This window comes from Pongo pygmaeus, chromosome 1 (genome assembly GCF_028885625.2).
Source record: "Pongo pygmaeus isolate AG05252 chromosome 1, NHGRI_mPonPyg2-v2.0_pri, whole genome shotgun sequence".
In the NCBI taxonomy this organism is placed as follows: Eukaryota; Metazoa; Chordata; class Mammalia; order Primates; family Hominidae; genus Pongo; species Pongo pygmaeus.
The window spans coordinates 176,441,712-177,018,427 of record NC_072373.2 but is presented as its reverse complement, the minus strand read 5'-3'; the positions used below and the strand labels follow the sequence as shown (position 1 = coordinate 177,018,427).

The 576,716-nt window shown below is 46.6% G+C and overlaps 7 protein-coding genes, 3 non-coding genes and 3 pseudogenes across 43 annotated transcripts; 5 read left to right on the top strand and 8 right to left on the bottom strand.

Moving 5' to 3' along the window:
- Nucleotides 1-18,600: 18,600 nt before the first annotated feature.
- LOC129016982 (solute carrier family 25 member 3-like) lies at nt 18,601-20,657 on the bottom strand (annotated as a pseudogene).
- A 25,195-nt stretch (nt 20,658-45,852) lies between these two features.
- On the top strand, nt 45,853-53,973 carry DMRTB1 (DMRT like family B with proline rich C-terminal 1). The gene is made up of 4 exons (XM_054452485.2): nt 45,853-46,488; nt 47,931-48,103; nt 51,097-51,325; nt 53,074-53,973. Exons 1-4 carry the CDS (start codon nt 45,906-45,908, stop codon nt 53,139-53,141), a joined length of 1,053 nt encoding a protein of 350 aa, XP_054308460.1. The 5' UTR covers nt 45,853-45,905; the 3' UTR covers nt 53,142-53,973.
- A 38,524-nt stretch (nt 53,974-92,497) lies between these two features.
- Nucleotides 92,498-342,404, bottom strand: GLIS1 (GLIS family zinc finger 1). Of its 5 annotated transcripts, none has more exons than XM_054453885.2 (11): nt 342,292-342,404; nt 341,002-341,293; nt 190,877-191,054; nt 183,354-184,236; nt 118,073-118,234; nt 112,774-112,884; nt 108,612-108,744; nt 102,640-102,796; nt 97,860-98,038; nt 97,148-97,315; nt 92,498-93,041 (listed from the first exon to the last, which is right to left on the bottom strand). In XM_054453885.2, exons 2-11 carry the CDS (start codon nt 341,249-341,251, stop codon nt 92,884-92,886), a joined length of 2,379 nt encoding a protein of 792 aa, XP_054309860.1. In that variant the 5' UTR covers nt 341,252-341,293; nt 342,292-342,404; the 3' UTR covers nt 92,498-92,883. The 5 variants fall into 5 exon arrangements, with proteins under 5 accessions (XP_054309860.1, XP_063511822.1, XP_063511817.1 ...); XM_063655752.1 differs by having other exon boundaries at nt 112,786-112,884; XM_063655747.1 differs by lacking the exon at nt 342,292-342,404 and adding an exon at nt 341,821-342,003.
- Nucleotides 283,563-283,626, bottom strand: LOC129023532 (U7 small nuclear RNA). The gene has a single exon (XR_008496832.1). It is a non-coding gene; the product is annotated as a U7 small nuclear RNA (small nuclear RNA).
- Nucleotides 342,405-370,854: 28,450 nt separating the features above from the next.
- Nucleotides 370,855-440,009, bottom strand: NDC1 (NDC1 transmembrane nucleoporin). Of its 3 annotated transcripts, none has more exons than XM_054487105.2 (18): nt 439,641-440,009; nt 436,937-437,057; nt 433,878-433,979; nt 429,348-429,522; nt 427,137-427,275; nt 420,473-420,581; nt 411,520-411,571; nt 409,484-409,619; nt 408,269-408,361; nt 405,764-405,845; nt 402,518-402,673; nt 398,734-398,979; nt 398,524-398,639; nt 395,044-395,094; nt 392,127-392,190; nt 390,135-390,235; nt 375,440-375,600; nt 370,855-371,168 (listed from the first exon to the last, which is right to left on the bottom strand). In XM_054487105.2, the coding sequence occupies exons 1-18, from the start codon at nt 440,001-440,003 to the stop codon at nt 371,105-371,107; spliced, it is 2,331 nt and encodes a 776-aa protein (XP_054343080.2). In that variant the 5' UTR covers nt 440,004-440,009; the 3' UTR covers nt 370,855-371,104. The 3 variants fall into 3 exon arrangements, with proteins under 3 accessions (XP_054343080.2, XP_054343087.1, XP_063511806.1); XM_054487112.2 differs by having other exon boundaries at nt 439,354-439,718; XM_063655736.1 differs by lacking the exon at nt 375,440-375,600 and having other exon boundaries at nt 439,641-439,991.
- On the bottom strand, nt 374,129-374,264 carry LOC129023852 (small nucleolar RNA SNORA58). The gene has a single exon (XR_008496952.1). It is a non-coding gene; the product is annotated as a small nucleolar RNA SNORA58 (small nucleolar RNA).
- LOC129023221 (U6 spliceosomal RNA) lies at nt 412,096-412,199 on the top strand. The gene has a single exon (XR_008496721.1). It is a non-coding gene; the product is annotated as a U6 spliceosomal RNA (small nuclear RNA).
- Nucleotides 440,010-440,125: 116 nt separating the features above from the next.
- On the top strand, nt 440,126-443,290 carry LOC129044510 (large ribosomal subunit protein eL37-like; annotated as a pseudogene).
- A 606-nt stretch (nt 443,291-443,896) lies between these two features.
- YIPF1 (Yip1 domain family member 1) lies at nt 443,897-490,935 on the bottom strand. 18 transcript variants are annotated; one of them, XR_008502504.2, is made up of 12 exons: nt 490,627-490,928; nt 490,158-490,377; nt 489,817-489,896; nt 484,020-484,183; nt 479,527-479,607; nt 479,200-479,287; nt 472,251-472,367; nt 467,968-468,134; nt 467,410-467,592; nt 461,356-461,453; nt 451,361-451,488; nt 450,960-451,139 (listed from the first exon to the last, which is right to left on the bottom strand). XR_008502504.2 is itself a non-coding variant. In XM_063655714.1 (11 exons), the coding sequence occupies exons 3-10, from the start codon at nt 489,845-489,847 to the stop codon at nt 461,364-461,366; spliced, it is 921 nt and encodes a 306-aa protein (XP_063511784.1). In that variant the 5' UTR covers nt 489,848-489,896; nt 490,158-490,377; nt 490,627-490,928; the 3' UTR covers nt 443,897-444,954; nt 461,356-461,363. The 18 variants fall into 18 exon arrangements, 8 of the variants coding, with proteins under 8 accessions (XP_063511784.1, XP_054343014.1, XP_054343047.1 ...); XR_008502501.2 differs by having other exon boundaries at nt 450,961-451,139; nt 451,374-451,488; XR_008502506.2 differs by lacking the exons at nt 450,960-451,139; nt 451,361-451,488 and adding exons at nt 453,070-455,591; nt 456,338-456,388 and having other exon boundaries at nt 490,627-490,927.
- A 4,141-nt stretch (nt 490,936-495,076) lies between these two features.
- Nucleotides 495,077-512,065, top strand: DIO1 (iodothyronine deiodinase 1). The gene is made up of 4 exons (XM_054454805.2): nt 495,077-495,464; nt 505,581-505,724; nt 507,017-507,216; nt 510,832-512,065. The coding sequence occupies exons 1-4, from the start codon at nt 495,128-495,130 to the stop codon at nt 510,898-510,900; spliced, it is 750 nt and encodes a 249-aa protein (XP_054310780.1). The 5' UTR covers nt 495,077-495,127; the 3' UTR covers nt 510,901-512,065.
- Nucleotides 512,066-512,291: 226 nt separating this feature from the next.
- IFT25 (intraflagellar transport 25) lies at nt 512,292-546,177 on the bottom strand. 9 transcript variants are annotated; one of them, XR_010124551.1, is made up of 7 exons: nt 545,442-545,585; nt 539,853-539,965; nt 531,040-531,146; nt 529,358-529,426; nt 524,872-524,915; nt 517,688-520,189; nt 512,292-512,438 (listed from the first exon to the last, which is right to left on the bottom strand). XR_010124551.1 is itself a non-coding variant. In XM_054494955.1 (7 exons), exons 3-7 carry the CDS (start codon nt 539,948-539,950, stop codon nt 522,613-522,615), a joined length of 435 nt encoding a protein of 144 aa, XP_054350930.1. In that variant the 5' UTR covers nt 539,951-539,965; nt 545,142-545,258; nt 545,442-545,777; the 3' UTR covers nt 522,519-522,612. The 9 variants fall into 9 exon arrangements, 7 of the variants coding, with proteins under 7 accessions (XP_063511753.1, XP_054350930.1, XP_063511754.1 ...); XR_010124550.1 differs by lacking the exon at nt 545,442-545,585 and adding an exon at nt 546,097-546,168 and having other exon boundaries at nt 512,293-512,438; XM_054494955.1 differs by lacking the exons at nt 512,292-512,438; nt 517,688-520,189 and adding exons at nt 522,519-522,729; nt 545,142-545,258 and having other exon boundaries at nt 545,442-545,777.
- Nucleotides 545,914-567,714, top strand: LRRC42 (leucine rich repeat containing 42). Of its 3 annotated transcripts, none has more exons than XM_063655666.1 (9): nt 545,939-546,409; nt 547,652-547,685; nt 551,840-552,326; nt 557,714-557,845; nt 559,922-560,040; nt 561,600-561,688; nt 561,862-561,975; nt 565,825-565,909; nt 567,211-567,714. In XM_063655666.1, exons 3-9 carry the CDS (start codon nt 551,854-551,856, stop codon nt 567,483-567,485), a joined length of 1,287 nt encoding a protein of 428 aa, XP_063511736.1. In that variant the 5' UTR covers nt 545,939-546,409; nt 547,652-547,685; nt 551,840-551,853; the 3' UTR covers nt 567,486-567,714. The 3 variants fall into 3 exon arrangements, with proteins under 3 accessions (XP_054350893.1, XP_063511736.1, XP_063511747.1); XM_063655677.1 differs by lacking the exon at nt 545,939-546,409 and adding an exon at nt 546,490-546,548; XM_054494918.2 differs by lacking the exon at nt 547,652-547,685 and having other exon boundaries at nt 545,914-546,409.
- A 6,535-nt stretch (nt 567,715-574,249) lies between these two features.
- On the bottom strand, nt 574,250-575,632 carry LOC129012464 (heterogeneous nuclear ribonucleoprotein A3-like; annotated as a pseudogene).
- Between the last annotated feature and the right edge of the window lie 1,084 nt (nt 575,633-576,716).

The window sequence follows — 576,716 nt, the reverse complement described above, 5'->3', positions numbered from 1 at the left end:
AAGAAAGAAAAAAAGAAAGCCCGTTTGCCTTTGCCCCGTTGCTTCCCACTCTGGATGCCGCCGTTGAGACATGATGTCTGGTGCTGTGGCAGTTGTCTTATGAACACGAGAAGAAACATCACGGACACACTAAAGACAGCAGAACAAAAGGCCTGAAAGAGCCTGGGTCCCTGGGGACAATGCTGATCTATTGAACCAAACTTGGTCTATCCATCTCCAGGTTTCTTGTTAAGAATGAATGTCTTTATGGTTTAACCTGTTGAGTATTGGGTTTTCTGTTGCTTACAGCACCCCCCCCCCACACACACACACCCTAACTTATACAAATACCAACTTCATAAGATGGTTGTAATAAACCATGCATTGTATATAAAGTACTTAGCACAATATCTGGCACAGTAAATGGCTGCTACAAATAGTAACAAAACTGATCAAACATAGGTAATGATTTAAAAGAGCAAAAGTTCCAAAACACAACACAGATAAAACGAATAGTACTGATTTAGCATGACAAAAACCACCTTTATATTCCTGGTGAAGGGGTGCTAGGGAGACCTTGAGGTCTAAGACATTGATTACAGTGACAAATCCTCATCTCAGGGAGTAAGCTGCAACCACTGCCAGAGCACACAAGCTATTGGCGAAGAAAGGACTGGGGTTCTTTGCCAGGTTTCCATCTCCCCTCTCACAAACCAACAATCACCCTGTCAGCAGCTCCGATTCATGTCTGAAGCCTAACAATTATGTATATGTGAATTCCCAGCCTTGTGAGGGGGCAGGGTTCTTTCAACCTACAAAATATCTTTCCAGAATACTAAATTTTACTAGAATTTTCTAAAAACATGTTTTATTTCTTTATGGCAGAACGATAGATACACTGACACATACAAATATAATTTAGGAATATAATTTCCACAGATATAGCCTACTATTTTGAATCACCATGGTATCACAGGACCACATATAGTTTACATGAAAGCACTGATTTTTTAAATACAACCTACTGGAACACAAAAAAAGAAAACAATAAGATAACATGCCAAAGTATCTAGTATAAAAGAAGTAAGAAATAATACCTCTATTACTGTAGAGGTAATATAGTAGATACTCAATAAATAATCTCAAAGTAACCAGATTTTTTTTTTCATCACTATGTTTTACCAAAGAGACAAATGACAAGATTACAAATTAACACTGGGGAATAAACATATGCACATACTCACATCCTTATCCACTTATGTCTAAGGTTAGTGTACATCCATCCAAAAGCCCTATACCTTCTGTGCCTATGGTGCTATCTAACAAGCACTGATTTTTATAACTGCTGGCCATAAGGCTTTGCAGGTCTCTGAATTAGTAATCATATTCAGCATATTTGTTATAAAAAAGAAATAATCAACATACAGACAAAAATTCACGAAGAATTGCAACCCAAAGGGTTTTTCTAGTTAGCTTGCAGTTAATTGAATAAAACCACCAATTACTGAACGTTTTAGTTAATTGAGATTTTCTTGTGTGCTATACACATATTTCCTCTTTCCTCCTTTACAATAAAGAGAAAAATTAGTGGTAGCTCAACTTTTCACATTGTGATTTTCCAAAATCAGTGATCCCTGCTTCACTAGAGACTAAGATAGCATTGATTCCTTAGAGGGAATTTCCACTCTTTACAACATGGTAGATTGTTTTCAACTTGTATGTATGAAATTTAATGTTTACTTTTGCAGCTGTGGTCTTAACTTGATGTTTGAAGCTTGAGGTAAGGGCTTTACTTTTAGAAAGAAATATTTTGGTGCATTTCATAGTCCCATAATGTTTTATAATAGATTTGTTGAAATAGAATTCATATACCATGAAATTCATTCTTTTAAAGTGCACAATTCAGTGGTTTTTAGTATATTCACAAAATTGTGCACCATCACCACTAATTCCAGAACACTTTTATCACGTCCAAAAGAAACCCTTTATCCATTAGCAGTTACTCCCCATTCCTCCCTCCCACCTTCACCCACCACTCCAGCCCCTGGTACCAATGTACTTTCAGTTTCTATGGGTTGCCTAATCTGGACATTTCATATAAATGGAATCATACAATATATGGCTTTTTATGTTTAGCTCCTTTCACTTAATGATTTCAAGATTCATCCATGTTGTAGCATGTACTTTATTTCTTTTTATGGCAAATAGAATGTATTCCTTTTTATGGCAAGAATATTCCATTGTATAGACAAGAAACATTTTTATCCATTCATTAGTTGATAGACATTTCAGTTGTTTCTATTTTAGGGCTACTATGAAAAAGTGTCTCATGATTATTTTTATGGAGATGAAATTCATATGACATACAAGTAGCTATTTTAAAGTGTACAATTAAGCAGCACTTAGTAGATTTAGAATGTTTTTCCACCACTACCTCTCTCTACTTTCAAAACTATTTTTATCACCCTGCAAAAATACTTCATGTCCATTAAATAATCACTTCCTGCTATGGTTTGAATGTGTCACCCAAAGCTTAGGCATTGGAAACTTAATCCTCAATGCAACAGTGTTGAGAGGTGGGATCTTTAAGAGGTGATTAGGTCATGAGGGCAGAGCCCTCATGGATTAATGTCATTATTGCTATACTGGGTTTTTTATTCCAAGAGTGGATTTGTTATAAAAGCAAATTTGGCCCTCTCTTGCTCTTCCACCTTCCTCAATGGAGTGACACAGTATGAAGGCTTCTGTCAGACAGCAGCACCATGCTCTTGGACTCCCCAGCCTCCAGAACTGTGAGCCAAATAAACCTCTACTGTTTATAAATCACCCAGTCTGTTGTATTTGTGTTAAAGTAGCGCAAAACAGACTAAAACAGGAAATTGGTACCAGAGAGGGGCTGTCACTATAACAAATACCTGAAGATGTGAAAGTGGCTTTGGAAGTGAATAATGGGTAAAGGCTGGAAGAATTTAGAGGTGCAGGCTAGAAATGCATGGGTTACTGTGAATGAGGCATTAAGGGCAATTCTGCTGAGGACACAGAAGAAAAGAGCTGTGTTTTTGTCTTAAAAGGTTATAAAAAGCCATGAGAATGTAGTTTTTGTTAAAGGAAAAGTAATTTTGTCTAGTTTTGAGGTTTCAAAAAGTTGTTTTAAATTGAAGGAATAAAAAGAACGGATATAGAAAGTTGGGGAAAGAGAGAAAATGGGAAAATTGTAAGAGGTTGTGAAAGGTTTATGGAAACCTTACCTTGTGGTCAAAACTGATTGAGATTGGATAGACTTGTTTACAAGGTTTATTAAGGTTGGCTTTAGTATTAGTAACACACTGATACAAAGGTAGATTTTGGTCTTCTCTTTTGAACAAGATTTTTGTGTAGTATTAATAAGAGATAGAAAAATATTTTTGTTTACCTTTGAGTAAACTGCAAAAAAAAGATAAAAAGGGGAGAGAGAAAAGACAGATTCAGTTTGCCTCATGGTGTCTTTATTAGGTCTTATGATTGCTTGGGAAACTGAGTCTCCTCTCTATTAAAGAGTAAAAGTTTTTGCTTTTTGAAATCTCTGAATTATCACTTTGGCTAAATGAATAACTATCATTATCCAGTGACCCATGATCCTATTTTGAACAAGTGTTTTAAATCTTTGGTATTTGACAAACTTTCCAAAATCAAAATTCCATATTCTAAATTCAATCTTTTTGACCTCAAACTAACTTTTTGGATATTAGGGCCCCTGAAAGTCTAAGAGAGACATATTAGACTTGTTTCGTATGTTAAAATCATATGGGAAGCATCATCAAATAAGAAATAGTGTTTAACTTTATTTGGGTTATATTTGTATAAAAGTGTTTTAATATATGTTCCAAAATTGTATGAGACTCCTAAAATTCTTATATGTCTTAGTATATGTTATCAGTAATAATTATGATTATTATGTAAAATGCCACAAAAATAACCAAATTTCCTTGTCAATTATATCTTTAACCATGGTTATTCTAGACTTTTGTCATCCAGACAATTATTGTTTTAATTTGACTCTTTTCAAAAACTGGTTTATAGTTGGCTATGGTCCAAAATTTGCTTCTTCTTCAAGGAATTAATGGAAAGGACTTTCACAAGTACTCTTGAATACAGGTTTCTGACAACTTTAGTGATTATACTATTGAACTAGGTAAAAACTTCCAAGCTTCTAATTAAAAGGTTGATATGTTCATGATGATTGCTAGCTCAGGCCAGGTGTGGTGGCTCACACCTGTAATCCCAGTGCTTTGGGAGGCTGAGGAGGGTGGATCACCTGAGGTCAAGAGTTCAAGAGCAATGTGGCCAGCATGGTGAAACCCTGTCTCTACTAAAAATACAAAAATTAGCCAGGTGTGGTGGTGGATGCCTGTAATCCCAGCTACTAGGGAGACTGAGGAAGGAGAATCTCTTGAACCCAGGAGGCAGAGGCTGCAGTGAGCTGAGATCATGCCACTGCACTCCACTCTGGGTAACAGAGCAAGACTCCATCTCAATAAAAAGAAAAAAAAAAAGATTGCTAGCTCAACATCAAGTGGAATAAGAATTAATTAAATAGAACTAAACTAATAAAGAACTGAAATAGTTTTTATGACTTCTTTGTTTAAAACAAAAAGAGATTTCGGGTTCTTTTTTCTTTTTTTTTTTTTTTTTTTTTTTGATTATTGATTCTTTCTATGTTTTGTTTTCCAGAGTCAAGAAAACTTTTTTTTTCTTTTGAGCTATTTATAGCTTACAACAATTAGGTAACGTATACCTTTGTGAGCAAATTTGAAGCATTTATCTTTCTCTCTGATTTCTCCAGAATTTGGAAACTATATGTGAGTATTCTTATTTTATGGCAATATAGTTATTTGTGTAAGTTCAATATGAATCTGTTTTCTTTTCTAACAGGGCACATTAGAGGTTGGTTATTTTACTAAGGCTTTGATCGGAGTGTCATATTTTCCAGTAAGATCAGATTGCTTTGAGAACAGAGGTTGACTTTATAGAGCTGATAATAAGCCCCTTGGAAAGACTGGCCTGGTACCTTGTCTATGAGGTTTCATAAGGTTTCTAACCTGTGTTAAGTAAAAAATGTCACTTTCTGACAGGCCTATGAAACTCAAGTTATTTTGGAACCTCAAAGAAAGAGGAATGCACCCAATTCATACAGGTACCACAAGCACAGTCTAATGGCAAATCTCTGGCTTGGCTTCCTAGCCTTGAGGATTTTAAAAGTCTAATCTGAAATTCTGATTTTAAAACAGCTGATATGGCCAATCACTATTATTGCTACATTTTAGGCAAATAATCAGTCCAAGCATAATAAGCTTAATAATAAGACTAAATTTTTTTGGTGGGGGGGTGGGGACAGAGTCTCGCTCTGTCGCCAGGCTGGAGTGCAGTGGCGTGATCTTGGCTCACTGCAACCTCTGCCTCCTGGGTTCAAGCAATTCCCCTGCCTCAGCCTCCCAGGTAGCTGGGGCTACAGGCATGTGCCACAACGCTCAGCTAATTTTTTGTATTTTAGTAGAGACAGGGTTTCACCATGTTGGTGAGGATGATCTCGATCTCCTGACCTTGTGATCTGCCTGCCTTGGCCTCCCAAAATGCTGGGATTACAGATAGGAGCCACTGCACCTGGCCAAGACTAAAACTTATTTTGCAAATAAATTTGTCTTACTATGATTTGTCTTTGGTAAAAACAGGGGACTGGAGAGAGAAAAATTATGTTTCAAAAGAAAATCATAGGACACATTGTCAGGCCTCTGAGCCCAAGCCAAGCCAAGCCATCGCATCCCCTATGACTTACACATATACATCCAGATGGCCTGAAGTAACTGAAGATCCACAAAAGAAGTAAAAATAGCCTTAACTGATGACATTCCACCATTGTGATTTGTTTCTGCCCCACCCTAACTGATCAATGTACTTTGTAATCTCCCCCACCCTTAAGAAGGTTCTTCCTTCTTCTCCCCACCCTTGAGAATGTACTTTGTGAGATCCACCCCTGCCCGCAAAACATTGCTCTTAACTTCACCACCTATCCCAACACCTATAAGAACTAATGATAAACCACCACCCTTTGCTGACTCTCTTTTCGGACTCAGCCCGCCTGCACCCAGGTGAAATAAAACAGCCATGTTGCTCACACAAAGTCTGTTTGGTGGTCTCTTCACATGGACGCACATGAAATTTGGTGCCGTGACTCGGATCGGGGGACCTCCCTTGGGAGATCAATCCCCTGTCCTCCTGTTCTTTGCTCCATGAAAAGGATCCACCTACGACCTCAGGTCCTCAGACCCACCAGCCCAAGGAACATCTCATCAATTTTAAATCGGGTAAGCGGCCTCTTCTTACTCTCTTCTCCAACCTCTCTCACTATCCTTCAACCACTTTCTCCTTTCCACTCTTCAATCTCTCCATTTTCTTAATTTCAATTCCTTTCATTTTCTGGTAGAGACAAAGGAGACACGTTTTATCCATGGACCCAAAACTCCAGCGCCGGTCACGGACTGGGAAGGCAGCCTTCCCTTGGTGTTTAATCATTGCAGGGATGCCTCTCTGATTATTCACCCACGTTTCAAAGGTGTCAGACCACGCAGGGATGCCTGCCTTGGTCCTTCACCCTTAGCGGCAAGTCCTGCTTTTCTGGGGGAGGGGCAAGTACCCTTCAACCCCTTCTCCTTCACCCTTAGTGACAAGTCCCGCTTTTCTGGGGGAGTAGCAAGTACCCCAACCCCTTCTCTCCATGTCTCTACCCCTTCTCTGCATTTCTGGGGGAGGGGCAAGTACCCCTCAACCCCTTCTCCTTCACCCTTAGCAGCAAGTCCCGCTTTTCTAGGGGGCAAGAACCCCCAATCCCTTATTTCCACACCCTGACCTCTTATCTCTGTGCCCCAATCCCTTATTTCCACACCCCAACCCCTTTCCCCGATTTTCTGGATGGTAAGAACCCCTGAACCCCTTCCCTCCATGTCTCTATTCTCTCTTTTCTCTGGGCTTGCCTCCTTCACTATGGGCAACCTTCCACCTTCCATTCCTCCTTCTTCTCCCTTAGCCTGTGTTCTTAAGAACTTAAAACCTCTTCAACTCACACTGACCTAAAACCTAAATGCCTTATTTTCTTCTGCAACACTGCTTGGCTCCAATACAAACTTGACAATGGCTCTAAATGGTCAGAAAATGGCACTTTTGATTTCTCCATCCTACAATACCTAAATAATTTTTGTCAAAAAAAGGGCAAATGGTCTGAGGTGCCTTACGTCCAGGCATTTTTCACACTTCATTCCTTCCCAAGTCTCTGTTCCCAATGCGATTCCTCCCAAATCCTCCTTCTTTCCCTCCTGCCTGTCCCCTCAGTCCCAACCCCAAGTGTCGCTGAGTCTTTCCAGTCTTCCTTTTCTACAGACCCATCTGACCTCTCCCATCCTCCTCAGGCTGCTTGTCGCCAGGCCAAGCTAGGTCCCAATTCTTCCTCAGCCTCTGCTTCTCCACCCTATAATCCTTTTATCACCTCCCCTCCTCACACCCGGTCCGGTTTACAGTTTCGTTCCATGACTGGCCCTCCCCCACCTGCCCAGCAATTTACTCTTAAAAAGGTGGCTGGAGCTAAAGGCATAGTCAAGGTTAATGTTCCTTTTTCTTTATCCCAAATCAGATAGCGTTTAGGCTCTTTTTCATCAAATATAAAAATCCAGCCCAGTTCATGACTCGTTTGGCAGCAACCCTGAGACACTTTACAGCCCTAGACCCTAAAAGGTCAAAATGCTGTCTTATTCTCAATATACATTTTATTACCCAATCCGCTCCTGACACTAAATAAAACTCCAAAAATTAAATTCCGGCCCTCAAACCCCACAACAGGACTTAATTAACCTCGCCTTCAATGTATACAATAATAGAGTAGAGGCAGCCAAGTAGCAACATATTTCTGAGTTGCAATTCCTTGCCTCCACTGTGAGACAAACCCCAGCCACATCTCCAGCACACAAGAACTTCCAAACGCCTAAACCGCAGTGGCCAGGCGTTCCTCCAGAACTGCTTCCCCCAGGAGCTTTCTACAAGTGCCAGAAATCTGGCCACCGAGCCAAGGAATGCCCGCAGCCCAGGATTCCTCCTAAGCCACGTCCCATCTGTGTGGGACCCCATTGAAAATCGGACAGTTCAACTCACCTGACAGCCACTCCCAGAGCCCCTGGAACTCTGGCCCAAGGCTCTCTGACTGACTCCTTCCCAGATCTTCTTGGCTTAACGGCTGAAGACTGACGCTGCCCGATCACCTTGGAAGCCCCCTAGACCATCACGGATGCCGAGCTTTAAGTAACTCTCACAGTGGAGGGTAAGTCTGTCCTCTTCTTAATCAATACAGAGGCTACCCACTCCACATTACCTTCTTTTCAAGGGCCTGTTTCCCTTGCCTCCATAACTGTTGTGAGTATTGACGGCCAGGCTTCTAAACCTCTTAAAACTCCCCAACTCTAGTGCCAACTTAGACAATACTCTTTTAAGCACTCCTTTTTAGTTATCCCCACCTGCCCAGTTCCCTTATTAGGCTGAGACACTTTAACTAAATTATCTGCTTCCCTGACTATTCCTGGATTACAGCTACATCTCATTGCTGCCCTTCTTTCCGATCCAAAGCCTCCTTTGTGTCCTCCTCTTGTATCCTCCCACCTTAACCCACAAGTATAAGATACCTCTACTCCCTCCTTGGCGACCGATCATGCACCCCTTACCATCTCATTAAAACCTAATCACCCTTACCCTGCTCAATGCCAATATCCCATCCCACAGCACGCTTTGAAAGGATTAAAGCCTGTTATCACCTGCCTGCTACAGCATGGCCTTTTAAAGCCTATAAACTCTCCTTACAATTCCCCCATTTTACCTGTCCTAAAACCAGACAAGCCTTACAGGTTAGTTCAGGATCTGCGCCTTATCAACCAAATTGTTTTGCCTATCCACCCCATGGTGCCAAACCCATATACTCTCCTATCCTCAATACCTCCCTCTACAACCCATTATTCTGTTCTGGATCTCAAACATGCTTTCTTTACTATTCCTTTGCACCCTTCATCCCAGCCTCTCTTCGCTTTCACTCGGATTGACCCTGACACCCATTAGGCTCAGCAAATTACCTAGGCTGTACTGCCGCAAGGCTTCACAGACATCCCCCATTACTTCAGTCAAGCCCAAATTTCATCCTCATCTGTTACCTATCTCAGCATAATTCTCATAAAAACACACGTGCTCTCCCTGCTGCTCGTGTCCGATTAATCTCCCAAACCTCAATCCCTTACAAAACAACAACTCCTTTCCTTCCTAGGCATGGTTAGTGCGGTCAGAATTATTACACAAGAGCCAGGACTGCACCCTGTAGCCTTTCTGTCCAAACAACTTGACCTTACTGTTTTAGCCTAGCCCTCATGTATGCGTGCAGCGGCTGCCGCTGCTTTAATACTTTTAGAGGCCCTAAAAATCACAAACTATGCTCAACTCACTCTCTACATTTCTCGTAACTTCCAAAATTATTTTCTTCCTCATACCTGACGCATATACTTTCTGCTCCCTGGCTCCTTCAGCTGTACTCACTCTTTGTTAAGTCCCACAATTACCATTGTTCCCGGCCCGGGCCTCAATCTGGCCTCCCACATTATTCCTGATACCACACCTGACCCCCATGACTGTATCTCTCTGATCCACCTGACATTCACCCCATTTCTCCATATTTCCTTCTTTCCTGTTCCTCACCCTGATCACACTTGATTTATTGATGGCAGTTCCACCAGGCCTAATCGCCACACACCAGCAAAGGCAGGCTATGCTATAGTAGAAGTCACTAGCCCGCCTCTTAGAACCTCTCATTTCCTTTCCATCGTGGAAATCTATCCTCAAAGAAATAACTTCTCAGTGTTCCATCTGCTATTCTACTACTCCTCAGGGATTATTCAGGCCCCCTCCCTTCCCTACACATCAAGCTCAGAGATTTGCCCCTGCCCAGGACTGGCAAATTAGCTTTATTCAACATGCGCCGAGTCAGGAAACTAAAATACCTCTTAGTCTAAGTAGACACTTTCACTAGATAAGTAGAGGCCTTTCCTACAGGGTCTGAGAAGGCCACCGTAGTCATTTCTTCCCTTCTGTCAGACATAATTCCTCAGTTTAGCCTTCCCACCTCTATACAGTCTGATAACAGACCAGCCTTTATTAGTCAAATCAGCCAAGCATTTTTTCAGGCTCTTAGTATTCAGTGAAACCTTTATATCCCTTACGGTCCTCCATCTTCAAGAAAAGTAGAACGGACTAAAGGTCTTTTAAAAACACACCTCACCAAGCTCAGCCACCAACTTAAAAAGGACTGGACAATACTTTTACCACTTTCCCTTCTCAGAAGTCAGACCTGTCCTCAGAATGCTACAGGGTACAGCCCATTTGAGCTCCCGTATAGATGCTCCTTTTTATTAGGCCCCAGTCTCATTCCAGACACCAGACCAACTTAGACTGTGCCCTCCCCCAAAAAAACTTGTCATCCCTACTATCTTCTGTCTAGTCATACTTCTATTCACTCTTCTCAACTACTCATACATGCCCTGCTCTTGTTTACACTGCCGGTTTACACTGTTTCTCCAAGCCATCACAGCTGATATCTCCTAGTGCTATCCCCAAACTGCCACTCTTAACTCTTGAGGTAAATAAATAATCTTTGCTGGCAGGACTATGCTGAATCTCCTTAGGCACTCTCTAATCAGATGTCCTAGGTCCTCCCAATTCTTAGACCTTTTTACCTGTTTTTCTCCTTCTCTTATTCCATTTAGTTTTTCAATTCATACAAAACCATATCCAGGCCATCACCAATCATTCTATACGACAAATGTTTCTTCTAATATCACCCCTTACCACAATATCTCCCTTCAGCTTAATCTCTCCCATTCTAGGTTCCCAGGCCGCCCCTAACCCGCTTGAAGCAGCCCTGAGAAACATCATCCATTCTCTCTCCATACCACCCCAAAAAATTTTCGCCACCCCAACACTTCAACACTATTTTATTTTTCTTATTAATATAAGAAGGCAGGAATGTCAGGCCTCTGAGCCCAAGCCAAGCCATCGCATCCCCTATGACTTGCATGTATACATCCAGACGGCCTGAAGTAACTGAAGATCCACAAAAGAAGTAAAAATAGCCTTAACTGATGACATTCCACCATTGTGATTTGTTTCTGCCCCACTCTAACTGATCAATGTACTTTGTAATCTCCCCCACCCTTAAGAAGGTTCTTTGTAATTCTCCCCACCCTTGAGAATGTACTTTGTGAGATCCACCCCTGCCCGCAAAACATTGCTCTTAACTTCACCGTCTATCCCAAAACCTATAAGAACTAATGATAATCCACCACCCTTTGCTGACTCTCTTTTCGGACTCAGCCCACCTGCACCCAGGTGAAATAAAACAGCCATATTGCTCACACAAAGCCTGTTTGGTGGTCTCTTCACACGGACACTCTTGAAACACATATTTTATTAGATTCTAGCTTTGTCCATTGTTTTTGAGTTTTTATTATTTTCCTGTAATTTGGACTGAATTCTGAATTCCTTCCTGGCTATATGTCTCCAAACTAACATTTTCAAATTTTTTTTCTGTTTTTCTGACTTGGACTCATTAGAAATCATTGAAACTGTGCTTTTCTTAAGGCCCTGCAAACTGAAGCTAGACAACTTAAACTTCAGGAGAAATCAAAGCAACTTACATATAAACAGATTTCATGCTTGCTGAAGTACAGACAACTGAAAAAGTTCACTTAAACACCTGATTCGAACTACAATCCGAAGTTGCCACTGCAATCTGAAGATGCTTCAGAGACTTGAAAAGCTTGTCTATAGACTACTCCAGGCATTAACCTTTGTTTTTCTTCTGTTTCCATAGAAATGCCTCATATTAAAGATCTGTTTGCCAGCATCATACAGACAGAGCCAATCTGCAATGCCACCTCCTGGAATAGGTCACAACTGTTTAACCAAACTGATATATTCTCAGGGCTGAGGCTGATTCAAGAAGATATAGAACGATACACTTAAATTTGCTGTTTTCTGTTTATCCCAATTTGTTTTTCTACTCTTTTGTCCATCTGTACCTAACAACTTCTAAGCCAAATCTCTCCAAAGCTATTGGCTTAGCTTTTAATATGTGAATTTTTTTAAGATTTCAACGTAGGGACTGAAGGAAATAAAAATATTTTACCCCAAAATCTATTTCTTTGCCATATTTTGAGATGGCTGTCAGAGAGCCAGCAAACAGAAGTAGGCAGGCAAAGCTGTCTTTTGTGGGGGAGATTTACATCTGTAGAGAATTTGCATTGATGCAGCCAGGCTTTCCTTTGTCTGGATCTAGGGAAAAGAGTCTCACACCTTTAAGGTCTGAAAGAAACACCATCTATTCTCTCTGAGGGCTACTACCTGTGGAATTTCATCTACATAACAAGACCACCTTTGCTAGTCAGGCCTTCTCTTCTTTCCCTCCCATAGCCTTTGTGTGTGTGTGTGTGTGTGTATGCTGCCATAACCTGATTTGCCACAATCCAGGCCCCCATTCTTTCTATAACCTCAAGATGGCATAAAAGCTTCTGCACCCCACTGGGATACTGGGTAATCATTCTGATGTACTCTATGTACATGTTAATAAATTGGATGCCTTTTCTCTTATTCATCTGCCTTTTATGAGTTGACTTTTCAGTGAATCTTCAGAGGGTGAAGAAGTTTCCCCCTTTGCCCCTATAAAATTTATTTTTCCCACTAAACTGTAAGATCCCCAAAGGAAGGGTCCGTGTATTATGCTCATCACAAAACCTTTCTGCCTAGCACATGGTGGATATTGACTGGTAGTGTTTTAGACTGGGGCATGGGCAGAATTACCACAATGCTGCTGAAATTTTGGATACCATATCACTGAAGCTCTCAAAATATACTAACTGAAACACACACACACACACACAAACACAAATGTGGTCATAATCACATCGTTAATACCTACCCTATTCACATATCCACCCAAATAGTAGAATTCAGGAAGCCAAGACAAAGTCTCCTAAGTGATATTAAAATTTACATTTCCTTTCAAATGGTTCTTTGCTCATGATTTAAAAAATAATTGATCTTCAAGACCACAAAAAAACAAGCATACTATAATTGAATGGCTGCCTATCAAAATGTGATCTGACTTCAGTAATTATTTTTGCCTTCCAAAGGCTCAAAAGAAAGACTTTCTAAAGACATACTTGTGCAGCAAGGAAAAGTACTCATAACATTAACACTTTGATTCCTTCTCATCTTTATCATGTGGTATTAACATGTAAATATGACCTTTGCTTTTCAAGATTTTACCTACTTCCTTTATTCACTTCTCAAAGGACAGATCAATGGATGAGATTACAGCTATCATGAAATTAATTTCATATACTTGAGAAAGCTACTTTAATCACCACCTGGGAGAAAAGATAAATAGCCTGATACCGCTTCCTTAGCTGTAGGAACTAAGATTAGAGGAAAAAATTGTGATAAAGCCTCTCGTTGAAGCTGCAATACCACACACACACACACACATGCAAAAGTGCTGCATTTATAATCAGTCCCTTCAAGTTAGAACTGAGGCACTGATGTGGTGAGCAAATGACTTAAATATTAAATATTGACTATTTTGCAGTTTATTTCTAGACAATTTTGCCATAGGTTTTCCACAATTGAGACACACTGCAAACTCCTCATTGGTACAAAATGAGGAAAGCTTTACAGTACATATAAATAGAATTTTTTTTTTGAGATCGGGGATCCTCCCACCTCAGCCACCTCAGCCTTCTGAGTAACTGGGACTACAGCCATGCACCACCATGCCTGGCTAATTTTTTTTTTTTTTTTTTTTTTTGGTAGAGACGGGGTTTTGCCATGTTGCCCAAGATGGTCTCAAACTCCTGGGCTCCAGTGATCTATCTGCCTCAGGCTCACAAAATGCAGGGATTACAAGCCTGCACCACTGCACCCAGCCTGAAATTTTTTAAAGAAATAATTTCAAGGTACTATAAAAAACAATTTAAGAAAATGATAGTCATTGGTTCTATCAAGGTGCTGAGCTGGAGTAATGAAGAACATGTGGACTTTGATTCAGACTATATCACTCATTGGCTACATGACTTTGAGCAAGTTATCTAGCATCTGAGTCTTAGTTTTATAAAGAAACAAGAATTGTGATTGTCAAGTGCGTTCATGTGAAGAGAGTCCACCAACAGGATCTGTGTGAGCAATAAAGCTTTTTAATCACCAGGGTGCAGGTGGGCTGACTCCTTTTTCAGACTCAGCCCACCTGCATCCGGTGATTAAAAAGCTTTATTGCTCACACAGATCCTGTTGGTGGACTCTCTTCACACGGATGCACTTGACATTTTGTGCTGAAGACCCAGGACATGAGGACTCCTTCGGGAGACCAGTCCCCCGTCCTTGCCCTCACTCGGTGAGGGGATCCACCTATGACCTCGGGTCCTCAGAGCAACCAGCCCAAGGAACATCTCACCAATTTCAGATCGGGTAAGCGGTCATTTCACTCTCTTCTCCAGCCTCTCTCACTATCCCTCCACCCTTCAATCTCTCCCTTCCTTAATTTTGGTTCCTTTCCCTTTCTGGTAGAGACAGAGGAGACGCATTTTATCTGTGAACTCAAAACTCCAGTGCTGGTCACAGACTCGGGAAGACAGTCTTCCCTTGGTGTTTAATCGCTGTGGGGACGCCTGACTGATTATTCACCCACATTTCAGAGGTGTCTGATCACCATGGGGATGGCTGCCTTGATCCTTCACCTTGGTGGCAAGTACCACCCCCCCCTCTCTGTGTCTCTACCCTCTCTTTTCTCTAAACTTACCCTTTTACTATGGGCAACCTTCTGCCCTCCATTCTTCCTTCTTCTCCCTGGCCTTTGTTCTAAAAAACTTAAAACCTCTTCAACTCCCACCTGATCTAAAACCTAAGCATCTTCTTTTCTTCTGCAACACTGCTTGGCCCCAATACAAACTTGGTAATGGCTCCACATAGTCAGAAAATGGCACTTTCGATTTTCTCCATCCTAGAAGATCTAGATAATTTTTTTCAAAAAACGGGCAAATGGTCTGAGGTGCCTGATGTCCAGGCATTCTTTTACACATCAGTCCCTCCCTAGTCTCTGCTCCCAATGTGACTTGTCCCAAATCTTTCTTCTTTCTCTCCCGTCTGTTCCTTCAGTCTCCACCCCAAGCTCTGAGTCCTTTGAATCCTCCTTTTCTACAGACCCACCTAACCTCTCCCCTCCTCCCCAGGCTGCTCCTCGCCAGGCTGAGCCAGGTCCCTATTCTTCCTCAGCCTCCACTCCCCTACCCTGTAATCCTTCTATCACCTCCTCTCCTCATACCCAGTCTGGCTTACAATTTTGTTCCACAACTAGCCCTCCCCCACCTGCCCAACAATTTCCTCTTAGAGAGGTGGCTGGAGCTGAAGGCATAGTCAAGGTTAATGCTCCTTTTTGTTTAGCCAACCTCTCCCAAATCAGTTAGCGTTTAGGCTCTTTTTCATCAAATATAAAAACCCAGCCCAGTTCATGGCCCGTTTGGCAACAACCCTTAGACGCTTTACTGCCCTAGACACAGAGGGGCCAGAAGGCCGTCTTATTCTCAATATGCATTTTATTACCCAATCCGCTCCTGACATTAGAAAAAGCTCCAAAAATTAGATTCCAGCCCTCAAACCCCACAACAGGACTTAATTAACCTCGCCTTCAAGGTGTACAATAATAGAGGCAGCCAAGTGGCCACGTATTTCTGAGTTGCAATTCCTTGCGTCCACTGTGAAAGAAACCCCAGCCACATCTCCAGCACACAAGAACTTCCAAATGCCTAAACCACAGCAGCCAGGCGTTCCTCCAGAACCTCCTCTCCCAGGAGCTTGCTACAAGTGCCAGAAATCTGACCACCAGGCCAAGGAATGCCTGCAGCCCAGGATTCCTCCTAAGATGTGTCCCATCTGTGTGGGACCCCATTGGAAATTGGACTGTCCAGCTCTCCTGGCAGCCACTCCCAGAGCCCCTGGAACTCTGGCCCAAGGCTCTCTGACTGACTCCTTTCCAGATCTTCTCAGCTTAGCGGCTGAAGACTGACGCTGCCCGATCACCTGGGAAGCCTCCTGGACCATCACAGACGCCTTGGGTAACTCTTACAGTGGAGGACAGGAATGTCAGGCCGGCCTCTGAGCCCAAGCATGCATGTATGCATCCAGATGGCCTGAGGCAACTGAAGAACCACAAAAGAAGTGAAAATGGCTAGTTCCTGCCTTAACTGATGACATTACCTTGTGACATTCCTTCTCCAGGACAGTAAGTCTCCGGAGCTCCCCACTGAGCACCTTGTGATCCCCGCCCTGCCCGCAAGAGAACAAACCCCTTTAACTGTAATTTTCCGCCACCTACCCAAATCCTATAAAACTGCCCCACTCCTATCACCCTTTGCTGACTCCTTTTTCGGACTCAGCCAACCTGCACCCAGGTAATTAAAAAGCTTTATTTCTCACACAAAGCCTGTTAGTGGTCTCTTCACACGGATGCGCGTGACAGTGATTATATGAGAAAATGAATATGAAATGCCTAACAATACCATGTATACTATTGCTTTTATTATTCTAATAAGATATGGATGATTTCACAGAGAATGCTAATTATAGGTGTGAGGGAAGAATAACCCCCATAGGTTCTTAGTTGGAGTTAACCTGTTACAAAAGACAAATTAACAAGAGAAAAAGAGAAGCGTCTTAACATGTATATTTCACATATACATGAGAATAGAGAATGAGTAGTTCTCAAAGAGGTGGCTTTGAATTTCAGTTTATATAGCATCTTCAACAAAGAACAGCAGGACAGGCATGGTGGCTCACCTCTGTAATCCCAGCACTTTGGGAGGTCAAGATGAGCAGATCACTTGAGCCCAGGAGTTCGAGACCAGCCTGGGGAACATGGGAACATGCAAAAACCCTATCTCCACCAACACACACACACACACACACACACACACACACACGGAAAAACCCCATCTCCAACCCCTCCCCCCAACACACACACTAGCTGGGCATGGTGGTGTGTGCCTGTAGTCCCAGCTACTCAGGAGGCTGAGGCTGAGGTGGGCTCAGGCTCAATCACCAAGGCTTCAGTAAGCTGTGATTGCACCACTGCACTCCCACCTGGGTGACAGAGACCCTGTCTCAAAAAAAAAAAAAAAAAAAGAACAGCAAATATTCAGAGAAATTTTAGGAAAAGGACTTTTGAGCCTTTAGGCACAGCACCTTGGGGGAAGGCAATAAATGGCACATAAAGGCTATTAGTAAAGCTTGTTAATACGGATTGCTCTAGTATCATCTCCACGCCTATAAGGGTCTAAAGTTGTTTTCAGTGGTTAATGTTTGTTCTGTCTCACAGGAAGGTGAGCAAGGTACTTTTTGTCTTTGTAAATCTATGTCCTGCTCTTTGGCAAATAGGGAGAGGGCAGAGAGCTTTCCTGCATTTGCTTCTTCTGTTCTGTTAAACAATCCTTCATATTTTGGGGCAGCATACGCTGGTCTCCTACACAGGCAAGGTAAAACATTGAATAAAGTTTTTAAATTGTTCCAAATAAATAATAGCTAGGAAAAACCTTAATGATTATGAATTCTTGTTATCTTTACTTAAATTATCTGTATTCTTTATTCTCTATTATCAGCTGTCCCTCCCCTATTTATTCAAACAGACATTTGTAAGCCACCAAAAAAAGGAGGGGAGTGGGGAATAGAATGTACAGGAACTGAATATGAAAACTGCTGACCCGAACTAAGTAAATTATTTTGCTCTTCACCCAGGCTGGAGTGCAGTGGCACGATCCTAGCCTCAAACTCCTGTAATCTCAAACTCCTGATTTCAAGTGATCTTTCCACCTCAGTCTCCCAAGTAGCTAGGGATTCTCACAATGTTGCCCAGGTTGGTCTTGAACTCCTGGCCTCAAGCAATTCTCCCTCCTTGATCTCCTAAGCTGTTGGGCTTACAGGTGTGAGCTACCTCCCTGACCAATAAACCCATCTTCTTGACCACATTCATAACTGCCAGAATCATGCCATCTGGTTCTCCTTAGATTATACTTCTCTAAACATACACCATATATATTGCAAAAATTATCTGGTGTTATCAACAGAGCAATCATGAAATACCACAAACCAGAACAAGTGGTCTCTTACTATCTTGAAATCCATAGATTTTGCAGCAATTTCCAAAATTATATTACTAAAAGTACTTTACTTAAAAATTGTTTACCAAATAAACTTCCTACATTTTACAAGACAATAGACAGAAATGTATTTAACTGAAGTGTCTTAACAATAGCTAATATCCTTCCCAATAATATGCTAAATAGAAGCATTAAATATTAATAAATTTCATTCCATCTCATTCAAAAGTCGACTTTTTGCTTCATCTCTTTATTATTCAAGACAGTTCTGACATACTTAAATCTAGACACTTAAACTTCTGTTAACCGCTGAACAGTTTACTATTACAAAGTTTAAACATTAACATATTCTAAGTTTGTAGTGTAATTTAATACAAGTTTTTAAGGCAATCATTTTACACTTTGGTAAGTTATATCAAATGCCTTATTGAAGTTTGTTTCTTATTCATATTTTACAAACATCTCTAATTCACAGAATTTCACTGATTGTAAAATATCCCCAATCAGAAATGTGAAGGCTACAGAGAACAAAAAATACGCTTTATAATTTCAATAAATTTTATGAATCTCAACCATTGTAAAGATCACTGAAACATCTACCAAATTAAGTGAAGAGTATTTATTACACTTAAAGTGAGATTTTCCCTCCAAAGTCACCAAAACCATTCTGTAATATTCAACAGACAGTAGATGGAATTTGCAGGATTTGGGGTTTTTTCCTTTTTTTTTTTTAATGTAGGGTGGTATGGTCTTCTTTGGATGTATGGCTGTTGAAAGCTGAGTTATACAAAAGAAATCTTTGGAGAACAGAGGCTTTTCTTTACATATTTATTCCCAGAGCCTGCCCTTCATCTCTTTCTGGCTTTCCACATTGATCCAATTGCAGCACTTCCTAGAGAGAGCTATGTTCTAATCAGCAACATCAGGAAGAGAAGGGACAAAGCAAAAGGAGAAAATGCAGATCTTCTCATGTCTCTTTGAAAACAATGAATACATTCCAAGCTACCAGGCAGTATAAGTCACAATTTAACTTTTAATAATTTTTACCTGTAATGGACATGAACAGGAAATATGCGATGAGTCCTTCATCTATTCAATAGGTGCCCGATTTCTATTGAGATGAGCACCATGTACCAGAATCTCACTTTGTTCCCCATTCATATAGTTGTGCTGACCTTAAAACCTCATTTGCAGGCTGTTCAGTAGTTATGCTTTGGTAATCTCTACAGAAAAGGCGAATCAAAGGAGATAATACCTAGAGACCCTAAGCTACCTAACATTACTTCCTGTTAAGAATTTTTTCCTTTTAATTGCTGAAAAGCTATTGAGTTAAAGCAACCACGCCAACTCCCCAAAGATAATGGTTCAAACCCCCAAACGAAATGTTCGCAATCCTCGAGTTGCCAAAAAGAAGCAGTCATTTAAAGAGAACTCAGACTGCCTATTAAGTAACCTCTACCCAAAATGTTAACATCTTACACAATAGCATTGTTTGCACGCGATTCCCCACTTGATGGAAATGTGGACACACTGTGGCTAGAGCGGTTCAGAACTCCACGCCTACTTTTTCTTCTTCAGGGGTTCAGGTGCTTGAGCCACGGGAGGGCGAGGCAGCTTGAGATACACCTTGACCAGGTCATAGATGAAACACTGCAGGGCCGTGAAGGTGCCGATCGTGAGGATGTGCGCAAAGAGGCCGATGCGCGCAACGAGGCCCTTCCACACGCCCGCGAACCCCAGTCTCCGGAGGACGCCCAGGGCCGTGCTGCCCTTCTCCTTGTTCAGCACAGACACCACGGAGTCGGCGGGGTGGGACACGACAGCGCAGAAGACGCCAGTGATGTAGCTGGCCACGGAGGTGATGCCCAGCTGCTTGGCCTTGGTGCACTGGCTCTGGGGCTTGGGCACGGCGTACCTGTAGAGCTCCTCCACCGTGCACTGGAAGCAGGCGAACTTCATCATGGTGTAGGGGATCTGCCTTAGCCACAGCGGCGCCACGCCCTTGCAGATGGCCCACAGGCCCTCCTCGCCCTACATCTTGGGCGCCGCGGCTCGCAGGGTGCTGGCGTAGCCCGGTCGCGTCTGCACGCGGACCTTGACAGCCTCCATGGGCGCCAGGGAGATGTCGGCGAAGAACTCGGCGCTGGCCCAGGCGAAAAGGTACAGGCCGGTTCTCCACCCGTAGGCCTTCTCTGGGCCCAGGAGCTCCGCGTAGCGGATCTTGAAGACCTCGTAAAGGCCGAACTTGAAGCCCTGCAGGGAGTAGCCGAAGAAAGTCTGGGCGCAGCCGCTAGCGCACCGTCACGCCGAAGCCGCTGAGGACGCTCTTGTACCAGCCGGGGTCCACCTGCATGCGGCACTTGACCAGGTCCAGGGACACGATGGCCGTGTGTGTCAGCCGCAGCTCAGCATCCCGCCCAGGCAGCACAGCAGCAGGTACCGGGCCGAGCCGTACTCCACGCTGGCCTCCTCCACAGCCGCCACCCAGGGCCTGCCGCCGCCTTGGCCCACGCTTCTCGCCTGCAGCGCTCGGCGGCCGCGAGGGGATCATCCATGGCCACGCTGGGTGCAGGCCCACCCTGCCCTCCGCCCCTCCAGACGCACTCCCTCAGGGGCCGCGGGGCGGGGCAGGGCGTCGTGAACCTCCCTCGCGAGCCCGCCCACCCAACGGTCCAGGCGAGGGGATCCCTGCAGGACCACAGCGCTTAAGCCTGTGCCTGCGCAGTCCGCGGTGTGAAGGACGGTTTAAGTAGGCGGTGTCGCCCCGCCCCTTCTCCTCCAGCTCGCCCCGCCCCTTCGCCCCTGCGCCCCATCTCCCCTTCGCCCCTTCGCCCCATCGCCCCATCGCCCCATCGCCCCATCGCCCCTTCGCCCCTTCGCCCCTTCACGTCAATGGGCTCCTAGTAGCTGCAGGAACCCCGCCCCGCTGCGCCTGGGCCAGTCAGTGGTCTCAGAGCTCACCTTCGGCGGTGGGCCAGGCCTTCACCACCCTGGTGACTTTGGTCCAGCTTGGCTGCCTAATCCTCTACAAAAATGCGAAGAAAATAAACCAACAAGTACAAACACGAGTAAACGCAGGAATAGGCGAGTACGTAGATCAGGAGGTGGGCGAAGGGGTAAAGAGTCGCCATGCACTGTTGCCTTCCTGAGAGGCCTTTCTGGAGTCCTCACCCAACTACGCCGGTTTAGGGGAATGGTCATCTCCATGGCAGTGGCGTTCCACGGTGCGAATGGGCAGAGAAAGCCAGTGGCTTCCGGCCTTACATAACCTTCTCACCTGGTAGGTGGGTGACAGTTTCCCCTAGCTCACACACCACTCCTGTCCCCCAACAAACGGTTGTAGTGGGAGCCTAGGAAGTATGGGGACACTCATTGAATTTGGGGGGGTGCTGATTATTTTCACTTATCAGGTACTTTCTTTTCATTGACTACTGATTTTGGAGAATACAAAAGTGAGTCAAAAGCCCTCTTCTTTTGGGAAGCTTACAGTTTCATTGGCCTGAAAAATGAGAACTAAGTGATTCCAGGTATAAATCAGTAGCATACATCATCCATTCATTTACCCACTTTGTGCTGGGCCCTGTGCAGGGCTAGGGGTTCAGCAAAGAACCAGACATACTCCTGCTAACTTCTAAATAAGATTCTTTTTAAAAGAAAAAATCAGTATTTTCATAAGTATTATAACAGAATCTATTTGTTTTTTGAGACAGAATCTCACTCTGTCACCCAGGCTGGAGTGCAGTGGCGCGATCTCGGCTCACTGCAACCTCTGCCTCCTGTACTTTTAGTAGAGATGGGGATTTCACCATGTTGTTCAGGCTGGTCTCGAACTCCTGACCTCAAGCGATCCGCCTGCCGCGGCCTCCCAAAGTGTTGGGATTACAGGCATGAGCCACCATGCCCAGCCTATAACAGAATTTGAATAAAGTTCTAGATGAACAATGAAGGAGCAACTAATCTTGCCTGATGAGGTTCAGAAGATTTCCCTGAGGAAGTGACAGTGTAGCTGCGTCTTGAAAGATAAGTAGGAGTTTGCCACGTAAAAAAGACTAGAAAGGCAATTTCAGGTGAAAGGAAACAAACCTACTGAGCAGAGGGGATTAATTCAGTATGATGGAAATCAGCAAGGATTGAGTCTGGAAAAATAAAATTGGGTCAAATTAGGGAAGGCCTTAATGTCTTGCTCAGGACTTTGACTTTTATCCTGTAGGGCAGGCCTGTCTTTCTCACAAGTGTGATCCACAGACCACCTGCATCAGAATCACCTGGAGTGCTTTATTAAAAATCTCAGCTCACACTCTAGACTGTCTGAATGAGAATCTCTCTGAGTAGAAATAAGTGATTTTAATACACTCCTAGATGGATTCTTCACTAAACTTCACTAAAGTTTGAAAACTACACACCACAGTATGGGAAGTCAAGAATTTTTTTTAATGTTTTCTGATCCACCCGCATGTGGCACTTGACCAGGTCCAGGGGCATGATGGACATGTGTGTCAGCCCACAGCTCAGCATCCCTCCCAGGCGCATGGCAGCAGGTACCGGGCCCAAGCTGTAATGATCCATATTGACCAGATTTTCTGATCAATAATTTAGTGCTTATATCCTGAACTGGGTGTATTAAAGAGAATAAAAAATAATATTCCCTCAACCCTCGTAAGTTCACAGTTGGGACAGACTCCTGCAACAAAAGACAGATTAACAAGAGAAAAACAAGCAAGTTTATTAATACATGCAGTGCACATAATGTGGGAGAAAAGTAACTCTAAGCAGTAGCTTAAGAGTCTGGCTTATATAGCATGTCTAACATAGCATGATACAATACATTTTAGAAACGTAACAAGACAAAAGCAGTCCCAGGCTCCTCGAGGTGGGAAAATGTAGGAAGGTAAATTTATGGGGAAACTAATGGAGTAAAGTCTGCTCAGATTCCTCTGGCACTGTCTCTAAGCTGATAAAGTTTGTAAAGAAGAATTTATATCCCGTCTTTAGGCAGGAAAGCAGGGTGGGTGGATAGAAAGACCTTTTGTCTTTGTAATTCTCTGTCCTGCTTTTAGTCAGACAGAAAGAAGACAGAGAACTCCCTACATCTGCCTTTAGCTAAAAAAAAAAAAAAAAAAAATTAAATCAAAGAGGCATATTTTGATGTGACAGATTCTGGTTTCCTTCAGTATTCACCTGTGAAAATTTATCAAGCTGTACACTTAAGATTAGAGTACATTATACACTTTATGTACACCATAATTTTTTTAAAAAGTTGACTGGTATAAAATTCTCACCCCAAACTAGGGATGATGGCTAGAGGGGAGAACAGAGGCAGATACAGGTTTTCTCAATCAACAATCCTTTTTTAAAACTCCTCTCCTTGTAATAGTCTTCTGCCAGGAATTTAAGTATTAAAGAGAAGTCTCCGTTCTTGAGTCAGAAGAGAACAATGAAGCGTTAAAATATCCCATACTAACTAAATTAGGGCTTCCCACAGTATGTTCCTGGGAATACTGGTCCACTTGAAAAAGGTCTGCAGTCAAATGAGTTTGAGAAGTGATATGCTTTGGATCTGTGTCCCCACCAAATCTCATGTTGTGTTGTAATCCCAGTGTTGGAGGCCTGGTGGGAGGTGACTGAATCATGGGGGCGGAGTTCTCATGAATGAGTTAGCACCATCCCCTCGGTGCTGGTCTCGTGATAGTGAGTGAGTTATCGTGAGATCTAATTGTTTAAGAGTGTAGCACTTCCCCACTCTCTCTTCTTCCTCCTGCTCTGGCCACGTAAGATATTCCTGCGTCCCCTTTGCCTTTCACCATAACTGTAAGTTTCCTGAGGCCTCTGCAGAAGCAGATGCTGCTATGCTTCCTGTACAGCCTGTGGAACTGTGAGCCAATTAAACTTCTTTTCTTTATAAATTACCCAGTGATATTTCTTTTCTTTTTTTTTTTTTTGACAAAGTCTCACTCATGTCGCCCAAGCTGGAGTGCAATAGAGTCATCTTGGCTCACTGCAATCTCCACGTCCCGGGTTCAAGTGATTCTCCTGCCTCAGCTTCCTGAGTAGCTTGGATTACAGGCGCCCGCCACGACACTCAGCTAATTTTTGTATTTTTAGTAGAAACGGGGTTTCACCATGTTGGCCAGGCTGGTCTCAAACTCCTGACCTCAAGTGATCCACCTGCCTTGGCCTCCCAAAGCACTGGGATTATAGGTGTGAACCACTGTGCCCAGCCTCAGGTATTTCTTTATAGCAATGTGAGAGCAGACTAATACAAGAAGCATTTCACACTAGGGCATGCTTCTCAACTGAGGTGATATCATCCCCAAGGGGGTGAAATGGTTCTTAGGGGGCAAAGAATCTTAGTACAATGGTTTGTGGCCCACCCAGTAAAATCTTATTCCTTAGTATTTAATTCTGGGGGAGAGTGGGAAGGAGGGAAAAGGATGATTAGTAAAAATGTCTAAATCCCTGGAGGAGGGATGGCCTATAATGAACAAAAGGTTCAGAAACGCTGTGTCAGAGCTTGCTCTTGGAGATTCACAGGACACATAAACACATTGAAGAGTGAGAAGTTGTTTAGTTAAAAAAAACTCTGGCTTTGTTAATTTAGAGTTTCCTAATTTTCCTGGATTTCAGAACCCCTTTTTCATTTTTATTTTATTTATTCATTTTTTATTTTTTGAGATGGAGTATCACTCTGTCGCCCAGGCTGGAGTGCAGTGGCTTGATCTCAGCTCACTGTGACCTCCACCTCCCAGGTTCAAGCCATTCTCCTGCCTCAGCCTCCTGAGTAGCTGGGACTACAGGTGTGTGCCACCGTGCCTGGCTAATTTTTGTATTTTTAGTAGAGACAGGGTTTCACCATGTTGGCCAGGCTGGTCTCGAACTCCTGACCTCAGGTGATCCACCCGCCTTGGCCTCCCAAAGTGCTGGAATTACAGGCGTGAGCCACCGCGCCCGGCCAGAAGCACTACCCCCACCCCCACCTTTTTTTTTTCTTTGAGACGGAGTCTCACTCTGTCACTCAGGCCAGAGTGCAGAGGTGCAATCTTGGCTCACTGCAACCTCTGCCTTCCGGGTTCAAGCAATTCTTCTGCCTCAGCCTTCTGAGTAGCTGGGACTACAGGCGCACGCCACCATGCCCGGGTAATTTTCTGTATTTTAGTATAGATGGGGTTTCACCATGTTGCCCAGGCTGGTTGGGAACTCCTGAGCTCAGGCAATCCTCATGCCTCGGCCTCCCAAAGTGCTGGGATTATAGTCATGAGCCACTGCGCCCGGCCAAGAACCCTTTTTTTATATCGTACCTATTCACATTTCCATTCATAGACATAACTATTCATAGACGTAGTCTTTCATGGAGCATATTTTGGGAAATGCTGGACTCTTCAGAAATAGAGTTTAGAGAAAATAAGGAGTAAAGAGGGCTAAAGTAATAATAACAGCAGCTACATTTACTGAACACTTAGGCCTCCGTTTCCTAAAGGTACAACTTGGATGTTTTCCTAACATATAACACTGTTCACTTTATGAAAGCAGAGGTTATATCAAATTGATCTCATTTCTATGGGATACCTGTTCTGTACTGTGGGCGGCAAGCCACCCAGGTGCCGAGGCAAGAGACCGAAGGCACAAGCTGTTCCAGTGTAATTAAGAAAATATATACAATAAGAATAGTTATACTAGAAATAGATTATAGATATGGTTATATATGAATATTATTAATCATTAGTTTGGAGCATTACTATTTATTCCAATATTATAATAATCTTTGTTCTACAATTATAACCTAGAAAAAAACAGGCCATACAGAGATAGGAGCTGAAGGGACACGGTGAGAAGTGACCAGAGGAAAAGAGTGTGAGCCCTCTGTTACACTCAGACGGGGCTACTAGAGGGCTCCTTGGTCTAGTGGTAACACCAGTGCCTGGGAAGGCGCCCATTACTTAGCAGACCTTGGTCTAGCGGTAGCGCCAGTGCCTGGGAAGGGAGTCTCCCTTTCCCCGGGGGAGTTAGAGAAGACTGCTCCACCACCTCTTGTGGAAGGCCTGACATCAGTCAGGCCCGCCCGCAGGCATCCGGAGGCCTAAATGTCTCCCTGTGATGCTGTGCTTCAGTGGTCATGCTCCTGGTCCGCCTTCATGTTCCACCCTATACACTTGGCTCCACCTTCTAGATAGCAGTAGCAGAAATAGTGACAGTATTAAAGTCTTTGATCTCTCTGAGAAATACGTAGAAGAAATAATAATGTAAGCTATCCTCTCTCTCTCTCCACCTTGGCTACCAAATAGGGAAGGACCCCGTCCAGTGCACACATGACTTGCATGACCTTACCGATCACTGGAGATGACACACACTCCTTACCCTGCCCTCTTGCCTTGTATACAATAACTAACAGCATGGTCAGGCATTCGGGGCCACTACCAGTCTCCGTGCCTTGGTGGTAGTGGTCCCCTGGGCCCAGCTGTCTTTTCTTCTATCTCTGTCTTGTGTCTTTATTTCTATGATCTCTCATCTCCGCACACGAAAAGAAAAACCCATAGGCCCTGTAGGGCTGGACCCTACACTGTACCACTAAAATATATATATATATTTTTTTGAGACAGGGTCTACTCTGTCACCCCGGCTGGCGTGCAGTGACACGATCATGGCTCACTGCAGCCTCAACCTCCTGAGGCTTGAGCAATCCTCCCACTGCAGCCTCCCAAGTAGCTGGGACTACATGCACGTGCCACCATGCCCAGCTAATTTTTAAAAATTGTTTATAGAGACAAGGGTCTCACTGTGTTGCCCAGGCTGGTCTCAAACTCCTGGACTCAAGTGATCTGCCCTCCTTGGCCTCCCAAAGTGCTGGGATTATAGGAATGAGCCACTACACTTGGCCTTAAACTATTGTTTAAAACAATGAATTTGTACAAGTTAAAGAAAACAATCAAGAAATTGTCAGGACAAAACTTTTCTTAGACAATTCTTAGTTCAATAATGTCTTAGTTCATTAGTGTTGTTATAAAGGAATACCTAGGTAATTTACAAAAAAAGAGGTTTATTTGGCTTATGGTTCTGCAGGCTGTACAGGAAGCATGGCACCAACATCTGCTTCTAGTGAGGGCCTCAAGCTGCTTCCATTCACGGTGGAAGGCAAGAGGAGATGGGGAGAAGATGGGGAGGAAGGCAAGAGAGAGGGGAGGGAGGTGCTGGGCTCTTAAACAACAGGCTTTCTCAGGAACTCATGGAACTCGCTTGCTACTGTGAGGACTGTACCCCCTCATTCAGGAGCCACTCGCCCCTATAACTCAAATGCCTCTCATTAGGCCCCAGCTCCAACATTTGGTATCAAATTTCAACATGAGGTTTGTAGAGGTCAAATATCCAAGCCATAGCAAATAACTTTACTAAAACCCAGCCATAAAGTCAGTAACAACTGAAAGTAGCCTATAAGAAGATTTCACCATTACAGAGCACACAACTACCATTATTATTTCCTTGGTTGTTACATGATGTTGGGCAACATTTCTGTCTTGAAATCATCATTATACTTTTACTGTGTTCTTTCTGCAAACTTCAATTGATGAGTTAAGTAGACCTTTCCTTTCCAGAAGGCCGAATAAAGACTTGTGTTTCTTTTATTTGTTAAAGAGAAAAGAGTGAAAATGTATTCCTTTATTCATCCATTCAACAGATTTTTATTGAGTGCCTATTATGTGCCAGGCACATTTTAAATGTATAGCAAAGCAGAGCTAATATCCCACATTGTCCCCAAACAGAATTTCCAAAAGCTCTAAAACATAATCATAGAGCGCTTAGATAAAACAATAGCAAACACTTATTTGGTATCTACTCTTTGCCAGTTGCTATAAACATCTGTAATTCTACAACAAGCATACAAGGTAGATGTTCTTCCCATTTCATGAATACAGAGTGGCACACACAGTTGTCTACTCTTTAGCAACAGAACCCCTATTTGTTCAGGTATCTGGGAGATATTCTTTGATCTCTACATCATTTTGACTCACTTCCTTCTCATGAAATTTTAATTTGCATGTAGGGTATTTGATTTTCAGCCATAAATACTTAGGCCCATGGCCCATTGATACTTTCTCTACTACAGTTACACAAATATATAATATATTCATGCAAGATGTCCTTATTCCTATTGTCCATGTTTTTGTGTGTGCCCCTCCACTTTCCTCTACCAATCCATGTCATCTTACAGAATCAGTTACAAAGTATGTCTGCCAGAAAACTTTCTTTGCTTAATTCACCTCCCTTGTGTTTGCCAGACATTCATTTGTATGTAGTCTGGACTGGTAAATTGCCATTTTTTTTTTAAACTGTATAGGAAATACTTCTGACAGGATTGTAAGAACACTGCTTACTTTGTTTATGTATCATTTCATGGAAGGGTGTTTTATCCAGTAATCAGGGGATAGTGGCCAACTCTCTTACCTGTAGAAATGAACCAGAGTAGTTGCCTGAATTATTTTCTCAGAGTGAACTTAATCAGATGACTTCATTCCCCCATAGTGAATCTCTATATTCACCATACAAGTTTGGAGAATAGTGTTTTTGATATGTTATTTTATTTTGTTAGATTTCACCTAAAACTGCCTCCTTACATATTTTAAGTTTGGCCTAAAGGTTTCTCCGTACATAGTGAACTGTAACCTAACTGGATATGCAAACAGACTGCAACCTACCCTTGTGCCAATCACTGAGTTTCAGCCAATCAAAGTCAGCCAACTGTTCAAACTATGTTCAAATAATGCAACACTGAACTGTAACCAATCTGGCTGTTTCTGTATGTCACTCTTTTCTGTACATCACTTTCCTTTTTCTGTCCATAAATCTTCTTCGACCATGCACCAGTGGTGGAGTCTCTGAACCTATTCTGGTTCTGGGGCTGCCTGATTTGCAAATTGTTCTTTACCCAATTCAACTCTGCTAAATTTAATTTGTCTAACGTTTTTCTTTTTATATACATTTTTTTTCTTAACAGCAAGCTCATCCTTAATCTTTTTATAATTTTTGAAGTATATGGAGGACAGTGAAATTAATAAATTTAAGTCCTTAGGAACTTCATGGGAAGGGGAATTGAATATTTATTAAACACTATGACTTGTCAGTACAGTGAATGTTCCTACTCACTTCTGACACCAAGTGTGGATTTTTTCCACACCACCAGTCAGTTCTCCAACTCTCTGGACACCAACTGGGTATCCAACAATTCAATCCAATTTGGACACTAACTACTTGGAATTAATGTCAAGCCCCACAGGTTAAGGGCTTAGTCCCACAAGACTGTCCCCACTTCAGACACCAATTGCAAGTCTAGAGCCTCCCCTATTTCTGACCTACTGGCAATACATTGGAGATTCCCATAATCTCCTCCTCATTTTCAATAATTTGCTAGAATAGCTCACAGAACGCAGGAAAACACTTTACTTACATGAACTGGTTTATTATAAAAGCTACAACTCAGGAACAGCCAAATGGAAGAGAGGCATAGGACAGACTAAGGGGAAAAGGGGCACGGAGCTTCCATACCCTCTCAGAGCCTGCTAGCCTCCCAGCATGTCAATGTGTTCACTAATCTGGAAGCTCTCAGAGCCCTGTACTTTAAATGTTTCATGGAGGTTTCATTACTTGGGCATAGTTAAATCATTGGCTATTGGTGATTAACTCCATCCTCCCCAGAGGTGGGGGTGGGAGCTGAAAGTTCTAATTGTCTAATCATGCCTTGGTCTTCCTGGTGAGCAGCCCCCATCCTGAAGGTATCTAGGAGACCCCAGGCACCAATCACATCATTAGTATATAAAAAGACACTGTTATCATTCCAGAGATTCCAAGGGTCTTAGAAGCTCCTGTCAGGAACTGAGGATAAAGGGCAAATATAACAAATGATGCTCCTATCACCCCTATCACCCAGGAAATTACAAGGGTTTTAGGGACTCTGAGCCGGGAACCAGGACAAAGACCAGATATATATTTCTTATTATATCACAATATCACAGTCAGACACTATGATATAGTAGAGAAAGTGTCACAACTTCGGGCTGAAACAGATTTTAAGTTCCATTTTTTTTCTAGCTGTGTGAACTTAGACAAGTTATGTATCCTCTTTCTGAGCTTATTTTTCTTTTGTAAACCTGTAATTTGAGTTCATTATAACTACCATTTATCTTTTAGGGTTGCAATAGGAGAGACAACGTGCACGAATGTGTGAGAAGTTGTGCATAAAGTATGTGGCTCAGTACCCTGTACGTTAATAAGCATTCCACAAATGTCAGTTCTGCTACTCACCCCCATTTTCTGGCCCCATTCAATCCTCTCAGAACTCATGTTTCTGTGATGCCAGTCTCTGCTCTTTCTCCTCCACTCAAGTGGATGATTCGGTTAACTAAATTCCTACTGACTTTGATGATTTGGGACAGGAACTGAAGAAATCATAACTGGCAGAGGTGTGAACTTCTTTGACAATGCCCCAGGATGTGTCAAGGCATAAAATAAGCAGGTGTCAGGCCTCTGAGCCCAAGCTAAGCCATCATATCCCCTGTGACCTGCACGTACACATCCAGATGGCCGGTTCCTGCCTTAACTGATGACATTCCACCACAAAAGAAGTGAAAATGGCCTGTTCCTGCCTTAACTGATGACACTGTCTTGTGAAATTCCTTCTCCTGGCTCATCCTGGCTCAAAAGCTCCCCCACTGAGCACCTTGTGACCCCCACTCTGCCCACCAGAGAACAACCCCCCTTTGACTGTAATTTTCCTTTATCTACCCAAATCCTATAAAACGGCCCCACGCTTATCTCCCTTCGCTGACTCTCTTTTCGGACTCAGCTGGCCTGCACCCAGGTGATTAAAAGGTTTTATTGCTCACACAAAGCCTGTTTGGTGGTCTCTTCACACGGACGCGCATGAAATTTGGTGCCGTGACTCGGATCGGGGGACCTCCCTTGGGAGATCAATCCCATGTCCTCCTGTTCTTTGCTCCATGAAAAAGATCCACCTATGACCTCAGGTCCTCAGACCCACCAGCCCAAGGAACATCTCACCAATTTTAAATCCAGTAAGTGGCCTCTTTTTACTCTCTTCTCCAACCTCTCTCACTATCCCTCAACCTCTTTCTCCTTTCAATCTTGGCGCCACACTTCAATCTCTCCCTTCTCTTAATTTCAGTTCCTTTCATTTTCTGGTAGAAACAAAGGAGACACGTTTTATCTGTGGACCCAAAACTCCGGCGCCGGTCACGGACTGGGAAGGCAGGCTTCCCTTGATGTTTAATCATTGCAGGGATGCCTCTCTGATTATTCACCCACGTTTCAGAGGTGTCAGACCATGCAGGGATGCCTGCCTTGGTCCTTCACCCTTAGTGGCAAGTCCCGCTTTTCTGGGGGAGGGGCAAGTACCCCAACCCCTTCTGTGTCTCTACCCCTTCTCTGCCTTTCTTGGGGGGCAAGAAACCCCCAACCCCTTCTCCTTCACTCTTAGCAGCAAGTCCCGCTTTTCTAGGGGAGAGGCAAGTACCCCAACCTTGTATCTCTGCACCCTGATCCCTTATTTCTGCACCCCAACCTCTTATATCTCTGTGCCCTGATCCCTTATTTCTACGCCCTGACCTCGTATCTCTGCACCCCGACCTCTTTCCCACTTTTCTGGAGGGTAAGAACCCCCGAACCCCTTCCCTCCGTGTTTCTACTCTTCTTTAAACTTGCCTCCTTCACTATAGGCAACCTTCCACCCTTCATTCCTCCTTCTTCTCCCTTAGCCTGTGTTCTTAAGAACTTAAAACCTCTTCAACTCACACCTGATCTAAAACCTAAATGCCTTATTTTCTTCTGCAACACTGCTTGGCCCCAATACAAACTTGGCAATGGCTCTAAATGGCCACAAAATGGTACTTTCAATTTCTCCATCCTACAATACCTAAATAATTTTTGTCGAAAAATGGGCAAATGGTCTGAGGTGCTTTACGTCCAGGCATTTTTCACACTTCGTTCCCTCTCTAGTCTCTGTTCCCAATGTGATTCCTCCAAAATCCTCCTTCTTTCCCTCCTGCCTGTCCCCTCAGTCCCAACCCCAAGCGTTGCTGAGTCTTTCCAGTCTTCCTTTTCTACAGACCCATCTGACCTCTCCCCTCCTCCCCAGGCTGCTCGTCGCCAAGCCGAGCTAAGTCCCAATTCCTCCTCAGCTTCCGCTCCTCCACCCTATAATCCTTCTACCACCTCTCCTCCTCACACCTGGTCCGGCTTACAGCTTCATTCCGCGACTAGCCCTCCCCCACCTGCCCAGCAATTTCCTCTTAAAAAGGTGGCTGAAGCTAAAGGCATAGTCAAGGTTAATGCTCCTTTTTCTTTATCAGACCTCTCCCAAATCAGTGAGCATTTAGGCTCTTTCTTCAAATATGAAAAACCCAGCCCAGTTCATAGCTCGTTCGGCAGCAACCCTGAGACGCTTTACAGCCCTATACCCTAAAAGGTCAAAGTATACATTTTATTACCCAATCTGCTCCCGACATTAAATAAAACTCCAAAAATTAAATTCCGGCCCTCAAACCCCACAACAGGATTTAATTAACCTTGCCTTCCAGGTGTACAATAATAGAAAAAAGTTGCAATTCCTTGCCTCCACTGTGAGACAAACCCCAGCCACATCTCCAGCACACAAGAACCTCCAAATGCCTAAACCACAGCAGCCAGGCATTCCTCCAGAACCTCCTCTCCCAGGAGCTTGCTACAAGTGCCAGAAATCTGACCACCAGGCCAAGGAATGCCTACAGCCCAGGATTCCTCCTAAGCCACGTCCCATCTGTGCAGGACCCCACTGGAAATCGGACTGTTCAACTCACTTGGCAACCACTCCCAGAGCCCCTGGAACTCTGGCCCAAGGCTCTCTGACTGACTCCTTCCCAGATCTTCTCGGCTTAGCAGCTGAAGACTGACACTGCCTGATTGCCTCGGAAGCCTACAGGACCATCACAGACACTCTAGGTAACTCTCACAGTGGAGGGTAAGTCCATCCCCTTCTTAGTCAATACAGAGGCTACCCACTCCACATTACCTTCTTTTCAAGGGCCTGTTTCCCTTGCCTCCATAACTGTTGTGGGTATTGACAGCCAGGCTTCTAAACCTCTTAAAACTCCCCAATTCTAGTGCCAACTTTGACAACACTATTTTATGCACTCTTTTTTAGTTATCCCCACCTGCCCAGCTCCCTTATTAGGCCGAGATATTTTAACCAAATTATCTGCTTCCCTGACTATTCCTGGACTACAGCTGCATCTCATTGCCGCCCTTCTCCCCAACCCAAAGCCTCCTTCGTGTCTTCCTCTCGTATCCCCCCACCTTAACCCACGAGTATGGGACATCTCTACTCCTTCCCTGGCAACCGATCACATGCCCATTACCATCCCATTAAAACCTAATCACCCTTACCCCGCTCAATGCCAATATCCCATCCCACAGCACGCTTTAAAAGGATTAAAGCCTGTTATCACTCGCCTGCTACAGCATGGCCTTTTAAAGCCTATAAACTCTCCTTACAATTCCCCCATTTTACCTGTCCTAGAACCAGACAAGCCTTACAGGTTAGCTCAGGATCTGCACCTTATCAACCAAATTGTTTTGCCTATCCACCCTGTGGTGCCAAACCCATATACTCTCCTGTCCTCAATACCTCCCTCTACAACCCATTATTCTGTTCTGGATCTCAAACACGCTTTCATTACTATTCCTTTGCACCCTTCATCCCAGCCTCTCTTCGCTTTCACTTGGACTGACCCTGACACCCATCAGGCTCAGCAAATTACCTAGGCTGTACTGCCGCAAGCTTTCACAGACAGCCCCCATTACTTCAGTCAAGCCCAAATTTCTTCCTCATCTGTTACCTGTCTCGGCATAGTTCTTATAAAAACACATGTGCTCTCCCTGCCGATTGTGTCTGACTGATCTCTCAAACCCCAACACCTTCTACATCCTAGGCATGGTTAGATACTTTTGACTTTAGATATCTGGTTTTGCCATCCTAACAAAACCATTATATCAACTCACAAAAAGAAACCTAGCTGACCCCATAGATCCTAAATCCTTTCCCCACTCCTTTTTCCATTCCTTGAAGACAGCTTTAGAGACTGCCCCCACCCGAGCTCTCCCTGACTCATCTCAACCCTTTTCATTAAACACAGCCAAAATGCAGGGCTGTGCAGTCGGAATTCTTACACAAGGACCTGGATCGCGTCCTGTAGCCTTTTTGTCCAACCAACTTGACCTTACTGTTTTAGGCTGGCCATGATGTCTCCATGCAGTGGCTGCTGCCGCCCTAATACTTTCAGAGGCCCTTAAAATCACAAACTATGCTCAACTCACTCTCTACAGCTCTCATAATTTCCAAAATCTATTTTCTTCCTCACACCTGATGCATATACTTTCTGCTCCCTGGCTCCTTCATCTCTCTGATCCACCTGACGTTCACTCCATTTCCCCACATTTCCTTCTTCCCTGTTTCTCACCCTGATCACACTTAGTTTATTGACGGCAATTCCACCAGACCTAATCGCCACACACCAGCAAAGGCAGGCTATGCTATAGTACAAGTCACTAGCCCGCCTCCTAGAACCTCTCATTTCCTTTCCATCGTGGAAATCTATCCTCAAGGAAATAACTTCTCAGTGTTCCATCTGCTATTCTACTACTCCTCAGGGATTATTCAGGCCCCCTCCCTTCCCTACACATCAAGCTCAGGGATTTGCCCCCACCCAGGACTGGCAAATTAGCTTTACTCAACATGCCCCGAGTCAGGAAACTAAAATACCTCTTAGTCTAAGTAGACACTTTCACTGAATAAGTAAAGGCCTTTCCTACAGGGTCTGAGAAGGCCACCGTAGTTATTTCTTCCCTTCTGTCAGACATAATTCCTCAGTTTGGCCTTCCTACCTCTATACAGTCCGATAGCAGACTGGCCTTTATTAGTCAAATCAGCCAAGCATTTTTTCAGGCTCTTAGTATTCAGTGAAACCTTTATATCCCTTACGGTCCTCAGTCTTCAGGAAAAGTAGAACAGACTAATGGTCTTTTAAAAACACACCTCACCAAGCTCAGCCACCAACTTACAAAGGACTGGACAATACTTTTACCACTTTCCCTTCTCAGAAGTCAGACCTATCCTCAGAATGCTACAGGGTGCAGCCCATTTGAGCTCCTGTATAGACGCTCCTTTTTATTAGGCCCCAGTCTCATTCCAGACACCAGACCAACTTAGACTGTGCACCCAAAAAACTTGTCATCCCTACTGTCTTCTGTCTAGTCATACTCCTATTCACCGTTCTCAACTACTCATACATGCCCTGCTCTTGTTTACACTGCCGGTTTACACTGTTTCTCCAAGCCATCACAGCTGATATCTCCTGGTGCTATCCCCAAACTGCCACCCTTAACTCCTGAAGTAAATAAATAATCTTTGCTGACAGGACTATGCTGAATCTCCTCAGGCACTCTCTAATCAGATGTCCTGGGTCCTCCCAATTCTTAGACCTTTTATACCTGTTTTTCTTCTTCTCTTATTCCATTTAGTTTTTCAATTGATACAAAACCGTATCCAGGCCATCACCAATCATTCTACACCACAAATGTTTCTTCTAACAACCCCACAATATCACCCCTTACCACAAAATCTTCCTTCAGCTTAATCTCTCCCACTCTAGGTTCCCACGCTGCCCCAATCCCGCTCGAAGCAGCCCTGAGAAACATCGTCCATTATCTCTCCATACCACCCCCAAAAATTTTCACCGTCCCAACACTTTACCACTATTTTGTTTTATTTTTCTTATTAATATAAGAAGACAGGAATGTCAGGCCTCTGAGCCCAAGCTAAGCCATCATATCCTCTGTGACCTGCATGTACACATCCAGATGGCCTGTTCCTGCCTTAACTGATGACATTCCACCACAAAAGAAGTGAAAATGGCCTGTTCCTGCCTTAACTGATGACACTGTCTTGTGAAATTCCTTCTCCTGGCTCATCCTGGCTCAAAAGCTCCCCCACTGAGCACCTTGTGACCCCCACTCTGCCCGCCAGAGAACAACCCCCCTTTGACTGTAATTTTCCTTTATCTACCCAAATCCTATAAAACGGCCACACCCTTATCTCCCTTCGCTGACTCTCTTTTCGCACTCAGCCCGCCTGCACCCAGGTGATTAAAAGCTTTTATTGCTCACATAAAGCCTGTTTGGTGGTTTCTTCACAGGGATGCGCATGAAAGCAGGACAGAGATTGTTCACCTGTGGCTGTCTCAGAGCAGGACAGGACAGAGAACCAGGCAGCCTTCCTCCTTTTCCAAATAAACCCTTCCAGCCTGGTGCTTTATTCCGTCGAATTCCAGCTATAGTGGCCAACTTGTCCCAGCTTTTCCCGGACAAAACAGGGAGGTTTTACCACTAAAAATCCCATGTCCCTAAAACTCTTTCAGTCTCAGGCAAATCAGGACACTTGGTCACCATACCTGAGGATTCTGAGCTATGTCCTTGGCTTCCACCTATGGGCAGTGTGCTGCAGTATAAGAAGCACAGGCTTTGGAGCCAGGCATACCTGATCCACAGTCTGGACTACTCCACTTCTAGCTATGAAATTTGTAAAGTTTATCTTATATTCTTGAACCTCAGTTTCTTCATCTATGAAATACATCATATTCTTTCCTAAATTTGTAATACGCTTCATATTATTAAATGATACAACAATGCTTGCAATGCTGTAAAACCTTTATATATGTTAGTTCTTTCCTTCCTGACTTCCTTAAGAGGCGTTTCATTATTCCCTGGGGTACCATGTCTCTAAAAATCCCTGAAACCTCAAGTTTCCATGAAGGGAGGTGGCCATTGGGCAGCAGGGGGCACTGTTGCCACTATTCCATTCTTCCTACCCACTTCTCTGCACCCCACTATCCTCACACCAAAGGAATAAAGCTTTAGTAAGCCACTGATGAAAGATGGCCAAACTCAAAACCCACACTTGGTTTTAACTTACCTAAATATGTCCCACATGCTTGCAATAATGTTAAGGGTGTATATGGACCCTTTTACATCTTGTACATTAATGTATAATCCTTCTCACTCCAGGGCGTTTATGAAGTGCCAGGGGGTCAAATGTTTATTCTTAGAATTATTCAACCCCAGATAACTAATTATTCTGATGAATTATATACTTTTTTTTTTTTCTTGATGAGATTGGAAACAATGATAGACATTCAACTGAGATTTATTTGTAAAACTCTGACAGATTGGGAATGATAGAGTTCCTTAAACTGTCTCTTAAAATAAATATTTCTGATTTATCTGGCAAGTTAAAGAGGAAAAAGCAACAATCCCCAAACTGATTAGGCTAAGTAAGTTTAACTATGTTTAAAGAAAATGTGTAGGAGGTAATAATCTCTATATGCTTAGGAAAAAAACTGTTCATAACAAATCTTCATGCCTTTTATTAAGGAATTATTTGTGCAAAGCAAAATTACTACTCCTAGTGGTAGTAATTGTTTATCTGGGGTAGGTTCTAGGGGAGAAGAAGGGTATTAATCAAATACTTTAAAAACTAATTTTCCAGAATTCTTACAATATAAAATATCCACGGGACTACATTTATCAAGCGACATGTACATAATCGACCTGTGCCCTCTGGTTGAGCTTTTAGGCAAAACTGATGGATTCTATATTGCAGGCATGCTGTAACCTTAGTAAATAATGACACCCTTCTTTCTTTTCTAGTTTACACAGTATTTTACTGGTAATTTATACCTAACAAGAGAAATAGGAAAATATTCCCATAAAAATAACATCATATGTTTGAAGATTCAAAATGCAAACTGGAGTTTTATTAGACTCTTCTAGTTGGCATTTTCTAATAGTAATATTTCCAGTTGCGAAGCATGAGACAGTGTTTTGATCCCATTAAAAAGGCCCTAAATGGTAAAGAGCAGAGATTCATGCGAGTGAAGGTTATCTAACCACCATGATGGAGGGGTGTATGAACGTGGTACACTCTACCTGAAGATGATGTAACACCTTGAACATGAGCCACTGTGGAAAACTTGGTCTTCAGAAGTAGAAGGACTGAGCACACAAATCTCTTGTGCACTGCTGCCCAATAGAAATATAAGGAAAGATCATACATATAATTTAAGATTTTCTGGTAGCAACATTAAAAAAGTAAAAAGCCACATTAAAATATTATTTAATTCAATATACCCAAAGTATTACTTCAATATATCCAAAATATTATTTCAATATATAATCTATATAAAATTGTTGAGATATTTTGCATTTTTTTCTTCATACTATGTCATTAAAATCTGGTGTATATTTTATACTTTCAGAACATCTTAAATTTAACTGGGCACATTTTAAGTGCTCAATAGCCACAATAAATAATAGGTATAATATTGGACAGCTGGTGTTTAATCTATGCTTGGAGAGCCTGATGCCACTGTGTAGCTAAATCAAATCCTGTGATTGGACGTGGCTTGGGGTCAGTCAGAAATACTACTCATCTCTCACCCCCCCTTCCCTTTGTCCCTTCTTCCTCCTTGATACTATGCAATGCATGCTAACCATGTGCCAGATACCAGACCTGTGCTGGGCTATTCAAATGTATGATCTCATCAATCCTACAAGAGTCAGGCATCTCACCTTACAGTTAGAGCAAAGGAAATAACTAAATGATGGCAATATGGCATAGTACTTAGGAGTTCAGACTGGGAGGCTATTCACATGTGTTTCTGTCACTTCCTATGTACCTTGGGTAAGAATATTTTTGAACTTTAAGCTTCAATGTTATTTGTCAAATGGACACAATAAAATTACCTACCTTATACATGTTGTTCTGTGGTTTAAATGAGGCCATGTCTGCAAAGTTGTAAGCATTCATTAAATAACAATATCACTAAATGGGATAAATGTGCCACACTTTGGGATTTGCAACACGTTTTACAAATATTACTATTGCAACTGAGGCTCCAAGAAGTTAAATAATTTAGCTAAGGTTAACACAGCTAATAACTAATGATCATGTTCTCACCCAGCTTGCCTGTCTTTAGAGTAGTATTACTTGCCATCTGTTTTCAGTTACAAAACGGACTGAACTTGTACTGACTCTCTGACATAAAATGTTTGAAAGGTCTCTCGAAAGATAAATTATTGGTATCTGTTTGCCTTTCTCATAGAAGCATAACTCAGGAAAAAGATGCTGGTTTTTTGTTTTTTGATAAATAGAAAGTTACTGTTTTCTAAGAAACTAGACAAGGAACATACACAGAAAAAGGAAGATTCAATTTAATTTTCTTTTTCCTTTGCTCTTTTTGACTCTGCTTTTACCAGAGAACAGTACCTTGTATATAGTAGGCATTCAATTCATGCCTCTTGTGTTAAATTAAGTTTGCATTTTACCACAGGACAGAGATATTAAAGGTTATATTATTCCCTATTAGCAACGTAGTTTATAGGGACATGTGCCTCTCATATTTTCAGAAAAAAAAATTGAAATTTATAGAAATTTGATAGTACTATCAAAAATACATGTAATCAGCTACATATACATATTATGAAAGTTTCTGTGGGCTGAGCACGGTGGCTCATGCCTATAATCCCAGCACTTTGGGAGGCCAAGGTGGGAGGATTGCTTGAGCTGAGAGTTTGAGGGTGTAGTGAGCTATGCTCGCGCCACTGCACTCCAGCCTAGGTAACAGAGTGCGACCCTGCTGCAAAAAAACAACAAACAAACAAACAAAAACAAAGAAGAAAGGAAGGGAGGGAAGAAAGTTTCTGTGGGTGTCAAAAAACGTTTGTTCATCCAATTAGCAAGTAAAAACAAGACAGAACAAGTCAGTACTATTGGGTTGAACAGTAGCACTAGGAGCATGCCCTCTCCGCCAGGATGGTGTACTTTTCCTTTGCTCCACAGAATTGCGTGTTCCAGTCTTAACCTTCACAGCCTCCCCAACAGCTTTGGTCTGTTTGACTGCCTCATGCTCTTCTTTTCTCTCACTCCTTTGCCTTCCATCCATTACTATTTTGCGCCTCACTTCTCCAAGATTCCTAGGAGAGGTCAGATGAATCTGTTAATGGTGTCCCAGGGTTAGAAGGAGGAACCCTGTCTGGCCCAGTGCTAGTTTGGGCCATGGCTAGCCTCAAACGTGTGCCCCACCTGGAACAACCACCTCAAGGAAAACCCCACTCAAGTCTATTTGAATCTTGCAATACCTGCACGAGTGCTTATTACTTATTGTTTTGCCTGGCTCTGCCATGTCATTTCCTCTTCTCCTTGGTCAATTTCCCTCAAGGACTCCTTCCACAGCCTGGCTGCAACTTACTTTTCCATCTCATTTCTCGCCAGTGTCTCAACCTTGCTGCACTACAGCCACACTGTAGGCCACTGAGCATGTGGGACACACTTCTGCTTTTGTGGCTGGCTACTAACCCTTTAGGCAACAGCTTATAAATCAGCCCCTCAGGGAAGTCTTCCTTGATTTCTCAAGCCAGTTTAGAATTCTATATGGGCTCCGAAAATCTGACTTTTATTACTCTAGAATTACTTGTTTACCAAGTAATTGGATTGCCAGCTAGAATGTAGGCCTAAAGGCAAGGATCCTGTCTTTCTACTTACTTCTGCATGTCTTATGCTTAGCACACGGTTGGCACTCAATAAATACTGACCATGGATAGAGAAAAGCAGCTAAGCAGGGCATCCTAGAAAGTTTCTCCAGGTTGGTACCCCCTTTACCCCCCTTTGCCCCAACTATAATAGAGTATATAATGATACAAACATTTCTATTCATCACCGAAGCTTTCTTGGGGAGATCACTGTTTGGTTTAGAAGAAATGTTTGGGTTAGCAAATATATGGTTAATAACATAGACTTTGACGTTAGATTTCCTGGTTTTGAATGATAGCTCTTCCACTTAATGGCTGTGAAATCTTGGGAAGTTCTAAACTTCTTTGGTCTCAGTTTTTCATGTATAAAATGGGGGTGATAATAACAGTAATCTACCTTGGAGGCTTGTTAGTAGGATTATATGACTTAATACATGTAAAGGACTTGAGAGTTCCTGGCACATATAAACAGTTAGAAAATGCTAAATATTATTATTACCATTATTAAGCCATTAGGGGAGGGGGTGAGCTCAAGACCAAAGTCAGTCCCCCAATTCTGCTGGTCAGAACAGTGGCCTTGATCACTGTGGGCTTTCTGTTTTGCTGAGCACTTGTATAATATTTGAGGAAAGTTGCTGAAGCCAATTGGGGAGGAGATAACTTTGACATTGGCAGGAGAGGGAGGATTCATTCACACATTCAACAAGTATTTCACTGAATATCAATGTTGTGCTAGACATAAAGGGAAATAAGATAGCCACAGCCATTATGGAGGCTAACAGAAATAGAGAAAGGAGAGAGGAACTAGAGAGGCTGGGTACTAGCCAGTGGGAGGACAGAGCACTTGTCTGTGGGCAGACAGACCAGTGGGTTTGGCACAACAGAGGAGGATCCTGAGAGAACAGAAATGCTAAGACAGGATTTTAAGGTATCTGCCATAGGATGTATCATGTAAATCCTCCCCTCCACCTCTTCTATGAAATCTTCAATAAAGTTTTCATTGCTCACTGGAGAGAGCTCGAAGAAGGGAAGATAGCAGATATCTGGGTTATAGCTGCTGGGGGAAGAGATGCTATAGGCAAAAAAAAAAAAAAAAAAAAAACCCCGTCCTTACTCTTGAGCGCTGCCAGTAAGGAAACATTCTAGTGTATGCAATATTTAATGATTATAAATGATACCCCCGTGCACTGCATAATGCAAGGCTCTTTAAAATGAATATGAATTAAACAGTACCAGCAGCAATCATATTAACCAAATAGAAGAGGCGTTAGGAAACTAGGGACTCTGGGAAAAAAAGCTCAGAGTCATATATGACCACCAAGCATCCTCACTGCGGTTAATTAGTCAAACTGCAATTCTTCAGCAATTGTAAGTTGGCAGACTTTCTTAAATGTAAATATCCCAAGGTTTAGGTGTGGGGAAGGAAGTCGTTCACTGTGTATTTACTGCTCCCATCCTTTTTTGACTTCATGTTTTCTGCTTTTATATTATGTCACTATCTTTTAAAATACTGCCAGGCGCAGTAGCTCACGCCTGTAATCTCAGCTCTTAGGGAGGCCAAGGCCAGTGGATCACTTGAGCCCCTGGGCAACATAGTGAAACCCTGCCTCTACAAAAAAATACAAGAGTTAGCCAGGTGTGGTGGTATGTGCCTGGTGTCCCAGCTACTCGGGAGGCTTAAGTGGGCAGGTAACCTGAGCCCGGAAGGCAGAGGTAGCAGTGAGCAGAGACCAAGCCACTGCACTCCAGCCTGGGTTATGAAGCCAGACCCTGTCTCAAAAAACAAACAAACAAACAAAAACCAGTTTAAAGAAATGTGTTTGTATATATATCTTTTTTTTTTAAAGCAGCAGTCTAAGAAGTAATCAGCCATCAACCTAAACAGAACAAAACTATAAATTTGCCTGAATTTCCAAGAATGAGATAAATAAAACTCTGTTGAAATTTACCTACACAAATTGAGACTTTTGGGGGAAAGAAATAAACTAGTGTTTTTCTTCGTAGATTTGTTTACTGTGTAAACCCTGCATCTTAAAACATGACTACTGATTAAAAAGATACATTGTTGTTTATTAATGTTCTCAAAGCACTATGCAAATTCACATCAGCTTGGGTATATTTTGCCTCTAAAGCTATGAAGTGAATACGGAAGCATTTTGTAGTTAACAAGGCTAAAGTATGTTAACTCAAATAGCTTGCTTTGAAGAAAATTTTCCTTTAAATTATTAATATTAATGAGAAAGTGAAGAGAGCTTGGGTGGTCAAGCATGAAATATAAATGAGTAGTTTTCGTTTTTAGGCCTTATTATCCGATGTCACCTGATGTTCAAATTTAAATTTGATAATGCAGAAAATAACATTAAAATTTGCAGTGTCATGAAACAATGCAGCTTGTGCCCCAGATTTTTCGACAGCAGTACTGAAACTATGATTTTTAAGTGACATTTTCAAAAGACAAGGTCAGTGAAAAACGCTATACATTTTTTATTGGGTAGAGTCAGAAAAAGAGCTTGCCTGTCCTTTAACTATTTTTTTTTTCGACAGGTACTTGCTTTGTCACCCAGGCTGGAATGCAGTGGCACAAACACGGCTCACTGCAGCCCCGACGTTCTGGGCTCAAGCGATCCTCTTGACTACAGGCACGCAAGTCACCATGCCTGGCTAATTTTTGTAGAGACATGTTTTGCCATGCTTCCCAGGCTGGTCTGGAACTCCTGGGCTCAAGCTATCCTCCTGCCGCGGCATCCTGAAGTGTTGGGATTACAGCATGAGCCACTGCAACCAGCCACTAATCATATATATATATATATATATATGATTCTTTTTGAGACAGTCTCGCTCTGTTGCCCAGGTTGGAGTGCAATGGCATGATCTCGGCTCACTGCAACCTCTGCCTGCCGAGTTCAACTGATTCTCCTGCCTCAGCCTCCCGAGTAGCTGGGACTACAGGCGCCCGCCACCATGCCCAGCTAATTTTTGTATTTTTTTTAAGTAGAGACGAGGTTTCACCATGTTAACCAGGCTGGTCTTGAACTTTTGACTTCTGGTGATTCACCTGCCTCGGCCTCCTAAAGTACTGGGATTACAGGCGTGAGCCACTGCACCCGGCCCACTAATCATATTTTTAAAATAAAAACTTAACTGAGAGGTTGTTAGAGCAAAGCAGAAACAAACCTAGACCTCCTTAAATGGATGCAGAACAACCGGTGAAGTCTTAACACGCCAAGTAATACAGGAAACTTTTTACTACTTTTACTTTCTTAAGATGATTTTTTTTAAAGCAGAAAAAGACTTTAAAACCTTTTTTCGCTTTCCAGTGTCTAAGAAGCCGCCAAATGGTAACCATTCCCTATTCCCAGGCAGCTAGTGAGAAACGCAAGGTACAACTACAATCACGGACTCAGGAAAATCAAGGTGGACACCAGGCATGGGCTTCTCCCATTCTACCAACAGAAAGAGAGAAATTCAAAGAAAGGGCAATGAAAAATGCACAAGTTTTAACCACATATTAACTGTAACTACCTCCTTAAATGCGACTGATCTAATTAGAAGCTTTTCAGCTTGTTAGTGGCCCATTTTTTCCTTTTTCAGGACAAAGAAGGGAGGAGAGGGGAGGCGAGGGGAGGGAAATGGAGGCAGTGGGGTGGTGGGGGGGGGAGGGGCGGAAGAGACAGAGAGAGAGAGAGACGCCTCAGGGTGTCACAAATTTGTTTTTAAAAAATGAATTAATGGCCGGGCGCGCTGGCTCACGCCTGTAATCCCAGCACATTGGGAGGCCAAGGCGGGTGGATCACTTGAGATCGGGAGTTCAAGAGCAGCCTGGCCAACATGGCGAAAACCCCGTCTCTACTAAAAATACAAAAATTAGCTGGGCATGGTGGCGGGCGCCTGTAATCCAAGCTACTCAGGAGGCTGAGGCAGGGGAATCGCTTGAACCTGGGAGGCGGAGGTTGCAGTGAGCCAAGATCGTGCCACTGCACTACAGCCTGGGTGACAAAGCGAGACTCTGTCTCAAAAAAAAAAAAAAAAAAAAAAAAAAACCAACAATTAATGCCCTTGGGTAAACTATGACGTCTGTGCTAACTTTTCAGATGTCCCAAGATTTGGGTTGTTTTACAAGGATAACGAAGTTCATGATGAGGTTAAGCAATCACTGAAGCTAGTGCCAGAAATTTTTTTTAATTTAATTTTTTAGAAACAGGGGTCTTGCAGAATTTTTGTTTTATTTAATTTTTTAGAAACAGGAGTCTCGCCATGTTGCTCAGGTTGGTCTCCAACTACTGGGCTCAAGTGATCCTCACGAGTAGCTAGGGCTACAGGCACAGGACACTATGCCAGGCTTAGTGCTACAATATTCTGTCTATTTTACTTTAAAATATTCTAAGTATGCTCACTTTGGAAGGCATCAACATCAGCAACGTGCCGTCTTCCAGAAATGCATTCCTACACCAAGACTCTCAAGAAACGGGAATTACTGTAAGGGCATACCCTTGAGCAACCATCACATTGCACTGAACTCTTGAGAATATTCTGGAATATCCTTGAAGCATCTCTGCAGGGCAGAGAAGTGAACTGCCACAGAAGCAGCAGCTTCGGGGAGGAGAAATACAGTTTGCCTCTTACAGTACTTTTCTACACCGAGAGCTACATTCCTCCCGAGTTTTAAATCTGTGGACCGTTGAATATCACTCCGCCTTTCATAAAGTTACAAATACCTTCCGTCGGTGGCGGGAACAGAGTTTGGAAAATTACATGCCTAAGACTTCAGATAAGCTAAATGACATACATGCAATAGCATCCCGTGAAGAATTTATTCAACCCAATCCATTGCATCTAATTACCCAAAGCACAGAAACTCTCCAAACTGTGCACCCCCCAAAAGGAGGGAAAATGCAAAGTTCTTGCTGCAGTTCCCAGGACACACTGCGAGCCGCTTTGTTACAAGTGTATCCAATGTCCCCAGAACGAGGGACTTGTGGGGCGCCGCTCATCCCAGCGCCAGTTGCTCTGCAGCTCCCAGAGGTGCTGGTTGTGCTACCAAGGCTGACCCTGCCAATGGCCGACAAAATGGTGCGCACCCCCAAGTGCTCGAGATGCAGGAACCATGGCTTCCTGGTGCCCGTCAAGGGCCACGCGGGCAAGTGCCGCTGGAAGCACTGCCTCTGCGAGAAGTGCTACCTGATCTCCGAGCGCCAGAAGATCATGGCCGCGCAGAAGGTGCTCAAGACGCAGGCCGCCGAGGAGGAGCAGAAGGCGGCCCTGTGTGCGCAGGGGCCCGAGCAGGCCTCCGGGGTTGCGGCCGCGGCCGCCGCCGCCGCCCCCGCCCCCGTCCCGGGCGCGAGCCTCCGCCCGCTGCCCCCGGGGACTGCCTCCGGAGACGCCGACCCGGGACCCGAAGGCCGCGCGGCCGCCTGCTTCTTCGAGCGGCCCCCGCGGGACCGGAACCCCGGCCCGAGAGCCCTCCAGCCGGTTCTGGGCGGCCGCGGCCACGTGGAGCCGAGCGAGCGAGCCGCCGTGGCGATGCCCAGCCTTGCGGGACCCTCTTTTGGGGCAGAGGCCGCAGGCAGTGGCTACCCCGGCCCCCTAGACCTGCGCAGGCCGCTGCGGACCGTGCCCGGCCCACTGTTCACCGACTTTGGTAAGTCGTGGCCTTGGTCCAGCGGTCGACTCCCGGAGCTGGCAGCCCAGGCCAGCCTGGATGGGGAGCTGGCATAGGGGTTGGGGGGGTTGGGGGGGGGGGGAGAGAATGCTTTCCACGGGTAATGGACCTTCTGTTTTCAGAAACTCTTCTTCGAACAGGGATTTAGACTGGGTACCTTTTCGCAAAAAGGAAACGAGAAACAGAAAGGAATGGGCGGTTCAGAGAGCTTTTAAAATTTAGCTATAGTTTGTGCCACTCCGGCCTGCAAGAACAAAATGGCGTCCGGTCGACTTAGCAGTGCTTCTTTTTCCGGGGGGAGGCTTCGAGGAGCCGAGTCCTACTGCGCTTGCGCACCTCTTCCCGCCATTTCCTTGGGCTGGAGGCTCCTCCTCCAGAATAACAGAATTTTCCCGCCGGCACGTTAGCGCAAGGACGCCTGCGCACTCTTCCCTCCTGGTTTGCGGTCGGGAGGCTCCTCCCCTCAGCACCGCCCTGGCCCAGTGCGCCTGCGCACCTCTTCCCTCCGTTTCCCCACGTGCAGGTGAACAGAGCCTGTTTCTTTACTCCACACAAGAGAACAGTTGGTCTGTAAAGATGTTGCCTTTCTTTTCTCCCCTCACCTTGTACATAAATTACATTGTTCCCTGTGTCTTGGAGCTTTTGGTATTGAAGTAGTTTCAAGTCACATGTACATTTGAAGCTTTAAAAGCCCCGGGGTTTGGTGCGGACGCGTTTTCCTGGTGTCTCCCCCATGGTGGTGTGGTGGGACGGGCTCAGGCCGAGGCAGGGGCCTGGGTCACGCTGGACAAGCTCCTGCCCTCTGTGTGCCAGGACACTAGTCCGGAGGCTCCCACAGGCTCGTCCTGGCCCCCTGACTTTCCAGGAAAATCTAGGTCCCCAGGGAACGTCCCATCTGACAGGGTCACAGGCCTGAAACCGCAGATCTAGAAGCCGCCTTTCTTTTTTGCATCTCAACAGACAAGCAGGGCTGAGCCGAACCGTGAGCCAGGCATTCGTGATGGAGGACGCGGGTCACATTTCTTGCCCTCAAGGACCTTGTCCTTGTGGGAGGGACAGGGTTGATCAAAGAGTCACACAAGGGCTCGAGCCATGGCCGGGTTCACTGTGACCCGGAGGAGGAGGAGAAGCTCGGCACTGAGGCCTCGCAGAGGCAGAGTGCGGGTGGACGGTGTGTGGGGCAGCGGGGAGGTCTGGAGGCGGCCCTGGCCCACAGCGGGCTTGATGGCCGTGCCGAGGACTCTCCAAGAGCAGTGGGGCTGGCTGGAGGATGGAGATGCAGTGAGGGCCCAGCGGAAGGAAGGGCGGGCTGGGCTTTCTGTGCTTGGACTGCAGCGCTGATGACCCCGCCGCCCTGGGACGCCCTGCGGCTGCTTTTCCCAGCGGTGTTTAACACTTCCTTTCTTGCTTGCGTTCTTTAGTGCGCCCTCTGAGCATCAACCCGGACCGTGCACTAGGCCCTGAGTACCCTGGCGGCTCCAGCATGCACCCCTACTGCCCGTTCCCGCTGGGCTACCTGGACGCCCCTCCTGGCGTCCCCCTGCAGCAGGGCTTCAGGCATGTGTCCCGCAGCCAGTACCAAGGCGGAGACTTGGTGAGTCCCACCCCTCACTTCTTGCCAGCTTCCTCCTCCCAGCTGCCCCTGCTGCCTTGATGGATCCTCAGTCCCGGGAAGCCAGCTGTCATAAACTGTGCCCACTCCATGCCAGCCCCCGAGTACTGGTGGAGGGCTAGGCACTGCCCAGGCACAGTGTGTGTGTCTCTGGGAGCACACGTGTGGACCGGTCTGCACCACTCGGCTTGGGCCATGGCGTGTGCTTTTCAGGGCAGTGGGCTGAAAGGCTCTGAGCGTTCAGGGTGACCCCTTCCTTGACTGATGCTGATGCTAGAAGGGCTCTTCATTTTGCTGGACTACAGAAAGGGAATATCACCTTCCTGGGACCACAAAATTTAGGGCAGAGCCAGGACCGGAGGTAGGCTCCCTGCCCACAGGTATAGCACATTTGAGACTGCAGAGGGCTTTCAGGAGGAGGTGGCATTTGAGCTGAGTCATGAAAAATATGGAAACCTTCCCCCAAACACTTGACACCTTAGGAAATACCTGTTGAAAGAATGAAATTTAATCCTTTTAAAAGATTAATAAAGGTCAGTCGTTACCTGGTATTCTCTCTAAGCTGGGAATTTTGAGACCGAGTGTGTAAAGTCAGGTCATCCCTGTGGTGTGTACTACAAGGCAGGTGTGATTGAGTTTTATGGCCTTGGTTACCAGCTCCTTCCAGACTAGGATGGCTAAAAGCCCTCTCTCTCCTTAATGAAAGTCATTAGCTGCACAGTGTGGAGCCAGTCCAATGGGGCTTGAGCTTCACCCGGGCAGGTTGGGCACACAGGTCACTGGGTCCTCACTCTTGCTTCAGCCTGGCGGCAGCAGCTTCTCTTCCACTTATCTTAGATGTTGTAAGATTGTGCTTAAAAATCATTTTCCACTGTTTCAAGGGAAGAAAGTTTGAAAGCCACTGGCCTTGATAATTCCAGGGTGTCTATTGAACCTTCAAGGCAGGTATTATACCCCATTGTAGCATCGAGAAAAAAAGGCTCAGAGAAGTTAAGTTTTTGGCCAGGGTCATAAAACTGGTGAGAGAGAGACTGGGATTCCAGTTACACAGCTGGTTGGTGACAGAGCCGGGTCGTGTACCTCGGTCGCCCTGACTCTGGAGCCCAGGTGCTTTCCACTGCCCTTCCCTCTCTCCCACAGAGGTAGAACACACATGGCCCTTGACTCACACCAGCACTGCTGCCTACCTGACATCTGTGGGCACTGCCCAGGGAGAGCCAGGCATCTCCAGCCTCCACACAAAGAGAGGGGCTCTGGCCAAGTAGAGCACGCTCCGTCTGCTCACGCAGAAGCCTGGAGCCTGGCGTCCAGGGCAGGGCTCTGATTGACAGGCCTGCCAGACGGCCTTTGTTAAGAGTGTGATCTCAGTCGGTTTATCTGGGCCCGAGCTGCCACCACAGGCCCCAGGCAGGAGCTGTGATCCAGGGAGATGCTTGACTGAGCAGCTTGGAATTAAAGCACTAATAATCCCCCTTCCACCCTCTCAAGTCTGGAGAGAGAATCAGGCGTTGATTTGTGAGCTGTTTCAAACCCAAGAGCCCCTGAATCACTTTCATCCTTGTCCTGCTGCCCCCTGCCAAGGCTTGGAGGTGCTCTCCAGAACAGTTTCCTCCTTCCTGTTCCTGTCCCTGCCCACCTGCTGCTGCTTGGCTTCCTCTGCTGTCCTGTTCACAGGACAGCACTCGCCCTGGAGGTGGGCAGACCTAGGGTCCAATTCTGCCTCCCCTGTCGTATCCCAGCCATGTGACCCATGGCAGTTATCTGCCCTCTGAGGACCTCACTCAGGTCTTGGTCTGTAAAATGGGGGTGGGAGGACCTATCTATTAGGGCTCCTTAGAATAGATAAGGCGATGCATGTAAAATACCTAGCACAGGGTCTGGCACATAAGTAGGTACTTAAAAGTGGGATTTCTTCCCTTCCTGGTGGTTGAATGAAGTTAGGAAGTGCTGGGTTAATCTAAGGAGATTTTTTGCAGACTCTTCCAAGCCTTTAATATGCTCATGTGTGACCCACTAATGTGGGGAGCAGTATATGAGGTTTCTCAAACTCACTTAACAAAGAACACTTTTAAGAGTACTAAAAAATACTTTGTAGGACACCAGGACTCCATGAAACTCAGCTCAGGAAGTGTTGCTCTGAAGCATCTGGATAGAGAAGTGAACGACAGGAACTACATCCAAAACTCAGTATTATTTCTTAGGACATTTGTGTGTTTCTCGGTTAAGCTCTGAGCTGTGTAGTCATCCCCCCTCCATATCCTGTGATGGGGCCCTGTGCTGTGGTAAGGGGTTGGATTCCATCCCTTGAAGAAGGGACAGAAGCAGCAAAATGTTCGTCAGTGAGGCCACTTGTCTGAAGTCACCCAGTGTATGCTTGCCTCAGAAACAGCTGCGCTACACCCACATTGCCAACCTCTTCTCCCAAAGGCCCCCCTGGCACTTGAGTTTAAGTCACCACATGTGCCAGACAGGGGGTCCTGTAGGGTTGGGATGCATTCAGACCCTTCCCCAGTGCAGAGCAGCGCTGGACAGAGGTCAGCTGAGTGGGCTATGGAGTCAGCCAACTTGGGATCCAGTTCTGCCCCTTAACCACAAAGCAGCTCTGGGGCCCTGGGCCTGTAGCTTCATCTCACTGAACCTGTTTTTCATCATTACAGCAAGAATAGTAATAGAACCCACCGCCGAGGATTGTGAGCACCCAAGCACAGTCGCCCTGGCATATACAGAAGGGCTCTGTCACTGTGACCCTTCAGCTGTTCCCATGCTTATCTGAGGTTGCCTGTGTTCCTTCTTGCCTTCAATAATTTGGCAGGTGTTCGCTGAATGCCCTCTTCCAAGTGCCCTGTGCCTGTGTGTTTGGGACCATGCATCTACCCCATCAGGAGCCCCCCACTTCAGGGGTGAGAGCTATGTTTGGTCAGCCCATCTGGCTAACTCTCTCTCCTCTCTGCCTCTCTGCTGTGTGTGCCGTGCAGGCGTCAGAACCAGGGGGAGACTTCCAGCCAAGCTACTACCTGCCGCCGCGGCCGCCGCCGCCGCCACCACTGCCACCTCTTCCACCGCTGCCACCGCTTCCACCACAGCCGCAGTTCCTCCCGCCAGGCTACCTCTCTGCGCTCCACTTCCTCCCCCCACCACCGCCACCACCACCTCCGTCATCTTTCTCACTGACCGTCCTGTTTGATACTGACAAGGAGAACACTGGTGAGTGAACTCCAGTCTTCCAGCTTCCGCGAGAGCCAGGGAGACTTTCTGGAGGAAGAGGTACCTAATCTGAAGAAAGGTTAGGTGTGGAGAGAAGGGACATGGAATTTAAAGGGTGCTGAGCCCTAGGATGAGCTCCTTCTTACACCCCTCCTCCAGTCCCCATAAGCACACATCTAAGAGAGGCGGGAATGGGATTCCAGGTGAGGAAACCAGGGCCTCCAGCAGTTCTCGCGGGTGTAAATGGCAGAGCTGGGATTTGAACAGAGTTTTTCAGTCTAGCTCCCAGTCCAGTGCCTGTTCACTCACCTTATTGGCTCCGTGGGCAGTGCTGTGGAGGACAGCAGGCATGTGGTGTGCTTGGAAGACCAGAGGTGCCAGGCCTTTCTAGCTGGGGTAGGGGAGCAGATGGAGAGCCTGGAGCAGCAGCAGGAGCCCGTGTGGTGGGGCTGTGCCTCTGCCCCAGGCCACTCTGAGGGAACCAGACCGGGAGCTAGAGAATCTGTCCTTCACAAGCTCTGCCACTGGGGCACTGGATGATCCTGGGCACTGAGGCTTTTCAACTATAAAAGGGGCCCCCTTACTAGGTTACTGTGAGGGTCGAGGAAACTTTTGGATGTGAAAATGTTTTGGGTTTTCTTTTGAGGGCCCTTGCAGCTTTAAAGCTTCTAGGACATTTTTCCTTTCCATCTTCCCCTGGGGCGCCTATGATTTGGAAAGAACTGACAAACTCAACTAGGCCTTTAAAATGACTGTCAGACCATCTTATGAGCTAGGGGAGTCTGGTGGTATCACCATTTTACTGAAGAGGAAACTGAGGCCTGTTGCACACTTCCTGTGTGTGCAGTGCCTAGATCCAGTAGCTGGAGAGGTGGTGACATGTGGCTGAAAGCCACTGGCCCCAGTGCTGGGTAGCCCGGGTGTGAGTCCTGGCTCCAGCACTTGCCCAGCTGTGTAACTTGAGCAAGCTCATTCACTCTTCGGTGCTCCATTTTCATCATGTGTAAAAGGAGACCAATAATGGTCCCTACCTCATGAGGATTCTGAGGATTAAACAGAACCTGAAGTGATGAAGGCATTGGTGAAGGTGGCCTATCACTGTCTGTTTCACTTAGTGCCCATGCTGCCATTGCAAGGTGGATATGTCTCATTTTACAGAAGGGGAAGCTGAGGTTCAGAGCTGTGGAGTATCTTGCTAATTCCTCCCAGCTTGTGAGGAGCAGAGCAAGAGCTGGAACTTGAATCTGAATCACATGGCCAAGGCTAGGATTCCAGGCTCCTGGCGCCTAACAAGTTAAAGAAAATTCATTCTCCCCTAGGGCTGGGAATGATGAGAAAGGCTTATGGAAAATCTGTATCTGGGCTGGGCACAGTGGCTCACACCTGTGATCCCAGCACTTTGGGGAGAGTGAGGTGGGTGGATCACCTGAGGTCAGGAGTTCAAGACCAGCCTGGCCAACATGGGGCAACCCCGTCTCTACTAAAAATACAAAAATTAACCGGGCATGTTGGCGGGTGCCTGTAATCCCAGCTACTCAGGAGGCCGAGGCAGGAGAATCGCTTGAACCTGGGAGGTGGAGGTTGCAGTGAGCTGAGATTACACCACTGCACTCCAGCCTGGGCGACAGAGCGAGACTCTGTCTCAAAAAAATTAAAATAAAATAAGAAAAAAGAAAATCTTCATCTGCAAATAGGTAGTTGTAATTTTCCCTCTTTCTAAATCCAGCTACCTTCTTTGTCCTTCACAGATGACCAGGATGCAGAGGTACCATTGGGTGAGCCCAGCCAGCCATCGTCTCAGGAGCAGTCCGACTAGGCCCCAGGCCCGCCCTCCTGGCCAGCAGAGTGGGGCTCTGGGGGGCAACAGCAACAGTTTTCTTGTCTTCATTCAGTGATGTGTAGGGAGGAAGGAGGTTGATAGCATAGATGGCAACTGATTCCCAGTTTAAGATAGGACGAAGGAGGGCAATTTCTGAGTTTCAGTCCTGCGCTGTGCAGTTGAAGAAGAGTGTGGAGGAAGCTATTACCAGGGGAGGGCCAGGGCTCTGAGGAGTAGGCGCTGGGAGAAGCTCCCATTTAGGAATGAATTTAACTGTCCTTGGGTTACACTATCATTTATTGGAACAAGCCCCAGAGGCAGTATTTGATTTCCTCAGGCCCCACTCCAGGACAGGAGGCGCACTATCTATTTCAGCTTTCTGCTGCCTTTGCCTGGTCCTCCAGGGTGCTGGGGGCACCACAGACATCAAGATTCCAGTTCATCCAGGTGGCTGGAGCCAGCAGCCAGGACCAGGGTCATTGACAGCAGGTTCTGCAGCGTCCTGCCTTGCTGCTCTGTCCCCCACATCTTCCTGGCCACAGCCCCTTGCCCCTCTTTAAGGGGTTTTACTAGCAAGCATCCTGGCTGCTGGGGCTACTTCACTCCCCCTCCATAAAGTTTCAGCCATTATGGGCACTGGTTTTAAAAAATTTGTTAGTTTGACTATTTGATGTTTTTATAGTGATTGCCAACTTTAAAAAGTAGGCTGTTCATAAGCACTGATGCAGTCCCTAGGGAATAGAATGGTGCTTCTGATCACCTGTGACATGAACAGTTTCTTCTGTGAGGGCAGTTGGCTATTGAAATAAAATGAGCAATGGAAATCCTTGTGGAAGGCTTATCTCTCTTTGATCCTGGTGGAAGGTAGGGTTGGCAGGAGCCTGAGTTGGGAAGATTGGGGGCCTCGGTTTGTGGCCTGTGGCTGGCCTTGACTGCACTTGCTTAGTTCCTGTTCTTAGTTCCTGCCCTCCCTGTTCTACCTCCCCTTTCTTTATTAAGTGAGGTGATTGGGCCAGGCTAGTAGACTTCTTTATTATTACTGTTGTTATTTTAAGCAATGGAGACCTTTTAAGGAAATCTGATATAGACACACAAAATGTAAAGATGTCTTAGTTTCCTTCCTCCAGCTCCTTCCATAGTCCCTGCATAGGAACATGCATTTAAAAAAACAGAACTTGAACCAATTCTGTTTTAGGGTCCTCGGCTTCTTCCGTTGGTTGCATTTATACCTTCATTTAGAAAACATCCTGTGTCTCTACTAGATTCAGAACTTGACAGTTCCCAGCCCTGCCCATGAGGAACATGACATCTAGTGGGAGAGACAGAGAGTTTTAGGGGATTCATACCAGAACAGAGAGGTAGGGAGGCTGTGGGAGTGGTCAGAGAAAGCCTTCTGCAGGAGTCAGGGCCTCAACCACATTGTAAGGGGCAATAATGAGTTAAGCAGAGAAGAAGGAGATGAGTACTCCCAGTAAGGGTGCAGAGGAGGATGGGGACCTGGTGTGAAGGATTCCATGGTCAGGGCAGTGTCCTGTTCTCTGTCCAGGGAAGGGCTGGCACCCAAGAGAACAGGTCAACTTTACTTCCTTTTTTACCTGTGGGCAGAGGTGTCTAGGCATCCTCCTAAGTCCTGAGATAGGTAGTGGGGGGATCATTGAGAAGTGATACCCTAACTATTCTCTTACGTCAGTGTGGTGGCTGGTGCCCAGGGCCTGGGCTCTGTTGGAAGGCACTGGAGGCAGGCACTGTCACGAGAACTTTTCAGTTACTGCTATACAGACACAAGAGTGTTTTCAGCAGGGCGGACCACGCATGCTGAGGCCTGAGGCCTGCAGGTCAGCACTGGTGTCAGCCTGGACAGGATGATGCAGTGATTTGGGACTAGCCTGGCTTGAGGGCTGAAGCTATCACTTACCCAGTGCTGGTCTTCCCCTTGGGGACCACAGTGCTGCAGGACCCTGAGGGTGGGAGAAGACATGCCTTTTGGTTGCACTTGACATCAATCACCATGCCCTAACTGAACCCCTGACCTGCCGGTACAGCAGGGTGGGGCTGGATTGGTAACCTTACTTTTTCTCTTTTTTTTTTGAGACGGAGTCTCGCCATGTCACCCAGGCTGGAGTGCAGTGGCGCAATCTCGGCTCACTGCAAGCTCCGCCTCCTGGATTCACGCCATTCTCCTGCTTCAGCCTCCTGAATAGCTGGGACTATAGGCGCCCAACACCACGCTCGGCTAATTTTTATTTTATTTATTTATTTGTTTTTTGTATTTTTAGTAGAGACGGGGTTTCACCGTGTTAGCCAGGATGGTCTCGATCTCCTGACCTCGTGATCTGCCCGCCTCGGCCTCCGAAAGTGCTGGGATTACAGGCGTGAGCCACCGTGCCCAGCTGGTAACCTTACTTTTTCATAACACTTGAAGTTTTATCTTAGACTCCACATTTTGAAAGACTTTCCAACCAAGTTGCATTACTCAAATAAAGCTGCTTTCCTGTTTCTGGTCAGCACACACACAGAAGTATGAAACAGTCTCTGGCCACACAGACACCACAACTATTGCAGACCAACACAAGGAAATGGGTTGTTTAGTTAGCCTGTGGGGAGATGGGAGGCTTTGGTCTTCAGAGAAGAGTAATGTCCTGTTGGAGGGGTTCATGCTCACATGACTCCAGGATGGGAAGATTTCGTATTTCTCCTGTAGGCCTGTGAGCTGATGAATCTCCAGAAATTGGTCGGCATCTTTCCTGGAGCCTTGGAGGCACCTGCTGGGGTGAAAAGACCAACTGGAGAGTCAGGGGCTTGTCCCAGTGCTGCCCCCTGGCTTACTGGTTTTCAGGAAGGTCTGCCTTCCTCCCTTTCCCCGGTATGAACCCCAAGTTGTGAGCACCCAGCCTGCCCTTTCCTGCTCCCGTGGGCTCACCATGGTTACTTCCCCTGGTAGGTGGTAGACCCCTGCTCCCCACAGCTTTGCCAGGCAGCCCAAGCCATGATCCCTGAATGCCCAGCTCCTCCAGGCAGGCCTCCGGCAGCAACAGCATGAGCACTGAAAAACCAGTTCTGCTCATGTTGCTGCTGTGCACACAAGCCCTCCGTGGCTCCCTCCTGCTGCCTCTGGCCAGACACGGTGGCTCACGCCTGTAATCCCAGCACTTTGGGAGGCCAAGGTAGGCGGATCACTTGAGGTCAGGAGATCGAGACCAGCCTAGCCAACATGACAAGACCCCGTCTCTACTAAAAATACAAAAGTTAGCCGGGCATGGTGGCTCACACCTGTAATCCCAGCTACTCGGGAGGCTGAGGCAGGAGAATCGCTTGAACTTGGGAGGTGGAGATTGCAGTGAGCTGTGATCATACCACTGCACTCCAGCCTGGGTGACAGAGCGAGACCTCATCTCAAAATAATAATAATAATAATAAGGACCTGTCTGCTGGCCTCTCCAGCCTCTCCCTCACTGGCTGGCCCAGCCCAGGTCCTGGAGGGCGTGGGGTCGTCCAGGTCCGGGCAGAAAAAGGATGGAAAGCCGAGAGACTGGCTGCCAGGGGCAGCACTCATCATCCCAGATGGCCGGGATAATGTTGTGGAAGGCAACCAGCCGGCATTCCCTGACCCCGGTGCACTGGTAAGACGCCGCCGGGAGAGGGCGCGACGCAGCAGTTGTGGGCGGGGCCGGGTCTTGTTGCCTAGAGACCGGCCTCCCACTAGGAGCATGTGGGCGGGTCGCTGCGCGTCTGCTCTCCAGGCTGGAGGAATAGGTTTCTGCAGCGGCGGGCTTGGAGCGCACTCCGGAGACTCGGAATTTCCCTCTAGGTTAGGCTATGCAATCGCCGACTTGAGCGAGTCGTCTTTGCGCAGCCCTGCTTGTGACATCCATGCCCTCCTAACTTTTCTTTAGACACCACCCCCATCCTCGTGTTCCATAGCACCTTCGCCCGCTTTCTTTCCTTTCCGCACTTTTGCGCGGAGAGTCCTCTGCCTAGACTCCTTCCAGCTTCACCTAGTCATCTATTGTCCTTTCAGACTTAGTTCCGGCGCGGGCTTCTTCAGGACACCGGGCCTCAGCCTTAGCGTGGGTTAGGAGCTCGTGGGGTCTGCCCTCCCGCTGCTGCCTTCCGTGAAGGCCGCTGACCCCACTGAGTAGATGCCCTTCCCACAGGCCCGGGAACGTCCTGCAGGCAGTGGCAAGGGTTCTTAAGCTTCTGTCCCCAGCTTCCTATGTGGGGCTTGGCCCTGGTTAGCCCAGTGCATGTTGCCAATGGATGCGTGAATCCAGGGCATGTGTGGTTTTCCGGGTGGAGGGTTCAGTTGGTCCAGCCTTTGGCCACCTACTGCGGTATCTTTTGCCTTACATTTTTGCTCTGTTTGCTGGGACATTACAGAGGGGTCAGAAAGTCAGCTTTCGTTGAAACTATACTGTGTGCCAAGCCCTGCACTCCTTCCCTGGTTTAATCCTTACCACGACCCATAGAAGGGGTGCATTATCATCCTCGTTCTAGAAAGTGGGGCACACACAGGGATGGAGATTTGCCCAAAGTCACACCGTTTGTAAGTGGCAGAGTGCCAGGTATAATAGAAGTGTGGACAAGGGTGTGCAGAGGGCAACATGGGTCCCTGGGCACCAGTTACGGAGTTTTTAATATCCATTTTGCTTTGAGTTACCATCCTGGGATTTTTTGAACACAGAACCCATGACGCGCCCTAGTTTCTGGGCAAATTCAGGCGCAGCATAGGGAGTGCAGCCTAAGTAAGGGCATTTACCTCCTCAACCACTGCCCACTCCATTCACCATAGCATGCAAGGCCCCGAGGGAATCCTAAAGCTGGCATCGTGGTGAGTCAGCAGGAAGAGCCCTCAGGGTCTCAGGTATAACGCGCCACTCCACCAGAGATTTTCAGCATCTCTGCGGCTTGAGCTCCTGCTGTGGCCTAGGCTTCACCATGAGCCGCACTACGTGAGATGAGATTGGCAGAATGCTTGCTATTGTGGCCAGGATGGAGCAAGGTGATGGGGGTATTTTCAGAGACAGGGTCTCACTCTGTTTCCTGGGCTGGAGTACAGTGGTGTGACCATGGCTCACTGCAGCCTCAACCTCCCAGGCTTAAGTGTCCCTCCCGCTTCAGCCTCTGGAGTAGCTGGGACTACAGGCATGCCACCATGCCTGGCTAATTTTTAAATTTTTTGTAGAGATGGAGTCTCACTATGTTGCCCAAGCTGGTCTTGAACTCCTGGGCTCAAGCAGTCCTCCCGCCTTGGCCTTCCAAAGTGTTAGGATTGCAGGCGTGAGCCACCACACCCAGCCCACTTTTCTGAGGAGAGTGGGGTAGAGGTGCTCTGCTCCCTCTTGGAGACAAAATGTGCCCTCAGGGCATGGGGGGAGGGGGGATGAGGTCCTCTCCTTGCAGTCCTGGAGATTCTCACAGCTCCTTCCACTGCTGGGTGCTATGGTCTTGGTGGGCCTGGGCCTAGGCTCCTCTTCCTGAGGCACTACGTGAGCCAAGGCCTCCTCTCCTTGGCTAAGGCTGGGGTCTTTGGACCTCGCTCTTCTTCCTTTTCTCTTCCTAGCTGTGTATTGTTGGGCTCATCATGTAATTTTTCCAAGCCTTACTTTGTCCTCTGGTAACATTGGTTCAGTGGTGCTCTGAGGATGCAGGAGTGCTTGTGTGAAACACCTTCTTTGATGGCACCTGTGTCATTGGATGCTTGAAGGCAGTGACCTTTTTGAGACCACGTCAGAGGCTAGAAATGACCAAGGCTCTTTACTTCCTGGTGCTCCCCACATTCTAGGCACTGTGCTGAATGCTTCCTATGCATGCTGTCTCTGAGTCCTCAGAGCGACCCCTCAGGCAGGCACCAAATACCTCATCTTACAGATGGCAAAACTGAGGCCTACAGAGATTAGATTTTCCCCCTCAGTTGCCCTGTCCATAAGTGGCAAATTCAAGTTCCACCTGAGTGCAAAGCTAAGTTCCTAGCTGCACTGTGCTCTCCTGCTTCTCTGAGAGGGAGTCTTGGGGAAGTGGTCCCCCCAGGACTTGCTGCCCAGCTGGGGTTCGGTGAGTGTGGACCGGTCAAAAGCAAAGAACAACTAGCTTAGGTCCTACACAAGGAATGAAACCATTTCTCAGAAATTTCCAAATCCTTTAGTTTCATTTTGAAAATGATGAACAAACAAACACGAAGTTGATTTTTTAAAAAAACATGAGTATTAATAGCATATTAAAATTTAAGCCTTGTAGGGCTGGGCGTGGTGGCTCACGCCTGTAATCCTAGCACTTTGGGAGGCCGAGGCTGGCGGATCACGAGGTCAGGAGTTCGAGACCAGCCTGGCCAATATGGTGAAACCCCATCTCTACTGAAAATATAAAAAATTAGCCAGGTGTGGTGGCCCGTGCCTGTAATCCTAGCTGCTCAGGAGGCTGAGGCAGGAGAATCGCTTGAACTCGGGATGTGGAGGTTGCAGTGAGCCGAGATCACGCCACTGCACTCCAGCCTGGGTGACAGAGTGAGACTCCTTCTCAAAAAAAAAAAAAAGAAAAGAAAAGAAAATTAAGCCTTATCTCTTTCACAAAGTAGATGGGAAATTTTTCAGTATTAGTGCTTTTAATTCAAATGTTACCTGGGAAATAGTTTTGATTTTTCCTGGGATAGTTGCTTTTCATGGTTATTTCTTCATCTTTCTCCAGGCTTTTTGTTTGTTTGTTTTTATTTAAACAGAATTAAGTAATTATAAATATAAATAATGCACAAACATGGTAAACAATTTTAAAGTGTGAGCAAGGAACAGATATTTTTTCCCACCTCTATTTCTCATGCTCACTTATATCCTTCAGAGATATCCCTCTTTTTTGTGTCTCTTTCCAGAGATAATTTATACATATAAAAGCTTTTTTAGATTAAATTTTAATTCTGAGGTCATTATAGATTCATACTCAGTTGTAAGAAATAATACAGAGAAATCCTATGTACCATTTACCCAGCTCCCCCCAATGGTGACATTGTGCAAAACTACAGTACAACATCACAACCAGAATATTGACATCAGTAAGATCCATCCTATTTATTCTGACTCAGTTTTACAGTTCACATTCAAATTAATTTTTGTATCAGGTGTTGAGGTATAGATTAAGGTTCCTTTTTTTGCCTGTGGATGTCCAGTTGCTCCAGCACCATAGAATCCTCCACTGAATTGCTTGGTGCCTTTGTTAAAAATCAATTGAGCAGATGTATGTGGGCCTATTTCTGGGTTCTCTATTCTGTTCAATTGATCTGTGTTTTGAACAAACATACATACAGTGGCATATGATCCACACTTTTGCATGTCACTATGTTTGTTAACATCAGATCAGGGTTTCTGAGCCTTTTTTTCATGCCATGAACCCCATTGTCAGTCTGGTGATGCCAGTGACCCCTTCTTAGAGTAGTGATTTAAGTGGATAAAACAAAACACATAAGGTTACAGAGGAAACCAATTAGGTTTAATACACTTGTCAAAATAGAGAAATACATTTGCCACTTAGTAATACATGTTATTCCTGGCTAACACATTAAATACCAAGGTCTAGCCGTGGATCTAATCACTATTAATAGTTTCAAAGTAGTGATGTAATTGATCTTTTGAGATACGTGCCACGACCGTAAAGTGAGACGAGAATATCTGTGATTTCTGTCAGTGACCAAGTCACAGCTAATTCTACTGGGGCTTGGGGCCTACATTCAAAATTAAAGGAGATACTGAATTATAGTTAGAGGTTAGTGAAAAATCAAGCTGTGATTCCCTCATCCGAGTTCACAGAGCCCTTAATTCTCTCTAGGACCCCAGTTATGAACTTCAGCATTAGAGCTTGAAGATCCTCACATCTTCTTTCTTGTTAGAAGCTGTGTAGTATTTCGTTGAATTGATGCACCCTTATTTAATCCTGCTAAGAGACGTTTAGGTTGTTTCCAATCTTTTGCTATGACTGCTAACTTAATTTCCTGAAGGTTTCTCCTGCTAAGGTTATCTTCTCAAGCAGGGCCATTACGCCAATCCCACTGCATTCAGGATAGACCCTTAGCCAGTCCGCGGAGGATGTCTGGGCGGAGGATGTCTGGGTAAGCAGGCTCCAGCCTCACCTCTTACCCCTTCTGGAACTGTCCAGCCTCCATACAACAGCGTCCTTTGCCTCTCCCAAGCCTAGGACCAGGGGTTTCATGCCAGTCCTGGTGAGCGAGCAGTTGGGTAGGCAGGCTGGGGAGGGTTCCCCAAGCTGTGCGGCATCCTGTGAGCAGATGTAAAACTCCTCTGTGCCTTTGTGCTACATTTTATTAACAGCAGATCGCAAGATGCTAACATTTTATCATGTCAGCTCTTGCATTTGAGCTAGCACAGGCATTGGCCTGTGAGTAATTAGCTGCTGGGTGGTGTCTTTTCTTCATCTTCTTTCTTTTTTTTTTTAATTGAAATCAGAAAATCTGTTTTCTTTTCTTTCTTTCTTCTTGGTAGTAGACGCAATCCATGGAACACTCCACATGGACTTGGCTGTTTCTCCGCATTCATGGACAATTAATTTCCAGCTATAATCCAGTTTCCCACCAAACACTGAGTTGCCTCCCAACATTGTCGACCACTTGCTGGAACAATTGTCCCCCCTTTGCATGTGAAAGCAAGATATCATAACACTTTGTTCTGATGTGCGAAACATACCTGGTTTTGAGACCCTGGCCATTTCCACTGTCAGTCTTTAATTCAATCAGTGTTTTTCTACATCTGGCTCTTGGATTTTTAATTTTTCAATTTGGACTGAATTTTTTTTACTACCGTGGCATATTCACATCAGTCATGGAGTGATGTCAGCCACCATCTGCAACATCAGAAACAGCCCATATTCTATCCACTATGGCAATAGCATTTATTGGGTGCCTAGGACATGTTAGGCTTTGTACTGGGCCCTTAGGATGAGCTAGGTATTGTCCTCATGCATTGCAGCATGAGCGTCCGAATACCCAGATCTGAGCATTTCCCCACATAAAACTCTTCCCTGGTTGTCTGCTGTTTTGGGGATTGAGAGGCAAAGGTCAGTAATCAAAGTCCTCTTACAACCTCCAGTTCGCTGACCATCTCAGGGGTTTCTACGCCACATTGTCCCCGTTGCATTAGAATTTCCCAAAATGCCTCCAGCCCTTGCTCACGCAGCACCCTCTGCCTGGGTCACCCCTCCCACGGGGCCTCCTCCCCACTCCATGGAGCCTGTTCTGAGCTTCCCCAGAAGTCCAGCCTTGCTCTCCTTTGCTCTCTGTCCGTTGCTGCCAGGCATGGCTTGAATATGTCTCCAAGACATTATTGCACTTGTTTCTTCTGTGCAATTCTTCTTTCTTCTTACCTTGAGGGTAAGGATTACACCTCACTCACTGATTGAGATCACCAGCCACAACTCTGTGGCCAAATCCAGTGGACAGTTCTCTGTCCTCTGCTTCCTTGACCTCCCGCTGCATTTGCACACACTTCTTTAGACTTCAGGACAGCACTCTCCTCTCATCTGATTCCTGCCTCCTGGGCTGCCCCTCCTTCACTCATCCTCCTCCTCCTTCTCTGCCTGCCCTCTGGCTACTGGGGCTCCAGCCCCTCCTTTATTCTTGTGGATGCTCTTTTTCTGGGGTGCTCATCCAGGTCCATGCTCTTGCTCCATCTTGTGTGCAGCGAGGGCTGGCCTCGGCTCCGGACTTCTGTCTCCTTTGTCGTCTCAGCCTCTCTGACTGTATGTCTAAAAGGTGTCCTGGCAGTGGGGGTTCTGGTAGGAAACAGAGGCCAACTTGGAAGGTTCAAGAGATTTAATTTCTTGATTAATCACAGTCCACCAACTCTTAGAGTTGTGGGCAGGGTTAAGGGAAACAACAAGAGACACTGGTGCCCTCAGAGACGCTGCAGCAGGAACTCGTTAACATCCCAGGGCCAAAGGGACAAACTAGTGTCCCCAGATCCCAGAGTGAACAGGAGCCTGTGGAGGAAGGTCTGCCCTGTGCGGTTGTGCTCACGAAGACATGTGATTGCAGCCAGGAAAAGCAGCCCTGCACACAGGAACCGGGGAGAAGCAGCCCTGCCGTGCTCTCCTCCTGCCCTCTGCTTTCTTGCTAGTGCCATCCACTGTTCAGACCCAAGCAGACAACAGAGGGCCGAGGGGCCTGGGTGACGCCATTTACACACCCTGGCTCAGCCTCATGTGGCAAAGAACAGGGCAGAGAAGGGCGAAGAATAGGCTGGGGCGGGGAGGATAGACAGGACTAGCACAGTCTGCCCCTTTGCTGCTCAATACCTATTCTTGCCCTTGTTTCAGAGCAAGAAACTCTATAGTCTCCAAAATGGGGGCAGAGACACAGAGCCCATCAGCCACCGAGTCAGCATGCAGTGATGGCAGTTCAGTCCTGCTCCCACTAGGAGCCTAAACCAGAATGCTAGCTCGATGGCAGGAGATGGGGGAAAGAAATCAACCAATAAACACAGGCTGCAGGCAGTGGCTGTAGTCACCACGTCTGTAGCTGACCAAGAGGCAGAGGACAGTCATCATAGCTTCTTTCTTCCAGCACTCACCCCATGCTCCCCTCACCCTTGGAGCCCTTCGGCTGGTGATAGTTCTCTACCTGGTAGGTGACCCAGTTCTTCAGTCCTGCCAGTCCTGAATCCCCAGTCAGCCTGCTTTGGTTGCCTGCTGCAGTTTCCCCTGGCAGTTAGAGGACATGGGAGCACCTCTCCCTGACCTCCGTAGATGCCCAGGTTCCAGGCAAAGCTCCCTTTTTCTCATGGGGCAGCAGAGCCCAGCTGCTGCATGGTGATCGAGCTTACCCACCCAGGGCACTGTGGTAACTGTTTGCCTGTCAGCTCAATAGCACAAGGAGTCCGAGTAGCCAACAGTAGCCCCACTTTCTAAGGTAACGGCATCACAACTGTGTTTCCTGGTGGAAGACTTTGAGAAATAGGACCTCCAAACCTGCTTAGTTCAGGTTCCTCAAAACCAGAGTCCAAAATGAGGTTTCATGCACGTGTGACTTATTAAGAAAGCACTCCCACGGGAGACCAGTCAGGGAGAGGGGGAAGAAGGACAGGGAAGGGGAAGAACCCCAGGAAGTGCCCAAGTTCAGGCAAGCCTCAGCTCGAGCCTGAGCACATGGGAGCTCTGGCGTGTATGTGCCCTCTGGGAGTTAGGTGGACATGAGGCGGGGGAGCTGGCTGTCAGCCTCTGACTCCCTCCATGGTTAAGGACTGCCCCAGCGGTGAAGTAAATTCCCAGCCACCTCCAGCTGCCTGAGCCAGCGTGCCAGGCGGGCTCTGGGAGTCCAAGGGATGTTCTCTGAAAAAGAGCCTCACATGTGGCTGTTAGAAACAAAAATACACCAAAACCAGGAGGCCCAAAAATGGGAAAAAAGAATCTGAGGGAAATCTGGGCAGAGCTCCAACATTATCTGTTATGTTGCAGAGATGGGAAACAAGAATTCCATAAGTGGGTTATTAAGGTACAAGAATGAGGGGGCTGTGGTGATGGTTGCGTAACTCTGTGAATGTACTAAAACCCATCTCATTGGCTACTTTAAAAAGGAAATTTATATGGCGTGTGAATTACATCTCAATAAAGCTGTTATTAAGAAAAGAAGGACTGGGGACACTCCTGCTGGGAGACAGCACCGTGTACTGGTCCCTGGCTAAGGACGCCACCGGCCTCCAGGACAGGGCCCTGCCTCACAGGGTGCTGCCTCCCCACTGGCTCCGCAGCAGAAGTTTCAGCAGGCCGTTCTACCATCCCTCAGACTAGCTACTAGGTGCAAGCCTGTGGCCATCCTTCTCTCACTATCCATTGAGTTCCTGGGTTGGAGGCACTGCAGTGTGGCGATGGGTAAGGCATTCCATATGGCCACAGATGGCATTCCTGGCAGAAGCATCCAGTAGAGAAGGCAAATCTCTGTCCAGATTCCCTGGGGATGAATTTCAGCACCCCTCCTGATGGAGACTGTTCCATGTAATCAACTTGCCGTCACCATGGTTTCCTGAGGAATGGTGCCGAGTGGGCAACATTGGTCTATGTGATTGGCAGCCTGGGCTCTCAGTAGCAGTAGGCAGATCAGCTTTGGTGAAAAAAGTCCACATTGTTGCTCCTGTGAAAGGCCTCTCTCCCTATGGTTATGCACTGAATACTTATGTTTCCCTCACCAAATTCACATGTTGAAGGCCTAACTTACGGTGCCTGTATTTGGAGATGGGGCCAAGATTACTCTAAGAAACTAATTAAGATTAAATGAGGTTATAGGAGCGGGGCTCTTATCCAATAGGATTAGGGTCCTTAAAAGAAAAGGCAGCGGGGTAGGGTGGCTCATGCCTGTAATCCCAGCACTTTGGGAAGCTGAGGAGGGCAGATCACCTGAGCCCAAGAGCTAAACACCATCCTGGGCAACATGGCAAGACCCCATCTCTAGAAAAAATAAAAAATAAGAAAATTAGCCAGGCATGGTAGCATGGCTGTAGTCCCAGCTACTCAGTAGACTGAGGTGGGAGGATCTCTTGAGCCTGAGAGGTCAAGGCTGCAGTGAGCCGTGATCACACCACTGCACTTCAGCCTAGGCAACAGAGCAAGACTCTGTCTCAAAGAAAGTGTCTCAAAAAAAAAAAAAAAGACACCAGAGTGCATTCTCTCTCTCACTCTCTCTCTCTGTCTCCCTCTCTCTCTCTCCCTCCCTCCCTTCCCCATCCTACCCCTATGTGCACAATGAGGTCATGTAAGCACAGCAAGATGGTGGCCACCTGCAAGCCAAGAGAAGAGCCCCAGGATGAAACCCATCTTGCTCACACCTTGATCTTGGACTTCCCAGCCCCCAGAACCGTGAGGAAAACATTTCTGTTGTGTAAGCCATGCAGCCGGTAGTATTTCGTTACGGAAGCCCAGGCAGACTAAGACACTGGCTTTGATGGTCACTTAGTTCATGAGCCCTTTCAGCAAGGACAGGACTAGCTGGGCAAAGGGATTAACTGATACCCACAGGACGGGTCCTCTTGTTCACCTAATTATTGAGAGCCTCCTCTGCAGTGGTTGTCTCCTGGTGGGCATTTATGTGGGACATGAATATCTTCCCATACTGTGCCTTACAAATTTTTTTTTAACTTTAAAATTTTTATGTATTCTTTATTTTTGTAGAGACAGAGTCTCTACAACATTTGCTATGTTTCTCAGGCTGGTCTTGAACTCCTGGCCTCAGGTGATCCTCCCACCTTGGCCTCCCAAAGTGCTGGTATGCCTATTTTGAGAGATCTAGCTACATACCTACCTCCTTATCACCAATTTTCCAATCTCATTTTTTCCCATTCCTTGAGCACCCATAAATCCCTGCCCATGCGTTGATGCAAATCCATACCTCAGGCTATCTTTCCTTCCATGAAGTGAGCAATTGAAGGAACCAGTTGAAGTTCTCTGCCCATAGGAGGATCTCCTTTTGCCACTGTCTTTTGGGATAGTCCTCGAGTGGAGCTGTCATGCAGCCTCCATGCTTCTGGCTAGTGCTGGCATACCATGCACACCCATTTCTAAGCCAGGCTTCCAGAGGTTTCTCTTCTGTTAACTGGTCAAAGGGGATTTCACAAAAGACATGGCAAAGAAGCAGGAGCAGGTTTTGAAGGAACCTAGGCCAGGTGTTCACATAATTTACTTGTAACTTCTGGACCTGTTCCAGCCCAATTTTGTGCATGTGTTTCCATTAAATGCTAAGAATGCTGCATACTGAGTGCTGCTGTTCATAGAGGGTCTCCTTCCACCAAGGCTGCTCACACCCAACTCTATGATTTGGAGGAGCAGATGAAACCTTGTGTATCAATTTTGTATTGCCATAAATTAGTATAAATGCAGTGGCTTAAAACACCTATTTACTAGCTCACAGTTTCTGTAGGTCAGAAACTGGGTAGCAGCATAACTGAGTTCTCTGCCCAGGGTCTCACCAGGCTGAAATCAATGTGTCAGCCAAAAGAGCAATCTCATCTGAGACTCAAGGTCCTCTTCCAGGTTCATACAGGTTGTTGGCAGAATTCAGTTCCTTACAATTGTAGGAGTGAAGTCCTGTTTTCTTGCTGGCTGCCAGTTGGAACTCACTCTTAACTCCTAAAGGCCTCCAGCTCTTGTCCTAGCCACGTGGCCTTCTCAACACAGGCAGCTTCTTCTTCAAAGCCAGGACAATCTCCAGTCTGCTATGATAGTGTCATATAATGTAACTGTAGAACTGACTGTCCCATCGTATTTAGACACAAGGGGAGGGGAGTCTATGGCCATGTACGCCAGGAGGCAGGCTCTTGGGGCCATGTTAGAATTCTGACTGCACACCTGGTTTATGATGTGCACTTGTGTCATCATACAGCAGGAAATGGATAGTACATTCAAATTAAGACAATTTAAGGGGACTTAATAAAGGAACTAATAAAAAGATTTGACCGGAAATGGGAAACGAGGGGTAGCGCGATACCTAGAGAGCGCCCTTACCATTAAGCCTGCAGGGGTGCAGGGATGGGACAGTTGGTGGAACCTGGGAAGAGAGAGTCCTGTAGAGAAGTCAGCTGTGACCTCCATCAAGGGACAGCCTACAGGAAGGGCGCTGGGTGCAGAAAGACTCTCTCCCCCACCCTCCAGTCTCCTGCTGTGGCTCCTCAATGCTGAGCCTACCCAGAAGCCAGACAGCCACAAAGCCCCTTGATGCACTCCCCACATGTCAGCCTCCTGGGGCACAGAGCAAGGGAGGAGAAGGGAGAGAAGTTGGGGGCAGGGGTGGGTGCACAACAGGAAGACATCTAGCCAGCAATTTGGGACACAGCTGTTTGGTGTCCCATGGCCATGGAGGTCAGTCTCTACCAGGGCCAGTAGCCAGACTCAGCTGCCTTTCCAATGCGGAAGAGCAGCTGATGAGTAGAGCATCAGGGCTCCAAGCTGGAGGGCTCTGTGCTGTGACACTGGGTGCACGCCACTCCCGCCTGCCACCCAACCTGCCTAAGACACTCCATGCTTCCTTGGATCTGCTGGGTCACAAGGCCTGTGTGTCAGGGCAGCTCGCACTGTAGCCAGACCTAATGCAGAGCCCTTTCTTACTTGGAGCCCCTCCAAAACTGGCAGCCTCACCAGTTTTCCAGGAAGTAGGTCAGAGCTGCACCCCCAGGTGTGGTGTACGCAGCCTCCAAAATCCAGAGGTCCTGCCAGCACCATGCCTCTTATCTACTGGCAGATGGTACAAGGTATAGCCATGTACCTTTCAGAGGAGAATTCCAAATTCTGTCACCTCCTGCATGCTGGTCTCCTACTGGGAGCCAGAGAGTGCAGGAGCCCAGGAGATGCTGTCTATGGGGGTCAGCCCCCTGCACACGGAGCAGGGTGGAGGCTGCATCTGCTTGTGACCTGCAGAGGGAGAGTAACCACCCCCACACGCCACGCATCAGGTCAGTCCCCTGCCCCCAACCCACCAATGGCCTCTACTGCTCTTCAAATAACCCCCTAACCCTTGGCCTGGACCTTGAGATTTGGAGCCATCTGGCCCCCACCAGGTTGGTACATGAGACACACTCATCATTGGTCCAGGACACCTTCACTTGTTTGTTTGTTTTTAATAATGTGATAAGCACCCATGAATCCATCGCTCCAGACAAAAATCCAGGCCCGGACAGTATCTGACCTCCAGCCAGCGGGCCCCCATTGACTCTCACCTCACCGGCTTCGGCAGCCAGAACCCGGAATCCCTTTGCCTCCTGCACTTGCTTTGCTTGTTGGATTTCATTGCATCCATGTGTATGCCTAGATGGTCTTTTGAACAGCTGTTTTAGGATGTAGTCTTTGGGGCGAGGCTTCCTCACTGAATATGATGTTGCTCACATTCACCCATGGCATGGTGTTGTGTGCTGCTGCCTTCTCTGCTGCAGGGTACTCCGGGGGCATCCCGGGGTTCTCGTGCTCTTCCTCTGGCATGCGGGCATGCAGGTTATGCTGCGGGGAGCAGGGCTACTGTGGACGTCACTGCCCAGGTCCTTGTTGGTCCACCTCTCCCCACACCTGCTACTCCCCTTCCTTTCTCTCACCCCCCGCATGCCAGCCACACTGGCCTTTCCCCATTCCTTTGAGCTCGTCCCCACCTCGGGCCTTTGCTCCTACCGTTTCCTCTCCCAGGAATGCTCTCCTTGCCTGGCTCATCCTCATTCTGGTTCAGCTCGATGGTATCTTCTCAGATGCCTGCCCCAACCCACTGGGCTCTGTAGCCCTCCCCTCCAAACATCTGTCCCCTTGAGGGCAAAGTCTTCCTGGGGGGCTCAGGGAGGGACTCCAGCAGATGTGGCTGGAGCACAGGGTGAGAGGGTGAGGTAAGAGATGCGCTGGAAGCGGTTGGAGAATAGATGCGGGAAGGCCTTGAATGTCATGCCAAGGAGATCCGAACACGCCCCAGGCTTCAAAGTGTGTTCGGATCCAAGCCCCAAAGGAGGCCTCCGGCAGCCAGAGCACTCCCCCAGGCCCTTGAGGAAGGGCAGCTACTGCATGTGCTTCAATATGAGGCAAGAGGTTCTCCCCAAATATGGCCCTCAGAAAAGAGGGGGTTGCTCATTTTGAGTCTATATAGTTTCACAGTTTTTAGGGGGCACTTGTTACTTTATTTTGAAAATCAAAGTTCTGGCTGGAGAATGCACGTTAGATTAAAACATCCTCAGCTGTTATGGATGCTTCTGAGGGCTACCTGCAAAAGTGGTGGAAGGAGGATGTGAAGAACCTTCTTACTGACAGGCACCATCCAGAGCGGTGTGACCTGGGAAAGGTGAGAGTGTCTGAGGCCACTCAGCCAGGCTGTGTTCTTTGAAGCATGGAGGCTACACAGTGCAGGTTCATCTTCCTTGTTTTCAGAAGGGGAAACCAAGGCCTGGGGAGGTGAGTGACTTTCCGAGGAGCAGAGCCAGGCCTGGAATGCAGCATCTCTGCCTCCAAGCGCTTCCAGCTTTTTCAGTGTAAATGCAGGGCAACATGAAGGGCACAAGGGACACAGACCTTTCTGCTTTCTTGGCCTTGATGGCATAGATGATGTTGTTGTGGGGAGCATCAGCTTTGCAGCCAGGAGACCTTAGTTCTAATTCGCAGCTTCTCCCCGACCCAGCTGTGTGACCTTGGGCAAGTTACCTCCCCTCTCTAAGCTGGCTTCTCTGCGAGTGGAATGGTAGCAGTGCCCTTTCCTGGGCTGCTATGAGGCTGCAGCCTCTGCAGAGGTGGAAGGGGGTCAGGCCCGTGAGTGTGGGAGCCAGGGGTGTGAAGGGGACACCAGGGTGGGGTAGGGGAGCTGTGTCCTCTCTCTGAAGTGGTCCATGGGGCAGCTAGGATGTGACCCTGCTCAAGGGGGCCCAGGTGCAGCAGAGCAGGGGCAGGAGGGGCCTGGGTGGCCATTCGGCTGCACTCACAGCCCTGTGCCCAGCAGGTCCAATGGCTCTCACCATGGGAACATGTGTTTGCCACCACAGGCCTTGGATATCTTGTAAAACTTACCATTTGTTCAAAAGAATAAACAATATGAAAGGGGCTGCCCGGCCTTCATCCAGGGCTGGCAGGGGTGGGAGTGGCCCCGAGGCTGCTTTCCATTTAAACCAGATTTGGAGGCATCTGTTCCGTCAGAGCTCTGGGTCGGGAAGCCCTCCCCCGCACAGATCGTGTGCTCGACTCAGGCCTTGGATGGAGGACATAGGACCTCACTTCCCCATCTGTAAACAAGGGTAACGATGGGGTTATGACATGTGATAAAGGATGAATGTATGCAAAGTGCTTAGGCCTCAGTGGGAGAGCAGGTGTTGGGAAGGGTTAGCGTTATTTCTATAGGAGACATGTGTGCAGACTGATCCTCGAGGAGCAGCGCTGGGATTCAGAGTGACTGGGTCTGGGGGACATGGGAGGACCCTGGTCTGCTGGAAGAGGCAGGGAAGCTTTCCTGGGTGGAAACCAGGGACAGGGTAGACAGAGGTGGGTCCCAGCAGAAAAAGTGGCATGTGTAAATGCTCTGAGGTGGGAACAAGGTTTTCATATTTGAGGAGCTAATAGAAACTCTCCAGGGCTGAGAGGCAGGGGCCAGGTCACACGGGATCATGCCTTAGAGGCTGCCAGCCTGGGCATGAGTGAATGCTTCCCAAAAAATGACACACGGGCTTGGTGTCAAGGAACAAGAAGGCATTAGTATTGTACAGAAGGGTGTCCCAGGCAGAAGGAACAGTATCTTTGGAGGCCTGGAGTCCAGGGAGCGCAGGCACAGTGTATGGTGAGGCCACGCCGGGCCTGGGCCGGGCCAGCTCCCATCCCTGTCTGTTGGTCAGGAGGACACAGTTTCATTTTGTCCCACTCTCCTCTGCCTCCAGGAGACTCAGCACACCCAGTGTATGCAGCCAGCTCACAGGGATGAGATGTGCTGTCTGCTGAGCTGGCTCTGGAGACCCAGGTGCCATTTGGAGCCTGTGAGACCCCTTCTTAGGAGAGTCTCAGCCAAGAATCAGGACAGCACCTGGATCTCTGGCCCAAGTGGGTGATGTGCTGAGATGGGAAAGTAGAAGGGTTTTGGGGTGCTGAGCAGGAATGTCTATGAGAAGCTGCAGAAGGGGTGGGGGGCAGCTTCCTGGGACCGAGCTCAGGAGGGCACCCCGCACTGGGGATGGAGAGGGGGTGCTGTCCGCGCAGATGTGGTGTGCAGTCCTAAGGGGCGGGGTGCCTGCGGACCGGGACAGGAGCCTGAAAAGGAGGCAGCCGGGGGATGGAAAGAAAGCCGGGACAGGCGGGAGGGGCCTGGGTTCCGAGTAGTGGGCTGAGAGTGGCACTAAAGAGAACAAGAAGGGTGTTGGAGTGATCATGAGATGGAAAGAGACAAGTGAGTGTCAACACATCCTTTACAAATTAGGCTATGACCAGGAGGACAGAAATAGGGAGGAAGAGGCCAGGGAAGGGGTCTGTGGGGGCCAGCGGGGATCAGCAGCCTCCAAGGTTCCTTGAGTTCCAATCTTCCCTGACGACTTGGTTTATTTATGGCCAGGGGCTTGTGGGGAAGGCAAAGGAGTGGCCGCGAGGGGGCGCCAGGACCCAGCCCAAGCCCTCCTCCGAGCAGAGACTGGGACGCTCTCGTCTTTACTCAATGTGTTTCCAAGGGGATGTGAGCTGTGATGACAATTTTGAGTTTCCATGAAGTAGGGTCTCTCCTGTCCTCCACCAGAGACTTGCGGCCAGTCCTGCCAGTGCCCTCTAGGCCCCCGTTTCCATTGGTCTGTGGTGGTGCCCTCCTCACCCAGGTGGTGTGGAAGTGGAGGGGTGGGTGGGAGGCACGGGCTGAGAGAGGGCCCATGGGGCCTGTGCCTCCCTGCCCGGCCCCACCCATGCCCTGTGGGGCCCCGTGAGTGCTCTTGCCTGCAAGGATGCCTCCCAGCTCCGAGGATATTTATTCACCAGCCCGACCTCCACAAGCACGTGGGAAGTCACCAGGACTGTGTTGGTGAGGAAACTGAGGCACAGGCCACTGCATGCTTTCACGCTCACCTGCCTGAAAATCCCTGCTGCAGGGAAGGCTGCGCTCTGGGCTCTGGGGCTAGGGTGGGCTGTTTCTTCTCTATTTGCTGCAAGTACCCAGGCAGAAACCACACGGGACCAGGGTTAGGAGCTGCAGATACACAAACCAGCCCAGTAGAAGGCAGTCTCCTCACAGGAAGAGCATTGAGTCCAAATGCAGCCCTGGTGCAGGCACTTCCAATGTTAGATGCTCTGGAGGGAGGCCAGGAATCTGCATTTGGAGTAGTTGCCCCAGGTGGATCTGAAGGCGGGGTTGGGTGTGAGACAACCCTATGAGAAGCCACTCAATAGATGAAGACAGCTTGTCCAGGGCACGAGGTTGGACTGCTGCTGCCAAGTCCCGAAGTCACATTTATCCCTTTCTTCCTTTGTTTAACAGGCATCAACCCGTGGGGGGCCCTCGCTGTGCCCAGGGCGCTCAGAGAGAATTTACAACCAGTCCAGCCTCCGAGAGACTCGCAGGCTAGAGGGGAGACACCTAGAGCAAGCAATGAGTGCAATGTGATCATTGCACCTGGGAAGCTTGAAGGAAGAGTGCTCCAGACAGAGGGAACAGCAGGGAAAAAGGCCTGGAAGCAAGAGGCAAGGCTGAAAAGAGCAGGGCCAGGGAGAAGGCAGAGTGACAGGAGGAGGGCCAGGGCTCAGGTACAGAGGGGCGGAGCCCTCACCAAGGCCTTTGAACCTTAAACTGGGGCTGGGAGAGCCTAGGCATGTCTCACACCGCTCTGTAACTGTCCTTTTACTTGAAAGTCTCCCACCATCCTGAGGACTCCCATGGCTGGTGAACTCTGTGAACCTACTCCTGGCAGGAGCCCTGGCACCCCCCGAACACCACACTCTAGTGTCGAGCTGTCCCCACTGGAATGCAGGTTGGGGAGGAGGCAATGGAGTGGGGTGGGTGGGAGCTGAGGTAGCAACATTCGGTGGAAATGGGAATGGAGACAGTGGGGAAGGGGAGGCGGTGGGGAAGGGGAGGCGGTGGGGAAGTGGAGGTGGTGGGGAAGGGGAGGCAGGGAGCAGCTGATTTGTTTTAGAGCAAGAGGCTCTGGGCTGCTTTCTAAACTACAGCATCAAAGGCTGCCTGGAAACATGTACAGAATAAGGTGGAATATTATGGAAATTGTCCTCCCTGCTTTGCGGCCTGGGAATTCACGATCATTGAGAAGAATTTCCCCTGGCCCCATATTTATCCCTGTCCTTGAAAGTAAAGCTTTCGGATCAAATAAATACAAATTATGGTTATACGTTTCTTCTGAACTCAGCTGACTTCACCAGCCATACTGTAAATGGATGGAACTTTTTAAAAGCTGTTTTTCCAGGGTTGGAGGGTCAAGTGGACTTGCCTCTTGAGAGTCAGTGTGGTAAGCTTCCAGTGTTCATCTTTCCTGCCATCATGCTTCTGGTCACTGGCGTCAAGAGTGACCTGGCAGTGGAGGGCTCTGGCTCCATCCTGACGTGGCCACGCCAGGGTCTGGTGCGAGTCCCTTAGACTTGTTGAGCCTCCGTGTCTTCTCTGCCAGGATGGATTAATTATACCTACTGATCATTCATGTTTATTTTTCCTAAAGTAATATAAACACATTGTTTCAAAAAATCTAATGGAACTATTGGCCAAGAAAGAAAACCAACAGTCCTCGAATTATCCCCATCTCAACCAGTTCCAACCCAGTTCCACTTTCCAGAGGCAGCTGCTCAAGTCCTCAAGCTGCTTCTGTCTTCCCTTTCATACCTCAGTCTAGCATGTTAAAAACGCTGTTTCCCCCGTCTCTACTAAAAATACAAAAAATAGTGAGGCGTGGTGGCGGGCGCCTGTAGTCCCAGCTGCTCGGGAGGCTGAAGCAGGAGAATGGCGTGAACTCGGGAGGCGGAGCTTGCAGTGAGCCGAGAGCTGAGATTGCGCCATTGCACTCCAGCCTGGGCGACAGAGCGAGACTCCGTCTAAAACAAAAACAAAAACAAACAAAAAAAAGCAAAACAACAACAAAAAATGGCTGTTTCTCGGTTCCTCTGAGAGACATTTCCATGGGCTTCCTGGGCAGGGCAGTGGGAACCTGCCTTTCTCCCGACGCTCCCACACTTCCTCTTCCCCAGCTCTTGGTAGTCAGAGCACATACGGTTTCACTAAATCGATATTCTGGATTTATGTTGTCATAATTATGTAAATATTTACTAATCCAAGTACTGTAATCTGATTAGTTTCTTTCCCTCATGCTTTTACCGTTTTCTGGAATTAATAATTGCCTGTTTTCTCACTGGCCTAGCTGTCTACGTTTCTATTGCTAATTCTTCCCCAGCCCTTCTAATAGCGACGTCCAGCACCTCTCACATCACTCTCACACCGGCCAGTGCATCCAAGCATCTGGCTCTGCTAGCCCTGGACCAGCCCTCCCCTTCCTGCAACCCAGCTATCCACTTGGACTCTCCTTGCCACTGTCCTGCACTGGGATCCTTGTTTGCGAGAGTTCTTGGCTTTTTCCCTCAGTTTAGGGGAGCTTTCCTCTGATAACTTTTTGAAAAAAAATTAGAAAATACTTCTTTTTGGCGGTGCACGGTGGCTCATACCCATACTCCCAGTACTTTGGGAGGCCAGGCGAGTGGATCACTTGAGCTCAGCAGTTTGAGACCAGCTTGGGCAGCATGGTGAAACCCTGTCTCTAAAAAAACAAAACAAAACAAAAATTGCGTGGTGGTGCAAGCCTGTAGTCCCAGCTACTGGGGAGGCTAAGGTGGGAGGTTCATGAGCCTGGGAGGTGGAGGCTGCAGTGAGCCGGGATCACACCACTGCACTCCAGCCTGGGTGACAGAGTAAGACCCTGTCTCAAAAAAAAAAAAAAGAAAGAAAGAAAGAAAATTTTTTTGTAGTTTTCACATGTCCGGAAATTCCTTATTCTATGCTTACCCTTGATTAATAGTTCAGCTGGGCATAGAATCCTGGATTAAAAATTGCTTTCATTGAAAAATTTTAAGTCTTTTTCTCTACAGTTTTCTATCTTCCAGTGTTGCTCTGAGAAATGTGATGAGATACTGTTCCGTATTTTTGTAAGAGGCTTTCTTTTTCTCCTCCTCCTTCTCCTTTTAGGATCCCTCCTTCATCCCTGCTCTTCAGAACTTTTCGAATGCCAGCTCTTGGCACGGGCCCTTTTAATCCGTGGCACTGGGCACTCAGTGAGCCCTGTCAAGCCGGTGGCTTATATCCCTTGGTTTTCAACATTTTTCTTCTGTTGCTTCTTTGATAATGTTCTTTCCTCCGTTTTCTCTTTTCCCCCTTTCTGGAACTTTTTTTTTTTTTTTGAAATGGAGTCTTGCTCTGTCACCCAGCCTGGAGTGCAGTGGCATGATCTCCGCTCACTGCAAGCTCCACCTCCCAGGTTCAAGTGATTCTCCTACCTCAGCCTCCCAAGTAGCTAGGATTACAGGCGTCTGCCACCACGCCCGGCTAATTTTTGCATTTTTAGTAGAGATGGGGTTTCACCATCTTGGCAAGGCTGGTCTTGAACTCCTGACCTCGTGATCCACCCGCCTTGGCCTCCCAAAGTGCTGGGATTACAGGCGTGAGCCACTGCGCCCAGTCGGGAATTTTTATTGGTCAGATACCAACTTCTTGGATTGATATTCAAACCTTCTCATTAATTTTTCCCTATTTTTCATTTATGTGCTTACTCTCTTACTTTCAAACTTTCTGTCAGAGCTTTAATTTTGGTTATCTTTTCTGTTTGTTGGTTTTGGCTTTTTTCTGCTGCCTGCATTATCTCTGTTTCCCCCAGGTTTTGTTTGTTTGTTTGTTCCTGTTGATCCTTGGCAGATGACTGGTATAAGAGTGAGGCACTACAAAGCCAATGGGAAGCTCTGTACACCTGATTGGAGGGGTGAGGCTTGTTGACTATGAGCTTCACTGGGGTGACCTAGGGGCAAGTCAGCTTCTTGGGGTGGGCTCAAAATGCCCATTTCTAGAGGCCAGTTTTTCCCGAGAAGCATCTCCACCTTCCTGTCCAAATAGCCACTTGGTGTTTCTGCATCAGAATCCCCTCTGGTCCAGTTTCTGTGAAGGATAAACCATCATCTACTGGTCTTCTGGGAGTGGAATGTGAGTGGAGGAGGGAGAACTAGCTGCTTGGTTTTCGGGGGGCCCCAGGGAGTCTAATAGCTCCTACACTGTCAACCAACCCAGCCCCCTCTTTTTACTCCATCCTGTCCCCCACCTTCCTCAGGACTTGGTGCCTCTGAGTCCTGGGTGTTTCTGGGCTCTGTGGGAGACCGTGCCCATGTCTGGCAGTGCCCCTCAGCAGTCTCCAGCTGCTTCTGCCACCAGCCCAGGCTCCACTTACTACCAGCTCCCATCTCCCATCAGCGCCTCTCCTGTTCTGACAGCTCCTTTTATTTCTTTATCATCACCTTAATGGGATTTAGAAGGAGATGAGATAAACACTTATGTCCAGTCTCTCTCTGCCATTTCAGTTACACTTTGCTCACATCAGGCAATCTGGGGAAGCCAAAGAAACATCATCATTATTATAACAGCTAATATTTATCCAGCACCTTCTCTATTCCAAGAGCCCCGTTAAGCATGTTACAACGTATTATCTCATGGGATTCTTACTATCACACTAGGAAGGAAGTTACAGATGTGGAATGGGCTCAGAGATGGGGGTGACTTGTCCAGGGGCACCCTACGAGCCCATCCAGACCTCTCTGCAGGGAGTCAGCCCCCTGGGCAGTCGTGGCGCACTGACCTCTCCAGCCTCCCTCTTGCCTTCCCCCAACCCTGCTCCACTGGCCCCAACTACCCTGTTTTCTGCTCACCAGGGCTCACCCTCTCATTTCCACACTTTTGCATGGGCTGTTCCCCTGGAGAAGGAGCAAAACATGTTGGGAGAGAGCGTGCCTGTGAAACAAAAATGAGCCAGGATCCCGGGCTGTGGCAGAAGCCCCCACTCACCTTCTATCCTCCCTGGCATCTGTGGGAGCACGTTTCCACGGTGGCCTCTTCCTTCAGTGGTTTTGGTCTGCAGAAAAGATTCGCTTCCGCCTGTGCCTAGAATGCACACTCTTCCTGGCCACTCCTGTTTCACTTGAGAAGGGTGGCGTTTCTCTCATTAGTGCCTCACCTGTTCGTAGTTATGTATCTCTGAGGTGACACAACTGGCCAAGCAAGGGACAGGGTTGCATCCTGATGAGAACTGCAGTGCCAGTGGAGAAAATGATAGATTAGTCATCTGCTGCCACCACCAAGACACTCACTTAATTAGACTGCTTGGATTCTGTCATCATTAAGAAGGCCAGGCATGGTGGCTCATGCCTGTAATCCTAGCACTCTAGGAGATCAAGGTGGGCATATTGCTTTGAGCCCAGGAGTTCAAGACCAGCTTGGGCAACATGGCAAAACCCTGTCTCTACAAAAAATACAAAAATTAGCCAGATGGCACACACCTGTAGTCCCAGCTACTCAGGAGGCTGAGACCGGAGAATCACTTGAGTCTAGGAAGTGGAGGTTGCAATGAGCCAAGATTGTGCCACTGCACTCCAGCCCAGGTGACAAAGCAAGACCCTGTTTCAAAAAAAATTTAAAAAAAAATTGGAGCCGGGCACGGTGGCTCACACCTGTAATCCCATCACTTTGGGAGGCTGAGGCAGGTGGATCACCTGAGGTCAGGAGTTTGAGACCAGCCTGACCAACATGGTGAAACACTGTCTCTACTAAAAATACAAAATTAGCATGCTTGCAATCTCAGCTATGTGGGAGGCTGAGGCAGGAGAATTGCTTGAACCCGGGAGGTGGAGGTTGCAGTGAGCCAAGATTGCGCCATTGCACTCCAGCCTGGGCAACGAGAGTGAAACTCCATCTCCAAAAAAAAAAAAAAGAAGAAGAAGAAGTTTATAAGCAACTATTCAGCATACAGACTCTTTTTAAAAACTAATGTGGCTGGGCGCTGTGGCTCATGCCTGTAATCCCAGCACTTTGGGAGGCTGAGGCAGGCAGATTGCTTGAGGTCAGGAGTTTGAAACCAGCCTACCCAACGTGGTGAAACCCTGTCTCTACTAAAAATACAAAAATTAGTTGGGCATGATGGTGTGTGCCTGTAGTCCCAGCTACTCTGGAGGCTGAGGCAGGAGAATTGCTTGAACCCAGGAGGCAGAGGTTGCAGTGAGCCGAGATTGTGCCAGTGCACTTCAGCGTGGGTGGCAGAGTGAGACTCCATCTCTAAAAATAAAAATAAAAATAAATCATAATAATGGCTTTGGCCAGGCGCAGTGGCTCATGCCTGTAATCCTAGCACTTTGGGAGGCCAAGGTGGGTGGATCACTTGAGGTCAGGAGTTCAAGACCAGCCTGGGCCAACATGGTGAAACCGTGTCTCTGCTAAAAATACAAAAAATTAGCCGGGTGCAGTGGTGAGCGCCTGTAATCGCAACTACTCCGGAGGCTGAGACATGAGAATGGCTTGAACCTGGTAGGCAGAGGTTGCAGTGAGCCGAGATCATGCCACTGCACTCCAGCCTGGGTGACAGAGCGAGACTCTGTCTCCAAAAAAATAAAAAATATAATAATAATAATAATAACGGCTTTATTGAGATATAATTTGCATGCCATAAAATTCATCCATCTAAAATATACAATTCGATGGTTTTGGATATATTTACAGAGTTATGCAACTTCATCACAACCAATTTTAGATCATTTTCATCATCCACCCAAAAAAACCCCATACCCATTAGCAATTACTCACCATTTCCCTCAAGCCACCATTCCTGGGCCACAAGGAATCTGCTTTCTGTTGCTATAGATTTGCCTGTTCAGACTCTTCATATAAAAGGAGTCGTACAGTATGTAGCCTTTTGCGACTGGCTTTTTCCAGTGAGCGTAATGTTTCCCAGCCTCATCTGTGTCGTAGCACGTGTCAGTGCTTCATGTCTTTTCATTACTGCATAATATTCCATCGAGTGGATAGACTACATTTTGTTTATTCATCTGTTGATGAACATTCGGATTGTTTCCACCTTTTGGCTATTATGAATCGTGCTACTTTAAACATTTGTATACAAGAGTTGGTGTGAACATATGTTTTAATTCCTCTTGGGTTTTTTATTCCACCTAAGAATAGAATGGCTGGGTCATATGGTAACTGTATTTAACTTTTTTAGGAGCTGCCAAGTTATTTTCTACCACAGCGTGGAGAATTTACATTTTCCCCTGCAGCATATAAGGGTTCTGATTTCTCCACATTCTCACCAATACTGCTTAGTATCTGACCATTGGATGATGGCCATCTCAGCAGGTATGAAGTGTATCCTGCTGCGATTTTGACTTGCATTTCCATGATGGTTCATGATGTCGAGCATCTTTTCATGTGCTATTTGCCATTTGTAAATCATCTTTCTTCTTTCAACATTGGGTTGTCTTTTTATTACTGAGATGTAAAAGTTCTTAATATATTCTGGCTATAATTCCCTTATCTGATATATGATTTATGTATATTTTCTCCCATTCTGTGGATTGTCTTTTCACTTTTTTGATGATGTCCTTTTAGTACAAAAAAAATTTAATTTTAATGGAATCCAATTTATCTTTGTTGTTGGTGGTGGTGGTACTTTTGGAGTTACATTTAAGAAATCAATGCCTAATCCAAGGGCACAAAGATGTTTTTCTTTTTCTTTTTTTCTTTTTTTTTTTGTGAGACAGGGTCTCACTCTGTTATCCCGGCTGGAGTGCACTGGCACGATTTTGGCCCACTGCAGCCTTGACCTCCCGGGCTCAAGCAATCCTCCCACTTCAGCCTCCCAAGTAGCTGGGACTATAGGCGCACACCACCACGCCTGGCTAATTTTTGTATTCTTTGTAGAGACGGGGTTTTGCCATGTTGCCCAGGCTGGCACAAATATTCACTCTTATTTTTTTTCTTAGTTTTATAGTTTTAATTTTTATTTAGGTCTTTGGTCCACTTTGAGCTAATTTTTACATATAATATGAGGTAGGGATCCCACTTCATTCTTTTGCATGGGGATATCCAGTTGTCCCAGTACCCATATGTTGAAAAGACTATTCTTTCTCCATTTAATTATCTTGGCACTCATTAAAAATCAATTGACTGTAAATGTGAAGGTTTGTTCTTGAACTCTCAATTCTATTCCTACAGGTCTTTCTTTATGCCTATAAGCTTTAAAGTAAGTTTTGAAATTGGGAAGTGTGAGTTCTCCAGCATTGTTCTTCTTTTTGAAGATTGTCTTGGCTATTCTGGGTCCTTTGAATTTCCATATGAATGTCATGATCAGATTGTCAATTTCTGCACAGAATCCATCTGGGATTTTGAGAGGGATTGTGCTGAATCTGTAGATCAAAGTGGGGAATATTGCTATCCAAATAATACTAAGTCTCCTAATCGATGAACATGGGCTGTCATTTTGTTTACTTAGGTCTTCTTTCATTTCTTTCAACAATATTCCGTAGTTTTAAGGCCAGGTGCGGTGGCTCACACCTGTAATCCCAGCACGTTGGGAGGCCAAGGTGGGTGGATCATTCGAGATCAGGAGTTCAAGACCAGCCTGGACAACATGGTGAAACCCTGTCTCTACTGAAAATATAAAAATTAGCTGGATGTGGTGGCGGGTGCCTGTAGTCCCAGCTACTCAGGAGGCTGAGGCAGGAGAATTGTTTGAACCTGGGAGGCGGAGGTTGCAGTGAGCCAAGATTGCACCACTGGACTCTAGCCTGGGTGACAGAGTAAGACTCTGTCTCAAAAAATATATATATTTTGTAGTTTTCAGAATATAAGTTTTGTACTTTTACTAAATTTGTTACTGAATATTTTATTCTTTTTAATGCTATTGTAAGTGGAGTTGTTTTCTTAATTTCATTTTTGCAATGCTCATTGCAAGTGTATACAAGTACACTTTTTGTGTATTGATCTTGTATCCTGCAACCTTGCTGAACTTGTTTGTTAGCTCTAGTGGTTGTGTGTGTTTGTGTGTTTGTGTGTGTGTGTGTGTGTGTGTTCCTTAGGATTTTCTATATATAAGAACATGTTATCTGTAAATAGATAGCTTTACTTCTTCTTTTCTGATCTGGATACCTTTTATTTAATTTCATTGCCTAATTGCCCTGGCTAGAACCCCCAGTACAATGTTGAATAGAAGGGTCAAGAGTGAGCATCCTTGTCTTGTTCCTGATCTTAGGGGTAAAGCACCTAGTCTTTCACCATTAAGTATGATGTTAGCTGTGGGTTTTTCTACGTGGCCTTTATCAAATTAAGGAAGTTCTCTTTTATTTTTAGTTTGTTGAATGTTTTTCTAGTCATGAAAGGGTGTTGGTGTGTACCAGTAAGGTAGAGATTTTAGTCCCTATTTTACATATATATATTAGAAAACTAAGGTTAAAAAATGCTAGAGCAACTTTGGAAAGTAGGAATAAATATGAAGAAGGAATAAATATCACTATCAACCCCATCTCTCAAAGATAAACCACTCTTAACTGTTGGAAGAACATCCTTCCAGACTTTCTTCTAGGCCTTTTTAGAAAATTGTCTGCACACCACATAGACTACCTTATTTCACTGCATAATGTGTCCAGAACATCGAGGGAAGGATTTTCTCAGCCAGAGCTGAACAGAGATGAAGGGGTCTGCCTAGTTCCTTGTCGGTGGGAGCACGTGAGCACAGCAGCTTGTCCACACAATGTAACTGGGCATCTCCTGGGGGATGTTTTTGAGCCAGTCTTCTCTCTTGGCTGTGAGGCTATCCAGGGCTAGGGCCAGGCTGAGTCATCTCACTTTCTTGTGCCCAGCTCAGAGGAGACTTGGAGTCAGTTTGATTAATTGATCAGCATGAGCCGAGGGACCCAAAAGGGAAATGAGAACCAGCTGAGTCTACAGCTTCTCTGGGCTGGGTCTCTTTAGGGAAAGGAATTATGACAGAAGTGTCCTGGCCTGGGCTCTGCACTCAGTGGGCAAGTCCCTGCCCTTCCCCAGGCCTCCATCTCCCTATCTGTCAGATGGGGATTGAACCAATTTCCCCTACAGGCCCTTCAGAGATGGACTGGGTGAAATTCTGGGCCTTGATGCCTGAAAGACTCTGGGGTCTTGAGACCCAGGAGTTGGGGCCTTCTCCCAGGATGGGGCCCAGCAGCCATATGGGAATCCCCAGCCAGTGTGTCAGCATCAATGCTGTGTAACATACTGCACGTTCACCTGCATGGAAGGAAGACTTGGTGACCTGGTCTTGAGGAACTCCCTGTCATTGGAAGATGAGGTGGCCTAAGGAAAATGTCCTGGAAAGATGGGCCAGCTTGGCACGGCTGCGGAGCTCCTGGAGCTCTGGCTGGGAGTTTGGAGACTTGGGAGTCCAGTCTCTGCCACTCTCCTGCTTGCTGAGTGACCCGGGAAGGCCCCACTCCTCCCTATCCCTACTGGCTCTGAGTCTGTGACCCCGTGAGCTTATCCAAGGCTCTTACTGACTGTTGAGTAATCACTATGCTCTAGTGCTGGTAGCTGCAGAACTGAACCAAAGGATGAGGCTCAAGGTGGAGGAAGCAGGACTCGAAGAGGCAGTTTGTTCCAGGAGAAGGGAGAGCAATCTTTGGGCCCTGCAGACCTGGTCTGGCACTCTGAGCCTAGATTCCCTCTCTCTCTCACTTGTTTAAAGAGCGAATGAGTTAACATATGTCAAGTGGTTGGCACATAGAGGGGCTCAAAAAAATTCCTGTTGTCCTGAACAAGGCCTGGAAGTTGGGGAGACCAAGGGAGGTTCTTGGCCAATGGATGAGGGTAGGCAGCATGGACTGTAGAAGGTCTCTTGACCTTGGAGTGATGGCTTTGCCTTCGGGCAGCCTAGGCCCATCAGCTGGCAGGGTCACATTCTGTCTCTGTTTCTGGCAACAGCATGATTTTCCCTCCCTAATTATCAACCTACTCAGGGAGATGCTAAAAGTAATGCCCATTCCTGGACATATGTCCAGTTGTCAAGAGGGCACTGTGGAATTAACTATTTCATTAGCACATTAAGTGCACAGAGAGAAATTAAGAAAAAAGACAGAGATTTGCAGGCTATGGGAACGGAGGTCATGTTGGGGGCACTTCTGGGTGCTGAGCCCTGAAACACGCTTGCAGGAGCCTGCCTTGTTGAATGGGTGTAAGAAGACCTGGAGCAGCCTCAGACTCTTCTTAAAACACAGTGGAGTATGACAAATTGCTAAACTGCTGAATCGACAGATGAAGACTTCTTCCCCTCTCCCTCTCTGTCCCTGGCTCCCCAAGGTCACCAAATGCTGCCACTCCTGGTTTCCCATGTCCTCTTCAACAACCTTATGTGTGATCATAGTTTTCCATTTTTCAGTTGAAGACACTGAAGCCCAAAGAGGGCACACGACTTGCCTAAGGCTGCACAGCCAGAATTTTTTTTTTTTTTTTTTTTAATGAGACAGGGTCTCCACTCTCAGGCTGGATTGCAGTGGTGCAATCACAGCTCACTCACTGCAGCCTTGACTTCCCAGGCTCATGTGATCCTCTCACCTCAGCCTCCTGAGTAGCTGGGACTATAGGCGTGTGCCACCACATCCAGCTAATTTTTGGATTTTTGGTAAAGATGGGGTTTCACCATGTTGCTCAGGCTTCTCTCAAACTCCTGGGCTCAAGCCATCCACTTGCCTTGGCCTTCCAAAGTGCTGGGATTACAGGCATGAGCCACCACGCCCTGCCTCCAGAGCCAGAATTTGAATCAAGGTACAAGGCCCTGGGTAGACAAGCTGGGATGTACTGACTAGTGAGGCCTCTGCCCAAGACAGCATGGGGTGGTTTGAGCACTGCCCTGGGTATCCTGAGACCAGACCCACCACCAAATGGCCATGTGTCCCCAGCAAGTCAGGCCTTCTCCCTGGGACTGTTTCCCCACTTGTACCATGGAACTTGATTTCAAATCATGAGGAGACTGCTCAGGGCACTCGTCTAAATGGGCAGTCCTTGAATGAAAATACTCACACCTGAGCACCTACTATGTACCAGGCCCTCACTCTAGCGCCCCATTTGATCCACCCACCAATAGAGGAGGCATCGTCTCATCTTACAGAGTAGAACCTCAGATTCAGTGAGGTGACCTGCCCAAGACCCCAGTCGGAGCATGGCTGCGTGGGTTTTGGAACTTAGATCTGGGAACTCCGGAATCCCTGCTGTCAACACTCTGGGCCTCACCATCTTTTTTTTTTTTTTCTTAGACAGAGTCTTGTTCTGTTGCCCAGGCTGTAGTGCAGTGGCTCTATCTCAGCTCACTGCAACCTCCACCTCACAGGTTCAAGCGATTCTCGTGCCTCAGTCTCCTGAGTAGCTGGGACTACAGGTGTGTGCCACCATGCCCGGCTAATTGTTTTTTTGTAGTTTTAGTAGATGGGGTTTTGAGATGTTGCCCAAGCTGGTCTCGAACCCCTGAGCTCAGGCAATCCACCCTCCTCGGCCTCCCAAAGTGCTAGGATTACAGATGTGAGCCACCTTGCCTAGCCTGGGTCTCACCATCTTTTGAGAGCCACCAGCTCCCTGACCCTGAGTTTCCCCATCAGTAATAGAGCAGTGTGTGCCCCACCAGTAATAGAGCAGTGTTGCACTCTGGACACCTGGGCACAGAGCCCCCTGGAAACCCCAGGCCCCGTGGAGATGGCTGCAGCACAGCCTGTGTCTTGCTTGGCGAGGGACGGTGTCTGGGCCCCATGGAGCCTGTGTTCCTGGCAGTCTGCCCTGCGTGGGGCTTAGTGACTGACCCCTGGGGCTGTTCTCCACCTCCCACCCTTTCCTTCCTAGCTGGAGACCCCCACGCACTTCTCCACTGGGGGCTCAGGCCCCAGCTCCTCACCCCGGGCCCCACCTTGAGTTGCTCCCCATCTAGTGGCTGTGGTTTCACTGACACAGAGGAAACCACAGATGAGGGTGAAGTGCCAGGCTCCAGTGAGAATACCAGCTCAGCTGCACACGGCCTTTCATGGTTTGCAAAACCCATCTCCTGTCCATTAGTGCTTTTTATTCCCCAGAAGCCAGGAGAGCTAAGAGGATGGCTCCTTCTCCACAGATGGGGAAACCGAGGCCCAGAGTGTGAAGCGACTTTCCTCCAGTCAGTGATATAGGCAGGTTGTAAACAGGCTGACTTCCAATCCCAGGGTCTCAGCTCAACTTGGCATGTGCCCCTCACCTCAGGAGTTTGGGGACAGCAAAGTTCTGGGGCTCAGAGGGTGGCCAAGGGCATGGGCTTTGCAGTTGCGAGGATGTGAGTTCAAAACCTGGCTCGGTGTGATCTGGGGTAATTTACTTTGCCTCCCTATAGAATGGGGGTGAAAGTAGGACCTTCCCCACAGGGCTGTGTGGTTTCACAGTTAATGTGCATGAAGTGCTGCAGTGCTGGCCATGGTGAGCGGCGTCCTCACCCCTCCTGGGTGCTGGAGCCCCCAGGGAGCTCTTCGAACAGCAACCCGGCTGCCCTCAGAGAGGCTGACTCTGTTGCTCAGAGGTGGGATCTGCGTGTGCAGCTTGGGGACTCCGGGCGTTTCTAATGCGCAGCAGCGGTGGGGGGTGCTCTGCTTTACGGGGCCCATTGTGCAGATAGGTAAATAGTCTCTGAGGGGCAAAGTGACCCCAAAGGACCCACAGGTCCTCTGGGCTCCTGTTCCTGCCTCCTCCATGACTTGGCTGCCCTCAGATGACTGGTTCCTGAGGGTGCCGCCAGGCTGGCAGGCGAGGCAGGGGCTCAGGCCTCCCTGCAGGGCTGGCGGGGCCGTCACGGCCAGGCCTCTCCTTGGGGACTTGATTTCTCCTCCTGTAGATAATAACCACCCCTCACTTCCCTGCCTCAGGGGTAGAGAAGGTGGCCCTGAGAAGTTGTGTGGTCCTTGACCCAATGACAGGACTGCTTCAGTCTCTTGGCCAACCTTGCTTGCACTGCCCCAGGGACGGGGGCTCCTTTTCATCCCAAAGTCGTCCCAGGGTCTCCGAGCACAGTCACCTCCTTCTCTCCAGGGTGTCCTGCAGAGCTCTGGGGTTGGGGCCAGGGGTCCCTGGGTCTCCTGTGCCCCCAGCACTGTCGGGTATGAGGTTAACCGGCCTCACCCTGTCCTGGCCCTTGTTCTGCACATACTCTTGTCACCGGCAAATTAACGCAAAGAAGCCATTATTAAATCCCAGCTGTGCACCAGACCCTCTGCTGGGCGTTGGGGATACAGGGCCACCAATGTGGTGCTGCTGTGACGAGACAGTGACGAAGTAAAGAGGGACTCAGGCCCCAGACCCTCCCGCAAGGAGGCCCCATCCTAGAGTAGAGCAGAGCCTGCCCCAGCTGCCAGGCAAGCGAGAAATCCCAGCCCGGCCGCACCAGGACTACTTGAATTCATTTCTGGAAAACGTCAAACATCCACGCAAGTGCTCTAGAGAACAGCCCTGGAGCCCCATCTCTACTTGCTGTCTCCACACCCTCGGCCCCCTCCAAACCATGGGGCTGCCGGGTTCTTTATTCTGCCCTAAAACTAATGCAACCAGACCCAAGTCCAACCCCAGAGCCGGGCTCCCTGCCCTCCTGTGTGGAAAGGACACGGACACGCCTGGTGGATGGCGTGGCCTGGACAGGGCTGCCTGGAGGCATGTCTGTCTCCTCCTTAGCCTCCCATGGCCCTTCTGCAGGATCCGGTTGCACCCAGGCCTGGGGCCCACGATTAAATCGTGCATTGGCGCTGGCGGGGCCAGGGAGGGGCTGGCAGCTCCTTCCCACTTCACATACGTTTGCATTTCCCCCAGAGACCCGACCACTTAGAAACCTATAAATGCCTGGCAGGGCTGCTGGCCTAGGCGAGTATATAAATCAGGACTTGTAAAAGCCTAATGGCCCCCTCTGGGTGGGTGAGACGGGCATGTGCCAAGAATCCTCAGGCGGCGCCCCAGGACTCAAGTCTTGGTCTCGAGCTGCAGATCGGCAGGGGGGCAGGCAGGCGCCGGTGCCACAGACCTGCCTGGAATCCCCGCTCTGCCCCCTCTCCAGCCTCGGGCAAGTCACCCCTGTGAGCCTCAGTTCTCTCCTCAGTACAGTGGGGTCACAACCCGTGCCTTGCAGAAGGTCATCAGCAGGCTGCACAAGCCTGCTAGGAGTCCAGCATTCTTTTCGGGTGGGCTGAAGGGATGGGGGACAGAGTGCAAATGAGGCCCTGAGGCCTGGGCTCTCTGCTGCCTGCTGCTGGCCTGCCACCTACTCTGAAACTCCGACAGGTCCCATGACCCTCCACACCCGTGTCCTCCAACCGCGTTGACGGGTGTTTGCTGTGGTCCTGCTCTGGGCGAGGGGCTGTGGGGCCGGGTCCTTGTTTCCTCGTTGTCTCTCTAGCTCCACTGATGGGTATAAGAAACAGGTACTGTGTGCTGGCTGTGTGCCGTGTGCTGTTCCAGGGGCTGGGCAGTCAGCAGTGAAGAGGACAGCTCAGGCCCTGACCTCCTGGGACGGACATTCTAGCAGGGGCCTCAGCAGCGCAGTCCCCTCTCAGCAGAGGGGCCTCCCGAGGCCCAAAGCTGCTGGGTCACTCCCCTGACCACCCCCGGTCGGCTAGATTAGGGGGCATGGAGAGAGGCTGGAAGGGGTGGCAGAAACAGAGTCTCTTGGGCCTGGGCTTCCCTTCTGTGCAGTGAGTGGGGTGGGGCTGCTGGTCTCAGTGGGCCCTCTCAGCCCTTATGGTCCGGGTCCCCTGATAGCTCATGGGGTCCCCAAAGGCCAGCAGGAGCATGGGGAGTCCCTAGAGGACAGAAACAGTGATGGTGAATCCCAGTGCCCAGCATGGAGGGGACCTGGCCTGGGCACACAGGGCAGGAGGGGACCTAATACCCAAGACCTGAGACCCCGGCAGGGTCAGAGTCTTCCTCCACCCTAGACGGGTGGAGGAAGCAGAAGGTGGGTTTGGGTGGTGTGGGAGGGACAAAGGGGCTTGGAAGGGGAAATGTCGAGACAGAGGAGGATGGAGGTGAAGAGCCAGAGAGGAGTGGATAGGGATGGGGGTGTCAGAGAAGGAAGACAGAGAGGACAGAGGGGGACAGAGGAGAGAGGGAGAAGAGGGACAGGGGAGAGAGGAGAAGAGAGGGACAAGGAGGCAGGGGAGGGACAGGGAAAGAGGAGGGGGAGAGGGACAGGAAGAGAGGGATGAGGGAGATGGGGAGAGAGGAGAAGGGGGAGGGACAGGGAAAGAGGAGAGGGGGAGGGAGAGGAAGAGAAGAGAGGGATGGGGGATGGGGAGAGAGGAGAAGGGGGAGGGACAGGGAAAGAGGAGAGAGGGGAGGGAGAGGGAGAGAAAAGAGGGGAGGGGGCGGATAGGAGAGGGGAGAGAGGCAGATAGAGCGGGGGGAGGGACAGAGAGGGGAGAGGGGGGAGGGGCAGGCAGAGATGAGAGGGGGAGGGACAGAGAGAGGAAAGTGGGGAGGGGCAGGGAGAGAGGAGAGGGGAGAGGGGCAGATAGAGAGGAGGGAGGAGGGACCAGAGAGGAGAGAGGGGAGGCGCAGGGAGAGCGGGGAGAGGCAGGGAGACAGGAGAGGGGAGAAGGGCAGATAGAGAGGAAATGGGGAGGGACAGGGAGAGAGGAGGGGGGAAAAGACAGAGAGAGAGGAGGAGGAGGGACAGAGAGGAGAGTGGGGAGGACAGAGAGAGAGAGAGGAGCGGGGAGGGACAGAGAGGGAAGGGCGGGACAGGGAGAGAGAGGGCCCTGATCCCTGATGGAGACAGAGAGACGAAGGCTTCAGGGTGGGGGTGCTGGGCCAATCTAGCTTGAACTTGACAGAGGCCAGGACTGTGGGGGCGGCCTGGAGTGGTAGGGCTGGAGGGATGCCATGGTCTCCTGTCCGTCCTGGGCTCTGCCCCTATGCCCTGGGTTGGACTCGGGGTCCCTGGGTGGACTCAGCCCCTTGGCTCTATAGACCCTGTGGGGGTCCTGGGCTTGTGGCCCCCTAGGGGCTCTCTAGGCCCTGTGAGAAATCTCAGCCCCTCCACCTAACCCCACTAGCCCTCCCCGTGTGACAGTGACAGTCACACCTCCTTGCCAATGGTGGGTCTAGGGGTAATCGCCGTGCCCTGCAGTGGCAGTGGCCAGGCTCCCATGTGCTGCGGGCTGCAGGTCAGGGCTTGGGAGGGGCTTTGGTCTTGGTGTTTTTAAAATAAGGGCTGAAGACAGCACTAGGGAGGGAGCTCAGGTCCAGCCCCCGGGGGTCCTGCCTGGGGACCGGTGTTGCAGTGCTCGCCTTCGCCTTCGATTAGGAGGAAGACCCTGCCGGCGTCGGGGCAGGGCGTCCCGAGTGTGCCAGGAGGAGCGGGGGTGCTCAGTGGAGTCGCAGGCAGAAGAGTGAGGAATGGCATTTCCAGATCCCGGTCATCACAGCGGTGGGACCCACCCCCGAGCCCCTCTGTGCCGTGCAGTGCCGTGCCGTCCCCTCCAGCCTACTCGTCTCTGCTCTGTCTCGGCCTCTTTGTTTCTCTGCCTTTGTCTCCTTTTCTCCCTCTCTCTGCTCTCTGAAATTAAATGGGATCCAACTGCCAGCTCCCTGTGTGTTCCCCGCTTGCGGCTCAGCCCCTTTCATTATTAACAGAAATATGTCCTCATGGTGGAGCTTCACACTGCTTATCTGGAGTGGATTAAGTGCTCACAGTGACATGCAGTATTGATTCCTCAGCATCCCTGTTCAAGGGGTTTTGCTTCGGCCTAATTAGTTCCATAAAATCAGTGGAGGAGGGGAGGAGGGGGCAAGGGGACCCTGGGTGGCAGGCAGCAGCCCGATGTGCTGTGTGACAATGGGTTGATCCCTCCCTGCTGGAGGCTTGGACTGGGCCACTCTGGGAGGCAGAGGCTGAGAGGTGGTGGAAGGAGGTCGCCCGATTCTGCAAGGGGCAGGACAGCATGAAGGGTGAAGGTGGAGGCTCCAGAGTCCGATGCTCGGGTTTGAACTCAGCTCTACCACTCACAGGCTGTGTGTCACACGGGCAAGTTCCTTAACTTCACTGTCCCTGTTTTTTTTGTTGTTGTTTTGCTCTGTCACCCAGGCTGGAGTGCGGTGGCGCGATCTTGGCTCACTGCAACCTCCGCCTCTCGGGTTCACGCCATTCTCCTGCCTCAGCCTCCAGAGTGGCTGGGATTACAGGCGCCCGCCATTATGCCTGGCTAATTTTTTGTATTTTTAGTACAGACAGGGTTTCACCATGTTGGCCAGGCTGGTCTTGAACTCCTGACCTCAGGTGATCCACCCGCCTTGGCCTCCCAAAGTGCTGGGATTCAAGGCGAGAGCCACCGCGCTGGGCGCACTGTCCCTCAGTTTCCGTGCCTGTAGGATGGGAGTAAGTAGCAGGGTTTGGCAGGGAAGACGGTCCTTTTCAGCTCAGGGTGGTCAGGAGTTTCCTGAGGGGACCATGCTGCGGTGTGGGCCGGGGTGTCTCGAGTGATTCCCCAGCCCCACCCCATGCCTGAGTGAGGGAGGAGGGGAGCCGCTCCCAGCCTGGAGTGGGCTGTGTGGAGAGGGCCACTGGACTGGACCGAGACCTTCAGTGGAAGACACAGCTACCCAGGGACCCTCCCTCCCACCTCCCTCCCATGCTGGGCTCCTCACTGGCTGAAGCCAGCCTGGAGCCAGAGGGCAGCGGCCCCAAATGCAGCCCCCATGGGTCGGCCCTGGACACAGAGCAGGCGGAGCGCACGTCTGCAGGGGGCAAGTAGGACATGGGTGCAAGCACCTCGTCAGCAGGCTCCTGGGAGGAGGCAGAGAGCAGATCCCCGGGAAGACCCGCAGGCCGGCATGGCACCGCTGTGTCAGTGGCATCATGGATGATGGGGAGGACCAGGCACTCATCACGGCTCTGTCACTATGTGGCTAGGTGTTCACTCTGACCCTCAGTCTCCCTCTCTATAAAGAAGGGGGTTACTGGGCCTTTCATCTTGCTTTGCCTGCCTAAGTCAGCGTGTAGTACAAAGAGGTGACCCTTTGGTGAGGGTGTGAATGCTGGCTGCCCCTCCTCACCTACAGAGGGGACAAGAAGACCCCTCCCTAGGCTGTTTCTGGGAGCACGGGGAGGATGGTAAACATGACCGCCCTTGCATGGTTCCACTCCAGAGGGGAGGAGGCAGGAATTTTCCTGGATCTTTGTGGCAAGTGATCAGTGTGACATGGTGAGATGCTGGCCACCGTCCAGGTCACCTGCCCAGGCCTGGAGCATGGGCCTGTTCCTCGTGCTGGATGCTGGAGACAGAGACAGGGGGAGATGGGGACAGACCCACATGAGCCTTGGTCCTCCAGGGTGGGCACAGGGCTCCCAGGACAAAGGCTGCTCTCGGCACCTGGCCTGTCTGCAGGGACCAGCCTTTGCCCTGGCTTTCTGAGGCTGTTTGGGCTCCATTCCCAGCAGGCTTGACCTGCCCTCCCAAGGTTTTCTCTGTTTGCAGAAGCCCAGACACTAGACTTGAAGCTCGTTCTCCCACCTGCTGAGGAGTCGCTGTAGCAGGTAGAGGCCCAGGTCAGATGGAGCTGGGTCCCAACTGTGGTCTGACTGTGGGGCCTCGGATCCGAAGCCCGTCGCCGCACCCTCCCGGCCTGTTTGCCCACCTGTCCATGGGGATAGGCCTATCTCACTGCACAGTCCTGGGACTATCGCTGGTGTCTGTAAGGACCATAGCGCATGGTGGGGGCCACGTGCCACTGGTTCCCATCCTCGTGGTCAGAACGCAGGGCCTGAGCTGGTTTCTACGCAGCCTCCCTAGCCCTGAACACCCGGCTCTGTCACCCTCCTCCAAGGCTCTCCCAGTCCCAGCCTCTGGGCTGAATCATAAAGCAGAACCAGGCCTTCACATCTCCTTTCCAGTTTTTAATGTTTTTCTTGTAAAACCAAAAATATAAAACTGGCAGGGGAACGGAAAACAAGTTCTGCATATTTTGTATACACGAGGTCTGTGATTTTAAAACCACTGCAGGGAGGAATGGGAAGACACGATCGAGGGAATGTTACAGGGCCACGGATCCTGGTGGGCACCTCTGTGCGCCCAGCTCAGGCTTGGATGGCAGCTCCCTGGCAGCGCTGGGTGGCGTGGCAGCACTGGCTCCCCTGGGTCATGGCCTGGCTGTTCCGGCTGTGGCCTGGCACTCCCACTAGGTGCACGGAGGGTGGGAGCGACAGCAGGTGGGCGAGGTGGCATCTGCAGTGCTGGACGGGCAGGCGCACGGGGGGCTCCTTCAGGTGTCTGTGTAGATGGAGGGGATGTGGCCCAGGCAGTGGTCAAAGGCTCCATTGGGGAAGAAGCCACAGTCCTCGGGGCCGCTGGACACCACATCTTCAGATGGCTGCTGTGGCAGCGCTGTGGGGCATGAGGCCTCAGCCAGGGCCTCATAGCCTGTGAGTGGTTGGGAGAGGGTCAGCGCTGGAGGCAGCAGGGGCTGTGCCTGCTCGTGCTTCCCAGTTCCCAGGCCCCACCCCACCTGCCCAGGGTCACCCCCTCACAGTGTCCCGTCGGTGGGGCCTGCTTGGAACCCCCAGCATTTCCAAATGGGGGAGCTGGCCACTGGGGTGGGGCGAGGGCTTGGGAGGCACCCTGGGCCTGGCACACCCAGGGGACCCCGGGCAGCTGGGGAGACAGGCCCGGGGTTGACTCAGGGAGGTCCATCACCAGGGCTAGGCTGTGGGGCAGAATGTGGGGGAAGGAGAGGGGTAGGGTAGGAGCAGCTCAGCCCTTGCCCTCAGGGGCTGGTCCCCTCCTGGTAGAAGGACTGGCTCACCCCCACCCTTTCAGTTGCATCCCCCAACCAGGCTCAAGAAACTCAAAGAAGGGCACCAGCATTTACTGGGCACTTAGTAAGTGCTCATTTCAGCATGCCTCGCTTCGGCTCTACAATGCTCCCCTGCGGTGGGATTCACTATCCTATTCTATAGCTGAGAAGGCAGGCACAGAGGCCAGGATGCTTGCCTAAGGTCACAGTGTGAGTAAGGGGTGGAGCTGGGATTGAACCCAGGTCCATCTGGCTCCAGAGATACCTGGCTCTTCCACCGGACATGCTGTCTCCAGGGTGGGGCCACCGCTCTGAGGCCCTTGACTTGGGAGGGGCCGGGAGGGGTCATCTTCTCCAGCCCCTGCCCTAAAGACCTGCCAATGAGCTGCTGTCATGTGTTTATGTGGCCTAAGACAGGTGAGCCTCAGTCTATGCAGTGGGGTTGGGCCCAACCGTTCTGAGGCCTGCAGCCCTTGAAGCTTGTCAGCCTGGTTTAATGCTCTGCGTGTGATTTTTGCTTGACCACGGAGGTGTGGGCAGAAGGCAGCTAAGCGGGCCTGGAGTGGGCACTGGGGAGAGGGGAGGCTGAAAGAACCTCCCCTGGCCGGTGTAGGGGCGGGGTGGGGTGTGGAAGCTGCCTCCTGCTCCATTCAGAGCTATTCATTCTAAGCCTTGCTGCTCAGCTGAGAAATCCCATGTGGGCTGGATGGGGGTGGGGAGGACAAGATGGGGAGAGCCCACAGTACTGGGCACCTCAATTCAGGTATACACAGACACAGAGCACCCGTCTTCCATGTGAGCCCCATGTCACGCAGGGGGCCATGCGCACACGTCTATCCCGCGTGGACACGGCACACGTTTACCCACAGGCCTGTGGGCACAATCCTCAAACACAGGTGCACACGTGCACACAAGCACACATCTGTGGAAACAGCCATGAGTCATGGGGTGGGTGACACAATGTGCACACAGACGGGGTGCACGGACATCCACATACACCTGGGGTGACACACATGTGCAGACATGAGAGTGCAGCCCTGCCAGCTCCCGACACTCACAGGGCGCATGCTGCCCAGAGCCACCTGTGCAAGCCCTGCAAGCACGGGCACACGCAGACACCTGGCACGGGCGCAGGTGTGTGGACGTGGACCCACAGGGTGGTATGTACCCGGCTGAGGCCTCAGTGCTTGTCCCTATATACCTGTCCCTCCATCCTCCCGCTCACGACCTCAAAGCTGCCCCAAGGGCCTCTGGGGCAGGTCTCAGGTTCCCCTTTGTTGGAGCCCTGGAAACCTCCTGTTAGAACTGGGCCTCCTCTCTCCCTCCCTCCCCCTCCCCCTCCCCCTCCCCCTCCCTCTCCCTTCTTCGGTCTCCCTCTCCTTTTTTTGGTCTCCCTCTGTTGCCGAAGCTGGACTGTACTGCCGTGATCTCAGCTCGCTGCAACCTCCCTGCCTCGGGCTCCTGTGACTCTCCTGGGAGAGGGCCTGGGATTGCAGGCGCGCGCCGCCACGCCTGAATGGTTTTTGTATTTTTGGTGGAGACGGGGTTTCGCCGTGTTGACCGGGCTGGTCTCCAGCTCCTGGCCTCGAGTGATCTGCCTGCCTCGGCCTCCCGAGGTGCTGGGATTGCAGACGGAGTCTCGCTCACTCAATGCTCAATGGTGCTCAGGCTGGAGTGCAGTGGCGTGATCTCGGCTCGCTACAACCTCCACCTCCCAGCCGCCAGCCTTGGCCTCTTAAAGTGCTAAGATTACAGCCTCTGCCCCGCCGCCACCCCGTCTAGGAAGTGAGGAGCGTCTCTGCCTGGCCGCCCATCGTCTGGGGTGTGAGGAGCCCCTCTGCCCGGCCGCCCCATCTGGGAAGTGAGGAACGTCTCTGCCCGGCCGCCATCCCGTATAGGAAGTGAGGAGCGCCTCTGCCCGGCTGCCCCGTCTGGGAAGTGAGGAGCACCTCTGCCCAGTCGCCCAACGTCTGGGAGGTGAGGAGCGCCTCTGCCCAGTCGCCCAACGTCTGGGAGGTGAGGAGCGCCTCTGCCTGGCTGCCCCGTCTGGGAGGTGAGGAGCGCCTCTGCCCGGCCGCCACCCGATCTGGGAGGAAGTGAGGAGCGCCTCTGCCCGGCCGCCCACTCTGGGAGGTGAGGAGCGCCTCTGCCTGGCCGCCACCCCCGTCTGGGAGGAAGTGAGGAGTGCCTCTGCCCGGCTGCCCCATCTGGGAAGTGAGGAGCGCCTCTGCCCGGCCGCCACCCCATATGGGAAGTGAGGAGCACCTCTGCCTGGCCACCCCGTCTGGGAGGTGAGGAGCACCTCTGCCCGGCCGCCCCGTCTGGGAGGTGTACCCGACAGCTCCGAAGAGACAGCGACCATCGGGAGCGGGCCATGAGGACGATGGTGGTTTTGTTGAAAAGAAGCGGGGGAAGTGTGGGGAAAGGAAGGAGAGATCAGATTGTTGCTGTGTCTGTGTAGAAAGAGGTGGCCATAGGAGACTCCATTTTGTTCTGACTAGGAGAAATTCTTCTGCCTTGGGATGCTGTTGATCTATGGCCTTTCCCCCAGCCCCGTGCTCTCTGAAACATGTGCTGTGTCAACTCAGGGTTAAATGGATTAAGGGCGGTGCAAGATGTGCTTTGTTAAACAGATGCTTGAAGGCAGCGTGCTCTTTAAGAGTCATCACCACTCCCTAATCTCAAGTACCCAGGGACACAAACACTGCAGAAGGCCGCAGGGACCTCTGCCTAGGAAAACCAGAGACCTTTGTTCACGTGTTTATCTCCTGACCTTCTCCCCACTATTATCCTATGACCCTGCCATATCCCCCTCTCCGAGAAACACCCAAGAATCATCAATAAATACTTCATAAATAAAATAAAATAAAAAAAGAGAAGTGAGGAAGAATATTGGGGGGATGCTGGAAATGTATATCTTGTTATTGTAGAGGTCTTTACATGACTACATGTGTTTGCCAAAATTTATCCAACTACATATAAAAAGGTAAATTTTACTGTATGGAAATTAAACTTCAATAAACTGACTTTTTAAAAGGTAAAAAAAAAAAAAAAAAAAAAAAAAGAACTGGGCCCCGAGGCTGTTTTGAGGGTGGGTCTCAGCTGGAGGAATTCAGGGAGGGTCTAGCCCCTCCCTTCTGATGCCCCTGCTCTGACTAGGCCTGCCCTGCTGATCAGAGCCTGGTTTCACCTGGGCTGCGGGCACCCTCCCCTCTCCCTGGGCTTCTCTAGCCAAGCCTGGGGCAGAGCTGGGGAGGCCCAGGGCCCTGCAGGGCAGCACCAGGTACCAATGTGGGGAAGGAACAGCACGACCTCCAGGTTCTGTCCCCGCCTAGTCTCCTCTGCTGCCAAAGGGAGAGCAGGATTTGTTCATTCCCTGCTATATTCCCAGGGTCTGCAGCTATGCCTGGCACACAGTAGGTGCTCAATAAATAAAGTGAAGCAGTAAGTAAACCATGAGCTCCCAGTCCGATTCTTCAGAAACCTGTCAGCATTCAGACACACATAAGGCTCGCAAAGCTGTGGAAGGAGCATGCACTTTCCAGTCAGGCAGGTATAGACAGTTCTGCGGGGTCCTGGGACCTCTCTGAGCCTCTCCTTCCCCCTCTGTAAAGTGGGGATGGCCCCACCACATAAGCATCCAAAGGCTGCAGGACAGCATGTATGCAGCACTCAGCACCGGGTTGAGCCTCGGCAGGTGCCCAGGACTGGGAGCCACGCAGGCAGGGCTCACCTGTGGCAGGCAAGGGCGTGCTGAGGCTGTGGTAGCCATTGGGCCGCAGGGGGTTGAAACCATGGGTCTCCTCGACCAGTCCGTCCCCACCGGCTGCTGGTTCGGCCATCCGGTAGCAGTCACCGTAGGGGAAGCAACTCTGGATGGAGTGGAAACTGCCCTGGTAACCTGCAGACGGGGGTGGCAGGGGCCGCGTTCACAAAGGAGAAGTGCCCAGGGCAGGGAGGGGAACATCCTTGCTGCACGCTCCACCTCTCGTGTTGTCCTGTTCAGGCATTGTGGGTGTGAGAGAGAGAGGAGGTGCAGGAGGCTGGGGCCCCATTCTCAGCTCCACCCTGCAGGGAGGGGAGGGCAGGCAAGGGGTGGCTGAGATGGTCTCACGTGGCTGCTCCTGAGTCACCCGTGGCTGACGCCTACTCCCTCCACTCTCAGGCGCTCAATCCCGCTCACTGGCCTCTCCTCGGGGCAGCGGGCCTTTGCCGCCTTGTCCGGAACACGCTCTTCCTTACTCTCAGAACCAGTTTTCTCCAGGCTGTGCCCTCAGCTGGGCCTCTTATGTCTCCTGTCTCCCAGCTTCTCTCAGCCCCCAGTGCCCAGCCGGTCATTCTCTGAGTACCTGCCTCCCCCACTAGGCCACTGTCTCCTTGTTCCTCTGGGGTCCCTAAGTGGGAATCGGGGGGTTATACGGAGCGGGCCCCTGGCCAGAGCTTACCTTGTGGGCTGGGCAGAGGCGGGGGTGGAGGGCTCTGGAAGGGTGGGTAGGACGGCTTGCTGGGGAGTGTGGGGAAGGGCTGGCCTCCCGGAGAATGGCTCTGAGAGGATGGGGGCAGCGGCGGTGGCCCGAGCCCCTTCAGGGGGCTGACTATTGGTGAGAGGAGGCCGGGCCCCAACCTGGAGAGAACAGAGATGCCCGTCAGCAGGCAGGGTTCTGGTGGGTGGGGGCCAGAGGCAGGGCTGCTGTGGCTTACTCCCCTCCAGCGACGGGGAGCTCACTCACCAGCTGACCTGCTCCGACCTACAATAGTTCGAAGAGGAGCTTTTATTTTTGGTGATGTTCAAGCCAAACTTTTCAATCCTGTAAGCTTTGGAGTCTGGTATTTAGGACAGTCAGCAAGGAACACAGGTTAAGAGGCGCAACCTTTCCAGCTGAGAGAACTGTGTTCAAACCCCTAATTGCTCTCATTGGCCAACTATTTTGGGCAAGTTGCTCAATGTCTCTGAGCTCCGGTTTCCTGGAACGGCTGCTGGCTCACCACCGGGCACGCTGCAGTGTTCATTACCTGCTGGGTGCCCGGCTCTCTGCCTCGTGCATGCCACTCTGGCCACCTGGATGAGGAGCCCTGGAGCAGCCCATGGCACTCACAGTCAGCATTCACTGCGCCCCTGACTTGCCCCAGGCCCTGGGAGACAGGTGTTCTTGTGTCCTTTTCGCAGACCAGAAAACCAAGGCTCAGAGAGCTTTGCCCAAGTTACTCCCAGCCACACAACATTGACCTCAGGGGTTACGGTGAGGGTGACATTAAAGCAATGTAGACAAAGTGTGATGTCCGATACATTCTTAGCCACTCCATCAATCGTCATCATCATTATGAAGAGGAAGGGAAGAAAAACTAGCAAGTCGGTCCCATGGCGAAGTTGGCATTTTTTTCCTGCAGTGTACTCTGAGGAACCTTCTGTTTCCAGCCCTGGCCATCTCTCCTCCACTTGCATACCTCCCGCTATGGGGGGCTCACCAGTTGCCTTCATACAGAGCCTGAGGGGGATGCAGGCTCTAGACTGTGCACTCTGGAAGCTCATGTTCTGAAACAAGACTGCAGTGCAGTGGCTGAGAGCGGCACAGGTGCCCTGAGCCCAGCCCAGCGCGGGGGCCCACTACCTGGACCACAGGATGCTGCAGGCCAGGTTCCCTTCTCACGCTACCTTCCTAAGCCCCTGGGCCCCGTTCACAAGGGCTAAAATGACTTTGGGATCAATGGCTTGGGGGCTCTGAGGACAAGGCTGAAGGCTCCCAGCCTGTAAAGCATTTATGTACATGGCAGAAAGAGGCAGACAGTGAGAGCTCGGAGTCCCCATTTTCTTGTCTAGATTTGTGGCTTGTTGGACCATCCACATTAAAATATACAACGAATTCAGTGTCACAGCTCCAGGTGACCTCGTGACCCTTGCCCACCCTCTGAGACACCAAGTATTGACACAGATCAGTGCCTCTCTGAAGGAAGCAGGGCTATCTGGAAATGGGGAAAGCAGATTTGGAGAGAGGCTGGGGTCTCCGCATCTGTGCCGTGCCAAGTTCCTCTCTGCTCCCTCCAACGTTGGCAGCCCCTCCACTTCCCCTCCAGTCTGCTGTCATCATCCACACGTGTGGGGCCCCTGTCACTGTGAGCTCGCTGAGGACAGGGGAAGCAGGGCCTTGGTGCTGGGTCCCTGGCCCAGCCACTGATACACTGTGGGTCCCTGTCACTATTTTAAGTTCATGAGCTGAATCCTTATCACATCTCCAGGAATAAATTATCATTATCTTCATCATTATTTTTAGGCCTGTCTTATGGGATGATCAAGTGGGACAGCGTCTTCCTCTATGCACTAGAAACCGTGGACAGCTGTGCACGAGCTGTGTGTTCTCATGACCAGTTCTCCTGGCTGAAGCTGGGCCGGGGCCTGGCCGGGGAGTGGCTCCTCATTCCTGCAGGCCTGCTGTGTGGTGGCTGCCTTATCCCCATCCCATCTGGGCACCCACAACCCAGCCCTCCCCTGGTTTCCTGAAGCCCCTGTAGGGAGGGCCAGGTCTCGGCCCTTCTCGGTCACCCGGTGCCCAGCGCTGGGCCTGGCACACAGCAAACAACTGATGACACTAATAAATGAGTTTCTGAATCTCTCAGCTACAAATCCCAGAGATTAACGGCACTGCAGGATTACGATGAACCAGATATGAAGGAGAAGAAAACATGTGTTTTCAAAAGTTTGTTTTTCCTGTCTCACTCCACCATAAATTCACATTTGCCACCTTCACAGCCAGTGAAATTAAACAGAACACAACTCTCTCCACAGCAGACATGACGCCTGAGGCTATGCTGCTCTACCTGAACTCTTTAAAAGGCAAAAAAGATCTTCTGGAGCTCCTCCTCTGAGTCATGCAAATGATTCCTAAATCAAATATTTTTGCTTCAACTGGAACCTATAAAAATTAATATAAAACCTCACTGGTCTGGCAGACTGAGGGCTTCATACCTCGCACAAGGCTGGGCAAAAAAATACCCTATTCGGCGTCTTCTCTGAGCCAGGGTAAATAAATTTGGTCATGAAGTCAGGCCCTCTTAGCATATTTTTGAGTGAATCAGATAATTCTGTCAAGCTATTTAAACGTCCCAGCAAACCACTGGGGAGCCACGAGTGGCCGTTCCTTGTTGACTTTGGCAGGAAGTGGAGGCTGAAGGCCCTTTCCCAACTCTCTTCTCAGGGGATGAAAAAAGAAACCCATTCACGCTGGGCCTGGGCCTGGTGTCAGGCACGAGGACGCTTCTCTCCTGCAGCTAGACCTGAGGCTCCTACCCGCAGGCAGGGGTGGGCAGGCGGGGGTCCCGTCTTGTCATCACTCTGCTTCTCACTGCAGAATTCTTGACAGGCACTTACGCAGGCGGCAGGCAGGTGATGAATGAGGCGGAGCAGAGTGCACGGGCCTGAGCAGCGAATGGCCTTTGTGGTTTATTTTCCTTTGGTTGGAGATGTTTTTCGGCTGGTTGGTGGGTGAGCAGGTGGCCTGAGCAGCTATGGGTGGGGGCGGGGACCATCGTGGTGGAGCCTGTGCCAGGTGAGGCACACAGTGTCAGGCATGTGTACGGCCCTCACCACCTTCCTCAGGGAGGGCCTTATAATGCCTTTCACAGAAGCAGCAGCTGAGGCTCGAGGAGGGCCCGGTTTTCTGGGTCCCCCTCTGCACCCTCTTCAGGCTGCCTCTTCACGGCTCTCTGCTCACACTCACAGCCACAATCTTCCCCTGCCTGTCAGCAGCCCCTCTGGACCCCCAGCTCATCCCTGAGGCCCCCTCCTCTCCCTGCCCAGCTCGGATTTCCCACTCCCGCTGCCTCTGTGCCACCACTCCCTTCCTCTGCCTTCCAGGCTCCCCCTCCCCAGCCTGAACCGGGCCCTGGCTTGGGATGCCATCTGTCCGGCTCCCCACAATCCACCGCACCCCTGCAATGCTGCCCTGCGTCCTCATCCCCAAACCTGACCACATCACTGCTCAACACTCTTCAGGTCGAGTCTCATCCCAGGCCTTGGGATCTGGACCTGGCGACATCTCTCCCAAGTTCGTCACCCCACACGATGATTCATGTTTCCCAGAACACCCCAAGCTCTCACCATGCCTACCTTCACTCTTGCTACTCCTTCCTCCCAGCTTCTCCACTCATCCAACTCCAGGCTCACCTCCTCCAGGAAGCCTTCCCTGACACCCTCCTGGCAGCCACACCCCACTGGGCTCTCCTCTGGGCTCCACAGCCCTTCCGCTTCCTTGCCGCACACCACTGGCCCCCTGTGTGGTAGGTCTCCCTCTCACAGTAAGTATCTCCAGGGCCAGAGTCATCCGAGGCACCAGCACTGGGCCCAGGGCCTGCCCACAGAGGCTCCATAATTGAACACCGAATGAATGGGTGAATGAATGGCAGGAGGAGCCCAGTAATAATAGGAGCAGTGGGCCACAAATGTGGCGATGAAGCCAGGCTGGCCCCAGGCGCAGGCAGGCCAAGGCCAAGGCTGTAGCCAGGAGGAGGAAGGTGCTGGGGCCAGGCCTGCGGGGACAAGGTGATCAGCAAAACACAGCAGGGAGGGCAGGAGGGTGGGGCTGTGAGGCCTCCCTCTGCTCATTTGCAAGAAAAACAGATTTTGGCAGATCACGGTCCAGCAATTAACACATTCACCATTTCCAGTCAATTAAGTGGCCACAACAAGAACCACATTGGGGGCAGGAAGAGGCTGCCCCTCTCCGCAGTGATCCTGAAGTAAAGGCTCCCAGGCAGCCCCCGCAGGCCGGGCAATGTCCCAGCTGCAGTGGCTGGAGGTGGGTGTGGGGCCCAGACCAGCATCTGTGGAGTGCGCACAGTGGGCAGTCTGCTCCCAAATGCACAGATGAGGCAAGGAGACGCCAGAGTGAGGCCCCGAGGAGGCCTGGGTTCCATTCTGCGTGTGGCAGCCCAGAATGCAGGGGTCGCTGGGAGGGGCCACAGCATTTTCCCAGGGTCCTCCAGTGGGGAGGAGGGGCTGCATGAAGTGAGGCATTCAGAAGCCAGTACGGTCTACTCAGAGTTACTGCAGGCACCAACGGAATCATGCACACAAAGTGTGTGGAATGCAGTCTGCAGTCAGTGTTCCCTGAAGGTTGGCTATTTTCATTATCAGTAACAAGCAGATAGATAATGCGGGACACCTGCCCTCCCTGCCTCCCCCCGAGATCCCCCCTTGCTGCCCCTGGAGGAGGACTGGCCTGGTGTACATACCCATCCCGGGTGCTCTCAGCCATGGGCAGAGGGGACAGATGGTGGTGGGAACTGGTGGTGGCATCCAGCGGGTGGTGCCTGGAAGGTACATCGTGCGCTGGGGGCAGGAGGCCCGATGCGAGTCCGTTATGGGGGGTGATGGAGCCAGGATACACACCTGCAGGGAATCAAACAAGGCTCACTGGACTCTGGCCACTCCCTAGAGATGGTTGTGATGGCCCAGGAGCTGTGTGTGCCTGATGATGGAGAAATAAAGACGAGGGAAAATGAACAACGTTGAATCACTGGAAGTTTAGGGGCCCCAATGAGGGAGGTGCTGGCCCCACTCCACTCAGTTCAGCCTTGCAGGCCCTGGCTAAAGGGCTGTGTCCAGGGCTGGGGCTCCCCTCATAGCAGAGGTGGACTGGCAAGGGGCTGTCAGAGGTGTGGGGTGCTTGGGGTGTGTGTGTGTATGTGTGTGTGTGTGTTCTGAGATGGGGGCATGTATAGGGCAGGCTGCCTCAAATCTCTGTGATGCTGTTCTGGAAAAGAAGAGGCTTGTTCTGTGTGGCCCCGGAAGCAGACAGAGACCCAGGAATGGAGAGAAGCTTGAGAGTAGACAGCAGGCCAGGGCTCGGCAGTGCCTTCTAACAGGCAGTGCTGCTGCAGGGCAATGGCTGCCCTTGCACAGAATAACTACCTCCCCAGAGATATGCAAGCAGAGCCGGGGTGTCCACTGTGAAGGCTTCCAAAGAGAGATGACTGCACTAGCTGGGTGGCAGCTGGCCTGGGAGACCTCTGAGAAGGGCTGCCATGGATGGTTGTATGGGCGGTACATTGAACAAGGGTCCCAACTGAGGAGAGGAGTCAGCCTCATTCTAGTCTCAGATTCTAAACCTTCGGAAGACACCTGCAGGGTGATGCCACCTTTTATCACCTTTTACCCCCTAAAGTCTTACCCTTGTTAAGACAGGGAGGCTAATAAATCAATGGGGCACACTAGGTCAGAGTGAGACGCTGCTCCAGGGGCCCAACTGAGGGTTTGGAGTTACTGAGCCCAGCACTCCCAAAATGCCTTCACCAAGAAACCCTAATCAGGGTAGGAAATAAACTCCTACTCTGTGACTGGAGCCTAAGAAAGACACAGAAAGAGTTGTAAGTTTTTGATATTCCCTATTTTATCTAAAAAAAAAAAAAAAAAAAAAAGATGAATGCACCCGACCCCTGCATTCCAGGCCATTACACCCAGCATGGAGCCCAGGCCTCCTCAAGCCTCGCTCTGGCTTCTCCGGGGCTCATTTCTCTAGGGAGTGGCCAGTTTTGCAGTTTTGCATCCCTTCTTCAATCTGGCCATGTTTATTTTAATAGCAATTGACATCATTTTCTCTGAAATTCATGCATCCAGCAGATGCCCTGGGAGGACTCTGTGTGACCTAGGGGCTAGCCCGGGGCTGCACTGATGGACTCTGTGTGACCTGGGGGCTAGCCTGGGCCTGCACTGATGTGGTGTCCATTCTGATGGCCAGCGTGCACTAGGGCAGCTATTACATGCTGAATAGCACTCTGGTTAACATGGATCCAGACCAGTGCTCTTATTACACCATAAGGACCAATCTGAGAACACACCAGTCTCCTTTCATGAATGGGATAAAGGAAACTTTTACCTTCTCAATTGGTTGGGGTTCCAAGGCTAGTTCATCCCAGGCTGGCCCCTTTGGCCCAGGCCTGCAATTCAGGAGGCTGTTGCAGGGAACGGAGCAGGGCTGTGGCAGGGACGGCAAGCTCAGTGCCTCAGGCAGCATGGCAGGGAGCAAAATAAATGAAACTGTATGGATTAACAAGGGGAGCAGCAGTGCCTGTGGCAAAGGGGAGAGCACACGTCCCAGAAAGACCTTCACATGGACACCATTAAAAAAAAAAAAAAACAAGCCTGTAATCCCAGCACTTTGGGAGGCCGAGGCGGGAGGATCACTTAAGGCCAGGAATTCGAGACCAGCCTGGCCAACATGGCGAAACCCTGTCTCTACCAAAAATACAAAAATTAGTCAGGCGTGGTGGCATGCATCTGTAATCCCAGCTACTTGGGAGGCTGAGGCAGAATGGCTTAAACCCGAAAGGCGGAGGCTGCAGTGAGCCAAGATGGTGCCACCGCACTCCAGCCTGGGCGACTCCATCTCAAAAACAAACAAACAAACAAACAAAAAACAAAGCACCACCACACCACCACCAAAAAGTGCCCCTTTGCCTATGAGGCCAAACAGTTTGCAACTCCTGGCCTGGAGTTAGAGCTGCAAGCAGCCTACGTTACATTACATCGTGTGAGATTCAACTATCAAAATAACTACCATTAATTAAAAACATACTGTGCCAAACTGTCTTTCCACATTATCTAGTTTAACCAGCTTGACAAATGTCAGTGGGGAACATAATATATTCCATTTTAAGATGAGCAAACTAAATATTAACAAGTTGAACGACTTGTCCAAAGTCACAGAGTAGGCGGCTCGTCAGGCCCATCTTCCAAGCAGCGGGGAGAGAAAGTCCACCTGAGGCCAGGGCTAGGAGTGGCTCCAGCTCAGGTGATGGTCTGGATACCTGGCTGAGGCCTCGGCTCTGGTGCAGGCATCACTGCTGGCTGCTGTGAGACCCGGGGGCTCTGGGCCACCATCCTTACCGCTCCCTGCCTCTAGGACTCTGCTCCCAGGCCTAGCACCACCTGTCTGTCCAGCCACTGCCTCCCTTCCCAGCTTGGGGGAAGGCACCTCAAGCGGTGTTTGTGGAGGGAGCCTGGCGAGGAGCTGCCCACGCTTTGAGCCGCTCACCACTCTCCTTAGCACCTCTTCGCCTGCCATCTTGAACCAATTTGGGGGCCTGACAGCTGAGAAGGCTTAGAATCCTGATCAATCCTGCACCTTCTCCCTCAGCCACGCTGACCTCATGCTTCTCAAGTCCTCACTGCCCATCACATTACCCTGGATCTGCTCAGGATGGGCCTGGCAGATAAGCTCCCAGGGGTTGGGTGTGGGGTCTCCTGTGCAGAAGGGAGCTGGTCCCTACTTGAGGGAGTGTCCTGCAATTGGACAATGGAAATTTGGTGTCTCCCTCTGCAGCTCGTCCCTCACCCTCTCCCCTCTGTTTCGGACTCTGCTAATCCTCCCTGACTCAGTCCCCTGCCCTTGCCCCTGCCCCGGGGCCAGGTCCCTGCCTGTCGAGCCTCCACACCAAGGACAGACACAGGGTGGGTGACCGAGTGTGTGAACTAGAGATGCTGACCATGTCAGCGAACAGCAGATGGGAATGAAGGAACCATGGGACTGCGAGGGGCAGCGGGAGTGGGGATGCCATGGAGCCTGATGGGCTCTCCCCAAAACGCACCACTTCAGGCTATAAAGCTGTGTCATCCATCATCAGCCGTGAGCGCTTAACCTCTGGCCCTAACATCTGTTCCCTTCTCAGCCATCTGCCCTGCAGCCTGCAGAAGAACCCAGCAGGCCGGATCCTGGGGGATCCAGGACCCTGGGCTTCACCTGGCTGGTCCTGCCCTCCCCGCTGCACTGGAAGCAGCTGGAGGACAGGGCCAGCACGGGGCCTGGCAGACAGCAGGTGCTCAGTATAGCAGAGGAGCAGCACTAGCAGCAGGGAGGTGGGGGCTCTGGTTAAGAGGACAGCCTGCGCAGATGGTCTGGGTTCCAATCCTGCCTCTGCCACCTGCTAGCTGTGGCTTGCGTGTGCCTTCTGAGGCCGATGTGAGGATGATGGCAGTGATGTCCACGCACAGTCCCTGGAGCAGCACCTGGCACACAGTCAATACGTGCTGGCTGTGCATGATTGTAAGGTGGATGGGTACATAGTCATTCTTCTTGCTCACCATGAACAACAATAACAGTAAGATGATCAGTCACATAGGGTTTATATGTGACCGCATCCATGATCACATTTGTTCTCATAGCAGATGAGATCCCTCAGTGCCTGGGAGGGAAACTGAGGCTCAAAGCAGGGAAGATACCACTTATTGTCACAGAGCAAGGGCAGTAGCTTCAGCAGGAGTGGCTCCTCCAATCTGTGATGATGAGGCCTCAGCTGATTCTGTTTCTCATCGGTAGCATGGGTTTCACATCCTACCGCACAGCGTAGTTGGGGACTGAATGAGAGGATATTTGTGAAGTCAGTGGCCCAAGCAGGTGCTCAAGAGATGGTAACTGCTGGCCCTGTCCTTTCTCGCTGGGACAAGCCTGAGGCCGAGAAAAGGCTTGCAGCCTGGACTGGCTGCTGACTTCTCTGGATGACCTTAGGTGATTCCTTCTACTGCCCAGGCCTGAGTCTTCCCAAGGTAAAACTGATGGGGTAGGTACAAGACCTTTGCCCTGGGGGCAGCACTGCTCCTCCGCAGCAGCTTTCTGTCTGGCTGAATCGGGAAGCAGCTTCCGAGGCTTCAACACAGAGCTCCAAGTAGTCACTGTCATGACCGTTTGTTAGGAGCTGGCACTTGAGATACCTTCGTCCCTGGGTTGGATCAGCCCCCCAGTCCCTTCCAGCCCTGCCATTTTAGCAATTCTGACCCTGTGAGAAGCAGCCACACAGAGGGGTCTTCTAGCTAGACGTGAGGAGGGTGCAGACCCTCCCCCAGGCATCCATCCGCCTGTGTCCTCGCCCTCGTGGACCTGCCTGAGCACAGACCCCTGGAAAGGGGGACCCATGAGAAAGGCTAAAAGGCTTTTCTTCCTGAGGCTGTTTGGCAAGTGCTTTGATATATTTTTAAATCTGTTGCTACTTCAACATTGAGGGGAAAGAATAAAAAATTAGAAAATAAAAAATGTTGAAAATGGTTGGAGTAATTCAAGAAATCCCAGAGGGTGGGCAGAAAGTCTGCTCTGATATTGCGGTTTCTTTAGGGGAGTCGGGGGTAGAGCGCAAGGACTGTCAGCTGGAATCCAAAGGCCATGCTGCTCTTATCTGGGCTGGATGCCCAAGCCACAAAGCCAAGAATTCCTGCTGTGGCCTGAGACCTGCCCCGTGGCCCACAGCTGCTGGGAGAGACAGACAGGCCACCTCAGCTGGACCAAAGGCCCTTAGCGTCTGGTTGGAGGGGCCTGCAGAGTCCCAGGGGCTCTGGGGGCCCCATCTCTGGGCCACGGAGTTTAGCGATGAGCTGGAAGTGATTTGGGCTAAGTTCCTATCCTCTCAGAGCCTCAGTTTTCTCCTCTGGAGCAGGAGTCAAGGCCAGGGGCAGAATGGGCTCTTCTTGAACACGGTTCCTCCCTGCGGATGATCCTGCAGCATGGGCCATCAGCAAGGGCACCAGAGCCTCTCTTGATGATGCTCGGGGCAGGGCCGTGGGTTCCCCCAGCCCAGCTCTGCACATGTCCCCATCCTGGGTGCTGGTGACTCCAGAATGAGGCAGACCCTGAGCCTCCCTTGAGGAACTCACAGTCTGGTGGGGGAGACAGATGGGCAGATGGGAAGTAGAGTGACAGCTCAGAGTGCTCAGCACTGGGGCAGAGCGAAGCCCAGAGGAAGACTTCCTGGAGGAGGAGACAAGGAGGTGGGTCCTGAAGGAAGGGCAGGAGCTACCTTCATGAAGGGTGGGAGAAGAGGGCTGGCTGGGTATGGACAGTGCCTGGGGGTGGGGGGGAGCAGGAGCACAGAGTGTTCAGGGAACTGCATCCAACATGCCAAGGAGGAGGCAAGAGGCTGCTAGGAGGACCCAGGCCCCACACACCTTGAAGGCCAGGCTGAGAGGGGTGAGGGCTTCATGCCCTGAGCAATGGGGAGCCAGAGAATAATGCGAAGGAAACGTCCGCCTAGTTAGAGGAGCTGCAGGGAGAAGATGGATTGGAAGTAGGGAGCCAGAGGCAACCAAGTCCAGATGAGTGAGTGCCTGCAACAAGTCATGCCCATGTGGGCGGCCCACTGAGCATCACTTGTCCTTGACTGTGGTCAGAGAAAGGCCCCTCCTGGGCTACGCCCCTGGCCCTGCCTCCCCGCACACGTACCTGGGAGAAGCTCCTGGCCCAGGCCACAGCCACCCTTGCCGTCGCTGGCAGCCAGCTGTGTGGACGCATGGAGCTGCTGCAGGGCCAGACACTCGGTCAGGACGTCGGCCTCGGTGTCAGGGCCCGCGTGCAGCTGGGGAGCAAGCAGAGGGAAAGGAGGTGTTAGTGTGAGGCCCCTGCCCACCAGCAACCGTCCCGTTAGGGGACAGGGCAGAAAGGACTGCAGCCCCAGGGCAAGACCCTTCCCTTCACTGTGCCTCAGTTCCCCATCTGTGAAATGGGTGGACTGGGTACATCATGAAGATGTCGTTAGTCCAGGTCCTTTGAGAAGCAGATGCCAAGATGGGATTCAACATGCAAGGATTTAAATGGGAGACATGCCATCTGTGAACTGGACGGGCTGGGAGAGCCCAAAGACTGAGAGGAGGAGGCAGGGAGAAGGGGTCAAGCGGGAGCCTCCGGGACAAGGACTCAGGGAGTCCTCAGCAGCCAACGTCTGCTGGCTGTCAGGGAGTCCAGTGCCTCCTAGGAAGACTCTGCCTCAGTGTCCCTGCTGGGCCTGCCACACTCAGTCATTGCTGGGAGCAACCTGTGGGAGGTGTGGCCTCAACATACACACAGAATGGTGGCAAAGTGCAGCAGTGGGGCCTCCCATGGGTAGCTGAGGTCTGCAGGTGCGTTCTGTGCAGCCGCGCCGGTGAATGGATGCAGTAGGAGTAAAGCGCAATAGGTGTGCAGTCAGCCTCCCCCAACCCCACCCCAGCTCTTTCTTTCTTCCTTCTTGGTACCAGGTTCAGTGGAAATAGTTCAGGGCTAGGGATGAAGAGCTGGGCTCAGATCCCATCCCACCTCTTCTTACTCCCTGTGTAATGCTGGACAAATAACATAACCTCTCTGGGTCTTGCCTACTCAGCCTGCAATAAGCAGCAACAGTCACGCCTCACCCCAGGCTGCCATGAGGAGTAATGAGACGATGGCTGGGGGCATGCTTTGGAAGTGCTGTAGTAGGGGTGGCTGAGCTCCAGCTGGCCGAGCCCCATCTGGTCACCTCATCGTGGGCACGATGGATCAGTATATGACTTGAGGTCCCTTGGCTAAGGGTGAGCCTGGGCTGGGGTGCACCCAGTAACCCAAGCAAATCTTTGGCCAACAACCCTTGGCTGTTCCCAGTCACCTCAGGATGGGAACAGGGTGAGGCCTTCAGGACACAGGGTGATGACTGGGGCAGGCACCTGGATGGGAAGGGCCCCTTCTCTCAGGGAAATCCTAAAGCTTGGCTCATCCAAATGCTCATCTTCTCCAGGACAAAACAGACCCAGAGAAGGTAAGAGCCCTGCCCCACATCACACAGCAGCTGAGAGTCAGCCCTGAGGGCTTTTCTGCCCTCCCAAGACAGCAGGGCCAGGCCCAGGCTTGGAGAAGGCATGCCCAGCCTCGAGATGGGCTCTTGGCTCCCTGACCCAGCAGCTGTTTTCCATGTAAATTAAGTTCCTGGCAAAAGAAAGCCAAGGCATGTTCTTGTAGACCGCAATGTCGATCGGATTAGGAGCAGCAGGAGAGGAGAATTAAGGAAGAAAAGCACTTCTAATTCTCTCTGAAACGCAGCAGGACTGCCAAGGACTTGTCATAATACAAGGGTCGCTTTACCCAGGAAGATACATCATCCCTGATGGCTGTTAATGGATGCTTATTGTTGGGAAGTTTGCAGATCTGTGGCCCCAAGTGCCCGGGGGCTCAGTGCGAGACAAGCATGGGGCCTGGGAAAGCCAGGACAGGATTCTGGTCCTCGGGCACTGGTCCGCTTGGGACAGAAGCCTCCCTGGTGTGGAGTGCTCCAGTCTACTGGAGCCTGGGCCATTCCCTGTCCCCACTCAGGCCCTCAACCTGAGAGCAGTGAACAGAGCTCAGGCCCTGGAAGCAGACAGGTCTGGGATGGACCCTGGCTCTGGCACTTCCGGGGTGCATGATGCTGGGCTGGTTTATTAACTCTCTGAGCCTTAGTTTCTCCACTCTAAAATGAATGTCTCATGACTCTAGTCCCCACATTTTGGGAGGCCAAGGTGGGAAGATTACTCGAAGTCAGGAGTTTGAAACCAGCCTGGACAACAAAGTGAAACCTCTGTCTCTACAAAAAAAAATATTAAAAAAAAGCCAGGAGTAGTGGAGCATGCCTGTAGTCCCAGCTACTCAGGAGGCTGAGGCAGGAGGATCACTTGAGCCCAGGAGTTGGAGGCTGCCATGAGCCATGATCGTGCCACTGTACTCCAGCCTGGGTGACAGAGTGAGACTTTGTTTCTAAAAATAAAATAAAATGGGAATTAAAAACAGTGCTCACACCTACGGTTGTGGTTTCTTTTTCTTTTCTTTTTCTTTTTCTTTTTTTTTTTTTTTGAGACAGGGTCTTGCTCTGTCACTCAGGCTGGTGTGCAGTCCAACTCCTGGGCTCAAGTGATCCTCCTACCTCAGCCTCCCGAGTAGCTGGGGAGCTAGGGTTATAGTGAGGCCTAAATGAGATACAGGATATGAAGCCCCAGGTACAGTGCCTGAGCCTCAGAGGCACCTGGGCTAAAGCACATCCCCTCCCTCCTCAAGGAACATGGAGGTGGTGTTTCACCAGAAAGCTCATGGCGCAGGATTTGACCACGTCCCTCTCTGCTCCACAGCTTCCAATGCTCCCCGCTGCCTGCAGGCTGGAGATCAACTTCCCAAGCCTGGCGGTCCCCTCCCATCTTCTTTCCCACTGAGGCCCCTTGCTCCCAGCACCCCATCGCTGTCTCCCTATCCCAGGGCCTGAGGCAGCTGCTTCCTCCAGCCTGCAGGCCTCTGCTGTTTCATTCCTGGCAGTGTCCACAGTTCACAGAACAATGCTTGGAATACAGTAGGTGCTCTGTAAATCTGGTTGAACCAATAAATGCGATCTTCCCACTCTGTCCTCCTCTGTCATGCCAGTGTCCCCGAGTTGGCCCCTGGTGTTTCTTTCACTCCCACACCCTCCCTGGCACTCAAGGACCCTCACTCCCTGGCCCTGGAGTTCCATGGGAGTGCAGGCGTGAGTTAACCCAGCCAGGTGGGCTCTGCCCCCAGCTGCAGTCCTGTCCCTCCTGCCATGGCCCAGTCCCCCTCAGGAACTCACACACGGCTTGTCCAAAACAGCATCCCCAACCCATTTTCTACATGGCCCTCAGGGTTACCTCTCAAGGTGCCATGTCCCTGCTCTGCTTAAGACCCCTCAATGGCACCCACTGGGCCCTGGACATAGCCCTGCCCACACCACCTCTCCTCACTGCGCTGCGTGGCCGCTGATCCTGCACACAGTGGGCTTCAGGCTTCAGCCCTTTCTCAGCACCAGTCACTCTGGGGAGCGTTCTTCTGAATTCACCGGCCCAACACTTAGTCCTTCCTCAAGACCAATGAACACATACACCAATTTCTGTTTTGAACTTTTAAATTTGTGCCAGGTACAGTTCTAAACCCTCAGCATAAACCGTCACTTACTCCTGACTGCAGCTATCTAAAGCAAGTCCTTTGTTGTCCCCTCTGATGGCTGAGGAACCTGAAGCCCAAAGGCACGTGCCTGGGTGCAGAGCCAGCAGAGGCAAGCCCCACGGGCCCACTCCGCGCTCACACCCCTAAACACTGTACCCATGCCTGACGCCACTTCCTCCACAGACCTTCCTGCTCCCACCCAGAGGGGCTAAGGTCCCCTCATCTGTGCCCTGACTTTTCTCTGCACATCTGTCTTGCCATCTTAATGACATGAGGTAGAATTCATCTCTTTGTGTCTGCCCTCGCCTGCCAGGCCACTGAAAGTGGGGCCGTGCTTTTTCATTTCTGCATCTTCCGTGCCCAGCACAAGGCTGGACATCATGTGTTTACCACACAAGGCGTGGGAGGTGCACAGATGCATGGGGCGACGAGCTGGTGGGCAGTCTGTGGGTGGTAAAGGGCCAGCTGGGGGTATGGAAGGAAGGGCTGCGGGTCAGCAGAGACACTAAGGGCAGGTGGGAAGTGGACGGACGGACGAACGGACGAACGGATGGACGAACAGTGGCATACAGGGCAAGTGGGTGGTCGGATGCATGTGTTGAGGGTGGGCACCTGGACTGATGCGGTGCAGGTGGCTGCGAGGTGGGAGGAGGCCAGATGAGGAGGGCTGGCTTACCTTCTTACGCACCTGCTGCTCTTTGGCTGAATGGGCCTTGACGTGCTTGCGGAGGGAGCTGGGGTCTGTGTAGCGCTTGGAGCAGCCAGGGATCTGACAGGCGTACGGCTTCTGTAACATGGGGGGTATGGGTGGGGTGAGTGAGGCCCATCCCTACGGGCCACGGACTTCTGCGTGACCAGGCGAGAGGCTGGCTGCAGGCCAAGAGTACTCTGCCTCAGCCAGGCCAGCCCAGCTGTGGGGAAGGCACCTGGCCTGGGAGCGGAGCAAGGGGTTTGTGTCTTCATTCCACCACCATCCTGGGACCTCAGGTCAGTTGCCTCTCCTCTCTGAGTCTCACCTTTCTTCTCTGAAAAATGGGGCCATCTGAGGTCTAAGGGTTCTTCCAGGTCGGACCCTGGCTCTGAGCCAAGTCCACCCTTTGGACCCCACAGCTGCAAGTAAGCATTGAGCAGACAGGGAGTGCAGTGAGACAGCTGCTCCGCAGATGGGGAGGAGGAGAGGGGAAGGGGCACCCACACAGGGCCAGGCTAGGCGGCACTGGTCGCACCTTGCAGGTAGGTGCAGAGGCACTGGACTGCTCTCGGGGCCACAAGAAACCAGGTCCTCCTGCCAATAGCTGTGAGAGGCTGGAAGCATGGCTGGATCTGAGAACACAGGGCTGGGGAGGCTGGGGGTGCTGGGGAGTCTGGGGAGGCTGGGGAGGTGGGGGGCTGGGGAGGCTGGGGAGGTGGAGGCTGGGGAGGCTGGGGGCTGGGGGGGCTGGGGAGGCTGGGGAGGCTGAGGAGGTGGGGAGGCTGGGGGTGCTGGGGGTGGGGGAGGTAGGGAGGCTGGGGAGGCTGGGGGGCCGGGGAGCTGGGGAGGTGGGGAGGCTGGGGAGTCTGGGGAGGCTGGAGGGGTGGGGGGCTGGGTGGCTGGGGGGCAGGGGAGGTGGGGAGGCTGAGGAGCCTGGGGAGGTTGGGGGGGCTGGGGGGCTCGGGAGGCTGGAGAGTCTGGCGGGGCTGGGGGCTGTGCCCTGTGCATGGGGAGTGGACAAGTCTCTTCCCCTCAGGCCCCCATGGCTCACCCAGAATATAAGAAGTGGACCCCAAATCCATCCCCACTGCCCCTCCTGAATTCCTGCCCAGGCCCCACCCTGCCCTCCAGGCCTCAGGCTCCCCACACACAGCCAGAGGGGAAGGTCTTTCTCACAGACCCGCTCTTGCCTTTGAAACCCCTTGGTGGCTCCCTGGTGCCCTACAGGCCATCTCCCGGCACTGCAGGCCCTACACCTCCCACCACGAGCACCTCCTCAGCTCTCCCGCAGCCACGTCACCTCCTCTCCAAGCCCTCCTGGCATCCTCCACCTCCTCCTCAGGCCAGAGCATCCCCCTAAGCGCTGTCCAGCCTATGTGCTGGGTTTGCTCAGTGTCCCTCTTCTCAGCCAGGGAGCGACTTGTCTGATTCATCCCAGGTCTGAATGACCCAGGGCAGGGGATTCGTGGCTCTAATTGAATCCCAATCTCTCCCAAGGCTTCCACAGGACCCTGCTTGAGGACTCTGGCCACTGCTGGGGCTTGAAGCTCACAAGGCTTCCCTTTGTGGACACGTCTAGTGCTTCCGCTCTCTTAGAAGCCTCCGCCCTGCTGGGACTGCAGGGGACAGGAGAAGGACTGGAGGAAATGACACCTCTCAGAGTGAGTACCAGGGACTGCCGTGTCCTGCCAGACACACCCACGTGGAACTGCCCCCAGAACCTCAAGGCAGCTTTGCCCCTGCTGGACTAAGGAGAGGCCAGGCCAACCTCGGACCCAGGGAGAGGTACCCATGGCCCTGGGACCTCATGAGGAGGGGAAGCAGAAAGAGACGACCATACCTTGGTGCTGCCATGGAGAGTTGCCAGATTAAAGAAACGGAGGAGAGCAAAAAGAGAGAGACAGCAGTGAGAAGCTTGCTGGGGTTGGCCTGGGAGGGAGAGCGGAGGCCTGCCGCGGATGGCCCCTGCTGCCCCCAGCCCGCCGCACCCCAGAGGTAGGCTCCCTCTCTCACACACCATACACACACACACACACACACAACCACCACCACCACACACCACACACACACCACACCATACACACCCACACACCGCACACACACGTGCATTCACATGTGCCCAGGCACACACACGGCCCTGCCCTGCCCCTGAGCCGGCCCCAGGACTGTCCCTTGGGGATGCTGATACAAATCCACTCGCTTTCGTCTAAAAGCAAACAAGCTGGCTCTGTGTCTGCCGGCACATTTGCCTGGAAACGGGCGGCAAGGCCCATCTCTGTTTGTTTTTCCAGGGCCTGACGTGTGTAGAACATTCCTCAGGCCCCATTCCCCGTGAGCCCTCAGGAAACCCTGTGGCAGTCCCCAGCCAGCAGCCCAGCCCCGCCTGGCCATGTGGGCCATGTGGGCTGCAGCGCCGGGCGGCCTCCCTCTGTCTATAATGAGGACGCTCCGAGTGAGTCTGCCATGTGGAGCCCCTGCCCGTCTGCACTTGGAGGCCAGCTCTGCTGGGAGCACTCCCCTGTGCAGGCCCCGTGCTGAGCACCGGCCATCCGCCATCTCCTTGAGCCCACACCCACCCCATGAGACTCATCCTGCTTTGTAGAAGAAGAAACTGAGACCTATATTTTGCCCAAGATCCCACAGCGGGGAGAGGGAGGGAGCGTGTGCAGGCCTCTGCTAGAATGCCTCCTCTGCTCGGTGGCCTCGAATGGTCCAGTGAAGTAGGCAGGGGAGAGAGAATCATCCCAGTGGGGAAGCTGAGGCCCCGTGCAGGACAGCGGCTTATCTGAGTCCGCTCAGGGGATCTGTGCACTCAGGACTCGAGCCCCACATTGAGAGCCTGGGACACGGCAGGATGTGGTCAGCGCCCAGTCAGTAAGAGGACAGGCCGGGGAAGGCTGCCCAGTCCATGTGCGGAGCCTCACACCTGCTGCCTCAGCTGACCTCCCTCTCTCTCTGAAGCAGGGGTTTTACCTCTCAGGAGGCCCAGGGAGGCCAGGGGCTTTCCTCAGACCTCCAGGGCCAGGAGGCAGGGCCACGGTCAGAACCCTGGCCTGGTCCTCTCCAGTCTGTTCTGAGAATCTTTCCCACCCATGGAGAGAATCCCACATTCTCCAATGCCAGAGGGGAGCTGGGGACATGGCTGGTTCCCTCTGGAAAGCAAGGCCCTTCCCTGTGAGGGGCCTGACCCTAGGGGCCTCTGGGGGCGGGTGCTGGGACAGCAAACTAGCAACACAGAGCTGCCTGCGGTGTTTATGTGGGGAGCTGGATCCTAGTGGGGTGCTGGGCTTGGCTGCTGCACTTCCCAGGCCTCCCGGGGACCTCTTGGGGGAGATGAAGGCCTGAGATAAGCCTGCAGGCTCATTCTGGGCCTGGCCTGACCTAGACCTTGGGGCTCTGTTCACACACCAAGTGGGGGCCAGAGGCCTGTTGCTTTGGGGCTGGGTCCAGGAAATGCAGTAAGGAGGGAGGGAGGAAGAAGGAGGGACAGGGAAGGTGGCCCCAGAGGCACGGGAGGGTGGGGAGAGGGTGCAGGGAGGCCTGGCACTGTCAGTGCTGGCTTGTGGCCTCTGGGAGACATAACTGGGGGTGCTGGGGCACAGAGCGTGCCTCTCAGGACCTGGGCCAGGGTGCCACGGGCCCCTTGGGCTGAAAAGGTGACAAAGGCAGGGAGATCTGCTAGCACCGCTCCTCACTTCATGTCCATAGCACAGCCTGTGACAATGAAGCTGAGAAGGGGAGGACAGTTGGGTTCAGGTTGGGGATGGGGCCCTTCCTTGCCACCCTCACCCCTCTGCTCTCCTGCATCCCCCAAGATGGCTGCCACATCAGCTCTTCCAGCAGAGAGCACTGGACTTGGAGTGGCCCAGCCCAGGTTTGCATCCCAGCTCTGCCACACACCTGCTGTGGACAGGGCAGATGACTCAGTCTCTTTGAGTCTCAATTTATGAAATGGGGATAATGGGCCCCATCTTGGTTGGTCACCAGGATGAAACTGGGGACAGTGTGTGTGAGACTGTGGGGCCAGATATACAGAGTGTCCCCCCCCAGGGCCTGGCCTGGCCCCAAGAACATTGCTTCCCTGCTGTTTTCTGGGCACTGAATCTTTTCTGGGTCTCGGTTTTCCCAGCTCTAAGGTAAGTGGCTGGCATCAGAGACCTGCAAGTGCCCTTTCAGCTCTGACCTCTGCTGTCTCACGGCCTCCAACTTACCCTGGAGGGGTCAGCTGCCCTCCTGGGCCCCTGTTTCCTCCTCATCTGTGAACTGGATGGGCTGGGGGGCAGCCACCCAAATCCCCCAGCCTCTGACCCACAGAGTTCCCCAAACACCTGCAGGAAGCATAGAGAAGCCAGCCTGGGGCCCGGACGTGGCTCTGCTGCAGACCCCAGTCTCCTGCAGCACATGGGGGCTGGGGTCCTCCTCGGGCATGTGCCCCTCACCCAGGGCCTAGTGTAAGGCCCTGGTCTGAGTCAGCTCTGCCACCGTCCAGCTGTGCGATGGTGAGCAGGCACTGGCCTCAGGTGTCCCACTTCCCTTATCTGTCAAATGGCTTCGTGACTGCCCCTGCCCGGAGCACAGGGTCTGTATGAGATCCTGGGGGGTGAAGTTTTAGGAAGCACTCTATTAACGGCACACAGAGGGCTGCCTGGGCAGACACTGGAATAAAGCTGCTGTTATCTATGCCTGGCGCAAACCAGGGAAGGGAGGTGGGAAGGGAGCCAGTATCTGGAGGCCTGGGTCACCTGCAGGAGCCCGGAGTCTTAGGCACTGCCCACCTCTGCTCCTCACCTGCAGGGCTCAAGGGACAAAAGACCGCCCTGGAGAGCCTCTGACCTGTGTCTACGGAGGGGATGGGAAGAGCAGGGAGCAATCTGCTCCGGCGTGGCTGACAGGTTCTGGGGAGGGGACACAGGAAGGCAAGTGTGCTCTCTCCATGAGGCTGTGCACGGCTCTGGCGCCCAGGCTGGTACCCACAGGCCAAAGCATTGCTTCTTAACTGGGGCAGGTTTGCCTCCCCTCACCCCCGGGGACATTTGGCATCAGAGAGTTTTGGTTGTTGCGATTGGGAGTGGGAACATTGTCTCCTATCTAGTGGAGAGAGGCCAGGGATAACTGCTAAACATTGTAGAATGCAGAGGACGCCATCCGACCCACTGCCCTGCCAAGCATCTCCTGCCCCAAACATCAGTGGGGCTAAAGGGTAAGGCAGGGGCTCTGCACTGAATGAGCGGCAGGTGTGCGGCCGTCCTCCACCCCGCCCTGGGCCTCTGCCTGTTGGGCCTACCGTGTCTAGGTGGGTGCGCTGGTGCTTGGCGCGGTCGCTGGAGTTGCTGAAGGCCTTCTGGCAACCCGGGTGCTGGCACAGGTACGGCTTCTCGCCCGTGTGGCTCCTCAGGTGGATCTTGAGGTTCTCCAGCCGTGAGAAGGCCTTGCTGCAGCCTTCAAACTGCAGGAGAGGCTGGTGAGGGGAACTCCCAGCCCGGTGGGCACCTCAACCCTGCATGGAAACTAACTCCCCCAGGCCTGCCTGGCCCCAGCACCCCTGCCCCTCCCATCCTGCCGGAGCCTCTGAGAGCTCCGGATCAGCTCCCCATGAAGTGCTCAGGGCCCAGGCCTTATCTGGAAAGGCCTGGTGAGTCCAGGAAAACAGCACCCTGACTTAGAAATGGGGCATGAGGGCTGGAGAAGAAAGTGGCCTTTCCAGTTCTGGACCTGAAAGGCTCCCCTCCCCAGGGCCATCTGGAAACGAAGCACTGCCCTGACCACAGCAGAGCCCCGAATCAGGGCAGGCGTGTGTCCCAGCACAGAGAGCTGAAATATGGACAGACCCACAGCCTGGATCTGAATTGGGCTCTGTCCCAGAGAGGCTTTGGGCAGTGCTCTTGACCCCTCTGCGCCTTGTTTCCTTGTTTTCAAGCTTGAGACTGTGTGGCCACCACTCAAGGCTGACATGAGGGCCCCAGGGGGTAGGACACTGAATGTCATGGGGTTTGTCCGTCTGGAGCCCAGAGTTGATGCTAACTGCTGTCGAAACAAGAGCCACATTTGTAAACTGAAGGGCCCTTCATAGATCCTGCGGCTCTGTGACCACATACAGCCCTCCACACCTCTCTTTAGGCCCACCCCACGCCCTAGATCAACATCAGGGGTTGGCCAGACAATTTCCAGCCTTTGTTCATTCAAGTCACTCAGCAAGGAGTGTCCCCTCTTTCACAGCCACCCACCAACCTCCCTCAGCCCTCACAGCCACCCACCAACCTCCCTCAGCCTTCAAAGTCAGCTCAAATGCTGCCCAGAGGAAGCAGCAGCCTCTGGTCCTTCAGTGTGATGAGCTGCTCCTTCTGGCTTCTCCCCATCTGTCCCTGTCCCAGCCAGGCTGATGTTCTGGCCATGTGCTTGCATGGGTGGGAGGAGGGGACCCAGCGCTGACGGGCGCCTGCTACATCCAGGTGTGGTGCTGGGTGTTGGACACACAACAGCTGTGAAGTATATGGCATTAATGTCCCCATCTCAGAGATGGAGGCTTCATGTGGTCAAGTGACCTGCCCAAGGTCACAGGGCTGTGACATGGCAATGACAGGACTCAGGCCAAGTCTGATGCCAAAGGCCAGGTGGCTCTGCTATGCCTGCTGCCTTCCTAGGGCAGGTGACCCTTAAGGAGGGGGACTAGAGGAGGCTGGCCCCCTCTCATGAGCCATTAATTTCATCCTCCACGTCCAGGGCTGAACAGCCAACCATGAGCACCTAACCCAGATTAGGGCCCGTGGGACCCCGCCCCTCTGAACCAGGGGCCAGCATGCGCTCCCAGCAGCAGGTGGCCCAGGATGAGCTGGTAGCAGCTGTGTTACCCGAGGACTGGCGCTCCCAAAGCCTGCTCTTCACACCCTTTCTCTGGGGCTCATCTGCGGGGAGTAGGGGGAGGAGCTGGTTGGGTGCCTAGAGAGAACTGTGGGCTCATTTCAGACCCTGTCATCCACCTGGCTGATTTTCATGGCCTTGGCTCAAGGCTGTTCAGCACATTGAGTAATTTCTGGTGCGAGGCTGTTCATTGGGACAGACTGGCTCCAGTCTGCGGTGAGTGCCAAGCTGCAGAAAGAACTCAGACACAGGTCCTGCCCTCTAGGTGTAGAGAGCCCGTGCGGGAGACGCACACACGCACACCATCATAAAGCGACCCAGTTGAGATGTCACGGAGGGAGACACAGGGGCTGTGGCCACACAGAGGAGATGCCTGAGGCAGCCTGTGGGCCATGAGCTGCTTCCACGGGCTTGATGACTGTAGCGAGCTTAGACAGACATGTGGCAGTGTGGAGACACAGGCAGGCAGTTCCCCCAACACTGATGCATTCACCTCATTCGGTCTCTGGCCCTGCCCGAGCCTGAACTGCGACCAACAGATCCAAAGAAGATAGTGGGGTGATGCACACTGAAGACCAAGGAAGGGCAGGCTGGGAGGCACCAAAGCATGAAAAAGGCACAGATTCCCTGTGAAGGCCCCTGAGTGGTTGATGTGGGGTTCATTACGCTGGGGGTGGGCCGGGCTCTACTGGGCAAGGAGTCTGCAGGGAGCTCAGAGGCCAGATAGCGGGGACTCAAATGCCAGGCCAGTGAGCCTGGGCTCCACCTTGGGGACAGTGGAGACCCTTCTCCTAAAGAAAGGAAAGGACAGGGTCAGATATGTGCCCTAGGAAGACCTCTCTGGCTGCTGGTGACAAGTGAGGACCGGGGGAGGAGACAGGAAGACGCCAATTGTAGCAGTTCTAGATGAGGGTCACCAAGGCCCCATCCAGGGCAGAGGTGGCAGATGGAGCACAGGCCAGGGCAGAGCCGCTCAGACAGACAAGAGAGACACAAGAGACATGAGAGACAACGATGGTCCCGGGACAGCTCCCTCTGCGCCTCCTGTCCCCTGGAAGCCCAGCCACAACTCGGGGCCCTGCTCTGCTGGGGCGGGTCCAAGTTGAGCCGCCCACAGCTGGGTTTTAGAGGCTGTTCTGCTTCCTACTTCCAGATGTTGTGTCTTTTTCATGCATCCAAACCAGGAGGAAATCCTGTTTGGGCAGTAAATAGGCCGCAAGCCACCTCCCGTGCTCGCCTGCAATGGCCTTGTGCCAAGTTCACCCCAACGTGAGATGGGGGAGCCCGGGCTGGAGAGCGGGGCTTCCTCTCAGCGTCCAGCTCGTGCCTTTGTTCCCCTCTGGCCCATGCAGGGCGGAGAGGTATCTACAGCAGAGGGCAATAACTCCTCCAGGCTGCGTCATTTTCCTGACTGTGGGAGAGTGCTGGATGGTGGACCATGATCGGTACATCACCTTCTCCCCGAGGTCTGTGTATTCCTGCCTTGGCCAACCCTCAGTGGCTCTGCCTCTGTTCGGACTGTCCGTCTCCTGGGACTCCCTTCCCTTCCAACTCTCTGACCATCTAATTCATACGTTTTTTCAAACACAGGATCTGCAGCTTGGTGTTCATGGTCTTCCAACATGAACCCAACTGCCTCTCCCATGCAGATGCTCCAAGCGTGATGTGCAGGAGTGAGACTGTGTCTGAACAGTCCTGAATTCTGTCAGGAATTTCCATGCCCTCAGGCCTTTGCTTCAGTTGTTCCCTAGGCCTGGAATGCCTTTCCTTTATTTGCTCTTTTCGCAAACATCTACTCCTGTTGCTTAAGCACTCTCTCCCAGAAGCCTTCCTCAACCTTCCCCACCCCATCCTCTGCGACACCCATGAGCTTGTGGGGTAGGTTTTCCCTGCACAGCCATGGCCTTCTCCCCTTGCCTCCAGGCTGAGAGTTTGAGAGTTCCTTGAGGGCAGGGCTGGCATCTCAATCATGGGGCAAAGGGTGGGACAGAAGCATGATATGGGGGTTGCTGGGCATGCAGTCCACGCACCCCTGTGAGTACACTCCCTTACCCCAGTGTGAGGCAAGTTACCCCGAAAAGTGCGTGTGCACTGATGCCCGTGCTGTGCCCATGTATGTTGGCCCAGCCTTGTCCTGCTCCCCGCCCCCTGGAACTTTCCAGAGCTGAGCCACAGGCTGGGGTATAATAAGCAGCTGGCCGGGATGCCCTGATGGGAGTGGCTCGTCCCTCCAGATGGAAACAGAGGTAGCAGCAGATGAAGGGGCACTGCCCCATCAGGACTGGTCTGGGATGAGGATGCTGCAGGCACCCCTGGCAGAGCCAGAGACATGCCCCATCAGGTCCAGCATCCCAGACATGCCAGGGGCCTTGAGGGCCTATAGGCTCTGCCTGCAGCTGCCTGCCAAGGTCCTTGTGGTCCTTCCTAGTCAACAACTGCACAGATGGGGACAAGAGGCACAGAGAGAGGGATGGGAGCGACCATCAGTTCAGCACCTATTGTGTGCTTGGTTCTGCTGGGCCTGGTGCTGTCACAAATGTGGCACCTTATCTTCTTCACTGCCCAGTAGGCAAGTATTACTGTCCCCACTGACAGATAGGGAGCTGATGCTCAGGGTGCAGCCAGCACAGGGGCTACACACACAGACCCTCGTGTACACCCAGCTGAGGGGGAGCTCTTTGGGTCCCAGGAGCAGCCTCCAATGAGTGTGAGGTAGCCTTTGGGGTGGGCATGGCTTGAAGGGGCCCCATCCATAGGTTGTGTAGGGCTGGGAGGGCTGCGGGGAGGGAACCCCCACCATTGGGTTGTGGGGGCACAGATGCTGCAGAATGGATGCATGGGGCTTGAGAGAGCAGAAATGCAGCCATCTAGCACATCCCTGGCTTCGGACCTTGGTTTCTCAGGTGGAGGGAGGACTTACCTTAAGGTAATGGCACCATGAGCCGAGGGCATCGTAATGATTCCATAGGGCCTGCACCACAGGGAGTGCCACTGGGGCAGGGCCTTCCTGACACCCCGGTCGCCTCAGGCTCTACGGTACATTTGTCCTGGACAGACACCTGCTTCCTGCTGCCAGTGTCCAAGGGTACAGGCTGGCAGAGCAGACCCTGGACCCCATTGCAAGGGCTGAGTGCTTCTATGTGGGGGGGTCACAGAGAGGGATTGTTCCCCCTGTGCCAGGGGCACTGAGCCTGAGCTATGCCATAGGCAGAACTGCCATCTCTCCTGAGAAAGAAGTGCCTGCAACACAAGGTAAGCCCTGTGGCCTGAAAGCCAGCTGTGCACTCCATCCCTCCACCCCCACCTGACCACCCACCCCATCCCTGCTACTGTGCACCCCCCATCCTTCCACTCATGCACTTCTGGGAGTCACTCACTCATCCTCTCCTCTTTGAGCACACAGGTTCTTATCCTTCTGCCTCACTCAGCTGCCCCTCTGTGTGCCTGGCAGTGTGCTCAGAGCTGAGACCCAAGGGCGTCAAAGACCCATAGCTCCAAACACACTGGACTGTGTTCAGAGCCCTAGGAAGGGGGTGACCCGGGGGCTTCTGGCTGGCAGAGGCTGGGGAGCTACAAAAGCCTTCACAGAGGAGCTCAGCCCTGACGCCCAGGCAGGGGCTAGAAACACAGAGCCAGGAAAAGCATTCTAGGGAGAGGGCAAAGCATGAACAAAAGCAGGGAGGCTGGAAGAGGTGGGATACGTTCTGGAAACAGCTAAGGATCTATTGAGCAGAGAAGGAAGGGAAGCAGGGAGAGGAGAGGTGAAAGTAGAAATGGGAGTTTTGGGGGCTCCCTTCATTCAAACACATGGGATAGTGGTTCCTTCTGGAGCAGGCAAATTTGGGGATTTTTGATCCTAAAGACTTCACAGAAGCCACTCCGTGCAATGACTGATGTGACACAGGCTCTTCACTTGAGGGACTCTGGTGCGACTTCTGCTGGCTGGACCACCCCAGGTCACGCAGGGCTCATGCCCTGGGTCTGAGCTATCACTGTTTCTTCCATCTACCTTTACTAAGCACCTACCGTGAGTCCAGGCACTGGGCTGGATCGGTGCAGGAGGGTGCGACATGGCCCCCTAAGCCTCAAGCACATATGGCCCTGAGTTGCTGGCACAGGGCCAGCCCACCTTGGGGCCTCTCAGTCCCTCATGGTGGGTGGCTGGGTGGGTGTGGGGTCCCTGACCTCCCACCTTCTACCTGGATGCTTGAGCCAGGAACATGTTGCCTCCTCTCTGGGCCCTGCATCCAACCAGTCACCAGCCCAGGAAATGCCACCTTGTAATCACCTTCCAGGTCTGCCCCCTTCTCTTCTTATCCACCCACTGCCCTAATCCACACCCCAGCATCACTTACCTGGGTGACTGCACAGGTGCCATCCTGCCTCCCTCCCGCCCTTCCCAACCATTTCGACGAGCTATCTGAAAAGAAGACTTCAGCCCATAGCTCTGTGTCCCTCCCTGCTCAAACTCTGCGTGGTTCCCCAGTGCCTCAACATGTACAGATCCTCACCCCGGCATTCTGGCCAGCATGATCTGGTCCCTTGGTGCTGGCTTGGTGGCATCTGTACTCTCCAACCCCCATACCCACACCAATGCATTCCAGCTTCAGATCAGCCTGGGTGCAAAGCTGGCCTCCACACTTCCCAACCCGATGAATCAGGGTGAGCTCATTTCACTTGTCAGAGACCAGATACTTCAGAAGTAAGAAGGGGCACACTGTGGGGGCTCTGTGAACCACTGTGCGCAGAGGCATCAGCGCTCTGACACCATCTGTCCATGCAGAGAATGATACAGGCACCTTCTGTTGAGGGTGGATTTGAAACACACTGGCTCAAATAGCCAAAAACACAACAGACTGATGTGGCTAGAAGGAAAGGCTCCCACACCATGGGAACAGAGAAGGTGATACTGAGGGCAGGGGGTACCCAGGATGGGGAGAAGGAAAAGCAGGCGTGTCTAACAATCTTGAAAAATGTAAGAATAGGTGGTTAGGTTTTTCTTATTTACCCCAAAATACACAAACAGTAAAATATATTTGAAGATGAAGTTGGGGTGAATTCAGAATGATAGAAGTGACTGGGTGACACTTTCTCTGATACCTACCGTAGGCCAAGTGCTGTGTGTGTTTCATTTAATTCAGACAAGGTGCCCCGCTGAGGAAGCTACTTCCCAGCCCACTCTGCAGAATAAGAAACTGAGGCTCAGAAGGGTGATGTCACTGGCTCCAGGTCACACAGCCAGTCAGTGACGGAGCAGGAATCTGACCTCGGGTCTGGCTGATGAGTCTATATGTGTCCCTAACCACTCTGGCCACTGCCTCAGGGAGTCCTACCTAAAGCACCAAAAAACAAGTTCTCTCTCAGGAGCTAGCACTGTCATTTCAAACCAGGCGTCACAGGTTCCATTCCTGGGGCAAGGCCAGGCCTGGGCCCAGCCCCAGAGCTGACGCTGGGAAGGGAGGATGCCCACAGTGGATGCCTCCATGCAGAAAGGAGAACCAGGTGGCACAGTGGAGAAGAAAGTTCCAGCTGATCCACAGAACAGCCCTGAAAGGCCCAATTCCCACATGTGGGGTGTGTTACAACAGAAGATTAAAAAAACGGGGAAAATACCCCGGGAACCGTGAAGCCCCAGACCATCTGGAGTTTTATAGTGACAGGCAGGGGAAAATCAGAACCTAATTGAAAAATGTCCACTGCAATCCATTACTGCTGCGTGCAGCTCAAAGAGCAGAGGGCGGGACATGAAAGACAGAGGGGAGCCATCCCAGGAGCCAGGGAGGGGGTGGCATCCTTGCCTCCGAGCCAAACCCAGGGACCCCTCAAGCTCTGGCTTGGGGAGGGGGAGGGCTGAAGCCCAAGATCTGCTGAGCGCTGGCTCAGACATTCGAGTTGCAGGGTGGGTCCACCTTCCTCAGCAAGCCGTACTCAGAGCCTTTTATGCATCTGTGGACGGGCTAAGAGCATGCAGGGGAGCCCCAGCACAGTGCCTGGCATGCCGCTGGCACTGGGTGATGGCTCGTCTCTCCCTCTGGCTCCTGGGGAAAAACCAAGGGCCCTGTTTCACATGTGAGTTGGTGACACCGTGCCGCAAACGAAAGTGCCGCAAATCAAGTCACGCAGACAGAGGTTTGTGCTGGGGATTCACCACCGGGAGCCTGAACCTGAGCTAGTCACGTCTCATTTCTGTCCTCATTTTTCTCTTCTCTAAAATGGGGCCACGACAAATGGCTGGTAGAAGTAAATAAAAGAATATACCCAGTGTAGGAACTGGCACATAGCTGGTGCCTAATGAATGTCAAGTTTCCTGCCTGCGGCTGGCATGGCCCAAAAAGGAGGAAGGGTTCAGTTTCTCATGCTCTAACTAAGAATCTGGACACAGAGAGTGAAGAGGAGGTTTGGGGGAACAGGGCATGGCACGGGGGCAGGGGAGGAAATGCCTTCAGTTTTAGCATTTGCCAGTGACTTGCTTTTAAATAAACACATTTCTAGTTTAAGGGTAAAATATATTGGGTTACAGAAGTCTGGCAGGCCATTCAGGGATCAACTTCTCATTTTTGTACGAACTTTTAAGTTACTTTACAACAATGATGTGGATGGGAGAAATGCAATGCCAGCTCCTTCTCCAAGATGTCAAATAATCCTGTGTTTGGCCAGCTCTAAAGGCCAGCGAGCTGGGCACTGAGGGCCACTCCTCGCTCCTGCACTCTGGGAGGGGCCGCTAGCTGGCCTGAGGTTACTGTCCTGTGCTCCCCCGTGGGGCTCCTTGAGGGTCTCCTCAGAGTTTGGGGCTTCGCCAGTCCTCTGTGGGGAGGTTGAGGCAAGAATGGAAAGGACAGACGGGAGGAGGTTCCTGGGGGTCAGACTGGAGGGCACCGGTCCGGGCTCTTTGATTTGGACCGTGAGGCTCTCGAGGGTCTGGTGTTTGGGGATGCAGTGCCACCTGCATACATGAATGGAAAGTGGGGCATGTGCGGGGGACTGACCAGAACAGCAGCTATCGCATTGACCATGTGCCTAGGACTGGGCCAAGCTCTCCCTAAACACCATCTCACTAATCCTGCAACCCCTATTGTTACAGAGGTGGAAACTGAGTTTAGGTGAAGTGCCAGAGTCCCAGCACTCACTCATGGGATGGAGCCTGGGTTCACCTCCAGTGCCGAGGTCTGTGCCCTGGGCACACTCTGGTCCCGGGTAGCCATGACTGAGCACTGCCATGAGAGGCGAGACCACCTGCTCACTGGGCCTTCATAAGCACCTAGAGGAGCTGGCAGCCCAGGGAGGGCTGAGGGCACACAGTGAGGCAAGGGAGAACGGGACAGAGGGACCATACACCTCCTCTGGGAGCCCGTCCGGGTGGGCCTGTCCTTGGGAGGAGGATCTCAAGGCTGAGGGGGTGGGGGCTGCAGACACCCTGACCCTTCCTCACCAGGAACACACTGACAGCTCTGGGCCGGGCTCTTCTCCGGCAAAAGTCCCTGTCTGGGCAAGAAATGGGTTCCTGTCCCCAGCAGTGCAGCTGAGGTATCTCCTGGAAAGGTGGCCGGCCAGCAAGGATCAAGAGAGCCACCCTTCCAGGGCATGTGGAACCCCCGAAAGTAGGAGGTGCAGGAGGGGCTGAGTCAGCTTCTCTTGGGCCCAAGTGGACAGGTGGGATCCAGGGGCTCTCCTGGTGCTGAGCTGTGGCTAGACATCATCTGGAATGAGGAAAGAGGCTCTGCCAGGGGCCAGGGCTCCACAGAGAGCACACAGCATAGAATGGCTGACACAGGTACACCAAGCCACCAGCTACAGGCCCAGAAACACGGACACTCACACACTCTGATGTGAACACCTCTCCCTCCAACCAAGCCACACGTCAGAGACAGCCCCAGGACACCAACACACACACGTGGATTCACACACACACACACACACACCAAGACCCAGAAACTCCCTCACACACACACTACACCCAAACACACACACCCCAATTCACCCACACATACCATATCCCCACATATATACCACATAACACACCCACACATATCATACCACACACACACTCCACAGCACATGAATGCACACCCCAACACACACCATACCACATATCATAGCACACCCCCAATACATACACATCATACCTCCCACACACACATACCACACCCCCAACATACACACACACCACACGGCATACACCCCCCCACACATACACACACTACACATCATACACAAAAACCGTGTTTACACCCCATGACTCATATCACAAAAACACACGGGCCAGGACACACATGTTCACACATATACCCAAAGATGTCCAAGCCCCAGACCCGCCACATTCACAAATGCACTAACCCCCACCCACCAGCCACACCGACACACTGCCCCACGCATAGCACAGCACACGCGGAAACTGGCCACCTGGAATATGGATGTGGGTGTGGGGTTCACTGAGGGGCTGGGTCCACTGCGCCTCCTGACCTCTGAGTGGTGGCTGGCCTGGCCTGGCCTTGGGGACAGCATGCATAGCCTGAGAGATCTCCGCTGACCTCTCTAGCCCAATGTCTACTCCCTCCCCATGCTGCAGCCACAGGCCACACGTTCCCACCTCCAGGCCTTTGCCCGTGCGGTGTCCTCTGCTCAAGGTGCCCCTGTTCACTGGCCAGTCCTCCTTGTCACTCTAGGCTTGGCTCAAGCCTGAGGCCTTCTCAGTTCTCTCACTGTCATCCCGGTGCTGTGGCCAGGACTGCCGGTCCCTTACCACTCTCCTACCGTTCAAGCATCGCACACTCCTCTCAGAGCTCGGCCCCGGGAGGGAGAGAGGCAGGAGAGGCAGACAGAAGACCCCAGCGGTGAGCCTCACACAGCCCGCCCCGCCCACACAGCCAAGCTGCGGAGAGGAGCATGTTCCCATTTGCTGGGGGATTCTTTTTAGGTGGTGCAGTGCCTCACCACAAGCCCTGGGGGTGAGGCTGTGAGCGCTGCTTCAGGAGGAAGAAGAGGGCAACAGTGAATAAAACGGTCTCTCCAGGCCTCCAGCCTCAACGCTCTCTGCAAACAAACTCACCCCACGGCCTCAGCAGGGGTCTCCCTCCCCCAGGGATGGCCTGGGGCTCAGGTGCTTCCTTCTCTTCCTGTGAACCTCAGTGTTCTACTTGCAAATGGGGTGTCCTCCTGCGGTGGACATCAGGGTGCGGCCTTGGTATTGGGCACAGGACAGGTGCTCAGTAATGTTAGTCCCCTTTTGGGATCCTCTCCCAAGTTCCAAGAAGAAATAGCAGGAGAGGGGTGGTGAGCAACACCTGGGTCTGAGACCCAAGTCCAGCCCTGGCTCTGCGTGACCCCAGCCCAGCCACCTCCCTTTCCTGAGCTTCACCCCGAGCTGCCTGCCCACCAGGGACCGCCTGCCCAGGATGGGGCAGTGGGGCGATGGTACAGGTGACAGACGCATCCATGCCCAGCACTGCACAACATACATCTGGGGCTGCCTGGGGAGGGCGGAGGCCAGAGATTCTCCACCCGCTGCCTGAAAGAAAACCCAGTGTCAGGTCACCAGAATTATCACACACGTACCACAGGCAAAGCTCCCCGTCTTGAGTGGGTGGAAAGAACCTGCCAGTGTGCACCTGAGGCTCAGACCCCACCAGAAATGTCCCGTGAGGCCCTAGACCCCCACCTTGCGAGGGCGCAGTGTTCAGCACCAGGCCAGTGAAGAGCATGGGGGGTGGGAGCTGGGATGGGAAGATCCACCGGTGTGTAGCTCCTGGAGCCACAGGGACCTGAGAGAGTTGGGGGTGGGAGGCCACCGAGAGGACTCTGCTTAGTAGCAGGATAAGCTCTACCAGGAGAGATGGTGAGCCTCCCATCCCAGACGCTCAGGGACAGAGCCGGATGACGTGTACTCATCAGGGCTGCTCAGAGGGTGCAAATGGTTCCTAAGGTTACCTTCAGGAGATCTCCTTCAGGGGACAGCCCACGGTTCTAAATTGGGCTGGCCTGCCACCCGAGGCCAGTGGTATCAATAGGCCAGGCTAACCTGCCTTAGTCCTCCCCACACCCACCCAGCCACCCACATGATTGACCAAGAGGTCCCAAGGTGGGCTGACCCTGTGCTGGCATCTCAGGGACATATGTGCATGAGGCCTAGTGGCCCACATCACACCCTTCTGCGCTGGTCCAGCCCAGTGCCTGGACTCACAGTGGGCACTTAGTAAAGGTAGATGGATAAAAACAGTGATGGCCTAGACCCAGGACATCAGCCCTGCACACGTGCTCAAGTTAGGGAAGGGAGGTGAATTACAGCGGGAAACCAGTCACACACACACAAACCAAAGGAAACCAACCAGGGAGGGAAGGAGAAGCTGGGAACAGACTGAGGCAAACCCATCTGGTGGCCAAGTGCCTCCATCTGCAAAGCCCTTCTCTTCCCTGGCATCACAGCAGCCCTGTGAGAGGCAGGACGGAGTTGCTGCTTTTGAATGGGTAAACTGAGGCACCAGGTGGTGAAGGAAACTGTCTGGGGGTCTGAGGCTCGGTCTGTTCATCCTGCAGCTGGGGGAGTTTGGTGAGGAAGGTGCCTGGTGCACAGGTCTGTAATCCACAGCTCCTCCTGTGGCCAGTGATGATGGCATATGGGTGATCACTCACCAAAGCTGAGGAAGGGGGAGGGCCACAGTCTTGGCTCAGAGGCCTCTGTTCAAGTGCTCACTCAGCTTCTCAGCAGTTGGGAGCCACTGCCTCCTCCCCAAATGCCCCACTGTCCACAGTGGCATCTGGTTATAAACAGGTGCCCAGCAGACTCAGCCAGAGGAGGCCCCTGGGCCAGGAACCCTGAGGATATCCCCTTCCCTGATGGGCCTCAGTTTTCATCTGTCAAAGGGGTCTGTGTGGAATAGCACTGCACCTCCACTCAAGCGCCGGGGGGAAGGAGATGACTTAGCAGAAAGCAGAGCAGACAGGAGCAAATTCCTGGCTTTTGGGTTTCAAAATCCCAGGCCACAGGGCTGAATGGAAAGAACTCTGGACACGGATGAGTCACAGGCAGTTAATATTTCAAATGATGTTTCCGCCATAAACCCATCGGAGAGTGCCCAGCACAGGGGCTGGCACAGAGCGGGTGTTCGTGAACATCTGTTAATGAATGAAAGAACCAAGCAACAAACAAATGAGCCTTGAGGGAAGTGTGGGGCGGGTGGGGAGGTGGCTGGCTGCTCAGCAGTCACCTCCCAAATTAGTGGGGGCCGGGAGAGACCTTGTGATGAGGAAAGAGCAAAGCTTCCTGTACTTCCACCCTCAAACGATGCTCCAGCTGGGACAGGGACATCGGAGGGAAGCCAGATGCATGTACATGGCATGGGTCCCTAAAAGCTGCGAGGTCCTGAGCTCTGCCCCTTCACCACTGGGGCTATGCCCTGGGGGGTGCTGACAGCACCACTAGCTAGGTTTGTGGGACCTGAAGCAGGGCTGCTCCCAGCAAGGCCCAGGCCACCTGGGGCATCCAGGCAGGACTCTGGCTGTTCTCAGGGAGGTCCCCTCCCTGCACTATGGAGAAGACACTGAGTCTGGGCTGGCTCAGAGGCAGACTTTAGATGGACAACGACAAGTAGATTCTGGCCAAAGATGGGGCAGGATGGTTCAGCAGGTGTCAATGTGATAAATGACCCTATGCACCCCTTGGTTGAGTGTAAGCTCTCCAAACCCCAGAATTTGCATGCAACTATGAGAGAAGATGGGCAGTGATCTGTGAACTGCCAGAGATTTGCTAGCCAGCATGTGGGGGCTCAGGATAGGAAGGGAGTGAAAGGAACATTTAAAGTTACTTTTTTTTTCTCTTTCTCACTCCAGTTTGTGGACTTCAGGTTTGGACCTGACACAAGTAAAACAGAGAGCACTAGCGCTCCTCCCTCATGGGGACATGGACACGGGAAAAGCGAGGAAAACTGCCGCTCATGGGCGCCCTCAAGTCAGGCCATGCTGCCCTTTCGGCGGACTGCCTTGTTTAACCTCCGGAGTGCTCTAGACAAAAGGTGCCACCGTAATCGCCTTTCCTAGACGAGGAGACAGAGGCTCCCAGAGGGCCTGAGCCCAGGGCCCCTGAGGAGTGAAAGCAGCAGTGGGAATGGAGCCAGGGTTGAGGAATGAGCCCAGGGCTGTCTGATACCAAACCCCTGGCCCCTGTGCTTTTGTTGCATTAAGTCAAAAGCAGAGTGGTCTATTGATTTAGGAAACACTGGCCCACGGGGAAGAAATGACTAGAAACAAAGGACTAAATGTTTCCATGTCACCAGAAAATAATGCTAGCAATAACAGCCACTGCAGTAAGTGCACTGGTCTCTCTTGAAACCCCAAATCGCCAGCTGTTCGGCTCAGAACAAGTTGGAAAGTTCTGGAAGGGTGTGGAGGAGGCGACCCACCCCTCACCTGCATCTCAGACGTCCCAGGGGTCTGAGAGGGAAGTGGCCATCTGCCGGCCAGGCAGGCCGTCCGGCTGTCACATGAGCCTTCCCTCTATTGGGCAAGGGAGAAACACCCCGTGGCCACCACTTGCAAGAGAGGACCGTGTCCACCGAAAAAAGTTACATCCACACGGGAGGGCAGGAAGGGGCCCCTGAGGAGAAGCACGCTGTGAGGAGCTCCATGGAGAACCAAGGGGTGGCAGGAGGAGCCGTTCTGGGGTGCGCAGCCCAGCCCAGATGCCTGGCTCAGCAGAGCTGTGCCACCCGACTCAGAGGGATGCCTGGAACTTATTAGCATTATGTCAGGAATAATATAAAATTAAAACATTTAGCTTTGGCTTCTAAAATTAAGGAGGACAAAAAGAAAAGGATGCCATTGTGCTGAACCGCTCAGCTATGACCTGGGCACCAATAATTTATAGAAAATAAATCACTGCATTGCACTTGGGCCCAGCCAGGACCCCGGGGTTGCCAACAGGGCTGAGGACTGAGAGAGGAGCCCGCAACTCTGCTGGGGATGGGAGAAGGGGAAGTTTGGGAGCCAGGGTGCGGCCCGGCCCCCGGGGCACAGTGAGGCCTTCGGGCAGCTCACTTGCCAGGGCAGCATCAGGTACATGTGCATCCTGCCACTCTCTTCCCTGGCCCCCCACCTCTAGGCTGGCCGTTGCTCCCAGATCCATCATCTCCCCTGCAGCAGGGAGATCCCTAAATTGCAAACCTCCCCTTGCCACTCCCAAACCCTATGGGCGGCTCCACTGCCTTCAGGATACCACCCTCAGCCCAGCACTTCCAGCATCTCGCCGACTGACCTCTGGGGACCCTCCAGCTGTAGCTGGCTCCCCAAGCTCCCTGGTCCCTCTCCAGGTTCCTGTTACACTGACCACTTGGGCCATCAGGACTTCATATCTGTGTGTTTTTATATATGCTCTTCCCTCAGCCTGGAATTCCCTCAAGTCAGGCTCAGCTCCAACACTGGCTTCTTTGTGAACTTCTGGGCTTTGGGGCAGGTCCTGGGCCCAAAGCCTCTCTGGGTTCACCCCAGCCCAGGGGTAAATGCAAATGGCTGGGCTGGGCTGCATGGGAACCCAAGCCTCACACAATGTCAGTACTGGCCGAACCTCCAAGGACCTCATGTTGTGGGTGGGGACACCAAGGCAGCCCAGAGAGGGCAAGGCTCCCCAAGGCTTTCCCTGCCACCAGCTTTTTGCAGGCCCCTGGATCCTTATGGCAGGCTCTTCCTGATCCTGTGTGCTCATTTTGGGGAAGAGAGTGCTCAAGAGTCATCCAGACCTGGGTTCAAATCCTGATTCCCCTCCAATTCTGAGAAAACCACCTAATACTCTAATTTGTCTACATTGCCAGGGAGGTAATGACAGTAGAGTAGCACCCCCCCCAGGGCTGTGGAGAGTCAGCATCAACACGGCTGTAACACAGTCTACACTACCTGCAACCCCATGCAGAGACACTGTGGTCCATGGACCCCAAGGACAGGGGGCCTGATGGGGTAGACACAGGCTCCTGGCTCCTCAGGAAGGCAGTCTGGGCAGAGTCCCCAAAGTCTGACCTGTCCAGTGGCATCATGGGGCAGACTGTCATACCTTTATTCAGTCATTCACCAGCCATTCATTCATTTCCTCACTCGCTCATTCACTCAGCTAACTGCTCATAGCCAGACATCCAAAATATACTGTTAGTGAAAAAATCAAGTACCCAAACAGTAAAAGTATAGTATAATTCCATTTTAGTAAAGAGTGTAATTATATACACAGAGAGCAGCCTGGAAAAATACTCCAAAATATTAAACAATGGTTATTTCTGAGTGGTGTAGTTAGGGATAACTTTTCCTTTTTTCCTTACATTTCACTCTCTACTTTCTACTTCTTTACATATTATACTTATTGCTTTATATTTTACACTATGTTGTTTTGCTAAAGTTTAAAAAAATTTACCGTGGGCAGCGTCATACTTTCATGGACAGATTTAGTCACAATTTTAGACTTCTTGCCTAGTTCTACATGTGCTCTTGCGTGAGTGGCTGCAGAGGGCGGGACCCTGGATGCCCCCTGCTGCATGTGGAGCCAGATCCAGTCCATGCACTGGCTCCTGTCCTATGTGACATGAGCAAAGGGCTTTCCTCTAAACTCATTTTCCACATAAGAATACAGGGACGACACGATGGCTTCCAGAGGGGATCTGAGGATTAAGGAAGACGTGGATGGGGACCAACTTGCTGAAGGGCAGGGGATACAGCTCATGGTGACAGTGGTGTGCCTGCATCAGGGAAGTGAGATCCACCCACCGATGCACTGAAGGACGTGGGTGCCTCCTCGCAGGGTGATGTCACCAAGCTCCTGTTTCACACATGATGGCCAGGGATGCCTGACGAGGCAGGGGGCTGGTGTAATTAAATACTGGTGACAGACAGGCTCACTCCTAAGAGCAGAGGAGCCAGAGGCAAGCCCACACCACAAACCTCAGCAGGGAGGGCGAGGATGACATTTCACTCTGCAGCAGCAGCCAGGAGCCATGGGGCACTGGGGAGGAGCGCGTGCTCCCTCAACACCATCTCTGCAGCCTCAGCCAAATGTCTGGGGACACATCCCTGAGCCACCTGGATGGGGTGCAGCTTTGGATCAGGAAGACCAGGTTCAAGTCCCAGCCCTGCTGCTTACTCGCCTGTGTCCTCAGGCACGTTACTCAGCCTCTCTGGTCCTGGAGGTGTCTTCTGGAAAACGGGGTTAACACTCCCTGTTTGCAGGTTTATTGCAACGACTACATGAGATGAGAGATGGCAGGGCTTGTCAATCTGGGCTTGGGACAGGGTCCATCCAGCAGTGCCAATACACCAGCAACAGGTGGCACACTCCATGCAACCGACACCAAGGTGCCTCTGCTCCCATCATTCTCTTCTGCTGCCATCATTCTCTTTCCAGAATGTTCTTCTCCTGCCACTTCATCTGGCTGAGTCCTGCTCATCCTTCAAGCTTCAGCTCATAAGCCACCTCTTCCAGGGAGCCTTCCTAGATTTCCCTGTTGTTAAGACTAGGCTGCCCTGGGGTACCCCACCATGCCCTTCCTTCCATCACAGCCCCTGAACTCAAGCATTGTAACTGCCGGGCTCTGCGCCTCTTTCTTCCCCTGACTGGGTGTGGGAGGCTGACACAGGATGGACCTGGTCCTGACTGGCCTCTCATTCCAGGGCCCAACAAGGGACTGGTCATACAGCAGGTGCTCAGGGCATGCTTGCTGACTGCAACACTGTGCTCAATCAGGGTTAGCCACCCTTGTTTCACCTCACCGCTGGGGAAGGAGAAAGGCTCTTTTCTTTTAAAATCCCAGAAGGTCTGAGTTGAAAGGGATGTTAGAGGAAGTCTACCCATTTTGCAGATGGGAAGACTGGGGCTGGGTAAGGAGAAAAGACCTGCCCAAGGCTGCCCAGTACGTCAGTGGTGACACAGAGACAGAGAGCCAGGGATCCAGACTCCCAGCCCAGTGCCCTCTGATCCTTGGCCTCGGGGCTGTCTTCTCACAGCCAGAGAAAGGGAAACAGCCAAGAGCTGCAGGCTCGATGGGGCTGAAGGTGGCAAGATCAACAGTGCACCCTAGTCTGGGCGCCTCCATCTCCCCTTGTCAGCACAGAACCTGCCTGAGCTCTACTGCACTTCTCACTGCTAGCTCCTGCCTTTGATGGACGGAAGGTGTCACTTACCTCCGTCAAGCTCCACTTCCCAGGCCCTGACCCAGGCAGGGCTCCCCCAGCACACCTACCCCTCCAGAATGTCACCAAATGGCCAAAGCCCTCTGGTGGGCCCCACAGGCCTACTCAAGCCTGGGAACATATTTGCAAAGGCCAACGCAGTGGGTTTTCATCATCTTTGGTACGGCCGTACATTCTGGAATACAAACTTGGTGAATCAGGCTCAGACTGGGTTTAACAAATTCTATTTCCCTGCCTCTCCCTTTGTGCTGAGCCAATCCTGGCTGTCAGCGATCGCCAGAACAGAATGGCAGTGATTTCTCATTAGAAATATGGTTCATAAAGTCAATTTCTATTTTATTGGAGCAGCCAAGAGCAGCCAAACGTGGCCCAGTGGAGGCTGTCTCTGTGAGGGGGCAGCAGGGAGGACTTGCGTCTTCTCATCTATGCTTTATTGTGTTTTCCACGTTTTCTGCAATAAGCATGTAAAACTTTTACAAATATTTATTTTTCAAAACTCAAGGACAGACTCCTCCTGCTTCTCCCTCCCACGTCCCTGCTGGCCGCCTCCTCTGCTGCTGTTTTCACGCGGGGGGCATTTCTGCTGAGTGCAGGCTGAATGTCTCCCCTCCAGCTGCCCCACTCCACGGGACTCAGGGGCCAAAGATGATCCCACAGGGCCGTTCTGGCTCTGGCACTCCACATCCAGGGTGTGCCCCAGGGCACCTGAAGGTGGGGCTCAAGTGGGTGAGTACTCAGAGCCTCCCTTCACACCAACACAGGACTTCCACCTTGCCATGCACATCTCTAATGGGAGACCCGGTCTGCACACAGCACTGAGTGAGGCTTTAGCATGTTGCTGCTGGTATTCCCATGTCCACCATGGACAGGGGGCTCTCAGGGCAGGAATGAGAGAAGAGCCACATATCACGCATGGACACCTGCTCCAGCTGGATGCTAATACCCACAACCTCGATTCATCCTGTGACAACGCTGCCATGCCACCAGGGTTATCCCTGCTTGCATTTCTACCACTTTGTCATGCTGCCTTTGCTGTGATGAGAACCCTGGGCCTGGCTTTCTGGGGCAGGTCTTGGAGGAGCTCAGAAGTTGCTGAGGTGCTCTGACAAGGTGAGGGTTATAGATGGCCTCTGCCCTGGGAAGGCAAACCCAGAGGAAGGTCAAGTGTGGGACAGATTTTCTGGCTGCCGTTACACTTGTTTCCCTGTGGTCATCCATGAACCTTCAATAAAGTCAGTTATTTTTTTATAGCTCTGTTGAAAGGTAGTTCACATAATCATAAAATCTACCCATTTAAAGTGTACAATTCAGTGATTTTGAATATATTCACAGCATTGTACAAGCATTACCACAATCAATTTTAGAATATTTTTATCACTCCCAAAAGAAACCTTGTATCTACTAGCAGACAGCACTCCCTATTCCTCCCTCTCCCAAATCCCTAGAAACCACTGATCTACTTTCTATTTCTATAGATTTGTCTATTCTTGACACATCATGTAAGTTGAATCATGCAATATGTGGTCTTTAGTGACTGGCTTCTTTCACTAGCGTCATGTTTTCAAGGCTCATCCATGTTGTCACATGTGTCGATACTTCACTCTTTTTGATGGCTAAATAATATTCCATTGTACGGATATACCACATTTTATCTATCCATCCCTCCACTGATGGACATCTAGGTTGTTTCCACCTTTGGCTATTATGATGAATGCTGTTGTGAACATTCATGTACAAGCTTTTCTGTGGACATTTGTTCTTATTTCTGCTTGCTGTATACCTAGGAGAGACATTGATGGATCATATGTTAACCACTGATCATTTGAGGAACTGCCAGACTGTTTTCCAAAGCTACTGCACAATTGCACATTCCCATCAGGGTACAAGAGTTCCACTTTCTCCACCTCCTTGTCAACACTCGTTATTGGCATCTCTTTGATTCTAGCCCTTCTAGTGGGTGTGAAGTGGTAGCTCCTTGTGGTTCCGATTTGCATTTTCCTGCTGGCTAATGTTGAGCAACTTGTGCTTTGGGCCATCTGTATCTCTTCTTTGGAGAAATGTCAGGTCAAGTTCCTTGCCTATTTTTAAGTTATGTTATCTTTTTCATTATTAAGTTGAAAGAGTTCTTAATATATTCTAGGTACAAGTCCCTTATCAGATATGTAATTGCAAAAGCAAAGTCAATTTTGAGCGGAAACAACAAAAGCTAACATTTCTTGGGTACTTCCAATGTTCCAAGCCTTATTTCAAGTGCTTGTATGTGTATTAAGTATTTTAACTCCCACAACTCCACGAGGTAGGTATGGTTGTTATTAATATCATCCCCATATTACAAATGGGCAAACAGAGTCACAGAGCAGCACCCTGCTCAGGTCGCCCACCTAGGAGGCTACAGAATGAAAGCTTGGGGCATTAGGGAAGGTCATACCCACCCTTGAGCTAACACTCCAACTGGGAAGTGGTGCCCCTGTGGCTGGCATGGGGTGGGAGCAGCAAGAGGCCCCTTAATAGGGACATGACTCCCTGATGGGCATCAGAGCCACCAGGTTCAGCTCAACTCACGATATTTTCTCTCTCCTTTGCCAGCCCTGTATTCAATTTTATTCGCAAAGAAGTCAGTTTCCTTACAGGCATGCATGCTCAAATTGGGTGGAAAAGGAATTTCCTTCCACAAGGGATTCCAGACACTGGCTCAGGAACCGACCCACTGCAAATCATAGATGATGATGTTTCAGAACGATGATGTCAGCACCAGAAGCAGCTCAGCCCCCATTAACACATTAGCAAGTGAGCATCCCTGGCCTTGCTCTGCAGTAGGCCTGGGCTGGAAGAAGGTAGGGCTGCTGGGAACAGAGGCCTCGAGGGGAGGCTTGCCCCAGGGCTGGGAGGGTTAGACATGACAGTGCGTAGAGCGAACACACACTCACACTGAGTTAGGTTCAAACTGCCCTTTGACATTTCCATTCTGGGCTCCTACCCAAGGCTGAGGCTGGAGGTCAGACTAGTTTTATGCAACAGGATGATAAAACATTGGTGTTATGAACTATGAGTGGCGGAAGATGAGTCCCACCGTCGGGGAAAAGCTGAGTGAACAGTGCCACAGTCCCCACGCTGGATGACCATACTGCTGTGAAACCACAATTATCAAGTACCATGGCACAATGGCAGATTTCTTAGTCATAATGCGAAAGCCACCAACATGAACAACATGAATTATTAATAATCCTCTGAACAATTCCACAGGGAACGTGAGGCACAGAGAAGTGAGGTGCTTCATCCAAGATGAGGGGTGACAGGTTCAGATGCTCCCCACTCCAAAATCCCAGCAATCTTTTTTTTTTTTTTTGAGACAGAGTCTTGCTCTGTGCCCAGGCTGGAGTGCAATGGTACGATCTCGGCTCACTGCAACCTCTGCCTCCCAGGTTCAAGTGATTCTCCTGCCTCAGCCTCCCAAGTAGCTGGATTTATAGGCGCCTGCCAACACACCCAGCTAATTTTTATATTTTTTGTAGAGATGGGGTTTCACCATGTTAGGCTGGTTTTGAACTCCTGACCTCAGGTGATCCGCCCACCTCGGCCTCCCAAGGTGCTGGGATTACAGGCTTGAGCCACTGCGCCCGGCCAATGATTTTTTAAAGGATCCCCCGTGTTGAGCCCTCACTATGTGCCCGGCATTGTGCTAAGAGAGGAGCCAAAGGAAAACATCCCGCCACGGTGGTTTGAAGTCCTCTGTTCTCTTTTTCTGGTTTGCCAAATTTCTAACATATGATTATGCCACATTTATACAAAGAAATTTAAAACACCTGCCTCTCAGGGTTGTTGTGAGGCCTGGAAACTGTGGTGGCCCATCTGCACCCTGCACCCGTGCCCGGGATGGAGGCCTTATGCAGAGGAGGGATAATCGCAGGGCGAGGGGGGGTCCCTCAGCCTCTGCAGAACTGCGGGTCTCAAACCACTCTCTCCCTCTCACCAAACAGGGTAACCACCTCTGCCCTGATGCCTCCTTGGGCTTCTGGGAAAATGCCAGGTCGGTTGCTCAGAGCCCTGGGGGACCAACAAGAAGCCCCGTGAAGGGGCTGCCTTTCTCAGGGCCCCTCAGAGTGCTCCGCAGAGCATGCTGGCAGTCCCTCCCTGTGAGGGCACTCCCGATTGTGAGCTCTGTAGTCTAGCCTGCTCCCACCTCTGCCCTCCCTCTGCCCGCCATTCAAGGCCCCTGTGGCAGGGCACAAATCCTGCTCTCCTCTGCCCTCTGTGCCCACTGCCTTCCCTGGATGTACCTGGTGGTTCCTGCCTCTGCGCCTCTGCACAAACCCATCCCTCCTCCGGGGATGGCCTCTGACACCGGTGCTCTCTTCACCTCCAGGCCCTGTTCAATCTCATTCCTCCCAGAGGTCTTCCCAGATGCCCCCTGCAACACCCTGCATGGTCCTTGACTGAGGTGGAGGGAGTGGGACTGCAGGCTCCTGAGTTCAAATCTTAGCCTGCGCCAGCCAGAAGCTCATCTCTCCCAGCCAGGGTGATCCCAACACCAACACCCCTACACACAACACACACCCCTCAACGCACATCCAAACATCCCAGCACACACCTAAATACACACACACAAATCCAACACCAACTCACATTCCCACACCCAATACACAGGCTCATACACAAAATAGATTCTCAAACACACCCTTCAAACACATGCACACCATGACCACATACACACACCTGACACATCGCACACCTGACACACTGCACACCTGACACACTGCACACCATGACCACATACGCACACCTGACACACTGCACACCTGACACACCGCACACGTGACCCACTGCACACCATGACCACATACGCACACCTGACACACCGCACACCTGACACACCGCACACCATGACCACATATGCACACCTGACACACCGCACACCATGACCACATACACACACCTGACACACCACACACCATGACCACATATGCACACCTGATACACTGCACACCTGACACACCGCACACCTGACACACTGCACACCTGACACGCCGCACACATGACATACCCCAAATACCAACCACACTCTCAAAACTGCCCTCTCCAACATAAGCACACGCCCCATGAGCACATTACAGCCCCAAACTCATGCTCAAACATGTACGCCAACACACACATAGGCCCACTCACCTGATCCAGCCACACACATGCATGCACATATGCTGGCGTGTGTTTGAGGGTGTGCTATGGGAGCATGTGCTGGATGTGGCCGTGTATACTAGGTGCTGGATGTGTGTGTCTGGGTGTGGTGCTGGGGGTGTCTGGGTGTGCTTTGGGTGCTGATGTGGAGGTGTGTGTGGGTGTGCACGGGTACATGTCTGTCTCTGCCATATACTCCTTCTCCACACTTCAACATACATGTACCTAACTGCAGAAGCACTCCATATTCACCCACCCACATTCTTGCACCCAACCAAAAAACTCCCTAACCAAACATACCCCAATCACACCCCCAAACAAACTCTGCAACCATACACATCCCAACATATTGCAAACAGCAGCCCCCAGATCCAGTCACATAAACACACATACCCACTCCCTCTAATCACCCCCAAAGCTTAACACATGCCCAGATGCATTCAACCACACACACACTGACTGTCACAGAAGCCCCACCAAAGCCCAAAAATGCAAGTCCCCTAGCCTCTCCCCTACCAGCTCCCAGGCCTCACCACACACCCCGACCCTAAGCTGCTATAGGTGGAAAGTGTGTCCCGGTAGGAGGGGGACCAGGCAGGTCCCTGAGAGTCCTTGCAAGGCCCCCCCACTGCTCCTGTGCCTGGGCCAGCTCTATACAGCATGGCCCAGGTGGCAGGCAGACAGCCAGCTCCCGCCAGGCCTTCCTTCTCAGGTCCCCCTTCCCACATTCCTGCCTGCCCCAGGGATTTATTCTTCCCCTGCTCATTGATGATGAAAATACTTTTAAGCCAACCACAAAGATTGTTGTCTTTGTCTTTTTAAATAAAAACCAACAGATGCATTTGGGGACCCTCTGGTTTTCCTCTGGGGTGATTTACATGACCACAACCAGTTCTTGGAGAAGAAAAGCAAACATTCCCGTGGCCTAATAGAAACATTTGCCCTCCACCATCCATCGTCCCAGCTGAATCGGCTCGTGCCCACAGATGGCTCCCCAGGGCTCCTCCATCCCACTTAGAGGCCGAGGGGCCAGAGGAGGATCCAGCTGGACCATGGGCTGGCAGCCTCACATGAGACAATCTCTCTGAGAGTTCTTCTGTTTTTATTTTTGTCATCAGCCCTGGAAGAGGGAGTTGGGCAGGCAGAGACTAACTACCTCAGTGACAGAAAAGGAGACTCCCATGAAATCAGCCCATTTAAACATTTAGCAACTCTGGGAGGCAGCAAGTGGCGCTATCTCCATCTGACCAATGAGGAGACGGAGTTAGAGGCACAGGAATTACTCACGTGCTCCAGGAATCAGCTGGTGGCAGGACTAACTGTGTCAGGTGCACAGCTGATGTTTCAGCTCTGGCTGGGATCACCAGCCTTCCTTGCCTTTCTAAAGATACCCCTGCCCCACCCGGCTGGCTGAGAATGGCTCGTCCGAAGATGTAGATGAACCCCATCCCCATCAGCCTTGACGAGCACACATTGTGCTTCAAAACCAGGATAAACCTGGAAAGCGCAGCCTCGGGGCTGGAGAAGTTTGTGGGGTTATTCCATCCAACCTTCCCCAGCACAGGAATCTACTCCATGGTGCCCTGCCCAGGTGCACCCAGCCTTGGTTCGCACACCTGCTGAGAGCTGCTCCCCCTCATGAGAAAAAAAAGCTTTACCTATTCTCCGTTTATCCGTCCATCCACCTATCTATACCACTAGGACCCATCCGCCCACCCATCCACCATCCGTAAACTATTTCTCAAATGCCTCCAAGAAGCTGAGCATCTTTCTAGCTGCTGGTGACACAGTGGTGAGCAAGACACATGTGGTCTCGGTGCTTGCACAGCTCACGTGCCGGTGGGTTGACACAGACAGCAACCAAGTAAGCAAATGAGTAAGACAATGTCAGACCGTCTAAGTGCAATAGGAAAAAACGCCTGACCTTGTGGTACGGCAGGGAGTACTGGTGGGGAGGGGCCTTTGCGACTTGGAGGGGGTCAAGGAAGGCCTCTCTGAAGAGCTGGCATTCGAGCAGAGAAATCAAGGATTCTCATCCTTCTCAGGAGCTACCCCTAAGCTCTAGGGACAGAGAATTCTGGATAAAGGGAATAGTCCATGTAAAGGCCCTGAGGTGGGAAAAGAGAGAGAGCAAGGAGGCCTGTGTGGCTGCAGCAGAACGGGCAGGAGGAGGATGGCCAGGGGCTCTGGAGAGGCGGGGGGTGCTGGAGCTCAGACAGTGTGCCTTGCTGACCAGAGGGAGGATTTGTCTGGAGGTTCTGGGGCACAGGGCTCCCTAAGATGGAGCAGTGTCAGCCTCGACAGCCTCCTGGAAAAGAGGACACTAAACGGAAAAGAGGACACTAGGCCTCCCTAAACTCTGGCTCCAGGCCCCTCGCCAGGGCCACCTCTCAGTGCAGAGAATGCCATCCTGCAGCCATGAGGCCACGAGATGGCACCCATTACTCCTGCCCACAGCCCCTTCTGTCACCTGGCCCTCACGGGACTTTCCCATCTGCTCTCTCATCTAAGCAGCCCCCAAACAACGGAGACAGGGCACTCATGACAACCTCCTCTTGACAGAGGAGGGGACAGAGGCACAGACAGGCAGGACGACCATGTGAGGTCATGCAATGAGTCACGAGTAGAGAGAGCCTGAATCCAAGTCCTTCCTTCAGGGTATCCAGAGCGTCCCACCAACCCCACCACAGCCCTGGGGGGGTGATGTGTAGTAACTGAGGTCATGGCAGGCAGTTGGGGCCAGGCACAGTCCCCAGCTATTCACATAGGTTAGCTTATAAAATTAGAACCAAAGTTCAGAGAGGGGAAGTGACATGCCTGAAGTCACACAGCACATCTGAGGAGGAGCCAGGATTTGACTCAAGTAGAGCACTACAGGACTAGTCCAGAGGCTCATCAGTACTAACCAATATGGACTCAGGTTGGAGCCCTGAGTCCACATTGCTCCTCCAGGGCAACAGGAGAAGGGTGTGGTGTGGATGGGGGTCACAGCAGGGATGGCAACACAGGCCCCACCAAGCCTGACCTGGAACGTGCCCATCATTGGGCCCCCACAGCCAGGTCTGACAGGCTGGGGCACATTCCCCTGAGAGCCACTGTGGGGCTCAGAACAGCTGCCCTGCCCTCGACACACCCCCTGTCCCTGCTGAGGCCACTTCTGAAGGACACTCTGTCCTCCTCCTAAGCTCCATCAGGGCCTGTGAGGTGTGGAGCCATTCTCTGGGGCACAGAAAGGAAAGGGCCTCACAAGTAGGGCAGGGCACTTGGGTATCTGAGGGGGACTGGCAGCTCCCTGGAAACCCCAAAACTGTCTCCCTGGGCAGACCTGGGCAGCTTCCCTAGGCTCAGGGACCCACAGGACTGGCATGTTTCAGAAAGAACCCCATGCACTCTCAGATCTAAAGACGGGTAACCCATCTCCCCACTCAGGCGACATCACCACTCCCTTCCCTATAAAGCAACCTCTCAGGCCACTCTGGTTCTGGAAATTCTCTTCCACCTTGTTTGTGGCTCTGAAGGCTGCTGAGAGAGATGTGCCACCATCAGCTCATGCTTTTAAGAGACCACTATAAGAGCATAATTGCCCAGCACTTTGGGAGGCCGAGGCGGGCGGATCACGAGGTCAGGAGATCGAGACCATCCTGGCTAACATGGTGAAACTCTGTCACTACTAAAAATACAAAAAATTAGCTGGGCGCGGTGGCGAGCGCCTACAGTCCCAGCTACTCAGGAGGCTGAGGCAGGAGAATCACCTGAACCCGGGAGGCAGAGGTTACAGTGAGCCAAGATCACGCCACTGCACTCCAGCCTGGGCGACAGAGTGAGACTCTGTCTCAAAAAAACAAAAACAAAAACAAAATGCATATTTGGATTGTTTGTAACACAAAGCATAAATGCTTGAGGTAATGGACACCCCATTTCCCCTGGTGTGATTACTACACATTACATGCCTGTATCAAAATAGCTCATGTAACCCATATATACACCTACCATGTACGTACAAAAATTAAAAATTAAGAAATAAAAATTGTGTGTGTGTGTGTGCAGGTGTACTGCAGGTGTGTGTGTGTGCAGGTGTACTGTAGGTATGTGTGTGCAGGTGTACTGCAGGTGTGTATGTGCAGGTGTACTGCAGGTGTGTGTGTGCAGGTGTACTGCAGGTGTGTGTGTGTGTGCAGGTGTACTGCAGGTGTGTGTATGCAGGTGTACTGCAGGTGTGTGTGTGCAGGTGTACTGCAGGTGTGTGTGTGTGTGCAGGTGTACTGCAGGTGTGTATGTGCAGGTGTACTGCAGGTGTATGTGTATGTGCAGGTGTACTGCAGGTGTGTGTGTGGGGTGTACTGCAGGTGTGTGTGTGTGCAGGTGTACTGCAGGTGTGTGTGTGTGTGCAGGTGTACTGCAGGTGTGTGTGTGCAGGTGTACTACAGGTGTGTGTGTGCAGGTGTACTGCAGGTGTGTGTGTGTGTATGCAGGTGTACTGTAGGTTTGTGTGTGTGGTGTACTGCAGGTGTGTGTGTGTGGGTGCAGGTGTACTGCAGGTGTGTATGTGCAGGTGTACTGCAGGTGTGTGTGTGCAGGTGTACTGCAGGTGTGTGTGTGTGTGTGCAGGTGTACTGCAGGTGTGTGTGTGTGCAGGTGTACTGCAGGTGTGTGTGTGTATGCAGGTGTACTGTAGGTGTGTGTGTGCAGGCGTACTGTAGGTGTTTGTGTGCAGGTGTACTGGAGGTTGTGTGTGTGCAGATACTTGTTTGTGTGCAGGTGTACTGCAGGTATGTGTGTATGTGCAGGTATACTGCAGGTGTGTGTGTGCAGATGCATGTGTGTGTGCAGGTGTACTGCAGCGTGTGTGCAGGTGTACTGCAGGTGTGTGTGTGTGTATGCAGGTGTACTGTAGGTTTGTGTGTGTGGTGTACTGCAGGTGTGTGTGTGTGCAGGTGTACTGTAGGTTTGTGTGTGTGTGCAGGTGTACTGCAGGTGTGTGTGTATGCAGGTGTCCTGTAGGTATGTGTGTGCAGGTGTACTGCAGGTGCGTGTGTGTGTATGCAGGTGTACTGTAGGTATGTGTGTGTATGCAGGTGTACTGTAGGTGTGTGTGTGTGCAGGCGTACTGCAGGTGTTTGTGTGCAGGTGTACTGGAGGTGTGTGTGTGTGTGCAGATACTTGTTTGTGTGCAGGCGTACTGCAGGTATGTGTGTATGTGTGCAGGTATACTGCAGGTTTGTGTGTGCAGATGCATGTGTGTGTGCAGGTGTACTGCAGTATGTGTGTGTATGCAGATGTGTGTGTGCAGGTGTGCTGCAGGTGTGTGTGTGTGCAGGTATACTGCAGGTGTATGTGTGCAGATGTGTGTGTGTTCATGTGTACTACAGGTGAGTGTGTGTGTGCAGGTTTACTACAGGTATGTGTGTGAGTGTGTTCAGGTACACTGCAGGTGAGTATATGTGTGCAGGTATGCTTCAAGGTGTGTGCATGGGACATAAGCAGCACCAGGCCAGCATCCACAGACCCTCTCACCTCCCGAAACACCAGAGTGAGCCCACAGCCATGGCTGGGACTGGAATGAAGTGTGTCCATTCGCCCACACTCAGGCCTTATTTGCTGAACATCCTGGATACTTTGTCCATAGTATCATCAAGTCCCCAGGACAGCTCCAGTGGTAGGCGTTAATATCATAATCCCTATTCTGCAGATAAAGAAACTGAGGCATGGAGCATTGTGCAACTTGGCCATGGTCACTCAGATAGTCATAGCAATTGGGATTTGACTCAAGTAGTCTGGCTGTAGAGGGAGGTTTAGGAGACTGGGTCATCAGCCCTTGGTGACTGGCTAGATGGATGTAAGGAGGTGAGGAAGTGTCCAGAAAGCCTCTTGGAGGTCTGGAGGAATGGCGAGAAGGGCAGCAGCAGGTACCCAGATGCAGAGCAGCCATGCCCTGTGGCTGAGGCCGGCAGAGGAAGACCTGGCCCCCTGACCTCATCAGGTGGGCCTTGAAACAGATGCACAGGGCAGGTCATATAGTGCCGTTGAGCAGCTACCAAGAGATATCTTGTCACTCCAATTACATTTCTGAATACCTCTCCTAATTCACTTCCTGTAAAATCAGACAGACTGGGTAAATATATATCTTCTTTTAAATGAAGCACGTTATAGTACCTAAATGGTTTTTATCAAGTTGTTTCCAGTCTCTTGAAAATTTCTGATTTCTAAATAATCCTTTATCCATTCCATATGCCCCTCTGAAGTCATTGTTAACAGAAAAGCAGAAAACACATAAATAATCTTCCCTTTTGCATGAGTTTAGGATTGACTCCAGTTGCCGCCAATCAAACATCATTGGGGGAGCCCCAAATCAAAGCAGGATGGTGGAGTCACTAATTAGATCGGGAACCAGGCTCTGGATGATGAGAGATGAGGTCTGGAGGGGCTGGCAGTGCCCAGCCCTGCAGTGGGTACTGCTCCTCAGGCCGGAAGGGCGCACTGTCAAAGACACACAACATGCCAACGATGTGACCAAGCGCCTGCCCTCGGAGGTACAACAGCACGCAGGTGGGGTGGCTGCCGCAGAGGGACGGACACAAGGGCCTGATGTGGGAAGAGTAACTTAAGGACCTCTCCAGGCAGGCCAAGGGTCATGCTGAGAGCCAGCCCAGGGCTTTAGTCTCCTGCTCTGTCACTTACTATCAAAGCGATCTTTCGATGAAGGCCTATGGAGGCCTCACTGTCACTTTTCATGGATCTCTAAGATAAGGCCCCGGTTCCTCTGTGTGCATTCAAACCTCTGCCGTGGGCAACCTTTCCAGTCGCTGCTCTGCTGCTCTCTACCCCGGGCCCTATACTCCACCCCGGCAGACTTCCAGCCATTCTTGAACATGATGCACCTTTGTTCACACTCTTCCCACGCCTCCCCCTAACGATCTCACTCTCTCAGGGCCAGCTCATGTGTCCACTGCCCTTCTCCAGTGTCTGGCTTCCCCACTAGACTGGGGCAAGGTCGAGCAGGGTGTCCCATTCATGCCACAGTGCACAGCACCTGCCCAGGGCCTGGCCCAGAGGAGCTTTCAGCAAAGGCTGAGTGAGTGAATGAATGAATTAACAAATGCCACCTTCCCCTCTGGCTGGGACATTTACCCTGCACCATTCACCCTGCTCCATTCAGGCCCCGACATGTGTTGAATACCCTTGATCTGTGCTCACCTATCCTGGACCATGTAGACTCTGCTCAGATGTGGCCAGAAACAAACCAGAGCTTAGCGAGCAAACACCTGCCTCCTGTGGTCGTGGTGCTCTAGATGCTGAAGGTTAAAACATCTGGAAGGCAGACAGCAGTCCTAGACTTGCCTGTGCTGTCCCAGAAACCAAAAACCAGGAAAGATACAAATCCCAAATTGATGAGTGTTTGTGGTAGCAGAGGTAAGACTCAGACCCAGTGTGAGAAGGGCCTGGGATGCTCTGTGGGCCCTGGAGCCCTGGGACTTCTTAGAAACAGTAACTCAGAATGCAGGGGGCTTTGTGGCTGCTATCATTTTGTATAAACCCGTTTTGGGGACTTTGGCTTCTCTGGGGACAGGGACCAAGTGTTTCTTGGCTGCACTCATCCTTCCTCAGACCCTGACCTGGGACAGAATGGAAGGCACCAGGGCCTCCTGGCTTGGTGGACTGGAGAGAGGACCTCAGGCTACAATCCTACTGGGCCACTCGTTCAATCCCAGCACTGTCCCGGGGTTTTGGACTCTGAGTTGGAAGGGTCCTGGGTCCTGGCCTTCACCTCTCCTTCCTCCCTCCACTGTGGTCAGTCTCTCAGCCCTCGTGCCCATCCTTCCGAGCCTGCTCGGCCCCTGCCCTGATCCTGCCAGGCCACCTCAGGCTGGGATGATGATTGGCGAACTCCTGATGTCCAGCACTGGCTCGCCCCTCCCATCATTCACTCACCATGCGGCTCCGCTCCTCCTCAGGGTCGAGCCCAGCCGCTGCAATGCGGGACAGAGCCTGGTCCTGAGCCCCTGCGAGCCTCTGCTGCGGCTCATCCTCCCCCACATGCCCTGCACCCCCTGGCCTCAGCCCTGCAGCCGGCCACCCGCCATGCACGGGACGGAGCTCTGTTTCTCTCTGACACACACAGGCACTCACCCTCATCCACACACACTCACTGTCAGGTACACACTCATCTACGCCCCCCCACAGTCATATACACACACTCTATCACACATATACACACACACACAGTCATCTACACAGTCTCTCACCTGTACACATATGCTCACACACACACGGCCCCTACCTCTGCCCACAGTGTTCCCTCTCCTAGTCTTTCTCCACCTTGGCTAACTTATCCTTCAAGGTCCAACTCAAGTGCTTCCTCCTCCGGGAAGTGCTCCCTGACTTCCCAGGCAGGATTAGAGGCCTCTAGACTCTCGCAGCTGCATGCCCAGCAGGATGAAGCACACACACAACATAAGGAATTTCTAACCAGGACTCTGCTGTGGGCAGGGACTGCCTCCTTGATGAAGATACAGAAATGAATCCAATACGAAGCTGGAATGGGCCGTAGCTCATCAGTGAAGACAGACAAAGAAGAGCCAGCTCTGCCCAGACCCAGGGGCAGCAGCTGTGTTGACTCATCTCTGTCCCAGCACTGAGGGAAGACAAGGAGCCCGAGGGGTTGCTGGGCCTGCCCCTGCCCAGTGACTGAGTGCCCAACCTAGTAACACCCACCTGGGCCTCACGAGTCAGGCAGGAGCTCGCTCCCTGTTTGCAAGGGCAGGGGTTCCACTGGCAGACGGACAGTTCTGGTCGGGAGATACCTGGTCCGCACACGGAGCAAATATCTGTTTCCCCCTGGTGCCCATCAGTTAACCCTTCCTACCTTCCAGGGAGAATGGAGGCTGTGGTCGGGAGGGCAGAGCGGGCTACAGGTGAGACGGAAGACAGGCCCCTATTTGGCTGGTGGACCCCAGGTCCTGTTGGCATCACTGGCTTTGCACTGCCTTTGGCAAACACTTGAGGGCCGTGTGTCCCGCACTGTTCTAGGCACTGGGGCAGCCATGCTCACAGTAGGTGCTTTAAGAAGACCTCTGCCATGGCCTGCTCAGTGGATGCCTCAGAAGTGGCTCACGACAGTGGCGATGAGTCCTTGGACTCCACCCATACCTCAGTACCCCAGGCCTTGCCACCTGAAGGGGCAATACACCACACTTTTTCCTGCCCCATCCTGCCCTGCCACTGGTATCCCACCCTGCCCTGCCCATAGCCAGGCAGCCAGGCAGAGCTCCAGAGAGGAGGCCAGGCACACACTGGATGTCTGCTCCCTTCAGGATCTCCAATGTGCGCTCCAGGACCGAGCCCCTACTGTGTGCCCCAGGACCGAGCCCCTACTGTGGGCCAGGCATTGGGATTGGGATGGCTTCTCTATAGACACTGACTCATCTGTTTGATTCCCACAGGCAGAGTGTCCACTACTCTTCCCTAGTCCCATTCCACCCCACTGGCCAAGTCAGAAGTGAAGAAATTGAGGCTCAGAGAGGTTACACCACTTGTGTAAGGTCACGCGGTAAGTGGGAGAGCGCCAGGATTCAGGGAAGCCGAGCAGCAGGGAAGTTAAGAATATATTGCATTTATAAACAGTGCACGACTTTACAAGCCTCCAGCTATAATTTCATCATAGCCCAGGACCTGGAAAGTCTGCATAATCCTGGAAGGCGCTGGGTTTCAGCTAAAAGACCGCTGTGACTGCTAATTGGATCCTCAGCCTACACTGTAAATCAGACCAAAGTGTGGGCAATCTTTTTTCAAACAGGCACTGTATGTCTTTACATTATTGTTGGCGGACCAGGGCCTTAAATAATTTCTGTGTAACTCAGTTCATAAATCTGCCCTCGCTCTGTGGCTGGCAAACACTGCCGGAGAAGAGACCAGGTTCCCAAGGTAAACAGCTCGACTGGCAGCTGCTCCCTGGCCATACTAAATCCAGAGCACTGGCCTGGGGTGGGGGCCAGCTGCACTCACTCAGGAAGCTCAGAACATGCTGGGTTTGGCAGAGGTCAAAGGGCCAGTGGGCCCAGCAGTTCATGGAGAGTCATCCTGAGGTGTGAAGCCAAGGAAGCTTTGGCCCGTGGGAGCCAAGGTGCTCTGGTTGGGGAAAACATGCCGGCAAACAGGGCCGGTCCAGAGGGCATCCAGAGAAACTGCAAGGAATACCCCCTCGCCATGCACCTACAGCATATGAATCTCTCCACACCCTCAGGAGGCTGGCTTCACTATCCCCATTTCAGAGGTGGTGAGACAGGCTCATTTGTCCACACAGCCAGCAAGTGGTGAACCCACAGTGTGAACCCAGCGCAGCTCAGTTTCAAAGTCTTTCCATGTTACCCACGAAAAGAGGACCTGGGGGCAGATGGGGTTACAGAGACCATCTTCACCAAACCAGTGATCTGTCTGCCAGGAATAAGTGCATGCATGGTTAACAGGGCAATGCAACAGGGTGTCTGAATTTGGGATGATGCCAGAACACCACAGTGAGGGAAGGGGTGAGCTTCCCAGAGATGAATGAGCAGAGGCCAGACCATCTCTTCTTACAAAAATGCTACAGATGAGGTTCCTGCACAATCATGGAGAAAGATAAGAGTCAGTGCCTGCTTTCAAGGAGCTGAGTGGCAAACAGGAAACAGGACACCAAGATTTTCACCGTGCAGAGGTGAGACACAGAATGAAACTGAGATGTCAGAGAAGTGCAGCCCAACCAGGGAAAACAATGAGGGTCACCTCCATGGTGACTCATGACATGTGGAAACGCACTCCCACACCCACAGCTCACCCACCTGCTCCTAAGAGACCAGCATCCCAGACCACAGCCGAACTGGCTCAACATCACCCAGCAAGAGCCTGTCAGAGCTGCAACCCCATCCTCTCGGCTGAGTCCCAGCCCACACTCCACATCGCAACATACTGCCCCGGGGGCAGGCATCCCATCCCCTTAGGTGCTGGTACACCTCCAGATATTCTCATTTCATCTTCCTCGTCCAACAGTATGAACACAATTAGAACAATGATGATAAAGAAGAATCTTAACTGCTAGAAACCTCGATTTCCTCATTTGTAAATGGAGGTGATGACAGAGCCAGATCTGCGGGAGACATGAATGAAATGATGCATGCAAAGCACTCAGCACCGAGAAAGATCATCATCTGGTAGTTATTCTTCAAATAACACTTTACAGTGCTCTGCCATACATTATTTCCTATGATTTTTACAATGACGTGTAGAGTAGCTATCATTGGTGACCATTTCACAGATGAGGAAACGGAGGTTGTGCTTCTGGGCCATTCTGCTGCAAAATAACCAGATTATGCATAAAATATAGCTTCTGTCACATTGCTTGGGTTATAGGAGGTAAGGACAATCTCAGAGGACAGGGGAGAAACAGAAGTAGAAATCCCAGGCCAGAACTAGGCTGAAAGGTGGGGTTCCCCCAAGGGCAGGTGCTCAACTCAAGCCTCCAGTGTGTCCAGAGACAAACCCTGGCCATGTGGTATCATGCTCAAAGGTGACCAAACACATGAGGCAAGAAGAGGCAGGCTCTGCAGAAGCAATGAACCACAACGCTGGACCTTCCAAGGATTCCAAATGCTAAAATGATCAGACTTGGAGTATATACTAACAGGGGTGAAATGTGTAAGCAGCAAAAGGGCACAATCACAAAACATGAGCAAGTAACAAGAGACTGTCCAAAACCACCAAATAGATTTGAAAAGGAACCAACAGAATTTCTAGAAATTAAAAATGTAATTGTTGAAAATTTGGTTTAAACATTTTTAATTTTTCAAAAATGTTGACTGAAATGAGTCAAACAACAGATTAAACACAGGTAAGCCAGAAGAAAGAACTGAAGAAATTTCACAGAATTCAGATCAGAAAGACAAGTAGCTAGAAAATAAGAAATATAGCAGCCAGAATAAGAAGGCTAATCTACCTTTAATCAAAGTCTCAAAAAGAAGACAGCATAGACAGGAAGCAGTATCTGAAGAGATAATGGCTTGGAGTTTTCCAGAGCTGCAAGGAAGAAAAAAATAAAAGAAATCCACATTTACTCACAGAATAGTGAAAATTCAGACTATCACAGAAGTAGAAGAACTTAAAAGCAATAGACAGGAAACACAGACACCCATAAAAGAATGACGGAGACTGACAGTTTTCTCTACAACAAAACAAAATCCATTGCCAGAGGCAACATTATAATATTTTCAAAGTGCTGACAGAAAATAACTGTCAACCTAGAAGTGGGCATCTTCTATCCATCTTTCAAAATGAGGACAAAAGAAAGAGCACCTTACTCAAAGAACTTCTAAAGAATAAGCTTCAGGAAGAAGGAAGATGATCCCAGAAGAAAGGTATAAAATGTATAAAAACTAATGATGTGCAAATAAATTCACAAACATGTAAATAGAGCTAAACGCACACTGTTTTATAAAATGGTAATGCCCTCTAATGCATGGAGTTGAAGAAAGGCCAGAACTAGAATACTGTACAACAAAAGCATGTAGGTTTGGATGAAATGATTAAGAGGCAGTGCCCTAAGGTTCTTGTATTGTTGGGGAGGGAGTTAAGGTATTAACATCAGACTCTTTTAGGTTAAGAATTCATAGGTAATCATTAAGAGAAAGGAATTAATCAATTTTATTTTGCTTTTTAATCAATCTAAAAAGCAAAATAAAGGACAATAACAGCAACAACAACAAAACTAAGCCAAAACATGGAAGCAAAAAAGGAAGTATAGGAAAAAGCAAAGTAGAAAGCAAAATGTAAGATATCAGAAATATGTCCAAATGCATTAGTAATCACTAAAATTGAAAATGGACTAAATTCTAATTAAAACAGAACATGTCAGCATGAACTAAAGACATCAAATGAATTAGCCTCTCTTTTGCTAATTACAATAAACACATCTAAACATAAGGAAAAACATACCTAAAACATAAGAAAAAAGTTTAAGGGATAGAAAAAGATATACCATACAATTACTATTCAAAACAAGGCTGGTATAGCCATATTAATATCAGATAAAGTAGAATTTAAACCAAAAACATTATTAGGGATAGATGGATTATCTAATAATAAAAGTTTTCATTTTATAGAAACCTAATCATGTTGCAGTGAAAGCTAATAATAATATTAGCAATACAAAGCCTACCACCTTGGTGGTAAATTTCAATACCTTTCTTTCAATTATTAACACATTAAACAAAGAAAAAAATAACAAAGTTACAGAAAATTTGAATAACACAATAAGATTTTTGATCTATTGAACAAAAACAGAATATACACATTTTTCTCAAGTACATATGCAACATTTACAAAATACTGCCATATACATTTATATGCCAATATCATATAAATAATGTTCTCCAATTACAGTAAAATTACATTAGCAGTCAATCACATAAAGGCAAAAAATGTCACTATGTTTGGAAAATTAAAGGCTCACTGCATCAATCAAAACATTATAATGAGTATTTACAATACTTATTTACAATTTATTGCAACTGAACAAAAATGCCAACACTACAGATCAAAAATTCTGAGATGCAGTAAAAGTGGCATTAAAAGGGAAATTTATTTTGCAGATGTTTCTGCTAGAAAAAAAGGCTGAAAATTAATGTGCTAGGAGATCCATTTCAGAAATTACAAAAGGGACAGCAAAATAAACAAAATGTAAAAGGAAGGAGATAATAAATATAAAAGCAGAAATTAATGTCATAGAAACGAAGATAAAATAGAACCAAAAAGACAGGAATTCGTTCTTGAAAAGACTAGTAGACAAACCTCCGATGAAATAATTTTTTTAAAAAAAGAGAGAAGGCACAAAAAAAGGAATAATATTAGGAATAAAACGAGAAACATAACTACAGATCCAGCGAAGATTAAAAAATAAGAGAACACTATGACTGGTTTTATGGCAATAAATTTGAAAGCATATACAAAATGGACAAATTCCTTGGTGGGGGCAGGCTAACTTCCTAAGAAATAGAAAGCTTTAATAGTTCTATGCCAATTAAAGTAATTGGATCAGTAGTTTAAAATCTTCCCACAAAGATAGCCAGTTTTATAGGCAAGTTTACCAAATGTTCAAAGAACATATCATTCTAATCTTATACAAATTCTTCAAGGAATAGAAAAAAAAGGAATACACCCAAACTCACTCCATAAGACCAATAAAACCCCAATATCAAAATCAGATAAGAAAAGTATGAGAACCACAGGCAAATATCACTCATAAATAAAGACAAAAAATTTTGAATTGAGTGATGTACAGAAAAGAGAACAAATTATATCCAACTTGGGTGGATCCCAAGAATGTAAGAAGTATTTGACATTAGTAAAGTCTGTAAATTTGACTCACTACATATACAAATTGAAGTAGTTAAGCTATATAGCTTAATTATGATAACCTCAATAGATTTAGAAAGAGCATTTGATAAAATTCAATGCACATATATTCTAAAATTATTAGCAAGTTAGGAATAAAAAGGAATGTCTTGAACAAGGCAAGATGTCCCCTCTTACCATTCCTTTTCAATATCATACTGGAAGTCCTAGCTAAGGAAGCAAGTCAAGGAAAGGAAACAAAAGATATACAGATCAGGAAGGAAGAAATAAAACTGTTCACAGATGACATAAAAGTATATGTAGAAAATCCAAAAGAAGTGACGAAAAAAACCTTTTGAAACTAATAAGCAATTATAGCAAGGTTGCAAGATACAAGGTTAGTATATAAAAATCAATTAGCTTCCTATATATCAGCAATGAACAAGTAGAATTTGAAATTTAAAACAAACACAGTATCATTTACATTAGCACCCCTAAAAATGATGTGCTTAGGTATAAATCTAACGAAATATGTACCAGATCTATATGAGGAAAATGACAAACCTCTGATTAAAGAAATCAAAGAACTAAATAAATAATCCCCATATTTCGGGGGAAGGGCCTGGTGGGAGGTGACTGGATCATGGGGCAGATTTCCCCCTTGCTGTTCTCATGATAGTGAGTGAGTTCTCACAAGATCTGATTGTTTAAAAGTGTGTGGCACCTCCACCTTCTCTCTCTCTTTCCTGCTCCACCATGATAAAACATGCTTGCTTCCCCTTCACCTTCCGCCATGATTCCAAGTTTCCTGAGGCCTCTCAATCATGCTTCCTGTTAAGCCTGCAGAACTGTAAGTCAGTTAGACCTCTTTTCTTCATAAATGATCCAGTCTTAGGTAGTTCTTTATAGCAGTGTGAAAACAGACTAATACAGAAAATTGGTACTAGGAGTGGGGCATTGCTATAAAGATACCTGAAAAGGTGGAAACAACTTTGGAACTGGGTAACAGGCAGAAGTTGGAACAATATGGAGGGCTCAGAAGAAGACAGGAAGATATGGGAAAGTTTGGAACTTCCTAAAGACTTGTTGAATAGTTGTGACCAAAATGCTGATAGTGATATGGACAATGAAGTCAAGGCTGAGATGGTCTCAGATGGTGATAAGGAAATTTCTGGGAACTGGAGCAAAGGTCATTCTTGTTATGCTTTAGCAAGGAGACTGGCAGCATTGTTCCCCTGCTCTAGGGATCTGTGGAACTTTGAATTTGAGAGAGATGATTTAGGGCATTTGGTGAAAGAAATTTCTAAGCAGCAAAGCTTTCAAGATGTGGCCTGGCTACTCCTAACAGCATATAGTCATATGTATTTACAAAGAGATGGTCTAAAATTGGAACTTATGTTTAAAAGGGAAGCAGAGCATAAAATGTTTGGAAAATTTGCAGCCTGACCATGAAGTAGAAAAGAAAAGCCCATTTTCTGGGGAGAAATTCAAGTCAGCTGCAGAAATTTGCATAAGAGGAGCTGAATGTTAATAGCCAAGACAATGTGGAAAATATCTCCAGGGCACATCAGAGACCTTCACAGTAGCCCCTCCCATTACAGGACCAAAAGCCGAGGAGGAAAAAACGGTTTCGTGGGCGGGGCCCAGGGCCCTGCTGCTTTGTACAGCCTCAGGACATGGTGTTCTGCATCTCAGCTGCCCTAGCCCCAGCTGTGGCTAAAAGGGGCCAAGGTACAACTCAGGTCACTGCTTCAGAGGGTGCAAGCCCCAAGCCTTGGAGGCTTCCACGTGGTGTTGGGCCTGCAGGTGCACAGAAAACAATAGTTGAGCTTTGGGAACCTCTTCCTAGATTTCAGAGGATGTATGGAAATGCCTGAATGTCCAGGCAGAAGTCTGCTACAGGGCAGAGCCCTCATGCAGAACCTCTATTAAGGCAGTGAAAAGGGGAAATGTGGGGTTGGAGCCCCCACACAGAGTCCCCCTTTAGGCCTATGAGAAGAGGGCCACAGAATGGAGACCCCAGAATGGAGATCCACTGACAGCTTGCACCATGTGCCTGGGAAAGGCACAGGTACTCAACACCAGCTCATGAAAGCAGCCGCGGGGGCTGTACCCTGTAGAGCCACAGTGGTGGAGTTGCTTGAGGCCTTGAGAGCCCACCCTTTGCATCAGCATGCCCTGGATGTGAGACATGGAGTCAAAGGAGATTATTTCAGAGCTTTAAGATTTAATGACTACCCTATCGGGTTTTGGACTTGCCTGGGGCCTGTAGCCCCTTTGTTTTGACCAATTTCTCCCTTTTTCAATGGGATAATTTACCCAATGCCTGTAGCCCCTATTGTATACTGAAAGTAATAAACTTATTTTTTATTTAACAGGCTTGTAGGTGGAAGGGACTTGTCTTGTCTCAGATGAGACTTTGGATTCGGACTTTTGAGTTAATGCTGGGATTAGTTAAGACTTTGGGGGACTATTGGGAAGGCATGATTGGTTTTTATATGTGAGAAAGACATGAGATTTGGGAGGTGCAGGGGTGGAATGATATGGTTTGGCTCTGTGTCCCCACCCAAATTTCATCTCAAATTGTAATCCCCAGCTATCGGGGGAGGGGCCTGGTAGGAGGTGATTGGATCATGGGCAGATTTCCCCTGTGCTAGTCTTGTGATAGTGAGTGAGTCCTCACAAGATCTAATCATTTAAAAGTGTGTGGCACCTCCCCCTTCTCTGACTCCTGCTCCACTATGATAAGACATGCTTGCTTCCCCTTCACCTTACACCATAACCGTAAATTTCCTGAGCTCTCCCAGTCACACTTCCTGTTAAGCCTGTGGCTCTGTGAGTCAATTAAACCTCTTTTCTTCATAAATTACCCAGTCTCAGGTAGTTCTTTATAGCAGTGTGAGAACAGACTAATACAGTAGGTGAATGGGTAAGTAAACTGTGGTACATCTAGACAATGGAATATTATTCAGTATGAAAAGGAACGAACTATTGAGCTATAGAAAGACCTGGAAGAAACTTAAATGCATATTACTAAATGAAATCTGCCAATCTGAGAAGGCTACATACTGTATGATTCCAACCATATGACACTCTGAAAAAGTACAAACTAAGGAGACAGTGAAAACATCAGTGGTTGCCAAGGGAAGGAGGGATAAACAGGCAGCACACAGAGGACTTTTAGACTTATACGTCATGATACCTTTGTCCAAATCCATAGAATGTACAATACCAAGAATGAACCTTAATGTAAACTATGGACTTTGGGTGATAATGATGTGTCAGTGTAGGTTCATTGATTGTAACAAATGCATCACTCTGGTGTGAGATGTTGATAGCAGGGGAGGCTACATGTGTGAGGGCAGGGGGGATAGGGTAACTCCATGTACCTTCCACTCAGTTTTGCTGTGAACCTAAAACTGCTCTAAAAAAGAAAGTCTATTTTTTTTTAAAAAAGCCTTTAATCTGAGAGAAAGAGTCCATAAAAATCCTATAGGAGATATTACACTTAATGGTAAAATATTGGAAGCATTTAAAATCAGGAGCAAGACAAGGAGGTCTACTATCATTATTTCTGAAAAAGATAAAAGAGAAAGTATAAAAATTGAAAAGGAATAAAATGTTCTTTATTCACATCTATGAAAGTCAATATAGAAATATCAAAAGAATCTACACAAAAAATGAATAGAAATAATAAGAGAATTTGGCAAGTTGGCTGGGTATAATATAAATATTTAAAAAGCAATTTTATTTCTATTCACCAGGAACAAATAAAAAAGTAATTAAAAAAGATAAAATTCACAATCACAACAAAAAGCATAAGAAGACTTATAATACATCTTTAAAAGAAAGATATATAATACATATATAGAGAAAAATATAAAACATTGTAGAAAGTCACAAAGAACATGTTTATGAACAATAAGAATTAATAATCATATAAAGAGGTCCTATTCCCATTCTCCCTGACCAAACTGATCTATAGAGTAAATGGAATTCCAATCAAAATCTAATCAACGTTTTTCATACAAATTTCTTTCTTTCCCTCCCTCTCCCTGACCTCTCTTTTTTTCCTTTCTCTCTTTCTTTTTTTATTATTTGAGTTGAGATCTTACTCTGTCACCCAGGCTAGAGTGCACTGGTGTTGATAATAGATAGCTTACTGAAGACTTGAACTCCTGGGCTCAAGCAATCTTCCTACCTCAGCCTCCCAAGTCACTGGGACTACAGGCGAGCACCATGCTTGGCTAATTAAAAAAAAAATTGTTTAGAGATGGGGGTCTTACTATGTTGCCCAGACTGGTCTCAAACTCCTGGCCTCAAACAATCCTCCCACCCCAGTCTCACAAGTAGCTGGTATTACAAGTGTAAGCCACTGCACCTGGCTTCGTGGAGATTTTAAAGTTGATTCCAAAATACACATATGGAAGAGCAAAGTCCAAGAAAATCCAAGGAACACTAAAACCAGACTGGGATGGGAAATAGGGGGGATGGACTTTTCTACTAGCAAAAACTTTTTATGAAACTATGGTAATTAATGTGGTGTGGTATTGGTGCAGGGATAGAAAAACTCAGTAATAGAACAGAAGTGCCCAGAAATAGACTCATAGATATATAGAGTCTCTGATATATGACAGAGTGGCACTACAGATCACTGGATTTGCAGATCACTAGTGAAAAGATAGGCAATCCAACGAACGGCTCCCAGAATAGCTGGATATCCAGCTGGAAACAAATCAAACTGGATTCCTACCTCACACCATATACTCTAATTCCAATGGATTAAAAATAAATGTGAAAGTAAAATTTTAAAATAAGCCCTCCCATTATCAGAGGATTTATCTGTAGCATTAAGGTAGAGAAGGATATTTTACTGCAGACACAAAAATACAAACAATAAAAGGAAAGATTGATAAATTCAACTCATTAAAATGAAAAGCTTCTACTAAAAAAAAATACCATCAGGAAAGTGAAACTAAGTCACAAACTGACAGAAAATATCAAGAATTCCTATAAATCAATAAGAAAAAGACAAACAACCAATAGAAAAATGGGCAGAGGACATGAAAGGCCTTTTACAGAAGAGGAAACACAAACGGCCTATAAACTGTGAAAAGTGCTCAACCTCATTAGTAATCAGCTAAAAATGAAAATTAAGACCACGAGATGCCATTTCACACCTGCCAAACTGGCACAGTTACATAACAACATTTTTGAGGACGTAGAACCACAGGACTTCAATATGCTGTAGGTGCGAGTATAAGTGGAACAACCACTTTTGAAAACAAGCCAGCATTTTCATACATTCCCTAAGCCAGCAATTTCATTTCTAGGCACACATTCTAGTGAAACTGTTCCATAGGTTCAAAAAGAGACATGAACAAGAATATTCACAGCAGCGTTGTTTGTACTAGCAGAAAACTGAAACAACCCAAATGTCCATCAACAAGAGAATGATTAAAGTTTGAGTTATTCACAGAATGTAATAGTACACAGTAGTGAAAATGAATGAATTACAGCTGCACACAATAATATGGATAAATTTTTTTTTTTTTGAGACGGAGTCTTGCTCTGTCACTCAGGCTGGAGTGCAGTGGCACGATCTGGGCTCACTGCAAGCTCCGCCTCCCAGGTTCATGCCATTCTCCTGCCTCAGCTTCCCAAGTAGCTGGGACTACAGGCGCCCGCCACCATGCCTGGCTAATTTTTTTTGTATTTTTAGTAGAGATGGGGTTTCACCGTGTTAGCCAGGATGGTCTCGATTTCCTGACCTCGTGATCCGCCCGCCTCGGCCTCCTAAAGTGCTGGGATTACAGGCGTGAGCCAGCACGCCCGGCCAAAATCTTAAAAATATAATATTAAGTGAAAAAATTGCAGAGACCACATACAGTATGAGACTGTTTTTATAAAGCTTTAAACCAAGCAAAACTAAACAATATATTGTTTAAGGATACATATGTGTGATGAAACCATGTTAAAGAAAGCAGCGAACACTAAACAGAAAATACGCAGTAGTTCCAGGAATTCACAGATGTTCATTTTGTTATGCTTTATTGCTTACACATATTTGCATGTATTCTCTTGAATATATCAAATATGATATAATTAAAAAATTAAACATGAGTCAGGGCTCTGGGGCCAAATAGTACTTATGCAAATCCTGGTGTCTCCACTTCCCAGAGCATGGCCCTGACAAGTATCTTTCCTTCTCTAAGCTTCCATTTATTTCTCCATCTGTAAAATGAGAATGGTGACACCTCTCTTGTGGGTGCTGGGAGCTCATCCTAACACAGCACAGTATCCAGCATGTATGAAACACTGAGCGTTTACTACTTTTATTTTTACTATTAATAAAGATCAGCGCAGTCACTGGCAGGGCAAGGACCCAGACACCCCATCTACCTGGTCCAGTGCTCCTTCCACGACACCAGCTGTCCTCTCTACCTGTCTCCCCACCTCCCTTTGGGCTGCAGTGGGGAGACTCTTTCCAGCCCTGTCATAGGAGCAACTACATCAGGTGGCACCATGGCCAACAGCCTCCATGCAGTCAGGGGACGTTTACATTCCTGGTGGATTAAAATTCTCAGCAGGCACTGCAGCAGCCTCCAGGCCTTGGTGATGAATAACAGCCCAGTGCTGAGAGCTCGCAGAGAATGGCTGGCAAGGAGCCAGCAGGATGGCACGGGAACCTATTGGACACATATGAGCTATGGGGACAGAAACATGCCTCTTTCTTGACCCCATTGCCTGGAGCTGGGGCAAGGGAGGAGGGTCAGTGGCCCCAAGGCCTCCTGACTCAGGGGTGAAGGCTCCAGTCCTAGCCGTGCCTCTGCTTGCTGCAGACACAGTCAAGCAAGCTGTTTCACTGCTTGGGCTTGAGTCTGTCATTTGTAAAATAGCACCTAGCTCAAAAGTGTTAGTGTGCTCAGAACAGAGCCTAGCACACCAAAGGCTCAATGTTTTGTATTTTTCTTTGGAGAACCAGTCTTACAGGTTACCACCAGCAGTTTATGGGTCCATCTTCTTGTGGGCTGGAACTCAAGCTGAATTATGTCTGTGTCCCAGGGTCCAATGCGAGCCCTGGTATGGAATAAAGAGCTTCAGCGAATGTTTACTGAGCTCAATTACCAAGTGGCAGGCCAGCCTCTGCTCCCACACTTTGGGGGTGGGAACCTCATCCCTTCTGTCTGCTGGGGAAGGTGCCGCCTGTTAGAAAGTCTATCCTGGTACACAGCTGAAACCTATTTCAATAGCTTTCTCCCTCTGAGCTTTGAGAATGGGGGAAGGACAGTTGGGGGTGGGGAGCCCCTCCACCCCCTCCCATTTATGTCCACTCTCCAGGGCCCAATCCAGCCCACCCTTCTTGGTGCACTTCCTCTGACCACCCCGGCCTGAAGGAATGGTGCCCTCCTCAGGCTTATAGAGCCCACATTCCCAGACCTATGTTGTATGGACACACACAGAGATGTGCAGACACACACAGCCACAGGTACACATAGTTACATGGTCAAAAACTAACACACAGGAGGACACATGACATCTTGACCCATGCAACACGTTCAACCATACAAATGTGCCACACAAGCACACGCACACATACACGCACACATACACACACACACACATGCACACACACATGCGCAGTTAGAGACATGGTGTGAGGAGAACGCAGATGCATGCAAACATGGGCCCTCAGACACAGGAATGTCAGAAGCCAGGGTGTCAGGGTCGGAGCTTCTTGGGGGAGGCAGCCTCAGTGCTTTCCAAGAAATGGACTTGGTACACCCTGAACGCATCCCTTTGGAGTGGCTCAGGCTAATGCTGGAGACCACAGATTTCTCCTTGGTTGCTCAGCAAGCCTGGCATCTAAGGGGCTCTTTTAGAAACAGCATAAACGCACATTCAGGGCATCCTTTCTGCTCCATTCCATGCACTACAAATGGTAAGGCAATGACTATTAGAGCAGCAGCTGCTGCAGGCCAGCCAGCTCATGCAAAGATAGACCAACTGCTGCTCCATCCTGCAGCCGGCTCCAGGCACTCAGATGGCAGGACTCCGTGATCTGGGTGGGGCCTCACCACCCTGAGACCACCCACACCTCTGTGGTCCTGGTTCCGAGTTCCTTCCAGGGCACTGTCCGTGAGGCCCTCCCTGGTCCAGCACAGCTCTGAGACTCAGTTTCCACAGATATCACTGGGCCTTTGGTCAGCTTCCTCTGCCACTGCCCCATCCAGCCCACCTTCCCCTCAGGTCCCATTCACTGCTCTGTCCCAGAATATGCACCACTCTGTACCCAGAACATGCACATTGCCTGGCATATTCTCAGTACTCAGTAAGATTATTGAATGAATGAATGAACACTTCTCACCTTGGAAGACAAGCATCATTACTGCTATATGTAGCAGGGCCTCCCACACAGTCTCCCCTGGAAGATTACGTGTATACTAATCCCCCTCTCAGGCTCTGCTCTGGAACACCCACCTAAACACCATTCTACAGGTGAGGAAACAGAAGCTTCAGAAAGGTAAAGTGACTTTCCCACGGTCACACAGCACAGCCAGCCCTGGGGACTAGTTTTGGGGAAGAAGTTTCTCACCCTTTCTCTACCTGGAGAGGCTGGTGGGTCGTGATGTCTGCTGGCCCCGATATGAGTAAAGGAAGCAGCCCCACTTGGGCCTTGTGTCCAAGCCACATTTGTCATTCCAGCTGTACCATTAGCAAGGGGCACTGTGATCCTCACGGGGCCATGGGGTCTAGCTGTGAATGTGGTAAAAAGCTGGGGCAGGAGGGCTGAGTTTAGCCAGGGTTTGGCCACAGGCCCCCTGGAGGGAGGAGTTCTTCCCTCGCCCACAGTCAGGCTCCTTCACAGCAACTCTCTTAACAAATGGTGTGATCCCTCCAGGGGCAGGGCGGGCAGCCCCGGTCTGAACCTCACATCTCATCTGGGCCCTCACTGGACACCTTGGCCCAGCACAGAGGATTCTTGGGCCAAGTTGGAAAACTGCTTGCAAGCACAGTACTTTCCAGCAGCCTATATAAATCTGGAGAAAAGGGGTTATTAAACCCTGGGAAATGGCAACCAAAGATACTACGTTCCTGGAAAAATTTCTAGAATTAAATTTTCTGCAAGTTATCAAGAACGGGGCACAGATTGCCGTTAACATCCCGGCTGCCTATGGGCGCTGGCCCTCACGGGGAACAGGAAGCGCACGCAGGCCTCTGTTCACACACGCCTCACGCCCCCCTGCTTCAACCCTCCTGTGGTCTCTGCAGCCCTGCGGACAAAGCCCGAGCTCCTCAGTCTGACATCTACGGTCCCCCGTCACCGAGCCCCTGCCTGCCTCTTTGGCCCCCTCCATCACTCCATGCTCTGGGCCTCTCACAGCTCTCATCTCCAAGCTTTGCCTATGCTGGTCCCTCTCCTGGGACACCCTTCCTGTCCTTTAGCACCTCGGTAGTTCTTATCAAGCTTTCCTCCCCACACTGGGCCCTAGTGTCCAAGTCCCCTCCTCTGAGCTCCTGCCTGTCTTCCCTCAGGGTATCCATCCTGTGGTTGGTTGTGTAACTCGGGTCACAAGTGGCTCTCCTTGTCTGGACTATGAGCACTTCCAGGGCAAGATTCCTGGCTGTGTGGCCAACACTCAGCACAAGGCAGGACATGGAGCAGGTGCTTGGTGAATGAATGCAGGAGTGAGTGAATGAATGAACACACACAAACACAGTGACACCCATGCAGGAGAAGCACTGGGCTGGGATGGGCGCAGGAGGGGCTACACAGGAGGATTCTGTAATGCCCTCTGATTACGCCGGCCTGCGGGTCCCCCCTGTAAGACACAGGGCACATGCACAGTCAGGAGGAGATCAAAGAGGGCCCCGAGGGGGTGCAGTGGGCACGAACAACCAAGACCACTCTGCTCTTGTGTGTCCCCAGGGAAAGGACAGTCAAAGTCATCACTCCACACTGTGCTTGCTGCACCCCAGGGCTTCACAAAGCACCCTCAGGGAAGAGAACTTCGCCTTCTCTGCCTCCTCACCCGAGGTGCCCACCACCCCTTTCCTACCCGCCCCCCTCACCAGCTCCTGGAGACGTGTGCCCTGTGTACCTCACACTCCACACTCAGCAAAGGCCCTGTTTCTGAGGCCAGGCTTCCTCCTTGACCCAGGCCCAGCCTCATCGGGTGACTTCCTAACCCGGTCTCCTTCCCCAAATCCTCTCTCCTCCATCCTCCTCAATGCCCCCTCCCAGATCCACACATCCTACTGGGGCATCAGATGCAGGGACAATCTCAGCTCTAGCACTAGCTGTGTGACCAAGCATAAGTGACTTAACTTTGCTGGGTCCCATTTCCTCATCCATAAAAGAAAGAGAATAATACCTATTTTGCAGTGTGAGATGACCTATGTAAAACCTTCAAGCAATTCCTGGCAGATAGATGGCCATGGTGATCACTGAGCACAGCTGCCTCTTCTTCCAGCTAGTTAGCTAGTGCACCCCTGACCTCCCGCCTCCCCATCCACTGGGCCTCTCTGGCCCCCACCTCCTCACTGCCCAGCTCAGATGCCTCTCCCTGTCCTTCTGGCCCTCTCAGCTGCTAGGCTGGTATAAGCCCTGAGCAAAACGCATGGATCAGCTCCGCCTTCCTGGATTCCAGCTGCTAAGAGGGCAATGACCACAATGCACACACACATATGCACACGTATTCATGCATGCATGCACAAACACCCACGCCTGCATACAATCCACACCAGCACAGGCTCGAGGGCTCAACTCCGTACCCCACTCTCCTCAACCTAAGCCACCCTGGTCTGCTGTGCAGTCAGTTTTCCCTCAAATGTCCCCCTTGGCTGCTTTCAAACTGCCCTTCTCTCCTCCAGCCCTTCTCATTCACATTCTAACAAGGCCCAGGCTCCCTCTGCTTCCACCAAAACGCTCCCTGACCCCACGGCTCTTCCTGATGGCTCCACTGCTCACCCCACCACACTGTCCCCTTGGCCACCCAATCTCTGTGCCTCACTTTCCCTGCTCTTCCTCCCTCCCCCAGTAAATGCTGATGTCCCCTGTGGGCGCTCTCTAGCCTCCCATCTCACAGGCTAGCTCCTCCAGCCCCCCCGCCCCCCGCCCCATGCTTCTTAGTCTAACTTGAGGCTGACCACACCCCTCTCCTGCCTTAGAAGCTCCAGACTTGCACATCCCCTATCCCCCTGGGGCCCTCTGGCTGACACCTCCCTATTCAGCATGCCCCAGATCAAGTCACAGCTTCCTCCCCAAGCTGCCAGGCCTGCACCAGCACCCACTCAATGAACCCAGGCCAGAGGCTGAAGCCCTCACCTGGGCTCCCCGCCCCGCCCCCTGCATCCAGCAGGCTCCGCACCGCCTCCTGGTGACCTGTCCCTCCTGATTCTCTCAGATCCAGCCATTTCTGGAGCTGACAAACACGTGAGTCTTACTGGCTGCCCAGTTTCCCCATAGTAAGAACTATCACTCCTTGAGTGCGGGAAGTGAAGGTGTAAATAGGGAACACCTATGCCTCCCACAAAGCAGGGGCCAGCCCCTATCCACCTGAGGGCAGCCAGGCCTGACCAGTTGGTTGCCCTGCTACAGCTGTGGCCCTGGAGCACAGAAGTGAGGATCCCACCATGGTGTCTGGGTAGGCTCTAAGCTTGTGCACACCCCTGGAGGACCTGGGATTCTGCCTGTCTTGAGTCTGATCCTCTTCCCTTGGACAGATAGCCTGTGGTCCCTGGAGCCTGCCAATATATTTCTGAATGGGGATGCAGGGCTCACTATGGCCAGGATTGGTTTCTGCTCTTTGTAACTAAGGAACCTGGCAGGTAGACGCTCTCTCCTCCTCTGCCACCACTCCAAGCGAGGCTTCATTAACTCACCCCCTGGCCTTTCCCCATGCCAGTGCCTCCTCCTGGAAGCCCTTTTATCTCCTCCACGATGCCATCCTGATCCCCCTACCCTAGGCCCAGGGTGATTGTTGCTCCTTCTTCTAGGCCCCATCATCCCCTGAGCACCTCCTTAAAGCAGGTAAAAGAAGAGGGCAAACAGTGTCACCCTCGGGGACCTTGGAGTCCGCTAGGCTACAGACTCCTTGAGTAAAGGACTGCATCAGTCCCAAGTAATAGACTCAAACTTGAAGTCTGCAAAGACAGGCTGCTTGCTATAGCAGCCTGAATCTCACTGGGTGATCGGGGTCAAGTTAATTAACTTCTCTGAATTTCAGTGTCCTCTACTGTAAAACGGGGATAATGACAGCTACCTCAGAGGGCTGATGTATGGCTAGGCTAACAGCACCACACAGATTAGGACCCAGGTCCTTCACTACCAGTATTTACTTGCCCTTGGCTTTTCTCAAATAATAGTAGCATAGTTATTTGTGAAAATAAGGTCTATTGTTTTGTTCAGGGTCTCTGTATCATCACCTGTTAATAATGAACTCTCATTTTTACAGCCTTCCTCCAGCCATCAGCTCATATGACTCACACATAAGACCTCATAGGGATTAAGTATCCAGACAAAACTGCCCCCAGCACACAAGCTGGCTGGTCTGCTTCCTTTCCCACTCAAAAAGAATCCTGTAATTCAACAAGTTGCCCTCTTTGCTTTGGCTACCAGGAAGCTCCAGGAAAATACAGGATTCAATCACGATAATTAAGTGAGCTTAGGTTTTCCAAGTATTTATGTCCTTTTCTCTAATCTATGTCAATTTAACTGCACATAGATCTTTTATTGTAACTATCCATCATTTCTTAATGGAAAACAATAAATCAAGGAACAAAATCGACTGTAACAGAAGGGAGCAGAGTAGAACATTGCAACAGGATTTTCCTCCACCTACCCCTTTTCACAGAGGATGAAATTGAAGCCCAGAGAAGGGAAGGGGTGAAGAAAACATGTACCATTCAGCAAGCAGCCCCAGGGTCTGCAGGCCTTGCTCTTGGGGCTGATTTTCTAGGAGACACAGCAGGCACAGAACCTACAGTCCACGATACTTCTAGGAACTCATGAAAATGTTTTAATTTAAAATCCAAAAAAAAAAAAAGTTTAGGTCAAAGAAAATGTGTTAATACATAATATGTTTGTCTTTATACCAATGCTGTCATAAAATATACTTTTAAATGTTTTTCATGGAGGAAAGGGCCCAAAGGCAGAGGTGCTGGAACTTGAGGACGTCAACGAGAAAGCCCCACTGGCTTTACCATCTCACCAATGGGGACTGGACATTCCTATTGCCCCCTGCCCAGCATCCTGGGGCCCAGGCCTACTCCATGCTTCTCTCTCTGACACAGATCCAAGGGCAACAACCTTCAGCATTCTCATGACCGTGCCAGGGGACATGGGGCCTTACCAGGTGAATCTAATTTACCCTCTAGGTAACCACCTCAGACAGCTCTTGAAAGGCTGAAACCACTGCTCAGGCTGTGGGAGAGGGATCCCCTGGCTGATTTCACCAACCAGTTGTCAGGACAGACCTTCCTGGGTTCACAATGTGGAGACAATTAAAGAGCTGGTGCTTCGAAGCCATGAGCTGCCAACCTCCCGACAGAGGTGCTGACTGCAGGCGGCAGACCCTCTGTTCCTATCAGCTGGAGCTGGAAGCGGCCCTCGCTCCTCAGGACCACACCTCGTTTTCCCCCAGTAGGCAAGCTGTGCTTGCCGCAGCGGCAGCCGTGGGGGCAGAGCTGGCCCAGGAAAACATCATCACACCCCAGGGTGTGGCAACGGGCTCAGAGGGAGAGGTGCACAGGGCAATCGCTTGCCCTGGGCTTTGACACAGACCTCCCTGCCGCTCAGCCAGCTCCCTGCCTCTCCAGTCCCAGTGTCTGCATTGGAAAGGTAGGGCAATGGTCCCAATGACATGAGGTTATCGTAGGACTATATGGAGTAAAGGGCAGGTAAGCAATTGGACACGGTTATCATTTCCACTGAACAGGTAAGTAAACTGAGACCAGAACAAGCAAAATGCATGCGCAGCCACCGTCCTGATGAATAAGGGATCAGGTAAGGCCTGGGATCAGAATCTGGATTCCAGGAGCCCCTGGGGCAGAGCCTAGGCCTCTTGAGGGGTGGCTATGCCTGCAGGCTTACCTGAACCCCATGCCACCTCTTACTGGCCACGGGACCTCCCCACATTCTGTCTTCTGCCCCCATGGGTACAGCCATGAGCCGCAGAGCTCCTCCATCCTGAGCTGGTTCCCGCGCCCTCTTTCAGGGCTGGAGCCCCAGGCCGCTGCCCCAAGCCCTCCCTTTCCCGAGCCCTACAAGCCTCCCTACCTGTGAGGTTGGTATCTTCCTGTACACAAAGGTCAGGCAGTGGGGCAAGACGACACCTTGAGCTCCTAGTGCTGATTCTTGATTTAGCAAAACCTCCCCAGAGGTTTTGTGCAGGTTAAGTGGAGAGATATGCTCCAAATCCATGAAGAGCCCAAATTACACGTGATTGCTTTTGAGGAACTGCAGGAACTAATTAAGAGGCCTGGTCAGGGGTCCTCTAAGGTGAGCTCAATTTAAAAGAGGAGTCATCAGCTGATGCTGACAGAGGGTACCCCAGAGCAGGGGGAGGCCAGGGGCTGGAATCCCAGCTCTTGATCTCCCTGGGCCTCAGTTTCCTCATCCACAAAATGAGCGAATCACAAGATTCACTGAGAAAACATGGACGAAAGCCTTAGTCTGGCATCTGGAAGAGAACACGTGCCTAACCAATGCCGCTTTCCTTCCTTCCTCACACTTTAAAATAGCTGTTTTTGGATGGTGGAATCATTTTCCCTGCTGCATTCTTGGCTGTTTCCATCCTTTTGTTATCAATTAATGCAAAATTGTACTCCTGCCCCACCTCTGTGCCCATGGTCATAAAAACAGAATCTGCAGAGATGGGCTTAATGATAAACAGCTGCTGCAGCAGCAGCTAATTACTGAGCATCTACTATGTGGAGGACTTGATCGTAAATTCCTTTCCAAGAGGGAAACAGCGTGGGAACCTAGATAAGAACTCCTCTCTGGGCCTCAGTTTCCAAATTTGTGTTTCCAGTCACAGCGGATGGTTTCTATGTTCCTGTCTGAATCTGACATTCCAGGAGCTGTGAACTGAGGGCATAGCCTCTCCTATAACCTGATAATGCGGATGAAGAAGGGAGGGAAATAGGGGTCAGGGGTAAGTGGGTGCTGAGCACCACTGGGTACTGAGCACTGGGCTGGCCTCCCTGGGTGGACAGCCCCAGCTAGGCTGACCCAGAAATACCTCTCGGACAGCAACCGTGCAGCCCTCAATACGACCCTGTGAGCTGCTGCAAAACCCCCCACTTCATAGGAAAAGAGTCCTGACTCTCTGTCTGAGTCCTTTCTAGCGTGTTCCATTCCTTCTGCCCCACTGAACCACTCTCCCCCTTTTTATTACTAACATTCATTTATCTGTTGATCACATATTGTGTATCGGGAACTGTCTGAGGCATTGGAGATACAGAGGGAACAAAACAAAAACGTCTAGACTTTATGGAGCTCAAGTTTGACTGGAGGACAGATCATAGACAAACACCTAACAGTATTTCAGGTGGAATATAGGGGCAGACAGTGGCCAAAGGTGCTACTTTAGAGAGGCAGTCAGGGAAGGCCTCCTGGAGGAGGTGATATGGGAGCAGAGGTCAGGCTGGGGCAAGAGCATTCCAGGCAGAGGGAGCAGCCATGTAAAGAGCCAGAGGTGGGAATGAACTTAGCATGTCTGAGGAACAGCCGGAACAGAGCAAGAGAGAGGAGTGTGGAAGGAACTGGGGCCAGAGAGCTCAGGAGGGGCCCACAGCTGCCCTTTCCATGCCCTCTACCCCCTTCCTCCTCCCTAGGGTGTGCCAGGAATGCAGGAAGGTAACTATGGACATCTGAATGTCTGAGCTCAAAGGATGGAGCTCAATGGAGTCCAAGTCTTCCATTTTATAGATGAGAAAACTGAGGACTCAGAGGGGTGGGATGACTTGCCCAGAACCACAGACAATTTGAATGCAGAGCTGGGGAGGGAACCTAGGTCTGAACCCCTGGCCTGCACTGTCTCTACTTAGCCTGTATCAGGGTCAGGAGACCTAGGAGGGCTTCCAACTTCATCTAATCCAAGTCCTAATCACACACAGAGGAACTAAGGCCCCACGGTCAGGTGGCTCCATGCAAATGAAGAAAGGAGGCTGGCAGAGCCAGGCAGTGGAAGCAGAGCTGGCACTGGTGCAAGCCTGTGTGGGTCTTTGCACAAGCCAGGCTTCCTCTGACCCTAACACCCACAGCAATCAGTCATCACACCTTCCCAATGCACTAAGGTGTGACATTGAAACTGGTTAAAGTCTCCCTGGAGCCTGCCCGGCAGCTCTTTGTGAATCAGACCCTGCTAGGAGGGAAGGTGATTTTGACACGTGTGGTCTACATGCACCGCCAACCGTCTCCTGCTGTGTGACCTCCAGCAGGTCATCTCTCCGCCCTGGGTCTCAAGGCCCCATCTGTCAAAGGGTGTGGCAGGGGTTGGGAGGGGCATCAGAGGAGCTGCTGAACCTGGGAAATTTCCTCCCAGTGCACACAACAAGAGCCAGTGTTCTTCAGAATCTGGAAGGCAACACATGTAAGTGCTCACCGCAGGACCTAGCACACAGGAGGTAGTCAGCAGACTGTGGTGTCTAGCGAGCAGGACACTGGCTGGGAGTGGGGGATGCTGAGCTTGCCTCTTTCGCTCTGCAATTTCCAGTGAGCCACATCCTCTCTATGGGCCTCAGTTTCCACATCTGCAAACAGCAAATGTGAAGATCCAGGCAGTCGGCCTTGTAGCCTAGCTGAGGCACCTTCTGTTGTCCTGGACTCCTGTGGGAAGGAGGGAGGGGAGCAGGTAGAGGAGGTGCTGGGGATCTTACGGAAATATCTGAAGCACTGTCGACTCATTTTTTCTGCCTGTGGCCAGACTCTCTTAAGCTCCAATCACTGTCATGTTCACTGGCAACTCAGCCTGATCAGAAATGACCCCATACCCCATAAGCCAAATTGCCTCCCAAAACTTGGGGTTCAGCAGATGCTGGGAAGAATACACTCACATTTAAATGTGGAAGGCAACTAGGGACAGCGGGAAGATCATGGGGCAGAGCCAGGACCTGAGCTGGAGGCGCAGATGTAACACTGGCCAAGTAGCTTCCACTCTGTGGATTTCAGTGACCCCACTGTGAAAGAGCAATCCAGCCACCGCCCTGTGCCTTCCCTGAGCACAGGAGCTATCCATCAAAACTCTGCAGCCCAGGGCCCTGCCCAGGGCCTGACTGTTCCCCAAGAAGATACAAATGTTACTCTTGGCTTGAAAACTCTATGGCTTGGGGATCTGATTAAACAAAGGGGCTGCTAGATGGTTTATCAGTTGAACAGACACTCACTGGGTGCTCTGTGCCCAGCAGACGTCCCAGTCTTGCCCCCCAGAATGCAGAGTCCTGCAGAGACCTCCAGTCCCATTGCCCCATCCCCAGGAAACGTACTGCCCAGTACCACATTGTCCATCTGCTGTCTGAGCTTATGCCCCAACATGGCAGGACCTATCAAGGGAGGTGGCTATAGAGACAGGGCAAGAGCAGGCTGCCTTCTAACAGGAGGCCACCTCCCAGCCATTTGGAAATTGCTACTTGCAAGGCAATAGAATCTCAGTGACAGATTCTCATTTTATCATTACCCACGTCACAAGAATGTATTGGGAGGAGGAGGGGCCGGGAAATTCGGTGCCTTAATCACTTACAGACCATGGAGGCCCCGGTCCTGGCAGTGGAGGAAGATTTATTGTGGGGATGGGTGGAAAACAAAGAACAGTTGTGCAAACTTTACGGAACCACATTATGGGATATGCTTTTCCCATTTCCCACTGGCAAAAGTGCTGGAGGCAGTTTCCAAAGGGGGACCGAGCTCCATTACCCAAACATGTGCAGACACTGTGCCCCAGCACGACACATTAGGCTGGCCTGGCCTGGCCCACGGGTGCCCAGGCGTTGGCAAGACTGGGTGCATGGTCCGATGCCGGTGGATCTGTGGAAGAAGGGCTCCAGATTTGAGTGGACTGCCCTTCCTGGGCCCCAATGTCCTCATCTGCCAATTGCCACGTACCCACCACACTAGCAACACTAAATGTTACCTCTGCCCATATCACAGTCCTGTGTACAACCCTTCCGAGACTCTCTCCACTTCCTCGGGGCACACTCCAATTTCCTTACACTAGACCTTGAGGCCCTTTGAGGCCCAATTCCAATGTTTCTGCCCTCAGCCCCCATGCAGGTAACTCACTTGAAGACCAAAAGGACACCTATGTTCCCCATAAGGTCAAGACTATCACATCTCAAAACCTTCACATGCGCTGTTTCCTTTCCCTGCGATGCATCTTCTCAGGGTCTACACCTGGAAAGTGCCCACCCACCTGTCAGAGCCCAGCTCTCATGACATCCTGGGGAAATCCTTCTCCCTCCTCTGTGTCAGAGGCATTTGGTTAATTCATTTGCCACCAGACCATTCTTCCTTTGACACTGTACCCCTTGCTTCTAGCACTGAACTTGGCACAGGGGGGTGTCAAGCTGTGTTGAAAGGTTGGTGGCCAGGTGGGGGTGGACAATACAGATTAGCCCAAGGCTGTCTCCCAAGGGAAGGGCACAGTTAAGGAAGGACTCTAAAGAAGGGCCCCTTCTCCTGAGCATCTCGGTCTTGGTGTGTCCAAGGTGACCGAGACCTTAGGGGTTACCTGGCCCATCCCCCACTTAACAGATGAGAACAGGACGCTGAGGTCTGCAGCTGCAGCCATCCAAGTGAGCGCACAAAGCCAGCTCTGGCTACCCCATCTGTTATCCAGCAGAGACAGAGCCTATAAATTCTCAATTACGAAGTTTGCCATTTCCAGGATGGCCCTCTCAGAAAACATGGTCTGGACACCTTCTTAAAGTCACTGTTGATTTTATCTGACGTTCTCACTCCAGTAAGACAATCGTTTCAATTCCATTTACGTTAAGTTCAAAAGCTTTTTCCTTTATTAGTTTAAATTCAATTCAAATAGTTGTGTTTTTTTATCCTTAATTTTTTTTTCACATTCCATACAGCAATGTTGAGCTCACAAAACTTGGCCAGCACTCCTGTTCCCTCAAATCTGGTGCTCCCGGGAATTCTCTTCCCTGTGAGAGCTTGGGACTAATGACTTTAAAAAAATGGGGAGGTGGGGGAAGGAACAAGGGCTCCTGTTTTCAAGCATCTAATATGCGCCAGGCACGAGGTAAGTGCTACACATATATGATCTCATCTAGTTCTCACAACACTCTCCCCTCCACGCAGACAGGAAACCAAGGCTCAGAGAAGCCACGTGACTTGTCTTGAGGTCTCACAGCTGGTTAAGGGCAGAGTAAGGGATTTGAACCTTAGTGGTTGTCCTGTGTGTTTAGCCATTGGTCCACCCTGGCTCAGAATTTAAGTAAGAAGGGAAAGGGGTGGGGGGTCAGGGATGGAGATAAGTAGAAATGGGGGATGGGGAATGGGGGTGAAACAGGGCAGGGTGGGGAAGGAGATGGAAGTGAGGTGGGGGTGGGCTGTGGAGCAGGGAAGGAGGGCATCCAGCGAAACTGCAGGTTGAGGCCTCAAGACCAGGAACTACATTTGGGGAGCACACAGCCAACCTGTTCCATTCCTGATAGGGAATCTAACCAGGAGGAACACACCCGTGAAAGTGCCCTCTCTGTACTCAGAGGCCTGGCTGCAGGCAGGAGTACTGGACTGGGAGTCAGAGACTCAGCTTCAGCCCAGCAGCCCTGACTAGGGCAACAGTGCGCCTCTGCAGAGTACTCTGCAGTTACAGAGCACAGCCCCTCCACCCCCTACAGAAACTTCTGGGGTGAGCATCACAGCTCCCATTTTACAGATGCAAAAACAGACTTGGGAGTGAAGTGTCTTGTCCAAGGCTGCACAGCTAGTGAGCAGCAGAGCTGGGATGAGTCTCCAACTCCATCTATCTCCAGTCCCTCTTGTCCTTCTCCAGGCAAGTTATTTCCATCTGGGGACTCAGTCTCCCCTCTGCACAGTGGCTGGTGGGGGACGAGGCTCTGACCTAATTGCAAGGCCAGAGAACTGGAAGGACACTGGCTTCCAGGAAGCCTCTCCTTGTTAAGCCCAAGCCCCCTGGGTTTGCTTTTCCAAAATAGGGGAGGAAGAAAAGCATCCCAGTGTAAGCCAGATCTGTGGAGCTAAACCCCGGGCTCAAGAGAAGAAAGGACATTGGCATCTGTTGGGCCCCTACTAAACACAGTCTACTGCAGCCTCTGACTGCTAGGCACTATCCCATTTCACAGTGCAGGAAACTGAGGCTCAGCACAGCCAAGGGTCACAGAGCCAGCCCATGGCAGAGCTGGGACTTCCAACAGCCTTTTCTGTTTCTTTGGGGACATTCGTGACTGAACAGCCACTATCCATTTTAGACTTTCCCTTTTCTCTTTCACAAATGCAAATTGTCCAGAACAGCCAGAACCATTTTGGTATACTTACTGTGTGCCATTGTCTAGTTTCTCATCAAAGCCTCACAACAGTCCTATTACCCCAATTTCATAGATAAGAAAACCGAGGCTTACAGAAGTCAAGTTATACTTGTACACAATCACAGGCTGAGGGGTGACAAAGCTAGGTTTCAAATTCAGGCTTTCTTGCAGAAAATCTTCAAGCACCAGATTAGGGGGTAGACATGACAGTCCTTAAGGTCCCACCAATGTTGTGACTTCATAGGAAACTACTCAGGAAGACAGGGTCCGGGCAACTCACACAACCTTGAAACAGAGAGAACAGATAATCACAGGCAGAGCCTCTGCCCTAGGGAGGGGACTCAGCTCCTCCACAACGAAGGCCAGGCCAGGCACCGAAGGGCATGTGGTACCCCAGACACTTGGCCATGTTAAGAACCACTGTTACACACAGCGCAACACATGCTGGGAGAACAGGAGGCACAGGGAAAGGGGGAGCTAAGGAGGGAGCACTGAACTGGGTTGTGAAGGATGTATAGGAGTTTGCCAGGCTGGGAAAGGCATTCTAGACAGAGGAATCAGCAAAAGCCAAGACCCAAAGGATTTAAAGGACCTGGAGAATGCAGACTCTCTAGGAATTCCGGAGGAGAGGAAGCTTCAGGGCAGGAAGAAATAAAGCAGGCATCCCTGGGCTGCTGTTAATGTACTGGATGACATGAAGCCATGGTGCCTGCTCTCTGGGCTTCAGCTTCCCCACCTAATAATGAGGGTAGACATGAGAAGTGAGATGATCCCAGGAAGGATCATTAACGAGGAGACTTCTGGATGCCAACTTGCAAGCTGACTTTGCCCAAAACAGTTCTCCTTCCCAGACCCATCCAATCCTGGATTGAGTTGAGGCGAGTTGAGAATAGACGTGGCGGCTTGAGTGGGTGGGACCACTTGGCCTCTCTGGCCTCATTTACAGCAGGATTCTCCAGGGCAGCTTTTTGATTTGACCAGAAACCCCAGCCTCCAGGAAGGGAGCTTGTTTCCAGGCGACTATTCTAACGAGAGTGAAATGTTTTACTTTTCAACCCATGAGGTGTTCTCTACTCCAAGACAGAACAAAGGACCCATCAAGTCAGCAGGCAACAGGCTCTCAAGGTGACTGGGTGCTGGCTTCTTAAGAAAAATAGTTACATGCAATATCCATTTACTTCCCCACTCGACTGAGGGCTCCTTGAGACCAGGCAGGATATGATTCCCTTCCGTGACCCCAGGGCCCAGCCAGGGGGCACACAGCAGGTGCTCAGTGACAGCTTGCTGAATGAGTTTCAGATCTGGATATTCTCTCAATGTTTGTAAACAGACTGATGATTCTGTGCCTGGGAGGTGGCTTGGGGTCATGGCTAGTACGCAGTCTCTGGAGTCAGACTGAGACCTGGGTTTAAATCTGACCCCACCATGCATTTGGGACCTGAACTTGGGCCAGAACTGGACTGTTCTTTCCCCATCTATAAAATGGGGATCATAATTCCAGTCTCCATGAATATTTTGAGGGCTGAGATCATGCACGTTGAAGCACTACATAAACTGAAAATTGCCCGACAAGCATCTCAATAATGATCTCGTCCCACTTGATCAACCTGGCCAAGCTTACGAAGCCAGACTGCAAAACCTCAGCTCCTGGTTCCCCTCCCTCTCTCCATCATCCAGCAATAATATCACAAGATTCAAAAGCAGTGTTCTTCCCACAATGCCAGAAGTCTCACATCACAACATCTTCATCTCTGCACCCCCAGCTCCTAGCACAAGGCCTGGCACACCAAAGCGAGGCAAGTGTTTCAGGGGGATGATTCTTTCCTAATTGGAGGGTCACTTTCCCACAGCCTAAACCTTCCCCAACTTTCGATTATCAGCCCCTTCAGGGAACTTTCCCTGCCCACTGATGCGTACTTGCTGTGCAGTCCTGGGTCCCTGACCACCCTCTCTGGGTCTATCTTCCCTGTTCTCTGTCTGTATGTGATGGGATGAACTGGCCGACCTGCCACTTATCCATTTCAGGGTCCTGGGTAATTCCATGGGATGAGCTTCAGATGTTGCAATGAGTCAGGGGTGTCTGCTGGCCTTAAAACGCTCAAGCCCATAGGGCTGGTCTCAAGATGTTGGGCAGGGGACAGAGGGCAGCAGATGCACAGGGACTCCACCCACTGTGATTTGAAAAGCACAGAGGTGACTGTTCTTCTGAAGGAAGAGGTTGGGCAAAGGTGGATGGGTAGAAGGTGGTTTGTCCCATTAGAATGGGCCAGGCAGCTGAGGCAGGTCATACAGAGCGAGCCATTTTGCCTGCGAACTTCAGAAACATACAGTTTCTTCTTCTGTAAAACGGGCATGGTAATTCACGGCTGGCCATAGTAAGTTTCGGAATATATTAATTCTCTTCTTCCTCAGGATATCCCATGGGATATGAGCCCAGAACCCCAATCAAACCTCTCTCCAGTTAACACTGGTTGGGCAGGTCAGCAGATATGGTTGGTATCTACCTCCTGCCACTTGGCAGACTGTGTGATCTTGGGAAGTGATTTGGCCTCTCTGGGCCTCAGAGGTTTTTGTTTTTGAGACAGGGTCATGCTCTGTCACCCAGGCTGGAGTGCAGTGGTATGATCATAGCTCGCTATAGCCTCAAACTCCCTGGCCCAAGTGATCCTCCTGCCTCAGCCTCCCACGTAGCTGGGGCTACAGGCATGTACCACCATGCCCAGCTAGGTCAAAACAACAGATAGGGAATGGCTCACACTGAGCCAGGATAAAACAATCTCTGAATCTCAGTAAGGAGCAACTCCCTTTAGCTCCCCCGCCCCTCCCAGCACCCAGGATTTTGTTTCTCAGGGGCTGGGGGAGGGGCGTAAAGGTTTAGGGCAAGGCAAAAGGGAAAGCCAGAAGCCCCAGGATTATGGGGAATGACTGTAAGTTTGGCCCAGGCTAGGAGGGCAAGGCCCTCCCGGCAGGTCCAGCCAGGTGGCTTGTGTTCTGAGTTCCTTGGCTAGTTAAGGCCAATCCATAATACTCAGCTTTCAACCAGATCGATTTCTCTGGCCCTAGATTCAAAGGCACTTGGGACAGACTGGCAAACAGTGGAGAGGGGCGTAAGGAATGGAGACCAGTGGCCAGTGCAGCTGCAGTGGCCAGAGGAAGCTGGGCAGGATGAAACCCCGGCCTGAGACTCCAGCAGCTCATGAGGACTGGGAGGACACGCATGGGCCTCCTGTGCCACAGGTCCAGCTGCCCCAGCCTAGCTCCACGCCCCCTGAGCAGACACTGTCTGACTCAGAGAAGGTCATCTGCAAATGACTGTCAATGAACAAGATGCAAAGAATCAGGGATCCCTGGTAGATATCGAATGGCAAGGACAGAGTGCCTGCCCTGCCTGGAGCAACTGTCCACATACTGCCCGGCCCACCCTACTGACAGCAGAGGCTGCTACAGTCTCAAGTCCAGGCTCTGCCATCCATTGACTGGTTCTTTTGAGCCGCAGTTTCTTCATCTGTAAATCAGCTGTAAATAACCCTGACCTAAGCCCCAGGACTACTGTACACATCACCTGAGATCAATGCTGGAGTGTGATGGGGAAGCAAGCACTTCCCTTACATCATCTCTTTTATCCCTAATCACAACAACCCTAAAAGGCAAGTACTATTATTGCTCCATTTTACAATCGAGTATGCTGTAGTTCAGAAAGGGTAAGTCACCGGCACGAAGTCACACAGCTGCCAAGTGACTAAACCAGGCTGAGTCCCAGGTCTGTGGGACTCCAGACCTGGGCTTTTCACCTCTGCACATGCCTTCCGGACTGTGCTCACAGCTTTGGTAAAACTCTTCACCAAAGTAAGGGACTCTTCTCATGCCTATTGTTGTTTTATAAAACCCAAGGTAGAGAAGGGCATTGTCATGACTTTTCCTTTTTCATTCTGCCTCTCTCCTTCTTGACGTGGAGAAAAGCAAGCTACAGTCTGCTAATTTCTGCAGTCGCAGACAATCAGAATTCCGGCCGTCTGGGAGAACCAACCTAAGAAAGCATGAAATTAATCTGTTCAAAGTTAACGTCTTGGAGGCGTCGCGTCAGTATTTGGGTTGGACGCGTAACCTTGTTATCGTAACACAGATGAAGCCCCACATTTAATAAGGCTGAGACAACTCGGGCAATGTAAGAAACATAACAGGATATTGCAAAAAGATTAGGGAGCTTCCTCTGGACAGCATGGATGGGCCATGCAGAGGGCAGGGTGGGGGATGGATGGTGCCATTGACCTTGGGGGTCCAGCAAGTCCCTAGTCCCAGGCCTGGTCTAGGGACCAAGATGCTCAGGCAGAGGGGAGCTGGGCTTCTCTCAGCACATTGAGGCCTGCCTGGTGCCGGAGCAGAGGCTCCGCTGGCTAAATGTAAGCCAGCTGCGAGAATGGGAGTGTTCCAGTCGGATGGGATGGGGGAGGCTTACCTCATGAAAGAACTGTGGAAATGGCTGCTGGAAAGATAATAAAAGGATTAACTGCTATTTTAGTGGGCCATTTACTCTTCAATCAAAATGTCTCATCTATTTCCTGTTCTCCAGAGGCTCTGGGTCCAAATTTCCTTTGTCTATTACAGTGCATGGTAGCAGAGGCCTGTCATGAAAAATTAATAATTTTACAGGGAAGGGAGATTTTTCTTATCTGGGTGTTGGTTGAGGCCCACCCCTTCCCCTGGTACCCACTGTGCCAGCATCATGGAGCAGCGGGAGCACGCCCACCCCACCACAGGCAAGAGGAGGCCAGGGGAGGCTCTGACAAGCCTCCGAAGCCCAGATCACTGCTGCTGTCTCCAGATGGTGACACCCAGCGGGGCCGGCCCTAAGAGCCCAGAGAATAGTCAGTTTAGCAGAGCTACACAAACAAGAGCATTGCAGTTTGGAAAGATGTAGGCTCGAGTCCCATTCCAATGGTTACTAGCTGTGTAACCCTCCGCAAGTTATTTTTATTACCATTATCATTCTTAGCCTTTATTCTTATTATAACTGTTGTTATTGTTTCCAACTAGCTGTGTGACCTGGGGCAAATTACGCAATCTTCCTGAACCTCAGTTTCCTCATGTGTAAAATGGGGGTTCACAGTATCTACCCCACAGCATTGTGTTGAGGACCAGGTGGAGTTGTCACTTAGAATAGCACCTGCACACAGTCTGTACTCGGAAGCTGCTTGCTGGTATTATCATCACCACAATCCTAAATTCTGGAAGACGCAAGACCATGGGAGCAAGTGGAAGGCCAGCCAGACCCCACCCAACCTTTGTTTCTTCATCTGTAAAAACCCTTGGTTTTATAGGACTTGTAAGGATTAAACAATCCTGATAGGTGAGTGTAGACACAGCTTGATATCACCTCCTCCATGAAGCCCTTCTGGGCCTTCCCTCCCTGGGACTATGCAAACTCCATCCCAGGACCTGCCACTCATCTCCCACCCATCTCTGAGCATGAGTGTCCCCAGGGCAAGGGCCATGGGAGGTCCAGGTCTGGGTCCCCAGAACCAGGCCTCAGCCAGTGTAAGTCAGTGTCCTGGGAAGTCTGTGGAATCAAGTGAGATCCTGGCAGCCTGGCCACAGACAGAGAGACCCTGAGTCTGCACTGAGTAACCCAGGCCCCTCTGACCCCTCGCTGGGCCCTGTTTCCCAAGCTAGAAAGTGGGCGGGGAAGGCCTAGATCCTCTCCAACTTCCCAAATGTCCAACACAGATGCTCTTCTGGATGCTGTGATTCCACACAGAGGCCCCACTGTGAGAAGACCACTAACCACAGGCAGAAGCCAGGTGTAAGCCAGTGTCCTGTGGAGTCTTGTCAAGGTTCCTTCGGATCGCAGAGCCTCCACCTGGGCCCCCACAGGCACCCACAGACTCACCCATAAGAGAGAATATGTGAAGGAGAACTGTGGCTCAGCAGCTGTCAGCTCCAGGGTCTCAGGGAGAGATGGGGGCCCAGCTGTCTCCCAGCAGCCCTGGCCTGGCCTGTGCGCTGTCTATTGGTCAACTCCTTCTAGGCAGGGGCATGTGTCACAGGACCCCAAACAAGCCAGGGCATCGCCAGGGGCTGGCCCAGCCACCAGGCCTCCTTCCAGCATCCTCTCGGCCCAAAGGCACAAGATAAAGTCAAAGTCTCAGCCTGTCAAATGCACTCTCCCCACCACTGCTCCACACACCAGAATGCTAACCACAAGCTCCCTCCTCCTGCCTCCCCTTGGCACAGGCCATTCACTGCTGCTCATTTGTTTACAAAGCAATCTCTTTCTCCTCCTGCAAGGCCCAGCCTCCTGAAGCTGCAGAAGCAGATCCTGTCCAACACCCAGCTCCCAGCTCCACAGGTGGGTGGGGCCCAAGGGCAAGCACCTTGCCCCAGGAGAACGGAGTTTATGCTGCTGACTGCCAATGTGTCCTGCCTCCTTCTTGGCCCCTACAATGTCACCCTGGGCTCTGAGTGGGGACACTATGCCCCTTCCCAGACCAAGTGCTCCATAAGTGGGTGTCCAATGACAGTGTTTGACTTTGGCTATGGCACCAGCCCCAGCACACCAGCCATGCTGCTGCCCTGATGGCTGGGCGGGCTGGGCAGTGGCCCTGGTGGCCCATGCTTCTCATCACCAAGCACACTCTGAGGTCCAGCTCTGCAGTTCCTGGGCAGGCACCTCTCCTAGTGGGCTGGCTGGGCCTTGGAGGTAGCACAGCAGTTAGGCTGAGTATATCAGGGAGTGCTCCTAGCCTCTGATACAGATATTCCCCCACAGACAGGGCAGAAATGACCTGTCACAGAAATGACCCATCACAAGGGCTGGAGGCCTGAGTACTCACAGTTAATATGCGTGTGTGTGTGCGCGCGTGCGTGCGTGTGTGCGTGTGTGCGTGCACGTGCACATGTACGCATAATGCTAGTGCCAGAAACCTGTCTCAACTGCAGGAAGAACGCTACTGGTACTACCCAGGGCCTTAGCTAGTAACCCTGGGCTCCAGCCCAAAGCCTGCCCTGGGGACCCGCAGCTCTCAAGCCGGGTGCCTGTGAGGTCCCGCTGTTCCTCGGTGGAAGCCAAGGCTGTAGGCAGCACCAGAAGGCCCAGGGAACCTCACTGGGATGGGTGGCAGTGAGGGCCCGGCGCTGGAGGAGAGTATGTTCTCCACATCTCATTTGGCCACCAGCAGGTGGGACATGGAGCACAAACACATGAAAGAAGAGGCTGGCCACGCCTGTTTTTCCAATCGCATGTGCACACAGCCGCGGGCCCTGTGGTGTGCTAAGATATATCTAATGCCTCAGGGTGGGGGACTGGGCATCTGGTATGAGGGCCCCTCTGCCACGGTTCCCAGTGACGGGGCACTGACCGTCTTGACCAGGGGCCACATCCACAGCATGGGTCCTTCCCTCCTCAACCACAGGGATCTCAGCCAGCCCCGAGGAAGGAGTCCCAGGCGGCCTCTCCTGGGGCACTGGGGTGAGTGCTGCTCTGCCAGAGGGGCTGGGGTGAGGCCTGGCGGCCGGTGGGAACTCACCATGCACTTGTTGGGCTTCTCGCCCGAGTGCACCCGCATGTGGATGAGCAGCTTGTAGCGGGCGTTGAAGGGCTTGTAGCGGCGCACGCAGCCAGCCCAGAAGCAGGTGAAGTCCTCGCCCTTGCGCTGGTCGATGTGGCTCTTCTCGATGTGCCGCACCAGCTCCTCCTGCTGCTCATAAGCTGCACAGCAGTCCACCCAGCGGCACGCCTGCCGCCCAGTCACCACCCTGCCCGCCAGGCCCAGCTCCAGGCCTCCAAGGCTCGGGCCAGGCGGCAACTGAGACAGGGGATAGGGGGGCGGCAGGCCCTGCTGGTGAGGCCCAAAGACCTCTGAAAACTCATCTGCCGGTTCCTGCTTCAGGAAGCTCGCCTTCCGGCAGGCTTCAAGTTGCAAGTTGCCCTCATGGCTGTCGGTCGATGCAGGGCCAGGCCGGGCCCGCTTGGAAGGGCCCCCCAGATCTCCCGCCAGAGGGGGGCTCCGGAGTCCATTTACACAGGTGACCAGAGACGTCTGGGAGGAGCGGATGATGGAGGTGACGTCGGAGGAGGCACAGGGTGAGGAGGAGGCTGGGGAGGTGGGGGGTAGGCCCAAGAGGCAGCAGCGCTTCAGGCTGCCCTCGGGGAGGTGGGCCTCAGGCTGGAGGCCCAGGCCAGAGCTGGGTTCGCTGCCCAGAAGGTAGCAGGAAGGCGCAGGGGTGGCGAGGCTTCGGCCCGGGAGGTCCAGGTCTGGGTGCAGGCCAGTGGCCGGCGGGCCCCGACAGTGGGCAGACAGGGATGTGCGGGCCTCTGCCATGGCTTGGTAGTCGGGCAGGGACTCCTGTTTGATGTGTTGTGTGGTTGGGAGGCTGCCGTTCACATAGGTGGCCTGGGGTCTGGCTGACCTGGAAGACAGTGGCCAGAGAAGTCATGAGAGGCTGGGCTTGCCACAGAGGGAAGGCCCAGGTGGGGGCAGACAGGGAAGCTGAGGACCAAGGGATGGACAAGCCCAGGGCAAGAGGCAGAGGCTGAGGGCTGGAGGCAGAGAAAGAGCACCTACAGATTGGTTGTCTGGAAAACAAGCAGAGTGTAAAGGAAAATGGGGAGAGAGAGGAAGAGAAGGGCTGGAGAGGGAAAGAAGAGGCAGGAGGCCAGGCACAATGGCTCATGCCTATAATCCCAGCACTTTGGGAAGCCAAGGCAAGAGGACTGCTTGAGTCCAGGAGTGTTCAAGACCAGCTTGGGCTACATAATGAGACTCCATCTCTACAAAAAAATTTACAAATTAGCCAGGTGTGGTGGTATGCACCTGTAGTCCCAGCTACTTGGGAGGCTGAGGTAGAAGGATTGCTTGAGCCCAGGAGGTTAAGGCTGCAGGGAGCCAAGGTCATAACATGTACTCCAGAGTGAATGTGGTGAGAACGCCAGGAAGGAGGACCTTGCATCATTTTACCAAAGCTCAGCACCCCCACCCAGCCCTGGATGCCACGCCATCCTGCCTCCCAGGGGGCTGCCCCGCTCCCTCTCCGTGGCCTTCTTCTGGTGAGTTCTCCAGGAAGAAGGCTGAGGCTGGCATTTTGAGGAACACCCAGGTCCAGGGTATATTAAATTCCACTTACATCTCCTTTAAATCTTTCTTAATTTTTGTAATCTAGCTTAACTTCTACAAATGCTAATTGTATGATACTTCGCCCCAAGCAGCCTGGCCTTTCCACTGTTAATGTCAGTGCATGGGGGAGTCTGAAGTGCAGTCCTGGTGGGGGTGTCTCAGGAGGAACTGAGGAAAATCTTCTGAGGGGTCCCAGGGTTTCAGGCCCTCACAATGTGACTGCATGAAACTGCGATTTTGGGGAAAAGCCATGGGGCAGGCCAGGCAGGGCAGTCCATGGAAGCATGTGGGTTTGAGATCAGGCTCAGCCACATCCAGCCGTGCAAACGTGGGCAAGGTCCTTTGCCATCCTGGGCCTCTCTCCTCCTCTGGGACATCAGGAGGATCCTCCCCATGAGAGCGAGGGTGGTGTATGTGGGCATGGCTGGGGTTTGCCAGGTGGCTGTCTTCACCACATAGGTGGTACACAGGTGCCCAGAGGGCTGCTCCCACATGTGGAACATTCCCTCCACCACTGCGCAGGAGGCCAGGCTTAAATAACACAAGGGGATTCTTGCACTGAAGCTTCCACCATTCTGAGTGGGGAAACCAGGTAAGGTGCAGAGAGAGACAGCAGGGCCTACCTGTCACCAGAGCACTCTGAAAAGGGGAAAGGTCAGGAAAGTGAGGCAGGGCTGGGAGTTAGGACGCCCTCCTGGCTGGCTAGGCAGAACAGGGAGCCTGGTGCTATGCCTGAAGTCTGGCTAGGACACCCCATGCCACCTCACCCCATCTGAACCTCAGTTTCCTTGCCTGTAAAATGAGGGCTAAGTCTCTCTACCTCAGAGGCTGGCTGCCAGATCGAGTGAGATGGCCCCGTGACAGCCCTCTGTGAAGGGGATGGCAGGGTGAAGGGAGCTCTCATCGCCATTTACCACCACTGTCTTGGGGCTCTCTGCAGCCAGAGCTGTGGGGTCATCACCTGTCCCTCGGTTTCCCAAGATGGCCTTGCAGCTCCAGCCCCTCCATCTCTGGCTCCCTGCAACTGTAGCATCCCAAGCTCCAGTCATGAGGTAGAGGAGGGGAGGGGAAGGGACAGGGAAGAGGGAAAGCCAGAGTCTGGAGGCCCTCAGAGAGCATGGGCTCCAATCGCATCACACACAGGTGGGAAAGGGGCCAAGAGGGCGCAAGACCTGCATGCAGGCATACAGCAGCAAGCTGGGACCAGGCCTGGCCAGAACCTCCATTCCCCTTCTCTGGAGTGTGGGCATTTTTTCCTATGTTGAACTGACCTGAAGCTCCCCCTGAATGAAGGGGAAGGGCTTTTCTGTTTGTTTCTCAACTACACCTAGCGACCTTTTCCCTCCCAAGAACCCTAATCTAAGTGATCATTGGGTGGAGTCAGAAGGAGGTTTGAGTCCAAGGTAGACAGCAAACACGCATCCCCTCTCCCCAGGACTGGGCACACTGCCCCCACCATTGCCAGCAGAAAGCTCTGAGTATCTTAAAGATCTGATGGAAAAGTTGTAACTTTATCTGGCTTTAAAAAAAATAAAATAAAAGCAGGCCGGGCGCGGTGGCTCACACCCGTAATCCCAGCACTTTGGGAGGCCAAGGTGGGCGGATCACCTGAGGTCAGGAGTTTGAGACCAGCCTGACCAATGTGGAGAAACCCTGTCTCTACAAAAAGTATTCAGGCATGGTGATGCATGCCTGTAATCCCAGCTACTCAGGAGGCTGAGGCAGGAGAATTGCTTGCCCAGGAGGCAGGAGTTACAGTGAGCCAAGCTCACACCACTGCACTCCAGCCTGGGCAACAGAGCGAGATTCCATCTCAAAATAAATAAATAAATAAACAAAAGCAGAGCTACTCCTCAGGGGACTGTGATTCTGGGCCTGGCAAAGGCAGGCATGGGCAGGAGTTCGGCCAGGTAAACATCTGTTTGGAGCAGTCCCTTGAAAATGGCTTCAGGTAAATTAACCAACACCAAGAGAAGAGAACAGTGGTAGCTTCCATGACTGAGTTACCCAAGTGACTAAGACTGACAGCAAAACCTTGCACAGCATCAGGTGGGGAGGGCGACTAAGGCCTTGGTGTCTCGTGGCTCCCCATATGCACTGAAGCAGTACTGCCTCCCTTCCTCCACCATACTGTGAGGCCCAGGAAGCGGTTCCTCCACCATACTGTGAGGCCCAGGAAGCGGTTCCGGCCTGGCTCTGCCGCTGAGCCCTGTGCATCCCAGGGCAACTCCCATCCCACCTCTAGAAACTGCAAGCCTGGGTCTCCAGACAGAGCGAACAACTGCTGAGCAGCTGAAAGTGCCGGGCGCCTTCCCAAGGGCCATCTCATGCAATCCTAGCACATCAGAAGACGTGGTAGTAAGTATCTGCTGAATACATGACTACACGCTTCAAGGGAGATTCCGCCATCTGTTTCACACTTATGAAAACTGAAGCGACCTGCCCGAGCCAGCAAGGCAGTGATAGAGCAAGAACTGGAATCCGGATCTGTGTGAATCAGAAGGTTGGGGCCCCAGCTTTGTCTATGGAATGATGTCGTCTCATGACCGTTACATTCCTTATGGCTTCAATGTTCTAAGTATCAGAAATGCACATGTTCTTCTGTCCATAATCCTGGACCCTGGAAGGGAGCTGCTGAGATTGGGATAATCAGTGTTTCTCCAGCAGAGACTCAGGGGAGAGGCAGGGATCTCAGATCACATGACCCTGAGGGCTCAGGAATTGCAGTCTGAATGGAGAGTCAGTGATTTCACTCAACAGGCTTTTCACTCTGTGCTGGGTGATGCTGAAGAAGTGGGAAGACCAGGTCCCTGACCTTGGGCAGCTCCCCTTCCAACAGGGGAGTCTGTGGACCAGTCCCCTGAGAGACCATTTACATTCTGCTGAGGGGTAGGTAGAGTTCTGGTGAACAGAACTAGTTATGTAGCCTCTCTAGCCTCAGTTTCCCCACTCAACGGCAGTTGGGGGTTGAGAGCATTAATGCATAAAAAGTGCTTGGCCTGGTGAAACCCCGTCTCTACTAAAAAAAAAAAAAAAAAAAAAAAAAAAAAAACTACAAAAAATTAGCCCGGTGTGGTGGCAGGCGCCTGTAGTTTCAGCTACTTGGGAGGCTGAGGCAGGAGAATGGCGTGAACCCAGGAGGCGGAGCTTGCAGTGAGCCGAGATTGCGCCACTGAACTACAGCCTGGGCGAGACTCCGTCTCAAAAAAAAAAAAAAAAAAAAGTGCTTGGCCTGGGGTGTAGTGCACAGTAAGCACACCACCATCGTTTTTTTATTAGTCGTAGGATCTGGGCCTCCTGGGACCGTGAGGACTGAATACAAGAATGTGCACCCGAAGGAGTCACTCAGGAAACCGGGGCTTTTATTAGCATTAGAGAGTTAGGCTGGAGGCAAGGAGGCGGCTGGCACAGGAGCCCAGGCGCTAGCTGCAAGGTCCTGAGATTGGGAGGGGCAGGCACCAAGAGTGGAGAGAAGGGGCCCCAAACACAAGGCCATCGGGCGGTTGGGGGAAGGCATGGAATTCAGATCAGGTGTGGCACAGGGGCTGGGGGTCTGTTTTTCTTTAGGAAAATGAGCAAGTCTGAAAGTGTCAGCTCAAATTCAACCACTTTAATAGGGAGGGTGTGGGGGCACAGCAACTTAGACTGATGCCGGCGTAGAATTCTACACACAGACTCTCCTGTGCCATAAATTGTCAAAATGATATTCAAAATGACAAATGATATTTCTGACTGTTTCTAGCAAAAGAAAAAAAAAATCCTCTCCTTAGCTTTTCCTGGGTTAGCACAGCTTCTACGCTGAGAGATAATAGAATGAATTTCACCAGGGAAACTGGATACCACTGGGGAGCCTCCAGAGAAGAATCCAGCAGATAAATGCATTTGACTGTCACCAAACAATGCACGGCTCAAAAACTAAAAGATGCTTGCTCCTTGCTATGGACTGATTTGTGTCCCCCCAAAATTTATACATTGAAGTCCTAACATCCAGTGTGACTGTGTTTGGAGACAGAGCCTTTAAATAAATAATTAAGGCTAAACGAGGTTATAAGGGTGAGGGCCTACTCTGATAGGACAGGTGTTCTTATAAGAAATGAGGGCCGGGCATGGTGGCTCACACCTGTAATCCCAGCACTTTGGGAGGCTGAGGCAGGTGAATTGCTTGAGCCCAGCAGTTCGAGACCAGCCTGGCCAACACGGTGAAACCCCGTCTCTACAAAAAATTAGCCAGGCGTGGTGGCACACGCCTGTAGTCCCACCTGCTGGACTGGCTGAGGTGGCAGGATCACTTGAGCCTGGGAGGTGGAGGCTGCAGTGAGCCGACATTGTGCCACTGCACTCCAGCCTAGGTGACAGAGTCAGACCCTGTCTCAAAAAAAAAAAAAAGGAGGAATTAGGGCACAGGCCGAGGGATGGCCACGTGAGTACTCAGCGACAAGGCGGTCATCTGCGAGCTAAGGAGAGAGGCCTCAGAAGAAACCAAACCTGCTGGCACATCAGTCCTGCACTTCTAGCCTCCAGAATGGTGACAAAGCACGATTCTATGTTTAAACCACCTAGTCCATGGCATTTGCTATGGCAGCCTAAACAAACAAATACACACCTAAAATCAGAAGTTTTACTAATATCAAAGGAAGCCAGAAGGAATCTAAATTCTCAAAGGAAAATGGTTGCACTTGGGAAGAACAGCATCCTTCTATTTAGGAATTCATCCACTGTGGAGCTCCCACGAGAACGTAAACTCCATCAGGGGAGATCTTTGCTTCCTTCACCAAGATGCTCCCAGCACCGACCACAGTGCCTGGCACATAACAGGCACTTAACAAATGGCTGGTGAAGGAATAAACTGCAAACCAGCAACTGGGCAAATGTTTAGAATCTCTGGTCTGTGAAGCAGGCCTCAGGCCAGCAGCCCCAGGCAGTGGGTGAGGGGCTGGGGCTGAGCTGGTGTGCACAGAGGCCTGTCTGTGACTGACCTGGCTGTCAGCAAACCAGAGGGCACCAAGGCTGCTATGGTTTGAATATCTGTTCCCTCCCAAACTCATGCTGAAACTTAATCCCAAATGTGGCAGTGTTGAGAGGTGGGGCCTTTAAAAGGTGACTGGGTTGGGTCATGAAGGCTCTGCCTCATGTATGGATGAATCTGTTCACGGGTTAATGGATGATCATGGGAGTGGGACTGGTGGCTTTATAAGATGAGAGAGACCTGAGCTAGCATGTTCAGCCCCCTCAACAGGTAATGCCCTGCGCCACCTCGGGACTCTGCAGAGGCCCAGCCAGCAAGAAGGGCCTTATCAGATGCAAACCCTCAATATTGGACTTAGCCTCCAAAAATGTAAGACATAAATTCATTTTCTTTATAAATTACCCAGTGCCAGGTATTCTGCCAATATGTAACAGAAAATAGACTAAGACAAAGGCACAACTGAGACCCCAGGAGAAGCTGTAGGAGGCAGGTGTCAGCCCAATGCACACCCTAATGAGACAGGGTGGCCAGCACTGGAAGTGTGCAAGCACTGAGTGGACAGCTACCCAGCAGGGCTCTGTGGGCCATGGTCTCCTGGGGCAGAGATGGCACGTGGGAGGAATCCCTCTCTGCCCTATCAGCAGTTCAAGGTTTGACACTGTATAAACTCCGAGCTGGGCTTTCCTTCCCCAACCTACCTGTGAATCTTCCTCTTCTGAAATGATTGATTCTCTGTGAAAAGCTCCGTCTGCTTGTTCGGCAGGGAAACACCTCAACAGAACCATCTTGTGTCTCTCAAGGCAAAGCAGAAGGTGCAGGATCTAGGCCAGGCAGCCGCTTCTGAGCTACGGGCCCCTCGTGCCTCCATTTCCCCATGTGTCCCCCCAGCTAAACAGAAGAGGTGAGGCCTGAGGCCCTTGGTCCTGGGGCCTCCTTGGAGTGTCCACAGAAAGCAGCTGCCCGCACCTACCTGTTAGGGTGGGGGAAATGCAGCAGCCTCTCACAAGCTTGGGGGTGAGCCCGGGGCGGTGGGCTTCCTGCAGGGAGAAACAGGCCCTGGCAGCAGGTGGGGCCAGGGCCCTCAGCAAGGTCCAGGTCCAGCAGGCTCTTCTCTGAGCCCGGGGTGCAGTGGCCGTAGCTCCCATTCACTAGGCAGAGAAAGACAGGGAGAGAGGGACACAGTGAGTGGGAACAGCCTGCAGAGGGGTATGGGGAGAGGGCAGTCCCTGGGGTACAGCAAGGGACAGGGCACCCAGAGCCAACACTCACTGCATCCCACCAGCAGGATCAATAATAAAATCCTCTATTCTCAGATGGGGATGCTGGGTCTCCGGTGGTTAAATGACTGTTACATGAACACTGGATACCTCCTATGTACAAACACTGTTCTAGGTGCAGGAAACACTGGTAAACAAGAGAAACTCCGAGTCTGTTGGAGCGTACAGTGTATTATCCTCACGTTAACCACACAGTGCTCATGAGGCAAGGTGTGAGAACACCAGCTGGGGCAGGTGGCTGCTCAGCTGCGCTGCTGCCCACAGGCTGGAGGGAGCGGTGCTGACATGTGAATGTCAAGGAGTAGGTGCTCATTAAACAGCATCTGGTACTGTTAACACAAAAGCTCAGTCTACATTGTCTCCCAAATTGTGTTACACCATAGAAACACAGCGTGCAATTATACCTTGCTATCGCCTGATTCTTCTACAACCTGCCTCATGCCCTGCCTCGCCCTGCTAGTGGGTTTCTAGGAAGATTAACTGAAGCAGTCGATGTGAAAGTGCTGAAAAACCACATAACGTGTAACAAGAGTCAGGCGTGCTTGTTCTAAGCTCCTTCCCCTCTCTGGGCCTCAGTTTTCTCATCTACGGATGAGGGATATACATCTCCAAACTCCATCTTCCTACGCTTTCTGTCCTGTCACTCACAGAGCAAAGCTAGAGAGGAAAGAACATGAATTTTGGGGGCTGACAGACCTCGATGTGAGCCCCTACTCTGCCCCAAACCAATTCCATAACTTGGACAAATCCCTGCGCAGGCCAGACCCTGTTTCCCCTGTGTAAGGGGATCTCACCCGTTCCCCAGTGATGCTGTGAGCCTCTGAGAACAGAGGCGAAAAGTCTCTAGCACGGTGCTGAAACCTAGTGGATGCACCAAGAAGGAAAATTGTTCTTATTGTTAAACAGCACTTCAACAATTACAAAGTGCCTTGCAGATATAATAAAACATGATTGATAGGCCCAAGTATGGCCAACACTGAGAAAGATAAACCATTAAGACATGAAAAAAACCTGGTCCCGGAACATGATTGACTCCTTATCATGAGGAAAAGGACATCAGCAAGAGCAGCATCTGCCAAGCAGCCTGTGCAGGACCAGGGCTGGGGACGCACACCACTGTCTCACTTGAGCATCCCCACTGCTGTCCAAGGGAGGCCTGAGTCTCACTATCCTCATTTTACAGAGGACAAAACAGAGGCGTGGGGAGGTTCAATTACTCACTCAAGAACACACAGCTAGGAAGCCTCTGAGTTGGATTTCCGGATCAGGTCTGTCAGACCCAAACCCCACGTCTTAATCGCTATGTAATAAGAAACCTTTTAGAGAGTTCACCTCCGAGGATCCCTGTCCCTCAACCCTAATTCTAGCCCACCTTCAAGGCAGTTCCTTTGGCACACAATTATCCCCATGCTGAGGCCAGGCACTCAGTGCTAACTAGCCACGTGCCATAGCTCTGGAAAAGCACCAGGCATTTGCTTGCCGAGCACGTTCCAATCTGTGGATGAGCATGCAACGCTCACAAGGTCCCAGGGCAGGTGAGGTGCTCATATGGGAGCCTCCAGGTTCCCAGCCACACGCGAGCCCGTGGAGAGGACTCGGCAAACATCTGCTCCCACGCTACCTTCCCAGCCCCAGCCCCAGTCCTGGCCCGTCCTGCTGCGAGCAACGCTTGTTCCCACTGGCCCTGGCTGCTGCCTGGCCAGCCCCTCGCAAGCTTATGTTTTAATAACTGGGTTGTTTTTTAATTAAAATGAAATCCCTGGTAACAAATGTGAATGGCTTGAGTTAATGAGAGCAGGCTGCCGCTCATTTAACTCCGTCTCTGCTTGGCCGTCTTTGCCTTTTCCAAATCGTTTCTGCATGCAATTTTATTGTCCCATTGAGGCAAACCCTGGGACTGGGCCTCAGAAAACTGTGGATAATTTTATGACCATTAATAGTATTTGGAGCAGAGAGAGCTTAATCATCACACGGAGCAGTTTCACCAGGGTCTTTCTCCCAGAGTCTCTAACGGGGGGTGCCATTCAGAGCTTCCTTCCAGGACTCACCAAGCCCCTGCAGGGCCTTGTGTTACTCCTCTCCTCCTGCACTTAGGAGGCTGTGTGCAGTGAAGGAAGGCAGGCCCTAGAAAGGGTGGAGAGCCAGTACCTACCAAGCCCTCACTCATCAAGACCTTCAAGGGTCCATCCCTGTGGGGCAGGGGCAGGACAGCCATTTTCCAGATGAGAAAGGCAAGGTTCGGAGAGAGATTCTGTGCCTTTGAGCAGGTTTGGGGGTCTGTAAGAGGCAGGGCCACAGTTCAAACCTAGATCTCCCAGACTTCAAAGCCCACATCCTGCTGCCTCTTGGCCAACTGCTGAATAACCAGAGACCCCTAAATAAGTGTCCCCACCTTTGACTCCAATGAGGGTCATGTTGGAGAGCCTCTGGGAAAGTAAAAAGTAAAACCATCATAATGATGTCTAAGCTTTAATCTTTGCAATAATTCTGCCAGGAGGGTAAGCCCGCTCCATCGACAGATGAGGACACAAAGGCTCAGAGGGGTCAAAGCAGTTTGCCAAGGTCACACAGGGAAGAAGGGACTGAGTGGAGATCAAACCCATCACTTCTACAGGAAGAAATAGTCTTTACCCAACAAACTATTGAGGACTGTTTGCTTCTTCTCCTTTGGATACAGTAAAAGGTTTTCCTGCAGTAAATAAACAAACCAGCTTTGGGAGAGAGGGAGAAAGGTGCCACTCAAGTCATAGTATGGTGCCACTTAGTGCTCTAGGCTCATTCAAGCCCTTGTCTGCTGGGACCCTCACAGCGCTCTGGGTGGAAACATCAATCTCCCAACTTTGCAGAGGGACACTGAGCACCAGAGCCAGCAAGTGGTCACCCAAGGTCATATAGTAATTGCTGGCATAGCCGTGGCCCAAAGCTGGTCTTTCAAAGCCTAGACTCTGCCCCGGGATACCTGCTGTCTCAGAGACTGGAAGTTACACCCAACGCTGCAAACACGTGTCCCAGAAATGCTGCTGTCACTGGAAAGATGCGGGGACTCTCATCGCTACCCATCACAGTCCCACGTCTTCCAGGAAAGATGTAGGCACTGCCTCCTGTCTGTTGTCTTGCCTCCCTGTCCCCAGTGACTTCACAGGACCCAGATAGAGGAGGTCCACTCCTGTTCACTCTCCATTTCCAGAGAGCATGGATGGATGGATCCTTCCCTGGAAAATCCAGGGAAACAGGGGTGCCCTAGAAAGCAGTTGGCACCCACAACCATGTCTCACTCTGTGCCACAGGGGGCCAAGAGCCAACCTTGGGCCTGGCTTTCCCCATGCAAATGAAGCTCCTTTGGAGACTTACAGGGTGATGGAGTCCTGTGTTTACTTTTACAGGTTAGTGAGAAATCCTAGAATGTCAGAGTTGGGACTGGCTGACCATCTACTTCATTAATAGATAAGAAGCTAAGGCTCAGAGAAGGAAAGGGCCTGCCCCAGCCACACAGCAAATCCATAGCAGGGCCTGGATTGGCATGTTTTAAGCTAGGTAAGAATTTGGTTTGGTTTTCTCATCAAGCCTCAACGTTCTTATCTGTAAAATGGTGCTAACACCTAACTCACAAGGTTGAGGTGACAAATGAGAATATGAACACAATGCATTTGGCATGAGGCCTAGCTCACAGTTAGTGCTTAAAAAGTAATGTGATGATAATTATTTCTTTTATTTCTCCTTGAGCCTGGGGCAGGGAGATGGGGACCTGTAAGGGAAACATGCTGTCCCCAGAAAGGGCAGGTCTGGATGACTCTAAGGCCAGACTCAGAAGGACAAACCCCCAAGACTTGGGGTTCAGTACATACAGGATGGCGCAGTCTGAACGAGGTCACAGCCAACAAATCTGAAGCAAACAGCTCTAGTTACACACCAGAGAGCTTTGCAAATTACCATAATGACTTGGCTATAAAGTGGCACCACATATAAGGTGACTCCCCACAAGAATTTTAATTTATGCTGAACACTGCCAAGTCTGCGTGAGAGTGGACAATGATGCATTCAGCATCTAAGACCCAGAGGCTGTCTCTTTGCAGTCCCGGGAGCATCCAGCAGCTGGGTCCAGGCAGGCCTATATCATGACCGCCTTCTTGTTTTACCCACAAGCAGACTTTATTGTCTATCAGGCACTGGGCTGGTGATAGGGCACTGCACTTTACAGTTTACAAAACATTTTTGCATCCATCACCTGTGAGCTTCATTACAACCCTCAGGAGTTGGCTGGGCAGGCTCAGAGAGGGCAGGTGATTTGCCCAAGCTCACACAGCAAGTATAAGGCTTAGACTTGCCTGACTCAGCCATCTAGTCAGTAAGCTTTTTCTGTAAAGGGCAAAAAAGTAAATGATTTAGGCTTTGTGGGTATATAGTCCCTGCCACAACTACTCAACTCTGCCCTTGTACCATTAAAAATATATAGATATATAGATATATAAATACACACACACACAAATGAGTGGGACTGTGTTCCAATAAAACTTTATTTAGAAGAACAGATTGCTGGCTCCTAGGCTGTTAATCTGCCAACCCCCGATCTCATGCAGCATTGAGAGAGACAGGATTCAACATCTGAAATGAGCATACTTTTTCCTGCATCTGTAAAATGGGGAGGATTTTACAGGGTGGAGCTGAGGGTGTGAAATCACTGTCAAATACTGAACGCAGGCCTGGCTCCTGGTAGGCATTCAATGAATGGAAGTGCCTTCAGCCTGGCTCTGGGGCTGCTACAGCCTAGGCTCCCCTGTCCACCTGGTGTGACCTCACACATCCATGATGCTTTGCCGTTCTGAGGCACACATCCTCGGCATCCCGTCAGGGTGGCCTGACCCTTCCAAACCCCGCTGGGCCCTCAGAGCCCAGCAGAAGTACACCTCCTTCTGGAATGGTCCTTGGTCTCCTGCCTTCCCTCCTGGTCTCCCCCACTGCCTGAGCTCCCCAGCCTCGGCAGTCTCTGCGAATAGCTGCCACTTAGGTGCGCCTTCTGCACACATCCAGCACGTGCCAAATCCTTCCCATGGTTTTTCTCTAAATCTTCACAACATCACTACAGTACTCTCTACTGCCACACAGATGCTTTCGGTGCAATGAAAGTCCTACCTCCCCTACAAGCCTGAGAAATCCTTCAGGACAAGGATCTTGGAGCCCCAGAGCTGCTGAATGTCAGTGTGGCCCTTGGCATGATTTTGTCCAACTTGCTTCACATATTGAAGGGAAAACAGGGGCCCAGATTGAAGAAATGACTTGTCCTAGTCACACAGTGAGTGCATTCTCTAGACACCTGGGCCCCCCAGGCATGTGCCGCCTCATTCCCTCATTCCCAGCACAGTCAGGCCCACAGCAGGTGCTTAGAAATGCTGGGAGGGTAGGTGGCTGGGAGGCCTGTCTCAAGTTTACTTTTGTGCCTACTATATGCCAGACACTGTGACTTAGGGGAACAGAACAAGCTTTGTCACACACACACCTAGGTTGAAGTCCTGCTCCACCATTAACTTTCTAGCTATTTGACCCTGGACAGTCACCTCACCCTTCTGAGCCTCAGTTTCTTCATCTATAAAATGGGGATAAGAATCCCAGCTCCAGGGGATGGCTGGCTCTTAGGATTAAGTGAGGTAATGTACATGCAGTCTCTGGCATGATGCCTGGCACAGGCAGCACTTTGATAAAGGCCCCTCTGCTGCTGTCCGGACAGGCAGGGAGACATGGTCAACAGCCCCTGGGGTAGACCTATTTTCCTGGGCAGTGGGCATCAGCCGCCACGGAAGAGCAGCCCTAGGCCAACGGAGTCATGCCAGCAGCCCTTCCCCAGGAGGCTGAGCATGGGCGCAGCAGCCCCCTCTCTGAGGCTAACTTTGCCCTCTGTGCCCCAAGAGTGCTCTGCTGGGCTTCCCACAGGCCAGGCCCTGGAAGGAGGGGCACCCCAGGAATCAGAGGCAGAAGACATAGTGCTTCCCACTTCCTAGGTCCAGGGCAGGTGAGCAGCTCACCGCAGGACACACAGCAGAGACAGAGCCCGAGCCGCGTTCATCTCCTAACCCTTTCTGCTCTCTGGGCTGCCTCGTCACTCCCTCTTTTCCCTCCTCACAAAGTCCAGAAGCCCAGAGACCAGCAGGGAGATGGGCTTCTGAAAGAGGAGCAGCAGGAAGGTGGACAGCCCGGTGGACCGGGTTAGCTGAGACCTGCTGCTTGCCTGGAGCCGCCTTGGGGCATTCACGGCCATGGGGGGGCCATAGCCTCAGCGGGGGCCTCCAGAACAGCAGTCCTGACACTCGCGGCCTCACGCCGGGCTTATGCCGCCCACCACCTCTTATCCCAGACTGCAAGAATCCCATAAATTCCCCCTTTAAAGCTAAGCTAGACTTACAGGGACTCGGGCCAGTGAAACCTGAGCAGGCTCACCTCAGGATGGCGCCGCCGAGACACCCGAGCCAGCCCATAGCTCCAGCCTGGTCCAGGGCCAGAGTGAGCAGCCCAGGGCGGGTCACATGTGTGGGGGCAGGTGTGTGGTGTGTGTAAATAAACACAGCCAGGGGCCAGCTTTTCCCTCAGACTCTCTTACTGCTAGCAAATTCACACATATTTATCGTAGAAAAAATCAGAAGGTGTACCTAGGTAAGAATTAGAAAACAGATATCACCTATAAGGCTACCAGCCAGAAAGCACCATCACAGATGTGAGGACATAAACCTCTGCAGTATTTTCTATGCATCTATACAATTTTTTGACAAAAAGCAGGGCAATACATGTATTTTCTCTTTCTTTTTCTTTTAGAGACAGGGTCTCACTCTGTTGCCCAGGCTAGGGTACACTGGCATGATCATAGTTCACTGCTGTCTTGACCTCCTGGCCTCATGGGATCCTCCACCTCAGCCTCCTGAGTAGCCGGGACAACAGATGAGTGCCATCACCCCAGCTCATACTTTCTGATACTCTGCTTTTTTCATTTAGTAACATACCATGGTACCAAAGTTGATGGAGTGCCCATTATGTGCCAGGCACAGTGCTAGGCTCTTTCCATGCCAGTATTGCTAAACCCATTTCCAGATGAAGAGTAACGGACTTGCCCAAGGTCATGCAGCTGTGAAACGGGACAGTCAGGGTGCAAGGCCAGCTCTATTAGACTTGGAAGGCACTGCTGACCCAGACACTGCTCCACATCATTAAGTGATTTAGGGCAGCTGCAGCTGATGGCTTCCCCAGTGTACTAGTCAGTTCTGGCTGCTATAACAAAATACCATAGACTAGGTGGCTTAAACAACTGAAATGTATTTTCTCACAATTCCAGAGGCAAGAAGTCCAAGATCAAGGTGCCAGTCAATCTGGTTTCTGGTAAGGGCTCTCTTCCTGGCTTGGAGACAGCAGCCTTCTCACTATGTCCTCACATGGCCTTTCCTCAGTGTGGGCACGGAGAAAGTAGAGTGAGCTCTCTGATGTCTCTCTTTTTTTTTTTTTTGAGGCAGGGTCTTGCTCTGCTGTCATCCAGGCAGGAGTGCAGTGGTGTGATCATAGCATACTGCAGCCTCAAGTTCCTGGGCTCAAACAATCCTCCCACCTCAGCCTCCCAAGTAGCTAGGAAGGACTACAGATATGTACCACCATAGTTGGCTAATTTTTTATTTTTTAGAGATGAGGTCTCACTATGTTTCCCAGGCTGGTTTTGAACTCTTGGGCTCAAGCAATCCTGCCTTGGCCTCCCAAAGTGCTGGGAATATAGGCGTGAGCCACTGCCCAGCCTGGTATCTCTTCTTAAAAGCATACTAGTCCTATCTGATCAGGGCTCCACACTTATGACCTCAATTAACTTTAATTACTTCCTTAGAGGCCTCATCTCCAAACACAGCCACACTAGGTATTAGGGTTTCAACATATGAATTTGAGATGGGGACAGTAATATTCAGTCTGTAACACCTAGGATTCACGCCCTTCTTTTCCCTCCCTAGTAGGGTCCCATATTTCCTATATCTAGCTATGGAGCTTGAGAGAGAGTATAGCATCACAGATAAGAGTATAGATTTTGGAGCCAGAAGACTAGGTTTGAATCCTGATTTTGCCATTTACTAACTGCGTGACCTTGTCTAAGCCAAGTGACTTAGCTTCTTTGTGCCACAGTTTATCAAGTTAAAATGGGTTAATGTACCATATATTAAGTACCTAGAACAGAATCTGGCATACAGGAGGCACTACATAACTGTTTGCTATGATTGTTGTTCTTATTAATCCCACCCCAGGGTGGGCTGTGGAAGGCCTGAACCAATCAGCATGTTCTCATCTCTCCAGATACAGTGCCACAGTGAATGGCTCAGAGAGAGACATGTGAGGCAAGCTGGCTTAATTAGACAGATTCCTGGCAGCTCTGTCTGATGATTCTGCCCCCCTGCATGTGAATGAGGATGCATGCAGCCCTGGGGGCTAGTAAAAGCCATCCTGTTCCCTTAAGAAAAGTCAACTGGAGGACAAGGTCAATAAAATGAGGCCTCTTAGCCAGAAGAACAGCAGAGAAACTAAGTCACAGCACCTGTGGCACCAAGAACCTCCAGTGAACAGTAAAGCTCTTATAGTGTTTCAAGCCTGTCACAGATGGGTTTTTTATTACTTAAACCAAAAGCATCCTTATTAATATTCTTCTACAAAATAATTTTTATCCACTTGACAATCTTTGTTTTTAATTTGAATATTTAGTCCATTTATACCATTTACATTTAATATAATTACCATATATTTGGGTATTTCGGTTTAAATCTTTTTTTTTTTTTTTTTTTTTTTTTGAGATGCAGTCTCACTCTGTCACCCAGGCTGGAGTGCAGTGGTGCAATCTTGGCTCACTGCAACCTCCACCTCCTGGGTTCAAGCAATTCTGCCTCAGCCTCCTGAGTAGCTGGGACTACAGGTGCATGCCACCACACCTGGCTAATTTTTGTATTTTTAGTAGAGATGGGGTTTTACCATATTGGCCAGGCTGGTCTTGAACTCCTGACCTCATGATCCACCTGCCTTGGCCTCCCAAAGTGTTGGGATTACTGGTGTGAGCCACCGCACCCAGCCTAAATCCTTTTTTATTTGAACCTATTCTAGGTTTTCTCTCCTTTCTTACCTTCTTTCAAATTAATCAAGTATTTTTTATTATTCCATTTTATTAGCTTGTTAGATATACTTTCTTCTATTGCAATCTAATATAGATCAGTACAGTCATGCATCAACAACAGGGGTATGTTCTGAGAAATGCATTATTAGATGATTTCATTGCTGTGTGAACATCATAGAATGTACTTACACAAACCTAGGTGGTATAGCCTACCATCTATGTGGCATACATGATCACACTTAGGCTATCTGGTATAGCCTATTGCTCCTGTGCTACAAACATGTACAGCATGGTATTGTACTGAATATTGTAGGTGACTGTAACACAATGATTAGCATTTGTGTATCTCTAAACACAGAAAAAGTACAGTAAAAATACAGTATCATCATCTTATAGAACCACCATTGTATATGTAGTCTGTCATTGATTGAAACATTGTGCAGTGCATAAATGTACTTTTACTACTTTCTACACAAAGCAAGAACCTCAGGACTCTAATTCCATTCATGCGCCTACACACACACATTCTTTGGGTTACTGTTTTTGTATATTTCAATTCTACATATATTTTTAAATCATTACCAGATAGTATTGTTTTGTGTAGTCAATATAGTGTTTATTTATGTATTTCTCAAAACCAGTGCCATAGTAGTAGTTAATATTTAAAAAAATACTTTCCCTTCATCCTGTTTCCATATGAGGTCTTTTTCCTTCTGCATTAAAAATTTTTTAAAATTGTAAGCCTACTGGCAAGGAAATATCTCAACTTTTGTTTGTTTGAAAATGTTATTATTTCATTACTTCTGAAGAATATTTTTGCTGGGTATAGAATTCTAGGTTGGTAGTTATCTTCTTTCCATATATTATGGATTTATGCCACTGTGTTAAGAATTTCATAATTTCTATTGGAAAGTCATCTCTAAGTCTTTTGAAGTTATTGCATCTTCCCCCTCAACCCTGACTACTTTTAAGATTTTCTCTCCGTGTTTTGTTTTCAGCAGTTTGACATAACTATGATGTGCCTAGGTGTGCTTCTCTTTGTATTTATTCTGCTTGAGGTTCATAGGAATTCATAAATATGTGTCACAATGTCTTCTGTCAGTTTTGGAAAACTACTGGCTATTATCACCTCAAACATTACTTTGCTCATCATCTTTCCCTTGTCTTTCTGGGGCAACAATGTATGTTAGGCCCTTTCACCATGTCCTATATATCTCTTATGCTATTTTTGAATTTTCCATCCTTTTTTAACTTTCATGCATCAGCCTGGATTTTGTCTACTGGCCTATTTTCCAGTTTACTGATCCTCTCTGTAACTGCATCTTTTAAATCTAGCTTTTGCATTCTTAAATTCTGTTACTATATTTTTTCATTTTATTAATTTTTATGGTTTTCAGATCTCTATTAAATTCTCTATTTGGTGATGATTTTCTTGAACATATTAATGTTATTAATGTTATGAACAGTTATTTTATTTTTTGAGACAGGGTCCTGCCCTGTCACCCAGGCTGGAGTACTGTGGCATGACCTTGGCTCCCTGCAGCTTCAACCTCCCAGGCTCAAGCAGTCCTGCCATTTCAGCCTCCCAGATAGCTGAGATTATAGGCAACACATGCATCATCATGCTCAGCTAATTTTTGTATTTTTTGTAGAGACAGGGTCTCAACAGGTTGCCCAGACTGGTCTTGAACTTCTGGGCTCAAGTGATCCTCCTGCCTTGGCCTCCCAAAGTGCTGGGATTGTAGGCATGAGCCACTGTGCCTGGCCAATCACAGTTATTTTAAATCCTGTGTCTGGTAACAGCAACATCTGGACTACTTGTGTGTTTTTATTGTGTTTTTCTCCCTCTTGGTCCTGTCTACTGGTATCTCTGGTAATTTTTGACAGAATGCTCAATATTGTGTATGAAATTTGGACAGATGATATCTTCCTCCAGAGAAAATTTTATTTTGCTTCTTAAAGGCAGGTAAAAGAGGAAAATATCATCTTTTTATTTATTTATTTATTTATTTATTTATTCTTATTATACTTTAGGTTTTAGGGTACATGTGCGCAATGTGCAGGTTAGTTACATATGTATACATGTGCCATGCTGGTGCACTGCACCCACTAACTTGTCATCTAGCATTAGGTATATCTCCCAATGCTATCCCTCCCCACTCCCCCCACCCCACAACAGTCCCGAGAGTGTGATGATCCCCTTCCTGTGTCCATGTGTTCTCATTGTTCAATTCCCACCTATGAGTGAGAATATGCGATGTTTGGTTTTTTGTTCTTGCGATAGTTTACAGAGAATGATGATTTCCAATTTCATCCATGTCCCTACAAAGGACGTGAACTCATCATTTTTTATGGCTGCATAGTATTCCATGGTGTATATGTGCCACATTTTCTTAATCCAGTCTATCGTTGGACATTTGGGTTGGTTCCAAGTCTTTGCTATTGTGAATAATGCCGCAATAAACATACGTGTACATGTGTCTTTATAGCAGCATGATTTATAGTCCTTTGGGTATATACCCAGTAATGGGATGGCTGGGTCAAATGGAATTTCTAGTTCTAGATCCCTGAGGAATCGCCACACTGACTTCCACAAGGGTTGAACTAGTTTACAGTCCCACCAACAGTGTAAAAGTGTTCCTATTTCTCCACATCCTCTCCAGCACCTGTTGTTTCCTGACTTTTTTAATGATTGCCATTCTAACTGGTGTGAGTTGGTATCTCATTGTGGTTTTGATTTGCATTTCTCTGATGGCCAGTGATGGTGAGCATTTTTTCATGTGTTTTTTGGCTGCATAAATGTCTTCTTTTGAGAAGTGTCTGTTCATGTCCTTTGCCCACTTTTTGATGGAGTTGTTTGTTTTTTTCTTGTAAATTTGTTTGAGTTCATTGTAGATTCTGGATATTAGCCCTTTGTCAGATGAGTAGGTTGCGAAAATTTTCTCCCATTTTTTAGGTTGCCTGTTCACTCTGATGGTAGTTTCTTTTGCTGTGCAGAAGCTCTTTAGTTTAATTAGATCCCATTTGTCAATTTTGGCTTTTGTTGCCATTGCTTTTGGTGTTTTAGACATGAAGTCCTTGCCCATGCCTATGTCCTGAATGGTAATGCCTAGGTTTTCTTCTAGGGTTGTTATGGTTTTAGGTCTAATGTTTAAGTCTTTAATCCATCTTGAATTGATTTTTGTATAAGGTGTAAGGAAGGGATTCAGTTTCAGCTTTCTACATATGGCTAGCCAGTTTTCCCAGCACCATTTATTAAATATCATCTTAATTCAGTCTGGGATTTGGCTGTTTTAAAGCTGGGCTTCACTCTTTGTACAAGTTGATCTGTTTCTGGTTCATCCTTTCTCCTAGATGCTACCTGTCACGGTCCTCAACTGAAAGCTTGGGATACCAAGCTTCTTCTTTGCTGACCCTGAACTTCACATTTGTCTTCCTAGAACTTGAAGCTGTTGAAAGCTCTGCCTAATTTATCAACTTCTTTTTTCCTTTTCTTCTTCCTCTTCTTAGAGACAGGGTCTCACTCTGCTCCCCAGGCTGGAGTGCAGTGGTGCAATCAGAGCACACTGCAGCCCCAAACTCCCAGGCTCAAGAGATCCTCCCACCAGAGCCTCCCAAGTAGCTGGGACTACAGGCACATACCACCATGCCCAGCTAATTTTTTAATTTTTGTAGATACCATGTCTTGCTATATTGCCCAGGGGGTCTCAAACTACTGGCCTCAAGTGATGGTCCCCCCTCAACTTCCTAAAGTCCTGAGATTACAGGTGTAAACCATCACACCTAGCCCACTTCTCAACTTCATAACTGCCACATCTGTTGGTTTCTTTACCCCTTAGCCTGTGCCATGCATAAATCAGCAAATATCTTGAAGGAAAAGCAATGCTGAATGTTAGGCTTACTTTTTTTTTTTTTAGACGGAGTCTCGCTCTGTCACCCAAGCTGGAGTGCAGTGGCTCTATCTCAGCTCACGGCAAGCTCCGCCTCCTGGGTTCACACCATTCTCCTGCCTCAGCCTCCTAAGTAGCTGGGACTACAGATGCCCACCACCACATCCAGCTAATTTTTTTGTATTTTTAGTAGAGACGGGGTTTCACCATGTTAGCCAGAATAGTCTCAATCTCCTGACCTCATGATCCACCAACTTCGGCCTCCCAAAGTGCTGGGATTACAGGTGTGAGCCACTGCGCCTGGCCTGCTAGGCTTACTTTTTGGCACTTCCCCATCTCCCTGGGATCTTGACCCCTCATGATCTGCCTGTCTCAGTAGCCCTTAACTCCAATTTTTGTCTCCACAGCACAGTAAGGCTACAGAAAGATCTGTTGAGCTCTCTGACTCTTGGCCCTACATTACCTACAGATTGGCTAATGCCTGAAAGGAAGAAGTGGCACAGAGTGTCATATTCACCTTAGTGCATTTCCCTTCTCTCTGGTGTCTTGGTCCCTCAAGTCCTAGCTGTCTCATTAGTTCTTTGATGCCTTTTTTTTTTTTTTTTTTTTTTTGAGATGGGGTCTCGCTCTGTCACCCAGGCTGGAGTGCAGTGGCTCAATCTCGGCTCACGGCAAGCTCCGCCTCCCAGGTTCACACCATTCTCCTGCCTCAGCTTCCCAAGTAGCTGGAACTACAGGCGTCCACCACCATGCGCGGCTAATTTTTGCATTTTTAGTAGACATGGGGTTTCATCATGTTGGCCAGGCTGGTCTCAAACTCCTGACCTCAGGTGATCCACCCACCTTAGCCTCCCAAAGTGCTGGGATTACAGGCATGAGCCCAGCCAGTTCTTTGATGCCTTTAAACAAATGCTTTTTATATTTTATCCAGAGGAAATATTAGTCCGATACAAGTTAATTTGCTATAGCAGATGCAAAAATCCCCTTTCAACAAAAATTTTAATGACTCTATAGATTCCATTCTATGGTTGTACACATTTAATTTATCCTCATGGTTGGAATTAAAATTATTTGGAAAAGGGAAAAACTCAAAACGACCATGTAGTGAATGTCTTTATAGACCTATCTTCATGTCCATCCATATTTATAGCCTTAGGATAAATTCCTAGATGTGGGACTGCAGGGTCAAAGAATATGCAAAATTTTAAGCATTTATAACAGAAAAGAATAGGAGATAGCCTATATATCCAATAATAGAAGAATGAGTAAATAAATTATTGTGAAGTTATTCAGCAGAAATTTTATGTAGCTATTTAATATGATACAGTAAAACCCTACCATAATGCAATAAGTGTGACCCAAAAGCTTCAATAACTTAAACATGCAGAGTTGTGTTCTTATGTAATTTAAAAATGATATTTTTGGTGGTTTTTTTTTTCAGTTAATGTGTGGGAAAAAATGTTTACATTGATTAAATACGTTAGAAACAGCCCACTTATTACAAAGTCCACACCACACAAGGAACTGAGAAAGTCTCAAATGATTTATGAGGCAGTCACTTCCTAAACCCATCCATTCCCCCACAGCTCCACAGAAAAGAAGAATTCTCACTGCCCCATTTGTGAAGAGGCTGGACAGAGGACAGCAACAACTACCAATGGCCAACCATGTTTTATACGAATTTGCCTCATCACAAGTCATGGGTTTCTCTAGATTTACTCAAGTTTTCAGTCACAAAGGAAAATATTTGTAAGAATTAATTATAAGCACAGGATTCAAAATTCCATATACTAAAAATGACTTGAAGAGTAAAAAGAATGGAAAATCAATACATCAAATGTTAACAATTCATTCATTTAATACATGGATATTGAATGCCTACTATATGCCAGGACCAGGCACCAAAAATACGATGTTCCAGTGATGAATGAGAAAGGAAAGTCTCTACTCTTATGCAGTTTACATTCCAATAACAGGACAGTTTCAAAACTAAACAAATAAATATACACTATAATATCAGGAAGTGATTAATGTTATAAATTAAAATGAAAATAAGAAGTTAGAAAGTAAGGAGAGACAGGACAGTCAGAGAAGGTCCCTCCAAGGGGGTGACATTTGAACAGCGGCCCGAGGGGAGGGAGGGCATGCCAGGAAGGGGAAGCAGCAGGGTACAAAGGACCCGAGGCTGGAGTGCGCTCCAGGGTGGGAACACAGGCAAGGTGTGGCTGGAGCCTGGCAAGCAAGGTGACGGAGGCAGGCAGTGAGGATACAGAGCAGGGTCTGGGGGCTGCGGTGAGGATGCTGGGTGTTATTCCAGTGTGGCAGGAAGCCACTGGAAAGCAGGGCGCAACCAGACTCAACGGGTGGGAAACGCTCTCTGAGTTTTGTGTTGAAAAAGACTTTAGAAAGAAAAGTGTAGATGCAGGGAGGTGGTGGCTTTGGGATTAGGAGTGTTAAAAGCTCTATATTCCTTTTTTTGGATTAAGGGGACTGGTCTGTTTCCTCATTGGAGTGGTGGCAACGTGACTCTATGCATTTGTCAGATCTCACGGAATTGTTCTCTCTCACACGCACACACTCACACGCACACACATGCACACACACACACTCACCCTCTCACCCTCTCACACACTCATACACACTCTCTTACACTCACACACTCACACACACTCTCACACACATACACATTCGCTGTAAATTTACATAAATTTTTAAATAATTTTTAAAAATCTCTATATTATATATTTTGAAATATTTCACATTGTTTTAATAATAAAAAGACTGCAAACAAAATCCTTGAGAATAAACCTAAGACAGAATGGGACTAGATGGTGGTCCTCTAACTCAGCACAGACCATCTCCCAGGGTCTGTGAACAGTTCCCTGTCCCTCCTGGCCCACCTCTAGTAATTTGAGGGCAGGGGTCAGGAGGACACTCTCAGATGCTGGCCCAGGGAACTGCTGGGTACCCTTCCCCTTGGTGGCTGATGGATGGAGACAGGCGCATCCACATGAGATAAGGAGGCTGACAGGAGGGCTGTGCAGGGCTTCCTCCTCCTCAGGGCAGGTCTGCGAGGGCCTCTGCCCTCTCTTCCCTCCTAGTGCCATGTCACAGGCTCCCCATGTCTCCCAACTCCTACCCTGTGAAAGGCTGCACCACTGCCGGGTGTGAGTGACCACTAGTGCCTCTCTAGGGCCAAGGGAGACTCCAGGCTGGGGTGCAAAGCAAGGTCCCAAGGAGCTGGAGCTGGTAGAAAAGGGCACTGAGAGTATTTAACATATTTCTATATCTCCCAAGGGTTGGGAGGGATGGCCTAGTAAGTAAACCCCAACATCCTTTAAACTTCTCAGATTTTATCTTTTATCATACTGAGCTAGTATGATTCCAAAATTCAAAATTTGGGATTTATATGCAACAGGGATTCTATAATTCCATGAATCTCTCATTCTAAGATGATATGATTTTATTTATTTATTTTATTCATTTATTTATTTTATTTTTATTTTTTTGGAGACAAAGTCTTGCTCTGTTACCCAGGCTGGAGTGCGACGGCACGATCTCGGCTCACTGCAACCTCCACCTCCTGGATTCAAGCAATAACTCATGCCTCAGCCTTCCTAGTAGCTGGGATTACAGGTGTGCGCCACCACGCCTGGCTAATTTTTGTCTTTTAGTAGAGACAGGGTTTCAACATGTTGCCCACGCTGGTCTCGAATTCCTGAGCTCAGGCAATCCACCCACCTCGGCCTGCCAAAGTGCTGGGATTACAGGCATGAGCCACCGCACCCAGCTCTAAGATAATACAATTTTATAAAGCTAAGCACTTCAATGACTGCTTCTAAGATCCCATGATTCCACGAATCTGTCATGAGGAGATTCTGAAGTTATAAAATTCCATGATTCTCTGATCCCAAGGCTGCCATTTCCTGATATGTCCTAGAGCCCCATATGAGCCCCTGCCTGGCCTAAATTATCAGGGAGTGACAGTGATGGTGACCAACACTCCAAACAGCCAGGACAGTAATGGGATGCCAAGAAATCCAGAGGAAATGGCTGTTGAAATCGCTAAGAAAGTGTATCAAAGATAAACATATTCCATCTGCGTTTTCAGTACATACAGGGCCATAGATGCTTATGTCAGGTATATATTTATTACTTCAGGCTTGGCATTTTTTAACCTTCTCCTTTAAATCAAGCTGATTAGGTAACTCCTGTGCCCACACTGGATTTTTCCCCCTCACTGATAAAATGCCTTCAAACGGCTCAAAAATATATAAAGTGCAAGAAGGACTCCATGACAGCAACAGGGTGCGGTGGGGGATGCCCAGCTCTGGACAGGACAGGGGTATGTGGCAGACAAGGATGCCAACACCTGACAACCCCTCCCTCCACCTCCCTCCATCTTGGGTCTCCATGAGAAGCATTGGTAGCTCTGAGTGAGAAAACGTCATTGTCCTGGGGGACGATGCAGACACCCTGGACACCTCAGCTCTCCAGGAACGGGCACAATCCAGAGATCCAGCCTGGAACAGACAGGGGCAAGAGTTCTAAGTCCCTCCGAGGCTTGGGATTTCTGGATTCTGTGGAAAAGATTATTTGTTCCACCATGTGGCCAGAAATGGGGAAAGGGCTACTGGGGAAGTCACAGCTTTGGCTTCTGAAAAATCCCACCCCCAACCCCACCTCCACCCCAGACCTGAACCCACCCAGATCCCAGGGTCCCTCCTCCAGGAAGATTTCCCTGACCAGCCCCACCCCATGGGGCTTCGTGCAATCCTCTCTGCCCTCCTCCAGAGGGCCTAGAGCCAGCACTCCAGCCTGCACCCTCAGCCCGCCAGGAACAACAAGCCCTCAGACATCACTGTGGCGGAGGTTCCAAGGTGGGGTTCCACCCCAGGGGACACACTGGAAATCATGGGGGTGGATTTCTGGTGGCTGCCATGACTGGGAGTACTTGTCATTTAGTGGGGAGCAGCCAGGGATGGCCAACTCACCACCAAGGGTGGGTCAGTCTCACACTAACTTTCTAATATTTTGCCAGATATTCAACTATCTGTAAACAAGCAACCTGATCATCTAAGCCTAGAACATAGCTCCATTTTACATTTAAATACAAGTACTTTCTCATGGTTTTAAGAGACACTAAATTTTCCAGGAATGGAACTGCCATGTAAATTGAGGAAAGACTATGCTGTGTTTTGTTTGGGAGCTGACCAGGGATTGTTCACCATCTCAGAAAATCACATCACCCTCGGCCACGCTACTCGTGACATCTGTGTGTTTGCAGCCATCAAGCTTAGCAATGCGGCACACAGGGGCAATTGGCCGATGACTTCATCCCATCTTCCAGCACAGTCGTGCCTGAGTGTGTGGATGTGGAAATACATTGTTTACAAGTTATTTCCCTTTTAGTTCTTCTTCAATATAAAACCTTATATGAAAATTTTTTAAAAGATGGTGCAGGCCGGCTATGTTATCGGTGCATTTCATTTCAGGAGAGCAAAGGAGGCAGTTAAAAGAAGGCCCTGTTAAGAAAAGGAAGCGCTGCTGAGAACCTCAGCTCCCAGCCATCCTTCTTCAGGTGGGGAAAGCAAGGTCTCCCCCAAGGTCACAGAGTGAGTGGGGGTGAGCAGGACTGTGTCTTGATCTCTTGCATCCCAGGGACTATTTCTGGATTCAGTGACAGAGTCCTGAGCCCGGGGGACCCACAAGAAGGCAAGCATGTGGTTCCTTTGAAAGCTCCTCAGGGAAGGCGAGCAGGCAGTCCAGGCCCTGTGCTGGGGCACAAGGTGGGAGAGTGCAGGGCTGACTCCAGAAAGCCCAGGAAGGGCAGGCCTGGGGAAGGGACCTCGGCAGGGACAGTCTCCCCACTGGCCGATCAGCAGAGAGGGTTTGAGACCCTGAGACAGAGCTCACCTCCCCAACCCTTGCCCATCCAAAAACTTCCCCTTCTCCTGCTGTAAGTGATCAGCTGCCAGCTTGCAGAACAAATGCAGAAATGAATACACCAGGTGAGAACTGGGCTAGGCCTAGGATGCCACTCAAGCCTCTGCTGCCAGGCAAGACTGCTAGAAAGATGAGAGATAAGAAGCCCTGTCTCTAAGATGCAGGCCCCTAGGGTGGGTCACCAGGCCACAATCCCAGCTCTGGCCTTTACAACATTATTGGTTGAAACCCAGTGGTTTCCCTCAAGAGACAGGAGGTGGAAACTAATGAACATTTCCATGAAGCAGCACCTAGCAGTGTTTTCATCCAATTAGGAGCAGGCCTCTGTGAGGGGCAGGGAGGCTGCAGACTTGCCCCTGGCCCTGCCTGTAGCTGTGCACAGGGCTGCACCAGCCCACACAGGACCACAGTGCCCTGACTTCTGAGGATGCAAAGGGGAGTTTCTAGGAAAGTCGAGGGGCTGATGAGGGGCAGCCCACTCACAGATACTGCTGCTGCTGCTGCCAACATTGCCAAGGAGAAAGCTTGCCCATGAGACCATACTTTACCTCCATCAGGAAGCAGCAGGTTCTCACGCAAGTAGCGCCCCCTATTCAGGCCTGACCCTCTTTTTCACACTTGAGGTCAAGAATCCAGGGAAAGGACCCCCAGGCAGGAAGCAGAGCCCAGAGTTCTAGTCCTTCCCTGGCTCTTAACTCACTTCCTGTCTTAGGCAGCTCCCAGCCCCTAGGCTTCAGTTCCCTTTTCTGTAAAAAAAAAACACAGTAGACTGGAGATGCCTCTAAATGTTCTGCCCTCTTCTAATCCCGGAGAGCCACTGTGGATCCCCTGTCAAAAGGCTTCATGATCCAGAGGCGGGGCTGGTCTTGGACCAGACCTCTGCCTCTCCCTCCTCTGGCCCCAGCGTTTGGACTCTTCATGGCGGACAGGCCTGCCTGGTCCTGGTCTCGCCTGGTTGCCGCCTCCCAAGACCCTTTCTGGCATGGGCCAAAGAGAACACCCATCCACCCACCCTGAGCTGGGCACTGGGGCCCAGAGATGAGGCAGATACTGCTGCTGCCCTCAGGAGCCCTCGGCCTGGTGACAACATGGACCCTGTAACAGAACTGCAATGCCCTAAGGATGAGGGTGCACACCTGCCTTCCCTTATCCTTCTTTAGTGGGGCCGCTGCTTCTAGGAAGGCTTCCCTGACCCTGCCACAGGGTTGGCCATTCCCCACTACAGCCCTTACCATGGGATGTGAGTGTTGTGTCTGCACCTAAGGGGCCAGAACACTGTGCTAAACATTTCATCTAAGCCTCTCAACAGTCTTGCTAGATACATCAATCAGCCCATTTTACAGATGAGGAAACCAAGGCCAGGATGTTGAAATGACTTCTCCTGAATAACACATCTAGAAGGAGACATACTTGGGGTTCATCCCCAGAGCTGGTGATTCCAGACTACAGTCCTCAGCCCAGGGCTCCAGTGATCACCCTATACTCAACATGCCAGGTGGCCCACAGGCCAGGAGAAGCCATTCCTATGGGAACTGCACGCACCTTGAGCAGCATCCCTTAGCCATTCCACTGTAAGGTGGCAGGACTAAAATGGATCTAAAAGATAATCTTGTTTTACATAAGAGGGAGACTGAGGCCCAGTGAGCATGAAGGGCTGTCCAAGGTGACACTGGGGCCAGTGGCCAAGTCAGGACCAGAACCCAGTCCTCCAGAGTTCCCATCAGGCATTCACTGCAGAGCGCCTAGCTGCTGCCTCCTAAAGGTGGCCAGAGAGGATGATGCTCTCCTCTCCTTGGCATCCTGGGAGGTACGGGACATTTACAGGAATAACTTGGTTTATGAGTGTGTCTCAAAGGTTCTCTGGTTAGTTCTGCAAGGCTGAGATCAGCATTAATCCTGCTGGAGAGATGAGGACACTGAGTTTGGGCAGTGATGACAGCCATACCAGGATTCGATGCAGAGTTGTCTGGGGCAAAGCTCTCCTAGGCTGCTGGGCTCTGTCCAGGACTTCACATTTACACAGATGACCTCATTAGTCCTCACTGGTTAGGGCTGACCTGTACTTCTGACGCCAGCTCGGTGCCCCAGCATCTTGTCTTCAGACCAGCGCTGACATCGTAGTGTACCACCTTGATGCTCCATCTGGTCAGAGGACAGGGTGAACAGAAAATGGGTGGGGGGCCACCTGGGCTCAGGGCACAACTTCCCCAAAGCTTGCCTGCTTTTCTTCTCACTGCCAGTTTATGCCGGCTGAGCTGGGGCAGCTCACTGCCAAGCACAGGGACCCCATCGACGGCCTGGCCATGAATGAGTACAGTGTTTGGGACTAGTCAACAAGATGGATGTTGTTTCGTTTCGGCTCCACGCACCGTAAACATTCTGTGGCAGACGCAGCTCCAGGTGGCTCACTGGCTCTCATCCGCAGCTGGGCCGGCCTGCAAAGGCCCATTAACGTGGACATAAACAAGGAGGGCTGGGGGTGGAAGGCGGGAGACTGCAGGGCCTGTCCCACTTTCAGGGAGAAGAACACAAAGGAGCAGAAATCCCGGAGCCAGGCTGAAGGTGGAGGCAGCCGATGGAGGAGGAACAGGACCCAGCCTGGTCCCTGTTCTAGCTCTAATGCTGATCCACTATGCGACCTTCAGCAAGCCTCACACCATATCCAGATCTCAGTTTCCTCAACTGAGAAAGAGAAATGGGCTCCACTGTCAGGCTACAATAAGGCCCATAGAAATGATTTATCAATAAGCTGACTGGGCCAGTAGATGCATGAGGACAAGGACTCCATCTGATCCATTTTGGCCCTGGGGATAGGAGCATAGGCTTTAGAGACAGCCAGCCTGGTCTGGAATCTGAACTTTGTCCCTCACCTGCCAGTGTGGTCTTGGCCAGGTAACCTAACCTCTCTGCGCCTCCATTCCCTTATCTGTCAAATGCAGATCATCATACTAGTTGCAGGGGTTTATTGTGAGGATCAAGTGAGATAATGCCCCATGGGACACTTAGCTCAGGGCCTGGCACATAGTACATAAAGGGTCACTCTCATTCTGTATCCCCCCCCAAGTCTCCCCCAGCCCAGCCGGGAGCAGGCCAGCCAAGGCCAGGGATGGCCAGGTCTTGTGGGGCTCTCCCTCCTGGTCTAAGAGGATCTTTGGATCCCACACCAAGTACTCAGCCTGCCTGGCGCCCATGTGGGCCTCACAGCCCAGCCCCAGACACCAAGCCCCAGGCCCATGTGGGAGGTGCGCCAACTTGATGAACATCTATTCTCCAAGTGCCAGTTGGCCGAAAATCAATGTGTCAAATGACCAATTCGTCAAAAGCCAATTAGCCACAAATTACTTCGCCAAATGGCTACATTCCCAAAATTTCCAAATAAACAGTTACCCAAAACTTGTTTATTTTAACCATTTATAAAGATGACAACAATTTATGTTAGAAGAGATGGTTTTAGTTTTAGTAATACGTTTTCATTTTGTATTCATAGCAGCATTTAAAAAATATATATTAAATTGGTCAAAATCAAGGATTATGGGTGAGTTTCTTCTTATTTCGTATTTGCTGTTCAGTTTATTTCATTTGATTTGGTCATCAAACATCAATGTTTCATACAGAATTTTTTTTTTTTTTTTGAGACAGAGTCTCACTCTGTCGCCAGGTTGGAGTGCAGTGGCACGATCTCCGCTCACTGCAACCTCTGCCTCCTGGGTTCAAGTGATTCTGCTGCCTCAGCTTCCCAAGTGACTAGGACTACAGGCCCACGCCATCTGTATTTTTTAGTAGAGATGGGGTTTCACCACATTGGCCAGGATGGTCTTGACCTCTTGATCTGCCCATCTCAGCCTCCCAAAGTGCTGGGATTACAGACATGTGCCACTGCGCCCGGCCTCATACAGGAAATCTTAAAGTTACACTGTATAGAAGGTTGAATGGTGGCCCCTTGAAAGATATTCTGGGCACAGTGGCTCACGCCTGTAATCCCAGCACTTTGGGAGGCCGAGGTGGGTGGATCACTAGAGGTCAGGAGTTCGAGACCAGCCTGGCCAACATGGTGAAACCCTGTCTCTACTAAAAATACAAATACTAGCTGGGTGTGGTGGTGTGCGCCTGTAATCCCAGCTACTTGGGAGACTGAGGAAGGAGAATCACTTGAACCTGGGAGGTGGAGGTTGCAGTGAGCCGAGATTGTGCAACTGCAACTCCACCTGGGCAACAGAGCTAGACTATGTCTCAAAAAAAAAAAAAAAAAAAAGAAGAAGAAGAAGAAGATATTCCATGTAAGAAGAAGAAGATATTCCATGTCAAATCTCCAGAATTGGTGAACGTGATCTTACTTGGAAAAAGGGTCTTGGCAGATGCAATGAAGTTAAGGATTTTAAGATGAGATCACCCTGGACTATCCCAGTGGGCCCTAAATCCAAAGAGAAGCATCCTTATGAGAGACATACACAGGAGAGACAGGCAGACAGACAGGGAAGAGGCAATGTGGCCAGGAGACAGATGCTGGTCTGCCTCAAGTCAGGAAATGCCAACAGCCACCAGAGGCCCAAAGAGGCAAAGATTCTCCCCCGGAGCCTCCAGAGGGAGCAAGGCCCTGCTGACACCTTGATTTTGGACTTCCGGCCTCCAGAACTGTAAGAGGATAAATATCTGTTGTTTTAAATTTTCTGTTGTTTAAAACTTGTGGGTAACTTGTTGCAGTAGCCTCAGAAAATACACGCTTTTTAAAAAAAAATCATTATTTTTTGCCATTTTCTGTTTTACCAATTCTTATCTTTTTTTAAAGCATTCTTTTGCTAATGTCTTAAGAAATGTATTAACCTCAGTTTGTTTCTAGTAGTTAACACATGACTGTGATATGGTTACTTATGCTGCTTCTTAGTTTATTTATTACTTTAGCCCTTTCTTTAGGACTTTTTATGATTTGCAACCAACTTTCAAAATTATTTCTTTACAATTTCATATTAATGGTTAATGTGTATCGAATCTGATATCTGCTTTTTAAAAATAAATCAAATTCAGCAATATATAAATAGAAAAGATAATACATCATGACCAAGTGAGGTTTAGAGAGTATAAGTTTCTAAATTGAGAAACATAATTCACTAAATCAAAAGAATAAAGAAGAGCCATATGATCAGCTCCATAGACACAGAAAAAGTAGTACCCACTGATGATTAAAATTCTCAGCATACTAGAAACAGAAAAGAATTTCCTCAAAATAATTAAGTATATCAATGATAAACTATAGCTAACATCATGCTTAATGGTGAAAGGCTGAATGTTTCCCCCCAAGACTGGGAACAAAGCAAGCATGTCCACACTCACTACTTCTATTTAACATTATTATTAGATGTCTTAGCTAGTGCAGTTCAGTAAGAAAAGAAAAAAGCATGAAGATGGAAAAAGAAGCATAACTCTTTAACCTCAGATGACATGACTGTTTACATAAAAAGTCCTATAGAATCTCTAAAAACAAAAGAAAGAATAAATGTAGACATGTTGCAAGATATAATAAAACATAATAAACATTGCAAACATAATAAACATTGCAAACATAATAAAATGAATTTTAATTCTCTATACTAGAGGAAATAACAGGAAGATGGGATTTGAAAGCAATACCACATATAATAGCATCAGAAAACACAAAATGCTTAGAAATAAAGTTACAAAAGCTATTCATATATAAGACCTTTCACTGAAAAATAGACCTTTCACTGCTACTGAGAGAAAGCAAAGAAAACCTTAATAAATGAGGAGAGATACTATGTTCATGGATGAAGGATTAAATACTGTTAAGATGTCAATTCTATCCAGATTGATCTATAAATTTAATGCCATCTCAACCAAGACTCCAGTAGGCTTTTTGGTAAAAAAGTTGATTCCAAAATATATATATATGAAATTTGACAAGTTGATTCCAAAATATATATATGAAAATATTAGAGATCTAGAATAGCCAAAACAATATTGAAAATTAAGAACAAAGTTGGAGAACTCACACTATCTGATTTCAAGACTTTCTACAAATCTACAGTAATCAAGACAGGGTGGCACTGGCATAAGAATAGACATAGATCAACAGAACAAACAAAGTCTACAATTAAATCCACATTTACATGGCCATTTGATTTTTCACAAGGGTGCCAAGGCAAACCAATGAGAGAAAGAAATCTTTTCAACAAATGATGCTAGAAAAACTGGATAACTGTATGGAAAAGAGGACCTTGACTCCTATCTCACACCACACATGAAAATTAATTCATAATGCATCATCAACCTAAACTTAGAACTAAAACCATAAAACTTCCAGAAAAGAGCACACTTTGGGACAGGCAAAGGCTTCTTAGAACACACAAAAAGCAGGAAACATTTTAAGAGTTGATAAATTGGACTAAATTAAAATTTTAAATCTTTTTTTTTTTTTTTTTTTTAAAGAGATGGAGTCTCCTTCTATCACCCAGACTGGAGTGCAGTGGTGCAATCCTAGCTCACTGCAGCCTTGAACTCCTGGGCTCAAGTGATCCTCCTGCCTCAGCCTCCTGAGTAGCTAGAACTACAGGCATGTACCACCATGCCCAACTAAAATTTAAAATCTCTGTTCTCTAAAAAGCACCATTTAGAAAATGAAAAGGCAAGGCAGAGAATGGGGAAAATATTCCATATATATACATATATATCTCCAACAAGGCTTGTATCCAGAATATATAAATAACTCATAACTTAATAATAAAATGATAAACAACCCAATTTAAAAATGGACAAAAGACTTGAACAAACACTTCTCAACAGAAGACACACATGAGAAGGTGCAAAGATGCTCTGGAGAAATTAAAATAAAACTAGGAGGCAATAGCAATCCTAGTCTGTTTGAATTTTTGTAACTGGACACCCACTGAAGGGCTGATGACTGCACTATCATGAAGGACTGCATTCTTCACAGCCAGTCCAAAGAGAAAACAAACACAAGTCCAGCTTCTGGCCGCTCTAGGCCTGGATGACGAACCTGGCTTCATTAGTATTGACCTCCTTTTCTTGCTTCTGAGCAGGAAGGAGTCAGAAAAAATTCCCTGAGGAGATGACTCTTGAGCTAAACCCTGAAAGAGTATTTGCCAGGAAGATGGGGCAAGAAGAACATCAGAAGTGCAAGGCCAGCATCTGGCCAGAGGCATGCAACAGCTGGATCTATTTGGGGGCTTTGAGTATTGCAGATCTGGGACCAGGAAGCCTAGGAAGTAAGAAGTCAGGGGCTGGCACAGATGGGGCCTGAGTGACACATCAGTAACCTTGGACTTCACCTTCTATTGTGATGAAGTCATAGATTCCATAGCTCGGCCTTGACACAACTAAATCCCAATAAGCAAACCATTTTCATTCATTAATTCATTCAAGTAGTCATTCAACAAACATTGATTGCACATCTACTGTTGACATTCTTGTCTCCCCATCTTAGATGGCATCCCCCAGGCCCAACCCTGGCTCTTTCTCTGGGATACACAGCCACCATGGAGTGAGCTCTTATTGTATCTGGAGCCAGGCCTGACGCTTTGTAAGGAAAATCTTAATCCTCACATTTTTTCCATTTTGCAGATGAGAAAAGGAGAGACTCAGAGAAGAAACTGTTTCAAACCCATACTTAATTCCCAATCCCCCATTCAGGTCAATCCATCCATCTACGCAGAAACAGTGCCCAAGTATAGGCTGAGGACCAGGCCCTGCAGCCAGCACAGGGGCGTAGGCGGCCACGACGCTGCACAGAGAAGCTCATGCCAACCTGGCAGTAGCTGCCTCTCCTATCACAGGTGACCTGCCTTCCTCACAGAGGTCTGGGTTGGCCCCAGATGCCAGGGCTAAGTGACCTTGGAGCTGTTGGGAAGGCACCCACTTGCTCTCTAGGGCTCACAACAATGGGTACACTATCCCTTTGCTTCCTGGCAGAACCAACAGGCCCAGAGTGAGGGCCGCTCTTAGGAATGGCAAAGGAGGGCAGGGCATGGTTCCAAGGCTCTAGCTTCCTCTGCTACAAGCCCACACCTCTCTTTGGCATGACCAGAACCTGGCCAAATAATGAAGTTCCCATTACTGCAGCTAGTGGGGTTGTTAATCCAGCTAGAGTCACATAAATAAACAGCAGACACAACCCATAACTTCCCCAGGGGACAGCCTCCCTCCACCACACCCCTCCCTCCGGTCTTGCCAAGTCTGTCCTCGAGAGCCAGCAGCCTTAGCCTTTGCACACTGCCACCTCATCTCAGGAACCCCCTTCTGCTCCAAACCCTCTTCTGTGGCTTCCGTTCTCAGGGCTGTTACTCCCCAGCCTGCATCCAGGGGACCCTGAGCTGGCCGTGGAGGCCCTCCCTGACCTGGGAAGTCTCACAGTCATACCATTCTGCTCTACCATCTTTATAGCACTCATCATTATTTAAAAGCATCTTGCTTATCTGTTGACATCTTTGTTTTCTGCTCGCTGAGGGCAGGGGCTTGGTCTGTTTTGATGACAACCAAGATCTGAGAACACCGCCTGGCTCAGAACAGAAATTCACCAAGTATTTGCTACATGCATGAATCCTGTGAGGCCCAGCTTCAGTGACACCCTCAGTGCAACTTTCCTACACATCCTTGCTCTGCAACTCTGAGGTGCAGACCCCAGGGTCCACTCCCACATCATCTGGCTCCCATGCCTGCAGACAGAGCTGTGGCTGACATGCCCCTGCATCCTGCATCCAACCAACAGCCAGCCCACCATGGGGGATTCATTCATTTTCGCTGAATAAATAAATACATGCAATTCAGCTTCCCCACCTGTGATAAATGTGGAAGGGCTTTGTAAACTGTAGAGAACTGTGCACACACACATTCTCCAGGGCCTGATGTGCTGAGGCCCTTACCACAGGTCTGCTGAACTGAATCCTGGGCAGTTTCTACCTAGGCCCGCATTCCAGGTCCCACAACCACAGCCACACTGGGAACTATACAGCCCCAGTTAGCGTGAATCTCAAGGCATTACCTGAGTAGCCTGGGAGGCAGAGGTTTACAAAACCAAAGAGCTGAACGCTAGGTAGTCCTGGGAGGGGGAGGTGTGGGCGGCCTGCACATGTGAGCCACAGATGGTCAGCTGGCCAATTGGGAGGGTTCTATTTCAGTGACAATTCATTTTCAGTAATTATCCCCCTCTCCTTTAAAGTCACCTAAGGCAGTCCTCGTGAGCACCGGACCACTTCCCTGAGCGAACTTTCAAGTTATCTGCACTTGTGGAGATGAGTGGAATTCAAAGCAGATGTGCCAAATCGAACCTCCCGCTTGCCGCTCCAGCTCCGATTTTTTCCCCCAGCCCACTGTAAATGTTTTTAAAATGGGACCCCAGTACTAGACATGTCAAACAGCTGAACTCAAGGTAGAGGGGGCTGCCAGAAGGGAAGACGAATGAAATTTAAAATCCCTTTCGACAGATTAACTAGAGGCACTTTGAAGCCATAAATCATGCAGACAGTCTAGAAGAAGCTAATAATGGATTTTGGTTTTGTTCGTATTTATTATCTTAAAGAGATAGCAGAATGCAGGGCCAATGTGCCTGGCTGGGGAGTCCACTGGGGACCTCCTAAAGCTGAGTATCAACCAGAGAGGAGGTGGAGGGGAGGAGGGACATAAACACTAGCATTATGTACCTGTTGTGTGCCAGGCACTGGGCTTGGCATGACTTGTTTTACACCACAATGCCAACCATGTGAAGAAGACAATATTGTCCCCATTTTATGGATGAGGACCCCAAGATGCTCTGAGATAGCTTGCTCCAGGCTGTGTGGCCTGTGTCTCTTGACTCTGAAGCCCTTGCTCTTTCTGCCCAACAGAATGTAGGTGAAAAGGGAGGACCCCGTCTGAGAGCACAGTGAACCTGTGGAGGAGGGAGAGACAGCAAGGGTATGAGCACTCCAGCCCTGAGGGGCCAGTCCCCCAAATGACCCATGCACTTCTCCAGAGCCAGGCCTTTAGCCTTGCTGTGCCCTTGCTGTGCCTTGCTGTGCCCTTGCTGTGCCTTGCTGTGCCTTGCTGTACCTGGGGTGCCTTTAGTGATCATTTCCTGAGCTTGTGTCTATGCTAGGACCTGGCCTAGGTCTCTGATCTCAATAGTGTGCTCCAGATGACAGCATTTTAGTGTTTGTCTTATTTGTCCCTAGAGAGCTGGCCTCAATAGATTTGACCTTATCCACCTCTGTATTCTCCCATGGCCACACAGGAGATGCTCAACGTCCCAGCACCCTGAACACCAGCATCACATCTACCAAGGGCAGGAGAGCCATGGGAGCGACTGTACTGGCTCACTCAACGCGCTTTTAATGCCCACCTTGTACAGCACTGGGGACAGAACTGTGCACCAGAGTGCGTTCGCCAGGCTCACACCTGAGTACCAGTCACTTTATCCACGAATTTAACACCATCAGCCCTAGGTGGGAGAGACAATTATTCTCACCTAAGGGAGAGGAACCTAACTCTCAGAAGCTGAAGCCACTTGGTCAAGATCAAGCGGGATGTGCACCCACCACAGGCACCCGCTCCACCATCAAAGCCCCACCCCACTCATCACCTAGCAGGTCTAAGCTCAGTCTCCTGGGTGCTGATCATCAGACTCAAATGTGATACAAAACCACAGGGTGGAGACGGGATGGATTTAACAACCAAAGCCTACAATATAGGGACCGGAAACAGCACCCTGAGAGGTCAGAAGGGGTGGCCATCGGGGAATGCTCCTGGGCACAGGACAGAATCCTGGCTCCTCTGTTTACAATTCTCAAAGACTTCCATCCACAGCAGTGGGTCCCAAACTGTCTGGCACATCAGAATGACCTGGGGAACTTGAAAAATAAATCTGGTCCCTGCCCAGGTAGATCAAATCAGAATCTCACCTCTCTGATCTGATCTCCCAGACTGCATGCACATGTACACACATGGGGACATGTACACACACAGGATGTATCCACACACAGGGATATACACACACCACACAGTCATACAGCCCAGGTTCTCCAGCTATCTACCCTTACTGTGATGTGCCAAGGATGCAACCCGGCCCCGACTCTGTGCTTTATGATGTTCTCCCTCCTGAGATGCCTTTCTACCCACTTTAACCTGGGGACTCCTTCCTACCCGTCCCTCAAGGCCCAGCTCAAATGCTTCCTCCCTGAAGCCCTCCCCAATCCCCTCTGTGCTTCACAGCCCATGAGCAAGCCCACACGGCAGTTGCTATCACTCTGTAGCATCATGCGGCACAGATGGCCCCAGCTGTTCCTACCCCAGACTGTTAATTCTTCTAGTCTCGCTGCCTGACAGCACCTGGCTCCTAATGGTGCCCTAGAAATGAACAGCATGAGATGGGCTTGGAGAACAGGACTTGATCCAAAGATAAGGAGGGCCAAGGGCATGGCTGGGCATCTTGTTCCACTCTTCCCCAGCGTGCCACCACCACACCAGCCTCCTCCCACATCTTAGACACAGTGAGCTTGCTCCTCCTTCTGTCCCCTCTGCCCATGGGCCTGGACAGTTGCGGCGGCTGCTTCTTGTCATCAGGTTCACCTTCCTGCAAGAGGCCTGAACTTCCTCAAACCCCGTCATTCTCTTTTTCTTCTCAGCACACACACTGCCTACTACATATTATTATATTTGCTCATTATGTCTGTCCCACTTGAACACAAGCTCCACAAGCCCAGAGAGCCTTCTTGATCATTCCTGCACACATGCAGGCCTTGAGAAGGCCACCCTAGACCATTCAATATGGAAATGCCTTGGATTTTCCTTTCTGAGAGATATGTATGGTTGACTGTACTTGTTCATTCGTGAATTGGGGATGAATCTTCAAAAAATAAAAAAGAATTCCATAATTGCATCTCCCAGACTGCTCAGATTTTGATATATTCATTTTTTCACTACAACTTTCTATGTGATTGTGTGCGTATGCATACACATACATAGATATTTAGCATCTGACTACATTGACATTTATTATTTGTTACACTAAATATCAAATCATGAGTGTTTTCCTTTGTCACTAGGGTTCTTCAAAAGCCATCTTTAGAACAGCTGCATAATATTCCATCATGATATCACACCATGATTTATTTAGCAATTCCCTGTTGTTAGACATTGAGGTTGTTTCCAATTTTTTTTGCCATTATAAATAATGCTGTGATGGGTGCTCTTGCATATAAATCACTGTCTGCCTCTCCAAATGCTTCCTTAGAAAAACCTCCAAGGGGAGGAATTCCTGGGCCAAAAGGGCTAAATATTTTCCAGACTCATGGAACACATTGCCAAACTGCCCTCCAGAAAGATCAGCCCAATTTATACTCCCACCAGTGACTGTGAGGGGACCAATGTCTTTTTTTTTTTTTTTCTTTGACAGAGTCTCACTCTGTTGCCCAGGCCAGAGTGCAATGGCACAATCTCGGCTCACTGCAATCTCCACCTCCTGGGTTCAAGCAATTCTCCTGCCTCAGCCTCCCAAGTAGCTGGGATTACAGGCATGTGCCACCACACCTGGCTAATTTTTTGTATTTTTAGTAGAGATGGGGGTTTCACCATGTTGGCCAGCCTGGTCTCGAACTCCTGACCTCAGGCAATCCACCCGCCTTGGCCTCCCAAAGAGCTGGGATTACAGGCATGAACCATCGTGCCCAGCCAGAGGGAGCCAATTTCATTGCACACAGCAACGAAGAGCAATAGGATTTCCTTTCTCTTTGCTAATGTGCAAGACTGAAATGATAGTTCATTTTTTTATTTGAGCTTTATAGCTAGTGGGGGCAAATATTTGAAAATACTTTTTGGCTATCTGTATTTCTTCCTCTGCCAAGTGTCTGTTCCTGTCCTTTATGCATTTTCTCTCATCATTTTGTGAGAGCTTTTTAATGTAGTAAGGATATCAGGTTTGCTCTTTGTAGCAAATACTCTTCCCAATTTTTTATTGCCTTTTATTGCTGTTTATAACTTTTTCCCCATAAAAATGTTTTAACTTTTCAAGTAGTGTAATCTAACGGTTTTTTTTAGTTGCAATTACTTTTGTGATTTATGTAAAGCTAGTCCTTTTCCAACCAGACAACAGATAAATATTTCCCTACAATACCTTCTAATTTTTTGTGTGTGGTTTCATTTTTCACACTTAACTCCTGAATCCATCTGGAATATATTTTGCAAGATAATGTAGGTGAGGATTTAACTTTATTTTCCCCCAAATAGTTAACCAATTGCCCCCATCTGTGTTATTTTAAGATCCCTATGGCAGGGTTTCCACCGTCTCTGAGCAATACCAGAGAGTTATAATAATCATAAATATCACAGGTATGTACTTACACTCTACAAAACATTATTCAGTCATCACATTTTTGTTGTGTACCTGCTATGTGCCAGAGACTATTCTAGGTGCTGGGATACAGCAGTGAATAAAACAGATAATAATCTCTGCTTTCATGGCATTCACCTTCTAACAGGGGACACAAACAAAAGAAATAAGTAAATTATACAGAATGTTAGTGGTATAGAGAAAAAGAAAACAGGAAGGGGCATAGGAAATATCTGAAGGAAGGATGCACTTTTATATGGGGTGTTCGGGGAAGGCCTCACTGAGAAGTGTAACGGGTAATGACCTGAAGCAGGTGAGGGATTGAGTCATATGAGTGTCTGGGTCTCGGGGGAGGGCATTTCAGGCAAAGGGAACAGCCAGTGCCAAAGCCCTGAGGGAGCAGCAGACCTTACTAATGGCCAGGATCAGCAAGAAGCCAGTGGGCTGGTGTGGAGCAGGCCATAGAGCACGAAGAAAAGGAGGGACCAGGGGAATAAAAGAGAGGTGTGTGAATGAGTGTGAGGGATGTGTGAATGAATGTGACTGAGGGGCGTGTGAATGAGTGTGACTGAGGAGACCGGGGGAGTAAGACAGAGGTGTGTGAATGAGTGTGAGGGATGTGTGAGTGTGACTGAGGGGTGTGTGAATGAATGTGACTGAGGGGCGTGTGAATGAGTGTGACTGAGGGGCATATGACTGAATGTGACTGAGGGGTGTAATGAGTGTGACTGGGGCATGTGAATGAGTGACTGAGGGGCATGTGAATGAGACTGAGGGGTGTGTGAATGAGTGTGAATGAGACTGAGGGGTGTAATGAGTGTGACTGGGGCATGTGAATGAGTGTGATTGAGGGGCATGTGAATGAGACTGAGGGGTGTGTGAATGAGTGTGAATGAGACTGAGGGGTGTGAATGAGTGTGACTGATGGGTGTGTATATGTGTGACCGAGGAGCGTGTGTATGAGTGTGACCGAGGGGTGTGTGAATGAGTGTGACTGAGGAGAAAGGAGGAGTAAGGGAGAGGTGTGTGAATGAGTGTGACTGAGGGGTGTGTATGTATGTGACCGAGGGGCATGTGTATGAGTGTGACCGAGGGGCATGTGAATGAATGTGAATGAGAGGTGTGAATGAGTGGTTCTGAGGGGTGTGAATGAGTGTGACTGAGGGGCGTGTATATTTGTGACCGACGGGTGTGTGAATGAGTGTGACTGAGGGGCGTGTATATTTGTGACCGAGGGGTGTGTGAATGAGTGTGACTGAGGGACGTGTATATTTGTGACCGAGGGGTGTGTGAATGAGTGTGACTGAGGGGCGTGTATATTTGTGACCGAGGGGTGTGTGAATGAGTGTGACTGAGGGGTGTGAATGAGTGTGACCGAGGGGCGTGTATATGTGTGACCGAGCGGCGTGTGTATGTGTGACTGAAGGGCATGTGAATGAGTGTGACTGAGGGTGTGTGTGTGACTGACGGGCGTGTGAATGTGACTGCGAGGTGTGAATGTGACTGAGGGATGTGAATGAGTGTGACTGGAGGGGCGTGTGAATGAGTGTGGCTGAGGGGTGTGTGAATGAGTGTGGCTGAGGGGCGTGTGAATGAGTGTGACTGGGGGGCGTGTGAATGACTGAGGGGCGTGTGAATTAGTGTGACTGAGGGGCGTGTGAATGAGTGTGACTGAGGGGTTTGAATGAGTGGCTGAGGGGTGTGTGAATGAGTGTGGCTGAGGAGTGTGAATGAGTGTGATTGAAGTGCGTGTGAATGAGTGTGACTGGGGACCACAGAGGGACTCGGGCCTTGTGTGGCTCTTCCTTTACCTCCGTGTCTGGAAGAAATTAGGACTTCGTGAGTTTTAGGCAGAAGAGCAACATTTCTTGTGTCTCAACACGGCGTTTGTCAATCCGAGCACTACTGATATTTGGGGCTGGATAATTCTTTGTTCTTGGGGGCTGTCTTATGCACTGCAGGATGGTTAGTAACATCCACATGCATGCGTGCACACACCCAGGTGTGAGAATCAAAAATGTCTCGGCGGGGGCTGGGGGATAGGGGGAGAAATTGCCCCAGCTGAGAACCACTTTAACAGGATCACTTTGGCCACTGTGCCAGTGGGGGCAATGGCAGAGAGACTAGTTAAGAGATCACGAATCCACCAGTGAACAGAGAATCATGGCGGCTTCAGCCAAGAGTGGGTGAAGTAGCTGGATTCCAGATCCACTGTGCGTGCAGAGACATCGGGATTTATCAACAAATCAGTTATCAGGGAGTAAGAGAGAAAGGCCAAGGATGGCGCCAAAGTTTTCATCCTGAAGTCTTATAAATATAAAGATGGAGTTGCCGTTTCCTGGGATGGAGACGATGGGAGAAGGAACGGGTTTGGGGAGGACATCAGGAGCCGGATGCTGGTCACAAAAGTTTTAGACATGTTTAGACACACAAACGGAAATGCTGAACAGTGTCTACCTGCAGATCTGCAGTTTAGGAGCCAGCTCAGGTCTGGAGATAACTTTGGATCCATAGCAAGTAGACAGTGTTTGAAATGCAGTAATACAGATGAGACCACAAAGGAATGAATATAAAAAGAAAAGAAAGGGGCCAAGGGCTAAACCCTGAGCTCGCCAATGTTTGGAAGTCAGGGAGTTGAGGAAGAGTAGCCAGAGGGGAAGGAAACCAGGCATGAGTGGCGTCCTGAAGCTGTGAGAAGGAAGCGTTTCCAGGAGTGTAGAACGCTCAGCTGTGTCCAAGGCTGCTGACAAGACAGACAAAATGAGGCCTGAGAATTGCCCACTGTGAGGGTGGAGCGAGGAGGGCCTCACTAGAGTTCATTTGTGAGGGAATGCGGGGAGAGAAACTAGACATTGGGCATAGACAACAATGGGCTCTGGACTCTTCTAGCACCTGTGACATCCTCTCGGCCCCACCTCTATTCCAGCCACTGCAGCTACGGCCAGTTGAAGGCAGCTTCCACAGTAGCAAGCACTTGCGAGGCCACCTCACACGCCCAACCCCAGAGTGGGTGGGGGTTAATGCCTCTGGAGCCACCTTGACCCATGGCTATAGAAGCCCACGAATAAACGCTTCCCCTTGACAACACTGAGATGCATTCCTGCAGCTCAGTAATGCATTGGCTCCCCACCGCCTTCCATCCCCCATCTCATTCCTGCTCCCTGGGATCACTTCCCAGGAACATTACCTAGACCAGAGCACGACAATCTCTGCTTTCAGGGGAGTCCAGGCTTAGACAAATGGGAAGGAGGCTTTAGTTGCATGTAGAGTCAACAGAGGTTGTCTCTGTTTTTTGTTTTTTTTTTTAATTCTTTTTTCAAGATATAACAACAGGATTGTATGCTGATAGGGATGATCCAGGAGAGGGGCAAAAATTGATGCGGGAAAGAGAAGGGAGAACGGCGGGAGCAGTGGTGGCTTTCAGCAAGTGAAAGGAGGGTCCACAGTAATACTCAGGAAACTGACTGTGGACTGGGCCATAGAGCAAGCCTCGATAGTTCAAAGAACGGAAATGAACAAAACATGTTCTCTGGCCACATGTGAAAAAGACAATCAGAAATCTCATATATTTGGAAATTAAGAAACATGGCCTACAATCGGAATCAAAAACATAATGGAAATTTAAAATATTTTGAAATAATTAATAATGAAAATGCTACATATTCAAACTTTTGGAATACGGCTATCATATTCCCTAAGAAAAAATCTATGATTTTTAATGTCTTAAATGTGTTTGTTAGAAGTGTTGAAACTTAATAAGTTAAATATCCACCACAAGATGTTAAAAAAAAAAGCAAAATGAAGTAGCAAGAGAAACTATAAAGGCAAAAGTCAGTAATATAGAAAATATATATACACATGCACACACTACAATAGAAAGGATCATAAACAAGACTAAGGCTGGTTTTTTGAAAAGATGAATAAAATCAGCTCTTGAACTACTGACAAAGACCACAAGAAAGAAGGAGGAGGCACAAATAACTAGTGTCAGGAATAAAACTGAGACAACACTTTATGCTGCAGGCAATACAAAGATGTTTACAGAACATCATGAATATTTCAAGCAAATAATTTGTGAAATGTACTCAAAATGGACAGATTCCTAGGAAAATATAATTTGTCAAAACTGATAAAGACACGGAAAAACTAAACAGTCCAATAGATATTAACATAATTGAATTAATGGTTTTAAATCTTCCCATAAAGAAAACTCCAGACCCAGTTGGCTTTTCCAGTAATTCCTATCCAGCATTCAAGAAAGAAATAATTCTATTCTTATACTCATTCTTCCAGAGACTAGAAAAAGGGGGAATACTCCCCAGTTCACTGTATAAGGCTAGGAAAACTTTGACATTAAACCTCAAAAAGGAGGCTATAAGAAAGGAAAATTACAAGTTAATTTCATTCATTAGTACAGATACAAAAATTCTAAATCAAATATTAACAAATGAAACCCAATAGCATAAAAACAGGAAAAATACATCATGACCAAGTCAGGTATATCCAAGGAATTCAAAGTTGATTTATCATTAGAAAATCACTTAACACTATTCACCACGTTAGTAGATTTTAAAAGATACTATGATCATCTCAACAATTGCTGAAAAAGCATTTGATAAAAACTCGACATCCACTCATGATTTTAAAATAAAAACATTCACCAACCCCGAAAAGAAAAAAAAGTTTCCTTAATGTGATAAAGAATATTTGCAAAAAGCCAACAGCAAATATCACAATTGGTAGTAAAATGCTGAACAGATATTGGAAGCAAGACGTCTGCCATCACTGTTCCTACTGGACATTCTATGTGAGATTCTGGGAGCATGGAAAGGCAAGAAAGAGAAGTCAGAAGAGGAAGGACTTGTGAAGGAGATGACACCCACACCCAGGCTTCTCTAACCCCAGCCCACTCATCACTGTCACCTCTCAGCTCATCCTGAGCATCACCTGTCTTCAGTCCACCTGCTCCCTCACTCAGTCACTCGGCGACGCCTACTGGGCCTTCTGGGAGCCCATGCACTCACCTGCGTTTTCTGCCTCACGCCGCTCTCTACCTGCGCTGTTTCTGACTTTGCTTCCTAAGGGGCCACACTCAGTGCAGGGACCACTCCTGTATTACTCTGTGAGCTACAGTGTCCCTACCTCAGCTCCTTCCGTTCGTGGGCAGGACGAGGTCTGACTCACCTCTGGGTCCCTAGCCCCTCACGTACAACAGGTCGCAGTGAGTGCTTGCTGCAGGACGTGAGGGTGACTGGACATGGGAGCTACAGAAGGATGCTGCCTCCTCAGTGGGGCCTTCCCACTCACCAACACGGGCTGGCTTCTTCCCTAAGAGACCACTTCCACTGCTATGCACTGGGCAGCTCCTCTGTGCCAGCCCTGGGCTGATGGGCACTGACACCTAGCTCCCCCCGGCAGGCTGGCAATGGCCACACAGCAAGAGCCCCACAGGGGTCTGTGGGGCAAGCAGGTACCTCACCCAGCCACAAGGTCAGAAGAGGCTCCCAGGAGGAAGGAGCCTCTAAACTGAGGAATAAATGACAAGTGGATGTTCATGTCTGAAGGATGGTGATGACGGGAGGATACCCAGGGATGGCGAGCTACAAGTGGGTCCCTGAGGGTGACACGATGTGAGTCAGCAGGCAGCAATGAGACCAGAGAGGTCACTCTTCTATCTGTGAGAACTGTGGACCCAGCTCCCCCAAAACACATGAATACACTGATAAGATGGTGCACATACCTTAAAGCCCATTCCCACACCTGAGGTTCAAGAATATGGACTATAGCCTGAGGATGGCAAAGTCGAACTGTTGCAGTCTTAGGGGAAGAAAAGTACACGTAAGGCTGATTTGCTGCTCATTTTCACTCATAACCTTGGGCAAGACTCAAAATAATACCCACAGGGCCTAGGCTGCCCTAGGACAGACACTCCACATCCAGCATGCAAGGGTCCTGCAGGCTTTGGCTGGTGGCCTGGGCACAGCATGCCCAACTGAGGCCTCGCAGTGACTGTACCATTGGGGGGAAACATCACCATCCCCCTTGTGAGCACCCCCGCAGCTACCAATTGCAGAGCTCTCACCATGTATCAAGCAGTGATGGCCAGACCTGGGCCAGACAGGCAGGGGAGAGAAGCGTGTTCCTGGAACAGAATACGTTTGTGCAGAGGACAGGGGCATGGAGGAAGCTGGTGTTTCTGGGGCCTGGCTGGAGGGCCGTCAGTGCCAGGGGACCAGCTGGACACGCATGGGAGATGTTGGCCCCTGCGGGCCAAAGCCTGCAGCCTGAACGTTATAATCCTGAGAGAGGGAGGGAGCCAGTATCCCATCTGGGTTTAGAGGGATCACTCTGGTGGTCTGGAGCCACACATGTGGCGGGGACTGCCACAGGGAGAAGCACAGAGGCCACACGGTGTAGGGGTCAGGGAAGTCCTGGCCTGAGAGATGCAATATATGTGGGAGGGGAAGCAGGGAAGGCACCTCGGGGAAAGGGAGGGTTCCTTGTTTCTCTGCATTGTGACAGATGATAACCACAGGCCCGCATGGTGCTGGACACCATAACCCAAAGACAACGTGGTCCGTTCTCATCACAGCAACCACACTGGGTGTTGCCTGCAGGAAAGCAAGCTGAGCAAAACAGACACTGGCCCCAAGGGGCAGGCCTCCCCCAGGCCAGCTCAGGCCCCAGCTGAAAGATGAGGCAGAGACCCACACAGGGTTAACTAGCAGCCACTGCAGAGAGAGAATCCAGCTGTGACCAAGCCAGTCCTGAGCCCAGTCTGTCCTCCCTTGTTCCCCACTGCCCCCCAACCCCACTGCCACCCAACCCCAATGCCTCACGACCCCAGCAGGGCCTCTCAGGCCCCATGGAGCAATGGCAAAGACCCTGGCGTCTAGGGGCAGAGAGTCCAGTGTCCATGTCCCAACTGCACATCCCTGTGAGGACCTGGCCAGCCTACCTCCCTGTCAATAAGCCCCTTCCAACCCTAGAACCCCCCACACCCAGAACAAGGAGGAGTGGGGCAGGAGCAGCCAGTGGACATGAAAACGAGGGTGAACCCTGGAGGGAGCGGCCGGAGGGGCACAGGACGAGGCGGGCCCTGACTAGGAGGCAAGTCATAGCAGAAGGGGGACTGCCAGGCTCTGGGTTGGCCCTGGGTGACCTGAAGGTCTCAGACAATCACAGTCCCTCTTGTGGTCTGGACTTCCTCATGCACAAACTGGGGCAGGGAGCAGAGGGTAGAAGGAGCAATTTGGACCAGATGACGCCAAGGTCTTCCAGTTTCTCAGAGCGGTTGACAGCACCGGCCCCTGAATCCAAGGATTGAAACTAGGATCTGACACTTGTTAACTGTGTGACTTTGAGCCAGTCCTTATTCTGACTGAGCCTCAGTTTCGTCATCTGTAAAATGAGTCAATAATACCTACACCCACAGATTCATTCTAGAGATGAAGCCACACCAGCCGATGCAGAGTACTCACGTGACACTGGCCACACTCTCCAGCATTACACTAAGGGAGCTGTGGGCTGGCAGGGCGATGGCGTATCCAGAAAGTGCCAGCGGGCTCCACCAGGCTTCCCACCCTCATTCGGAGGTGTCCCCTCCCTGCAGGCTGCTCTCCTTCCCATCTCCCATTGGCCCGCAGGGTGGCAGCAGCCGTCTGGGAGGCTGGACTGAGCCGCCACTCTGAGAACGCCTGTCCATCTCAGGGCTGGCAGGAGGCACCCCATAAATCAATCAGTAAATTCCAAGCAGATGCGCACAGGCTGTTTTGGTTGGAACCCTGGCCCTTTTCTGTGGTTGCAGCGAAACCAGACTCTCAGGTGATTCACAATTTGACGGAGGCCTAGAGCTGGACCCATCAGAGGGTGACGATAATATTTTCTTTCCTGTCTTACCTCGGAGACAGGGTGGGGCTTTTTTTTTCCAGCCCGCTATTCTGGGCCGACAGCATACTCAGGTTTACTCAGTGAATATTTATAAACCTCCAGGCTTGGGAAGCCAGTCTCAAGGACCAGGAGCACTGCTGTGGGCTTCAATGTATGCAAACCCTTCTCCCCCAGGACTATACTCCTCACAGCTGCCCGAGGCTCTGCTTTGCCACTGAGGAAAGTAGGCAAATGTGGATGTGGTTTAAAAGCTGTGGCTTTGCTGCTAATAGTCCTGGGTTCAAATCCCAAGTCTGATACGTCACTGAGCCTCAGTGTATGCTTCCACAAAAACAGGGATACTACACTTAACAAACACAAGCATGGTGAGATTTAAATATATATGAGGTGCTTCCATAGGGCCAAGCACAGTTTATTCATTAAGTTGTCACCATCATGACTATTATGATTGCTCAGAGAAGGGACATACTAGCCCAAGGTCACAAAGCAGTCAGAGGAGTGCAGGTGCCCTGTGCAGCAGGATGGGACAACCCAAAGTCAGAGGTGGGGTACTGTGCCCAGCATCACTGAGCCAGCTCCCCAGACAGCCAGGGTCAGGCAGGGCAAACACTACCTCGCCTTCCGGAGGCTCTACAAAGCCCCTTTGTGAAGAATGCCCAGTAAGAAAAAAAAATACCCAGGGCTGCATCCACAGCAAATTAGTGGTTTGACTCCTTTTGGTTGTAACCAAATGGGAGGAATATAAAAAGGCTGGGAGCCAGGTTTAAAAGCAGTCAAGTGACTCTACACCATTGTTGGTGAAAATCCTGGCCTGTCCCTCCCTGGGTCTCAGTTTTTCATCTGACAGCTGGGGGCTGGACAGTTGGGATCCTCAGGCCCCCAGCACCCCACTCTCCTGTGAAGCCTGGATCTCCTGCCTGTAGGGTGGCTGTTTAGAGTCTGACAGCAGCAGCCATCCACTGAGCACCTGCTATGTGCTGGCCCCTCTCTGAGCACTTCACCTGGACTGTCCTCCACTCCTCCCCAGAGCCCTGTGACAAGCGCTGTCGCTGTGCCCATTATACAGAAGGGGAAAGTAAGTAACGTGCCCAAAGTCATCAAAGAGGTAAAGCCAGGATTTAAAACCCAGGCAGCAGTCTGGGATACTACATTAAGCCACTCTGCCACTCCCTCCCCTACCCCATGCCCCCTTCATGCACGTGCACACACACACACACACACACACACGCTCATGCTTGTACTGAGGCAGCTCCCGGAGTCTGGGCTTGGCGGAGATGCGCAGCAGGACTGTGAGATGAAGAAGACATGGGGGAAAGGAAGAGCTGAAGGCACACTCTCAGGCCTCTGGAGGGAACAGAATGGGGACTTCAAAAGCACAAGGAGACAGGCCCAGCTGATGATGGGTGGTTTAAACCTGACCCTGGGGCAGAAATGTAGAAAAGGGCCCATGCTATTGCCTGGCAGCAATGAATACCTCCTTGGAGAGAGTCCCTGAATATCTTGGGGGACCATGGGGCAGGGTCTGCAGTGTTGACTCTTCTTGGAACCATCAGAGTGCCCAGTCCAGGGTCTGCATACAAAAGGTGCTCATCCTCCAGTTGAGTACCTGGGCTGGACCTTGGGCAAGTCCTTACTCTTTCTGAGGCTGTTTCCTCATCTGTAAAATAGGGATAACAACACCTGCCTCATAGAGTTGTCCTAGAGATTGAATGACAGTGGATGACACAGCCCCACTGCCCTTAGGAGTTAACGGAACAACCAAGACACAATCAATTACTAGATGCAAACAGCACAGGTCTCTGCTTGGCCCCCGAGGCCCTCCACAGCCAGGCCTCTGCCCTGCTCTCACCATGACGTGTCTCACAGTACAGCCACATCCAACCTCCTACACAACAATCTGGCTGTTGGCTGCCTTTGGGCCTCTGCTCTCCCATTCCCCTCTGCCCAAAATGTCCTTCCTCACCCCTTTCCTTAGCAAACTCCCACTCACCCATCAGGACCCAATTCAACAACCATGGCCTCCAGAAAGCCTTTCCTGACTACTACAGCATAGGCTGGTGCCTCCTCCCTGCTCTCCCTGGGTTGACGCAGCTGTTAACACACTCTCCAGTAGACTCCGGGCTCCTCCAGGACTCACACTGTCTGTTCACCCTGGGGCCTCCAGCATAGGGTCTGGCCCAGAATAGATGTTTAGTTGACTTTGGTGGCATGAATGAGTCAGTAACTCAACAAATGGGTGGTGCAGGGATGAGTGACCAGACACCTCCCTGAAGACCTAGCTCTGTGACCCCTCACAGTGAAGCCCCTCTGCACCCTGACACATTTTGCCCATCCACCTCCCTTACACTTCTCCTTGCAGGCACCTGCACTGACACATTCTCCGGGCTGAACCCATAGAACATGGAAATGAACCAGAGGGGCTCGGCATGCACTGTAAATTCCAGGAAAACTGCCTCGTGGGGTTCCCCACCAACCACCAGGCTTAGGAACATGCTGGAAGAGCGGGGCCTGCGTCATCCTGACAGCCACCTGCTCAGCCACCTCAGTGTGGCCACGCCAAGAAGCCAGAGCTAACTCTACAAAGAGATAAAAGTCTAGGAAAAAAGAGCAAGCAAGAGAGGGAAGGGAAAAGGGGAGAAGGAAAAAAATAATAATAATGTGAAAAAAAGGGTCTTTTTGGTATTTGTTGCCAAAGCCACTGACGAAAACCAGATTTGAAGTTTGGGGTAAAAAAGGGATTTGGGTCTTTCAAATTCCACTGTCCACTAATTGACTGCAGTTTCCTTTGAAAGAGCTCTCAGCTCTTCTGAGCAATCAGTGGCCCAGCTGGGACTTGACAACCAGCGGCATCCAGGCCTCCTGGCTCCAGAGGGTCACCCTGGCTGGGTGAGTGCTGGATGATGATCCGTCAGACAGATGGACAGGCAGGGCACTGGGACCCTCAACATGCCCCCTTTGGAGCCAGGGCCTGCGCTAAGTGCTTTCCATGGTAAGGAGCCATGGCAGGATTCAAACCCAGGTCTGTCTGACCCTGGTGCCTGTGCTTTGCCCTTTTGCTCCTTGCCTCTCCAGGTGCTTGTGGCTTGTCCAAGGCAGTAGGGAGCCACAACAGATTCAAGCGCAAAACTCCTGGGGAGGTTTTCTGAGAGGAGAAGCAAACTGACCGAACTGACCTCCTTGGGACTCTCAGAGTGAAAATTGTCCTGTGGCCAGGTATGCAATGCTCCCTCCCCCTCTGCCGGTGACACTGCCCGAGTCCTCTGTTCCTCTTCTCCAAGCTCAAGAAATGCCTCCAAGTCAGAAATGCTTCCAAGTCAGAAACGCCTCCAAGCTCAAGCCTTGTTTAATCCTCCTGCCTCACCGGGCCTCAGGGCATTTCATCAACAGCTTCTCTTTGGAGCAGTTCAGACACAAATATCCCCATGTACACTTTGCATTTGGAGAAATCTGAACCCAAAGATCCAAGACTCCCAGCAACCCAGCCCTGGGAAAACCCAGGGCCTCCCCTGAGGGCAGCTGAGATTGTTCAGCGACACCTGTACTGAGGCTCTCTACTTCATTTCTCAGAGAGGCCCAGCGGGGCAGAAGGACTTGCCCAAAGCCACTCTATCTGTCTTGGAGTTAATGGTCTCAACACAGACCTGACTGTCAGCCCTGTGCCCTTTTCCCTGCTCCAGCCCATCCGTCTGGACAAAGAACATTATTTGCCTTCCCAGAGCTGTTACCCTAAAGGGATCTATGAGCAGCAAAACCAGAATTTCCTAGGAAATGTCAATTATCTTCCCACAGCTGAAAGGTGCTGCCGGCCTTAGCAAAGGCTGGCCTCCCAGCTCCGCACATGCTGGTCCCTCCACCCAGAAACCCTGTCCCCTTGGAAAATGCATAACAGGAGGCTCACTCCCATGCTCATCTCCTCCAGGATGTCCTCCCTGGCCCCTCTTCCACGCTCCTGTGCTGTCATCTCTCACCCTGCTTGGCACAGTAAGGAACAACCCTGCACTCCTATCAACTCCAATAGACAGCAAGCTCCCCTGGGAAGGAACAGCTTTCCTACAGTGACATCCCAGTGCCTGCCGTAGGAGCTCCAGCAGTCTGGGGAGGAGGAAAACAGGTGGGGCCAGAGGAACCTGAGCACTCTGATAAGAGCCTCAGGTGCAAGTTCTGGCTGTATCACTTGCTGACTGTGTGACCTTGGAGAACTCACTTGCCCTCTCTGGCCCTTGGGCTCGTCACCTGAAAAATGTGGGTGAAAAACTCTGGCCCGTGGGTGTGGGGTTGTCACACAGAGATTGGGGGCCTAAGGGCACTTTATGGATGACGGAGCCTTGAGTAAACAAGGACAGTAGGTGAATGGTACTGACGATGGAGCACCAAAAAGGGGCCATCTTGGTGGTGGAGGGTGGTTTCTTAACATGCCTTCCTGACACCCAACACCTCTCCTCAAGCTTTTTGGGAAGGAACGGTCCATCTGTCCATCTGTGCTGCAAAAGCAAGGGAGTTCAAGATCACTGGGTGCTCTGTGCTGGGAACCTCCACAGCTAGCACATCATTTAATCTCCAGCCCCAGGTCTCAAGCTGAGGGCTGTCCCATCCCAGGGCCGCTGCTCTGTGCCTCCCATCCTGGGCTGACCCCGAAGCTCTCCCTGACAGAGTGTCTGCTCCCCGACCCCACTCCACTCCCAGGCACTGCCAAGTGTGGGGCCTGGAGGCTGCTCCTGGGGCCAGCTGGCCAGGCCAGGACACCTCAGTGGTCCAGCAGGCCCAGAGCTTCTGGGGCCAGGCTACACCTACCCTGATGAATCCCAAGGCAACACACTGCCCTGTTTCTGTTCCCCATTACGAGGACTGGTGCCCATCAAATAAATCAGGCTAATGGAGTCTGATGAACAAAGATTCAGATGGTGGGACGCTGTAATTATAAACATCAGCAGCTTGACAATCTGGGATCAGGGGAGCTGCCTTGCTTTGATGGAAGGCGAGTACTGGAGAGATTGTTATGGACATTACAGGCAGGAGAGGCTGGGTTCCCTGCACCTACTTCACCAGCAGTGCTGTCAGAGTTTCAGGTTGCCACACAACAATAAGGCCTTCCACCTCGGAGCCTTGCCATAATACCCTGCTGGAACGGCTCATAGTATCCACACCGCCATGCCAGTCAGTATTCTCAAGACTTTACAGAAGGTTTGTTCTGTTGGTGCTAATGAACTCCTATCTATCCTGTAACACTCAAGTCAAATGCTACCTCCTCCAGGAAGCCTTCTGGGTATCCCCTACAGTAAAACACTTCTTCCTCTGTGCTGTAGGACTTGCCTTCCAGCCTCACATAAGCTAAGCTCTCTCCTTTCTTGTGTCTTTGTGTCTGCCATTCCCTCTGCCTGGAACACCCTTCCCACTGCAGTTTTAACTCCACTCACCTGTCTTGTATCAGATTCAACATCACCTCCTCCGGGAAGTCTCCCTGATCTCCACCATGCTGCCCGGCCTCCCCAGTTCCCTGCGCTGTAACTTAGTTCACACGTCTGTGTCCCACCCTTATCTGGAAGCTCTCTGTCCCCAGTGCCCAGTGCAGGCCTGGCACCAAGTAGGCGCTCAGGAATTGTGAGCTGAGGAAACGTGTTCAATCACTATCAAACCACCACAGGGCTGGGACAGTCTGAGGCCTGCAGACTGTGGTCTGAGTCCTCTGAGTCCCGTCTTCTCAGACTAACAAGACCCAGTTCCTAGTTCCCGAACAAACGAAACCACCAAGGTCTGTTGTGACCCAAAAGTGGAGGGCTTCATATGGAAGGAATCAAGAGGCACAAGGAATCAAGTATCCATTGGAGCAGACACTTTATTATCCAGGCCATAAACCTGATTTACACTCAGGCCGCTTCTCTCCAGCAGCTCTGTAAAGTTTTAACTTTGCCCCAGCAAGCCCTGGGAACAAACCTTCAGAGCAGCAGGAAGAGGCCCATTATGACTTTGGTTGGGAGCAGTAGTGTTCCCAGATGCTCTTGTCCTCCAGGTAACCCTGTGGGTGGAGTCACCTGAACTTGACCTGGAGTAAGCCACGGGCTGAGACTCTAGAGACCTGGTTCTAGTTCAGACTCCATCACGCACAGACAGTGTGGCCTTCACAAGCTACGTGTCCGTCTGGGCCTCAGTCTCCCCACCTGTACAATGACCATGGGGAGGGAGCAAGAAGGCAGACTCAGTGCTAGTAACCAAGGACACAGCATAACAGGGCAACTATAGCTTCAAGCTGTGGCTTACTAGCTATGTGACTTGGGCAAGTTATGGAAGCTCTCTCTGCCTCACTTTCCACATCACGAACATGAGCGAACGGCGGGAGGGTGAGGCCTCCTCCTACCCCAGGGCTACGATGAGCATCAGAGGTTAACTGAGAAGCCTGTGGAGCAGTGCCCCCGGGGTCTCCCAGCACTTCAGCCACTGGGGGCCGACAGGAGGAAATGAGGCCCTTCCAAACTGGTTGTCCAAATGTCCCCCAGTAAGCTAGGGGGTACAGAGTGTAATCCCCACACGATAGAAAAGGAAGATGAGGCTCGGATCCAGGGGCTTACTCTGCCTGTAATCCAGTGAGCTGGGAGCCCAGCCCTGGCCTCCTAATGCCAAGCCTGGAGTTCTTTCCCTGATAGAGAATGTTCCAAGCCAAGTTGTTTTGAAAGGAAGGGGCAAAGTGGGGGAGGGGAGCAAGGCTCCATGTTAGGGTCAACTCTCATATTCTGGAAGAAGTCTCCACAAGACACCATTTAGGGTCAGCTGATTTGCCTGTTTCTCTCTGTCCTACCGCCATCCCAATCACCAGCTCCCACTGCAGCTGGGCTGCCGGGTCACCCTCCCTCCACCTGGCTCTGCCTCAGAGAGCCTCCGACGGCCCAGCTAAAACTGCACACCATCCTGTCCACCTCCAGCCTCTCACCCCGCCATGATAAATCACCATTTATCCTACAACCTGACACAATATTGATGAATTGTTCTTCATTAAACAAATATTATTGTTATTCACAAACAAATTCATTAAACCTATTACATCCTGGCTGTCATAGATGTTTGGGAGAAGACAGTGAACAAAACAGACAAAAATCCCTGCCCTCCTGGAGCTTCCGTACAGAAAAGGAGATGACTCATAAATAACAAACATGCCTATTAGAATGGGAAGAGTTCTTTGAAAATAACTGAGCAGAGTAAGGGGATGGGGGTGCTGGGGTAGGGCAGGGTGCTGAAGGTGGGCACCACAGAGTGGGGAAGGGTATGCCCAGCAGAGGGAACAGATGGGACCAGGACCCGGAGGAGGCAGTGTGCTGGGCTGGAGAGGAGGAAATTAGAAGGAAAGAATTAAACAGTGCGGTTGGGGGGCCTCAGGGTCCAGCATCATCCCACAGGCCACAGAGAGGATCCAGAATCGCATCCTGAGTGCAACAGGGGCTCACTCCACAACAGCAAGTAATTGCAGAGGAGCGACAGATTCCACTGGCGGTATAAAAGGATCACGCAGGCTGCTGTGCTGAAAGCAGACTGTCTATCTTATTTGTTGGTTTACGGTTTATCTCCTCCACAAAAATTTAAGGTTCGTGACGGCAGCACTTAATCTGAATTGATCACTATTATCTCTCCTCAGTGCCTAAGAACAGGGCTTGGCATGTGCATGGGAAATGTCTGTGAAATAACTAAACAAATGCACACCAGCCACACCGGCCTCCTGGCTATTCCGCACTCATGCCAAGCACAATCTGGCCTCGGGGACTTTGCGATTGCTGTGTGCGCTCTGCCTAGAATGCTTCTCCCCCCAGACATCTGCATGGGCCTTTCCATACTTCGGATCTTTATTCACACATTGCATGAACATTGAGGCCTTTCCTGGTCCTGCTATTCCAAACACAAAATAGCCCTCTCCAACACTTCCTGTCTCCCTTCCCTGCTCATTTGTTTCTGTTTCACTTGTTACCAAATGACACACTCTATATTTCCTGTGTTTCTGTCTCCACCCACTAGAAAACAGGCTTCTGGAAGAAGGAGATGTTAGTCTACTGTAGTCATTGATCAGTCCCCGAAGTCTACAACAGTTGTGACACACAGCAAGGGCCTACCAAATGCTTACTGAATGGGGAATGACTCCTCCCGCTTACTCTCTTATCCAAACTCAGCAAGCAGGATGGCAGGCCAGGGTGACAGGCGATGGCCTGCCCAACAGCAAGACCCCCTGTGAACCACAACCCTCGGGGTACAGGCCAACATGGGAAGAAGGGCTATGTCATCTGTGCTAAGTTGTTTCATGGTAAGCCATCTCCTGGTAACCACAAGAAATAAGTGTTTTCATCTCCATTGTACTCAAGAGGAAACACTGGTGCTCAGAGAAGCTAAGTAACTTTCCCAAGTTCATAGAATTTAGGAGGCAGCAGAGCTGGATTTTCAAGAGTCCACCTGACTCCTTGCTTGCAGGCAGTAGAGCTGGGCTTTCATGGAGTCTACCTCATTCCTTGCAGTTCTTATTCAATCAAAGCCTTATTGACCTGCCATGCCATGCCTGACCCTGCACTAGGTCCTAAGGAATGCAGCAGTGAACAAGGGGGGCAGGGGCCATATTCATTCATATGATGAATGTTACAAAGAAGTGAAAATGAATGAACTAGAGACACCTGCAACATCCAGTAACATAATGCTGAATTTAAAAAGCAAATCTCAGTATACTGAATCAAGTTCAAAATCCACTAAAATGGAATATATTGTTTAGGCACACATAGACACATGATAAAAACTATTTATTTGATTAAAAACTGTTTTAAAGCAAGAGAATGACAAACATAGGATTGCCTCTAGTGGGTAAGCAGGGATGAAAGAAATAAAATATATAAGAATTGAAAGAAATAAATAAAACATTATTCACAAATGATAACCAGAAATCAAAAAGAATCTAAAAACAAATGATACCATTAAAAAGTTAATTTGACAAGGTCAGTAGATATAACAGGAACACTCAAAACTCAATTATATACTTATCTACAACAAGATATCTAAAGGGAATTTTTTAGATATCATTTATGGTAACATAGAATAACATCAAATACATAGGGATAAATCTAACAAAAGATATACAAGACCTCAACAAAGAAAATTGCTAGACAGGCTGGGCACGGTGGCTCACACCTGTAATTCCAGCACTTTGGGAGGCTGAGGTGGGTGGATCAGTTGAGGTCAAGAGTTTGAGACCAGCCTGGCCAACAAGGTAAAACCCCGTCTTGACTAAAAATACAAAATTTAGCCAGGTGTGGTGGCGCACATCTGTGGTCCCAGCTACTTGGGAAGCTAAGGAAGGAGGACCATTTGAACCTGGTAGGCAGAGGTTGCAGTGAGTAGAGATCACGCCACTGCATTCCAGCCTGGGCAACAGAGCAAGACTCTGTCTCAAAAAAGAAAGAAGAAAGGAAAGAGAGACAGAGAGAAAGAGAGGGGAAGGAAAGGGGAAGGGAGGGAAGGGGAAGGGGAAGGGGAAGGGGAAGGGGAAGGGGAAGGGGAAGGGGAAGGGGAAGGGGAAGGGGAAGGGAAGGGAAGGGAAGGGAAGGGAAGGGAAGGGAAGGGAAGGGAGAAAAGAAAATTGAGATAAACTAAGGAAGACCTAAATGAATTGATAAGCCATATTCATGGGTCAGAAGATTCCAAATGTGAATTTAGAAATTCCAAATTTATCTAGAATCTGGAAGTTGCAAATTTTTCTTCCCAAATTTATCTAGAGATTCAATGCAATCCAAATCAAAATCCCAGCAGGTTCTTTTTGTCCGTGGAAATTACCAAGCTGGTTCTAAAATTTATATTAAAATTCAGACAGCCAAGAATAGCCAGGGTGATCATGAAGAAGAATGAGGTAGATATCAAGACTTATTATAAAGCTACAGTAATTAATGTGAAACTGGCACAAAGATAAACAAATAGGCTAATGGAACAGAACAGAGAATCCAGAAATAGAGCCATTCATTTAATTGATTTATGGCAAAGGTGGCCCTTCAGAAAAGTGGGGGAAGGACAACGTGGTCAATAGAAGCTGCTGGTTCAATCAGATTTCTATACAACATCAAAAAAAAAATAGAAACTTGACCCCTTCTGCACACCACACACAAAAACCAAATCCAGAGAGCCTCCTCATATTTAGATGGACTATACATCTAAATACGAAATGTAAAACAGCCAAGCTTCAAAAATAAGCTTGTAAAAGAAAATAGTATAGGAGACTATTTTCACAATTTGAGATAAATTCACAAAGATTTCTTAAACAGGACTCAGAAGCACTAACCATAAAAGTAAAGATGAATAAACTAGACTATTTTGAAATGGAGAGTTTCTACTCATCAAAAGACATCATTAAGAGAGAAAAAGGGCAAGTCACATCTAACTAACAAAGGGCTTGGATCTAGAATACATAAAGATCTTCTACACATAAAAAAGCAAACAACTCAATTAAAAAAAAAAAAAAACAACTTTCCCAGGCACAGTGGCACATGCCTGTAATCCCAGCATTTTGGGAGGCTGAGGCAGCAGGATCACTTGAGCCCAGGAGTTCAAGACCAATCTGGTCAACATGACGAAACTCCACTGCTACAAAAAACAAAAAGTTAGCCAGGCATGGTGGTATGTGCGCCTGTGGTCCCAGCTACTAAAGAGGCTGAGATGGGAGGATCACTTGAGCCTAGGAGGTGGAGGCTGCAGTGAGCCGTGATTGAGCCACTGGACTCCAGCCTGGGCAACAAAGTGAAACCCTGTCTCAAAAAAAATAAAAATTAAAAAAAAACTACTTGAATAGGCACTTTACAAAAGAGAATAGTCAAATGGTCAAAAAATATATGAAATGATGCTCAACATCATTGATCGCCAGAAAAATGTAAATTCAAACCACACTAAGACACCAACACACACCCACCAGAATGGCTAAAATTTAAAAGACAAGCAACATTGAATGTTAGCACAGATAGGGAGCAATGGGAACTCTGCCACTCTGCCAGCGGGAGTGCTAAAATGGTGCAACCACTTTGGAAAACTGTTTAGCATTATACACTAAAAATGAACATAGTCACACCCTATAGCTCAGCAGTTTAATTCCTACATATATACGCAATAGAAGTACAAGTATATGCACATCCTAAGACATGTATACATATATTCATCATAATGTAAATATGGTCAAAAACTGGAAACAACACAAATGCTCAACAGCAGTGGAAAAGATGAGTAAACTGTACATACATCAATGAAAATGAATAAGCCATAGCTGCACAGCATGAACAGATTTCAGAAACATAATGTTGAGTGAAAAATATCGGACACAAGAGAGTATGTACTGTAAGATCCCAGCCATATTGAGTTCAAAAACAAGCAAAACAAATCTGTGGTACCAGAAGTCAGGCCTGTGGTTACCTTGAAGAAGGAGGCAGGGAGGAGAGATGGGGAAGGCCGTGAGTGGGGCTCTTCGGGAAATAGTAATTATGTAAATACTGGGTCCACAGTTACATTCACCTTGTGATATTCATCGAATTGCATACTTAAGATTTGTGTACTTTTCTATATACAGTTGACTCTTGAACAAGATGGTTTTGAACTGCATGGATCTACTTATTCATGGATTTTTTTTTCAATAAATATATTAGAAATTTTTGGAGATTTGCAACAATTTGAAAAAATTCACAGATGAAATGCATAGCCTAGAAATATCACAAAAGTAAGAAAAAGGCATGACTTAAATGCATAAAATGTATGTAGATACTAGTCTATTTTATCATTTACAACCATAAAATATATACAAATTATAAAAAGTTTAAATGTATCCAAATCTGTGCACACAGTTACAAACTGTACATGGCACCATTTGCAGTTCACAGAAACTTAAAGATGCAGTATTAAATCACAGCTTCATAAAATTAACTATATGTTCTGTACAACTGCAGCTATTTCATAGCCATCTCCTGTTGCTATTGCGGTGAGCTCAAGTGTTGTGAGTATCTGTGAGGTGCTCATCATCTCCGTGTGAGCAGTTCACCTCTCCAGTATATTGCACACCACAGTAAAAAGTGATCTTTCAAGGTTCTCACATATTTTTTATCGTGTTTAGTGCAATACTGTAAACCTTGAATAACACCATAGGACCCATATGAACTGCCACTAGTGATGCTGGAAGTGCTCCCAAGAAGCAGAGAAAAGTCATGACATGACAAGAAAAAGCTGAATTGGTTGATATGTACCATAGATTGAGGTCTACGGCTGCGGCTGTCATTTCAGATGGTTCATCTTGCAAACAGATGACATAAGCTTATAGTATTGATAAATATAATACAGTTCTATAAACATATTTCTTTTCCTTATGACTTTCCTAATAACAATTTCTTTTCTCAAGCTTACTATATTGTAAGAACACAGGATGTAATCCATATAACATATAAAATATGTGTTAATCTACTGTTTATGTTATCCATAAGGCTTCTGATCAACAGTAGGTCATTAGTAGTTACGTTTTTGGACAGTCAAAAGTTATATGCAGATTTTTGACTATACGGGGGCTCTCAGCACCCCAACCCCTGTGCTGTTCAAGGGTCAACTGTGTAAGATTTACTTCAACAAAAAGTGAAATCAACATAGAATCACAGAAACAAAATTGAGTAAAGTGATCACCTCCAGATGGGCAGCAGGGAGACAAGATAGGGGCAGTACATGCATAAATGTATTTTGTTAGTGTTCAAGTCACAGTTTGGGTGGTTAATTATATTGAAACAGGGGTGGGGGTGATAATCCAGACGGAGAAATAGATAGGCGGACTCATTAATGGACCAAAGGCAGTGACACAAACCAATAACTGTGCTTGATCCAACTCTATGCATTCAAGGTTAAAAACATAAATCCATAAAAAAGACCACACTTGGCCTGGCGAGGTGGCTCACACCTGTAATCCCAGCACTTTGGGAGGCTGAGGCAGGTGGATCACCTGAAGTCAGGAGTTCAAGACCAGCCTGGCCAACATGGCAAAACCACGTCTCTACTAAAAACACAAAAATTAGACAGGCGTGGTGGCGCATACCTGTAGTCTCAGCTACATAGGAAGCTAAGGCAGGAGAATTGCTTGAACCTGGGAGGATGAGGTTGCAGTGAGCCAAGATCACGCCATTGCACTCCAACCTGGGCAACAGAGTGAGACTTCATCTCAAAAAAAAAAAAAAAAAAGACCACACTTTAGGAAGGGCTTGGTAGGGTCATGAGACGAGTAGGGGGTGCACTGCTCTGTCAAAGCTAGAAGAAAATAGATATTTCTTTCTTATTTCAGCATCAGGAACAAAGGCAGGTCTCCGGTAATTACAGACTAAAGAGATAGGGGAAGGAACGAATAGGTGAATCAGGATGCTCCCCCAGTCCTGGGGTCTCACCCCGTCTGCCCACTGCCATTCTCTCCTCAGGCTTACACCTAGTTTTGGCTGGCACTGGCCTAATTAGTGCAGCCTCTAATAAAACCTCCTCACCACCCTCTCTCAGGCATCGAACACTGGCCCAGGGAGCCCTGGATGTTGGGCCAAATGAATTAACAATTTCCTTCCAGCCCTGTGGCGTTTCTAAAATGCTAGTCCATTTTTTTCACAGCCCGAGAGGCCAGAGTCTGAGCCATTTAACAGTCCAGTTCTGGCCTAGATCTGTCACCACGACAGTAAAAAATAAAAATTAAAAAAAGTTTAAGTGCATCGTATGCTTATAATAAATAGTTTGTACAAAATTATTCATTCCACATATGGGCAGAGCGATGCCTTTCATGTGCACATTGTTTGTGGAGAGCCCATAACTGGAGTTGTTACTGGGCAGAATGTGGAAGTCGTTTTCTACTATTAAGTAAGGGAAACAAGGTTCTCATTTTAAAATTAATTCAATGAAAACTATTAAGCAGTTGGCCGTGAATGCCTTGGTATTTTTTCCAAACTGATACTAATAAGGGCTCCTACTGCCAGCCCTGCCTAAACAAAAACACAAGATTAACCACAAAATTTCCAAGAACATTTTCCCAGTGTTCTTCTGAAACACAAACCAGTGCAGATCCCACAAAACTTGAGACCCAAATCCCTGTGACAGTGTCTTCAGGTGGGTCTGGGGGGGCGACTGCCTCTTGGGTGCCAAGGGGCTGGTGAGTGGATCACTGTCATCCTTTTGTTCAATAATCAGCTGCGGCCAGGCACAGTGGCCTCACATCTGTAATTCCAACACTCTGGGAGGTGAAGGCGGGAGCATCGCTTGAGGCCAAGAGTTTGAGACCAGCCTGGGCAACATAGTGACATCCTGTCTCTACAAAAAGTAAAAATTAGCTGGGCATCGTGGCACATACATGTAGTCCTAGCTACTCAGGGGGCTGAGGTGGAAGGATCGCTTGAGCCCAGGAGCTTGAGGCTGCAGTGAGCCATGTTTGTGCCACTGCACTCCAGACTGGGCAACAGACGAAGATCTTGTCTCAAAAAAGAAAAAAAAAGCAATTGACAAGCAGGGCACCCCAAGTCCTGAGCTCTACCTGAGTATTGCGGGGTAGAAGGCACTTAGGGTGAATGAGACAAATGCACGTCCTCAAGTCCTCTCCAGAGTTATGTCGGCAGCAAGTACTAAGCATTGACAGTACACCCACTGTGGGGCAGCTGGCGGAGGCAGAAGACTACAGGATTCAGAGTCCGAAAGACCAGGGTTTAAATCTCAGATATGTACTTCCTAGTTCAGTGTCTTCATTTGTAAAATGGGCTGTTCTGTGAATTCTGTGTGTCCCTGTATGTAATGAGCCTCTCACATGCTTAGCACACAGCAGATGATCATCAAAGGTTGGGCCCCTTTCTTCCCTTCTGTGCCAGCTCTGTGCTGAGGATGTGGAGATGAGCTGGCTGCGGCTCTCAGTGGAAAACCAGCTTGCTAGAGTAGGAGATGCAGCCTTCTATGGGAGCTCAGTGGGGGAAGGAGGCTTGGATCTCACGCCCAGGGGTGAGTCCTCCACCTGCCATTCCTGAAGGCATGCCCTCATCTGCTGGCCACTCCAGACAGTGCTGACCAGAAAAGAGGGTAGGATGACATGATGGCCAGGGGATCTCTGGAAGCCCCAAACTATTCTGGGATGAACAGTTTATATGTCCATGTCCCTGGGCCCTATGACCATGAGCGCCTGGAGGGCAGGGATAGTGTCTGACTCATCTGAGTCCTCAGTGCCCAGCCAGGCTGGGAGCAGACCACAACTCAATGAAGGTTAGTTGATAAACGAATGAGTCCTCAACGATCTCTTCCATGTGTTTCCCGAGGCTCCTCGGTCCCTGTGCAACACAAGCCTCCTCGGTCACCCTCCTAAAACCAAGGTCCGTGGTGACATAGAGGACCTGGGCCCTGGGGCCAGTCCTAGGATGACATGAGGACCAGCTAAGGCCCCTAAAAATGAGGCAGGGGGCGTGACAACTTCAGCCCCACCCTGGCCATGTGGTCCTGGGAAAGCCATTGAACATCTCACTGAGCTTCCATTTCCTCATCTGCAAGTGGGGATGATGAGAAAGCAACTCCTGCCCAGGGCGACCAAGAAGATCAGCTGACAAAACAGAACAGAATGAGGCTTGCTGCACATACAGGAGGCTCAGCGCTTCCTTCTGATGTCTGTCTCTCTCTCAACACATTCTGATGGTGCATCTCCTGTGGGCAGGCCCTGTGGGCCCAAAGAGACAAAACCAGGCTGGAGGTTGGACTGGGTAAGTGCAGAGGTCCTGAGCCCCACCAAGCCTGAACGAAGCAAAGGAGAAAGAAAAAGTGGCTGGGGATATTGCTTGGCACTGATGGGAGCTTAGCAAATGCTGGACTGGTAAAGAAGCAGATGGATGGACATATAGATGGTGACAAACGAATGAATGAAGACAAATCTCAAGGTTTTGGTTCCTCCTCTTCCCATGGTTTGGTGTGCCTTGTCCCCAAGAGACCCAGGCCCACAGTCCTCTCAGGGCCCCCAGTGGGAGTACCTGTCCACAACATGCATCGCAGCCTGGGGACCCCGGCCAAGTCTCCATCCTCTCCACTCACTGTCTATTTCTCTCTGTCTGGGTTCCTCTGTTCTGTCTCGTGGTCTCTTTCTGCAAGTCTCCAACTTTCTCTAGCTCATTCTGTTTTTCTCTGCAGGTGGGTATCTTTACCCAGCTCTCCTCTTGGCCTCTACCTCTTCTTTCTTTCCTTCCCTCCTCCCCCTCACCCCGCTGCCTGTCTTCCCGATCGCCATGTGAATCTCTTCTTCCTGCAGCACAGGTGTGCCTGCAGATGTTTTATCCAGGGAGACACTGCCGGTAAGCAGTGAGAGGATCAGGGTGAGACAGACATCCCTGCTGAAAGGGGGTGTGGCCTGAGGTCAGCTGTGACCTTGGTCACTGGCCCTCTGCCATGCCCCGCCCTCCCCGTGCATCTCCTGATCCCTGGCCCTCCTCTGGCCCCTGACCTACAGGCTGCCAGCAGTGGGTGAAGAGGAAGAAGTGCTCCCGAGGGAGAAGTATCCACCTGGACCAGACCCTAAGGAACAGGGTGCCACGGGACTGGCAGGTTAGTTTTCACTAAGGGGTTCCCAGCCAAAGCACTGCCATCCCCCATCATGGGGCAGGCACAGGAGGCTCTGAGAGGGACAGTGCCAAATTCCACCTAGCTTGGGACTGAGACCAGTACACACAAGACCTCAGCACACCAGCAATGCTGATCACCTGCACAGGTGAGCCTGGCACTTCACAATTTCCCAGATCCTGACACATCCACCCTTCCCTTCAATGAATATTTACTGAGCACTCCTCTGTGCCAGGCATGGTTCTAAGTACTTGGGACAGAGCAGCGAACAAGATCAACAAGACCATGTGGAGCTACTATTCCACACTATCTCCACTATTCGTGTGGAGAGCAAGCAACCTGCGAAGTCAGAACACAGAGGCCAGGGGGATGGAGGAGCCATAGGCGGCAAGAGGAGCAGGTCGGGGGCCGGAACAGCCCCAGCTCTGAACACATTAAATCTGGGGTGCCGCCTGGGTGTCCACATGGAGACACAGGGATGGCAGGCAGACAGGCAAGTCTGAGCTCCGGGGAAGATCCAGATGGGCATAGAAATTTGGGAGTCATCAACAAATGGGCGTTCTTCAAAGCCACAGCCTGGATGAGATTGAGAGAAAGGTCAGTGAGATGGTGGGGAACCAGAAGGGGGACTGGGGAGAAGCGGAGGGGGAAACTCAGAGAGCGCAGCGTCCGGAGAACAAAGTGATGAGACACATCAGGGAGGAGGGAGAGAGCCCTGGCAAACGCACTGAGGGTCCCAGGACTGAGGTGACTGCGGCCTGGCCAGCCCTCCAGCGATCATCCTAGGAGCAGCGTTGTGCAGCTACAGATGCGAACGCCCAGCAAGCCAGGGCTTCGAGAAAAATGGAGAGAGAGAAATGGGACCAAAAGTACAGCTAACTCTTTCCAAGAGTTTTGCTCAAAAGGAAAGGAAAGGAACGAAGGCAGTCTCTGAAGAGGGAAGTGGGTCGAGAGGTTTGTTTTGGTTTGTAAAATGGTAGAAACATCAGCTTGCTTACATGGGGATGGGGATGACTCAGCAGAAAGGAAATGCTGACGATGAGGAGCTATGTCTTGGAGCAGGTGACGTGGCCTAGTGCACGGGGCCAGTGTGACGCTCACACACCCCAGAGGCTGGCCAGGCAGGAGGACCTGTCCTCATTTTTTAGGTGACGAAACTGAGGCTGAAAATGGCTAACCTGTACCTCCAGATGTAGGAATGCCCAGGTGTTCCTTTCTCACCTGACACCTTACTTAAAAACCTCCTGTAACCTCCCAGAGGGCGAGGAATCTGCATTTTAACCCCTTCCCTAAATGTTTCTTATGCACACTGAGGTTTGATAATCACTGCTCTAGACGAGTTGTCTCCAACTTTTTTGATCTCATATCCCCATCAGGAGAAAATGTATTCATTGATAATTTAACTATGTATATATAACCAAATGCATTCTACCACATGCTAGTTATATGGCCTTGGGGTGCAAGGAAGTTCTCTGTGTCTCAGTTTCCTCATTTGTAAAAGCCACGTATCTCATACAGTCATTGTGAAGACCAAGTGAGTTACAAACATGTGCAGTGCTCAGAACGGTGCCTCACATGGAGGCTCATCACCATTATTATACCAAGAGTGAGATGCACCAGATAAGAATCGCATTCTAATATTTCTTCCCCCACCCCACAGACGTTCTGGGCACCCCCAGCTGAGCCATCGCTGTTCCACACAGTGAACTCGAGAACAAGAACCACATCTTTCTTATTCATCTTATTTCCCTTGCCTACATGGGGCTCTGGCACACAGCAGGCAGGCAATAACCTTGTGCTGGTTTACTTGTTACACCTGTTTATTTATCCACACTGCCTGGGCCCAACCTCAGGCTGAGGCCCCACGAGCCGCACATCATCACTTAATCTTTGCAACAAGCACCAAGGTAGGGATCAATATTCCATTTTACAGCAAGAGACACTGAGGCTCTGGGAGTAAAGTGGTTTGTCACAGATAGAATTAGATCACAGATAGAATTAGAGCTTGGGCCCAAACCCAGGACACCAGATGCCTAGTCCCATGGCCAGTGGCCTCTCCCCATCACCAGGGGCTCAGCCCAGTATATACTGCTGGGATCTGGCCAACTGGGGAAGGGGGGTTGGCTCTCAGCCTCCTCATCCTCCTGCCCCCAGTGGAAGAGGAAAAGAGGAAGCACGGGGCAAAGGCTCACACACCTCATAATCAGCAGATGGACGTAGGGAAGCAGAGCCCCAAACACGGAGGGAGGCAGAAGGGGAGTTGCGGCTCACGGGTACACCACCCCATTCCACTCCACCCCAGAGGGGAGTGCCCCATCCTAAGGTGAAACCCTTGCCTCGCATCAGGAGTCTGCATCTTCTCCTCACCTGAGACCTCCTCCTGGCCAAGCTGCAGATCAGCCGGGGAGGCTGCATTAACGGCTTTCTGAAATGTCACCAAGAACAAAGCTCCCCTTTCTGCCAGCCTCTAGTATTTACAAGCAAGCACAAATCTGTGAGAAAATTCAATTGAACACAGATGGCAGGAAATTCCTCTAAAATGACAGTGGCCAAATTCAAACCACAAGACATGAAAATAACCCAACATACTAGACATGAAGAACACATCTTATAGACTTCTCCTCGTGCGATTTGCAATCTGTGATGGATTACCAGGAAGACAGACTGCAGATTTATTGGACTTCTGTAGAACACGGATTCCATTTGCAACAATTAAACCTTCTGTGGTTGAGAAAGGGGTCGGAGAGGGCCAGGGGGAGATGGTGAAGTTAAGGAATGCGGTGTGAGGCTGATAAAGGTGGGCGTTAGCACTGGCAGTACCGGAGGGCCAGTCCAGCCAAAGCCCAAGGTGCCACTGGGCTGCAGGCCCCACTGTGTGGCAGTCAGTTAGGGGCAGAGGCATGCCGCCAGGCTGCCGCAGACAGGTAAGTGCAAATCTGCTAGTCCTCTGGGTCTAAGCTAGACCAGAGCTGTGGCTGGATCCTCATAACTGCAGAGGTCCAGAGAGGGTGCAGGAGAGAGGAACACAATCAATGAGTTGAGGGACAGTGATATCACCAGTCCCCACACCTTTGACAAAGGAGACATCACTGATAGACAGCAAGTGGCCAAAGCTGGGTCCCTGTTTGCCACCCCTGGGCTAATGCACTGGGGGCCTCGTAGTGTGTGCTGGTGGCTGTGCACAGCCATTAAACAAGTGTGCTTAAACTCTTAATGAGCTCAACATATGCTAATAAGCTAGAGGCTCAGGTGTATGTAATGGGTCAGTGGTTGAGGGGTATGCTAATAGGTCAGAGACTCAAATCCATGCTACAGAGCTTTCTTTACCAAGTGGCTGGCACCCAGCACCTGTATATTCCACCACCCAAGTCTTCAGAGGGCTCAGATCTCCAAGGGAGATGGGTAAGAGGGATTAAATGGCCACGGATTTGACACTCTTCCCATTAAGAGGTGTGTCTATCCCCCCGCCCCTTGGGTCTGGTGTGGCCTGTGACTGCTTTGGTGGATGGAGCAGAACGTGGAAGCAGTGCTGTGCCTGTTATGAGCCTGCCTTTATAAGGACTGGCAGCTTCCCTCTTGGTTTCCTGGAGCCCTGAGCTACCACGTGAGAAGCCTGATGCCCCTGCCGGAGGCATCCACGAGGCTACGTGGAGGGGGAGAGGACCGGGTCCAGCCCAGCCTTCAGTTGCCCCCACCCATGCACCATCCTAAGAGCTGTGTGTCCTGCCCCTCCAACCAGACAGCCATCAGCTGACTGCCACCAAAGGGACCCCAGTTGATTGCATGAGGAACACAAGGGTCACCAGGAAGAGCCTGACACCAAATTCCTGACTCAAAAAATTGTGAGATCTGGTGAAATATTGGGTGATTGAAGCCACTCAGTTTTGGGGTAGCCTGTTAAGCAGATCATCCACCCTTGCTTCTTCTCTGCACCCTCTCTCTTCTCTCCCTTTCAGCCTCATCCTCTCAGCCTGGGCTCTCAACTTCCTGTCTGGTCCCCTACTAGCCACATTCCACCTGGCCTCCAGCAACCTTGCTGGTGCTCAAAGCCCTGTGGGGTCTTGATCACCCCTCCAGCTACCACACCCACCACTCCCCTGTCCACCCGTATGCTCACCATTCCCCAGATGGAGCACACTCTTCAGAGGCCCCCATGCTGTTGTACATGCTGTTCCCTCTGCCTAATTCACTGCTCCCTGGCATCTGCTCAGCCAACTCCTACGCATCCTTCAGTGCCCAGCTAAAATCCAGAGCATTTATTGGCTCCCTCCTATGGACCCTTTTAGCCTTCACCATCCTATATTGCTACTATACACCTGATCTTTATTATACACTAGTCTGGGAAGCAGCTTGAGGAGGGGACAGAGGCTCCTGATTTGTCTGCCCTGTGCTAACACAGTACCCAGCACAAAGTTCAACAGGGTTTTATTGAATATGTTGATGAAATAACAAATGCATGACGCCAGAAGTTCAGTGCAGATCCTGGCGCTAAGCAGTCTACAGGAAAGGAAAACATGAAAAGCTGAATTCCAATAAAGAATTTTGTCAGGCAACACAGCAGTCATTATGGGCTCAAGGTCAGGGAAGAGAAAGGCTACTGGGGCCTGGAAAGTCAGGGAGGACTTCCTGGTGGAGGAAGCCCATGCTGATGTCAGAGTCTCCTCTTCCAGTAGCACCCCAGGTGGGTCCTCTGGGCCGAGGCTGCCCCTTGCACTCCCACTAGCCTGACTGCACTGGTGCTGCTCACATGCCTGGCTCCCTGCCAGCCACTCACTGCTGCATCCATAGTGCACAGCAGGAGGCAGGGGTGTCAGGGACAAGCTGACCTCTACGGTGGCATCATAACTGGCCTACCTGTCTCTCCCCCAATACAGGGCCCCACCCAGAGTAGAGGCACAAAGAAGCTGGTTGTCAGGAAGAATGAGTGGGGAGGTGGGGGGCACAGCAGGCAGGAGAAGGTCTGAGGGGCCCAAAGAATGCACCAAGGGGCCAAGGGGGTAGCGACGCCCTGGCCACATGACCCCAGAGTCTCCCCTTCTACAAATGCGGATCGTGGCAGGGGGAATGCCATAAGTACTTGGCACAGCAGCGTTTACTGATATCCAGGTACACCGATCTGGGCCTCAGAGGGTGCTGGGGAGTAGCCCAGACCCTGAAGCCCTCTGAGTGCTCTAAGGCTGAAGAACGCCTCTGCAAGCGAGGAGGCCAGGAAGGGAAGGAAACATTTCCAAAGCTCCAGTCAAGGGCAGGCCTGGACTTGCTGTCACATTCCAGGAGGGAGCATGAGATGAGGGCAATTGGGAACAGGGGCCAGAGAAGCTCACAGGCACTCAGGTGGCTCGGCTCTGCAGGAGGAGAGCTTTCCAGCCCTGGGGTGAGCTGCCTAGAGAGGTAGTGAGATGCCCATCACTAGTTGTCCATTCAGCAACTGGGTAACCTCTTAGATTAGAGAATGTCAAGGCTGGAGGGTCTTTCAGTCTTCTTCATTGTATCCACAGGGAAACTGAGGCCCAGAGAAGCCAAAGGACTTCCTCAAGGTCACATGGTGAGTTGGTGACAGAGCAAGACTGGCACCCAGGTCTCCCTGCTCCCAGTCAGGACACCACTCCACACAGGCCCTCCTCAGCAGACCCAGAGCTAATAATGTTTGTGAGGGGGCCACACCTGGACCCCACTCACTGATGCTGAATCCTAATCCCCAAGGCTCTGCAGCACTGAGACGGGGCTGAGTGCCTGGACCCACACCCACCAGCGGTGCCACCCTGGGAAAGCTGTTCATCTACATTGAGCCTCCGTTTCCTCATCTGCAAAATAGAAATAGTAACAGATCCCACCTCAGTGGGTCTATGTGAGGATTAACGAGATGAAAGAAATAAGAGTAGTTAGAACATCCCATTGTGCTTCAAGGGCTCAATAAAGGTACATGTTGACTTTTTCTTTTTAACTGTTTGAGGCACTGGAACAAAAAGGCCCCTGCTCTGCTCCCTCCTGGCTGGGTGGCCTTGGGTAAGGCTCTTTCCCTCTCGAGCCCCTTTGTTTCATCTAAAGTGAGCGATTTGGCTCAGTGGTCACAAAAGTCCTGGCCAGCTCAACAGTTCTTTGAGTCTACTCTGGGCTTTCCCAGACATTCTCCAGGTTGGGGAGCCACCTTGTTAGCACCCCTTTTCCAGACACCTCAATGGGGGAACATCCGAAAAGCATCACGGCCTTGCTTAGGGGAGGCCAGGCATCCACTGCCTCATTTCCATCTTGCAGACCCTTGCAAGATGAGCTCATTTCACCCACACCTCCCTTGCCCCAGCCATCCTCCCTCCGCCACAAGGAAGGGGCTGCTTTCTGGGTGGAGCAAGGGGCATTTATTCATCCAGCACGTGTTATATGCCAGGCAGGGCATCAGGCCCTGAATGTCAGAGCAACTCAGAGATGAGGACAGCGTGCCCCATTTGCACCCAAGGAAGCTAGCTCCAAGACTGGCCCTGGGTCACACTAGTAAGTGGCACAAGAGAGACGTGAGCCCAAATTCTACACTCTACCCTAGAGCAGCTTTGTAGGGACCCTAAGCTGAAGAAGGGTAGAGGAGGACAGGATGTGGACTACAGTCCCCTTGAACCAGACCCCTGGCCTGGGGTGGAGAAAAGGGGAGAGTCAGGGTCAGCCTGACTGGGGCAGGGAGGAGGGAAAAGGCCAGCCCCTGGGGCAGCATACAGACACGGACTCTTGAGCCACAGCTCAGCCTAGACATTCTCCCACTCAGCTTGCTATCTGGCTGGATGGGGGCTCTCCTGGTGCTCAGGTTTATGGGAGTGTGTACCTTCAGGGCTCAGCAGGGAGGAGAGACTACAAAGAGAGCAGGGAGTCACCGCAAATCAAAGTGCAGCCCACCAGCTGAGCTGACTCTCCCAGCTGGGCAGGGTGGACCACAGTCGGCAGCCAAGGCAGGATTCACCACAGGGGGAGGTGGCCATGCAGGATGGGATGTGCGCTGGCAGACCCATGTTGGAATCATCCACCACCCGTCCACTGAGTGGCCTTGGGCAGTGTCCCCTCAACAAGGTTGGAGGACTGAGCAAGATGGATACATATACACATCCGTGTATGTATGTCTCAGCACTGCCTGGCTCATAGGACACACTCAGGAGAAGGTGCAAAGTGAGAAATGCTAATGCTTCTTGGGAATGAGGTCCACAGGTGGGGGTCCCTGCCTGTTGGGAGGACAGGTAAGCAAACAGTTAGTGACAGAAAAGGCCCTCACCCAGTTGAGACAGTCAGGGAAGGCTTCTTGGAGGAGGGGGCACTTGAGCTGGGCAGGGGGGATGAGGTACAGGGAGACTAAGGTAAATAGCACAGCCAGGATAGGAGGCAGAGGAGGAGTTAAGAGGCAGGCCGGGACCATCACAGATGGCTTATTTGCCTAGTGATGCATTTGGGCTTTGTCCTGGAACAAGATTTTCAAAAAGCCTAACTGGTTTTTATTAGAAACAATCCCCCAACATCGAAAACTCCCCAAATGCCTGGTCTTCTAGACTTCCCTAGACCACTCCAGAGGCCCACACAGTCGGAAATCTCTTAAAGGGGAGGCGTGGGGAGGACGTGATAGAGTTTCTGGGCTGCTGAAGGACCCTGAAGGGCTGATTCGAGGAGGCCTAGGAAGGCTCTGACTCCTTAAGGTCAAGCAGGACCCAGGCCTCCAGCAGCCACCCAAGACTCCTCCTCCCCACGGCTCCCTGTGGGACCTCTATGCTGCCCCTCTCTGGGGCGGCCCCAGGATGTGCCTACCACAGGGCAAGTAGCAGGGACGGTGGGACAGACACAACACTACAGATCAGGACTGGGGACAGGGAGGTTGGCTACCACCAGATGAGAACTCAGTGAAGAGTCATTCAGCCCAGGACTGCCAACAGGGAAGTCAAACTTCCTGTCCTGAGGTCTCCGCTGGGCTGTGTGTCTCTAGACAAGAGCTAGGACCAGTGCAGGGAGGGATGGAGGGCCATGGATTGGGGCTAGGGCGACAGACCTCTGCTCAACACAGGGAGGGAGTGAGCTTCCTATCCCCAGAGGTATGTAATCAAGGGGCTGAACTGCTGCTACAGAAGGGAGGCCTGCCCTCTGCGAAAAGGCTTAACGGAAAACAAAGGCCTCTTAAGTCCAGACCTCACAAGCTGGAAGACCCCAGGTAAGTTGGTGGAATTCTTGGGGCCTCTGACGTTCATCTGTTGCAGGGGATGTTCTTCCCTGGTTGATGTGCCGTGTGAGGAGCCACAGCGAGGACACCCGGCAAAGCACTATAAAAACGTGCAGCATTATCATCATCATTCAAAACAGGCTTTCTGAAGAGTGGGCCCCCGCAGGACCCAAGAGAAATGCATCCCTTGCCGTCTATTGAAACCATGTGTTCCCAATGAGGTAATGGATGGGAACGCACTTTGTAAAATGTAAATCCCAGCACAAATGGTAGTTGTTATCATTGCCATTATCAAGATGATGATGGCGGCAAGGATGATGATGATGAGGGCTGTTCTCCCATCTCCTGCTGTGGGGACCCCAAGTGGCCAAAAATAATCAAGCGTGGATCCTGAGGGCAAACCCATCACATGTGGGCCGTCAGCCTCCTGGTTTGGAGGCAGCTACAGGGGGCAGTTTCTAACAGGCTTAGCCAACTCCATAAGGGCTGCCACATTGCCATTGTAATCAGGTGCCCCAGATCCAGCCAGGCCGAGCTAATTATCCCTCCCGCCCTCACCCCCAAACCTATGCCTCCTTCCCCACCTCTAGTCAGAGCATCATCCTCTGCCTTACTCCCCCATCCAACCAGTCACCCATAATAGTGACAGCTAATGCTTACTGAGCACCAATGTGGGCTGAGACTGTTCTAAGCCCTTTACAGAGGCCATCTCCCCTGGCGCTATAAAGCAAACACTGTAACACCCCCATTTTATAGATGGGGAATCTGATGCACAGAAAAGGTAACTGCCCAAGGTCACACAGCTGATAAGCACTGGAGCCAGGATCTGAACTCATAGATTCACCGGCAATCCAGGGCCCATGAATGGCCTCTTCCATCTCCCAAGCGTCTGTCGCAGCTCTCCCACTGAGCTCCATGGCCACTCCCAAGTGTCTGTCACAGCTCTCCCACTAGCTCCATGACCACTGCCACCACCCTAGTCCAGGCCCCCAGAACCTCCCATCTCAGCCTGTGTGGCCCCAGCCCCATTTGCACACTTGGCCTGCCTCCCACAGCCAGGTGAGTAACTCAGGACTTGGATCTTCTTGTTCTTTTCTAGGTTTCTAAATTCTGGTACAGGGCTGGGCCCACAGCAGGCAGGTATCAGTGAGCTCTGATTCCACGGAAGTGAACCAAACCCATGTCAGAGGCCTGGGGGCTGCCAAGGCTGAGGAGGGGCCACAGACGGCAAGTGAATGGCTTATGGGTGTCAGGGGCCATGCTGAGCACTTTCCGTGAGCTATCTCATTTCATCCAAAGACCACTCCAGGCACAACTGTGCCGCTGGACAGATAGAGAGGCCCCTTCACCCCACCAGCTGGGGCACCCTCCTCTAGAATCCAGAGAGGAGAGCCCCAAGCTGGGCTCTGTGACCCTGCCTCATTGCCCTTCACTGCTCTGTGCCACAGCTCCCTCACCTGTCCTGTGGAGTGAGCCATCTCTTTCTGGAAGGGTGGTTGGGGCAGTTGGAGCAGCGAACACTGGTGAGTTGCTGGTGAACTCTGGCACATCACTGGAGCCCAGGGAACACTGACTGCCTAAGCTCCATGGAGGTCTCTCTCCGGGTCAGGACAAAACGTTCCAAGGCTGAGCCACGGCTCCCTCCAGGCCAGCGGCGGGGCAGCCCCAGGCAATAGCCTTTACAAGGAGCCAGGATTTATGGGATTTATGGCTCACATCCTCAGAAAAGGCTCCTCTGATGTGGCTCCAGGCGCCTCGAGGGAACCGGAAAGACTAGCTGGGGGGCTCTATCCCAAGCCACCCCTCCCTTCTCACTGACTCCCCTCCTGCCTGCTCTTGCCCAAATGATCTGGAAGGTGGCAGAGAATCCAACTCAGAAAATGAGGGCAACCCAGAACCCACTCTGCAGAGAGTCTGGCCCTAGCCAGCTAGAATCGAAAATAACCCTGACAGGATCCATGCAGTGCCCACTTCCAGGGGAAAGCCCAGCTCCACCAGAGATTCTGGTGTGCCCCCACCCCAAACCCCACACCAGCAGAGACCAAGTCACTCCCTCTACCATGGTATTAATCCCACACTGCTCCTGCTGGCCCCTAGCCTAGAGCATCCTGCCTCCCACACACCCCCTCCAGGAAGCCCTCCGGATGCTTCCCACACCAGAGGCAGAGTCAGAGTACGATGTACTGCTGATTATTGTCCAGCACCTGGCACATGGCAATGCTCATTAAATACTTATCAAATGGACATATGAATTCTCTGAATTTGTATTGTTTGCAAAGAGCACTTGCCTCCAATGTCATCATCACATGCAGACAACCATAACAATGGAAAAGTATTTAGCATTCAATATGAGCAAAGTTCTGAGTACTTTACACCTATTAGTTTTCATTTAAGGCACAGTTACTGAGCTTCTACTATGTGCCAGGCACCATTCTAGGCCCTGGGGATAGAGAGCAGTGAGCAAACAGAAACCCCTGCCCTCACAGAGCTGACATTCTAGCAACATAAACAGCAAACAAACTAATAGTTGCACCCATCAGTTGATGGTATGTGTGCAGTGGAGAAAAACAAAGCAGGCAAGGAAGCTGGGGCCTGGGGGTGGGGTGCAATTTAAAGCAAGTTGGTCAGGGAAAACTCCAAGAGGCTGATGGCTGAGCAAAGACCTGAAGGAGGGAGGGAGCATGCCAGGAGGTTTTCTTGGGGGACAGTATTCCAGGCAAAGGGACCAGCATGTGCAAAGGCCCTAGGGCAAGAGCACAGATGGTGTGTGAGGGTGAGCAAGGAGGCCTCTGTGGCAGGAGGAGGGGGAGGACAGTACAAGATGAGGCCAGAGTGAGCAATAGGGTGATGGGGGCACTGCTGCCATTGTAAGTAAGGACTGTGGCTTTCAATTTTGTGAGATGGCAGCCGCTGGAGGGTTCCGAGAGAGCCTATGTAGCAGGAAGGCCAGACAGGAGGCAGTACTGCCATAATCCAAGCAAGAATGGTGCTAGCTTGGGCCAGGATGATAGCAGCGAAATGACAAAAAAGGGTCAGATTTGGCCTGTGTTGTCAGGAAAGAGCAAGATTTGGGGCTGCTTTAGATGCGTAGGGGAGAGAAGAGACAAGGGGACTCCAAAGCTTCTGGCCTGGGCAACTAGTAGGAACATGGGGAAGACTGGGGGAGGTGTATGTTGGGGGTGCCAGGGGTTCATTTTGGATGTGTTAAGTTGGAGATCTTTTAGACATCCAACTGAAAAATGAAGCAGTGTAAAGTACGGAGGTGAGGTCCAAACTGGAAGTATCAATTTTGGATCTACCACATGATATCCAAAGACATCAGCGTAGATGAGATCAAGACAGCAAGTCTAACAGCTAGGTGCAGTGGCTCACACCTGTAATCCCAGCTACTCAGGAGGCTGAAGGAGGAGGATCGCTTGAGCCCAGGTGTTCGATGCTGCAGTGAGCTATGATCATGCCACTGCACTCCAGCCTGGGCAGCATAGCTAGACCCTGTCTCTTTAAATAAAGAGCTTGAATAGACAGATACAAACCCTGGGGCATGGGTACTTATAGACCAAGAATCAGCAGAAGTGAGTGAGAAGCAGCTATCAAGGAGGCAGGATAACCAAGAGGTGACCTTCAAGCAAACAAAGTATTTTAAGGAGGGTTGTAAGTATTTTAAGTGTCTGTATCAGCTACTGCTGAAAGGTCAAATACAATGATGCCTAAGAACTGACCCTTGGATCCAGCAACATCGAACGCCCTGGGGACCTTAATTTTGGTGGCATGATGGGGATGAGAGCCCAAGTGGAGTAGATTTAAAGGAGAACAGCGAAGGAGAAAATGGGTATTAACTCATTTAATCCTCATGACAATCCTATGAGGTCAGTACTGCTTTGCTCGTAGTCACAAATTTAAAAAGTGGGAGGTAGGAAGCACCAAGGGCTAACCGGAATGCACCAGGTTACACAGCCAGGAAGTGGTGAAGCCAGGCTTTGAACCTGCACTAGCTGGCTCAAGGACCTCTGGTCTCAACACTATACTCTGCCATACCTCACTCTGCTGAACATACAGCCACCTGTTTACTGAGCACCTGCTATGTGCCAGGGCTAGTGCTTCACAAACACGACCTGTACAGCAGCTATCTTTTCTCAATCAGCTGCAGGCTGGTTATTTCCCTAACCTGCAGATAAGGAAAACTGGGCTCTGCTAGTAGGAGGTGAGATCAGCATTTGCTGGTCTGGCTGACTCTGATGCCTGTGCCTGTAACTGATAGCTTTCAGGATGGAATCCCAGGTCCCACTAGATTAGACACTTGCTCAGTCAGGGACCAGACCAATCACCCTAATTTAGGGTCCCCAAATTCCAGTGGCTGACAAACAGCCCAGGTATCAGAAGCAGCTCTCAGGTCCCTTCGAGGTCTGGCCTGCCTCCTCTCTAATCTCATCTTCAACCCTACCTCCCACCCCCACTCTCCCCACTCCTGGGGATCCAAATCCAGGCCTGGCAAATTTGAAGCCTGAGCTCTTTTCCCCAAAACCACCAGAAACACAGCAGAGAGAGGCAGTGAGCCCAGGCAAACCCCTGGATGGTAGAAATAATCCCATGCACCTCACACCCTCTACTCACCAAACCCCTTTCCATCAGCAGGTCTATGGGCCAGGCTGGGGAGCCAGCAGGGCAGGGGTGATGAAGTCAAACTCTGCTGTGCTCCTAATGCCTCCTTTCTTAGTGATCTCACCCCTCCCTCCTCACAGGTTCAACTTGCCCTAGAACCAGGGACCAGCCTTCTTCCAAGATGACCCTGCAGATGTTTCATCTTTGTCTTCAGAACATCATCTCCTTTCACGCTCATTCACTGTGCTGCTCATTCCTACACTACTTCATTCATTCATTCGTTACAAGGGAACCTCCTTCTCCTAGTGTCTTGATTTGAGGTTCAGTTTTTCTTGGTGAAAATGTTGATAATGTATACTTGCAGGGCTGTAATGAGAATAAAAGAGATTCGAAGGACTAAAAGCACTTTGGGAACTGCAAAGCACTGTGCACGTGTGTGTGCCACCCCGGAGCTTCCCCTGCAAGGCCACTGGCACCCTCACACCCACAACGGCACTTAGTTCACTCCAGGTGTATCAACCCACAGCTCTCCCTCTCTCAATATGAGCTCCATGAGGGCCCCACATCCCACTTAAACCACTTCTCTTGCCCCTTGCTTTTGCATGGCACACTACAGTTCACACACTGGTTTCACAGTTCTTGAGGGAGACCTCATTATTCACATGCTATGGATGAAGAAACAGAGGCCTGGACCAGGGCAGCACATCCCCAAGCTCACTCAGCCAGGGAGGAGTGGGGCTTCACCTATGGCTCAAGCTCCATCAACTCTAGCCCGGCCCTTCCTTGGTCCTGGTCTGGCCCCAAGGTCCATTCTCAACCTTGACACTGAGTGAGCTTCAAAACACCTTTTCATCTCTCTTCCAGACTCACAGGCTCTCACAGTTCATTTGTACTGCTACAACAAAACACCTAACACTGGGTCATTTATAAGGAACAGAATTTATTTTCACACAGTTTTGAAGGCTAAGAAGTCCAAGACCAAAGCATCAGCATCTGGTGAGGGCCTTCTTGCAGTGGAAAGCGAAAAGGGCAAGCTAGCTGAAAGGTGCATTAAGCCTCTTCTAAAAGGGCCTTAATCCCATGAATGAGGGCATAGACCTCATGGCCTAATCACCTCTTAAAGGCCCCACCTCTTAAAGGCCCCACCTCTTAATACTATTATATTATATTATATATATAAATATATATAAAAATATATATAAATATATATAAAATATATAAATATATATAAATATATAAAAATATATAAATATATATAAATATATAATATATAATATAATATATATTTATATATAAATATATAATATATAAATAATATATAAATATATATAATTATATATGTATTATAATATATTATATAATATATTTTATAATATATCATATAATATATTATATATTATATAGATATAATATAGATATAATATATATATATAAAATAATATATTGGCAACATCTGAATTTTGGAGCGGCCCCATTGAAACCATTGCACATGCCTTCAATAGTTCTCTACTGCCCTTGGGTAGCAATCCAGTTCATTACCATGGCCCTCACAGCCCCACCTTATTTGGTCCCTCTGGGCTCTATGGCCTCATCTCGTTCCATTCTGCTCTCTGCCCTCAACAAACCTGCCTGCCCACCGCAGCATCTGCTCCATTGCACAAAGCAACAATAATCCCCTCCTCCAATTAAACTCTTTTCAATTACACCTGGGTTTCTCAACCTCAGAACTACTGATATTTTAACAGCAGTAGACACTTCCTTGTTGTGGGATTCATCCTGTGCATTATACGATGCTTAGCAGCATCAAGACTCACTACATACACATATACACATACACTTGTGCTCCACGTAACAACGTTTCAGTTGATGACAGAACATATATACATCAGTGGTCCCATGAGATTACAATCCTGTATTTTTACTGTACCTTTCCTAGGTTTAGATTTTTTTTTTTTTTTTTTTTAGACAGAGTCTCGCTCTGTCACCCAGGCTGCAGTGCAGTGGCATGATCTCAGCTCACTGCAACCACTGCCCCCTGGGTTCAAGCAATTCTCCTGTCTCAGCCTCCCATGTAGCTGAGACTATAGGTGCATGCCACCATGCCTGGCTAATTTTTGTATATTTAGTAGAGACAGGGTTTCACATATTGGTCAGGCTGGTCTCAAACTCCTGACCTCAGATAATCTGCCTGCCTCAGCCTCCCAAAGTGCTGGGATTACAGGTGTGAGCCACCAAGCCCAGCCCTATGTTTAGATATGTTTAGATACACAAATACTTACCATTGTGTTACAGCTGCCTACAGTATTGAGTACAGTACCATGCTGTACAGGTTTGTAGCCAAGGAGCAGCAGGCTATCCCACCTAGGCGTGCGTAAGTACACTCTGTGATATTCAGACAACAACAAAATCACCTACGACATGTCTCAGAACGTATCCACAACACTGGGCAATGCATGAATCTGTATGGTGAGGGTTGGGGGCTAAAAGATAGGATCAGGTCTGGGTTCCTTCTGTACCCCTCACTTTTAAGAGGAACACTACATTTTATTTTACAAGGTGCTTTCATACCCATTGTCCCCTTTGGCCCTCCTAACTCCCCCATGAGTCACCAAACATTATAGATGAGGAAACTGAGGCACAGGTGAGGCCTGGGCATTCTCCCAGACAATCTTCAGGTAAGCTGGGCCCTCCTAGCTCAGCGCTCCTGCAGACCTCCATCTGGGCCTCCACTCATGTGGTCCCCAACAGTCCCTGAACATGTCCTCTGTGCCTGGCCCTGGGCTCATCCTCCCCGCACCTAGAGGAGCTCCCAGGCGAGAGACCTGGACACAGAGACGTGCACTCAATGTCATGGGGGCGACAATGGGGCACCCACAGGAAGGGGGTGGAGTGTGAGCAGAGCTCCATGTTGCCCACCCTGTGGGCCCATGAGCCCCCTATGTATATCGCTACCAACACAGGGCCTGGATCCCAGCATGTGGTGAGCGAGGGAGAAATGAAAGAAAGGGAGAAGGGAAGGGGAGGGGTAAGAGGGGGCAGAGAGAAGGGGAGATTTGTCTACCAGGTAAAGCTAGTGAAGACCGGATCCCCTGCCTGTACCAAAGCTGGGTCAGGCACTTCCTAGTCATTCATCACAAACATCCACTGAATATCCACCCTATGCCAGGCTAGGGACTGGAGGTCCTTCGGAGAACAAGCCAGACACATCCCAGCCCCTGTGGACCTTATAGGTTGCAGGACGTCTGGGCTCCATAGCCCCAGTGCTGCCTTCGATCCTAGCCCCTCCCATCACATGCTCACTGCCTGCTATGTGCCTATCCCACATAGACTGGGACTCCCTGAAAGCAGAGGACAGGTCCAATCCTTTGCTGTGTCGCCGGCACCCAGCACAAGCCTGGCCCTGAATGGCCCATCTGTTGGCTGAACTGAAGAAATCATGCATCCAAGGATTCAGGCAGCAGGGGGTGGGGGGACTGCTTTAGAGAGGACTTCCTGACCAGGGCAGCGGCTTGCAGCCCAGCCAAGGCCCAGCCAGCTTGTTTTGTCAGACAAGCAGTAGATACTTAAAGTGGGACAGACTCCGTGACAACACATGGAGATTATTGGTCTGGCTTTTTATCTGCTTTTATCTAAATGATCCAAAGCATAAAACAAGAGTGGCCCAGCAGCCACAACCCAGGCCAGGATCCTATTTCTGGACTGGACCACTCTCTGGATTCAATATTAAACCAGCTCTGGCCAAGAATGGCTCAGCCAACAGGAATCTGAATGCTCCCCCAGCCCGAACCTACATCTCCATCAAGAGGAGACAGCTTCCCAGAGTCACAAAGCACCTGGCCAAACAGAGACAGAACAACTCCGGCTGTGTGAGATTTTTAAAACCTTTTGGACTATAAATCTCCAAAAAGTGAGACTCCTCCCCACAGACCCCAATCTGATGCCCCGCTTTTCTAAGCCCTCTAACTTCTTAGCATGTCATCTTAGATGTCTACATTGTCTTACCAAGAAGACTGTTATTGATTCAAAGATAAGGATGGGTCTCACTCATTGCTTTCTGCTCCAGACCCCAGTACACAGGAGGTGCTTAATACAAAATTTATAGTTTTCACATCTTAGCAGTTCTCTAAGAGGAAGACATCTTCCATCCAACCCCTAACACACTAGCCACATGAAATTCCAAAGGGATAAATATAAGTCCTGTGATAGGATTCAAATTGCTTCATGCTGGGTCTCCCTGAGTTCCCACAGCAAAGCTCCAGTGTCTATGTAAACTCCCAGTGGAGAACTAACCAGACTCTAGTCTAACATTTGTTCCCAAGTCAGCCTTCCTGACTGTGCCCTGCCTAAGGTGCCTTGTTCTTCTCTGCTCTGCAGCACCCAGCACCTCACCTGACCCATGGGAGGAGCTTATTGGTTCTTTGTTAAATGAAGATGTTTATCATGTTATTATTTGCCATAGCGAATGAAAAGCAGGCAACAATCTAAACGTCCAGCAACAGAGGAAGGATTGTGTAATTATATCAGGGTGTGTGCAGGTAAAGAAATACTATATGACCACTATTTTGAGAGGATGTGGCTCAAGAAGAAAAATTTTGAAGTAGAATATGAAAGTATCATCCATGCCATGATTCAAACTATTTTTAAACCATGCATGTGGACAGAGGTCAGAAAGGAGCAGTGAGCAGAAGAAACTGGTGATGTTTTTGTGGGGGTGAATTTGTGTAACAATGCATCTCATTTTCAGTTATTGCTATAATGTCAGTGAAGAATTTTTTAAAATAATTTACAGAAGAACAGGAAAGTGAAAACCTGTCTTAGTAGCAGGGGATATTTTTAAAGGATAGAGGATTCGAAGGATGGAGATGTTTAACATACAGAATCAACCACTTGATGAGATCTCAAGCTCCATTTACCAAAAGAAAAATGTTCAGGTGAAAATACTCTCCTCCTGGGCCCAGAAAGGCCATGTCCACCAGGCTCAGCTCCTGGCACCACATTCTAAAAGGAGCTTGGGTACCTGTATTTGGAGAAGAGCGCCCAAGGCAGATGGCTGGGGTGTTGGCTCCTGGAAACGAGACGCCCATGGCCCCCAGTGCCTGAGGCCTCACAGAGTAGGACCAGGATTGATGGGAGAAGTTATAGGGGCACTGAATTCACTAAATGTAAGAACTGTCTTCGAAAGTAGTAAGCTCCCCATCACTAGAGGCATTCAGGGACAGACTGGAAGCCCTCCATTAGGAATATTTTAGGGAGAGGCACATGAATCTCATGTATGGTATGGAAAATGGAACACATATTTATTAAGTGCCTATATACATTAGAATGCACTTTATATGTTATTTCATTAAATCTTCAGAGATTTTTACAGATGAGGAAATTGAGGCTTAGGAAGGTGAAATGGTTTGCTTAAGTTCACAAAGCTGGTTAAGGCCAAGCAGGGATTCAAACCCAGATCTGCCCAACTCCAAAGCTCCTTTCCCTCCCTCTTAACTTTTAAAATATTATATTTATTACCAAGAACTGAGTTTGAATCCTCATTCCCACTTCCTGCTACTGTAGGATGAGGAAATTCTCAGCTTTTCCTTCTGTGAGCTATAGCCTGGGGGACACAGCAGGCCCTGGCCAAGCTGGTGGTGGCCAGCAGCAGGGTAGGAGGGCCAAGGCCAACTAAGTCAAGGCCTGCCTCCAAGCAGCCTTGAACCCATCCCACCCAGCCATTCTTCCGATCCAGGTGCCAAAATGGACCAGAAGCCCAGGGTATATCCTAAGCCTTCCAGGGCTCTTGCTGGGGCCTGAGAGTAGAGTTAGGAAGCAGTGCAGGGCAGTGGGCAGAACATTAGATGAGGAATCCAGAGGTCTGGCCTCCATCACCTTGGACAAGTCAGTCCACCTCCGTAAGCCCCGCCTTCCTTTGTACGAAATGGAACCATTCTGCCCACCTGACCCAACTCAGAGCTGTATGGAGTTCCTCCTGGAATGCTTTCTCACCTTCCTATCTGTTAACTCCTACACATCCTTCAAGGCCCAGCCCCAAGATCACCTACTCTGTGAAGCCATCCCTGATCACCTCCTATCCCTGGGCCTAGAGTGACTTACTGTGTGCTTCTCTAGTACTCAGAATATCCCCTATCATTGGACTATTTATTTGGCTGTGGGTCTTGGAGCAGTCTCCAACCGCACAGAGCAGTGAGCTGGATTGACAACAAGGCTTCTCTGCCAACCCAAACCCAATTGGCTTTTGAGGCCTTGCATTTGCAGGTCTCTGTGAAGTCTGCCTGCAGCCTCTGATGCTTTGTTTGACAATGTGCCCTGCAAGACTTTCCACCTGTTCCTCTATCTCCCCTTCCCCACACGAACTTCGAGTTTTCTCTCTTTCTATGCCCCACAGTACCCAGCTCAGGGCTGGGTATAAAAGTGGGCCGTGATCTCCCAAATGTAGCTGCCCACAGCGGCAAGAGTGCCCTGGAGCTGCTGTGGCCCTACCCTACTCTCTGCTGGGACCGGCTGCAGGGCTCAGGCAGTGTGGGCCCTCCCCTAGGCCCAGCCTAGCCAGACTGTCCCCAGGTCTCTGCCCAGCCAGGTTGCTCCAGTGTTGGGTGCATTATTCCCTGAGCTGGCAAGCACTCCATGTTCCCCACAATCTCATGCCTATAAAGGCCTAAGTGGCGCCAGTGGAGGTGGAAGCCTTGTTCCAATCTGGGTCCCCACAAGCTCCCCTTCATTTCCTGAGCCCACACTCAGTTTAGGCTCATAAGTGTTATGTCTTTAAACTCTTGTCCACACCATGCCCACAGAATTTTTGTTGTTGTTGCTAGTGGAACGCCGGAGTGATTTAGAGATAGCAGTGATAAAATGACTCTGAAAGGGCCTGGATTACCACTGGGGCGACTTGGCCAGGGAAACTCAGCCCCAGATACACAGGAAAAACAAAATAAACTCATGCCTCCAGTTACACTGTGCTGAGGGAATGAACCAAAAGGGCTTTACAGAAAGGCAGCACAGTCCAGGGGAGCCGTGGCTTCAAGCCCTGACTATGCTTAACAGCTGTGAGGTCCTGGGCAAGTCACCTTCTTCGGAAAGAGTCCTTTGACACCTACGTCCCCAGTGGCCCCTACCTATGGACACCTACTACTCCCCGAGCTTCTCATGCATCTCCCACTACACTGGATTTCCTCCAAACCAGGGTTACATCTGTTCTTCTCAGTCACCCAGCTCAGCGCCTGAGACAGAACAGCACTGGTAAGCATTTGTTGGATGAACAGACGGATAGAAAAACAAAAGAACAAAGTTCAATTCTCTGGGCCTATTTTTCTCTAGAACAAGAATTAAGCCACTCTCCATTATACATTCCCTAATGCTAAGCACAATGCCTGGTGCACGGTAGGTGGTGAAGTCTGCATAAAGGCAAGAATGCATGGAAGCCTGTGTGGTCTGGCTCCTCATCAGGGTGGTGGTTAAGAATCCACTGAGGCCGGGAGCGGTGGCTCACACCTGTAATCCCAGCACTTTGGGAGGCCGAGGCGGGTGGATGACTTGAGGTCAGGAGTTCGAGACCAGCCTGACCAACATGGTGAAACCCTGTCTGTATGAAAAATACAAAAATTAGCTGGGTATGGGGGCACGTGCCTGTAATCCCAGCTACTTGGGAGGCTGAGGCACAAGAATCGCTTGAACCCGGGAGGCAGAGGTTGCAGTGAGCCAAGATCATGCCACTGTACTCCAGCCTGGGTGACAGAGTGAGATTCTGTCTCAAAAAAAAAAAAAAAAAATCCATTGAGATGGGGGTGGAAACATTGCAAATACCTGTGTGAGAGTGGCTTTGATCAGTGCTACCCAACGCGTGGTCCACAGTCCACTGGCATCAGCATCGCCAAGAAACCTGCTAGAAATCCAAATTCTCACCCCCAACCTATTGAAACAGAATCTCTGGGGACAGGGCTCAGGAATCTGGATATTAACAAGCCTGTCAGGTGATTTTTATGCACAGGAAAGTGTAAGAAACACTGTTTTTTAAAATCACAGGTCTAAATTACTTAAGTTCTCTGTGCCCTGGTTTCCACAGCTGTAAAACGGGGACGGGAATACATGTAAATGTGCTCAGAGGAGTTGCAGGCATGTGAGCTCTTGTTGCTGTTGTTGCTGAACACCTAGCCAGGATGTTTAGCATGGTGCGAGACACTAGGAGAGGCAGAGAAGCAGCAGACACAGCCCAGTTCTGATGTCCAGAGCTTAGGCTTAGGGTAAAGGCATGTTAACCTGAGGAACATGTAATGAAGTACTTGATGATGTGGCTGGGGTCCAAGGCTGATCCAGAGGTCCCCGGGATTGAGCTGAAGTCATCCACATAAGGGATGCTAGGCTCACCACCCCACCAAAGCTGGCAGGAAATTTCTCTTTTACAGAAAAGGAAACTGAGGCCGAGAGAGGCAAGACTGGCCTGAGGTCATTCAGGCAGTGAAGGATGAGCCAAGCCAGGCATGCAGGCTTCTAAGACAGATTACAAGCAGATTTCAAATAGAAGTGCCCTGCAGGAGCCGTCACTCACTCACCATAGCCCAGGAGCGGCAGGGACAGTCTGCCTGCACACACTCGGTGAATTCAGCTCTCCTCACTCACTTCTGGCCAGGAGACTCACGGGCTGAAGGAGTCACAGCATCTCACCTGGAGACAGCTGGTTGTCTGCAGCCACCAGCTTTGCTTGACTGGGGTTACGGGTGAGGGTCCTGATAACTCCAGCATCCTGAAATTCCCCAAAATAGCCTCTTTCCCAAACCCTGTTAAATTAATATTCATTCACTTACTCTCCAAGGGTCTTCTGTGTGCAGGCTCTGAGTGGGTGGCTTTAATCCTAGCAAGGACAAGGAAATCACTCACTTGGGATTATTATTCCATCTTTAGAGATGTGGCTCAGAGAGGGCATGTGGCTCAGAGAGGGCATATGGCCTGAGGTCACACAGCTCAAGCAGGGTCTGACGGTGAAGCCTGTGCTCTGCTCGTGCCCTTGCTGCTTCCCTGAATCAGAAGCTTGGGTAGGTGCCTGGCTCAGACCTAAATTAGGGCCCGACTTTGGGCAAGTCATAGCCCCACTCTGAGTGAGCCCAGATCTCCCAAGACAAGAAAAATATCATCTCTCTCCCATACCTGTCTGGGGAAATCTAAGAAAATGAAGCAAGGAGCTGTGCAAACATGCAGGTGTCACTGACCACCTCTCACAGCTGGCCTGAAGCACAGACAGACACTGCCAGGGGACTTCTCCTCATGGCTCTGAAGGCAAGAGGATGGTTTTCCTCGTTTTGGCAGAGGCTCATAGAGGTGCAGCTCTCACACAGAGGCACAGAGCAGCAAAGTCCGGACTCGAACACAGGTCTTCTGGCTCCTGGCCCAGGGCTCCTTCCAATCGGAGCTCTCATTGTCCTGCCACTTCTTCACCAAAACCTCCCCCGACCCCCACCCCACAGAACAGCGGCTCCTACCCCACCCCATCCCACTTCCTCTCCCTACCTGGCCCAGAGAGAGAGAAGCCTGGAGCCAGCAGCCATCAGGACCTTGTCCAAAAATCCCCAGGCAAAAGCAGGAGGGGGAAAAAAGGCACAGTTAAGATGTGAAATGTCTTGAACAGAACCCTCTTTTATTTTGAAGAAGAAATCGTAGACTTGGTTCACAGTTCAGGGAAAAAAAACTTAATCCTTGGATTCACTTTGGGATTCAGCAAATTAACACCGTTTGCTCTGGTTTGGGGTTTGAGGTTTTGGTCAAATCTGTGGGATGCAACAATTGGGTATACCCCACCCCACAGGCCCCAAGGGTGTCAGCCTCAGTGGCTCCACTTAAGGGGTAGGAACAAGGAAAGACTCATCAGGGAGGACCAGGCAGGAATCGTGGTTCCCCTCAAAGCTCTGAGCGCAATCGGCCCAGGCCTGGACTGAGAAGCATCCACCCTTCCCCAGCTCAGTCTCCTCCTCAGTCTGGGCTAAGGGCTGGGCTACCCACCTCCCCCACACCCTGGCACAGCAACCCAGGGAGGAACCTCCAAGCCTAAGAGATCCAACACATCCCCATCGGCCCTGCCCGGGTCTTCCTGAGGATCTTTCCACCTCCCCACTGCATGGGGCACTCCCTGAGGGCCAGTCCCAGAATTCAGCACAGTCTACAGGCATGACCGATGTAGGTATTTAGAAATCACCAGCACACTCCATGCACCCCCAGCCCCAGCCCTGCCACAGACATGTTCCTTAAGGACAATCAGGCTGAAACAGGCAAGGCACAGGTCCTTCCCCAGCCCTCAGGCTGAGGCTTCCAGCTTTTCACGTGTGCATCCTGGGGCCAGAAGCACCCTCCACCCTGATCTCCAAGAGTGCCCTCTAATGTTCTCCAGGGCCAAGCCAGGCTGTATCCCTCCCCATCAGCCTCATTTCAGGGCTAGGAGTTCTAATACCTCCTTGAATTTATTATAATTTATCTTTCATTCTTGCCTCATACTAGAATGAGAAGGCTTTGGATGCACTTGCCTTCAAATCCCACTTACCAGTCCTGCGGGCCCTCTGGCCTTGCTAAGGCTGATCTACAAAACCAGAATGTAACACAGGTCTCTGGGACTGCATGATGTGACATACACGGAGCCCCTAGCTGAGCAACGCAAACAGCAGGTACCCCACAAGCCCAAGCTCTCCTTCCCCTGTCCCCGCTACCCTTGAGGATGACGCCGGCCTACAGCTCTGATGACAGACACACATTAGGAGTATAATGAGCTTCCCGAGGGGCTAGTGTTTCCATCAACAGAGTGAGTGTGTAGATTAGTTATAATGGGAGTTACAGTTGCTACATCCACTTTTCACCAACGAACAAAATTGGTGGAACCAGAAAGGCTCCTTCCATGAAGGACCAGCAGGGATGCCCACCTTCCACATGAGAAGATGGAGGCACAAAGCCGCCGAGTGGCTGGCCAAGGCAGTACAGGCAGTGGGGATGGCGCGGGGGCAGGAATTCGAGTCTGCCAGGTTCTGGGACCCAATGCGGAGAAACACCCCGCAAACGACAGCCTCGCCTCACCAACACCTAAGCATGTTTCCAAAAGGTCTGCTCCACGGCCTGGCCATCAAACGCCAGACAGACAGCCAGAGGAAAAACAACCTGGAAGGCAATAAAAATGTGTTTTTTCTTGCTAAACAAATTAGTTTACATCTGGCGATGTACAAATAAATAGAGAGGCCTCTGCAGGCCCAGACCAGACGTCTCCCAGGGCCTGGGCCCCAGTCTGATTGGACCCAGCCCCGGGCCCCCGTGAGGAGCACCCTCACTTCACGCTTGCTGTCACGCCATCTCTGGGATCTGCTGTGCCTCCTCACCTCTCCCTGCTTCTCTGTCATCACCTCAAGAACTGCCCATCTGTAGGTGTTCCTCCAAGCCTTCTTCTCGCTTAAGGGAGGAGCACAGTCTCTGGTGTTTGCCTCCCACCTCACTGCTGCGAGGCCTCCAAAACGTACTTTCCCCTCTGAGCCTCAGTCTCCTCAAGTGTCAAATGGAAACACTGATGTCTCCTGCCAGAGCTGTGGTGAGAATAAGATACACCTGAGGTCCCCACCACCGTGGCTGGCACTTAGAAAACGGCCCCCAAACATGGGATTCCTCCACAGTTCCCTGGCACCACCAGCTCCTTGGGAAACATACTGGCTGTGGATGGCCCGAGGTCTGTTGATCCTGGTCTTTCTTCCCCATGCTCCTGAGGCAGTGGGCACCCCCATCAGACCTGATGATGTCCCCACCAGATGTCCCCTGAGGTGCCTGCCACCCTTGCTGTAGAGCCACGCTGAGCTGCAGCTCGCCGCAGATGCCCAGAGGGCCCCCTTGCACCAAGAACCTCTCTGCAGATTTGAGCCATCAGTTCTCAGGTGGCCTGGGAGTACAGGACGGTGGGAGGGGTGGGGGGGAGCGGGGAGCGGGGTCACTGCCTCAGAATGGGCTGCAGCTGTTCAACCTCCACACAGATGGAGAAACTGAGGCTCAGAGAGGTTAGATCACTTGCCTGGCATCATTAAAAAAAAAAAAAAAAGCCAGGTCTCTGGACTCCTAGCACCAACAATATTTTCTAATTCACATTAATGAGAAAAGGCTGGTACCTGCCCCCCCAGCCATGGATGGGGAGGTGATGGCAGAGATGTACTAAGGGCACAGAAACATCACCTACAGCCTGTCCAAGTACCAACAGCCACCATGACTGCCCAGTTCTCTTGGCACTAAAAGGCTGCTGAGTTCAAGCCCTGAGTTAAATGGATGCATCACCGGGGCGTTGTCAACTGGTACTATCAGCCAGAACATAGACAAGAACAGCCGGGAGCAGAGCAAGAGTGAGGCCTCAGCCTTGGGAAGGGGGAAGGTCTCTGACCTCAGTCTCCTTAACTGGAAATGGAAAGCACCGGACAAGCTGAACTCCAGGGTCCCTTCCCAGCCAGAGAATCTGCCTTCTATGGACCCAACTTTCCAGCCCACTTCTGCTGTCAAGTGTGGTGTGCCTGTGGTCTGGGTTCCCAGGGAGCAAACCTAAAACCAGCCCCTGGCTGCTCCTTCCCTATGACCCTCCACAGCCTGGGAGGTCACCCCCCACCTCTCATGTCCTCTTCCCACCAGGCCCAGGTCTGAAGTTGGGCTCGTGGCCACTGCAGCTGCCGGCGTTCTTAGATGAAGCGGGAAACACGGGGGAGCAACCTTACATCCCACTTCATCTCCCTCCACTACCTCCAGGCCACCCTGGACCTCTGATGGGAGGGGGAAGGGGCCCACTACGAGGGGGAACAGGCAGGAGGGAGGGAGGTGGCAGCCACAAATGCCCCCAGCAGCAGCTGCATGACTGTGGGAGCTGGGCCTGCAATTAAAATAAACCCCAAAACAGCCTTAAAATAACTACAAGGCATTTCAAGAAGATTGTATTGTTGAATTTACTGTTTGTTTACTGAGACAATCCGAGTTGGGTTTCAGATGAAAGTAGGAGGGAGACCAGATGTAAGGCTGAACGTCTGACCTGAAGCATCTGCTGCTCCAGGAGGAGCCCAGGAAAAAGGGCCAGCCCAGAGCGAGGCAGTGAAGACTCAGAGACTCAGACCCCTGCCCAAACCACAGGCTGCCTGGCCCCTCCTGTTCGGGCCCCAGAAAGCCACTTGCCCCATTTACACAGAGCCCAGGGAGGGCTACTGAGAGCCACGGTGTCCCAGAGAGAAGTCTGAGCTGCAGAACCACAGAGATGAGAGCTCGAAGTCAGCCATGCCTCCTGGACGGGCCCCTTGGCTGCTCTGAGCATGCTTCCTTGGGACAGCAATCACTCCTGCCTTCTGGCGCTGCTGGGAGGAGGGCCTGGGGAGGGCTGGAAAGCCCCTGTAGCATGCTGACACACGGTGGACAATGCTGGCCCGACTTCTTTTTGACTTCTCTCTCCAGCTCGTCGGTCCTTTCTTGTAAAGAGAATACTTAAGAGCTGAAAACCAACAGCTCCTACCCACACCTGAGGCAGCCTGACCTTGGAAAGGCCACCCCATGTTCCTGTGGCACCCAGGGTGCCCCCAAATATGGAAGCAGTAATGGAGACCCCTGTTTCCTTACCGACCCCATCCAGGCCACATGTCTTTGAACTCCTCAAGGTCAGGTGCCAGGTCGAATTCTCCAGATCCCCAGTCCCCAGCCCAAATGTCTGCTGAATGAAGGAGGGAGAAGGCAGGGAGGGAGGCAGGTCTCCACTCACAGGGAGATTCTAAAGGACCTAGATTGTCTCAGCCACTAACAGCTTAAAAAAAAATATTCAGATCAAATACGGCATTTGTCCTTAACGTCTTCATAAGGAAAGGCAAGGAGGGAGATTTCCCTCACATGAGCCTCATAGATAGGAACACGGAGGCCCAAAACGATTAAGAAAATGTACTTCCCTGTCCACAAACCCCTGCTTTTTGGCAGGAAGTAGAGACTATCATCTACGCCATGAGTGTGGGGCCCACCACTCAGTGGCACCAGTACCAGTACTGGGGTGAAAGGGGACAGCCACAGACCTCTGCTCCTGACAGAGCTGTGTCACCATGGGCAAGATACTTAACCTCTCTGAGCCGCTTCCTCCTCTTGCAAAAGATGAATAATAAAGCCCCTCACCTTGACAGCATTAAATAACAGAAGGGAAAGTGTTCTGTGAACTGTAGACCACATGGAAATGTGATCCTTAGAAGATGTGATAATCATCCTGTTAATATCAGAGAAGGTTTTAAAACTCACGTGGTCAGAAAACAAATCCTATTTGGGGGAATAGGTGTGATGCTCCTACTATCTGCTGAATGAATGAATGAATGAGTGAATGAATGAAAGACACTCCAAAACCAAAGCTATTCAGGTCATCTGAGTTTATTCTAAGACTGATTCTCCCTACTAAGCAGCAGGAATAAAATATCAGATCTAATCCCACAGCTGTCTAAATGAGCAGGGTGAGACGTATCTGAAGACGCAGATTTGACTGTGGACAAGAGCTTTATGCTTCACTGTGCCCAAGGTGAACTTCTCCACAAGACGGCACACATGTGGCCACTGCCCAACACATCTACCCTGAGCAGACACTGGCCAGATGATCTCAACCCTGGACACAGCTGGGTCAATGTTTCCAGGGCCTTCAGCCTGACTGCACTGATACTATCTGCCAGGGTCAGAGAGAGGATGCAGGCCCCTCTTCTCGGCCTTGGGTCCACACAAGCCTCTGAAATTAAGTTAAAGAGGAAAACTCCAGCACTCCTCCACTGCTCCGCGATCCACACTGGCACCTTCTTTTCTGAGTTCGTGGCTGCGTGAAGACGCATGCCCAGCTGTCAGTACCTAGGCTGGGTTATGAGTAGATGGCATGCTCTTCTCCAGGGCTGCTCGTCAGAACCAGGGCTGCAGCCTGAGGTGGGCTGAGATGGGGCCAGCCAGAGTTGCCCAACAAGGCAGAGTTTCAGGGCCTCATCATCTGCTGCCTGCATCACTGCCACCGCCCCTCACTGGCCACCCTGCTCCCAGGACAATGCCAAGTAGGGAGGGATATACTGGCTGGAGCCAGAAAGGGGCCTGGACCCAAGTCAGAGACAAGGGAGAATTCCTGTAAAACTGTGAGTAAAATGGGAGAAGTGGATGCCACCAGGCTGGACAGTCACAGGCAGCCAAGAAAGAGAGCATTCATATTCTCTCTGCTGACAAAGCAGGGGACTCGACTTCCTGCAGCTTCCACAGCTCCAGGATGGCTATTTCTTTTCAAGGACTACTAAGGAGAGGCAGGAAAAGGGCCTGAGCCCACCAGTGGTAACCACCCCACAAAGACTTGTGAAGCCCCCACTTTGCTCTAGGTGCGTGGGACACAGGAGGACCTACCCTTAGGGAGCAGACGGCTCAGAGCTGAGATGCATTCGAGGTTGCTGCGGGTGGGTGGAGCAACCGGGACTGAACCCCCTCTTTTCCTCCCCCATCCTCTTCTTCTGTAGAGCCATCTGCACCCAGCCGGCAATACGTTCCTGCTCTCGGGGGCCTTCTTTGACTGTTTCCCCTCCCTTCCTGCTACACTCTGTGCTAAGTTTATACTACACTAACTTAAACCACTTTGTAGGCTACTTTGCAAGTGTTCTTAATCTCTCAACTAATTCGTCGGCTCTTAGAAAATAAAGGAAATTTGAAATTGCTGTGCTGCATGCAATAAACTCTTGGCATGTGGCCAGCGGGGGCCGTTCCAGGCAGATTCCGCACCAGCCCTGCACAGATGCTTCCTGTTGTAAAGGTGAGGCACCCCTCTGCCTCTACACAGCCTGCTTACCACCGGACTCCGACTCCAACTCCAGACCCGCTTGCAGCCATGCATTCTTCACTCCTTCAGCCATCCAGCAAGCAGCCACTGACACAGCTGACACCTGGTGGCAGGTTGTGTGTTAGGCATGAAGGAGTGGGGGGGGTGAAAGGTGCATCAGGCACAGTCCCTGCATCCCTGCATCCCTGCGAGGAGCTCACATTCTGATGGGGGAATGGCCCTCTCATTCTGTAGATGTGACTGAAGTAAGCTGAACATAATCAGAACAGGGCCTTCCTCTGCAGGTTACCTCTCAATATGTGTCCCCATAAGGGATGCTGAGGCACAGGCAGATGGCAAGGGCCCTGGCAGAGACCCTAAGTGCTGGCGTTGCAAGTTGGCAGCGCTTCGCTTATTAGAATACACCCATGCTCCTGTCTGAACTGATTCTTCAGGGGCAATAACGCAGAGCCAGGGGGCAGGCAAGGAGAGAAAGGCTTAGGAGAGGCCCTTTCACCATTGGTTAATCTAGGAGGAGCTGCCTTTCATAACAAGCGTGCAGCAGTAGCTCATTCAATCAGACCAGAGTAGGAAGGAAACTCAAAGATTATCTGAGACAACCCTGCCATTTTACCTATAGAGGGACTGTGGCCCCTAACTGTATGATGAGCTAAACAGATGTCCCTGCCTTGAGCTCAGCACCTAGTGAGGGGTCAGAGAGCAATCAAGGAACCATACAAATAATACACGATCAACTCTGTTAGAGGCATGAAGGGGGTATACATAGGAGAGGAATCAGGAAGTCTTCCCTGTAGAAGTAGCATGAACTGAGACATGAAGAATGAGGAAATAGCGAGCAAAGGCTGCAGCAAAGGAAGGGAGAGGATTCCAGGTCAAGGGAATGGTCTGTGCAAAGGCACTGAGGCAGAAGGTGGCACAGTGCTTTAGAAGGAAAGGAAAGAAGGCGAGTTCAGTCCTGGCATACGGAGTCTGGGGTCCCACTTCTGGCAGACACATTCCTGGCTCCCCACCTGCACTGTGGATATACACCATGAACACCTCCTGAACATCTACCAATGGCCAGGTGCTCATCCAAGCGCTCACACTCAGTAACTCCCTAACGGGCATCCTCACACCGGGTGAATGTGATTATAACCGCAGGCAGGCAGTCCCCAGAGCCTGAGCCCCCCAACCAAAGGCCTCCTAACTTGTGGAGCACAATGACCATGAGCAGAGACTATGGTGTCAAAGCCTGGGTCCAAGCCCCAGCCCTGCTTCTGATTATCTGCATGACCCTGGGTGAGTTACTCTATCTCTGCGGGCCTCATCTGTGAAATGGGGAGAATGAGGGCACCACCTACTTCAGAGAGTTCTCACGTGGATCACACGAGATCATCCACATAAATCAGCACTGTGTCTGGCACACAGCACGCATCAAGGATGTTAGCAGGTACTAGCTTTAGCTCTTCTGTTTCTAGCCCTAGCAGAAGACCTGGCACGGGCAGGCATGTGGAATGAAAGAATGACCGAGGTGCCCAGTAAATGCTTGTCAGGAATGGAGTGTCACAGCACTGAATTGGGTACCCTGGGGAGGTACTGAGCAGCTGTCAAGAGAGACCCTCAAGCACACAGTGGGTGGTCACTTGCTGGGGATGCTGCAGAAGGGATTTGTGCATTGGGAGGATGTGGACTAGAAGGACGAGGGCTTTGTACGGTCCTTGCCAGGCTGGAGACTCAGGGACTCTCCTGACCCACCCCGCCTGCCAGAGCACGGACAATTTTATGGAGCTCAGTTTCTTAATCACCTTATTCTGCTGGGGCTTAGAGTGGAATCTTTTCCCCAAATTGGACATTTATGGGGCTGGAGTAGAGACGGAGAGCAGGACGGATGAAGTGTCCACATTCCAGCTGGGAGGTTAAGGGCTTTTGTGTTCCTTCCTTCTAAACTCCAAAGCTCCCAGCCAGGCCTGGGGGTGTCCATGTCTCCCTCAGATGGGCAGGGCATTCCTGGGTCCATGTCCTCCCCACTCCCAAGATCTCTGCAGTCCAGCTCCTCCTACCCTCTCTGGAGGGAGCCAGGCTGGTAGAACCTCAGGGCCTCCCCAGAACTCAACACGGGGCTGGCACCCAGAAGGTGTTGTGTATTTATGGAATGTGTGAACCAAATTCAGCCGATTTTCCTAACCCTGGGAAAGCGTGGGAAAGCCTAGAAGCCTCTAGGGGTCTCCCTGCTCCCTCTGACTCCTGGGCTTTCTGTGGTCAGGACCAGCCTGGGCCCCTTAAGATGGTGCATGGGGACCACTGCAGGTGAGCCTCACTTCACACTGTGAGGTGAAGCAACAAGTAGAGGTCAAAGCCACCACGGTGGGTGGTTGTTCAGAGAATCTTGCTCTCACAAAAGAAATGGAGGGTCCTCCGGTACCTCCTGAAGCACAGTTTGGTTTCTGTCACTACCTCAAATCAAGAACTTTCAGTGGCTCACTAGTGCCCACAGGGTCACGTTCAGGCTCTTCAGCCTGGCACTCATTCCCTTCTTCCCTGCCACGAATCTCCTTCATACAGCTCCCACACCAGCCTGGTGGGCCAACTGCCTCTGCTCTCCTCCTGGCCAGCAGGCTCCCAGCACCCCTACCCCATGACCACCTCTCAGCAGAAGTCCTGGGCCTGCTTTAGGGCAGGCAAGTGGAGCCTGGCTTGCTGTGTGGCTTCAGGGAATTGGCTCCGCCCAGATCAGTGAATCCACTCTGCCCAGCCCTGAGCTGGAAACAGAGGACACAGAGAGTCATGCTGCCATCAAGAGACTCACGGGAGGGGAGACAAGCCAGAACACTGAGGCTGTGGGGACCCAAAGGAGACACCTGACCTGGGGTGGAAGTCAGGGAAGGCTTCCTGGAGGAGATGCTGGCAGAGTTCTGGGAGGCACACAGAAGAAAGAAGAGGGTGGGGAGGCATTTCCCCCAGCAAAAAGGCCATGAGCAAGCAGGTAAAGGTGAAAGACAGCAAGGCAGGTGTCCTGGCTGACCTCTGCCAATGCCTAGCTCACAGGAGCACTCCCCAACCAGGGGCCACAGAGAAGGAGACTAGACAGCACGCAGCTGACCCTACATGCTGCCACACACCCCTGCACCTTCACTCCCATTGGAGCCCGCGGACATACCATTCCTTGTGGCCGCCCCGCCGCGGAGGACCGCGTCCCCAGAGCGCCGTGGTGTCTGCGCTGCCGGGCGCGATCTGTTATTATCCCCCGTCAGCGCTGCCGGCCTGTGTACATTCCTCCGTAATGAGTCTGACCTCCTCGGCAATGTTTAATCAGAGCCTAATCGACCCTGGCTTTGATCTGCTGCATTTTCTGCAAAAACCCTGGTACCTGATTTTTACAATCTGATTAGCAGGCTGACTCTCCGAAGCCAAAATTACCCTGAGTTGCAGAGATCCCTGCTGAGTTCTTTGTGTTTTTTCCCCTCTCTTCCAACAAGTTATTTCCTGAGACAACTGTCACTTCCCTCCTTGCCTGTGACTGTCTCCCTCACCCTCAGCTTTCACATCCAGTCAGTTGTCAGGTCTCAAATAGTGGGTCCTAACCCATCCCCTCCTCTCCCCAGCGGCTTCAGCGCTGGCCACCGCTACCACGGTCTGAGGCTCCTGCCCCTGACTGGCCCTTCAATCTGTCCTCCATCCCGCAGCCAGATCTGCTGGGAGCCGCTGCCACTGTGCCGAGCCATCTGGCCTCAGGAACTGCTCCCTGCTGAGCCCTCCAGCCAGCCTGTGGCCAGCCCCACCTCAGATTCTCTCCACTCCCTCTCATGCATGGGTTCCGTCAGAAACCCGCCCTCCCCCTCTGCCCCGGCCCTTCATCTAGTTTCCTCTCCCCGTCATCCACCAGGCTGCTCACTGGCCCCTCTCCACTCCCGCAGCCATGATCCCAGCTGCCCACCTATGGCCATTGTTCCTTCCATCTCTCCCACCAGATTGCAAAGCCCCTTTAGGAGGTTCTCTCTCATGCTCCACTGTTTCCCCACGGAGCGGAGCTATGACTGCCCTGAAGCTGGGTACTCAGTAAATGAGGGAGGAACGAAGGAAGGAAGGAAGGAAGGAAGGAAGGAAGATTCCTTTGCAGCCCATTCTGGAGGCAGTGCACTGCCAAGTCAGACCATGGCCCCTTCTTATCTTTCAGCTCCACACGGCACAATTCTCCCTCTGGCTCAGCCTACTCCACTTTCCACCAGCCCCCTGGCCTCTCTGATGGAGGACATTGCTTTGTTCTCATCCGCAGTGCTTTCTCCCTCCAAAGTGGGAAAGAAGGTTAGGAAAGAGAGCAGAGGTCCTTGTGAACACAGGAAAACGGTCCTTGCTTGGTTGGTGGCAGACCCTGAGCTGGGCCCTGGAGGCACAGATGAATCAGATCCTCTCCCTCTCCTTGGGAAGCTCACAGACTATGGGGGGAGGCAGTGAGGGGAGCAGATAAACTGGAACGCAGGGAAAACAGTGCTCATCTCTGGCCAGGTGAACTGACTCTGCTTGAAAGACACAGGAAGGAGTCCAAGAGGGAGCATCTGAGCTGGTTTTAAGAGAGAAATAGGAGCTCTCCAGCCAAGAAAAGAGTGACCATGCAAAGGCACAGAAGCATGAGAACATGTGGCGGGATCAGAGGATGGGAAATGTTCCGGGTGGCCTGAATGGTGGCGGGGGTGGGGCAATAAGTTTGCTGTGGCCAGATCACCAAGGGCCTTGTCCACCAATGCTAGGGAGATGGGACTGTGGCCTGCAGGATCACCGTGTCCATCACCTAACTGAACTTCCTGACAGTGTTGAGCCCTTTCTTTGCCCTGGTACACAGTGGATTCCAGAGCTGTGTATAGGAGGCTCCCAAGAGCTACTCCACTGCCAGTGAGGCCACTGAGGCTCAGAGAGGCCAAGTGACTTGGCCGAGGTCACACAGCCTCTGAGAGGCAGAGCATGGACTGGAACCCAGAATCTCCTGAAGTTAAGGAAAGGTTTTCCCAGGATGAGGCAAACGAGAGAATCACGGTGGGAGCAGAACCAGAGCCAGGCAGGAGAGCTGGACTTGGAAGGGTCCGCTCGCCTCTCAGGCAGAGGAGGGGGGAAGCAGTCCCAGCTCCCAAGTCCCTTCACACCCTGCAAGGCACCACCCGCCCACCCGGGTCTCTCAGACATTTTTAGGGGGTGGGCAGTGGAAAGAAAGAAATAGTCTCCTACCAACCCAAATGTCCAACAATGATAGACTGGATAAAGAAAATGTGGCACATATACACCATGGAATACTATGCAGCCATAAAAAATGATGAGTTCATGTCCTTTGTAGGGACATGGATGAAATTGGAAATCATCATTCTCAGTAAACTATCGCAAGAACAAAAAACCAAACACCGCATATTCTCACTCATAGGTGGGAATTGAACAATGAGAACACATGGACACAGGAAGGGGAACATCACACTTCGGGGACTGTTGTGGGGTGGGGGGAGGGGGGAGGGATAGCATTGAGAGATATACCTAATGCTAGATGACGAGTTGGTGGGTGCAGCGCACCAGCATGGCACATGTATACATATGTAACTTACCTGCACATTGCGCACATGTACCATAAAATCTAAAGTATAATAATAATAATAATAATAATAATAATAAAAGAAAAAAAAAAAAAAAGAAATAGTCTCCTAAGGGATTCCCATGGAGTTCTTTCACTAATTATTTACTCCCAGTCATTCCAAGGAAACTCAGACAACATGTATCACCCGGTCCAACCAGCCAGCCCCGCTTCACCAAGCCCGTGTCAGGCCTTGCACAGTTGAGCCCCCACAATAACTCCTCATGGAAGACCCGAGTACATCCCCGCTCTCCTCACCCTGTGAGAGCCAAGGAGCTTCCTGAAGGGCCCCTTGCTGTTGGGTGGTTCTGTGCATTCTCTTCCCCAAGCCACAAGGTCTGCTTACATGCAATGGGTCCCCCCAGCTAGGAAGGGGCAGCGCCAGGTCAGAGATCCCGCCGCCCACCACCCACCCAGGGTCTTCCCACAGCATCTAGCCACCTCCTTCACGAAGGGACGGACAGTGGGCATGAGTTCTGGTTAACCGGGGTTCCAGTTAACCAGGTATCACAGGGTGTTCTCTGCCCCAGGCCCCCATGTCACCGGGGGACAGTGACAACTGCTCCCACTTGTGCAGGCTCCCAGACACAGGTGCTTGACCTCCCCGCATCTCTCACCCCAACTTGGGGAGCTGGTGGCGTCCACCACATCATAGATGAGGAAGAATCCTAAACACAAGCGGGCCCGGCTGTGCCCCTAGCCCCACCTCAAGCCCGGAGGACCCAGCCTCTGGCCCTCCCTGGAGCCATCAGAATCACCGTGCTGTGCTGTCGAGGCTGAGGAACCGGGGCTGCCTCGCTGGAGGCCAGACTGGCCCTGCCCCCAGCGCATTTCCTGCTCGGCAGGCTCTGGCCCTGTGTGTGGCGTGCTGACACCCGCTCGGTCCCTGATTCAAGACGAGCAACTCACCAGACTCATTCGTTTCTGTTTTCTCTGCAAACATCCCCACGGGCTCATCGCTCCCTCCTGTGCCCAGGAATGCAAGTGTGGGCTCATGGGGGATAAATCCGTCTGAGTCTGTATTTTGACTAGTCCCTACAAAATGTGCTCTGAGCACTTTGCAGGGGAGGGGTGGGGAAAGGGGAAGAGGTGGCGGGTGGAAGGGGGCTCTCCCCTCGTGCAGCTGTGCAGTCCTGCCAAGCCAGGGACTAGGGACTACACCCAGTCCCCCAGCCTCTGTGCCACCTTCCCCACCGCCCTCTCTGCTCTCCCGCCCACTCCTTAGTGCCCGGGCCAAATGCCCCCTCCTCCACAAAGACTTCCCTGGTCTCCCGACTGGGAACTAGGATGTCCTTCCCGAGCTCCACAGCACATTCCTCCTCCCTGGTCTCACGCTGATGGGTGACTGTCCTGCTTTCCCCAGGAAACCCTGAGCTCCTCCAGGGCAGGCCCACAGCTCCTATACGGTGTCATGTACAAGAAGAGGTGCTAAGGAAAAACCTGCTAAATAACTACAGTTTTTAAATTGGTTTTTGTGTGGGGGGGATGTTTTCTGGTAAAAACCAGAAAACCTGCCAGAAAAATTCTAAAAGGGCTGCACCACTCGTTTTTCAATTTTTACTGAGTGCCTGATCTTGCCCAATGGCAGCGAATTCATTTGGGGGCACCTTGAGGACACCTGCTGGCAGAATCCATGAAGGCCCAAGAGTAGTGCAGAGGCACCAGCCACACCCCCAGGCCAGACTCTGGGCCAGGCATGGCTGGAGAATAAAACTGTCACAGTAGTCTTAGAACTCCAGGGTCCACATTCTTCCTCAAGCCCCCTGCTTTCAATAGCACTTTGTGGATGGCTGAGCACATTCTCTCAGGTCGTATGATGGTCTCCTTACACTCCACCCTCACAGGGTGGGGCAGGTTAAGAGACCAGCCCAAAGGTACAGTTGGTCCATGCACCTCAACACTCATTCAACAGACATTAGAAAGAGAGACGTGGTGAGTTTCCATTCAGAGCAGTAAGTGCTGTGATGGAGCGAAGCAGGGGGCAGTGGGCGTACAGAGGAGCCACAGCCCAGACAGAGGGAAGGAGGCCTCAGAGGCTTCACAGAGGTACCACCTGCTTAGGCAGGACTCACAGCAGCTGCCCTCCTTCCCCTGGCAAGAAGCATTTACCCTGGATGGGCTCTGGTTCCAGTCCTCCCTCCTGGCTGCAGTCCTCCACTGTCTACCAAGTTGACCCACCTGTTGAGTCCCATGTATCTTCCCACCCAGAAACATCCTGAGCTGAGAGCCGGCCAGACCAGAGCAAGTGACCACAGAGACAGGGAGTCCCAGCAAGATCTGCACTGTGACCTTTCTGCCTGAGAACAGTAGAAGGCAAGCGCTCAAGAGGTCTTCATTCTCAACACTTAGCCCAAACAAAGACTTACTTCTCCATTTGGCCACAGGCAGTACCAATGCCCTGTGTGATGCTAGGCAAACTGTGCCCCTCTCTGGGCCCACAGTAACAGCCTGAGACCAGACCTCTCCTGTCCAGGAGCATGGCATCTGTGATGTGTTACCCCCCACCAGGCCCCTCTGAGAGGCATCTCAGCGCCCATTACTGGCCCCTGCAGATGAGGTCCCAGGAGATCAGCCTGGCCCTCAGGCCCCTGGCCCTCGCCAGCCTTCACTTGCCCACATGTGCCCTTCAGAGCCGGTTTATCCCTGCCACTTTGCACCTCTGGGCTACATGTAGTGAGCGGAATGCCTTTCCCCTTGCTGTCAGGCCAACACAAGCCTTTCTCTTCCAAAATGAAGCTCTCTCACACCTTGCACTGGGCTCCCAGACCCTAAGTCATACTGTGTGGTCATTATCTGATACCCGGTGGCCTGCCCCCTCTGCTGTGAGCTCCCTGCGTCATGCCTGAAGCTGATTTATCTCTGGGTCCCCAGCATAGGCTAGAAAGGGTAAAGAACAGGAATCAAACATCAGCCACATGTGCATAGTGATAGCATCAGGCCAGGGAGCCTCACCGCCCAGCAACGCTCGGCACCACGGCACCGCATCTTCAGGGCCACAGGCAGGGACGGCTCACTGCCCCAGGCTCCACTGCCCCCATCAGCGCACAACGGGGAACAGGGTGGTCTCCAAGGCCCTCGTTCTGTGAAGACCTGTGCTGCAGGACACAGCTGGGGCGGCTTCCACTGGCCTCATATGAGACATGGCGGGGGCTGCTTCAGGAACCAAATCTCAAATGGCCTCTGCCTGAACTGGCCGCCAAATGGTCAGTTTGGAGGGTGGAGAAAGGACACTTTAACCACAGCACCTCTTGGCTTCAACGTCTGCATTTGGCAATGGACATGACAGAACAAGCAGGACACTGTGGCACAGCCTGTGCTGTCCAGTGCTGTTCAGAATGCCAGGGCCATCTCTCTTTCCCTCAGTCATCCAGAGAGGCAGGCAGGGCAGCGATGATTAACCCCTGTTTTCGGCTGAGAAAATGAGACTCAGGAGGCAGGACATTTGAACTGGCCTTAACAGACAGAGAAGGAGGAAAGGGCATTCCGGCGGAGGGGTTGGCATCACTGGAAACAGGCGATGATGTCGATGTGAGAACTGTCCAAGGGTGTGGCTGGAGCAGGAATAATAAAAATCAGGTGCCACTCCAACCGCTTTGCATAAATCTAGACATGTAATCATCATAACAACCCCTTGAGGTGGATACAATTATGTCCCCCTTTTTCCAGCTGGGGCAACTGAAGCATAAGTAATCTTCCTGAGGTTGTCCAGCTAGCAGTGAAGGAGCAGGGATGAAGCAAACCCAGGTTCCAGGGTCCACATTCCCCCTCAAGCACTTGCCCACACTGCCTCTCAAAAACAAAGGGAGAGGCCAGGCGCCGTGGCTCATGCCTATAATCCCAACACTTTGGGAGGCTGAGTCAGGAGGATCACTCAAGGCCAGGAGTTCAAGACCAGCCTGGGCAACACAGCAAGACCTCCATCTCTACAAAAAATTTTGTAGAGATTCAGGCTAGGGCGCACCCCCGATGTGTCCCTCCAGCTGTACCCACAGTGGAGGCCTTCAGTGCCCAGGCCCAGCCTCTCTCACTACCTGCTGCCCACAGACCCCCGTCTGACCCAGCCCTGCCCATCTCATCATCCCCCCTCCCACCACCACATGAGACACACATGAACCTAAATCCATGTTCCTCAAAGTCTGGCCTTTTGCCTGTTGCCCACAGAATCTTGGGCCCACTCTGGACTCCATGAGCAGAATCACTGGAGATGATGAGGACCCCGGGCCCAGGATCCCAGATTCACACGGACTGGGAGGAGCTGAGCCCCCTGCTGCTCCATGCTCTCCCACGTCCATGAGCTCCTCCACCACTGCTCCTCCTCCATTCCCTCTCCCTCTCCCAACAACCCCCTCGCCTGGAGCTTCCACACCTTTTCCACCAGCCACTCCCTGCAGCCACTCAGCCAGCATCAAATCATACACTGGCCGAGCTTCGGATTTGCTAATAAAGGGTCCTTCATTTCTGCACAGCTCCACCTTACTGAATCTGCAGTTTCTCTAAATGGCGTCTATATTCCTTTCATGGCCAATCCTGACCTCCCTCCTACCCCGACTCCAACCCAGAGTCACACCCACCCAGCATTACCAGGTTCCACAGTTAAACCAACTCCACCCGTGACTGTGTCTCTGAAAGCATAGAGAGATGTATATTACCATTACTGTAGTCCCACCACGACAGCAGCAAGGCCCATATGGATAGGGGTTGTCGAGGAGCGGGGAGTTCCACACCTATAATCTGACCTGGAGACAGTGTCTGGCAATTTCACGCCCAGCCAGCAGCCCACTCTGCAGTTCTCCCTATCTCTGTTAAATACCTGACCCCTCAAACTGCCTCCCTTTTTCCTAACACAAGCTTTCTTTTCCTTCTCATCCAACCTCTCTTTTTCCCCAACTAAAGAGAGAAGGATTTGAAAAGCTATTTCTGAAACTACTATAGAACAATAAAGCCCCTTTTGAACTAAGCACAACATGTAATGAGGCTTAAACTCACTGCCAGATTCAGCATCCTGGAGCTCAACCCTATGTCATATCCTTGCTCAAAAGCCCTCCATGGCTCCCCACTGCCTGAAGAGTAAAAGGATTCAACACAACCATAAAATAGCAACTGGTGTCCAATGTACTTGAGATGTGCATGGAAAGAATGTAGTAATAACGTGAAGGACATAACAATAACAATAAACATAGCTAGCAATTATTGAGCACTTACTATGTGCTTTACACACATTAATATGTTACACTACAAGGTTACAGTAACCTTCACCCAGCCTTGCCAGGCGGGTGCCACTATTGTCCCTGATTTAGAGTTTGGGGTTGTGCTGAGAAACGGGGCTTCCAGCAGCCCCGTTTCTCAGCCATTGTGGGTGTAGCTGGGGGAGGGATACAGGTGGTGTGGGCCCTAGCCTGAGTGGAAGTGGGGGACCCTGACCCAGGTGGGGGTGAGCTTTTGGAGGGCTTGGCTAGAAGCTGGCTGTTAAGAAGGGAAGTTGGGGAAACCCAGGCCATCCCAGCTCAGGCCTGCTTTCTCCCCACTGGGCTGGAACCACACGCTTGCCCAAGGCCCCTGCAGGCCCAGTTCTCTGGATGGTGGGTACCGCCACCCTAAGCAAACCCCAAAGTCTTCCAGGAACCCACTCAATCTTCACTGGCTGGACTGGCCTGTCTGTCAATGGACTCCCAGGGGCCCATCCCACCCCAGGAAGCACTGCTAGAGCCCTTCTCTACCCGTCTACACCCATGTCCATCCTTTCTGAGGGAAGGTATGTCTCTCGCATGTGCACAGCACTTCACAGTGTGAGAGTGCTTCGTTGAGACCTCGTTATCAACCCAGAGAGAGAAGCAGGGCAAAGTACATTCCACTCTGCAGACAAGGAGATCATCGTGGCACCATATGTTACAGGCACTGTTTCATAATTTAATCCTCCCTACAGCCCCTTCTGAGACTATTATCCCACTTTACAGATGAGGAAACTGAGGCAGAGAAGGGCTGTGACTTGCCATGGCCCCATGTCAAGTCAGTGGCAGGACTTGAACCCAGGTCTCCCTGGGGGCAGTCAGTCTCTGGAGGCCACCAACATGGCCAACTTAACCTCAGAAGATCCATCTTCCCTGCTGCTGACCATCCCAAACCTTCTGGACACCCAGCCCTGGGGGGCAGGCATCTGGCCAACCACTTGAGATGGTTCTCAGCAGCCCCTGCGGCCAGAGGCCAGAACTGCTAAGTCTTGCTCTGGCGTGCTCCCCCAGCCACCACATCCCATCCTGGTCCCACAGCACCGCAGCCAGAGCTGCCCCCACAGCCCAGCCTCTCACCCCCGCCCACAGATCCAAATTTCCATTCCCTCAGCAGCATGAGCTCAGTGGGGAGGAAGGCAATCTGATTACAAGCAGTCCTGGCCTCGGGGTCGCCAAGGGTGTGGGCATCATAAAGCAGGCGCTCCGGCGGCACTGAAGAGGGGAGGGGATGGTGCAGTAAGCCCAGGATGTCGAGGCCGGGCTCTGTTACCACCGCACTGGGTGGCCTCCTGAGCCTCAGTGCCCCCACCTGGAAAGCATGCTTTTTCATCGATCGCTGCCTTACCTAACCCTCCAGATGGCTGTGCCGCTCAAAGTGACCTCGATGAGAAGATGCTTTGGGAAATAGGAAACATGACACAGACACGAGGAGGCTGTGTCATCACTGTCACTCTGAACAAGCTTTCCCTGAGCACCTGCCTGGGCCAGGCCTGACAGTGGGCACTGGGCTCATGAAGAGGAGGAAACAGTCCCGGCCCCCGCAGTCTACTGCCTGGTAGGGGAGACAGGCAACAGGCGGCCACCACACAGGCGCCCAGTGCTGCATGGAGGGACACTCTAGGGACTGCAGGGACCCAAAGAAGGGGCTCTGGCCCAATCTGGGGTCAGGGCAGGTCTAGGATGGCCCTGAATGAATTTGAAAGATCAACAGGAGTTGGCCAAATGGAGGGGGTGGGCCCTCTAGGTGAGAAACGGCAGGGGCGTTGGGGCAGGGGTGACAAGGAGAGAAGACATCAGCAAAGCACACAGCACATCGTAGGTGCTCAGAACGTGGTTGTTCTCTTCCCCTCCCCATACCTCACCCTGTGGACTCAAGTCCAAGCTTATACCTCCTCACTCCCTTTCTGCGAGCCAGCTGGCCCTGCCAGAGTCCCTTTCTGCCTTCTCTTCTCAGTGGGCTGCACCCAGTGTCCCTGCTGGCCCAGGAAAGCCCTGCTGACCTGACCTCCTGGGCACCAAGCTGGGCCCAGCCCATGAATTAAGCTCATGCAGAGGGGGCCCTGCTGAGGTGGCAGCACCACCCAGGAAGAAAGCCCAAGCTGGGCAGACACCGCTGGGGTCCCAGCTCCACCTCCTACAGGCTGTGTGGCCTTGGGCAGGCTGCTCAAGGGCTCGGACCCGGGACTTGGGGTAGAAGGAGTTATTATAGACTGGGCTACGTGGGGCACACAGCATAGTCCTGCACACACACTAGCAGGAGCTAAATTCTCACTATCATAGTAAATTAATGCTGCCTCAAAAAATCCAGGCTGTAGGGTCACTTGGTAAGCATGAAATGTTGTACAGGACAATGGTACTGATATGGAAGGGTGGCTGAAAACATCGGCGGCTCTGATCGTGCCTGCGAATAGCCACTGCACTCCAGCCTGGGCAACACAGTGAGACCCCCATCTCTAAATATACGTAAATATATATACTGGCTCACTACCTCCCCAGACACTAGGGACCAGGGCCAGGCAGCAAGTGGTTCCTAATGAGTCAGGGAAGACAAGTCAATGAAAACATTACAATCCACAGTAGGCCCGCATCTGTTTAAAAAGCCCTGTGTGTGTAATGAAGCCCTGCAGGCCGACTGTCAGCTGGGGTGGGGGTGGGTTGAGGAAGAGGAAAGCCCCCAGGCTCTGCTACTCTCAGCTGGTCTGGACTGTGCGGCCCAAATCCCCAGTTATGTGACCACAGGTCATCATCTCACCTCGAGAGCTTGCAGCTCCCATATGTAAAAGGGGAGTGAGAGGCCTCCAAGGTCATGGTGCAAGTTTAAGGGGAGGATGTGTACGAAACACTAACTGGCAGTGAAGTGTGAAGGAGCGGCACGAGAGAGAAGCAGAGGTCAAGGGGAGTCACCTCCAGGCTGGGTGAGCCGAAGACCTAACCAGAAGAAGGTGACGGACAGGGCACTATGACAGTGACTTGTCCGTCCTCAGCCAGCCAGCTGGGAGCTCCCTGAAGGCAGGGACCCATCTCACTGGTGCCACAACTGCCACGTAAGTAGCAGGCACTGAGCAGTGAATGTCCAGCACAGCAGAGGGCTCAGCCCGACCCTGGGCCTCTTCCCTCCACCCTGTGTCCTGGGAAGCCCCAGGTCCCGTTCAGGAAGGCAGGAGGGGCGTGGGATGGTAGACAAAATCTTGGAGCCCAGAGCCAGAACAAAGGAGGGGAGATGGCCTGGAGAAGTGTGCCACACCGGGACCCAAAAACTGGCTTTTACTGAACACCTACTGAATACAAGGGTATTGGGTTTACATACAGTGTTTCATTTAGCTCTAGCAACTACCGCTAGAAATGAAAACTCTTCATCTGTTAAGACGGATTAAGCAATGCAGCCAAGATCACTCATCTTAGGAGAGGCTCAGGTCTGCCTGACCCAGGGGCCAGGGGCCTTTCCTGGCCCTCTTTGGCCCCTAGCTGTGGGTTCCAGAGCATCTCTTGAGAATGCAGGCAGATTCGCAGTCAGGAGGCTGCACTCCAAGTCCAGAAATGTCTCCAATGCACGAAATCCCCAGGGCTTCTCCACTCCCAGCAGTCACCCCTGCTTTACAAGGTGGGACAATTCTGAAGGTTTCCCTCCCCTCAGGGAGCCGGCGAGCTCCAAGCGGTTAATGCTTTGCTCGGCACAGGCCTGAGTTTAATAAAACTAGAAGCAGCTAATGGCTAACAATAAAAAATAATATTTTTCCTTCAAGCAATTAAATTGTAATATAGATCTCACTAATTCCTTCCTGTTCTTTCCCTTGAGATCTCAGATCAAGCACCAGAAGAAATAAATTATGCATCACTATTCCCCACTTGAAACTCAAGTTTTAAGAAATCTAAGGGAGAAATATTGCCTCCTTCATTAAGGCAGAAATTTGAGGATTTTTACAGAGGTTTCATGTAACAAGTTACCTTTCTGCAAACACGGGATCCACAACCCAGACCCGTCTGAAAGATCGAAAAATGCACCACTTGCCCTTTCTCCAAAGAACCACAGGGTGTGAAAATTAATCTTACCAAAGCATGGCTAAAAACTCTCCATGGCCCCCTCTATCTACAGGAAAATAAATCAAACTCCCCCACCCTCACCCCACCCGGCCATGCTCATGAGTCCCTCCAACTTTATTTCTCTCCGTTCCCCCCATGTGCCCTTACGTGCAGCCAAGCAGAGCTCACTGCTGTCCTCATACGTGCTGTCTGCTTTCCCACCATTATGCTTTGCCCATGTCGTCTGGAACTCCCTTCCTGCCAGCGCTCAAGGGCCCACCTCCCACATGGAGCCTTGCCTGCCTCCCCCAGCTGGAACAGGTCATCATCCACTCTTGGAACTCCTGCAGAACTCTGTCTCTTAAAGACTTTCGCCTTTCAACCCTGGCTGACAGCCTCTCGAGATGGCCACATGAGTCTGGGCACAAATACCTTCCACATGGCATCCCCATGCAGCCCCTCTCGAGATGCCCCCTCACTGTGCTTAGCATGGTGACCAGTATTTTTATAGGAGGTGTGTCCATATTAACTGGGTGGATTCATAAATGAATTCAATAACCACTGAGGACTACTTCTCTCAAGACCACGGGAGGGAGCTGGGAGGAGGCAGGACAAGAACTTTTGGACATTGCCTGGATAGTGGGAAGACGGTCACAGCAACAAACCCCAAGAATGACACAATAGCAGGCTCTGTAAGGAAAGTGGAGGAAAGACAGCAATGCCAACCTGAGTAGGTTACCCTGCCCAAAATCCTTCAGAGGCTCCCCCTGCCTACTGGCAGAGTTGAGACTTCGTTAGCTTGGCATTCAAGGCCCTCTGAGGTTCTCACTCTGCTGCCAACTTTCACTTCCTATTCCAGTTGCTTTGCACATGCAGTTCTCCCCACCGTTCTGCCTAAGGGACCTCTCTTCATCCTTCAAAGCATGGTTCAGTGCCACCCCCCCAATCCCACCCTCCTCTGGGGGCCACCGTCTGTTCTGGGGCCTCCCCTTACCCAGGCTGTGAACATTGCTGGGACAGGTTCAGGATGTGATCCACCCCCAGCAGAGATCCAACCCCTGCTCAGGGCTCGAGAAGCATCCATGGAGCTAAACTACACAGCAGAGGAGGAAGGAGAAACAGCTCTTCTGGAAGGACCTACCCATCCATCACACTCTTTCCACAGTCCAGCTAACACTTATTTAGCATATACTCGGTGCGGACACTGTCCTAAACATTTTTGCACTTATCGCCTCACTTCATCCTAGCAACAACCTACGAGGTAAGTGCTACTATGATTATTTTACAGATAAGGGAACAGAGGCACAGAGAGGTTAAGCAACTTGCTAAAGTCACAGAGCCCATAAGAGGTGGAACTGGGCTCAGAGCCAGTGGTTCTAACCGCTACAACAAACACTCTATGTAAAATTCAAGGACGTGTATTGGGATGGGGACAGAGCAGGGTTATTCTAGCGACCAAAGCCCTCACGTTTGAAAACCTCCCTGTCTCCACATCCGTTTCCTGACATCTGCCCTCTTCTGCGCTGCCCAGGCCAACATTCCGAGGACTCCCCACCCCACCCACCCCATTGCCCCAGACCAGACAGCAAACAAACAGGAAACGATTAAAGAACCAACCAGAAAATCTCATAAACTCTCCCAGGAACACGCCCTCCCAGCTCCAGTGCGAGATGTCAGAGCTGGGGAAGGACCTTAGGCCACAGCTCTGAAGACAAATGCAACAGGCAACGTCCTCTCGGAACGCACTCCAGAGGATGACGCAGAAGGAGTTCCAGGCAGTGATTTTCCATCCGAAGACTTCCGAGTCCCTGATGTCAGGGAACAGGAACAGGAGCCAACTCGAGCCTCTGCATCTATATCCCCTCACCCTCCCCAGAAGGCAGCTTTTGACCCCCAGCCTTCCCCGTAACCCATGGTTCTCTCTCACTTAGGGTCCAAAAAGCTGTGAGGAAGACTGGCTGCCCCGCCCAGGCGGCTGGTCATCCTCTTGGTCTGCCTTCTAAGCACGCGCCACTGCTTGTGGGCACTGGCCCCATTTCCCCATCAGGGGTGAGATATTTGTGAGCTCAGAACACCAGCCCTTGGCCAAGCCAGGGACCTCTGTTCAGCCCTGCCACCTGGGTCCGGGTAGACCGAGGCTGCTGCCAGAACAGAGCCACTTCCTGAAAGGTCCACGGGCGGAGCTTCCAGCCAGGGATGCCCTCCAGACCTGCTGCCACCTCTCCACCAGGCTTTCCCTTCGTTTCCCTGCCATAAAAACTCAGCCCTTTCCACAAGCATGCCATTTCATGGTTTACGAGCCCCTTGACCTAGATTATCTCATCTGACCCTCACCACGAACCTGTGTGGGCAGCATCAAACCCCACTGAGGAAATGGGGTTGGAGACTGAAGTGACTTGCCCAAGGTCCCACAACTAATAATGACCATCAGAGTCATAAAAGGAGCCACCCAAGAGTAACAGTGCCTGCCACACACTGCACTGTGCTATAAGTTTACAGCCATGATTGTTTTTTGTTTTGTTTTTTGTTTGTTTGTTTGTTTTGAGACAGTCTCATTCTGTCACCCAGGCTAGAGCACAGTGGCGTGATCTCGGCTCACTGCATTCTCCGCTTCCCAGATTCAAGCAATTCTCCTGCTCTGGCCTCCTGAGTAGCTGGGACTACAGGCGCGCACCAACACGTCCGGCTAATTTTTATATTTTTAGTAGGGACAGGTTTCACCATGTTGGCCAGGCTGGTATCGAACTCCTGACCTCAGATGATCCACCCACCTCAGCCTCCCAAAGTGGTGAGATTACAGGTGTGAGCCACCATACCCAGCCGATTGTTCTTGATGCCTGATCTTAGTCTGCTCAGCTGCCATGACAAGATACAAGGTCAATATCCCTTATCTAAAATGCCTGGGACCAGAAGTGCTTTTGATTTCTTTGGACTTTGGAAGATTTGCATTATACTGACCAGTTGAGCAACCCTAGCCTGAGAATCCAAAAATCCAAAGTCTGAAATGCTCCAGCTGAACATCATGTTGGCACTCAAAAGTTTTGGATTTTGGAGCATTTCAGATTCCAGGTTTTCAGATTAGGGATACTCAACTTGTACCATAGACTGGGTGCCTAAACAACAGAAATTTATTTCTCCTGGTTCTGGAGGCTGCAAGTCCAAGATCAAGACGCCAGCATGATAGGTTTCCGGTGAGAGGTCTCTTCCTGGCTTGTGGACAGCTACCTTCCCACTGTGTCCTCACATGGCGGGGAACAAGAAAGCAAGCTCTCTCGTGTCTCTCCTTGTAAGGTGCTACTCCCCCATCCTCATGGCCTCACCTAATCCTAATTACTTCCCAAAGGTCCCCATCTCCAAATGCCATCATATTGGTGGTTAGGGCTTCAACATATGAACTGGGGGAGATATACAACCCTAAAACACAGAGAGGTTGAGTGATCAGCAAAAGGTCACACAGCCAGAAGAAGGGCTGGGACTCAAATCCAGGCTTCCCTGACCCAAAGTGAGGACTCTGAGCTGGGATGCCTCTATCAGGGGATGGCAGAGGCCACTACATGCTCAGCCAGGGTCTCAGCCCACTGTACCACGCTACCTCAAATGGGAACGTCTACAGTGCACAAGGCCCTTGGCCTGGAGGAACCAGCAGATGATGGAGTAGTCAGATGCTCCTGCTCTGGATGCACCCCCAGGCCACTGCCAGCCCTCACCTCCCCCTCATCACAGCCCTGTGCCACAGAGTCTCTCCTCCTCCTCCTTTTCTCCCTGTTTTCAGGTAAGGAAACCAAGACCTAGAGGAAGAGGCAGGAATGGGAGGGTATGCGGCCCCGTGGCTCCAAAGCTCTGGGTACTTCCTGTGACAGCATCTGTGAAGTGCGTACATCTCGGCCCAAGACAGGCTGTCAGGAAGGAAGGATGGAGGGTAACATGAACAAACGCATAGCCTCTGCTCGTGTAAATGCATGGAGCACGCATGAAGGTGGGTCCCAGAGCGGGTGGAGGGGTCAGATCCTGCAGGAGTTTGGTCTTTTGCTCTTCCTTTTAAATTTGAGATACAATTCACATACCACAAGATTCACCCTTTTAAAGTGCACTATTTAGCGGTTCTTACCGTATTCAGAGAGGTGTGCACCCATCACCGCTATCTAATTCCACAACATTTTCATCACCCAAAAAGAAACCTGTACCCATTAGCATTCACTCCCTATTTCCCCTCCTCCCAGCCCCTGGCAACACTAATCTATTTTCTGTCTCCATAGATTTGCCTGTCCAGGACATTTCATGTAAATGGATTCATATAACATACGACCTTTTGTGTCTGGCTTCTTCCACACAGCATAATGTTTCTAAGGCTCATCTGTGTTGTAGGATGTCAGTACTTCATTACTTTTTATGGCTGAATAATACTCCATTGCACAGATATACCACATTTTGTTTATCCATTCATCAGCTGATAGATATTTAGGGTTGTTCCCACTTTTTGGCTATGATGAATAATACTGCTATTAACATTTTGGTACAAATTTCACATGGACCCATGCTTTCAATTCTCTTAGGTGTAAACCCAGGAGTGTAGCTGGGGGGTCAAATCGTAACTATGTCAAATGGTAACCTTTCGAGGAACTACCAGACTATTTTCCACAGCAAAAGCACCATTTACAGTCCTACCAGCAGTGTATAAGGATTCCAACTGTTCTACACCCTTGCCAACTCTTGTTACTTGTCTTTTTGGTGACAGCCATTTTAGTGGGTGTGAAGTACCATCTCATTATGGGTTAGGCAGGGTTCTGAACTCCTGACTCAGGGAGAGTCTTCTTCCCCCAAAAAGAGGAAATTTGGGATTCAGAGCCTCCCAGAGCTCCCGGCTGTCCAACGCCCTCCTCCGCTGTCAAAAGGAACACTTACTGAGAGTGCTCATGGCGTGCCAGGTACTGTCCCAAGCCCTATTGTGGCCTCATTTTACAGATGCAGAAATTGAGGCATAGAAAGAAATGATTGCCCAAGTTGGTAAGTGGTAGAATCAGGATTCAAATCTAAGCTAGAGTCTGGCTGCAGGGCCCTGGCTCTTAACCACCAGGACCCTCTGCCTCCTACATAGAGACACTGCTGCAAATGCACTTTGAAAATGAAAGAACTGGGTCGGGTGTGGTGGCTCATGCCTGTAATCCCAGCACTTTGGGAGGCTGAGGCCAGTGGATCACTTGAGGTCTGGAGCTTGAGACCAGCCTGCCCAGCATGGAGAAACCCTATCTCTACTAAAAATACAAAAATTAGCCAGGCGTGGTGGCGGGCACCTGTGGTCCCAGCTACTCTGGAGGCTGAGGCATGAGAATCACCTGAACCCGAGAGGCAGAGGTTGCACTGAGCTGAGATTGTACCACTGCACTCCAGCCTGGGTGACAGAGCAAGGCTCTATCTAAAAAAGAAAAAAAAAAAAAGAAAGTCCAGCTTCCTCCAGTCAGCCCAGGCACAGAGCTGGCATTTAACAAATGTTCATGGAAGGCAGGCAGGTTTCCCATGTCCCCGCTCCTGCATTTGCCCATGCATGTAGGTGACTTTTATGGCAAATCCCTTTCTACTCCCTGCCATCACAGCAGCAGGGTGCTGTGGGGTCAGAAGGGGCTATGGCTGGAACTCCAAGGTCAATGCTCCTCCCCTCACCAGACTGCCTCTCCAGGAGGATGCCAAGGCTTTCTCCTCACCTGTAAAATGGGGATAAGAATAGAACCTACTCACAGGGCAGTGGTGAAGAGCAGGTGAGTCGGCACACAGAAAGTGCTCAGAACAGTGCCAGGCGCAGGGCAAGCATGCAGTACACATTAGCACACACGAGCATGAAGAAGCCTCCCCCTGGCATCTGCCCCCGGGTTCCAGGTAGGGAAGCTGTGGCCTGCTGGGAGAGGGTGGCAGGGGTTTCCAGATACAGCAGGAACAGGAGAGAGAGACGGCTGACCCAGAGCCACCTGGCCACGGGCCACAGTTTCCCTGTCACTGCTCCGGGCGGGTCACATTCATAGCAACGACCTCAGATAGCAGGATGTGAGGGGAGGGGGCTGCTCTCCAGGGCAGGGGTTACGGCCACTTGACAGTCTGCTCTGAAACTCAACCCAGCCCAATTAATGAGGAACGACTGTGTCGGCAAGGTCTGCCTTGGGACCTCAGCCACAGAAGACTCTGGCCACATTCTCTGCATGGCCAAAAAACAAAGAGCCTACCCTGACCAGTCTGTTAACACCCACCCACAGGCCTCAGGATCTTGTCTGCAGAAATGTGGCCTGCCCACAGGGCTGTGGGAGCATGGCACTGAAGGCCACCACAGCCTGTCCTCTTGAGGGGGTTCTCCTGCCCCTCAAATGCCTCTGCTGAGCACCGTGGCATCAAGGCTTTCATCTGCTCAACAGATCTTCTCTGGCTTCAAAGTCAGTCAGACCCAGGCTCCCCAACCTCTGCTCTGCCACTCACCAGCATGGGCAAGTGGCTTCAGCTCCTTGAGCCTCTGCTACATTAGATGTAAAAACTTACCCCATCCTTCCCTGGCAGGGCCCTGGTGGAAGCTGACGTTTACTGCATGTTTGGTCTGTGTTTGGCACTGTTCTATGCATTTTCTATGTGTTAACCCCACTTTATTTTCACTACCACTCTATGAAGTAGGTACTATTATTACCTCCATTTCACAGATGAGGAAACAGAGATAGAGAGGTATAAAGGAGACTCATACATGGGGCACCTGGTACAGGCCCTGGCACCTAGAGCTGCTCAAAAGCATGAGTCAGGCCAAGTGCAGTGGCTCATGCCTGTAATCCCAACATTTTAAGAGGCCAAGGCAGGAGGATCGTTTGAGGCCAGGAGTTTGAAACCAGCCTGGGCAACATAGCAAGACCCCATCTCTAAAAAAAATAAATAAAAATTACCCAGGCGTGGTGATGAACAACTATAGTCCTAGCTACTCAGGAGACTGAGGCAGGAGGATTGTTTGAACCCAGGATTTCAAGGCTACAGTGAGCTATGATCATACCACTGCACTCCAGCCAGGATGACAGAGTGAGACCCTGTCTCTACAAAAAAAAAAAAAAAAAAAAAAAAAAGCATGAGTCCTCACTTTTCCAAATAGATCAAGGCAATAGGACAGCCCTTGACCCAAAGAGTCCACAGAGCAAACTAGTCTCCAAGCAGCCCTCGACACAAACCTCCTAACCCAAGGCATTCAGAGCCCAGAGGAAGGTGCTCAGAATACCTCCTGCCTGGGCTGGGAAGGCTTTCCAGCCCCTCACTGGTAAAATAGGTGCTGAATGGGCCCGTCACTACACAGACCTTCAGTAGCCTCACAACTCAGTGACCATGTCCAGCAAGACACAAGGCAGGGGGAAGCACTCCTGATCCCTCCACAACCAAAACCGCACACATTTAAGCCTCTTAGATTTTCCTATTTTAATCAAGCCTAGCCCAGAGCAACATTCTTCAATAAGAGGGATTTGTTTAGCTTGTTCTGAGAATCAGTGTTGCCTACTAAACAAACAACCCTTCTCCCCCAGTGGCACTTGTGCATTTAAGACGATATGTGGCCTTTCAAAAGTCTTCTCTCCCCACTTGGAAGAAATGTTTGCCCACAGCCAATGCTGCAGAAATTGGGGTGCTCCCCCAGGACTACCATGTCTGAAACAGCACCTTGCCGAATTGCACTTTCCACCGGTTCCCACCTGCTCATTCTCAGCCTACTTTCCACCCCTTAAACCAATTTATGGCAGGAATAAGGCAGGCATTAGCAATCCTGTCTTACAGATGAAGAAATCAGGGCAAAGAGAGGGGAAGTAACTTACCCAAGGACACACAGAATTAGCGGCAGGGCCATTCGCCTGCTTGTTGAGCCAGTCCCTGCCCTCGGGGGGTCTTTTAATTCAGTGGACTCCCCACCCTGCACCACACACAGCCCTGCCACCCTGGGCCTGGGTGAGCAGAAGAACTGTGGTGAGGAAGTGGGAGGGAGGGGAAAGGAAGGCAAAGAATGGGTGGGGAGGGGAGTTCATTTAGGACAGAGGGAGCTTGAGGAGCGTAGTGCTGTGTGAGCCCATTGCTTTCCATCTCAGGGAGCCCAGGGTCTGTCCAAGGGAAGCCGGAGGACAGCCTGGCCTTCAGCGGAGCAGACCTCAGTTTAGCCCCTGGCTCTGTGGGCCCTAGCAGCCCCCAAACCTGGAGCAAGTCACTTCCTCTCCAAGCACTGGCTCATAGTGAGAGAGAGCAGAAGTTAAAGGAGACAACTGCTATCTGTAACCCTCCACATGAGGCATGATGGTTGTTAGCATTACTGAATTTACAGGGGTTGCAGCTTGCCAGCTGCTTTCACAGGCACCACCTCATGGGAGGCAGAAAAGAGAGTCTCCTCCCCATTTTGCAGATGAGTAAAGTGAGGCCAGGGGAGGAGACATGAAGAGGGAGCGCATGAACTCACACCTGCCCCCAACACGCACCTAACAGCATTGCGCCAAAGAGTGAAGGAGGCATTTTGCTTCTCAGGGCTTTTCCTAGGCCTCATGCTGCCTCCTGGGAAGATCTGGCAGATTCTAACTCAGCGTCGGGGCCCAGTTCAGAACTTCCACAGCTACTATCACATTTGACTCCCACAGCTACTATGTATCATACAATGACACCACACCCTGGGAGGAGACAGCCACCTGCCCAAGGTACCTCCTGGCAAGCGGCAGATACAGCCAGAGGGTAAATCCGACCTGGCCGACTCCAAAGGCAGCTTCCCCATCCCCACAGATTCCTCCCTCACTCTGCATCTAAATAAAAATCAGGCAGCAAATCTCCAGGGAAATGGCAAGTGCTGATCAATACAGGATCTTAGAGAAAGTCAGTGTTGCCAAAAGCAAACTTTTCCTCTTGGGGAGCTGGAGCGGGGGGGAATCTTTCCTTCTCTCTTCTCTGCAGCTTCTGCTCCTATAAAACAACTGGTAAGCTAGTTAGAGGTCCTACTGAGACATTTTAAATATGAAAAGAAAATCCAATCTTGCTCTCATTAGTTCTCAGGTCACCTGCCACCAGGTGTGCAGAAAAGAAAAAAAAGGTGAGTTTTCTGACTGTGCTCAGTCCTGGGTCAGCAGTTGCCAACCCCAGACTCCTTCTGAGACAACAGGAGGCAGAAGAAGGGAGGAAAGGGAAGAAGGGAGGTGAGGGGAGCCTTCCATCCCAAGCTGTTTCCACTTTTTATATTTACCCAAATCCTTTAATTAGCCTCCGCGGAAAGACTCCCAATTAGGCTAATCCTGCCACTGAGCTTTCCCATCAATGCTCCCGGGAAGTCCGAGGAAGGCCAAGGGAATACCCCAGGCCCTGGTGCAGCAGTCAGCCAGGCCAACCCTTGCAGCCATCTGCTGTCCCCGCACCTCCCACCGGAGCAGCCTCGGAAAAGGCTTTGGAATCAGAAGGACTGGATTCTGCTGCCATCTTCTACGTGCAGTGACCTTGAAAAGTGCCTCAGTTTATCTTTAATAATGACAATAATATTGGCTAATGTACTCTGGGGCACACCTAAGAGATCAATATTACTATTATGCTCATTTTACAGGTGACCAAGGAAACAAGGCTTAGTGAGGTTAAGTAATTTGCCCAGTGTCAAAGACAGTGAATGACAGAGCGGGGACCTGGAAGCTTCCTACAAACTGCAGTCAACATTCTTAGCCCCATGCCATTCTGATTCCCCTTCAAGATGGTAACAGCCTCAGAGCTGTTAGGCTGACGGGCTGGTCTCTGTAGGAAAGCACTTACATGACAGAGTCTGGCACACAGTACGTGCTCAAAAAAGATGCGTTCTTTTCCCTTCCTTCTTTCCTAGATGGTTGAGAGGAAGAGGAGCTCTTTCTGTCCTTCTTCAGACCTCTATGCAGCCTGGGTCCCTAGATGGGAAGTGGTGACAAACAGTCCTATCCCAGCAAAGGTACCGCCTGCCACCTTCAGCATTTTCTGCAACCAGCTGAGGGGGTGACTCCACCTTCAAGGCCCCACCAGGGACTGCTTCCTTCTCTCTGAACCTGGCCTTTCAAAGGGGCTTTCATTTATCGGCCTTTAATGTCTCACATGATTTAATCGGAAACACGTGCCTTGTAAATATCGTCTGTCATGTTCCATTAGGTTCACAGGGAAAAGTACAAGTCAATAAACAAAGGTTGTAGCATAAATCTACCTTGAACACATAATACCTCAAATAAGAAAATCAAAACACATGTGGCCTCTGACCTGCAGAGTTTCATGAGCAGGAACTCGGGGTATACTCAGAAACATTTCTAAATGTTCATAATTAATAGGGAAGCTGGGGCTGGTCCATTTGCATAGTGCACGAAAAGCCCTTCAACAAAAGAATCTGCCTCACCAGCACCTGTCAAATCACAAAGTGCTCCTGGCTGGACCAAAACCCAGATTTCTCCTATGCAGAAAGACTCCTAGAGCCCCAGAAGCTTCTTTTTTAAAAGAAAGGACATTCCCTCCCACCCCATTTTCCTCATATGAGGGATGCAGGAAAGTATAATACGATAAAAGCCCTCCTTCATCCCTTCCAGTCCCCTTCCTTCCCTGGCACCTTCCCAGGCTGTTTTGAAGACCTGAAATGGAGACAGGGCAAGAGGGGAGAAAGAAGATGAGGATGAGGTATGGGAAGTCACACAACCTAGAACTCAATTCCTGGCTGCCATTTAGGACCATGAGGCTGTTATCTGCGACTTGTCTGATCCTCTTCTAATAGGAAAGCAGTTAACAACATGTTCTGTTGCAGGATTCTTGCTATTAAAGAAATCAAAACTGGCCGGGCGCAGTGGTTCACGCCTGTAATCCCAGCATTTTGGGAGGCCAAGGCGGGTGGATCATGAGGTCAGGAGTTCAAGACAAGCCTAGACAATATGCTGAAACTCTGTCTCTACTGAAAATAAAAAAATTAGCCGGGCATGGTGGTGTGCGCCTGTAGTCCCAGCTACTCGGGAGACTGAGGCAGGAGAATCACTTGAACCTGGGAGGCAGAGGTTGCAGTGAGCTGACATTGCACCACTGCACTGCAGCCTGGGTGACAAAGTGAGACTCCATCTCAAAAAAAAAAAAAAAAAGAAATCAAAACCATTTATTGATTTTTTTTTCCCCAAAAAGAAATGAAAGTGAGCATTTACCATCTTATCTTTTGTACAGATAGGGTCTCAGTATGTTGCCCAGGCTGGTCTCAAACTCTTGGGCTTAAGGGCTCCTCCTGCCTCAGCCTCACAGAGTGCTGGGATTACAGGCGTGAGCCACCATGTCTGGCCAACATGTATCATCTTAAATGAGATACTGGACAAAGATGGCACCCGTGTACCCCTAGTGTGTGCCCCACACACTAGGCTGGTGCTTTCAGACATGCAAAGCCATCCAACCTGGTGAAGCTCTCTCCAGAGCTCTGAAAGGAAAGCAAAGCACCAGGCGCGGTGGCTCACGCCTGTAATCCCAGCACTTCGGGAGGCTGAGGCAGGCAGATCACAAGGTCAGGAGATCGAGACCATCCTGGCTAACGCGGTGAAAACCTGTCTCTACTAAAAATACAAAAAAAATAGCTGGGCGTGGTGGCGGATGACTGTAGTCCCAGCTACTCAGGAGGCTGAGGCAAGAGAATGGCGTGAACCCAGGAGGCAGAGCTTGCAGTGAGCCGAGATCGCGTCACTGCACTCCAGCCTGGGCGCGGCAGAGGGAGACTTCGTCTCAAAAAAAAAAAGAAAGGAAAGCAAAGCTAAAGACAGCTTGACAGAGTGGACTCAGTTTTCTCACAGGCCAAGTGGGGATAGTACTTCTTCCCTGACAGGATTGTCACAAGGATTATTACTCAAAATAGTATTAATATATTCAAGAACGCCACCATGAAATATAATATTATTATGTCTCCTCTTTTAATTGAATTCATAGAGCTCAGCGTCATGGTCCAGGAGATTTTGCAACTCATCTATTCCAACCCCTTCATTTGGTGGTTCTGGGACTGGGGCTGAGTGTGCATGGGACTGGTGTCGCCTAGCAAGTCAGCAGCCAGGCTAATGATCATTTCCTGGGCATCAATAAGGCAACTCAAGAACAAAAGGCACGCTGGCACAGGTTTCGGCAGGTCCCCCAGTGCTGTGACCCAGCTTACTTCCTGGCCCGTCCCCAGGGTGACCTCTGGCTTCTCCTCCCCAGGAAGTTCTCCCTGGCTGCCCCTCTGGCCACCTGCTGTCCTTATGGTTAAAGTGCACTCCATCCGGAACACAGCACACACTGCAGAGCCGGGGAGCATCATCTTTGTGCATACCTGTCTCACCTCCAACAAGGCTGAAAGCTCCCTCGGGGAGCCTGCCCGTACCCAGCACACAAGGGGCACTTACCACAATCATGATTTATTCATTTACTTGTTTACTGTCTCCTCCACTAGAATGTAAATTCCATGAAGTCAAAGATTATCTATCTTGTTCACCACAGTATTTGACTTTGGGTACAGAATGGGGCTCAACAACTATTTATTGAGTATATGGATTTGTTGAATAAATGAGAGTAGGATCCCTGTCCTATGCTTCTGTGTTTACAGAAGTCAGAGACAGAAGAGACTTTAAAATCAAGTCCAAGTCACTCGCTTGCCCCAGAATCTGACATAGTGCCTCACACATATTGGGATCTTAAAAATATGCTTGTTAACTTAAAGAGTATGAAGTAAATATATGTGTATATATACGTGTATATATGTATATATACATATATACACGTATATATACACGTGTATATATGTATATATACACGTGTATATATACGTGTATATATGTATATATACGTGTATATATGTATATATACATATATACACGTATATACATGTATATATGTGTATATATACGTGTATATATGTATATATGTGTATGTGTATATATACATGTATATATGTATATATGTGTATATATGTGTATATATACATGTATATATGTATATATGTGTATATATACATGTATATATGTATATATATGTATATGTGTATATATACATATATATGTATATATGTATATGTGTATATGTGTATATATACATATACATGTATATATGTATATGTGTATATATACATATACATGTATATATGTATATGTGTATATATACATATACATGTATATATGTATATGTGTATATATACATATACATGTATATATGTATATGTGTATATATACACGTATATATGTATATATGTATATGTGTATATATACACGTATATATGTATATATGTATATGTGTATATATACACGTATATATGTATATATGTATATATGTGTATATATACACGTATATATGTATATATGTATATACGTGTATATATACGTATATACGTATATACGTGTATATATACGTATATACGTATATACGTGTATATATACGTATATACGTATATACGTGTATATATACGTATATACGTATATACGTGTATATATACGTATATACGTATATACGTGTATATATACGTATATACGTATATACGTGTATATATACGTATATATGTATATACGTGTATATATACGTATATATGTACATATATATACTTGTTGATGGTGTGAAGGTGAATGGGTTGATGGGTAAGTTGGTGATTCCTGGCAGTTAAACGGCTTCCTGGCTGGTTACATAGATCGTGGGTAGGTTAGACAGCTGGGTTCATGAATGGGTAAATGGGCAAATGGACAAGGAGGTGTACAGATGGAAGGGAAAAACTCATTCATATTTACTCTCCGATCTGATTCATTTTTAAAGGAAAGTCAGGGTGTTGATGGGCCCTCCTTAATGTCAGCGACAGAAAGCCATACCCACTTCCATGAACCCCACAGAGGCAGTTCCCATTCATCTCTGCGTAGTGTAGTGCAGAGCTAGAGCAGAGTACATGACAGGCATGGCAAAGGTCTGCTGCTCAGTGACTAGGTGGGTGGATGAAGACATGGATGTTCACACAGACAGGCATGAAGACAGAGTGGACAGCTGGATGGGTGAAAGCCTTATTGTTGGGAGACTGGTGGAGGGACAGGTACAAAGGGACACGGGAGTCCCCACAGATGTACAGAAGGATGGGAGGGGGACACTTGTACAGAACAGGTGGGGTAAAGTACAAGTCACCAGAGACCTTTGCCCACATCACAATTTCCCTGAGGATGTATGCTGCCCACACACTGACGGTCCACCAGCTACAAACCCCAGCTGGGACTGCCCATTCAGCTTGGAAGAGGAGCCCCTTCTTTCTGAACCCCCAAAGAATCCACGGTGCTGCCCTAGGCTCTCCCAAGCCCCCCAAACACCACCTGTCTCCATTTCTGGGGGGCTTTCCGAATCATTCCCCACCTGGAGGCATCCCCCTCTAGACTGTAAATGAAATATGCAGCCCATGGCCTTTCACGTTTCACACCTAAGAGTTGGGCACGGCCGCAGGGCCATAGCGTGGAGCCCCTGGGGGCTGTGCAATACGGTGGCCCTGGTCAGACGTGTCACATCCTCTCGCATGCTTTATCTCATTCCGTCTTCAAAACAAGCCTGCAAGGCAGGTGGTCTCAGACAGACGAAGAACTGCAGCTCAAAGAGGTGAAGGGACTTGCCCAAGGTCACGCAGTGAGAGGACCAGTCTTGCTGACTCCAAATCACACATCCTGTTGCTTACAAATTCCTCCGAGGCTCTGTATCATTCTTCATGGGGACAATAACACCTACTTCACAGGGAGGATGAGAAATTTTCAACAAGAAGGGCCTAGAATGGTCAGTCTGGGGCCCTCTGCCTGCTGGGGCTGGAGAACCCCTGGGATGCGCTCTCCGAGCTCCTCCTGCAGGCTCCCTGGCCGCAGGTGGCTGCGAAGTTCCAACACAGGGCCTGTCACGCTCGTGCAAATGTGGTGCCTCCCGCAGACCCCCAGCACATGTGGGAAGCCAGTGCCAGGCACCCTCCCACGCATGTGAATGTTCCTAAACAGAGTAATTAGAGTGGTGTTTAGGTAACTTTTACACAGGCCCCCTAATCAGAATCACATGTGGGAAGGAGTCAGCGATGGTGGCCGAGCTGGAGGGGCTGACCAGCCCCTCCCCCAACAGAACTGCCACCCCTCTGCCTTCCTGAAGTTAAGTTTCTCCGACTACACCCACCCGTACCCCACACCCCAGGACTGAAACCACTCACACCCTATCACAGGCCAAAAGGAAAACGCTGGTGGGTCCAAGGCCGAGCCACCCACCAGTACCTCCACAGTCACAGCACCGCATACCCCAAGTCAGACACAGAACTGACCTTCGGACCCTCAACTTGAACTGCCATGTAAACCCCACAGATGAGAAAACTAAGGAAGGAACTTGCTCATCGAAGTCCACACCAAGCGCTTGGTGATCACCACACCTGTGTGATCTTCCCAGAGCCCAGGCCTAACCATGTCCTTGCCCTGCATGGAAGCCTCTATCATTACACAGTGTACACATGTATCAGAACATCACAGTGGACCCCATCAGTATGTACAATCATCACGTGTCAATTAAAAACAAAAGAATAAAAGAAGGTAAAACTTAAAAGGTAAATAAATACATAAACAAATAAATAAAAGCCTCTGTGCCTTCCTGCTGCCTCCAGGTTCAAGCTGACCTGTGTCTGCTTCTCCTCCAGGTGGGGAGAGCACAGCAGGGAGCTCGGGCCCTGGGGTCCGCCAAGCTAAGTTCAGAGCACAGCTCTTTCTTTTAGTCCTTAAGCAAGTGACTCCACCTCTCAGAGCCTTAGTCTCCTGTCAGTTAAATGGAGATCACAATACGGAAATGAACTGTTTCATTAGCCCAATGGAAATCTGTTGGTTCAGTGTGTGGCATGTAGCATAACCTTCACAAGTAGCAGTCATTGTTATCAATTAACACTTTCCTCTGAGAGCACTAGCTGTGGCGTCACAGAGCCATGGGTTTGGAGTCCAGTCCTTCCTCTGATTTGCTGTGTGGCCTTAAGCAAGTCACCTGGGATCTCTGGGCTTTAGTTTCCCCATTCATCTAATGGGAAGGCAGGGCCTGATGATCCCTACAGGCCTTCACTAGCATGGCAGCCTGTGGGTCTGTGAGTCTGGGCTCTGGGAAGGAGCAGGCAATGCCCCAGCTCTGTTCTCATCCTTAGGGAGTCATTCAAGGCCCAGCACAATTTGAGTCCAATCTTCTTTTCTGGCCCATTCTGGCCACTTTCAGCCACTGTTTGATTTGAGTCCAGTTTTCATTCTGGCCCATCTCTGCTCTGGCAACACCAAATTCCTCCCCACTGCCCAACATACCAGCTCTTTCACTTCTACCAGGCCTTTGCACAGACAGTCTTTGCCTAAAGCAGTGCTTCTCAGGCTGTGACATGCACAGGAATCACCCAGAGACCCTGTGAAAATCAGATTCTGATGCAGCAGGTCTGCGCTGAAGCTGAGAGTCTGCATTTCTAAGAAGCTCCCAGGCCATGCCAATGCTGCTGGTCCAGAAACCACACACTAAATAGCAAGAGCCCAGAATGCCTTCCTCCCTGCTCACCATCTAGTAAAGGGCTCCCTTATCATTCAAAGCCCGGCTCCAGCAACCTGCTGCCAAGAAGCCTGGATCTGCAGGTGACTCATAAAGGCCCTGCAGGTCTCCTGTGTGTACAACTGGTAATACCTGTGCGGCTCTGGTCACAACAAGCAGGCTCCAAGTCCATATCCTTATCAGGAGCCCTTTGAAGGCGGAGCCCAGCACAGGACTCGGCACAGAGGAGAGGTCAGCAAGCATCCCCTAACTGAATAAGGTCACAGGCAGTGGGGTGGGTCTGAGAACCACCCCACAAGGCTTGCAGAAGTGGCTCGCAGAGCCTGCCCTCCTCCCGAGTGCCCCAGGACCTGACCATGTGAGGCTTTGTCTGGTCCTACCCAGGCTCTGATTTCTAGGCAGTTCAGGTGCAGGGAAGAGCCATCATCGGCGGTGGGCTACAACACAGACTCTCCTTTAACACAACTGCAAACGTGGCGCTGCCAGAAATAGCAGGTAAAAGGAGCCCAAATGTGAATACGGACCCAGGAAGGCAGAAACCAAGAGGAAGAAAAAACACAGACAAAAAGTGAGGCAGAGAGAAACCAAGGTAAGATGCAGAGGGAAAAAAGAGAAAGTCAGAAATAGAGACAGCATCAAGAGAAATACCAAAAAGGAAGGAAGCAGAGACGCTGTAGAAAGAAGAGGTGACAAAGTATAAATGGAGACAGAGACATGCCAGGACTTCAAGACCAGCCTAGGCAACATGGTGAGACCTCATCTCTTCAAGACCAGCCTGGGCAACATGGTGAGATCCCATCTTTTCAAGACCACCCTGGGCAAAACGGTGAGACCCTGTCTCTTCAAGACCAGCCTGGGCAACACAGTAAGACCTCGTCTCTTCAAGACCAGCCTGGGCAACATGGTGAGACCCCATCTCTGCCAAAAAATTTTTTAAAAAATAACTAGCTGGACTTACTGGAGCACACCTATACTCCCAGCTACTCAGGAGGCTGAGGTGGAAGGATCGCTTGAGCCCAGGAGGTTGAGGCTGCAGTGAGCTGTGATTACATCACTGCAACTCCAGCCTGGGTGATACAGCAAGACCCTACCTCAAAAAAAGAGAGAGACAGAGGCACATCAGCGAGCAAGAGAGAAGTAAAGGAAAGAGATAAAGGAGAAAAGACCTTTTAAAACAGGTGGAGATAGCTCCTAAGATGGTAGCTAACTCGCCCTGAAAGCCATTAGCTAATCCAGAGGGTGTAGACAGACTGCCACAGAAGGACACCCTGGCCCCCTGAGGGCCTCACCTGTGCCCCAGCTTTAGAGTGTGTGGCTGGACAGGGCAATTTCTAACACCTTTTCCTCATTTCCCTCCACTTTCTCCAACCTCCCCCTTCTCCGCAAAGTTACTAAGTGAAGAAAGATAAGAAAGAAACTGGAAACAGCAATTTGGGGTTTTGTTGTTAGAAAGACAAACAAGGTCCAAAGTTAGCAGGAGACGGGGATGAGCCTAAGAAATCAGAGGAACCACAAGCTCCAAGAATTACCAGCAAGTCATTCATCTTCTGAGTCTCAGCTCCTTCAGCTGCAAAATTACCAGAAGCCTCACAAGAGTGTTGAAAAGATTAAATGAGCTACATAAACATGAGAACAACACCTGATTATAGCATAGGGGTGCTCCATAAGTGGTCACTTCATTTCAACTGCAGAATGAGTTATGTAAATACCCTTTTATTGGAATTTTGTATTAAAAAATACAAGCACTTTTTTACCCAGTGTCTCACCTGAGCCTCGCCAGGAGCTGGGACATAGATTATCAACCCCATTTCACAGAAGAGAAAACAGAGATCTTACAAAAATAGCCCGCCTGGTCCTCAAGACAGTGTGAAAATTCCAGTCCACGATGGTCTGACTCCTGGCATCCCCATCTTTTCCACTGTACCAGCTGCGGCCAGCATCAAAACTAGGGCTCACATGAGATTAACAAGAAGTGCATTTTTTCCTACAAATAGTGGCCAAGCCTCTTTAGAGGCTGTGCCAGGCCCTGTACTGAGATGAGATGAATTAAGTGTGGCCCTGCTCCCTGGGGAGATGGACACCCAGTGTGACCATCACTGAGATGGACAGGTGCAGCAAAGGATGTGCCACCCACTTGGAGTCAGGGCCCACTGTGCAGCAAGCACTGCTTTAGGCCCTGGCAAGGTTCTGCTTCCCATGGAGTTTTCCTTCTTAAACTCAAGTCTTCATTCTTTTCTTAAATTTATTTTTATTTATCTATGTATGTATTTACTTGAGACAGAGTCTCACTCTGGAGTGCAATGGCACAAACATGCCTCACTGCAGCCTTGACCTCCCAGGCTCAAGCAATCCTCCTGCCTCAGCCTCCCAAGTATTTGAGACTACAGGTGCATGCCACCAGGCCCACTTAATTTTTTTATTTTTTGTAGCAACAAGGTCTCACTATGTTACCTGGGCTGGTCTTGAACTCCTGGGCTCAAGCCATCTGCGTACCTCAGCCCCCCACAATGCTGGGATTACAGGTGTGAGCCCCGTGCCTGGCCAAGTCTTCATTCTTGAGTAAAATAACACAAAAAAACTGGATGATCAGAGAAGGCCCTTCTGGGAGGTGATATGTAAGCAGAAAAGTCAGAGTCCAGCACGGGCAGGTGAGCTGGAAAAGCACACCAGGCGGAGGGAGTGGGCCATGCAAAGGCCCTAGCGCAAGGTCAGCATGGTCCAGGTGTGGCAAGAGAGGCAGAGTCATGTGGAGGACAAGCAGGGACAGTGCATCTACCTTGCAGGCCAGGGCAGGAGAACAGAGGGAGGACGGAGGGCTTTCAACAGTGATGCTGTCGAATGACTGACATCTTAAATTGCATTTACACTGGCTGCTGGGTACAGAACACAGAGAGGCAAGGGTGGCAGCTGGGAGACCAATGAGGAGACTCCTGCAACCACTCAGACCAGGCAGTGTGCACAGGTTCAGGACTGAGGCGGGGACGCCAGCAGGGGGCGGCAAGAAGGAGCTGCCGGTGCAGGGAGATGGCTAGGGCCCACCAGGAATGGTCACTGTGCCTAATGTTACTGAGAGGACGAGTGAGATGGAGGCAGACAGAGTGACCAAATCTGGCCCCATGGGGGCCGTGGAGCACCTGGCAAGAGCAGTCAGTGGACTGAGGAGGACAGAGAATGGGAAGTGAGGGAAGAAAGTCTGCAAAGAGAAGTGGAGAACAGGGCAGTGGCAGGAGGGGGATGAGACGCAGGAAGGCATGGTGGCTTTGCTTTTTGAGCTGGCAGGTCCTGAAGCACAGTTGTATGCCAATAGGAGTGACCCCTAGAGAGGGCAAGAGTCGCACTGCAGGGGAGGTCACTGCAGAAGCACAGTCTCCGAGGAAGAGGGAGGGTGGATGCAAAGCCCTGGGATGGTTTGGCTGTTGATAGAGGAGAGGCATTGCCAGCTCCCACAGAGGAGGGGGAGGCGAGGCTTGGAGAGTACTCGCCAGAGCTCTCAACTCCCAGATACAGACTGGGCTCTTTCAAGGTGCTGTGTGTCTCCTCTAGCACCATTTGACAGACAGCTACAGGTGGTTAGATCTTTTTTTTTTTTTTTTAATTTTTTTTCTTTTTATCATTATTATCATTATTATTATTATTATACTTTAGGCTCTATGGTACATGTGCGCAACGTGCAGGTAAGTTACATATGTATACATGTGCCATGCTGGTGTGCTGCACCCACCAACTCGTCATCTAGCATTAGGTATATCTCCCAATGCTATCCCTCCCCCCTCCCCCCACCCTACAACAGTCCCGAGAGTGTGATGTTCCCCTTCCTGTGTCCATGTGTTCTCATTGTTCAATTCCCACCTATGAGTGAGAATAAGCGGTGTTTGGTTTTTTGTTCTTGCGATAGTTTACTGAGAATGATGATTTCCAATTTCATCCATGTCCCTACAAAGGACGTGAACTCATCATTTTTTATGGCTGCATAGTATTCCATGGTGTATATGTGCCACATTTTCTTAATCCAGTCTATCATTGTTGGACATTTGGGTTGGTTCCAAGTCTTTGCTATTGTGAATAATGCCACAATAAACATACGTGTGCATGTGTCTTTATAGGAGCATGATTTATAGTCCTTTGGGTATATACCCAGTAATGGGATGGCTGGGTCAAATGGAATTTCTAGTTCTAGATCCCTGAGGAATCGCCACACTGACTTCCACAATGGTTGAACTAGTTTACAGTCCCACCAACAGTGTAAAAGTGTTCCTATTTCTCCACATCCTCTCCAGCACCTGTTGTTTCCTGACTTTTTAATGATTGCCATACTAACTGGTGTGAGATGGTATCTCATTGTGGTTTTGATTCGCATTTCTCTGATGGCCAGTGATGGTGAGCATTTTTTCATGTGTTTTTTGGCTGCATAAATGTCTTCTTTTGAGAAGTGTCTGTTCATGTCCTTTGCCCACTTTTTGATGGGGTTGTTTGTTTTTTTCTTGTAAATTTGTTGGAGTTCATTGTAGATTCTAGATATTAGCCCTTTGTCAGATGAGTAGGTTGCGAAAATTTTCTCCCATTTTGTAGGCTGCCTGTTCACTCTGATGGTAGTTTCCTTTGCTGTGCAGAAGCTCTTTAGTTTAATTAGATCCCATTTGTCAATTTTGGCTTTTGTTGCCATTGCTTTTGGTGTTTTAGACATGAAGTCCTTGCCCATGCCTATGTCCTGAATGGTATTGCCTAGGTTTTCTTCTAGGGTTTTTATGGTTTTAGGTCTAACATTTAAGTCTTTAATCCATCTTGAATTGATTTTTGTATAAGGTGTAAGGAAGGGATCCAGTTTCAGCTTTCTACATATGGCTAGCCAGTTTTCCCAGCACCATTTATTAAATAGGGAATCCTTTCCCCATTTCTTGTTTTTCTCAGGTTTGTCAAAGATCAGATAGTTGTAGATATGTGGCATTATTTCTGAGGGCTCTGTTCTGTTCCATTGATCTATATCTCTGTTTTGGTACCAGTACCATGCTCTTTTGGTTACTGTAGCCTTGTAGTATAGTTTGAAGTCAGGTAGCGTGATGCCTCCAGCTTTGTTCTTTTGGCTTAGGATTGACTTGGCGATGCGGGCTCTTTTTTGCTTCCATATGAACTTTAAAGTAGTTTTTTCCAATTCTGTGAAGAAAGTCATTGGTAACTTGATGGGGATGGCATTGAATCTGTAAATTACCTTGGGAAGGATGGCCATTTTCATGATATTGATTCTTCCTACCCATGAGCATGGAATGTTCTTCCATTTGTTTGTATCCTCTTTTATTTCCTTGAGCAGTGGTTTGTAGTTCTCCTTGAAGAGGTCCTTCACATCCCTTGTAAGTTGGATTCCTAGGTATTTTATTCTCTTTGAAGCAATTGTGAATGGGAATTCACTCATGATTTGGCTCTCTGTTTGTCTGTTATTGATGTATAAGAATGCTTGTGGTTAGATCTTAACTATGGTAGGGGCCCAACAGTGAGAACAACAGGGGGAGAGGGAGGCAGAGGGTTGAAGGTGCTTGGGGAGGTGTAATTATAATGAACACTAAGCTAGGCAAGGAAGGAAGTGAGGACAAGTGGGTGACCAGTCGGGGAAAGGGGAGAGTCAGTAGATCTGACATCCTCGTACGGCCAGAGAGTCATCGTCGGCATGTCAGGAAAACCCTCAACCTGAAAGGAATAACAACAATCAACAAGTGGAACTCAAATGAAATGAATGGAAAACACAGGGAATAAGGAAAAAGATGGTTTAAAATCCTAAAAATCTCCTCAGAGAGGTATGATAAGATATTGCATCCATAAATGGAGGCACAATGCCTGAAAGTGCTTTTGCAACCTAAAAATAACTAAAATAAAAAAGAAAATGGGACGGTCGGCAGCCAAGATGGCCGAATAGGAACAGCTCCAGTCTACAGCTCCCAGAGTGAGCGACGCAGAAGACAGGTGATTTCTGCATTTCCATCTGAGGTACCGGGTTCATCTCACTAGGGAGTGCCAAACAGTGGGCGCAGGACAGTGGGTGCAGTGCCCTGTGCGCGAGCCGAAGAAGGGCGAGGCATTGCCTCACTTGGGAAGTGCAAGGGGTCAGGGAGTTCCCTTTCCTAGTCATAGAAAGGGGTGACAGACGGCACCTGGAAAATTGGGTCACTCCCACCCCAATACTGCGCTTTTCCGATGGGCTTAAAAAACAGCGCACCAGGAGATTATATCCCGCATCTGGCTTGGAGGGTCCTACGCCCACGGAGTCTCGCTGATTGCTAGCACAGCAGTCTGAGATCAAACTGCAAGGTGGCAGCAAGGCTGGGGGAGGGGCGCCCGCCATTGCCCAGGCTTGCTTAGGTAAACAAAGCAGCCCGGAAGCTGGAACTGGGTGGAGCCCACCACAGCTCAAAGAGGCCTGCCTGCCTCTGTAGGCTCCACCTCTGGGGGCAGGGCACAGACAAACAAAAAGACAGCAGTAACCTCTGCAGACTTAAATGTCCCTGTCTGACAGCTTTGAAGAGAGCAGTGGTTCTCCCAGCAGGCAGCTGGAGAGCTGAGAACGGGCAGACTGCCTCCTCAAGTGGGTCCCTGACCCCTGACCCCCGAGCAGCCTAACTGGGAGGCACCCCCCAGCAGGGGCAGACTGACACCTCACATGGCTGGGTACTCCTCTGAGACAAAACTTCCAGAGGAACGATCAGACAGCAGCATTCACGGTTCATGAAAATCTGTTGTACTGCAGCCACTGCTGCTGGTACCCAGGCAAACAGGGTCTGGAGTGGACCTCTAGCAAACTCCAACAGACCTGCAGCTGAGGGTCCTGTCTGTTAGAAGGAAAACTAACAAACGGAAAGGACATCCACACCAAAAACCCATCTGTACATCACCATCATCAAAGACCAAAAGTAGATAAAACCACAAAGATTGGGAAAAAACAGAGCAGAAAAACTGGAAACTCTGAAAAGCAGAGCGCCTCTCCTCCTCCAAAGGAACGCAGCTCCTCACCAGCAACGGAACAAAGCTGGATGGAGAATGACTTTGACAAGTTGAGAGAAGAAGGCTTCAGACAATCAAACTACTCCGAGCTACAGGAGGAAATTCAAACCAAAGGCAAAGAAGTTGAAAACTTTGAAAAAACTTTAGACGAATGTATAACTAGAATAACCAATACAGAGAAGTGCTTAAAGGAGCTGATGGAGCTGAAAGCCAAGGCTCGAGAACTACGTGAAGAATGCAGAAGCCTCAGGAGCCGATGTGATCAACTGGAAGAAAGGGTATCAGTGATGGAAGATGAAATGAATAAAATGAAGCAAGAAGGGAAGTTTAGAGAAAAGAACAAAAAGAAATGAACAAAGTCTCCAAGAAATATGAGACTATGTGAAAAGACCAAATCTACGTCTGATTGGTGTACCTGAAAGTGACGGGGAGAATGAAACCAAGTTGGAAAACACTCTGCAGGATATTATCCAGGAGAACTTACCCAATCTGGCAAGGCAGGCCAACATTCAGATTCAGGAAATACAGAGAACGCCACACAGATACTCCTCGAGAAGAGCAACTCCAAGACACATAATTGTCAGATTCACCAAAGTCGAAATGAAGGAAAAAATGTTAAGGGCAGCCAGAGAGAAAGGTCGGGTTACCCACAAAGGGAAGCCCATTAGACTAACAGCGGATCTCTCGGCAGAAACTCTACAAGCCAGAAGAGAGTGGGGGCCAATATTCAACATTCTTAAAGAAAAGAATTTTCAACCCAGAATTTCATATCCAGCCAAACTAAGCTTCATAAGTGAAGAAGAAATAAAATACTCTACAGAGAAGCAAATGCTGAGAGATTTTGTCACTACCAGGCCTGCCCTAAAAGAGCTCCTGAAGGAAGCACTAAACATGAAAAGGAACAACTGGTACCAGCCACTGCAAAATCATGCCAAATTGTAAAGACCATCGAGGCTAGAAAGAAACTGCATCAACTAACGAGCAAAATAACCAGCTAACATCATAATGACAGGATCAAATTCACACATAACAATATTAACTTTAAATGTAAATGGACTAAACGCTCCAGTTAAAAGACACAGACTGGCAAATTGGACAAAGAGTCAAGACCCATCAGTGTGCTGTATTCAGGAAACCCATCTCACGTGCAGAGACACACACAGGCTCAAAATAAAAGGATGGAGGAAGATCTACCAAGCAAATGGAAAACAAAAAAACGCCGGGGTTGCAATCCTAGTCTCTGATAAAACAGACTTTAAACCAACAAAGATCAAAAGAGACAAAGAAGGCCATTACATAATGGTAAAGGGATCAATTCAACAAGAAGAGCTAACTATCCTAAATATATATGCACCCAATACAGGAGCACCCAGATTCATAAAGCAAGTCCTGAGTGACCTACAAAGAGACTTAGACTCCCACACAATAATAATGGGAGACTTTTACACCCCACTGTCAACATTAGACAGATCAACGAGACAGAAAGTTAACAAGGATACCCAGGAATTGAACTCAGCTCTGCACCAGGCAGACCTAATAGACATCTACAGAACTCTCCACCCCAAATCAACAGAATATACATTTTTTTCAGCACCACACCACACCTATTCCAAAATTGACCACATAGTTGGAAGTAAAGCTCTCCTCAGCAAATGTAAAAGATCAGAAATTATAACAAACTGTCTCTCAGACCACAGTGCAATCAAACTAGAACTCAAGATTAAGAAACTCACTCAAAACCGCACAACTACATGGAAACTGAACAACCTGCTCCTGAATGACTACTGGATACATAACGAAATGAAGGCAGAAATAAAGATGTTCTTTGAAACCAACGAGAACAAAGACACAACATACCAGAATCTCTGGGACGCATTCAAAGCAGTGTGTAGAGGGAAATTTATAGCACTAAATGCCCACAAGAGAAAGCAGGAAAGATCCAAAATTGACACCCTAACATCACAATTAAAAGAACTAGAAAAGCAAGAGCAAACACATTCAAAAGCTAGCAGAAGGCAAGAAATAACTAAAATCAGAGCAGAACTGAAGGAAATAGAGACACAAAAAACCCTTCAAAAAATTAATGAATCCAGGAGCTGGTTTTTTGAAAGGATCAACAAAATTGATAGACCACTAGCAAGACTAATAAAGAAGAAAAGAGAGAAGAATCAAATAGACGCAATAAAAAATGATAAAGGGGATATCACCACCGATCCCACAGAAATACAAACTACCATCAGAGAATACTACAAACACCTCTACGCAAATAAACTAGAAAATCTAGAAGAAATGGATAAATTCCTCGACACATACACCCTCCCAAGACTAAACCAGGAAGTTGAATCTCTGAATAGACCAATAACAGGCTCTGAAATTGTGGCAATAATCAATAGCTTACCAACCAAAAAGAGTCCAGGACCAGATGGATTCACAGCCGAATTCTACCAGAGGTACAAGGAGGAACTGGTACCATTCCTTCTGAAACTATTCCAATCAATAGAAAAAGAGGGAATCCTCCCTAACTCATTTTATGAGGCCAGCAGCATCCTGATACCAAAGCCAGGCAGAGACACAACCAAAAAAGAGAATTTTAGACCAATATCCTTGATGAACATTGATGCAAAAATCCTCAATAAAATACTGGCAAACCGAATCCAGCAGCACATCAAAAAGCTTATCCACCACGATCAAGCGGGCTTCATCCCTGGGATGCAAGGCTGGTTCAATATATGCAAATCAATCGATGTAATCCAGCATATAAACAGAACCAAAGACAAAAACCACATGATTATCTCAATAGATGCAGAAAAGGCCTTTGACAAAATTCAACAACCCTTCATGCTAAAAACTCTCAATAAATTAGGTATTGATGGGACATATCTCCAAATAATAAGAGCTATCTATGACAGACCCACAGCCAGTATCATACTGAATGGGCAAAAACTGGAAGCATTCCCTTTGAAAACTGGCACAAGACAGGGATGCCCTCTCTCACCACTCCTATTCAACATAGTGTTGGAAGTTCTGGCCAGGGCAATTAGGCAGGAGAAGGAAATAAAGGGTATTCAATTAGGAAAAGAGGAAGTCAAATTGTCCCTGTTTGCAGATGACATGATTGTATATCTAGAGAACCCCATTGTCTCAGCCCAAAATCTCCTTAAGCTGATAAGCAACTTCAGCAAAGTCTCAGGATACAAAATCAATGTACAAAAATCACAAGCATTCTTACACACCAATAACAGACAGAGAGCCAAATCATGAGTGAACTCCCATTCACAATTGCTTCAAAGAGAATAAAACACCTAGGAATCCAACTTACAAGGGATGTGAAGGACCTCTTCAAGGAGAACTACAAACCACTGCTCAATGAAATAAAAGAGGATACAAAGAAATGGAAGAACATTCCATGCTCATGGGTAGGAAGAATCAATATCATGAAAATGGCCATACTGCCCAAGGTAATTTATAGATTCAATGCCATCCCCATTAAGCTACCAATGACTTTCTTCACAGAATTGGAAAAAACTACTTTAAAGTTCATATGGAAGCAGAAAAGAGCCCGCATCGCCAAGTCAATCCTAAGCCAAAAGAACAAAGCTGGAGGCATCACGCTACCTGACTTCAAACTATACTACAAGGCTACAGTAACCAAAAGAGCATGGTACTGGTACCAAAACAGAGATATAGATCAATGGAACAGAACAGAGCCCTCAGAAATAACGCCGCATGTCTACAACTATCTGATCTTTGACAAACCTGACAAAAACAAGAAATGGGGAAAGGATTCCCTATTTAATAAATGGTGCTGGGAAAACTGGCTAGCCATATGTAGAAAGCTGAAACTGGATCCCTTCCTTACACCTTATACAAAAATTAATTCAAGATGGATTAAAGACTTAAACGTTAGACCTAAAACCATAAAAACCCTAGAAGAAAACCTAGGCATTACCATTCAGGACATAGGCATGGGCAAGGACTTCATGTCTAAAACACCAAAAGCAATGGCAACAAAAGCCAAAATTGACAAATGGGATCTAATTAAACTAAACAGCTTCTGCACAGCAAAAGAAACTACTATCAGAGTGAACAGGCAACCTAAAAAATGGGAGAAAATTTTCACAACCTACTCATCTGACAAAGGGCTAATATCCAGAATCTACAATGAACTCAAACAAATTTACAAGAAAAAAACAAACAACCCCATCAAAAAGTGGGCAAAGGACATGAACAGACACTTCTCAAAAGAAGACATTTATGCAGCCAAAAAACACATGAAAAAATGCTCACTATCACTGGCCATCAGAGAAATGCAAATCAAAACCACAATGAGATAACTTCTCACACCAGTTAGAATGGCAATCATTAAAAAGTCAGGAAACAACAGGTGCTGGAGAGGATGTGGAGAAATAGGAACACTTTTACACTGTTGGTGGGACTGTAAACTAGTTCAACCATTGTGGAAGTCAGTGTGGCAATTCCTCAGGGATCTAGAACTAGAAATACCATTTGACCCAGCCATCCCATTACTGGGTATATACCCAAAGGACTATAAATCATGCTGCTCTAAAGACACATGCACATGTATGTTTATTGCGGCACTATTCACAATAGCAAAGACTTGGAACCAACCCAAATGTCCAACAATGGTAGACTGGATTAAGAAAATGTGGCACATATACACCATGGAATACTATGCAGCCATAAAAAATGATGAGTTCATGTCCCTTGTAGGGACATGGATGAAATTGGAAATCATCATTCTCAGTAAACTATCGCAAGAACAAAAAACCAAACACCGCATATTCTCACTCATAGGTGGGAATTGAACAAGAGAACACATGGACACAGGAAGGGGAACATCACACTCTCGGGACTGTTGTGGGGTGGGGGGAGGGGGGAGGGATAGCTTTAGGAGATATACCTAATGCTAAATGACGAGTTAATGGGTGCAGCACACCAGCATGGCACATGTATACATATGTAACTAACCTGCACATTGTGCACATGTACCCTAAAACTTAAAGTATAATAATAATAAAATTAAAAAAAAAGAAAATGGGAAAGAGTCAAAGAAACTCTCCGAAAACAGATCAAAAAGACAAAGAGCTAGGTATTATAAAAACATAAGAAATGTAGAGGATCAATACAGAAAGCCAAACAGGCAACTAGGGGGATTTCAGAAACTGGCAGTAGAGAAATTATATGAAAAAAATGTCAAAGAACTAATACTCTGTCTAGAACTGAAGGTCATGAGTCTCCAGAAACAGTGGGCCCGCCAAGTATCCAGCCCAATGAATGGGAAAAACCACACATCAACAGAAAATTTGAGAACACGATAGACAGAAAATTCATAAACCATGTAGAAAAACTGATGGGGTAGAGTGGGGGAAATGCAGAGTCTAGACCAAGTATCAGAAATCATCACGGCACTGGACTTTCAACAGCAATGTGGGAAGCTGGAAGACAACTGAATTCTCTCTTCAAAATTCTTAACAGGATCTGTCCTGACGCCAGATGGCCCAAGTTCAAATCTTAGACCTGCCACTTACCAGCTGTGATCACGGCCAAGGTACTTACCTCACTGGGTCTCAGTTTCCTCATCAATAAAATGGGCATAGTAATCATCTCTATCACCTCTTTGATGTGAGGATAAATTAATCCATGTAAAGCAGTGAGGACAGTGCCTGACACATGGTAAACATTTAAAGTTTCACTCTTGTTAAAATTACCCAGTCACACTATCCATCAGCAATGAAACACCTTCAGACATACATACCTACTCACCTTTCTCACCAAGCCATTGCAGGATACACTCCAGAAAATTATGAGGCTAAACCAAGAAAAAGGAAAATACAATGCAAAAGACATTTGCCTTTTTGGGGGGTGCCCAGCATCTGAACACACTTCTACTGGGAAAATTACTCACCTTATAAGGCAAAACCCCCACTTCAACCAATACACACATACATTCACTGAAAATGTCAGATCCTGCAGATCCTCTGTCTCTGCTTAAATGTCACCCTATCCTGACTGTAACCCAGCAGGCCTCCATCTCCCTTCACTGCTTTCTCTCCATAGTCTGCATAGCCTGTGCCATCATTTGGCAAACTTTATATTTAACTTGTTTACTTAATTACTGTGTCTTCCCCCGTCTCAAATGTAAGCTTTGGGAGTGGCAGACATTTCTGCCTATTTGCTTATCTTCCCAGCATCTAAAAGAGGGCCTAACTCACAGCAGGTGCTCAACAAAAATTTAAGTTAAAAAAAAACTTGCTTTCCAAGCCTCCCAGCCAAGGTACAGGCACACGACCTAGGCTCTGCCCATGCGAAGCATCCACCCCAGACCGTGATTCCAGAGAGATGGCTCAGGTCCACTCTGGAACAGGTGACAACAGAGAAGTCAGCTACAGCCCCCACTATAGCAGCAATGCAAGCTGTGCACTGGGGCCCAGTGGCATTTTCACTGGACAGCCCTGTGGTGGGATTTGGGATAAGGTTCTTGGCTATACGGTTTTCCGAGCCTGGTTCTAGTCTTATAGAAAATTCTGAGAGCCACTCAGCATCGTTTTAATAAAATCTCTTCTCTGCCTAAATCAGTCAGTTTGTGATATATAGTAAACCAGAATCCAGGGGGCACAGGAGAGTTTTGAAGAGAAGCCTCGGGAGGTCAGCAGGGTGTGGATGCACCCCTCTAAACCAGTCTGCAGTGCTGGAGAGATGGAACTGAAGGAATCCGATGCATTTGAACATTCAGGAAAGTATGATTCACAGGAATTTGACAGACTGATGGAGTATGGCGGCAAGGGGGGGGAATGGTAACAGCCCCATATAAAATATAAAATATAAAACTAAGCAAATGAAAAAAGAGGTCATGTGTAACCTCAGGAAAACAAAAAAGTGAACTACAAAGGAAAAGTTCTGATGGTGCATGACTTGATTTGACATCCTGTTCCAAACATAACCACCATGCTGAAAAAGTAGACTCAAGAGGGTGCTACAGAAACAGCTTTACCATCCCCAGCCCACACCACTGACACTGTCCTTTCTAAAACTCCATCTGCAGACTTGTTCCCCATCCCCACCCCCTACTCCTAAAAAGCCTGTGGAAGTCTGGAAGTTCCCTTAACTCTGCAGATCATTCCTAGATCATAAACAATCGCCGAGACTCTTTTTAGTCCCAAGAACAGTCTCATCTTAGTAATTAAGATGTCCTGTCCAGATTAATCATGTCAAGTCTGACTTTTATATATAATCAAACTTCTCCCCTCCCCTCAGGCCTGCAGGGTCAGTGTCTCAGACCCCTGACTCTGTCCACTGGAGCTCTTTGGACCTGGATGCTTAGTGCCCACTGTGTTACCGTGGGCCACTTCTGTGGGGTCCTAGGGAGCTCCCCCGGTTGGCAGGCACCCTCATGCATCCCGTGGGACACTTCCAGCCTCTCACCTCTACCTGGCAAGAAGCTCTCTTGGGCAGGATCAGTTTGAAAATGACCACTGCCCAGATCCCTTGAACACAGCCTCTGCCCCATCGTTGGCAGAAACAATGCAGCCGCCTCTCCTCATTCTGCCACGAAGCAGGGGCTCCAACCACAGTCTTTCGTGTTCCGTACTTCCAGGCATGGATCAAATGCACTCACTGCTCAGCTTCCAGGGCTGTGCCCAGTTCTCTGAGGGATCCTCTTAGAGCCCTTCTCTCTTGAGTTGAAGTAAGGAAAAAGCATTCCCTCCCTGCCCACCTGGCATGGGGGGAAGAAAACGTCAGCTTCTCAACAATTCTCTCTGAAGAAATCCTCTCTGTGGGCTCTTCCACCTCAACCCTTCCATATCCTCAAAGCGTATGCCAGGTAAGGATCTCAAAATCAGAGTTTACACACCTGAAGTCCTGCTTTGGAATGTAGTGGCCAATGCCTACTGTTAAGATCCACTGTCTTAGGACTCAGCCAGACCCACAATGCCTACATTAATACCCCGTTACATGTAGTCCTAGTGGTGCACCACTTTACCCGAAGAATTGTGATGCAACTGGGGCAGGAGGAAGGAGGGAGGGGTAGTGCGAGTGAGCAAGATGCGGGTGGAGTGGGAGTTGAAGAAAACTAAATCCTCTGTGGAGAAAGGGGGATGCTCAGACAATGTTGGTGGGAATGTAGGACAGACATTATGGAAAACAGTATAAAAGTTCCTCAAAAAATTAAAATTAGAGCTACTCTATGATCCAGCAATCCCACTGCTGTGCATACATCTAGAAGAAAGGAAATCAGTATATCAAAGGGATATCTGAGACCAGGCACACTGGCTCATGCCTGTAATCCCAGCACTTTGGGAGGCTGGGGCAGGTGGATCACCTGAGGTCAGGAGTTCGAGACTAGCCTGGACAACATGGTGAAACCCCGTATCTAATAAAAATACAAAAATTAGCTGGGCGTGGTGGCACGTGCCTATAATCCCAGCTACTCAGGAGTCTGAGGCAGGAGAATTGCTTGAATCCAGGAACCAGAGGTTGCAATGAGCCAAGATCATGCCACTGCACTCCAGCCTGGGCAACAGAGCAAGACTCTGTATCAAAAACAATAATAATAATAATAATAGTAAAAGGATACCATCTCCATGTTTATTACAGCACTATTCTCAATAGCCAAGAAGGAATCAACCTAAGTGTCCATCAATAGACAAATGGATAGAGAAAATGTGGTACAAATACACTATAGAATATTATTCAGCCCTTAAGAATAATGAAATCCTGTCATCTGCATCAACATGGATGGAACTGTGTTAAGTGAAACAAGCCAGACACAGAAAGAAAAATATCGTATGTTCCTCAAACTCATATGTGAGAGCTAAAAACATTGTTCTCATGGAGGTAGAGGGGAGAATGGCAGTTACCAGAGGCTAGAAAGGGTGAGGGGAGGAAAAAAAGAAGAGAAGTTGGTTAATGGGTACAAAAATAGGCAGAAGAATAAGATCTAGCATTTGGTAGGACAGTAAGGTGACTACACTTAAATAGTACAAAATAGCTGGAAGAGAGGAACTGGAATGTTCCCAACATAAAAAGGGGGTGAATGTTTGGGGTGATAGATGTCCCAATTGCCCCAATTCAATCATTACACATTGTATGCATGTATCAAAATACCACGCGTGCTCCAAAAATATGTACAACTATTATGTATCAATTTTAAAAAAGAAATAAACTAGTTTCTGAGCCCAGGCAACACAGTGAAACTCCACTGCTACAAAACATACAACATTATCTGGGCATGGTAGCCCGAGTCTGCAGTCCCAGCTACTCTAGAGGCTGAGGTGGGAGGATTACTTGAGCCCGGAAGGTCCAGGCTGCGGTGAGCCGAGATCATGCCACTGCACTCCAGCCTGGGTGACAGAACAAGACCCCATCTCAAAAAAAAAACTTTCTGGCACACAGTAGGTACTCAGTAAAAATATATTAAATGACTAAAAGGAAAACACAAAAATCACTTTTTTATAAAATACATTTTTATTTATAAATTTTTTATAAAATAAATAAAAATCATTTATTGAATGACTGAAAGGAAAAAAAAAGAGAACTAAATCCTCATCTATCATAATAGGAAGCCAGTAGACAGTAAGTATACTTGATCCAGGAACAGGAGCAGAAATCTTATTTAGGGTGGCCTAATCCCGGCTCCACCACTCACTAGCTGTGTAACCCTGGACTAGTTCCTTTCCTCCTCCACATATATTTCTTCATCTGCAAATCAGGGAGAGTAACAGTAACTCCTTCCTAGGGCTGCTGGGAGAATGAAAGGACTTATATTTGTAAGGCACCTGAAGCAAGCCTGGACCGTAAACGACACATAAAGTTTAGCTTCCACTGTTTTTATTTTTGTAACTGAGATGTACGACGAAAATGACAAAAAAAAAAAAAAAAAAAAAAAATGACTGAGTTGAAGGCAGGGCTGTTGTGCTACCCAGGTCCACACACCTGGTGCCCCCTGGAGGTGGGAACCACAGCAGCCCTGGCCGAACGCAGCTGCCTCTCCAGAGTGCAACAGTGGAGGAGGGGCTCTCTCTAAAGCCTTATTTTATTAGGTGATTTTAAAAACTATGTTTGGCATTATTTTGCTAAAAATAGAAGTTTATTTTTAGAATGTTAATAAAATAAGCTCCCACAAATAGTAATAATAACAAACGATGGGACATGGTGAACGACAAAAAGCAATGAAGGAAAAAACAAAAGAAACTTTTGGAAATATGACATAAAATTCAATTTTTTATTTCAAAATCATCATAAAAAACTTATTAAGACAGCAGACTCATTAAAATATTAGTAACAAATATGATAAAGGCATTAACATCCTTAATGACAGTACTTTAAAAATGCCAATTCTTAAATTTTGTAAGTAAAATATTCAGATGCCCAACATAAACAGCAATTTGCAAAAGAGAAGATAAGAACTCTGAATCAACACACAATACCTGTTTGACTATACTAATAATCAAACAAACGTATAATGAAACCAGATGTCAATTCCATCTTCAAATTAGGAAAATGTTGAAACACTGGTAAAGGTACAGTTCCCTGAGACAGCAATGCCTGCAGTTGTGAAAATCAGTGTACCCTTCCCAAAGAGCTATGTGGTAATATGTGTTAAATGTTACTACCCTGTAGCCTAGTAATTTCCACTTCTGGGAATCTATCCTACAAAAATAATCAGAAACGCAAATGAAGATTACTACATAAAGATATTCACTGCAGCATTAGCTTTACTGGGGGAAAGCTGAAAATTCTGAACTATTATGTACATGCAAGTAATATGTATACATATTTGTTTGTATTCACATAAACTATCTCTGAGAGGCCAGACAAAAGACAGAAGAGGAAGGCTCTCTCTAAAGACCCTTTTTGGGCCTTCCAAATTTTGGACCATTTTAATGTATCACCTATTCAAAATCCTTCAACAAATTTAATAAAACATAATATGCAGGCCAGGTGTGGTGACTCAATCCTATAATCCCAACACTTTGGGAAGCTGAGGTGGGAGTATTTCTTGAACCCAGGAATTCAAGACCAGCCTGGGCAACATGGTAAAACCCTGTCTCTACAAAAAAACTAGCCAGAAGTGGTGGTGTGTGCCTGCAGTCCCAGCTACTGGAAGGCTGAGGCGGGAAATCACCTGAGCCTGGGGAGGTGGAGGCTACAGTGAGCTGTGATTGGGCCACTGCACTCCACCCTGGGCGACAGTGAGACCCCATCTCAAAAAAAAAAAAAAAAAAAAAAAAAAGAGTAGACCAGGTGCAGTGGCTCACGCCTGTAATCCTAACAATTTGGGAGGCCGAGGTGAGTGGATCACCTGAGGTCAGGAGTTCAAGACCAGCCTGGCCAACATGGTGAAACCCCATCTCTACTCAAAATACAAAAACTAGCTGGGCATGGTGGTGCATGCCTGTAATCCCAGCTACTCGGGAGGCTGAGGTGGGAGAATCACTTGAACCCGGGAGGCCGAGGCTACAGTGAGCCAAGATCGTGACACTGCACTCCAGCCTGGGTGACAGAGTAAGCCTCTGTCTCAAAAAAAAAAAAAAAAGTTTCTGAATCTTTACAAAGAATGTTAATAACATAGAAAAGGTTTATTATGTTCAATGTTAAGTTTATTATTTATTTATTTACTTTTTTTTTTTTTTTTTGAGATGGAGTCTCACTCTGTCACCCAAGCTGGAGTGCAGCGGCTTGATCTCAGCTCACTACAACCCCCGCCTCCCATGTTCTTCACGCGATCCTCCTGCCTCAGCCTCCCGAGTAGCTGGGATTACCAGTGCGTGCCACTACGCTCATCTAATTTTTCTATTTTTGGTAGAGACAGTGTTCGCCATGTTGGCCAGGCTGGTCTTGAACTCCTGACCTCAGGTGATCCGCCTGCCTTGGCCTCCCATAGTGCTGGAATTACAGGGTGAGCCACCGCGCCTGGCCTTAAATTAAATTTAAGTAATAAGACTATATTCAGAATGATCTCAATGATATAAAACTATATTAATACACAGACAAGCATAGAAAAAAGGCTGAAAAGAAACCTACCAGAATGTAAATAGTAGTCATTACTGGGGGTGAGATTCTGAGCAAGTATTATTTCCATCTTTCCGTGTTTCTCTAGTTTCCAAAGCTTCTACAGAAAGTATATAGTACTTACATGAGTGGAAAAAATAAAGAGTATTAAATTAAATTACCTTTAAAGGGTCAGCCACTTCCCAAAGAAGGACTAGGAGTAAAAATTCAGTAATTTGTTAAAATTCAGGAACCTACAAGAATAAATCAATATTCTGCCATTCCCATTTAAGCTGCTGCTCAGGGCACTGTCAGCATGTTTCCAGTTCCTGGGATGAGCTGGCTCTGGGCTACCCGCTAAGGAACCAGCAGAAGCCACCCACCAGGTCTGGCCACTCAAATGCCACCTCTCATGGAAGACTGCCCTGATCTCTCTTGTCAGTGCTGTCTGAAGAACACTTTGAGAATAGGACAGATCCTAGGACTCACATGTGTATCTCCAACAGGAGGCAGGCCTGGTAGCCAGCATGCCAGCCCCATCTCAACACTTCTATGGCCATCTGCCCACCCTCTCAACTGAATGCTCCCCAAGGTAGAGGCCAAGGATACTAGAGACTTTAGCATGTGACAAGAGTGTCAGGAAACAGGTGAGGAACAAATGAATACATTAAAGAATGACATTTTAGACTAACGCTGTCCAACAGAACTTTCTGTGATGGAGGAAATGCTCTATATTTGCACTTTCCAATATGGTAGCTACTAGCTAGCCATGTGTCTACTGAGCACTTGAAATGTAGCTAGTATGACTGGAAAACTAAATTTTTAATTTTATTTAATTGTAATTCATCTAAATAGCCATAGTGTTCTTGTGGAAAAGCAAACATCACAAGCTAGTTTTAAGATTAAACAAGATGATCTTTGATTTTATTTTTAGAGATAGGGTCTTGCTCTGTCACCCAGGCTGGAGTACAGTGGCTTGATTACAGTTCACTGCATCCTTGAACTCCTGGGCTCAAGTGATCCTCCCCCTCAGCCTCCCTAGTAGCTGAGACTACAGGTGAACACCACCAATCCAGCTAATTTTTAAATTTTAAAAGTAGAGACAGAGTATCACTATGTTACCCAGGCTGGTCTTGAACTCCTGGCTTCAAGCAATCCTCCTGCCTCAGCCTCACCAGTAGCTGGGACTACAGGTGCATGGCTGTTAAGATGATTCATTTTTAAAAAGATGATTGGTCCAGTGCCTAACAGTGCTCAACTGATCACTGCAGGATAATGGAAAAAAAAAATGAGGAGGAGGAAGAGGAATAGGAGGCGAGTCCCCAACAGTGCCAGCTGCTCAGCCAACATCAAGCAATGGGAATTTAGTTGTCTCCACCCCAGCAAACAGCTCTTCAGTATTCTGAGTGCACAGCAGCCAGAGCCATGGAGAGAGCGGGAACGGGAAGAGTGGGGAGGGAGAGGTATGAGGCTGGGACAGGAGACACCCTGCAGACTTGCTGAAAGAGGAAAGCTGTTGGCCTGTATTGCCTGAGACAATGAGTAGGTATTCACTCCAAGAAGAAAGCTTAAGCCACCAGAATCGGCAACAGGTGCAAGAAAAGGGCTGCCCAAAGCAGTCTTCAAGCCCAGGATTTAACACTCTGTGTCCACCAGTGTCCTGTAGAGGGCTGGTCTGCAAACTCAAGTTCTGCCCTGTCCTCAGAGTTCCCAATTGTTAGCCACCAAGAGAGCCCTTTTCCACCCTACCTCACTGATTCTCACGCTACCCTGGCCAGGGGAGTGAGCACCTATTTCCATTCTATAACTCAGCAGACCAAGGCTCGATGAGATTGTCTGAGGTCATGAGGCTGAGACTGGCTGGAGAACTGAAGTCTGCCTGGGACAGACAGCAAATGATAAGGTGCTGATGCCTCACAGAGGCCTGGAAACCCGGCCAGCCTGAAGGGGGAACCTGCAAACACCCACCCTTCAGGCTGCGAGCTCTGAGGAGGCAAGGGCTCCATCTGTTGGTTCTCCATGGTGTCCTAGGGCAGAACCCAACACTGGGAGCCCAGCGGGCATCGGATAAATATGGATGAGCCAACCAACCACCAGCCAAACACAGGTACAGCCATTCCAGTTTTCAGGCTAACTCTACATACTTCATCCCATCTGCCCCTAACAATTGGCCAGACAGGGTTCATTCTCACATTTTAAAATGGGGAACTGAGGCTCAAAAATTGAGAGCCAATCTGAGTTGCTGTACTGAAAATCTGCTTCAAGAACTTCCCAAGAAGCCCCGCCTTGACTGGAGAGGGGCAGATTCATCCTGTCAGGGTCCTGTGTTCTTTCTATTCTTTGCTCCATCCTCTATCAGCAAGTCAGAGATGCGTCCATGACATACGCTGCTTCCAAGAAGCCCACAGTTTCATGGGGAAGGGAAAAATGAACGCAAGCATCTGGAACACCTGACTCTTTCATGAGAGATAAATGACAAACAGCAGTCAGACAATGAAGGAGGGACAGGTTAATTCTGGCTGGAGGAGGAAGCTTTTTGACTGTGATGAGTGGGTAACATTGGACCCAAGGCCTTGATGGAAGGTCCAATAGGTGGCAAGGTGTGGAGAAGGGGTGGGTGGGCTGGCAGCTAACACCTACCAGCTCTAGAACTCCGGGCACATCATGTAGCTTCTCCAGGCCTGAGCTTTCTCATCTGCAAAATAAGGATGCTAACACCCACTGCACAAGGAGCGAATGTAGAAAGAATTAAATGGCCTCATGGGACGTCTACTCACAGCAAGACTCAACAGATGGAAGCCACTACATTACTGCAGGGCCAGGCAGGCATGGGGATGTGGGGAACAGGGTAGTCCGGGCATCTTAGGTTTTAAGAGGAAGAATCAAGGTAATTCCTCTGGATATTGGAGTCTGACAGCAACTCCCAGCCCAATAAACCAGGGAAGAGGTGGGGGTGTGCCTCCACATCCACTCCACAGACAACCCTCATCCTACTGGACACCACAGGTTGAGCAAGCATCTTGGACTGACCCAGGGCCAGGACCTGTCAGAGAGATGCACCGAGGCAGCCCACACCCTCCTCCCTCCCCAACCTCCCCCAGCCCTAGGGGAAACCACCATGCCCACCAGCCAGACCTGCATCCTCCATCTCTGCAGCTCAAGCCTCAGTTTGACCCCAAAGTCCTTATTCTTGTAATTACCCCAAAAAAAGAATTAAAAAGCAGAGTCTGGGAATAAAGTACTATAGTGCAGAGGAGAAACAACATCAGACAGAGTCAGGCCTAGGACCTAGCCCAGCTCTCCACTCACAAAGACCAACAACCACAGCTCATCTCTGGGACACATCTGCTGTGCACTACCCCCGGGGCTATGTGTTCCACAGACACTCCTCTTAATCCCCCTAGCAACCCATGAGACAGGAACTATCTCCACTTTTTGAATGAGGAAGACTGAGGCTCAGAGTTCAACGAACTTGCCTAAGGCCTAGCAGGTGATGTAGTCAGGATCCAAACTCAGTTCTGACTCTAAAAGCCATGTGGCCGCCTTTGCATAAGTAACATGGCCTCTCTGAACCTTAGTCTTCCCATCTACCCAAAGGGGGCTTGAATGAATAATATGATTTCTGGAAAGCTTTACAGTTTACAAAGCCCAAAATGGTGCCCAGAGAAGGGCCATGAGCCCAATACATCCCCCAGGGGCTCTAAGCCTGTCCTGGAGTGGAGATCTTGGGTGTGGACACTAATCACCACCCCAGCAGGGTCACCAAGAGCTACCATCTCTGGCTCCCAGCTCTCAATGCAAACATTTGGTCTAGGGTTCCTCTTCATCTTAGAGAAATCTGGGTGAGACGTGTAGCAACCACTCGTAGCTGCTCTTTAAGCCACAAGATGAGACGCATGTCACAGTACTTGGGTCTTTGTCTAAAAGGGAGGATGAGCATGTGACAAAAAGCACCAATCCTGGCCAAGAGGCCAATGGCCAGTCACTGCAGGACAGTCATCAGGCCCCAAGCTCCTCCACCTGGCCCCTGGCCTGGCAGCTCCAAAGGCTTGCAACCAAAGAGCCTGCAAGCCCTGAAGCCAATCCTTCCCAGAGGGAGGGGAGAGGGAGGCCCAGCTGGGTGAGGAGACTCCCTCAGGGTCACTAGCAATCAAGGGGCAGACCTTATTTTGAAGAGCCCCAAGACAGTGTTGGAAAAAGAACATGATGGTATCTGCATGTGAGAACTCACGTAGCATTTACTGGCATCTCAGCACCATAAGACAGGGCAAGAAAAAAAAAGAATTTACTGGCATCTCACATGTGTTGAGAGCTTACCATATGTTCAACCTTGCAGGAAAAACAAGAACATCAAACACAGCTCCTCCTTTACAGGCTACAGGCTTCTTGAGACTGGGCTGTACTTCATTCCCAAACTTCCTGGACACTCACTTGGAGCCAGCCCTGTACTGGCCATACGGGGTTCAAGGATAATGACACTCTGCCCCTGTCTTCAAGGACGCATAAGTAAATAGGAAATTGCCATAGAGTATGAGCAGGGCTATGGCAAAAAGAAGGGTACTAAGAAAGGGAAGACTTTGAAGAGGAGGTGGCATTTGAGATGGGTCTTAAAGAATCAGTAGGGTCAATCTGGTGGAATGGAAGGGAGGGAAAGCCCTTCCTAGAGGTTCTGTTTACCATTTACATGGTAGTCCTAACAATAATAATTATTATAATCCCAAGATTAATTGAGCATTTACCATGTGCCAGTCTGTTTTTTAAGCACTTATACATGTGTTAACACATTGCACCCTTACAACAGCCTTTGGAGATCATTACTATTATTATCCTCATGTCACAGATAAAAAAATGGAGACCCAAAAACCTCCCTAACTTGCCAAGGTCCCCAAGTTAGTACACAGAGCCAGGATTCGAACCTAGTGGCCTGGTTCCACACCCATGCCCTCAATCAGCACCCTATACACTTCTTAAATACAAACTTCATGCCAGAATTTGTGCTGGACACAACAATACAAAGATGAATCTTTGAATATTATCTATTTTCCCACTTGTTCCAAAAATGATTTATGGAAGCACAAAGATGAATAAAAAGAAGCCCACAGATTATAAGAAAAGAAGGACAGGTAAAGAGTAAATTCCAGGTCTGAGGCTGCATAAGGAAAAGTCTGCTGCCACGAGCAGACATCAGCAAGAGATGGAACTGGCCTGGCACAAAGGCCTTGAATGCCAGATCGAAGGGCTCAGATTTTTTCCATTGGCCAGCTGGCTGTCAATCTACATGCCAAGTATAATTTCACAGATCTTTAAAGCATGTACCAAGAACTATCTGTAGGACAAACTGATGTCTCTACAGATGTGTGTAGATGCTGTCGTGATGGATAAAGTACACATCTACTTAAAAGAGCTCTTGAAATTAGCAGTTACCTAAACCTCATTAGGTATATTCTGCTTCAAGAGATACTAAAAGTATAGATGCTGTCACATGGACAGTGGAAAGATTTTTGTCCTTATATTTAGTACATTTGGATACCCCTGCTGTCAGGGATGGGAAGTAACGCAGAGGTTTTAAGCGAGAAGTTCTAAGGACTTGAGGTCTGGGATTTTTGCTCTGCATCCACCCGCGGACCCCTCCTCACCATGCCGCTCGATCTGTTTGAAATCATCCGTTTGAAGGCCCGAAGAAGAGCCCGCCCCAGCGAGAAGCCCTAGCACAGAGATATTCTCACAAAGAGCGCTCCGTAAGTACAAATGACTGTTTGATCAATCATTTGGCCTCAGCGTGGGATTTGGTTAGAATTAAAGCCATCTGGCTGGGGCGGGGGCGGGGGGGAACAGAGGGAGGAGACAAGCAGGCGGGAAAAAGACCCACCCTCCTCCCCCAAAAAGCATTGTTAAAATATAAAGGGGAAAAACAGTAAAGTTCCTGCTGTTATTTCAGCCTAAGCCACTTAATCCATCAGCACATAAAGCAACTTATTTTATGACCTTTTCCCTTTAAAAAATAAATCAGAGGACGATGCCTTGAATTCAGATATCTCTGAAGCACACTACTCATCCCTCCCAGTGAAATATCCTGTTTCATAAACCTTCTTCGAGATACTTGAAACTGCAGATCACTAAATGCCTTGCTTTAGGCATCTGACATTCCAGAGAATTAATATTTAAACTTATTATAGGAAAAAAGAATTGAGTTTGGTTGAAGCATGAAATATTTAATAGTGTCTCCAAATTAGAAACCCTATTTTGTTTCGCACTGGAAATGCCACAATATTACCTGGGCTTTGCACTCAAATAAGATAAAATGCAAAGGCAGTCTTGAGATTAAACACACAATTACAGCCGTTTTCTCCAGAGAGATGGGGAGTGAGACAGGTTTGGGGAGTGGAAGTGATTGAGTTTCATTTTTACGATACGCTTAAAATTATATTATCATTCTCTGCCTTGAGGGTTGGACTTGAGACTGCTGAAGCTACTTAACCACCGAAAACGGTGTCAAAATCAGTGACTCTGCGGAGGCCTATTCTCAGGCTCTTTAAATCGTCGTCTTGGAATGGGCCCACTGACGAGCAAAAAACTCTGTAACTTTCTCTGCTCGCTAGGACAAAAGTATTCAGTGGTTTAGGATAAAAATTAAGCTCCAATTGACACAGTGGATCCTGGCAGCCTCTGCCGGCACGTGTAATTTATTTACAGGGTTGGAAAGTCGGCAAAATACATCATCAACTCTTACACAAACGTCTACTAGGTATTAAATACCCAACCCTCTGAGAAGTAATTCATATAGTCCAGCAGCGTTCCAAAATAAACCCAATCTCCAGCCCTCCGGAGAGCTTAAAACAGCAAATGGGATCTGTATTTTTCAAGTCAGGTTTATAGTACTCCCTGGTTTCTTGCTAAAGCCTGATTTCTAGCAAACCTGTTATTTAAAAACAAAGGTAACATCTAAAAGAGTAATCTGGTTGCTAAAAAGACACAAATAGGAACAGGCTGGGCTGTATGGCAGGCAGGGCCATCCCTCGTACTTCATTCACTCCCCTTCAGACACAGCGGCACGTAGGCGGGCAAAAACGCCTCGGACCAGAACGGCTCCTGCAAGTCCATCTTCAGAATCAGTATGACTCCCTGAGAACGTACACATTCTCATGAACGCACGTGCAAGGCCACAGATGCAACCAGCCGTGGGACCTTTACCTTCCATAGGGGGTCATCTAGCTCATTCATCATTTGACACAAAAGACCCATTTCTCACAAGCAAACTCTCAAGTTCACTCTGATCCCCAGCCTGTTCTCCCTCCCAAGCCCTACTTCATCCCACCAAGTGTTTAACAAGAAATAATTGTTTAATAGATCCCTGAGCCAACATGCTCGGGGAAGCACGTATTCTACAACCAGGCATGGTGGGGATCTTGAGGAATTCTCATCCAACAGATGTCTTTCAAAGCCATAGAGGGGAGACTACGACCGGGACCTTGGCAAGGAATCTCCCCATATGGCAAGAAAGACTCAGACAGGGACTACTACCTGCAATAACCAGTCAGGAAGGGAGTTGCCACTGCTTCTGAGAAGCGGTCCCTCCTAGGGGCCCCCTCCATGGCCTCAGAGAGTCTTTTTCCAGACCCCAGATTCCTGAGGATCCTGAGTCACTGGGAACATTCTCCTTTCCCTAGTTCTGCAGGGGGAGAGGAGCAGTGCCCTACGGAGGCAGAGTGTCCCCTGTAAGTCGCACCTCAGCCTGTTGGCTGAGACTGAGAAGGAGGTGCTCTGGGATGTGGCTGTCTGGGCCCCCTGCAGCCTCCTGCTGCCTTCCTTCGGGCTTGGGGGACGCGCAGCTCTCTAGAGCCACATCCTCTCCTTCCCAGCCGCCTGGGTTTAAGAAGCTGGTCCTGGAGAGTGGTGTATTTTCAGAGGAAAGTACTGGCTCTGCTGTCAGACAGACCTGGGTTCAAATTCCAGGCTCTGCTGCTTACTACATGCACAACCTTGGACAAGTCACTTTGCCTTTCCAAGCCTCAGTCCCCCCATCTTTAAAGTTAGAACAGTGCCTCCTTTCCTCCTAGGGCTGTTGGGCATAATTAAATGTGATCACGTCTCTAAAGCATTTCACCTGGCACAGAACAGCCGCTCACTAAAGGTTAGTTGACCTCCCTCTTCCCCATTCGTTCTGTGTTCATCTTTAGCAGTCGAGAGTTCAAGTGTATAACCTGGTCTGAGACAAAAGTGGCCTCTTCCTACACCCCAGATCCTTCCAAACCTTCCCAGCCCAGTTAGTGTGGAATCCTGGAGTATCAGCAGGCAGGGACTAATGGATCATCCAACTGAACTGCTCTCCATTTTACAGATGGGAAAACCAAGGCTCAAAGCACAGGGCATGGCCCACTTGCAAAGATGCTACACAATGGCTCATGTGTTAGCTCCAGGCAGGCCCAACCATAACCACCAAATAAATTCAGGCCATCCAGGAAATGTGTTATTCAGTTAACGGACTAAAGGTCTCTTCTCAGCGCATCTGACTCAAATGCTAACTTTAAAAACACAGCTCGTAATGCTGACACAATCCGCCTCGATCCACCGGAAACCTACTGAAGGAATAATCCTTTGGAGTTTAAGGGGAAAAAGGGAAAAAGAAGAAAACAGATGCTTTAAGTGACTTTCAACTCTGAGACCACTGGGTTAGGGTTGTATTCTCTCCACCCCCTACCCAGCCCAGCCTTCTGCTTTCTTTCAGTTTCTTATAAATATGGCTTTGGGAGACCAAAGTAGCCACAAAACTACTTTTCCCCCCTCTTTTCTGCTTTCCTTACTCAGTAACTCAGCTGTCAGTCCCTGGACTTTGCTTCCAATGCTGAAAGCTTTTTTTTTTTTTTTCATTGTAAACTATTAATTTGGGCAGCAGCTGTTGATAAACAAGAAGTCCATTTTTAAACTGCTAGAATCATTAGCACAGTGAAGGCGAGCAGCACAAATATTTCAGGAGTTTGGTCTTTTTTCCTGGCCCTGGTATTACAGCTGTGCTTTTCACATAATGCAGTCCAAGTTTTCAAAGCCCACTGCAAACTTTGTTTCATTTCTTCTCCCCCTTGAACTGAATGTCTTTGTTTCTTTAAATATAAAAATAAACTACCCCCTACCAAAAGAAACCACACAATTCTCTAGGTCCAAAGTAATTGCAACTGAAATCTATATTAAAAAAAAATTAACAAACCACACATTATAATTTAACTTTGAATATAACCGTATATGTAAGGTGAGGTTGCTGAAATACTACCATAGCGTGTTGAAAACAGAGAATTCTTTTCCAAGACAATTGAGAGAAGGAAGGGAAATTATCCTCAGCGATAGTCACTGGTCAACTTCCCAATAAAGTTTATTTGTTTGTCGTTTTTTCCCCTAATCCTATCCAAAACAGATTGAAAACCCTGTCCCAAACTTTAGTTTCTCCCCTCTTCCAGGATACTGGCCAAACTCTACAAAGTAAAACTGAAGAAAATAATGATAATTATGCAACATTCAGAACAAAGAACATAAGAATATATTTTTTTAAGTGATTCATTGTGCACTTATGCCTGTAATGGGATTTTAACGCACTGTAAAAATAAGTGTGCTGGCTCACTAAGCTTCTCACGCAAATGAAACGCAGGGAGATGAGTAACTCTGAGATGGGGTTCATTTTGTTTTTTGTTTTTTGTTTTTCAGAAAAAGAAGGATGAAGAAAAATCATAGCATATAAAGAAATTTACATTATTAAATCACAGATGGAGCAACATAGACTATCGATGTGATTCCACAGCTCTGAAGCTCTGCAGACCTCAGTCCAGCTAAGCACGCTACAGGTAAACTACTCAGAAACAACTAAGCCTAAATTAAATTACGATCTCATGTGATGGTCCCCTTGCCATTTTGCTCACAGAGTCCTAGCTTCTAGAAAGCTTAAGAGGCAGGAAGGGAAGAGGAATTCTAGCCGCCCGAGATTCTTAGGGAATCTTTGGGAATTATATTTCCGCTACATGTCTATAAATGATTTGTCGGATACATAACTCTTATGACTGTAGACGCAACATGTTCCTATCTCATTTTTTACCCACACACATACTTGTTTCTCTTTGTCTCACTGAGCCTGACATTTGGCCAGCAGGTTTTTCTCCCCCTTATTTGAAACTTCATGCACTGAAAAAATTTGGATCTGATTATTTCCGGATCGCAGGACCAGCACTTTAAAATGGATGAAATGCAAGCAAATTGCCCACCGGAGCCGGAGGGGGGAAATGCTTTAAAAGTCACTCATACCTTTCTATTAGGGATGCGCTAGCCTTTCCAAGGCCTCCCCAGAACATCACAGGAGCTTCTTATTCAGATGAAGAAATTCAACCAGGTGGTACCACCAAAACATCATGACTTACTGTCCACCGCCCCCACTCCGAGTCCATGCACACAATCTACAATTCCTTTTTTTTTTTTTTTTTTTTCAAGTTACAAGACTGACTGCTTTTTGGCATTTACAGCCATGATGGCTGTTTTTATAACGGCGGGGTTCACATTTGTCTTGATCAACCTCCTTTTTATTGCAAGGATGCATCCAGTCTCAGTACACAGTGAAAGGGCCCAGTGAGTCACTGTAAATTAAATAGTGACCTCATTATCTGGTTTGGTGTGGGAACAGCAACTCTGGACAAATGGAATCACGTGGTAAACTATAAAGTTTTCTAACTATGGCATAGATACTAGTTACCAATTCCCAAAGATGTGAGACAGTAGAAATACCAAAAGCAAAAGACATTTTTAAATTCTCTGGGAACGTTCAGAAGGCCTTCGTGTGAATGCCAGCTCTCGGCCGCCAACACACACATGTAGAAGGTACAAGTTGTGGAACCAGAATCAAATATTTGCAGCTGGAAGCTTGGAAACCGCCACCTACTGTCTGCAGCTTTCAGCAAATCCCTGAACCTTAATGTCTGCATCTATAAAATGGGAATCACATTAGTAACAGCCAGTATCTGCCCAGCCCTTTACAGACTTCTACATCTGCTCCCTCACAAGAGCCCCCAAGGCAGGCAGAGCCCAGCTGGCGTGAGGGTAGACAAGAGGATGTGTGGGAACACGCTCTGAACACTGTAAAGCACCGTGCACAGAGAACAAGCGTCATCAGGCCATCACCACAAAGCTGTCCGCCTGCAAAAAGCCCAGATGTTTACCTTCTTTCCTTGTCAGGACTTCTAAAAGCAGAGTGTTGGGTGTTTAATAATAGGAAAGAAAAATGCAGCATCTGGCAATTTGGCTTTTCCAGCTGTTTGGAATCTGGATAAACGGGACTTTGCCATAAACAGATCATGATTCTTATTGTAAATGATGACAACGTTAGTCCATGACGTCACACCATCCCAGTGCCTCCCGATTCCAGATCAAATACACAGGCCCCAAACATTTATGGATAAACTACTAGATTCAAGAACCCACTCTCTTCCTCTGCTTAGGGACTGTCTGAGGCAGGCAGCAGAGCATCTGAAACCTGACCCCAGGCTGAGCCATACTGTCTTCTCTCCGGTCACTGGGCAGCGGTAGCCACAAAAGACCCGAAGCTTGGCACCTCTCAGCCTCCCCTGGCTAGCACACCACAGTTAGCACCCTTCACATTCAGCATTTTAAAAAGGTAACCTTTCTTCCTTCTCACTCTGTCCCCTTTATCTCAAGTGTCACTGACCCTTGCATGGGCCCTGCACGAATTAATAAAAGTGCCTCCTTCTACCTTTTTAGCTTATAAGGCATTCTTACAACTCTTGTTTTATTTACCCTGCAAGGTAGGCATCATTACCTCTCATGCAAATGAAAACCCAGAGGTTGAGAATGTGAAACACGTTACAGTAGTAATCCTAAAAATAACCAGGCACTGAGGTGGCCCTTGCACACTCTTTATCACTAATGATCTCATCAGTCTCAGGGTAAATTTACAAATGAACGAACCAAAGGCTCAGAAGAGTGAAATCGCTTCCCCCAAGTGCCACAGATCATAGATGGTGGGGTCTCACAATTCCCAGCACAGTCAATACATATTTTTCAATTAGTATTTCTGTCTGTTTCCAATAAGCCTGAGAACTTGGAGCTAGACACCAAATATTCAAAGAGTTACATGGTCTGGGACTATTTCGGTGGGAGTACGGGCAGCAAGAAGGTGCCGTTTCCTTGCAGTATTTTTAAGGATGCTGAAGAACTGGGGGAAAGCTGATTTTGTCTCGGGCCAGTTGGTGGCTGCACTGTGAGGAAAAGCTTGCCTACAGCAACACAGAGGCCAGCAGGGAAACCTCTCCAAGCCCAGGACCCTGAGCCTTCCCTTTCTTCCTAGGCCAGGTTAGGCCAGAGCTGTGGCTTCCCTAACCCCTGCCCTACACAAACCAAACACTTTCCCACCTTCAGGCCTCAGTTTCCTCACCCTTCAAATGAGTGGGATACATCCCACCACACCAGCCTCACTGCGAGGCTATGAAGTTGTGAAACCTCTTGGAAAAAAGCTTCACCAGAGAGACCAGCTTAAGGTACAAAGAAAGAGGCTCTTCCTCCCATCCCTTTATTCTCCTCTGCCCTTTCCAAATGGAATCCTGACTTAAAGATCTTTTATTTTGGACATGTTTGGGGGTGTGCATAAAAATAACTAGGGTTAGGGGGAATGGAAGTAGGAAGATCGTACACAAAGCCCCCAGATGAAAGGTCTCACCATAGAGTGGAACAAAGATTATGTTCGGGAGAGCTGTTTGCTAGGTCTGCAGAGAACTCGATCGTCAGAGGACAGCCATGATTTTTTAAACACAGAACGTTGCAGGAGGGTATCTATTTAAGGGAGGATTGTGTATGGAGCGGGGCAAGCCAGGGAGCTCCCAGCAGCAAACATTACTCATGTCTCGCTGTGCAGCGCTCCTCTCTGGTAAAAGAGACCTCATATGTGTGTATTCCAGCAATAACACTCAGCAGGCATTTCCCGCCCCTCCCCACTGTATCTGTCCTTCTAAAATATTATCTCTATCCCTTGAAAAAGAGGCTGGCATCTAAAACAAGGAGATGAGAAATAGTTCTCTCTTACAAAGTCAAGAGTGTTTTCTTCAAAAAAGAAAAAAACTACTTATGTTTATTTCATTTTACTAATCCCTGAACCAGGGAGTTGGGTGTTTTTGATCCACAAGGAGCTCTCAACCCTAAAAGCAGGCTGCCTACCTCTTCTGAGTTGTGGGGCTGATGCTAGGAAGTGATGCCTATAATCATAAAACCCAAACTGTTTTTGTCTTCCTTGAGAATCATCTGGAATGAGAACCAAGAGGTTCCAAATGCAGACATAGTCAAACCCCAAAGCCTGGTTTCCCCTAAGGGGGGAAAAAAAGGGGAGGATGAGGATACAGCATCTTAACAATTTCTCCAATTCCTAGTTAATTATCTGTCAGCACGAAACTCATAAATAATGACTCAGTAATAATTAACTGTGATGAGAAGTGCATGTTCCTGAAAATCCCAGCACCATCTCTGACTTTGAGCCCATAAGCCATACTGGGACCTCCACCCTCCCGTGGCCAGCTTCACTGGGGGACGAAGGGACTTGCCAAGGAGCCTGTGACCCAAGACTAGGCTGCCGAAGCACCAAGTACAGAAAAGCCATGTTTAAGTGAGGATGTGACCAGGCTGGATTGCTGATGCAGGAAATTTTCCATCAGGAATCCAGAAATCATCTGGTTTAATTAATTCCTCACTTGACAGATGGGGAAACTGAGGTCCCAAAAGGAGAGGGGTCTTGCTAAAGGCCTCTGGGTTTTGTTAGTTAAGGAGATTGAAATACTTCAAACTATGCCTTGAGCTGCTCAGAAACAGATACCAATATATGCGTTGCTATTCGCCCTCATATACAATAAAAGTTTGACAAGTTTCTATGCAAGCTTTATCAGAAACATACAGAAGCAAAATTATGTAGGCTGAGAGCTTTCTATAAACACATTTCCCCAAACGGGGCTAACTGAGTTTAAATTAGATGCTTCGCAAAGCAGGCATACTTTCAGACTGACAAGCTAGTCCCAAACAATAAGAGAGAAACTGAGGAACTCCGAAGAAAGTTCCACCAAGCTCTCCCGAGCACGCGGTGGCGACGCCGGGCAGCCCGAATCTCCACAGGAGCCGCTAGGCACGTTGGCAGGGCCGAACTCACCCTTCCCGGCGGCGGCCTTGGATGGACCGTAGTCTCGGGGGCTCCGGGGCCGGAGGAGGTCGTGGGCGCGCGGTGGCGGCGCAGGCGGCCGGGCTAGCAGGTCCCGCGGGCCCCTGTCTCCGCAGCCGCCACCACTCACGGTGACCCTGAAGGCCATGTGCGCGCCGAGGCTGGCGGGGCCGGGGCCGGGCGCACCAGGGGCCTCCTTAGGCCTCTTGTCCGAGTGTGCCTCAGCCACCTCGCAATGCATGGCGCCGGGGCGGGGCGCACGGCTGGGGGTCGCGCCGGGCTCCTGGGGAGGGGAGACAGCACAGCGAGTTAGAATGCGGAAAGCGGCCCCCGTCTTGTCCCGGGGCCGAGTTTGAGCAGGTCACTGCCCCTTCGGTGGATTCCGCGTCTTTAACATAGGTTAGCGCCACCACACCTAGCCCAATCAGAGGTCAAACCTACCTGATTCCACGCAAAAGCCCCCTCGCTCAGAAGAGGTTCGCCCTTCCCTGGTATGGGGAGGACCCCAGGCCCCCGCGCCGCGGCGCATTACCGCGAAGTCCCACCCAAATCCGCCTCCACCGAAACCAGCCTCCTTTGCACGAATGGTGAAACTGAGGCCTGGAGCGGGTAGGGCGCCTGTTCCGCGTCCCCCAGTGGAACACGGAGCCGGCGGCAACGAGGATTCCCAGAGCAGGGCTCGGGCGAAGCCCCGGAGACGGCTCCGGGTGGGTCACGGGCTGCGCGCTTCGTCGACTCTCCGGGGCCGAGCTGCGCGCAGAAGCTGCGGACCCGAACCCAACGGCCCAGGGGAAACCCCCAGAGACTCACCCGCGACCACCCGAACCGGGAAAACAGGAGTCCCAAGCTGGGCGCTGAATCCTGCGACGCGAACCCATCACGCGCAGCCGGGACACCCACATTCCCATGCGCAGCGGAGGAATCGAGCCCGTCGCGCGCGCAAACCAGCACAGTGGGCAATGCCCACGCGGCCGCCGCCACACACCCGCACACCCGCCAAGGCACGCCCGGGGACGGACACGCCACCCACACTGCCGCTGGTCAGACGCTCGGCAGCGCACAACCACACAGTCCCACGCTCTCGCCACACGCGCGTGCGATGGGGGCCGCGCCGGAGCCTCCCTCAGCCCTTCCATCAGGGGCCCCCAAACTCTCCGTTCCCCTCCGCGCTCTCTGCGCCATCCCCAAGCTGCCGGGGTTCGAGCGTCGCCGGGACGCCAGCCTCGGATCTCGGGCCCCGCACCCGCCCCTCCCTCGGCCGCGGGCCGCGCCCCCTCTCACCTCGCAGCGGCAGCTGCAGATCGCTGGGCGCCCGGCTCGGCGCGCCTCCACTGGCGCCGCAGCCCCGGCAGCCGCCGCAGCCGCCGCCGCCGCCGCCGCGTCCTGCGGGGCGATTCCCCGGGGGACGGGGGCGGGCCCGCGTCTGCCCAACAGCCGCTCCAGCCACTGGCTGGCCGCGGCTGCCCCGCTCAGGCCAATCGCGGCGCGAGGGCGGGGCATCCCCCCTGGGGGTCTGGGCGGGGCCCGACGCGGGGCTGAGCGGAGGGTTTGACAGGCGGCGGCCGGCTGGAGCCCGGCGCTGCCAGCTGTTCTCGGACGGCCGAGCGGGGCAGGACGGCGGGGCGGCGCCGCGGCGAGAGAGGCTGGGCCCTGGGGTCGGCGGAGTGCGCTGGGCGTGAGGAGCGCCGGGCTGAACCCGGCTCCCTGCCCGCCTCTCCACTAGCCCCGGGCAGGATCCTCCCTTCTCCCGGTCGGTTTTCCCCTCCGTCAGATGGGAACGGCGCTGTCTGCTAACGCGAAGCGGACAGATGCGAAAGTGCTTGAAAAGTTTTCTTGCAGAATCCAACCCTCTCACTGGAAAATTTGCAGAGATTTCACAGAGAGTGGGCAGCAAATTTGGGACCCAAACCCAGGCCTCTCAGCCCATTTTCTTACGTTTGTTTTTGTGTTTTCTGCCGGGAAGAGTCCAGGGTAAGGTCTCAAACTCTGAAGTTAAAGATAAAAAAATGGTGCCTGATCCCAACTAGGAAATATTCCAATTGAGTCTGGGGGAATAGACCCCCTGCGCTTAGGCTTTTAGCGAGCTCCCAGGAGATCCTTACAGATCTGGGGATTGAGACCCACTCTAGGGGTCTATTCTGTTGTCCTGCCTTCTGGGATTCCCCCACAGACAGCACGCAGTGTCTCAGGGGGCCCTGCCCAACGTGTAGGAAGAGCACGGGACAAAGAACAGTAAGGCTTCACAGCGCCTGGAGGCAATGGCTCAGTTCCCGCTCTGAGCCTGAGTCCTCCCATGTAAAATGGGAGTGTTTGCCTAGGCCTGGTCTACCTGCCATGCCTACCGAAGGATCCAGCCAAGCCCTGAAATGGTTTCTGCATTTCACCTAGGTGCCTCCTATGCACTGTTTGATGGTGTTCTGGGCTGGTTCCAAGGGTCCTGACTGGTTTCGAACTCCTTTGAAGTCTGGTCTCTTTGACTTTGGTCTCAAACTGAAAAATGTATATGGAGCCCTTCTGGACTACACAGCATGTCAAGTTTATAGCACAGGACTCTGCACAGAATAACCAACCCCAAGCAGCATCCTTAGAATCCTGGAAAAACAAGATTTTAGAATTTCGAAATCATAAATTTGGATTTCCTATAATTTGTTTAAAATAGTATCTAACAATTAAAGTAGTAATAGTAAGAAAGACTTTGAAGTTTTAGTTAGACCCACCCTCCATTCAGAGGAGAAAGGACGTGACTGGCCTGTGTCAATGTGGTGGGGGGTGGCAGAGCCCCGGGATCCAGGCTTCCTGACTCCAGGCAATGCTGTTCCTTCAGTACCAACCACTCTGCTGCTCACAGGGAGAGGGTGTAAATCAACCATGCCCATAACACACAGGCGAAGGGTTGCGCCTCACTCAGTGCCTGCACCCCCCACCTCCACACACTCTTGTGGAGTCCCAGCTGGTTCTGCTGCCAACAAGCCATGTGGCTCTAGACAAATGGTAACCTCACTCTGGACCTCAGCTTCCCCCTCCAAAGGCATGAAGTTGGAAGATCTCTGGCCTTTCTAGTTCTGCTCTTCTCTTCAGTAAGGCCAGGATCCAAGTCCTCTGCCCTCCCTCCACCACCACCCCCCACCACCGCCAAACACACATACACACAACAAGCACTGCCCTGCACATTTAGTCGGGACTCTGAAAACATTTGCTGAATGAGTCACTTAACCAACTGGACCTGAAAGCAAAGGCCCTCCAAATTTCCAAATGAAGAAACAGCTCTTTCCATTGTTCTTTTGAGCGCTTACCCTGGGCCAGTCCCTATACCTAAGCTAGGGACACAGAAACACAGAACCCGCCCCCTCCCCTTTCCCTCAGTAAGCTCACAGGTCCACCTGACCAAAATAGGTGGGTTTGTGAAGGCTGGCAAAGTGATGAGAAGTTTAATCTGCTCAATAAAACAGACCTCTTAAACACTGTAGATGGCAGGACCCCTTTGGAGATACTCAGAATCTAGTAGGTACATGCTTTTTTTTTTTTTTCCTCAAAGGAAACACAAGAAACTGTTAACAGTGGTTAAGGGAACGGAGGACTGAGGGAAGGCCTGCACTTTTCATTTTTATACTTGTCTGAACTGATTTGTATTTTCTAAGTATATATTATCCTCCCTCTCTCTTTTTTTTCTTTTTTTTTTTTCTTTTTCTTTTTTGAGACAGAGTCTCACTCTGTTGCCCAGGCTGGAGTGCAGTGGCACAATCCCAGCTCACAGCAACCTCTGCCTCCCGGACTCAAGTGATTCTTCTGCCTCAGCCTCCAGAGCAGCTGGGACTACAGGCGCGCACCACCATGCCTGACTAATTTTTGTATTTTTAGTAGAGACGAGGTTTCACCATATTGGCCAGGCTGGTCTCGAACTCCTGACCTTGTGATCCACCCGCCTTGGCCTCCCAAAGTGCTGGGATTACAGGCGTGAACCACCGTGCCCGGCCCCTCCCTCTCTTTCAATAGGGGTTATTTGAGCGTGGGATTATGTGCTGCATTTTTTTCCTTTATATTTTTGGTATTAAAATAAAATTCATTAATATTTTAATTGTCAAAAACAAAATAAAGTGAAACAAAGTAACCTGCTTCTCACTTTAGCAGGCTAGACAGTAATGTCTGCTTTTTACACTAACCCGTGTTACAATTCACACTCTCGTCTGCCCTCCCAGTCCCACAGACAGTCTGTCTACTGGATATCTCTATCAGGATCCATCTGCAAAACCGAACATCATTTTTTCATCTCTGACGTTGCTCCTCACTCCTATGTCCCTACCTGGGTGAATGGCCCCATGGCCAACTCCCCCAATTCAGAAATCTGAGTCATCCTCAGCCCCTCCTCTCCCATACTCCTATATCTGACTTGTCATAAATTCAACTAACAATCCTCCTCCTCTCCATCCTCACTACTACATTTCTTCCAAGTTCTTTTTGCCTTCTTCCTCATCCTTCTCCCAATTAGTGGTTTTCCACACTGGTCTCCTTATTGGTCTCTAAAGTATACATCTGGCTGGGCACAGTGGCTCACACTTGTAATCACAGTACTTTGGGAGGCCAAGACAGGAGGACCACTTGAGGCCAGGAGTTGGAGACCAGACTGGGCAACATAGCAAGACCTTGTCTCTACAAAAAATAAAATAAAAAATAGTCAGGCATGGTGGCTTGCACATGTAATATCAGCTAATCAAGAAGCTGAGATGGAGGATCCCTTGAGTCTAGGAGTTTGAGACTGCAGTGAGCTATGATCATACCACTGTACTCCAAGCTAAGTGACAGAGAGAGACCCTGTCTCTAAATAAATAAGTAAATAAATAAATAAATAAATAATATAGATCTGACCATGGCACTTCCCTGTTTAAATCTCATAGCTCCCAATGGCCATCTAAATAAAATCAAACCATTTTCCTACCCTGCTCCCACCCCTACCCTATGTTCCAAGCACCTTGGAATAGTTTTCATCTCCTAGAATCCGGAACATATATTCATGCCTTCATAGCTCTGTATATGATTTCTCCTATGCTAATATTTTCTCCCCTTATTCACCTTGCCTGCTTATTCCTATGAATCACTTAATACCCAGCCCAAGTGTCGCTTTCCCACAAGCCTTCCCTGAATCCTCGAGGAGGCTATAGCTATTTTCTCCCTGCACACTCTCACAATCCTCTGCTTTATTCTACCTGAGAACTAATTACAGTTATGTAACTGCCTATGTAACAGCCTGTCTCCCACCTCTAGAATGAGACCTCTGTGAGGTCAGGGGCAGCCTTTTGCCTTTCTATCTTCAGAACCTAGAAGAGATTCTCGCACAAAGTAGGTAAATACGTACTGAATGCTGATTGAATTATTAAAGACTCACCACTAATTCATTTGCTTGCCTACATTTCTAGCTAAGAGCTTCCCCACCCTATCAAGACCTCTCTCCTCTCCTCACTGTCTGTTCAGGGGTGTAAGCATTCACTCAGCAAATGGTTGAGGTAAAAATAGACATTTCTGTGTCTAAGGTGTCCTGTGTCCAGGAGACAGGAGGAAGGAGAAGGAAGAGAGGTGATCGATGTTACACTGCTTACCCTGCCTCTGTCTCTTGCAGCAAGGGAAGAATTTACATTCAATGGGGAACCTACCGTGTACCATGGCTGACACTCTCCATGCGTGACCTCACTTAATCCTGACAACTCTGGACAAAGAGGTTATCATCCCTATTTTACAGGTGAGAAGATAAAAGTTCAAAATTAAGTGACCTCCCAAAGTTCCCACAGTCAAGAGCGTCTGCCTCCCATATATCTATGGCCAACTGATTTTCAATAAGAGTGCCAAGACCACTCATTGAGGAAAGAATCGTCTCTTCAACAAATGGTATTGGGACAACTGGATATCCACCTGCAAAAGAATGAAGTTGGATCCCATCTCACATCGTATTCAAAAAGTAACTCACAATGGACCAATGACCTACATGTAAGAGCTAAAACCATGAAATGCTTAGAAGAAAACACAGAGGTACACCTTTTTAAAAAATAATTTTTAGGAGTAAATCTTCTTGACCTTGGATTTGGCAGTGGATTTTTTTTTTTTTTTTTTTGACAGAGTCTCACTCTGCTGCAACACAGTGGTGCAATCTGGGCTCACTGCAGTCTCAACCTCCTGAGTTCAAGGGATCTTCCCACCTCAGCCTCTCAAGTAGGTAGGACCACACACTCTCAAGTAGGTGAGACAACAGGTGTGTGCAACCATGCTCAGCTAAGTTTTTAAATTTTTTGTAGAAACAAAGTCTCACTATATTGCCCAGGCTGGTCATGAACTCCTGGGCTCAAGTGATTTTCCTGTCTTGGCCTCTCAAAGTGCTGGGATTACAGTCATGAGCCACCACACCAGCCTGGATCTTTGATACAATACCAAAAACATGAGCAATAAAATAAAAAATAAATTAGGCTTCATCAAAATTTAAAACTTTTGTACATCAAAGAGCATTATCAAAATACTAAAGAGACAACCTACAGAACAGGAGAAAATATAGGTAAATCATGTATCTGATAAGGATCTAGCCTCCAGACTATACAAAGAACTCACACAACTCAAAAACAAAAACACAACCCAACCAAAAAATAGGCACAGGAGTTGAATAGACATTTCTTCAAAGAAGATATACAAGTGGCCAAGCACATGAAAAGATGCTCAACATTATTAGCCATTAGGAACATGCAAATCAGAACCAGAATGAGCTACTAGAGAAGCTGAGGTAGGAAGACTGCTTGAGGCCAGGAGTTCGAGATTGCAGTACTGATGATCACGTCTGTGAATAGCCACTGCACTCTAGCCTGGGCAACATAGTGAGACCCTGTCTCCACAAATTTTTTTAGATTTTTAAAATAAATAAAAACAAAACACAATAAAATATCACTTCACATCCAATAAGATGATATAACTGAATAAAAAGAAAGTCTCAAGTTGAATAATGAGGAATCATAAAAAAAAAAAAAATGAGTGTTGGTGAGGATGTGGAGAAACTGGAACCCTCAAACATTGCTGGTGGAAATGTAAAATGGTTCAGCCACTTTGTATTTTTTAGTAAAGATGGGGTTTCACCTGCTGGTCTCAAACTCCTGAACTCAGGTGATCCACCCCCTTGGCCTCCCAAAGTGCTGGGATTACAGGCGTGAGCCACCACGCCCGGCTGGTTCAGTCACTTTGGAAAACAGTTTGGCAATTCCTCATAAAGTTAAAGATAAAATTATAATATGACCTGGCAATTCCACTCCTAGATATATAAAACTGAAAACAGGTAGTCAAACAAATACATGTACATGCATGTACATAGCAGCTCTATTTGCAATAGCCAAAAGGTGGACACCCAAATGTTCATCAACAGATGAACAGGCAAATAAATTGTGGTATATACATACAGTGGAATAGTATTTAGCCATAAAAAGGAATGAAGTAGGCTGGGCACAGTGGCTCACGCCTGTAATCCCAGCACTCTGGGAGGGTGAGGTGGGTGGATCACCTGAGGTCAGGAGTTCAAGAGCAGCCTGGCCAACATAAGCGAAACCCCGTCTCTACTAAAAATACAAAAATTAGCTGGGCATGGTGGCAGCGCCTGTAATCCCAGCTACTCAGGAAGCGGAGGCAGGAGGATCGCTTGAACCCAGGAGGCAGAGGTTGCAGTGAGCTGATATAGTGCCACTGCACTCCAGCCTGGGTAACAGAGCAAGACTCCATCTCAAAAAAAAAAAAGGAATGAAGTACTGATAGATGCTGCAGTGTGGATAAACCTCAAAAACATGGTAAGTGAAATAAGCTAGACACAAAGGTCACATATTGTATGATTCCTTTATATGAAATATCCAGAATCCATAGAGACAGAAAACAGGTTGGTGGTTGCGAGGGTCTGGGGGAAGGGGTCAATGTATCTGCTCAATGGATATGGTTTGCCTTTTGGAGTAAGACAAATTTGGGGGAACTTGATAGAGGTGATGGTTGTGCAACATTGTGAATACATTAAATGCTACTCAAGTGTTCATTTTTATTTTATTTTATTTTATTTTTTAGAGATGGGGTCTCAGTATGTTGCCCAGGCTTGTCTTGAACTCCTGAGTTCAAGCAATCTTCCTGCCTCAGCCTCCCAAAATGCCAGGATTACACGCATGAGCCACCACGCCTGGCCTAATTGTTCACTTTTAAATGGTTAATTTTATGTTATATGAACTTTACTGCAACTACAAAACAATTAATTTAATGAAAATAAAAAAGAGTATCTGCCTGAGCCCAGAGCTAGGCTTCCTTCATTGCACTTTGGGGGCATTCACTGAGGACAGCCCATAGAATGGCATCTATAATGGTTGTGACTCTGGTGCTATCAAGCTGAGGGACGGCAAGTCACCACACTTGCATTCTGAATACTGAACCTGCCAAATAAAGATGACAATACCTGACCCACCGGAGCTTCCATAGAGACTCAATGCAAAGGTGGAAAAAGTAAAATAAAAATGAGAGATGATGATAATGATGATTAATGAAATACCCCAGTTACTTCTCCCACAATTTCTAGTGTTCATCTTATAACCTGAAGATGCACTGTTAAAAACAAAACAAAACCCTGAAGAATCCCAGTATAGAACAATAGAACACAGTCACAAAGGGCCCCTAAGGATGTTTTAGGTAAAAACTCATATGATTAGAAAATACGAACCAATTTAAACTAGGAATGCAAGAAAACTTTCTTAACTAGATAAAGGATATCTAACAACAACAACAACACAAAACAAAAACAATCCTCCCACCACCACCAAAACCTACAGCTAACATCACATATTTACCACTACACTTTGTGTAAAGACTAAGTTCCCTAAGATCAGGAACAAGGTAAAGATTCCTGCTTTCACTATTCCTATTCAACAGCATACTAGAAGTCCTAGAAAGTGCAGTAAGGCAAGAAAAAAAAATAAAAGAATAAAAGGCATATAGGCTGAAAAGGAAGAAACAAAACTCCCTATTGGCAAGTGACATAATTGTCTATGTAGAAAATTCCATGAGATCTACCAAAAAGAAAAAACCTCCTAGAACCAATCAATTAGTTTATCAAGGTTGCAGGACACAAGTTTAATATTTAAAAGTCCATTGTATTTATATATACTAGCAATAAACAATCAGAAATTAAAATTTTTCAAAGTACCATTTATAATAGCACTGAAAAATTAGATATAAATCTAAGAAAATATGCACAGAATTTGCTGAAAACTACAAAACACTGACAAAAGAAATCAAAGAAGACCTAAATTAAAAGAAAAGGTATACTGTTTTCCTGGTTTGGAAAGCTCAATATTGTTAGGATGTCAATTTGCCCTAAATTAATCTAGAGACTCAATACAACTTCAATTGAAATCCCAGCAGGATTTTTTTGTTATTAGTAATCAACAAGCCAACTGGAAAATTTATTTGGAAAAGCAAAAGAACTAGGATAGCCAAAACAATTTTGAAAAAGAACAGAGTTGGAGAACTCACTATCTGATTTTAAAACTCACCATAGGCCAGATGTGGTGGCTTATGCCTATAGTCCCAGCTTCTTGGGGCTGAGGCAGGAGGATCACTTGAGCCGAGGAGGTTGAGGCTGCAGTGATGAGTCCTGATCGTGCCACTGCAGTCCAGCCTGGGCAAGAGTAAGACCCTGTCTAAAAAAAATACCTCACTATAAAGCTACAGTAATCAAGACAGCATGGTATTGGTAAAAGAATATATACAATTTAAAAGAGTCAACTTGATTATTCCTAAAAGTAGACTCTCTTCTGAATGAAACTTTAGGTTAATCGAATTGGTCTCAAAATGGAAAATTACATGGCTTGGGAAGCCAGGTTCTTCCCAACTCATTTCCTGTTTCTCCTCCTTTCTTCCCTCCTCATCCTGTGTTTTCTCTTACATGAGTCATGACCCCTCCAAACCAGGATCTGATGGGTTATCCCAGGCTCCTTTCTCCCTACGCGCCCCTTCAGACACCAAGGCTGTGATTCCTGCCTTCTGAGCACCTGCTCTCCACCACCACAGCAGTGGCCCTCGTGAGGCCCCATCATGTCCATCCTGAATCACGGGGCCAGCTTCCCATTGGTCTCCCTGCCTCCAGCCTGGTCCCTCCAGTGCATTCTCCCTGCAGCCAGAGCGATCTTCCTAAATCACCCATCCAACCATGTGGCTCTCCTAGCTCCAAGCCTTCTGAATGCTGGGGAACTCCTTGGAGGCAGGAATTCTTTGTCACAGTAGCCTCAGGACAGAGCCCATGCCTGGTGCCCATGCACACTCAGCGAATGATGATTGAATAAATGCACATTAATAAAGTAGATGAAGAACTTATTGAAGGAGGTGCAGGCCCTTCAAAACCTCATTCAGAGAGGTCAAAACACAATAGCTAAGAATGCAAGGAGGAGGCACCAAGGTCTGGATCCCAGCAGTCTCCATTCTCATCCAACAATATTGGTTGAATACCTACAATGTACCCAGCACTGTCCTAGGTGCCAGAGATTCATGGAGCTTCTCTGTGGACACAGAGTATTCAACTAATCATACAAATGAATGCATCATCACAAATGATAAGACCCTAAGGGAGAATGCTCCATGCTATGAGAGGATGGGAAATGAGGAAGGGGACTGGAGGCCTGACCCCATCTATGGGGTCCAGGAAGGCTTTCCTGTGGAGGTGATCATTAAACTAGACTCTATGGCTGGGCGCAGTGGCTCACACCTGTAATCCCAGCACTTTGGGAGGCCAAGGCGGGTGGTTCACAAGGTCAGGAGTTTGAGACCAGTCTGGCCAACATGGTGAAACCCCGTCTCTATTAAAAATACAAAAATTAGCCAGGTATGGTGGCGAGTCCTGTAGCCCCAGCTACTCGGGAGGCTGAAGCAGGAGAATTGCTTGAACCTGGGCAGCAGAGGTTGCAGTGAGCCGAGATCATGCCACTGCACTCTGGCCTGGCTGACAGAGCGAGACTCTGTCTCAAAAATAAATAAATAAATAAAAATTTAAAAAACAAACTAGACTCTATGAGGAGGAGAAGTTACTGGTTGTGGCATTGAGGGAAAGCTTTCCAGCTAGATAGAGGACTATGTCCGAAAGCCCTGAAACTAAAGGAACTAAGATCCCTTCCAGGCAGCAAAAGAAGCGCAGTGTGACTGGAGCCACACAGTGAAGGGCAGGAGGACATCAGATGAGACTGAGGAAGGGCAAGGTCTGGATGCTAAAGGAATGAAGGATTTTTCCTGGAGACTGATGATCAGATCTGTTCTGAAAATACCATTCCAAGCCAGGTACGGTGGCCAATGCCTGTAATCTTAGCTACTTGGGAGGCCGAGGTGGGAGGGTCACTTAAGACCAGCAGTTCAAGACCAGCCTGGGCAACATAGTGAGACTCTGTCTCAAAAAATGATGAAAAAATGTAGCCAGGTGTCGTGGCATGCACCTGTAGTCCCAGCTAGTCGGGAGACTGAGGCAGGAGGATTGCTTGAGCCCAGGAGTTCAAGGCTACAGTAAGTAAGCTCTGATCCTACTACTGCACTCCAGCCTGGGTGACAGGACGAGACCTCATCTCAAGAAAGAAAGAAAAGGAAGGAAGGAAGGAAGGAAGGAAGGGAGGGAGGGAGGGAGGGAGGGAGGGAGGAGGGAAAAGAAAAAGAAGAAAGAAAAGGCCAGGTGCAGTGGCACACAACTGTAATCCTACCACTTTGGGAGGCCCAGATGGGAGGATTACTTGAGCCCCGGAGTTCGAGACCAGCCTGAGCAACATGGTGAAACCCTGTCTCTACAAAAAATTTAAAAAGTTAGCCAGGTGTGGTGACACACACCTGTGGTCTCAGCCACTCGGGATGCTGAGGTGAGAGGATTGCTGGAGCCCAGGAAGTCAAAGCTGCAGTGAGCCATGATTGTGCCACTGCACTTCAGCCTGGGCAGCAGAGCGAGACCCTGTCTCAAAAAAAAAAAAAAAGAAAGAAAGAAAAGTAAAAAGAAAGTAGCATTCCAGTGTCATGCAGGAAATGGGCTAAGAAAGAGGCAAGAGTAGGTGCTGAATGCACAGTCAGAAGTCCCAAAGATGAGGAGCCTGGACTCCAGAAGTGGCTGGGACACAGCTTTCTTTAGGAGGCAAACTTAATACACCTGGGTGATGGCAGTGAAGGGAAGAAATGGCGGGGCATCTAGGAAAATAGCAGTTTTAGGGTTTGGAACCTCCCCTGGGAGGCCCAAGGCATTCTTAGTCCTCAATGGTGGTTTCCAGAAGCAAAGTCAACGTCACCATTACCACGTCATTAAGCTATATCTCTTCCACATGCTCATTGCTGCAACGGCTTTTCTAGAGAAACTTTCATTGGCTGTCAGCTCATCACTGTCTTTATAGAGAAACAGAATCAGACTTACTATAATATGCATGTCAAATGCTGCTAATGAGGACAATAAGTTCTAATAGCTTAAACAATTATAACGGACAATATTAGCTATGGATATGTGAGGAAGGGCCTGTTACTTATTATGGAAGCACACAGTCCCAGGCCCTGTGGCAGGTGCTTTTCCATATATTAATGCAGACAATACTCTGTACATACAGCAATACACAGGACAGTCCTATGAACAGGGTAGTATTGTTTCCTATTACAGATGTGGAAGTGAGATCCCAAAGAGGCTAAGTGACTTGCTCAAAGCCTCAGAACCAGCAAGTGGCAGAGTCAGGCTTGACCCTAAATATCACCATCTTTCCACCACACTACCACACCTCATCTCCAGCTGATCTGGACCATTCTCTGTCACCTGTCCCTTCCTCTCCTTTCCCCTAGAATGCCTTCCTGGCTGACCACTCCCATCCCAGCCCACCCAGATCTCCAAATGGCCCCTTTTCCACATAAGGCTTCCCCTCCCAACCAAACACCAAAAGCACAAAGCCTTCACCATAACTCCTTCCTGTGAACTGTGGAGTCATTGCCCTTCTCAGAGCACTTATTCTCTGCTGTGTTACTTACCCGTTTGTGTATTTACTGTATTCCCACTAATAAACTGCAGACCCCTTGAAGGCAGGGACTTTTTATGTGTATGGAAGATGTTCAGTATTTTGTGGATATGAACCCATGTAAAAATTGATTCAACAGATCAACAAGTTGGCAAATGAGGCTGAACCAAATGCATATATGGAGTAAGGAACAGAATAGTTGATTATTTTTATTTAAAATGTTTTTTATAAAATAAACAGAAGACTCATCCAGTACACACTAGTATTATGTAATTCCTATGCTGTTTTCCAGGCATATATTAAAGTCATCTAGACCTATATCCAGAAAGCATTTTAATAAATAGAGGAATGGAATTGTATTCATGAATAAGTTTGAAATGAATTTTTCAATTACAAAAATCAGTTTTAAGACATTTAATAGACATCTTGCATAATCCGCTCTTCAAAGACATTTTGTCTCTTTTATGAAACCATACTTACCTTACTGCAACCCAAATTCAAACACTCATGCAATGTTACAGTTAGAAGGGAACTTCAAAATCATTCAGTCCAATTCTTTGATTTTTCAGTCAAAATAGATAAGTGATGTGAAATCTTAGCTGAAGTTCACAGAGCTAGATAGTGCCAGAGATAAGACTAGAACTCATTATTTCCGAAACCCAACTCTCAGAGACAGCTGGAAGCCTACCTTTATATTCATCCTTTCATTTTTCTCCAGTAACAGAACTCCAATTCTATTAATGGGTTACAATCAACCTCTAAAAGACATTTCCTAGACTCCCTTGCAACCAGATGTGGCCATAGGACCACTTTGGCCAATGAGATGCTAAGCGTTAAGTATGTGCACTTTCAGGAAGTGTTCCTAAAAGGGAGGGAGGATGCTATTTTCCCTCCCCTTCCTTCTGCCTGTTGCCTGGAAAGAAGGCATGAGGGCTGTGGTTCCAGGAGCCATGTGGGACCACAAGAGTCAGGACCACACCTTGGGGCTGGCTACGTGGAGAGCTAGAATGAGCCTGAATCCCTGATAACCTCAGGGAGTCACCATAGCCATTCTGGACAGCCTATTTCTGGATCTTCTTTTATGTGAGAAAAAAAAATAACTGTGTTACTTAAATCACCATTATTCTGAGTTTTCATTTACATGCAGCCAGACTTAACCAACCCATCTTGCTTCCTCCATCTCACTAAATGGCAATTCCATTCTACCAGCTGCTCAGGCCAAAAACCTTGGAGTCAATACTAGCGACTTTCTCTTTCACACTCCACAACCATTCCACCAGCAGTGCTTGTCACCTCTTCCTTCGAAATAGATCAAATCCGTCTGCATCTCACCCTGAGCCCAGCCACCATCCTCTCTCATCTGGTTACAGCAGTGGCCTCCTAACCAGTCTCCCTTCTTTCATTCTTGCCTGCCACCCACGGTCTCCAGTCTCTTTTCCAAAGAACAGTCAGACTAAATTATTTTTTAAAGGTAAGTCAACACATCTTACTCCTTTGCTCAGAACTTCCCAATGGCTGTCCCTGACTCGAAGCAGGAGCAAGGTCCTTCCTGTAGCCTACCTGGCCTGAGTGAGCTTGTCCCGGCCCCCATCTTGATCGCATTACCACACTCCACCTCATCCACTGCGCCTGGCCACCCTGCCCTCTTTGCTATCCCTTGAACTTATCAGGTATATGCCTGCCTTGGGACCGTTCTGCGTTTTGGAACTCACCCCTCAGGTACCTAATATTCTCTCCCTTACCTCATTCAGGTCTCTGCCCAAACATCATTTTATCGGGGGACCTTCCCTGACCACCCTATCTGAAATGGAAAACCAGCCAGGTGCGGTGGCTCATGCCTGTAATCCCAACACTTTGGGAGGCCAAGGTGAGAGGATCACTTGAGCCCAGGAGTTGGAGACCAGCCTGGGCAACATGGTGAGACTCCATCTCTACAAAAAATTAGCTGGGTGTAGTAGCATGTGACTGTAGTCCCAGCTATTCAAGAAGCTGAAGCAGGAGGATCGCCTGGGCCCAGGAGATCGAGGCTGCAGTGAGCTATGATCATGCCGTGATCACATCACTGCACTCCAGCCTGGGCAACAGAGTGAGACCCTGTCTCAAAAAATAAAAATACAAATAAAATGGAAAGCCACTCTACTATTTACTATCTACTTGTTCCTCAGTGCACTCACCACCACATGGCATTTGTTTATATTCATTCTCTCTCCACCCACTAGAAGGGTAAGCTCATTTGCGTTGTTGACTGTTGTGTTCCCAGCACCCAGAATAGTGCCTAGCACCCTAGGCCTAGCATACATATGAATGATTGAATGAATGAGTAAATGAATGCTAAGTCTGTGCCCTTTTAACTATGTCACTTTGCCTCTAATTGGAATCCAGGTGCATTTGCTCCATGCACAAATATTACTATTGGAGCCACTTGCTATCCCTGTGAAAACTTGCTAAATATTTGCTGACAACAAAGATAAGCCAGCTTCTTCTTATCAGTTAACTAAGAAGATCTAAAAGGCAATAGGGTTTTCTATTCTAATAGTCATTATATTGTTAATAACAACCACAAGACATTAAACATTTTGAAATAGGAATAATGGAAAGCAGTACACCAGACAAGTTTGTAAGACTCCAGAATCCAATGTCTTTTGTGGCAGCCCCCCAAATATAAAACCTTTTCTTTTTTTTCTTTCTTTTTTTTTTTTTTTTTTGAGATGGAGTTTCACTCTTTCACCCAGGCTGGAGTGCATTGGTCCAATCTCGGCTCACGGCAACCTCCTCCTCCAGTTTCAAGCAATTCTCCTGCCTCAGCCTCCCAAGTAGCTAGGATTACAGGCGCCTGCCACCATGCCCAGCTAATTTTTGTATTTTTAGTAGAGACAGGGTTTCACCATGTTGGCTGGGCTGGTCTCAAACTCCGGACCTCGTGATCCACCCGCCTCAGCCTCCCAAAGTGCTGGGATTACAGGCGTGAGCCACTGTGCCTGGCCAAAGCCTTTTCCTACTGTTCTCACATCACCTCCTCAGTGAGAAGAGGAGGGCCAAATTGACCACTCATTGTCCAGTGATGAACACAACTGTCTTCTCTTAACACTCTAGCTTTATGGAAAATCCTGGTGGTTAATTTTAAAATGCAAATAAAAGTCCACTAAAACAGATTTATTTTTTCACTCACAAACAGTCTATATCTTTTCAAGTCAGGAGGTTTTCAGTTGGCCTTGTAAACTGAAATAATAAATCTCTTAGTAAACTCTACTCACTAAAGAGGTCTTAAGCTCAGGACATTTTTTGAAACAACGCATTCCTAATATTTGTTTTCATCTGGAGAAGGAGCAAAGCCTGACAGAACACCCCAGGTTCCATTTTCAAAGAAGACCAAGAAGCACCACCTAGCTTCTTCAAGCAGATAGTGGCTGAATTTTGAAAAAAAAAAAACAAAACAAAAAAAAACAAGTCAATCTCTAAGATTTTGCTTCAAAAATACGTACTCCTTTCATACATTTTGGCGATTGCTGCTTCAGGCTGCTAAAATAGTTCTTCTTTGGGGAAAAAAATATAGCTCTCAAGAAACTTGAGTTTGGTTTTGAAGACATATCTCCCTGTATATGAATCTGTCTCTTCTAGCTGTGTATCCTTAGGCAAATCATTTCACTTCTCCTCCCCTCAAGCTCCTCTGAAGTAACCTCACAACGACCCTGGAGGATAGATTGCTGTTAAAGATAATGCCTGTAAAATGAGGAACACAGGGTCCAGCACATAGTAAGTGCTCAATAAACGGTAGCTACTGTCACTCCATAAGCAACTAGCCACACAGACGCCTACTCAAGTCATCAGCACTTTTCAACATACTATATGCAAATAATTCATTGTGTAGAACATGTGGAAAATATAGAGAAGTATGACTAAAAAAATAACCCACCAGTACTGTGAATAAAACCTCCCCCAAACAAAAGAGAAATGGTGTGGACGGCAGACAACTTTTCCTCTAACCACTTTGAAATAGTGACCTCTGCTGGCCAGTGGAAAACACAGGCCTTCCAATCAACTCTTCCATGATTGAGCCCCAGGGGTTGAGTGAGCCAGGCTTGGTCCTTGTCCCTAAAACAAAAACCAGGTGTTGCATTACAAGGGACAGAAATCGTCACAAGGGTTACCACGATGTAACTGGGATGTTAACAAAATTAAAGGTCAGCCATTCCATTTGCTCATCCGCCCAGAAGATTCTTTTTTCAAGCCCCCATAGTCTCTTATTTTTAAAATGTCATAATTGCATGCAAATGTTCTAGCAGAAAAACAACGCAAGGGGCATTAAAAATCAATCTTCCATGTAAGCCTCAGATTTTCCAGCATGAAGATCCAAAAGCAGAAGTGGTGACAAATGTGAGGAAAACAGAGTGAAAAAGTCAGAACGCATCATTAAGAATGTTACAACAAAAGGAGGAAAAAACAATCTCTGGGAGCACATGTCTGATTCAGCTGGGGTGAACAGCCAACTACAAAGAAGGCTTTAAAAACCCTGCAAACTTCTTACAGATAGGGCCCAGAAATCCAATTAGGACCTAGTCAGGAGTCTTTTCTTCAAGGAGAAGTGTACCTGATGGAGGAGGCCGCTCAAGAGACTACTGACTGGTATATTTAGATGTAAAACACATTCCCACCTCTTAAGGTAGGAAATAAAACAGAAGTTGTAAACTGGCAGTAATAGGCTATGTAGTTTAGTTTGACATGCATTGTTTTGTTTTGAATTAATTAGTTGCCAACACTTCAAAAAGGGAGATTTTGTATCAAAATGCAATTTTTTTTTTTTTTTGACTGGGTCTCACTCTGTCGCCCGGGCTGGAATGCAGTGGTGTGAACATGGCTTACTGCAGCCTCGCCTCCCCCAACCCCACCCCACCCCACCCCAGACTCAAGCGATCCTCCTGCCTCAGCCTCCTGAGTACCTGGGACTACAGGCACATGCCACCATTCCCGGCTACTTTTTGTACTTTTTGTGGAGACAAGGTTTCACCAGGTTGCCCAGGCTGGTCTCCAACTCCTGGGCTCAAGCAATCCTCCAGCCTCGGCCTCCCAAAGTCCTGGGATTAAAGGCATGAGCTGCCTGGCCTCATTCTTGTAAACAAATAGGGAGCTCTAGCCACACTGGGCCAGCATTCTCCCATAGCAACAACAGCAGCTGGGGCCAAGCAGCAATAGCAGCCTTCCACACGCTCTCCAGTATGCTGTTCCCTGCTCAGCTGGCCTCACTCACCTCATCAATTGTCTGGCTTTTGTGAACACTTAAGTCTAAGACCCTGGGTGTGTAACAGCTCCAAGACACTGATGATGAGGAGTTCCATTCAGTTCAAACAACTGTGTACAAGGTACTTTAATAGGCACTAGGGATATAATATCAACTGTGTACAAGATACTTTAATAGGCACTAGGGATATAAAGAGGAAGACACGATCCCTAAATCCAAGGAACTCATAGACCTTTGGAAAAGAGGGCAAGCCAATTTGCACTAATCATACATTATGACATGTGCATTGGAAAGGTACAAAAGTGGTAAAAACTAAAGGGATTAAATCAATTTTCTAGCTTTTTGAGACACTTACCTCACTGATGTCCAGCCTTTCTTCTTTTCTAACATATGCACTTAAGGGTATAAATTTCCCTCTAAGCATGGCTTTTGCTATATCTCACAAATTTCTTTCTTTTTTGTTTGTTTGTTTGTTTTGAGACAAGGTTGCACTCTGCCTCCAGGCTGGAGTGCAGTGGCGCGATCTTGGCTCACCACAACCTCCGCCTCCCAGGTTCAAATGATTCTCCTGCCTCAGCCTCCCGAATAGGTGCGCGTCACCACCACCCAGCTAATTTTTGTATTTTTAGTAGAGACGAGATTTCACCATGTTGGCCAGGCTGGTCTCAAACTCCTGACCTCAGGTGATCCACCCGCCTTGGTCTCCCAAAGTGCTGGGATTATAGGTGTGAACCACTGCATCCGGCCTCAATATGTATTTTTATTATCACTCATTGAAAAATACGTTTTCCTAACTTCTACCTATGTGATTTCTCCTTTGACCCATAGGTGATTTTAAAATGTACCTTACTTTGAAAACATATGGAATGCTCTAATTATCATTTAAAATTGATCTCTACTTAAATTGCCTTATAGACACAAATTGTAAATGATGTTAATCCTTTGAGACCGAGACTTGCTTTATAGACCAACATATAACCAGATTTGTAAATGTTCAAGGCGAGCTTGAAAAGAATGCTTGGACTCCAGTAGTCAAGTGCAGTGCTCCTCATGTGTCCCATAGGTCAACTGTGCTGACTATGTCATTCAAATATTCTACATCCTTACTGATTTCCAAAGTCTACTTCATCAGTTACCGAGAGGTGTGGAAAATAACTTTTTTTTTTTTTTTTTAATTTAGACAGAGTCTTGCTCTGTCACCTAGGCTGGAGTGCAGTGGTGTTATCTTGGGTCACTGCAACTTCCGCCTCCCAGGTTCAAGTGATTCTCCTGCCTCAGCCTCCTGAGTAACTGGGATTACAGGTGCACACCACCATACCTGGCTAATTTTTGTATTTTTAGTAAAGATGGGGTTTCACCATGATGGCCAGGCTGGTCTCGAACTCCTGACCTCAAATGATCAGCCCGCCTTGGCCTCCCAAAGTGCTGGGATTACAAGCGTGAGCCACCGCGCCCAGCCTGTTCTGTCAGTTTTTAGGTATTTTTTTACTAAAGCAACATACATAAAGTACACAAATCTTGCATATGCAATTCAATGAATTTTTATATGTATACATCCCCATAACTCAAATCAATATATGGACATTTCCAGCACCTCAGAAGTTTTCCTCGTGCCCTTCCACAAAGTCAATATACCGCCTCCTTCCCCGTTATCACTACTTTGACTTCTATCACCATTAAATTCCACCTGTTCTCGATATGCATATAAATGTCATCATACAGTAGATATTCCTTTGTGTCTGGCTTCTTTGGCTTAGTGTCTGTGAGCTCCATTCACATTGTTACATTTAGCAGTAGTTCATTCTTTTGATTGCTAGGTAACATTGCACTGTAAAAGTATAGCACACTTTATTCTACTGTTGATGAACATTTCAATTGTCTCTCATCGGGGACTACTGTGAAAACTCCTGCTTAGAGGCATCCTAGTAAACATGAATTTGGTGGGCATATGCACTCATTTCTCTTGGACATTTACCAATTAGCAGAACTGATAGGTCACAGGGTAGGCACATGTTTAGCTTTAGTAGATATTGCCCATTTTCTCCCTCCTTCCAGCAATTATATGAGAGTTTTAGTTGTTCTACATCCTCATCAACACCCGTTATTATCAGTCCTTTTATTTTTAGCCCTTCTAATGGGTGTGTATTAGTCTGTTTTCACACTGCTCATAAAGACAAACCTGAGACTGGGCAATTTACAAAGGAATGAGGTTTAATGGAGATCTCACAGTTCCACGTGGTTGGGGAGGCCTCACAATCATGGTAGAAGGCAAGGAGGAGCAAGTCATATCTTACGTGGATGGCAGCAGGTGAAGAGAGTTTGTACAGGCAAACTCCTGTTTTTAAAGACATCAGATGTCATGAGACTTATTCACTATCACGAGAACAGCAAAGGAAAGACCCGCCCCCATGATTCAGTTATCTCCCACTGGGTCCCTCCCACAGCCCATGGGAATTATGGGAGATACAAGATGAGATTTGGGTGGGGATACAGAGCCAAATCATATCATTCTGCCCCTGGCCCCTCCCAAATCACGTCTTCACATTTCAAAACCAGTCATCCCTTCCCAACAGACCCCCAAAGTCTTAACTCATTTCAGTATTAACTCAAAAGTCCACAGTCCAAAGTCTCATCTGAGACAAGGCAAGTCCCTTCCACCTATGAGCCTGTAAAATCAAAAGTGAGCTAGTTACTTCCAAGATACAATGGGGGTACAGGTATTAGGTAAATACAGCCATGCCAAATGGGAGAAATTGGCTGAAACAAAGGCCTCATGCAAGTCCCAAATGCAGTGGGGCAGTCAAATCTTAAAGCTCCAAAATGGTCTCCTTTGACGCCATGTGTCAAACCCAGATCACGTTGATGCAAAAGGTGGGCTCCCCCAGCCTGGGGCAGCTCCACCCCTGTGGCTTTGCAGGGTACAGCCCACCTCCTGACTGCTTTCACAGGCTGGCATTGAGTGTCTGCAGCTTTTCCAGGCACATGGTGCAAGCTGTCAGTGGATCTACCATTCTGGGGTCTAGAGGATCGTGGCCCTCTTCTCACAGCTTCACTAGGCAGTGCCCCACTAGGGACTCTGTGTGGGGCCTCCAACCCCACATTTTCCTTCTCCACTGCCCGAGCAGAGGTTCTTCATGAGGGCCCGATGCCTGCAGCAACCTTCTGCCTTGGCATCCAGGTGTTTCCATACCTCCTCTGAAATCTGGGCGGAGATTCCCAAACCTTAATTCTTGACTTCTGTGCACCCACAAGCTTAACACCATGTGGAAGCTGCCAAGGTTTGGGGCTTCCACTCTCTGAAGCAACAGCTTGCACTGTACCTTGGCCCCACTTAGTCATGGCTGGAGTAGCTGGGATGCAGGCAACAAGTCCCTAGACTTGCACACAGCAGAGGGAGCCTACGCCTGGCTCACGAAACCATTTTTTCCTTCTAAACCTCCAGGCCTGTGATGGGAGGGGCTGCCACAAAGATCTCTGACACGCCCTGGAAACATTTTCTTCATTGTCTTGGTGATTAACATTTGGCTTCTCATTATGCAAATTTCTGCATCCAGCTAGAATTTCTCCTCAAAAAATGGGATTTTCTTTTCTATCACATCGTCAGGCTGCAAATTTTCCAAACTTTTATGCTCTGTGTTCCCTTTAAAACTGAACGCCTTTAATGGAACCCAAGTAACCTCTTGAATGCTTTGCTGCTTAGAAATTTCTTCCACTGACTGGGCATGGTGGCTCACGCCTGTAATCCCAGCACTTTGGGAGGCCGAGGTGGGTGGAATCACCTGAGGTCAGGAGTTACAGACCAGCCAGACCCATATGGTGAAAACCTGTCTCTACTAAAATTACAAAAATTAGCCAGGCATGGTGGCATGTGCCTGTAGTCCCAGCTACTTGGGAGGCTGAGGCAGGAAAATCACTTGAACCCAGAAGGTGAAGGCTGCAGTGAGCCGAGATCATGTGACTGTACTCCAGCCTGGGTGACAGAGCAAGACTCCCTCTCAAAAAAAAAAGAAGAAGAAATTTCTTCCACCAGATACCCTAAATAATCTCTCTGAAGTTCAAAGTTTCATGAATCTCGAAGGCAGGGGCAAAATGCCACCAGTCTCTTTGCTAAAACATAAGAAGAGTCATTTTTGCTCCAGTTCCCAACAAGTTCCTCATTTCCATCTGAGACCACCTCAGCCTGGGCTACATCATCCATATCGCTATCAACATTTTGGGCAAAGCCATTCAACAAGTCTCAAGCAAGTTCCAAACTGTCCCACATTTTCCTGTCTTCTTCTGAGCCCTCTAAACTGTTCTAACCCCTGCCTGTTACCCAGTTCCAAAGTCACTTCCACATTTTCAGGTATCTTTTCAGCGCCTCACTCTACTGGTACCAATTTACTCTATTAGTCTGTTTTCATGCTGTTTATAAAGACAAACCCGAGACTTGGCATTTTACAAAGGAAAGAGGCTTAATGGAGAACTCACAGTTCCATGTCGCTGGGAGAGCCTCACAATCACGGCAGAAGGCAAGGAGGAGCAAGTCACATCTTAGGTGGATGGCGGCAGGCAAAGAGAGAGCTTGTGCAGATAAACTCCTGTTTTTAAAGCCCTCAGTTGTCATGTGACTCATTCACTATCAGGAGAACAGCACAGGAAAGACCTGCCCCATGATTCAATTATCTCCCACTGGGTCCCTCCCATAACACGTGAGAATTATGGGAGCTACAAGATGAGATTTGGGTGGGGACACAGAGCCAACCGTATCAGGGTATGTAGTGGTGTCTCATTGCATTTTAAGTTTGTATTTTCCTAATAACTAAGCGTGCTTATTTCTCTTACAGGCCATTGGGATAAGCTCTTTTGAAGCACCTATTCATCTTTTGCCCATACTGCTTTATGTACTTAGAGGTTATAGAAGTTGCATTAACATTTAGAACTGTATCATATTGGCCAGGCACAGTGGCTCACGCCTGTAATCCCAGCACTTTGGGAGACTGAGGCAGGCAGATCACGAGTTCAAGAGATCAAGACCATCCTGGCTAACACAGTGAAACCCTATCTCTACTAAAAATACAAAAAATAATTAGCCAGGCGTGGTGGCGGGCGCCAGTAGTCCCAGCTACTCAGGAGGCTGAGGCAGGACAATGGCATGAACTCGGGAGGCGGAGCTTGCAGTGAGCCGAGATTGTGCCACTGCACTCCAGCCTGGGCAACAGAGCAAGACTCCGTCTCAACAAAAGAAAAAAAAAAAAAAGAACCGTATCATATTAAATGAACCTTTTTTAAAAAAAATCTTTTATTATTTTGAGGTGCCCCTATTTATCTCTAGTAAGGCTTTCCGACTTAAAGTGTACTTTGTCAAAAACTTACAGAGCTATACCAGCTTTCATTTAGTGTTTACCTGTTTATCTTTTCCTATCCTTTTACTTTCAACGTATCTATGCTTATAATGAAATCTCTCAGCTATTGTTGAAATCTCTCAGGTATTGTTTGTCTGAAAAAAAGTCTTTATTTCCCCACCATTTTAAAAGATTAATGCTGGGTATAAAATTCTAGGTTAGTAGAGTCCTTTCGGCACTTTAAAATGTCCATTTCGTTATCTTCAGTTGTTTTTGTTGAGAATTGCTGCTCATTTGAAAGTGGCCTTTGGACAGGCACGATGACTTACACCTGTAATCCCAGCACTTTGGGAGGCAGAGGCGGGATCACTTGAGCCCAGGAGTTCAAGACCAGCCTGGGCAACATGGTGAGAATCTGTTCCTACAAAAAATTTAAAAATTAGCCGGGCATGGTGGCACATGGCCATAGTCCCAGCTACTAGGGGGCTGAGGTGAGAGGATTGCTTGAGCCTGGAAGGTCAAGGCTGCAGTGAGCCAAGATCATGTCACTATACTCCAGCCTGGGTAACAGAGCAAGACCCTGTCTCAAAAATAAAATAAAAGTGGTCTTTTTTCTCTCTACTTTGAAGACTTTGTCTTTGGTTTTTAGTGCCTTTACTATGATGTAGTTCAGTGTGGGTTCTTTTTATTTATCTGTTTAGGGCTCATAAAGCTTTTTCAATCTGTGGCTTGATGTCTCAAGTTTGGAAAGTTCTCTGTTTCATATCTTCAAAACTGCTTCTGTTCCATTAGATCTCCCTCTCCTTCCAGGATTCCAATTACACTTATACATTTTCTCACTGTATCATCTATTTTAATCTATCTTCTGTATTTTAATATTTTTGACTTTCAAAGCTTTATTCTGGATAGTTTCTTCTGACCTATCTTCAGTCATTTTCTTCAGCTATGTCTAATCTGCCATTAAACCTACCCATTGACCTCTTATTTTTAGTTATCCTGTTTCTGTTCTAGAATTTCTCCATGGTTCATTATCAAATTTTATATAAATGGCTTGTAAGTACCTAACCACAAATTATATATGTAAATATGTAGCTTCCAGTTCTCTAATGAATTAGAATTTTTAGTCTCATTGAATATAGCAGTTAATAACTATTTTAAAATCTCCAATAACTCTCTCATGCAGAGTCTCTATGGATCAATCTATTGTCTGTTGCTTTTGTTGGTTCTCATTCATGTTATGCTGTCTCTTCCTGAGCCTAGCTATTCTTAATGGTGTGTAGACACTGTATTTGAAAACTTGTTTATAGATATAATTAAGGCCTACGGTGTTGTGTTCCTCAGAAAGGATTTATTTAGCTTCTGCCAGGGCCTGGAAATACTGGCAAACAGATAATCTCAATCCAATTAAATGAGGATTCTCCCTCAATTAGTTTATGGCATCTACTTCCTCTTCATCCTTCCTCCTAAGGTGAAGCACTTTGGGGTCCCAACCCAAGGCAAGGGGATTTGCCAGCTCCTCTTTGCAGGCCTTGAATCCCAAATTTTGTCCTCTATCCTGGGAGGCTCTGGGAACTGCCCCTACTCTCCATCTCATCCTGATCAACAAAGGTAGGCTTGTAGAAGCTATGTTGGCACACACCATGGCCTTGTCCCTCATGCCTAATTAGACCCTTGGATACTTCATCCATTTGGGCTAATTTCTTTCAATCAGGAATTTGGTTGGTATTCAGAACCAGCTGGTCAGTCTCTTATTACATTGTAAACTCGGGAGCTGGATGGAGTGGCAGAAAGCAAGGAGGGAGAATAAAACGTATGTGAGAAGCTGAGAAGGAGACCATGAGAGCTCTTCAGGTTCTTCCTGGGGTCTGGAACCTACACTTGTGCTCACCAAGATTTTCCTGTGTCCTCACAATCAACTCTCCTTTCTATGCTTAACCTAACTGAGACAGAGGTTGTGTCCTTGCAACCAAACATCATAATATAGTTAGGAAGAGACTAGTGTTTAGTATTTTTTTTAAGACTACACACCACTGTTACTAACGGCTTGAGAGGTAAAAGGTAAAATAGTCAACATATCTTCAAACAACTATCAAGGTAAAAATCTGATTCAGAGGTCACCTTGCAGTGTTTCTCTGCCAGGCATTCCATGGGACTTCCAGAACCACTTTACCAACAGAATCACTTATGAGGCACACTCAAAATCTGGTAAAATACATGTGAGCAGGGAGAGCATGAGCACTTGAGGGCGGTCCAGCCACACAGCTCTGCAAAATGAGATGGGTGACAAAGTGCGCTAGCACCAGGACATCTAAGGACATGCTATGGTTAATGATAATGATGGTTAAGCTCATTCTGAAGAATGGGAAGTTTGCCAAAAGATAGAAATTCAGGTAAAGGGAACATGCACCAGCACAGAATGGTGCGAAAAGGCAACCCATGTCATGTCACCTGCTGCAATTTCAAGATAAGTATCTGAACATCTGAACATTGCTCAGCATTCCTGCATTACCTAGAGATTTAACTGTACTCTTCAAGCTTTTCAATAACTGAATCAGATGGAAGAACTCTACAGCGAATGATAGTTCATATTGCTTCAGACACATCTGAGAGAACACGTTAGCAATCCACTAGAACAGTGGTCCTCAAAGTATGGTCTCAGGACTAGCAGCATCAGCATCACCTGGTGATGTGTTAGGAATGCAAATTATTGGGCCCTACCCTAGACTTACTGAATCAGAAACTCTAGGCTGGGTGCCACGGCTCACACCTGTAATCCCAGCACTTTGGGAGGCTGAGGTGGGTGGATTGCTTAAGCACAGGAGTTTGATACAGCCTGGGCAATAGTGGGACCTTGTGTCTACAAAAAATAGAGAATATGGCCAGGCGTGGTGGTGTGCACTATGATCCTAGCTACTTGGGAGGCTGAAGTGGGAGGATTGCTTGAGCCTGAGAGGTCAAGGCTACAGTGGGCCAGGATCATGTCACTGCACTCCAGCCTGGGTGACAGAGAAAAAGAACCTGTGGAAGGATGAAAGGAAGGAAAAGAAACTCTGGAGGTGGGGCCAGTAAATCTGTTATAGTAAGCTCCTCAAGAGATTCTGATACATGCTAAAGTACGATCTAGAATAAACCCTTCTCATAATGTGATTCTGCTTAGACTTTTATTAAAAACTGCATCTCTTGGGAACCAGCTGAGACCTCTTGAAGCAAAATCTGCACTATTGTGGAGCCCAGATTCTACACAGCTAATTAAGCCCTCCTGGTGATTCCGATGCACAGCAAGTTTCAAATACCCCATTAGATTATAAACTCCTTGAGAGCAGGGACCGTCTTGTTCAGTTTATTTCTAATTGTTGTGCCATAAGAGACACTCAGTGAATATTTGTGAATGATCAGCTAATTCCACATCAACTTGCCCATCATGACAGCAACTTGTGCCAAGGCTGCTTAGGAGCATGGCAGAACTGTAGAGGTATGTGTTTATCCAGCCCCTTTCTTGCCCCTCAAAACAATAAAGATTTTGCTTATTTAAAAATGGTCAGCAGCTTGCTAAGCATAGCTGGATTGTTAACTGATGAATGAAAGCCATCTTTGTTTTAAGCTATTTGGTTGTAAAGAAAGGTAACTATGGCTTGGGAGAGCTAGAGGGAGTCTGAGGTACCTCAACTACCTAGACGTGAAGTTCAGATAAAGTAATGTTGACAGACGTAACTGTTAGCCTAGGGGAATACGATCCGTTTGGAAACAATATTTTGGCAAGAAAAGAAACTTCTGTTAAGAGATGGCTTTCAGCACCTCCACCCTTTGTTTAGTTTTGTCAGCCAAGACAACAAAGAATGAGACTTTCTGAATTCAGGCTCCTTAGAGTTACCACGAAACCCACCAAATCAGTCTAGGTTAAGGGCAAAAGCTGACTTCTCAAGAAGTTCAACTCTTTCAGGTTTTATAAGCAACAACTCTGAGACTAAATTGAAATGATTCAGGAAACATCACCACCACCACCTCCCCGCCCAGAAATTAAATAATTGACCTTACAGACACACATATTTCAATTAATTGTTCCATTTCTTAAAACTGCCAATTTATTTTTCTACCCAATCCAGTATCAACGATATACAAAAGGATATAAACAGACTATCATGAATATTTACAGGATGACACACCAAACAATTACCAAGGAACAAATCCTGCAAAGTAACAAATTGTTGCTTATCCATGTCCACTCAACTGTACAAGGTTTATTTCTAAGACAATTTCCCAGTTCTCTGGGAAAGAAGTTCTATGGATTTATACCTTCCATAAGGGTCAAGCAAACATGCTAAGAGCTGATACCATCATGTTTTTATACTAACAGCCGAGAAAGACTTTTAAAGAACACTCTCCTTCAGGCCAATGTTACAGCATTAGTGGGCTCATAGACAGGATGTGACTTCATCAAAGGAAATGCTTCTCTCGTCTTGGCCTCCCTAAGGTCCTCCTCCTAGTACACAGGAGGAGTTCCCCATAATAACACCCTAGTTCCAACAGATGGTGTGTAGATTATCCACACACAATGAGAAAAAGAACCTGACCCCCTTACCTACCAAATACAATACAGATCTGGGGAGGCAGTTACCAGATCTTCAACAGGCAGACACTATGCGGCCTGTATTTAGTACACAGCACAATTCTCTTGAGAGAAAACAGGAATGAACATTCTCAGAAACATTCACATTGCTCATCAAATGTAGCTTTACCCAAAGTATATAGGAAATGGCAAAAACCTAAACCTAGCTGGACATTTTATACAAGTAAGTCAAAGTTCAAAGGAATCATCCTATCTTATTCTCAGAAATCCAATGGGTTGAATATCACAGTTCTTCTTTAATGGAAGCAGAAGATTCAGAGTGGATTCAGCACAGAGAGTGGAATATAAAAAGCTTAATTGTGTTAATACATGGAAGACAACAGCTCTCAGTCAACCTAGCCACAATTTTCTGTCTTGGCCATCTGTAAGAAACGACTACATTTGAAATTCAACTTTCACATTCAAAAAAAGAAATCGATTCAGCTTCAGACACAAAGCAAAACCAAAACAGAAAAACAAATGGCAATAGCCTACATATCTAAACACTTGACAATCGGGGAACTGCCCCACAGTGATATGCTCAAGGCCAGTAGCACCCATTTATAATTTGGCATGTACTGGTTGAAGGGGCAACAGGACCCGGAGCTAAAATATTCAATTATAAAGATATAATACATTGATGAATCAGACAAAAGTAGACATATATGATACCGCATTAAAGATTCATATACAGTACTGTGCTGACTTTAAAGAAAATATTTTGGGACACTAGAAGGAAAAGACAATAGGAAAAGAATTACAAAGGGGCATTTCAGTCCAAAGCCAGTCCAGTGACTATCTATGACTAGGATTTCTAACCTTTGATCTCCAAAGAAGCTGATCTAATAAATTCTAACAATACTTCGTTCACATTTGGGACACACAACATACTTCCAAGTACAGTATTCCCTCTGACGTTTTGGTTTCACTTGCTATTTGATGACTAAGTTGTTTCTGGCTATAAAGATCTTCCTATTTTAATTAGCCATTTAACACTACAGAGGCTGCTCCCTTTGAGAGACCAGACAAGTTTCACAGAATTTGATCTAATGAAAATGAATGGTGGGGAAAAAAGGGAACATTTCCTGGGTTTTTTTGCAAACCTTTTTCTCTTCCTTGAAAACTCTGCAATCACTTAATGTTTTGCTCCAGAAAAAGAAAGCAAAATTAGCTGGGAAAATACCCATACATTAATACTTTGTGTTTACTAGCATGATACAAAATAAATTCATAGATGTCAGTCAATTGTTTCTTAAAGACCAAATGTGAATTTTTAATCTTGTAACTTAAGACCTGAGTTTTTCCACATTCCTTTATATAGAGTTAGCATCTGTAAACTGAGACCCTTTTTTGGGTAATCATACAAATTTAATTTGTCCCTGGAAACAAAAACCCAACCTAACAGATTAACTAACAAAATATGTCCGTTAGACAATATTTTTTGTGAATATTGCTGCACTGTTACCATTTTTATCCTTCAGTAAGTGAAACTACACTTTAAAAGTTTATGTATTTTGAGTTTACAAAGAGCTAAACTCTTAATTAAGAAGACTATGAAGTCAACCTATACTCATTTCAGAACTGGCTTCCCTCTTTTCGAAAGTAAATTCTAAAAGTTTTTTAGTTATTATTATTAAGTTATATGAGCTAGAGACATTTCGACTGCCATCAATGCTTCTGTAAAATTGAATAAAGATTTTATTATACCACACACACAAAAAGCAATCGGTACAGAAAAGGCAGTTTTCAGTTATTCCGTTGAGAATTTCTTTCCATGATTTCTCCCATTAAAGTATAGTTTTCAAAGCAACCACCACGACAAAGGAAGCATCTAATTAGTCCGTTTTCTTCTGATCCAAGAATGCTGAACATTTACTGTCCCATCTGTAGTTGTATCAGCAGTGTAATGAACACAGTTTATATTACTTAACTATTCTTTGAACTCCAAGAACTGTTGAAGTCTTTTCTGATGTTCTGCAGATGCTTGCACAGCACTAAATGAAACATAAATTCAAAGCATAAGCTTTATTTTACATTACGCATATTAAGTGAACCACAGAGCACAGAGTCAATATTTTTCAAAACAATTAAAAATGAATAGAAATCTTCACTTATTTAGTATTTCTGAAAAAGCTGGATGAAAACTCTTTTTAATCTAATGAAGAGGAGGGCTTGCATTCGGTAATGGCATGCTTCTATCTTCTAAAAGACCAAACAAATTAAGACCGACAAGTGAAGGCATTGACTTTAACCTGCTCTGCTATGGAAACTGCTGTGCGGAGTTCCAGGCCTTGCAGTAGATTTTCTGGATTTTATTATTTTATTTAAACCAGATTCCAACATTATCTTTGAGTTGTGGAGTATCTGAATTGCCTTTAATACAAAATCCTTTAAACTAAAATGTTTGGTTAAAACACAATAGACTCCATTAATTGTTTTCAAAGGTAACAGCTTGGTGGTTTAGATTTACTTCTCCCTTTGAACATAAGTTATGTTTTGGATGGGAACACTGAGTTCTCTCTCCACCCTCACCATCACAAAAATATATTACCTTGACAAAATTAGGGCAAATATATACTGAAACTAGTATAATACTTCCTCTTAAACTTTTGGGCAAAAATTGAATATAATGAAAAATTCCGGTTTTCTAGTTCTTGAATAGGTCACCGCTTTTTAAAGTGCCAAACAGTCTTATTTTAATAATTTTGTTATGAATTGCCCTAAAATGTCTTATAGACATCTTTGCTTTCTTGAACCATGTACCTCCAATTGAACCATTTCAAGTATTTTACTGTACAAAGATGCCCTCTAGGTGCTAGTGAGGCTGTCTTCGCCAACTTAATGGCTCTGGAACTCTCTCAAACACCAAATCTGTGGCTTTCCCATGACATTTCTCTCTGCTAGCAGGTAGTAAAGTGTCCCTTACAATTTACTGTTAGTACTCATGACTCCAGTAGCAATCTCTGCCCCTCAAATAAATTTTGATATGGGCCAGGCATGGTGGCTCACACCTGTAATCCCGACTTTGAGAGGCCTGAGGCAGGAGAACTGCTTGAGCTCAGGAGTTTGAGGCTGCAGTGAACTATGCTATGATCTTGTCACTGCACTCCAGCCTGGGCAACAGAGCAAGACCCTGACTCAAAAAAAATTTTTTGATATGTTATAGGCTGGAAAACCAGAATTAAATTAGCCTAAATTAGGAGTAAATGGGAGGTGGCAGGGAATGGGGAGATGCAGGTCAAAGGATAGAAAGTTGCACATATGTAGGATAAACAAGTCTAGAGACCTAATGTATAACATGAGGACTATGGCTAACAAAATTGTATTGTACTAGGTATTTTTGTTAAATAAGCAGATTTTAGCTGCCCTTGATGACAGACATGTTAATTTACTTCACTACAGTAAACATTTTACTATTTATATATAAATCCCATAACATATGTTATAAACCTCAAATATACACAATACAATTTACCTTTTAAAAAATAAGTAAATAGTGTTGAATGAATGTCTCCAATGAGTGGGCTGTGTTTGTTAGTTGATTTTCAGAGTTCAAGAGCTAACTTCATTTATACCTAGTTCTCAGAGGTAGAGCTTTGAACAGTGAATAATCAGATATTATACAGTAATAATAAGTATCACGATAATGTATACTGCACAGTGGGCTTTACCTATGTATGATCCCATTTTATCTTTACTAAGAACAAATGAAACCAAGTGGGTGTGAGAACGTTCCCTTTCATGGGGACAAAAACTGTATCAGAAAGATTCAGAAGTTAGGGGAAACACCACAGTCTAGGTTAGGAGTATAGACACTATAGATAGAACCCTAGGGTTAGAAAGATTTGCATCTGAATCCTGGTTCTGCAACTCACTACTTGCATAATCTTGGGTGAGTTACTTAAAACAGTAGGAAACTTGCTCACAATCACAGATAGCTAATGATGCAAGCAGACAGAAATCCAGATATTTTAACTCCAGATCTAACATTCTTTCCACTATATGACACTGTCCTACATTTGCACAAATAGCCTCCACTGATTTTATCAGCTTTGGCACATATATAAAATATGCCTCTTTTCAGAGAAAAGAAACTAAGGTGGAATTTCATTCTCACAATTTTTATTTTATTTATGTATTTATTTTTGAGGCAGGGTCTCGCTAAAATACGGCTCTTTTCAGAGAAAAGAAACTAAGGCAGAATTTCATTCTCACAATTTTTATTTATTTATGTATGTATTTATTTATTTATCTTTGAGGCAGGGACTTGCTCAGTCGCCCAGGCTAGAGTGCAGTGGTGAAGTATCAGCTCACTGCAACCTCCACTTCCCGGGTTCAAGTGATTCTCCTGCGTCAGCCTCTGGAGTAGCTGGGATTATAGTTGCCTGCCACCATGCCCAGCTAATTTTTGTAGTTTTAGTAGAGAAGGGGTTTCACCATGTTGGCCAGGCTGGTCTCAAACTCCTGACCTCAGATGATCCACCCGCCTTGGCCTCCCAAAGTGCTGGGATTACAGCCGTGAGCCTGTGCACCCGGCCCATTCTCATAATCCATTCTCATAATTTTTAATCAGTCATCTGTATCTCTTTTTTTTTTTTTTTCTTTGAGACAGAGTCTCGCTCTGTTGCCCACGCTGGAGTACAGAGGCACGATCTCGGCTCACTGCAACCTCTGCCTCCTGGGTGCAAGCGATTCTCATGCCTCAGCCTCCCGAGTAGCTGGGATTTCAGGTGAGCACCACCACGCCCAGCGAATTTTTGTATTTTTGGTAGAGACAGGGTTTCACCATGTTGGCCGGACTGATCTCAAACTCCTGACCTGAGGTGATCCACCCACCTCGGCCTCCCAAAGTGCTGGGATAACAGGCATGGACCACTAGTGATGCCTGGCCTATATCGCTTTCTTATCTAAATCCCTATGCTCCCCTTTTCTTCTTGCCTTTTTTCCCCCAGGGGAATGTTACAGTCCTGCTATTTATCCAGCCGCTGATTAAGCTGGCTAAAGCTGGCAGGAACTTCAAATTAATCTCGCACACAACGTCCCCCCTGCCTGGCCATGAGCGCAGTCAGGCAAGGTCTACAGGTATGCCCTTCTCCTTGCTTTTGTTCTATCATTAATATACGTCATATCTATTTCATTCTCTAAATTCATCAGTATTTTCTGAATGTGTCCTACATATTAATTTATATCTTGGAGGCAGTCTAGTGTTGTAGACAGAAAGATGAAAGATTTTTAAGAGAAAGAAAGACTTGATTTCAGGTTCATGTTTAATACGCACTAGATTGTGCTATCAGGCAAGTTTTAACATCTCTATGCCTCAGTTTTCGTATCTGTACAATTATGATAATTTCTACACTTCACAGCGTCTTTGAAAACAGTAAATGAGAAAACATAAAGTTCTAAGTGTATTGTCTAGATTAGCACTATCTGATAAAACTTTCTAGAATGAGGGAAAGATGTTATACTTCTGTTGTCCAATACAGTAGCTACTAAACACATGTAGTTATTAAGTAAATGTGGCTAGGGTGACTGACAAATTGAATTTTTAACTTTATTTAACTTTAATTTAAATTGGAAGTCTTAAACTATTCATTGATTGCATACAAAAACAGCAGAGCAATCTCTGGTGTCTTCTAAAGTTCATTTATAATTGTGATAAATATAAATATAGTTTAGTTACTAAGCTAGTATCCCTCATCCTGCCTAGCTAGATCATTTCACAAGAGGAAAGCAGTAAACATCAATAAAACTAAATATAAATAGGCTTGGCATTTGTGGTTTTCTCTCTGGTTCTGTTTCTCAAGGTGTTGTGATCTGTTGGTGTTTTTCCAGCATGAATCACAAAGCACCAGGGATTCATTTCTGGAATACTTTGCTCACCCCAAGTCTTCAGTTTGCTGACCAAGATATAACAATAGAATTAGTTTTAATATGCTTTTCTGGAAAGGTACTCGGGTTTTCTGCTCTTTTTTCTCCCTTAAGGATCTTTTGACAATTTAAATATATATATATATATACTTAAATTTGCTGCATTTATAACTTTCTGTCTTCTTTTGTCCATTTGAAAGAAATCCCCAAAGCTTTATGATGGGCCAAATTTTAAAATATAAATATTAAGTCCACATCCAAGCTGTAAGTTCACAGTGAGAATCATCAAGGTCCCAAAAGAACACTTTCAACACATGAGCCTTATCATTCCCATACCTATTTCTAACGAAAGCTCTCCAGAATGGGTATCATCATGGATCAAAACAGGTAAACTTACTTCAGATGTTCACCAAATGTAGTAGTTATTCGATAGATAGCAGTTTTTAGTGATGCTCTGAATGCAAATCTTAATGTTTTATATGAAGTGTCCACAAGGCTTCCTGAAATCCGGGGTGGTTTACTGGAAGCATGAGGAAGCTTAAAGTACTTGTCGACTGCCTACACCAAGAAAGAAAACACATCAGTTTAGATTATAAAGAAAGCCAACCTAGGCCAGGTGCTGTGGCTCACATGTGTAATCCCAACACTTTGGAAGGACGAGGCAGGAGGACTGCTTGAGCCCAGGAGTTCCACTGTACTCCAGACTGGGCGACAGAGATCCTGTCTCAAAAAAAATAAAATAAAGTAAAATAAAATAAAAAATTAAAAAGAAAAAAAGTCACTTCAGTCCAAAGAATTAAGATTTGAGATAGATACAAATGGATATATACAGAGATATATACACATACCTATAGATATGCTGTAACACATTTCTTATTGTAGATCACAGTCAAAATAGTTTCATAAACAATGCAATAGGGAGGCTCAGCTACTATGACAGTTACCAGGCCCCCCAAAAATCCAGACTTGCCCTCAGAAATGAAGCTATCATTCAATATCCTTGAAAACGCAAAGCTTGAAGTCAAACACTGATGTCCTACTCTGCTTATGATGTGACAGGCAGGAGGAGCTTTATTAAAAGACCTCAGCAAAAAAAAAAAAAAAGACCAAAACTTTATGCTTTACAGAAATAGTTATTCACTAAATAGTTTATCTTCCTTTTCAATTCAGATAAGGCATTTATGAGCAATGACAGATGATACTGTTACATCATGAGGTCCCCATGGAAAAATAAACTGACAAGACACAACAGTATAAGCATACTATTTATAGTTATGAATGTAACCACCAAAAGAACTGAAAACAAAAATAATTAAAATTATTTTTGCCATCATGTTCTTAATTTCAAGAGCTCTTTAACATCATCTGTTCTTTTTAATTTTAGCATCCTATTTTTGTTTCTAAGATGCAATATCCTTTCTTATTTCTAAGGATTCTGATGACAGGTTTTTTGTTTTTTAGTTTCTTCCAAGCTGATTTTCCCCCTTTGCTCCCTTTAGTCTCCAACTTCTGCATGAGAGACTTTCCTCAGAAATCTAGTGATCTTCGTTCACAACTGGAAGTGGGACCTGCTAAAGAGCTGAGCACCAATTCTACGTGCATGACTGTGGATTACAGACAAGCGGCTTCACAGTGGGTCATCTGCAGGGACTTTTGGGGGGTGAACCTTCAACTCAGTCACTTTAGGTCTTTCTTCTTGGACTGGTCAGAGTGCCCAAAGAAAAGTCTTCTAGTATGCTGACTACAGGGCCTGCCCCAGTGTTCTGAAGCCAAGTGGACACCAGGGCTTTTGAACTCATCCCTGTCCTTTAGTACAGCACCCACAACTCCCCCAGACTGGGTGTTCTACTCTCTCTTAAAGGATAAACCTCAGACTACAGTGGAGGAGGAGCAATTACCCCACAGCATAGGATCTAGGGATCTAACTAATTTTCAAACAGCTCTCACCCAAACCTCTTTATTTTGGGTACCTATCCCTTCACCCTTGGTTCTAGAGTTACTTGGTGCTTCTCCCACCACCAATTTGAAATCTGCCTCTGGAATCTGCCAAGTTAGCTATCTCAACCATATGCTTTCCAGCTTTGAAAGTGTTGTTGCTATTATGTCCTCTCCTGTTTATGGATTTATGTATTATAAAATACCTTTTCTATAGTTTAGTAGAGTTTTGGGGAAGGAACAAAATTTGATGCATGTGTTCAGTCTGCCACGGTAACTTTAGTGTTATTTAATATTTCACTGAATTTCACTGAATTTAGTGTTATTTAAGTATTTCACTGAATTTCAACTACTACCTAAATTATCTCAAGCATGTTCCAGTCCTGGGAAACACTTTAAAAAGTGATAGTTGAAAAAATAAATGATTGGACTCAGAGTTATCGTGGCAGATTGAACAAATACATCAAATCTTGTTCTATCATAATAGAAAAGTTATATTCTTTTCAATTTTCTTGCAAATGTCCTGATTAACCCTCAGTATACCAGGAAAAATAATCATCATCATTACCGCCTGGGTCCTATGAATACTTCATATTTTTTGTAGTCTAAAATCATTTTACAATTTACAGATGACAAGGTAATGTAAAATAACACCATAAAACTTTAAATAAGAAGGCCAGGCACAATGGCTCACACTTGTAATCCCAGCACTTTGGGAGGCTGAGGCAGGAGGACTGCTTGAAGCCAGGAGTTCTAGACCAGCCTGGGCAATATAGAAAGAGTCTGTCACTACAAAAAATTTAAAAATTAGCTGGATGTGGTCCAATACCTGTAGTCACAACTACTCGGGAGACTGAGGTGGGTGGGAGGATTACTTGAGCCCAAGAGTTCAAGGTTACAGTGAACCATGATCATGCCACTGTACTCAAGCCTGGGCAACAGCGCAACACCCCGTCTCTAAAAAAATAAATAAATAAAATAAAATAAAAATGAAAATAAGAATATAAATGTGGCAAATCCAAATTTTTATTCCATATTTTCTAGGTTTTGAAGGTATACACACCTGAAATGAGCAATGTCCTTTGAATGCAACTAGCTGTTCACCAGCTATTATGCATAAATCTGGAATATATCCATCTTGTAAATACTAACTCCAAATTTAAGCTGTATCTCTAATAGGTTCTAGCTCATCAATACTTCTGGTTCTTTTTCTTGCATTTGCACCATCACAATGCAGTACCTTAAAAAACTTTTGACAACTCATAATTTTGCTGAAGAAAGTACAGCCATTTTCTTTGCACCTTAATTACAAAACATTTTCTTTTTCTTTCTTTTTATTTTTGAGACAGAGTATCACTCTGTCGCCCAGGCTGGAGTACAGTAGTGTGGTCTTGGCTCACTGCAACCTCTGCCTCCAAGGTTCAAGCGATTCTCCTGCCTCAACCTTCCAAGTAGCTGGGATTACAGGCACCCACCACCACGCCCAGCTAATTTTTTCGTATTTTTAGTAGAGATAGGGTTTCACCATATTGGCCAGGCTGGTTTCGAACTCCTGCCCTCAAGTGATCCGCCCGCCTCAGCCTCCCAAACTGCTAAGATTACAGGCGTGAGCCACCGCACCTGGCTGCAAAACATTTTCATTCTTAGGTTTATAAATACAAATTCAAATGATCAATTCCAATGGCTTTTTTTCTTTGACATCACCTATTGCCTTCTTATCTTTGTATACACACACCTACCTTCAGCACTTATCCCCTTACAAATTGTATAAAGCAAATTTTGGTGCACAAATACAACAGAAAATGAAGGAACACTGGTCATGTGTACTCTTAACAAAATGAGAGATTTAAGTTCTTATTATAAAATACTGTGGGATGAAGTCTTTCCTATTGAATGACTTACTAGATAAGCATACCACATATATTTCCTTGCTCTCCTTAAAAACATATTGTTCTGTAATCCTTGAGTTTCAGGAAAATATATCTAGAATATCATCAACTGAAGGTTCACAGTCTGAAATTCCTTTTTTTTTTTTGAGACGGAGTCTCACTCTGTCATCCTGGCTGGAGTGCAGTGGCACGATCTCAGCACACTGCAACCTCTGCCTCCCTGGTTCAAGCGATCCTCCCACCTCAGCCTCCCTCGTAGCTAGGATTACAGGCATGCACCACCATGCCCAGCTAATTTATTGCTATTTTTAGTAGAGACGGGGTCTCACCATGTTGGCCAGGCTGGTCTCGAACTCCTGACCTCAAGTGATCTGCCTTCCCCGGTTTCCCAAAGTGCTGGGATTACAGGTGTGAGCTACCGCGCCCGGTCCTGAAATTCCTCTTATATGATCAATTTCACCATCATCATTAAAGTCTAGAGCTATGCTGTCCAATATGGCAACCACTAGCCACATGTAGCTATTGAGCACCTGAAATGTGGCAGGTCTGAATTGAGATATGCTACAAAGTGAAAAACAAACACCGGATTTCTAAGAATTTGCATGTAAAAATGGATATAAAAGATCTCATTAGTAATTTTTATCTTGATTACATGATAAAATGATACTACCTTAAATACTGGGTTAAATAAACTGTACTATTAATTTCACCTGTATTTTGTTAATGTATCTATCAGAAAATATAAGATTACATAGGTGACTGCATTTTATTTCTATTGGACAGAACTGGTCTAGAGTGCTGCTATCTGTCTCTCTGCATTTGTCTTCCAATGTGTCTCAGTAATTGTTTTAACATATTGGCAATTTTCTTCCCTTTACCATGTGGACAGAAAATTTAAAAATTATGAATTATCAATTGTATTCAATGAAAACTTTAAAAAAGACTACAAAGATGTGTGTCTAGACTTTTCATATAGCTTTTCATGAAAAATCATGCAATACTACATGATTTTATCATTATTCTGTTTTCATATTAGTCTTTTTTACAACACAAGAATAACTAATGAGTAATGATAAAATAATTCCTAGGATAATCGATAGCAAATTGTTACAAGATAGTGAAAATGTACAATCACTAGATCTATAATATACCTTAGATTTTAAAAGGGCCCAACAGACCTACATGGATAATTGCAAGAGAATAAATTTTGTTGGTTTTTTTTTTTTTTAGAGACAGGGTCTCACTCTGTTGCCCAGGCTGGAGTGCAGTAGTGCAATCATACCTCAATGTAGTCTCAAACTCAAGCAATCCTCCTGTCTCAGCCTCCTCACTATTAGAGGCTACAGGTGCACACCACAGCACCCAGGTAATTTTTTTAAAACTTTTTATAGAGACAAGATCTCGCTTTCTTGACCAAGCTGGTCTTGAACTCCTGGCTTCAGGCAATCCTCCCACCTCAGCCTCTCAAAGTGCTGGGATTACAAATGTGAGCCATCACGTCCAACCTTGTTGAATTTTTTTAAATAAGTAATTGCTCTCTTTGTTCTCTAAAAGACCTCTAAGAAAGAATAAAGGTGATAAAATGGCAGTCTTTATAAATAGTTAGAAATGCTCAAAATAGAAATGCAAAAAATCAGGTCCAACACACCCTAACGGTATAAGCGTTAAATTAAGCGTCAGTTTAGAGTAAATGTGTCCTTAACACCTCTCTAATTCTCACTAATCTCACACTATCCACATTTGTAACAAAAGATAAGCAGGCCTCAGGTTCAGAGACCTCAGCAAGTAAAAGTATCAAGCTCGAATTTAACATCATTGACTTTTCTCACTGTAATTGCCTTATCCTCAATTCTGATATCCAAAAAGCACTGAAAACAAAAAACTTCTGTAACCTTATTTTTTCTTTTTGAGACAGGGTCTCACTCTGTTGCCCAGGCTGGAGTGTAGTGGTATGATTACAGCTCACTGAGCTTTGACCTCCCAGGCTCAAGTGATTCTCCCTGCTCAGCCCCCAAGTAGCCAGGACTATAGGTGTGTGCACTTCCCCACCTAAATTTTGTTGTTGCTGTTGCTGGAGATGGGATTTCACCATGTTGACCAGGGGCTCAAGCAATCCATCAGCCTTGGCCTTCCAAAGTGCTGGGATTACATGTGTGTGCCACCGTGCCCGGAGAATCTTTTTTTTTTTTTAAAGTGATGTGACGTTGTAACAAAAGATGTAAATCTTTTGGTGGCAAAAGCTGACCTGACCTGGACTCATCTGGCAGTAAAACATGACCTGTGCTGACACAGGCTATTTATAGTCTTCATCCCACTTTACCCCACTTAATCTGAATATTCAGTTAACGGGAGAAAAGTATTAATGTATCCAATTAAGGGGATTCTACCTCAGATACCAAAAGGAATGTAATATAGTATATGATGTATGTGTGTGTATATACATATATATATACACACACACACACACTATGTCACATTTTTAAAATTAATAAACATCTGAATTCTGAAATATATGGTAAGGTTTGAGATAAAGGACTATAGTCCCATATTCTATTTGTAGCAAGTCAAACTAGTTTTCCTTTACTATAGTCATAAAATTTCCTTTACAATAGTCATAAAATTTCCTTTTAAAATAAATGACTTGGACGGGCATGGTGGCTCATGCCTGTAATCCCAACACTTTGGGAGGCCAAGGCAGGAGGATCGCTTGAGCCTGGGAGTTGGAGACCAGCTTGGGCAACAAAGTGAGACCCTGTCTCTTTATAAAAAAATAAAAAATAAAAAAATAATAATAAATGAATGACTTAAAACACTAAGTAAATAAAAGCTCAGGGAAATAAAATATGACTAAATGACAATAGTATGTGATAATATAGTTATGACAAAAATTATGAAGATAATATATGAATAGTTTAAACTGGGTATCTGTCTGACACTATGTCTGCTAGACTGCTTGCTAACAGTATTGACAGCAATACTTTTTTTTTAACCTTTCTTTTAATCTGAAAGATCTTTTCTCCTGTATAAGAATTTCATGTGGCTGGATGCAGTGGCTCACGCCTATAATCTCAACACTTTGGGAGGCCGAGGAAGGCAGATCACTTGAGCTCAGGAGTTCAAGAGCAGCCTGGGCAACATGGCAAGACCCTGTCTCTACTAAAAATACAAAAAAATTATTGGGCATAGTGGTGCGTGCCTGTGGTCCCGGCTACTTGGGAGGCTGAGGAGGAAGGATCAATTAAGCCCAGCATGTGAAGTTGCAGTGACCAGTCTGGGTGACAGAGCAAGACTCTGTTGCAAAAAAAAAAAAAAAATTGTCATGTAACATAGGAATAATGACAACAAAGTAGTAAGAGCTAACATTTACTAAGCACCTAGTATGGGTCACACATGCCAAGGGCTTTACAGAGATAATCTCATTTATTCTTCACAACCCTATGAGGTAGCTAGCTACCATTATCATCACTCCCATCTTCCAGATATAAAAACTGATGTTTAGAGATTGCCATATTTATTAGTTCTATAATATACTTTTTTTCTTTTTACATTTTATGCTTTCTGAAATGAAGGTATATGTTCCAATTAATGGCATCTTAGATTCGAAGAAATATAATAAATGTTATTTTCCAACTAGGAAACAGTAGAAGCTGGAATTCAGACACAAGTCAGTCTGATTCCAGATCTCACACTTTGGCACATCTGCCATACTGCCATTCTATCGTGAAAAAGGAGGTTAAGAAATGCAAAACTCTGCCAAGCTCTCCCAAAGGTAATCTAAAAGGGTGGCCTGTGAAGGACTTGGGGTCCAAAACCCTAGTTTCCAATTTTGACTCAGCCATTTACGAGGTACAATCATGAATAAGTTGTACTCACACAGAAAATAGTTTCTGAAAGAGACTTCAGCATGCAAAATAAGCCGCTTTTTAACCTCACAGGGTTTTACAAAAAACATTTTTAAAGCATTTCTTTTGGAATACTACGCAAATGTTAGGTAAAGCAGCATAGGACTTTACAGAAACCAAGAATAGACTCTGACTGGTACAATGTTGGTCAAGGGTCTCTGGGCCTTCAAATCCATAGCTCTGGCCCTCAAGAATATTCCTTTCTTTCCCCCATTCCTCCTTCCAATCCCTACCTTCTCCAGGAACCATTAATTATCTCACATCTCTCTATCCCCTACTTGCAAGACTAGCTCAGATTCACCTGTCATATATTCTCTGATCATCCTGCATTTCTTTTTTTCTTTTTTTGAGATGGAATTTTGCTGTTGTTGCCCAGGCTGAAGAGCAATGGCACAATCACGGCACAATCGCAGCTCACCGCAACCTCTGCCTCCCAGGTTCAAGAGATTCTCCCACCTCAGCCTCCCGAGTAGCTGGGATTACAAGCGTCCGCCACCACGCCCGGCTAATTTTTTGTATTTTTAGTAGAGACAGGGTTTCACCATGTGGGCCAGGCTGGTCTCAAACTCCCGACCTCAGGTGACCCACCCACCTCGGCCTCCCAAAGTCCTGGGATTACAGGTGTGAGCCACCGCGCCCAGCCTCATCCTGCATTTCTATGCACAGTGGCACTGTGGCACTGACTACAACTGTAGTTCTTTGTATGATTATCTGTTTTACATCCTGTAAGCTCCCAGAGGGCAGGAACCCTGTCTTTTTCCATTCTGTATCGTATCACATGCTAATTGCTTGATAATTAAATAGTTACTGGAGGGATGGATCTGTGAATGGCATAAAGGTAAACATCAATATTCCAAATAGATCAAAATTTGACCTTCAAGTGACGAGGCAAAAAATATAATAGATAGGGCTGATCAACTTCATTAGGATGACATTGGCCTTTCCATAGAAACCAAGGCTATCTAAAGAATGTAAAACATATTTTAAAGATGAAAAGGTTCTGGAGATGGATGGTGGTGATGACTGCGTAACAATGTGAATATATTTAATGTCATAGAACCATACACTAAAAATTAGATTAAAAAGGTTAATTTTTATGTTATGTATATTTTACTAAGTTTAATTTTTCTTCTTCTTCTTCTTCTTTTTTTTTTTTTTTTTTTTAGAGACAGGGTCTCACTCTGTTGCCCAGCCTGGAGTACAGTCACAAAGCTCACTGCAGCCTCAAATTCCTGAGCTTAAGTGATCCTTCAGCCCCAGCCTCCCAAGTATCTGGAACTATAAGCTAGCATCATCACACCTGGCTAATTTTTAAAAATTTTTTTATAGACACTGTCTCACTATGTTGCCCTGGCTGGTCTTGAACTCCTGACCTCAAGCTATCCTCCTGCCTCAGCCTCCCAAAACTCTGGGATTACAGGCATGAGCCAACGTACTTAGCCAAAAAATTTTAATTATAAAATATATCATTTTGGTTCCTAACATTTTGTATGTAAGCACCCTTTTTAAAAACAACAATAAAATCCTGTGGACCTCCAGAGGATAATACTTGTTGTCCATCCACTGATAAACGAAATAACTACTATGAACTCAGCAATGCTTTCAAATGAATTTGTATTTTAATTAACCAAAACAGCATGTAAAAACCTCTGAGAAAACAGCTGCAAAAATGTTGGAGAAATGGTAATCATTCAAATGAAAGTACGTATGTCCCTTATAATAACAGTGACCTCCAGGATGGTCTGGCCACTGGCTGAAACCACTGAGCTAGCTAGCATATCCATCACTCTACTCCTTGCCCTCTGAATAGTTTGAAGAATGAAAGGCTCCCCTTCCCTTTCACATTTTGCCTTTAATGATTCAGTGAAACGGCTGACGTTATTGATACTGAAAAGTAAAACAAAAGGATAGAACAGTTCCACACAATTGTTCCTTAGTAACACCCAGAAGCCAGTAATGTACAACTTGCCTTAAATTACAGATACTTAAACTTACTCTCTTCGCTTTGATCCCTTTTAGACCAAAGAACAGAAAGCCAAAAATATGTAACAGGGATCATATGAGTCACATCACATTCCTGCCTCTCAAAACAAAAAGATGGTTTGGGAGCATTTTAATCAACCCATTGCATCAGAATTGTCACTAAATTTAAGCCCCAAAACAGAAGTCTTCGTCCACTGAACCAGCAATGATGCAATCCAGCAGCCATCCAACAAGCATTTAATAAGTCCCTGTCATTTGCCAGGTACTGTATCAGATGATGGGAATAGAGGCGAGACAAAGTCCCCACCTCTACTCTAGCTAATATGAAGAGGAGACAATAAAAGTCAATAAAGACAATAAAGTATTGAGGGGGGAGTTACAGGGTAGAGCCAGACCAAAGGAGAAAAATATGTTCTAGACAAAAAAGGAAAGAAAAGGCAGCAAGTGCAGTTAGAGTCAAGTTAAGAAAATAAGATATATTTGGTGGAAGGCAGAGACTGAATAGTCTATGGTAGTTATAAGAGCAGAGGACTCATGGGAATAGCAGAGTGGCTGGAATCAGAGCACGAAGTAACTCAGTTGAGAGTCCATAGGGGCAAGAGGATGTAATAATTCAGGACAAAAATGCCAAGATCCTGAAGCAAGGCAGGAAGGATCAGCAAGAGAATGGGTGGGTAATGGAACTGCCACATGGGTGCAGCTCAAGGAGATAGGGACAAAGGAGTTGAAGGAATTGGTAATAAAGTGGTTGAAATAATAGACTACAAGGTCTAAACTGGATACAGAAAGGCATATACGTAGTCAGGAGGGAGCTGAAAGACAAAGAACATGGGGAAAAGGAACTGGAAATCCTGGTAGAATCAAAGAAACTGTACAGAAGCAGCAAGGACATGAAAGGACTGTGCCTGGAGCAAGAGCTCTTACATTGGGTCCATAGACCTAAGGGAAAAATTCAGGGGGTACAAACTTGAATTACACATTTATCTTTACTAAGATCTAATTAAAATCTAGCATTTCCTTCAACTATGAATGTAAGCAACAAATCGTAGTAGCATTAGCAGTTCCTGTGACTTTGTCACCAACAGAAATCACCAACATCTCCATATCCCAATACGATTGTTATAGTTATCTTGAAATATCATTCATCTTATACCTACCTCAAAATAAGTTATTGGACTCACTGACAGATCTTGTTATGTAATGCAATAATTAAAAACCACATATTACTATATCATAAATTTAACATCTTGATATTTTCAATATAACTGATTTTCTTTCTAATCCTAAGCACTTTATGCATTTAAGAACATGATTCTGAGAAGTCCATGGGCTTCAACAGACTGCCAAAGGAATCTCTGGAACAAAAACATTTAAAGACTCTAGCTTACAGGGTAGAATCCTGGAGTTTCAAGCTCTGGCGGTGGAGTATTCAGGGGATAATTGGGCCTAGGTGATAGTTGTGGGTTGAGAGGGTATACAAATGGGTAGTGAAGAGGAGGAAGTCAAAGAATTGTGCAGACAGGGTGTGAGGCAGATTACCCACACAGACTCTGAATTACTCATTACAATCAACCTCAGGATGTAGAGTGGAAAAAAAAAAAAAAAGACTGTGAGGCAGTTTGCAAAATCTGATGATGGCAGAGCATGACCAAAAGGTTGGCCATGATGTGGCTTAAGGGAAAATAGATATTATAAGCCTCATACAAGAAGGAGTTTTATACTGAGAAGCTAAGTATCAGGTCACTGGTCCTGTTCTCTTTGTTCCATCTTTTCTCAACATCCCAAAATATGCTTCTTTGCCTTGTTCTACTCTGCCCCTCGAAAGTATTCTCCATTCTAACTCCCCTGTTTCTAAGTAAATAGGGCCTGCTATGACTTAAATTTGTCACCCAAAAGCATGTGCTGGAAACTTAATCTCCAATGCAGCAGTGTTGAGAGGTGGGGCCTAATGGGAGGTGTTTAGGTCAAGAGGATCACTCTCAATAATGAATTAATGCAGATTATAGAGGGGTTTAATACTGTGAGTTCGATCTCTTGCTCTCTCTTGTTCAGGTGATCCCTTCTGCCATGTTATGATTCAGCAAGAAGGCCCTTACCAGATGCAGCCCCTCAATCTTGAACTTCCCAGCCTTTAGGACCATGAGCCAAATTGTTTCTGTTTGTTATAAATTACCTAGTCTGTGGTATTCTGTTATAGTAGCATGAAACAGAGTAAGACAGGGCTTGACCTTTTGACAAATCTGTAATTCCTATTTTCCTACTCAAAGGTATGAATGACTATAATCAAACAGATTGCTTTCCTTCTATCCAACTATGAAGAACTAGAAATTCTGATGGTGGTGGAGGTAAAAGCAGAGTAATTTTGGTATAGAATACCTCTAGGGCAGGCAGTGTGATCTGTATGAAATCAATTCAGTGAGTTTTAGCCAGCATTTTAAAAAATGAAATGGAATGAAAAATATTAAAATGCACTACACATAGTAAAAGGTGAGTACTGTTCCAAGAATCCTTTATTTCTGTTATCCACACACACACACACTATATTCTGAGTCTAATGTAAATGTACTGCAGACCACAGTCCAAAAAGTTTGAAAGCTACAGTTCTAAGGGTAGAATCATTCTCTCTGAAGAAAGAATAAGGCATGTGGATCAAGCCAGGCGCGGTGGCTCACGCCTGTAGCAATCCCAACACTTTGGGAGGCCGAGGCAGGCGGATTATCTGAGGTCAGGAGTTTGAGACCAGCTTGGCCAACATGGTGAAACCCTATCTCTACTAAAAATACATAAATCAGGCCGGGCACAGTGGCTCACGCCTATAATCCCAGCACTTTGGGAGGCCGAGGTGGGCGGATCACGAGGTCAGGAGATCAAGACCATCCTGGCTAACACAGTGAAACCCCGTCTCTACTAAAAATACAAAAATTAGCTGGGCGTGGTGGCAGGCACCTGTAGTCCAAGCTACTCGGGAGGCTGAGGCAGGAGAATGGTGTGAACCCGGGAGGCAGAGCTTGCAGTGAGCTGAGATCACACCACTGCACTCCAACCTGGGCATAGTGGCATGTGTCTGTACTCCCAGCTACTCAGGAGGCTGAGGCAGGAGAATCACTTGAAACCGGGATACGGAGGTTGCAGTGAGCTGAGATCACGCCACTGCACTCCAGCCTGGGCAACACAACAGAGAGTCTATCTCAAAAAAAAAAAAACAAAACGGGGGAGGGATGTGGATATGTAGCTTTTTCCAGGGTCTACTGCACTGCTAATGCCCTGCAATCAGACTGGGTCCTAGTCCCAGCTCTGCCACCTAGGAGATTGTGTGTGAGATCTGAGGTAAGTTGCTGTACTACTAAGCCTCCCTCATCTATTAAAAAAGGGTGAAAACACTTCCACCTTGCTGACTTCACAAGATGGTTGTAAAGATCAAATAATAATGATATCACATTACTCTAGACTATAAGCACTATACCATTATTGTTGTTTTAACTACACTGCCAGAGTGACAAAAAATAATGTTATGACCATCAAAGATATGCCCAAATCATGGTCATCCTATTGTGCAGTCAGATAAACCAATACTCGAAGCTGCAGGGAATTACTAGGAAACTATTTATTTACAAAATGGCACTTGGGAAAGAGTACAAATAATAAAACTACCCATGTAGACACACACATCTCAAGTAACATACATGAGAAGGTACTCACAAAAAGTGCTCAAAGCAAAAGAATCACTGGTTTTGATGGGTAAGATTTTCTAATAGGTAAAATGAATTGAGTGTTAAAGAAAGAAATGGAGAAGCACATTTTCTCTTCATTATCTTTTATTTTTTTGAGACAGAGTCTCACTCTGTCAGCCAGGCTGGAGTGCAATGGCATAATCTTGGGTCACTGCAACCTCTACCTCCCAGGTTCAAGCGGTTCTCCCCCGTCAGCCTCATAAGTAGCTGGGACTACAGGTGCACACCACCACACCCTGTTAATTTTTAAAAAATTTTTTGTAGAGACGGAGTTTCATCATGTTGCCCAGGCTTCTCTTCATATCTTAAATGGTTTCTCAAGACCAAAAGATGCACCAGTTATCATTTAAGCCTAATTCAATTCCACTTCCTCCAGAAGGCCTACTCTATACACCAGATGCTATATTTATTTATTTATTTATTTATTTATTTACTTTTGAGACAAGGTCTCGCTCTGTGGTCCAGGCTGGAGTGCAGTGGCACGATCTCCACTCACTATAACCTCCACCTCCTGGGTTCAAGCGATTCTCCTCCCTCAGCTTCCCGTGTAGCTGGGACTACAGGCTCACACCACTGCACCCAGCTAATTTTTCTATTTTTTTAGAGATAGGGTTTTACCATGTTGCCCAGACTGGTCGTGAACTCCTGAACTCAGGTGATCCGCCTACCTCAGCCTCCCAAAGTGTTGCGATTATAGGTACAAGCCACTGCACCCAGCCTCCAGAAGCTATCTCTAAATGCCTTCAGCCCTTAGTGTTTATAGCTGTCATGTGACACGTAACTAACATTATAAAGTGACATAAAAAGTACCAAGTAACATGAAGTTAGAAAAAGAAGCCTACTGCAAAGCAGAAAGCATGTGTTTTATTTTTTGCCCTTCTTTAAGTCTAGGACCAAGAAAACCTATTAGTTAAAACTAGCCATCAAGCCTGGTGACAGGCATCTACTGGCCTCAGTTCTTGAGCCTCAACCCAATAGGGCACTTATCTGCATGGGTCATTTAATCACAGGTCACTTTTGGTAGCTACAAATTGTGTAAGGATTTACTTTTGTCAGTGAACAGAAGTCTAATATTTTAAACAATGTGTTTAATACCAGAGGCATATCCTACAGGTTTAGTATACTTTCTTTTTCTGTTTCTGTAAAATTTTATAAGCAGATTAAAAGTTTTATCTTCCTAAACTATCTTTTAGTTTTGTTTTTTAAAATAGAGACAGGGTCTCGCTCTGTTACCCAGGCTGCAGTGCAGTGGTGAAATCGTAGCTCACTGCAGCCTCAAACTCCTGGCTCCAATGATCCTCCCACCTCGGGCTCCTGAGTAGCTGGGACTACATGCATACACCACCATGGCCAGCTAATTTTTTATTTTTTGTAAAAACCGAGTCTTGCCATGTTGCTTAGGCTGATCTCAAACTCTCCACCTCAAGCGACCCTCCAGCCTCAGCCTCCCAAAGCGCTAGGATTATAGGAATGAGCCACACCGGCCTCTTTTCTGTCTTTTAGATTGTAATCTCCTGAGGGTGAAAAAGTATCATTATTTTAACTTCCGACATGTTTTGTCACTCGATAAATGTGATATATAGGAAACAAACAAAGCACTGGGTGGGAGGGGAAGATGACCTCTACCCCCTCCCAACCCACAGATTTCTTACCTCTTGCAGCGTCAACAAAGTATTAAGGATAGCTGGTAGTGTAGTCTGGACAACTCCAAATCTATCTTCTGTAAATGATGCTGCTACTAAGTGCGACAGACCTCAAGAGAAAAAGAAAGAAAGGTTAAAAGTGAATCAAAATTAGGCAAAACTATTTGAAATACATCTATTTTAGGAAGGATTAATATTCTGAATATAAAAAGAAATAAAGGCTGGGCACGGTGGCTCACACCTGTAATCCTAGCACTCTGGGAGGCTGAGGTGGGAAGATCACTTGAGCCCAGGAGTTCGAGACGAGCCTGGGCAACATGGTGAAACGCCTTCTCTACAAAAAATACAAAATTAGCCAGGTGTGGCGCCACAAACCTATAGTCCCAGCTACTTGGGAGGCTGAGGTGGGAGGATTACTTGAGCCCAGGAGGCAGAGGTCAAAGTTAGCCAAGATCACACCACTGCACTCCAGCCTGGGCAACAGAGTGGGACTGTCTCAAAAATAAAAAGTAAAAAAATAAATAAATAAATAAAGGGAGGAGCAATTCAATAGAAAAATGGGCAAAAAAATTGGAATAGGCACTGAAAAAAGTACTCAATTGCATTAGTTATGAATAAAATAACAGTCTCTGGCTTTACATTCTATTAGGAAGAAAATTTTAAAAATAATATAGTGTTGGGTAATGATATGTGCCAGGAAATTAAAAAAAAAAAAAAACGTGGTAAGGGCATACAGTATTCTCTGAAAAGAGGATACTTTTCAGAGAATGGTCAGGAAAGGCCTCTGAGCAACATTTAAGTCCTGAGAAGGCTGTATCTATAAGATGAAAAGAAACAGCTCTTTAACAACTAAGTTTTCATATTTAACATAAATTAACATAAGTCAAAAACCATCTATCTGTTGCACTTTTTTGAAGTAGAGAAAGATATAGAAGAATCCAGCCTCAACAGCCTGGGCAACATAGCAAGACCCTGTCTCTATACAAAAAATATAAAACTTAGCTGGGCATGGTGGCATGCACCTGTAGTCCAAACTACTCAGGAGGCTGAGGGAGGAGGATTGCGTGAGCCCAGGAGTTCAAGGTTGCAGTGAACTATGATCATGCCATTGAACTCCAGCTTGGGAGACACAGCAAGACTCCATCTCTTCAAACAAACAAACAAAAAGACTAAGTGTGGTGACTCACACCTGTAATCTCATCACTTTGGGAGGTCAAGGCAGGAAGATCACTTGAGCCCAGGAGTTTGAGACCAGCCTAGATAACCTCGTCTCTACAAAAAAAAAAAATTTTTTTTTTTTTTTTGAGATGGAGTTGCGCTATTTGTTACCCAGGCTGGAGTGCAGTGGTATGATATCGACTCACTGCAACCTTTGCCTCCCGGGTTCAAACGATTCTCCAGTCTCAGCTTCCCGAGTAGCTGGGATTATAGGCGCATGCCAGCATGCCCAGCTAATTTTTGTATTTTTAGTAGAGAAGGGATTTCACCATGCTGGCCAGGCTGGTCTCGAACTCCTGACCTCAGGTGATCCACCTGCCTCCGCCTCCCAAAGTGCTGGGATTACAGGCGTGAGCCACTGCAACCGGCCCAAAAAAATTTTTTAAAACAAAAATTAACAGGGCGTGGTGGTATGCAACCGTGGCCCCAGCTACTCAGGAGGCTGAGGTGGATTGCTTGAGCCCAGGAGGTTGAGGATACAGTGAGCCGTGTTCATACCACTGCACTACAGCCTGGACAACAGAGCAAAACCCTGTCTCAAAAAAAAAAAAAAAAAAAAGAACCCAGGCTCAGTTTCTCTGCTTGCATACAAGAAAAAACTGTGCCCAAATCAAAATACGCCTAAATATATTTTTCAAAATGATCTATATAAAACAAAGATATAAAAACGAATCTGTACATTCAAAGACTGAAATCAAGGACCAGAACTGACCTTTCATGAATTATACTTCAATATTTAACTGACAATTAAAATCACAGTTACAGTTCACAGTCATTGCTTACCTTCTAATGCCCAAATATGCATTTGGGCATCTGAAAAAACAGCCTGAATGGAGGCCTCTGGGTGCTACAAATAAAAACAAAAACATTCAAGTGAATTCTCCTGAGCGAAAACTCCATTATTTCCTTTAATTAAATAGGTAGACCACAAAACAAAAAATTCATAGCTGCCTCTCAAGAATTAAAATTTAAAATAAATTCTTTTATATTTAACTTGATAGTTACTCATTTAACTATAATAAAGCACTCTACCATCAACTCATTGTGTGGCCCCTGCCAAGTCTCTAAATCTCTGTGTCTCAGTTTCCAATTTAAAGTTACATATACTCAACCCACCTCAGAGGATCAGTTCTGAGATCACTTAAGAGAATGGTTACGGAAACTCTTTTTAAAAAACTTAGCTGGGGCTGGCCGCGGTAGCTCATGCCTGTAATCCCAGCACTTTGGGAGGCCGAGGTCAGGAGTTCGAGACCAGCCTGGCCAACACAGTGAAACCCTGTCTCTACTAAAAATACAAAAAATTAGCTGGGCATGGTGGCAGGTGCCTGTAATCCCAGCTACTCAGGAAGCTGAGGCAGTATAATCACTTGAACCTGGAAGGCAGAGGTTGCAGTGAGCTGAGATCGCGCCATTGCACTCCAGCCTGGGCAACAAGAGTGAAACTCCATCTCAAAAAAAAAAAAAGAAAAAAAAAATTTTGACTGGGCGTGGTGGCTCATGCCCGTAATCTCAGCACTTTGGGAGGCCGAGGTGGGTAGATCATTTGAAATCAGGAGTTTGAGACCAGCCTGGCCAACATGCTGAAACCCCCTCTCTACTAAAATACAAAAATTAGCTAGGTGTGGTGGCACGCGCCTGTAGCCCCAGCTATTTGGGAGGCTGAGGCAGGAGAATTGCTTGAATCCAGGAAGTCGAGATTGCAGCGCGCCAAGATCATACCAGTGCATTCCAGCCTGGGATAGCTGGAAGTGGTGGCTCACACATGTAATCCCAGCACTTTGGGAAGACGAGGTGGGTGGATCACCTGAGGTCAGGAGTTCGAGACCAGCCTGGCCAACAAGGCGAAATCCTGTCTCCACTAAAAATAGAAAAATTAGCTGGGCGTGGTGGCACGTGCCTGTAGTCCCAGCTACTTGGGAGGTTGAGGCAGGAGAATCGCTTGAACCCGGGAGGCAGAGGTTGTAATGAGCTGAGATCGCGCCACTACACTCCAGCCTAGGCGACAAGAGCAAAACTCTGTCTCAAAAAAAAACCCCAAAAAACCAAAATAAATAAAATTAAAAAATTGGCTGGGCGCAGTGGCTTACGCTGGTAATCCTAGCACTTTGGGAGGCTGAGGAGGGCCAATAACCTGAGGTCAGGAGTTTGAGACCAGCCTGGTAAACGTGGTAAAACTCTGTCTCTACTAAAAATACAAAAAATTAGCCCACGTGGTGGCGCACGCCTGTAGTCCCAGCTACTTGGGAGGCTGCAGTGGGAGAATCGCTTGAACCTGGGAGGCAGAGGTTGCAGTGAGTCGAGATCATGCCACTGCACTCCAGCCTGGGCGACAGAGCAAGACTTCGTCTCAAAAAAATAAATAAATAAATAAAAACAACAACAACAACAAAACTGCCTACTTGTTATCTCTTTTAAATTGTCTACCCTCAACCCCACTCAAAGAAAAGCCGCCTAACCTTCATTTAAAAAATGTTTTTATTTGTACAAATTTATGGAGTACATGTGAAATTTTGTTACATGTATATAATGCATGATGATCAAGTCACGGCATTTTAGGTATCTATCACCTGAGTATAATACGTTTTTGTTAACTGTAATCATCCTACTCTGGTATCAAACATTGGATTTATTCCATCTAACTGTATATTTGTACCCTTTAACCTACTTCTCTCCATCCTCTTCCTACCCTCTACCCACCCTTCCCAGTCTCTGTTATCTTTCCACTCTACTCCCATGTGATCAAATGTTTTAGCTTCCATACATAAGTAAGAACAAGCAATATTTACCTTTTTGTGCCTGACTTATTTCACTTAAGATTATGATTGGTAAAGGTAATGGCTAGTTGGGTGGATCGTCCCTTCCACCACAGTGGAAAAGCAGTTTCAAGCCCCTGAAATGACTGTGTTATGTGTTATCTATATTCTATCAGGGTTGCTCAGATCTCTTTTTCCACCACAGTATGACTCCCAAATAATAAATATAACAGATGCCAATAAAAACTTTCACTTGAAGGTATTAATGGAGTGAGTGTGATATTAGATAATACTGCAATATCTGCAGAAAGAGAGGCTAGATTTTAAAAGCTCAAAACAAAAATTCTTTCCCCTACATAGGGGCAAAGGTTTTGCACATCAAAGGATTAAATACAGACCCAACAGTCGTAGCCAGCAAAAACAGGAATGAATCTTTAGCTTCTACAACTGAGATTTACTCTCCTGTGGCAGCTGGAACAGCTGATACACAAGTTGGGAAGTCATTTCATGTGTGGTCTGAAGTATAACTTTTTATTCATCATAAATTTAACATCTGTGATATCATCATCTCTCTCTTGAACACCAAACTGGTCACAAAGATGCTAGCAGGACATGAGCCAAGAAGCACCAGATAGCCACACAAATTTTTTCACTTTGTGAAGATCCAGACAGCAGGAAGGGGTCTGTGTTGCCTATCAGCACAAAGCTGCCAGCAGCCAAGAGACTCGAGAGGCAACTAGAAAGTCAAGCTTCAGAAGCCACTGAAGTGAGATGTGTGTCTAGGGCAACTATTGTTAAAACTGAGGTTCAGTGAAGCACTATGCAAAGCTGCCTGGCTTGCTAGGATTCAGCTATAAAATATTTACAAGTCAGATCCTATCTGCTACTTTATTTCATATTTCATTTTCTCCCTCCCCATTCCCAATGCTATAACCACATATTCTTACCTTACTGAAAAAATACATTATCAGCACCCGTTTTGACAAGAAATTCTTAATCTGAGTTGGAAAAAAGGAAGAATTAACACATTTACCTTTTAAATTCTATTCAAATATAACACATTTCCTAGTTCTTCCAGACAGTAACTTAAATGAAAAAATGAAACACTTCACATCTTGTGAGCAAAGAATAATAATACTTAAACAATACGCCATGTAACTAAATACCTTTGTGCTATAAATTGGATAACCAAGATGAGTCAACTAATTTAAACTGTATTCCCATGTATACCTATTTAACCCCCAAATTAGAGCCCTGACATAAAAAAAAATTAATTAATTCTAAGTGGTTTTGGTGAAATTTTTTTCTTTTTTCTTTTTTTTTTTTTATTTCAGAAACAGGGTCTCACTATGTCACCTAGGCTGGAGTGCAGTTATATGATCACAGCTTACTGCCACCTCAAATTCCTGGGCTCAACAGATCCTCCCACCTCAACCTCCTGGGTAGCTGGGACTACAGGCACACCACCATGCCCGGTTAATTTTTAAATGTTTTTGTACTGACAGGGTCTCACCATCTTGCCCAGGCTGGTCTCAAACTCCTGGACTCAAGCAATCCTCTCACCTCAGCCTCCCCAAGTGCTAGGGTTACAGACCGGAGATATTTTTCAAGGCCATACTATTTCTCAATTCTCTATAACTGTCCTGCCCTTTAACCTTTTAATACCCAAAAAAAAGAGTATGTTTCTCTCACAGGGAAAAAAAAATCTTTTTTTTTTTGAGACAGAGTCTCACTGTATCACCCACGCTGGAGTGCAGTGGCACATTCATAGCTCACTGCAACCTCTGCTTTCTGGGCTCAGGTGATTCTCCTACCTCAGCCTCCCAAGTAGCTAGGACTACAGGAAGGCACCACCACACCCAGCTAATTTTTGTATTTTTAGTAGAGATGGGGTTTTGCCATGTTGCCCATGCTGGTCTCGAATTCCCGGGCTCAAGCAATGTTCCCACTGTAGCATCCCAAAGTGCTGAGATTACAGGAAAAAAAATATCTTAAGACACAAAGTAGTTTTCTACTAGTTGACAATCCTGGGGGAAAAAGTGTTCTTAGTATCAGCTAAAAGCTAACCCAACTAACTTAAAAGTGAATCTGCTCCTACCATACTCTCACCCAAAGCTGCATGACTAGTCAGAAGGCTGCAGCAAGCAGCACGTGTCTGGTTGGGTAGAAAGTGACATGGCAGTACTAATGGCATATAGAGCCGTATGGGATCCTGAAGTTTATAAAATGCCTTTAACCATTCATTCCCTATTAATCAGTCATTCCATCAGCAAACATGTTATAATTTCTCCCATCTTAAAAAATAAAAACATGACTGGTCTTGGTGGCTCACGCCTGTAATTCCAACACTTTATGAGGCTCAGGCAGGATGACTGCTTGAGGCCAAGAGTTTGAGATCAGCCTGGGCAACACAGAGACTGTGTGTCTACAGAAAATAAAAATTAAAAAAATTAGGCAGGCATGGTGGCAGGCACCTGTAGTCCCAGCTACTCAGGAGGCTGAGGTGGGAGGATCACTTGAGCCCGGGAGTTCAAGGCTGCAGTGTAGCCATGATCATACCACTGCACTCCAGCCTGAGCAACAGACAGACCAAGAACCCATCTCAAAAATTTTTAAAAAGTTCCTTGACCCCTCAATTCCTCCCAGCTATTGCCCCACTTTTCTGTTCCACTTACAACAAATTCCTTGAAAAATGTGGTTTTTCTTGTGGTCTCCAATTCGTCTACTGATCTCTCCCGAACTCATGCATTTTGGTTTTTGTCCCCACTACTCTAGCCAACAGCTCTTGTGAAGGACTCAGTGACCTCCGCATTTCTAGCTCAACAGTTAATTCTTAGTTCCCGCCCCACGCTACCCATCAGCAGCATCTGACACTCCCACCTTCTCCTCCTTGAAACTCTTTTCTTTTCTTGGTTTTCTACCCACCTCAGAGGCTGCTCCTCAGTCTCCGTTGCTATTCTTCATCTCCCAGACCTTTAGCCATTGGAGGGCCCCTTTCTTGGATATCTCTTTTCTTCTGTATCTACATTCAAGAGTTTGCATCGAGTCTCATGCTTTGAATACTATCTATACTCTGAAAATTTCCAAAGTTACATTTCTAGCCCAGAACTTTCCCCTACACTACAGCTATATGCCTAATTTCTTACTCAGTATTTTCACCTGGTTGTCTCCTAGGTATCTCAAAATTGGTTTGTCCAAAATCAAACTCCTGATTTCGCTCCCCTCACCTCTATCAAATCTCCTTCTCCAGAATCATCGGTAAATTCCAACTCAATAAATTGCAACTATATTATTCCAGATCTTCAGGCCAAAAACCTTAACAGTCAACACTGACTCTTTCTAGTATACACCACAACCAAACCATAAGCTAATCCTATTCCATCTACCTTAAAATACATACCTAGACTTTGACCACATCTTACAGCCCCCACCACTACCACTCTGGTCACAGATACCACCATCTCCCACTAGATTACTGCAACAGCCTTAACACCGTCTCTGGGCTTCCATGCCTACCTTGCAAGAGTTCAGTCCCAACACAGCCCCTAGAGCAGCACTTTCAAAATATAAGTTACATCATATCATTCTTGTGGGCAAGACCATATGGTGACTTTCTATCCCACTCAGAGATGAAGCCAGTCTTTACTACAGCCAATGAGCCCTGGGTGCCTGCTACCTTTCTGATCTTATCACCCACTTACCACTCTCCCCTCACTCACTCTGCTCCAGCCACACTGGTATCCACATTGTTCTTCACACAAGCCAAGGCCATTCCCATCTCAGATGCATTGGGCTACTCCCAGCTCTCCCTTCAGGTCTCCGATCAATCATTGCCTTATCAATGAGACTTCCCCTTATCACCGCACATAAAATGATACCCTCTCCCCTAGGAACTCTGTCTTCCTTGCTCTATTTTTCTAGTTAAGACTTGTATCAAATTTCTTCCTTCTTATGTATGTTTTCCATATCTTGAATATGACCTATTGAGATGCATCTTACAGTCAATAGCATGTCATGGTTTAAGGCATCATTTTTTTCTTAATAGCACATAAGTCTTACAATTAATGATATTTTATATTTCAGAGAAACAGAATACAATACATTTGCTTACTCACTGATTTCCCCTCACTCGAATGTAAATATTACGTGGGCAAGGACTCTGTTTTGTTTGCTTTTTTCCCAGTGCCTAAAAGCATACCTTGGATATATAAAGAATTCATATATTTCTTACATGAGGTTATCAGGTCAAGCCATATGAAATTACAATGTGTATAGCTCAAACCAGTCAAATATTGGCTGTTTCATTTGAGTCAATACATGAAGCATCAAAAAAAAAACCTTCTTATTCCTGATGACTTACTCATGTGAGATCCTTAATGTTCTCAATTTTACATGCAAATATAAATCCTATAACCATATCATCCTACCTGTTCACGTTTATTCTGAATCCATGAATAAATCACACTGGGTTGTCTCATTGTCTTACCCTCAGCACTAATAGAGGTAGATGGAGAAGGATTAGAAAATTCAGTCATTTGCTGATCTATTTTTAAAAAAGAAAAGGCAAGATAAGAACTTAGGCTGTCTGATCCTCTGCAACATGACATTTAAAATCTTAAAAAATATACAATTCTCACCAGAAGCTGATGTCCACAATCTTGGCCCCCTTCTTATTAGCTGAGGACTTTGCGGTGACCCATAGCAGGTGTTTACATCAAAAATTCCAGCCATCCGATTCATTACACTAGAGCCAAATGGGGTCCCAAATGAGCTCACAACCTCAGGTGTAGATAATTTTGAAGAAAACAGTGATGTTTTAACTAATGGTGGCACTGAAGGCCGAGGCATCTGGCTAGATTTTGGTGTCTGAAAAGTAGTTTCTTCTGTAAAACAACAGATCCAGTGCTGAAGAGGCAATCTGATCCAAGCAGGCTAGCAGCAACGCTTTCAAATTCTACACATACCAAATTTTTGTTTAACACATTTACCCAAAGCTCAGTAGATTGTTTCCATTTATGATTATAGTCTCAAGATTTGGATTTTACTACTGCTTTCAAGCTCCACTCAAAGAGCTTTATACATCTTCTTCTGTCAGATTGATATAGTCTCTCTTGTTTTTTCCCCCTCCATGAATATCTTCATCTTCAAGGTCAATTTATCTAACTCTAAGCAATTTTGAATGAACTCATCAATTCACATTTTATTTCTAATTGGCAATTTTAATTACTGCATTAGAATCTATCCAGTTTTACTGTATTACTATTTTAAGTATTACTTGACTGAACATACCAAATCTATATTGTGAACATATACAGGAAAAAAATATTAACCTTACCCCATTTTCCCCAAAGTCTTTTCCTTTCCTTTTCTTTTTCTTTTCTTTGAGTCAGGATCTTGCTCTGTAGCCCAGATTGGAGTGCAATGGTGTAATCTCGGCTCACTGCAGCCTCAACTTCTGGGGCTCCAGCGATCCTCCCACCTCAGCTTCCTGAGTAGCTAGGACTACAGGCACATGCTACCATGCCTGGCTAATTTTTTTATTTTTTGTAGAGACAGATTCGCCATGTTTCCCAGGTTGGTCTTGAACTCCTGGGCTCAAGGAATCCTCCTGTACTGGCCTCCCAAAGTGCTAGAATTACAGGCATGAGCCACCACACCTGGCCTGAAAGTTCTTTCAAGTTAACAAAAGTCACACCAAAGGCTAATTTGCCCAGAATATCTATAAATCTGATCTGTAAACAGCTTTTTCAAAAGTCATCTTATGATTCTCCAATTTAGTAATAGAGTCTGTTATACAAAAACAAAGGAACTTTTCTTGCCACTCCAGCACAAGCCACAAAAACAAATACATTGCATTAGGATTCCATCTTCTTTTTATTATTATTATTATTATTATTTTTTTTTTTTTTTTGAGATGGAGTCTCACTCTGTGGCCAGGCTGGAGTGCTATGGCGCAATCTTGGCTCACTGCAACCTCCGACTCCCTGGTTCAAGTGAATCTCCTGCCTCAGCCTCCCGAGTAGCTAGGATAACAGGCACACACAACCACGTGCAGCTAATTTTTGTATTTTTAGTAGAGACAGGGTTTCACCATGTTGGCCAGATGGTTTCAACCTCCTGACCTCATGATCCGCCTGCCTCAGCCTCCCAAAGTGCTGGAATTACAGATGTGAGCCACCTCGCCCAGCTGGATTCCATCTTCTTAATAAAACCACCATAAGAAATATGAGAAATTAAACATCCCAAGTACCAAATTTTCATTATATGACTTTTCCTTTTTTTTTTTTTTTTTTCTCCCTTAAGAAGGAGTCTCACTCTGTCACCCAGGCTGGAGTGCAGTGGCATGATCTCAGCTCACTACAACCTCCATCTCCCGAGTTCAAGCGATTCTCCTGCCTCAGCTTCCTGAGTTGCTGGGACTGTTAGTGTGCAACACCACAGCCAGCGAATTTTTATATTTTTAGTAGAAACGGCGTTTCACCATATTGGCCAGGCTGGTCTCAAACTCCTGACCTCAAGTGATCCACCTGCTTCAGCCTCCCAAAGTGCTGGAATTACAGGTGTAAGCCACCACACCTGGCCCATTATATGACTTTTTAAAGGTTAATGGAAATTAGAAATCTTTGAAAAATCAATTTAAAAATTAAGACTGGAGTTTTTAAGAGTTTTACAATTATTCCTCAAAATATGAGACAAATTTTGGCTGAGTGATGGTATATGACAAAAACTTACAATAATGAATGCTCCATAGTTGGTCAGATTCACGATCTACCCAACCCAGAATTACAATGATCTTTCCAACATGCTAATTTGATGGAACTAGCCTATTCAAAATTCTCCAATGGCTCCATATCTCTGTAGAATAAAATCTAAACTTTTTTTGTTGCAAACAAGGCTTCCTTTCATTATCAAACATCATCTTATCCAGTCGGACTCCTTTTGGACAGATTTCCTTTTGGCAGTTATATTGTATCATCATTTGTGCGCCTTCCACTAAAAGGTCAGATCCAAGAGTGTTTTCCATCTGTGATTCCCTGGCTTCTAGCACATTGCTTGATATGCAGTAGGAATTCAATAAGTATTTATTGAATAGAGGAATGCTGATCTGAAAGTTGATAACATCTGAAACACACAAACCTTTCAAAATCTGACATGTGTTAATTTATTTAAATCATTTTTCATATGTAATCTATTTGTTTTGTTTGCATATGTAATCTATTTGTTTTGTTTTGTTTTGAGTTTGCTTTGATCCATATGGTGATTTTTAAATATCAAGATTAGTTGCCAATGTTTAAAAACTGAAAGATTTCACCTCAAAATTTGTTTAGATTTCAGGCTTCTCTTTTTTAAAAAGACCGGAAGTTCACATATGGGATCCAAAGTTCCATATGGGAACAATGAAGCAGGGCTAACCAACAGCTTCCCCCTTCAGATGAAGCCTGTGCTCACAGGTTCACCACCATCCTCACCCAGCCAGTTTCATCCATTTTCACTAAATGCCTGGCTCCAAAACACACGGAACATTAAGTCCTTTTATCAGTCTTACTTTCATAGGCATCTTCTACCTAAGGGATTTGGTGAATAAGACAGGTTCCTCCACCTCTACTTCTTCCTCTCAGCTTTCGTCTTTTAAATGGAAGGGGTACTAACATTATGCCCCACTCCCAAATCACCCAGTCGTCTCAGCTGCTCTTCTCTGGGACAGCAACTTTTTGTTTCTGAGCTACTGCAACCAGAACAGCAACTGATATTGTCTGTGAAAATTCACCTGGCTTTGTACTAGAGTAAGCTGAAGTCTCCTATTTAATAGCCATCATTTTGGTAGTGTTTTTAATGCTACCACCACACTGAACTTAATTTGTTTCAAATTAACCAATGAAAAACTGCATATACTTAAGAGTGTACAACGTGATGTTTTGGCCTTAATTTTTTCAATCTACAATGATACCCAGGTCTTTTTCTTGGTTCAATATAAGATGCTATATGTTGGATCAATTTTCCCTAAAAATATACACCTCACACTCATTTAAGTATCCTTAGATTAACTACGGTCATCTCTCTCTCTTTTTTTTTTTTGAGACAGTCTCGCTCTGTCGCCAGGCTGGAGTGCAGTGGCGCAATCTCAGCTCACTGCAAACTCCGCCTCCCTGGTTCAACAGATTCTCCTGCCTCAGCCTCCTGAGTAGCTGGGACTACAGGTGCGCGCCACCACGCCCAGCTAATTTTTGTATTTTTAGTAGAGACAGGGTTTCACCATGTTGGCCAGGATGGTCTCAATCTCTTGACCTCATGATCCGCCCGCCTCGGCCTCCCAAAGTGCTGGGATAACAGGCGTAAGCCACCACGCCCAGTCTACTACAGTCATCTTTCTTAGGAAATAAAATGTAAATGTTTTCCCCTCTTAGTAGTCCTAGGGATTACCTGGAGAATTTAATTTCTTAGGTTCCACTGGGTAAGATGAAGACATTCTCCCATTCGTAGCAGCAGCTTCTTGATAGAGAACGAGTTTCTGAGTCATACCATTTAAAAGATTCAAACACTCCCTTGAAATGGCGGTCCAATTGTGGGGATGTCCACCTAGGAGGTCCAAACACCAGCTTTTAAAATGTAAATAGTCTTATATTCTCCTCTTGAAGTGGGGGAAAAAGTCAGTAAGAAATTCTACATTACGCTTTGCATCAGGACCCACTTTTCTTAGTGAAGCTACTATTTATACTCACGACATCTAATACACAGAGGAGTTCAATGAATACTTGGATGAATTAAGTTTCCCAAAAGTCTACAAGCAAAAACTTGCTATTTTACCATACACATACCAAAAAACAAAAACAAAAAAAAACACCAAAAAACCTCTCAAATTGGTCGCTACAATAAAGCCAAACACTAGATCATAGGTTGAGCAAGAAAGACCAGGGTTACTTCACTAGCAGTATTAAACAGTCTGCTATGACTGTGAACAATGAACTAAGACAATGAACACTACGATGTCCAACGAGATGCACCTCCATGGTCCCCAGTGACCTCTAAACTTTTGTGTCTGACCCCCTGGGCTTCCTTACATTTTCACGTATATAACAGCCCCTATTTGCTGTTACATCTGTGGGAATCACTCATTAATAATGATCACACTTTACACTCAGACAGCTTACAGATCTATTATCTTATTATTTAACTTAAACTACTGTGTCCCCATTCCTTTAAAAATTCCCTTATTTCTCATAGGAGATCTTTGTCTCCTAGAGTTATTATATAAAAATCAAGCATGCTTCAATATGCATTAATAGCAGAGAAGTCCACTGAAAACTGGTTTCTCTATCCTATGTGTCAAATGATCATTCCCTCTTCACTTGGATCTCTCCTTAAACATTCCCCCCATTGTACAAGTCAGGAATACCACTTAATCTACAAACACACACACACAATGCTCTATCACTAGGCCTCAGGATGTTTTGTACTACTGTAATTTGGGTACATTAGGAACTGTGTAACCATCCAATTAAATTTTTGTTTGTTTTTGTGATGGAGTCTTGCTCTGTTGCCCAGGCTGGAGTGCAGTGGCAGGATCTCAGCTCACTGCAACCTCTGCCTCTGGGGTTCAAGCAATTCTCCTGCCTCAGCCTCCCAAGTAGCTGGGATTATAGGTGTGCAACACCATGCCCAGCTAATTTTTGTATTTTTAGTAGAAACGGGTTTCACCATGTTGAAACTCCTGACCTCAGATGATCCTCCCGCCTCAGCCTCCCAAAGTGCTGGGATTACAGATGTGAGCCGCGTCCAGCCAATTAAATTTTTTTATTTGCTAGAATGCACACTCTCTGGCAGAGCAAATGCCACCCTTTTACGGTTTACTTGAATCTCTGGTAAAAAACATTTAGAGTATAGAATTCCTATGTTAACTCAAATCTGATAGAAAAGCATTGTTATAGTTAGTTTTCCACAGTATCAGCTCTGGGTTTCTCATGTTACTAAAAGGAGAGTGGTTCCAGTCAATTATATCTTTATATAACTGGATTTTATTTCCATATAACATTTAACTATAGAAGGTTTATTATCTGGTATTTTATCTGGTAATTGGCAAGCTTGGCAAAATAACGAAGGAATCATTAAAAAGAAGATGAAAAGCTGGTTGAGTGTACTGGCTCACACCTGTAATTTTAACACTTTGGGAGGCCAAGGCAGGAGAACTGCTTGACCCCAGGAGTTCAAGGCCAGCCTGGGAAACACAGCAAGACCCCATTTCAACAAAAATTTTTAAAAATTAGCCAGGTGTGGTGGTGCACACCTGGTGTGCCCCTATAATACCAGCTACTTTAAAGGCTGAGGCGAGAGGATCGTATGAGCCCAGGAGTTTGAGGTTACAGTGAGCTGTGATCATGACACTGTACTCCAGCCTGGTGATACAGTGAGACCCTGTCTCTTAAAAAACAGAAGAAAAGCTACCCAGGTTCTCTGTTTCCCACCAGTGCCTGGGACTGGACTGTTTTCCCTCTAGGAACAACAGAGAACTGGCAAAGTCGCAGTCTTGAACAGCATGGCAAGAACAGTATACACTATAAGCGTTTCAGAGTTGCTGAGAGCATCCTTGAGTCACCATTGAATCTAGTTTCTTCCTAATTCTTTTTTTAAAAGGAGGCAGAGTAGCATAGCAGAAGGAGTCCTGTACATGGAGCCAAATGACAGGACTCTTATTCCAATTCTGACATTAACTTTATTTAAGCCAATCTCTGAGACTTAAATCTCCCATCTAGAGAGTACACCACCTAATTTTTAAGATCCTTTGTAGCATTAAAAGTTTTAGAATTCTTTTTGGGGGTGGGGAGAGGGGGACAGGCTCTCACTTTGTCACGCAGGCTAGAGTACAGTGGCACAATCTTGGCTCACTGCAGTATCAACCTCCTGGGCTCAAGCAATCCCCCCAGCTCAGCTCCCCAAGTAGCTGGGACTACAGGCACATGCTACGATGCTGGGCTAATTTTTTGTATTTTTTGTAGAGAAGGGGTCTCACCATGTTGCCCAGGCTGGTCTCGAATTCCTAAGCTCAAGTAATCCACCCACCTTGGCCTCCCAAAGTGCTAGGATTACAGTGGTGAGCCACCACGCCCAGCCAAACTTTTAGAATTCTTAAGCTGTATTTTTCTGCCCTAAAATTGTCAATGTACTAAATAATTTCTTCAGGTTAAGGAAATGAAGGAGCTGAAGGAAATAAACTCTTAAGCTGTGTAAGATTTAATTCAATACTTCATTTAATGGACTCACTGACATCTGATATTTTATTAAATACATCTTTGTCACCAAAAACTTTAAGTGAATTAATTTTTTTTTTTTTTTTTGAGACGGAGTCTCACTCTCACCCAGGCTAGAAGTGCAGTAGCGCAATCTCGGCTCACTGCAAGCTCCGCCTCCCAGGTTCACGCCATTCTCCTGCCTCAGCCTTTCGAGTAGCTGGGACTACAGGCGTCTGCCACCACGCTCGGCTAATTTTTTGTATTTTTAGTAGAGACGGGGTTTCACCGTGTTAGCCAGGATGGTCTTGATCTCCTGACCTCATGATCCGCCTGCCTCGGCCTCCCAAAGTACTGGGATTACAGGCTTGAGCCACCGCACCCGGCCAAGTGAATTACTTTCTACACACATATGCCTAATCAGGTCTATTACTTTTAGCAATACCTGGTTGGCTGAGGCTAAAAACTTCTTGTCTTCGTGAAGGAGAATATTGAGAAAGCAACATCAGGTCCTGCAAGGCTAAATACTAAAAGGGGGAAAAAACACGTATTATTTAATTTTTTTTAACCTCTACATAAAATCTCACTAATTGGGTTCATCATCATATATCCAAGAGGAAATTAATTAAACTTTTTCATGAAAAAAAAAATCTCAGAACCATAACCTTCCTTTCTAGACTTCCAGAACTTTCCTGCCTCTACCCTCCCTACCTACTACAAGTTCCAGCTACAAGGAACTACAGAATTCTCTGTGCTCTTTCATATATCTGTGGTGGGAAATTGAAACATCACTTCCTCCTAGAACTTTCCCTGGTTTCCCTCACACAAACATACACTCACATAGCTCTCAACCATGGCACTAACATCATGTATTGTAACTGAATGTTTTACTTGTCTCATCTAATTCCACCCACCAAACTGTGCGGCCCACAAGAAAACGGAAAATCTTACTTGCTACCATATCCAAAGGCAGTGCCTAGCACGTGATACCTAATTTTTTTTTTTCTTTTTTTTGAGGCAAAGTCTCACTCTGTTGCCCAGGCTGGAGTGCAGTGGCGTGATCTCGGCTCACTGCTACCCCTGCCTTCCGGATTCAAGCAATTCTCCTGCCTCAGCCTCCCGAGTGGCTGGGACAACAGGCACACACCAGCACACCCAACTGATTTCTGTATTTTTAGTAGAGATGGGGTTTCACCATGTCGGCCAGGCTGTTCTCAAACTCCTGCCCTCAAGAGATCCACCTGCCTTGGCCTCCCAAAGTGCTAGGATTACAGGCATGAGCCACCATGCCCGGCCACCCTATTATTTTTTTTTTCTTTACTGAAAATCTTCATCTTTTCCCAGGCAAACCCTTTACTCATCCTTCAAGATACCATCCCTCTCTGAAGTTTTCTTGTATTGGTCCCAAGCTGAATAAGAGGTCCCAATGTATTTGCCACAGTACATTTTAATTATTTTGGGCGTCTGCATTTTCTACTAGGCTGTGCTATGTCTTATTCATCATTCTACCACAAACAACTAGCAGAGACTGACCTACCACTAAATAAATATTTGGTGAGTAACCAAATGAGTAACTGATACTTTTAAGTTTCTCTAACAAATTAGTTATAATTAATATTTAAAAGTAATTCTATTTATTTTCTTGTTTATAAATTCTTTAGAGTGTGATCAAAACTGGGTTCTAACTACTTTCTTTTAGCATTTCTGTTTGTTTAGAGACAGGGTCTCACTCTGCCACCCAGGCTAAAGTGCAGTGGTAGGCTAGAGTGCAGTGGCAGGATCACAGCTCACTGCAGCCTCCAACTCTTAGGCTCAAGGAATGCAACTGCCTCCACCTCTCAAGTAGCTGGGACCACAGGCATGTGCCACCATGCCATTCAACTAATTTTTAAATTTTTGTTGAGATGAGGTCTCCCTATGTTTTCCAAGCTGGTCTTGAACTCCTGGGCTCAAGTGATCCTCTCACCTCGGCCTCCCAAAGTGCTGAAGACCACACACAGCCTCTTTTAGCTCTTTTTAAAGGACCTTTTTACAGGATCACACATATTGTAGATCTAGTTTAAAATTTCAACTTGCAAATTCAATCTAAACCATTTATGCTTACTTAGATTGATTTGTAAAATTACTGCAACTTCTTTAAATTCTTGATTGTAATTAGTTTTAGGATCATTACCAGCAATTCATATTTAAGGAGAGTTCACTAAATATCTATACATTTCTAAGCGCTATCTTTGATCACAAAAGCCAACTAATACGACAAGAGTAAAAATGTTTTGATCCAGTGATTAAAAAATCAATGTTTTGTTATGCTATCATGAATAGTTTGTGAGAAGTTAATGTAGATGATTGCATATCACTGTATTTTATGCTTGGAAATATTCTTATATCTGTTTCTGAATATAGAATTAACTAGCTTATACACATACACATGAGCCTATCGAATAAATTAAAAACCAAAAATGATTATTTTCATGATCATCTTACATTCAATAAGCATGCACAAATTAAAACATAAAAATAGACAGCGCAAGCAAACTGACATCTTTTTGCTCCTTGCAAAGACAGGTTAAAGTTACATCAACCCAAACACACCATTTTTTTTAATGTTACTCTCCCAACTTTATTAGACTCTGGCTCTGAATAATAAAAACCAATTTCACAAACAAGGATTCTCTGAAGCCACTGAAGAATACAAACCTACTGAGATGGTAAAATACAACAGAAACACTAATTTTCTAAGACAATACACTGTACTGTGCACTTGCATTTTAGTCACTTGGAAAGAAAATTGAAAAAATAAACAGCATTAGCAAGTAGGTGATTTTCATCATACCAGTATGAGAATATTATAGGCCCTCAAAAAATACAACTACTTAAATATACTAAATATTAAGTGTATTGAATAAAGTTAGAGATAACTGTGTGAAGATACGCAACACAGTTTTGGTACCTTTATGATGGGGGGAGGATTGCTATTTAACACTTTTGGAAGGCACTCATCTGACCCTTCTGCAAATGGTGGTTGAACAGGAAACACATGAGCCTATCAAATAAATTAAAAACCAAAAATTTTTATTTTCATGATCATCTTACATTCAATAAGCATGCACAAATTAAAACATAAAAATAGACAGCACAAGCAAACTGACATCTTTCGTGCTCCTTGCAAAGACAGGTTAAAGTTACATAAACCCAAACACACCATTTTTTTTAATGTTACTTTCCCAACTTTATTAGACTCTGGCTCTGAATAACAAAAACTAATTTCACAAACAAGGATTCTCTGAAGCCACCGAAGAATACAAACTTACTGAGATGGTAAAATAAAACAGAAACACTAATTTTCTAAGACAAACACTTGGATGATAAAAACAATGTAATTCTCAATCACTTAAAAAGATTTCTGTGGGAATTATCCAGAAGCTCACCTCAATTTCCAAAATCATTTCTTTAATATAAATTTTAAAACTTCCCTTCAGAAAACAAATATCTTGGCTGGGTGCGGTGGCTCACACCTGTAATCCCAGCACTTTAAGAGGCTGAGGACAGATCACTTTGAGGTCAGGAGCTCGGGACCAACCTGGCCAATATGGTGATACCCTGTCTCTATTAAAATTCAAAAAAAATTAGCCGGGCATGGTGGCACACGCCTGTAGTCCCAGCTACTCGGGAAGCTGAGGTGGGAGAATCACTTGAACCCGGGAGGCAGACGTTGCAGTGAGCCGAGATCAGGCCACTGCCCTCCAGCCTGGGTGACAGAGCGAGACCCTATCTCAAAAAAAAAAAATCTTACTGCCACATATTTAAATATTTTAATAGTAGCTATGCCAATGACATGGAAAATTAACTTAAAATTCAAGTCCATTTAGTATGTACTCTCGAGAAATGGAAGCCCCCAGAAGACAATTAGGATGTCAATAAAGTATAGCGGCAGTCCATTCAGTTTAATTTCCAAAAATTAAGTGAATATCCACACTGTTCCTCTGAAAAAAAATACCACATAAATGGTGGTTACAAATGATATGGCCCCAATAGTCTCAGAAGAGAGACCAAAAACCAACTTACAGAAATGGTTTTGCATGTGCTGATCAGTGTGCTCTGCTAAAAATCAACTGTGCACTCCAAAACACAAAAGTATTAACAAAAAGTATTTTAAAAAACATACCTCTGTGGCATAGATTTTGAAGAGTATCCATGAGACATACCAAGTTGTCAGGAGAAAGGCACCACACAGCCAGACATGGTAGAGTAACGAGAGATTTAAGAGGCCACTCACTGTGTCAAGTGGCCTATGAACCTGCCTGTGAACGCAGAAATTACTATTAATCCTCTAGGAAAAATGAAATCTAAATATTAACACACTTAAGTCTCCACACTGAGACACAAATATTATTTCTAAATAACAATGTTGACAGACTCCTCTCCTTTGGTACCTTCATAGAGCTCTTTCCCTAATACTTTCTTATGAGGTTCATGAGGGAGCTTTAAGGGAAGCACAGACCTAAATCGGGCCTACAGTTTCTTGTGTTCAAAATCTTCACTGACTTTTACCACGAAGGAAGAATGAGCTAAGCCTATAAGCCTCGCTATGAGCAGCTGGGTGAAAGTTTATTATTGTTGCTTTGTAGTCTAATACCTCAAAATCATTAAACGTGACTAGTACCTCTCCTGGAACAGATTTCAGCTTTATCCTTATGCCCTATAAACCACAGATTCATAGTCGTTAAAAGCACATGCTACTAAACAATGTTAAAGCAATTTAAGACACTCTGTTAGATTGCTAAGTAAAGCTAATGCTGCCATCTTTCCAAAACTTTGACTAGATCAATTAGCAAAGTTATTATAATCCTACAACCAGCAATTGTGAAAAACAGGATTGGAACCTGACTCTGCCATTTCCAAGTGTTGTGATTAGGTAAATCACTCCACCTATCCCACCCTCGGTTTCCTCATCCATATAAGAGTGGCATAATCTCTTCATTCTTCCTCTTAATCCTATTACAATTTTTAAAACAGCTTACATTAGGAGTGTCCAGCACAGTGCTTGACATTCACTGGGGGAGTCAACCAATGATGAAGTTATTTTTAACTTCTAAGTAAACATTTACTGAGGCCCTGCCATAAATGAAGGACAGAATATCAGGCACTCAGCCATACACACAAAACATTTTTTGAGTGCAAGGAAGAAAAAAATATTGTTAAATTTCTATCAAATGCCATTATTATTTTTCTCTTTCCATTTCACCTAGTTTAAAATCTGGGCCAAAACAATAAATGACTCATGCATTTGGTTTCATACCTAGCAATTAAGCAGAAGACAAAACTAAATTTTGCCTAGAAACTTTGAAAAGTGAGAAACCGTAGCATCTCTTAAATACCATGTATGTCAATATTCCCACTCCCTAAAACTGATATTAGTGAATTCCATATATGAAACAAAAACCCTCACAGTGGAATATACAGTAAGAACAAACACTGAGAAAAACTGACTTTTATTCAGCAAATACAGATTAAACCTTTACGTGCAAAGTGCGTAGAAGATAACTAGAACAATATACACCAGTGCTGTCACTCAACTGCCACTTGTGACCTTCAACTGATCACTTGAGCTTGCTCAATTTTGGTTTCCTCATAGGCTAAATTAGAATAATGCCACAGCATTGGTATATATCATGAGACACCAGAGAAGGAATGATTGTTGGGGAGAATAACGAAACAGAGGCCTGGTCCATGCAACTCGAGAAATCCACTTTTGTATAGTATAAAAGCTGCATCTAAGAACAATTATTATTGCTTACTTCTGGGGAGAACTGGGTGAGTGGAGACAGAGGAGAAGACTTTTTCATTTTATACCCTATTATTACTATTTTCTTTTTGAGACAGGGTCTCGCTCTATTGCCTAGGCTGGAGTGCAGTGGCACAATTATAGCTCACTGCATCCTTGAACTCCTGGGCTCAAGCAATCCTCCTGCCTCAACCTTCCAAGTAGCTGGGACTACAGGCATGTACCGTCATGTCCTGCTAATTTTACCCTTTTATACACCTTTGGAATTTTAAACCATATAAATTATATGTATTCAAAAATGAATACAATTTTTTAAAAAATGTTAAAGGCAAAATCTAAACAAAATATCTGGAAAATAGCAAACATCTAAAAGAATGGAAACAGAGTTAAAATTAGACTTTTTATGTATCACTTACTCATCTATGTGAAGGTTCATAGCAGTGCTAATCCAAGCTTTGGGAATATAGCCTGAAGGGAAAAAATACCAAGCTATGAACATAAAAAGTTATAAAACAAGTTTTAGTCAAGCTTTAGAATATAAGGTCAATGACATGGCCACATAGACACCAAGACCTCAGTCAAAATGTTAGACTGATTAGGAATGAGTAGGAGACAGTACTTATTAACACATGCAGTCTTTGCTTTGCACAGTTCTGATATATACACATTTCAGTTACCACGGTTTAGTTAAAAAATACCAGTCACCCAAAAATGCAGTTCAAACTCTAGTTACTGTGGTATATTAACTATAAGCGACTGCATATAGCCCGCCTAACTTTTCAGTACACAAATCAAGATGTAGATAACAGATGTGCACTATAATCTGTGACCCAATCCCATCAATTCTCTCAAAGTCTGTTGCTGATTGGTCACTTGGATCTGTTACTCAGTACAGACACAGACAGCAAAGCATGTAGTTGTGTTGTCTCCTTGTTTCCCACAATAAATCCAAATGATACTTTTAAAAAATGAATAGCTAAAACAGGAAAGTAGTGCCTGCTTCAGCAGCACATATACTAAAATTGGAATGACACAGAGATTAGCATGACCCCTGCGCAAGGATGACATGCAAATTCATGAAGCGTTCCATAAAAAAAAAAAAAAAGGTTTTAATTAAAAAAAAAGAAGAAACTGGCCAAAAAAAAAAAAAAAAATCAAAGTGCAACAAAGAAATGAAAAGTGATAATGCTGAAAATGAAATTTGAATTGAACAAAAGGGAAATTACAGGAGAAAGAGCAAATCATGGAAATGATCATAGTCACTAAATTAGCCCAAATATACAACTCTAGAGGAACAACCAGGCTGACTGCATGTAGTAGGTTAATACACTGCAATGAGGCTGGGCATGATGGCTCATGCCTATAATTCCAGTACTCTGGTAGGCCAAGGTGGGAGGATCACTTGAGGCCAAGAGTTCAAGACTAGCCTGGGCAACATAGCAAGACCCCATCTCTAAAAGAAAAGAGACGCTACCAATCATCATGGCAGATGGGTGGCAGGACTAGATTGCAGCTCCAAACAGGGCAGCTTCAGATGCTTGTGTTGTGATTTTTAGCTCCAGATGGATTGCAAGAACAAACCAGCAATCCCAAGAGGACTCACAGACTCTCTGAAGGAAGCAGACTGCTCCTGAGGAGCCGGGAGACACCCCAAATACTGTGAGTGCCCCAACTGTGGAAGTGGAAAAGGAAGACCCTCCTCTCCTGAACACACACCCCCACTGGAGAAGCTGAAGGTCTGTTTGCGGGAGAAGTTTCTGACCTTACCTGGAGCTGAACCAATTTAGAGAGTCAAGCGAAATACAGGAGTAGAGGAAGCAGCAGAAAGGCCCTGGGAGCTCGCTGCATTCCCTAGCAGGCCATTCCTGCCTGGCACCACAGGGATCCATTAGAAGGGTGATCAGAGGAGCAGGGGGTAAAACTCCACAGGGAGAAGGAAATCTCCAGCTGAACTTTGTAACAATTTGAACGGGGCAAGAAGCCTCCTGGCCAGAACTTGGGGGAGAGGGCAAATCTAATGTGCAGACTCCACAGGCAAGGCAAGAACCAAGCTCTTTTCTCTTCCAGCTAGGAGGCCGGTAGCCCAAGGCAAGTTTTCAAGCCCATCTGGCGCTCCACCTGGAAACAGACTCAGGGCTGTTGCAGGGCGGTGGGAGTAAGACTGGCCCTTTGGTTTGCATGGGACCTGGGTGAGGCCCGTGACTGCCAGCTTTCCCCCACTTCCCTGACAGCCTGCATGAATCAGCAGCAGCAGTCATAATCCTCCTAGGCACACAACTCCAGTGACCTGGGAATCTAACCCTCATCTCCCACAGCAGCCGCAGCAAAACCCGACCAAGGAGAGTAGTCTGAGCTCAGACTGGCCTAGCCCCACCCCCACCTGATGGTCCTTCCCTACCAGAAACAAAGGACATTTAATCTTGGGAGTTCTAGGGCCCCACCCACTGCCAGTCCCTCTCCACACTACTACAGCTGAGGTTTTCTGGAAAGTGCCACCTCCTGCCAGGAGGCTCAACCAGCACAAAAGTAGAGCATTAAACCACCAAAGCTAAGAACCCTCATGGAGTCCACTGCACCCCCTCACCACCTCCACTGGAACAGGCGCTGGTATCCACGGCTGAGAGACCCAGAAACGGTTCACATCACAGGACTCTGTGCAGACAACCCCCAATATCAGCCCAGAGACAGGCAGACTCGTTGGGTGGCTAGACCCAGAAGAGAAACAACAATCACTGCAGTTCGGCTCACAGGAAGCCACATCCATAGGAAAAGGCGGAGAGTACTGCATCAAAGGAACATCTCGTGGGACAAAAGAGTATGAACAGCCTTCAGCCCTAGACCTTCCCTCTGACAGAGCCTACCCAAATGAGAAGGAACCAGAAAACCAACCCTGGTAATATGACTAAACAAAGCTCTTAAACATCCCCCAAAAAATCACACTAGTTCACCAGTAATGGACCCAAACCAAGAAGAAATCCCTGACTTAACCTGAAAAAAAATTCAGGAGGTTAGTTATTAGGCTAATCAGGGAGGGACCAGAGAAAGGCAAAGCCCAATGCAAGGAAATCCAAAAAAATGATACAAGAAGTAAAAGGAGAAATATTCATAGAAATAGACAGCTTAAAGAAAGAACAATCAAAAATTCAGGAAACTTTGGACACACTTTTAGAAATGCAATATGCTCTGGAAAGTCTCAGCAATAGAACTGAACAAGTAGAAAGAAATTCAGAGCTTGAAGACAAGGTCTTCAAATTAACCCAATCCAACAAAGACAAAGAAAAAAAGAATAGGAGAATATGGACAAGGTCTCCAAGAAGTCTGGGATTATGTTAAATGACCAAACTCAAGAATAATCTGTGTTCCTGAGGAAGAAGAGAATTCTAAAAGCTTGGAAAATATATTCAGGGGAATAATCAAGGAAAACTTCCCTGGCCTTGCTAGACCTAGACGTCCAAATACAAGAAGCAACAAAGAACACCTAAAAAATTCATCACAAAAAGATCTTTGCCTAGGCACATTGTCATCAAGTTATCTTAACTTATCTAAAGTTAAGATGAAGGAAAAAATCTTTAAGAACTGTGAGACAGAAGCACCAGGTAACCTATAAAGGAAAACCTATCAGATTAACAGCAGATTTGTTAGCAGAAACCCAACAAGCTAGAAGGGATTGGGGCTCTATCTTCAGCCTCCTCCAACAAAACAATTATCAGCCAAGAATTTTGTATCCAGCAAAACTAAGCATCATATATGAAGAAAACATACAGTCTTTTTCAGACAAATAAATGCTGAGAGAATTCGCCATTACCAAGCCACCATTACAAGAACTGCTAAAAGGAGCTCTAAATCTTGAAACAAATCCTGGAAACACATCAAAACAGAACCTCTTTAAAGCATAAATCAAATAGGACCTATAAAACAAAAATATATGTTGAAAAGCAAAAATGAAAAGCAAAAAAAACAAAGTACACAGGCAACAAAAAGCATGGTGAATTTGATGGTACTTAATATTTCAATACTAACAATGAATGTAAATGGCCTAAATCCTCCACTTAAAAGATACAGAACCGCAGAATAGATAAGAACTCACCAACCAGCTATCTGCTGCCTTCAGGAGACTCACCTAACACACAAGGACCCAATAAACTTAAAGTAAAGGGGTGGAAAAAGGCATTTCATGCAAATGGACACTAAAAGCAAGCAGGGGTAGCTATTCTTATACCAGACAAAACAAATTTTAAAACAACAGCAGTTAAAAGAGACAAAGAGAGACATTATATAATGTTAAAAGGTCTCGTCCAACAGGAAAATATCACAATCCTAAACATATATGCACCTAACACTGGAGCTCCCAAATTTATAAAACAATTACTAATAGACCTAAGAAATGAGATAGACAGCAACACAATAATAGTGGGGGACTTCAATACTCCACTGACAACACTAGACAGGTTACGAGAACAGAAAGTCAACAAAGAAACAATGGATTTAAACTATACCTGGAACAAATGGACTTAACAGATAGAACATTTCATCCAACAGCCACAGAATACACATTCTATTCAACAGCACATGGAACTTTCTCCAAGATAGACCATATGGTAGGCCATAAAACAAACCTCAATAAATTTAAGAAAACTGAAATTATATCAAGCACTCAGATCACAGTGGCATAAAACTGAAAATCAACTCCAAAAGGAACCTTCAGAACCATGCAAATACATGGCAATTAAATAATCTGCTCCTGAATGAGCACTGGGTCAAAAACGAAATCAAGATGGAAATTAAAAAATTTTTCAAACTGAATGACAATAATGACACAACCTATCAAAACCTCTGGGATACAGCAAAGGCGGTGCTAAGAGGAAACTTCATGGCCCTAAGCACCTACATAAAAAAGACTGAAAGAGCACAAACTGACATTCTAAGGTCACACCTCAAGGAACTAGAGAAATAACAAATCAAACCCAAACGCAGCAGAAAAAAGGAAATAACTGAGATCAGAGCAGAACTAAATGAATTTGAAACAACAACAACAACAACAAAAATACAAAAGATAAATGAAACAAAAAGTTGGTTCTTTGAAAAGATAAATAAAACTGATAGACCATTAGCAAGATTAACCAAAACAAGAGAGAAAATCCAAATAACCTCACTAAGAAATAAAACAGGAGATATTACAACTGACACCACTGACATACAAAAGATCATTCACAACTACTATGAACAACACCTTTACGCACATAAACTAGCAAACCTAGAAGAGATGGATAAATTCCTGGAAAAACACAACCTTCCTACTTAAATCAGGAAGAATCAGATACCCTGAACAGACCAATAACAAGCAGTGAGACTGAAATGGTAATTTTTAAATTACCAACAAAAAAAAGTCCAGGACCAGATGGATTCACAGCGGAATTCTACCAGACATTCAAAGAATTGGTACCAATCCTTTTGACACTATTCCACAAGATAAAGAAGGAACCCTCTCTAATTCATTTTATGAGGCCAGCATCACCCTAATACCAAAACCAGAAGGGACATAACCAAAAAAGAAAAACTACAGACTGATATCCTTGATGAATATTGATGCTAAAATCCTTAACAAAATACTAGCTAAGTGAATCCAACAACATATCAAAAAGATAATCCACCATGATCAACTGGGTCTTATGCCAGGGATGCAGGGATGGTTTAACATACACAAGTCAATAAATGTGATACACCACATAAACAGAATTAAAAACAAAAATCACATGATCATCTCAATAGATGCAGAAAAAACATTTGACAAAATCCAATGTTAAAATTCTCAGCAACATTGGCATACAAGGGCCATACCTTAATGTAATAAAAGCCATCTATGACAAACCCACAGCCAACATAATACTGAATGGGGAAGAGCTGAAAGCATTCCCTCTGAGAACTGGAACAGACAAGAATGCCCACTCTCACCACTCCTCTTCAACATAGTACTGGAAGTCCTAGCCAGAGCAATGAGACAAGAGAAAGAATTTAAAGGCATCCAAATCAGTAAAGAGGAAGTCACTGTCACTGTTTGCTGATGATATGATCGTTTACCTTAAAAACCGTAAGGGCTCCTCCAGAAAGTTCCTAGAACTGATAAAAGAATTCAGCAAAGTTTCCAGCTACAAGATTAATGCACACAAATCAGTAGCTCTTCTATACACCAACAGTGACCAAGTGGAGAATCAAATCAAGAACTCAAACCCTTTTAGAATAGCTGCAAAAAAAAAATAAAATACTTAGGAGTATACCTAACTAAGGAGTCAAAAGATCTCTACAAGGAAAACTACAAAACACTGCTGAAAGAAATCAGACAACACAAACAAATGGAAACACACCCCATGCTCACGGATGGGTAATCAATATTGTGAAAATGACCATACTGCCAAAAGCAATCTACAAATGCAAACAATCCCCATCAGAATACCACCATCATTCTTCACAGAATTAGAAAGAACAATTCTTAAATTCATATGACCAAAAAAGAGCCCACAGAGCCAAAGCAAGACTAGGCAAAAAGAACGAATCTGGAGGCATCACACTACCTGATTTCAAACTATACTATAAAGCCATAGTCACCAAAACAAGAGAGTGGTACTGGTATGAAAATAGGCACACAGACCAATAGAACAGAATAGAGAACCCAGAAATAAACTCAAATACTTACAGCCAACTGATCTTCAACAAAGCAAACAAAACCATAAAATGAGGAAAGGACACCCTTTTCAACAAATGGTGCTGGGATAATTGGCTAGCCACATGTAGAAGAACGAAACTGGATCCTCACCTCTCACCTTATACAAAAATCAACTCAAGATGGATTAAGGACTTAAACCTAAGACCTGAAACTATAAAAATTCTAGAAGATAATGTTGAAAAAAACCCTTCTAGACATTGGCTTAGGCAAGGATTTCATGACCAAGAGCCCAAAAGCAAATGCAATAAAAACAACGATAAATAGCTGGGACCTAATTAAACTAAAGAGCTTTTGCATGGAAAAAAAACAAAAAAAACAGTCAGCAAAGTAAGCAGACAACCCACAGAGTGGGAGAAAATCTTCACAATCTATACATGTGACAAAGGACTAATATCCAGAATCTACAACAAACTGAAACAAATCAGTAAGATAAAAAACAAACAATCCCATCAAAAAGTGGGCTAAGGACATGAATAGACAGAAGATATACAAATAGTCAATGACATATGAAATGACAAATGGCAAATGACATATGAAAAAATGCTCAATATCACTAATGATCAGGGAAATGCAAATCAAAACCACAATGCAATACCACCTTACTCCTCCAAGAATGGCCATAATCAAAAAATCAAAAAACAGTAGATGTTGGTGTGGATGCAGTGAACAAGGAACATTTCTACATTGCTGGTGGGAATGTAAACTAGTACAGCCACTATGGAAAACAGAGTGGAGATTCCTTAAAGAACTAAAAGTAGAACTACCATTTGATCCCGCAATCCCACTACTGTGTATCTACTCAGAAGAAAAGAAGTCATTATTCAAAAAGGATACTTGCACACACATATTTATAGCGGCACAATTCACAATAGCAAAATCGTGGAACCAACCCAAATGCCCATCAGTCAACGAGTGGATAAAGAAATTATATATATACATATATATATGTGTGTATATATATGATGGAATACTATGCACATAAAAAGGAATGAATTAGCAGCATTTGCAGTGACCTGGATGAGACTGGAGACTATTATCCTAAGTGAAGTAACTCAGGAATGGAAAACCAAACATTGTATGTTCTCACTGATATGTGGGAGCTAAACTGAGGATGCAAAGGCATAAGAATAATACAATGGACTTTGGGGACTTGCAAGGAAGAGTGGGAGGGGGATGAGGGATAAGACTACAAATAAGGTGCAGTGTATACTGCTTGGGTGATGGATGCACCTAAATCTCACAAATTACCACTAAAGAATTTACTTCTGTAACCAAATACCACCTATACCCCAATAACTTATAGAAAGAGAAAGAAAGAAGAAATATAAAAGAAAAACATTACAGTGAAGTATTTACAGTAGAATGACAATTATAAGAGCTATGTAGAAATGGACTATATAAACTACAAGTGAAAAAAATAAACAGGATGGCCTATACACAGTGAGAAGAATTTTATAAAATATATATCCATAGAAAATATAGGATCAGAAAAAGTTATAATCTGAAAATAGTATTTCTGAAGGTAGGATTTTGTTTAAATGATTACATATTGCTAACAAGATTAATGTTTTCACCTTGCACTATTCATGATACTAAATAATAAACTACATTTTTGTGCTTAATATTCATGTTAATAAATTCCACAAGTTTCCCCTACCAACAAAATATTTACATTGTATTAGTATCAAGTTACAAATTATAAAAAGGAGTATGTCATTTCTAGATAGAGTAATGACCAAATGATGCACAGTATTTTTTCTTTCTTAAAAAAAGAATGCATTTGTTTTTGATTGTGGTAAAAAACTTATACATAAAATTTACCATCTTAGGCTGGGCGTGGTGGCTCATGCCTGTAATCCTAGCACTTTGGGAGGCTGAGGTGAACAGATCACCTGAAGTCAAGAGTTCAAGACCAGCCTGGCCAACATGGTGAAACCCCATCTCTACTAAAAATACAAAAAATAGCCGGGTATGGTGGTGCACGCCTGGTAGTGGTCCCAGCTACTTGGGAGGCTGAGGCAGGAGAATCACTTGAACCCAAGAGGCGGAGGTTGCAGTGAGCCAAGATCACGCCATTACACTCTGGCCTAGGTGACAGAGCGTCAAAAAAAAAAAAAAAAAAAAAAAATTGCCATCTTAGCCATCTTTAAGTGTTCAATACAGTAGTGTTAACTATATGTACATTTTTGTGCAACAGATTTCTAGAACTTTTCATTTTGCAAAACTGAAACTCTATACCCGCTGAACAACTCCACCCCTTCCCAACTCTCCAGCCCGACAACCACCATTCTGTTTTCTAAGAGGTTGACTATTTTAGATACCTCATATAAGTGGAATCATACAGTATTTGTCTTTTTGTGACTGGCTTATTTCACTTAGCATAATGTCCTCAAGGTTTATTCAAGCTGTAGTACACAACAAGATTTCCTTCTTTTTAAAGGCTAATATTTCATTATAGTTATATGTCACATTTTCTTCAACAATATTTTCCTAAATACATTCTCTTTGACAATTTAAACAATGAATCAGTTGGGCTAATCACATACCTATAATTGTAGAAAACACACAAACACAAGAATGACTTCGTAACTGACATTTTCTAGGCTATGAGATAATACATCACTGTATCAAAAAACAGAAATTCTTACCAAGAAAATAATATAAAATGCAGAAATTTCTAACCAGGAACAGTGATTCCACACAACTGTGTTTAACTAGTAAGAGCAGAGATCTCCTAAAACGCAAGAACTTGTATTGCTGTGGGGAAAAGAAAAACAGAATCAAATGACACATCCAAATCAAATGATACATTCAACACCATCTGAAAGCAAGCACTTAAGTGTAACAGTCTACATAGAAAACATAATTATTGTACAAGAAGACAAAGGGCATTGCAGAAGCAAAAACATCAACTATTTCAGATGTTAAAAAAATTAATATTTATATTATTCAACATCTCACTGATAAAAAATCTGAAATAACAAAATTAACCATATCAATCCATACTTGGTAATAAGCACTATGAAGAAAGTACAAGAAACACAGTAACAACAGCAGCTAACATTTTTTTACCTTGCTTACCATGTACCAGGTACTGTCCTAAGCACTTTACATATTTGAATTCATTTAAACCTCGTAAGAACCCTATGAGGGAGTTTTTACTACTACCCTCATCTTAGAGATGAAGAAAACAAGGCACAGAGAAATTAAATAACAACCAATGTTATTAACCAGCAAAAGGAAAATCTGAGCTATCAATCCAGGCAGGCTGGCTTCAGAGCCTCCAATCTTAAAGATAATGCATACTGCCTTTGCACTAAATTTTTTAAAATGCTGTTTGCAGAAAAATAGGAGGCAGTGAAGAAGACACTAGCCTAGGTATCAAGAATTGTGAGTTTTAGTGCTCCCTCTTTCTGTACAACCCTCAGTAAGTCACGCCTCCTCTCTAATTATGTGAAAGATAAGAAAGCTGAACCAGCTAACTAGTTCCTTAGTGGGAATCTGAAAATTCTAATGATCTAAGACAGGGGTGCCTTATCTTTTGGCTTCCCTGGGCCACACTGAAAGAATTGTCTTGGGCGACACATAAAATACACTAACGATAGCTGATGAGCTTAAAAAAAAAAAGAAAAGAAAAGAAAGGAAAAAGGGCGGGGTGCGGTGGCTCACGCCTGTAATCCTAGCACTTTGGGAGGCTGAGACAGGCGTGTCACTTGAGGTCAGGGGTTCGTAACCAGCCTGGCCAACGTGGCGAAACCCTGTCTCTACTACAAACACAAAAATTAGCCAGGTGTGGTGGCACATGCCTGTAATCCCAGCTACTCGGGAGGCTGAGGCAGGAGAATCACTTGAACCCAGGAGGCAGAGGTTGTAGTGAGCCAAGACTGCGCCACTGCACTCCAGCCTGGGCAACAGAGTGAGACTCTGTCTCAAAAAAAAGAAAGAAAGAAAAAAAATCGTAAAAAAAACAAATAATGTTTAAAGAAAGTTTATGAATTTGTGTTGGGCCACAGGTTGGACAAGCTTGATCTAAGAAACAGGAATCAAATAAGAAAAAAAATCAAATGTCTTTTCTTAAAAAAACTACACGGTTTCTGAAACAAAGGTTGTCTGCCTCTCTCTCCTTCTCAGTCTCTGCCCCTAAAATACCAATGGAAAACAAGACAAATGATTAGAAGGAATCAAAGGAAAAAGAAAAAAAAATAAAAGATGAACTTCTCTCTTTTTTTTTCTTTTTCTTTGGAGATTAAGAGTCTCGCTCTGCCTCCCAGACTCGAGTGAAGTGGTGCCATCTCAGCTCACTGCTACCTCCACCTCCCAGGTTCAAGCAATTCTTGTGCCTCAGCCTCCTGAGTAGCTAGGACTATAGGCACGCCATGCCTGGCTAATTTTTATATTTTCAGTAGAGATGAGGTTTTGCCATATTGCCCAAGCTGCTCTCAAACTCCGGAGCTCAGGCAATCTGCCCACCTTGGCCTCCCCAAGTGCTAGGACTACAGGCATGAGCCACTGCACCCAGCCCTGGTCTTCTTTTATGCTTATATTAGGACTGATCCTTCCTTAAGGAATTTCAGAAGCTAAAGAACAGCAAAGAATTATAGTACTGAGAAACTATATCTTCATATTATGAATGCAGATGCCTACAGTATCTTACAAAAAGCAGCCCAGGCCCAGGCCAGGTGCGGTGGCTCATGCCTATAATCCCAACACTTTGGGAGGACAAGGTGGACAGATCACTTGAGTTCGAGACCAGCCTGGCCATCATGGCAAAACCCCGTCTCTACTAAAAATACAAAAATAATATATATAAGATAAGGCACGGTGGCAGGTGCCTGCAATCCCAGCTCTTCCGAAGGCTGAGCTGGGAGGACTGCTTGAACCTGAGAGGCAGAGGCTGCAGTGAGCCGAGACGGCGCCACTGCACTCCAGCCTGGGTGACAGAGCGAGACTCCGTCTCAAAAAGAAAACAAACAAACAAAAACTAGCCCATATAAATACTTGGTCACTAATCATATTGTTTCAATTATACTGGTCTGTTCAAATATTTTCAAAGTACAAGATGCGGAATTGCACTATTCTGTGTAGCCACTGGGTGCTACCACCACCACACACCTGCCCCAATAAAAACAGCATAGTTCCTATACTATTCCTACTATAGCTTTCACCTCAACCATTCTTCACAAAGGTTCAGAGAGGCTAGGGAAGCAGGTCGGCATTTCAGCAGACAGGCAGAAAATACCATTTCCCCCACCTCTTGCTCCCATGCTGAAGTGTTTTTCAATTCCCTGTTGGATTTCTTCTGTGATTTAGCTATGAACTACCCCTCACTAAATATTTACTATGTGCCAGGCACTATGCTAAATACTCTATAAATCTAATACTTTCAACAGTCTTGTTGCCATAGTTTGCCAAGCCCTGTCTTGATGTCCATTTCTTTGTGCCCTACTTCATACTAACAGTCTGCTTTTCCCTATTGGTCCATCACTAAGAATTATTTTTTGTTCCTGTTCTTTTTTGGTTGGTTGGTTTTGTTTTCATCTTTTTTATTATTTGTATTTTTTACACTCCTGGTAACTCATAGAACAAAGAATTTGATAAAGGTAACAGAACTGGTTTTAGTAGTGTAGGCAAGTTTAAAGAAAAAACTAATGGACGAATGGCAAATTGGTTAAAATTAGTAGATCTTTAAAAAGCCTTAATTTTTCTACAAAAATTAGCTGGGCGCAGTAGCGCACGCCTATAGTCCCAGCTACTCATGAGGGTGAGGCAGAAGAATCACTTGAACCCGGGAGGCGGAGGTTGCAGTGAGCCAAGATTGCGCCACTGCACTCGAGCCCGGGTGACAAGAGCAAAACTCAGTCTCAAAAAAAAGCCTTAAATTTTCATAATTACATGCAAAAAGTAGTTACTGAATAATACATATAAGATAAAACCACTTATATAAACCCCACTCCACAAAATATATAATGTTATAGGTACATACATGTAAATGTACACTAAACAGTCTGGAAGAATATACACTAAACTGTTAACAGTTTACCAGGTAAACTGTTACCAATTTAGTGTATATCCTTAATCCCATTGGTAACAATGGTTACCAGTGGGACAAAGATTGAAACTGGTCATGGGGTGGTCAAGGAAATGTTCAGCTTATCAACATGGTATTTAAATATTTTACAATAAAAATACTATCACTCTTGGAAAGCTACCTGACAGGTAGCATCAAAAATAACGATGATACAAACATATTCAGACTGTCTGGCAAAAAATAAATAAATAAATAAATAATGATGATAATGATAATGGTTGTTATTGCTGATAAAATTCTTTAAGCTCTAAAGTTCTCTGGTCAACTTGGCTAATCATCATATCCCGCTCTATAGACAGTCAGAAGGGGAATGGGCCTAGACTTCTCACATCAAATTTGCAGTTTCCTGGCAATCCAACTTGCTTCCTTAGCAACTTAAAATGCACACGGAAAGGTCATACACTGTGTGCCACACTCCTAGAGTTAATTAAAGGATAAGCTACGGTGTCCTCCCTCCCTCTTAGTCTTCTCGGGAGGCAAACCTACCCTGCCGGGCAAGACACTTACAAACCTGATGGGCAGGAAACTATGGTCCTGGGCACCAAGAGCCATCATTTCCACTAGTCTTGCCAAATCTTCAGCTTCCTCATTCCACTGCCCTTCCACTGCACCACCCAGCAAAACACCTGCTCCAACCATCCCCAGGCTGGAGAACAGCACCCAACTGGGCAGACCAATACCACTATACACTCATGGCTACAAGACATGCCCCAAATATATTTTTTGACCAAATACTGAATTACCAATTGTTAAAAAAATCAATATTCTACCAAAGCTAAAGCCAAAGCTGAATATTACCATCATAGAATAAACTTTTGGGATTAAGAATAAATCTAACATTTTACCAAAAGAAATTACAAAAAAAGTACTAAAATTTTACAAATTTTGACATTACATGGTAGAAACAATAATTTATCAGCATTGTCAACTATCGGACTTCTATGTGCACTCTACTGCATATCTGTAGTGTTAAACAGATGGTCACTTTCAACTGGGGACCATGGAGGTCCAGCAAGGTATTTTGGGGTATCTCATTTTTTTCTAACACTTCCTTTTATTATTAATATTCTTAATTATGTAATTATGTTAGGATCAAAGATTATTTATTATGGATATTTCTACATAAGATTTTGGAGTTTTTCTCCTTGTGAAATTTTGAGGTAGCCAAGTTGACTCCTGCTTTTAATTCATCTTCACAAGTTAGGAAGAATTTCTAAATAGGACTTTTTTTTCATACACTCACAGATTGCAGGGAGGTAAGGGCCAGATCCTTTTCAGTGGGCACCATCTCCCTGCTGTGTGTGTATTTTCATTAGCTTGTTCTCATGGATGTAACAGGCATGTGAAAACTTTCTTTCTTTCTTTTTTCTTTCTTTCTTTTCTTTTTTTAAAGAGATAGGGTCTCAGCCAAGCACAGTGGCTCATGCCTGTAATCTCAACACTTCGGGAGGCCGAGGCAGGTGTATCGTTTGAGCCCAGGAGTTCCAGACCAGCTTGGGCAACATGGCGAGACCCCATCTCTACAAAAAACACAAGAAGTAGCCAGGCGTGGTGGTGCATGCCTGTAGCCCCAGCTACTCAGGAGGACTGAGGTAGGAGGACTGCTTGAGCCGGGAGGTCAAAGCTGCAGTGAGCCGTGATCACGCCACTGAGCTCCAGCCTGGGTGACAGAGCAAGACCCTTTCTTAAAAAAAGAAAAAAAAAATTAAAAAGAGAGTGAGTGCCAGGGTCTGGCTATGTTGCCCAGACTGGTCTCAAAGTCCTGGGCTTAAGAGATCCTCCCACCTCAGCCTCCCACAGTGCTTGGATTATAGGCACAAACCACCATACCCAGCCAAAAACTTTAGTTAATCCATCACATTCTTATATATTATACTCTCATAATAATATACCATTTGTTTACATATCCCTCCCTCTCCACCAGACTGAGTCCTAGTGGGAAGGAGGCTAGTTCTAACATTTTTGCTCCATTGCCCAGTCTTCAGCCTGCCAGGGCATGAATGAACCAAGTAATAGAACTGTGTGAATGAGGAGCAGCAGAAACAGGCTGGGAAGAGCCCTAATGCATCCATGAGACATCTCAGCCACCTTTCCTTCTCCTACCAGGGGAGTGCTTCTCAGTTCCAGGAATGACTCCTATCAGATTACATTTTTAAGACCTAACTGAAAGGTAGTTTATACTCTATCACTCAAACCAGCTGAAACTGTTTTATTTATACAAACTTTGCCTTGTTCTGAAAATGATAGGAGACAGTAAGTGACATATTCTAAAATTACTTGCACATCCCCAAACTCACAAGGTTCTTAAGTTCAAAAAGAAGCCAGCAGGCCAGCCACGATGGCTCACACCTGTAATCTCAGCACTTTGGGAGGCCAGCGGGGGCAGATAGCTTGAGCCCAGGAGCTCGAGACCAGCCTGGGCAACATGGAGAAACCCCATCTCTACAAAAAATACAAAAATTAGCCAGGCACAGTGGTGCACACCTGTAGTCCCAGATACTCGGGGGTGCTGAGGTGGGAGGATTGCTTGAGCCAGGAGGTCGACGCTGCAGTGAACCGTGATCACGCTACTGCACTCCAGCCTGGGTAACAGAGTGACACTCTGTTCCAAAAAAGAAAAAAGCAGCGGCTGGGAGTGGTGGCTCATGCCTATAATCCGAGCACTTTGGGAGGCTGAGGTGGGTGGATTACTTGAGGTCAGGAGTTCAAGACCAGCCTGGCCAATATGGTGAAACCCCGTCTCTACTAAAAATTCAAAAATTAACCAGGTGTGGTGGCATGTGGAGGCTGAGGCAGGAGAATTGCTTGAACCCGGGAGGCAGAGGTTGCAGGGAGCCGAGATTGTGCCATTGTACTCCAGCCTGGGTGAAGAAGCGAGACTCTGTCTCAAAAAAAAAGAAGCTACACAGAGTACTTTGTATGAATGTCATCATCATCTTCCCCAAACCCTGCTGGGTCACAGCAAGTGCCACTACCTAGCAAGGAGGGGAACAGTGTAGCAAAGAGGTATTCTGAGAGTGGCAACAGTAAAAGGTAGCTACAACTCTCAAAAATATGCTGAAGTCTCGTGAAGATAAATCTCTTCTCTCTAAATGGCATTTTCAGTTCTAAGTTTTGGTTACCAAATCTTGAATGAATCAGATAAATCCAGTTATATACATATGCACCAAGGCAATTTTACCTCAGCCAAATTTTGACATAAAGTAATGCTCAAATGATCTTACCTGTATGATAGGAAATGGAAGATAGTTCATGTTGTTAACAAAATACAGGAGGCTATAGCTATAGCCCATAAATGCTCCAGCCAGTAGGAAAAAAAGATGATATTCATTTAAGCAGGTTTGCGCAGCAGGGCTACCAAAGCTGAAGGGAAAAAATTAAGTTATTAATTCAACAGTCAGGGACATATATCACTGTTTTAGGCTCAATGTTTACTGAAAGCAAAGCTTAATTACTTTAATGACTTAAGAAATCTCCCAAATTCTAACAAGATGGCTTGTTATCAGTAAGTGTGAACAAAATTAACAAAACCTTTTTTCCTGAATCATGAGACTCTGATCTTTAATTAATTCTACCTCTGCCCCCTGGAAAACTGACAGATTAAGAATACCTACTATAATAATAAACAGTGTTGCTCACAAGTTCCTAAACTGTGTCTGTGCTGACAGCAACTATAAATAAGTTATACATATCTGATAGAGACGCCGTAACATTGGGTTTGTGTTATCTCTTTAAAACTGAGTATTCCCTCATGGGGATCCTGGATGCTGTGCCCACAAAATTGCTACAAGAGATACTACTGGATTTTGTGGGGCACAGAGAGTCCCATACATGTCTGATACTGATTTTTTTTTTTTCCTCCTTGTACCTGAGTTGTATCCACAGACAAGACTGCAGCTCCCAGGTGGCTATGGGACTTATCATCTGTTTGAACTGCCTGAAGGACTCCTGCTGAAGAGGAATTCCTGATGCTTCCCAAATCTAAAAGGATCCCCCTGCTGGACACTGCTTTAAGCCACTACCCTATCATTTTACAATAGCTTCAACTATAAAAGCATAAGATCTATTTGGTAAACAACAAGCTCTCAAACTCCTTTGAGAGTTTCTTGAGAATCTCTATGATCTATGAGATATCTGGGGGTATACAGAGCCAACATCATAATTCAGTAGAACTCAATTTTTAATAGAGGCACACAGGTTGTAGGCCGGCCCCACCATCTAACTCCATGAGAGGTTAAGACTCAAGGTTAACTGTTATCTGAACTCGGAGTTACAAAATGATGAAGAAAGATTAGTTCTGTTAAAGATTCTGACTGTGAAATCATCAGGAAATGTATTTGTAATAGGCATTATAATGTCTTCAACAACTTGTAGCTTACTGCTGCCTTCTGCTCCCTGGAACTTCACTGCCACCTCCGTTAGGAAGAGAAGTGCAAAAAGGAATTCAAGACTCATCCATGGTGAGCAGTTGGAATTTTCTTTTTCATAGTAGTCCTGTACACACAGTCTTTTATCATTTAATGTTTATCAACAGGACAGTTTTTACCAAAGAAAGCTTATGATGTTAAGGGGGAATAAACAACCTGCCTTATATAATAGTAGCTGGAGGCAAAAAGAAAATCAAATATTCAGTAGTAATAATGTAACACTGTTTTAAAGTCAGTGGAAAATAGAGAACTTAAGATCACTCCAATCATCTTTGTTTTTTTAAAAAAAAAAAAACAAGGTCTCACTACGCTGCCCAGGCTGGAGTGCAGGAGCTATTCACAGGCATAATCATAGGGCACTGCAGCCTCCAATTCCTGAGCTAAAGGGATCCTCCTGCCTCAGCCTGCCAAGCAGTGGGACTACACGCGCATGCCACCACTCCTGGCTTCCAGTAATCTTTTTTAATTTTTAAAGTCAGAATATCAACTTGCAATTAGTATCAATGCCATGTGTTCAAGAACTATATAAGTTTCAAAATTATAAAAGCACTCTATAAAAGGCAGTTATAATTTTAAAAAAATTTTTCTTCATTCTTTCCATACTACCCTTCCTTCAAACTCCAACCAAATGCTACCTCTTCCAAGAACATGTGTGGATCCCTCTTGTTTTCTGAACTTCCACAGGTTTTGTCTGCACATCTCACTTTCTTCATCCTACTACATCCCTCTGCATCCATGTCTTAATTTCTCTATTGTTCTCAACTCTCAAGGAGCTTATAGTCTATGTTTGAATCACTCTCATAAATCGCATAGCACCTTGCATACAATAAATGTTTTTTTAATTGCTGAAATCAATAAACATAAAATATTAAAAACACTTGATATATGCAAAAAGCATCTTTTGCAAAAGTCTGGAAAGCAAAGAATACTCATAGGATTAACCTATATAGGTCACCTTTGGCTTAGTAATTAAACGAGGTTCCTAAGAAAATATATATTTAATATTACCTGTTAGCACCAGTGCAGGGAACCACAAGAAAACTGTACTGGCCCTGGGTTATCACTGCAGCACACCAGGCCATCACCATTCCCATTGCAGCATGAATAAATGAGTGCATGAGTTGCTGAGGATGAATGATCTTCCCTATCAGAGCTAGTCTGGAGCAAGGAATAGAAGGCACAACTGCAAAGGAAACACATTACTGTGGTTTTATAATCTACAGCATATGCAGTTAGAGGATCTAAACTATCCCCTCTCATCCTTGCACAAATGCTCCAAAGGCAGAGAGAAACCCACAGTCAATGTAAAATACAATACAGAAAAATTTAAAGTTAAAAATTCTAAGTTAAAAAAATTTGAGAAAAGCATGAATAAACAGACACAAAAAAATCCAAAGAATCTAGAGATGAAACCTAAGGGTAGCATGATCAACATTTTTCATTAAAATTTCCTAATAGTTCAAATAGTGCCTATCCTAGTATTCTCCTAAGCACCATAAAAGAATAATGGTTTTTTTTTTCATATATGGACTACTGTAATGGTCTTGCAGTGTGGGAGAGTGACTGGGTTCAGCTCCTGAATACTGACTTTTTATTTATTTATTTATTTATTTATTTATTTTATTTATTTATTTTTGAGACGGAGTTTCCTCTTGTTGCCCAGGCTACATACAGTGCAGTGGCGCAATCTTGGCTCACTGCAACCTCTGCCTCCCAGATTCAAGCGATTCTCCTGCCTCAGCCTCCCAAGTAGCTGGGATTATGGGCGCCTGCCACCCTGCCTAGCTAGTTTTTGTATTTTTAGTAGAGACGGGGTTTCACATGTTGGCCAGGCTGGTCTCAAACTCCTGACCTCAGGTGATCCACCCACCTCAGCCTCCCAATGTGTTGGGATTACAGGCATGAGCCACCACGCCTGGTCTACTTTTTAAAAAGAGCTCCTGCCATCAGCATTTGAAACTGTCAATATATAATCCACTTACAAAAAATAAACCATAAAGTAGGTAAATACTGACAACATAAATGCTAAGATAAATGCTTATATGGGGATTTTTAATACCCTTCAGACGATCCAAAAATATTTTCTGCAAATGAGCTAGGGAGGCAAGTATGGGTAGGACATGAGGGATGTTTACCTTTGGCAACAGCTAGCCTAGGGTTCCCTGATCTATCTATGCAGGTATTTTCCTCTTACTATACTCAAAGTAAAGAGATGGCAGGAGGCAGAAAATTAAGTATGAAGGGACAAGTTTCAGGTGCTTTACACTTTGAGGAAGAAGCTCCTATCACCTCTCCCTCCCCACCAGAAATGCCCACAAGGTCCTACTGACTGTGCCACTAACTTATAACACTCTAAATATACCAAACCTTCTCATGTCACTAAGCCTTTTTATATGCTATACCTTCTCCCTAGAACATCATTTTCCTTCTTTGTCTACTTAATTCAACTCATCCTGCAAGGCTTGGTTTAAGGATCACCTCCTCAAGTTCCCCCATGCTGGGGCAAGGGGTGCTCCTATATAAGCTCTTACCATCCAATGTACTGTAATCAAATATGCTTCATGTTTACTGTCTGTCTCTCCATTAATCACAATCTCTGGAGAAAGATGGGACCATTATCATTTCTCTTTTCTCCCCACACAATGCATGGCACACAGTAAATGCATAAGGGATGGTTACTGAAGGAATGAGCTGAAGTGAATAGTCAGGCTTTAAGAAGGACTGGCTGGGGACCCCTCAACTGACATATTACATACAGAAGATGACCCAGGCACAGGGGAGAGTATGAAAGAACACTCTGTTTAAGTGTGGCTGTAAGCCAGGGAGTTTCTAATAGGGCTTGCATGGAAAAAGCTTACTAGTCAATAGTGAGGAATTAAGAAAGCAGGCTGGGTGCGGTGGCTCATGCCTGTAATCCCAGCACTTTGGGAGGTCGAGGCTGGCAGATCAAGAGTTCAGGAGTTTGAGATCAGCCTAGCCAATATGGTGAAACCCCGTCTCTACTAAAAATACAAAAAACAGCCGGGCGTGGTGGCAGGCAACTGTAATCCCAGCTACTCACGAGGTTGAGGCAGGAGAATCACTTGAACCTGGGAGGCGGAGGTGGCAGCAAGCCGAGACCATACCACTGCACTCCAGCCTGGGCAACAGAGTGAGACTCCATCTCAAAAACAAGGAAAGAAAGAAAGAAAGCGAGGCTGGGCCCAGTGGCTCACACTTGTAATCACAGCACTTTGGGAGGTCAAGGCAAGCAGATCACTTGAGGTCAGGAGTTCGAGACCAGCCTGACCAACATGGTGAAACCCCATCTCTACTAAAAATACAAAAATTAGCCAGGCATGGTGGCATACGCCTGTAATCCCAGCTACTCAGGCGGCTGAGGCAGGAGAATTGCTTGCACCTGGGAGGTGGAGGTTGCAGTGAGCCGAGATCGTGCCACTGCACTCCAGCCTGGGCGACAAACCTGGACTCCATCTTGGAGACCAAAAACAGAAAGCAAGCAAGGGAAAAGGATACGTATTGTAACATCCAAAGTCAGAATTTGAAATTTTACGCCATATTTTACAAGGAAGTATTGAAGAACTAAAAAGGAAAATGATGTAGGCTGGGCACAGTGGCTCACGCTTGTAATCCCAACACTTTGGAAAGCCGAGGCAGACCGATCACCTGAGGTCAGGAGTTTGAGACCTGCCTGACCAACATGGAGAAATCCCGTCTCTACTAAAAATAGAAAAAATTAGCCGGGTGTGGTGGTGCCTGCCTGTAATCCTAGCTACTCGGGAGGCTGAGGTAGGAGAATCGCTTGAAACCGGGAGGCAGAGGTTGCGGTGAGCCGAGATCACGCCATTGCACTCCAGCCCGGGCAACAAGAGCGAAACTCCGTCTCAAAAAAAAAAAAAAAAAAAAAATCCTCCCGGTCTGAGTATTCTATGATCCTACTGCATCTGTTTTCTCTCAAAAAAAAAAAAAAAAAAAAAAAAAGGCCGGGCATGGTGGCTCACGCCTGTAATCCCAGCACTTTGGAAGGCTGAGGCAGGCCGATCATGAGGTGAGGAGATCGAGACCATCCTGGCTAACATGGTGAAACCCCGTCTCTACTAAAAATACAAAAAACAAAATTAGCCAGGCATGGCAGCGGGTGCCTGTAGTCCCAGCTACTCGGGAGGCTGAGGCGGGAGAATGGCGTGAACCTGGGAGGCGGAGCTTGCAGTGAGCCGAAATCGCACCACTGCACTCCAGCCTGGGCAACAGAGCAAGACTCTGTCTCAAAAAATAATAATAATAAAATAAATAAACAGAATATTCATATAATCAATGAAATGTAAATCTAAAACATGACATTATGATCAACTAATTTAAGGTTTAGACATGTTAGTACATATGCAACATGTACATTTAAAAAATTTTTTTTTAATTTAAAAAAAGGAAAATGGGCTGAGTGCAGTGGCTCACGCCTGTAATCCCAGCACTTGGGAGGCCAAGGAGGGCAGATCACAAGGTCAAGAGATCAAGACCATCCTGGCCAACATGGTGAAACCCTGTCTCTTCTAAAAATACAAAAATTAGCCGGGCGTGGTGGCGCATGCCTGTAATCCCAGCTACTCGGGAGGCTGAGGCAGGAGAATCACTTGAACCCAGGAGGCAGAGGTTGCAGTGAGCTGAGATCGCACCACTGCACTCTAGCCTGGCGACAGAGCGAGACTCTGTCTCAAAAAAAAAAAAAAAAAGAGGAAAATGATGTTATAGTAAAAAAATAAGTGTCAGGAAAAGCTTCTTATCGTATCTTTTTTTCCTTATGTGAATCTGCCACAACTTGTATCTTATGGGCAGTCTCAAGGAATCTGAAAAGGCAGAAAGAGTATGAAGAGAAACAGAAAAATTAAAAGCTCTGGAATCCAGCAGGTGATTCTCCAAGGCAAAACATAAGTTTTTTTTTAATCACAGTATTATAGAGTATTATATTTGAAAAAAAAAAAACTTAGAAACCACCTGGTCTTCCCTATAAAGGAATTCTTTTCATAATGTATCTGCTAAATCACAGCTTTAATACTAGCTATGAGCTATTAAAAGGTCTAAATTGTTTTATTGTGGTAAAATAATAAAATTCACTATTCGAACCATTTTTAAGTACACAGTTCTGTGGCATAAGTACACTCATATTGTTGTACAACCATTACCACCATGCAGCTCCCAAACTTCTCCATCTTCCACAACTCTACCCATTAAACAGCAATTCTCCACTCCCCCTCCCTCAGTCCCTGGTAACCAGCATTCTACTTTCTTTCTCTATGAATTTGAGTACTCCAGATACCTCATATAAGTAGAATCATATAATATTTGTCCTAAAAAGTCTAAACATATTTTTAAAACAGAAACTAGCACCCAAATAAATTTTAAGGTACAACATTCGAAGCATATGATTCTGTATACATTTTTAAAATTTTGACACAAAACACATTCACATATAAAATGTACTAAGTCTTCCCTTAGTTAAATAAATTCGGATATTTCTAAGAAGGTTAACATTTGAAAACTCACCTGCATAGAACTCCACATTGAAAATACTTATTATTATTATTACCACTGACAGCAGCAGGAGATAAAAGATTACATAGGAACTATACAGGTCACTGAAAGAATCTAAAACACAAGAGAGATGAATTAGTAAAGGTTATTCAGTCATGTAGTCACGTTCAGTACACTGCTATATAAAAAGACCTTGAACCACAATTGTCATTAATTTTAAAGGTTATCTTTTCTTCAAGAATTTAATTGTACACCACTGACAGGTTCAACGAGATATCAATTCAAGAACTACAGTGTGGGCTGGGCATGGGGAGATCACTAAGCCAGGGAGCTCAAGACCATCCTGGGCACATGACAAAACCCTATCTCTACAAAAATACAAAAATAGCCAGGTGTGGTGGTGCACACCTGTAGTCTCCAGCTACTCGGGAGGGTGAAGTGGGAAGATCACTTGAGCCTGGGAGTTTGAGGCTGCAGTGAGCAGTGATCATACCACTGCACTCCAGCCTAGGCAACAGAGAAAGACCTTGTTTCAAAAACAAAGGGGAAAAAAAAAGAGTCACAGTGTGAGTTATTTGTACCTGGCCCCAGGTACTTTAAAAGTATACTATAATTTCTTAAATGACCCAGTCAACATCAGACAAAATACTAGAACATGGCAAAACTTTCTTTCTTTTCTCTGTCTCTCTTTCTTTCTTTCAAGACAGAGTCTTGCTCTGTTGCCCAGGCTGGAGTGTAGTGGCTCGATCTTGGCTCACTGCAACCTCCGCCTCCTGGGTTCAAGCAATTCTCCTGCCTCAGCCTTCCAGTAGCTGGGATTACAGATGCCCGCCATGGCTATTTTTTGGGTTCTCCCTATGTTGTCAAGGCTGGTCTCAAACTCCTGACCTCAAGTAATTCACCCACCTCCGCCTCCCAAAATGCTGGGATTACAGGTATGAGCCACTGCACCCAGCCACGCATATGCAAATATTTAATCATGTGAAAGAGAAGTATCATCTTTAGTAATATACCAACAAAGTTTTTTCTTAAAATATAAAGAATACTTTTCAGATCTCTTCTTCATAAATGCAATTACCTCACAGAGCTAAAGTAACATTTTTGGAAATAGAATAAGCCATACATTACATCATCTAAATGAGCGGAAGTCAAAAACAAAAAAATCAGGATGTCCCCATAAAATACTAACACATTCACATTTTAGAGTAGTTCAACAATCGATACTCCATCTCAAAGTTTAAAATATACATATACATATAATGCCTAAAAATATGAACAAAAGAAATAAAAATAAGAACATGTTTGCTGAATAGGCTAAGACTTAATAATAAAACCACTTATTTTTAAAAGTACAATTCATTGACCTAAATTTTTTTTTTTTTTTTTGAGATGGAGTCTCACTCTGTCACCCAGGCTGGAGTGAAGTGGCGTGATCTCAGCTCACTGCAACCTCCGCCCCCCACTCCCCCTTTAAGCAATTCTCCTGCCTCAGCCTCCCGAGTAGCTGGAACTACAGGTGCATGCCGCCACACCCAGGCTGGTCGTAAACTCCTGAGCTCAGGCAATCCGTCCGCCTCAGCCTCCCAAAGTGCTGGGATTACAGGGGTGAGCCACCACACCTGGCCCATTGACCTAAATTAATGCGGAATATTTATTAAGCATACACAATTAAACCCAAGCTTCTGATGAGGAAAATGGCATAAATCAAATCCAACCTGCAGAGAAAGTGTTATGAGGATGAAAAAACCTCTGGGCATGAAATGGCAAAAAGTTTTTGTCCCCAGTGCCAATTGTGAACAATCGGTAATGGCTCTCAAATACAAGATTGAGTACTCTGAGGTTGCCACCAGAGAGCCATGATCAGTGAGGGAAGCAGACACAGGTAAGGTGGCTAGAGAAATATTCGCTATGCCTGTGCTGGCTTATGGCTTAATTTCACCTGACCAGTGGGCCCTATCGAAAAAGTGACGGACATACGTCAACAAGAAACTTAACACCAATATCTCCAAAGGTCATAGGTGAAGAGTCCAACTCCTTGAAAACTGGCATTTTCTTGTGAAAAACGAAATTAAAAACTCAATTTCCCACTTTACAAGGCAAAAGAAAGACCAATTTTCAATTCTAAATCAGTTACTCACTAGCTGGGTGTCTGCATGGATTATTTAACCTGAATCTCAGTTATCCCATTTATAAAGTAGAAATAGTACCTCTTAACTACACAGAGTTACAGGAAGGATAAGAGGTAATATATGTAAGGAGCTGGCACACGGTAAACAGGCAATAATGGGTAGTTATTAACAGAAAACAAGTTAATTTTAATACATTTAGTAATTTTATTTAGTCTCCAAGGAATTTAAGGAACATTTTAGGCAAGGTGCGGTGGCTCACGCCTGTAATCCCAGCACTTCGGGAGGCCGAGGAAGGTGGATTGCTTGAAGTCAGGAGCTCAAGACCAGCCTGGGCAACATGGCAAAACCCCGTATCTACTAAAAATACAAAAATCAGCCGGGTGTGGTGGCGCGTGCCTGTAATCCCAGCCACTCAAGAGGCTGAGGAACAAGAATTGCTTGAAGATGGGAAGCAGAGGTTGCAGTGAGCCAAGACTGAGCCACTGCACTCAGCCTGGGCGACAGAGCGAGACTCTGTTTCAAAAGAAGAAATCAAATGCTCCTAATTTTAGACGTATTTTTAAAAGAGGTACATGTCATATTTTCTACCCACAATTTTGAATCGATGACAGGAACAGTTCTCTATTTTAAAGAGACAAACAATCTCAATAAAGCTGCCCAAAGGAAAAACAAATGAAACTAAGTTTTTATTTATGGGGTCTTGTAATGATCTTTTCACTCCTATGATCACACATAGTCTCTGACAAGCTTATTAATCTTATTACATAATAAAAAGGTGACTTATGTTATGAAGGAGACATCTTAAAATTATCTCAAAGTGAATGTTTTGATGTGTCAATATAACATAGGCAGTAATTAAAAATAAACTGCTTGAAACATAATGTAATTTTTATGTTGAGAAGTAGGTCCTATAACTTTCTCCCCAAGTTGAGCATCACTTACCAGACAGCCACTGTATAGGATGAAACAAATCAATCCTGCTGAAAATTATAAATACTGTGGTGCAGATGGGTAGAAGCAGCACTGACCAAATAATACTTGCAACTATCCTCCAGCCCAAAACCTATAAACAAAAAGAAAAACCCTCACTCATGAAGTCAGTTAAATTATTTCAGTTATGCAAATCCTATCTTTTCATGCAGGATATTAACCACTAACTCAGATCATAATTGGTAACTCAAACATTCACTACTAGTAATAACATTACATACCACTAAAGAATTTATAGTATCAGTGAGCTGATGCTTGCATTTGTACAAAGTTAGGTGCAACATCAAATATCATACTTTGTATAAGGGGTGGTGGGCATTGATTCACAGCTGTTTTAAAGCAACTAATACTTGTCTCTCTAGGCTTAATTGATAGCTATATTAATATATAAAGGCTGTACACATTTTATAGGAACCACCTGTATACTGTAACTGTATTTACAATCATCAGACATGAACCTTTACTGGGCAACTACGGCACTGTAGCATTCTATTCATGTTTGAATTGCCCGTATCTACCATATAGAAGGAAAATATTTACTGCTGAATAATACAAGATATAGAGGGGTATTAAGCATGAAAGTGACATCAAATTTATGTTGCTCAAGGTAAAACATGTCTGTTTACTGAAAGCTGGCTTTAAGGAAGATGGATGAGTTGGGACAAGAACCAAACAAGAGACAAAGCAGTTAGGAGGCAGTCCACCAAAAAGTTGAGGCCGGGCGTGGTGGCTCACACCTGTATCCCAGCACTTTGGGAGGCCAGGGTGGGTGGATCACTTGAGGCCAAGAGTTTGAGAACAGCCTGGCCAACATGGTAAAACCCTGTTTCTACAAAAAATTTTTTAAAAATTAGCCAGGCATCACTCCAGCCCGGGCAACAGAGCAAGACTCTGTTTAAAAAAAAAAAAAAAAAGAATAAAGTTGAACTCCTATCCCACATTCTTTTTGATGTGATTTTGTGACAGCTCACTCTGTCCCCCAGGCTAGATGCAACAGCGCCATCTCAGCTCACTGCAACCTCCGCCTCCCGGGTTCAAGTGATTCTCCTGCCTCAGCCACCTAAGTAGCTGGGGTTACAGGCGCCCGCCACCACACCTAATTTTTTTTTTTTCAGTAGAGATGGGGTCTCGAACTTCTGACCCCAAGTGATCCTCCCACCTCAGCCTCCCAAAGTGTTAAGATTACAGACGTGAGCCACAGCGCCCAGCCTCCTATCCCACATTCTATATAAAAATTAACTCAAAATGGATTAAAGACCTACATGTAAGAGCTAAAACTATAAAACTCTTGGAAGAAAACATAAGAGTAAACCTTCATGATCTTGGATTTGGCAATGGTTTCTTAGAAATGACACCAAAAGCATAAGCAACAAAAGAAAAATATAGATAAATTGGACATCAGCAATATTTAAAACTTTTTTGCTTCAAAAGACACTGTCAGCCAAGTGCGGTGGCTCACAAGTGCCAAAGGTGGCAACAACCCAAATACCCACATACTGATGAATGGATAAACAAAATATGGTATGTCCATACAGTGGATTATTCAGCCACAAAAAGGAATGAAGTACTCCTGCATGCTAAACATGCACCAGGCACCATGGCATGCACCTGACGTCCCAGATAGTTAGGAGGCTGAGGCAGGAGGACTGGTTGAGCCCAGGAGCTCAAGACCAGGCTGGAGAAGATATCTTATCTCTATTATAAAAATAATTTTTAAAAAAATTTTAGGGGCCAGGCACGGTGGCTCACGCCTGTAATCTCAGCACTTTGGGAGGCCGAGGCGGATGACTCACTTGAGGTCAGGAGTTCAAGACCAGCCTGACCAACATGGTGAAACCTCATCTCTACCAAAAATAAAAAAATTAGCTGGGCGTAGTGGTGCGTACCTATAATCCCAGCTCCTCGGGAAGCTGAGGCAGAACTGCTTGAACGAACCCTGGAGGCAGGGGTTGCAGTGAGCCGACATCGCGCCATTGCATTCCAGCCTGGGCAACAGGGAGCGAGCCTCCGGCTCAAAAAAAAAAAAAAAAAAAAAGATAAGACTTACGGACCCAAAAGTTTTTAGTTTGGAATACAGGGGAGATGGCAGTGAACTGGGATAGAAGCACTTTTCCAAAAGGGATCTTTCTCCTCTTTCTCTTTGCACTCCAGAGAAGGGATGTAGTACTGTTAATTCCGTAACTTTAAGGAGGAAGTACTATTCCCCTCAGCTCAGTCCCATTCTACCTTACAAAGAACACCTGCCCCGCTTACTGGACCCTAACCCCAGCCTCTACTAATGCCACATTTCTTTCCAATTCCGTACATTCCTTCCCACTTCTTAACGAAACAAATGAAGTTATTTATTTTGCACCTACTGGATACCGTACCCTTGCGTAAAACTCCGCCTCACTCCCTATTCCAATTTCCATTCAGTCCATCCGTCCCACTCTGACCAGCTTCCTTCCACTCAGGACTCCTCTCCTATCCCCGTAACCAGCTTCCACTCAGGACGTCCCACAACCCTGCAATCAGTCCCCCAACTGGTGCCTTCTCCACGCGTTCTCTCCACGCTACCCTGGGACCGGCCCTTCCCTGCCCAGCGCGCACGCGCGATCAGAGCTTGTCCGCCCGGCCTGACCCTGGCAGCGCGTGCCACAGTGCACGCCGCACTCACGCGCCACAGTATGTCCCGCGACCTGCCGGCGCAGGGCCCGCTCACGGCCGTGGCCATAGAGATGGCGGCCCCTAGTCTAGGGCGTACAGGAGACCGTGCGCCCGCCCGCCACCGCAGTTCAAAGGGAGGAAGGCCCCAGGAGGACCCTGCTGGGGCTGCCTCAAACGCTGCCTGAGCGAAGCTCGGCCCGGGCCCCAACTCATCCCTGCGAGGCTTCGTCTGGACAAGCTCAACGGGCCAGGACTGCCGCGCAGACACGTCCCGCAAACGGGGCTGTAACTCCAGGAATCGCCCTCTGGCGTCCAAAAGGTCCCTTCGAAGCAGGGTCCAGCGGGGCGCCAGAAGTAGGTGGCGGCGCTGCATGCTGGGAACTGTAGTCTCGACGCCCCCCTGGGAGGAAGTAGGAGGAGTGTTGCATTCTGGGACTCGGAGTTCCAAAGTACAGAATGCTGGGAGTCAAGGTCTTCCTGGAGGTGCCTTGAGGCATGCTGGGAATAGTAGTCTTTTATAAAGCCGGTAACAGCCACAGTATTGATTGACTGGAATTCTTCGGTTAGAAAGAGCTAGCAAAATGATCTGCCCTCATTTCTCCCTATTACTTTATAAGTCACCTAAAAGTGAAACCAAAGGATGTGGTGGTCCTCTCCACAATAGGTACGCAGTAATTTTACTGAAATAAAAAAAAAAAAATTCTCTAGAGATGCCTTTGGTTTCATAAAATCTGGTTTCTACTTCCAGATCTGCCACTTGCTAAATTGAATATTTTTATCTTCTCTGAGCCTCCATTTCTTCAACTGTAAGATAAGGATGAAAATAAAAATATCCTGGTGATGTTGTGAGGATGTAAATAATATGCTATACAAATGTTATCATTAATATACTGCCAGTAAGAAAAAAGGTTTTTCACCAACCCAAGTTTCACCTAATGAAGTCTTCTCGGTGCTTTAGACCTCAGTGAGATCCCTGGATGCATATCGCTAACGGCTTTTTATGCTCAATCACATGCCACAGTCAACATGCAATACTCAAGACAGAAATAGATTCAGTGATTTACTGACTAAAGAAATGCATAGGTTGGTGAGAGGAATTGAGATCACACCTACTGTTCTGCAACGTTTGCTAACAATGGCTTCCTGAATGCTTTAAGATTATACCCTATTCACTTCCAAAATCATGTTACTATCAATCATGTCTAAAGCACTGCAGGACAAACTGGGAATACAACTGATAGATCAAGTCTCTACCATGAAGAGACCTATCTGGTGGTGGAGAAAACTTGTAAAGAATTAGTCCAGGCCAGGCACAGTGGCTCACACCTGTAATCCCAGCACCTTGGGAGGCCGAGGCAGGAGGATCACAAGCCAGGAATTTGAGACCAGCCTGGGCAACATAGTGAGACCTCATCTCCACAAAAACAACAACAACAACAACAAACTTTTTTTTTAATTAGCCGGGTGTAGTGGTCCACACCTGTAGTCCAAGCTACTCTGTAGACTGAGGCAGAATTGCTTGAACCTGGGAGGTTCAGGCTGAAGTGAGCAGTGATGGAGCCATCACACTCCAGACTGGGCCATAGAGTGAGACCCTGTCCAAAAAAAAAAAAAAAATCAGTCCAAATGAGTGTTCATAAAGACACCTCAGGTTCTAAGTTTCTTGTGGTAGAGACTACTCGTTGTCTGCCTCAATATCTATTCTCCCCTTCTTTCATAATAATTGAACTCCCAGTTTTTAACTGGGCATATAGTTACATTTCCCAGCCTCTCTTGCAGCTAGGTGTGGCCAGCTGACTGAGTTCAGGCCAATAAAATATAATCAAAGTATTGCATGGTAGCTTCCTAGAAACCCCCTTAAAAGGGAGCTACTGCATGATGGTCTTTGCCTCTTCTTAATCCCATCCTCCATTCAGCTGCCTGGATTTGGGATGTGTTGGCTGGAGCTCTAGCACCATACTGGACCACAGAAAGGGGGTCACACTGTAGGGAAAATGAAGTACTGAGCCTAAAGGAGACTTGATTATTTACGGCAACCATATCAGTTCTAGGCTACCTGCCTTTACCTCCTAATTTCATTTACACAAGAGAGACGATTATTTATTGTTTAAGCCACATCTTTTTTTTTTTTTTTTTTTTTGAGACAGAGTCTCACTCCTTTGCCCAGGCTGGAGTGCAGTGGCATGATCTCGGCTCACTGCAACCTCCACCTCTCGGGTTCAAGTGATTCTCCTGTCTCAGCCTCCTGAGTAGCTGGGATTACAGGCACATACTACCATGCTGGCTAATTTTTGTATTTTTTAGTAGAGACGGGGTTTTGCCATGTTGGCCAGGCTAGTCTCAAACTCCTGACCTCAGGTGATCTGTCTGCCTCGGCCTCCCAAAGTGCTGGGATTACAGGCATTAGCCATCGCACCCAGCCTCTGCTTCTATTTTTACAGCACCTATCACAATCTTAAATCATCTTGTGTATTTGTTTACTTCTTATTGTCTGACTTCTCACTAATATACAGACTTCACAAGAGCAGGGACTTTGTCTTGTTTATCATTGCTTCCAAAGTACCCATTACATTAGTAAGTAATAAATGAATTTTTATTTAATGAATAATGAATGAGTGGAAGAAATTAACTATATTGGACAGTGTTTCTTCAGAACAACAACTTTTGATACCTATATCAAAGGGGGATTTAATGCAGGGAATTGATAACAAAGTTGTTGGAGAGGCTAAAAAAGCATAGGAAAGAAAGAACAGGGCTGTAGTAGCTAACAGCAGAAAGGAGTTATTGCCCAAATACCAGGAAGCTACTACTTCCATTAGAGCCATGAGACAACACTGAATGCTGAGCTGCTGAGGGTGGTGCCCCTGCTGCTGTTAGAACCACTCTATTGCTTTGAGCACCCTGTAGCTGCTGAAAGCACCACCCAGAAGTGCCTGCAACTATCCAAAGTTGCTCTCTGAGCTTTTGAAAGCTATAACCTGGCTGAGCGTGGTGGCTCACACCTGTAATCCATTTGGATTACTTTGGGAGGCCAAGGTGGGCAGATCACGAGGTCAGGAGATTGAGAACATCCTGGCCAACATGGTGAAACCCAGTCTCTACTAAAAATACAAAAATTAGCTGGGCATGGTGGCACATGCCTGTAGTCCCAGCTACTCAGGAAGCTGAGGCAGGAGAATAGCTTGAACCAGGGAGGCAGAGGTTGCAGTGAGCCGAGATCGCGCCACTGCACTCCAGCCTGGAGACAGAGTGAGACTCCATCTCAAAAAAAAAAAAAAAAAAAAAAAAAAAAGAAAAGAAAAAGAAATAAACTAATTATTTGAAATAGAATAAATTTTTTAAATGATACAAGACCTCTTTGGTCTCAGCCACAAAGGGAACATCATCATTTGGAAAGCATTGCAATAAGACACACATGTTATGCTGCCGCTGTGCCCCTAAAGCCTACCACCTTCAGAAGTCAACCTGTGGCAAATGTGCTACCTTGCCAAGCACAAGAGGAAGTAAAACTGGAGTACCAATACTGAAAGATGAAATACCACCGGGACTAGTCAAATGAGGCACCTAAAAAGTGTATACCACAGATTCAGGCATGGATTCCATGAAGGAACAACACCTAGACCTAAGAGGGCAGCTGTTGCAGCATCCAGTTCATCTTAAGAATTTCACTCCAGCCTGGGCAACAAGAGTAAAACTCTGTCTCAAAAAAATAAACAAATAAAAGGAAAAAAATAATTTTGATGATTAGTCACCCAATAAATGTTCTGGTTGGCCAGGCGTGGTGGCTCATGCCTATAATCCTAGCACTTTGGGAGGCTGAGGCAGGTGGATCACTTGAGGTCAGGAGTTCAAGAACAACCTGGCCAACATGGTGAAACCCCATCTCTACTAAAAATGCAAAAATTAGCTGGGCATGGTGGTGGGAGCCTGTAATCCCAGTTACTCGGGAGGCTAAGGCAGCAGAATCACTTGAATCTGGGAGGCAGAGGTTGCAGTGAGCCAAGATTGTGCCACTGCACTCCAGCCTGGGTGACAGAGTGAGACTCTGTCTCAAAAAAAAAAAAAAAAAAAAAAAGTTCTGGTTTTTAAAAATTAAAAAAAAAATGATACAAGACATGAAGAACAATACCAGTTAGTATTAGAAAAACTCAGAAATTATGTGATAGAACTCAGGAAAGAAATCAAAATTTAAACAATTATTATAAAATGGAAGTTGAATTAGAAGAAAAGAGCAAAGAAACACAACAGTAATGTCATAACAAATGAAGAACTTTTATAATCAAAAAAGGAATAAGGAAACAAAAACAATTTTAAGTGACAAATAGAGAAAATAGACAAAGAAGATCTAACATATGAATAACGGGAATCCCTGAAGACTCTGGAATCTCATTTTAAACCATCACTGTCTCACCCAACAACACACAAGGATGTGGGAATTCCGTTCTGTTTTTAAATTGCCCTAATATTTTTAAATGAGTTGTCATTTTCCTGAAGTTTTTACTTCAAAATTTTCACTTGTTGCATAGCCTTTAATACTTTAGAGCCTAAAAAATATAAAGGGTGGTGGTGGCAAATAACCCTTCTTTCTCCCAATCTGTAACCTGTTTCAAATTCAGTCCTTCCAAGAGAAAGGCTGCTAACTCATGATAAAATGTGATTAGCCGGCCGGGCCCAGTGGCTCACGCCTGTAATCCCAGCACTTTGGGAGGCTGAGGTGGGCAGATCACCTGAGGTCGAGAGTTCAAGACCATCCTGACCAACATGGAGAAACCCCATCTCTACTAAAAATACAAAATTAGCCAGGCATGGCGGTGCATGCCTGTAATCCCGGCTACTCGGGAGGCTGAGGCAGGAGAATTGCTTGAACCCGGGAGGCAGAGGTTTCAGTGAGCCAAGACTGCACTCCAGCCTGGGCAACAAGAGTGAAACTCTATCTAAAAAAAAAAAAAAAAAAAATGTGATTAGCCATTTGCAAAGACAAAATAAAAGACATTCACTTTGAAAGACAGCTGCTTGGACAACAGTATTTTTGTGGTGAGTCAAACAAAAAATAAATTTAAAACATATAGATGATATTTACCTGTGGGGTGTGGAGAGCACACATCCCAGAATAACTCTGAACTATCTATTATTATTATTATTTTATTGCCAAACTCCAAGCCTCTGGGAAGAATTCAAAAGGCATAGCAATGTGGAAAGAAAAGTCAGGCTCCTCCTTCTTCCTTTGAGGCCCCCTCTCTGGAGCCTGGCTGCACTCCTGGTTGGCAGTTTGGTGGGCTGTCCTCTGCTGCCTGCTTCTTCGGGGTGAAATCTCAATGTAAAGGCTGATGCAGAGAGAAGGAGATCCAGGAGGGGAAACTCACATCATATTGCAAAGTATGTAATCTACGCTTTTTAATGTTTTTTCTCCTAGTTTTTTTTCAAAGTTTTTTTCTGCCTAGTTTGTTAAAAAGACTGACTGAATCCTCTGCCTGTGACACCGAGACAGTAAAATAAAATCTGTGGGTGAAGGTAAGGCTCCGTAGTGCCTCATTTCCAAGGATATGAGGAAGAGGCAGGATCAAAGGCTTTTCACACAAATACACATGCGAGGCAATAGGTAAAGGCTTTAGAGTCAGACAAATGGGGATGTGAGTCCTGGCTCCGTGCTTCATGGCAGGGTGGTTAGCTTGAGCAAGTAACTCAACCTCTTAGTGCCTCAGTTTTCTCAACTGTAAAAAGGGGGATAATAGTGTGCACTGTTCTGCACTCTTTTTTTTTTTTTTTTTTTTGAGACGGAGTCTCACTCTGTCGCCCAGGCTGGAGGGCAATAATGGCACACGATCTTGGCTCACTGCAACCTCCACCTCCCGGGTTCAAGCAATTCTCCTGCTTCAGCCTCCCAAGTAGCTGGGATTACAGGTGTGGTGTGCACTGTTCCTTATTTCTATGGACCTATCTAAATTGAGCCCCCACCCTTCAAATAATGTGACAGTCATTAATACTCCAGTCACATGATAGGATTTCACTTCGTCACCCCCTTTGAAGTTAGGTATGGCCATGTAACAGTTCTAGCCAATAAATTGTGACAAATAACATATATCATTTAAAGGTGGAATTTAATGCCATTATGAGACTCTCCAGAGCTCTCTTTCCTCTGGGACACTGACCAACAATATTTTAGATGTTTGTTACTCCATCGCCCCAGATGCCTGAGTGACCATAGTGAACAGTCTCCTGCCAGCCTGTTATTAACTTACAACATGAGCAAGAAATAAAACTTTAATTTAAGCTGCTTTAAACTATAATTTACAGTTCTTGATTTTTTTTATTTATATTTATTTATTTATTTATTTATTTTTTGAGATGGAGTCTCACTCTGTTGCCCAGGCTGGAGTGCAGTGGCGCCATCTGGGCTCACTGCAAGCTCCGCCTCCCGGGTTCACGCTATTCTCCTGCCTTAGCCTCCTAAAGCTGGGACTACAGGTGCCCACCACCACATCCAGCTAATTTTTTTGTATTTTTAGTAGAGACGGGGTTTCACTGTGTTAGCCAGGATGGTCTCGATCTCCTGACCTTGTGATCCGCCCACCTCGGCCTCCCAAAGTGCTGGGATTACAGGCATGAGCCACCACGCCCAGCCAGTTCTTGATTATTTTAGAAGAGCCTAACCTATCCCCAAAGATACCAGTAGTAAATCAATAAATGCAGTTACCTGAAGAGGACTTGAAAAGTCCTTGAAAAACTTTGTTTTATGCATCACCTTATTAATTCACCCCACCAGCATTTACCAAGCAATGAGTATCGGCCAGGCACTTTGCTAGGCTCTGTGGGGGTAGACACAGGAGTGCAGTCCCTGCTGTCAGGACCCTTCTGTCGAGTACACAAGGCCTCATCCTTAGACACTCACTCTCTTCAACCATACTCCCAACCAGTGCACGCATCTGGTAGAAATGGCTTTATCCGTTTTTAGCTTACAGGCTGTTCTTGGAAAATGGATGAAGGCTCGAAGTATAGGTTTAAGATACTAAAGCTGATCTGACAGACCCTTCATCCCCTCACCAACACATCATGACATCATGTTTATTTTTTTCTGCCTTCATACCTCTGCTTAATCTGGACTCTCTGCATCTTCAAATTCCATGTCTTCCATGAAGTATTTCCTGTTGAATTCCTCCTCTTTGAAAAATCCTAGAATTCTACCCCTTATTGAATACATCCTGCCATCAGTAGCATAGTAGAGAAAGAGCAAACTTTGGAGCCAGACAGTCCCAGGCTTAAGTCCTAGCTTCGCCCCTCCCTAAATGAGAAGGCTAGAGACCATGTTTTGGTTGAATGCTTATTATATACTGGACACTCTAAGTCATATCATATAAATTTAATTATCACACTTGCCCTTCAAGACTGATTATATATATATATATATAATATTTTAGAGAGTAAGCCAAGCTGAGGTAAAATGAAGCATGGACTCACACACTCACATCAATTTTAACATTTCAGCTCTTTTATATAAATAATTTTTCAGTGTGGTATATCTTATTTGCTTGCTTGCTTTTTAAAAAAAATTTACGCGGATCATGAGGTCAGAAGATCAAGACCATCCTGGCTAACACAGTGAAACCCCATCTCTACTAAAATAAAATACAAAAAATTAGCTGGGCATGGTGATGGGCACCTGTAGTCTCAGCTACTCAGGAGGCTGAGGCAGGAGAATGGCGTGAACCCGGGAGGCGGAGCTTGCAGTGAGCCAAGATCACGCTACTGCACTCCAGCCTGGGCGACAGAGCGAGACTCTGTCTCAAAAAAAAAAAAAAAAAAAAAAAAATTTACAAAGGTTTGTATTTTTGTTCTAATCATTTCCTTTTTTTTTTTTTTTTTTTTTCTGAGACGGAGTCTTACTCTGTCGCCCAGGCTGGAGTGCAGTGGCACCATCTCGGCTCAACTGCAACCTCCGCCTCCTGGGTTCAAGCAATTCTCCTGCCTCAGCCTGCCGAGTAGCTGGGATTACAGGCACGCACCGCCACACCTGGCTAATTTTTGTATTTTTAGTAGAGATGGGGTTTCACCATATTGGCCAGGCTGGTCTTGAACTCCTGACCTTAGGTGATCTGCCCGCCTCAGCCTCCCAAAGTGCTGGGATTACAGGCGTGAGCCACTGCACCCAGCCTCATTTCCTATCTATAACATCTTTTATCCCCTCTGTTTGGGAAACAGGTAATGATTGTCTATTGTTTTCCTCTTATGAACAACATAGACATTATTTAGTAACTTCTTCCTCCTCCCCTTCTTATCCTCCAGCAGGTGATTTGAAGCAAAGTTCTTTTACTATATCTATAAGGCAACCAGCAGATTTACTCTGCTTTAAACATGCTCTCCCCATTCTCCTTCCTCTTTTTTTAGTTATACTGTAGATTCATTTTAAGGGCACATAACCGTTATAAACTCTATTTTCTCCCTCATAAGCATTATTAAGTTCTATATGTGAACACGTATTTCATGCTCACCAACTGCTATGTCAATGTCTTAACAGTCATTTGGGTTGTCTGAAGTACGTTCTCTAGAAGATACCTCGGAAAGGTCTCATGGGAGTATTCCCTGTGTTCTTCCACGCTGATAACGTCTTGTCTGTGGCCAGTTTGGCTAGATGTAAAATCCTTAGCTCATATTCTCTTTCTTTGGGTGTCTATGTCACCAACTGTGTCTCAGTGTTGATCTTCTGTGTTGATTTCCCCAGGTATGAGTGTGCCCATTTTATATGTAGTCTTTTTTTCCAGAAAATTTTAATTATAGTTTTTTAAAAATGTATTTTTCTCCATTGCTTTTGTTTCTTCTTTGGACATCTATAATACATCTTTAGATCTCTGCCTATCTTCCATATTGGTCACTTTTTTTTTTTTTTTTTTTTTTTTTGAGATGGGAGTCCTGCTCTGTAGCCCAGGCTGGAGTGCAATGGTGCGATCTCGGCTCACTGCAACCTCTGCCTCCCAAGTTCAAGTTATTCTCCTGCCTCAGCCTCCTGAGTAGCTGGGATTACAGACGCCTACCACCATGCCTGGCTAACTTTTGTATTTTTAGTAGAGACAGGTTTTCGCCATGTTGGCCAGGGTGGTCTTGAACTTCTGACCTCAGGTGATCCACCTGCCTCAGCCACCCAAAGTGCTGGGATTACAGGCATGAGCCACTGCACCCGACCCATACTGGTCACTTTTTCTTAAGTTCTTTGATTTCTCTTTATTCATTCTGAAATTTAATCTGTTTTCCTCCTTTTTCACTTTTTATTCCCTTAAAGCATTATCTGTTGTACTCATTCACTCTAATAGCCCTTCTATTATAATTCAGCCTTCATTTGTGAGATGAGTTTTCTCTTTTCTTTCCAATTCTTTCCTTAGTACTATTACCTAATTTCTGCCTTATAATTCTGATTAGTGATTTTCTTTCATATCCTGTACCATTTCTTATTTTAGCTCATTTTAAAACATTAAGTTATGGCTTTTATCTGGTTTTGTGAGCATGACTGTCTGGAATGCTTTCATTACCATTAGGGATGTTATTCTGCTCCTTGTTCTCATTTTTCATATAATAACTTCATTACAAGATTTGACTGTGATCCTTTCTGTTACTCTTTTTTTGTGTGAAATTAGTTTTCCTGCACATTTAGGAGGAAGAGGTGAGGCAGAATAGCTTTTCTAAATTCAAGGCTTTACAGCTTCCTTTTCTGTTTCCATGACATGTTCAAAAATACAGCTTCATCTTTCTGACATTGCTCTGTTCCCCTCCCCGACTCTCATCTGGACTTCTCTTTTCTTTGCCCCAAATATCCCTGGCCTGCTCCGCTTGCGTTTTGCTCCCTGCATTTCTTTTCTGGTGCCTGGTTACTCCAGCTTCTTCAGAACTTGCTGTGGATCCCTTGCATGCATGTGCTACAAACTGGGTATTACGAAACTCCAGTTCCAGCTGCTGTTCTCCTATTAGCCCATTGCACTTTCCAGGGAGTACCTATTGGCTGTTTTGGGGTGCTCTTATTTTCCAATTTCACAGACACCCTGTTGCTTTCCTGTGGTTCTTTCCATAAAAATGCTGATACCATGTCAGTCTTGGCACTGCCAGAAGATTCTCTCTGCTTGAATTTTTGGGTTTGTGGGGATACCTTTTCACCTTTTGTTGTAGATGCCGATTTGTTTTTGATTTTGCTATCCCAGATGCCCTGTTTCTATGAGAGAATTCAGGGAGCTTCAAAAAGTATGCTAGTGCCACTGCCATTTTCCCAAAATTCATTTCTCTCAATTCTTTGTATGATACCAACCAATTAAATCAAACTGATAATGGACAAACCACCATCAACTTTTGTAAAAGGAGGGGCTCCAAGATGTACTAGTTATCGGTCTAAAACCCATTCTCCCTTTCTTCCTTACCGACAGTATTCTGCTTCATTCAGGGTGACAGTGTGCCCAGCTAAAGAGAATTTCCCAGCCTCCCTTGCAGCTAGGGGTAACTGTGGGATACAGTTCTAACCAATAAGACATGACCTTTTTCTTTGGAGAAAGCTCATCACAAGGCAGGCTAACTCCACTGGCCAACTCTCTTTTACCCTTTCCCTTCCTGCTGCCTGTCAAGAGCTGAGTTGAGCTGGAAAAAGCTGAGCTGCCAGGACTTGGAGTACAGTTAAGACAAGTGAAAATGAAGTAACAGCAAGCCTTTCATCACTTACTGTGATGGTACAAGCAACAGGCTAACCAGGAGAAAGCACTGGCTCCCCTCATGTTCCATTTCCCACCATGAACCAGTGCCAGGCAAGGGTCAAGAGGATCAGTGCAAATGTGGGGATGGTCTCACTGCCAATTGATCCCTAAACAAAAGGCTCCTGCCATTTCACAGGCCTGGGGGCTGAGAAGAGGAAGAGCGGGAAGGGTTAGGAGTAGAAAAGTACTGAGGCTTGGAAGTGAAAAAAATATTTTCAAGTTCCCCGGTCCCCCATAGATAAATTGGTCTCTGCAGAGGCACCTGAAAAAGGCTATGGCTAGGAGGCCTCCAAATGGAGGAGCCTGGGCATGAAACGCAGGTATGCGTAAGAGTATCCTTGACTGCAGTCCCTTCAGAGACACACGGCACTTGCTGGGCACCCAGTCTGGTGTGGGCAGGCAGCTTTTCCAGAGGCCTGTTGGGTAAGGCCTTTGTTAGGCCTGAAAGATCAGGCACGGGCTTTTGGCCTGGAGCCACACTCCACACCACCTACCCTTTGATGGAGGTAACACAGGCATCTTGGGAGTAGATGACAAATTCATGCTAAGGACTGCTGGGCAGAAGAAAAATAAAAAGAGATGGCATCACGGAGCAGCCATGTTAACCTCAGACTATCTCTAAATTTCTATTTACATAGGAAAGACAAAACGGCAAATTTATTTAAGCTACTGCTTCTCAGAGTTCTTTTATAGCTGAATGTAATTCGTAACAGCTGCATGGAGGTCCCAAGGGCAGTGGCTCCCAAATGGTGGTGCTGGTTAGTTCATGAAACTTTCACTGGTCTTGGCTAGGTGAGAAAAAATTAACAGTCAGTTTTTCATAAAGCTAAACTTATCAAGTTTTTAGTACTAAGATTATGTCCTTCCAGATTATTTGATATTATAATGTCCTTTCTCCTATAAAGATAATGGTGCTGACAATGCTGGTTGTGTCTAAAATCCTTACTTAAAAATTAAATCCTGGCCACTTTATTATAGAATTTCTACATATATTTTTTGAAAAATTTACCAGTGATACCGACTTAGAAGTACTTAGTAGCTTGTAGTCCTAGCAACTTGAGAAGCTGAGGTGGGAGGATCCCTTGAGCCAGGGGTTTGAGGCTGCAGTGGACTATGATGGCTCCACTGCACTCCAGCCTGGGAGACAGAGCAAGACAAAAAAAAAAAAAAAAAAAAAAACTTAGAAGACTCAAGGGACACAAAACAGCTGTCTTCAAATATCTGAAGGGAATAAGGCTCAGACTTGTTCTGTGAGGCCCAGGGGCAGAGCAAAGACCACCCAGTGACGGCTACAGAGGCACTTCTGACAGGACAGGCCACTGAAGGAGGAAACGCTGCCTGGAGAAAGCCGGATGCTGGCAGCCACTGAGCAGTGACCACTGGACTGTAAGATCCAGGAGAACAGGGAGCTTGTCTGTTTTGTTCACCGTTCTAGCCTCAGTACCTACAATAGTACCCAGCACATAGTAGGTGCGCAGAATATATTCGTTGGTTAATTAATGGAGGGATATTCAGCATCTGATGGAAGGTTTGCCAAGGTGATGTTAAGCTCATTGTAGCCTGATTTGTGTGTCTTCCTTTACCTGCATGGTCAACCTTTTAAGTCCAAATGTGTCTTTGTAGCTATCTCAGAAATACATAGGGAATTCTGTCTGGAAGAGGATGATATGGTTTGTCTCTGTGTCCCCACCCAAATCTCATCTTGAATTATACTCCCATAATTTCCACATGTTGTAGTAGGGACCCGGTGGGAGATAATTTGAATCATGGGGGTGGTTTCCCCCATACTCTTCTCATGGTAGTGAATAAGATCTGATGGTTTTTATCAGGGGTTTCCGCTTTTGCATCCTCCTCATTATCTCTTGCCTCCACCATGTAAGAAGTGCCTTTTGCCTCCTGCCATGATTCTGAGGCCTCCACAGCCATGTGGAACTGTAAGTCCAATTAAACCTCTTTTTCTTCCCAGTCTTGGGGATGTCTTTATCAGCAGCATGAAAACAGACTAATACAGAGGACAACAGAAACAGTAGGGGATCAGCAATCCTGACCATCAGAAGCTCAGCCTCCCAGATCATATGCATTTTGAACAAAAAGTATGTTAAAGCTCTTTGCGGTGTCACTGGTTTCTCTCTTTAATGCACACTAGCCAGGAAGTCAAAGTGCCAGGTACTCCAAGTGCCCTAAGAGAATTTTCTGAAATTTGTCAAAATGGGATATAAATGAACTTTTTTTTTTTTTTTTTTTTTTTAAGAAAAGGTCTCACTTTGTCACCTAGGCTGGAGTGGCTCACTGCAGCCTCAACCTCCAGGCTCGGCCTCTCGAGGATACTTAACATCACCTTGGCAAACCTCCCACCTTAGCCTCTGGAGTAGCTGGGACTACAGGCATGCGCAACTATGCCCAGCTAATTTTTTGTATTTTTTTTGGTAGAGACTGGGTTTCACCACGTTGCCCAGGCTGGTCTCAACTCTTGGGCTCAAGCAATCCACCCACCTTAGCCTCCCAAAGTGCTGGGATTACAGGTGTGAGCCACAACTTCTGGCTGAATGTGCTCTTTAAAACTGATATTCCATTCTTATAGGAAGAAACATTCAGATGTCCCATTTTAATCCACACATCGTAACACCGAGCACATTCAATCAGATTCCCAGCAGCCTCCAGTACAGACAAACCATCAAGGAAAAACTTGAGGTCAAAGTCACAAAATGCAGACACAGACAGCATGTGAGGTATTTATTTTGCAGCCATTCGGTTCAGCTGTCCAGTATCAGGTTACCAAAGACAAATTTTCAAGCTCCCAGTTAATCCCCACCAAAGTTTCTACTGTTTGGCTACTTCAGGAGGGCTAACATTTGGAGAGAAGAGGATCCCCCAGGTAGTCTGTACATAATTCAGAGAGAAGACATCAGAATTTTGCATGGTTCTGTTTTGGGTATTAAGGTACCACAGTGAAGCATGTCATTTGACTGTGGTGACAAAGGGACGGCACTGAGCATGCCTAACCTATTCCCCGGCATTTCAGTCCAATCAGCGCATGCTCGCAATGATCATCCATGGATGAAAAAGAAGAGCTGAAAGACACATGTGCTGAGCAACATTTAATTTCTGCTTGTTAAACGGGTGATTAGGCGCCAGTGTGGCACCATCCAGACACTGGGAGTTTGTGCCACTCCATCAGTTCTGCTGGCTCTGCTCATTCTGCTTTCCTGCAGTGGATGCCACTTCCCAAAGAATCATGCTCCAAAAAACAAAAGAGAACTGAAAAACAAAACGGGAAACTTTCAAGATAAAGCACCCCCCCTCCCCAACAGGAAAGAGCTACATTGTAGAAAAGGATATTCATGTATGTTTAGAGATATAACTCCCAACACCAGAGCAGTCTGCTGCCACCAATTCCCCAAATCTTGAGCCTTGAGTCTGATTTTGATGCTCAAAGTAGAGCTTAGTGTTGGAAGAAAGATGATGCTTTAAAAAGTTTTCTTCTATTTCCTTGGAAACCCAGTGACCCTTTCCAAGCCAGATCCGAAAGCTACCTTCGCCCATCCTTCTCTCTTTCTCTTCTCCATGACAGCACTATGTTAAGCACTAGAGGAGAAAAGATAAGAGTGGATATGGAGGGACTTAAAGATCTGGGACTTGGAAAACCGTGGTAGTTGAAATGTAAGGTTATACAGGAGATAATGGCAGGATATGAGGCAAGACAAATAAATCAGGGATAGATTGTGGCAATGCAGGGGGTTTCAATTTTGTTCTTTCGGCAATAGGGGGCCAAAAAAAAAGTTTCTAAGTAGGGAAGTGACATAGTCAAAGGCGTGGTCAGAATTATAAATTTTCAAAGACCCTTGTGGCTGTGTATAGGACGAATTGGAAGGAGAAAAAGAAAAGAAGTGGAGAAAGCCATCATGTTACTGCTACAGTTCAAATATGAAATGATCGATCCTGAACACTGGGTATGGTAATGACAGGACAGAGATGAAAAATACTTCAGAGATAGAAAAGACAAGTCTTGCTGACTGATACTATGTGGAAAGTGAGTGGGGGGAATCTACAATCTACCTTGATGCTGAGGTTTCTATCTTGGGTGACTGGATGGATTTCTTAATTAATCCAACAAATATTGAGGACCCATGTGCCAGGTACTGGGTACAGTAATGAACAAGACAGACATGGTCCCAACTGTCAAGGAACCAGTCTACCAAGAGAAGCAACAGGGCAAACAAATACAGAATATATTATTTATTTAATTATAATCTTAACTTGCCAGGCGAGTGTGTAATAAAGAATCTAACCTACTCTGCAGTCAGGGACAATATAAATGATGGTGTCATGCCATTCCCTGAGACAGGAAAACATGAGGAGGATCTGATTGTAGTGGGGGATGAGTATGGCTTGGAATGTAATGAATTTGAGGCAACTGTTGGTATACCTACCTGGGGATTTGCAAGACAGGGAAACTTGGAAAGAGGGGCTGGAGATAGAGTTAAATCCAGGGGAGACTAAGGAATATGGTGGAGAATAAGTTCCTAATGCATAGCCTTCCACTTGGGAGAATGAGCTAGGCCTTCCTGGAGACATCAACAGGGCAATACCACATTCAGATGTCAGCGTTTGATGATACCACGAAGGTGAGGCTAAGGCAAGGGCTAACTGCCCAAGTCTACTGGCTCAAGAAAAGAGAAACATTGCCAACAAAATATCTGTGAAAAGTGACTGGAGAAGGCCAGATGCTGTAATTTGCTGGCACGAAAGAACCTAAAGCCCTGATCAGCCTTTTAGTAACCATCAACTTGGGTTCTAAAACGCTAAATAAAGGTAGGGACAAACGGGCCCACAGAGCAAGCACTCAAGATTTTATATTCATAAATATATACTCTGTTTTACTCTCCTCTTTCTAGCTGTCTGTTCCAAATTAATGTCAAGACTAGGGAAGAATATGAAGACTAGAAAATTCCCTTCTCAGGCGGGCATGGTGACTCATGCCTGTAATCCCAGCACTTTGGGAGGCTAAGGTGGGCAGATCACTTGAGGCCAGGAGTTAAGAGGCCAGCCTGGCCAACGTGGCAAAACCCCATCTCTACCAAAAATACAGAAAACTTAGCCAGGCATGATGATGCATTCCTGTAATTCCAGCTACTCGGAAGGCTGAGGCATGAGAATCACTTGAACCCGGGAGGTGGAGGTTGCAATGAGCCAAGATTGCACCACTGTCTTCCAGCTTGGGCAACAGAGTGAGACTCCGTCTGAAAAAAAAGAAGAAAAAATAAATCCTTCTCCTGCTGCCAGCTTTTAATGGGTGGCCAGAAGCAAAGAGGCTGGGAATTCTTGGCACTTAGGCCAGAGGGAGAAAAGTAAGATGCTGTTGCCCTTTGTGCCAAAGTTGGTCCCCAATGTCACCATCAGCCAGCACTTCCTTACCTCTTGAAGGTTGCCTCTACCACCTCTTGGCCTAAGACCTGACTCTTGACCACTTTTGGCTCCCCATCTTGGGTGGCTGCACTATTGCATGGGCATTCTCTGTCCCTTTCCTTGCCTCAGCCCTGCAGCCAAACCTTCCAATGTCACCACTGTCTGATCTGGGATGTTCCAATCAGAAGTTCCCATAATCATGTTTCTCTCTTTAATGTAAAAGGGCCTTCTAGTCTGTGTGGCGCATGAGATGTAAAACTGGAGTATAGAATCTGGGAGGGTAAGGACTGATCTCCATTGTTCACCAGCACGGAGTAGAACTTCAATGAACAAGTAAGATTTCCCAAGTAACCTGCCACATAAATCCAGGAAAGTTTTGATGCTATGATTGGCCTAACAACTTGTTCAAATGAAGCTTTCTCCAAGTGTCTGCTGGGTGCTAGGGAGCTATATTGGTAAATAAAGCTCTGCCCTCAAGGAACTCTCAGTCTATGAAGTTACAGTGAATAAGCAAACTGCCATAATAGAAGAACATATGAGAGCTGTAGAAGAGCACAGAAAAGAAAATAAGTAATACTACCTGGAGAAGTCAAGAAAAACTTCAGCAAGGAGAGGGTATCTCAAGTGAGTCCTGAAAAATAAACAGGAAATTGCCAAGTAGACAAGGCTTGTGAAATGAACACTCTTGACAACGTGAGCGAGTGAAAGGATAACTGCATACAAACCCTGTGTATCCAATCAGGAGGATTTAATGACAAAGGACTCTCCAGAAGCCCTCTCTGCATCATTAATTAAAGCCCTGATCACACTGCGATACGATTATCTGCTGATGGCCCTCCTCTGGACAGCCCCACCTGTCACTGCCCCTGGAAAGCTCACCCCAATCTGGATGCGGTCTCAAGCCCTCAAGCCAAAGCAGCGCTTCCCAGGTAGTTTCCAGGCTCTACCAGGGTCTTGGCTCAGAGAAGACATAGCACTGCCCTCAGGTGAAAAGTTAATGAAGAAGGAAGGATGGAAGCCAGATATTCTTTATGTTATTTCAATAACTTACATAGGGGTAGCATGCTGATTACAAGTACAGTCCCACACTGCATAATGATGTTTCAGTTGACAACAGACCACGTATACAATGGTGGTCCCATGAGATCACACCATATTTTTACTGTACTTTTTCTATGTTTAGGTACACAAATACTTAAGATTGTGTTACATCTGCCTGCTGTATTCAGTATAGTAACATGCCACACAGGTTTGTAGCCTAGGAGCAATAGGCTATCCCACATAAGTGTGTTGTAAGCTATACCATCTAGGTTTAAGTATATTCTATGATATTTGCACAATGATGAAACTGAAATGACGCATGTCTCAGAATGTATCCCATCATTAAGCAATTCATGACTGTAACTGGAAGCTCCCCTATGATCCTGAGGTTCCAGGGAGAGAAGGGGTTCTCCCTGGAATGTGTTCTAAGCTAAGCCTTCCAATGCTCTCCTGGGAATTCACTCTAGGCTAAGTTTTCCAATACACAGATTTACATGGGGAAGGTAGGTTACTGGTGAGATTAGAAGCCTCTATTTTTCAGTGAAAGCTGGGAGTCCAGTGATGACAGTAGAAGGCACAGCCAGCTCGTAAATCGGCAGCATTCAGGGCTCTGGACAGCCTCTCTATCAGCAAAGCAACTGATGCTTCTGCCAGGGAGGCTGCAAAGAAGCTGTTCATCACTACCTCATTTGGAGACTTGACACCCAAATGGAGGCACTAACAGCCAAGTTTATAGATCTGAGCAAAGCGCAGAGGCATCAAATCTGTGTACACCAGTCTGCTAAGTCTTCAAGGGCCCTGAGGGGCAGGCTCTTCTCAGATGCTGCTCTGACTCTCTGAAGGCCTCTACAACGAAAATGAAATGAAGTAACTTAAGTCCTAGCTCAGGGGCAGGTTGAGAGAGACCCTCAACATGGCGATGTCAGGTACTTTGGGCCAAAAGAGAGACCCAGGAAACTGTTGCCATTGTGTTCTCTACCTATGTCCCTCTCCAGCTGGGCTCGAATTGTCTTGTTCTCAGTGATGTGAGTCCACATCGTGTTATCATGTTCCCCTGTACAGCCTAGGTCTTCATCTTCCCAAAAGCCATGGGAAGCAGACTACTTTTTCCAGAACAGCTGACTGTGCTCAACCTTCATGACCCAGTTCAAACAAGAGCCCCTCTCTGAAGCTTCCCTCCAGGCCAACTCCAACTGAGTCCCTCCCTTCTTGGCCCCATAATGCTAAACTGACAACTTGGCTATGGCATTTAAAGCTTTAATAGTTCCTATATGGATTGACAACAGTATATGCAAATACTTCAAATATACACATATCACTAGTTTGTGCTTGTGACTGAGAATCTAAAATGGCCTCCAGTGATCCCTGCCTGTCTCCAGGCATTCATGCCCTTGTGTAATTCCCTCCCCTAGAAGGTAGGCAAGACCTGTGACTTGCTTCTAGTCAATAGAAGATGGCAAAGGTGATGACCATCTCTCCTATGTTTACATTACATAGGACAGCAACTTCCATCTCGCTATCAGACTCGATTGCCTCTCTCTCCCTTTATGGCTTTGATGAAGTGAGTGATCATACAGAGAGGCCCACGTGGCAAGGAACTGAGGGTGGTCTCCAAATGACCGTCAGCAAGAAGGCCCTCATTCTATGAAGCCACAGGAATTGAATCCTGCCAACAACCTTGTGAGTTGGGAAGCAGATCTTTTCCCAGTCTAGATTTCAGGTGAGACACCAGCCCTGGCCAAAGTTTTGACTGCAGCCTTGAGAGAGAATCTGAAGTAGAGGAGCAAGCTAAGCTATCCCCAGAGTCCTGCCCCACAGAAACTGTGAGAATGTGTATTGTGGTAATACCGCTGGGCAGCAATAGATAATTAATACAGCACGCAAACTCTCAGCTGATAAGACATGCAAAGGAGTGTGGAGACTGCTACTAAACACCTCTAGACCCGCAGAGGACCATCTAGACCTCTAGACCTCTAGACCATCAAACAGCCAAAGGCTAGCAGTGAGAACCTGCACGTTTTAGTGGTAAAAAGAACATTTGTCTAAAAAATGGGAAAGTGAAAAACCTCAAAAATTGGCTTCCCAAGACTCAGATATGAGTCCCAGCTCTGCCTCTAAGAGGTAGGTGATCTTAGTCAACCCAGATTTACTAAGCCCAGCCTTCTCATCTATACATACAATGTGGTTAATAGGGTGGGTAAGAGTGGCCAATGAGAGAATAAACTAGGAAATGTTTTGTCAGGCTGGGCGCAGTGGCTCACACCTGTAATCCCAGCACTTTGGGAGGCTGAGGTGGGCGGATCACAAGGTCAAGAGTTCGAGACCAGCCTGGCCAACATAGTGAAACCCTGTCTCTACTAAAAATACAAAACATAAGCCAGGCGTGGTGACGGGCGCCTGTAATCCCAGCTACTTGGGAGGCTGAGGCAGGAGAATCTCTTGAACCCGGGAGGCAGAGGTTGCAGTGGGCCAAGATTGCGCCACTGCACTCCAGCCTGGGTGACAGAGCGAGACTCCATCTCAAAAAAAAAAAAGTGTTTTGTCAAATGGAATGTGATAGACACATGTTAGTTTGCCCCAAAACTCTGGGGTGGCCTTGGGTAAGGCGCTGCCCTCTCTCAGCCTCAGCTTCCTTATTGTAAAATGAGGAGGGAAGCCCATGCTATTTAATGTCTCCAAGGGCTCTGACCTTCTTTGATTCTAACATCGCATACCCATAAGAGAGGAAGAGGCGAAAGTGGTAGACTATGACATTTTACAATAGTTCCCAGTCATTCTACTGGCCAGGGTGACTGTCTTACCATTAAGGAACTGGAAAGCACTTGACCAGTCATATCTAGTCAACCTACAGGGCCTACAACCTGGATTCCTCAACTAAGAGGGAAAATCCCCATTTGTTTTACAAAAAGGAAAAAAGGATCAAGGTAAAGTCAGTGGGAGCCACCGAGAGTGGCAGTAGCTTTGATTTTATTGCTGAGCACCTTAACTATGTGCCAGGAGCTTTTATAAAAATAATCTTCAACCTTCACTACAATCTTATATAGGTTGTGTCATTCTTATTTTAAAGACAAGTTAGCTGAGGCTCAAAGAGAGTAAGCCCCTTACCCAAGGCACATTGCTAGTACATGGTAGGGCTGGGATTTATCATTATTATTATTAGAAACAGGTTCTCTCTCTATCATCCAGGCTAGAGTGCAGTGGCGCAATCACAGCTCACTTTAACCTCCATCTCCCAGGCTCAAGTGATCCTCCAACCCCAGTCTCCCAACTAGCTGGGACTACAGGAGCATGCCACCATGCCAAGCTAATTTTTTGTACTGTTTGTAGAAACGGGGTTTTGCTACATTGCCCAGGTTGGTCTCAAACTCTTGAGCTCAAGTGATCTGCCTGCCTTGGCCTCCCAGAGTGCTGGGATTACAGGCGTGAGCCACCATAGCTGGCCTGGAATTTAATTGTAATTTTATTTAATTCTAAGCCCCTGGTTTTTGCACATATCTCATGCCTCTGGGAGAGAGCAGCTTGGGCAGAAAGGACAGTCTGTGATTACAAAGCAAAGTAAAGGTTCTTGGCCTGCAGCAAGATCATGTGCAGAGTGTGGCTTCATTTATTCATGCCACAAATGTTTACTGAGTGCCCTATGTATACTAGGTTATGTCGTAAGCAATGAAGATATAGAGTAACACCATTCCTTGTTCTTGTGGAGCTGAGTCTAATTGGGGAGACACTGTAGTATACAGTGGACAAATGAATGAATAAATAGCTGAACAAATGAACGAATAGGCAGATGGACACATGATTAGTCAGCCATTAGTGTTTCAAGCACCATGAGAGTGATACTTAATACAAAGTGTAATGGGATCACCAGATAAATTATATGACCAGATAAATGGCCGGGCACGGTGGCTCACACCTGTAATCCCAGCACTTTGGGTGGCCGAGGCAGATGGATCACCTGAGGTCAGGAGTTCAAGACCAGCCTGGCCAACATGGTGAAACCCCATCTCTAATAAAAATACAAAAATTAGCCAGGCAGTAGTGGCACACACCTATAATCCCAACTACTCAGGAGGCTGAGGCAGGAGAATCGCTTGAACCCAGGAGATGGAGGCTGTAGTGAGCTGAGATCATGCCATTGCACTCCAGCCTGGGCAACAAGAGTGAAACTCTGTCTCAAAAAGAAAGAAAGAAAAAGAAAAAAGAAAAAAACACCAGGATTGTTACAAAATGGAACAAACCCATATCATGTTCTAGGAAAGGGTTCAGGGAGGAGAAGAGAGTCCCCTCTGCTGGGACCAAAGGCAGGAGCTCCTCTTACAGAAGAACCTAAGAGCTCACGTTATCCAACTCTATAAAGCCAGTATCACGTGGATTTCAAAACAGAGGCCTTCAATAAGAGGAACACAGAAACACAGACAAGCACATGCGCAAACCCACACTGAACTGTGCAGAAGGATAAAAGGGTCTGGCCCTCTGTGCTTAAAGCTAACAGTAACAGAACTGATACACCTGCCCATGTTTTATGGCATCACACAGCAAAATAAAAATAGAATCTCTTACTTTCCTCATTAGCTGGACTTGGCTGCAGCAACTGTTTGGTTTGGAGTAGCTGTAGTTGTTGGGAGATGGTCCATCTCTGGTGCATCAAAAAAGTATGCCTGTGGGGAAAAAAAGACGCAGGAGGGAGTTAAAAAGACAATGGTCCAGGTAAGTGTTTTTTTAGACTCCATGCTAACAGTACTTTTGGACTCTCACAGCCCCTAAGTTCTTCCTACCATATTTAAACTACAACCATCTCTGTTTACGTTTGTCTCACTAAATTGTGCGTACTTTTAAAAATTTAGCTATCATGTATTGAGCACTTACTATATTACATGACTTACTCTTAATAACCCTATGAGGTTGTTAGGATTATCCTCATTAGACAGATAAAGAAACTAAGGCTCAGAGAGACTGTCATTTGATCAGGTGAACATGGCTAATGAGTGGTGAAGCCAGAACTCAAAGCTAGGTCGGTCTGACTCCAAAGCACAAGCTCTTAATCACTATATTATACAGTCTTTCCTCCAGGGCAAAGGCTGTATCCTTCTTCATCTTTGTGTCACTAGCACCCCTGCATAGGGCCTGGCACAGTATGCAACCAATCAATACTTAATGAACTGAACTGCATTAGCTTGCTGCTAAACTAGTTAGTTGGCTTTCTGCAAATACCTTGAAAAGAAAGTGCTAGGCATGCTTTCCCTAAAAATTCTTCAGCTGGGAAATGAAAGGTTTGCTAAGTGCTTCCACTCACCATCTACAATTTAACTGTCAAAAATCAGAAGGAGGTAGAGGAGGGAAGACATAAGGTCTAGAGAAGCCAACTTGAGCGAAGCCTAACTTGAGCCCAGGAAAATACCAATCTCACTACCCTTGAATACTGGTTGTTCAAAGGAAAGGTGAATCTGTGACTACATCAAGGCCCACTGAATGTTCATGACACCCTCCTTGGGGTCAGTGCCCTTAGGAAGGTACACTGTTAGAAAGTCAACCATTTTTCACCAGCTCTGCTCTCTATCAGCCAGAAGGGGGCACCAACACAACATGCTGGAGCTCTCCCCTACCTGTTGCTATTCCATGTTAACTCTTTTTGAAAAGTTTCCAGATGATGCCTTTCTCTGCAGGCTCCCTCTAGTTTGCCCCATTCCCAGAGCAACTCTATTACTTTTAAGAGGCTTCCTCCCTAGGAACCCTTCCAGCAGCTGTTTTCTGGGGCAAGGAAAGAAGAGTCCCTAACTTAAGTGGGGGATGGGCCGCAGTGCTAGTGCTGGGCTCCTCCAGTTCTCCCGCAGGTGCCCTGTGCCACAAGCCCCCAGGATGCAGGAACAAAGCCTTTCTTCCAGGCTCCTGCAGAATGCCCTTGTAAGACAGAATGAGCAAAGAGGCCCAGCTTCTACACCTGGCTCTGCTATTAGCTCACACTGTGATTTTGGACAAGTCGCTCCACCTGCTTTGGCCTCAACTTTCTGATCTATAAAATTTAAGGATTAGAAAAGATGATCTTGGGGCTGGGTGTGGTGGCTCGAGAGAGAGAGAGATTGGGTGTGGTGGAGAGAGAGGGAAAGAGTGAGAGGGAGAGAGAGAGAGAAGGCAGGCAGGGAAGGAAGGAAGGAAGGGAGGGAGGGAGGGAAGAAAAGTAAATAAGATCTCAGCTGGGTGTGGTGGCTCACACCTGTAATCTTAGCACTTTGGGAGGCCAAGGCAGGTGGATCATTTCAGGCCAGGAGTTCAAGACCAGCCCGGCCAACATGGTGAAACCCCACCTCTACTAAAAATACAAAAATTAGCCAGGCGTGATGGCACATGCCTGTCATCCCAGCTACTCAGGAGGCTGAGGGACAAGAATTGCTTGAACCCAGGAGGCAGAGGTTGCAGTGAGCCTAGATCACACTGCTGCACTCCAGCCTGGGTGACAGAGGGAAACTCTGACTCAAAAAGAAAAGATGATCTCTTAAGACCATTCCTTGAACAATCTTGAATTCTATGATTCATTAATTCCACAAATGCTTAATAACAATCACAGCCATAATTTGGGGAATGCCTACTGTGCACCAGACATATACTTGATCATTAATCTGCTCAAAAATGCTGTAACAGGCCATTTTATCCCTTTTAAAGATGAGAAAGCTGAGGCTCAAAGAAATGGAGATTTTCCCAAGGCTAGACAACTATGTGTCTGAGCTAGGATTTCAATCCAGTTGAGTCCATCTCCATAGTCTGTGCTCTTCTAATTCTCCAACACTTCCTGCAATTTGGCGCCTAGTCTATGTCCAGTCCAGATCTAGGCACCGTGGAGACCTCAAAGCTGAATCAGCAGGCTCTCTGTGAGTAGGGGTAGGGCACAACTCCCTGTAAAAGCCAGCAGTACCACCTCAAACTTAGGCTTGTATATCTCCAAACATATACCAAGGGTGCAGCCTCTAGGTGCTTCCCTAGTCATCCCTGCCAGGTGTGTTCTGGTATAACTTAGACATCATTTACATGTGCAATCACCGAGGGGCCCCTGGCAGATGTGGGGCTGTTATATGCTTCACTGCACTAAGGCAAAAACACCAATCCGTGTTCCCCAGGGGAGAGTGAGAAAGCCAAGCTGTCTGGTTCAGCCGGTGCCCCTCAGCTCAAATAACTCCCCTGCCAGTTCCTCTCTCTGCCCTAATAATAATGTCTGCCATTTACATGACTCGTCATATTTTCCATGCTGCATATATCATTCAATCCTTGCAACGTAAAGATGTTGCCATGGCATGCACGATTGGCCCCTGTTTCTAAGTGAGGAGGCAGGACTCCAGAGAAGGGAAATCACCCAAGCAGGTGATAGTGGAGCTAGGACTGGAACCCAAGTTTCCTAACTTCTGGCTCAGCCCTTCTGCAGCACACAATGCCTCCAGAAGAAAAAGGAGGGGCTGGTCACTGTGGAGAACAAAACCCAGGCATGATGGGCCCCTGGCTAGACACCTGACCACAGGATGGTTCCCTTCCTCCAGAAGGAGAAAACTGTGCCTTCCTCTCCAGGAAGAGGCCCTGCACCCCACAAGGACCTCCCTGCTCCACAGTCCAACCCGTCCTGCTCTTCTGAGTCCCTTACAGACTGAACGGCCTCTTCTGTCTCCTCATCTCCACTGCTTTCTCATCCAGGTGTGTAACGGGTAAAAAGTTCAGGAGAGATGAGAACATGCCAGTGAGAGGCATCAAGGAAGGGCATTGTCATTAAGAGTGGGAGACTTCAGCTTTGGCCCAGGTACCAGCTGTGGGACCTTGGACCACTCTTACTTGGGTACTACAGAGGAATAAGCAGCATACTGGCCCTGGCAGTGTCTGACGACACAGGCTCCTTTAATGACTTTGCATCTGAGGAACGCTTCACAGTATATGGAGGGCTTTCACAGCCAGCTCACGGTAACTCACAAAACCCCAAGAAAACAACAATCCCTTTCACAGATGAGGAAACCAAGGTTCTGAGAAGCAAGTCTCTTGCCTAGGTTTGCAGCGCTGAGCATCTCTCAGTCCAGGGCACTCCTGCTTCAGAAATACGCTTTCTTTTAGAAAGCTCCTGAGCAGCAAAATGGGCAGGTAAATCCTGGTTTCAGTGCCATCTGCCCCGAAAGGGAACAATAGGCACAGGAGGTAAAAGGTCCTGCCACAGATACTAGATGAAATGGGTTCTTTTTTTGTTTTTTTTGAGATGAAGTCTCGCTCTGTCACCCAGGTTGGAGTGCAGTGGCATGATCTCAGTTCCCTGCAACCTCCACCTCCTAGGCTCAAGCGATTCTCATACCTCAGCCTCCCTGGTAGCTGAGACTACAAGCACGTGCCACCATACCTGGCTGATTTTTTTATATTTTTGGTAAAGACAGGGTTTAACCATGTTGCCCAGGCTGGTCTCGAACTCCTGAGCTCAAGCCATCTGCCTGCAACTTCCTCCCAAAGTGCTGGGATTATAGGCAAGAGCCACCAAGCCCAGCCTGAAATGGGTTTTTAATAATAACCATAATAGCTCCCTGCTTCACTGCTCAACCTGCCCTGCTCCTATTCCTTAGAGAAATGAGAAAGGCAATGCCTCCTCTCCTGCCTCCTTCTCCTCAACAACTTCTCAGCCAGGTACGTGAGGGGAAGAACTTCAGAAGAGAGACGGGAGATGCCAGTGAGGGACGAGAGATGCCAGTGAGAGTTGGTCACAATGAAAAGGATGTTCTTCAGCAGACAGAAAAGTCCCAGAAGGAGTCACGGCAGCATTTTAAGGGATCAACTCAGAGATTCCAAGTGCCAGAAATTAATAGTGTCATTCTGCCATGAGTCAAACCAACAGGCCCACCTCGAAGGTTTAAAGCTTACGCACATGTAAAGTGCATGTAAACTAGGTTTGTGTTTCACAACTTGGCACTTTTTATGAAACTTGTTTAATGATAAAGCATTGGGATTTCATTAATCTAATGAAATTCTAATCAGATTAATGCATTTAATGAGACATGGTTATCTACACAAAAATGTTAAAGATCAAATGATGCCAAAGAAACATTTACTCCTAAAATTGCAAAACCTGACCAAGGGTCTGGAAACCTGCCATGTGGACTAAGACACCTTCCCATGGCCATGTCCTTTCCTTTATTAGGGACCTTAACATTCATGGACTCCGATTTTTTTTTCAAAACCTGCAACAGGGCTTGTTAAGGCCGTGGACAGCAAATTTTGTGCACAATGTGTACAGAAGACACAAAACCATGTCTCCTTAGGATCAAAGGAAAGGGACCTAATTTATGGGCATTTATAGGACAAGTTCCATGTTAAGTGCTTTATAGATATCATTTTATTTGACTCTCAGAACAATCCTGTGGCAGGAAATATACCCATGTCACAGATTAAGAAATTAAGATTCAGAGAGGAACAATAACGTCTCCAAGTTCACACAGCCAATGAGTGACAGATCTGGTCTTCAATCTGGGCTTATCTGACTCAAAAGCACATGCTCTCTCTAAAAAGACACCTACATATGAACTCAAACACTATTTTAAATGTTGTTCACCTTAAAAGTAACTCCACTTTCCAATATCTGACTTCATTTTCAAGCTTTCTACCTTCAAATTTAAAACTTTTAATTTCTACCTTTAAACTTTAAACTTTCTACCTTTAAATAAAACTTTAAATTTAAAAAATCTTTCTAGGTATGTGCAGAAAATCAGCAAAGGCATCCAAAAACAGAATCCCCCACCCCAGCTCCCTAACTCTATATAGTCAGCCCTCCACATCCACAGGCTCAGCATCCTCAGGCTCAACCAACCATGATGAAAAATATTCTTTAAAAATATGTAAGTTAAAAAAACCAATATGACAATAAAAATAATACACATTTTAAAATACAGTATAATAACTATTTACATAGCATTTACATTGCACTAGGTATTATGAGTAATCTGGAAATGATGTAAAGCACATAGGAGGATGTGTGTACCAGAGCATCCATGCTTTGGTATCCATAGAGGGTCCTGGAACCAACCACACCCCCACAACCCCAATACTGAGGAACAAATGTATATAGACACTCATCCACCCCTATTTCCTCTGGTCAGACCCCAAATTCTCATCAGATTACTGAAATTAGGCAAAACCAAAGACTAAAGCCAAATTCTCATAAATTTCACCACTTCTCATGTAGGTGAGTCTACTTAAAATGAAATTTTATTTCATAGAATAAATTTTTTTTTTTTTTGAGACAGGATCTCCCTCGGTCACTCAGGCCAGAGTACAGTGGTATGATCTCAGCTCATTGCAACCTCCACCTCCTGGGCTGAAGTGATCCTCCCACCTCAGCCTCTCAGGCGAGGCTGAAGTGGGAGGATCGCTTAAGCCACCACGCCCAGCTAATTTTTGTATTTTTAGTAGAGATGGGGTTTCACCATGTTGCCCAGGCTGGTCTTGAGCTCCTGAGCTCAAGAGATCCACCCACTTGGGCCTCCCAAAGTATTGGGATTATGGGCGTGAGCCAACGTGCCCAGCCCATGGAGTCAATTTTAAAAGAACTGTAGTGCCTAACAGTTTGAGGTCTTTTAGCACCAAAAGAATATAGGAATGAACCCATACCAAGCAGCCCACAGAGAGCAGCATATGAAGCAACACAATTGTCACAATTGTGGCCAACGCAACGCGTCGGTTATCCTCACGAACAGCTGGCCAAAATGTCATTGCCAAGACAGATCCTGAGATGCCCAAGGCAATCATGACTAGAATCCAACGAACAGCTTTCTGGGGGATAATCCACAGTATCTGAAAGAAGAGAAAAGGAGGAGCGGGGAGTTCTTGGGAGGCATTTGTTCATTCCAGGCACATATGTTTACAAAGGCCTCTGAGCCAATCAGCATCTGGGCCCCCACTGCCACTCTGGTTTTTCAGTACAGGCTGGAGGAACACCACCAGCATGTAGACTGAGGCATACACTTTTATAACAAAGGGCCCAAGATCCAGTGAAGGCACTAGGCTCCCCAGACCCCTTTCATGCTGAACTTCTAACTTCAAAGGAGATTTTTTCAGGAGCACATGAATATTGTGCTGGAAATAATGATGGTAGGTCAAATTCTTGGTTGAATTTTCTACCAAGAACAGAGCATCACTCAGAATCTACTCCCTAAGTGTGGTACTTACTGCGGTAGGGATATAAATGAAGAGGGAATATCCATAGACACACACAATCTCCAGAAATGAATAGGAGACGATGTTCATAACTTTGCTGTTTCTCCACATGAGGAAACCCCAGAGTGCAAGAGGAACCAGCCAGGCATAGGCATAGATGCTGGTAGCTGCTATGGACACTGAGGATGACAGGACACAAGTTTCAATCTCCATCATGCCTTTAGTAGACTATCAGAGCACTTCCAACACCTTATTGTACTTAAAAGCTAACATGTCAATTGACTTCAGTGGACCATGGAATCACGTCTTACTGGTCTGTAATCCCTGAGCTTGGCACAGTACCTAACACACAGTAGGCACTTTAGAAATGTTTGTTGAATTAATGAATCTTTACCATTTGTCTTTGTGGTGAGGATCAATAGTCTCTCATATGGTTTTTATAGTTCATTTAATAACTAACAACTAATATTATTAAACAACTGAACTATGCAACTGAAATACTTCAGAGGGCCACACTGCAAATGTTCATATATAGTAGATATTTCAATCAAATAAAAACCAACTATTCCCTTGGAAGAACACGTTCTCTTCCTCGGTATAACAAGAGCTGACACTGACTTCTTCAGCAAATGCATTAAAATGTCTTGGGTAGAGATTAACTTGCTCTGCATGCTCTCTAGAGTTCCTCTGTCTCTTAAATTGGGAGATGCAGCTCACTGATTAACTGCTTGAAATATTCTCCAGTTTTACTTTCTTCCTTAAATAAATAATTCTGCCACTGTGGCAAAAAAGCTATTGAGTGGCTCCTCAGAATAGCAACGTTCAGCATATCCCTGTACCTCTCTCCTCTTCCTCTAGTAGCAGCATGCCCTGGAGGATTCCCTTTCCCTCTTCTGGAGTGGGGGGTCATAAAGTTATAGGTAAACCATGGCACCAGCCCTTTCTACATGAAAATCAGTAGGTAATTCACTTAATGCATCTTGGCAAGAACAAAGGCACCCCTAACAATTATAGTCAGACTCTGGTTAAGACACGAATGTCCAAAACATGTTTTAGCTCCCAGAACAGTTTTTTCACACTGGGAATTGCCTCGTTAGGCCAAATATAAATCTGCTGATACACTGCCTTTTTCTTGGATAACTAAGGGAAGAGGAGGGAATTACTCCCATGGCTATAGCTGTCACTTATTGATCAACTACTGGGCATCAGGTGTTACACTCCGTGCTTTATGGAGAGGCAATGTGGAAAAATGGTCAAGGGCACAGACTCTGTATGCAGACTCCATGGGTTCTAGTCCTAGGAAAAGACACTCTTGGGGGTAAGTTACTTAACCTTCCTGTCTCAGTTTCCTCATCTATAAAATGGGAAGAAAAATAATATACTACCTCCTAAGATTAATAGAAGAATTAAATGAATAAAAGCAGGTAAGAACTGTTCTAAGTAGAAGAGTGACTGATCAATAATAAATGCTCAATCAAGAATTAGTTTTTATATTGTTAACTAATATGCAGCTACATTTATTTTATACAATCTATATCGTCATTTTAGAGATGAGGAAAAGGGGTCAGAGAAGCTAAGTTGTTTGGTCAAGGTCACATAATTAACAAGTTGGTAGAAGCAGGATCTCATCTCAGATGTGACTCATACTTTTTACATAAGATGGAAAAATGTTTATTGATAGGGCCAATGACTGCTTCCCCAGTATATATCACATCACTTCCTGATATTGGGATGCCCAGCCAAAGAGGATAAGAACAGATAAAGACTCTCCTGAGTTTCCAGATCCCCAGGCAAAGTGGGTCACTCCTTCTTCTATGCCAATATACCTACACTTATCTCTGATATAGAGGTTAATATGTACTGTTTACAGCAATAGTCATTTACTAGCTTTCTAACCACTGAACTACTTGAAGGCAGGATCTATATCTCATGGTTAATATTTACTGAGTTAAACTCAAATCAAGGTTATTTGATAGAGTTGGGATTGAATCCAAGTCTGACTCCATGATGGACAAGAAGGGAAAGTGGGCATGGAAGGTAGAGGGGAAGAAAAGAAGGAAGGATACGTGGATACATTCTCTCTCTCTCTCACACACACACACACAGAGGCAAATACATATCTTTCTATGCACATACAGTGAACTAGTTGAAGGCAGGGTTTCTATCTCATGGCTAACATTTATTGCGTTAAACTCAAACCAAGGTTACTGGATAAATAAGGGATTGAATATATGTGTACATATTTGTGTGTGTGTGTGTGTGTGTGTGTGTGTGTGTAGTAATAGTTAACGTTTATTGAACTCTTTTTGGTACAAACCACTATTCTAAGCTTTTTATATATATTAACTCTTTATTCTTACAATAGTCCTGTAAGATAAATATTATTATTTCCATTTCACCAATGAAGAATCTGAGGCTTAGACATAAAATAGCTTGCTCAACAGAGTAGAAGCTAGTGAGTGGTGGAGCTGGAACTGAAGCTAGCGGTCTAGTTCCAGAACTGGTGCTTTTATCCAGGCTACTTACAGCCTCTCGACAGCAGAGCTGGCAGGGAGGGAGCGAAGGAACTGAGAAAGTGGTACAGGCCAATCTCCAACAAAGCCAAACTTCCTCATTTGGGGGCAGCTGTCATCTGCAAGTCTCTAAAAGCTGTTTTGTTTTTTCTTCTAAACACCCAATACTGACATAAGAAAGGACGTTTTAAAACAAGAATGTCATTCACAAGCCCATCCCTAGGACACATTCATTTCTGCATTTTCCCTTCCAGGCTTTGATCATTTACAGACTTCTTTCTCCCCCTCTTTTTTTTTTTTTTTTTTTGAGACAGAGTCTCTCTCTGTTGCCCAGGCTGGAGTGCAGTGGTGTGATCTCGACTCACTGCAACCTCCACCTCCCGGGTTCAACCAATTCTCCTGCCTCAGCCTCCTGATTACAGGCGCGCGCCACCATGCCTGGATAATTTTTTATTTTTAGTAGAGATGGGTTTCACCATGTTGGTCAGACTGGTCTCGAACTCCTGACCTTGTGATCCACCCACCTTGGCCTCCCAAAGTGCTAGGATTACAGGCGTGAGCCACCGCACCGGGTCTCTTTTTTTTTTTTTTTTTTTGAGACAGTGACTCGCTCTGTCACCCAGGCTGGAGTGCAGTGGTACGATCACAGCTCACTACAGCCTCAATCTCTGGGCTCAAGTGATCCTCCCAACTCAGCCTCCTGAGTAGCTGGGACTACGGGCATGCACCACCATACCAGGTAACTTTTTTTTAGTTTTTAGTTTTAGAGACAAGGTCTCACTATGTTGCCCAGGCTGATCTCAAACTCCTCAGCTCAAGCAATCCTCCTACCTTGGCCTCCCAAAGTGCTGGGATTACAGGCATAAGCAACCATGTCCAGCCCAGATTTCTCTTCAACAAAGTTGCTAACAGAACAGGCACCAGTTTGGAATAAGTTATGAATTTTCCACATAGCTCTAGGTGCTTCGTGATTGGCAACTGCAGATGACCCCAGCTAGTTGAGCCATCACAGCCTAAAACGTTTCTATTGTCTCCAAAATGTGGATAATACAAATAATACCACACAGGAGACCTTCACGCACACCTTTAAATTATTTTGTACACTTGTCTTAGAATGTATTCCAGCTGTGGCCAGGTGTGGTGGCTCACACCTGTAATCCTACCTAGCACCTTGGGAGGCCAAGATGGGAGAATCACTTGAGCCCAAGAGTTTGAGACCAGCCTGGGCAACATAGGGAGACCTATCTCTATAAAAAAAATAGAAAAATTAGCCAGGTATGGTGTTGCATTGCCTGTGGTCCCAGCTACTCAGGAGGCTGAGGTGGGAGGATTACCTGAGCCCAGGGAGGTGGAGGCTGCAGTGAGCTGTGATCGTACTACTGCACTCCAGCCTGGGTGACAGAGTGAGTCACTGTCTCCAAAAAAAAAAAAAAAAAAAAAAAAAAAGGAATAAATTGCAGTTGCTATTGGGCCTTGATTTACAGCTTTCCCAAAGATTATATGGACTCATAACATTGTGAATGTACTTAATGCCATTGAATTACACATTTAAATAGTAAATTTTATGTAATATATATTTTAACCACTGTAAGAAGAAAAAGATTATGTGGATTTATATAGATGGGTGGTAAACTCATCTACACATTTGAGTAGATACATTGAACCCTAAAACACAAAAGCAGGGCTACAGCATCTAGAGATGGGGCCCAGGAGCTCAGTGGGTAAAAAGAACTCAAAGCTAGAAACTGACAGCATTCCAAATGAGTCAAGCTATTCACCAACCTTTTCGGAATTCGGGCACATAACGGTACGTCTTCTCTCCCAGATGGATCAAGAAGTTGGAAAGATTCCCACTAATTGCTATGGCAAAGACCAACGTGGCACATATCCAAAAGGGGCCTGCAAAGGAAACCAGAAAATTCAGAAACAAGAAAATGAAGCATAAGCCTTTAGATTCTTACAGAATTTCTTATCTTCCTCTTGTATACATGTTAGCAAAAGAAAATGAATTTTCTAGATGGGATCAACACTTGCTGAAGGGAAATTTTCTTTTTTCAAAGGTCAAACACACATCTCAGTAATTAGCTGCCTTAAAGAAGATGGGGGGTTGGTATTCCAATCCAAAGGCCAAAATGCCTTCCACAATTAGGTGAATGAAGACACTGATTTGTGTATAGCTTCTTTTGTTGGAGGATCACCACCGACAAAGAAAAATTCACAGGCTTTTTATTAAACCTTCCACCAGAATACATGAAGTAAAGATTACTTCCCTTATCTAAGTGCCAAATGTTAGCATCACAGAAAAAGAAGTTAAATCAGACAGAGCTTGTGCAGCATACAGAAAGAGCAGGGCAAGCAGAACACATGAGGGCAGAGTCGATTAAACCTACCAGTTCACCACGGTTGTGTTGAGTGTGAGTGTGTGTGTGTGTGTGTGTGTATGCTTAAGGCTTTTTCTTTTTTTTTTTAATGAAAAAGTAATACAATGCACTATATACACCTACTGTGTACCCACAAAAATTAAAATTAAAAATTTAAAAAAAGTAATACATGTATATGGTCCAGTGTTTCAAAAGGTTACAAAGGGAATATGGAGAACAGCAAGATCCACTCCCTCTCTGTGCCCCGGCTCTGTAACTTTCCTCCCTAAAGCTCACCAAAGTAAGCAGTTTCTGATGAAACCTGCCAGGAATATTCCACTCATGTATATAAGCAAATGCATGTTTATATGTGCATATTTTATACAGATGATAACATACATATATGTCCTCCTGTGTACCCTTCTATTTTCACCTTAATATAGCCTGGAGAGTCTATCACAGCTACTCATAAAAATCAGCTTGTTCTTTTTTAATGGTTTTAAGATATACCACTGAGCAGATGAGTGGACCATGCTTTGCAAACCTCTTCCATTATTTGTATGATTTCATGAACACTATCCTTGTCTCTCCCCATCTAGAAAAAGTACTATGTAGAACAAATACAATCTTTAGATTGAGAGATTTTAATAAATTGTATGAATTTCATTTTTCAATTTCACTAATATTTTGCAACACCCTTTGGGATAATTTCAGGTACCTTGACACGTCACAAAATTACGAACATTACTGTCATATGGGAGATGACTAGCAGAAACAGATTAGTACTTTTCAAAGGCAAGCACTGGCTCCTGAAGGTGGGAAAAGGAACACAAGCAATCAAATGGGATGCTTCAAAAAGTCACCAATATTAGCTCTCCACAAACTGCCTCTTTACTCACTAGACTGAAAGCTCTCTGCTGTAGACAAGGACTAAATCTCACAGTAGTATTCTGAGTGCCCACACATAAGAGTGGCAAAACAAACAAACAAACAAAAAACCCCACAAAGCCCCTATAGCCAAAAAGCTTTACTGAATGAATAAAACTGACCATGTGTTATAGATGAGCTGAGACCATCCAAGCGTATTACCACAAGTGGCCAAAATATTAACTTACAATACCCAAATAACTAGAAAACCAAGAATATCATGTCCTCTCAGTCATTATTTACTAAGTACCCACTACCCTCTGCTGGGGACACGATGATGTGCAACAGAGACACAGTCACTGCCTCTAGTGCACCCATGCACTCCGGGGAGACAATCAATAAAATATCTAATCTCAGAGGGTAGTACAGGGTGCCTATGGGCGCATATAGGGAGGGTGCAAAACCTAGAGAAAGGGATGTGTAAGCTGGGATGTAAAGAAGAACAGGGTTCACCAAGTGAGGACAGAAGAGAAGAGAGGTCCATGAAGAGGGAATAGTAGGAGCAGAGACTCTGAAGTAAGAGGTACCAGTTCGAGGCCAAGCTTCAGGTCAGGAGTAGCCAGAGATTGAAGAGATGGGCCAGAGTCAGATCATGAAGGGTCTTAGAAGCCCTGCTGAGTTAGGAATTTATCCTGAGGGCAACAGGAAGCCTGTGAATTGGGCCTGGTGGCATAAGCCTGTAGTCCCAGCTACTCAGGACACTGAGGTGAGAGGGTCACTTGAGGCTAGGAGTTTGAGGCAGCAGGGAGCTATGATCATGCCTCTGAATAGCTACTGCACTCCAGCCTTGGCAACACAGCAAGACCTCATCTCAAAAAAAAAAAGTGGGGGTGGGGGGGAATGTGGTGGCTCACACCTATAATCCCAGCAATTTGGGAGGCCGAGGCAGGCAGATCACTTGAGCTCAGGAGTTCAAGACCAGCCTGGGCAACATGATAAAACCCTGTCGCTAAAATATTGATTAACTTTTTTAAAGGCAGGCTGGTATGAGAAGATATGTATACTAATGTGAAGACTTATCTAGCATTCTCTAGCTGCCCCATGCTTTAAGCTACCTAACAACTCTGGCAAGGGAACAGCTGGAGAAACAATATTTTCAGGTGGGCTGAAAGGTCCAACACCTGCCCACCCACTACCTCTATGAGGCCCAATGCTCATCCTTGGACACAAGCAAGAAAACTTTCCCAGCCCTTAGCATTTTTGTCCCTCTCCTATTATCATCCATCTCCCCTGTTTGCAACCCTTCACTGAACCTCCACTGCTTAAGGACAAAATCCTAATTCCTGAGGCTGATATAAAAGGCCCCAGGATCTGGGCTCTGTAACTTCTCCAGCTACCCCCAGTGGAAGGCTGGACTCTAGAGACATACGACACCCACTCATCCCAGGACCTGCCATGTTGCTTCATACTGCCTTCTCCCTGTTTCCTGCCAAATTCCTACTCTTATTATGGGTTGGGGGTGGGAGAGAGCCTTAATTTAGGTTGTATTTATAATTAAAATTTCATATTATGCATTTTTATATTATGAAATATTTCTAACATACAGAAAAGCACGAAGAGTAACACAAACACTGGTTACCTAGCATGTCACTTTTAAAAAATATTTTTAGGCCGGGCATGGTGGTTCACACCTATAATCCCAGCACTTTGGGAGGCCGAGGCAGGCAGACCATTTGAGGTCAGGAGTTCGAGACCAGCCTGGCCAACATGGTAAAACTCCATCTCTACTAAAAATACAAAAATTAGCTGGGCGTGGTGGCGCATGCCTGTAGTCCCAGCTACTCGGGAAGGCTGAGGCAGGAGAATCACTTGAACCCAGGACGCAGAGGTTGCAGTGAGCCGAGATTGCGCCTTTGCACTCCAGCCTGGGTGACAGAGTGAGATTCTGTCTCAAAAAATGTATATATATTTTTAATGGTATCATACTATTCATATCCTTCCACAACATGCTTTTTAAAATCATTGTGCTAAGATTTATCTATATTTATGCTTTTAGCTCTCGTTCGTTTTTATAAACTACAGAATTCCATGTATGAATATAGTAGTACAATGTATCCATTCTCCTGCTGATGGATATCTTGGTTGTTTCTAAATATTTGCTATTACAAGCAATACTGCTACAGTGAATAATATTCTTCTATATGTTGTCCCATATATATGTGAATTCCTCTAAAATTATCTACCTAGGAGTGAAACTGTTGAATTATAGGGTATGAGCATCTTCAAACTGCTCCAATTTGTGTACCAGTTACATACCCACCAGTTACATACCTACCATACAAAAGTTTCCACTGCTCCATATCCTTGACCACACTTAATATCAATGTTCATGAAATCTGACTTAGAGTATGTCACTCCTGGCTTGGTGCAGTGGCTCATGCCTGTAAGGTCAGCACTTTGGGAGGGTGAGGCAGGGGGATTGCTTGAGGCCAGGAGTTTGAGGCCACCCTGGACAACATAGTGAGACCCTGTCTCTACAAAAAATACAAACATTAGCCAGGCATGGTTGCACATGCCTGTAGTCCCAGCTACTCATGAAGATGAGGTGGGGGAGGATGGCTCGAGCCCAGGATTTTGAGGCTGCAGTGAGCCATTATCGAGCCACTGCACTCCAGCCTGGGCAACAGAGCAAGACCCAGTCTCAAAAAACAAAAAAGTATGTTACTCGTCTGTCCAAACTCTCCAATGGCTTTGCATTCAAGCAAATGCCAAAGTCCTTACTGTGACTCATGAGACCTTACCTGTCCCTCCACACTGTCTCTCTCACCTTATCTCCTTCTAGGTCCCCATGTTCACTCTCATCCAGTCCCAGTAGCCTCTTGCGGTTCTTTGAATGCACTAGGCAACCTCTTGCCTCAGGGCCTTTGCACTTGCTGATCCTTCTGTTTCAAGTGCTCTTCCCTTAGATATCTACATAAATCACTCCCAATTACTTCAGGTCATTACTCAAAATTCACCTTTTTAAATTTTCAAATTCACCCATTTATACAAACACTTCATGTCCTTCTTCTCTCTGCTCTTAAATTTTCACCTAAGCTTTCATTACTAGAAAACTATATATTTTACTTTTCTTTGCTTATTGTTAAGCTCAGTAAATTACAAATTGCCTAAGGGTAGAGATTTTTATGTTTTCACTGCTGTATCTCCAGTACTTAGAATAGCAAGAGCTCAATGTTTGTTGAATGAATTGAATGAATAAATGAAGACAAGCCAAACTGTATATGTTTGCTAAAATAATGAGCATAAATAATCTTATTTTACTTTTTATTTCTCTGGTTGCAGGTGGGGCTAAGCATCTTTTCATATATTTATTGGCCATTTTTTCCCCAGAGTTGCTTGTTTTATTCTTCTAATTTGTGGGAGTTCGACATATATTCTTGTTTCTCACTGTTTGTTGGTTATATGCATTGGAAGTATGTCCCCTGGTCTGTGGTTTATTTTTTTACTTTACTTATGGTTTATTTTGTTGTGTAGAAATTTTAAATTTTAGGTGAAATGTAGTCAAAGTTATCAATCTTTTCCTTACACTCTGTAAATTGTCATGTTTTTCTTAACTGCCTTCCTCTAACCTCCACCCACAACAAAACCTAATCCTCTCCGCTATCAAACACTTCAGCTATATTGTACCTTCTTCTTTTAACCATGTCTATGAGCTAATGAGGCTACTAGTGTCACAGAAAAGAAGCAAGCCTTGGATTCAAACCCTGGCTTTGTCACGAGAGGCAGTATAGCATAGTGATGAAGAAATGGATTATGAGCTACAGTGTTGATTTGAAAATTGAGCCCAGCACTTACTAGCCGTATAATCTTAGGCAAGTTACTGGACCTCTGTGTGATTCAGTGTCCTCATCTATAAAATGGGGATAATAATAGCATCTGCCTCATAAAGTTGGATCTGTCATAAGGATTAAATGAGTTAATACAGGTACTGCCCTAATAATAGTGTCTGGCACATAATAAGCACTGTTTGTGTGTTTGCCATTATTATTGCTAACTCTGTAACTAAGGGCAAGTTATCTCCTTAATCTCAGTTTTCTCTTTTGTAAGATAAGGCTACCTTGGAGTATGGGAAATAAAATAGCATAAAATACTAAAATAGTGCTTATCTCCATGCTTGGCACTTATAAGGTATTCAACAGATGTTAGTGTTCTCTCTTCTTCCTCATTGGGGCTAGGGACCACGGCCTTATCTTTAAATCCCCAGCCTCTAGCACAGAGCCTAGCATAAAATAAGGTGCTAAAAACTGTTTGAGCACCTGCTGTGTGCCAAGGCCTCTGCCAGGCACTAAAGACACTGAGACACAGAGCCTGCCCCTCAGGATGTTCGGAGGCTACAAGTAAGAATGAATGAGACAGAGAAACCGCCCTGACAACCCTCAGATGAAAAGCATGGGCCAATGCAATGGTTTTCACACCAGGCTCCCTAGAGTCCATATTTAAAATCAACATATATCACTGCTTTACTATTTATCATTTCTGACTGAGCATATATATCAATGATCCTCACTGAGCATTGGCTTCCTCATTTTAAAAGTGGGGATACTTTGAAAGAGTTGTTGCAAGAATGAGATATGACCAAGTACACACACAGTCTTTGGTATAGCACCTGGCACACGGACGGCACTCTCTTCTCCCCTCAAACACAGGCCACTGTTGGGGCCTTTTCCTCAGGAGTACTGGGTGGACCTCTGAGTTTTTCTCAGACAGCATTAAGGTCAGGGATGACAACCATCCCCGGCCCAATCCTGTTTCAGACTTCCACTGCTGGTGACCAAATCCTAAAAGAAGCCAGCTCATCTGAGGGCAGAGCTGGAACTCAGCATATCAATGAAAAAGTGTGAGAATACCTTCTCCTCCAACATCAAATGGTCCAATCTCCACTTAGTCAAAGTGACTAAATTTGTCTCAAGTTGTAATGTCATTTGAAGAATTTTTAAAAATCATTCTTTTTATTTTTATTTTTTAGTAGAGATAGGGTCTTCTTATGTTGCCCACGCTGGTCTCAAACTCCTGGGCTCAAGCAGTCCTCCTGCCTCGGCCTCCCAAAGTATTGAGATTATAGGCAGGAGCCACTGTGCCAACCCAGCCTTTAGTAGAGACAGGGTCTTGCTATGTTGCCCAGACTGGTCTCAAACTCCTAGCCTCTGGCAATCCTCCCATCTTAGCCTTCCAAAGTGCTGGGATTATAGGCATGAGCCACTGCGCCCAGCCCCATTTAAAGACCTTTGAAGGATATACTAGTACTTGTAATGATGACATGGCACTAATATAACACACAATTGTATTTCTCCAAAATTATTTGCAAGGGTTGCTACTGAAGTTCAGAAGAGTCTAATAAAACATGGCATGCCCCACCAATAGTACAGTTCTCCACGTTTCCAGGCAACTCTCACACTCACCCAAGTTCAACTGAAATACGGTAAACAAAGCAGTACTACACATACCATAGAGATCTGGATTGCTGCGGATATATAACCTCACAAAATTTTTCCCGGGTATTGGCAAAAGAGATCCTTTAATTCTGTCAAAGACCTGGAAAACGACACAGCAGTAATTCTACTGAAGTTTTTTAAGTTTAATAAATTCAACTACTACAAAATTGAAACTCAGTCATTAGAGCTTTTATGATAGTAGTTTCAAATGTTAATAACCTTTTACTTTTGTAAGACCATTTCCAGTATATAAAGGCTTTCACATTATTTGGTTGTTCAACCATTAAAGAAACAAGTCTCCGTTACGCGTAAAAGGAAAGGTGAAATTGGTTTCCAAACCTGGTAGGTGTCCACGTCAAAGAATGTTTGGTAGTATTCAAATGTCCAGAAGGGGGAGCTTTTCTTCTGTCCAGCAAGTAACTGTCAGAAATAAAATAAAACATAATGAACACATAAGCAATTTCTTAATTCCAGCTGCATGGGGGTGCAGGAGGGATCTGATCTAATGGAAAATCAAAACATTTGAAACAATAGGCTCTTCTGCATTCAATAACCAACTCTGAAATAGCCAATTCGCAACTCTCAGCCTGATTAGAAAAACAAGCATTGGTTCTGAAGTCCACCAAAAGGGTTCAAATCCTGGCCCCTCCACTGAGGGGAGCTTTGGCAAATCACTAGACTCCTGTCAGGCTTAGTTCTCTTATCTAGATTCAATAGTATATAGAATTATGTACAATAATAAATACATATACACACATACAACACACACAGAAGGCAGTCAGTGTAAATACCTTTTCGCTTTTTTTTTTTTTTTTTTTTTTGAGATGGCGTCACACTCTGTTTCCCAAGCTGGAGTGCAGTGGTGCAATGATAGCTCACTGCAGCCTTGAACCCCTGGGCTCAAACAATCTTCCCACCTCAGCCTCGCAAGTAGCTGGGACTACACGCGTGCACCAGTATGCCCAGCTAATTTTTTAATTTTTGTAGAGACAGAGTCTCATTATTTTGCCCAGGCTGGTCTCAAACTCTTGGGCTCAAGTGATCCTCCCGCCTCAGCCTCCCAAAGCACTGGGATTACAAGTGTGAGCCACTGTACCCAGCAGTGTAAATATCTCTTCCTCCCCCATCCATCCACGATCCTCCCTACTATTGCCACCTGAATTCTCAAAAATCTGATATATTGACTCACTCTAATGTAAAAATATTACTACTCTGACAAAAAAAAAAAAAAATTCCAATTGAGAAGAGGCACCTGAGGAGGACCATATCTATCCCAACAACACAGCTCTTTGGTGGCAGAATGCAGGCCCAGTGCCAGGAATTGCGGCTGTCATCTTCAGATATCTGAAGGGAATTCATACAGCAAAAAGTATAGGTGAACACTGAGCTGCTTTGCAGGACAAGGGCAGGTGCTATAGGCAGATATTTTTTGTTCATTATAAAGGAAAATGGATGGCCGATTAGAAGCAGCTGTGGTCTGCAGCACTCACAGAGAGGAGTGGAAGCAGTGAATGAATTCAGCACCTTCAACTGAAATATCCAGGTTCTTGCATTGGGACTGACTAGGCAAGTGGCTCGACCCACGGAGAATGAAGAAAAGTAGGATGGGGCGATGGCTCACCCAGGAGCAGCACAGAGACAAAGGAACACCCATCCCCAACCAAGGAAAGCATTACCCTTGAAAACCAGCATAAGACATGGATGCCCTCTCTCATCACTCCTATTCAATAGTATTAGAAGTTCTGGCCAGGGCAATCAGGGAAGAGAAACAAATAAAGGGTATTCAAATAGGAAGAGAGTAAGTCAAATCATCTTTGTTTGCAAGATGATATGTTCCTATATCTAAAAACCCCATCATCTCAGCCCAAAAGCTTCTTAAGCTGATAAGCAACTTCAGCAAAGTCTCAGGATACAAAATCAGTGTGCAAAAATTGCTAGTATTCCTATACACCAACAACAGGCAAGCAGAGGGCCAAATTATGAATGAACTCTCATTCTTTTGTATGAATGAACTGCTACAAAAAGAATAAAATACCTAGGAATACAGCTAACAAGGGAAGTAAAGGACCTCTTCAAAGAGAACTATAAACCACTGCTCAAAGAAATAAGAGAGGACACAAACAAATGAAAAAACATTCCATGCTCATAGTTAGGAAGAATCAATATTGTGCAAATGGCACATACTGCCCAAAGTCATTTATAGATTCAATGCCACTCCCACTAAACTACCATTGACATTCTTCACGGAATTAGAAAAAAACTATTTCAAAATTCATATGGAATCAAAAGAGAGCCCAAAGAGTCAAGACAATCCTAAGCAAAAAGAACAAAGCTGGAGGCATCTTGCCACCTGACTTCAAACTAAACTACAAGGTTACAGTAACCAAAACAGCAGGGTACTGGTACAAGAACAGACACATAGACCAATGGAACAGAATAGAGAACTCAGAAATAAGAATGCACACCTACAACCATCTGATCTTTGACAAACCTGACAAAAACAAGCAATGGGGAAAGGATTCCCTATTCAATAAATAGTGCTGGGAGAACTGGCTAGCCATATGCAGAAAATTGAAACTGGACCCCTTCCTTATACCATATGCAAAAATTAACTCAAGGTGGATTAAAGACTTAAACGTAAAACACAAAACTAAAAAAACCCTAGAAGAGAATCTAGGGAATACCAGCTGGGCACGGTGGCTCACGCCTGTAATCCCAGCACTTTAGGAGGCCAAGATGGGTGGATCACGAGGTCAGGAGTTCGAGACCAGCCTGGCCAATATGGTGAAACCCCGTCTCTACTAAAAATACAAAAATTAGTTGGGCGTGGTGGCACACGCCTGTAGTCCCAGCTGCTCGGGAGGCTGAGGCAGGAGAATCGTTTGAACCCAGGAGTCGGGGGTTGCAGTGAGCCGAGATCATGCCACTGCACTCCAGCCTAGGCAACAGAGCAAGACTCCATCTCAAAAAAAAAAAAAAAGAAAGTAAATCTAGGGAATACCAATCAGGACATAGGCATGGGCAAAGATTTCATGATGAAAACACCAAAACCAATTGCAACAAAAGCAAAAACTGACAAATGGGATCTAATTAAACTAAAGAGCTGCTGCACAGCAAAAGAAACTATCTTCAGAGTGAACAGACAACCTACAGAATGGGAGAAAATTTTTGTAATCTATCCATCTAACAAAGGTCTAATATCCAGAGTCTACAAAGTACTTAAGCAAATTTACAAGGAAAAAACAAACAACTCCATTAAAAAGTGGGCAAGGGACATGAACAGACACTTCTCAAAAGACATACATGTGGCCAACAAACATATGAAAGAAAGCTCAATATCTTGATTTGAGAAATGCAAATCAAAACCACAATGAGACACCATATCATGCCAGTCAGAATGGTGATTATTAAAAAGTCAAGAAACAACAGATGCTAGTGAAGTTGCAAAGAAAAAGGAATGCTTTTACACTGTTGGTGGGAGTGTAAATTCGTTCAACCATTGTGGAAGATAGTGTGGCGATTCCTCAAAGACCTAGAGGCAGAAATACTATTTGACCCAGCAATCCCATTACTGGGTATATACCCAAAGAAATATAAATCATTCTATTATAAAGATACATGTACATATATGTTCACTGCAGCACTATTCACAATAGCAAAGATATGGAATCAACCTAAATGCCCATCAATGATAGACTGGATAAAGAAAATATGGTATATATACAACCATGGAATACTATGCAGCCATAAAAAGGAATGAGATCATGTCCTTTGCAGGGACATGGATGGAGTTGGAAGCCATTATCCTTAGCAAACTAACACAGGAACAGAAAACCAAACACCACATCTTCTCACTTGTAAGTGGGAGCTGAATGGTGAGAACACATGGACACATGGGAGGGGGAGCATCAAGAAGAATAGCTAATGGATGCTGGGCTTAATACCTAGGTGATGGGGTGATCTGTGCAGCAAACCACCGTGGCACACGTTTACCTATGTAACAAACCTGTACCTCCTACACATGACCCCTGAACTTAAAATAAAAGTTGAAGAAAAAAATTAAAGAAAAACATTTTCACAATTAAAGTCGACAATGGCAGCAACTGCCTTACCTGGTGGTAAACAGCCCATTCCTGGAGGTACTCAAGCAAGTGTTTTCAATCTTTCTTTCTTTTTTTTTTTTTTTTTTTTTCCGGAAACAGGGTCTCACTCTGTTGCCTACGCTGGAGTATAGTGGTGCAATCTCGGCTCACTGCAACCTCCACTTCCCAAGCTCAAGCAATCCTCCCACCTTAGCTTCCTGAGTAGCCGAGACTACAGGTGTGCACCACCATGCTCGACTAATATTTTGTATTTTTTGTAGAGGTAGAGTTTCACCATGTTGCCCAGGCTGGTCTCGAACTCCTGGGCTCAAATGATCTGCCCGCCTCAGCCTCCCAAAATGCTGGGATTATAGGCGTGAGCCACCACGCCTGGCTCCAAGTGTTATCTTTCCTACATAGCAAGGACAGCATCAATATCTTGGGAGAGAGGCTAAAACAGAGGGCCATGAAGGTTCTTTCCTACTCTAATATTAGAAAATATTGAGCATGGGAGTCCCACATTCCATAAGCTAGGATCTTTGCTCACTACCCCAGTGTTCCCCTCCACAAGTGTACTTACGGAAAATAATGGTCTGTTTGCCTGTTTCCCCCACCAAGGAAGAGGCCATGTGTCATTTACCTCTGAGCTGTCACTGCCTGACACTGTACCTGGCACACAGTAGACAGTGAATAAGCACATAAACAAGCTTTAAAAATTGTTTTAAAAATATCTCAAAGACAAGTTCAAACCTCAGTTTTGTCAGAGTCATCATTTCCCAGTAACTCATCATCTTCTTCTCTTCCTGAGCCTCTTGGGGATCCTGGCTGATGTTTTGGGGTTTCACCAGGATCCTCAATGTTTACTGTGGTGGCATCTGGGTTTGCTGTCAGAGAAGTGGCTGCATTGCCAAATTCTGAAATCAATTAGAGCACAAGGGCCTCAGAAACCTTACCCACGCTAGAAATGCTATACTTTGAATTTAAAGACAAGCTGTCACAACCTCAATTTTGCTATAGACCTTACCTGATACAAAGGGCAAAAGCTTTGGAAAAAAAAAAATCTCATCAGGAGATCAATCTTATATAGAAAAATGACTATGAAGACAACAGAATTTGGAGTCAGACCTAGATTTTGGTCCTGGCTCAGCTAGCCACTTACTAAATACAGAAGCCTGAGTAAGTAATTAAACCTCTCTAAACCTCAGTGTTTTCATCTGTATCATGGGGAGAATAACATTTATTTTAAATAATTTTGGGAGAATTAGGAATATAACCTAAGTCTTAAACTTCTCTTCTTTGATTCAAGTCCAAAAAATTTTAATGAAAGTTATTCTTTCCAGTAAGTCTACATAGTCACTACAGAAAATATGGGAACAAAAATGAAAGTGGAATCAGCCAGCCACAGTGACTCACGCCTGTAATCCCAGCACTTTGGGAGGCCGAGGCAGGCGGATCACCTGAGGTCAGGAGTTCGAGACCAGCCTGGCCACTATGGTGAAATGCTGTCTCTACTAAAAATACAAAAATTAGCCAGGTGTAGTGGCACATGCCTTGTAATCCCAGTTACTCTGGAGGCGGTGACAGGAGAATCACTTGAACCCGGGAGGCAAAGGTTGCAGTGAGCTGAGATCACACCACTGCACTCCAGCCTGTGTGACAGAGTGAGACTATGTCTCAAAAAAAAGGAAAAAAGAAAGTAGAAATCACAGGATAAAAATCACTCTTAGGCCAGGCATGGTGGCTCATGTCTGTAATCCCAGCACTTTGGGAGGCCAAGGCAAGAGGACTGCTCGAGCCCCAAAGGTAGAGGCTGCAGTGAGCCGTGATCATGCCACTGTACTCCAGCCTGGGCAACAGAGTAAGACTTTGTCTCAAAAAAAAAAAAAAAAACCCCAAAAAAACAAAAAAACACTCTTAGTTCCACCACATAAAGGCAAACACTATTAACATTTTAGTATATTTCCTTTTCTTCACATAGTGAGATTCATGCCACTGATGATCATTCATTTATTCAACAAATATTTACTGCAGGCCCACAATGTGCCAAGTACTGATCTAGAACATGATACTATAATTAATTTTGCATTCTGCTTTGTCAAGATTATGTAAAATTGGGGATTATACACAAAAATGATTTTTCATATTATAACAGTCTCTTAAAATGATCACTTATGTGACTGCATAATATTCCATCAATGAAGGTTTTCTTACAAATACAAAAGGAGTGTCTGTGTAGAAAAAGCTTTTTGGGAGGCAGCCTTAAGATGAACACCTATCAGTGTGATCACTAGGTCAACAGGGTGCAAACCATTTTCAAGGCTCCTGAACCATGTTACCAAACTGCTTTCCAAAAGAACCTTACCTACTTGTGTCCACCAGCAGTGACTGGGACTTCCTGTCTCTGAATATCCTAACATACTTTATTTCAGCTGCTCTTGAATAAAATTCAGGGCAGCTCTGAACCTTTGAAGGCCAAAGGAAGAGTGCCAGCAGGGCACCATTATAACACTACAAGCAGGGCACCAGTCCTGGCAGTAGGACAAATGAGTTCATTCTTACTGCCTCTCAACTATATGAGCAGTTTTATGGAGAACACTAAAGTGACTGAAATTAATCGGGTAGCTAATATGCAACAATTACTGAAGCCTCAATTGGCAATGTTTGGGTAGTTTAAGCAACATGAGGTTCTGGAGTGAGATGGTCCTTTGTTCAAGGTAAGACTCTTAATACTCAGTAGCTCCATGACCTTGAGCAAATTACTCCATGGCTCTGAGTCTCTGTTTCTTCACTTATAAAACATAGATAATACCTACCCCACAAAGAGATTTTGAGGATGATGAAATAATAACTATCATTACAGGTACCTCTTATTGATTGTATAGGGCAATGACATTTAAAAAGATAGTCACAACTTTGCTGGAGGGAATTAGACCAAGGAAGATATACTTAAGTCTCACAGTTAAAAAGCAGTAGTTAAAATAACTAGAAAAGTATAACTGAAGCTGGGCGTGGTGGCACACACAAGCTGGTGGTCCCAGCTACTTGGGACGCTGAGGCAGGAGACTCGCTTGAACCCAGGAGGCGGAGGTTGCAGTGAGCCGAGATCACGCCACTGCACTCCAGCCTGGCAACAGAGTGAGACTCTGTCTCACAAAAAAAGGAAGAAAAGTATAACTGGGCTGGATGCAGTGGCTCACACCTGTAATCCCAGCACTTTGGGAGGCTGAGGCAAGCAGATCACTTGAGGTCAGGAGTTCGAGACCAGGCTGGCCAACATGGTAAAAACCCATCTCTACTAAAAACATAAAAATTAGCTAGGCATGTTGGTGGACACCTGTAATCCCAGCTACTCAGGAGGGTGAGGCACAAGAATCACTTGAAATGGGAGGTGAAGGATGCAATGACCCGCGATCACGTCACTGCACTCCAGCCTGGGTGACAGAGCGAGACTCCGTCTCAAAAAAAAAAAAAAAAAAAAAGAAGAGAGAAAGAGAAAGAGTATAATTGGATTGTTTGTAATACAAAGGATAAATGCTTGAAGTGATGGACACCCTGTTTACCCTGATGCAATTACTACACATTACATGCCTGTATCAAAATATATGAGTGTACCCTGTAAGTATACATACCTACTACGTACCCATGAAAATTAAAAAATTTTTAAAAAGCAGTAGTTTACCAGGGGGAAGGAATGCCAGAAGGGGGAACAGACAGTACCACTTTAGAAGCACAATGGTCAAAAAGGCCCCAAGGAGGGCGATAACTCCTCTAGTTGTTGGGATCAGGAAAGGTTTCTTGGAGAAGATACCATATGAGAAGGATGGCCAGAGGTGCTGGGGATGGCATCTCATGCAAAGGGAAGGAGATGAGCAAGACCCAGAAGATGGAAAGTGTGTCCCATGATGGAGGGACAGTGACGGCATAGTTTGACTGGAGTATGGGTTGCATGCACCCCTAACATGACGACTCTTCACACAGTCTGCTCTGTGCTGGTTATTCTTGTCCATCTCAGCTCCTTGAGCATAAAACTGGTATGTGTCTTATTTCTGCCACCAACATTCTCTGCTTTTACATCCTGGCATATCCCAAGCTAGTTTCAGCCTCTGCTCCTTTCCTGAAACAATGCCTTTCACCTGAAGGCTTCTGACCTCTACTTTTTCATCCAATACTACCGTTCCTCCCCGGAGAAGCCTTTCATGACCCACCCCCCACCACCCCACCCCCAGCATCCTGTGCGCTTTTCTAAAGACCCAAGTCCTTAACACAGTTGATAAAGCCCTGGGTGATTTGTCACCTGCCTCCTCCTAAGCATCACCTTGTGTCAGCTTTCCCCACCATCTGTGATCTGGAACACAAGTGTTCTCCCAATCCTTTAGGAAAAAATTAAACTTCCTCACTCCACAGGGACTTTTGCAAGGGCCACTGTCTTTGAACTTTCTTGCACTGCACTCCTAGATAGGATGGCTGAGGAGGGTCTCTCTAATGAGGAGAGATTTGAACAGAGCAAAGGAGCAAGCCATAAGGCTATCTGAAGGGAGAATGTCCCACACAGAAAGATGGCACAAACATCCCAAGCTGTGAATGTACTTGGTGCATAGGAAGAACCGTGACAGCCCATGCGGCTTGGGCAGAGACAGAAAGGACGAGAGCAGCAGATGAAATCAGATGGATGGAGGCTGCATCATATAGGGGCCTCCTAAGCCACAGTAAGGGCTCTGGCTTTTTCGTTTTTGTGTGTGTTTGTTTGTTTATGTTTGAGATGGAGTCTCGCTCTGTCGCCCAGGCTGGAGCGCAGTGGTGCGATCTCGGTTCACTGCAACCTCTGGGTTTGAGCAATTCTCCTGCCTCAGCCTCCAGAGTAGCTGGGACTACAGGTGTGCACCACCATGCCCAGCTAATTTTTGTACTTTTAGTGGAGACAGGGTTTCACCATGTTGGCCAGGCTGGTCTCGAACTCCTGACCTCAGGTGATCTGCCCTCCTCGGCCTCCCAAAGTGCTGGGATTACAGGTGTGAGCCACCGCACCCGGCCTGGCTTTTTCTTCTAGTGAGATGGGAGCTACTGGAAGGTTCTGAAAGAATGACATGATCTGCTTGAGTTTTAGAAGGACTACTCTGCCTGCAAAGTACAGACTGTAGAGGGGTAAGGGAGGAAGCAGAAAGACCAGAAGGAAGGTAAGGGCTATAATTCAGAAAAAAGGTGACAGTGACCTTGAGCATGGTGAGAGTAGTGGTGGAGGTGGTCAGATGCTAGATGAATTTTGAAGACGAAGTTGACAGTATTTGCAAACTGAAGTGGATTTCTAGTACTTGCAAATGAAATAGATTTATCTTTAAACAGTGTATCTCTTCCTTAGATAACAGAGACAGCATAAGCTGTGATACCAGACTGGATGGGTTCAAATCCTGATTTTATCCCTTACTAACTGTGTGACCATTAGGCAAATTATTTTTCTGTGCCTCAGTCTCCTCATTAATAAAACAGGGGAATAAAGTAACTATTTCATAAAGTTGACATAAGGATTATCTGTACAGCATTTAGAACAGTGCCTGACATATAGTAAATGTTAGCTAAGGTGTTAATAAAACAAGTAAGTGGGCCAGGCATGGTGGCTCATGCCTGTAATCCCAGCACTTTGGAAGGCCAAGGCGGGTGGATCACAAGGTCAGAAGTTTGAGACCAGCCTGGCCAATATGGTGAAGCCCCGTCTCTACTAAAAATACAAAAATTAGCCGGGTGTGTTGACAGGCACCTGTAGTTCCAGCTACTCAGAAGGCTGAAGCAGGAGAATCGTCTGAACCTGGGAGGCAGAGGTTGCAGCAAGCCAAGATCGAGCCACTGCACTCCAGCCTGGGCAACAGAGAGAGACTCCATCAAAACAAACAAACAAACAAGTAATCAATCCCTAGCCTAAGTCAGGCTCTGGGTTATGAGTTCTAATATCTCCTTGAACTTTTCCTCCAGCACTTTCATAGTTTGTAGGTATATATTTAAATGATCATTTAATAAATACATGTCTCCCTCACTAGACTGAGAGCTTCACTAGGAAACTATTTTGTTCACTCTTCTATCCCTGATAACTAGAACAATTGCCCGGTTCCTGGTCACAACCAGGAGATATTTACTGATTCAATGAGGGATTGATCTGATCACATTTCATCCTAATGATCTTTTTACATTTTTATCTACTCCACCAGTGGATAAACTTCTTCATCTTTTTATCTCCAGTATCTTGTACGGTTCTAAGCACAAAGTAAGTGCTAAATAAATGTTTTCTGAACTAAAACAGGAACCGTATAAGCATTTTCTGTAATCACTGTACTAAATTTATGATACTTGTTACCAATCTGAAAGGTTATCTGGCAAAAAAAACAAAAACAAAAACAGCTGGTGTGGACAAACAGGAAACACCTGGATGTGGCCAACAGCCACCAAGATGTTTGAAATAATATCCTTCAATGTGTGAGGCAGTATAGCAATGAAAATACTTGCTGTGACTGTGGAAATAGTGATCATAAATATAAAGGTGGGCACCCAACTGATATACCTTCAAATTGCAAGTCATCTACTGCTGCCATTCGGCCAGTGAGTCTTCTCCCAATTATGAGGAAGAAAATTTGCAGGGGTCTAAAAGAAAAAAATAGGTAAACGTAATAGGATGACAGTATAAAGTATCTGCAAACAAATCTTATGCCAGTATTAGAAATGGTACCACTTTCCCTTGCCTCCCTTTTCAGTGGGGTTTAATAGGTTTATATAAACATAACTACTAAGCATCAGGTATTATTAAATATTAAAACTGTAACAAAGAAACTAACCCCGGGGGTCCAAAGGTTCCAATTCAACCTTATTTGGTTGTGTATGTACCAGGAATGAATCTCAACTCACTGTGTGAATGTTTAGAGACCAGGTGCAGCCTAGAGATGTAACGATGAGGAAGGAGAGGCTGAGGTTTGAAAGAGGTGATGGGGACAGTGAAGAACAAAGGCAGTTCAGCCTAGCCAGTGGTTAAAGGCACAGGCTCTGGGGTCAGACAGAGCTGGGTTTGATTCCCGATTCTGCTGCTTCTCTGCTGTGTGCGCGCTCCTCGCGGCCTCAGTTTCCTCATCTGTAAAATGGGTGCATAACGGTACCTAGTCACACAGTGCGGGGGTCATTAAATGGGAGTGCGTGTAAGGAGGCTAGCGCGGAGTCAGGCAATTAGTAGGCAATGGGGTGTCGGCGACCCTGCAGCCCGGGACACCGCGAAGCAGAGGCAGTGTTTCAGGGAGAGGAGCTGGGCCGCGGCGGCCCGGGCGGGCAGGAGATCCTGAACCCCCTTAGCCTCGTACTGGTCCCGCAAACCCGGCAGCCTCACCTCGCGGGGTTAGGTGTCCCCCAGGTCCCGGGAAGGCTCAGGCCTCAGTTGCTCCGCGCCGGTTTCGGTCCAGCCCAGTTGCCGGAAGCCGGAGGTCCGGGGGGCGGAACCTCTCCGCCTCCTCCGGGAAGAGCCCCGCCTCCTTAAAGAGACAGCAGCTCCCAGAGACACCTGCGTGCTGCGGCGCGCAGAGCCCGCTCCCTCCCGCCCTTCTCCCGAGGGTGAGCCTCGGGTTCTTAAAGAGACAGGCGAGGGCGGAGTGGTGGGGTCACTGAGTGTGACTACTTGAGCTGGTCTTGCTCCAGGGAACGTAGAAAATTCTCGAGTTTAGGGTTTTCTTACTGTGTGTTTATACCTCTTTTCCTAAGGAAATATAAAATCGGTTGATGAAAGACGATTGTGAAAGAAAAAATAAGTCACCCGCGTCACCAGTCCCTCAGTTTCTTTTGGCCATAAAAATTTCACTGGTGAGAAAGTACATGATGAGTCAATTACATTCTGAATGAGTGATCGAAAGCGCGATGTCTGTTCGTATGAGCACCCCCAGTAAGTGAGCACTTGGAAAGGCTTTACATCTAATAATAGCCATATATAGTGTATTTTTTTCCCAAGATTATCATGATCAGGCTTTGTACATGCAGAATCTCTAATTCTCAGAACAATCCTGCTATCTTGGGGTGATTATCCTCATTTTACAAAGAGAAAGCTGAGGCTTAGAGCATGTGCAGGGCACTTTTGGTTGAGTATGTACCAGGAATGAATCTCAGTTCATGAATTCAGCTGTGCTAGTATATCAGCCACCTCTTATGTCCCATTTCAGATCATCTTGGCCTCACCTGCTGCTTATTTCACCGCCACTCATCTTATTCCAGCGTCAGCAGATATAACCTGGGTGAGCTTTGCCTCCAGTCTATGCCTCAGGCTTCTCACCTTCTGCTTCGAGGCTTGTTTCTTGATGCGATGGGGTCATGGGACCTTGCTGAAACCAATCAGCACCCAGACAGGTGCATCCCAGAAGTGTAGAGGTAGAGAGTTGTTAATGTCTCATGAGGCAAATCTCTGACCAATGGGGTCAACAATTGATGAATATATGCTTTTCCTGTTTTTCCCCCTCAGGCGCCCTTTCATATAGCTTTCAAACTACCTAGCAGGATTAAGCAACCAAATGCCTTTGGAAGTGACGCATTTGACAATGCATCCTCGCAATGGGTCTCCTTCCTTCCCTGATATACAAGCCCTGTACTTCACTCCTGGTGCTTGGATTCATACTTGCCAATAAACTACTCGTATGAGGAACCAATATGAAGGCATGTTGGTACCAAAAGTGGCCCCAGAAAATAAAACCTTAGGTTGGCATTTTGTAACTGAACTGCTCACCAGTCACATGGCAACAACAAATATATTGCTGATGTTAAGGGGAGAGGGAAGGAGGGTGGTGGTGGTGGTGGTGTGATAACACTTAGAATAGAATGTCATCACAATTACTAAGGTGTCTGTCTACAGTTGATTGGGATAAGGTGCAGGTAGAAGATAAGGTGCTGAGTTACCTAGTGGCTGTGGCACTGGAACATTAAGAGGACAATGATAATTATAAGGACTATGGAATGGACTGGGTTTTCTTAACTCCATTGGAAACCTTGAAAATAAAATGACAGACTTAGAACAGCCAACTGTCAATTTGAGGCACTTTGTGAAAGCTAGAGAGCCTGTATGGCAGCTTTGAAGATTCTTATTCTTCCATAGCCTTGAGAAAGACTGGACGGAAAATCAGGCCCAAGATCTAATTGTAAGGGTGGCAAAGTTTCAACGAAGACTGAATGCACAGCCTCTGTAGGTCTCCTCCATCAAAGCTGGGGCATTGTCAGAAAATGAATGGGAACCTGAGAACTGGGATGAGGATATTTGGGTGGGAAAGCCTGAGACTTGACCATCCCTCGTTTCCAGTTTCCCTTGAATCTTTCAAGGGAAAGGTGGCTGTGGCAGAAGTAGTCCTTTCCCCCTTGTTAAAGGAAAGCAAAGTCCTCTTGCTTAAAGATCCTGTAATGATTACCTGCACGACATTGCTTTGGACTAAGGGACCAATTTAATTGTAAAGAACATGCAGCAGTGACACATAACCATGGGTCTTACCCACTGGTCTTACCATGTGACTCAGTCATCCAACAGTAGGTGGCCTAATAGGATGGTGGAATGGCTTGTTAAAGGCACAGTTAGGGCTCCAGGTTGGGGAATATACTCAGGAGACTGGGGCATTGTCCTCCGGCATGTAGTACATACACTAAACCAATGGTTTATCAATTATTTATAATGGTACTTTGTTCTAAATACCTATAGATTTGCAAACCAAGGGGTAGCACTTCTTACTATCACTTTCAGTGAAACCTACACACATAGAATGTGTGCCTCCTGCCTCACAAGTTTAAGATCTGCTTGGTTGGAGATCCTGGTCCCAGGGAAGCAGGGAAGGAGGAGAGAGAACACTTCCATTCCAGTCACAGTTCCACTGAATTGGAAGCTGTGACTACCACTTAGGCATTTTTGGCTTCTCACACCACTGCACTAGCAGGTAAAGAAAAGAGTGCTGGCTGGGCGCGGTGGCTCACGCCTGTAATCCCAGCACTTTCGGAGGCCAGGGCGGATCACCTGAGGTCAGGAATTCGAGACCAGCCTGGCCAACATGGCGAAACCCATCTCTACTGAAAACACAAAAATTAGCTGGGCATGGTGGCACACGCCTGTAATCCCAGCTACTCGGGAGGCTGAGACAGGAGAATTGCTTGAACCTGGGAGGCAGAGGTTGCAGTGAGCCGAGATTGTGCCACTACACTCCAGCCTGGACAACAGAGCGAGACTCTGTCTCAAAAATAAATAAATAAATAAAGAGTGACACATGGTGGGGAAAATCAGCCCTGATTACTTTAAGAAGTTGGGGGCTGGGCATGGTGGCTCATTCCCATAATCCCAGCATTTTGAGAGGTCAAGGAAGGAGGACTGTTTAAGGTCAAGAGTTCAAGACCAGCCTGGGCAACATAAGGAGACGCTATAACAGTCACAAAATTTGCCGGGTTTGGGTGGCACGCCTGTAGTCCTAACTACTCTTGCTGAGGTGAGAGGATGGCTTGAGCCCAGGAGTTTGAGGCTGCAGTGAGCTATGATCACACCACTGTCCTCCAGCCTGGTGATAGAGGAAGGAAACCCCGTCTCAATTATTTAAAAAAGAAAAGGTCTTGGGTGTGTTTTAAAACACTTTCCAACTCTGAGCTCTATGATTCTTCTTTCAGTTTCTCCAATGAGCCATGCTGTCTCTGGCTTCTGGGCCTTTGGCCGTGTGGTTCCTTCCAACAGGACACTATCCCCACTTTGGCCAGCTGACTGCTTGCCGTCTTTCTGGTTTCAGCATAGAAATCACTTCCTCAGTGAAGTCCTCTTGACTTCTCTAACCAGAATTAGCTTCCCCTTCTCCCTGCTCTCATAGCCCACACACACCCTCTGCCTCTGGACTTCATTTAGGAAATGGTAGTTTTTTGTTTACTTGTCTATTCCCCGCACTAGACCATGACTTCCTTGAGAGAAGAGCGTGTTTTATTTATCACTCTATGCCCAGTGCTAAGGGGAGTTGCAGGCCCCAGGTTTTGTTAGGAATGGTCCCAGTTCTGTCTCTGCCCTGGGAGGTTTCAGATCCATATCCCCTGGGGAGGGCCCTGACTACAGAAATAGTCAACCACCAGCTAGATGCCAGGATTGGGGGCCGGGCGCGGTGGCTCAAGCCTGTAATCCCAGCACTTTTGGAGGCCAAGGCGGGTGGGTCATCTGAGGTCAGGAGTTCGAGACCAGCCTGACCAACACAGTGAAACCCTGTCTCTACTAAAAATACAAAAATTAGCCAGGCGTGGTGGCAGGCGCCTGTAATCCCAGCTACTCAGGAGGTTGAGGCAGGATAACTGCTTGAACCTGGGAGTCAGAGGTTGCAGTGAGCCGATATCGTGCCACTGCGCTCCAGCCTGGGCGACAGAGCGAGACTCCATCTCCAGCAACAACAACAAAAAACCATGGATGTTTGTTGGGAAAACAAAGATGTTTGTTGGGAAAAACATCTTTCATTAGTAAAAGAAGAGTTTGTGTATAAAGAATAACTAATAGCCAAACCTATTGACTTGTGAGAGAGCGTCTAACAGGGTCTCTTTAAGTGTGGTCTTTTTAAGTACTTGTTTTTTAAAAAATTAATCAGAGGGAGAATTTAAGATGTGGAATCTACCAATCCAAGAATCTCTCAAAAGCTCAGGCAAAGAATCGGAAATGATAATGATTAAAACAGACCTTTGTGCACCTGGTTAGGAATTTTCTATCTCATGACAGAAAGGCAAACATCTTCTGACCTGACTCCTTCCCCTGGCCCGGGGTTGGCTGCTCCTACCCTGCAACTTCATTCAGCTCCGCCCAGTGTCGCCTGGCTGCAGCCTCTCTGCCCATAGGCCTCAGAGCTTACTCTGGCTGTGCCGAGATGGGGCTGCCCCAGCCAGGGCTGTGGCTGAAGAGGCTCTGGGTGCTCTTGGAGGTGGCTGTGCATGTGGTCGTGGGTAAAGTGCTTCTGATATTGTTTCCAGACAGAGTCAAGCGGAACATCCTGGCCATGGGCGAGAAGACGGGTATGACCAGGAACCCCCATTTCAGCCACGACAACTGGATCCCGACCTTTTTCAGCACCCAGTATTTCTGGTTCGTCTTGAAGGTCCGTTGGCAGCGACTAGAGGACACGACTGAGACAGGGGGTCTGGCCCCAAACTGCCCGGTGGTCCGCCTCTCAGGACAGAGGTGCAACATTTGGGAGTTTATGCAAGGTCAGGAGGCTGCCACACAGAGGGGTGCTTGAAATAGTGGTAGAGGGGGATGAAGAGATGGGTTGGAAAGTTCTGAATTCTCCTACTACTTTTGCTGCTCTTTTTGGACCTTCTTGTCCTCTTCCTGCTTCCTGAAACTAGAACTTCTTGTGGATTGTTTCTGTAAGTAACATCACCACCTTCCCAGGCACTCAAATCACAAACCATCCTGTCTGGTATTTCAGCCCCTGGAACACTGCTCTCACTGTACAGGCTGATCTGCCTGGGCTGCTCTTTGCCCACCTCTCTGCCTGGTTGACTCTTGTTCAATCTTCAGACTGTTGCTCAGTGACACTTCTTTCAAGAAGCCAAGCCCAACTCCCCCATACTAGGTTACCCTCTCTCATCTGCCTGCTTAACATCCTAAACTTTTCTTTATTACACCTGTCGCGGTTTGTAATTATGTACGGCTGGCTAGGATTCATGTCTGCTTCCCTCACTAGCCTGCAAACTCAATGCAAGTCGAGACCGTTGCTCTCACCCACTATTACACCCATGCCTGATGCTGGCACATGGTAGCTGCTCAGTAAATACTTGTTAAAGAGCTCTCGGCCGGGCATGATGGTTCACGCCTGTAATCCCGGCACTTTGGGAGATTGAGGCTGGCAGATCACAAGGTCAGGAGTTCGAGGCTGGCAGATCACGAGGTCAGGAGTTCGAGACCATCCTGGCCAACATGATGAAACCCTGTCTCTACTAAAAATACAAAAATTAGCCAGGCGTGGTGGTGTGCACCTGTAGTCCCAGCTACTCGGGAGGCTGAGGCAGAAGAATCGCTTGAACCCGGGTGGCGGAGATTGCAGTGAGTCGAGATCGTGCCGCTGCATTCCAGCCTGAGCGACGGAGTGAGACTCCGTCACAAAAAAAAAAAAAAAAAAAAAAAAAAAAAGTCTCAGTTTTCTCTAACTCCACCCACTCCCCAGTCCAGGAAAACCAGTTTCATCTACCTGAGTTCTTGGCCGCTCCAGTTTTCTCTTTTTTGTCCTCCCAGCTTCTCTTCCTGCCAGAACTTCCTTCTCCCCCACTTGCCCACTCAGCCAGCCCAGTTTGTGAATGGCTCTTCTCTGAGTACATAGCAGCTCAAGCACTTTCAGCAGCTCCCCTCTGCATTTAGGATGAAGCCCAGGCTCAGCCTTGGATTCCAGGTCCTCCGTGGTCAGGCTCCAGCTTTTCTTCTCAATTCTACCTCTGAGCTCTCCGCCACACTCATTTCTTTCGGACAAACTGTTGGGCCTTGTACATCTCTTGTACTTTCCCTTGTTTTTGCCTTTGCTGATATCGGCTGGTCGGGAATGCCCTTCCCCTCTCCATCACCATCTAAATCCCCTTCATTCATGTGGGTCCAGCTCTCCTGCCGCCTTGTCCTCCGTGAAGCCACCTCAGCTCCCTACAGCTAGGCATGTGCTCTCTCCCTTCGGCTCATGGCTGTCTGTCTGCACCTCTCCTTGGACACTGCTGCTTCCTGCTCAGCACCTGGTACCTAAGCACAAGTCTTATTTCCCTGCCCAATGGACAGCCTCAGGAGAGGGTGTGTGTCTGATTTATCTCTGGATTCCTCAGCATGCTTGGCCCAGGGCCTAGATGCAGCAGGTAGAGAAGGCACCTGAGGCAGTTGGTTTATTCCGTGTTTTTCTTGTTTTTCTCTTTTTTTTTTTTTTTTTTTTTTTTTTGAGACAGGGTCGCACTCTACTGCCCAGGCTGGAATGTAGTGGTATGATCATGACTCACTGCATCCTTGATTTCCCAGGCTCAAGCCATCCTCCCACCTTAGCCTCCTTAGTACCTGGGACTACAAGTGCACACCACAATGCTCAGCTAATTTTTGCATTTTTTGTAGAGGTGGGGTTTCACCATGTTGCCCAGGCTGGTCTCGAACTCCTGGACTCAAGTGATCCACCCACTTCGGCCTTCCAAAATGCTGAGATTACAGGCATGAGCCACTGTGCCTGGCCTATCCTGTGTTTTTGAAAGCATGTTCTTTAGAACCTAAGTTCCACAGATATGCTTTACTATGTAGTGTTGCCTGGTCAAAGTAGTTGGGAAACCCTGAATACTATATCCTCCTCCTGGAATTTCATGTGCACATGAGCGTATGCACATGAGGAGTTTACAGTTCCATAGAACAGATGGAGGTAATAAACAAATCCTTACAGTCCTACGAAATGAGGGAGGCTATAAAAAATAGAACTTTTGCCTGGAGGACTTGGAAGGTTTCCTAGAGGAGGTGGCTCTGGAACTAGGTCTTGAAGAATGAGTCAGATTTTTGTAGCCTGACAAGGAAAAAGGGAAGAATGTTTCAGAGGGGAAGGCAGGAGCTTCTTTTGTTTTTGTTGTTCATTCATAATTTTAAACCACAGTGCACAAATGACCTCAGTTTATTTAACAAATGTTCACTAATTCCGCTGGTAGTAAGAGCAATGGTAATAACTAACTTACCACATGCCCATGTGCCAAGCACTGTAACAGAACCAGGCCAATTTGCTGAATGCCAATCATCGGCAGATCAGTTCCCTGAAAGCCAGCTTGCCTCATGGCCAATTCACGGAATGTACTTGCATCATGTAACGTCCACTTTCAGTGAGGCAGTTTACATTTTAAAGACTGTTGAATTTGGTCTGAGCCCCGTGGCTCACGCCTTTAATTCCAGCACTTTGGGAGGCTGAGGCGGGCAGATCACTTGAGGTCAGGAGTTCAAGACCAGCCTGGCCAACATGATGAAACCCCGTCTCTATTAAAAATACAAAAATCAGCCAGGTATGGTGGCATGCACCTGTAATACTAGCTACTCAGAAGGCTGAGGCATGAGAATCACTTGAACCCAGGAGGCAGAAGTTGCAGTGAGCTGAGATCGCACCACTGCACTCCAGCCTGGGTGACACAGCGAGACTCTGTCTTAAAATAAAATAAAATAAAATAAAACAAAATATAAAATAAAATTTAAAAAAAACTGTTCGATTTGTCTCTGCTCCCTGCTGCTGCAGCTGAGACTGAAAATTGGTAAGAGTGACCAGATGCAGTGGCCCATGCCTGTAATCCCGGCACTCTGAGCGGCTGAGTGGGAGGATTGCTTGAGCCCAGGAGTTCAAGAACAGCCTGTGCAACAGAGTGGAACCCTGTCTCTACAAAATATTTAAAAATTAGTGGGATGAGGTGGTGTGAGCCTGTAGTCCCAGCTACTCAGGAGGCTGAGTTGGGAGGGTCACTTAAGCCCAGGAGGTCGAGGCTTCAGTGAGCCATGTTCATACTAGTGCACTCCAGCCTAGGTGACAGAGTTAAGACCTTGTCTCAAAAATAAATAAATAAAATAAAAATTTTTTAATGGTAAGAGGAGGGGACTGAAGCAAAAGAAAAATCTATTTGCAAAATAGAGTTTACTTTCAACACATTAACCCAAAGTCCCCTGAAATCATAGGTACTAACAATACAGAAATAAACACCATGGGCCTCTGCCCTGGAAGGCCTCATAAACCAGAGTGAGAGATGGCATGGTGACAGGGAAGCAGAGGGCGCTGGGGGAAGGAACCCTGTCAAGAGTAGGGTAAGGAGGTGGCCGAGGGAAAGCTTCCTGGAGGAGAGGATGGTGAGCTGATTGTGTAGGGACAGTGAAACCTTGGGGTGGGTGAAGAAGAGGGCCATGGGAAGCAGGGCAAGGCAGAGAGGAGGAGCAGCAGAGGTCTGAGATGTGGAGGAGCAACATTCAGTTTGGCACAAGTGGGGTCCCAGAGGCAGGAAGGGGTGAAGGAGGAGGCTGAAGGCATCATCAGGAACCAGAGCTTACGGGGCCTTGTGTGTCGTAGCTGCAGGTTGACTTTATCCTGAGAGTACTGGTGAGTTCTGGAAGGGTTTCCAAGAGAGAAGGAAACATGATCAGTTCTGCTTATTAGAAAGACATTGGCCGAGCATGGTGGCTCACACCTGTAATCCCAGCACTTTAGGAGGCCGAGGCCAGTGGATCACTTGATGTCAGGAGTTCAAGACCAGCCTGGCCAACCTGATGAAATCCTGTCTCTACTAAAAATACAAAAATTAGCCGGGCATCGTGGCATGCACCTGTAATCCCAGCTACTCGGGAGGCTGAGGCAGGAGAATTGCTTGAACCCGGGAGGCAGAGTTTGTAATGAGCTGAGATCGTGCCACTGTACTCCAGCCTGGGCAACAAAGCGAGACTCTGTCTCAAAAAAAAAAAAAAAAAAAAAAAAGACATGTTGTAACTACTTTGGAAACCCACCAGGCCACCAAAAAGCTCTGTTGTATGCTTTGGGTATAAACTCTGAACTCAGAGCCAGAGGCAGAGAGACATGAAGAATCTTTACTGATAATCTAAAGTAACTGCTTCATTTTTGAGATGCAAAGGTCCAGAGAGGTGAATGACTCGCTTAGAGTCACACAGTGAGTTCTTAGAAGAGCCAGAACTAGACTTCTGACTCAGCTCGTGCACTTGCTGCTACTGGATAAGACAGCAGGAGCTCAGGGAAACTCTCAGCCACCTCCAGCCCTCTGTGTGTCCACGCACACGCACACACACACAATATACACACACTCTTGGACACACACAGAACAAAACATCAAGTAACTGGCATGGTGTGGCAGAAAGCAAGTTCTGGATGATTTACTTTCTGGATACCTGAGAGTTAATCTGAAATTGGCTTTATTTCAGCCCCTGTTTAAAATCTTCTAACATCTTTCCAAGTGTACTTACAAGTGTTGTCCAATAACTATAAATAGAATTTCTCTGCTGAGAGATCCTGACGTGTGGGGTAATTTACTGATCTGGGCTGTTTTCCCATTTATACAAAGGAGTTGGACTTGATAGTCTTCACTGGATGCTCGAAATGGTGTTCTCTGCACTGTGGTCTGTGGACATGGGCGGGGTGCCAGCCCCCATGCACCCATCCTTTACCTCTCTGCTGCTGAGGAAAGCAGAGAGCTTAGTTTAAACTTTGCCCTCAATACTGACCACTGTACCCAACCACACTATAAATAATTAAACAAATGGCTCTGTCTCTTCCAGGGTCTGAATCAGTGGATGTTGAGTTTTTTTCCCAATTAAAAACAAAATTTCATACAGCTGATACTTAGAGTCGATCATGACCATAAGTCTTTCAGGTTCTTTATTTTTTATTTTTATTGAGATGGGGTCTCATTCTGTTGCCCAGGCTGGAGTGCAATGGCACGATCGTAGCTCACAGCAGCCTCATTCCTGGGCTCAAGCGGTCTTGCTGCCTCAGCCTCCCAAGTAGCTGGGACTAGACATGTGTCACCACGCCTGGATAATTTTTTTTTAAGAGACGGGGTCCTGCTATGTTGCCCAGGCTTTTTGGGTTCCTACCTAAAGAGTGACAGAGTGACACTCTGGGGTCATTGGAGGCCAGTGACCGCCACTTGGCCACAATTGACCTCTGAGCTGCCCTCCTGAAGCCTGGGCCTCCTTGTCACATGGGTGAGAAATCATAGTGCAGTCAACCAGCAGAGACTGAGGCCACTCAACGCCTCCTCAGGCCTCTTAAGAAAAAGTCTGACCCAAGGACGAGGAGAGCTGCTTCGTATGTCCAGTGAAACTAGTCTGCTTTCCTCTCATATGCTAAAAATTGAGAATATAAGCCAATTTTGTTTATTCTTTTACTTAGCCACCAGGAAACTCAGAGTCAAAATATAGCTCAGTTATAACAAATGCATGGGACCTATGGCCTGTGTGTATTCCGTTTTCCCCTCCTGTTCTACGCCTCCTGGAGGGACATGATTAAAAAAAATTTTGGCCAGGCGCAGTGGCTCATGCCTGTAATCCCAGCACTTTGGGAGGCCAAGGCCGGTGAATCACTTGAGGTCAGGAGTTCGAGACCAGCCTGGCCAACATGGAGAAACCCTGTCTCTACCAAAAATACAAAAATTAGCCAGGCATGGTGGCACGCGCTTGTAATCCCAGCTACTTGGGAGGCTGAGGCAGGAGAATTCCTTGAACTTGGGAGGCAGAGGTTGCAGTGAGCTGAGATCATGTTTTTGCACTACAGCCTGGGCGACAGAGGAAAACTCCATCTCAAAAATAAAAAATAAAAAAATTCTATTTAATGTGTTAGTATAGGTGTAAGGAGCTTTAAATTCTTTGCAGAACACGGAGGGGGTATAGTTAACCAAATAAACCACATGCAAGTTAAGATGCCCTCTACTCCCCATCTATCTGCAAACCCTGTCAATTCTGCCTTCTGCCCAGCTCCACTGCCCCACACTAGCTAGCTCAGGCTCCCGTTCTCTCTCTCTCTCTTATAGAGACAGGGTCTCATTCTGTGGCCCAGGCTGAAGTGCAATGGCACAATCACAGCTGACTACAGCCTCAACCTCTTGGGCTTAATGGACCCTCCGGCCTCAGCTTCTTGAGTAGCTGGGGCTACAGGCACACACTACCAGGGCCAGCTAATTTTTTTTTTTTTTTTCAGAGATAAGGTCTCGCTGTGTTGCCCAGGGTGGTCTTGAACTCATGGGCTCAAGTGATCCTCCTGCCTCGGCCTCCCAAAGTGCTGGGATTACAGGTGTGAGCTACTGCATCCAGGCCTATTGTCTTTCATGTAGACTTCTCCAGTGCCCCCTAACTGCTTATCCCTCACTTTCATTTTCACTCTTAGTCCTTTCTCCACAGACCAGCCAGAGTGATCTTCAAGTGTAAATCTGGTCATTACATGCCCCTGCTGTAGCAGTCAGGGTTCTGGCTTGTAAGCAACAGAAGCTGCCTCTGGTTTTCTTGGTCACACACACATATGTACATAAAGGAACATACTGGAAAGACGTTGAGTGCTTTCCAGAAACAATACCAGCTGGTCTTGATTGGACTGTCTTTCAGCATCAATAGTTGGGCCTGGATCCTGCTGTCATTGTGGTTGCCATGGGAACCCATCACCATCCCTTACAGGGGCACCACAACTGGGCTGTGGATGAATTCTGCCATCTCAATGACTCCCAGAATCAAAGATCTATGTGGAAGGGTATAATTAGCCCAGCTGGGGTCACTGCCTGAGCCCTGGCTGCCAGGGGTGGAGTGCGAACCTGGCCCTTCTGTCTTCCATAGAGCAAGGCTGGGCACACTGTTTCATAAATAGAATACAAAACAGGGAATTCTAAGTAGGAAGGAGAGTTAGGAGCTGGGCAGCCAAAACTGCAACAAATGAGTCAGATATAGTCAAGTGTGCCTATAGTTCCAGCTACTCAGAAGGCTGAGGCAAGAGGATCACTTGAGCCCAGAAGTTCAAGGCTGTAGTGTATTATGATGGCACCTGTGAATAGCCACTGCATTCCAGTCTGGGCAACATAACAAGATCTTGTCTCTTAAAAAAAAAGAAAAGAAAAGAAAAGAAAATATGCAGCAATATTCACCACCCTTGCTTTATATTCCTATGATAGCCCACATACCTAGGATAAAATCCAGATTCTTTACAAAGGCTTATGGGAGCCTGCCCGCTCTGGTCCATCCCTAACTCTCTAACCCTTCTCTTGTTGCTCTCTATGCCTGGTTCCTGCCAGTGGTTTTGTGGGGCCTTGAACACACCAAGTTTGGTCCCTCCTTGGGGGCTCTGTGCGAGTCTCTTTGGCTAGAATCCCTTTCTCCCTTTTCCCATGGCTGGTTCTCTCCTGTCTTTCATTTCTCAGGTTAAATGGCAGCTCCTCAAAGGCCTGCCCTGCCCTGCCTGTCTAAAGTAGGTCACTCCTTTATAGCCTCTCTCGTAACACTGATCACAATTTGAAACTTCTTCATTTACGCATTTACTTACTTTTTTTTTGCCTGTCTCCCCATTAAGAAGACTTCAAACTGCACACAGCCAGAGAGCTGCTGGTCTCATTCTCTGCCGAATCCCCAGTGTGTGGCAGGGAGACTTGCATATTTTAAGTGCTGAATAAATACTTGTAGATAGGATGAGAGTATGCTACATTCTGGAGATTCGAGGATGAATGAGGAACAGGCCCTGCCCTCAGGGGACAATGAGTAGGGGGGTTTGGGGGTATGTGGACACTTAAACAGGCCATGTCACAGTGCAAGACCAGCCATGCTCCAATAAATGTATGGTAAGGGCTCAACAATGTCAGCTCTGGCCGTAAGAAACCACAGGAGGCCGGCTGCTCCCCTGAGTTGTCCTTGGTCTAGGATCGGGAGTTACAGAAGGCTTCCACCCAGGGCTGGCTTCATGGACATGAGACCAGTGAATCACACAGGGACCTACACTCAAAAGGGCCTCGTCCTTGGGATTTAATGTTCTGCAGCAGCTGTCTTGAATTTTTGTTGCTGTTGTTGTTTTTAGCACACCAGAGTTGCAAATTATGTCTTGAAATTCTTCCTAATTTTATCTCTGAATCTGCATTTTGTACAATGGAGCATGCCCCGAGGACTTGGAGCCTCTGCTCGCACAGGCTCCTGCCTTCCACAGCCTCCCTGCCCCTCCAGGACATGTTCTCTAAGGCCCACTGTCCCATCCCCAGGTGCTCCTTCCTGCTCCCACCCAGTGACTGCTGCCATCTCCTGACCCCAGAGTGGGCCTGGATACAGATATGAGGAAGGTGGGGGTCAGGTGTCACATTCCCCCAGTGTCGCATGGCAGCTGTCCCCATCCCAGGCTTGCAGTGCCATAGTGCAATTCGCCAAGTGACTGAGGGTGGGGGAAGCCTCTTGCCCACCCTTTCCCCCATCAAGGTACCTAGTATGTTCCTTACAGAGGTTGCAATGCCCTGTGGGTGCGGTGGTGGACAGGTGGGAAGAGGCCATGTCTGGCTCAACTTCTGTGATGCTGGGCGGGGCATGGCATGTTGGTCTGGTGGCTGGAGGGAAAGGGAAGCACACACACACTCAGTCTCTGGGGTGCTGGGTAGCTGTGAGGATCTGCTCTCACTCTATGAATATCCCTGTGCCAGGGGAGTATGACATTAAATAGCAACTAAAAGACACGATGCCAGGTCAAGAGAGTGATACAGAAGATTAGAAATGTCTTTGTATTTTAGGCTAGGCACGGTGGCTCAGGCCTGTAATCCCAGCACTTTGGGAGGCCGAGGCTGGCGGATCACTTGAGGTCAGGAGTCTGAGACCAGCCTGGCCAACATAGTGAAACCCCATCTCTACTAAAAATACAAAAATTATCCAGGCGTGGTGGTGCACACCTGGAGTCCCAGCTCCTCAGGAGGCTGAGGCAGGAGAATCTCTTGAACCTCGGAGGCGGAGTTTGCAGTGAGTTGAGATCACACCATTGCACTCCAGCCTGGGTGAGACTCCATCTCAAAAAAATAAAAAAGAAAGAAACGTCTTTATATTTTAACAAATTTAGTGGCACTTTCCCCCACTTTTTGAACAAGGAACCCTGCATTTTCATTTGGCAGCAGGCCCAGCAAATTATGCAGCTGGTCCTGCTCCTGGCGTTCACTCTCTTTGTGGAGCTGCCTTCGGTGCCTCCCTACTTCATAGCTCAGGGAGGAGATACAAGCTCATAGCAACAGCTTACATTTATTAAGCACCTACTATGGGCCAGGAACCAGTTTAAGCCCTTATCTCTATTAATTTATTTAATCCTCCTAACAGTGCTACAAAGTATTATTATACCCCCTTTGTGGATGAGGAAACTGAAGTGCTATGAATAGAAAGAGCACTGAATTGAGAGTTCAGAAACCCGAATGTTCATTTTAACTCCTCACTGACCTGCTGTGTGACCTGGAGCAAGTGTGTAAAACTCAGTTTCTTTGTCTATAAAATGGGGGAAAAAATTACCAACCTTACAGTATTACTAATCCCATCGCATGAGAGAATGGATGCATACCTGCCTTATAAACTGCATGAAAGGGACTCCTCTTATATTTAAACTACTATGCAGCAACTGCAGGTGGTCCACTGAGACCACCTAAAAAAAATCTCTCATTTTAGAGAGGAGTAAACCAGCTCCAGCCCCTGCTAAGTCATGCTCTCTAGGCGTTGGGCCCCAGTGCCTAGGACCCATCCTAGGGTGCGGGGCAGGGGCAATAAAAATAACAGAATTGAACACAGGAGTGAAAATGGTGCTTGTAAAAGAAAGCTGTGTGTAGATTCTCAGTTTGTGATGGTTGTTGCTGTTTCAGGTAATAGGCCACTGGTGCTGAATTTTGGAAGTTGTACCTGACCTTCATTTATGTTCAAATTTGACCAATTCAAGAGGCTTATTGAAGACTTTAGTTCCATAGCAGATTTTCTCGTCATTTACATTGAAGAAGCACATGCATCAGGTACAGAAAGATTCTCTGCCTCTTCTACCTCTTCCCACTCTCTTTTCTCTCTCCCTTTTCCCCAGGCCCCATCTCAAGGTTGGGAGGTGGAAGGAGGAAGAGGAGGGGAGAGGGAAAGAGCCGCTATTGACTGAGCACCCACCACTCCCAGGCCCTGCACTGGGCTAACCTCACAGTCTGTGCTTTCAATCAGGGTACAGAGAGCAGAACACCTGGAGTGACAGGGTCTGGCTAGGAGAGAATTCTAACATTTTGATCAGATAAATAGGGAAGTCAAGGGAGAAGAACTGATTTGAACACATTTACAAGGAATTCAGACCCAAAATGCCACAGGTGAAATGACAGCCATATGGCTTTTTTTTTTTTTTTTTTTTTTTTTTTTTGAGACAGGGTCTTGTTCTGTCACCTGAGCTGGGGCTGGAATGCAGTAGCACTCACATGGCTCACTGCGGCCTCAACCTCCTGAGCTAAATCGATCCTCTTGCCTTAGCCTTCCAAGTAGCTGGAACTACAGGCATAAGCCACCATGCCCAGCTAGTTTTTTGTATTTTTTGTAGAAACAGAGTTTCACCATGTTACTTGGGCTGGTCTCAAACTCCTAGGTTCAAACAATCTGCCCACCTTGGCCTCCCAAAGTGCTGGGATTACAGGCGTGAGCCACTGCGCCCAGCCTATATTTGTATTTTTGAAAGAACACTGTGGTGAAGAATTAGGAGAAAAAGTAGTACTTAAACTCAGTATGAATTAGAATCATCTGGAAGGCTGTTAAAACGCAGATGTCTGGGTCCCATTCCTAGTCCATCCAGGCTGACGCCTAGGGTTTGCACTACTTAACAAGCTTCCAGGTGATGCTGATGCTGTTAGTCTGGGGACACACACTTAGAGAACTACTGATCTAAACCCTTGCCTCTCCAAGTATGGTCTAGGCGCCAGCAGTCTTGGCATCCTGGGAGTTAGATGGACTCTCAGTTCCACCTTCGACAGACCGAATCAGAATCTTCCTATAACAAGGTCCCCAAATGATTCATGCACATTCAAGATCAAGGAGTGCTGGTTTATTGGACTATTTCACATTGAAGAGCAGGGGTCTGGCAGACAGGAGCCCTGGGCTTCAGTTCTGGATCAATCACTAATTCCTGATGTGACCTTGCACATTCAACCATAATAGGAAACCAGGCCAAATCATTGCCAAGGGCTCCTCTGAGAACCTCAGTTAAAAGTGAGGGGCTATTTAGTCTGCAGGAAGTGTGTGCTGTGTCAATGGGACTTGGTGCCTGGTCTTTCTCTTGTAGATGGCTGGGCTTTTAAGAACAACATGGACATCAGAAATCACCAGAACCTTCAGGACCGCCTGCAGGCAGCCCATCTACTGCTGGCCAGGAGTCCCCAGTGCCCTGTGGTGGTGGACACCATGCAGAACCAGAGCAGCCAGCTCTACGCAGCACTGCCTGAGAGGCTCTACGTAATCCAGGAGGGCAGGATCCTCTACAAGGTGGTGACCTGGGGACAGGGGGCCCAGGGAGGGCAAGGGCAAAGAGAAGGCTTTGCATCAAGCAGAACTGGATTCAAATCACCACTCAGCCATTTACCAGCCACGTGACAATGGGCGAGTGCTTTCACTTCTTGGAGTTCCTTCAATTTCCTCTTCTGCAAAATGGGAATGTTGGTCTCCACCTCACAGGGGATGAAATAATGCACGCAAAAGTCCCTAGCATTTGGACTGGAGCTGCATCCTCCTGGCTTCCTTTTGAACCCAGATGATGGCCCAGTCCTGGTCTGGTTTCAAACTCAGAGACAGAGAATGTTGTTTTTGTTTTCTGTTTTTTGGGTTTCTTTCTTTCTTTCCTTTTTTTTTTTTTTTTTGAGACAGAATCTCACTCTGTTGCCCAGGCTGGAGTGCAGAGGGGTGACCTTGGCTCACTGCAACCTCCACCTCCCGGGTTCAAGCAATTCTCCTGCCTCAGCCTCCCAAGTAGCTGAGACTATAGGCACACACCACGCCCAGCTAATTTTTGTATTTTTAGTAGAGATGGGGTTTCGCCATGTTAGCCAGGCTGGTCTTGAACTCCTGGCCTCAAGTGATCTGCCCGCCTTGGCCTTCCAAAGTGTTGGGATAACAGGCGTCAGCCACCGTGCCCGGTCTGTTTTTGTTTTATAAACAATGCTCAGAGAGGGGAATTGACTTGTCCAAGGTCACACTGGGCAAGGCTCTGATTTCAATTCTAAATCCCCTGATCGGGTGGGCCAGAAATGAGAAGGTCTGAAGCTGCTAACATCTGGGGCAGGCCTGAACCAGGGCTGGCAAGGTAGAAGTCTCAAGGGGAATGGAACTCATGGTTTGGAGCTGGAAATGCTGGACGCAGGGATGTGAGGCAGAAATGTATTTCAGGCTCCCTTTCTTGTGATTGCTTCCTCTCGAAAGTTCCAGCCTGGTCAGGGTGAGGGAGGTAAGTGCACAGCCTCTGACTCTTTAGACACAGTTGGCTTGGCCTCCCTTAAGAAGGTAGAAACTACGTTTTAAAGCTATTGAAGGGATTTCAAGCTTTGGGGAGCAGATGAAACCAAGTATGTGGATGCTCCTCTGTCCACAGATCAAGATCAAGCTGACCCTACTTATTCAGATAAAACAAGCAAAAACTCGCAGGCAAATTCCCATGGTGCAAGGGTCACAGTAGAAGAATGTGGGTCCCTCATCCTTTCGCGTACCTTGGGACATGGTTCAGGCATGATTGAGGCACCCTGGGCACTGAATCCCTACCTTGGGTTAGGCCCTGTGCAAATACCGGAAACACAAAAATGAATTGAAAATGACTCATACCTACCCGGGCGTGGTGGTTCACGCCTGTAATCCCAGCACTTTGGGAGGCCGAGGCAGGCTGATCACCTGAGGTTGGGAGTTGGAGACCAGCCTGACCAACATAGTGAAACCCTGTCTCTACTAAAAATACAAAATTAGCTAGGCGTAGTGGCGCATGCCTGTGATACCAGCTACTTGAGAGGCTGAGGCAGAATCAATCGCTTGTACCCAGGAGGCAGAGGCTGCGGTGAGCGGAGATCACACCATTGCACTCCAGCCTGAGCGACAAGAGTGAAACGCTGTCTCGAAAAAAAAAAAAAAAAATGACCGGCCAGGTGCAGTGGCTCACGCCTGTAATCCCAGCACGTTGGGAGGCCGAGGCAGGTGGATCACGAGGTCATGAGTTCGAGACCAGCCTGACCAAAATGGTGAAACCCCGTGTCTAGTAAAAATACAAAAATTAGCCAGGCATGGTGGCATGTGCCTATAATCCCAGCTACTCGGGAGGCTGGGGCAGGAGAATTGCTTGAACCCGGGAGGCGGAGGTTGCAGTAAGCCGAGATCGCACCACTGCACTCCAGCCTTGGCAACAGAGCAAGACTCCATCTCAAAAAAAAAAAGAAAAAAAGAAAATGGCCCACACCCTTACTTCAAGGTACTCACAGGCTGAGGGATAAGGAAGACCCAAATAAGACTATTACAGTGTCCCAACTGCTGGGGGACTCCAGAGCAGGGGTCAGCACGTCTTTTCTGTATAGGGCCTGATAGTAAATATTTTCAACTTTGTGCCAAGTAATCCCTGTTGCAACAATTCAATTCTGCTGTTATAGCATAACAGCAGCTGCAGACAACATGCAAATGAAAGCATGTGAGGCATCAGGACAAACCTGGCTCTCAGACTGTAAGTTTTTCAACCTCTGGGGAAGGGTAGGCTTCTCAGAGGGGGCAGCAATTGCTTGGGCCTTAAAGGATAAGGAGTTGGCTTAGTGAGCACAGTGAGTGAAAATCATTGCAGTATAGGGAAGAGGGTGAGTGGAGGCACTGAGGCATAGTAGGGCAGAGTGTGAATAAACGATTGGGGACATTGGGGTTACACAGGGGTCTCATTCTGGACCAAGGGGTTTGGTCTTCAACTTAGGGCAAAGGAGAGCCACTGACGGGTTTGGAGCAGGAAAGAGACATGATTGGACCTGTACTTAGAACGTTCCCTGGCTCACGGCTGTAACTCTAGCACTTTGGGAGGCCCAGGTGGGTGGATCACCTGAGGTCAGGAGTTCAAGACCAGCCTGGCCAACATGGTGAAACCCTGTCTCTATTAAAAGTACAAAAAAATTAGCCAGGCATGGTGGTGTGCGCCTGTAATCCCAGCTACTTGTGAGGCTGAGGCACGAGAATCGTTTGAACCTGGGAGGCGGAGGTTGCAGTGAGCAAAGATTGTGCCAGTGCACTCCAGCCTGGGCAACAGAGTGAGACGCTCTCAAAAAAAAAAGAAAAGAAAAAGAAAATTCACTGGTTCCATGGCCGGGCGTGGTGGCTCACACCTGTAATCCTGGCACTTTGGGAGGCCAAGGCGGGCAGGTCACTTGAAGCCAGGAGTTTGAGACCAGCCTAGCCCACGTGGCGAAACCCTGTCTCTACTAAAAATACAAAAATTAGCCAGGCGTGGTGGAGTGTGCCTGTATTCCCTGCTACTCAGGAGGCTGAGGCAGGAGAATTGCTTGAACCTGGGAGACGGAGGTTGCAGTGAATCAAGATTGCGCCATTGCACTCCAGCCTGGGCAACAGAGCAAGACTCTGTCTCAAAAAAATAAAAAGAAAAAAAGAAAGTTCACTGGTTCCTGGTTGAAAAATGGACAGTAGGGAGCAGGGACTAAGGACTGGGGATAGCTGGGAGGGGTGGCAGCTGCCCAAGTTGTAGGATGAAAAGGGCTGACCTAGGGCAGTAGAACTGGAGAGGCAGAGATGGTTCTGAGGTAGGATGGGTAGAACTTGATGTGAAGGCTGGAGAAGAAGATTAGGCCAGTCTGAAGGTCTGATTATGGAAGAAAAGCTTATATGTACAGAACCCTTCTCTTTTTGAAAGACTATGTCACTTTATGTCCTCTAGTTTTTCTACTTCTCTCTCCAACCTTCCTGTTAACTGCTGATGCCACTGTACACACTTTCTCATCCACCTCACGGTTGCATCTGCCATTGAATTAGCCATGCTGATGGCTCCTACATAGACATCATTTGACCAGATCTTGCAACTAACCTCCAGACCTACATGTTCCTTACAAGTTGGGAATGACTGATTCATTTCTCTTGCAGGGTAAGTCTGGCCCTTGGAACTACAACCCAGAGGAAGTTCGTGCTGTTCTGGAAAAGCTCCACAGTTAATCTGGACAGATACCTCAATTCTAGGTGACCAATGGGAGGGCTTCTCAAGGCTTAGCTCTCCCTGAGACCCAGCTGGTTTTTACCCTTGACCTGTGTCCCTAGCTGAATCGTTAGCTCAGATTTTTCTGATCTAAGCAAACAACTCCCAGCTGAGGAATGCAGGCCACAGCACCCAATCAAGACAAATTGTTATTATCAGAAAATGAAGCAACACTTGAGCTGTTCAGGCCAGTTCCCTGTTGAAGAAACAGTTCCCTGTTGAAGAAAGTACAGCCTGACACTGCTCCCACTGTGGAGACCACATTCCCTGCACACCGTCTTTGAGAGAGCAGTTGCTCTCTACAGGCACACTTCTGAGGTACGTGATCTCTCTCCAGCCACTCTGATACCAAGTAATTCAAGCTGGCATTCCTTCTATTAGGGAAATTCATTTTGCCCAATTTGCATTTATGGAATTGATCATTTAAGACACTAAATTAGTTTTTAGAACCAATTGTGGGAAGAATTCCAGTTGTTAGGAAGAGATGAGGAGTTGGAAGAGGAGGGATTAGATACAAACAGGAGGAGGCAGTCATCCTCTCCTTGCCAAAAGATTTAAACCTGTCCACATTGGTGGTGATGAGGGGTGAGTTTCCATGGTAACACATCTCTAATTTTACCAGGGAAGAGGAGAGTACTCACTTTACCATCTTTGAATATATTTCATAGAAATCTAGCTCTCTGTACCCTGAAATCTTCCACTAGCCTCACTTTTCAACAGTCATCTGGAAGAGAGGGTTGGCTTCCCAAAAGCATAACCTTGACCAAGCCAAACAATAGGCACCAGCAATGCTGTCATTCAGTTATGCAGAAGCTCATATGTGAAATTCTGTTTCTCTGATTTCTTCGCAAGTCTCTTAATGGTCATTTGTGTTAGATTACATCAAACTGATGGATAACCATTGGTATTCATCTATTTTAACTCTGTGTCTTTACATATTTGTTTATGATGGCCACAGCCTAAAGTACACACGGCTGTGACTTGATTCAAAAGAAAATGTTATAAGATGCAGTAAACTAATAACAGAATTATTAAAATATATCAGGCTATTTTGGATGGCTTCAGTGTGATCTTTACATTTTCTTTTCCAATTTGTATCTGATTACCCAGTGTAATCTGACCAGCAAAAATATCATATGCTGGAAGGGCCTCATTTTGGGGGAAGAACATTCAGGCTCTATGTTACATGTTAAATGTGATTTTGTCTTATGAACTCCTGCTGGAGTGAAATAATTTTTCACATTGGAATCAAATTACCTTTATAACATGACATAAAAGAATGGATCAGGAGAACTTTTGCTAGCATGAGAACACATTCTCTTTAGCTATACTTTAGTTGCTACAAAGTTAATATTATTAATGTTGTCACTTTATTATTTTAAAAATAGTTATTATTGCAAGAGGCTGAGGCAGGAGAATCACTTGAACCCGGGAGGCAGAGGTTGCAGTGAGCCAAGATGGTGCCCCTGCACTCCGGCCTGGGTGACAGAGCAAGACTCTGTAAAAAAAAAGTTATTATTAATCATCTACCAGGCACAGTCACTTTCAGATATGTTATCTCATTTAATCTCTCTATATCTCAAAGAGGAGATGATTATCCCCATTTTACAGATGAGGAAATCTAGGCTCAGAGAGTTAAGTAACTTGCATAACTTCTCAGAACCAGTAAGTAACAAGCTGAGAGTCAAACCGTATCTCTAACTTCAAGGCCAGAGTCCTAGCTCTGTTCCTGCCAGCTGGGTGATTTTGATCAAGCTGCCTTGGTATCTTGACCTATAAAACAGGGTATCAATAGTGCCTAGTCCATAGATTCAAGAGTAGAGCACTCAGAACTGTGCCTGACTTGGAGAAAATGTCATGAAGCATTGGCTATTATTATGATTATCATAATTATTGTCCCACAACTGCTTCCTCGGGCCCTCTTTTTGGGGGTTGGAGGTGGAAGGAGGACAAGACAATAGGGATGCTGAATAAAAATTCTCCATCCTACCAAAGCCACTCATGACCAATACAGGCATGAGTTTGTGAGGCTATACTGAAAATGAGAAGCTGTGAGAATGATGGGACTGAAGCACAGCTGAGCACTCACTGTCCCTCCCAAGTACTAAGTTCCACAAAAGGAGACAGGATATAAGGCAAGGCTCTTTTGAATCACTTCTCTGACGGTCTTCCAATTCGTGTCTATAAATGCACAGAAATATCCCCATTTTCAACAAATAATAGTAGCTGGAACTGAGGAGCTTTTCAGAATGACAGAAATAGACCTCTGGCTTTCCAGTTAGATTCTCTTCAACTTAATGCATCAAACATTGAGCATTGATTATTTTCTGGGTGCAGAGTTATGCAAAGATGGACGAGGAAGAGCTGTTGTTCTCCAGCAGCTTAATCTCACAGGGGACCAGACATACACTCCAATGACCATAACTCAAGGTGGAGTATATGTTAGAGTGCAGACTAAATGCTCAGAGGGCACAGAGAAGACAGCAAGCCTCTGAGCTGGGTGAATCCAACAATGCTTTTTGGAGCTGGTGGCATTTGAGCTTGGCCTTCAAAGATGCCCAGTACTTCCATAATTTGGGATGGGAGCCTGGAGAAGATGGGAAGGGAGAAGGGCATTTCAAGTGGGGAGAACTACAAGGGCAAAGGTGGGAAACGGGCTATGTGCAGGAGACTGCAAGAGGTTTGGGTTCAATTCCAATCCTTTTGTTTTACAGTTGCTAGCCATAGGCCAGTCTAGTTCAATGGTTCTCAAACTTGGGCATGCAACAAAATCACCTGGAGGGCTTGCTGCAACACAGATTCTTGATTCTCATCTCCAGAGTTTACGATTCAAAAAATTTGGGTTGAGCTAGGGAATTTGCATTACTAACAAGTTCTCAGGTGAGGCTGATGCTGCTGTCCCAGGAACCATACTTTGAGAACCGCTGCTATAGTAGGTGTTGTTGGTGCTCTGCCCAGATGCCTTTTACCAAGCCATTGTACTCATGAGCCAGCTGCTGTGAGTGTTGGCTGCTAATGGCTCACAGATGCACTCTTTCCTGAGAATTTGCCCTCATGACAGGAGCTATCTTACCCAGAAATACCTGTCAAATTATGTCCTTCACCTGAATGTGGCCCACAGCCAATGACTGATGGATTTGAAATTCCAAAGCCTGCTCCCTTGCTGCAAGGTGGGGCAGTCTACTTCTCTGGTGCCAGTCATGCTTCAGAGCTCCCTATGGGATCAGACTGAGGCTAGACTTCAGCAGAAGCCATATGTTTAATTTTCCCTCTGCCTGATCCTGCTTCTCTCACTTCCTTAGAGGTTTCTCCTGAGAGCGCTCCCTCAATAAATCACTCTTCAAAGAATCCTTGTCGGAGGCTCTGCTTCTAGAGAACCTGACCCACAGCAGTCCCCTTCTGGGTCTTTTCTGATTATGAGTCTTCATTAGTGGGGCTTGTTATCTGCTGAAACATAGTGTGGGATGAAGAGTCAGGTGGCGCAATCTGCAACTTTGATTGACATTCGCTGTCTTGAGTAGCCTATTATTAACTAAATTCCTTCCTTTGAGATGGGGGCTCAGGGAAATCCCCTTCAGTTACACTCCCTTTACTTTGGATGCTTTTTCACCTTCTGCTATGGATTGAATTGTGCCCCTCTACCCCCCAAAATGCATATGTCAAAGATTTAACCTCCTTTTATTTGGAGACAGGGCCTATACAGAGGTAATGAAAATCACATGAAGTCATAAAGGTGTGGCCTTGATAAGACAGGAATAGTGTCCCTTAAGAGACACCAGAGTGCACTCTCTGCACACACATGAAGAAGAGCTCATGTGAGCACACAGCAAGGTGGCAGCTACCTACAATGCAGGAAGAAAGGGTTCACCAGAAACTATGTCAGCACCCTGATCTCAGACTTCCAGCCTCCAGAGTGGTGAGAAAATAAATGTCTGTTGTTTCAGCTACCCAGTTGATGGTATTTTGTTACAGCAGCTGGAGCTAAGACTACTTCCTTCATCATGCTTTACCTCCAGCAGTCTCCTCTGGTGTATCCTGCCTGATTCTCTCCAGCTCCATCTTCCCTGCCATTCTGTTATTAACCTCGAGGCTCTCTGGAGACATTCTCCATCCTCCTGAGCCACTCTCTTCAATCTAATCAAGGGACTCTTGGATAAGCCTTTCATAACCATGACACGTTTAATAAAGTCTCTAGCTTTGAGACAACATATGCCAGTTCTCAGCTTCTTCACCAAAATCCTCATTTCACAGTACTTAGTGAGTGGGCGTCCCATTTTGATGTCAGGGGTTACAGCTGCTTCCTTGAAGATAAAATGTTTTTCTTTTTATAATTCTTTTTGTTGTGAATGTTTTGAGAAACGGGATGGAGTAAAAATCCATTTACCCCATCATCTTTAACCAGAAGTATCCATTTTATATTTATAAACTTATATATATGTATATATATATAAAATTCATATCCCATTATAAAATGATGTATATATCATACTTTCTAATATATGGCTGCGTAGTAGTTTCCAGTTTTTCTGTCTTATAAACATCATTGCTATAAATCTTTGTCCACTTATCTTTGTATATTCCTTTATCTGATTATTAGGATATATTTCTAAAAATGGAATTTCTGTGTCAAAGACTACATGCATGTTTAAAACTTTGATGTACACTGCCACACACTATCTCCCAGAAGGCTCTCCATCGGGGTCAAGTTACAAAGGGCTGCTGGAACATCACCTAGAAGGTGAAGCCCACAAAGGATGCCTCCCCCAGCCTGACCCCTGCAGAGAGGCATTCCTGAGGGCTCAACAGATGCAATATGCTATAAAAAAAATCTGTATAAATGAGTGATAAACAGTTTTCATTTCTGTAATATTTCTTTGCCTAGACTTGGTACATGGTTAAAAGGTCATTAAATTTTTACTTTTTTATCCATCCCTTTAAATAAGTATTTATTGGTTTAAACTTTATGCAAGGCGCTGTGATAGGCATTGGTCCACAGTAAGTGATCCAAAAATTCATATATTGTTGACTAGCTTTAGTCAAAGCTCCTCAAAGATTCTACAGTATAAAGAGATACAGGTGTGCAAATAAATGAACAATGTTCACTTATTCAGTCAACAGATATTTATTGAGAATATATGTGCCAGGCACTATTCTAAGCCCTGAGGATACAGTCATGAGCAGCAGCAACAAAACCCCCTGCCTTGGGGAGCTTACATTCTAGTGAGAGAGATGATAAACATGATATACATGATAAACAGAAAAAATACATGTTAGACAGTGATAAGCAGGGCTGTCCCTATAAGGGTGAGAGAGCCCCAGGTAATTCAATTGGATTAAATCTCCTACTCAAGAGGTTCACACCTGAATGAAGGTGGCACTGCCCTCATCTTTCAAAGGATACTTGGGCTATCATTAATATCATTAAAAGAAAAAAATTTAAGTGGAATTTTAGCGATAGAAATGAAGAGTCAGGTATAAGAACTCCCAAATACAGAACACAGGGTGGCTGCATCAGGTCCCTAACCTAAGAATAGGAGAAAAATAAAACAGGGAAGAAAGATTTAATGTGTTTGTCTTGTGAGAGTAAAGTGCAGGAACACTCTAATTTTAGATAGGGAGGCCAGAGAAAGGCTTGAGAAGGAAATTTTGTGTAAGGACCTGATGTCAATGAGGAAGCCAGCTATACTGATACCAGTGGCAAGAGCACTACAGGCAGAGGAAACAGCAAACACAAAGGCCTCAATACATAGTACACACAGCACAGTGGCAGTCAGGAGTCCATGGGCAGGTGGAGAAAAGGCCACATGAAGGGGAAAGAGGATGCCAGTTGAGGACAAATGAGACTTTAAAAAGGTGAGGGGCTGGGAGCAGTGGCTCACACCTATATTCCCAACACTGTGGGAGGCCAAGGCAGGAGGATCCTGTGAGCCTGGGAGCTCAAGACTAGCCTGGGTAACATGGTGAAACCCCATCTCTATAAAAGTACAAAAAATTAGCCAGACGTGGTGGCATGTGTCTGTAGTCCCAGCTACCCGGGAGGCTGAGGTGGGAGGATCACCTGAGCCTGGGAGGTCAAGGCTGCTGTGAGCTGTGTTTGTGCTACTGCACTCCAGCCTGGGTGACAGACCCGGTCTCAAAAAAAAAAAAAAAAAAAAAAAAAAAAAAAAAGAGGTGATGGGGTAGTTCAGCAGTGAAATACAAAACAAAGCAAAAAGGTAAAGCTACATATCATATCTATTGCCTGAAATTTGGAGTGGTTTAAGGTGATAATGAGAATGAGTTTTTTAAAGCCTAGAAAAATGAAGTTTAAAGCATGCTGTTTTCAAATACCATACATGAAATGGGCGTTCTACAGTCATCAATTGTTTCCTGCATCCACAGAAGACAGAGAAAAAAGACTTAAAAATAACTCACCAGGCCTGTGCCAAAGAAATCAATCAGATAACCTCTGGAGATCCCTTTTAGCAATCTGTAAGCCTCAACACAGTGTTTCTTACACAAAGAGTTATTGCCATTTCAGTTTAGAAACTTGGCAAAAAAATACTCAGCATTTCATTTTATTGAACATGAACACAATTGCTGTAATTCACATTCCTTCTCAAAAACCTTAAATGGTACCAGCGTTACAAGAAAATACCTGAAAGCCTGTGATCTAGCTGTAATGTTCAGTTTTAGTTTTACTTTTTGCTCTACTCAGACTTTTTAATTCATCTTTCCCCAAATTCATCATTATGAATGACTACTCACCTTCACATCTTTTATCTGGTATACCAATGTGGCTTTTGAAATGCCTTTCCTACTCTTCTCCATTTAAAACTTGCTTTTCTGGGCCGGGTGCAGTGGCTCACGCCTGTAATCCCAGCACTTCGGGAGGCTGAGGCGGGCTGATCACCTGAGGTCTGGAGTTTAAGACCAGCATGGCCAACATGGCAAAACCCCGTCTCTACTAAAAATACAAAAAAATTAGCCGGGTGTGATGGCAGGTGCCTGTAATCCCAGCTCCTAGGGAGGCTGAGGCAGGAGAATTGCTTGAACCCGGGAGGTAGAGGTTGCAGTGAGCCAAGATAGCGCCATCCCACTCCAGCCTGGGGGACGAGAGCAAAACTACATCTCAAAAAAAAGAAAAAATTGGCAAGACTCCATCTCAAAAAAAAAAAAATAAAATTAAAGCATATATAAAAGTAGAAATATTCGTACAATGAACCTCCATATATCTATCACCCAGATTCAATAATTTATTGCCACATTTGCTTCTTCAACTACCCCTCTTTCCTTCATAAAGGCTCTGCTTAAATAGTAAGCAAATTCCAGATTATCAGGCCATTTCAGTCATCCATAGTTCTATATGCATCTCATGTATATATGCATTCTATCCATAGTTCTATATGCATCTCATATGCTTTATATGCATTTCAGTCACCCATAGTTCTATATGCATTTAAGCTCATGTATTTTATTACATAAGCTTAAAGCCAGTATCACACATAGTAAAATGAATAACACCCAGTCTACAAGAAAATTTCCTCAATTATCTTAAAATGTCCTTTTTTGGCCAGGCGCAGTGGCTAACACCTGTAATCCCAGCACTTTGGGAGGCTGAGGCAGGCAGATCACCTGAGGTCAGAAGTTTGAGACTAACCTGGCCACCATGGTGAGACCCCCCAACTCTACTAAAAATACAAAAATTGGCCGGGTGTGGTGGCAGGTGCCTGTAATCCCAGCTACTCAGGAGGCTGAGGCAGGATAATTACTTGAACCCAGGAGGCACAGGTTGCAATGAGCTGAGATTGTACCACTGCACTCCAGCCTGGGCAACAAGAGAGAAACTCCGTCTCAAAAAAAAAAGTCATTTTTCAGTTTGTCTATTCAAATCAGCATCCATCACGATCCACACATGGCATGTGGTTATAGGAGCTCTTAGGTCTCCTTGAATCTAGAGCAGGCCCCTTTCCTTAATTAACATTTTCTATGCCACTGACTTTTTGAAGAAACCAGGTCGCTTGCCCTGTAGGATGAGCCACATTCTAGACTTGTCTATCAGTTAGGATAGGCTAGGTTATACTGTGGTAACAAGCAATTCCAAAATCTCATTGGCTTAAAACAATAAAGCTTAATTTCTTACTCCTCCTATATACCCATCTCAGATTGAGCTACAGCTGACTGATAAAAACAGAATTCCTTTACCCAAAATATTGAAAAGAATGTAAATAAAAACTGAAACAAATTGATACAAATACTTTAAATAAAGTATATCAGTGACAACTTCCTGTTTAAATAAATATATTGTTAAAAAAAATCATACCAGAGCATTTTGTTATAATTACTAGGAAAGATTTGAGGAGCCCTGCTACCTGTTAAACACATCAGTATCACTTCCAGACCCAGACTGATAAAAGTAGTTACTGTGTAGAACACTGTTGGTCAATTATGGCACAGGAGGAAAAGAGCCCCGAAGGGTCTCACATAGGCAATTAAATGCCTCAGCCTCGAAGTCAATTATTCTTCATCTCATTGGCCAGAACTGGTCACATGGCACTACTTAGACAAATGCCAGGAAGTATTATCTTGCCACGTCCAGGAAAAGCACAAATCTGGACATTTCAGTAAGCTGCATTACTGGCTACTAGTGTATTTGATTCCTTGCAGTGTCACTTTACTTGTTCCTCTATCTCTTGAGTTTCCTGAAAATGGAGGTTATCTCTAGAGTTTGATTAAATTCAGGTTCAGTAATTTTGGCAAGAGTACTTCATAGGCTGGTCTGTGTGCTTCACATAAAACCACATCAGGAAGCATACCGTGTTTCATTGTAGCAGATTGTAGCAGTAATGGCTCCCTCTCACCCCAGTCAATTTTTTCTTTTTTTTGAGATGTAGTTTCGGTCTTGTCCAGGCTGGAGTGCAATGGCGTGATCTCAGCTCACTGCAACCTCTGCCTCTCAGGTTCAAGCAATTCTCCTGCCTTAGCCTCCTGAGTAGCTGGGACTACAGGCACATGCCACCACATCTAGCTAATTTTGTATTTTTAGTAGAAACAGGGTTTCACCGTGTTGGCCAGGCTGGTCTTGAACCCCTGACCTGAGGTGATTTGCCCACCTCAGCCTCCCAAAGTGCTGGGATTACAGTCATGGGCCACCGTGCCTGGCCCCAATTTTTTCAGACTTCCTTGTATTCGTGCCCTTGGGCAGGTACCTCTTGTTTTCACTCTGAGCTTGGACACATGACATGATTTGGCAAGCAGACAACAGCAAATCTGAAGGCAAACAGACTCAAAGATTATTTGCACTGTATTTAGAGATAGCAGAAGAAAAAGAAAACTTTGCACACTGGGGATTTCCCTCTTTGCTACTTTTCAGAAGGCTGAGACCATCATCTGAAGAAGCCTGGGTTAGCCCCTTGGAGGACAAGAAACAACTTGGAGCAGAGATGAACAGTCCCAGCTGAGGCCACCTAGATCCCTAACCTGCAAACCTTAAAATATGTGAGTGAAGTCATCCTACACTATCTAGACCATAGGAGTTGCCAGCTGACCACAGATACAGCAAAGCAAGCACAAGCCAGAAAAAAACTGCCAGCATATCCCCAGAATTGTGAGCAAATGAAATTGTTGCATTAAGCCACTATGCTTTGAAGTGGTTTGTAACAGAGCAAAAGCTAACTGATACACTGGTTAATCCATTTTTAATAAATCAATAGATTCAGATCCCGGCATTGTAAAGTTCCCCACCAATCTTTGAATTAATGCTCATCCACTGATTGTTGCCTATATCAATGTTTAATTTCATGCAAATCAATAACTTTTTCCTTTTTTTTTTGAGACAGGGTTTTGCTCTGTCACTCAGGCTGGAGTGCAGTGGCACAATCATGACTCACTGAAGCCACGACCTTCTGGGCTCAAGCAAACCTACCACCTCAGCCTCCCAAGCAGCTGAGACTGACTACAGGCACGTACCACTCTGCCTGGCTTTGTTATTTTAAACTTTTTTTGTAGATATGGGGTCTGGCTATGTTGCTCAGGCTGGTCTCGAACTTCTGAGCTTAAGCCATCCTCCTGCCTTGGCCTCCCAAAGTGCTGGGATTATAGGTGTGGGCCACCATGCCTGGACTAATGATGATTCTCTAATTCTATCATATCTTCCACATTAATGAGCAGGAATTCTTCTGCAAAGCACTTTCTCTCATCTACCAGGGTTATCCAGTAACTCTCAAATATAGTCTGTACATGATAGATGCCCAATTCTTTCCTTTTAAATACAAATATTCAAATGAGTAATTCTGCCCTAGTTACATCCCATGGAGTCCAATGAGGGTTTTGTTTTGGTCTTTTATTTTTTCTCTTCTATCAATATGGATTCACTTTTAAATATATTCAGTATGGTTGTAGTCAACTGTAAATTTTTTTTTCCTGCTCAAATTGCTTTTTTTTTTTGCTAATAAGAGTACTTTCGTGTTAGCTTCTGTATCCTCTTGACATTATCCATTAGTCTACTTTCTGGCACAACAAAATGTCCCGGGCTCATCTTGTCTATTCCTTGTCACACTTTTGGAATTGGCCATTCCTCCAAAGAGTCTTGGTTCCAATTAATGGGAAAGGTATTTAGAGATCACAATTTGGGTACTTGATGTGCTCACTTATATTTGGATGTCACTGCTTCTAGATCTTTTCATGGACTTAAGAAATAGTATTCTTAAATAAGAGAAAGAGGGCCGGGTGTGGTGGCTCATGTCTGCAAACCCAACGCTTCGGGAGGCTGAGGTGGGCAGATTGCTTGAGCCCAGGAGTTTGAGATCAGCCTTTACTCCAGCCTGGGTGACGGGGAAAGACCTTATCTCAAAAACAACAACAAAAAGTAAGATTATGTGTTTCCTAACCCTTCTCTGAGGTTTTCAAACCAGAACAAATAAAAGTAAAGGCCGGGTGCAGTGGCTCATGCCTGTAATTCTAGCACTTTGGGAGGCCAAAGTGGGCAGATCGCTTGAGCTCAGGAGTTCGAGACAATCCTGGGCAACATGGTGAAACCCCTTCTCTACAAAAAATACAAAAATTAGCCAGACATGGTGTTATGCACCTGTAGTCCCAGCTACTTGGGAAGCTGAGGTGGGAGGATGGCTTGAGTCCAGGGGATGGAGGTTGCAGTGAGCCAAGATCGAGCCACTGCACTATAGCCTGGGTGACAGCTAGACCCTACTACAAAAAAAATTTTTTTTTTATTAAAAAGTAAAATCACTTGTTTTACAGGGCCCACCTCAGGTTCCATGACCTCAGTGAAACCCTTCCATAAGTACTTTCTCTTTTCTGACCTCTTACATTGTTTACTGTCTATATTGCTCACTTAGTCCTTTGCATCAATCAATCAATTAAAAAATTAATGCACTACGATCTGAAGAGCACCAGAGTGGATGCTGTGGGGATGCAATGTATTACCCATTAAATTTTCATGTGCAGTCACTTCCTTGATTAAGCTATATACTGAAGCCAAAGCTTTCTCATTTCCCCCATGGTGGCCAGTACTGCTGACTGATAAAAACAGAATTCCTTTACCCCAAATATTGAAAAGAATGTAAATAAAAACTGAAACAAATTGATAAAAATCGTTTTAATGAAGTATATCAGTGACAACTTCCTGTTTAAATAAATATATTGTTAAAAAATCATGCAAGAGCATTTTGTTATCATTATGAGGAAAGATTTGAGACTACTGTTCCTTCTGCAGAAACGCTATGCACAGATGCAAAATGATCAAAGGCTGATACAATAATGAATCTCAAGTAAGTAGCAGAACCATCACGTGCCTGTATGGGAAAAAAATCAATATAAATGCTTTTAGCAGTGCTAGTTAACTGTTAACAAGCAGTTAGCAAAAGAAATGGCTTGATGCAAGAGTAATATTCTAAATATATAACAATATGTAAGGCCAGCTACACATAATAGTTGTGGTACATATCAGCTAAATACCAGCCTTGATTTGATGAAAAATAGCAACTGGAGCTAAAAACTGCAACTCTCATTTTTTGTAGGGACAGGGTCTCACTGTGTTACCCAGGCTGGTCTTGAACTAGCCTCAAAACTAGTCTCCCAAACTGCTGAGATTACAGGCATGAGCTACCATGCCCAGTTCCTAATTTTTTAAGTGTCGGCTGGGCGCGGTGGCTCACACCTGTAATCCCAGCACTTTGGGAGGCTGAGGCAGACAGATCACCTGAGTTCGGGAGTTTGAGACCAGCCTAACCAACATGGAGAAACCCTGTCTCTATTAAAAATACAAAATTAGCTGGGCGTGGTGGCACGCGCCTGTAATCCCAGCTACTTGAGAGGCTGAGGCAGGAGAATTGCTTGAACCTGGGAGGCAGAGATTGCAGTGAGCAGAGATAGCACCACTGTACTCCAGCCTGGGCAACAAGAGCAAAATTCCATCTCAAAAAAAAAAAAAAAGTGTCTTTCTAAAGTATTTTTCATAGTAAAGAAGTTTCCTTTGGTTAGTGTTGCCTCAGAATATACTACCCTGAAGCATGACTACATTTTTATATTTCTATAATTTCTCTGGAAAACAATTAGCCAATATATTTTAAAAGCTATAAGTATGTTTACAACCTTGCACCCAGTAATTCTATTCCTTGAAATTTAATCTTAGAAAGTAAGAAAAAAGGTGAAGGTCCCAGTAGCAGGAATATGCATAGATGTCCCCTGTGTATTACAGAGGGGACAAACTGTGTAATGACAGAGGGAAGAAAAAGAAAATTAGTTTAAATGTATGCCAACTGGCAAATGTTATTTTAAAATTGTACTTACGAAGCCTGTGATATAATACTAAGTTAAAAAAAATGACACAAAATTGTTCATACATTATTATTCTAACTGTACAGCATATGGTCAACAACTAGAAGAAAATAAATACAGTAAAAGTTTTTGTGACAGGGTAATAAAATTCTGGGTGATTTCCAGCCTCCCATTCCCCCTTGCTATTTTCCAAATTTTCTATAATGCTGTAACCCTCCACAGTGGAGTCCTGAAACAATATACGAAAGGTAGCAGAAGCTTACTAATCATAACCCACTAGGTAAAGACAGAAAAAAACAGGAAGATAAAATTCAGTAACATTAATCATTTTTCAGGACCTCACTGGCCTCCCCAGTACTTGGGTGAATTTTGGTGGGAGAGAAAGGAACTAATGGGATTCAAAAACTTCCTACAGAATTTTTTGAAACACTGATTTAATAGCAGCTTCTGGCAAGTTGTGAAGAAGTAAACTTAATGGATAAGGTACGATTTTAACCCTTATTTAGGGAAACCTTAATTAAACAAAGCACGACCACCTAATAAATAGATATTCAGTTGTTTTACTTTTTTGTGTTTGTCTAAAACCAGGGCCTGACCAACTACCAGGAATAGCGGAACTCCTGATGAGGCAGCAGCTTCCTCATCAACAGGCATTCATTTCACTTGACAAGCAAAGCCCAATGGAATGTTGTCGAAAAACACTGGTTGTCTTTCCACCTCATCTCTCTTTGGCTTATTTGTTGCTGATCCTATGCTCTAGTTCCCCTTATATGAATCTCCCTTGTCCTTTCAAGCTTAAATTAACATTCAATTTTGGCATCTCGACCTTTTTTCATTCCTATTTTAAAATGCCTACAGAATCAAATGAAAGAAAGCAAACCAAATAAATACTTCAAAGTAAATGAATGAGAAAAATAAAACAAGAAATAAATTAATTGTTTTATCTTGCCGTCACTCTCTATGAAAGGTAAGAGCCTAATTTATGAATGTAAATTTAGCTTATATTATTATTGAGAATAACTTTCTCTACTAGTTGATTTAGGTACAGAACCTATAATATAATGAGAATATTTATTAACTATGACTATGGAGATAGGTTTAAAGTCTAAATACATTGTGCAGGTTAATTTTTAATTCTATAAAGTATATTCACTTACCACAATTTCTTCATTTTGAAGCTGCCCCCCTGTGTGTACCAAATCTAAAACATAAATGTAACAGAAGAAATGAGTTAAGGGTCAAAATACATGAGAATAGCTATTGAAATTTATGTTCAGCAAAATATGGTATCTGGTAAATTATGAGACCAGGTTTGAAGGAATCATCGTTTGCATGTTGAAATTTGATTTAAAAATAGAGGTATATGATATACAAGGCAAAAAAGATAAACTATGAGCTATAAAATATCCTAGTGAATATAAGCAAAAGGAAGTGCAAATGTCAATTATATTAATAGTAAAAGAATATAAGGAACTGATAAAATGTGAAAATTTCTTTTTAAAACATTTATTTTAAAAAATCCCCTTTTCAAGAAAAAAAAGTGAACATTTGAGGATCCAGCTACTAACAGAAAGGAGCCATTTTGCCGTACCCACGAGTAACAACTAGAGCTGAGTTTCTCAGTGAAACTTTCACTATGATGCATAATTGTGTGGCCCATGAAGTAATCTTTTCTGGTATCCAAGTTTTAAAAATGTTTCCTTATGTAATTTTAGAGCAGATTAATTTATTTGATCATGAGTTAATCATATCAAACATTCTTTTGGAAACATGAAAAGATTTAATTGCTATGATAGCTAATGACAGCCGGGCGCGGTGGCTCACGCCTGTACTCCCAGCACTTCGGGAGGCCGACGCAGGCGGATCACGAGGTCAGGAGATCGAGACCATCCTGGCTAACACAGTGAAACACCGTCTCTACTAAATATACAAAAAAATTAGCCGGGCATGGTGGCAGGCGCCAGTAGTCCCAGCTACTCGGGAGGCTGAGGCAGGAGAATGGTGTGAACCTGGGAGGCAGAGCTTGCAGTGAGCCGAGATCGCACCACTGCACTCCAGCCTGGATGACAGGGCAAGACTCTGTCTCAAAAAAAAAAAAAAAAAAAAAAAAGACAGCTAATGACAGTATTCAAAATTAACTTCATATAAAATAATGTACACAATATAAAAGCCCCCTAGTATTAAAAGAGAAGTCTCTGTGTTTCCTAACCCTTTTCTGAAATAATGAAAATCAGTAATCTCCTTTACCCCTTCTTTCTCCTCTAGTCCTGCTTCCTAGAAGTAAACATTCTCAACTCTTTAAGCTATTTTTCCTGAAATTATAATACGCTTTTATTCCTTTTTGATAAATTTTTTACTGACTTTATATAGTATGGTAGGTGAAATTTTAGCTTTTTAAAACCGAAATCCCCTCTTCTTCCTCCTTCAACTTCTCCCTCTTTCCCTTCTCTCAAACTTGAAATCCTACTTGATGGTTACATTACTCTGTCTATCTAAAGGTTATTTACTCCTGAAATAAGTAATACATTATAATGATATTTTCTTTCTTGTACAACTCTATCACCAGAAATTAATAATAAACTTTTTCATTTGCTTGGTTTTTTTAGTTATGAAAAATTGAAAAATATCGGCTAGGCATGGTGGCTCACACCTGTAATCCCAGCACTTTGGGAGGCTGAGGCGGGCAGATCACAAGGTCAGGACATTGAGACCATCCTGGCTAACACGGTGAAACCCCATCTCTACTAAAAAAAATACAAAAAATTAGCCAGGCATAGTGGCGGGCACCTGTAGTCCCAGCTACTTGGGAGGCTGAAGCAGGAGAATGTCGTGAACCCAGGAGGTGAAGCTTGCAGTGAGCCGAGATCACGCCACTGCACTCCAGCCTGAGCGATAGAGTGAGACTAGGTCTCAAAAAAAAAAAAAAAAAGAAAAGAAAAGAAAAAAGAAAAATATCAAACATACTTAGGAGAGAACATAAAAAAAACTCCCACATATACCCATAAGCTAGATTTTATAATTACTAACATTTCATCATAGTGGATTTATCAATTTTTTTTTTTTCACTAAAGTATTTTAGGCCAGGTGTGGTGGCTCACTCCTATAATACCAGCACTATGGGAGGCTGAGATGGGTGGACCATTTGAGGTCAGGAGTTTGAGACCAGCCTGGCCAACATGGTGAAAACTCTGTCTCTACCAAAAATACAAAAATTAGCCAGGCATGGTGGTGCACGCCTGTAATTCCAGCTACTCAGGAGGCTGAGGCAGGAGAATCACTTGAACCTGGGAGGCGGAAGTTGCAGTGAGCTGAGATTGCGCCACTGCACTCCAGCCTCAAAAAAAAAAAGACAAAAACAAAAAATTAAAGCAAGTGCAAGTGTAAGACATTATTGACATTTCACCTCTAAATACTTTTTTGCTCTTTTGAGACAGGGTCTCGCTCTGTCGCCTAGATTGGAGTGTATTGGCACAATCTCAGCTCACGGCAACCTTCACCTCTCAGGCTCAGGTGATCCTCCTTCCTCAGCCTCCCAAGCAGCTGGGACTACAGGTGCATGCCACCACACCTAGCAAATATATATGTATATTTTTTGTAGAGATAAGATTTCTCCATGTTGCCCAGGGTAGTTTCTTGAATTCCTGAGATCAAGTGATCCGCCCACCTCAGCCTCCCAAAATGCTGGGATTATGGGCATGAGCCTAGCTTCCCCTAAATTCTTAATTATCCATTTCTAAATAATAATTCTTTATATAACCATAATACCACCATCATAACAACATTAAAAATAATGTTTTAATATAGTAAGAAACCCAATTCCTATTCAAATTTCCCCAATTGTCCCTGTCTTTTTATAATTGGTTTATTAAAATCAGAATTAAGTCTCTTTTAACCTTGAACTGCTTTCTCTCCCCCACACACATTCTTTAATGCCTTTGACTTACTGAAGAGACCAGGTCAGTTGTCCTGTACAATGTCCCACATTCTAGATTTTTTTTTTTTTTTAGAGAGGGAGTCTTGCTCTGTCACCCAGGCTGGAGTGCAGTGGCGTGATCACAGCTCATTGCAGTCTCAACCTCCTGGGCTCAAGTGGTCCTTCCATCTCAGCCTCCCAAGTAGCTACGATTACAGGCACATGTCACCATCCCTGGCTAATTTTTAAATTTTTTTTGTAGAGACAACATCTTGCCATGTTTCCTAGGCCAGTCTTGAACTCCTGGGCTCATGCAATCCTCCTCCCTCAGCCTCCCAAAGTGTTGAGGTTACAGGCATGAACCACTGTGCCCAGGCCCCACATTCTAGATTTTATCATCTTGTCTATTCGTGGTTTCACTTAATTTGTTCCTCTATCCTCTATATTTCTTATAGATTGGAAATTAGAGCTAAAAGCTTGCTCATATTCAGGGTTTGAGGTCTTCATTAATGTCTTGTGATCTTTGTCTTTTGTTACTTGTGGATCATTTGAAAACTGTGCATCATTTGAAAACTGTGTGCATGAGCCACACTTGTTGATTACTGGACTTAAATAGGGTGACCAGAAATGAGCTGGCCTTTGTCAGTATCCATAGGTCTTTTTTCTAGGGCCATTTAGTTTCTCCAAAGATGAATGTTCCAGTCTCCCAGCTGAGGGTATATTCTTGGCTGCTGACATTAATACCAGAACACAGGAAGGAGGCTGGTGTTCCCACTATTCAATATGTAGGCTTCCACTAGTATCCTATTTTCAACTCCATGTCTCACTCACTCCCTACTATATCTGGTCTCCTGAGCCTCAACATTCTATATTTTAAGTTGTCTCTTGAGGGTTGTGGTGGAAGTCTGTGGGATAAAGGAGTGGTCACCTAGTTTTGTAGGATGGAAGAAGGTACCTAGAGTCTGATTACTCTGTATATAGATGTTCAACTAATCATCCTTGTTTTCTGACCCAGGTCTCATTCATACTTCCCATGGCACCTGTCGCCTTTGAGCTCTAGGCCTTTCTGGGGTTTTGTGTGGCAAAATGGCTTGCTTCTTATTGACATGCTCCTTGTCAAGACCTTAGGTTATAACATAGTTCATTCAGCTAAAGAAGTTACTACTCTTCCATCTGCTTCCTCTTTATCATAATATACACTGATTTCTTACATTTGCTTTAGTTTGCTGGTTGTTTAATCTTTTGTCCTTGTAGGTTTATGCCTCTTTTTATTCCTTTACTATTATTTTCATGATATTTTGAAAGGGAAAATAGATAGACATATGAAGGCAAGAGGCTGTGTTTAATTAAGTAGAGGCTATCAATTCTGCTGGTGATATTTAAATAGTACCATTAATCAGGACAAAAGGAAAGAAGATGAGAAACTAATATTTATTGTCTATTATATGCCAGACACTAGTTCACCAAAGCCTTAAATGATAGATATCATCACCATTTTCCTAATAAGGATTCTGAAACTGAGAAAAATTAAGTCACATGTTAATACTTATATAACCAGTAAATGAAGCAGCAGCTTTGTATTCAAACCTGGGTCTTTCTAGACCCTAAATGTGTCACAAGGATCATTAAAGTCATCTTTTTTCACCAAAGTGCAGCTAGATGAGAAATGTAGAGTCAAAGGAATATTATCTACTCCTTCATGCTCAGAACAATGCTGGTGAAACACATACCTTTTTCAATCCATTGCTCAAAATCAACTGGCTCTTTAGACGTGCTTTTTTCAATCTTCAAGGTCTGTACTAACATTGTAAACAAAGTAAGTAAAGTGTTAATCTGGCTCTATGTTTTTGTCCCTATATTTCTTTTTCCCTCTGCCTGAGATTATCATGCACAGTGGAACTACATAGAGCACTGGGATCAGAAACATCACGGAAGTTACTCTGTATTTTTCCAAAAAACCCTATGGTAAAATACAGTCTTGTGTAACTAATCTTCCAAATGTTCGCAACCATACAACACAGAGCAAGTAGAGCTTTTCTGAATTTGGCATTATTCCGATTTTTTTGTGTGTACTGGCAATAATACTACTATTGGTGGTCTTGGTCATAAACATTTATGGAGAGCCTATGATGAGTCAAACATATTTATCCATTCACTTTTGACTACAATCTTATGAGAAAGGTATTTTAACCCACTTTACTGGTGAGAAAACAGGTTTAGAGGAGCCAAGCAAGGTGTTCAATGATATACAGCTAGTAAGTGCCAGAAATGGAATTCAAAAACTTTAGGTATGACTCCAGAGCCTCCACAATTAATGAGAGAAGAGACTTATCAGGAATACAGTCATCTTCCTTCTAAACTGGTTTTTCTCCACTGCTCCAGTCCAGTCTCTACCACTCCAGATCCATTCCTCCTCTTCTTTGTCCTGTTCTGTGCCATGAGGGGCTAACCTCTGTGGATTCTATCACCTGGATTCATTTACCCACTGGCTTCTGATTGGATTTGGCCAGTGGGAGACACCAGGGGGAGACTGGGGTGGGGAAGGGAGATCAGCCAATTTTATCTCCACTTCCTCCCTGCTTCAGTGTGACATCTTTGACAGTTTCTCCTGCCTGCAGCTCCTATTAGGCCCTTTTACACAGGATCCAGCTCTCACAAATCTCTGATAACGCTATTTCCTTCCCTTGTGCCAGGGCTAGTTACAGCTTTCTGCTATAGCTAGTTTCTGAGGGCCTCATCATTCCTTGCCTTGTGTGTTCCCTTAACCCAGGCCATAATTTTGCAAGTAGCCCCATCAATAGAGCCTCTTCATTTGAACCATCTGGGATGTATTCTGTTTCCCACCATGATTTTGTCTGATACATTTTATCCTTAAATAAATAGGATTAGAATGATGTCCCAAGGGAGATTATCCCCCTAAATTCCTGAGAAAATGCCACTAGTAATTGAAGAATCTCAACTATCCAATGTAAATAATCAGAGTTATCAGATTTTCAACAAGAATTTGACAAATAACTCCAGGACAAATGAATCTAGAATAAAGATGTCATGGAACTTAGTGTTCTGGCAAGCTGGCGTCTTATGTTCCTAATAGGGCCTTTTGCCAAAGACTTTTACATAGTAAATTGCATGGAAATTATTATGTGCTTTGGAAGGGTTTCAAATTTGCAGTTTCAGAGAGGACAACTGAGCTCAAGGCATTTACCCCATAATCCCCATCCTTTCACCCCAGCAATAAAACTGGATTCCATGCTATAAAGAAAAACTAGTGTTTTGCCAAAAGTTTACATATATGCCTTCTGCCTGTGGAAAAAATGAAAGGATAATGAAAACTAAAATATTAGCCTTACCTGGAGCACCAAAAAAAAAAAAAAAAAAAAAGAAGAAAAAAATTAATGTAAGATTTGCTTACCAAAGTAACTTTGGATTATAAGCCTTTCAATCCTTACATGTTTGTGGAAACAAATAATGAATTCCTGGGGAAACATTCCTGTGGTGGTCCAAAACGTTTCTGGATTCCTATTGTTAATTTTAAAGAAAAAATAAGAATAGCCAAATATAAATGGTTAATCATAATATCTTATTGAATACCTGTTTTTTAAAATTAAATGACTACTGGATTCTCACATCTCCTTTCTGTTAATTCTGACTCTAATCTCTCTCCAACTTTAATAATTCTTCTTTACTACTACCAGGTATTCTTTTCTAAAACACAGAAACGGAATTGATGTCACTCCTATCTAAATGCCTCAGTGGTCCCTTTATTGCCTATAATTCTAAACTCCTTCATATGGCATTTAAGACTGTACAATCTGGTTCCATCATTAAGTTATAGTCTCTTCCATCACTGTGGTCACACTGGGCCACTTAAAATTCTGCAAATATGTTAGGCAGGCTCTTGCTTCTGTACCTTAGTTCATTCATGAGGTTTTTTTTTGACCTGAAAAACCCTTCTTCCCCTTGCATAAGTTCATTCACTTTCTGTTCCCATTTATCTAACCCCACCAAATCAGAATCACTTCCTCCCTCTTTTGCACTTATCTCATACTCAGCCTCCATCTCTACATTGGCACTTAATCTCCTGTGTTTCTATGGCTCCCACTAGATGCCGAGCTCTGAGTCCAGTTTCTTTCTCTTACTCACCTCTGTAACCCTACAACTGCTACAATGGCTCACCCATAGTAGACACATGCTAAATGTTTGTTCAAACAAAAATTAAAACATGCACTCAATTTTAAGTCATATATAGGCAAAATAGTATATATTATGGTTTTGACAACAGAAATAATCATTTCTATTTTAACTATATAAGCTTTTCTCTTTTTTTGGAAGTAAAATTTACCTACAGGGGAATTTACCTTAAGTGCATAACTTAGTGAGTTTTGATAAATGTATATGCTTATGTAACCAATACTTCAACGAAAATATAGAACATTTCAATGACTCCAGAATTTGCCTTATGTTTCCTTCCAGACAATCCCTACCTCCCTTAGGCAACCAGTACTCTGATTTCTATCACCATCAACTATGCCACAATGTTTTCATTTGTGATTTTGTTTGATATTTTTGTTGGATATTTTAATTGCTTGCAGCTTTTTACTATTAGGAACAAAGCTGCTATAAGTATTCTTGTACAAGTGCTTGTGAACATGTTTTCATTTCTCTGGGTAATTACTAAGAGTGGAATTGCTGGGACATAGGGTAAAAGTATATTTAACTTTATAAGAAACTGTCAGCTTTCCAAAGTGGTTGTACTATTTTGCACTCCATTTTCTTTCTTGTCATGTCTTTGTCAGGCTTTACTATCAGGATAATGTTGTTCTCATAAAACAATTTGGGAAATGTTTCCTTCTCTATTTTTGAGAAAGTTTGTGGAAGACTGGTATTTCTTCCCTAAATATTTGACCAAATTTAATTTCTATAATAGATATGAGGCTGTCCAGAATTTCCAACTGATCTTGTGTTATTTTTATAGGTTGAACTTTACAAGAAATCTATCCATTTCATCTAAGTTGTCAAATGTATTAGCTTAAATTTGTTCTTTATATATGATTCCTTTAGAATCTGTAGTGATATTACTTTCGTTCCTGGTTCTAATAAATTGCATTTTCTCTATTTCTTGGCTAATCTTGTTAGAGGTTTATAACTTTTATTAATCCTTTCAAATAATCAACTTTAGGCTTTATTATTTTTTCTAATAATTGTCTATTTTGTTGATTTCTGCTCTCACCTTTACTATTTATTTTCTTCTACTTACTTTGGGTTTAATTTGCTCATTTTTTTCTAGCTTCCTAAGGTGAACATTTAGATTATTGGTTTTACATTTTTTTCCTTTTTAACATAAGTATATATGCTATTACTTTCCCTTGAGACACGGCTTTAGCTGCATCCTACAAATTTGGTATGTTACATTTTCAACGTCATTCTGTTAGAAATACTTTCTAAGGCCAGGCATGGTGGCTCACTCCTGTAATCCCAGCACTCTGGAAGGCAAAGGAGGGTGGTCACCTGAGGTCAGCAGTTCAAGACCAGCTCGGCCAACATGGTGAAACCCCGTCTCTACTAAAAAACACAAAAATTAGCCGGGTGTGGTGGCACATGCCGGTAGTCTCAGCTACTTGGGAGGCTGAGGCCCAGGAGGCATAAGTTGCCATGAGCTGAGACTGCACCACTCCACTCCAGCCTGGATGACAGAGGGAGACTCCGTCTCAAAAAAAAAAAAAAAAAAGAAAGATTTTCTAAGATCCCTTCTGATTTCTTTTTTGACCCATGGGTTATTTAGAAGTGCAGTGTTTAATTTCTAAGTTTTGGGGGGTTTTCTGAATATCTTTTTGTTGTTTATTTCTAATTTAATTATACAGTGGTCAGAGAACATACTCTCTAAGATTTTAATCTTGAAATATATTGAGACTTATTTTATGTTTCAGCACATTTCAGTGAATGTTCAACATGTTGGGTTTTGTTTTAAGAGACTGAGTCTCGCTCTGTCACCCAGACTGCAGTGCAGTGGCACGATCTTGGCTCACTGCAGCATTGACCTCCTGGGCTCAAGCCATCCTCCTGCCTCAGCTCCAAAAGGAGCTGGGACTACAGGTACACGTCACCATGACTGGCTAATTTTTGTGTTTTTTCATAGAGATGGAGTTTTGTCATGTTGTCCAGGCTGGTCTCAAACTCCTGAGCTCAGGCAATCCGCCTGCCATGGCCTCCCAAAGTGCTGGGATTACAGGCGTGAGCCACCACACACGACCCATCAATACGTTCTTGTTCCATGTTGTTGATTATAGTGTTCTATAACCGTCAACAAAGTCAAGGTTATGATATTATTCAGATCATCTATGTCTTTATTGATTTTCTGCCAAATTGTTCTATCATTACTGAGAAAAGGGTATTAAAATCTCTAACTATAACTGTGAATTTGTCTATTTCTCCCTTTCATCTGTCAGATTTTGCTTTATATAGTTTAAAGAACTATTATTAGGTCCATATACACTTAGGATTATCCTCTCTTCCTTTTTCTTTTCTTTTTTTTTTTTTTTTTTTGAGGAGGAGTCTCACTCTGTTGCCCAGGCTGGAGTGCAGTGCACAATCTTGGCTCACTGCAAGCTCTGCCTCCCGGGTTCACACCATTCTCCTGCCTCAGCCTCCTGAGTAGCTGGGACTATAGGCATGCGCCACCATGCCTGGCTAATTTTTTTTTATTTTTAGTAGATACGGGGTTTTACTGTGTTAGCCAGGATGGTCTCGATCTCCTGACCTCGTGATCTGCCCGCCTCGGCCTCCCAAAGTGCTGGGATTACAGGCGTGAGCCACCACGCCCAGCTATCCTCTCTTCCTAATGAATGGACTCTCTAACACTATAAAGTGTACCCTTTGTCTCTGGTAATACTCCTTGTCTTATATTCTACTTTGTCTGACATGAGTATAACTACAGCAACTTTCTTATGTAAACTGTTTGTAGGATGTATCTTCTTTCATCCTTTTATTTTCAACCTATTCATATCTTTATATTTAAAGTGTGTCTCTTTTAGACAATATATATTTGGGTCTTGGATTTTTATCCAGTCTGACAATCTGATATTTAACTGGAGTGTTTAGCCCCACTGACATTTAGTATAACTACTGCTATGGTTGGGTATAAATCTACCATCTTGCTATTCATTTTTGTCCCTCCTGCCTATTCTTGTCCTGTTTCTTCTCTCCTGTTTCTGAGTGAATAATTTTTTTAAAATTCCATTTAATTCCTTTTTTTTTTTTAGCTATACCTCCTTTATTAGAAATTTTTGAAATAGCTGCTCTCTAGGTTACAACATAAAAACCTCATGATAGTCAATTTACACTGAACATCACTTTTGTGCCATTGTTGTCATATATTTTACATATATAATATATCCCACAATACAGTTTTTTTATTAAGTGGTCAGTTATCTTTCAAAAAAATTAAAAGAGGGAAAAAAAGGCAGTCTTTTATATTTACCCAAATATTTACCATTTCCAGTATACTTAATTTCTTCTTATAGGTTTGATTTTCCATCTAATATTATACCTCTTCAACCTGCAGAATTTCCTTTAGCATTCCTTATGATGCAGGTCTACTTGTGATGAAAAATGCTTTTATCCTATCTTCATTTTTGGAAGATAGTTTAGCTAGACACAGAATTCTGGGTTGACAGGGTTTTTAAATATTTGCTTGTTTCTCCCTTCCCCAGTATTTAAAAGATATTGCTCCATTGTTGTCTGGCTTCCACTGTTTGTGATGTAAAGTCAGCTGTCATTTGCACTATGTTCCTCTGTATATAATAGTTTTTATTTCCTTCTAGCTATTTTAAATATTTTTTTCCCTTTCTTTTTCAGCAGTTTGACTAAGACACAATGTCTGTATTTATCTAGCTTGGGGCTTGCTGAGTTTTTTGGATCTGTAAGTTGGTATTTTAAAATAAAATTGGGAAAAATTCAGCTCAAAAGTAGAAACAACCCAGATGTCCATCAACTGATGAATGCATAAATAAAATGTGCTATATCCATACAATGAAATCTTGACAATAAATAAGAATGAAGTACTGATATGTGCTACAACATGGATTAACCCTGAGAACATGTAAGTGAAAGAAACCAGGCCAGGTGTGTTAGCACATGCCTGTAATCCAAGCACTTTGGGAGGCCGAGGCAGGTACGTTGCTTGAGGTCAGGAGTTCAAGACCAGCACAGCCAATATGGTAAAACCCTGTCTCTACTAAAAATACAGAAATGAGCCAGGTGTAGTGGTGCACACCTGTAGTCATAGCTACTTGGGAGGCTGGGGCATGAGAATCACTTGAACTCAGGAGGCAGAGGTTGCAGTGAGCTGAGATTGCACCACTGCACTCCAGCTTGGATGATAGAGCAAGACTCTGTCTCAAAAAAACAAAAAACAAAAGAAAGAAACCAGTCACGGCTGGGGGTGGTGGCTCACGCCTGTAATCCCAGCACTTTGGGAGGCTGAGGCGGGTGGATCATGAGGTCAAGAGATCAAGACCATCCTGGCCAACATGGTGAAACCCCATCTATACTAAAAATACAAAAATTAGACGGATGTGGTTGTGCCTGCCTTAATCCCAGCTACTCGGGAGGCTGAGGCAGGAGAATCGCTTGAACCCAGGAGGCAGAGGTTGCAGTGAGCCCAGATTGTGCCACTGCACTCCAGCCTGGGTGACACAGTGAGACCCTGTCTCAAAAAAATTAAAAATACATCTAACTAAATCTTGTAATTATGTATAAGGAAGTCATCAAAGTGGTAGTTTTCTTTTAAATACGAATTTATAACTAACACCTATTTTACACGGATTATCTCATGTGATTTTTTTCTCAATTCTGAGGTCAGCAGGAAAGGTGGTATTATCCCCATTTTTCAGATCAGTAACCGAGGCTCAAAGAGTAATATATGTACTCTTTGACCAAGATAACACATAGCTCACTTACCCAGGAATTTTAATTCTAAATATAGTATTCTTCTACACTACACCAAAAGGACTGTTTTTCTCTCTTCTTTCTCACTTTGCTTTTTTTTTTCCTAGTGTAGAACTTCTTTTCCCCTTTTTCACTGACACATTAAACACAAACAGCAGAGGAAAAGTAGAAGTATAATCATTTTCTTGTTTTAGAGATGCAGTCTTGCTATGTTGCCCAGGCTGGTCTCAAACTCCTGACCTCAAGCTATCCTCCTGCCTCAGCCACTATGCCCAGCTATTTATTTAACTCCTATTTCTGAAGGAATGGAGAGTTTGGAGCAGGGCCATAAAACAATATTCCACTATCCTGTAGGGACACATTTATAGCACCATTTTCTCCAAATAATCCTATGGTTACTCTATTTAGATAAAGCAACTGTAAACAGAAAATAACTTCTTGTTTTTCTTTGAGACAGAGTCTCGCTCTGTCACCCAGGCTGGAGTGCTGTGGCACTATCTCAGCTCACTGAACTTCCACCTCCTGGGTTCAAGCGATTCTTGTGCCTCAGCCTCCCGAGGAGCTGGGACTATAGGTGCATGCCACCACACCTGACTAATTTTTTGGTATTTTTAATAGAGACAGAGTTTTGCCAAGTTGGCCAGGCTGGTCTTGAACTTCTGACCTCAACTGATCTGCCCACCTCAGCCTCCCGAAATGCTGGGATTAAGACATGAGCCACCGCGCCTGGCCAGAAATTAACTTTTAGTGTCTACAATATACAGTCTAATTATATTTTCTGGAACTGCATATGGATTAAAAGTCCCCGATGTATTCTGTTCAGTTATCAGGACAGTAATTACATTACTCCATGTTTTCCCGTACTAAGAGTTTTTGTCTAATCTAAAAAATATTATGTCCTTATTCATCAAGATGGACTGACAGAGCCTAAAATATTAACTGCGATATATGATAGCTAATCTTGATGTTCTATAAACACATAAACATACTCGCTTGAGAGAAAGATCACCAAAGTAGTGCAGGGTAAATTGATCTTGCCTTAGAAAACTAATCTATCTCCAATCAGAATCAAGGAGTGTTTCTGGAAAGTCCTCTATTTCTGGCAAACAACTTAAGGCAAATCTCAGTTCTGTGTATCCTTAAAGCAGTTCCCATATTAATTTTTCTACTCCAAGACAGAGTAGGATAGTAACTATTACCTGAATTTCAGGAAGTAAACAACTAAGAAGAAGAAAGAAGGGACACAGGCAAAAAGCAGATATTGAATTTTTTATTCAAACTAAGTTTGAATTAACCTAGTGTAGCACAAAGATCCCTGAAGTACAAGTTAGAAGACATGAGTGTCAGTTGATTCTGCCTCTTGCTTATCTGTGTAATTTTGAGCAAGTCATTTTTATTTTGAGCAAGTCATCTGATCATTCTTTTCTTCATCTTTACAACTGAGTTGAAAATACTTTTTTGTGCTTCTTATTCCCCAAGATTACTGTGAGGGTCAACTGACAAAGTATCTATGAAATTATAAAGCCCTATGCAAATGTACAGTAATATGTGCATATATATGTGTTTATATGTATGTGTGTATGTGTGTAGACTTTGATTACTTTTCAGTATTAGTCAAGTTTGACTCACAGAAATAGTCTCTGACTTACAGGAATTCACAGTTGAGAGAGGGAACGAACATTAAAAATAAACAATACAATAAAGGAAAAAGTAAGGTAACAGAAGTATATACCAAATGTTACTGGAGCCCAGCAAAGAGATAAACGAATCTGAGGAGAAAAGTCAGTTGCCATAAAGATTACAACTATGCTTCAAGGAAGAGGCTGAATTGCTAGAATTTCATCCAGATACATGGGCTTCAAGATACACAAAGAATCATGAAACCTCTGTTACAACTAGTGCTGCCTTCAATGATTAAAAGTAGTACTTAACCTCTTTAGACCTCTCTTACCACAAGTCTAAAATAAAGGGTTTTGGCAAAATAAACCCATAAGTCCCACCAGCCCTACAATTAGATGATTCTATGAGTCAAACTCTGTTCATTGTACATATACCAAGAAAGAGGGTTCAAGAAAGTAATAAGCCAGAACTATTTAAAAAGGAGTCCTCCACCAGGCAGGGGGCTCACGCCTGTAATCTCAGCATTTTGGGAGGCCAAGGCGGGCAAATCACCTGAGGTCAGGAGTTCGAGACCAGCCTGACCAACAAGGAGAAACCCCGTCTCTACTAAAAATACAAAATTAGCCAGGCGTGGTGGCGCATGCCTGTAATCCCAGCTACTCGGGAGGCTGAGGCAAAAGAATCGCTTGAACCTGGGAGGCGGGGAGGTTTTGGTGAGCCGAGATTGTGCCATTGCACTCCAGCCTGGGCAACAAGAGCAAAACTCCGTCTCAAAAAAAAAACAGAGTTCTCAGGTTGGGCTCAGTAGCTTACGCCTGTAATCCCAGCACTTTGGGAGGCCAAGGTGGATGGATCACAAGGTCAGGAGTTTGAGACCAGCTTGGCCAATACGGTGAAATCCCGTCTCTACTAAAAAATACAAAAATTAGCCAGGTGTGGTAGTGCACGCCTGTAGTCCCAGCTACTCAAGAGGCTGAGGCAGCAGAATCACTTGAACCCGGGAGGTGGAGGTTGCAGTGAGCCAAGATGGTGCCACTGGACTCTGGCCTAGGCGACAGTGAGACTCTGTCTCAAAAAAAAAAAAAAAGGAGTCCTCCCATTCCCATTAACTGCTTTTTCTTGGAATCAGAAGTCTAAGAACAATATTTAGAAAAATATCTACCTAGAAAAAGCTCTAGCACAATGAAGAGTAGAAATTGGAAGGATATCAAAAAGGGGAGAAGCAAAACAATACATGATAGCAGGGAATGAAGCATTCAGTTCTGCAAAGATATCACTTAGACCAGTGAGGAAATAGGTAGTAAACAGGAAGTTACAATATTTACATTCTTATTCCAAGAAAAACGGAGTAAAACCATAACCAGACCTTAAAATTTACACTTCCATAAAATGAAGTCATTTGAGTTTTTGCCTTGGTAAACCACTTCTAAAAAAACCTATTTGTATCAAGAGTTCAGTTTAGGCATTATAAAGAAAAGGATCAAAAACCTAAATATACACAACTCAATTAGTTTCAGAAATGGTACCAAAAGTGGATATCAGGTAATCCACCAAACATTAAACTATGTTTAATAGGGCAAGTTGTTATAAAACACAGTCCAAGTACTCAAGGGATTCACTGATTTAAGACTGTAAACAACAAAGTATAGTAACTCTTACCCATCAATGATATTTTCAGGTGGGTGTTTTTCATCACTTGATGTAGCTAAAATCACTTCGGACCCTTCAGAGCTCAGACAGAGATCAATTTTTCTCATCTTAAAGTGTTTAATCTGCAAATTAAAAAATAACAAAAAAAGCAACTTCTTGATTCTCTAAACTTTATCTGAGAAAACGAAGTGAGAAGGAAAGGCTGTTGCCTAGCAGATGGTTTAACAAGCTATTCAACATGTGGGAGGGACTCTAACATGTTTGTTTACGTAAGAAACCTCTCCCAGGGATAATCTATAAGACATGACTATTTCTGCTATTCTGCTTCACAAAATAAGTCCCTGACTACCCTAGCCAAACAAAAAAACAAAAACACAGAGGTACAGGAAAAAGGTCAACCGAGGAGAACAACATGGAATACCATAAAAATACTCGATTAATATGAAAGAAGGCAGAAAAAGAGAAACAAAAGAATAAAGAAAAATGGGACAAATAGAAAACAAATAGCAACAACACAGATTTAAGCAAAAATACATCAATTATTCCATTAAGTGTTAATAAACACTCAATTATTAAATTAAAAAAAAAACTAAATACTGTTTTCCAGAGACACATTCTAAATATAAAGATACAGACTAAAAGCAAAATGACAGAATAAGGTATAAAGTCTTAATGTCTGGCAAGCTAAATTTCCCTACTTTTCTTAAAATTTTTAAAAATTTTCATTATTTTATGTTTTTTTTTTTTTAGAAATAGGGTCTCACTCTGACACCAAGGCTGGAGTGCAGTGGAGCGATCATGGCTCACCACAGCCCTGAACTCCAGGGCTCAAGTGATCCTCCCACCTTAGCCTCCCAAGTAGCTGAGACTACAGGTATGCCACTATGCCCAGCTAATTTTTAAAAAAATTCTCTGTAGAGGCCAGGTGTGGTGGCTTACGCATGTAATCCCAGAACTTTGGGAGACCAAAAAAAATTTTTTTTTCTGTAGAGATGGGGTCTTGCTATGCTGCACAGGCTAGTCTTTTTTTTGAGATGGAGTCTCACTCTTGTTGCCCAGGCTGGAGTGCAATGGTACGATCTCGGCTCACTGCAACCTCTGCCTTCCGGTTTCAAGCAATTCTCCTGCCTCAGCCTCCTGAGTAGCTGGGATTACAGGCACCAGCTACCACGCCTAGCTAATTTTTGTATTTTTAGTACTAAATTTTGTATTTGTAGTAGATTTCACCATGTTGGCCTGGCTGGTCTCGAACTCCTGACCTCGTGATCCACCTACCTCAGCCTCCCAAAGTGCTGCGATTACAGGCGTGAGCCACCGCGCCCGGCTTGCACAGGCTAGTCTTAAAACTCCTGGCCTCAAGTGATCCTCCTGCCTCAGCCTTTCAAAGTGCTGGGATTAAAGGCATGCGCCACTGTGCCCGGCCAATATCAATATTTTATAAAAATGTATTTATTCTTAGTTTTTGTTTATTAGCATAAAGTTCACTTTCTATTACATTTTAAAAACTAGTATTGATAGTATTAAAAGTGTGGTAACATTGGTAAGAAATAAAAACATATATTTTAATTTTTTGTGCCTTTTTTCTCTACCAATCTTACCACAGCTTTCGACACTATTGATACCAGAGAACCAGTCAGTGTGGGATGAACATTGTCAAGCCTTAGTTTTAAGAGGAGAAAGATGGTGAATTCTGTAAATACAGATTGATAAACTTGAATGCTAATTCTCAACAAAATCCTAAAATTATTAAATTTCATTATTAAAATGGTAACCTTGAAAATGTAACCAAGGAAGTACTAAAATTGGAAGTAGCAGTAACATTAGTTTACAAGCTATACCAAACCTATATATTTCTGTTTTTCTGATGGAATTCCTACCCATTTGGAACATGTTCTAAACATTTCAACAAAGCTTCAGACAAGGCTTCTCAAGATACAATGTGGACCCGACAGAGAAACATGAATTGGGTGATAGCTAGTACTCTAGGTAGATATTTCTAACTCTGAGTGGCTATACTCAAAGAATGATGATTAATGGAAGAAAATGAACTTGTGGAGGACTTCTATCCTTATCCTACTCAACATTTTTATTAATTAAGGATGCACAAAGTATGCTTATCAATTTTGCAGACACAAAGCTGGGATGTCAGCTGATATGCTAGGTGACAGAATTAACATTCAAAAAGAAATGAGCAAGCTAGAAAGATGACTTGCAACGAGTAAGATACTTAATAAGGATAAAAGTAAAAACCTATACTCAATTTTGAAAAAAATCAATCATACAGGGTTGGTCTAAATCAGGGGTTAGCAAACTACTGCCTGTGAGCCAAATCTAGCCTGCCATCTGTTTTTATATGGCCCACAAGCTAAAAATGTGTTTAACATTTTAAAATATTTTTTAAAATCAAAATACTCTGTGACACACAAAAATTACATGAAACTCAGATTTTAATGTCCATGAATTATATTGGAAAGTGGCCATGCTCATTCACTTATATATTGCCTATGGCTGATTATATGTTACAGTGACATAGCTGAGTCACTGTGACAGACTATAAGGCCCATAAAACCTGAAATATTTACTATTTGGCCCTTTACAAAAAAGTTTGCCAACCTCTGATCTGATAAAACATATAGGGTTTGGTTGACCACAAAGTCAATATAAGGCAACAGTGTACTCTATCTGCCCCTAAAGGTAATGGAATGCTATCTTAGAGTTAAGGAAGTATCCCATTCCATCAACATTTTTGAACACCAATTGAACAAAGGGCCAAGCACTGTGCTAGTATTGCAAAGATGAATACAACAACCTAAGTGACTAAGACTTGGTTCTTGCCTTCAAGCTCAGAGTCAAGGAAGATGAATAAGCATGAAACTAACAGTATAATATACTACGTGCTAACATCGTCTGACGCACATCCAGAATATTGTATTCAGTTCTGGGTAGTACGTTTTAAGTAGGACATTGTCAGGCGTGATATTTTTCAGAGGGCAGTAAAAAGTTCATGATGATCTATAAACCGTATTACATAGAAAAAGATGAAAAATAGAAATGCGACTACAATTTTTACTCTCAGTGGTGCTCACAAATGGAAAAAAGATTTAAATTTCTTTTTCTTACACCTCCTGGGGTGTGAACTGGACTCAACAAATGCACATTTTAAGCAGGAAGACTTTGGAGAGACAAGGACTTTCGTGCAAAGTAAAGATTTTAAATTTTTTTCATCCCTGAAAACGTCCAAGAAAAGTCGATAAAAGATCATAATCTATGGAAGAAGCCAAAGAAATCTACGGAGGAAGCCAAAGAAAGGATCCCTGCATTGGTAGTTCTCTTAGGCTGAGTCAGATTTTAGGAAAGGTAGACTGGGAATAGATAAAGAAAGATCTGAAAAGCCAGGTTAATGGCAATGAACTTTATCCTGTATTCCAGTGGTTCTCAACTGGACTGGGGGTAGATTTTGGCCTCCAAGGGACACTTCAAAACATCTGAAGTTTTAACTGTCACAGCTTGGGAGGGACAATGCTGCTAAATATACCATCATATACAGGACAGCACATTCTCAAGTAATTATTGGTCCCAAGTATAAATAGTGTAAAGCTGGGGAAGCTATGCAGTAATCTATTTGGCGGTGGAAATGTGAGGGTTGGAGATGTAGGGAGAGAACTTTTATTTATTTATTTTTTAAGACAAGGTCTGGGCTCTATGGCCCAGGCTAGAGTGCAATGACGCGATCTCGGCTCACTGCAACGTCTGCCTCCCGGGCTCAAGCGATCCTCCCACCTCAGCCTTCCTAGTAGCTGGGACTACAGGCATGCACCACCACGCCCGACTAATTTTTTTGTTTTGTAGAGACGGGGTTTTGCCATGTTGCCCAGGCTGGTCTCTAACGCGTGAGCTCAAGCGATCCGCCTGCCTTGGCCACCCAAAGTGCTGGGATTACAGAAGCCAGTCACTGTGTCCAGCCGAGAACTTGTTTTTTAAAAAAGAGTTACACTTTAGGGTTGATATGGAGCAGATGAATAGGAAAGAATGTACTCTCCAAATGTTCAGTTCTTTTCTTACCTCACATTCTTAAGTTTTCTGAAAGAAGCAAACACATGTTTTAATACAAAACTTATTTCACTCCTTCTATATTCACCATTATCCTTCCTATTTCCTCTTTTGGGTAGAATTACTTAAGTAGAAACGGCAGAGACTTGGTTTTCTTTAAGGTTCTTCATTGCAGTTAATGAGAAGAGGCAACCAACCTTAGAGAAATCCACACAATGCCGGGCCCGGTGACTCGCCTGTAATCCTTACACTTTGGAAGGCTCAGGCGGGCGAACAGCTTGAGCTCACAAGTTCAAGACCAGCCTGGGCAACATGGTGAAACCCCGAAACCCTCTCTACTAAAAATACAAAAATTAGCCGGACCTGGTGGCAGGCGCCTGTAATCCCAGCACTTTGGGAGGCCCAGGTAGGCGGATCACTTGAGGCCAGCAGTTCAAGACCCGCCTGACCAACATGGTGAAACCTCGTCTCTACTAAAAATATAAAAATTAGCCGGGTGTGGTGGCGGGGGCCTGTAATCCCAGCTACTCCGGAGGCTGAGGCAGGAGAATCTCCTGAACCCAGGAAGCGGAGGCTCAGTGAGGCCAGATCGCGCCACTGCACTCCAGCGTGGGCGACAGAGCGATTATGTCTCCAAAAAACAAAACAAAGTGCAGGTTTGGGAGGTAGTCTAATCCCCCACCCCTTTAGAGCAAGGCAATTTCCTCAGGGCCGCAGTTTACCAAAGGTGGTACACTCTGGGGTGCTATCCTTTCCATTTTTTAAAATCCCTGACCCTGGAATTCCCTGATGCCTTATCCTGTCTTCTAAACTAGGGCCACTGGTTTCGTCCCCAGTTCACCCTTTCATCGCTAGCTCACATGCCCTTTGTGGTCCTTCTTTCCCCAAACCTCTTCAGGTCAAGTCCTTAGAGGACCTTCTCCCTGACCAGCTCCCTTGGTTCTGGTGCTACAGCCGGACTCCTCACGCTCTTTCTTCAAGCATCATCCATCGGGAACGTGGTGTACTTTAGAAAACGCGGACCCGGCCTACGGCTTCTGTCTCCACGGGGCCAGGGCCACGGCTTCCAAGACAAACCAGCCCTGGCACCACCTTCTCACCTCCATCCCAAACCCTCCTCCTCAGTTCAAGGTCCTAAAGCCTCAGACTTGTGGAGGTCCGCCCCAAATTATGTAAAGACTATATAAATGCCCCCGACCTTAGGTATAATTCATAGCTAGATGTGTTATGTTGCGGCTGACAGCTTACATCACATTTTGGTAGACTAATTAATTTCGATTTACAACTGGTTTTCCCTTTTGGGGGGTCAAGACGCTATTTCTGGCCTCAAAGAGCTTCGTGGGTTGGTACTGGAGCCTCCAGGGTCTAGAGAAGAAGGCGGGTCCGCGTCAGACCTCCCGCGGCGGCCCTTCCACGCCTCCCGCCGCGCGTCTCTTCACCACCCCTCCACTGTTGCTCCCTTCCCACCAGCATCCCCTTCCTTCTGCCTTGCCCGGCCAGGCCCCCACACCCCCTGGTGCCAGCCTGCCCACCCCGCTACCCGCTCGCCTGGGACTCCCGTTAGCTCTGGGCGCCGGATCTTCCGGGCTCGAAACCTCCCTTGCGCCCCGCCCCACGCAGAGCGTCCCGACCCGCAGCCCCGCCTCCTCGCCGCGGCCTCGGCGGAGTCCGGCGTCGCGTGCGCTCCAACTCCGAAATCTTCGCGCCACGCCTCCCACAAGCACCGTCCCACCCTCAGCCCCGCCCCCTCGCCGCGGCCACAGCTCAGTTCCCGGGCGCGCGCTCCTACTCCGATCTCTTCGCGCCACGACTCCCACAGGCCCCGCCCTGCCTCAGCCCCGCCCAGCCCCGCCGCCGCTGCCTCTGCGGAGTTCCGGGGCGCGCTCGCTCCTACCCCGAGCTTTTCGCGCCACGCCTCCCAGAGGCCCCACCCCGCCTCAGCCCCGCCCCCTCGCAGCGGCCTCGGCCCCTCCTACCCCTAGCTCTTAGCGCCACGCCTCCCACAGGCCCCGCCCACAATCGGCCCCGCCCTCTCCGGCTTCCATCACTTCGCGGGCCAAGATGCGTAACCACTTCCGTGCGCCTTTCCCCAGGCCAGTCCCGGGGCGCACGCTGCCTACGCTCCTCCAGCTCAGCTCTATCTCCGGGGTCCGCAGGACCCAGGGCATCCACCCTCCCGCGAGCACGCACGCGCAGGGCCTACCTCTGCGAGTTCCAAACCCTCGGCCCTCGGGTCGCCTGCCCTGGGCCCGGCCCCGCCTCCAGGTCCGGCCCCGCCTTCGTGCCGGGGCCCGCGCACGCGCGCCTCCCCGGCCCAGCCTTGCCCCCGCCCCCGCCGGTCCCGCGGTCCCACCGCGCCTGGTTGCCCCCAGCCCCCTCCCTCCTCCCACCCTCACTGTGTCCCACCCTCCCTAGCTTTGTGCCCGGGGTGCTGAGCCCTTCCCCGTCAGCCGCGCCGCGGGAGGAGGGAGCCGCCACCGAGGAGCTGCCGCTCGCTGCCCCGGGCAGGGGCACAGGTAGGTGGCGGCCGCGGGCCGGGCCGCTCGCGGGGCCCCGGGTTGCGTGTGGGAGCGGGGGCGGGGTGTTAGGGAGGGGCGGGGTGGGGGAGGGGAAGCCCGAGAGGGACGGCGGGGCGCGGGTTGAGGGGAGGATGAGGTATACTGGTGGGGGCGATGGGTTTAAGGGTGGCAAAGGGGTGCGGGGGCAGGCTATGGGGACGTGTGAGAATTGGGGTTCGGGTCCTGGGTGGGACAGGGAGCAGGATTAGCCTGGGTGGACTCGGGAAGAGGCATGCGTGGGGAGAGAGCGGGAAGAAGGAAGGGGGAAAGGGAATGGGATTTTAGGGGTTCAAGGAGGAAAGGAGCTAGGATAGGAATAGGGAGGGTGGGGTCTTGGGGGCAGGGAAGAAAAGTTGGGGGTGTGGAATGCCAAGTTGGGGTTAGTGAGGCTTGAAGGAAGAGGGTCTTGAAGATTGAGAACAGAAGGCAAGGAAAGGGTTGGAGAGATTGGGGTCCTAGGAGAGGGAAGCCCCTAGAGTGGGAAGAAGGGAAGAATAGATGGTGAAGGAGAGAAGGAGTGGGGGTGGAGGAGTGTGGGGAAGGAAGGGGAGGCAGGTGGAGGTTGGGAGATCGGAGGTTGGAAGGTTGGGTCTGTGGGACAGCAAGCCATCTTTCAGCAGGGGCACGGAAGGGCTGGAAGAGTCTGAAGGTTGAGGGGGGCAGGGGAGCTGGGGTGGGCGAAGGGAGTGGGGTTAGGATTTTTGGTGTGAGAAGCGCTAGAGTTGGTAAGAGTGTCATGTTGTGGGAGACACTGGCATGTTCTTGGGGGGAAGTAGGGAGCCTGAAAGGGTATGGGTGAGAAGGCAGGTAGGAAAGTGCATATTATAGGAAAAAAGTAGTGAGGAAAGTTGAAAATTGAAGAATGGGGACACACAGAATAATGAAGGTGGATTGTTGGTTATTGGTGGTTTAGAACTACCCATAGTTTAGTTTCTGTTTAGGTTTTTATGTTAGAAAATTTCCCAAGAATACTGCATTTTCAGATAAACCAAAAGTGTCTGCAGCCTTGGGATGAAGGCCATGGGTTGGCAGATGTTCTCCTGGTATATGGATGTAGCTCATTTTGGGCCTGGCTGAGGGAAGAAGGGAGGCCTCGTTGTAACTGTCCTGGCTGTGCTCCCACTAGCTCTTTCCCCAGATATGCACTGTTTTTTGTTTTTGTTTTTGTTTTTTAATCTTATCCCCACCCCCTCCCCCCAGGCTTCATCCAGTGAATACTAGAGGGATCGAACAGGTGGGTGAGATTAACTTTTCAAATTTTTTTTTTATCCTTAAGGCTGATGTCATATTTTTAGTCTTGAGAAACAGCATCATGCCAAGGAAAGAGCTTGAGCTTTGGAGTAATGCGGCCCTGAGATTGAATTCTGGCTCTGCCACTTATTAGCTCTGTTCTAGAGTAAATTATTTTATTTCCGTGGGTCTCTTTGTCTATTAAAAGGCAATACTGACCTCATAGGATCATTAAAGATTACATGAGATCACTTTATATAGTACCTAACACAGTGCTTGGCAACTGGTAGCTGTTTAATAAATGGTAGCCATCATCCACTATCATTAAACATCACAGTTACTGCTACAACTTACTATTCTTAGGGGATTTTTATCTTATTTTATCTACTGAAGTTAGGCATTTTCTTCTTCTTCTCTTCAAATTAGCTGTAGATTCAGCTCACAATTTTACCCTGCGGGCTCCCTGACAACCCCAATCCACCTGACTGGCATAGTCATGCTTTTTGCTTGGGAAACTGGATTCAAGGTCTAAAAAACTGTCATGTGTAGTATCAATAATTTTATCTGGCCTTTTTCAAGAAAGCTGTATAGAACTGAGTTTTTAGTGTAATACAGCTGTGTTTCATTCATTTGATGAAATGGTACACTTCGTGGTAACTTTGGCTCGCTTGTGGTGACCAAATGCTAGAACATACATGATTGTAATATTTTTCTATGCTGTCATATGGGTTACAAAGCTGCCTTTCTGTAGCAGGCTGGGAGACTATCAAAATGTCGCTGTTACTCTTGATCCAATATATAATACAGCTACTACGATCTACATTGGGCATTGTTATTGTTGTAGTGACTAAGTATTTTAATTTTTCAATTTGGATGGAGTTTTCACCATGGTTTAGAACAGGCCCTGTCTCCTGACCAGGTCCATTTGTAATACAATAGTGAGGGGCAAATGAACCCAAGTAGCAAAGTTTTGTGTAGAATTCTCTTGCCTTTCTGGTCCTTAGCCTTGAAGGGTTCAAATGTTAATTTAATGCTTAGATCATGTTACATACCTCATAGACTGAGGAAGATCCTTTTTGGGAGAATGCAGGATGTGCTGATTTACTAGTAGAAATTAAAGGACACCAGGATTCCCGAACCAAAGTCAATTCCTCCAGTGGCTTCTGGACAAATGATGTGGGTTTACTCTCCAGGAAAAAATCGTATTTATTTTTTCCTCCTTTAGAAAGAGAAGTGGTATTTGGTGGGTAATCTAAAGAAAAACAAACAAAAAAACAACGAGAACTGTGCCCTTTTTTTGAAAATGATCCCTGGAAGCCAAAGCGGCCGGGATTTTGAGGAGCCCAGGGTCCTTACTCTAGTCCCAAGCTGCTTGTGCCCTCTGCTGGATGGAATCAGACTTCTAGTTTTCATCTGAAGTGGTCACCCACCCACCCATCCATCCATCCATTTGTCCATTTTACAACAGTGTTTGTGGAAGGCACTGTTAGGGGTGAGGGCTGGGGGCAATACAGATGGGCAGACCCTGTTTCATTGCTCAGGGAATTCACAGTGTATTCATCCACTATAATAGGGTACCTTCCATAGAATTTGTCTTTCTGTTGTTAAAATCACGTCAGTCCTTTTTAGGGCCATATCTAGCGTCTGCTTTCTGATCTACAGGTGGAGTAGAGCTCTGAATGTTAAATGGCAGGGATAAAGACCAAAGGACATCTGCTGTACTTCCTCAGTCAAAATTAAGGTCTGCAAGGTTGGAGGGTACAGATGCTCACCCCTACTGGAAGAAGAGCTCAGAATAAATGAAGTGTCTCCTTAGCAGCAGGGGCTGTAAATGCTGGCAAGAGAAAAGTATGGGTTATAAGAGCTGGCACTGTGACAGGATTTTTTTCCCCTGTTTTTTAGTTTAGTTGTCTCCCACGCCTTGTAGTACCAGTAGCAATATATTCCCATCGTCTGCTTTGCCTCTGCCACCTGCAGAAGGGTCTGGCAAGTGGGGGAGGAGCCTGCAGCTGTTGCCTGGAAAAGGAGCTGGCTCCTAGCAACAGTATCAGCAGGCTCTGCAACTGAGAGCACCAAGTTTGTCCTTTGAGGTCTTACCTTAACTTCCTTTCATACAGTTCAGCAAATATCTTTTGAGGGCTTACTTAGTACTAGGCACTATGTCAGGCCTTGGAAAGATAGATGAATCAAGTAAGTACCTTGCCTTCAAAAACTCACCACTCTGGGTACATTCACAAGTGAACAGACATAGTACATGGTCCTAAGTGCTATGTAGGAGAGACTGGGTGCTCTGGGAAAACCAGACAGGCACGTACTGATGCAGGGGTTAGGGAAGGTTTCCCAGAAGAGGGACGATGTTAATGATGAGTAGGAATTAGCTAGGTCAGGTAGGCAGAGAAGGATGTTCCAGCCAAAGGGAACAGAACGGGCAATGGCCAGTGGGACATGAGAGCATGGCCAGTTTACCTGGGTAGTATGACAGGGCCAAAGAGTAGGACATAAAGAGATGAGCAGGAAAGGGTGAGGCTCTAGGGCTAGGCAGAGTACTCTTCTCTCATGTGCTTTTATACACGTAATTATCCTTGAGAGAAACATGGATAGTACTGATTCCCACACACAGGATCATTGTTTCATCTCCAGAGACTCAGCATTTTTGATCATGGACTTAATTGTGTGCTGACACTTGTAAGTGGCTTCAAGGCCACATTGTGGCCCCACATTGATGCAGAAGAAGCTGAGTTGGTTCACTCTAAAACTCAGTCAGATTCTTTTAGGGATATTATCAGGCATGTATGATATTCTACCTCTCTTCTCTCTTTAAATTGTAGAAATGATCCTCAAATACCTTCATTTTATGTAACATAGCAATTTTTCATGTATTTTGAAATCTCATAGTTACTCAGGAGGAAAACAAGTATTCCAGTTAGTTCTTGGGCACATAATACTACCCACATGACTGCAGAAATGCCCAACTGTTTGGCTTTTTTATGTTAAAACTGCCCTAATAGAACTTTAATAGATGTGAAGTTTCCAAAGGCTAGAATAGCTTTTATGTAGCTCTTGTAATGGAGGTGTTATTTGTAGATAAAAAAAATCCTGTTGCTTTTGGTCTTTGTAAAGTTTAGCAAACGACTAAATGTTGGTTCCACCCTATCTGCTCGGGGACTGTAAGATGCCAGGACACTGTGTTATAGAGTCTGCATGAATTCAACGTGGTTCCTTTTCTCAAGGAGCTCAAAGCAGCAGACGGCAGACTCAGAAACAAATAAATAGAACAGTGAACCAAGTGCAACCAAGAAGTGTGTGGAATGTGTCAAGCTAGCAAAGGAGTTATTTATTTCTAGTCTTTTTTCTGTATCTAAACATGTTTTTTAAAAATTTATAATTTTAATGGTTTTATCACATTCCATGGTAGGTATAAGTCATAACGTATTTATTAACATCCCAATTGTTGGACATTTAGGTCATTTTCCAATTGTTTTGCTAATACAAACTTGCTGCCATTAATTTACACATAAATGAAACTTTGCTGACATCTGTGACAACTTCCTTAGCGTGAATTTTGAAGATGAGATTTTGACCTGGGTTTTTGTTTGTTTTTGTTTTTGTTTTTTGAGACGGAGTCTCGCTCTTGTCACCCAGGCTGGAGTGCAATGAAACGATCTTGGCTCACTGTAACCTCTGTCTCCCAGGTTCAAGTGATTCTCTTGCCTCAGCCTTCCGAGTAGCTGGAACTACAGGCACGCACCACCACGCTCGGCTAATTTTTGTATTTTTAGTAGAGACGGGGTTTCACCATGTTGGCCAGGCTGGTCTCAAACTCCTGACCTCAGGTGATCCACCCGCCTCGGCCTCCCAAAGTGCTGAGATTACAGGCATGAGCTACTGCGTCCGGCCTTAACCTGGGTTTTGAAAGAAGTGTAGGAGATGGCCAGATAAACAAGAAAAAGGGGAGAGTAGGAAGGGGCATTCCAGGTAGAGGCAATAGAGGCAACCTCGAATGCCAAAGTTCCCAGGGAACTGGTGAGTTTTGCTTTTCCTAAACCAGCCACCAGGCCTGCCTGGTAGGCTCATAAAGCCCTGGGCACAGCAAGATGAAGTTACATGTTACAAATGGCATTTTAATTGGATTTGCTTCCCTGTGCCTTGCTTTTACAGTCGCAACCAAGGCAATGTCTTACTACCTCAGCTCAGAAAACCACCTGGACCCAGGGCCCATCTACATGCGAGAAAATGGGCAGCTGCACATGGTCAATCTGGCTCTGGATGGTGTCAGGAGTAGCCTGCAGAAGCCAAGGCCTTTCAGACTCTTCCCCAAAGGCTTTTCCGTGGAGCTTTGCATGAACAGGGAAGACGACACTGCACAGAAAGAGAAGACTGATCATTTCATCTTCACATACACCCGGGAGGGGAATCTTCGGTACTCCGCCAAATCCCTCTTCAGCCTTGTCCTGGGTTTCATCTCCGACAATGTGGATCACATTGATTCCCTTATTGGCTTTCCTGAGCAGATTGCCGAAAAGCTGTTCTCTGCTGCTGAAGCCAGACAGAAATTCACTGAGCCAGGTGCAGGGCTGAGGGCTTTACAGAAATTCACTGAGGCCTATGGAAGTTTGGTGCTTTGCTCCCTGTGTTTGCGAAACAGGTGGGTGTTCTGATTAGGTCATTCTGTATTTTATTGGGTGTGTTAATTCTGTCAAGCTCTGGGGCTTAGTGGGCTCAGGGGCTTCCCTCATCAAATAGCACTTCAGTTTAGAACTTCCAAATACAAAGTGAAAGACCATATTGAAAAAATCACTCTTCCTTCTCCTCATCTCTTAGATGACACTTAACTTTATTCTGAAATCATTTTACAAGGATTAGTTGTCACAGCTCCTCCATTAAGTAGAAAATATTATTCTAACAGCTTTCAAAGAGAAAATAGAAAAGACAAAATGTGACCTGCCAAATATCTCTTGATATGCTCTTGCAGATGGGGAGATTAGTACCCAGAGTTTTTGGGCCTGTTTTTGGTTTTCAGACCACTAGATACTGACCATTAGATAAAAAGTGACCTTAAAAGATTGGGTGATTAAAATTTCAAATATCCTAAAGTTTGGCAATTCTCAAATAAAGTCCCAACACTAAGGTCTGTTGTCTTAACAAAGCAGATATTTTCTCTTGTGACTGCCTTTGTTCATATGCTTTATTTAAAATTTTTACTCTACCGTCATGTAAAAACACTTTCAAAACATCTAATTTTTAAAAAAACTTGCAAAAACAATAAAAATATACATGGCAAACAATTTAAACACAAACACAAAGTGGCATAAAATGAAACATAAGCCTTCTTCCTATCTCATCTCCAGTTTCCTCTCTCCAGAGACCAAATACTGTTACCAGTTTTTAAAATACCATTCCAAAGATATTCTACACACATACATGCTTATGTAGTTCCCATCTTTGTTATGCAGATGGCAGCATGCTGCATACACTCTTATGGACCTTGCTTTCTTCACATAATTTGAAAATCATTTATCATCCATACTTGTAGATTTTTTTTTGTTTTTTTGAGACAGAGTCTTGCTCTGTCGCCAGGGGCTGGAGTGGCAGTGGCACGATCTCAGCTCTCACTGCAACCTCCAACTGCCTCGTTCAAGTGATTCGCCTGCCTCAGCCTCCCGAGTAGCTGGGATTACAGGCATGTGCCACCATGCCCAGCTAATTTTTGTATTTTTAGTAGAGACGGGATTTCACCATGTTGGCCAGGATGGTGTCGATCTCCTGACCTCGTGATCCGCCCGCCTCGGCCTCCTAAAGTGCTGGGATTACAGGCGTGAGCCACCGTGCCTGGCCTACTTGTAGGTTTTTAAAATAGCTTTATTGTATACCACTGTATGAACTATTCTGTGATTAGACCTGAAAGGCAGCTTACTTTTTTTTTTTTTTTTTTTTTGAGACGGAATTTTCCTCGTTTCCCAGGCTGGAGTGCAATGGCGCGATCTCGGCTCACTGCAACCTCCACCTCCCAGGTTCAAGCAATTCTCCTGACTCAGCCTCCTAAGTAGCTGGGATTACAGGTGCCCACCACCATGCCCAGCTAATTTTGTGTCTTTTTAGTAGATGCGGGGTTTCACCACGTTGGCCAGGCTTATCTCGAACTCCTGACCTCAGGTGATCCACCCACCTCAGCCTCCCAAAGTGCTGGGATTACAGGCGTGAGCCCCCATGCCCAGCTGGCAGCTTACTATTAAGACGCACAATCCGTATGAGCATTATAACAAGGGCTGAACAAAAAATGTATATAAGAGAAAACCGTATCAGAAAACAGAAGGTAAGCTCGTGTGCTTAATAAAGGAGAAATGATCTTTATTTAATCAGCTCATAGAATTAATGGTTTCACCACAGGCCAAATACTGTATTTTAAAAAGAAAAGACATAAACACATGCAGAAAAGAACAGAATCTTGGCTCGTAAACTGAGCAGGCACCTTGAAAGCTCTGTCTCTGGGCTATGGTCTCAGTCGTGGCTGGGCTTGGGGCTGCTGCCAGTGGAAAGGAAAAAAATTACCTTGCCTAAGTGAAAAAGTCAAGCAATATTTCATTGTAGCTTATGCATTTAAAATACATTTTACCCTTCATTTTTTCTTCCAAGTTATTTATGTTCATTGTAGAAAAGTTAGAACAATGGCAAAATAGAATTATGATGTATATCTTGTTTTAAAATTATTTTATGAAAGCAATACATACTATTTGGGGAATGCATAAAATTGTAGTATTAAAAAATTCATAATCCCACCATGATGATCATTTTCAAATATATTATTTTTATACATTTGGGAATATGTATTTTGTGCAACTTGTATTCTGTTTTTTCCCCCACCTACCCTTATAGCTTAATATTTCCCATGCTGTTGAAAATGCTGTTTATCCATTTGCGATGTCTGGATACTGTTGTAGTGGCAGATTGGTCAGATTGGGATGAGAATAGCACTTTTCATTCACATGTGATGAGGACATAAATTAGTGTAGCATTTCTGGAAGCAGTTTGGCAATATGTATCAAGAACCTTGAAAACATCCATACTATTTGTTTGACCCATTAATTCTACTTACTAAGAATCTATTCTAATCCCTAATGTAATAATCAAAGATGGGAACAGATATTTTTACATAAGAGTGTTCATTGTAGTACTGTTTGTACGAGTGAAAATCTAAAAACTAAATGTTCAACAGTAGGGAGTTGGTTAAGCAAATTATAGTATATTTATATGATGAAATATTATGTAACTATTAAGATAATATTTTAAGAAATAGATTTTTTAAATGTATGTATTGCACAGATAGAAGGAAAAAAGAAACCTACCAAAAAGTAGTCTAGCTGGTGGGATTGGAATTGATTTTATATTCTTTGTACTTTCCTATATTTTCTTAATTTTTTTCCAATGAAAGTGATACATTATCAGAAAATGTAAGAAACATTTACATTTATATAATAATCAGAAAATATAGGAAGCTTTTTTTTTTCTTTTTGAGACAAGGTTTCACTCTGTTGCTCAGGCTTGAGTGCAGTGGTGTGATATTGGCTCACTGCAGCCTCCGCCTCCCAGGTTCAGGTGAGTCTCCCACCTCAGCCTCCCTAGTAGCCAGGACTACAGGTGCCCGCCACCGTGCCCAGCTAATTTTTGTATTTTTTGGTGGAGATAGGGTTTCACCATGTTGACCAGGCTGGTTTCGAACTCCTGACCTCAAGTGATCCACCCACCTCAGCCTTCCAAAGTGCTGGGATTACAAGCGTGAGCAACCATGCCCAGCCAGAAAATATAGGAAACAATTTTAACATAATCTTTTAGCCCATATTTTATTGCAGCAATTCCAGACTTGCCTGTCTCATTCAAATGTAACACTTTCAATTGTGATCAAAAACCTCTCTTCTCCTTTTGAATCCTTAAAGGAAAATAGAGGGCAGGAAACTTGAGGTTGCATTTGCAATCCAGGGCTGTAGCTGCAGTCCAAGAGGTTTTGTCAGCACAAAGGGGTTCAGGTCAAAAGTAATGAGCTTGAAAAAATAAATGAAAATAAAATAACTGGGTAGGTGCAGGCACTTGCTATCTTGGGGTTAAGTCACAAAGCTACCTGCCAGAAGCAAGTGTCTTTGCAACTGAATTCCAACCTTACGAAAACTCTCTTCTCCCTTGTGTTGAAACCCCAGTGATTTTTATCCCACTGGTGGTCACAGGGAGGCAAGTATGTTTTCCTTAAAATATCACCTTTTGTTATTGACATAATAGCTACTGTTTCATGAGGTCCTGCAAGGTGCCATGAAATTTTAAAATATTGTTTCTCTTTTTCTTAATAATCCTGAAAATAAGTAATCATTGGCCCCATTTTGTAGCTGGAGAAATTGAGGCTCAGAAAGGTTAAGTAACTGTCTCACAATCACACAAGTTAATTGGGCTGTTAGAATCCAAACTCAGGTGTGGTCTGTGCTCTTTCTATTGCTTTTCCACTGTACTGTTCTGAACCCTTTAAGGGAAAATTTGGAAGACTGGTTGCAAGCAAGAACCTAGAGCTTTGATTATGTCCTAGATTAGCATCTAGTAATGTCTGTGGCCTAACATGTTTGTTCTTCAACCTTGAGTTTTGTAATGTTTCTTAATCACATTACACAGTGTTATGTCCTTTGCAGAGAACCCTTGTTTCAGAATTACTAAAAATCTTTTGGTTAATTGATCAAAGGATATGTGTTTTCCTTTCTCTGATTGCCAGTAATCCCCTAAATCCCCATTAACACACTTCGACTCTGTGATTGGAAGGTGGAAAACAGCAGCTTTATTTACAGTGCAATTAAAATACATCTGAGTAAATAAGGCTCTTTTGTATACCCAGCTGAGCTCGGTCTCCAGGCAGCTTAGGTTCCACCCTTTAAAGGGGTATCAGTGCCTCAGACCATCTGTACCTAGCAGTCAGGCCAGTGATTAGTTTGAGTACATCTCTTTTTGGTTGGAAGTAGGAAGAAAAGAGATTAACTCCCCTCTTGCCCTCTGATTATTCCATCCTGTTTTTGGCAGTTGTGATCCTGCTGATGGAAGAGAGGTATGAACTCTTTTAGGTGTAACCCCACTGATCCTAACACACCGTCTTGCTGTGGAAACTTCTAGACATTCAAGAGGAAGGTGGATGAGAGAGGCCTGCTCTTGCCACAAGTCAGTTTCCCTGTCCTCTTAGGTTCCTCTCCTCTCCATTTCCTGTCACACCTAATCCCTTTCATTTTTTCTCACTGACCTCATCTGAGATAGATGAACCACTAGAAAGCAGGGCGGAGGCCCCAGCCTGGGCTGTGGAATGCTGTTTTGATCTCCTTTCCCTCTCCAGAGTCTTCCCTGATGCTTCCTGATAACAACTTGGCAAGGTGCTGCAATGTAATTAAGTTGCTTGTGCTCAGGGTTTATCTTAATATCCATCTAGACTGGAGTGAGTCCTTGGAGCAGTCTTGCTGTACATACTTTTGGAGTAAAGTTAGGGTAGCAGAGGCACAGGGGAGTGTTCAGGAAAGATAAAATGTGATATGCCAAATATCTCTTGGTATGTTCTTGGAGATGTGCAGATTGGAAACGAGAGTTCTTGACCTTGCTCCAGTTTTCAAATCACTGGGTGTTGAGCATTAGATTAAAAGCAACTTTAAAATAATTAGTAATTAAAAATTTGAGCATCCTAAAGTTTGGAAATTCTCAGGTAAGGTCCCAACACCAATGCCAAGGTCTGTCTGATAACAAAGCAGATGTCTTCACTTGTGACTTTCCTTTGCCAATATACATTTATTTATTTATTTATTTATTCAAAATTTTTATTCTACCATCACATAAAAAGATGTTCAAGGCATTTACTAATTAAAAAATTCAGGTTTTGCCCTGATAGTAATTAGTGAAGTCTGCTTATTCCATGGTACTGTGTCCTGATGGGATGGTGGGATATTGACTATGATACAAATCCACAAATGGTAATGCTTTAAGAGTAGTGAGGGGAAGCTATTGATTGCTCTCCATGCTCCATAGGTATCTGGTGATTTCAGAAAAACTTGAGGAGATTAAGTCTTTCCGGGAGCTGACCTGCCTGGATCTTTCGTGTTGCAAGCTTGGAGATGAGCATGAACTTCTAGAACATCTCACCAATGAAGCCCTGTCTAGGTACTGACCTGTCACCACTTGCAGATGAATTGTTTCAGTATTGTTTTAAAGGCTGATCCAACAGGATTATCTTCAGGAGTGCTGATTACTTCCCATTCTTATGTTGATTTGCTTTTTTTTTTCTAAAACATTTTCAATCTTCATTTACTTGGTATAAGCAATATAGATTAGACAACCCTTAGAAAGTCAGTCAGTTGACTCAAGTCAGTTAGTTGACTCTTTTTTTCTAAGTAACTTTTATTTTAATATGTAATACTTGAAGCTACCTGGGTTGAAAAATGGTTTTGCCCTTTATGTATTTATTTTTATTCTTTTTTTTTGGAGACAGAGTTTCGTTTTTGTTGCCCAGGCTGGAGTGCAGTGGCACGATCTCAGCTCACCGCAACTTCCACCTCCCGGGTTAAAGCAATTCTCCTGCCTCAGCCTCCCAAGTAGCTGGGATTACAGGCATGCACCACCACGCCCAGCTAATTTTGTATTTTTAGTAGAGATGGGATTTCTCCATGTTGGTCAGGCTGGTCTCGAACTCCTGACCTCGGGTGATCCACCCGCCTCAGCCTCCCAAAGTGCTGGGATTACAGGCGTGAGCCACCGCACCCGGCCCTATTTATTTATTTCTTTAAACGGAGTCTTGCTCTTGTTGTCCAGGCTGGAGTGCAGTGGCGTGATCTTGGTTCACTGCAACCTCCACCTCCCGGGTTCAAGCTATTCTCCTGCCTCAGCCTCCTGATGGCTGGGATTATAGGTGCCCCCCGCCCCCCCACCACCCGGCTAATTTTTGTACTTTTAGTAGAGACGGGAGTTTTGCCATGTTGGCCAGTCTGATCTTGAACTTCTGACCTCAGGTGATCCGCCCACCTCGGGTTTTGCCCTTTATTTATCCTGTCCTAGTTTATTCTAGCAAGGGATGAGACATTATACCATAGTCAACAATCATTATCGTTTGCTACTTTATCAGTGAGCTACAATTATAAAGAAAATGAACTATTAAAGACAGCCAAATAAATTCTTTTCAGGAACCATGATTTAAAGAAATGGCCCAGTTCATACCATTCACAAATAGTCTGACTGATCTCAGGTTATTCTGGCCAGCAAAGAGGAGGACAGATGGATCCCTCTGTGGTTTTATAAACACCCAGAAGAACAACAGCATTACAAACCTAGGTCTAACCTGCTACCTGAGGCCTGCTTCTGACAGTGACACCTACCTACTGCCCCACAAAAAGATACTGACTGTTGTGTGAGGCTAGCCAGCACCAAGGCTCAGATTTCTTATGTAAAAACGGAGCATATTAATATACCAATTCCAGCTTAGCATCAGATGGATTGGGTTATGGGTATACCTTATTAACCCAATCTGAAAATCTAGATCGACAAAGCTGGTTAAATTTAGAGGATTGTTTGCTTTGCAAAAAGAATTCTCATAGGAGTTCTTTAGCAGACTTTCCTGACATATTTAGAATGTTTTGATTTTCACATGATTTGTCAGAAAAGCAGCTTTTGTTTTAAAGTATATTTATCCCCTAAGTGGAAGTCCATTTACCTCATTCAACAATATACATTTAGTGCCCTCTGCCCTCTGAAATTAGTACTGCATGACACTAAATTAACCCTCACTTGGTAACTGAAGTGGCACCAAAAAAATTTTTTTTTGTGTGTGAGGCAGGGTCATGTTCTGTCACATACGCTGGAGTGCAGTGGTGCGATCATAGCTCACTGCAGCTTTGAAATCCTTGGTTGAAGCCATCTTCCTGCCTCAGCCTCCCAAGTAGCTGGGATTACAGGCACACAGCACCTTGGCTAGCCAATTTTTTAAAATTTCTTGTAGGGACGGGGTCTCTCACTCCTGGGCCCAAGTGATCCTCCAGCCTCAGTCTTCCAAAGTGCTGACATTACAGGCGTGAGCCACCATGCCCAGCCCAAAAGAGCTTAACTCTGTTAAATGCATTGGGTATGAAATAGCAAGCGATAAAGGATATGTTATATTTTTAAATGAGAATTTTGAAAGCATGTTTTTATACCTAGATTGTCTCAAACTCTCTTTGAGTAATTTATGTATGTACTTTGTTTCCCTAGTGTAACTCAGCTCCACCTGAAGGATAATTGTTTATCGGATGCTGGGGTGCGGAAGATGACAGCACCAGTTCGAGTGATGAAAAGAGGCCTTGAGAATCTAACGTTATTAGACTTATCATGTAAGTTTTCTTCGAAATTATAGATTATTTTAATGTTGGAAGAATGGCCTTAGAGATCATATAGTTCTTCCCCTTCATTTTAGAGGTGAGAAAGGAAAGGTGACTTTCCTGGGTGCCATAGAAACTTGGTGGCAGAACAGGACTGAGGCCAGAGACTCTTGACTCCTGGCCAAATGACTTTTCCAGCACATACCGCCTCTTTAGGGTAGGAAAAACCCTTACACATTCATCCATGCCACTCGCTGTGTGCAAGCAGAGACACTTTTCATCATATTCATTGCATACTTAAAGGACATTTGACTCATCTTTATTTTCCTTCAGTCTTTGATCCTTGGTATCTGTCAGCTAGGTCCTTTTTTATCAGTGTTTGCCTGATGAAAAGCTGGATGAATGGATAACTTACTCAGATTAACCAGATATTGACTCCAATGGTAAGAAGTTGACAGAGATCATTTACAATTTAACTGAGCATCCATTGACTCTATAGCAGGACAGTATAGTGCCAAAAGAATAGAAAGAGCAGGGGTTTGAGGTCCGAGGACCCTTCTTGCTCTACCACTTTTACTACCAGTTATATACCTTCGGACCAGTTATTTAACCACTTTGAGCATTGGTTTTGGCCTTTGTAAAATGAGTATAATAATGAATGTCCTGGCTGGGCGCGGTGGCTCACGCCTGTAATCCCAGCACTTTGGGAGGCCAAGGTGGGCAGATCATGAGGTCAGGAGATCGAGACCATCCTGGCTAACACAGTGAAACCCTGCCTCTACTAAAAAGATACAAAAAATCAGCTGGGTGTGGTGGCGGGTGCCTGTAGTCCCAGCTACTAGGGAGGCTGAGGCAGGAGAATGGCGTGAACCCGGGAGGCGGAGCTTGCAAGTGAGCCGAGATCGCACCACTCACTCCAGCCTGGGTGACAGAGCAAGACTCTGTCTCAAAAAAAAAATAATAATAATGAATGTCCTGCCTGCCTCCCAGAGAAGTGTATTCATTCAACAAATATGTTTTGAGCATCTACAATGTGCCAGGCACTGTGCTTATGGCCTTGAGGACTCAATGCTAAGTGTAGTACTCTCTGACGTGAGAAAGTAATATATAAGAAAGGATTCTGAAAATAATGCAAGTTGGTAAGAGTGGTGATAGTATCTGTGTCTAAGTTCCCTTGAATATCTTTTTAAAATAAATAAATGCTTTTACTTTGGAGGTGAAATGGCCATGAATAAAGTATGATGAACTATTTTAATACATGTTTATATATGTTTTCATATGGTTCCAAATTAAACCCTTTGGGATAACTACCTGGTTCATTTATTTTTCTGCTCACCCCCAACTCCTAGAAAGTAAGAGCTATAAAGGATCTTTAGGGATCATTGAGTGTGGCTTTTTTATATTACAAGTAGTAAAGACCAGACCTCTGTATTTAATTTACTTTGAAAAGTTTGCCAACTCAAATATTTTATAGTTTATCATTGCCTGGACGTTTTTCTGAGCTTATTTTTGGTTGTCATTTTAACAACATTTATATTGTAACAGAATGCTACATTGTTTTTGACATCTAGGTAACCCTGAGATCACAGATGCAGGCATTGGATACCTCTTTTCTTTTAGGAAACTAAACTGCTTAGATATCTCTGGGACAGGGCTCAAGGTAAGACTTTTGGTTCCTTCTCTCATTTTTCTAGACTCAACAATTTGATATTTTGCCTGTGTTAATTGGTATTTAGAAAGGGCTGGTATTTATGATGGTCTTTATTTACTACTGAAAACAAGTAAGAATTAACCAAATGTATTTGCATTTCTGATCTGTGTCTGCCTCACTAGGACATCAAAACCGTCAAGCACAAGCTCCAGACCCACATAGGCCTTGTTCATTCCAAAGTGCCTTTGAAGGAATTTGATCATAGTAACTGCAAGACAGAGGGCTGGGCTGACCAGGTACTCCAGATTTTTCTTCCTTGCAGTTGATGCAGCTTTTCAACTTAATTCCAAGTGTCTTATCCAACATATTGAATAAACAGTAATCCACTTGGTAGTCCTTGGCTAAATTGTCATCTTCATGTCAAATTGGAGACACTGATGGGCTATAACTGGCCCATGTACTTAAAGAATTGGCGCCAGACCTTATATCTCCTGCTCTGGTCACTAGGTTGTGCCTTATCTTTACTGGACCTAGGAGAAAATGTCATCTTACAAATGTCTCAGAAAATAAGTGAATTCTGGCTTGCTATACAAAAAAGCAGTCTGACCCAACTTCAGAAGGACAGATTCTCTTAGTAGTGTGTATATACAGGAGAGAGAATAAACTCTGGTGTCATGCAAATAAGGATTCAAATATGATTCTTCTCTTTTGGGAAAGTTTCTTACCTCCCACAGCCTTAGTGAGGAGGTGTCTTTCTTGTCCTTCTCTCACTGAGTCTTAACAGTGAGAGAACTTTACTTTGACTTCCTTTTGTCTTGATGTTCTCTCTTCACTTGGTAAAGTACAGACTTAAATGAGATTCAGAGTCTTCTATGTAAGTTGGAAGTGTGACAGTAACCAAGTAGGACAGCACAAGTAGATGCCACCTTCCCTGTGGCTGGGGCCTTTCTCCCTTAGACGCTTTTAACCAGTGTTTCTTGGTGGAGGCCTAGAGGACCCACCAAACTGTCCTGGATCCCCTCTTAGCTCCAAGCCATAATGCATGATTGTAGAACTATCCACCTGCTGGATTGTAGCATCACCTCTCCACAGGTAAGCAGGGAGACTGGTGTGAGTCGTGTTTCAGAAGCACACTGAGCTTGGTCATGCATGATGAAATAATTACCGTGGTGCATTGCCAGACAAAGTTTCTAGTGCTGTATGAGACCTAGATGCATCCAGTGGACTTGGGACAGGTGTGGGATGGTCTTACAAAGGCTTGCTGCAGTTTGGTAGCAGGTGACATGGTGGAAAGAGCATAGGCTGTGGAGTCAGAAAGACCTGGGCACGGAATCCTGGCTCAGCAACCCCATAGCTGTACAACCTAAAGCAACTTTCAGTCTCTGTGTCTTCATCCAAAAAATGCAGAAACCAGGACTTCTCTTGAGCAGGGCTCAGGAAGGATCAAGTAAAACACCTAGCAGCCTGGCCTGAGAGTAAGTTGACTGGACCAGTGCAGCTTCCTGCCCTCCGCCCTCAGCTGGGCCCCTAGGGCTTGGCAGCAGTGCTTTGCCTATGTCTTGGGGATCTGTTTTTGAAACTGTTTCAGGCTGACTCCGCTCACCTGCCCTCATTCTCATCTCACAGGGGTCCACTTACTTCCCTATTTCTGTCTCAGAATTTCTTCATTTTTTCAACCGTATTCCACTTCCTTTCTGTCCGAGAGAACAAGTATGCTCCTTTATTCCAGTCACAAGCCCTTTTTTTTCTTTTTTAAAAAATTCTGTTCCCTAAGATCTCCAACTTCCCTTGTGATGTTTACTAATAATTATTTTCCCCTCCTGCCCCCCGCCCACCACAGCTTCATTGTCCCCCTTTGTTGGCTATCTGCTTTCTGTGGATAAACACAAGGTGTCCCTATTCTAGCTTGGTCCTCATTCCTCAGTGCAGCTGTGCATTGTTTCCTGTCCAGTCTGTCCCACCCCCTCCTTGCTTACTCAGTTCTTACTCCCTTGCGATTTAGTTCTGGCCTCCCCTGCTTTCCTGACAGTGTCCTCTTGAAGGTGATATTCTTCACCTTCCTTGGCTTTCCCGCAGCATTCGATAGAAACATGCATGACTTACGATTTTTCTCTGGGCCTCTCTCCTGGCTCTCCCCCAACTTTCTCACTCCTCTGGCTGTGACTGATTCCTCTTTCTTCCTCTCCTCTTCTCCCACATCCCCACACTCACCAGGTGCTCTTTCACTGTACTCAGAGCTTCAGCTGTCCTTGCGAGGATGATTCTGCATTCCTCTCTCAGACACTAGACCCGTTCCCAAGTATCCTTTGTAAATCTCCACCTGCCACCTCAAATTTAGCTTGTCCCGAACCAAACTTATTTTCTCCTTCCCCATCCCCGACCAGCTCTTATTGACATTCTTATTTCTGTTTAGTGGAAGGAAGCACCATTTTCCCTATTGCCCACTGAGTCAACATGTTCGATTAATCCATCCTGGTGTTCCCTGAAATCCGTTCCCATTTTTATAACCAGGAAATTATAGAAAAGATGGCAACTAATATTTATTAAGTGCCTTTTGTGTGCCAGACACTGTGCTAAACTCTTTATGTGTATTATCTCATTTAATCCTTAAAACAGCCCTATGGAGTGTGTACTATCATTGATCCTTACAGATGAAGAAATTGAGACTAAGAAATCACTTGCCATGGGTCCCCTGGCAAGTAAGTGGTGGAGCCAACTCTGGAACTGGTTTTTTGTTTGTTTTTAAATAGAGATGGGGTTTCACCATGTTGCCCAGGCTGGTCTCGAGCTCCTGGGCACAAGGGATCCTACCGCCTCAGCCTCCCAAAGTACAAAGATTACAGATGTGTACCTGGCCTGGAACTGTATTCTTTTTTTTTTTTGAGACAGAGTCTCGCTCTGTCGCCCAGTCTGGGGTGCAGTGGTGTGATCTTGGCTCACTGCAACCTCCACCTCCCGGGTTCAAGTGATTCTCATGCCTCACCCTCCCGAGTAGCTGGGACCACCATGCCTGACTAATTTTTGTATTTTTTAGTAGAGGCAGGGTTTGACCATGTTGGCCAGCCTGGTCTCGAACTCCTGTGATCCTCCTGCCTCGGCCTCTAAAAGTGCTGGGATTACAGGCATGAGCTACTGAGCCTGGCCTGGAACTGTATTCTTAAACTCTGTGTTGTGCTGCCTATGTCCTGAAAATGTTTTTCTTGACCTTTTTTATGGTCATTTCATTGCATTCCATAATAAACAAATATTAAATTTAAAGTTCTTGTTATTCATGGTATATTGAAATGATCATTTGCTTTTCTTTATGTATAGTTTATATTCGGGCATATTTCTTTTCTTTTTTGAGACAGAATCTCTCTCTGTCACCTAGGCTGGAGTGCAGTGGCACTATCTCAGCTCACTGCAAGCTCCGCCTCCCGGGTTCATGCCATTCTCCTGCCTCAGCCTCCCGAGTAGCTGGGACTACAGGCGCCTGCCACCATGCCCAGCTAATTTTTTTGTGTGTGTTTTTAGTAGAGACGGGGTTTCACTGTGTTAGCCAGGATGGTCTCGATCTCCTGACCTCGTGACCCGCCCGCCTCGGCCTCCCAAAATGCTGGGATTATAGGCGTGAGCCACCGTGCCCGGCCACATATTTCTAAAAGAATTGGTAGCAGCTTATAATAAAAAAATATTTTTAACAGTTTAAAAAGTAAAAACTGATCATGATATGAGAATATGGAAACATGGGCATTCTACATACAAAAGTTTGAGTTATAGTTGGCATATTTTAAGGCACGAGAGTAAGTTTAGGAATGTGTGAAAAGTGTTATGACTACAGTTTTAAGTTTTAGTATTTAGTTTAAGGATATGTAATTTATTTCCAGCTTGGAATAAAGATGAAAATAGACAGGGAAATCAGCTTTATAGATTTCCCTTAGTCATGCAGATACATATATCCAACGTGTTTGCATTCTGACTCAACTCCTGCATTAGAACAGAAAATGCAGACTTGACTTGGTTCTTATTCTTATCACCAGTCATCTGAAGTAAAATTTACCAGAGGGGTTTGTGTTTATGGAGAGGGAAAAAAGGGGAACAAGAAAAGCTTGAGATTAAAATCTCGATATTTTGTTTGGATTCAAATCTTTCCAAATATGTTTCAGATTGTTCTGCAGTGGGAGCGTGTGACTGCGGAAGCTGTGAAGCCACGGGAAACCTCAGAGCCTAGAGCGGCAGCTCAGCGCTTCTGTGAGAAATTCCCTTTCCTTTGAAGTTTTTTGCCCTTTATTTGCATCCTTAAAGCAGTTCGCTTGTTTTCCCTCCTTGGAAAAATTAATTATGATAGTATTGGCTTATTTATGATCACCAAGACTTGCATTCCCTTAGCATAGCTTACAGTATAAGTTCACACTTAGCTTTGAGCACCAGCACCAGGAAGACAGCTTTTTAAAATTACTTACTTAACGTACCATCTTGTTCCAAAAAAGATTTGTGGTGGTACAAAAGCTATATAGAATACAGAAGATGAAAAAGGAATTGAGTGTAGCCAGAGGGTGGAAGCAGCCCAGGTGTCCATCAACAGATAAATGGATAAACAAAATGTGAAATATACATACAATGTATTTCAGGCTTTAAAAGTAAGGAAACTTTGACACAACATGGATGAGCCTGCAAGATGTTATGCTAAGCAAAATAAGCTAGTCACAAAAGGACAAATATTGTGTGATTGTTCTTGTATAAGGTACCTACAATAGTTAGATTCGTAGAGCAAGCAGAATGGTGGTTGTGACTAGGGAGGCAGGGGTGGCACGGGCAGGAATAGGGAGTTATTGTTTAATAGGTACAGAGTTTCATTTGTACAAGATAAAAAGAGTTCTGGAGATGGATGGTGATGATTGCACAACAGTGTGAATGTCCTTAATACCACTGAACTGTACACTTAAAAATGGCTAAAATAGTAAACTTTATGTTATGTATATTTTATCATGATTTTAAAAGAAAAGGAATTAAATGATGAAATCAAAGTGAAGGAAATATAAAGGTACCAAATAAGAATCCAGGGCATACCAAAAAAATGTAAAATAGGTTGTATCATTTGCTATTTGGCTCTTAGAAGACAGAGTCAAATCCAGATTTCGAATAATGAAGGCTAACATTTTTGGGGCCTTTAGTGTGTGTCAAGCATTGTGCTAATCACTTTATGTACATTATTTCATGTATCTTCATATCACCCTTATGAAATAGGTTTTGTATCCCTATAGAGGTGATTAAACAGAATCTCAGACAAGTCACTTGCCCACGGTCACTTCTAGGAAGAGGCAGATCTAGGATTTAAATCCAAATCTGGCAGACTGTAGTATGAGTCTATGCCTTCAACCTGTGCCTGCATGCACACCACAGTGACCTCACAGGGCACTCAAGGCAAAATGCAGTCAATGCAGATATCACCCTGTTTGGGCCTTTGTCATATCCCTGGGGTTATCCTAGACTGATAAGGGAATTAGCATATGCCAGTGTAGTGAACTCATCACCCCTCCCTTCTGTCACAGATGGGAAGCGGTCTGGAGCAGAAGCCCCACTGAAGTGTCCCCTGGCAGACACCCACATGAACTGTTCCGAGAAACTCCAGTTCTATAAAGAGAAAGCCCCAGATTGCCATGGGCCAGTGTTGAAACACGAAGCTATCTCAAGCCAGGAGTCAAAGAAGAGCAAGAAGAGACCTTTTGAGGAGTCAGAGACAGAACAGAATAACTCTTCACAACCTTCAAAGCAGAAATATGTATGTCTTGCTGTGGAAGACTGGGACTTGTTAAATTCCTATTGATTAGTAGATACAAATTGACCTTTCTCTGGCCCCCAGCTCTAGTGTTTGAGTAAAGGAGACTGAGGATGATTTACTTTTTGTTTGAATTTACCTATGGCGTTAGCATAGTAAGCAGATATTTCTACTTTTGTGGTAGGGGAGGGGAATGCTATGGAAGTATGTAATAATTTCTAATGTATATTTTCAATACATAGTAATTTTTTCAAATAAACATTTTTGCTGTCCTTAAGTTCTGCTTGTGGATTATAGACTGGAGCCACAGGAAATAACATGTTGGTTTGGGATGGAAGGCCAGGTGAACTAACAAGGCAGCTTAGCATACCTCAGAGATACTGCAAGTTTGGTTCCAGACCACTGCAGTAAAGCAAACACTGCAATAAAGTGAGTCACCAGACTTTTTCATTTCCTAGTGCATATAAAAGTTATGTTTACACTATATAGCAGTCTGTTAGATGTGCAATAGCATTATCTCCAAAAAGAAAAAACATGTACATGCCCTCATTTTAAAATACTTTATTGCTAAAAAAAAATGCTAACAGTTATCTGAGCCTTTAGCAAGTTACATTCATTTTGTTGGTGGTTGGGGGGTCTTGCCTTTGTTGGTGGATGGATGCTAACTAATCAGGGTGGTGGTTGCTGAAGGTTGGAGTGGCTATGGAAATTTCTTAAAATAAGACAATGAAGTTTGCCACATTGATTGACTCTTCCTTTCATAAAAGATTTTGCTAGAGCACACGATGTGGTTTGATAGCATTTTACCTGCAATAGAACCTCTTTCAAAATTGGAGTCAGTCCCCTCAAACTCTGCTGCTGCTTTATCAACTAAGTCTATGTAATATTCTCAGTCCTTTGTTATTTCAACAATGGTCACATCTTTACCAGGAGTAGATTCCATTTCAAGAAACTACTTTCTTTGCTCATCCATAAGAAGTAAGTCCTCATCCTTTCAAGTTTTATCATGAGATTGCAGCAGTTCAGTCCTGTCTTCAGGCTCCACTTCTAGCTTTCTTGCTATTTCTACCACATCTGCAGTTTCTTCCTCCACTGAAGTTTTGAACCCCTCAAAATCATCCATGAGGGTTGGATTCAACTTCTTCCAAACCCTTGTTAACGCTGATTTTTTTTTTTTTTTTTTTTTTTTGAGACAGAGTCTTACTCTGTGGCCCAGGCTGGAGTGCAATGGCATGATCTCGGCTCACTGCAACCTCTGCCTCCTAGGTTCAAGTGATTCTCCTGCCTCAACCTCCCAAGTAGCTGGGATTACAGGCGCATGCCACCACGCCTGGCTAATTTTTATATTTTTAGTAGAGATGGGGTTTCACCATATTGGCCAGGCTGGTCTTGAACTCCTGACCTCAAGTGATCCACCCGCCTCAGCCTCCCAAAGTGCTAGGATTACAGGAGTGAGCCACCACACCCGGCCTAATGTTGATATTTTGACCTCTTCCTATGAATCACAAATGTTCTTAATGGCATCTAGAATGGTGAGTCTTTTCTAGGAGGGAAAGTTTAGTTTAGTTTTGTTTTTTGAGACAGGGTCTTGCTCTGTTGCCCAGGCTAGAGTGCAGTGGTGTGATCACAGCTCACTGCAGCCTCGACCTCACAGGCTCAGGTGGTCCTCCCACCTCAGCCTCCCAAGTAACTGGGACTACAGGCACATGCCGTTGTCACACCTGGCTGATTTTTGTATTTTTTGTAGGGATAGGGTCTCACCATGTTGCCCAGGTTGGTCTCCTGGGTTCAAGAGATCTGCCCACCTCAGCTCCCAAAGTGCTAGTATTACAGGCATGAGCCAATGCACCTGGCCTCCAAGAGGTTTTTAATTTACTTATTTACTTTGTCCAGATCCATTAGAGGAGTTGCTATCTATGGCAGCTATTGCTTTATGAAATGTATTTAATAATAAACCTGAAAGTTGAAATTACTCCATATCCATACACTGCAGAATAGGTGTTGTGGTAGCAGGCATGAAAACAACATTCATCTTATAAGTTTTTGGGTGATCAGGTACATTGTCTATGAGCAGAAATATTTTGAAACTGCCTCTAATTTGTGGACTACACATTGAGTAGCAAAGCTCTAGACCTTTACTGTCCAATATGTAGCTCCTAGCTATATGTGGCTATTAAATACTCGAAATGTGGCTAGTCCAAATTGAGATGTGCTATAAAATACACACTGGATATCAGATATCAAAGACTTAGTATCTAAAAGTTTGAATGAAAAATGTCTCAGCCAGGCATGGTGGCTCACGCCTGTAATCCCAGCACTTTGGGAGGCTGAGGTGGGCGGATCATGAGGTCAGGAGATCGAGACTATCCTGGCTAATATGGTGAAACCCCGTCTCTACTAAAAATACAAAAAATTAGCCGGGTGTGGTGGCATGCGCCTGTAATTCCAGCTACTTGGGAGGCTGAGGCAGGAGAATCACTTGAACCTGGAGGGCAGAGGTTGTAGTGAGCCGAGATTGTGCCACTGCGCTCCAGCCTGGTGACAGATCTGTCTCAAAAAAAAAAGTCTCCATTTTGAAATACTGGTTACATGTTAAAATGGTAATTTAAAATAATTTCACCTGTTTTTATTTTCTAATATGGCTACTAGAAAGTTTAAAATCACATTCATGGCTTGCATTTGTGATTGCATTATATTTTTACTGGACAGGACTGCTGTAGACCCTATTCATCTTTAAAAGGTGAGCTAAAAGCAAGAGTTACTGACAAGTAAAAGGAAGGGAGAAAATACCTCAAGAAACTGACAACATTAGTTTGACATTTGTGAGTGCTCTGGAGTTTAACCAGGATTTTATTTATTATTTATTCATTATTGTTTTTTAACTTTTAGGTTCAAGGGTACTTATAGAGATTTGTCATATAGGTAACTTGCATCTCATGGGGGATTGGTGTATAGATTACTTTGTCACCCAGGTAATAAGCGTAGTTAGTACCCAATAGGTAGTTTTTCGATCCTCTCCCTCCACCCTCAGCAGGCCCCAGTGTCTGTGGTTCCCTTCTTCGTATCCATGTGTACTCAGTGTTTAGCTCCCACTTACAAGTGAGAACATGCAGTATGTGGTTTTCTGTTTAATCAGGATTTTAATAAAGGTAGATCTTAGATAAAATATGTGTTAATTGCTACTCTGAGCTAGACAAGGTACTACCTCTGTAAAGTGGGCCGTTACGCAGGATCATATCAGAAGCTTGATTTCTGAAATTTATAAAATGAAAAAGCAAATACAGTGCAGATTGGTTTTCTCTGTAACAAAGTAGAGTTTTAAAATATCATTTGAGGCCAGGCACGGTGCCTCACACCTGTAATCGCAGCACTTTGGTAGGTGAAGGCGGGTGGATCACTTGAGGTCAGGAGTTCAAGACCAGCCTGACCAACATGGTGAAACCCTGTCTCTACTAAAAATACAAAAATTAGCCAGGCATGGTGGTGTGTGCCTATAATCCCAGCTGCTCAGGAGGCTGAGGCAGGAGAATCGCTTGAACCCAGGAGGCAGAGGTTGCAGTGAGCCGAAATCGCGCCACTGCATTCCAGCCTGGGCGACAGAGCGAGACTCCATCTTAAAAAAAAAAAAAAAATCGTTTGAGTGGGCAGTAGCACTCCTTGCCAAATCCCAAATGCCAATCAACAGCTGGCTCTACTTGTCAAAGTTGGCATATATTGTTAGTCAAACTAGAGTCTAATTTGATCACCCCCTCATGCACATAATCCCACCACCACCACTGGACTCCACTGTTGCCTGTGGGGCAATGCCACGTTAACAGGGAGCATCTGGAATTACTCTTCAAACATCTGCCCATTTTGATCACTGTGGAAGGCAAATCTTCCTTCCACCTTTACCCCTTCAGAGCAACTTGTGCTCACTTCTCTCATCAACACAGTGTACTTTTAAAGCTAAGATTTCATTTTCTTTAATCCTTTTTTTCAAGAATCACATTTTTCTCTGCTGGCAATTCCTTTAAACAAATATTTCTTGTTTTGGTCTGAGGAATTCATTCTTTGAAATGGAGTTATAGAAGTCTAGGCTTTGTTTTCATGACTGAGGTGAAGGCCAATTTATGACCAGCATACAATAGATAGTGTGTTTGTGTAACTTACATGTGAGGATAGGCTGTTTTTTTAAATTAGAATTTGTTTCTGCCTTCTTAGAATTTACTTACTGACTTGTTATGAACTTTGCAAAGTGACTCAATTCTGAAAATCCTCATACCTCTTTAAAACTATGCTGCCTACCTACATAAAGCTTACAAGAATGGATAAATCAGTGCTTCTCAAAAACATGTTCTGTGAACCCCTGCCCCAGAGTTTTCTGTGGTATTTGTTAAAATGAAAATTCTTAGACCCCACCCATGTTTATTGAATCAGAATCTCGTATTTATTATCTATTTATTTGATATGGAGTCTTGCTCTATTGCCCAGGCTGGAGTGCAGTGGTGCAATCTCAGCTCACTACTTGAACCCGCCTCCTGGGTTCAAGCGATTCTCCTGCCTCTGCCTCCTGAATAGCTGGGATTACAGGTACCCGCCACCACGCCCGGCTAATTTTTGTATTTTTAACGGGGTTTCGCCATGTTGGGCAGGCTGGTCTCGAACTCCTGACCTCAGGTGATCCTCCCACCTCAGCCTCCCAATGTGCTGGGATTATAGGTGTGAGCCGCAGTGCCCGGCCTGAACCAGAATCTTTTAGTTTATGAGAATTACTTAAGAATCTGATATCAGGCCATTTTTTTCCTATGTATTCATTTTAAAAACCTGAGCCATTCATCAGTTTATTTGAACAGGTATCTGTTGAACACTTAACATGTACCAGGTTCTAGGGACTCAGCAATGAACAAGACAAAATACAGTATTTGCCTTTAAAGAGCACAGGGTGAGACAGACACAAAGTTAACTGAACAGAACAGTCAGTCAAGAAGCTAAGTTCACATAGCAATAAGTAAAGAAACTGGAACGTGGTAATGGGATATTGGGAGTTATGGAAAGTTAATTTAGATTTTTAATTAAGTTAAGGGGTTACAGAAGCCCTCTCTGAGGAAGTGACATTTGAGCTGAGAAGTATGATAAGAAGGAGCTGATAATGCACACATCTGGAGGAGGAGGGTCTCAGGGAAGGAAAGAACAGTGCGAAAGTCAAGGTGGGAAATGTTTGGCACATTCAAGGGACAGAAAGACAAGTAGAGGGCCTGAGACTGGGCCTCAGTCCTTCCTACACTTCAGGCAGACAGCAGTAGATGTCGAGGTTGAAGATAATACCCAGGAGAGCGTTTAATATAAACTTAGAAATGTAAATGTTTCAACAAGAAGTGGGTAGTGAATGACTATTAGATGAGGTGAGTTGGAGTTAGTGGCTTTGATTGGGTTGGGTGGAGAGATGAAAGTTAAAAGCCTGATTGGATGTAGCTTAAAGAGAATGGGAGACAAGGAAGTGGAGACAAGAACTGCAGAAAATGTTCAGGAAGTTTTACTAGTTAAGGGAGTAAAAATTCAAAATTCTGGTGGTAACGGGTCTTGGGGTCAAAAGAAGGTTTTCTTGCATAATTTTTATTCAAACATATTCAAAAGTAGAATAGAACAAACCCCCATGTGCCCATTACCCATTGTGTTTGGGTGAATAGTGGCCCCACAAAGATGTCCATGTCATAATCCACAGAACCTGTGGATATGTTAGACAGCAACAGGGACTTTGTGTGTGTTATTAAATTAAGGATCTTGAAGAGAGATTATCCTGTATTATCCAGATGGGTTCAGTGTATTCACATGGACCCTTAGGGAGGCAGGAGGATCAAAGTCAATAGTAGGAGATGGGCCAGGAGTGGTGGCTCATGTCTGTAAGCCCAGTACTTTGGGAGGTCGAGGCAGGAGGATCACTTGAAGCCAGGACTTTGAGACCAGCCTGGGCAACATAGCGAGATCCCATCTCTACAAAGATAAAAATAAAAAATTTAGCCAGGTGTGGAGGCATGTACCTGTAGTCCCAGCTACTCTGGAGGCTAAGCAGGGAGGATTGCTTGAGTCCAGTAGTTGGAGGCTGCAGTGAGCTATAATTGTGCCACTGCACTCCAGCCTAGACAACAGAGACCTCGTCTCTAAAAAGGTAGGAGATGTGCTGATATCTGTAATCACAATGCTTTGAGGGGCCAAGAAGGGAGGGTCACTTAAGCTTAAGGTTAGGAGTTTGAGACCAGCCTGAGCAACATAGCGAGACCCTGTTTCTACAAAAAAAAAATTGTTTTAATTAACCAAGCATGATGATGTGCACCTGTAGTGCTAGGTACTCAGGAGGCTGAGGCAGGAGGATCACTTAAGCCCAGGAGTTCAAGGCTGCAGTGAGCAATGATCACACCACAGCACTCTAGCCTGGGTAACAAAGTGAGACCCTGTCTCCAAAAAAAAAAAAAAAAAAGAGATACGATGATGGAAGCAAGAGGTTCAAGTAACACACTGAAGAAACCAAGAGCCAGAAAATGCAGCGGTCTCTAGATCGTGATAAAGGCAAGGAAATGGATTCTCCCACAAAGCCTCCAGGCAGAAGGAAAATACAGGAGGATGGGAAAGCCCACGGAGTGTTAAAGAACCAGCCATTAGCTTTTCCAATCATGAAGTGCTTGGGACATTTGACTTCTTGACAGTTTTTTTTTTTTTTTAAAGTTAAAAATTCCTAAATTTTTTATTCCTGGTACCACTACCACAATTTACAGGGCAATATACCTGATGTAATGAAAAGAAAAAGAAAAAGATATAACAGAAATGTCCATCTAATTGACTCTGCATTGCATTAATCAATAGCTGCACTTTTTGGAAACTGTGGCTATGTCAGTCCTGAACAAGAAGGGTTTCCTGTTTAAGCTGCAGTAACTTTTCTGACTATGGATCATCGCTCCTTCTGTGGCAGATTTTTACAGTTCCTCTAATGCATTTGGGATGACTGTCTCAAAGTAACCTGCAGCTTTCCTGACAACTCCTTGCTTTCTCTCCTGCTAAGAACTGTAGCCCTTTTCTGCTGTTTTTAGAACGTTCTGCTACCATATCTACAACTTCTACCACCAGATCCATAACCACCATCATAGGGACTGCCTGAGCTTCTTCCACCAAAACTGCCCCCTTTCATGAGTCCATAATTTGATTACTGTTGTCCACTATAATTTCCAAAATCATTATAGTTCCCACCACCACCATAGTTACCATGGCCAAAATTTCCTCCTTCATTGTAACCATCATATCCTCCACCTCCACCACCATATCCACCACCTTGGTTTCCACATCCTGGTCCACTACGACCACAGCCCCCTCTACTACTATAACCAGGACCACCGCCATAGTTGCCACCATCACTTCCAAATCCATTATATCCACCATCACCTCCTCCATAACTACCTCTGCTGCCACCACCTCCACCACCACAGCCTCCTCTTCCACCAAAGTTTCCACCACAGCCAAAATTACCTCCACCACCTCCAAAGTTTTCTCCACAGTAAAATTGCCAGATCCATCTCCACAACCTCTCTGTGATCCAGCAGACTGCATCTCTTGTTTAGAAAGGGCCTTTTTCACTTCACAATTATGCCCATTAATAGTGTGGTATTTCTGAACAACAATTTTATCAACTGTATCATGATCATCAAAAGTTACCAAAGCAAATCCTCTCTTTTTTCCACTCTGCCTGTCTTCCATAACTTCTGTGCTCTCCATCTTGCCATACTTTTCAAAGTAGTCTCTCAAATTATATTATTCTGTATCTTCTTTAATACCACCAACAAAAATTTTCTTCACTGTTAGATGGGTGCCAGACTTTACAAAATCCTCTCTGGAAACAGCTCTCTTTGGTTCGACTACACACCCATCAACCTTGTGTGGTCGAGCACACATTGCTGCATCCACCTCTTCAACACAAGAATAGGTCACAAAACCAAAGACCCTGGAGCATTTTGTTTGGGGGTCTCTCATTACCACACAATCTGTGAGTGTGCCCCATTTCTCAAAATGTTCTCTTAAACCATCATCTGTAGTTTCAAAGCTGAGACCACCAATAAACGGTTTTCTCAACTGCTCTCGTTCCTTTGGATCATGGCCCTCCTCCCCCTAGCAGCAACGGCGACGGCCGGAGCCAGGCTGGGGGCAACCGGCGGCGGTTTTACCTCCATTTTGAGACCGGACTTGCCTCTTCCAACTCAAGTTCAATATGGGGCTGAGAGCTTCTTGACAGGTTTTGGAGAGTTGACTTGCAGATTTTTTTCTGGTTTGAGATCCTCCCTACTCGCTACTCCATTAACACTGAGTTTTAATGTTAAACTTAGCTTTGTTCCTCTGGGATCCTGTAAGTAGACAGAGGTAATACCAAGTCGAAATAAATAGAATATCTTACCAGAAAGCCTTGCTCTGTTTCTAATCTGTCTACTGAAAGTCTTTTTGCAGCTTTGGTTTGGGAGTGCCATGAAGGTGTAGCTTTGGAATAGATTTGTAAGAGAATATTCTGGCAACGGTAAGTGCTACATGACTCCTGGTGAGTAAAGAACAATGGCCCAGCTTTTCTGACTACCTTTAAAATGTATCTTTTGCCATATTTTTTATGAGTTATCATAAACCCCAAGTTAGGAGTCCTTAATACACTAGGTGCTGAGCCCTGGCCATACTTGTATTCTCTCAATTGGAGAAGAGAAATTACATCGTGGAATTCCTAGGTTGGCCTGACCAGGCCCACTTGGACTTCCTGCTGTTGTGGTTTTCCTCCTGAGTTTCTGTAGTGAGGTCCCCTCTGCCCCTGCTTCAGCTTCCTGCTCCCAGCAACTCCCTTCTGGCCTCAGCTCTCAAAGATGGTTCTTCAGTCCCAGAAGGATCAGCCTGAGACTGGAATTGGAAAATCCAGGCTCTAGTCCAGATTCTGCCACTTGCCAACAAATCTCTTCCCCTCTCTGAGCCTTGGTTTCCTCATCTATAAAAAAGAAGACAGTCCAGGCATGGTGGCTTACACCTATAATCCCAGCACTTTGGGAGGCCAAGGCAAGAGGATCACTTGAGGCCAGGAGTTTGAGGCCAGCCTGGCCAACCTAGTGAGGCCCTGTCTCCACACACACAAAAGAATTATCCAGGTGTTGTGGCATGCCCCTGTAGTCCCAGTTACTTAGAAGGCTGAGGAGAGAGGATTGCTTGAGCCCAGGAGTTTGAGGCTGCAGTGAGCTAAGAAGGTGCCACTGCACTCCAGCCTGTGCAACAGAGAGACCCTGTCTC

Excerpts from the sequence above, each read along its gene's own strand:
- IFT25 (XM_063655683.1), bottom strand. The coding sequence starts at position 539,950 with ATGAGAAAAATTGATCTCTGTCTGAGCTCTGAAGGGTCCGAAGTGATT. Across the intron at positions 531,147-539,852 it reads CCTGAAAATATCATTGATGG|GAATCCAGAAACGTTTTGGA; the intron begins GTAAGAGTTACT and ends AATTAACAATAG. Across the intron at positions 524,916-529,357 it reads TGAGCAATGGATTGAAAAAG|ATTTGGTACACACAGGGGGG; the intron begins GTATGTGTTTCA and ends TTTATGTTTTAG.
- NDC1 (XM_054487105.2), bottom strand. The coding sequence starts at position 440,003 with ATGCAGCGCCGCCACCTACTTCTGGCGCCCCGCTGGACCCTGCTTCGA. Across the intron at positions 437,058-439,640 it reads CGCGGGACATACTGTGGCGC|GTTTTGGGCTGGAGGATAGT; the intron begins GTGAGTGCGGCG and ends TTTTGTTTATAG. Across the intron at positions 398,980-402,517 it reads TAAGAAATTAAATTCTCCAG|AAGAAACTACTTTTCAGACA; the intron begins GTAATCCCTAGG and ends GTTGTTTTACAG.
- DMRTB1 (XM_054452485.2), top strand. The coding sequence starts at position 45,906 with ATGGCCGACAAAATGGTGCGCACCCCCAAGTGCTCGAGATGCAGGAAC. Across the intron at positions 48,104-51,096 it reads AGTACCAAGGCGGAGACTTG|GCGTCAGAACCAGGGGGAGA; the intron begins GTGAGTCCCACC and ends TGTGCCGTGCAG. Across the intron at positions 51,326-53,073 it reads TACTGACAAGGAGAACACTG|ATGACCAGGATGCAGAGGTA; the intron begins GTGAGTGAACTC and ends TGTCCTTCACAG.
- GLIS1 (XM_063655741.1), bottom strand. The coding sequence starts at position 341,251 with ATGCATTGCGAGGTGGCTGAGGCACACTCGGACAAGAGGCCTAAGGAG. Across the intron at positions 191,055-341,001 it reads CAAGGCCGCCGCCGGGAAGG|TGAATGGGAGCTACGGCCAC; the intron begins GTGAGTTCGGCC and ends TTCTCTGCCTAG. Across the intron at positions 97,316-97,859 it reads GCCTCTGCCCAGCCCACAAG|GTTACCAGGGCAGTTTCCAC; the intron begins GTAAGCTCTGGC and ends CCCCGTCTGCAG.
- LRRC42 (XM_054494918.2), top strand. The coding sequence starts at position 551,854 with ATGTCTTACTACCTCAGCTCAGAAAACCACCTGGACCCAGGGCCCATC. Across the intron at positions 557,846-559,921 it reads ACCAATGAAGCCCTGTCTAG|TGTAACTCAGCTCCACCTGA; the intron begins GTACTGACCTGT and ends TTGTTTCCCTAG. Across the intron at positions 561,976-565,824 it reads CAGAGGGCTGGGCTGACCAG|ATTGTTCTGCAGTGGGAGCG; the intron begins GTACTCCAGATT and ends AATATGTTTCAG.
- YIPF1 (XM_063655714.1), bottom strand. The coding sequence starts at position 489,847 with ATGGCAGCAGTAGATGACTTGCAATTTGAAG. Across the intron at positions 468,135-472,250 it reads TGTGCCCGAATTCCGAAAAG|TGTCCATAGCAGCTACCAGC; the intron begins GTTGGTGAATAG and ends TGTCATCCTCAG. Across the intron at positions 461,454-467,409 it reads TGCTCTCTGTGGGCTGCTTG|GCATACTTTTTTGATGCACC; the intron begins GTATGGGTTCAT and ends TTTTCCCCACAG.